At 49.1% G+C, this 468,670-nt stretch overlaps 5 protein-coding genes and 1 pseudogene across 15 annotated transcripts; 4 read left to right on the top strand and 2 right to left on the bottom strand.

Moving 5' to 3' along the window:
* Positions 1 to 3,802: 3,802 nt before the first annotated feature.
* On the bottom strand, positions 3,803 to 16,682 carry NSMCE4A (NSE4 homolog A, SMC5-SMC6 complex component). Its single transcript, XM_032882170.1, has 11 exons — positions 16,363 to 16,682; positions 15,559 to 15,636; positions 13,537 to 13,667; positions 11,570 to 11,721; positions 9,683 to 9,782; positions 8,507 to 8,597; positions 7,553 to 7,647; positions 6,001 to 6,049; positions 5,189 to 5,283; positions 5,012 to 5,097; positions 3,803 to 3,971 (listed from the first exon to the last, which is right to left on the bottom strand). The coding sequence occupies exons 1-10, from the start codon at positions 16,646 to 16,648 to the stop codon at positions 5,023 to 5,025; spliced, it is 1,152 nt and encodes a 383-aa protein (XP_032738061.1). The 5' UTR covers positions 16,649 to 16,682; the 3' UTR covers positions 3,803 to 3,971; positions 5,012 to 5,022.
* Positions 16,683 to 26,203: 9,521 nt separating this feature from the next.
* Positions 26,204 to 230,393, top strand: TACC2 (transforming acidic coiled-coil containing protein 2). Of its 6 annotated transcripts, XM_032882157.1 has the most exons (21): positions 26,204 to 26,310; positions 42,945 to 43,022; positions 54,263 to 54,322; positions 68,989 to 69,098; positions 89,904 to 95,105; positions 95,670 to 95,783; positions 131,853 to 131,978; positions 185,302 to 185,438; positions 191,835 to 193,146; positions 196,769 to 196,829; positions 197,924 to 198,122; positions 204,186 to 204,247; positions 205,341 to 205,456; positions 206,655 to 206,826; positions 215,506 to 215,649; positions 216,125 to 216,201; positions 219,766 to 219,809; positions 225,552 to 225,712; positions 225,898 to 226,004; positions 226,383 to 226,503; positions 229,849 to 230,393. In XM_032882157.1, the coding sequence occupies exons 2-21, from the start codon at positions 42,990 to 42,992 to the stop codon at positions 229,912 to 229,914; spliced, it is 8,424 nt and encodes a 2,807-aa protein (XP_032738048.1). In that variant the 5' UTR covers positions 26,204 to 26,310; positions 42,945 to 42,989; the 3' UTR covers positions 229,915 to 230,393. The 6 variants fall into 6 exon arrangements, with proteins under 6 accessions (XP_032738048.1, XP_032738049.1, XP_032738050.1 ...); XM_032882158.1 differs by lacking the exon at positions 54,263 to 54,322; XM_032882159.1 differs by lacking the exons at positions 42,945 to 43,022; positions 54,263 to 54,322 and having other exon boundaries at positions 26,221 to 26,310.
* On the bottom strand, positions 68,065 to 68,148 carry LOC116882014 (annotated as a pseudogene).
* An 8,730-nt stretch (positions 230,394 to 239,123) lies between the features above and the next one.
* On the top strand, positions 239,124 to 280,545 carry BTBD16 (BTB domain containing 16). Of its 2 annotated transcripts, none has more exons than XM_032882207.1 (15): positions 239,124 to 239,150; positions 240,677 to 240,825; positions 244,458 to 244,531; positions 246,654 to 246,797; positions 250,266 to 250,355; positions 251,338 to 251,452; positions 254,557 to 254,626; positions 255,896 to 256,026; positions 263,575 to 263,694; positions 273,794 to 273,885; positions 274,697 to 274,779; positions 276,478 to 276,555; positions 277,662 to 277,760; positions 279,163 to 279,351; positions 280,398 to 280,545. In XM_032882207.1, exons 1-15 carry the CDS (start codon positions 239,133 to 239,135, stop codon positions 280,464 to 280,466), a joined length of 1,521 nt encoding a protein of 506 aa, XP_032738098.1. In that variant the 5' UTR covers positions 239,124 to 239,132; the 3' UTR covers positions 280,467 to 280,545. The 2 variants fall into 2 exon arrangements, with proteins under 2 accessions (XP_032738098.1, XP_032738097.1); XM_032882206.1 differs by having other exon boundaries at positions 239,133 to 239,150; positions 240,674 to 240,825.
* A 29,294-nt stretch (positions 280,546 to 309,839) lies between these two features.
* Positions 309,840 to 363,906, top strand: PLEKHA1 (pleckstrin homology domain containing A1). Of its 4 annotated transcripts, none has more exons than XM_032882155.1 (13): positions 309,840 to 309,949; positions 324,108 to 324,268; positions 328,892 to 328,948; positions 331,158 to 331,203; positions 337,603 to 337,700; positions 343,425 to 343,550; positions 347,841 to 347,984; positions 349,525 to 349,593; positions 356,250 to 356,314; positions 356,954 to 357,017; positions 358,596 to 358,685; positions 360,125 to 360,165; positions 361,500 to 361,829. In XM_032882155.1, exons 2-13 carry the CDS (start codon positions 324,128 to 324,130, stop codon positions 361,705 to 361,707), a joined length of 1,149 nt encoding a protein of 382 aa, XP_032738046.1. In that variant the 5' UTR covers positions 309,840 to 309,949; positions 324,108 to 324,127; the 3' UTR covers positions 361,708 to 361,829. The 4 variants fall into 4 exon arrangements, with proteins under 4 accessions (XP_032738046.1, XP_032738045.1, XP_032738044.1 ...); XM_032882154.1 differs by having other exon boundaries at positions 360,125 to 360,195; XM_032882153.1 differs by lacking the exon at positions 360,125 to 360,165 and having other exon boundaries at positions 361,500 to 363,906.
* A 21,746-nt stretch (positions 363,907 to 385,652) lies between these two features.
* HTRA1 (HtrA serine peptidase 1) lies at positions 385,653 to 435,958 on the top strand. Of its 2 annotated transcripts, none has more exons than XM_032882150.1 (9): positions 385,653 to 386,212; positions 411,811 to 411,910; positions 412,322 to 412,526; positions 428,676 to 428,870; positions 429,854 to 429,886; positions 431,250 to 431,364; positions 432,436 to 432,493; positions 433,810 to 433,908; positions 435,249 to 435,958. In XM_032882150.1, the coding sequence occupies exons 1-9, from the start codon at positions 385,735 to 385,737 to the stop codon at positions 435,415 to 435,417; spliced, it is 1,452 nt and encodes a 483-aa protein (XP_032738041.1). In that variant the 5' UTR covers positions 385,653 to 385,734; the 3' UTR covers positions 435,418 to 435,958. The 2 variants fall into 2 exon arrangements, with proteins under 2 accessions (XP_032738041.1, XP_032738042.1); XM_032882151.1 differs by having other exon boundaries at positions 385,658 to 386,212; positions 433,813 to 433,908.
* The last annotated feature ends 32,712 nt before the right edge of the window (positions 435,959 to 468,670 follow it).

Raw genomic sequence — 468,670 nt, 5'->3', positions numbered from 1 at the left:
GTCCCAGTCCCTGTCTCCTCTCTCCATGTGGTTTCTGACCTTATTTCACTGTGACCAGGCTCCAGTGACCTGTCAGACACCACAAGATTTCTTGTGACCAAGCATCTGCAGTCCCAGAACGTCACTTCTGCCATATTCCGCTGCTCAAACAAGTCACCAAGATCAGTCCAGACTGGGGGCCAGTGGGCGGGTGGAGGGGGGGAAATAGACCCTTCCTCTCAAAGAAACTTGCAGCAGGCTTTTAATCCACTACTGCAGGGCTCTGAGAAGTCCATCACACACGTCTATCCTTCTTTATCCTTGCCACTGTCTTTTATGTTAATACTACTCATAAACATGAAACAAGTATTTTTATACAAAGAAACCAACAAGTCCATAGCTTCTGGAGTGATCTCGACTGAAGAGATCTGGCTCCCTCCCTGGAAAAGTAAATACAGATCGAGGGTTTAAAAGCCTGTTGCAGGCGTGGATGGGTGGCTCAGTTGGTTAAGCCACTGCCTTTGGCTCAAGTCATGATGCTGGAGTCCCAGGATGGAGTCCCGCATCAGGCTCCCTGCTCAGCGGGGAGTCTGCTTCTCCCTCTGACCTCTCCCCTCTCAAGCTCCCCCTCTCTCTCTCAAATAAATACATAAAATCTTTCAAAATAAATAAAAGCCTGTTGCAATTATGCTGACAACACATTGTCTTGCATTCTCCAGTGCACCTAGAATTTTATAGGATGTCAGAAGCCTAAACCCTAGCCCAGAGGGAGACCCAAGGCTCTAGGACTTAGCCCCTCAAGGAGCTTACAATCTACTTGGAGAGAACAGAAGTCAAAGCAGCACACGCCCAGTTCTGTGCTATGAAACACTGGATGGAGAATACGGACTACAGAGTAGGACAGGTTATGGGCAATGCCAGCCTGAGAATACCCACCCTGAGTAAGAAGCACTTGGGCACGGCAGTTAGGACAGGAAGGCCTGGACCCAAACTGGCCACCGTCAGCACAGAAGTAAGGCACACCTGGGCCCTGGGGGAACTCCACTGGGAAACAGGTGCAAACGTGACAAGTACAAAGAGGGTAACTGAGGTAAGAATGAGGTGCTGTTAGAACAGAGTTCAGCAGGAAATAAAAGACTTTGGGGACATTACGTGTGTTTGATATTTAAATGATAACATGTATTCTTTGGTTTTTTTCCTATTCAGAAGTTTATAATTTTTTTTTTAAGTAGGCTTATGCCCAACATAGGGCTTGAACTCACCATCCCAAGATCAACCCTGAGATCAAGAGTTTGATCCAAGTGTCCTGTGCTCTCCCTACTGAGCCAGCCAGGTGCATCTCCTATTCAGAAGTTTGAAGAAAGTGGTCCCTAATCTCCCTGCCCAGAGAACTTCAGTTGACACTTTTTTTTTTTTTTTTTTGAGATTTATTTACTTGAGAGAGAGAGAGTGAGAGAACGTGAGCAGGGGGAGGGGCAGAGGGAGAAGCAGATTCTACTGAGGAGGGAGTGCAACTCCAGGCTCCAGCCCAGATCCCCTGGGATCATGACCTAAGCCAAAGGTAGATGCTTAACTGACTAGCCACCCAGGCGCCCCAATCCTTTTTTTTAAATAATGAAAAAGGACATGGTTAGAAAACTCAAATAATTATAGAAAGGTACAAAATGCCAAGTGACACCTAGGCCACTTTGGTTTGTCAAAGGTCATCACTCATATTTTTATTTTTATTTTTTTTAAGATTTATTATTTGAGAGAGAGAAAAAAGCACAAGTGGGAGGGGCAGAGAGAGAAGGAGAAGAGAATCTCAAGCAGACGCCACACACAGCATGGAGCCTGACATGGGTCTCGATCTCATGACCTGCACTGAAACCAAGAGTCAGACGCTCAACTGAGCCACTCAGGCGCCTGCTACATTTCTGACACGAGCAGAGTTTGAAGCAAGCAGAAGGCAGGCCAATGAAAGGGAAAGAGGAAGCAACCAAACATGCATGCTTGAAAAACTGTAATGTCTAGGCCAGTGTGTGATTCCATTACTGTGAAATGTCCAGAATAGGCAACTTCTATCAGAAGGTAGGTTATCGGTTGGGGCTAAGGGGTGAGGAGGCGGATGTGGAAGGGTGACAATGTTCTGGGGTATGAAAGAATGTTCTCCATCAGGCTGTGGTGGTTACAGAGCCCTGTGAGCAGACTGAGCCAACGATGAATTATTCGCTTTAATGGGTGAATGGCACGGAATGTGAAGTTCATCGAGATGGAAGAGAAAGCCCGAGTCTTTGCGGGGGAGTTGAGCCTGGGTGGAGGCAAGGAGCCCAATCATGGAAGGCCTCCATGGGTCTGCAAGCTGAGGTCTTTCAAGCCTTGGAGGCAGTGGGGAGTCACTGAGAACTGACAAGTGGCTCTGAAGATGTGGAGGGGACGTGAAGAGCAGATAGGAAGCGGGGGACACCAGACAGGAGTCTGTGGCAGAAATCTGGGCGGGATGGAGAGAATCAAGACACCAGGTGGGATATCATGACCAATTAAGTAGGGGCTATAAGGGAAAAGGGAAAGAAATCCTAGTTTCTTTGGAGTTAATAAAGTAGTCGAAGTACCCCCGTAGGGATTAAGGGAGGACAGATTTGGGAGCTGTTTATACATAACCCAGACCCTGTGCTGCCAATAAGCCAGGGGACACAAATGCTTTTTGTGAGCATTTCAGAGTGGAGTCTTTTCAGAGTGGAGTCCAACCAATTTTGGAGAATGTTGAGGACATAGATATAGTAGGACTCGCAAAGGTAAGATGGGGAAAGGGAGCCAAGGGAAAGCACCAGGCGTGAGGATGTACAGCTTTCCAGGAGTACAATTTTTTAAGATTTTATTTATTTGGGAATGAGCGAGCAAGCAGGGGGACGGAGAGGGACAAGCAGACGACACTGAGCACAGAGCCTGATGCGGGGCTCGATCCCAGGACCCTGAGGTCGTGACCTGAACCGCAATCAAGAGTCAGACACTTAACAGACTGGGCCACCCGGGCACCCCTCCAGGAGTGGATTTTTAAGTGTCAAATGCATAGCATTTAACCCTGGGATCAAACTATTTGGGAAGGAATCCCCAATTTGGCCGAAAACAGCCTCTGGGGAATGCTGGGGAAGGAGGTGCTCCTCCGCCCAGGTTCTAGGATGGCCAGAAGGGGAGCATGCAAGTAATTCTTATTCCAGGAAGAGACAGGACAGTAACCAAAGGTCACAACAGTTGTTTTAGGATGAGAGAGAACCATGGTCGAAGGGAAGAAAGCGCTAGGTATGGAGGGTGGGGGACACACCCGCGCACCAGGAAGGACTGGGACCCAGAGAAGGAGGATGTAGAAAGCTGGAGAGTGGGAAAGGGGATGAGGGAGGGGCGAGAAAACATCAAAGCCAGGCCTGAGGGGCCAGCAAAGATGGGAAGCACGGGGCGGGGGTGGGGGGGGGGGGGGGGGGTTGTCCACCCTGCAGGATGGTTTTCCTCTGTGTTGTGTGTGCAGACAGGACTGCCGCTGGGGACAAGTGTCCAGCCTGGCCTGGGAGAAGACTGAAAGAGTTTCCTATGTCTAAATCACAGGCTGAGCCTATAAAACTGCTGATATGTGTGCTGATATAAAACTGTGTTTTCCTTACAAAACAATTTCATATAGTTCAACCTAAGATTCGTGGACTTGACCAGCTAATTTTACAGCTAAAGAGGTGTGAAAAGAACCATAATGCTGTACAGGCCGTAACAACCTAGCCAACAGAGTTTCAGTGGGACAGGACTGGAGAAAGGGCAGACTCTGGCATGATGGGAAAATAAAGAGTAACTACAATTATTTGTGAATACGGCAGTGAATTTCCTTTAATCAAAGACAACCATGACAAATTCATTAACTATCAAAAGCTACATTTTACTAAAAACAATCTGTCTTTTAAAAATGTTTAATCATACAATATATACAATACATGCTGCTTTCCTTTTTGGATCTCACTATCCATTTGAGTCCTAAAAAAGAGGGAAAAATAGTTGGTTAACAGTTTATAAGTGATAAAATGAATCAGAAGTTCCCGTAATACATGAACTTGATATACGTTGATAGGATCTAACAACTAGTCCTTTCTCTCTGAGTAGGGGCCCATTCTACCCACATTATATACCTTCTGTCTGCTCACTTTCCCTCCGTTATCTTGGAACAAAAGCAGCTCAGTTAATTGAGGCAAGTATTAAGAGTTTACATTAAGTATTAAACCTCAAAATTATAGAAAATTTGTGATACCAAAAAACCCTTAGTGATCTAACTAAAAAACGTCCCATTTTACAGAGAGATTTTTTTTTTTAAAGATTTTATTTATTTATTTTACAGATAGAGATCACAAGTAGGCAGAGAGGCAGGCAGAGAGAAAGAGGAGGAAGCAGGCTCCCTGCTGAGCAGAGAACCTGATGTGGGGCTCGATCCCAGGACCCTGGGACCATGACCTGAGCTGAAGGCAGAGGCTTTAACCCACTGAGCCACCCAGGCACCCCTACAGAGAGGTTTATAGACAAAATGAAGCTGAGTGAGATTAAGTCGAGCATTCAGTAATTTTAAACCAAGGGGATGGAGAAAAGAGCATCCAGGTCTCCTGACTTCCACCCACAAGTAAATGCCCGATCATCACAAAGATTTCCTTCTAGCACCTTCTTCTTCATAAAAATGAACAAGTGTTCCATAGCCTAAATCAGATTTCAGAAATGCCCATTTACTGACATTCTTCCAGGTAATTCTGTCCTAATCCTCTTTTTCTACTTCCTAGCTATAAAACAAGCACATTGAATCGGACAGTGAACACAGCTGATGGGAGGGTTCAATATTCCACTTAACCGAAGTAATCCGTAGAAGCCACTGGGCCCAGCGCTGCCTTCCTCACTGGCACACAGTTCTAAGAATAGAGCACTAGAGGGAGGTAAATCCCAGTTTCACCCAAATGCCAAAAAAAAAAAAAAAAAAAAAAAGGAGGGTGTCTGGAGCACTAATTAACATTCAATACCACGGAGGAAATCTTACCTTTGCTGGTGTCAGGTGCTTAGCCTTGGCTGGCTCTGGCCTGAAGCGATCACCGGCTCTGAGATCTCAAAGGTCTTCACGATCTCCTGGCAGAGAACAAAGAACATTTGGGGACTGGTTTATAGCAAATGACGTGGGAGGCAGAACTATCCCGGGGGCAACTGTGCAGAGCTTTACCTCCCAGTCCCGGTAACTCAGAGCTATGATTCCTTGATTCCTAATTTGGGTGTTTTGGTCAATTCCCTCACTTTCTTCATTAATATTAACAGGCTCTGTTTGAAAGACAAAGTTTTCAAAGGTTATCAAATCGCAAGAGGGACTCTGAACAGAAACCAATGAGAAGGAATGAACCCGTATGGAAAAGACACTTAAAGTATTACATACTTTTCAGGATTCCATGCATCACTGATGTGTTAAAGAGTTACTACGGTAGCAACTAATCCATTTGTTCCCATGAAAAAAATAACTCCCTGCAGCAGAGTTATGCATGGCAATCATCTGAAGACCTCTGCCTATCTATCTACCAACCTCAGGGCTGAGCCCTAATGAGTCCAAGAGAAGCTGAGAACTTGTGAACTAGCAAGCAGGGCTACGAAAGTACTCGACTCTCTACAGGGGAACCTTAGAAAAGGTTCACTGAGTCAGTCAAATTATTCAACTACGAAAGACTCTCTCAAGGAGAAGGAGGAGGTGGCATCAGGGGAAAACAGAAGGAAAGAAAGTACAACAGTAACTACGATTACAGAAATTCTCAATTAGAATTGGAGGGACCTTCTCGTTCATCTTTATGGCCGCAGATATTGAGCCAAGGATACAGATGAACCCCCTGGTTTGAACCAATGACCATCTCTGCAGTACTGGTTAGCTGAGCAAGACACAGCCTTGTGAAAGTTACCTAGAATGTAAACTCGGTTCTGTTCAGAACACTGCATTTCATGAACTTGAATAACATAGTTTCTCTAAAACTAATTTAACGTACTATCACTTACCTATTATCGGCAGTCGGTCTTGGTCAAGCTTTATTCTTGCAAAACCATCCTAAAACACAAACATAATTTTAGATTTAGAGTCAAAAGCCGATTTAAAAAATTAGATCCAAAATCTATAACCATTGGATTAAAAAACATCAATTAGAAAACTCCATACCCCAGAGGGCACCGGGATAGGGCAGTCGGTTAAGCCTCCGACTTGCTTTCAGCTCAGGTCATGATCTCAGGGTCATGAGACTGAGCCCCACATTGGGCTCCAGACTCAGCGGGGAGACTGCTAGAGATTCTCTGCACCCCCCACTGCTCCCCACTTTTCTCTCAACAAAAAACTAAACTAAAAAGAAAAAAAGGATACTCTGTATCCCAGACAATCAGAATGTACCATAAGAGATTACGTGGATGAGACTTTACATGGGGTCCCCTCTCAGGTTCCTAAAATCTCCTAAATAAGACCGAAACAGCCTTGGCTCTTAACAATTGGCTCTTAAACAGGATTCATGCCTATTTTTGGACACTCGTCATCTTATTATGCATAGCTCATTTACCACTGACAAAATACGCCTTTGTTATCATTTCTGGGAAAAAACTTTGGTCGATAAAAGATTTTTGACTGAGGTTAAAATCAAATTCATCTTCCATGAGTGGGAGTACAACCTGCTCTAAGACTAAAGAGAGTCGAAAGCAAATTTCCATAGTATATTTCTGAGTAGGGGTATTCTTTTCTTTTCTTTTCTTTTTGGAACCTTTACTTTGAAATAATTTCAAACTGAAAGAGCTACAAGGCTACTGTAAAGACCTCCCATATATTTTCCCCAGCCTCACCCCCCGTTCAAGTTCTGCCATACTATTTCCCCTTCTCTACATAGGTATCAGGAATTTTCATGAGAGAATAAGTGATAGACAACCTGCTCTCTTTCCTTAATACTTTGTGTATATTCCTCGAAAAGAACAAGATCTTTTCTTACAAGACAACTATCAAATTTGGGAAATTCCACATTTATACCATACTGTGATCTAATCTCCATATTCAAATTCTGTCAATTCATTCTGTAAATGATTCCTAAAATATAAAAGCAAGCATACATTTTTTTCTAAGTTTATTATGTTTAGTAATCTCTATACCCAACGTGGGGCTCAAACTCAACCCTGAGATTAAGAGTCGCACATTCCACCAACTGAGCCAGCCGGGCGCCCACAGGCATTTCAGCTGGTTTCTTCTGCCTGTGTGCCAATGCTTCACTGCAACGGGTCTACCATACATACCGGCCAGTACGAATACCTTTGCCAGCTCCCATCCACAGCTTTTATTATTTACCCCTCTTTTTTGAGAGAGTGAAACAGAGCAAACAAGAGAGGAGCAGAGTAGAGAGAGAATGTTACGCAGGCTCCACGCCCAGCACACAACCGGACACAGGGCTCGATCTCACGACCCTGAGATCATGACCTGAGCCGAAATCAAGGGATGCTTAACTGACCTAGCCACCGAGGCATCCCTATCATTTACCATTTTAAAAGCTATAAAAGAAAAAAGAGAAACAATCTTAAATCTTACCCTTATAATGAAGGAAACATGAAAGATGTTTTCCACTGTCCGGGGGAAAGAATGTGGATCAACCACAAAGTCAAAGAAGGACATAGGTGTATCAGCTACAGACAAAAGAGGGAAAAAAGATTCTTCAAAACAGGAAAGATAATTTTTGCCAATCAGTAAGACCAATATTCTCTTGTGTTAGCAGAGGAAGGAAATGGGCGCTCGACCTGCTGTGGGAGTGAAACCGATGCAGCCCTTCTGGGGAGGCAATGTGATTTATCTATTAAAAATATGTACGCCCACTGATCTGACAACCCTCCTCCCAAACCCTGTCCTACAGAAGTATCAGCACGTGTGCATGAAGTCATGTACCACGATTTCCCACTGCAGCGGGTTTCCCAAGAATAAAATGCTAAAAAGAACCTAGTCGTCTACCCACTGATGGAGGATAGAGCCATACGGCGGGAATCACTGAAAAGAGTAAGTGTGATCCACACGTGCGGGTAGGACGAACGTCCCTGCGGAAAACTCATGTTGCGGGAGAATGTGTATGTTATGATTAGCTTTGCGAAAAGCTAAAAAAACAACAAAATTCCCCAATTTATTTATGTGCATGGTTACGTGACTGGAGGTCTGAAAGTAGACAAGCACATCGTACAGGAGGCCGCCTCTGGGGATGAGGGAACGGGTACTCAATTCTACTTTTTCCCCTTCTATGGCACCTTTTATTTTCTAACAGAAAAAAATACATTTTTTAAAAGCAAAAATGGAAGTTACTTTGCCAACACTCTCACACGGGATTGCTAAAGGAAAGAAGCGTCATTAAAAATACATGTCAAAAAGAGAATCACAATGACTCAAACATTCCATATAACTGAAAATGCTTTAAAAAAAAAACAACTTCTCAATGCAAGTGATACGTGTCTAACTGATAAATACAAATTGTTCTACTTTGAACTTGGTTATCACACTTACGATCTTCTCGAAAATACGTCTGCAGCAATCCCAAAATTCTTTCCACTTCTTTTTCCGTTGCTTCTTGATGAGACTCTTCCATTTCATTTAACTGAAAATACAAAGTTGTTACCAAGCAGAATGACCTACTTGCCTGCCCATTCACGTTTTCGGCTCCTGACATATCCAAACTCCTCTGTCTTATTTTGGGGGATTGCTAGCAGTTTTTATCCTTGTCTTAAAATTTACACTTAAGGGGCACCTGGGTGCCTCAGTGGGTTAAGCCTCTGCCTTTGGCTCAGGTCATGATCTCGGGGTGCTGGGATCGAGCCCCACATTGGGATCTCCACTCAGCGGGGAGCTTAATCCCCCCCACCCTCTACCTGCTTCTCTGCCTACTTGTGATCTGTCAAGTAAATAAATAAAATCTTAAAAACAAATTTACAGTTAAAAAAAAAGATTTTCTAGTTTCAGTAACATTTTCATATTAACTTTTTTTTTTAAGATTTTATTTATTTATTCGACAGAGATCACAAGTAGACAGAGAGGCAGGCAGAGAGAGAGGAAGGGAAGCAGGCTCCCCGCTGAGCAGAGAGCCCGATGCGGAACTCGATCCCAGGACAATGAGATCATGACCTGAGCCGAAGGCAACGGCTTAACCCACTGAGCCACCCAGGTGCCCTCATATTAACTTTTTAATAGAGCAATAACATTACCAAATCAACCATTTTCAGGTTGGACACAAATAGCAAAACACATGAAGTGCAGTTAAGAACAGTGGTTCTCAACTGAGTGATTTTGCCTCCTGGGGACATGTGCCAGTATCTGGAGATGTTTTTGGTTGTCACAACTGTGGGGTTGGGGGTACAGAGGCTACTGGCACCTAATGGAGAGAAGCCAAGGTTGCTACAGGGGGTCCTACAGCACACAGGACAGCCTCTCACAACAGAGAAGGACCCAGCCCCCGGTGTCGATGGTGCCGAGGTTAAGAAGCCCTGGTTTGGGAGAATTGATCCAAACTACAGACGTGGATTAAAACTAAGACAAGGGGTTAATCCAATAAAATGTTTAAACGCTAAAATTATTTAAGTAATTATTTAAGAACGAAACCTGATTCTAGATCCTACACCTTGGGAAGACGGCCAGATTGCCTGAACATTGTATTAATGTAACCTGAGGTGTTTTTAAAAAACAAACCTGGTCAGGCATTGTCTTCTTCTCTTCTGTCGTGGGACCTTTTCTTGGACGATCACTTCGTGGCTTTGGCACAGGGAACTCTCCTTGTATTGAACCCAACCTAATGAAAAATACGCTTTCATGTCTTTTTTTGTTTGTTTTTAAATGAACTGATTGCACTAACCGGAAGCTGTTCCCACGGAATGGTTGAATTCAGACCTGGCTCCAGTGATACTAGAACTGACATGGACCAAAACTCTTGTGACTTTTTGTGACATCCTCTCTATTCCCTTTGTGTGTCTCAAAGGACTCCTAGGAGCTTTACTGAACCACAGATGCCCCCTGAACGCCTTCCTATTTTGCTCTCAACAGTAAACCAAGAAATATGCCTGTGGTCTTCCCAGCTAGCCCACTGCCTCTTTGGCAAAGCCAACTTCAGATCCGTGGGAAGGCTGAACACATGGGGAAAGGGAACAAGCTATGGGGTTCTTTCTTCCTTTGGACTCTCTAAAAAAAAAAAAACAAAACAAAACCCTACTGCAGACTTCAGCTATAATAATATATGTACCACGCAGAGACCAAGGCCCTGCGAGCATAGACCCACATGGTCCCTGCCTTGAGCAGCTCAAAGCGTGCAGTGTAGACGGACAGACCCAAATCCACACAGACACACACGTCCATCTCAACATAATACACTAGATCCTATAGTGCTGTGCTAGGGTGATATGTAAGTGCTCTGAGAGCATGGGGGCAGAGATCTTTCCAGATATGGGATGGATCAGGCTGGCTCTCTGATGTTACAACAATGCCTCTGTCTGGAGAAGTTATTGGAAGCTTTCAAGTTAGGGCTTGGGAGATAGGAAAAACCCTTCCAGATGGAAAAGACGGGGAAAGACTCTGTAGGCCAAAGTAAGAGCAAGTGCTAGGGCACAAAGCTGTGAGTGATTCGCTGTGCGAGATGAGGAAAGTTTAAGGCACAGCACCCAAGGCTGCATTTAGAGCCTGGGATTTACGACAGAGCCTTGAACGCCACAGCAGAGAACAGACTTGGACCTCATCCTGTAATGTATAAGTCTGAGCTTTACGCTGTCAGGTACGCAGTGGTTCTGGGCCCCAGGATTAGCCAACGGATGCCTGGTCCCACACCTGTGCATCTCCAAAGCCTTCTCACTGAGCACTCCCACCCTCTGGAGCTTTGGGAGGGTCAACTGGAACAGACAGATGCCAGGAGCTAGAGCACTTAAGGAAGAAACAACTGGGTGATTGCCCCAGAGAAAGTACCTGCTGGGGGACACAACCAGTGCCTTTGAAGGTGGCTTTACAAGAGAGAACCAGTAAGGGCTAGTCCTCGTTTCTCCAGAAGGGCTGAACTAGGAAATTAAGACAGAAGCCAAGTTGATCATGAAGATCAACTTTTCAGAAGTATAGAGCTGTATCCAAAAAAATGAGCGGGGCAGCTGGTGTGAGTGACTGAAGCGGGCTTCAAGTACAAGTAAGTCAGCGACCATCCAACGGGCAATTACAATGAATGGCACTTTACAGACATCAGTAAAATCTTGAGAGACCCTCCATAAGAGGTATCATCCGCCTATGGGATAAGATTAAAGATGACAAAACAGAGTCACACATTATGCCCCAGACCCAAAGCCTCACACACTAGAAAACAAAGGAGCCAGCAGAGCCCTATGGTAAGAGGTTCTGGCCCACAGCCTTTCCTGCCCAAATTCAGAAGGATGAGGTTCCATCCACATCAAAATTTTATGGGCTTTTCAATCAAAGTTTAGAAAAATCTCCAAAAAATGGCATCCTGATTGTCACCTTCACCCTACCAGATAGTTCTCATTCCTACAATAAAAAAGCTTAAGGTTTACAAATGGCTGGTCTGTCAGATTTTTAAAATAATCTTACAGAAAGTGGAATGTATGGGTTTTATTAAAGGTGTTTTCTGCTGTTTTGCCTGATATTTTCCAGGAGTCATAGACTATGAATTCAAAATCAGAACTATCTTCATCACGGATGAGTTCTTCAGCTTCTAGCGGATTTACACCCATATGTGTCAGCTACAAAAATGAAGGGAAACAAAAAACCCCAGTTAAGCCACAGGCAATCATTCACCACATCCAATAATTTCTATCGCAAAACTTTAAGAGGCCTGATGCAAAGAGCCTACTCAGCGTTCTAACATGTTGGCTACATTTCTTATTATACAAATAATTTTATATAAATTCCAACTTTCAAAGGTAGAAATATTAGAATGAATGAATCCTTAGCCCATCAAAGTATTAGGAAAGCTGTACCAACATACAAATCTGAAATCACATCCCTAGTCAAAGGCTCCAAGACAGAACAGGCAAGTTTAGCCGGCTTTCGGAATTTTTCGTTTTTAGCCAACCTCCTAGAGACCTCTACTCAGCTTGTGTCTCGGTATATCCAGACAGCAGTGTCCTAGAGTCAGAGAATCGCTCATCTTACAACTGCCTTCCTGGGAAGAGTTGCTAGAAGTCTAATAATTCTCTTATCCCATACTATCTCACAGAAAATCAAAGTATTACATTATGAAATCATAAAATACCTACAGGTTATCAAATTAAAACAGTAATATCAAACATAAACAATAATTAAAAAGCCCTCAGGAAGCTTGCCCCTATTAAAAGCAATCAAACTCTGAAGAGAGGCTTCGAGAGCCTGATCAGAGACGTAAGGTCAGCAAGCCTCCGTCCCCAACCACCAGTCGCCCACACTATCATCCCTGTCCATTTCTGCCTGGTCAAATCTACACATCTTTTCTTTATAGTACCTATACGTGTACTGGGAAGGGCCCTCCTGACCCAGAGATTACAGAGCTGTAATTTAGGGTTTTACACTGAATGCCTTAAGACTTCCAGAATTTACTTTGATTTGTTACAGTACACAGCTCACCTAGGTAAATACCAGTAAGTTTAAAAAAGATAACCCAGCACATGGTCACTTTATTCATTCAGCTACACGTGAGTGTGCATTTTCCAAACACATTATATCTCACAATAAAAAAGTTAAAAGAGAAAATTTTTAAGTTTTAAATTTCGGTAATCTTAAACCATTTAAGGTTTTAAAAACAACAGAAAATTCATCTGCCTCCTGCCTTTACAAAAGAATTAATTTACCTGGGCCAGTCTCCTGGTACCAAATCATTTTAATAACCATTTAATAAACATGCAGTCAGAAATGCTAGGACAGAGGTTAGCTCAGAGTGGACCCAAAAAACAGAAAACAAAAACAAAAAAAAACCAACCACAACATAGTAAAATGCAAGGTCAGCCTCATTGTCCTTTTTTGGTAAATCCACCAAGGAAAAGTGTAAACATTTTAGCTAACAACCATTCAAATAAAGGTGAATAAAACAACAAAAGATCCACAAAAAAGCAAAATCCCAAGTATATTCATAGGGTTCCAAGATATTGTCAAGGACCAATGAAATCATGCCCAACCAGACCTAACTCCTCTCCAGCTGAGCTCTGCCCCCCTGCAGTGTAGGTTTTGCCCAGCCTAGGACAAAGGTCCAGGGTCACTGAGAATGAAAAAATGGCCATTTCTAAATAAAGGGAGCACCCAGAGTCTTAGAATGCTAACAGATTTTTAAACCTCTAAGCTGCCACCCTAAATTCCTCCACAGGGCTCTCCCATCAACCTCATTGTCATCCTCATCATTTAACTTGGTGAGATCTGTTCAGAGGAATCTGAGACATACCCCCCTTCCCCCACCCTGGCCCCAGTCCCCCCAAAAAAGGAAAAAGGAAGTGAAATGCATTTGCATACAGATCTAAATAGAGCAGATAATTATACAATATGTGACATGGGAAGTATTTTTTATTAAGATTCTGTAGCTTTGAACTTACTAGAGTTTCAACATATCTTAACATATCAAATGAGTTCAGATCAGAACGCAGCTGCTTTGCTTTCTCTTTGCCCAAATCTGAAGCCAAAACAAGAAACTGGGCATCCAGCACGGCTTCTCTTGCTCGGGACACTATTCAGAAAAGAAGGAAAATACACATTACTACATACCCATTACTCAGAGATTTTCCCAAAATTTCCACCTACTTACTTGACATTTCCTACTGGACAAAAGAAAAAAAAAAAATTCTCGAACATACCCATCTCCTTTGAAAACCTGCCTCCTCGACCCAACCCACCAAAATCCGGAGTCACAGCTGCCCAGTCCTCCTAAAAGCTACTCTCCCTCCGGGGTCCTGCTCCTGTGAACTTGACAGCTCCGGTTCCACTAAGCCCCTCTCCTCTCCCACACCGGCTCTTTCCTCTGACCCCAGCAGCCCATCTCTGCCAAGACTCCCACCTGTGCGGAGGTAAGTCAAAAGGGAGGCCTGCTCCGCGTAAGGCAGGGTGACTTGTTGAGGGGCAAGAGTAAATTGTTGAGGAGCCTTACTGAAGGAGCAGAGCGGGCTTGGGCAGGAAGCCGCGAGGCAGCACAGGCCACCAGGTCAACGGTCTACAGCAGGACAGCGACTGTGAGGATGGGTGACCCAAAAACGTTTGACAGAGGACCCAGGACTCAAGATAAGCTATATAGAGAAAAAGATTTAAACAGAAGGAGACAAGGAGGGAGGGAGGCAAGGAAACTGAGGAGGAAGAGGGCGAGGGGACGGACGGGGCCTGTGGAGTTGAGAGCAGGCCTCATGGGCCCCGAGAGGGAGAAAAGTGCTGTGGGAACACCTGGAAAGGCAATCTGGAAAGGGAGCCAAGAAGAGGGGAACGGGGCAACACTCAATCCCAGAAACACCTGTGCCTGGCTCACTCCTAAGGGCCTCCTCACTTGGATCGCCCACTTCCTGAACCTGCTTCAGGCCGCTGAACTGGCCGACTCTGGGTTTGGTTTGTATACATCATTTTTCTCCCATTCTGTTTCGGGAGCGAGGCAGCGGAAGTGACCTCGCTTGAGAGAGGGCAGCAGAGGCCACCGCTGGAGGCTCATTCCTGGGCTGCCCCTGGGGGCCTCGGCCAGCCGCCTCCCAGCACGGATGGAGAAAAGAGCACTGACTTCTCTGTCACAGAGGGCTTTGGGGCCTCCACTGAGTTAAAACCATGAATGCCAAGGATCTCGAATTCTGTTTGCTGAGCGACTCCCAAAGCCCAGCTGAGTGAATAACTTTGCCTTACAGAGTGACCCAGTCCACAGGGCAGAATCAGCCGAGGGCAAGGCGATGTGTGGCTCAAGATCAAGACCCACAGTAAAACAGCAAGGCCATGAACGAGTCCAGAGGAACCTTGAGGACGCGGACTGGGAGTCCAGGAGTGAAGAGAAGACAGAGCTAAGGACAGTGGAGGAGGGACTTAACCAGGTGGAGGGGAAATGCCCTGTTCTGGAAGGATTCAAATGAGATTGAGCAAATGTAGGAGACCCACCTGGGGAATGGTGAGCACGCTGTGAGCAGAGCTAGAAAGAGACTCATTTGAGGACAGACAGGCAGAAGAACGTTAAGGGCTGTCAACAGGTGGGCCATTCGTCATACTAGGACATGACCAGACATAAAGCTTCTGGTCCTCAAAGAACATGAAGAATCATGTTCTAATCACCAAGTGCATCCCCGGGGACACAGCAGTCAAGACCACAGACAGATAAAACAACAGTACAAGCGAAGTTCTCAACCCTGATCAAGCAACAGGACCACCGGGGGCGGAGGGGGACTTTCTGAAACAGGCGGCTGGCTGCACCCCCAGAATTTCTCATAAAGCCTTCAGGGGGCCTGAGGGGGTGCCTGAGTGCAATAAAAGCAGTATTACCTCTACAACGAAAAAGCTTCTAGCACCAATAAAGCACTATTACGTGGGGACTGTTTGAATAATCAAAATTATTCTAAAACTTATAATAAAAAGCTCCCATACATAAAATAACGAATTACCTCCATTAAACAGAGTGTTGGCCTCTTCAAGGACCTCTGTTAATTTGTCGCTGGCATTCAGTATATCCTCCCGGTTTTCTATGTAAAAAAATACAAGGTTTGGGAAATGTGCTCCTGAGGCACGAACGAGTCCTTGACAAAGCGATCACGGATCACCGACCCGGAGTACGGCCAAGCCCGGCCCCCTGCTCCCCGGGGAGAGGGGGGCTTACTTCACACAGCTCCATCTTTTTAAACCAAGTGGCTCGGAAAGAGAAAGGTGACCGTCCCTTTAAGCAGCATGAACTTCAAAAAAGGGCCGGGCTGCCTTGAACCTTCACCCAAGGGGCTCCACAGCGTCTGCAGCCTCCGAGGAGCGCTCCTAAGGGTGGTTCCCAAACTTCACAAGCCACAGAGGCCCCTTAGAGGGTCACCCGTCCGGTGGGTGGGCCACCCTGAGTTTCGGAGTGGGGAGGTCCGGGGTGCGGCCCGAGGACTGGCATTTCTGACAACTCCCCCGGGGACGGGCGGCCGCGCGCCGGGCGCGCCGGACCCGCCGACAGCCCGAAAAGACGCCCAGGGACCCCCGCGTCCCGCCGCCGCCGCCCCTTCCAGGCCGTCCCGGCTCCCGCAGCGCCGTCCTGCCCCCTCGGGGCCCGCGCGCCCCCGCCAAGGTCGCGCACTCGCTCCACGCGACGGCGCGGGGCGGCCTCGCGAGCCAATGGAGGCGAGGCCGAGTGGCGCGGGGTCGGCCCGGGCTCCGTTGCCCAGCCGGGAGGCGCGGGCCTGCGTCCGCCACCTGCCCCCGCGCGCGCCCCGCCTTACGTTGGACCGAGTTGATGAGCGCCCGGTACTGATGGCGGATCTGGCGGCACAGGCCGTGGTCGGTCTCCGCCTCCAGGCTGGCGGGGTCCACCATCTCGTCCCCGGAATCCGACGGCTCCGTCTCCTCCAGGCTCGGGCGCTCCGGCGCCTCCCTGCGCTCCGGCGCGGCGCCGCGGCGGGACACGGGCGACAGCGGGGACCGCGAGCGGGAGCGGGCGCGATCCCGGTGCGGGTCGCGGCCCCGGCCCCGGCCCTCGGACCGGCGGCCGCTGCTGTCCCCCGACATCGCGCCAATTCGCCGAGCAACTTCGGGACGGCGGAAGTTCGCGCCAGAAACTGAAACCCCTGCTCGGCGCGAGCGCCGCTCCCCGCGGAACGCGGTTCCCGGGCCCGCGCCAGCGCACAGCGACGCCTCTGGCGGGAGGCCGGCGGCGGGCGCGGCGCGGGGCGCTCCCGAGGCGCGGCGGGGCCGGGCGCGGACCCTCCGCGCCCCGCACAGCGGCCGCACCGGGGACCCGCTGCCCGCGCGGTGCGGGAATTAGAGCCTGGCCGGGCTGGGCCTCCGAGGCCCACCGCACCGGGCCTGCGTCTTCCCGGGACCCAGCCACGGCCGGGCGACGTCAGGGCGCGCGGAGCATGTGTGTTGGCGGAGGCCGCTGCGTTGGAGCGGGGCGCGCGCTGGGCTTGGAGACAAGAGATGTGGCTCTGGGACCTCAGTTTCCCCGAGCGCTCTCGGGGCGCCTCAGATGAGGTTCATGGGCCCCGGGCAATCCCACTCTGGAAGACAGAAGAACCACAAGCAAAGATTAACCACAAAGATGGTCTTTCTCCTAGTAAACTCTGTTTACGATCCCTTCTGAATGTCTACATCGTGGCAGTTGATGTTCACAACAGGTTCTCAAACTAAAATATTCTAAAAGATCCTTAACAGGGTCCAAGACAGATGGAATTATATTCAGAAAATGCCTAAATTTCATTCTTCATATTTTGAGTTCTACTGCAGATGTTGTTTCCCAAAAGCACAAGCAAGCAAAGCCAAAAAGTGGAGACCAGGATTGTGGTAATTCGCAACAGTAGGAAACTAACAGTGGTACCTGGGATGAGCAGCCGTGGGAAGACCTTACTCTTTCTGGGCCTGAAGTGTCAGAGCAAAGAAGCAGTGTTACCGGAACCCGATGAAGGTTGAGGCCATGGAAAAGGGGCCACCAGACAGGAGCTGTGGTCCTAGAGACATGCAATCATGCCCAAAGAAGAGGAAGTGCTGAGAAAAGAGGACGTGAAGAGGAAGTGGGGGTAAAACACCTTGGTCTTTCTCTCTCCCGAACATGTCTTCAAACGATTTTACCTCCCACTGGCTAAGGGCAGCATGAAGTTAGAGGGCAAGAGAACCTGTGTGATACACTCCATAAATTAGTCTCTGAGCAAAGCAAGGCTAAGAAAGGTGGAGATTAATTTGATGTAAGGCTGAGGACAAATGGAAAATAACCCAAATGATGGGTGAAAGGTGTATCAGGGTCTATTTAGCTAGGTATAACAGAAACTCTACTACAAGGCCTTAGCCAAAATAGTTAGAATTTTCCTTATGACACTGGAAGTCCAGAAGTAGACAGTCCAGGATTAGTGAGTTGGCTTAATAGCGTCAACCCAGAATGTGCGCATGTCACTGCTGCTCATAGTCCATTGGCCAGATCTGGTCACACTGCCTCAACCCCACCACAGGGGAATATGGGAGACATATCTTCTATTTCTCTGTTTCCCTATCCTTTGTTCTCTACTGTCAAAGCCCCCTTTCCACCACAGAGGCCAAAAAGCAAACAAATGAACAAAACCAGATATTCACCTTCCCTCCCAGCTTCCCTTGTACCTGTGGCATGGAATATGGCGCAATCCTGACTGAAAGGACTAAGGAGAAGTCTACTGAAGGTCTTCTCAGAAACGTTTTCTCCACATTAAAAACAGACACTGAAAGGAAACGCTCCCGTGTAGTCCAAGGTTGTCCACCCGTGTTCTTCAAAATGAGGCAGCCATCTTGTGGCCACATGAGGAAAAATTAACAAATGAACATTACAAGGCAGAAAGACCCCAGGTCCTTGATGACTTAGCAAAATTGCTGAACCCAAGCTGCAACAGTCCTCCCCCTGGATATCTTGTCACAAGAGGTAATAAGCGTCCTCGTTGCTTAAATCACTTTTCACCGGGGGTTCTGTGATTGGCTCACAAAACAACCCAAATGATGCATTTCTTTCTTCCTTAAGCCAGTTTGGTTTAGATTTTCTATTACCAAGATATAAAGACTCCGAACGTGCAACCAGATGGATCCAGAAAGTAGGAACTGTGCCTGAAACAGGAAAGACTGATTAGCACAGTAGTCACGCACAGTAATCAGGAACAGAGCGTTACAAGATGAAGGAGCAGAGACCAGTGAGGGGAGAAGAGCTGAGTAGAATCCCTCCTCCCTTCCTGGGAGATGAGCTTCTGGGTCACCCTCCTAACTAACATGATAGGACAGTGAACTAAATTCCAGAGGGGGACATCTGGAAAACAGGCCTTCATGACCACCCAGCAGAGGGGAGGGATGCAGGAGAGCTCCAGCTGGGGCTGAGGTAGAGGCAAGGAATGGGCTGGTGCACGGAGTCTCCACCACCATGTAGCTGGGCACCAGCATTCTTGCAACTCAAATGGGAAGACATGTACATTCTCGGGTGGGAAACAGTGTGTGATTGTTCTGGCACTGAGGAAGCCAGCCAGCCTCAGGGGGATCCTTCGGGTCTGATCTGATTTGATGCTAGGAATTCCGGATATGTCCAGCCAGGACCCAGTTAGGTCATCTACAATGCGTTTATAGTGGCTAGTGTTGTAAAGATGTCACTTGGTGTGATTTGATGTTTAGTATATCTCTCAGGGAGATAGATCTTGGCTCTCCTCATCGGCTAGGCTCCAGGAGAAGGTAGAAGGTAGTAAAAACTTGACCCGTTAGTCCTCCAATAGTACCTGCTGTGCTAACGATTACATGAGTCCATGATGAAAATCTGCCCCTTTTCTGGGTGCTTCATTTGTTAATGCATGTTTATCGAGGGGTCCACTAGGTGCTAAGCCACGGGCTGGAGGCTGGACATACAGTATTGAAGACTGCAAACAAGGGCCTACACTCAGGGAGCTGACGGCTTTTGGAGGTAGTCAGATGTCAAGCAAGTGAGACAGAGACGAATATAGAACACCTGTTGTGTTCAACGCTCGGAAGGAAAGGATTTGGAGCTAGGCAGGAATCTAACCTGGGTAGAAGAGTCAGGGCCATTGAGGGAAGTCCCGGTCATGAGATGGGAAGGAGCCCACGAGGGAAGTTGGGGGTGCAGGCGGGGAGGAGAGCAAGGGTTTGACAGCTGGGGCATCACGTGGTGTCTGGGGACTGCTTCCTTCAAGGTGGAAAATAATCACATGTGTCCGAAGAGTCTCGTGCTATGAAACAACTCAATCCTGTATACACTATACTTTGTATGGCGCTACCGGGCTCCCTGAGAATAAAGGGAATTTCTACAGGAACACAAAAGAGCCCAGGAGCTCGAGGTGGGAGTTCTAGACATGTGAACACTGTCCACCCAGGCCGTGGGTGCGCTCTGAGGCAGCGGGGGGCAGAGGGCCTGAGCATCAAAAGGCCCGTGACACACACTGTTCAAGCTCAAGGGCATCACATGCCCATGAGATGCCAGACTCTGCGAGCAAGACAGACAAGATCCCTGCTGTCGCGGGCAGGCGCCAGCTGGCAATCTTATCAGGGAGAGAGACAACAAACAAGGAATAGATAAATAATTTCAGATGGTGGCAATCTGAGGCAATTAAAAAGCATATTGTGGCAAGGAATTACCTAGCAGGCAGTGAGGAGTGTGCGTGGGTTACTTGAGCTGAGGTATAGTCCGGGAAGTCCCCTCTGAAAAGCTGACATTTCAGTTAAGAAGAGGAGTCAGCCACGGGGCACCGGGTGTCTCAGTCGTTAAGAGTCTGCCTTTGGCTCAGGTCATGATCCCAGGATCCTGGGATCGAGCCCTGCATGGGGCTCCCTTCTCAGCAGGAAGCCTGCCTCCTGCCTCTCGTTCTCCCTGCATGCATTCCGTCTCTCACGGTCTCTCTCTCTCTCTCTCTCTCTCTGTCAAAAACAAAACAAAACAGGAGTCAACCACATAAATTTCATGGGATAGAACTTTCCAGATCTAGAGACTTTTCTTTTTCCCAAGCCCCTCCCTTAAGTCTAGAGGCTGATCCAAAAGCTTCTGAGAGGAAACAAAGTCCAGGACTGGGACATACATTCCTATTGTCAAGACCTCGGGGCCAGGTGAGCGAAGACCCCTGAGTGTGGGAAGGAAGAGGACACATGGCTCCTAGCGCTTCCCAGTTGAAGGCAGACAAGAGAGAAAGCACCTGTTCTGTGATTTGGCAGGAGAGCAGAGGGGCTGCTTGTGGTCAGAGGTATAACACAAACCCAGAGAAAGGCGTCTATGCTGCGAATACCACTTACCCGGGACAGGAATGAGGAGAAGAGACCACGAGAGATTATGAAATCTGTACTGTTTCAGTGATGCGTTATTTTTATCATTTCAGATGAGATGTTTAACAAAAAATATTAATTTTTCATCTCTATTGTCAAACAATATGTGCAAATTATTAGTCAAACAGTGCAAATGAGTATTTTCCAGGCTCTCAAGACTTACGGGTCCAAAGGTCTAAAAGGATTGTTAGTCTCCCCACCCCATGGTCTCCTCCCTCTTTTTATGGAAAAGAGCCACAGTATATTAGTAAACAGCAATGGGCCCTTGAAACTTCTGCACCTGGAGTGGTTTACAGTTGGCAAAACAAACAAACCAGTGTTAGCTTGGGGACATTTGGGAACATGTGTAAGCCTTGAGCCTCATACGGTCTTCCAAATCTCTCCCTCCCCTTTTCTTTCATTTCGTTAACATTAAAGAGGATTTATGCATAAATAAAAAAGGCCTGTGAATTAAATTTTTTTCCTAATCCCATGTTAATAAGTGTCTTGATGGGATCACACCTGTTATGTATTTGTCACCCCAAAACTCGACTACATGCCCTCAATAACACTTTACACCAGTGCTTTCCGAATGTTAGTGTGCATTTGATTCACCTGGGGATGGCTGTTAAAACTGTAGATTCTGATTCAGTAGGTCTGGGAGGGAGCCTCTAATTGGCCATTTCTAATTCCCAGGTGATACCCAGGCTGCTGATCGGGGACCATACTCACACTTGCCGGAGGAACAGAGATGCAAAACAATTTAAATATGTTGACTCACTTCTGAAGGCTAGAGTGAGATTTATTATTATTATTATTATTGATCTATAATTCACCTGCCGTAAATTCACACTTCTTAAGTATACAATTCAGTGGTTTTTATTATGTTCACAAGAGTGGTGCAGCTATGACCACAATCAACTTTAGAGCATTTTCATCCCCTCAGGAAAAAAAACAACCCATACCTATCAGCAGTTACTCCTCACTTTCCCCAAGTTCTATGAAGGATTTAGAAGAATTTAGGCTAAGGGTAGAAATGCTGAATGCAACTTATTTTAGACATGATGGGCAGGGACATCTTCTCTGAGAAGGGGATATTTGAGATCCGACTTGATGAGTCACGCAAAGATACAGGGAAATCGTATTCTGGTCACAGGGGGTGGCAAAGAAAAGTCTTTGAGGATAAAATGAGTCTGGCACATTCGAAACTTTAGGAAGACATGCATAGGTGGAGAGCGGTACCCAGGGGAGAGAGTGCTGGAAGGTGAGTTTGGTTTTCACTCTCATTATCAGTCATTGACCTATATTGTTTTGTTTCTAGAAACATGTAGTGTTGGTGGTGAATTGAAGACAGCCGTGAACTCTTTGACACTCCTCCCACTGAGATAGCAGATTTCTGTCTCCTCCCCCTTAACGTGTGCCCCACGACTGTCAGACCAACAGAATACAGAAGTGACCCTGTGCCAAGTTCTGGACCGAGGCATTAAGAGATCTGCCGCTTCTATGTTCTGCTGAGTGGAACATTTACTCTTAGAACCTATTCTCCATACTATAAAGAAGCCGAGGACAAGGGGAGAGGTGATGTGCGGGTCAGAGGTGAGCTGCTAGCCTGGGTCACCCGCCAGCCATGTCCATGAGGCTTTGAGACATCCAAGCCCACTGAGCCCTCAGATGGCTCTGGTTCTAGCTTTCGTCTGACTGCAGTTCCATGAGAGCCCTCCCTGCACACGAGAACCACCCAGCGGAGCCCAGCCAACCCCACAGAACCATGAGAGAGATTGTGAAGTTACTGTGCTGGGCCCTTTCAAACTGGAGCTTCACCTCCTTCAACTTTGGAAAATATTCTTCTATTACTTCCTTGATAATTTCTTCCTTCCACATTTTGGTTCCATGTCTGCCTCTCTGTGAATGTGATATGGGACCTCATGGATTGATTCTCTAAGCCTGTAATATTTTTTCATATTTTAAGTCATTAATTCTTTTTTTTTTTTTTACATATTTTTTGTTTGCCTTCAGCCTTCTATTGAATTTTTTATTTCAGACTATGTGGGAGGTTTGGTTTTTGTTTGATTTCAGCTTCTGTCTGCTCAGCGGGCGTCAGGGGAGGATGGGACAAGGGGAAGGCACATACTCTGCTTATGCCTGTTTTTAATTTTCAAATATTCAGCCCCAGTTCTGTTCCCTCCATTGTTCCTGGGATTTCTGTCCTGGGTCTGCAGTGCAGACTGGGTCTTGTTGGGGCTGAAATCCCGCCACCTCCTTTGACCCCAGCTCTAGGCTGAGCCTCCTGTGTCCTCCATGACCAAATCTCAGTCTCCTTCCCAGCGTCCACAGACATGGACCAATCGCTTGACCAAGGTGCCGTCCCAGTTTGCTTTCTTAGAGTTCCGACAAACTTAAAAAAAAATCCCTGCTGTCACTTCAGTGAACTCTCAAAGGAAAGGAGCTCTGCCTGCTTCATTAGCGAGAGTTTCTTTTTCACTGCGTAGGGAGAAAATAGGCTGTAAACATTATCCTTTTATTTTTATAAATCCACCTGTTTGCTGTCATAACATCACTTTGAATTATTTTCCTCTCAGAATTTTAAAAGAATCACCAGCTCGAAGCACTGCCTGAGAAATGTTTTTTCTCGTGTTCTCTGCCATATGCCAGTCATTTTCAGCAAGGCCGCATTTATGTGAATTTACATGGGGCAAGTAAGTAATGCGCAATAAAAATATTAATGGAACAGCACTTTATGAGCAAATTTGAAAATTTCAAACCTCACCAGATTAAAACAATCTTTTGCTTTGGGTAATTAATTAGAGTTTGAGTGGAGAAGCATTTCAAGGCTGGCGGGTCACATGAAGGGTTAAAGCAGCCCTGAGAGTGTTGCCACACGGTGGCGCCATTTCAGCCGCTGAGCCACTCCTGCGGTTTCTTTCTTTTATTTTTTTTAAGATTTTGTTTATTTATTTGACACACAGAGATCACAAGTAGGCAGAGAGAGAGAGAGAGGAGGAAGCAGACTCCCCGCTGAGCAGAGAGCCGGATGCGGGGCTCGATCCCAGGATCCTGGTTTCATGACCTGAGCTGAAGGCAGAGGCTTTAACCCACTGAGCCACCCAGGCGCCCCAACTGCTGCAGTTTCTTATGGGAAAGGTGGGAACCACCCTGTTCCTGGGCACTGGGACTTTGACTTGTGATCTCAGCGTAATTAAACAACAAAACAACAAAACCAAACAAAACAAAAACAAAAAAGCTTTCTTACATCTCAAGGCATCTTCAACCAAGCATTATGTGTTAGTGCAAATGCAAGCGCTGAAAACTGCTCCTGGTTGCGTTAAGTGGGAACCGAAGGTAGAGGCAGAAGAAAGACCTGACCATGGGACATGCCAGGAGGCCACTCACAAAGGCGCCCTGCACAGCGGAGGGGTGATGCTGGGGACATCAAAACTGGTGCTAAGGAGAAAACCCACCCCGGCGACTGTAGACCCAGGCCCTCTGGAAGTATCTGCTTTACCTCTATGCTTGTGCTCGTAGGAACATTTGCGTTCTGAGTGTTGAATTACCCAAGAACTTCAGAAAAAAGTCCTGCCAAATGTGATCACTGCGAACAATTCTATTCCTGAATAAAGGCTTTCTGTTTGCAGAGAGCTTTTATGTACAACGTCTTGTTTAGGCCTTGCTGGGCCCATGGAGAAGGTGGGCGGTGGGGCAGTTCCACATCCGATGAGGCTCGGGGACACCTGCTCCAAGTCATGGCTGTAGAGGAGATGAACGAGGGCCCAGGCATCCAGCCCTCAGACTCCTCCTTCGGAACCCACAGACGGGGCCTCTGTATGACAGGCTCCTTACAACCCAATAAAAGATGTTGAATATGTAAAAGATAAATAAATAAATAAATAAATAAATAAATAAATAAGTGTTATGGTCAATTGAATTCAGTGCCTGAAAAGCAATTTTGAAAATTAAACATTTCTATTGGAAATTAGATTACTTTTAAAATTTTCTTTGAAAAATTATTATTCACATGAGGTACAATTCCTAGAATAGAAAAACATGTGGGGAGACAATCTTCCTCTTTCCCTGTCCTCAGTTCCCACCCCTTCCTGGTGGCAACCACTCACTGCCACCAGTTGCTTGTGTGAATTTCCAGAAAGTCATTATTTTATATATTTTTACACATATTATAAAATAGTGTAGGGCACCCAGGTGGCTTAGTCAGTTAAGTGTCTGACTCGATTTCGGCTCAGATCATGAACTCAGGGTCATGAGATCGAATCCTGTCTCAGACTATGTGCTGGGCATGGAGCCTGCCTAAGATTCTCTGTCTCCTTCTCCCTATGCCTCTGCCCCCCCAAAAAATAAAAAATAAAAAAGATATATATAGAGCAGTATGATTTTTTTCAGAGCATAGAATTAACATACTACATATAATGTAGCATGCACATAGATTTATACCTTTTTTACACAGATGGTAGCATTATACATACTGTTATGTACCTCAATTTTTTTTTCCCACTCACCAATGTATCTTGGAAAGTTTTCACTGTTGGCACCTAAAGGGCTCCATTCTTTCTAATGGTTGCTTTGTTTTCCATCATATGGCTGCACATTTAATTCATTCAGTACTGATGGAATTTTAGGTAGCTTTGTCATTTAGAAATGCTCTAAGAGTAACTGCTCATCCTCCCTTTCTGAAGGGAGCACACTGATGTTTTCAAAAAGGACAGCCTGTTTTTTTTTAATTAATTAATTTATTTATTTGACAGAGATCACAAGCAGGCAGAGAGGCAGGCAGAGAGAGAGAGGAGGAAGCAGGCTCCCTGCTAAGCAGAGAGCCCGACGCGGGGCTCGATCCCAGGACCCTAAGATCATGACCGGAGCTGAAGGCAGAGGCTTAACCCACTGAGCCACCCAGGTGCCCCGGACAGCCTGATTTTATGAGGTCAGGAGAAGCTGACAAAGACCTATTCCCGTTTACCAGAAGCACCTCTAATTTTATAGTTTTTCATTTTGTTCGGTTTTTAAGGCTGCTTTGTTTTGAAAAGTGGCTGGTCCAAGCCAAAATACAGAACTGCCCCAACCAAATGCAATTTGCAGCCCCAGGCGGTTGAGACGGGATCCGGGTCCCCAACAAAATGTAGAGTGAGAAAAACAGGGAGCTGCAGACTCTGGGCACCTGCAAGCTCGCTGGCCTCTGTTATTCCCCCTCAGGGTTGCAGAGCCTTCTGGAAAGCCGCTGCCTAGCCTGGGTCAGATTGCTTACACGCCGCTGCTTTCCGGGCCAGCTTTCCCAACCTTAAGCCAATGCACATTTATAGAACACTTCCATGTGATCCTGGGGGAAGACAGACCACGGGCGGAGGGCAGTGCTGAGAAGTCCTCACATCAGGAAGAGAAGGCCTGTTCTCAGCTCTCCTCTCCTCATGCTCAGAGCACCCTGGGTAAGTACGTCTCAGACCGCCAGCTTTCTTCCTTTGAACAAGGTGTGGCTTTAAACTGGTTTGGCTACTGAGATTAGAGGGAATAAATGCATTTCTTTCTTTTCTTTCCTTATAAAGGGAGATGAAAGGCACATTTGTGCTTCTCATTGCCACGTTTCCCCACTCCATGGTCTCCTAGGCTGCATGAAATGTATTTTTTTCTTTCCAATAAGTGTCTCCTTTTGGTAGGATGAGTCCCTGTGGATCTAGACCTTGGTCCCCTCATTCTTGAAAAAGGGTTTTTTGGTTGGAGGAGATTTCATTCTTCTGGCCTCTGTTATGATTCTGCCCCTTGCAAACTGGATTTTCAAGTATTTATGGTTCTGCGGACTGATGGTTTCATAGACCCCCTGAGGCCTCAATACACCGAGACCTTAGGGACACTAGTTATTTTAAAACTCCTGACGGTGTTGACTTTGACATGTTTGCAGTGTTTCTCTAGACTCACACAAGTACCTTTTCTGACCAGTTTTGGTGCTGTGGCTGCCAACTTGAGCCGCCATGGGATTTCAGCAAACACTGTGTTTCTGAGTCTGACTTGGTGTCGGTTAGAACTGACTCATCAGGCCACACCGAAGGAGGGCAGAGTGCTGAGCCTCATTTGAAAATCTTACAGCTTAGTGAAAGCCAGGGTAGTGCATATGTGTTGTGTGTGCATGTGTGGGTCTATTTCATAGGACATTCCATGAAACAGAAATGACCAGACTCAGACTACATGCCCTCTCATGTGTGATTTCTGCATATGCATGTGTGCAGGAGGCAAACCTCCTCCGGTTTTAGCTGCTGCTCCCCAACTGGCACGCTGTCCTTCCTAGTGAGTACCTGTTGGCTACTTTGGGATTGTCCTGCCCTCAGGTCCAGCTGGCAGGGCCCCTGGCCTCTGTCCGTGTCCTCCTGCATGGACACCAATCCGAGGTGGGTCTTGTGGTTGTTGGTGGTCGATGTTCAGGACAAGGCTAACTGTCAAGTTTTGCTTTAAAAGTCCACAGGGTTTGGTTTTCCTATCTTGTTGCTCTGTTTATACGGGAAGATTTGGGAAGATCCAAAAACTCGGCACCCACAATGTTCCCAGAGTGCCCCTTGTCGGGTTTGTCATTGCAGTCAGGAGACGGGCTTGCTTCTGCAGCAGCTCTAATGGGTAGTGATAAGGGTCTGGCCCAGAAGTAAAGGGAATGGGAGGAAAGGGACAGTGAAAGACACTCCGGGAAGGAAGAATCCAGAGGTGTCCGTGAATGTGTATTAGAGAGACGAGGAATGAGACAGAGGCGACATTAAAACACAATCATTCATCCCTTCCGTCCTCTCAGCAAACACTCAAGTGACCCCATGTACCAGGTCCTGGGAATGAGGGTATCGTTGTAAGCCACTCTCACGTGACCCTGGAGCCCGCGGAGCACCTGGGCTGGAAGGGAGGCAGATACCGAGCTGAGATCACTGTGAGATGCAGAATTACCATGAGGGCCCCAGGGGATGTGACTGAAAGACCACCGTCCTGTAAGTGGAAATCAGGGAGACAAGAGAGGGTTTGGGTTGAAGAAGAAAGATACACATTTATATTTCACGAGGTTAAGTGACTGGGCATCATCTAAGTAGAAATCTCCGCCAGAGTTGAAAACACAGTGGGTGCAGGAGGAAGTGAGGAATGGAGGCCTAGATCTGGAACCTTCTGCCTGGACGCTGTGGAGGAAGTTATGGGAACAAAGGGAAGCTTCTAAGGAGACCAGGCTGGAAGACAGAGCCTGGGTCTTATTAGACAGTTTCCCTGAGAGGGTGGGAGGAGCCACTGGAGAAGGCCAGGGAAAGCGGGTTTTGTAGCGCCTGCATAAGAGGACAGAAGTTCAGGGGAAGTGGGGGCGACAGTGTCACAGAGGCTGTGGAGATGTTGAGGGAGGGTGAGGACGGAGCGAAGGCCATAGTCTGCAGATCCTGGCTGCTTCTGATCATGGTGTCCATCAGGAAGCATCAGGTGAAAGAAGAAGAAACTCACTGTGAGTTGAGAAGACACCGCTCTGGGCTGTAGCAGCTCCTTGCATCCGGGCTTCTCCGCTACCACCTGCTTCCTTCCCATCTGAGGGTGGGCTGGGGTCTGCTTCCTTCCAGTCTGAGGGTGGGGGGTGTCTGCTGGGCTCCTCACCTTGCTCCTCCCTCAGGTCACCACGTGTCGTCTCTAGGTCTTTCTGGCACTGATCCTGGCCTCCATTCCTCATTGCCTGGCGATTTATGCCCCACCCATCTTGATTAACTTCCAGGACCCCTATTACATATCAAGAGAGAAGATCTGACTGGCCCAGCTTAAGCCCGTCAGCAGTGTCTTAGGAAGGAGGTGGTTTGGTGGGGTAGGCAGCATGCTGTGTCCGTGGGAGGTGGCGAATGAAAAACGAGCCATTTTCAGAGTAAAGGTCAATGGCAGGCCCTCAAAAGTTGCCTGCGCAAGCGTCTGATCTTATGGGACTGCAGCAGAGACGCTGGTTGCAATGATGGGTGCCGCTACGCAGACGCAATGATGTGCACCGAATGGGCACACCGAATGGGCAACACCGGGGTGCCAGGACAAATGCATCGCACCAGACTTTGGGGTGCTGACCTGTAGAAACCCAAACTCACTAGAATGCAGACCGTGCTCTCCATCTCTGATTCCCGAGGAGATCAGAAGCCCCGGTGAGACGGTCCACCCCAGCACAGGAGGTCCTATCCCAGCACAGAGGGCAGGGCAGGGGACCGAGATCCAGGTGACAACACCAGGGAGCAGCTGACCCTGTCCAAGAAGACCACACTTCATGGGCTTGTCTGAACCCTTTGAGAGTCACTGGACAGTCCATGACCTTTGTCCTGGGGTCCTTAATTCTGCTCTGTTTAGAAGCGGTCGATATCTGTGTTTTTATAGTCCTACCTGCTGCGGCAAGTCTGGGCCTGTGTTTCAGCCTCATGAAACGGCTGCATATGGCAGGAACAACTCAAGAGAGTGGCCACCTCGCCAACCTTTCATAAATGTTGTTAATGAGGGTGATTAAAATTGACAGAGCGGAGGGAGCCGCTGGGATGAGTGAGCGCTCTGAGTTTGTGACCTAAAAAGGGGAAATTCTGCTCCGCTCTCAAGTCAGGGAATGGCCTCAGCAGAGCCCCGTGCCAGAACTGATGCCAAAGAATTATAAAGAGATTAAACCCAGTGAGACAGGCTGTGTTCTAGCAAAGAGAGCTAACCTTGTGTAGTTGAGCTGCTCACATGGGTTCGGGAATGACTAAAATTGGTTGTGTCTCAGTATTCTGGGGCTCCAAAGAAATTCCCAGCCTCTACCAAAGAACTGCCTTTCCTCAGAGTTGTTGCCTTTCATGCTTATTGAATCCTGAGTTGCAAGGCTTAGATCGTGAATGACTTTTCTTTCTGGCTGTGCTTGTTTTGGGTTAAGGGACAATAAAGGGTATGGTGTGGGTACGGCTGGAGTGGTCATTTGTGAGCGGGGGCAAGTTTTTCATTTTGAGGGGACGTGGTTTTATTGGTCAGTCTGGGGGCTTCAAAAGCAAGGCCTTGTATTCACTTCTGGCCATTCAAAAGCCCACTCCTGCGAATATGTTTCTGCCGAAGCAGATAACGAGGCTCAAGTTAGGATCTGACAGAGTTATCTCGCCTCTCGTGTTTCAAAGCAAACAGATGAGACAACCAAACCTTGAGTCCTGGTCAGTCACAAGATCTTCCTCTCATGTGTTCCAGTTCTTTGAAGAACATGTGGTGATGTTATTGTTTGCATCGCCTGGTGGAAGTTTCGCTGTTTGGCATGTCTAGGATACGCTTCCCTCTCTCCCAACTCCAGCCTGCTCTACTGCTCCGGGACTGCCCATGCTTTTGCAAATACCTCTCCCTCCTTGAGCCTAAACAAGAAGATTCAGGTTGACTTGTCTTGGTGAACAGGTGTGAGGGGAAATGACGCAACCACAGATGCCCACCTTGGAGAGCAGCTAGATAGAGGAGGAACGAATCCCGTGGGCAGTCAGTTGTTAGTACCAAACCTTATCAGCTGGGCAGATCCTACCCCTAGGGAATTCAGGAAGTTATCCTTTGGGAGCTGTGTTTGTACATGGCAAGATGAGTCCTCGACCCCACATTCTGGAAGCCAGGTAGTGGGCAGACACATGGTCCTAAGAACCAAACCAGGGTGGGTGGGTGGTGAGAGAGGGGCTGGGGCATGGGAAGCAGTGCTTGGGCTGAGCTACCCTGGAGGCACCGGGTCCCACATCTAAAGTCCAACCAGGAAACTTAATCATGAGTTTTAGCTTCCTTCTGTCTTCTCTGCTGTTTTCCTATAGAACTAGGTCTTCCTGTGATTTCCACAGATTCATGGAGGGCCGAGGTGGGCACATGTGAAACTGCGCTCTGGGATTGTCTGACTTTCCTCTCGTTCACAGTTATTTTGAAGAATGCTTAACTGTCTCTATTCTGATCTTCAAGTTATCCTGAGGGTCTGGTGGTTGCACACACTGACTTTCTCTTTCTCATTGTTTTATATCTTTTTTTTTAAAGATTTTATTTTATTTATTTATTTGACAGACAGAGATCACAAATAGGCAGAGAGGCAGGCAGAGAGAAAGGAGGAAGCAGGCTCCCTGCCAAGCAGATAGCCCGATTCGGGGCTCGATCCCAGGACTCTGGGATCGTGACTTGAGCCAAAGGCAGAGGCTTTAACCCACTGAGCCACCCAGGCGTCCCTCATTGTTTTATATCTTTTGGGGAGGAAGCATTGGGATGTAGGTCACTACTCCAAAAGCTAATTAGAAAAAAAAAAAAAAACAGGAAAATATGATTAAGATGTTCTTTTTGTTCTTGTTGGAAAACATTATAGTCTGAGCAAATGGGACTTAACAAAGTCTTATTGATAAGGTAATTATTACTAACCTTACAGTTTAAAAGATAAGTTTACATTAAAATTGTCTGAAGAACAAAAGTCTTAAAAAGCTATTTTCTATTTTACATAATAAAATTGCCTGATGTTATCTGAAACTCTCTCTAAGGGCTAATAATTGCATTTGTCATGTTATGTCATATAGAAGGCAAATACCTTTAATTTCTTAATGCAGCTCTAACATGTGGCTCATCAGTATAATATCTTGGCTCCAATATAATTGGCACTGATATCCCATCCACACTCAGGATTTCTTCCGGGTCTTCCTTCCCACCCCCTCGTCCCATCTCCTCCCACCCTCCCCTTGGCCTGCTGTCCCCAGTTATGTTCATACTGTATTCAATTTCCAAAAACGACAGCACAGTTTAGCATTTAGATTCAAATGATGTCTGAAAGTTTGTGGGTTTCAACAGCTTGTTTTCATAAGAAATATGGTTTTGATAATATCCAGTGTGCTTAGGACCATATGAAAATCGTGAGCAAAGAGAATCTTGTATTTGAATGTGTCATCAAATATCTGTTTTAGCAGGAGGAGAAGAGACCCTTTACTTACCAATATGTGCCTTCACGTTTCCGTTTTGGACTAAGGGACTGTGCACTGTTTCAAATGTGGGGTGCTCAGAACATAATCCTCAGAGAGATAGAAAGCAGTGATACCTAGTCTGGCAGGGTGTAGGCTGGTATAAAGGAAAGTGAATGGGCCCCCTGGGGGAAATCTTATCAGTTAGCTTTTGCCATGTGACAAACGACCCTCATAAAACAAAAAACCATTAATTTAGTCTCTGATCCTGTTTTTGGCATTGGGGCTGGGCTCAGATGCTCTTCTGGGTTGTTCTCTTGGTCTCGGCTGGGATCCTTCAGGTGTCTGTGGTCAATTGGTGGGCTGGCTAGCTTTTAACAACTACTCATCAGCCGTGAGGCTGAGAGAGTGCGGATTCAGAGGGGTCCCAGAAGAAGGCAAATTTAGGTTGACCCTTGAGTAAAAGGGCCAGCCCAAGATGATTGTTCATAAGGTCAGCCAGATTGTCCCTCTTGTCCTCAAGCCTCACCACTGACCATGGAGCAGCCCAGGCCTCGTGGTGTCATTATTGTCCAGAGCCTGGGGACATGATCTCATGGAATCATGGGTGGGACCTCAATTATGGAGCAAAAGAAAGAACTTCCCAGAAATCCAGTTATCACTCTCTCCAGAGGGAAGCCTCAGGACAGAGAACTGCCCATTGCTGGAGGTATTCAAGCAGATCTGAAGAGTCCATGATTATTCCCATGTTCTGGCTTAGACGTGCAAAACTTAGAAAACATCATCACCAAAAGTACCTGGCCTCTGTCCCCTCCAAAGGAGCCAGATTCCAGCTGATGAACTAGGCTCTTCAAGACCTGTATCAAACATCCCAGGATATGATTGCCAGTGGAGAACCCAGGTCTCTCCATCAAAAAGCTGCACATGGCTACAATGCTCTCCTGAGACAAGAAGAAGCCTCTGTGCTTCTGGAGATGTTCTCCATCCCCACGTTGGCAGCAGCCCTCCCACGGCCTCCAGCCGCACTGTGTCCTTGCACATCCAGCCCTCCACCTGTTCTCCATCCTGACGGTCCCTACCTCTGTGTTCGAAGCTGCCAACCTGATTGGGCCCCCAAGTCGGTCCCCCATTACAGTTCTCTGGACTCAGTACTTTCCTGCTTGGTCTGACCTGTAGCTAGCTGGTCTAGGCTTACCAGGCTCCTCATCTGGCAACGTCTTCAACCATCTAGGCCAAGACAAGCATACAAAATGAGATCTCCAAGTAAACACTCGGAGACAACTTGATGTCCACTTCAGCTATTAAATCAGATGTTACAGGCATGAGGAATTGTTTTTGATATGCCACTGAAATGGAAAACAAAAAGCAGTTTCAAAAAGAGTACAAACAGGGGGGCCTGGCTGGCTCATCCGGAAGAGCGTAGGACTCTGTCTTGGGGCTGTAGGTTCGAGCTCCGTGTTGGGTATAGAGATTACTGAAAGAAAGAAAGAAAAATCTTTAAAAAACAAAACAAAATTTAAAAAAACTCAAATGAGTACAAAGAACATGCATGATCCCCAATTTTGACTCTGTGGGTTTTATTTAAGTTTTCAAATGTCTGCTCACCCAGATGTCGGCTGGTGTTTCTCTGCGCTTGTAGACTCCAGCTCAAGCCCATGCCTAGTGGATTGCCAAGGTGCACCCCACGATTTCTGTGAATCCTCCAGGGCCTGTATACTCCGGTCTTCTCTGTTCTCAGGTGCTACTTGGCTACTGTATTGACCCAAATATGAATAAAATGAAGCTTCTTCAAGGTTCAGCCCCCCAACCCTTGCCAAAAGTAAAACACAGCAGAAAAAAGGGCTCAGGAGGGATTTGTGACTGTAGTCGTGTGACGATCTGGGGCCCGGAAGGAGGGCTGTGCGCTACAACGGAAGGAAAGTGACGTTGGGCGTGATTATTCAACTGTCCTCTGCCCGCTTCCAGGGGACGTTTCCCTGACTCTCCTCCATTGTTCTCTATCTCACACCAATGCCCAGGTTCTTCCTCTGCCCTCTGTCCTCTTCTCTGACCTTCACCTCAGGAACCAAACCTCCTTACTCTCATTAACACGGGGCGCCCCTTAGCCATCTGAGCTGCAGCTCCTGCCAACCCTCACCACCTACACAGACGAAATTCGGTTCTTTGCCCAAAGAGTGTTCCTTCCCAAGAGGAATTCTGGTGCCGGGCTGTGAATCAGCCTGACTAGGCAGCTGAGGGGGAAGGGGAGCTGAGATTTATTTTATTTTATTTATTTATTTATTTTAAAGATTTTATTTATTTGACAGACAGAGATCACAAGTAGGCAGAGAGGCAGGCAGAGAGAGAGGAAGAAGCAGGCTCCCCACTGAGCGGAGAGCCTGATGTGGGGCTGGATCCCAGGACCCTGGGATCACGACCTGAGCCGAAGGCAGAGGCTTTAACCCACTGAGCCACCCAGGTGCCCCGGGAGCTGAGATTTAAATTCGGGCAAGCTACCAAAGGTCTCTGGCCTAGGCTGGTCATCTGTAAAATGGGGGCGTTAGATTAGGTCTGTGCTCCTCCACGTAGAGCAGGGCTCATTCGTGTGCAGACAGGCCACGGGTTCGCCAGGATTCCAAACCCCTCAGCTCTCGGTGTGGTCAGGTGGAGCCTGGGTCCCCGGGCTAGGCATGAGACTTCACACAGCCTTGTCCATGTCCCCAAGTCAGGGGCAGGGCACATGACTTCACAGCAGAGTATGCAGGCCAAGACGTGAAAGGTCGGGAAGCCCCACAATGAATTAGAGCTATCGTGCACCCCGATTCTAACAGCGGCTGGTCGAGACTGGCATTGGCGTGACAGCAAGTGTATGCTGTGGTTGGGTGACAGTGGGTTGCCGGGGGTGGCGGGGAATCCTAACCACATCTTACTAAAGTCAGAACTGATGAATGGAGGGAGCTCGCCTTGTCATTGGTTGAATGGAACACACGATTACCGGCTTCCAAAGCAGGGAGTACGGAACCAGGAGAAAGAAGATCTTGGGTTGGAATCCCAGCCCTGCCAGCCTATCAGCCAGTCGAGTTAGAAGATGGAAACGTTCTGGTTATTAACAGAGAGAATTGGTTGTAAAGAGTTGTTATCTAGGTAAATAGCAAGGCAGAAAAGCCAGCTCAGAGTTGTAAGGGAAGGCGGCCCCTGCAGGAGGTGGTTATCAACTCAGGGCTTAGGGAGCAGAGAGAAGCTGGAATTATTAAAATTTAGAGGCTTGGGGGGGGGGGGTCCCATAGAGGGGAACCTCAGAGGGAGCCCTAGCCATGAGGCAAGCTCTGTAGGCCTTGAGACAACTGCACATGGGACCCCAGCTCTGGGCAGGAGGGGACTATCCTCCCCCTGCCCCCCAGGGGAAGCCGAGAGGCTGCTCCCGGAACTAGAAAAACAGGCAGGAAGGAGTGTACTCTCCTTCCTCCTTCCAGCCAGGCCTCTGCCTCTACCTGCAGGGCCTCACAGAAGTGGGCTGGTGGAGCCCCCCACCCCCCACCCCACCGCTGGAACGCAGTAGGTTTGAGGCTGGGAAGCAGAAACTCAGCATCTGGCCCAGCCTCTCCCCAGCAGCGGTGCTGGGTGATGTGGTTTCTGGCTCGGGGGCAGGACAGATCATTTCTGAGTTCCCCCCAAGTCCCCAGGTTCCACGAGGCTGGGCTTCTCCCATCAGAGTTTCCTGGTGGCCTCTGAGATGGGGGAGGGGAAAATATGGCAGGCGGGGGTGGGGTGGGGTGGTGATGGCAAGTGGTGAGGAGGCGCTGTCGTGTCACTCGAACCCCGCATTGCTGCCAGGTCCCCAGCAGACCAGAAGGCCGGCGAGGTCTCTCAGTAATTCCCCTTCCCAGGCTACGGCTGTTTGTTTGTATTAAAAGGGAACATGATAACGGAGCTATAAGTAGCTCCACGCTCAGCTGTGTGAGGCCGGGAGCTGGAACAACTGAATTCGGCCACTGGAGGGAGAAGATGAGGTCTCTTGCCTGCTGGGGCTGTCTGTGGGAACAAGCCGCTGGTTTGTCCGGCCGCCAAAGTTACCGCTGGTCCCGTGAACCTGAGCTCACCTTCGGGGAGCAGACACAACGGGACGCCTCCAGTCATCGCCTCCCACACTCTCAGCCTTCACAGGACCGGACTGGCTGGACGCCACTTGGCCCAAGGGCCATGCCACAGCAGGGAAGGCAGGTGTCGGCTGACCTTGCTGGTCTCCTCCGGAGGCGACAGCAGAGCCGGCAGAGGCCCGCTCAGGGGTCAGATGTTCGCAGGAAGCACACCTCTCCGGGTCTAGATCGGGCTCCGGGACCTGCTCCATGGGAGACCAGCATAGTTCATCTCCACCCTCTGGGCCTCGGTTTCTCCGTGTGTGAAGGAGGTGTCAGTGCAGATGATCTCCAAGCTTCACCCAGCACTAACAACCTAACGTGCTCAATGCGGAAGAAAAATCAAAACTTCTTAAGCCCTTAAACCAGATACATTCCCATCACATACACAAAAGAGGTTTTTTAACCTACAGAATAAAAATCCCTAAGTAGAAAACTCGGTACAATTGTCTGATGTATCACAAATCCCAGCACGCTGTTCTCACAAGACAGGGGAGGTAAGTTGCAAAACCTCTCTGAGCCTCCGTGTTATCGTCAACGCCATGAGGCCGGCGTGATCTTGTCTCTGATTTCCCAGCTCCCGGCGCCTCCCCACCCTACACCTAGCACGTAAAATGGGGCATTGGCCCGACCTGGACATGGCGATCTGGGTCTGAGCGGCGTCCTCCACCCACCGGCCTCTCTGCGGCGCCCAGCTGCCGTGCCGGTTCTCACGTTTCCACTTGCCCTCCTCCTCCACACTTGGCCCCAGGCCCCATTTCCCCGGTTCTGCGCTCTCGGCTCCTTTCAGCAGTGCTCCAGCTACGCAGCCCTGCTAGGCTGTCTCAGCCGTTGCGCCAAGTGAGCGGCCCCAGCCCCGCACTGTTTGCAGATCAAGAGCGGGGTTGCATCAGTTAGGACCCTCCCAACCAACTGCCCGTTGCCAACAGCTAAAAACCATGCTCTGCTCTAGAAGTCAATGAGCAGAAAAAGAAATGGGAGAAAAAAGTTTTCAATTACCTTTGAACTATATAGAAAAATCTTCTAAGTTGGTAGCCTCCCACCCTTCGTGAATGCAGGGCCTGAGGCCAACCAGACTCCCCATTCTTCCTCCTGCTTTCTGCTGGCCTTTGACCATGTGACCCGATTCCTCTGGGCTTCAGTTGTTCATCCATAAAAAGAGAAAATACCTACCCATCGCTTCGCCGTAAGTCGTAAAGAGCACGTGAGCCCCTCAGTGCTTGGTACATAAAAAAAGCTCAATATTTATAGAACGCGTGAAGGCGTGAATTAATGGGTCGAAGACTGTCTTGTCTTACATTCGGGGTCTTTGGCGGTTCTGATGATGTGACACCAGTAAACCAGCTGAGAAACAAAAATCCTCCCAAACAATCATCCTTTAAAATGAATTTTATATATTTAATTATATTATTATATCATTATTATATATTATTATATATAATTATATATATAAATTGTATACATAATTAAAATTATATAATTAATTATATATATTTATGTATTTTATATACTCAATCTATGGGAAGGTTGAGGTCAGCTGGTTGTTTAGGATCTGCACAGAGACAAGTGGGTAGAAGAAAACTTTGTGGACTCGCTCTCATTTGTAGTAACCCACGGAGATGAATTAGAAGCCTAAACTGTGGATCCTTTTTAAAGACGTGCAGTTTCATTCGCCTGAAGACACAGAGGTCCTCTAGCTAAGGTAATACCTGGTGCCCAGCGATGGCCAGGGAGAGGGATGGGATTGGAATGGTGTGTCACCAGCCCAGTAAACATTTCAGTATAAATGGCTTGAAACCATGTACTTTCTTCTTAACTGAGCCCGTGTTTTTAAATGTCATAGTCCCCGTGTGTTTCTTCTAGTGCACAAGTCAGTTTAGCTGAGCTCTTATTGTAGATGTACCAATCTCTAAGTAGTTGCATCCAAATTCACGATTTTACTGAAGGGATAAAAAGATGGTAGTATAAGCCTTGTTTCACTGAGGGATTTGCCTGTCGGGATTCCAAACAGACCCGCGGCCCCAGTCAGAGAATACGCAGCAGTTTATGGAGGGCTTACCCTGTTCCGAGAGCTTTACTGAAATTAAATCACCACAGCCACAAGAGGCGGGTATTGCTATGATTCCCATTTTAGAGATGGCAAAACTGAGGACACAAAATGAAATAATTTGCCAGAATTTACACGCCAGGTGAGTGGCGAAGCTGGTATTCACACAGCAGCAGTCTGGTTCCTGATCCCAACCCCGGCCTCCAAAGGGAGGGTGTCCCAGAGATGGACAAGGGAACCCACACATGTGTGGGTGGGAAATGGGAATCTGGTTGCTTGCTTAAAGTCCAGCCCGGAAGAAGACAAGAGGGAAGCTGATCAGCACGGACATGTGTAGACAGTGGTAAGTCACGGAGACTGACACTGAGGCGCCATCAGAGCACTGCTTTGGGGAGAGGCAGTCACGACTAAGGAATGTGGACACTCTGGATTCCATAGTGCCTGGCATCTGAACATGTCCCCAGTGCCCAGACCATCTATTATAAGAGATAGAGCACCTGCTTCTGGGATGGAAGCTGAAAAGTTGGTCTATTTATTTGTTCCCTTCCCCACTGGCTGTGGCCACCTCTGGGCACCAGAGGCAGCGGTGGTGGGATGGGTGTCAGTGGTGATGCTCAGTATCCAGCAGTCATGACAATGGCAGTCCAGGGACCAATGGTGGCAGAGGGGATGGTTCGTGGAAGGAATTCACACTGCCAAAAGTACACAGCTGAAACTGAATACGGAACATTCCCCACATTCAACGTCCTCATGCAACTCCACCATCTTGGTTGACCATCCTCTCTCCCTCCTCCTCTCCCCTCAGGAGTCTACCTCCAATCCTCCCCTTCTAGTTCTCTATGTTTGCCCCCTGTTGCCCCCTGAATGACCTCTCTTCATTTCCAATTAGCTCATCCAACATATTTCACTTAGAAGAATTCTTCCTTAGAAGAATTCTCCTGTGATTTGGGTGGGGTGGGGGAAAGGGGAAAACTAGCATTCTTGTTTCTCATCCCACCAGTCCTTAATTGTACAGAAACCTGGTGTTAATAAACATAAAAGTAACAGTTTTCAGATGTTCCTCCTGTTCCCCACTCCATGGAACTCCTTTTTCAAACAAGAGTGGATTCAGAACCCCAAGATGTGAAACACACACACCTTTAAAACACGAGGCAAAATTCATGTCACACAAAATTAACCATTTTAGAGCGAACAGTGCGGTTGTATTTACTACATCCGCAATGCTGGGCAACCACTACTATTTAAAGATTTACTTATTTTAGAGAGAGAGCACTACTTCTATCCAGTTCCAGAAATATTTTCATCACACTGAAATAAAACCCTGAACCCATCAAGAAGTTACTCACCCCGCCGCCAGCCCTTGTAAACCATCAGCCTGGTTTCTGTCCCTCTGGATTTGCCTCTTCTGGACATTTCCTATCTGTGAAATCGCACAACATGTGACCTTTTGTGTCTGACTTTTTTCACTCAGTAAGTCTTTGAGGCTCATCTGGGTTGGTTACAGGAATCAGAACTTCACTCCTTTTTATGGCTGATTAATATTCCCAGGTATGAATGTGCCACAGTTGGGTTACCCATCCATTTGTTGAATCCTACACACTTCTGCTCTGTCGGAATCACAAGTGGGGGCCGCGAGATCCCCCCACCCCCACATCCAACACTCTCCTCCAAGAAGCTCCCGCACTCCTCTGAGCTTGGTCTCCAGGAGCCTTGGGGGCAAAGCCGACTTGTTTCCCTGGAGAGGTCACACCCTGTGGCAGGGATCGGGGCTTCTGCAGAGAGAGGGACTCTGCCTCCAAAAAACAAAACCGAAACCGGCTGCATCCATGCAGAAGAGTGGCTGACCCGTGGAAATGGGAGGAATCCTGGGAGGTGGGAGGCTGCCGGGCTCCAGGGGCTCCCAGCGGCTGCCCATGGGTCCCACCCAAGGGCCCCGAGGCCTCCTCCACCCCCTTGGGCAGGTATGCCTCTGTGGGCCCCGCCAAGCCTGTGGCTTTTTATGACTTCACTTGTTGAAACCGAAGCCACGCCTCGGTGAGTACATTCTCCGCACAGCACACCATCCAGAGGGGCCGGACTGCCGGCGTCCTCCTAATTGCACAAGTTTTCTCTGTCTTGCCCCTTTATTTAGGGGGGATTTCCCAAGTGCCACCAGGAGGCCCTTGGTGCATTTTGCTCCTTTTCCGGACGGAAGGTCTGTCCCTGCTCTGCTGCGGAAAGGGGTGAGCAGACGACCCAGGGAGGGAACACCCGGCTTGCAGCGCAGGACCAGGCTGAGCGCTTTGGTAGAGCCAGGTCACGAGGCCAGGTTTAGTCGGGATAAGCCCTCTCTGAAAGGAGCCCTGCTCCTGTAATAACGGGGAAAATCCTCTGCGTGAAGGGCCCGCGCCACCCTGGGCTCAGACATGCTGATTCCACGACTGGGCGATCCCAGCAGCTGCGCACGGCCCCACAGCCCAGGTAGGAGGCGCAGCTGGCTCGTGTCAGTGTCAAGGGCGGAGACAGTTTGTTTGCCCAACTGGATGACGTGGGTCAGCGCCTCCAAGGAGGCCTCACCTGCCTCTGAATGGGAGAGAAAGTTCAGTGGCTGGAAAGCAGACCTCCCGAGGGCCCGCAGCCTCCAAAGCCCCAGACGTTCCCGAATGTAAGTAGACGGCAGAGCTGCACCCGCCTGCCTTCCTGGTCTTGGGGGAGCCCGAGGGGCTGGCGGTGCTGTCGCTTGGGAGGAGGGTTCCCCAAACGGCCACGTCTTCTCACCGTGGTTTTGAAATTTACACGGAGCCAGAAGTAGGTTTATTTATTTATTTTTTAAAGATGTATTTATTTTAGAGAGAGAGCGCGAGCCCAAGCAGGAGCGGCAGAGGGAGACGGAAAGAGAAAATCTCAAGCAGACTCCCTGCTGACCGCAGAGCCCAACACGGGGGCTCCATCTCCCCACCCCAGAGGTCATGACCTCAGCCGAAATCAAGAGTCCGAGGCTCAACTGACTGGGTCACGCAGGCTCCCTGAGCCAGAAACAGTTTTGTCATCGTGGTTAGTCTATTTTCCTATATCAAAAGCTAGTTCAAATGCTCTGATTTTTTTTATAAAGATTTTTATTTATTTAATTGACAGAGAGCGAGAGAGGGAACACAGCAGGGGGAGTGGGAGAGGGAGAAGCAGGCCTCCTGCCCAGCAGGGAACACGATACCGGGCTAGATCCCAGGACCCTGGGATCACGACCTGAGCCAAAGGCAGTTGCTTCACGACGAAGCCACCTAGCCACCCCAAGTACTCTGATTTTTAATATAATTATTTAATTTAATCTGGTGAATGAGTGGCAAAAATTAATATTACATTGAACTGAGTGGTTTAGTGGGTTAAGCGGCTGCCTTCAGCTCAGGTCATCATCCCAGGTGGAGCCCTGCAAGGCGGCATGGGGGGTGTGTCCTTGCTCAGCCGGGAGTCTGCTTCTCCCTCTGCCGGCCGCTCTCCCTGCTTGTGCTCTCTCTCTCTGATAAATACATACATACATACATACATACATACATACAATATTACATTGAACTGTATGAAATCCCAACTGTGTGTAGGTTAAACTGGTGGGCAAGGGGAAGTGACAGTCCTTGATACGGGAGTAATGATTAACACTCATCATTGTTTGCTAATGAGGCATCATTTTCCAAATGAACCTCAGAAAAAACCCTGAAGTGATTAATTTTAACTACATGAAGATTTTTATGTTCTGTTAGCGAGCATATGACTTTTTTTGTCCATCTTATGAACAGTAATGGCAAGAAAAGTTTAAGGAGTTGTATCCTTTTGACCCAAAGGTTTGGAACGAGAGAATCAGTCATTCACTACAGTGATGTCACTTCGATTTTCTCAGTTTGAGGGCATTTTGGTGCTCCTGAAAATGCTCACATTTTCTTTTCCAGTGTCCGTTCAGTACGCGTAGCACACAGTAGCTACTCAGTCCGTGCTGGCTGAATGCATAAGCAATCAATGGACACATTTTATTAGAAGTGCGTCAATCACTGCAGTTTTCTGGGCAAATATTGTGGTAGAGGAAACCTTGACTTAGAAGGCAGGAGATGGAGTCCGTTTTCCTGCTTTGCCTTCCCCACACTGGGTCTTTGGCAAGCCCTCTTTCCTTCTCTGGTTTCAGTTCCCCCCCTGGATCAGACTGGTAATCTCTAAGGCTCCAGCTCTAAAAGTCGATAATTTTACAAGTTTTCTGTAACTTAGTTTCTCCGGTGCCGCAAAAGCACGGGTAAGAGTCCCCGTCCTGCTGGTGTTAGGGGGTCTTGTGGAACTCTGTGAGCTGTGTGGACGCCTCCTCACGACACGGTGATCAGACATCAGTGTCGCTAAGTAAGCCCGTTGGAATGGGGTCTAGTGGTCTGGGCCGCCTGCCGCTCTACCTGATGATTGATTCCTTGTCTGGCCCCGGCTATCCATTTTCCTCCCCAAGAAAACCATTCTGCCTTCGTAGAAATATGTGCAGAAGCGAAACTGATTTGATGAAACAAGTGCTTAGAGTAAAAAAATACAAAAACCATATGTTACTGAAGGGAAGTGGGTTTCGTGCCTCCTGTTGCGGGACACCAGGCTCTGTGGTCACTTGTCGGGGGAGGTGCCACACCCGGCATTTCCAGCATGAGCACCACTGGGAACAGAGAGCACCCCGAGAACGCCACCCCTGGAGCTCTCTTTGGCACCTGCGTCCCTTCTGTCACTCCATTACTGGATACACCTCTGTGTGTGCATTGGTGTTCACACACACTCAGGAACAAACTCGTTTTTCAGAAGCGGCTGCCAACCCCGGGCTGGGGAGTAAACACAGCAGCCCGTCCTGGGAAAGAAGTCTGGGAGGCATATAGCAGAAGAAAACAGTTCAAGGGTGATTTTTCCATGATGTGACCGCAGAGATCCATTTTTCCCATCATCTGGCTTTTGAGTTTGGGGAGACATGCCGCAGAAAAAGCCTCAGATCTCCTTCAATTTTACAGATGTGTATACCTTTTTATTTCTTCTAGTGGCTTCTGGTAAAATCCTGAGGGACGCTGGCACCCTGAATCGCCATGGGCAACGAGACTAGCACCTCGGGAAGCCAGGTGGGTGTCAGGGTCTCCCCCCCACCCCAACCTACGAGGGTCCCTTGACTGACCTTGACTAGATTTTTTTTTTTTCAGCATCTCCTCTCCACCCAGGAAGGAGCAAGCTATAACACAGATTATGCATAGATACATATGGACACATATGTATTTCCAGAAGCATTTACCAGTTGCATTTTCAGAATTCTTGTATCAAGGCTAGCCCTGATTTTATAAACCATATTTTAAAAAAAAACTAGTTTATTTTTTTTAAGATTTTATTTATTTATTTGATAGACAGAGATCACAAGTAGGCAGAGAGGTAGGCAGAGAGAGAGAGGGGGAATCAGGCTCCCCGCTGAGTGGAGAGCCGGATGCGGAACTCCATCCCAGGACCCTGAGACCATGACCTGAGCCGAAGGTAGAGGCTTTAACCCACTGAGAGACCCAGCCCCCCCCCCCAAAAAAACCTAGTTTAACTGTTTATTCCGTGCTTTTAAAACTGACATAGTAAGAATTTGGCATATTTTCCCCAGATTGTGTCCCCCCAATCCATTTACTTCTGTGGATACAATGGAGGAGGCTGAAATAAAAACTTATCCACACTTCGCCCCAAAATAAAGTAATGGCCCTTAAGGAGTGATCTTCAAATCTGTCAATGTTGAGCAGATTAAATGTGAATTATCATTTCCATGTTAGGGAAGGTTTTCACAACTGAGGGATGAGCCTTAACTGCTTGATGGCAGATACAGCTGGGATTCTTAACATATATTCAAATTTTATAGCAATTCTGCATTTTCAGTTTGAGAGACTTAATTCAATGCCCTGGTGAACAAAATCAGGGGGACGCTTTCCTGTTTATCTCACACACCGTGGAAATTTCGGATTAATGGTATTGAGTTTTCTGAAGGAGATAATTGGATCTGAAAGCCAGCATAAAGCAATCTGCTTTCCCTCTGCTGCTTCTTCCCTATGATATTCTTTTCTCAAGGAGGAACAGGAATCATCAAGACAAAATGTGGCAAATTCCCGTACCAGAAAAGTAATTGTGGTCAATGGCAGGATGTGAGACAATAGGGAGAAGGAAGGACTGTGGCAAACAGGAGGGATCCTGTCCTATCGTCTGATAGAGGCCCCACCATCAGCTCCAACTGATGGCTGCCAGGTGGGAGTGCAGGCCCAGTGTTATAAGACCTTCCTATCTCTTCAAGAGAAGTCAAAAGGCCACATTTTTCTATGAAATCCTATAGTTAAATGTGTTTATGTTGAGACAATGGTAGATGAGCAGACTGTTGCAAGACCCAATACAGAGAGGTCCCTGATCCCTTTACCTAGTTTCCCCCCGGGGGTAGCATCTTTCGAACCACAGTGCACACTCATATCCATGTTGAGACAGTCAAGATATAGAACGATATCCAGCACCTGAAGGATCCCTGTCCATTTCCTTAGGGCCACGCCCACCACCTCCTGTTGCCCACTCCCAACCCCTGGCGCCTCCTTGTTTGTCCTCTATGTCTGTAATTTTGGCTTCCTGAGAATGTTCTGTAGATGGAGTCACATGGAGTGGGACCTTTTGGAATTGGCTTTTTTCACTCGGCTTAATTTCCTGGAAATTCATTGAGGTCGTTACACGTTTCAGTAGTTCACTCCTTCTACTTGCTGAGTCGTGCTCCACGATCTAGAAACACCTGCGTTGTTCCCAGCTCGGGGAGAATACCAACAAAGCCCTTGTGAACATTTCTATACGGGTTTTTGTGTGCGTGTGAACATGTTTCGTTCCTTTGACGCAAATGCCCAAAAGCACAATTGCTGGGTCGTGGTTAGTCGTGTGTTGTATAAGGAACCGCTGAACTGTCAGGTAGAACCTCTGTACCGTTTTTCATTCCCACCAACAATGAGCCATGAATGAGTGATTCCCGTTTTGCCACATGCTGGCCATCGTTGGTGTTGTCCCTGTTTGCGGAGGCCATGCTGATACGTGTGTTGTGATGTGTCGCTCTGGGTTTCATTTGCATTTCCCTGACACCTGGTGTGGCTGATCTTTCTTTTTTTTTTTTAATTTTTTTATAAATATACAATGTATTTTTATCCCCAGGGGTACAGATCTGTGAATTGCCAGGTTTACACACTTCACAGCACTCACCCCAGCACATACCCTCCCCAATGTCCATAACCCCACCCCCCTCTCCCAAACCCCCTCCCCGCAGCAACCCTCAGTTTGTTTTGTGAGATTAAGAGTCACTTATGGTTTGTCTCCCTCCCAATCCCATCTTGTTTCATTCATTCTTCTCCTACCCCCTTAACCCCCCATGTTGCATCTCTACTTCCTCATATCAGGGAGATCATATGATAGTTGTCTTTCTCCGATTGACTTATTTCGCTAAGCATGATACCCTCTAGTTCCATTCACGTCGTCGCAAATGGCAAGATTTCATTTCTTTTGATGGCTGCATAGTATTCCATTGTGTGTATATACCACATCTTCTTTATCCATTCATCTGTTGATGGACATCTAGGTTCTTTCCACAGTTTGGCTATTGTAGACATTGCTCCTATAAACATTTGGGTGCATGTGCCCCTTCGGATCACTACGTTTGTATCTTTAGGGTAAATACCCAGTAGTGCAATTGCTGCGTCATAGGGTAGTTCTATTTTCAACATTTTGAGGAACCTCCAAGCTGTTTTCCAGAGTGGTTGCACCAGCTTGCGTTCCCACCAACAGTGTAGGAAGCTTCCCCTTTCTCCGCATCCTCACCAGCATCTGTCATTTCCTGACTTGTTCATTTTAGCCATTCTGACTGGCGTGAGGTGGTATCTCATTGTGGTTTTGATTTGTATTTCCCTGGTGCCGAGTGATATGGAGCACTTTTTCATGTGTCTGTTGGCCATCTGGATGTCTTCTTTGCAGAAATGTCTGTTCATGTCTTCTGCCCATTTCTTGATTGGATTATTTGTTCTTTGGGTGTTGGGTTTGCTAAGTTCTTTATAGATTTTGGACACTAGCCCTTTATCTGATATGTCGTTTGCAAATATCTTCTCCCATTCTGTCAGTTGTCTTTTGGTTTTGTTAACTGTTTCCTTTGCTGTGCAAAAGTTTTTGATCTTGATGAAATCCCAATAGTTCATTTTTGTCCTTGCTTCCCTTGCCTTTGGCGATGTTCCTAGGAAGATGTTGCTGCGGCTGAGGTCGAAGAGGTTGCTGCCTGTGTTCTCCTCAAGGATTTTGATGGATTCCTTTCTCACATTGAGGTCCTTTATCCATTTTGAATCTATTTTCATGTGTGGTATAAGGAAATGGTCCAATTTCATTTTTCTGCATGTGGCTGTCCAATTTTCCCAACACCATTTATTGAAGAGGCTGTCTTTTTTCCATTGGACATTCTTTCCTGCTTTGTCAAAGATTAGTTGACCATAGAGTTGAGGGTCTATTTCTGGGCTCTCTATTCTGTTCCATTGATCTATTTGTCTGTTTTTGTGTCAGTACCATGCTGTCTTGATTATGACAGCTTTGTAATAGAGCTTGAAGTCCGGAATTGTGATGCCACCAACTTTGGCTTTCTTTTTCAATATTCCTTTGGCTATTCGAGGTCTTTTCTGGTTCCATTTAAATTTTAGGGTTATTTGTTCCATTTCTTTGAAAAAAATGGATGGTATTTTGATAGGAATTGCATTAAATATGTAGATTGCTTTAGGTAGCATAGACATTTTCACAATATTTGTTCTTCCAATCCAGGAACATGGAACATTTTTCTATTTCTTTGTGTCTTCCTCAATTTCTTTCATGAGTACTTTATAGTTTTCTGAGTATAGATTCTTAGCCTCTTTCAGTAGGTTTATTCCTAGGTATCTTATAGTTTTGGGTGCAATCGTAAATGGGATTGACTCCTTAATTTCTTTTTCTTCTGTCTTGTTGTTGGTGTAGAGAAATGCAACTGATTTCTGTGCATTGATTTTATATCCTGACACTTTACTGAATTCCTGTATAAGTTCTAGCAGTATTGGAGTGGAGTCTTTTGGGTTTTCCACATATAGTATCATATCATCTATGAAGAGTGATAGTTTGACTTCTTCTTTGCCGATTTGGATGCCTTTAATTTCCTTTTGTTGTCTGATTGCTGAGGCTAGGACTTCTAGCCTAGTACTATGTTGAATAGCAGTGGTGATAATGGACATCCCTGCAGTGTTCCTGACCTTAGTGGAAAAGCTTTCAGTTTTTCTCCATTGAGAATGATATTTGTGGTGGGTTTTTCATAGATGGCTTTGATGATATTGAGGTATGTGCTCTCTATCTCTACACTTTGTAGAGTTTTGATCAGGAAGGGATGCTGTACTTTGTCAAATGCTTTTTCAGCATCTATTGAGAGTATCATGTGGTTCTTGTTCTTTCTTTTATTAAAGTGTTGTATCACATTAATTGATTTGCGGATGTTGAACCAACCTTGCAGCCCTGGAATAAATCCCACTTGGTCATGGTGAATAATCCTTTTAATGTACTGTTGAATCCTATTGGCTAGTATTTTGGTGAGAATTTTCGCATCTGTGTTCATCAAGGATATTGGTCTGTAGTTCTCTTTTTTGATGGGATCCTTGTCTGGTTTTGGGATCAAGGTGATGCTGGCCTCATAAAATGAGTTTGGAAGTTTTCCTTCCATTTCTAGTTTTTGGAACAGTTTCAAGAGAATAGGAATTAGTTCTTCTTTAAATGTTTGGTCGAATTTCCCTGGGAAGCCGTCTGGCCCTGGGCTTTTGTTTGTTTGGAGATTTTTGATGACTGTTTCAATCTCCTTACTGGTTATGGGTCTGTTCAGGTTTTCTATTTCTTCCTGGTTCAGTTGTGGTAGTTTATATGTCTCTAGGAATGCATCCATTTCTTCCAGATTGTCAAATTTGTTGGCGTAGAGTTGCTCATAGTATGTTCTTATAATTGTCTATATTTCTTTGGTGTTAGTTGTGATCTCTCCTCTTTCATTCATGATTTTATTTATTTGGGTCCTTTCTCTTTTCTTTTTGATAAGTCTGGCCAGGGGTTTATCAGTCTTATTAATTCTTTCAAAGAACCAGCTCCTAGTTTCATTGATTTGTTCTATTGTTTTTTTGGTTTCTATTTCATTGATTTGATTTCTGCTCTGATCTTTATGATTTCTCTTCTCCTGCTGGGTTTAGGGTTTCTTTCTTGTTCTTTCTCCAGCTCCTTTAGGTGTAGGGTTAGGTTGTGTACTTGAGACCTTCCTTGTTTCTTGAGAAAGACTTGTACCGCTATATATTTTCCTCTCAGGACTGCCTTTGCTGTGTCCCACAGATTTTGAACCATTGTGTTTTCATCATCATTTGTTTCCATGAATTTTTTCAATTCTTCTTTAATTTCCTGGTTGACCCATTCATTCTTTAGAAGGATGCTCTTTAGTCTCCATGTATTTGGGTTCTTTCCAACTTTCCTCTTGTGATTGAGTTCTAGCTTCAGAGCACTGTGGTCTGAAAATATGCAGGGAATGATCCCAATCTTTTGATACTGGTTGAGACCTGATTTAGGACCGAGGATGTGATCTATTCTGGAGAATGTTCCATGTGCACAAGAGAAGAAGGTATATTCTGTTGCTTTGGGATGGAATGTTCTGAATATATCTGTGATGTCCATCTGGTCCAGTGTGTCATTTAAGGCCTTTATTTCCTTGTTGATCTTTTGCTTGGATGATCTGTCCATTTCAGTGAGGGGAGTGTTAAAATCCCCTACTATTATTGTATTATTGTTGATGTGTTTCTTTGATTTTGTTATTAATTGGTTTATATAGTTGGCTGCTCCCACGTTAGGGGCATAGATATTTAAAATTGTTAGATCTTCTTGTTGGACAGATCCTTTGAGTATGATATAGTGTCCTTCCTCATCACTTATTATAGTCTTTGGCTTAAAATCTAATTGATTTGATATAAGGATTGCCACCCCTGCTTTCTTCTGATGTCCATTAGCATGGCAAATTGTTTTCCACCCCCTCACTTTAAATCTGGAGGTGTCTTCGGGTCTAAAATGAGTTTCTTGTAGGCAACATATAGATGGGTTTTGTTTTTTTATCCATTCTGAGACCCTGTGTCTTTTGATTGGGGCATTTAGCGTACCAACATTCAGGGCAACTATTGAGAGATATGAATTTAGTGCCATTGTATTGCCTATAAGGTGACTGTTACTGTATATTGTCTCTGTTCCTTTCTGATCTACTACTTTTAGGCTCTCTCTTTGCTTAGAGGACCCCTTTCAATATTTCCTGTAGAGCTGGTTTGGTGTTTGCAAATTCTTTCAGTTTTTGTTTGTCCTGGAAGCTTTTTATCTCTCCTTCTATTTTCAGTGATAGCCTAGCTGGATATAGTATTCTTGGCTGCATGTTTTTCTCGTTTAGTACTCTGAATATATCATGCCAGCTCTTTCTGGCCTGCCAGGTCTCTGTGGATAAGTCTGCTGCCAATCTAATATTTTTACCATTGTATGTTACAGACTTCTTTTCCCGGGCTGCTTTCAGGATTTTCTCTTTGTCACTAAGACTTGTAAATTTTACTATTAGATGACGGGGTGTGGACCTATTCTTGTTGATTTTGAGGGGGGTTCTCTGCACCTCCTGGATTTTGATGCTTGTTCCCTTTGTGGCTGATCTTTCATGAGCTTGTTGCTGTCTGTGTGTTCTCTTCAGTGAAAAATATGTTCATGTCTTTTATGCATTTTCTAATTTTTTTTAAAATAAACTGTTAAGAGTCTTTATACAGTCTAGATACTAATCCTTTGTCAGATTGTGGTTTGCAAATATTTTATTCCACTTGTAGCTTGCCTTCTCATCACCTGAACAGGGTCTTTTGCAAAACAAAAGTTTTTTGAGGTGCAATTGATCAGTCTTTCCTTTTCCTTTTTTTTCCGAGTCTGATGCTTTTGGTGTCAAATCTAAGAATTCTTTTTCTACCCCTACGTCCTGAAGATTTTCTCCTATGTTATGTTTTTCAAAAATGGTATAGTTTGACATTTTATACTTAAGCCCATGGTCCATTTTGCAATCATGTTTGTGTGAATTTAGGTTGAAGTTCATTTTCTATGTTTTTTTCTGTTTTCCTTTGCCTGTGAGTGGTCATCTCTCCACTGCCATGTGCTGAAAACACTATTCTTTCTCTAGTAAGCTGCTTTTGCATCTTTGCCAAAAATCAGTTGGTTGTATTTGTGTGGGTCTGTTTCTGGATTCTCTTTTCTATTCCATTGATCAATGTTTACTCGTCTGCTAATACACATAGTTATGATTACTGCTGCTACATACTAAGTGCTCTTCCTTTCAACTACTTTTCAAAATTGTTTTAGCTCTTCTAGGACTTAAAACCTTCCATATAAATTTTAGAATAAGTTTGTCTGTGTCTAAAAAATTCCAAGATGGGATTTTGACAGGGATTACATGAAACCTATAGATACACTGGAGAAATTGACTTCTCGACTATGATGAGTCTTCTAGTCTGCGAACACACAGTGCTTTTTTTTTTTAAATTTCTTTCATCATCGTTTTTATAAATTTTAGCATATAGATACTGCCTATGTTTTAAGTGTATGCCTAAGTATTTCATTTTCTTTGCAGTAATTATAAATAGTACTGTGTTTTTAATTTTGGTTTCCACATGTTCATTGTTAGTGTATTGATTTTTTTGTGTTGATCTTATATCCTGTGACCTTGAATTTGCTGAACTCACTTATTTGTTCCAAAAGGCTTTTTTGTAGATCAATTGGGATTTTCTATATAGGCAATCATGGTATTTGCAACTAGAGAGAGTTGCATTTCTTTTTTTTTAATTCTTTTTCCTGCCTTACTATTGTGGTTTAGGAATTCCAATATTATGTTAATTAGAAAAGGTCAGAGTGGACATTCTTACCTGGTTCCCAGTTGTGGGGGAAAAGCATTCCGTCTTTTACTGTTAAGTAAGATATTATCTGCAGGTTTTTGTAAATTCTCTCTTTCTTTATACTAACTTTCTTTCTTTCCTTCTTTCTTCTTCCTTCTGCCCGCCTGCCTGCCTGCCTGCCTGTCTGCCTTCCTTCTTTCCTTCCCTCCCTTCCTTTAGCTCTAGGCCCAATGTGGGGCTTGAACTCATGACACTGAGGTCAAGAGATGTGTGCTGTACTGACTAAGACAACGAGGCCCCCCCCATAAATTTCTTTGTCAAGTTAGGGAAGATCCCCCCCATTCCTAGTTTGCTAAGGATTTTTATCATGAATGGGCATTGCATTTTTTCAAAATTTTTTTTATTATTCTGTGTCAATTGATGTAGCTATATGATCTTTCTTTCTTCTTTGGGCTATTGAAAGGTTAGAGTACACTGATTGATTTCCTAATGTTGAACAAGTCTTGCATACCTAGAATTAGTCCTACTTGGTCATGGTGTATAATTATTATAAAGACTGTTAGGCTTGATTTGCTAACATTTTATTGAGGATTTTTGTGTCCAAATTCACGATAAACATTGCTTGGTGGTTTTCCTTTCTTTCTCTGGTTTTGGTATCATGTTAAAACTAATCTCATGGGGCACCTCGGTGGCTCAGTGGCTTAAAGCCTCTGCCTTTGGCTCAGGTCATGATCCCAGGGTCCTGGGATCGAGCCCCGCATTGGGCTCTCTGCTCAGCAGGGAGCCTGCTTCCCCCTCTCTCTCTGCCTGCCTCTCTGCCTACTTGTGATCTCTGTCTCTGTCAAAAAAATAAATAAAATCTTTAAAAAAAAACCCTAATCTCATAAAACGAGTTGGGGAGTGCTTTCTTCTATTTTATTAGAAGAGATTTTGTAAGAAATTTTACAATTTTCAAAATGTTGACAACTAATTTAAATTATGTTTAAACATCCCGTGAGCCAAAATGATGCTCCTGCTGGCTGGGGTTGGCTCAGGCCCTACCTCTTCGTAACCTCTAACTTAAAGGAATGTTCTATCTTGTGTTTTAGAGTGAAGAAGACCATGGCCATTGGTTCAGTGCCTTCCATGTGCAGACTCAGTACAGGCACTAGACTCTGGGCCTTTAGTTCTGCTGATTAACAAACCAAGCGGCTCAGAATTGGTACCTTCTCTGAACACTTGCAGGTCTGTGGGCCCCAAACCACCAGCAAGCTCCACTCCTGGCTGCAAATACAACAGAGCACTGGTTCTCAGTGCGGGTGTTTGCCACCCCAGGACATTTGTCCATGTCTGCAGGCAGGTTTGGTACCACAGCTACAGAATGGAGGTACTGCTGGTAACTAGTAGGGGTCACAGGGACAGCCCCACAACAGAATTATTCTTCTCAAAATGTCAAAGGTGCCAAGGCTGAGAAAATGTAGAACAGAGGAACATTTGTCTTACCTACTTGAAGAGACCTCCTTGGGGTGGTGGCTAAACTTCTTGAATCCAAGATGAATTTCTACGTGAATACAGGCAAATTAAAGGGGCTTACATGTTTTCTTCACATTTACTAAATGGCACTGTCCAGAATTGGAGGCTGGTTTACTCAGGAGAGACTCAGAGAGATGGAATTGCAAGGTCAAATAAAGGGCGTTTTCAAAACTCTTGTTATGGAACTAGATCTAGCTCTCTCTATATCTACGTACAAAGTACTTTCCAGAAAGGTGATGCAAATTTATACTTTCCTCATCAGGGTACAAGGGGGTTCAAATCTTACTATATCCTTGCAAGTAATGAATATAGTTCAGTATTTCAGATCTTTACTTCTCAAATCCTGCTAGACCCCAACCCTGTCCTCCCTCTCCAGTTCCCTCCCAGAGCAGACAGGAGCTGTCTTCCTGCCATTGCGAATTCTCACAACTGCAGCCTCATTCATACATGGCCCGGTGGGGCAGGACAGCATTACCTCCAGGGTCAGGTCAAGGTTTGCCTTCCACAGAGAAACAAGGGGGATGAAGCACAAGTACATGCAGCTACAGGATTGGGGCTCCCCCATGGGGCTGGTGTTCCAGACTCATCTTTCCACTGTCTCCCAAACATCCACTGTCACCCCACATTCCTCAAACCTGAACCAAGCTCCTCTTCCCCATCCTTTTCTCCTCCTGTGTCCCCCACTCCCAAAAACCATGATCATCTAACCTACCATCCAATACAGGAATCTGGGGGTCACCTCTGACTCCACTCACTCCCATTCTCCCCATTTAATAAGTCGCTCTATGATTTGTAACTAATAAATGAATGGCCTGGCCATTTAGCCTTTCAAGTTTCTATATAATTAGGATAATTAGGACTTTTTTTTTTTTCAGTTGTGAGACCCAGAAAGCTATCTCCAATGACCATAAGCAGAGAAGGCTTATTTGGCTTATAGAATTAGGAAGTCCCAAGAGAGGGTCTCTCCTCAGCAGTCCCTGAGTGCAGATGTTCAGAAGAGGACGCTGGAGCTCTGTCTTCTCTGGCTCTTGCTCTGCTCTCCTTCTGGGTGATGCCTGGGTGCTCAGGGAGGGGCCCTCAGCCTGGGAGAAACAAGATAGAACAAAACAAAATTTAAAAACCGCACTGGCTGTTCCAGGCATCTAGACTTCCTCCTGTTAATGGTCCATCCTGGTGATCAGCACGGTCTGAGGTCTGGCCCTGATGGTGTCACATGCCCTGTCTGGGACCGGTCACTGCGCCACCGGATGTGGACACTCTGATTGGCCAGCCTGAGTTATGCAAGGGAAAGGTGGGCCCCAGGGGGGGTGACGGCCCAATCCCTGTCAGAGCACTTTCTCGAAAGATGGACATGTAACACATACCCAAGATGTAGTTTTTTTCCTAACAGTTTTTTTTTCCCCTCCCCACCCCCACCGCACACCCTATTACCCCACACCTGGATCAGGGCAGACTGCCCCAAACCAGTTTCTCGGCCTCCATGCTTCCTTCCCCCCAACCGCATCCATGCCCCCAGGCCTCCCCCAGAGCTCTTCCTCTGTGTAGATGCCCTTGGAGGTCCCAGCATTCTGCTTACAAGTGAACTCACACAAGGAAAGACAGGGGTCTGGAGGACTCGTCTGTCCAGAGATGGAAGACTGGGCACCAAGGACCAGCCACGTCATCAGGGCAAAGGATGAGGACAGGCCTGCCCAGGGCCCACCCTTGCCATCTTCCTACACCCTCAGGCTGCATGTGCCTTTCCCTCTGGTGACTAAAGACCCCTGGTAGCCGTGGGCAGGGTGGGAGTGCAGCCAGCAGGAATAGAAACCAGCCAAGGCTGTCCCTCTGGTGCCTCAGGGGTTTTCTGTTCGCTGTGGCCCCTCCTAATGGTGAGACTCCTTTGCTTTCAGCAAGAGAACTCCAGCTTGCCTGATGTCGTCCTGTGGCCTCCGAAGCCTGAGCCTGTGCAGGTACCGGGGTGTGTGCTGTGCGTGTCTGCTTCTCGGCTCCTTCCTAACACCTCGGTGTTTGCACACCGTGTGTGTGGTGTGTTCCTTTAAATTCTTAGGTTTTCTCCACCCTCTCCCATTGCCTCCTTTCACCTACCTCCACCGACTTGTAAAATGCAGCAGAATCTGCAGTCGATGTTTAGATTTTGTAAGATAACATTTTGGTGGGCCTGCGTGAGAAGTGGCCCAGCTACTAGGCTGCGAGAAGCTCAACAAAGCTCCCGTTCTTGATGTCATGCAGACGCTGGGAGCCCGCACTAACCTTCCACGCTCCTGGGCTTTGCTCTCCCTTGCCCCGGCGTGAGGCTTTGTATGGGACAGTGACTCGTGGCCCCGTCTTCCCCTTGGTGGGTAGAACTGATGTGTCGCAAGAAAAGATCACATTGGCAATCAGCCGTCTGAGTCGTCAGGTCCCCTGGCTGAGTCCCAGAGTTTTTGGTTTGGCTGAAGTGTTTGCCATCTCCTGGGGAGAAGGGTAAATTAGGAGCTTCGCAACCATTTCAAGGAGATTTTTCCTGGAGAGAATGTCAGGCCCAGTTGGTGTGCACTTGTGGGTGTGGTCAAGGTGCGACAATAAAATGCCACTCGCTCTGAAATCCTGCCCCACCAGGGAGGGGTGTGAGGCCCGGGGTGGTATGTTCCTGGCTTGAAGAAAAGAGCCTGGGGGCTCAGTTGGTGAAGCTTCCGACTCTTGGATTTGGCTCAGGTCATGATCTCAGGGTCGTGAGATCGAGCCCTGCGGAGTCTGCTTGAGATTCTCTCTCTCCCTTCCCCACCAGTGCTTGCTCAAGTGCTCTCTCCCTCTCTCTCTCTCAAATAAATAAATAAATAAATAAAATCTTTAAAAAAATAAAAGAGCTGCTCCATCCCCAAGGGTGGCTGCCTGGTAGGTCTGATCAGTGCCCCTGTTTCTCTCTATATCCCACCAGTGACGTTGCAAACTGACCTCTGTGCTCCAGCAGCCAAAGACAGAGATTGGGGACAAAGAGGAACAGTCATTTTTGTTACTTTGCCAGGCAAAGGCGGCTGCTGCGGGCTAATGCTTTCAGCACTGCAGACCTGGGCCTGAGTAGCAGGTCGATGGGTTTTACAGGAAAATACAGGATCTGGGCCGTTCCAGTAGGAAGGGGGTGCGTGCTGTCCGCCGCAGGGGCATGTCCTCCAGGTGGTCTCCTGATGCGCGCTGGCGCCTGCTGATGGAGGGAAGATGTTAGGGTTTGAAGCTGACGGCCAAGAAAGAATTCTTGAGATGTCTTTGGTGCAAAAAGGTGATTTTATTAAAGCACAGGGAGAGGACCCATGAGCCAGAAGAGCTACGCTGGGGTCATGAGGAGTGGCCTATTATATACTTTCAAGTTGGGAGGATAGCCTAAGTCCCTTGGGAATTTTGGAAGCAATCAGGTGTATATCTGTGGGTCATATGCTTGGGGGATGATTGTTAACACGTATCTTGGGGGTTTCGAGATAAAGGAAGTTTCCAAAAGAATTTTTATGTGTTAAAGTTGGCTTACAGGATCCTGGGTTTGGCGGGGGGCTAGGAATGCCTTTTGCCCTGAGCGAAGTGTCAACATGGAGGCAGTTGGGTCCCTAGAGGAAGGTCCCTCTTGCCTGTTTCAAGGACTTGTCAATTCTGCCTTTGTTTCCCATATCAGCACCACCCGAGTCTCACTACAGACCATACACTGAGTTTGCCAGATGTCAGTATAGATACTGAGTTCCTGGAACAAAAGATTCTGTAGAAACTGTTCTGCTGGGGTAAAATATACCTACTATGAAATGTACCATGGCAACCATTTTTCCGTGTCCCGTGGGGGTTCAGCGGTGTGAAGTTCCTTCATGTTGTACAGCCAACCCCGCCGTCTGTCTCCAGAAAGTTTTCGTGAAACTTTTGAAATTCCGTACGTATCAGCTGATATCGCCACATTCCCCTCTTTACTCCCAGCCCTCAGCGGCCACCAGACTACTTTCTATCCCTATAAATCTGATGCCACTTGGTACCTCACCCAAGTGGAGTCGCTTTTGTGACTGGTCTGTTTCACTTAACACGATGCCTTCAAGGTTCATCCTCGTTGCGCCGTGTGTGGGGATTTCCTTCCTCTTTAGGTCTGAATAGTACTCCATGATCTAGAGCCCACATTTCCTTCATCTGTTCCTCTGCTGATGGACACGTGGGGTGCTGCCACCATTCAGCTAGTGTGAATAATGCTGCTAGGAACGTGGCTGTGCAAATATGTGTGACTCTACTTCTTTGCAGTCGATATCCAAAAGTGGAATTTGCTGGGTCATAAGTGAATCCTATGTTTCATTTTCAGAAAACCACCAGACTTTTCCACAACGGCAGCACCATTTTACATTCCTGTCAACAATGCACAAGGGTTCTGATTTTTCCACATCCTTGCCAACTCTTGCTTTTGTTTTGTTTTGTTGGTTTTATAATAGCCATCCCAGTGGGTGTGAAGCGGTGTCTCCTTGGGGTTAGAGCCTATTTTTAATCAGAGGAGCCCTCTCTGCAGACCTGATGTGCCCAGAAGGAGACAGCCACATAAAGTTCTGGGAAAAGGAACATTCTGGAAAAGGGAATAGCCTGTGTGACATGTCTGGGAGGGATGAGCTTGTTGTGTTTTGAGATCAGCAAAGAAAGCCAGCGCGGCTGGAGGGGAGTGGGTGAGAGATTATGTCAAGAGTGAGATGAGGGGCGTGGGTGGGGGTGAATCTTGTAGGTCATTATCAGCTTTCCAACTGGGATGCGAAGCCACCAGTGGGTTTTCAGCAGAGGAGTGACATGAGCTGACTTGAGATTTGATTTTTTTACTTTCTATTTTATTTTATTAGTAGTATTTTTTAGAGAGGAACATGCGTGCAAGTGGGGGGGGGGGAGGGGATTGCCAGAAAGAGAGGGAGAGAGAGAATCCTAAGCAGACTCTAGAGCCTGACAAGGGGCCCGATCTCACAAACCCCAGATTATGACCCAAACTGAAACCAAGAGTCAGATGCTTAACCACCTGAGTCACCCAGGTGCCCTGGTTTGAGATTTTAAGAAGAGCTTTGCGGTTGCTATGTAGAGAATGGTCTCTATGGGGCAGAGGGCAGAAATGGAGGAGGGGCCCTAGTTAGGAGGTCATTTAGAAGTCAGAGATGTGGATGGTGATGGCTTGGAATGAGGTGGCAGGGAAGGGAGTCCCTGGATTGGGGATATATTTTGAAGGCAGAGAGGGGTGGGCTCGATGGTGATGGAATTTGGGAGTGGGAAAAAGAGCAGAATCAAGGTTGAGTCCTAGATGTTTGGTCTGAGCTGCTGAGCAGATAGAAACATCCTTTCCTGAGATCAGGAGAATTGGAGGAGGGGCAGGTGTAGGGAGAAGGGGGCGGAATCCAGTGTTCTGGTCTGGCCATCACAGCTGAATGCCTTTAGGTCACTCCAGTGAAATAGGCATTTGGCTGCACAAGAGGTGGAACGCGGGGCGCATGTGGAGTCGAGAGCATGGGTGTTTGCAGCGGTTGAGAACACCTGGGGAGCAAGTGAGGACGGGAGAAGGGACTCGGAACTAATCCCCTGAGATGTCCTTTAATATTTAGGTGTGAGCCTCAGGGTGGGGGGCAGTTTGTGAAGGAGTGGTAGCAGAAGACATAGGAAAATGAGGGACCTGGGAGATCTGTGGAGGAGAGGGTCAAGAGAAGGCAGAGGCATCAGAGGTTCCGGAGAAATCAAGGAGCAGACACCTCCCCAATGACTTGGCAACGTGACGGCCATCAGTGCGAGGGAAAGCTCATATTGCTCTCCAACCCTTGATAAGCATTTCCAGTGGAATGACAGGGATGCAGTTTGGCTGGGGGAGGCCTGAAGAGGGAATTGGAGATAAGAAAGTAGAGAGAGGGGTGCAGATGATGCAGTAAGTTTTTCTAGGATAGGAAAGGGAGCGAATACTGGGACAGTAGCTAGTAGAGGGAGTTGCCCGAGGGTTTAAAGATCGAAGATCCTAGATGTCTGCCTGCTGGTGGGAATGAGGGAGAGAGGCAGAGGTCGATGGAGGACCGGTGATTGAAGGGTGAACGAAGGAAGGCTGACCTTGACTGTTGAGAGGTATTGGAGCAGACCTGGGCTTACAGGAGTGGTCCCTTGCCATTGTGGATGGTGGAGAGAAGATGGAAGGAGATCCACCTGGGAATTGTGAGGATGGAGGAGGGGAGGGGAGGCAGCTCTCTTCTGATGGCTGATTGGGGTGCACATGCGGCAGATGGTTGGGGGTCCGCTGAGGCAGGGGTATACTGAGCTGCATGGGAGTTGGGGGATGGCAGGTGCCTAAGGAGAACGGACCTTCATGCAGTCACCGAGAGAAGCAGGGATAGGAGGCCTGATAAGAGGACTTCTCTTCCTAGTCTCTTGGCAGGGGGCCTGCAAACTATCTTAATGATTTTTGCTTTTGAAACTTTTTGGCAAGAGCTGATTGTTGAATTGGTGATTGACCTTTTAACCTTAACTCAAGAAGTCAAGTTTAATAACATCACAATTGTCCAGGATCTGGATTCTGCTGACCGGTCAGTTATTTCTTCTTTGATCCACACGAACCCTATTTAAACTCTGAAATTTAGGAATATGGCCTGGAACTTTCTTTTCTTCTTCTTCTTTTTTTTTTTTTTTTCTTTTCTTCCTGTGCTCTGAAGAGAACAGAAGCCATTGGCGGGGAAAGTTTACACAAGTAGGCTGGACTGAGTCTATCCACTTACTGAAGTTTCCTCCTCATGAGCAAGGGCTGTCAGCCCCAGACCAGCCCCTGGGGGACGCCTGCTGTTGCACGCTGGGTCCTGGGTCCTCGTTGTCACTCCTGCTCCGTCCCTCCGGCAACTGAGTCACGGAGGCCTCAAAGCTGCTCTTGGGGAGCACAGGGCAGCACCGTTACTAACATGCACGGCCGTGACTCACACCCAGACCCCAGGCGGCTCCTTCCTGGCAGCTCTCGTTCCTGCGGACGTGTTGGTGGGGAACGAAGAGACAGTCGCGGTTCCAACCGGGGCGGGGACGGTGGCTTGTGTGGGGGCGGCAGGCACAGGCCAGCCAGGGGTCAGCAGAGCATCTCACGTTGAGCCCAGGGGAGCCTGCTCTGTCGCTGGGAGGGTCAGGGTCCTCGTGTGTGTGTCCCTCTTCGGGGTGGAGACAGCACCGTGGCAAGAGTAGCTTCATCCAGTGGCACTGTTTGGGGTTTCCTGCGTCATGACCCACGTGGAAGGACTCAAGGTGAAATAAGAACCTTGCCTGCCTTGTCCCGGGCTGTGACAGTGAACATGACGGTGACCGTTGTTCCTGTTCTTTACTGAGTGTTCAGTTTGGGGGACCCCCCCGCCAGAAGGCCTCAGAGCTCTGAGCACGTGAATTCCAGAGCGGAAGGGCAGCCTTCCACCCACTGGCATCACCACCTCCTGGATTCCCCTTGGGATTGTCATGATTCCCGTTCATGGCTCTGACAGCATGAGGAGGAGAAAAAACAACCCACCCTATTATTGTAATGGCCTGACTTAAAAATCTATGATCACTTAAAACACACACACACACACACACACCTCTTTTTTTTAAAAAAGATATTTCATTATCTGGGTGTTTCTGTATTTTAAGTCCCAGAAAAAAGTGATTCTCAGCTATAGAAACTGAGAGCAATGTTCTAAAGCAAGATGACAGGTGCAGAGCCACCTGACCTGCCCCTGGGTGTCAGCCCCAGGGAGCTGCTGTCTGGGCTCAGAGCTGAAGGATGAGCAGAGAAGAAACGGGACCCAGAGTGTGGAGAGCACGTCCCTGTGCGCCCTGACTGCAGCCCTGGCCACACTGAGGCAGGTCGCCCTGGTACCTGGGTCCAAGTCCAAGAGGCAGCCGGGGCTGGAGGTTTGTTCCTGAAGGTGACCTCAGCCCTGTGGCCCCAGGTTGTGGAACTTCCCGGTATCCCAGAAATGGAAGACCAGGAGGACGGGAGATCCTGTGAGGGGAGCTGACCCTGGGTCTGGACCACCCAGAAACGTCACTGCGCATGTCTCTGCAGGCTGAGGTTAGCTGGGGCTCAGGCACTGGGTGATGGTTACTGGGTCTCATTAATAGAGAAACAGCCCCTCAGTGTGGGCATGTGTGGTTTCGAGCTACAGATGCTTGGGGCCCCAAGTTTAAATGGGGGGGCAGTTTCTCTCTTTCCTATGGGACCCGAGGAACCCAACATTCTGAGCATTAAACTAGCCCTGGAAGAGATGTCTTCTAATATTCCACTGGTCGTGGGTGGCCATCGGGGATGATTTAACTGCATTGAATGAGAGAAAAATGGAAGGAAGAGACAATGAACCAGTGTGAACCCCAGTTCATGACAATGGAGAGCCCCTCCACTGTGAATCTCCCACAGTTTCTCCTAGGGATGCCCTTGCCTGAAGGCTTGTTGCTAACTCTCACTGGAGCGGTTATTAAAATTAGCAAACTGGGGCGCCTGGGTGGCTCAGTGGGTTAAGCCTCTGCCTTCAGCTCAGGGCATGAGCCCAGGGTTCTGGGATTGAGCCCCGCATCGGGCTCTCTGCTCAGTGGGGAGTCTGCTTCCCCTCCCTCTCTCTGCCTGCCTCTCTGCCTACTTGTGATCTCTGTCAAATAAATAAATAAAATCTTAAAAATATATAAAAATAAAATTAGCAAACTGCTAGGTTTGGGCGGGTTGTATCTTCTGAAGAGTCGGTTAGGATTAACCGCTTTAGCTCTAAGCACGGACCTAGCCCCCGGGGCTCTTAGTTAATGAGTTTTGAATCAGTTTCTTCTTTGTAATGATAATAACTAGCATCTACGAGTGTCTTCTATAGTGGAGCCTTGTGTGAAGTGCTCTTCATATATTATGTTATTTAACCTTGAAAAGCCTGTAATTATGATCCCATTTTCCAGATACAGTAACAGAGGCAAAGACCCTGAAGCCTTACAGCTAAATAAGCCGTGAAGCTCGGGTTTTGTTGTTTTTTTTTTTCCTAAGATTTTATTTATTTATTTGACAGCCAAAGATCACAAGTAGGCAGAGAGGCAGGCAGAGAGAGGGAGGGGAAGCAGGCTCCCCACTGAGCAGAGAGCCGGATGCGCATGCGGGGCTCCATCCCAGGACCCTGAGTTCATGCCCTGAGTGGAAGGCAGAGGCTTTAACCACTGAGTCACCCAGGCGCCCCTGAAGCTCGGTTTTTAACCACTGCACCTGAGACCTTATTCTTGGGTCCAGCCTCATGCTGCTCCGGCATGACAGTGTTGGAGGAATTCGAGAGGGGCAAAACACAAGGTTTATGCCTGCATTTCAGGTCCAGTTGGATAAATGTTATAGGACATGACAGGCTATCCTGACAAAACCAGCTCTTTGAATGAAGAGACTCTCCACCATGTGGGTAGCTCTTTGCCATCTTGACGAGGTGCTCCCGTCAGCCACTGGGGCAGGCGGGCCAGGGACTGTGCTATCATTTTGCAGAACTCTGTCTAGAAACAGGCTCAAAGAGGTGCACCGATGTGGGTTTTCTGAATGGCCCAGCCTTCTTTAAATTATACTGCTTCTAAAATATTAAACCCACACAAGACATTAATATTGGTCGGTGTTTTTGAAGTCTCAAAGGTTTTCCTTTTTCCCCACTGACAGAAGATGTCAGAACATGTCAACTCGGGCATCTTGGAAGCTCCCGGGTTCTTTTAGGGTAACTCTTACCATTTTGACCCAGATGCTGTCCGGGGTGGGAAGATAGATAATGTTCACTGAATGTGGGTTTCTTATTCACTCACTGGGAGGATGAGGACCATGTCTTTTTTTTTCCCCTCTAAACTTTTTATTTGGGGTTTTTCGGGTTTACAAAAATGTTGTAAAGATAATACAGAACTCCTGCTTTCTCTTCCTGCAGCTTCCTCTAAAATTAACCTCTTATACCATGTCTTTTAAAATCTTCCGTGTCCGCTTAGAACCTGGATTCAACCCTTCCCGGACATGAGGCAGAAACATCAAAATCCCACTGAAACATAATTCTTGTTTTCTCTGTATTTTGAGGGACGACCCAGCTCTCTCTGACTCCAAACCTTGTTTGTTTTTATGCCATATTTGTGTCAGAAAACATTCCATCTGGGGTAGCTGAAAATTCCAGCCTTGGGGCCTGTCCCCCCATCAGCCCAACCAAGTGACTGCTAGGTGAGGCTCCTGACTGGGGTGTCCTCAGCTGCCAGCGTGGGTAAGCTGCTCCAATCTTTTGTTTTCTCCTCAGAGGGGAAGAAATGTTTGGGATGACCCAGCAGAACTGGTCTGAGCCTTTGCCTTCCCTGGACAGGGCAGATGGGCGGCCCAAGCTGGCCCCAGCACAGAACATATGTTCCCCCATATTTGGCAACCTCCGGGTTGTTTCTGAAATCCGACTCCTAGTGCCATGGGGATGACCTTTGGTCTACTTCCCAGCATTCACCTGCAGTCACACGGCTCCCAAGAAGCTTGCTCAAAGAGTGGGCGAGTTGGCAAGACACTCCGGTCGTGATCTAACCATGTTTATGGGCATGACCAGTAAGCTGGAGGGAGCCCATTGAACAGGTAAGGTCAGGGGAATTTTTTTTTTTTTTAAATGGTAAGACACTTTAGCTCTTGATAAAGTGTATTTTTTTTTAGAGCTGGAAAGTGCCTGTTGGAGGATTGCTTTAAAATAGACCCTGGGCTCTGGAGGATTCTAGAACCAAAGAAAGGCTATTTGTTTACTCAAGCAGCGGCAGCAGAGGAAAACTCTGAAGAAGCAACTTGACAGGGCCATTCGTCATGGGGAGGATTGCCAATTTTTTTGTCCTGCCTGCTGCTGGAAAGTGTGAGGGAAATTTTAGACAAGCCTGCTGCTTTCCGGTGACGCCTGTGGACACAGCAGACCCCTGAGGGTCCTGGGGGCAGCAGGACGTAGCGCTGTTGCTAGGATGGAGAGACTGGAAGGGGGACTCGGAGACACTGAGGGGAAATGTGGTGGAAGAGTGAGGTCTGAGGCCTGCACGTGCTTCTCCCGGCTGGCAGAAGTAGCTTCTGGACCAGATGGAAATACACTATTTTTTATTTATGTATTTATTTTAAAAGATTTTATTTAGGGCACCTGGGTGGCTCAGTGGGTTAAAGCCTCTGCCTTCAGCTCAGGTCATGATCCTGGGGTCCTGGGATCGAGTCCCACTTTGGGCTCTCTGCTCAGCGGGGAGCCTGCTTCCCTTCCTCTCTCTGCCTGCTTCTCTGCCTACTTGTCATCTCTTTCTCTGTCAAATAAATAAATAAAATCTTTTTTAAAAAAGACTTTATTTATTAGAGAGGGAGTGTGAGAGAGAGAAAGCATAAGCGGGGTGGCGATTGGGTAGGGGCAGAGGCAGATGGAGAAGCAGACTCCCCACTGAGCAGGGAGCCTAGTGCGGACTCAATCCCAGGACCCTGAGCTCATGACCTGTGCTGAAGGCAGACGCTTAACCGACTGAGCCACCCAGGAGCCCTGAAATGGAAATACTCCATTTTCTAAAACATCCAGCACATTTTTATGAAATGCCTCTCCATGCCAGGTGCTATTTTGGGCAATGAACCTAGGCCCCTGGACCACATTATTCATAAATGTCCCATTGTTTTAGTTACTTGGAGTGTGGCAGGAAGATGGCAGGGATCATAGGCAACTGTTTCCACGTCTGGTGAGGCCACATAAGGTAGGGTTCAAGAGCACAGGCTGGGACTGAATCCCAGGTCTGTCGCTTTCAAGCCCTGTGCCCTAGTGCAAGGGGCTTAACCTCTCTCTGCTGGTGTTCTCGTCTGTGAGATAGGGTTGCAGTAAGCACTGAATGAATTTCAACAGGTAAAACTCTTAGAAGAACAGCACTTGGCACATGGAAATTGTGGATAGTAATATGTTCGCTGTTACTGTTACAGCAGAGGAAGTGCTAGGTTGGTGTTGGGTGGTACTCTTGCTGTGCACAAAGTATCGGCTTTAAGGAGGAAGACCTGGCCAAGTCATGGAATGTTCTGGTTTTCACCTGAGAAACGGGAAACATTATTTTGCCTTCCTGTTTAGCTCACAGGGATTTTGTAAGAATCTGATCGATTTCAAAGCACTGAAAAGTGCATGTGCCATTCCTATTGATAGTACTGGTGCTTTTGTTTTTTTAAAAAGTTTTTTAAAGATTTATTTATTTATTTGACAGAGAGAGAAAGGGAGAGAGCACAAGAAGGGGAAATGGCAGGTGGAGGGAGAGAGAGAAGCAGGCTTCAGGACGAGCATGGAGCCGAATGCGGGGCTCAGTCCCAGGACCCCGGGATCATGACCTGAGCCAAAGGCAGACGCTTAACAGACTGAGCCTCCCTGGTGCCCCATTTTTTTTTTAATTTTAAAAAATATTTATTTATTTATTTTTAGAGAGAGAGTGAGCAGGGAGAGGGGCAGAGGGAGAGGGAGAAAGAGAGAGAGAAGCAGACTCCTTGTGAAGCGTGGAGCCCGATGTAGGGCTTGATCTTACAATGCTGAGATCATGACCTGAGCTGCAATCAAGAGTCGGACTGGGCCCCCCAGACACCCCAGTACCGGTGCGTGCAAGAAACTATCCGGCTCTGTTTTGTCGGAGAGAGATGGCATTCTTCTCGCAGATTAGCTTTCTATTAGGAGGAGGTGGTGGGACTGAAAAGGCAGAAAGGCAGATCCTTTTGTCTGCTTCCAAGATGAATCTGAGCCCTTCTTATATTTCCTTGCCTGAGGAATGTTAACACATGGTCCCTTATCCCCTTTAGTGAGAGCAGGGATCTGCCTCCTTATACCATCTGTTGTTTGCATCTGTCTGAGCTCTTAGACATGTCAGTGTCTTTCCAGAATTACTTAGTGTAACCTTGGTCATGGTATAAAGAGCAGGAGAGTTATCTGTTAAATTATTTGCGGAATCATTTGCCGCCGAAGATGTGACTGAACTGGAAGCCCGGCTGCAGAAGGTGTTTGGAGCCAAGGCCAATGTGACGTTCAGACAAGTAGGAATTGGGTTACAGTTTTAAAAATTCAGGACCCTGGTATGAAAATGTCACTCACTCTGTATTGTTTTTCTTGAGCTACCGTAGTGAAAAATTTTAACTCATGTGTCCAAAGGTAGTAGTGTTATGTAGATAAAGAACATTCTAGAAGAACACTTTGGAGGTTGAACTGACAGTGATTTAAAGTTTGAATTGTCTTGATACTATCCAACAGGGATGATTGTCATTCTGGTTCACAGATCGGGGGACTGAGGTCTATAGGGCAGGGTGGAGTTCTCATGTCAGGGAATGGTCCAGCTAGCATGGAAGTCATGCCAGCAGGAAGGGGGTCAGCAGCCCCTCTGTTAGGTGAGGGATCAGCCCCAGCTCTCTCTGCCGCCTTCAACATTTCCCCACTAAAGGGTTGGAAGAAAAATGCCTTTTTCCGGCACTGAGGTCCGAGAGAAATGGGTCCCTCTAGACTCCATTACTGTGTGATCTTAGCCAAAGACTTCCCCTCTGCAAGCCTCAGCTCTAAAACAAGGACATGAGTAGCACTTTACTCTTAAGGTTGTTGTGAAGTTTTAACCACATGGTCCATGGAGACCAGTAGCCCAGTGTCTGGTATTTAGTAAGTGCTCAATAAACAGGAGTTAGTCTTACTGTCCTTTCCTCCCACACTCTGTCTCAACAAAAGTGAATGGAGGTTCTCTAATTATAGTACCATGTTAGCACACTAGGATGTGTGGCCCCTGAGAGCTGAGGCATCTTTGATATTTTACCTTTGGACACAACTGGGGGATCAAAGCAGCCAGCCGTTCAGATACGTGCCCTAGTCGGGGGAAACAGAACCAACACCGACTTGCTCTTTAGGCTGTGTGTGAAGGTCAAGGACACCACCCATCCAACAGCAGATTCAAGGTGTTAGGAAGACCCCCTAAGTCCAGACTGAGCTGATGATTTGCACCCGCATGTCCCATGGAAGCTCCAGAATTGGTTTCCAACAACCCCAGCCTGGAGGTTGACAGAGCCGGTGGGTGGCGTTCTCCCTCCCTGGGAGGACTGGGTCTCCCCTTGGGGGGACCCTGTGTTTATACATCTGTGGTCATGACATGGGGTACTGTCTCCCTAGACTGAGCAACTCTAGGGAAGGGATGGAACCTCATTCATTTTTGTAGCCCCCACTTCTAGCATTGGTTCTTGTGCATGGTATGGTTTAGATGAACGTAGAGAGCATGAGTGGGGGCAGGGGAGAAGGGCGGAGGGAGAGGGAGAAGCAGGCTCCCTGCTGAGCATGGGCTCCCTCCCAGGTCTCCATGATCATGATCTGAGCTGAAGGCAGACGCTTAACCGCCTGAGCCACCCGGATGAGTGTATTTTAGATAACTGAATAGATCAACAAATCAATAAATACTTTCTGGAAAACTGGGTGAAATGAGATATTTATCAAATGATTTGGCTGCATCAGGATCCGTAGTCACAACTGGTAAATTGTTGGGCTTAGGAGAGGCCTTTTGTATTTCCAGCTGCTGGTTTTGTTGGGCAGGGCCGGCGGGGTCTGTCTCTGGAGCAGCGGCCCCTGAGGGGTGAGAGAAGATTTCTGGCAACAAGGAGCAGGCAGACACAGGGAGCCCCGCAAAGTCCAGACGAGCTCTTCTTGCCTGTCTCCTGGTACCTCACCTCCACCGCCTCCCTCAAGGACGGGACCAGGGGCTCACGGAGCTCGGTTTCTCCCAAGCACCCAACAGGCCATGTGCCTAGGTCTGAGCTGTAACAGCTGGAGGACAGGGAAGCTGTTTCTAATTCACATGAAGGTGCTGTCTGCTCACAGGCCATGCACCTGCCCAGAGCAACGCCGCCTTCCAGTGTTCACACAGGCGCCCCCCCAGGCTAGGGGCTGCTCTGCCCTGTGGATTTGGATCATCTGCCAGGTTTAAGCAAGGCGAAAAGAAATGAGGCCTTGTGTTAACTGTCCCCAAAACTGTGTTCCATGGAACACTAGCTCTAGGAGATGTGACAGGTGACACGCGAACAGAAGGATCCTGATGCCAAGAAACTTTGGGAAAAGGAGTTAGAATTCAATGTCATTTGACCACAGAACTTCTCAGACCCTTTCTGGCACTCCATGAATTTCACTCCGTGAAAAGAGGGCTAGATAACCAGCACTTCTTAAACTTAGCTGACATAGAACACTTCGTCTCCTTCAAAGTTGGTCTGATCATTAATGGAACGTACTTTTTTGGGTTGCAAGTGACAGAAATCCACCTTGTACCAGAGAAGGCAAATGGGGACTTGAGATCTCAGGTAATCGTTGGTTGGAGGTGGCAGAACAGGCTGGGCCCCAGACCAAGTGGTACCAAAGCCTCCACATCACCGGGACCACTGCCCCTCTGTCCCTCACCCGGCTTCTCTCTGACTGCTGGCACTAGTCTCTCTCGGCACAGGCTGCCTTTGTCCACAATGTCTACAAACAGGCTGTTGGTAATGCCGCATTCTTATTCTGCAGAACCCTCACCAGATTCCTGCCCCTCTGGGTCTTTGGGGAGTCTTGTGTGCGCCCCAGTGGGCAGGGCTGTGGGGCCCTGTGAAGGAGCACTGCCGGGAAGATGGGCTGAAAGACAGCCACTGCTTTGGGTTTAAAGAAGCCCTTTTCCTCTTCCTGACATTTATTCTACACTTAATGAGCCTTATTTATTTATTATTTATGTATGAGCCTTACTTATTTATAATGAGCCCTATTTATTTATTTATTTATTTATGATTTTATTTAATTAGCAATAATCACACCTCGGATAAACCTCATTGGCTACGATACTGCCACAGTGCAAAGCTATGATTTTACTTATTTAACACAGAGAGCAAGCACAAACGGGGAGTGGCAGGCAGAGGGAGAAGCAGACTCCCCAGTAAGCAAGGAGCCCGAAGCAGGACTCGATCCCAGGACCCTGGGAACATGACCTGAACCAAAGGCAGAGGCTTAGCCAACTGAGCCACCCAGGAGCCCCATTAAATGAGAACTATTTAAATTGATTTTTAAAAACCTCTTATTTCTTTCTGTCCCATGATCTGAAGTTTGGACCGTCCTTTCTTGGTTTTAAAAAATGCTTACCTGGCAGACAAGCTTATTGTGGGAGTAAAGGAAAAGCGACAGCCTCTCAGAATGGCTCGGGCCTTGGACCGGTGGGCCCAAGTTTCCAAGAGCTCATCACTTTCTTTGTTCAGTGTCCTGCCTGGGTTTCCGGTGGAATTCTGGTTCGTGGGACCGCGGGGGAGGGAGGAGGAGATGGCTTCCATCTAGGTGACGCCACAAGCCAGTTAGACACTTGAAGATCTTAGAGCAGACATCCTCCCTTTCTCCAGGGAGCAGATGACCTCCCCACCCCGAAGTCTGTAGGTGTCCCCAGTCTTGGCCTTGGACTGTCACAGGCATCCTGCTGAGCTGGAGTCTCATGCGTAACCGTGTGTCTCCTCCATCAGAGCAGTGCAGGTGCCACGCTTGCTGGGCTCCCCACGTGCCTCCCCGTGCGGCTCATGCCTGCGCGCAGTGCTGCTCAGGCGGATGAGAAAGCAAACGCACAACCTGATGCGGCCGGTGGCCAACTGAGAAATGCTTCTGTGTCTTCAGACACTCCTCTTTGATTTCTGTTCCAATTTCTCTTCCTTCCGGCTCAGAAAACTTCACCAGCTCAGAGTCCGGGGTCTGTGCAACCACCTGGTAGCGGTCAGATCGTGAAAGGGGACCTGGAGAAGTCTGGAAGTGCCGGGCATGGAGACTTGCACAGGTAAGAGCCCGGATCAGAGGACTGGCCCAGCCCAACGTGTGGCTTGCTCGCTACTAGCTCAGCATTTGCTTTGGAAAATTTACTCTAAAACCCGTGACATGGTCCTCCATGGTGACATGATCAAAGCAGTGGCTTGTAGATGGCTTTGGGATTGCCTCGACCTGCATGATCGGAGAACTAATGTTTTTCTGCCCAATGAAACTAGCAATTATGGGCTTCTGTCCATTCCAGCAATACTCCGGGTTGTTTATCTTCATTATCAGAACTTATTTAAGCCTATAAAGGCTTGAATAAAAAGATCAAGGCTACCAAAGGACGTATCAGGGTTGTCTCATGTGTGGCGAGTTGGGGGAGTCTGTATTCAGGCCTGGTAGCCAATGAGGGCACCAGAGGTCAAGACAGGATTCAAACTCTATTACTAACGTGACAGGTACCCTGAGTCCCAGGGAGGCTAGTGGGTGAATTCCAGAAATTAAGAAGGCCACACTGGTACAGTGGAACCATCGGTCAAAGCCTTCCTCATTATGACCCCTGGGAGGTCCCGATTTCCCTGCTGTGGCTATTGGGAAAAAGTCCAACAGACTCCTCCCATGTGGTGTTTGGTGCCCATAGTTTTAGGGGCGTTCCCAAGCAGAGGGCCAGCAGACGTGAACATTCAGTCCCCAGGACAGACTCGGGGCACGAACACGGGAGGCAGTCAGTGATTGTGGGTTCAGTGCGTGATCCGGTTGGAAGAACCCTCCTGGGGTTCCAGGAGGCTCTAATTACAGCTTAAATCAACAGGAGCTCCAAAAACAAAAATGAAAAATTGAAAGGGAGACCTCGCCCCCCCTACACACACATACACATCATAGACAATAGATAGTGAGATTTTTAGGTCATGAATGCTTTGCAGTATCCTGTTACCCAAGAGTTGAAGCAACATTTGTGTGTTTGGGCTATAAATGATGGGGATCGAGGGTGGGTCAGAGCGCCCCCTGGTGGCAGGAATTCCCAGGCCAGGCTGGTAAGACTCTTCTGGGTCGTTCCCACTAGTGCCCTCCAGAAGAGGCACTTTGAACCCCTTGGCCTGAACATTAGAATTTTTCAGGGAAATGGTGGGGCAGAGTGTTCTTTTTTGCTGAGGGCATCGCAGAATATGCCTTGAACAACACCTTTGATCCTTGTTTTCTGCAAAAGGGAGGCCTCCTTGGCCTCGTAGACCCCCTGCGGCTGTTCCTCGTTCATGAACATTTTATCAGGATAACTGGACAGAGGTTTTAATATTCGGCTCCAATGAGACCAGATGACCCATCTGAACTGGCTCGGGGTGATCACGAAACTAACAGATTCATCTTTTCTGGAATTCTCTGCAAAGGCCCTCCATGCTGGCTGAGACCCGAGGTCCAGCCCCCTCCCCATGGAGGTTCTGGGATCCCTCAAGAGGCTTGGGAAGTATTTGGGGCCTGGGTCACAGCTCGACTGAGGGATAACAGCAGCTGGAAGGGCTTTTGCTCCTTGTTCCCTCAGCTTTAGTCAATTATTCTTTTTCCCTTGAGGAAGAGTTGCTTCTCGTTGCCAAATGAACTGAGCATAAAAGAGGCGCCTTCCACAAGCCCAAAGAAGCAACTTCCTGTTCTCAATGTGAAACATGAATTCTGCTCTATAGACGCGTGGCTGTCTGTGGTGCAGGGCTCTGGACTGACTTGCTCGCAAACTCTCAAGAGGTGAGCGGGCTCCTGGAGTTGGGCCGTGTGCAAGACGCACGCTGCCCTTGGCATCTGCCATAAAGATAACCACAGTTACCAGTTTGCACATGGGGACCAGACACCATGCCAAAGGCTCTAGGCACACAGAATACATTTTGATTTTCTTTAAGTCAATTCATTTCCAATTCCAAGTCCTTACTCCATCAGGCTGGTGGGAATGCCCTTGCCAGCCGTCCCGGGAAGTCGCCATAATCTGTCCCCTTACCACCGTGGTGTGCACCGGTTCACACTACATGGTCCCTCAGGCCCTAAGACCATGCTGCCTTCAGGACATTCTTGGCGCCAGGGGAATCTTTGGTGAGGCTGGGAGCCCCGGGGCCATTCCCTTGAGGGTTCTGTGCCCGTCCCCCGTGAGCCCGGGGACGCAGTCAGGAAGCAGGGAGGGACTCTCAGACGTTGGCCACTTTCTATCACCTGGCTCTCTTGTCATCCTCAAATACAGTTGCCTCTTTCTTTGCCACATCAGACGATCAGCATTTTCTCTTCATAGGATATATTATAGGTTTTTACAGAAGATTGAAGAAGCCGTTGACCTCGTACTGTGTTTTCTCCTTGGAAAAACTCCAGAGAGAAAGCACAGAATGGCTTTTGCAGTGGCTCCTGCTGGGCCTGGAGACAGGGCAGAACGTGGGGAGAAAGGCCTATGTTAATCTGGTCTAACGGCCTCCACACAGCGTTCTCTCCGCTGTACAGATGGGGACGCTGAGGCTTGGAGCCCTGTGTCATTTATGCTTTAGTGGTAGTGGCAGAAAGTCTGCTGTTTCTGCCTTGAGGCTTCTTCCCTTTGAATTACACAAGGAAGGCGTTCCTACATCCCCAAGGGGTTCAGCTTTCTGTCCGAAAGAGTCCCATCAATCTAACTGCCTTGCTTTCCCTTCGCCACATGGTGTCGCTGTTGGGACTTTAGCTCTCTGTTGGTCAAACCTGGGCAGCGTCTCGGAGGCACGACCCCGATGCCCATCCATGCACAAGTCCAGGGCTCCTGAGGGAGGATGATCCCACACTCCCAGGACAAAGCCGGGTTCCCCTCTTACTGCTCAGCAATGTCCATCCCAAGCACGGCTGCCCTGGGTACACACGTCCAGTTCCGGGTCCATCGCCCACCATCTCGTGAGCCTTCTCCTCCCTGCTTGGGTACCAACAGCCAGGGATGGCAGCAACAACCCCCCCCTTTTTTTTTTAAATCCTCAAAACACAATGAATCTCATTCTACAACCTTCCCCAGATCATAGAGCTATTGGGTTGCACCAGAGGAAATGACTGTTCTGTAGGGAAAAGTTGTGTTGTAACCATTTCCTGACCTTTGGCATCCTACCTGCTCATTCTTCCAAGGAAGGCGGCGGTGATAGTTCAAAAATAATGGAATTTTCTCAGGGAGAACCTACGTGAATTTCTGGTGCCTCCATCACTGATGAAGGACTGGAAACACGACAGCCTATAGTCTTAACCACGACCCATAGATTCTTAAATGTGAGCAGACAGCAGGATCGCCCGCCAGGCTGCTTAAAACACAGATCGCTGGGTCTCTTTCCCAGACATTCTGATGCAGTAAGTGTGGGCAAGGCCCAAGAATGAGCTCCTAACCAGTTCCCATGTGACGCTGATGCCGCTGGTCCAGACCTGCTGTGTTATCCCCCGGGGCTGTGGGATGCCAAGGCTGGGTGCTGTGGGGGTTCTCTGAGGGCAGCGGTGGGGCATCCTGAGCTAAAGGGGACAGCTCAAGAGACCACTCCAGGTAGGGGCAGGGATCTCAACCATAGATTCAGTATCTCCCTCCCTCCTGCTGCAAGAATCTTCCTGGACATTTTATTCCTAATTGCCCGCCCTTCCCCCGAAGATTTCCATACGATAGATCTATCGTATATGTTCTGTGGCCTTTGGATCACCTTTCAGACCGATAATACTTTGTAATTACACTGTGATAGCTGAGATATCTTTCCCCCTCCCAAGAGCCCACTTTCGCTCCTCTGGGGAGGGTCCAGCCCCCTGAGCCCATGGCTCTGAGGTGGTGACAATGATGGAGGAACAAACACAGCTTTGATATTCTGGATATCTTGGAGTTGAGAGAAGCCAGGACTTGCTGATGGATCGGATTTGGAAGGAGGGAGAGAACAGTCAAGGAAGATTCCAGAAGCTTTGGCTTGAGCAATTGGGTGGCGAGGATCATTTGCTGGGAAGTGAAAAAGTGAACCAGGTGTATTTACTGAGGGCCATAGACACAGGGCCAGTGTTCAGGAGGTAGTCCTGTTGTTACCTGGTGAAGCTGGCAAGACAGTGTGCCGCTCACAACCCTGGGCTCACCGGGGACACACACGACAGTCCTCCATCTTTGGGAAGAAAGCCGGGCGCTCCTGTGTTTCAGGGACAGCTCACCTCCTGCTCTACACGCAGCGCTGTCAACACCCGAACCTAGGTCATCCCTTTGGGGGAGGCGGGGGGGGTTTATTCTATTTAGCAAACACGGATCCGCAGCTCACCACAGGCCAAGCTCTGAGCCTGAGACCAGAGGTAAAAAAGACAAACAGGACATGTGGGTCCGGTTGTAGAGAGATGCGTGTAAACACATCATTCTAGAAAGCTCAGTGCCGCAGGCCGGCTCTGTGGCAGCACGGTGGTGGGAGACAGGGCCCAGCTCTGCTGAGTGAAGGGAGAGAGTGCTCCAGAGGGAGTAGCCTTGCCGCTGGGTCTTCAAAACCAGCTAGAAATAGGGCTTCGTGGGGGAAGGAGACAGTTCCAGGCAGCGGGAACAGCTGTCATCATTACAGAGCTAGAAGAGACAGAGTTTAGGAAGGACTAGACTTACTTGGTTCTTCCGTAGAGATTCCAGAACTTCTTTAAGTCTGGAAAGGGAAGATGGGGCATATGTAGTGAGCTCAACCGCTTGGTTTTTTCAAACATACAAACTCTTACTAGCACAGAAATCCTCGACGTTTGGGTAGCAGGAGCTCAGGGAAGGGTAGAAAGATGGTTTGAAACATGAAACTTGAGACGCTGGCCGAGGGTGTTCCTTGAGCCTTGCCTGCCACGAGTCACCTGCCAGCAGGGCGTGGGACCCGGGGCTGAAACGCCGCACCCACTGCTCAGCGCTGACGCCTGCAGATGACCTCCAGAAGGCCATGGGGGGGGGGTCGAGGAGGTGAAGAAATCCCCCCCCCCCAAAGTGTGGCTTGGTGGGGCCTGGAATCCAGCTGGGTTTGGTGGTGCCCGGAAGCCTGGGCTCGGAGCCGCGGTTCTGAGCTCTCACGGGTGTCTGAAAACATTTGTGCTGTGGGCTCCGGAATTAGAAAGCAAACCCCCGTCTGTTCTTAAAATTTAATTTCCCTATAAACAAGGTCCATTCTCAGACCCAGACAAAAGAAAAATCAAAAAGATCTGTTTTATGAGCAGCAGCTGGGGCCAGCTCTTTACTGAACGAGCCCCATGTCTCTGATGCTGTAGGAAATGGTTCCCACCGAACAAAGTTGTGCACAGTTCCAGATCCGCTCCGGAGCTCCCGCCAAGGCAGGGTGTGCCGGGCTGGGCGGGGCCGCCTCCGCCCCACCGGTCCTGCTTCTGACTCACTATTTATCTCTGGCAGGAAGTAAACACAGAGAGGAGGGGTAGTGAGCTCCCCGACTTGTGACATGGGCTGAAAAAGAAGGTCACGCGCTGAATTAGGTGTGTGTCTGCTTTCTGCTCATCTGGTTTCCGCAGAGCATTTGAAAAGAGGACAGGAGTGTGTTTCCATCCTGAGATAATATCCCATTTAAATTGTCACAATTTGGAAAATACAGAAAAGTGAAAGTGGGGGGGAGAAATCACCAATGCACTCAACCACCTACAGACAACTACTCTTAAAATACTAGTGTTTCCCTCAGGCTTTTCTCATTTTCCGAGTTCTTTATTGATTGTGATAGCTGTGTGTGTATAAACATATGTATTTATAAATATTTAAATAACCAAATACCTTCAAACAACGTATGAACATACATGTTTATATATAATCATATTTAAATATGTAAACAATATATTAGTATAAATATTGATCTATGGTCCATTTAAATAATTAATAGACTGTATTTTAGAGCAGTTTCAGGTTTACAGAAAAATTGAGCAGCACAGAGAATTCTCACATACCCCTACTTCCTCCTAACAGTTTGCCCTATTTTTATTTTTTTTAAGTAGACTCCATGCTAAGCATAGAGCCCAGTGAAAGACTTGAACTCACAACCCTGAGATCAAGCCCTAAGCTGATACCATGAGTCAGATGCTTAATAGGGCACTCCCAGTTTGCCTTATTATTAACATTTTGCATTCGTTTGTACCTTTGTTACAGTTAATGAGCCAATATTGAGACATTGTTATTAATTAAAATCAACAGTTTACAGTAAGTGTCACCCTTGTGTTGGACATACAGCCTCTGGGCTTGGCAAATCCATAATGTCATGTCCCCACCACTGCAATCTCTTACAGAAGGGTTTCAGTGACTCAAGAAATCTCCTGTTTCTACCTGTTCGTTCCTCCTCTCTCCCTCCCCTACCGGCTCCTGGTGACTACTGATCTTTTCACTGTCTTCATAGTTGTTGTTGTTTTTTTTTCCAATTACCTTTTTGTATTGGTGTAAGATACATTCTGTAAGAGTATGAAGCAGAGAGTTGTTTTTTTTTTTTTAAAGATTTTATTTATTTATTTGACACACAGAGAGAGAAAGAGCACAAGTAGGCAGAGAGGCAGGCAGAGAGAGAAGCAGGCTCCCCACTGAGCAAGGAGCCAGAGTCGATTCTGGGACCCTGGTTTCATGACCTGAGCCGAAGGCAGATGCTTAACTGACTGAGCCACCCAGGCACCCCTGAAGCTGAAAGCTTGATGAATGTTTACATCCCTGTGCACCTGTGTGATCAAGCCCGGCTCTAGAGCTAGATCATTCCTGTTGCCCCAGAACATTCTATCCTGTCACTTCCCAATCAATACCCAGCCCCAGAATAACAACTATTCTGACTTCTACCACCGTGAATTAGTTTTGCCTGGTCTTGAACTTCACATAAAGGGGGATTAAACAGCAACATACAGTTTGGTGTCGGGGTTCTTTTATACACAACTACTTGTTGGATTTTCAAATGATTTTTTACTGTGGTGAAAAATTTACCATCTTAACCAATTCTGAGTACAGGTCAGTGTTGTGCAAATATTTCTGTGGTTTCTTTTTTCTTTTCTTTTTTTTTTTTTTATAGAGAAAGAGATGGAGGTGGGCAGAGGGAGAGGGAGGGAGGGAGAGAATCTTAATCAGGCTCCACGTGAGTTTGATGTAACGACCCTTAAGATCATGACCTGAGCTGAAAACAAGAGTCAGACACCTAACTGGCTGTCACTCAGGCACCCCTGTTTCTATAGTTTCTTAAGGTAGAAGCTGAGGTAATTGATTTGAGACTTTTTTTTCCTTAAAAAGGTGTTTTAGTGCATTGAAAGTCCATAGGTGTTTTAGTGCATTGAAAGTCCAAGTCCTGCTTTAACTGCATGTGACATTTTGATATTTGTTTTTTCATTTTCATTTAGTTCAAATGCTTTCTAATTTCCTTTTTAATTTCTTCTTTAACTCATGGGCTATTAGAAGTGTATTGTTTAATATTCAAATACTTGGGGGATTTTCCAGATTTTTTTTTTTAAAGATCTATTTATTTATTTTAATGAGAGAGAGAGAGAGCACATGTGAGTCAGGGGAGGGACAGAGAGAGAGAATCTCAAGCAGATTTTCCACGGGGCATTTGGGGACATTAAGCTCCATCCCATGACCCATGAGATCATGACCTGAGCCAAAACGAAGAGACACTGAACCAACTGAGACACCTAGGCACCCCAGTTATCCTTTGTTATTAATTTTTAATTTAATTCCATTGCAGTCGGATGATATACTTTGAATAATTTGAATCTTTTAGAATTTATTGAGACTTTAAAAAAATGGGTAGAATATGGTCTACCTTGTAAATGTGTCATTTGCACTGGAAAAGAATGTAATTCTGCCACTAATGGATAGTGTTTAGTAAATAGCAACTGGGTTAAGTTGCTTGATGGTGTTCTTTTGGTCTTTCGTATCTGTACTGATTTTCCATCCACTTGCTCAGTCAATTATTAAGAAAAGGGTGTGGAACTATCAGTTTATAATTGTGGACTTGGCCATTTCTTTTTTTTTTCCCCCATCAGTTTTTGCTTTATATATTTTAAAGCTCTGTTATTAAATAAACTTTAGAATGCTTATGTCCTATTGATGAATTGAACCTTTTATCATTATAATGATCTCCTTTATGGCTGGTAATATTCCTTGCTGCAAAATCGGTTTTGTTCCATATAATACAGACATAACTACTTTCTTTTCACTAGTACTTTCACAGTATGGCTTCCCCCCACCCATTCTCTTACTTTTTTTTTTTAAAGATTTTATTTATTTGACAGAGAGAGATCTCAAGTAGGCAGAGAGGCAGGCAGAGAGAGGAGGAAGCAGGCTCCCTGCCAAGCAGAGAGCCCAAGGCGGGACTTGATCCCAGGACCCTGAGATCATGACCCGATCTGAAGGCAGAGGCCCAACCCACTGAGCCACCCAGGTGCCCCATTCTCTTACTTTTAATCTATCTGTGTTTTTAAGCAAAATTTGAAATGCTTTCTTGTAGACAGCTTACAGTTGGGTCTTCCTTTTTTTCATCCATTCTGAATATTGCTGCCTTTTAACTGAAATGTTTATAACATTTACATTTAATGTAATTATTAATATGGTTGACTTCAATCTACAGTCTTATTATTTGTTTTCTCCATCTCTTTTACTCTCCTTTTTTGCCTTCTTTTGGAAAAAGTCATTATTTTTATGATTCTATTTTATTTCCCTTTTAACTTATTAGCCACAACTATTTATGTTAGGTGGTTGCTTTCCGATCTATACTATACATCTTTTTTTTTTTAATTTAAATTAAAAATTTTTTTTAGAGAATGTGTCTGTGATTTTTTTTTTTTTTTTGGTTAAGATTATTTATTTATTTATTTATTTGACAGACAAAGATCACAAGTAGGCAGAGAGGCTGGCGGGTGGTGGGGGAGGAAGGCTCCCCCCGAGCAGAGAGCCCCATGCAGGGTTCGATCCCAGGACCCTGAGATCATGACCTGAGCGGAAGGCAGAGGCTTTGACCCACTGAGCCACCCAGGTGCCCCCATACTATACGTCTTTAATGTGATACAATCTGCTTTCAAGTGATGTTGCACCATTTCACGTACATTTGAGAGTCTTGCCCTGTACAACAGTAGACTTCTATTTCTCCCCTTTTGGCCTTTGTGCTTTGTTGTCATACATTTTATTTCTACATATATTTAAAATCCCACAGTATATGTTATTTTGGCTTGACATAGCCAATTATCTCTTAAAGGAGATTTACATAATGAGGAAAAAAGAATTTCTGTTTACCTCCACAGTCACCGTTTCTGCTGTTCTTTATTCTTTTGGGTGGATACTGCCAGCCATCTGGTATCATTTCCTTTTGGTTTGAGGAGCTTCCTTCAACATTCCTAGATAGGTCTAGATTCCTAGATAGGTCTGCTGGTGATTAATTTTCTTAGTGTTCAAATGTCTGAAAAAAAAAAATCCTAATTTCACCTGTATTTTAGAAAGAGATTTTGCAGGGCAAGAAGTTCTAGGTAGACAGTTCTTTTTCTTTTTCTACTTGAAAGATATTGCCCTACTGCACTCTAACTTGTGCGGTTTCTAACAAAAATTTCTGCCACCCTTTCTTTTGTTCTTCTGTCCTTTCTTCTCCAAGTGCTTTTAATATTTTTCATGTTTTTACTGGTTTTAAGCAGTTTGGTTATGATGTGCCTTGTGTAGATTTCTTCTCGTTTCTTGTGTTGAGAGTTAGATTCTTGTATCTGCAGTTTTATGGTTTATGTCATTTTTGGAAAAAAATTTCAGGCATTATTTCTTCAAATAGTTTTTTAAAATCTCCCTCCCTCCTTTGGGGATTCTAATTACACATATATTTGGGTGCTTGAAGTTATCTCACACTCACTGATACTCTTGTTTAAAAGATTTTTTTTGTCTTTGTCTCTCTGGTTTTCATTTTAGACTGTTTCTATTGCTATGTCTTCAAGTTCACTAATCTTTTTCTCTGTAATGACTAATACCACGCAGTATGGTTTTCATTTTAGACATTAGAGTTTTCATCTTGACATGTTTGATTGGGATCTTTTTTATTTTTAAGTAATCTATACCCAATTATGGGGCTCAAAATCACGACCCCAAGATCAAGAGTTGCATGCTCCCCTCACTGAGCCAGCCAGGCACGTGTGGATTGGGATCGTTTTTTGTATCTTCCATGTCTGTACTTAACATGCTTAATCTTTCCTTTAGCCTCCTGAACACATGGAACACAGTTATAACACATTTTAAAGAGTCCTTGTATACTAATTCTATCATCCGCATAATTTCTGGGCTGGTTTTTATTGAGTTTTCTTTTCATTGTGGGTCATATTTTCCTGTTTCTTTGCATTCCAGACACTGTGGGTCTTATGCTTTTGGATTCTGGATATTTTTGTATTTTTTTAAATACTCTTGAACTTTGCTCTGGGGTACAGTTCAGTTATTTGGAACAGCTTAATCCTTTTGGGGCTTCATTAGGTGGGACCAGAGCAGTGTTTAGCCCAGGGCTCATATTCTCTGGAACAGTGTTTAGTCCAGGTTCATGTTTTCCACTACGGAGGCAAGGCTCTTCCTAGCACTCTTACAGATGTTCCATGCATTGTGAGGTTTTCCACGGTGAATGGTGGGAACAGGAGATTTTCCCAGCCCTGTGTTAGCTTTAAGGATTCTTCCCTGTAAACCTCACAGGTGGTCTGAACTTAGATGCAGGTGGTATTTGTGCATATACATGCTGATCAGTACTTGGATATCCCCAGAGTTCTGTCTTTGTCCAGCTTTCTCTTCTCTGATGCCCAGAGATGCAGATGCCTCCTCCAGCCCCTCAAGTCCGGCAGACTCTCCACTCTCCCTGTGCTGCTTCCTCCAGGCCTTAGCTGGGGTAAGAGCAGCACTTACTCTGCTGCCTTCCATCTCCAGGGATCACAGGCTTCTGTTTCTCGTGTCTCCTATAGCAGTCGATCCTCTGTTAGTCCGACACCCTGTTGTGTTAATAATTCTTTATATGACATTTCCCAACCCAAGCTCTCTGAAAAGACCAAAAAGCCACCTGTATCAAGTTTCTTTCTCTGGTTTTAAATGGAAGTGCAGCAAAACACCTGGCATTTATTTTGAGAGACGTGTGGAGACACTCCTAGAAAAAAAATATTAATAAGAGAGGATGCCATGGGCAAGAGTTGTTTTTCTTTCCTTTTCAAGAGCAGCTTGTATTCCAGACACTTCTAGTCTCTTTTCTTTTTGTGGCCTCAAATGCCAACTTGGACAGGAGTAAATCTTCCCAAATCATCACGGCAGCTATGTTCATGTTGGGAAGGAGCCTGGGATGGTTTTATGTCTTTAACATGGAACCAAGTTGGCCCCTCGGTGATGTTGACTCATCAACTCCCTCCGCCCCATACACATTTAGGCCAGTGGGATTATAGAGAGACAAATCCCAACCAAACAGGCTGGTGACTAGCACATTTTTGAGCTCAGTACACATGAGCTCAGCCTCACATAGGTATCATTGGTGATATCTTTTAATTCAGGGAATGCCCCAAATTCTCTGAAAGGTTTTTCAGTCATCAAGGGAAGATTCCAATATATTTCCTGCTTTTACTGTGTTGACGAAGGCAGGAAAATGATTTTAATACACATTAGAAGTCTTATCAAGAAGGAATATTAACAAAAATGCTTACTGCTATTTGTTCTTTCTTGATATCAAAACAAAGAAAAAATACCACCATAACCCAGGCACACAAGAAACCACTGCTTGCATTTTTCTGTGGCTAAGTAGTAGGATTTAACTTTAAATGAAGAAAATATTGCTGATGTATTATTCCGGTGGCAGAGTGGTGGATAATCCTGTACCTGGCAAAATGGAGCTCAAGGCCATGAGCTGGTACTCCAGCCCTGTGAACCCGGCTCTCCTCCCCCATCTCACCATGGTGCTATTGGCCACCGGCATGTTCTTTATTGCCTGGTTCTTCATTTACAAGGTTCCCTCCACAAGTACAATAGGGATGTCTACAAAGAGCTCCTCGTCTCCTTAGTGGCCTCGCTCTTCATGGTCTTTGGTGTCCTCTTCCTGCCTGCTCTGAGTTGGTGTCTACATATGAGCTCCCAAGGGTTCCAACCCACTGGTGTCACTGAATTTCTGCTTCTGTAAATTAATTTTTTTTTTTTTACTATTGCTGGAAGTATCCTACCTGCTGCTTACAATAAAGGCAGATGTGTGACCAAAGGAAGGATTAAGAAAGGGGCACCTGGGTGGCACAGTCAGTTGAGTGACCAACTCTTGGTTTTGGCTAAGGTCGTGTTCTCAGTGTCCTGAGATGGAGCTTCGTGTCAGGCTCCCATACTCAGGGGGAGTCTGCTTAAGGTTTCTCTCTCTCTCTCTCCGTCTCTCTGGTTCTTTCTCTCTCCCTCACTAAAAAAGAAAGAAAGAAAGAAACAGAGAGAGAGAGAGAAAGAAAGGGAAAAGAAAGGAAAGGTAAGGAAAGGAAAGAAGAGGAAAAGGAAAGGAAAAGAAAGAAAAAAGAGAAAAGAAAACAAAAAACTAAATGCGTTTAAATGAATTAGTGTCTGGTCATGGCAGTACCTAGATACACTGGGAGGACAATGACAGAAGTGAGTGACACCCAGGAAGAGATGTGGATTTGTGCCAACTATGGGGAGCTCTGTGTGCAACAATCTGGCAACCCCTTCCAGCAATCAGTCTTGGAACCGCAAAATTGGGTCATTCCACTGTCTTTTAGACCCCACGAGACAGATGCTGAAAAAATTGATTAGAAGACAGTTTTTTAAATTTTCCTTGGAATTCGGTTGCCTGGCCCCTCCCTCCCCTGCATACACACACTATGCTGGATCATGGATTCTCACAAATGGACCGACACTTTGACCTTGAAGTCATGTAAATCCTTGTGGCAGAACTCGCCTTGAATAATAAGGATACTTTGGGGTTTTATCACTCCTCCCGTAACTCTTTAGAACCTACCACTGTTTTCCTCTTGTCTATCACATGGGTGACACAGGCTTTGTGGTCTTTGTTTTTTCTGGCCCAAAATGAGCACAGGAAAGAGTTAAAACTGGATTAAAAATACAAAGCTGAGTCTGACAGGACTTTCAAGGTCATGGGCTCCTTGGCATCTGTGCAGGAAGCGTCATTTGGACAAATTAGGATCACGTTTGTAGATTGGATTTAATCTGCTGGGATGGCCAAGAATTTCTGAGGCGGTGCCTTTCTCCATGAAATACCAGGTTTAGTTGTTGAGACTTGGCAATCTCCCTCTCTTGATTAACCTGAGACTTCTTTCCTCGGCTCGAATCACTTAGAACATAAATCCTTTTCCGAAGTCCCTGGAAAAGGCAGTATATCTCACAGTACGGGAGTTAACCGAAGTAAGGGTTTTCTTTAATGTCAGTTAAAAAAATTACTCCTCATTTCTGTATTCATTCCATTATCCAATCATTCATTCGGCAGAGTAGGGACCAGTGCTAGACCGAGATAGCAAAATAAATGAGATGCATTCCCTCTAACCTCCAGGAGGTCATACCCAGTGGGAAAGAGAGTGAGTGAACAAATACCACCACCGAGAGAGCGTCTGCATGCAGGCTTCAGGAGGATAGAAAAGGGAGCATCTATGGCTCAGGGAGGGGGTCACTCCGTGGAGGGAGGTACCTGGGGGATCCTACCACAGAGGAAGGTGACGGGGTCTGGGCTTTTCAGGGAAGGAAGGGGGTCTTACCATGGAGGAGGGAAAGGGGGTATTCCCACAATGGAGGGGAGTAGGAAGTTCTCATTTCAGAGAAGAGTTAGGGGATATTACTGTGGAGGGGGAAAGAACTCCCTATGTGTGCAAAGCCCGCAGCTGGCCTTGCTCTGAGGCTCAAAAGAGCTATTCACATGTTCCTGATTTATAAGCATGTTCCAGAGCAGGTGAGAGGTGAGTACAGGGGGTGTGTGGTAGTGTGTTTTGAGAACTATCCTTCTAGTTCTATAAAGGACAGCTGAAATTTCCTTACCAAAGCTTCCTTTCACATATGGCTGTGCATCCCATCCTATGTTCTGTGTGTGGCACATCCGTCTCACTAAATCCTCTGTCAGAAAAGGGGGCAGAGGAAGATTTTTGAGAAACACCAAGTTTGGGATACAGTGTGCATATATCTTCTTGTTGATTCACAATATATGGTGGTATCTCAAAGGCACTGAAAAGTCCTGCGGTAAAGAAACTTGTTTAACCATGTTTCATCTAGTGCTTCCTGTATCATCTAAAGACCAGGGAAAGCTTTCTTGCACATCTAACAATTGTGTTATGAGAAATACAGGATTTAGTATATAAAAGCTCCTGATAGAAATGTAAAAATGGAGGACATATCCTACACAACTCTTGTTAGTCATTAATAAGTGATCTAGAATGATCTGCTATAATTGGCCCAATCATATATCAAGTTCTCTTTTTTTAAAGACTTTATTTTTTTATTGACAGAGAGAGAGAGCGAGCGAGCGAGCATATGCATGAATGGGGGTGAGGGGGCAGAAGGAGAGGGAGAGAGAGAATCCCAAGCAGACTCTGCTGAGCCCAGAATCCAATGTGGGGCTTGATCTCATGCCCCTGGGATCATGACCTGAGCAGAAATCAAGAATCAGATGCTCAATTCAGTGAGCCACCCAGGTGCCCCTCATATATCAAATTCTTGAGGAGACTATCTTCTTAGGCAGTCTACCTTGTTTGGGATGGAAAAGAGAAAGAAAGAAAAACTCGGAACTGGGCATTTCATAGTGAGGAGACTAACTCTAGGAATCGTAGTTATTGATAACCCTAGGGCACTTGGTTACCAGATTTATGATTCACAGAGAGAAAAATACAAAGCAAAGGGCAAGAATAAAGGACACTGAATTGATTAGGTGACTAGCAGTTTAACTGTGTCATTGTGAAGATCAATGCGGTTCCCAAATTAACCAGGCTCATTCTGATTCAATGTTGGGAAGACCTGAAAACATTTTGGAGTTTAGTTTTCTTTCTCTGGTTGGGGTCTCAGTCATCCTTCTACTGAAGAAAAGTCACATGGTCAACATAGCCCCAGGGTTAATTCAGATTGTGGCAGGTCCTAGAAATGTATGGGAAAAAGAAAACACCACAGTCCTCTGAAATTGCTCTTGGGGTTTGGGTAGCTAATTCATCACATCCTTTCCCACCAGATTCTGAGTCAATCATGAACTTGGCATCAGAGTCTGCAAGGAGAAAAAAGCCAGCTTTATCAGTGGCAAGTTTGGACTGGAAGACAAGTCAAAATGGGGGTTCCTGATACTGCTCCCTGAACTAAACTTCCCCACCCAGTGCCAGGCTGCAGACATGTGCAGGGTGCCTCGAAGGCAGGGGAGGGCCAGCCCCAGGGAGTTTGTCACCTGGCAGGCAGCTGGAGGAGGAGATTGGACTGCTCTCCTTATCTCAGTGACCTTGAGCACCTTAACCCCCACCTGTATGGAAGCTCTACCTATGGGGGCTGCTTGTAAGAAGTGAGAAGTCTCACTTCTTGCTGGGGGGTAACCCTAATGGAGAATAAGGCCAAGTGTCATACTTCTGAGAGCTCAGCTGTGTCATTAAATACCCTGAGTGCGTGGGCCAAGGCAAGATTCCATGCAGCTGAGCAGCCCCCAGCCCAGAGCCGCCTCATCGCTACCCCAGCTGCCACAGCTGGTAACAGTGAATCAGGACTGGTGGTTTTCAGGGGCTGCAATGAAACTCACAGGATCTCTCTATACCCCTTACTTTCCTTTTCCAGAAAGAACACTGGAATGCAATGAGTAGCAGTGATGTTATGTGGGGAAATCTTCTAATCTTTTCAATTATACTAATTTATGAAAATAACCGATCATTCACAGACTTCTGTACTTTATAATTAGTAACAAATTTCTTGCAGCACACCCCCTAACTCATCAGACCCACCAGTGTGCACAGGGAATTGTGGTTGAAAAGTGCTGCCTTGACCTCATTTCTTTTGAAGAAACATTTAAACAAAAGTACTTTGCCTTTTCTGAGCCTCATTTTCCTGTATCTTCATCAGTCAAATGAAAAATTTGGACTAAATAGGTACTAGAATGCTGAAACTGTCTGGAAGAAAGGAACTTTCCTAACCATCACATCAAACAACCATGATTTGGGAACATTTCTGCATATTTGGAATCTTTGATTTGTGTTCACTTGTATCTGCCCATCCACTCATTCAAATATCCCATCACCCATCCACCAACCAATCACCCACCCACCCAACCGTCCATCTACCCACCATTCATTCATCCATCCATCCACCAATCACCCATCGACCCAACATCCATCCACCCTGTCATCCATCCACCATCCATCCATCCGTCCATCCATCCATTTATCCAATAATCCATCCATCCAACCATCCCTCTAACCATCCATCCTTCCACCAACCATTCTTCCATCTATGCAACCATTCAGCCATCCAGGCATCCATCCACCAATCACCCATCCACATAGCCATCCATCCATCCACCCACCCATCCATCCATCCGTCCATGCATGCATGCATTCACATATTCAATGTTTATTATATGCTAGACACTGGGGAAACAATATTGAAAAGAGACAAGACTCAGTCTTCATTTACTCCAGTGTAGGGAACGATCATCAATCCATGTTGATGGCAACTGTGACTACAGCCATCACTAAGTGAGCCAGCCTGTGAAGCAGATCTGGAAGACCAGGAAGGCTTTGGTGACAAGGATGACCAGGGCTGAGACCTGCTGGGGAAGAGCCCAGGAGGGCTCTGGGCTCCAGGCAGATGCATGGATGGTGAGGTCCAAGTCGGATGAGACAGGAAAGGCAGCCGGGGCTACAGCTGATGGCAAAGCGGAGCCACCGGCTTATTTCTAAGCCATTTTGCTCTGGCTGCAGACTGGAAACCGGAATGAGGCAGCCAGAGTGAGTGGGAGGAGAGGCTGTAGCTCCCATGCAGAAGACGTGAGGCCAGCAAGTCCAGGGAAGCGGGAGGTGCGGGGGCCCCAGAGCCTGGCAGCACAGGGCTTGCGCTTGCCTTGCCTTGGGCGCTCTGAGACCCTGGGTCCAGGCTTACACGTCTCTGGGGCTATTTCTACGTGTGCGCAAGAAGGGCCATCTACTCGGCAGAGCTACGGAGTGGATTAAACCCAATCGTAACTGAAAAGCGCTCAGCATGGATCTGGCCTTAGTAAATGCTCCGTCTGTGCAACTTTCCTTCGGACGATTCTGCTTTATGGTTTTGCTGGCTTCCTCGAAGCCTGGTCGTTCAGGGGCCATGCTTGTGTTTCCTCTCCCGACCTCCTTCCCCTAACATTCTGGTTGGTTCGAGCGTACGTCTTCAGAACTGCGCACTTAGGAGCCCCTCTGGGGGTGACTGCCTCCCACCAGGGTAGCGGGGAGGGCATCTCCATTGCCTGCTCAGAACTTTGCTGCAGCAAATCACCTCTCCTCCCAGGTTGCTTTACCCTGTGCTTCCCCCTTTCTCCTGCTCGGGGTGTCTGGTGTGCGCCAAGGAGCCTGGGTGGCTCAGTGGGTTAAAGCCTCTGCCTTCGGCTCGGGTCATGATTCCAGGGTTCTGGGATCGAGTCCCGCATCGGGCTCTCTGCTCAGCAGGGAGCCTGCTCCCCCATCTCTCTGCCTGCCTCCTCTGCCTACTTGTGATCTCTGTCTGTCGAATAAAAAAATAAAATCTTAAAAAAAAAAAAAAAAAAAAGAGAGACAGCATCCGGCCTCATCCCACAACCTCAACTCAGAGGCAGCGCCCCCTACAGGCTGAAGACCTTCCGTCTAGGGCTCTGCGCTGCCTGGCCGGCAAGAGGGGGCCTTTGTTCTGAGCTGCATCTCCATCCCACACATTTTGATAGAATCTTGAAGCACAAAGGGACATTATGTAAGCTTCAATTAATGCAGAGCCCTCGCTGACCAGTTCTTGGGATTTTTCCTGCCCTTAGGCAAATTTGCTTCTGACAAGTGGCTTTAATCTGGTTTTAAAAACTGCTCCGGATGGGCAATCAAAGAAATTGCTGGTGCTCAGCTGGTGCTGAATAAACCAAGGAGGGTTTTATGTGGGGGGGCAGGGGTGCGGGAAGTGAGTCGTATGCCTCACACTCGGTGGGAATTTGCTCCTGGTTCTTGTCTAAGACCCACAGGTTTTCAAGCTGCCCAAACTGACTGAATCGGCCGTCTTGTCCCCAATGACACAGACTTCATTCCGCCTGAGGGGAACGCGCTAGCAGCTCCTGTCAGAGGCAGGGACAGGAAGTGGTTTTATTTATCTTCTTACCCGCGTGGAAGGGGGCTGTGTTCTGCGTGTCTGCAGCAGGCAGACGTGTGTGGGAGCACTTCGTTTCTGAATTACGCACCATCAATCTCATTAACTGCTAAGTGGTGTGACCCCACGTTAACGGGTGGGATGCAAAATGTGAAGTGGCGTAAAAAGGAAACCGGCCAGATGCCGAGTGCAGAGTGGTAGGTTCCAGAACAATCCAACAGCCCTGCAGCTTGGGAGCCTTCCCAAGCCTGGTGCTTCCGGGGGTGGTTCTGCGCACGGCCATCAGCGCCGGCCCAGAGCTTTCTGGGTGCAGCTGTCCTTGTGGCCAGCTGAGGATTAAAGGGATTTGGATAACTTACCCTCCGAGTTTTCTCTCCTTTGCCCTTGTCAGCTCTGCTTGTGGGTCTGAAAACATGAATCTGCTTGAGACAATAGCCAACTCTTTCTTGGGTCCCTCCTAAATATCTTCAGGCACATAGTTCATGTGTCACATGGGTGGGAACAGGCATTCCGTGAGGATGTTTGGTCTCGTGGTGATGCGTACACACCCCCCTCAAAGATGTCCAGTACATTTCAGAGGTGAGGGGCTTGGAGAGCGGCTGGAATGGAGTCAGGGAAAGCGCCTCGGGCATAAACCATAGGTACTGGTTTATCACAGTTCTGGAGGCTGGGATCCAAACTCAAGGAGGCACCTGCAAATTCGGTCTGGAGAGAAGCTGCTTCCTGGTCCGTAGATGGGTGATTTTTCGCTGTTTCCTCGAAAGGCGGAAGGGACAAGGGAGCTCTCTGGGGACTCGTTTGTAAGGCCACTAATCCCATGCATGCGGGCTTCCATCTTCAGGACCAACTCACCTCCCAAGGGCCCCACCTCCTAATACCACCCCTTGGGGATTGGGTTTCAACACGTGTTTATGAACTGGGGGGCCCCAAACGTTCAGTTTCCATCCTTGGAAGTTTGCATTCTTGGAGGCGGTACAGACTATTTTCCCAACCTTTCATTTTGGGAAATATGAAACCTCAAAATGTTGCAAGAAAGTACAATAAATACCCGTATACCTATACTGGGCCAGCAGGGGCGGTTTCTGACGAGACATTTCTTCTTGGCTTGCAGATGGTAGCTTCTCGCTATGTCCCCTTATGGCTTGTTCCATAAGGGAAGAGGAGTCTTTTCCTCTTCCTATTAGGACACTACTTAGATGGCATTAGGACTTAAGTCCTACGGCTTTATTTAACCCATTTACCTCCCGAAAGGCCCTATCTCCAAATATAGTCGCATGGGGGTGTTTAGGACGGCTGCATATGGATCTCAGGGGGACACAATTCAATTTTATAAATTTTAACAGGAATGTATTTCATCTTGCCACTGTGTGCATCCTTGATAAATGAATGTATGGGCATTGCCTTGCATTGGAAAGCTAGAATTTTGGTAGTGAATGTGTAGAGTAGAATCTTTTCTCTGGTCACGTTCAAAACACTGTGGGTCTGTGAATAGGTCAATGTATACATATGTAACAGTTGCAAGAACAGTCCATAGATTTTCCTACCTATAATAATTTTATTTTTTTCCCTAAAATAATTTCAAAGAACATGGTAAAAAGCCCCAGGAAAACCATACTTCTATTAACTTTGTTTTGCATAATTTCTCTTGGTGCTAAAAGAGAAATGATCATCTCAAGGACATAGAATCATCGCTATGCAAAAATAATAAAATTGCATCCTTTAACAATTGTGTATTTAAAAAAAAAAAAAAAAGGAAAATCACCAGAACCCTTCAGGTGGTAAGCATGTGGGAGATATTTTTCCCTACATTTTCAAAATTTTGTATTGGCCATATATTATTTTAAAATTTTAAAAATACACTTAATGAAAACCACGCAGAATTGAAAACCCCAGTCCAAATATGGCCCATGATGAACTATCCTACAGTACCTAGATAGCTGCTTATCTACAGCAGATCCATAATTCTGAGCCACATTCCCCTAAATTCCCATAGTTTTGCTTTACATGCTCTCTAGCTGTATAAGTTCAAGTGAAGACATGTATGGGTTTGAAGGTAATTCGGCTCCCAAGAATTTTATATACAGCTAAACAGAATTGATTTTTGGATGACGCCCCTCACAGTACCCCATGTTGAATTAAAGAATCAAGTCAACTGCTCTCAACAGTAGCTCTTTATTTCAAAGCATGGCTTTGCCCACTTGTGCCTTTTCCCCAGACATCTAAAGATCCCCATTATGGACTTAGGACCTCCTTGTAAGTTACACAGAAAGGGTTCAAACCCTCTATTATGGCTTATACCTATTGGAAACGTTCTGAATTTCCTGCATTTTTGGAACACCGTGAATGTGTGTTCATATTTCCCTGTTCACACCTGACCAGCACGGAAGGCTCCAGGCTGAATGTTTGAGGTTCCCTGCACTGACTTTGGGAGAAAGTAAAGGCACGTGGTTGGTTATGCCAGGGGGCGGATGGGGGGCGTGGTCTCTTCACAGAGAGGAAAGGCTGCATGGGGATGCTGTGTTTTGTGGTCTTCCGTGGGGAAGAGGTGGGGGGTGATTCTGCCTGTGATGTGGGTCTGGATGCACATCCACGAGAACGAATGAAAAAATCAAATGTTTTCATTGTTGGCAGCGCTGGGCACCGAGACTCCTGCTCCGCTTCTGAGGGTACCGCCAGCCTGGACCCGTGCATCGTGTCCCGGGAGGTGACCGAGCCAAGCAAAAGCCCCCAGGAGGCCAGGGGCCTGGAAGGTTCTCTGCCAGCCTGCCCACAAGTGCCCTGGGAGCAGGAGTGCCCTTCCACCTCCATGCCCTTTGCTAAGGGCCCTCCGGACTCTTGCTTGGCGAGCCCAGTAGCAGAACCTGAAGACTGGCCCCTCTTTCAACACCCCAGGCGGGAACTTTCCCCAGATGCCTGCGGGGAGGCCCCAACAGCATCTGTCCCCGAGGGGGGCAGTTCTACTCAGTGCAGCGTGGGTGCTGTTGTCCCCAGTGCCGGGCACACGTTGTCTTCCTCTAGCCACACTGACCGGTCCCTGGGGGTTTCACCAGCACCTCGTCAAGAGCTGATGAAGGGACAGCCTGGAGAAGATAGCCACCCTGGTGATTTCAAGTCCCAAGGGAATGAGGCTGCAGGTGGCCAGCCCCTGGCAGAGGCCAGGCAGGGGGCAGCCTCTGTGCCACAGGCCCTGGAAGCCTCTGCTGCCACTCAGCCGGGCAAGGCAAGCTCACCTGGTCCAGAGGAGTCCCCCACAAAGCCCGAGACCCTGACTCTACCAGAGCCAGCCCCCAGAGCCTTGGACAGGGACAAATGCCAAGGGGAGGTGCCACCTCGGGCTTTTGCTGATGGCTCAGGATTGCCTGGGGCCTGCCATCCCATGAGGAGCCCTGCAGGGGCTGCCCAGGAAGATGACACAAATTCCCGGGAAAGCTGCCAGCAGCAAATGGGAGCACTTCTGGCACACGTCAAGCCACCCTGTAATTCACCGAGCTGCACTCCGATGCCTGGGGCCAGGGGCTCTGGGAAGGAGACCGGGGAGGCCTGCGATGCTCGGGGTCACTGGCAGGCAGGGGGGCCAGGAGGTGAGCCCGGTGCAGCCAACCCTGCAGCGGCAGACAGCCAGCCCCGAGGGGCTTTGCTCACGAGCACGGAGCTTTCCCCACCTGCACCGATGGAGGACAAACGTCCCGCTTCGGGCTCCGCTCCATCACCAGCTGCTCAGGCCTCTGCTGCTGCAGAAGAATCCAGCTGGTTGACCGGGGAGATGGTTTCCGGGGCAGAGATGCCAGTTCTTACAGATCTGGCCAAAGAGTTAGCAGATGCAGGGTTGGCAGGACGGGAAAAGCTCGAATCTGATCTCGGAAGTGAGGGAGAGGGTCTAGGAGGGAACTGTGGAGAGGGCGCTGCCCCTTTGCTCCAGGAGGACAGTGGAGAGGTCTCAGTGAGGGACCAAAAGGTCCAACAAGGGGTACTGCCCCCTGGCCCAACCAGTGTATCAGATGAAAAGGCCAGAAGCACACTAGGGTCAAAGGATGAAGCCATGGCCCCTGAAAGCCCAGCTGTGGCTGAGGAGGAGAGCAGACTACCCGGGGCCAACTCCAGGGGACAGGAAGAAGTCCCAGAGCCACTTGATGGTAGAGATCCTGAGAAGCCATGGGAGGAGCAACCCGGGGCCTTAGGCTGCAAGCCCAGCCCAGAGGTGGAAAAAGATGAGGTTTCAAAGCTAAGCCATGATGTGGACAGCAACGTGCATCCCAGCACAGATTCAGCACAGCCACCCAGGAGGGAGGGTCCCGGGCCCGCCAACAGGCCTGGCTCTCCACCCGAAGATGCAGTGTGGAGCTCGGTGACCTGTGGGATGGTGGGAGAAGCCCATGTTGTCCAGGCCTCTGGCTCACTGCCCAAGCGCCCGGAGAAGGAGCTCGCCCTGCCCCCCGGGCCGGATGGAACTGGTGAACACATTCTTCCCAAAGAAGCTGTCTGGGAGGTGCTGGGATTGCAGACCCAGTGTCCCGACCCCCTTCGGGATGTGGGGGGATTGGAAAGAATGGACGCTCTTCCTGCTTTAGAATCGGAGAAATCAGACTTCCTGTCAACTTCTGCGACAGAGGTTATCCCCAAAGCCCAGGAGGCGGAGAGCCCATCTGACACAAAGATGAGGAGCTGCCCATCGGCGCGGAGGCCCAGCAGCTGTGCCGGGGAGGGCTTGCTGACACCCTCGGGCCAACCTTGTGGGCTGGGGCATGAGGCAGCTGGTCAGGAAGTCCATGCTGATGGGCCACATCCCCTCGAGGGGGAGAATTTGGCAGTGGATGGTGGGCTTACAATGCTCAGCCAGGAGCGAGATCAGCAGGGAAACCCGTCCTGCGACAGCTGGCCACAAGTAGCTGCTTCTGAGGGGCCCCCAGTATCTTCTGAGAACCGTCTCCAGCCATTGCAATCAGAACCAGACGCATCCGTATCTGACATGCTCAGGGAGAAGCCCCAGCAGTGTGAAAATGAGAAAGAGACTTATCCAGGCAGTCGAGGCTTTAAGAACCTGCACACAGATGCTTCTCCAACCCTCCTCCCTATGGGACCTCTGGAGGACGTGTGCTTGCCCACCCATGGCAGAGAGGAACAAGTTTCCAGATTGGAACTTCAAGAAGAGCTCCCCAAAGGCAGTCTAGCTGATGCTCCTGGTTTGGCTCCCGGGGGCGTGGTTCCGGGGAGTCCGGCGGCGACAGAAGCACCAGAGCTGTCAGCAACAGTAGGACGGGCATCATCGGAGCCAGGGCAGGATGAGCGGGAGGGAGCGTGCCGTGGCGGCCTGCCTTCCGGAGTCTTGCCCCCTGCAGCAGATGCCTCCAAGGACTCTCTCGCAGGTCACCTGAGCAGAGAGGAGAGTCGCTGTGCGCAGCAGGGGCCCAGCAAGCCCCAGCAGGAACAGGCAGGTGTGTTGCAAGCCGGCGGCCGGCATGAAGAAGCATGTCTCAGGGATGCAGAACTTTCTCAAGCCGATGACGCTCAGCCCCCGCTCCAGGGGTTGGGTAAGACAGAGAAGGCAAGTGGGAACACAGAGGTGACCCCACCTTGTGGGCTTGACTCAGTCGCCCTCCTGGATGCAGCTCAGGGCCCGCCAGCCCCGGTGCCCGCCAGCTTTAGAGTCACACCCAGCCAGGATGCCCCAGACACAGAGGCGTGTGGGGAAACGCAGGGAGGCGGGCAGCAACCTGTGCCGGCCCCGCAGAAGGAAATGGAGCTCCCCACCGCCTCAGATGCAGAGGCCCCAACGCTCCTTGGAAGTTTCCCAGCGGCCAAGGATCAAGGTGCGGACCGTGGGGCTGCCGAGACTGGTGGGAATGTTGAGGGAGGGGACCTGGGGGTGCGGCAGGCTCTGGAGGGGCCTACGGAAGCTGCTCTGAGTGGAGGCTCCCTTTACACTGAGCAGCGTGCCTCCCCTGGGAAGGAAGATTCTACCTTTGCCCCGCGTGAGCCAAGCCGAGCAGAGCCGCTCTCGGCCAGCTGCCAGGATGCCTCACTGCCAGCCGGAGAACTGGGGGGGATTCCCGGGAGCAAGGTGGATATTTCTGCAGCCCAGGCTGTCCCCAACCCAAAGAGACCCCTGCCCCCTGGGCCACCAGAAGAGGCCGCTCCAGACACTCCTTACCTGCACATCGATGGTGCTGCTGGGAAAGGGGCAGGCCCCCGTCCCATAGAAGAGCCCCTGCCGGCCTTGGGACAAGCCACCCCCATGAAGCTTTCTGCCGGCTTGCTTGCCCCTCCCTCACAACCAGGAGCGGCCAGTGCAGAGGTCTCTGTGGTGCAAGTGAGCAGTGGAAGCCCCAAAGCTGGAAACGTTGAAGGACCCGCGGCCTCCATCCCCTACCTGGACAGGGTGCCCCTTCCAATGGAGAGTAAGCAGATGACAGGGGAGGAGGAGGAGGCAAGAGCCCCGGGGGCAGACACCCAGCCTGGCAGGATGCCAGCACACCCCACCAGCAAGGAGAGCTTGGCAGGTGAGGCAGCAAGGGAGCCGGAGGGCAGTGGGGAGAGGATGGTAGACCCTCCCGAGGATCCACGGAGAGGTGCGTCAGGCGGTGTGGACGCAAGCTCCAAGCAGATTGGCAAGATCACGGGGTTCCCTGACTTCAGGGAGCACATCACCAAGATCTTTGAGAAGTCTGTGCTCAGAGCCCTGACCACCGATCGGCCCCAGAGCGCAGCGGGAGAAAAGGCAGGAGCCGAGGGGAGCCTGAAGGGTGAGGACCTCACCGGGCCACGCCCAGAGAAGACTCCAGATGGGGCTCAAGGAGTGGCCATCGCCCCTCTCCTCGCTGTTCCTTCAGGACTCGGGGTGGACTCAAAGGAAAAGAAGCAAGAGTTGCCTACAGAGGCTAAGCTCCCCTGTCTGGTTCCCCAGGATCCTGCTCTGGAAAGGCCGCTGGGCTCCGCAGAGACAGCCTCGGAGCCGAGCCTGCCAGGTGCCGGTGTGGGAAAGGAAATGACCAGTGTCCCACCGATGGTGCAGGACGGTGAGAAGCCAGATGGGGCTGGGGAGGCCGGGCCGGGGCGAGCAGGCCAGGCCCCTTCCCAGCAGGCTGGGGGCCAGAGAGAACGAGCCTCAGGTCCTTCCCTGCCCACTGCCATTCTGGAGACTCCCATGGGAAAAGCTGCGGACTTCCAGGGGGAGCCCCCGAGCCACCGAGAAGGGGCCTCAGTTTCAGAAGACAGAATTCCTCCTGGAATATACCCCCAGGACCATCAACCCAGGGAGGATGGTGCCTGGGGCTTTGCTCACACAGGGGGTCCGAGTGACGTGTCCACCTCTGTCCTGGGAGCATCTTCTCCCCATAGGGGGGTTTCAACTGTGGCCGAGGCTGCCTGTGCACCCGGGACCCCCGCCACCCCTGGGGGCGAGCAGAGGTGTGGAGGTGGTGCCCTGGGTGAGCCGGGTGCTCCCGAGCCAGAGGCTGTGGAAGTAGCAGCCACGCCCCTGGAGCCCGGCTTGGGGGCAGGAGCTGCTGGGGAAGCAGAGGGTGACGTCACTTCGAGCACAGCTGAGACCAGGGCACGTGTGGCTGGGGACCCGCCCGAGACAGGTACAACAAGGATGTTCTCTGGTGCTGCTCACGGGGACGCAGGCTGCTCTGCTGGGGCCCCAGGCTTGGAGGATGACGCCACTCTGCTGGGGGCCAGCCCGGCTGGGCTCCTGCAGGCTAAGGAGCAGCCCGGGCCCCAGCCCCCCACTCCTGTTGGGGGCGGGAAGGTGCACGTCTCTCCACCGCTGGAACCTGACAAGGCTCGGGACATGAGACCCCAAACCCTGGCTCCGGGAGTGCTCCAGGCCGAAAGGTACAGAAAATAACAAACTCCCAGGGGGACGTGGGGCCAGTGTCAAAAGTGAATCCCACCCCAATTTTTAAGAGTCAATCAAATAGATGGGTGATGTTTTAAAAAGATAGGTTTTCTATGCTTAACGGTTTAAATTTACCTGCTTGCAACTTCTGGATGTGCTAAGATTCTGAAAAAGGTGAGAGAAATGGTCGGAAGTGGGAAGCTGCATGTTGGTCCCAAACAGAGCCCTGTTTGCTCTGCGTTCTTGAGTTCATCTCACTCAAACTGTCAGAAAAGAGTGAAATGTGTACTAGCTGGCCACGCTCTAGGGGTGTAGGTCAGAGTCAATCATAGGTTTTTCTGGACCCCAAATACCTTTGCTTTTGAATCTGGATTTATTTACACAGAGAAGCCCCAATGATCCAAGAGCATCCCAAAGCCATTGATTGCTGGAAGGTGATTTTTTTTTTCTATGCATTTTGGGGTAGTGGCGCCTTAAAGCTTGAATTGGGAGATGGACTTTTTTAGTCACATGTGGAGAGAAATCCCCTTCTTACCATCTATTTCTATGTATCGTCCCAGAAGCAGCCCCGGGCCTGGCCTATCCACCTTACCTTCCATTCCCGAGAAGGAAGCTCCAGATGCCCCAGACGAGGTCATCTCGGATGCGGCCAGAAGCATGGGAGGAGCAGAAAGGTCAGTGAAAAGGGGTCAGTCTTTGCAGAACCATGAGGCCTTCATCGGAAGACACAAGGAGAGGCAGAGGAGAGTTCTGTTTACACACGAGTCTTTACATAAGCAAGGAGCAAAGAGCCTTTCCCATTCTTTATACAGGGAAAGCAGTGCCCAAGGTGATGGAAAGCTCTACTGTTATCCTCGGGATGGAGTGAATTTCACGTCTGAGCTTATTACCTTAAAACAAAACCAAACAGCCTTACTGAGATGTAATTCACATACCATATAGTTCATTCATTTAAACTGTACAATTCAATAGCTTCTCAGAGTTGTGCAAACATCCCTACAATCAACTTTAGAACCTTGTCATTCCCCTCCCCCCAAAGAAACCCTATACCCCTTGGACATCACATGCCAACCCCCAGTGCTAGACAAGCACTAATTTGAGGCCAATGGGTTCAACCCTGATTGAGTCTCCGGAGCAGGAACGTCGTCTCACCAACCCCAGTCACACTCCAGAGAGATCTCGAGAGTAGGGGACAAACGACAGACGTAACCGTGAATGCAGGACCCTCACACGTGTGTGAAGTGTGCCTCCCACGTCTCTCCTAAGTGAAATGCCACCGAGGACTGTAGAAAAGCAGCTGCTGAGACGGGAAAGGGAGATATTGTGAACATCCTTAGACCTCTGGCTGTTCTGGTGCTCTGTGTGTGTGAGTGAGTGTGTGTGCATGTGCGTGTGTGTGAGTGCGCGTGCGTGTGTGTGTGTGTGTGCATGCCTGTGTGTGAGTAGAGCAGGGTTGGACTTTAAATTAGTACCTGGGGCAGCCCAGTGTATCCTACCGAACAGCTGCAGGCACGTTAGAAACGATTTGATTCATAATGTGCACACGCGGAAAGAATGTGCGATCACCTGTTTTTCGAGTCTGAGCGCTTCCCCCCACCCCCGGCTGCCTCTCTGCCCTGACCAGGGCACCTCCTGTAACTCTGGGCCAGTGAGATGCAGGTGTGTGCTGGCCAGGCAGGGGCAGGAGTAAGGACAGGTCCACTTGTCTCTGCTGCTGATGTAGCACCAGAGTCCTCCCATGGCCCTTGCTGGTCCATCTGTGTGATGCTCCCAGTTCACCCAGGACGAATATCTCATAGGAAAATCCTCTCCCTCCCCTGGATAAGATATTAACCCCCCTCCCAACGTCCCTGGAGGTGTTACCCCTTCTTGGAGAACTTGGGGCCAGACGTATGTACAGTCGTTCAAGAAACGGTTCAGGGCTGATCGTTCTAATTGCTTAAACGTTTTATTTATTTATTTGTTTGGTTGGTTTTTTATGAAATTTTTTAAAAGATTTTATTTATTTATTTGGCAGAGAAAGAGATCACAAGTAGGCAGAGAGGCAGGCAGAGAGGGGGAAGCAGGCTCCCCGCTGAGCAGAGAGCCGGATGCGGGGCTCGATCCCAGGACCCCGAGACCATGACCTGAGCCGAAGGTAGAGGCTTAACCCACTGAGCCACCCAGGCGCCCCCTGCTTAAACGTTTTAAATCATAATTTCTAAATTAGTATTAGAACTCTGTAAGGAATAAAAAAGTATAAGGCACGAGAGAAAAGGCCACAACCTCACCACCTAATGACTGCTGGTGTTTATGGTGTGTGTTTTCAGCCACTGTTTTCTCTGTCTGAGCATCTGCACAGTGCTCTCTCCCTTTGCCATCAGAACTCTGCAAGCCTGTCTTCGTGGCCAAAGGTGTCTGACTTAGCACTTCACTGAGCAGCGGACATTTTGGTGGGTTCCCTTCGCCCTGATGGAGGGTCAGCTAAGGGGTAGACTCTCAGACTCTCTTGATTTGGCAGCCGCTCGTCCCCTGCGAGCAGAGGTGTGCTGTGAGTGCAAAATACATCCCAGGGGGGTGAAGACTTCGTACGGAAAAAAAAAAAACAAAAAAAAACATAAAACCAATCATTCATAGTTTTTATGCTGGTGTATGTTAAAATAATATTTCGGGTGTATTGGGTGAGAATATATTATTAAATTCCATTTCACGTGTTTCTTTCCCCTATTTCTAATGTGGCTACCAAAACTTTTAAAATTACATATGTGACTTTGGCATTCGTGGTTTGCATGTGTGACTCACAGTCGACTTCTGGTTAGATCATTTGGCTCCAGAACATGCACTGCCCTGGTCCTTGATGGAGGAGGGCTGGCCTTTCCTGTCCTTTGGGTTCTTGGGAAAAATGCCTGCCCCCGTCTCACTGGCTGAGGATTTCCAGAAAAAATTCCGAATGGACCCTCCGCCCCAGCCTGCTAAGTGGGGTGACCTTCAACTCCCCTCCCTCTAGGGGAATTATGGGGGCAGCGACATCCGGGCAAATAAGCCGTCACAGATTCCAACTTAGGCTCGGTAGACCATCAGAGGTCTCCCGGACGATAGAGCCCAGCTCCGTCCAACAGAAATAGGACGCGAGCCATGTATGTGATCTGAAGTTTTCTAAAAGCCACATTCAAAACTAAACAGAAACAGGTAATATTAATTTCAATAACATATTTTATTCCACCCAGTATATCACAATATAAAAAATTTTAACAAGTAATTGATATAAAGATGATTAATTTGAAATTCTACCTTCTTGTTTTCATACGAAGTCTTTGAAAGCTGGTGTGTATTTCATGCCGTGGTGCATGATTTGGACCAGTCACATTCCAAGTAGTCAATAGCCACAACTGGTGAGGGGCTGTTCTACCTGACACCACAGCCCCTCCCAGAGCTCTGACACCTGTCAACAATGAGTTCCAAGCCTTCCCATAGGGAGCCCAAATGCCCACATCTCTCTGCCTAGCACCCTTGTTCCTACAAGTTAAACAAACGTTGGAAACACTTCTGGCCTTGGGGGGAGGAGGCTTAGGACCTCTGGCGAATCCTTTGGCCACAAGGGATCTGTGCAGTGGACCTGGGCGGGCCTCAGAGAGAGTTCAGCCCAGGCCAGGGGGCACACATCCTGGGGAAGAGTGGGTGTTGTGAAGGTGAAATTCAGCAGTGGCCTGGGGTCGGTTAGGAGGCCACACAACGGGTAGACGCTGCCAAGATCTGGGTGGGGATAGATTTCAAAGCAGGGGCCCCAGATTCACACCACAGCTCTGCCCATTAGTTACATCTGTAACCTCAGTTTTCCCATCTGTAGAATGGGGAGGACATCTGTCCCTGCTTCATGGAGTTGCTGTGAGGGCTGAGGTCATCGTTTCCAGCACAATTCTGGCACGTTCTAGTGCTTGCTGGCTGTTCCTGAGTGCCTTTCCGTGGTGTGGCCTGTTCTCGTGCTGTGACCTGAATGGCCATGTCTCCTCCTGTGGAGACTGTTCTCCTCAGGGTGAGGTTCCAACCCGGCTGCTTCCTTTCCTCGTGCTGAATTCTTCGTCTGGGAAAATATCTTAATGACTCAGGAGAGTAAATTCTTTCTTACCCCCTCCTGGGTAGCCCACAGTGATTTGCTTCAACTTGGAAGTTTGTGAGATGGTGTTTTATTATACCCAACCTTATGAATATCTTTCGTTGCGTACCATACTATATTATATGGAGTTGCCCCGGGAAAAGCAAAGCAAACCGAAACCAATGTTTCTAGTCTCTTCTTGGTTATCAGGTGACGTGCATCTGTTGAATTTACTGAATTTTTTTTTTTTTTTAAATAAAAAAAAAATTTTTTTTTTTTTTTAATTTTTATTTGTCAGAGAGAGAGAGAGACCACAAGTAGGCTGAGAGGCAGGCAGAGGCAGAGGGAGAAGCAGGTTCCCTGCCGAGCAAGGAGCCGGATGTGGGACTCGATCCCAGGGTGCTGGGATCATGACTTGAGCTGAAGGCAGCCGCTTAACCAACTGAGCCACCCAGGCGTCCCGAATTTACTGAATTTTGAAGATTCTGTTGACCTGAAAAGAGCTGATACCATGGATCAGGTTCATTGTCTTGGAAATGTCTCTTTTCTACCTCGGTGACAGGATAGTATGGGAACCCGATCTCATATACCTGTAGGATGTTAGGAGCACACGTATGTTTACTGCTTTATTTCCCCGATTTTGAAGCCCACTTGGCACTTCTGGTGGATACGCTCTGGGTATCCTGTGGCTTTGTTGTCCCCCACACTGGATGGGTACATGCGCACCCCGTTCTGGGAAACAGGTGTTGATTTCTGCCACTGTGTGGTCTCTGCCTCTGGAAGATCCAGGGGCCTTCAGGCAGCCTCAATTTATTTTTAGATTGTTCTACAGAAAGTACTTGAATAGATTTCAACTTTGTATATATACGACTCTCTTCCTTGTGGATGGAAAATCTAGACTTGGGTATTCTGATGACGTACCATGGATGGTGAGGGCTGTAGTGCTGGACCTGTCTTGGACATCCGCAAGCTTGCTTTGCTGAACATTTATTGACAGTGGTCTTTTTCTTTTCCATTTGGGGAAATGGTGGGAAAGCTATCCTTTCCAATGCGTAGTGCATTTTGAGAGGATTAAATTATTTCCAGATATTCGGGGTCCTAGTGCAGACCTAGGCTAAACCATGAAGGACCGTTGGGTTGAAAGTTGAAGGAGGTCAGGAGAGGGAGAGCACAGCGGGAGGTGGTGGGTGTTGTGCCGAGGAAGTCCCCGCCGGGCCTGAGAGCCGTGCTAGAGTCAGCCTTAACCTTCCTCCCACGCTCGCTCCCCACTCGCTCTCCACTTCTTCCTTCTCTCCCCTCCTTCTAAAATTACCAGCTGTGACATCGTGTTTTCGAGTTTAAGAATAAGGTTTCGAGGATGGCCACCGCTGTGTAAATTAAGGAAAAGAGGGTGAGGGGAAGGAGTCAAGCATAGGTCTCTTAGATAAAACCAGGACAACAGATGCCCCTCTTCACCGAGATCCTTCTGGGTTTGCATTTGTATTACTTTGTTTAGATTATTTCAAACTTCTTTTTGAGAAGTGTTGCGTTGTGGCAGAGCCCAGCAGAGCTCAGGCACCCCCATGACTTGGAGCAAAGTTCTCTCCAAACGGGAGACACTAGAGTAAGACAGACCCGTTCGTATCCCACCAGTATCTTACTGGCTCAGCAACCTTGGATGAATGGTTTCACTCTTCAGTCCTCTCGTACCTGTAAAATGGGAACCCCCCCCCCAAAACCAAAAACACTTCTGTATTAGGGTTGGAATTCGGGTAGGCTTGGAACGTTTCCAAAGCACCTGCTATCGTGCCTGGCATACGGTCGGTGTATAATAAAAATGGAACCTTTCTAATTCCAAATGTGTGTGTTTATAAGCATTCTGGCACTTACGCAAAGGGAAGACACGGCCGCGGTCCCTAAATGAAATAATGCGAGCCCCCGCGGGAAGAGGGGGGCTGCCACCGGGGAAGGGTTGTTTCTGGTGGTTCAGCCTGTCTGCAGCTACATGTCTGTCTTGTGTAACCTTGCCGGGCTCAAAAGGAGCTTGTTACAGGATTCAGAGGTCCATAGGAGCTAAAGGCTCTACCGATGACGTGGATTTATAGAGTTATCGACAGCTCTAGTCACTGTGAGCCGTCACATATAAAAGTCAAAGGGCCTTTTAAATTGTAGCCTTGATGTTCAGAAGCTTTTGTGTTCCATAATTGAAATGCATTTTCCTGGAGGTGAAGCTGTCCTTTGCAAGCTCACCAGGTCACTGTGGAAAGCCAGAAACCGTGCGTATGGGACACCGCACAAAGGGTGGCGGGGGCTGGATTTCCTGCCGTGGCTTCGGGATCTTCTGGGTTTCTGAGCTGCTCTGCCCTGTGGCACCTGGACCAAGGTGGGGAGGAGCCGCTCGCCACCACTTGAGAAACTTGTTTCCGAGCTGGGTGGTGATTTTCCAAATGAATGTGTCCGCACTGAGCAGGCTGCTCTTCTGGAACCTCTCATTATGGCCACTGGCGGAAGCCCTACGGCGCGGCCCTGGGTGCAGCGGGGTTTGAGAAATGGGTATTTTGGACTCTGGCTGTTGATTGCAGGAAGGAAGCTCGGGGGGATTCTCCCTGAGGCTCAGAATAGGGAAGGGACAGGAAGCCAACTGGCAGGGAGCTAGGACCAGATTCTGGGCCCCGCTGGCCTCTGATGGCAGATTTCCCCTTTGATGCCCGAACTGAGCCAAGGGCCCTTCCACAGGGAGGGGCTGCTCTTTCTAGCCAGACCAGCCACCCCGCAACTGCTTCTAGGCTTTGAGAGAAGAATTCTTAGTTCTAGGGTGGAGTAAGCACGGCCCTCGAATTTGACAGACCTCAAGCTCCAGCTCGAGTTCTAGCTCTGCGACCGGGGGCGTCACCCTCTGCACCTGTTTGCTCACCGGCAGAACAGGGGCTCGTCACTCTCCTAGCATCGTAAGGATTCCATGAGCCACTCTGTTCGGAATGCCTGACACAAAACGAGGGCTCGATGTGAGTCTCCTTCCACTCAGGCCTCCTTCTGGCCCAAAGTACCTCCACACCCAGCACCTTCCTTCTCTGTCAGAGAAATCCAGCCCCTCAGTAGGGGCTGTTTGTGGACCCCATAGCAGAGGAGGAAGGGGAGGCTCGGGCATGCGGTATGGCTTCCTCAAGGGCAGAGCGCTCATAAGAGCTGGAGCTGGAGGGCTAGAACCTCTCTTCTGGAAGGTGTTTCACAGCTCAGCTTAGACCCCTGATCATGAACTTATCAGCCAGGTGGAATCTTGGCGAGGTTACTCTCGACAGCGCCGTCCACTAGAACTTTCTACGGTGATAGAAATGTTCTCTAACTCTTCTCTCCAGTATGGCTGACCCTCACTACATGGGGCTCCTGAGCCCCTGAAATGAGGACCCTTGAAAATCAAGCATCAGTTTCTGGGCAAGGTGGATTCAGGGCCACGGAGGAAATGAACTGTGAATTGTACTGAACTTTGATTATTTAAAATTGAAGTTGGACAAGCCACACGGGGCTAATGGCTTCTGCAGGGGAGAGCCCAACTTGGAGACGTTGTTTCTTCACATATCCAAGTGAGATGAATCATCACCATCAGAGCCGGTGTGGATTCCAGAAGGTTCTACATGTGCAGCCCGGCCGGGGCTAGGGCGCCCGCGGGCGGGGAGTGAGAGCTCGTTTCCCCCCCTCGGCTCTGCAAGTGGCAAAGCCAGGGAGCTCTGTGTCTGGGGTAGAGCCTGACGTACAGTCACAGCAGCACAGATCAGCAAGAGGCATCTCGAGCCCCTGAGCCAAGCCGGTTAACCCCGGGCCAGCCAGAGGTCCTGGCTTAGCCAGCATAACCTCGTGCCCAGGCCTGGTGCAGAGGCCTCAGGGAATCCAGTCAACTAGCTCTAAACAGTGGCACTTAACCTCCCTGCCCACGCCTCCCCGCCGGCCCCACCTGTGTGGAGCAGAAATGGGTTCAGGACAGATACTGGCCTTCCACTTGCCCTGTCTGCACCGTTCTTGTGCTGAGAAGCTGGCAGGGCCAGAGAGGCTGCCCAGAAGCATGGGGGGTCGGAAGGCCCCAGCTAACTGCCACGCAGCCTCCCTCCCCTTTCTTCTCAGGGCTTGTTAAGTCGTTCAGCGTTAAATATTTTAGCAGCCTGATGGCTCAGACCTTGACTGTGAAAGTGTTTCTGTTTCCAGGGAAGGCCCTGGCACAGGTCTGAGTACTGATACTCTTAATGCCCTTTCCTTTTGCAAAATGGGCAGTGTGTGTTTGGGAACAGAAACCTCAGGGGAGGGGTGCATCTATGCCCTGGGAGAGGGGAGGGTAAGCCACGAGAGGACCACAGTGCGTGGTGGACTTGTGTCTCAGCCCAGGAACCCCCACCCCGGGGAAGCAGGGAGACTGGGCCCCCGATGCCACCCCACGTCAACCAGGAGGGCCAGAGGGGGAGGGACCAGAGTGAGGCTGAGGAGGAAAGCAGACTGGAGGGGGATGGGGCATGTTAGGCCACCCGAGTTCAAATACACATCTTCACTCTCAAGGCCCTGTTGGTTGGTCAAGTGACTACTCTGAGCCTCGGCTTCCTCATAGGTACATGGGAGCCGCTGATGTCTCTGGGGAGTTAAAGAGGTGTTTGTTTTTTATTATTTTTTAAAAATTTATTTATTTGAGAGAGAGAACGAGAGAGCACGAACAGGGGAGGGGTAGAGGGAGAAGCAGACTCCACCCTGAGCAGGGAGCCCGATGTGGGAGTTGATCTCAGGACCCCAGGATCATGACCTGAGCCGGAGGCAGACACCCAACCAACTGCGCCACCCAGCACCCCGAATGGAGGTTATAGGAGGCAAGACACAGAATACTCTGCAGAGAGCCAGCTTTCTTTTTTCTTCTTTTTTTTTTCAAAGATTTATTTGTTTATTTTGAGAGAGAGAGAGAGAGCAAGTGAGAACATGCAGAAGGGAGGGGCAGAAAGGGAGGGAGACAGAGAGTCCCAAACAGACTCCACACTGAGTGTGGAACCTGACGCAGGGCTCGATCTCCTGACCCCGAGATCATGACCTGAGCTGACACCAAGAGTCCATGGCTTAGCCCACCGAGCCCCCCAGGAACCCCAAGACAGCTTTCAGTAGCCAGTAGCTGTGACTGTTACAGAGCTGGGCACCTGTCAGCTCTCAGAGAGCCCAGGAACAAGGTCCCTGAGGGGCACGGAAGCTAGCAGGCAGCTCCATCCCCACCAGTGGCTCAGCACTTACCCAGCAAATACACCCAGCCTGGGTGCTTAGAAGGGAAGTCAAGGTCTCTTTCCTTAGAGGAGAGCTGAACCTGCACGCAGGCTCCTCTGCTGGGAAGATGGTTGGGGTAAACGGATGGGTGGGTTGACCGGCTGCTGGTAATACCAGCATGCGAGTTGGTGACTCCTAGCTCAGTGCTCACATGCTCCGAAGGGATCAGGTTGTTCACTAGGTCCTGTCTACTCACTGTGCCTTCTCCAGGGGACTGTACTTCCTTCCTCTCCCTGGGACTCTGTATTCTCCCGCATGGATGAGGAGTTGGGGTCACGATTCTGAATCTTCCTTGGATGCTTCCAAGGGGTGCTTCCTTGGATACAAGTTTGATCATCTCCAGAGGAGGGTGGGGTCCTGGCTGGTGGCCAAGAGAAAAAGCCACGATCTTGTTTCTTTGGGAATGTTAGACTTGCAGACAAGGCTCTCGGTTCCCCAGCATCTGATACTCTGCGTGGCGGGCAGTGAGCACTCCATAAGCACTTGCTGAATAATTCAACCCGAGTGACTATCCCGTGAGTTGGTGGCTTCCTGTCCTGGAAAATCGGGTCAGAAGGGACTGAGAGGCGGGTGCTGGGTCTCACTTCCAGCTCTGCCATTAGCCGCTAAGCCAGTTCCTTAGCCACCCTGAGCCTCAGTGTCCTTGCCTGTAAAATGTGTATAACACGAGGGTCTACCACATGGACATATTATGGAGATTGCACAAAACTAATGTGTGTAAAGAGTTTAGCAGAGTGCCTGCCTGGCATGCAATAAGTACTTAAAGATTAGGGATAATTGTTTCTATTGTTAGTATCATTGTTACCGTCATAATTTGAATGAAGCTAATACTATCATCAAGGCAGGTTACTGGTAAACTTGTGTTTTGACACATGGGCTAGCTGAAATTTGCTGAAGTTCATTTGCATCTGCTTTGGATTCTTGGGAACGGGTCACTACCATCTAAAGATACCTCCCATCCCGGAGCCACCAGCCTCTCTACCCGGGTGGCTTCTATGTTGCAACATTATATCTGATGCAAGGTCAAGCCATCCAGCATACACGGGGAATGCATTCTTTTCCTTGGGGAACTCAGGCTTTGGGGTTAACCTCTTGCCAAGAGTGGCTGCAAAGAAGCTGAAACCTAACATTTGTGGGAGGGAGGGAGCGTCTGTGTGGGTGAGCCCAGCTGGGGCTACACCACCAGGACGCAAGCCCCGAACGCATCTTATGGGACAGATTGCCCTGACTTTTGGCACAACGTTTTGAGCTGCTGGCCCATCCCAAACCACCTAGAGGAAGGGGCAGGGCTGCAAACTGTCTGTCCTTGCCTAACAGCCAGACAGCATAGCATAGCATGATGGCTACAGGAGGAGACCCTTCCTGGCAGGTGACCAAACCTCTGGAATTCAAACATGCATGGCCGGCGTTGGCAGAAAGTGAGAGTCTGGGGGAGCAGGGAGTACAAGGCACGGCGTGAGGTCTCAGCTCCAGGCCAGAATGCCTTTCTGGGCCACCTAGGAAGGATGTCTGACTCTGCCTCCCGAGTCATGAGAGCAGGGGTGCTCACCTTTGGAGACGGGTATGACCTCATGCCTGGCTTCAGGGATTCGCAGTCATGAAACAGCACAACCGGAAGGACTTTGGGACCTTCAGCCTCCTCATTTTACAGATGAGAAACCCGATACCCAGAGAAGGTGTGTGACTTCCTTAAGGACATACAGCATATCCTCAGATCACTAGTCCAACTCCTCTTGAGTGCAGTTCTTCTGGCCTCAAGACCAGGGTTCTTTTCCACAAACCCACTGGACGGTGGTGAGTAAGCATCACCCTTGCCAAGCCCGGAAAGCTGCCCAGGTGAGCCAGGTTTGCACTGATGTCACAGACTGTTTCCTTCAGGGGCTGGTCACGGCTGAAAGGAATCCTGTGCTCTGGTTGGCTCTGAGAAAGCAACACAGGCAGGCTCGCTCCGGCTTTTTTGCAAAGTAAGCTGCCGCCTGGCGCTGGCTTTCCCTTCGCTTGTGGCTGGTGGCATTTGCAGGATGAGTGCAGCCAACCCGCTGTGAAACGTGAGTTGGACAAGAGCTCACGGATTCTCTAATTTGCCACGATCTGGGGAGGGTGCAGATGTGGGTGGGGAGGGCAGTCTCGGACGAGAGTTCAAGAGAAAGTTCTGTGAAAACGTGAGCGTGGTCTCCTAGCTGAGTGTGTCTGTGTGAACAGTTTTCTAGGAAACGCTCAGGGTGGTTTCTCTCTAAATTTCTTTACAAACAGTTGAGTCATGAGGGCTTGGGAGGTAAAATACTGTTTTTGTAAAGATTTCTTTTTTTTTGAATTTTTAAAGATTTTATTTATTTGTGAGAGAGTGAGAGAGAGAGAGAGTGCACTCAAGTTGGTGAGGAGGGGCAGAGGGAGAGGGGGAAGCAGACTGCCTGCTGGGCAGGGAGCCCAATGTGGGGCTTGATCCCAAGACCTCAGGATCATGACCTGAGCCGAAGGCAGACGCTCAACCAACTGAGCCATCCAAGTGCCCCTTTAAAGATTTTATTTGTAAGTGATCGCCTCACCCAACGTGGTGCCCGAACTCATAACCCAGAAATCAAGAGTCCCATGTTCCTCTGACTGAGCCAGCCAGGCCCCTGGAGAGAAAACCCTCTTTCCCAACATGGCAGGGTTTAGCTTTGCTTTTGCACAAGGATAGGAAGTTTATCCACTAGAAACCACCAGGCTCTGTGTTGAACTGAGGTTTATACCTCCTATCTGGTTCCTGTCTTATCTTCAGTGGAGGGTGATTCTTCTGCAGAGATGTCCCCTGTGGGGGCCGTTTTGGTTCTTCAGGACCTTCCTTTGCATTCTGCTTTCGGGAACTCTGACCCGATGCAATGTGGGAGGTGGTCACACCTTCCTGTTCCTTCCCCCTGTCCTGAAAAACCATCAGCTCTACAAATCCAAGGAAGGGCATTCGTGCCTTCTCTTCTCTTCCCTTTTCCTTTGACATAAAATGTGGAGAAACGTGTAAACACAGAGGCAGGCCCGGATTCCACAGGCGTTGCAGGTGGGAGCTCCAACATGGCTGGGAGGTGCCGAGCAGACGCACCAGCTCTGGTCTCAGGGGGACCCTCCACCTGCCCTGCACCTCCCACCCCTCGTCAGCCCTCTAGGGACCACCTTCTTGTTCAAGAGACCAGAGAGGCAAAAGGAGTGTCTGTGAAACTCTCTTCCTGCTCCAGCTTTGCAGGACACCTCTCCCCTTCCCCTGCCTCAGTAGCAAGAGTCTTTTCTGTAACCTGACCACGATTTGAGACAGACAAATGCGCTACAGTTTATCTTCTAGGATTTCATCCCTTACAGAAGAGCTTTGGGCTCTTGAGCTGGGCAGATCTAGGTTCAGATCTGTCACTTACTCATTCCAGGACCTCAGTCAGATTGCGTAGTCACTTCAGACCTTAGTTTCCTCATCTGTAAAATGGGCATAACTTGAGTACCTACCTCTGGAGGATTCAGTGTGGTAGTGTAGCTCGGGGCTGGCACAGGCGGGTCCTTGATGGATGTCCGTCGCCTTTGGAGAGTGAGGCCTCTGAGGACAGGTTGTAGGCTTGGTCCTGTTCCTTAGCACAACGGGCTGCGCACAGTGGGGACTCCACTGATGTTTGTAGAGGGACTGTATCGTGTCCGGCGGTTAGAGGGCACGTGTATTTGACACATCCCTCACGCCAGGTTAGTTTGACAACACAACAGAGTCTCTGTGGTGATAAGCCAGTCACTCGTCCATTTATTCATTTGTTCCAGCCGAATCTTCAGCTGGGTGCTTGAGGCAGGGTTGCTCAGGCTTAGCACCGTTGACACTGGGGCCTGGGTCATCGCTGGGGAGGACTGTCCTGTACGTGGTAGGATGTTCAGTCGTCCTAAATGACCGTGGCATACTCCAAGTTGGGATGATCGAAAATGTCTCCCGACTCTGCCAAAGGCCCCTTAGAGGGCCGAGCTGTCCCTGGAGTGCCACTGCTCTAGGGCTGTGCCCCTCACGATGTGGATCCTGATCCCAGCAGCCTCAACAGCCCCTGTGAGCCTTTTTCAGATAGGCAGACCCTCAGGCCCTACCCCAGACCCGCTGAGTCAGAATCAGTGCTCTAGAAGGTGCTCAGTGACTCGTTCACACCTCGGACGGCAGACGCTGCTGAGTTCCTGCGCCACCCTGTGAGTAACAAGGATCTGGGGTGCTGTGTCCAACCTTGGCTGCACGCAGAAATCTCCTAGCGAGATTTAAAAAAAAAGAAATACTGATGCCTGGGTGCCACCACCAGAGTTTCTGATTTAGCTGATAGAGGGGTGGGCCCCGGGCACAGGGAAATGTCACAGCTCCCCAGGGGATTCTATTGGGCAACAAAGTTCGAGAACTGCTGGTCTAAAGGACATAGAAGCAAGTCAAAGACTGGGGCTTCAGATGCTTGTCTGGTGGGGAGATGAGATGTCTACGTCACCATTCTAATCGTAGAATGAAGCCACGTAGACTCACCACGCCTTGTGACCACCCCTCACTCCCAGCCCTCCAGACCCCCCAAATATATCGTGGCTAACCTTCAAATGTTTTATTTTTTCACTCGTACCCTGATATCACACCGATATTGGACTCTGACCCCTGGAGATCATTTTTCTGCCCAAGAAGACAGTCCAGTGGGCAGAGCTTTGCTTCCCATTTAATCAATCATATACAGTTAGGACAAGGCCAAGTTCAAATGCGGGCTGAGCTGACCACACGTTCAGGCAATGCGGGCCTGTGTGTGAAGTAGGCTTTGTGTGCACTCCAGGAAAATTCCAAGGCCCCATCTAGAAATTCTAGATGAGGCTAAGAAGTCATGTGGAGAGCTGCCCCCAGACATTTCCTGCATGTATTTTGGGTTCCGGCTGACATTTCATCTTAGCATGGGTGGAGATAATGGCCGAATTTTTCGAAGGCCTGAATCCCGCCTACAAATATTTCTCTCCACCCATACAACTAAGTTTTGATGCATTGCAGCCCAGGAATGTACCTCGCTGCTTGAACAGCCCTTCATGGAATGTGAGGACTTTTCTGAGAAGCCCAAAGCAGTGATTCCTTCTAGAAAAAACTAACAAAGAAGAACAACAAACTTTCTCAGAGTTTACTAGTGAAGCAGAACTTACTTTATGAGTATGAGGGCTGAACTCACATGACAGGCCGGCCGCTGGTCCTGGCTACCTGGTGGCGTATTTTCTGCCCACAGGCTCGGAGTATGTAAAAATAACGTGAAGCTTCGCTCTTCGTCACTGCGGGCTGGTTAGGAGCTTGGGTTCGTAGACGCGCAGCCTGTCTGTGAACGTGGTTCTGCCAGGTGCGAGCTGGGGCCAGAGACCTCCAAGGCTGTTTCCTCCTTTGTCAGCTGAGGACAATAGCCACAAAGTCCCATGGGAGGGTGAAACGAGAGAAGAGAAGAATGCCATTTAGCAGAGCGCCAGCTGGGTGTCAGATGCTGACAAAAGGTAGTGAACATTATGGTAGTCATTTTAAAAAGTGTTTCAATCACCCTTTTGGTTTCCTTTATCTGACTGTTAAGTGGGGAAGGCAGAGAGGAAGTCGTCATGGGGATGGTATGTTGCCACCCTTCCAAGCTGACGGTCGAAGGGACAGCCCTCTAGGTGAACATGCTTTGGGGATTTGGGTTTCTGGGGGCTGGGTGAAGGCCTGAGGTTTGCCTTGCTGCAGAAAGATGGGCCTGAAGGTGCAGTGAGGTCCTGGGCAGATGGGCTGAGGGAGGCTGGTCCCTGAGGAGGGGACTCCTCTGCCAGGACAGGACCAATGTGGCAGTGATGAGCCCTGGGCTGAGAGCACAGTGGGACAGGACGAAGCCCACTGTCAGGGTGGGGAGTGGGGGACACTCGGTTTTTTGCCCTCAAGCAGACCACACTCTGGTTCAAGAGACAACGCACAGGCATTAGAAGATGACAACAGTGCAGGGCCCTAACCGTCTTTGTCTTTCATCTGCTAATCGCTGTAGGTGGCCCCCAGCACTTATCTGGAAGGCGAGGAGTTGGTTACTTCTGTCCTGGCCTCTCTGTCTCCCGGGACTGAGGAGGACCTAACACTGCCGGTGCTCGAGGAGTATTTGTTGAATGAGTTGATCATAGACTTTGTTATCACAAAACGTTCCTAGGTATAGTCAAGAACGGATTTAATTCTCACAATCCAGAGCAGTCTATTTCTCTTCTGTCCACTTTCCTTTTTTTCTTAGCTCAGTGTTTCAGCAGTGTCCTTCGGGCATGTACCACCCTCAAGACTTTGACCTTATCTGTGGACCACTTGTGTCATTACCTACTTACCGTTTTCCCTTATAGTGCTTCATTTGTATTTCACTGTATTACTTTGCTTTGTCCTAGGCAATGTCTGTGACGTTATGGGCTTGGGGTGCTAATTACGTTTCATTCCTAATATGCTTTAAATGCATGATTATTAGGGGTACCTGGGTGGCTCAGTCAGTTAATTCTGTGGCTTTGATTCAGGTCATGATCTCGGGGTCCTGGAATCGAGCCCCGCATTGGGCTCTCTGCTCAGCAGAGAGCCTGCCTCTCCCTTTTCCTCTGCCTCCAGCTCTGCCTACTTGTGATCTCTCTCTGTCAAATAAATGAATAAAATCTTTAAAAAGTATATTTATAAAAAATATTTATAAAAATATATTTTAAAATCTTTTAAAATATATTTATAAAAATATATATTCGTAAAAATATATTTATTAAAATATATTTATAAAATACAAATATATATTTATAAAAATACATAATTATCAAAATATCCTCATATGAGAAATCTGAACATGGTAAAATCTCCTTGTCCTCTAAAACTCTGCTCAAGTATTCCCTCTTCTGGAAAAGTCTCCCCATACCTCTAGCAGGGCTGATTGAATATTCCCTTTCTGCCCCTGTCATGTAGTAGCCGATCCCTCATCTGGCTCTGAGAGTAAGCACAGGGACCACGAGGCATCTGACTTTGCACAGGGCCCCCACATAGCAGCTACTCAATAAGCCATTTTGATCGACTGAATGAAACTCCTTGAGTTTACAAAAATGTACATTTCCTGGCTACATGTGGTGCCCTGTTATTCTGCGAGGACAACGTGCTATCATTCAGGTGCCCGGTGTTTCTGAGTTTGTCCTCAGGACCCCATTAACAAGTCAGATACATGAACTTCCATTTCGATGCACAACCCCAGCAAAGATCTAGCGTGTTCTTTGTCTAGGGAGACATTACAAACTCCCCATCCGTGAACCAGCCAGCCCTGCCATAGTTCTAGTCTCTGGCCTTATTTCCCAGATTTCTCCATGTATCAGACCATGACATGGGCGATCCAGTGAGGGGACATTTGGTCTGGTGCAGCAGAAGCAAGTCCTTGGATAGAATGAGGTTCCTTTCAGTCTACTGACATAAATTCTAACACACACACTGCACCCTCTCGTTTTTCCTGCTTTAAACACCAGTGCACCTGGTATCTGCTTGTGTTCCTGGTTCTGCATGCCTGCTTCTTACCTCTCTAGCATGAGACCATCTTTCCTGTCTTTTTTTAAAATTAATTAATTAATTAGTCAGATAGAGCACGTACACACAAGCGCGCACAAAGAGGCAGAGAGGCAGGCAGAGGAGGAGAGAGAAGCAGGCTCCCCGCCGAGCAAGGAGCCCGAAGCAGGACTCTGGTCTCTGGACCCTGGGATCATGACCTGAGCCCAAGGCAGCGGCTTAACCCACTGAGCCACCCAGGCATCCCCATCTTTCCTGTCTTATACATTTTGATACCACCACGAGGACCTGGAACAATGAGTGCCGATGCTCATGAATATTTTATTACTTTGCAGGTGTTTATGGTCAGGCAAATTTGGGCACAGGTTTCTAGCCCGGCTTCCCGTTTTCATCTGGCTTGTCACTTCTTAGCCAAAGCAAAATATTTTTGCCACAACAGAATATTAAACTGCAGACATATACCAACGCTTTCTTTAGTGCACAAGGCTGGGGGCATTTCCTAGGCACCAACTTCCCTTTGGGATTCCAGAAGACTCCCTTGGCAAATGATTTCCTATATGCTCTGTGGTTTTTCATCGCTTTCTGCAGCCTTAGGTCTAGTCTCTACCAGAGGAGCCCTTCTCAACATCACAGTGGACAGTTCCTACTTTGGGTGGAAGTAACAGACAGCCCCATGCACGGAAACATCAGCAATACTAGGTCCATCATCTCACTGGGCAGGGAGTCCAGAGACAGGGCACTTTTAAGGGTGAATGGTTCATTAGCACATGTCATCTTCCCTTACACCCACACAGAGCATGTTGGCAGACATCCCCTTCATTGTTTCAAGCTGGCTGTGGCAGCCCCAGGTGATGTGCCCTCAAGACAATGCCAGGAGGCAGGAGGACATCTGGACAGGAGATAGGCCATCTTGTGTTTTCTCTAAAGAGTGAGGGAAATGTCATCATAAGCCCAGCTGACTTGCCTTCCTGTCTCACTGGCTAAGGGTGTGTCACGTCACCACACCTACGTGAGTTGTTTGAGTATAAGCAAGTAAGTCAATACAGAGAGGGAAGAGCAGTTTTGGAGACAACCAATGACTCCTGCCACGAAACCTTAGTTTCAGAGTTTCTCCAAGTGTGGTTTGGAAGGCATCTCCATCCAGAATCTGCTTGCAAAAATGTACATTCTTGGGGTGCCTGGGGGGCTCAAGTGGGTTAAAGCCTCTGCCTTCGGCTCAGGTCATGATCCCAGGGTCCTGGGATCGAGCCCCGCGTTGAGCTCTCTGCTCAGTGGGAAGCCTGCTTCCCTCTCTCTCTCTCTCTGCCTGCTTCTCAGCCTATTTGTGATCTCTGTCAAATAAATAAATAAATCTTTAAAAAAAAAGTAAAATGTATGTTCTTGAGACCCCCTCTTTCCAGATCTCCTGAACCAGAATCTCTGGGAGCATTTTAACAATAACCCAGTGAGTCTTATGTGCACTGAGTTTCAGGCCAGAGGTCTGGTGTTTGTGGTTGTCTCTCATTAATATTTACAGATTATAGTCGGTCCTTTTTCAGAGAGGATGAGAGAGCAAAATTAAATAAATAAATAAATAAATAAATTAATTAATTAAATTTTTAGCCTTCAAAGATTCTCTTCCCAGATTCTCTTCCCAATCTGTTTGGAGATTCAAACAGAACTATTAACTGATATAATGATGGTATCTAGGATTTGTTTCAGAATGATCTGGGTAGCAGAATAAGCTGGGTAGCTACCAACTACATTTCCCAGCTACACTGCTGGGAAACCAGCAATGTCAATGACACAGAACTGGCCACGATTTGATAATATTGAAAGTAGGTAATATACATAGGGTTCATTATACTGTTCTCTCTACTTACATGAAAAAAAAAAATCTCCTTTCAGACACCTTCTCAGTCACTCCACAGCCTTTAACATTGGATGTGTCACTCTCCTTGAGATTCAGGTTGGATTCTGGGAGCCCACCTGCATGAATTCTTTCCCAGAAAGTAGCGTTTGCACATTTTCATTTTCTCTCCAAATGAACCTTTGCTCCAAACAAAATCTTATGTGGAACCCAAAGGCGTGGCCCATAAAAGTGGAATAGTTGTGGTTACAGGTGCTGCGGGTGCCTCCTGTACAGGCTTTAGGGTAACCCCAGAAACCCCAGGACTCCAGAAGACAGGTCAACAGTGACTGCACTATAGCACTGCTGACAACACTTAGACTACATTTCTGCAGAGGCCTTGGTCTTGTCCTCAGACCCAAAAAATTCCTATGGCGTGAAGACTCACTCATGGAGGCAACTACTGAGGCACACGCTTTCTGCCTGTGATTCAGTCTTTCTGTCTAGATTCCAGGGATCCCAAGCCAGAGGGCACAAACACACGTCTTTCCTCATCTGTATCAGCAGTGTGGTGGTACCCGGAGCTGGAGCAGCACGAGGCAGGCCATGCACATTTACCGTAGCTTCAGGTTTGCCATCTGGCCAGCGTGTCTGGCTGTAGTTGGGACCAGGGCTCGGTGGGTTGGCGGAGAGTTTCCAGTGTGGCTATATCTCTATCAGGTGGCAGGATTTGACTCTCAATCCCCTATGATGTTGGGAGCTCTTGACTTCATCTTCCAATAGAGTATGTCCTACACTGGACCATGGCTCTGTCTGCCTGCTGGCTGCCCAACCCCACGGCACTGTTAGAATAGGGAGATGCCCCAGAGAAGGGCTGGGGACAAGCCTTGCTCAGCCAGAGCATTCTCCTGCGAAGAGTGATCTTAGACTCTCTGTCTCTATTCCTTGAATCCAAGATACTTCTATAAAACCCTTCAAAGAGGAGTAAATCATAGTAATGACCAGATACCTACTGTGTCAGTTTCCTATCATATTGTGATAAATTACCACCAAATGAATGGCTTAAGACAATACAGATTTATTTTCTTACAGTTCTGTAGGTGAAACATCTGACCTGGGTCTTGCTGGACTAGAATCACATTGTTGGGGGTACGTTCCTTTCTGGAAGTCCAAGGGAAAAGTCCATGTCCTGGCTTTTTCTGCTGCCACATTTCTTGGCTTGTGGTGCCCTTCCTCTACCTTCAAAGCCAGCCCAGCATCTTCACATCTCTCTTTGTCTCTGCTTCTGTTGTTACCTCCCTCCCTGACCTCTCCTCTTCCTCCCTCTTTCACTTCCAAGGACCCTTGTGATTACATGGGGCCCCACCTGGATAATCTAGGATAATCTTCCTATGTTAAGGTCAGATGATTAGCAACCTTAATTCCATCAATAATCTTAATTCCCCTTTGCCTTGTAAATTAATATATTCACAGCCCATGGGGATTAAGATGTGGACATCCTCAGTGGGGGGACATCATCTGGCTGACCACACCAGTGGGTTTCAAAGCAGAGTGGTATCTTCCTTTGTCATGAAAGAGGTGCACCCAGCAAGTGGGGAGGGGCTGTTTCATGTGAAAGGGATGGCACCTCAAATGCATCTTTGTTCTTGGCCTAATTGGAGTGCTTGAGCTTAATACCTCAACCGTAAATGGGTGTGACCTGGAATTAGGGCACAAGGACACAGGAAAAAACCAAAAATGAAAAAGCAAAAAAACCTGGGCATCCCAATTCTTACTTTACCAATAGTGGATGGTATACATTTAACCAAATTAGCCTATTATGGTCTCAGTTATCACATTTGTGAAATGGGTACATTAATACCCATTGTGAACAAGGAATCTACTGAAATTTCTATCAAAAACGTGGCTCTTAGACGCATGGTGTTAAAAAAACCTTTTTTTTTTTTTTTTTTAGAGGAAAGTAATAAAAAGTCAATTTCTTTATTCTACATAGAATTCTCATTTAGGGCCGGCAAGCCTTGGGCATCTGTTTCTTTAAGAGGAAGAAAGGAAGCGTTGAGTCATTGGTGAGTCTCTTGCCCTTTGGTCCCTGCATCTAAAATATAGCAATGCTTCTTGAAACCAAACTTAAAATAGGAAGCCTGGCATCCACATATAGCCACAGGCTCTTCTTAGTTCTTTTTCTTCTTCCTGCCTAGCCGCAGAAATAGCCCTAGGAAAGGTGATACCTTGCCGAGGTACCAGGGGCAGGTAAGCGCCACTTCTGGGTATGAGGTCGATGTTAGCAGAGGAGTTGATGTGGGACTCCAGAAGGGAAAAAATAAAACCAGCAACTCCCAGATAGAAACGGGCTCCCTGGAAACATGGCAGCGGGAAACGGTTTGTGTTTATAGTCTCTGCCTCCTTCGGACGGTGCAACAGCCGGGGAGGAGGCATACGGAGTTTTGCAAACCGTAGAGCACAGCGCTCTCTAAGGGTCTGTGGTCAAGCGGCGTTAGCTCGACGCAGAGGAAGAAAGAAGAGCCAGAATCTGGCTCCAGGAACTAGGGAGGCACCGCTTCGTCCCCACCTTCTTTCCGGAGCCTGCTCCCCCCTCCCAAGCGTGTGTGGATCCCCGTGTTGGGACACGTGGCCCGCGCCTGGCCTCGGGCATTTCGCACGGTGCCTTCCCCGCGGTTGCCCCGAGTAGTGGGAAGCGCCGTGGAAAAACTCAGACCTGTGGCAAGTGGTCACGCCGCAGAGGGTGCTGGAAGCAGCCCGCGGTGCGTTCGGGAGCCGCGGCCGGGCCGCGCTGCGTCGTGGGTCCGGCTGCGCCCGTGCGCGGTTGGCCGCGCGGCCGCCGGGCCCCGGGACTCCTGGGCGCGCCGCCGCCGACCCCGCGCATTCCTGGCCCGGGAGGAGAGCGCGGCGGGCGCCCTGCGCGAGCAGCTGGCTGCGCGCGGGCCGCTCCGAGCGCCGAGAGCTGGGGGAGGAGCCTGGCCCGGCCGCCGCCGCGCTCCCAGTCATTGGCCTTTTGTGCTGCAACTTTGCCTGACCCTCGGGGGCCGCGCCGCCCCCGCGCCCGCCCCGCGCCGTTGCCCCGGGAAAGTTTGCGTCGCCCGGCCGGGCCAGGGGGGGCACTCCGTGCGCCGCCGCTCGGCTCGGGAAACTCAGCCGCTCGGGGAGTTTTGGCAGTCGCGTCCCCGAAGGAAGGCGACACCGCGCGAGTCATCGGCGAACGTCCCGGGCGGGTAAGTGCGCCGCGGCCGCAGGCGGGAGGGGCGCCGGGGTCAGGGAGGAGACGGCCGTCCCCGGGACCTTGGCCGCCAGACAAAGGCGTGCTGGAAGTGGTGGCCGGAGCTCACTCTAGCTTTCCCCCAAGAGGCACTGGCTCAGGGCAGGAAAGAGGCGAAGCACGCATCTGTGTCCCCTGCTGGCAGAGGAGTGTGTCTGCGGGGCAGCGGCGGGTCCCGGGCGTGTGCCAGGGAGGCTCGCTCCGTCGGTGAGACCCGTCGGGGTGCGCGCCCGCGGCTGGGGTCCCCGCCCAGGGTGGATGTCTCCCCCCGCGGTTGGAGTCGCGCGCGTGGCCGGGTTCTCACCCTACCTGGGGTTCCCCAGGGGTGAGCTGTTGGGGTCCGTACCCGGGGCCGCGGTCCCCACCCCTCGTTGGAGTCCCCACTTGCAGTTGGGGTCCGGGACCCGGGTCAGCGCCCACAAGGAGGCTGGGGGGTCCCCCGCCCGTGGCCCGACTCCGCACCACCCCCGCTGGGGCTCCTTCGGAGTTCGAGCGGGGTCACCCCCGGCGGTCCAAGGCGGCTCGAATGAGCCACAAAACTGCTCTGCATTTCCTCCGAGTTGGGGACTTTTAAATTCTCCAATAGTTACGTCAGCTGGGCCAAGCGCACTTCAGGGCTCCGGCGAGCACGTGACCTGCCGAGTTTCCCCTGGGCGTCCTTGACTCCCGGGCCGTGGCGTGACTCTTCCTTGGCCTCTGGGAGTCCCGCTTGCCTGCACAGGCTGCGGCTCCGGCTGTGTTTCTTGTCCTCAGAGCTTGTCTTTGCTTAAAATGGCATCACCATCATCATCATCATCATCAGGATCACAGTGTTGTCCTAGTTGTTATCTTCTGGCTGTGTCAGATGCTGGGACAGGACCTTGTGGCCGGGTGGGGGGGGCATTAAATACACATAGACATTGTGAGAAGCTCTGTCTTCAGGAGTGGGTGGGCTGGGGAGGTGGGAATAGAAGGGCAGCCCCGGGGCCAGGTTAGCGCGCAGAGGGTGTGTGCAGGGCTGCAGGCTGCCGTCCCAAGCCCCCCACCCCCCCACCCCCCTTGTACTGGACAATCAAGGGTCCTGGTGCTGGTTTCTGTTTTATGCCAGAAGAGGGCGGAGCTTTGTTAGAAGGCAGAGAACTCTCTGTTCTTACTTGTCTGGGATTCACTCTGAAGCCGCATATCAAAAGCTGTTTTCATTGTAGTATTTGGAAGTGACTTTGGAAACGTCTGGGGCCATGTCCCGAGGCTGGTTTCTTCTGTGGCTTCATCCACTCTGAATCACGTACATGTTTAAAAGTTGTCTTCACCATTGTTCTCTGGCCGGTTTTGAAGTTGGTGGAGCTGGAGGAAGGGTACCCTGGGGGTTCGGGAGTGGGCACCGCCCAGCCTCCAGCCGTGGGATTTCTCATCCCCAGCTCAGGCTGGGAGCTCTTGGAGAGAATGGGCCCTCTTGTGCTGGGCAGGTGAGTCCCGTGGGGCTCCTTCTCACAGACTCTGCCCTGGCCTCAGGCATTCTCCTCGGAGGACACCGGAGCAGGAAATAGGTCAGGAAGTACCCATGTGCAGATGCCACAGCCGGCTCTCAGCTTCCCCCAAGCCTCCCAGCTCCTGCTCTGTCTCTAGTCCCTCATCTAAAGGTCGGCCAGGCACATGGAGCAGGACCCCCACACATGGGTGTCATTGCTCAGGGGGACCCCGGAGCAAATGCATCCCCCTGGGAAACCTGCCAGGAACTGGCCTCTGGTCCCTCTCTTTACTTCCATCCTTTTTGTCTCTGAGTTTGAGCACTTAAAAAACTCAGCTAAAAATACCTTAGCAGGAAGGAAACTTAAAGATCCAAGTTGCATGTTACATATGTCCAAGGGGAGACTCACAGAAGTCCAGAGTCACATGTAAAGGTGGGCCTCTAACCCAGGACCCTGGGCACTGGGCGCCGTGTTCCCTCAGCTAAGTCCTGAGGCCTCTGGGGTCTTGTCCTGCTTTGTACTGTGGTTATTTATGTTTGCCATCTCTATGGAGACAGACACTGCTCGAGGGAGGACCTGCGAGTTTGCAGCACACGCCACAGGAGTGACATGGGCGGAGCCGTACGTGAGAGAGAGAGAGAGAGAGAGAGAGTCAGCAGAACACACACACACTGGGCAGGCTTTACGACGAGGCTAGCACCCAGCAGGGGATGGCTGAAAGTCTATGAGGGTGCTTGTTGTCACCCTGCCTGGAGAGGCCACCACTGGTGAGGGTCTGGGAGGCTATGCATGTGACATTCCTGTACGACCAAGAACTACTTCACCCCAAATGCCAGTAGCACCCCCTGGAGCCCCTGGAGAGGACCCTGCAAGGGTTTGGGGAACTTAGACCAGTTCTACTGGGAAGAGCAGTGATGGGGAGCGGGGGCTTGCTGGGCCGCAGGTGGCAGGTGTCGATGAAGCTGGGAGAGAGACCCGGGGCTGGGTTAAGAGCACGTGTGTGTGTGTGCACGCGTGCACGTGTGTGTGTTTTCTCCTGGGACTCAGGTCCACCGCCAGCTGACTATGGCTTGGGTTTACAGCCCATGATACTTTTTGCACAATGAGAAGGTCCAGAAGGCTGGTGATACGGTCTCTGACTCTCCCTGGCCAGAAGAACAAGTCTAAGAAGAAGGCCACAAGGCTGGGTGCTCTGGTCTCTCCCAGTGTGGCCTGTGACCGAGACATGTGACATCTGGCTCGGTGGCTGGGTTTTGTCTCTCCCCCACCAAGAACACGGTCCCTTGTTTATAACCTCAGGAATCATTTCCACAGCAACTGACTGAGATGACAAAACAGCCCGAGGATGATGGAACCATTCGGGAGAAAGGAAAGGCATGAAGAAAACGACCTGGCACAACAGAAGTTTATAGGGAATTGGCTCTAAAAGTAGGGCAACAAAATGTGCCAGGGCCTCGAGAGCAGCCATCTGCAGTGGGGGTTTCATTACGGGTATGCTGGGGGTCGGCTCTGTCCCCCTTCCCTTCCTCTGTGGTCCCGTCCAGTCTATGCCTGGCACTTGGCAAGGGTTTTCGGTGCGGCCAATTCAGAGAAAGCAAAGTTCCCAGGATGGGTTTTCCCTGGGATGGGAGAGGCAGCACAGACAAAGCGCCGGGTTTAGAGACGGAGCTCCTATATTTGAGTCCCTGCCCCACCCCTGCCAGCTGTGTGTCCTTGGACAGCTCAGTAACAGTCTCTGTGTCCCCACTTCCATCTCCTAATGGTGGGGACACCAGCCTATGTATCCCTGCCTGCCTGCTCACGGGACTGTGGGGGCAAGTGCCGTTATGGGTCAGCGTGGAGTGCTGTGTGCATGGAAGGTTCTGGTTCTATTTTCACCTGGTTATGATGAAAGAGGTTTGATTAGGGGAGGTGGAGTTCCTACGGCCTCCGCGAGCTTATTTTTACGGGTGTTATTTTCAAGCAGAAATGAGGAAGTGTGCTCGTGAACGTGTTTCTCTTGTATTTGGGAGGGGGCTCTCCAGCCCCTTGTTTCACCCTTCCTCCTGTTTCATTGCTCGTTTATATTTTCCCCAGAAAACAAGCAAAAGTAAAAGAATAGGAAACTCCCTTTAGTTCTGTTGACAGAGAACACACCTGGGGGGAAAGTGGAAAGAAGAAGCAGTTGCTGCCCGAGCTCACATGAAGATTTGACCATTTCTGGTCCCCCTCCGCCCTCTCTCCTGGTGTGCTTGTGTCCACGTGGGGCCTGGAGGCCTGGGAGCCCCCCGCGGCGTTCAGAGCATGGGGTTACGCTCCTGAGGGCACGGGGCTGGCTCCCATCATGCCAGTTCTCCTAACAGGGCCCCCTTCCAAACTGAGAAAAGGCTGTAAGGGGTTGGCCCGTGCCGGGGGTGGGAGCATCTTTTCCCTCCTTTTATCCCTCTGATCCGTGGCTGCCTCCCGTCCCCCTGCCGCCTTCCCACTCAACAGGCAAAGACCCCATGTCCCCTTGTATGTCTTCCCTGAAGCTCACCTGTGAGTTACCTGGCCCGGGAAGCTGAATCTGACGGCTCCCCGAGTTGAGCTTTAGGTTGTCCCGTGCTCAGCCACTTGCCCTGGGCCCGATACCGTGCTCGGCAGAGCCATCTCCTGGGTTCTAGGGGCAGTGACTATCTGCCTCGGCACCCCCTCTGGAACTGCGGGGTGAACACCTTTGCTCCTTGTACATTGCATTCTGGGTGTAGGGAGAGCCATCTGGGGTTAATTGTGCCACTCGTGTGGTTCTAGAACCAGGGAAAAATCCGTGACCATCGAAGGAAACCAAGGACTGAGCAAGGTTCTAAAAAAACAACAACTAACCTTTTGCCTTGTCTGTGTAAAAACACACCAGGCATTCATTCAGACTGGTTTGTTAGAGAGCTGAGATGCGGGCCCTGGGCTAGAGAAAATGAGAGCACGAGCTGGCTCTGGCCTAAAGTAGGCGACAGCCGGGCAGCTCCGGCTGTGGCTGGTAACACCTTCGCGTTGTTGTGACTTTCCAAGCATCTGTACAGCCAACACGTGTTTACTAAACGCCGACTGTCGGGTGAGGACCAATCACCGGGTGGATGCCGGGCTGTCCAGATGCTTTCTTTTAACAATCCTTCCAATCTATACAATTTGTCCCCCTTTACCAGGGTCAGAAACAGGCTCAATGAGGTTAACGAACTCGCCCAGGACTATGAGATGGCAGAGCTGGATTCAGGCTCAGCTCTGTTGTGTCTACAGCCTGCGCTGTCTACACCACACTCGCTGCCACCCACCCCACGGATGACTCCGTGTGATTTCTGTGTCAGTGTTCTGGTGGAGTTGACACACCTGTGGGTTCCCTGCGCTTTCGGGAGAAGTAGGTCCCCGTGGCCCGCTGGGGAGGTATCTTCTCTTGGTTTTGTCCCTTTGATCGGGGGACAACTGCATCCTCACTCACCTGACCGCGTGGCTTTTCCCACTACCTGGGTAGGGTAACTTCTTCATCTTTTAAAAAGAACAGTGGGTTATTGCCTCCCTATCTTGTCCTTCCTGGAATGACTTCCTCCCCTTTGAGCTTGTCATCAACCGCTGCCCTTGGGCTCCCTAGCTGGAGGGATTGAAAGCCATGTTGAAGGCGTGATTAAGTCGTATGTGAGAAGAAGGTTCTCCCACCGCACCTCCGCTCCACCACCAGATCTCCTGGGGGCTGGAGCCTTGGGTCAGCAGGTCACCCCCTGCTTCCCATCCTTGGGTCCTAACTGGGAACCTGGCCTCTGGCCAAGGGGGCACTACCCAGGGCTTCCTTCAAGCCATCCCTTTCAGCCAGGCCAGGGGCCACACCTCTAGAGCCTCAAAGTTTGCAGATCGGTAGAATCTCTGGGCCGGAAGCGAACACACAAGACGAACAGTCCCAAACTCCTTTGACAGAGGAGGCGCCTGCAGCCTGGGGCAGGGGGAAGGTCCTCCCAGCGGCCCCGTGCTTGGCTGTTCACCTGCTTTCCTTGGGAAGGCAGACCCCGCCCACCCCCCCGGCTTCTTGGCCTGTCACTACTCCTTGCACATCCTTGAGAGAACGGCTGCTTGAGGCTGTGCATCCTGCCTGCCGTGAGGCCTGGAGTGCGAGCAGAGGACGGTGCTCAGCTCAGCGTGGTCCCGTGTAGAGTGACTGCCCTGCCCAGAGGCTCCATTTGCCCTTCGTGCAATGGACTTCATGCTGCTCAGTGACAAAGGGCCTGTCCGGTGCCTGACACATAGTGGGTGCTCATAGACGTCGGTTCCCTTTGTGGCCACCTGTGTTCAGTCCGATCTCACCACCTGTGCTGATGTTCGCACAGAGCCTGGGGGCGGGGGTGAAGGAGCCGTGGGTACCCCTCGGGGCACACGCGTGGGCAGGGGAGGCAGGCATGCAGACTGTGAAAAAGCGCCTGTGGGGTGTTATGTCGGGAAGATGGTGTACCCCGCTGGGTTTGTATTAACGAGGCCATCCTTTGTCCCTTTGCGGAGCGCTTCTCATGGCTGGGTCCTTCGCTGGGGGAAAGTTCCGGGACTGACCTCAACCCTCACTGCTCCCTGTCCCGGCAGGGACTACCATAGTCTTCTCTGACAGATGGAGAAACAGAGGCGCAGAGGAGCCTTTGCACAAGGTCACCCAGCTCTTTAGTTCTGGATTGGGGGGCCAGCCTCCAGCCCCTAGCCCCATCCATCCTGCCTCTCAGGGAGGCGAGGGGGAGCCTTATTTCTTTATCGGCAAAGGCCCAGTACCAGGCCCAGAACTTACCAGGAGTGTGCAAAAAATATTTGGTCCCAAAATACGAAGAGCACAGCTCACAAGTGAAATGGACAGATGTTCAGTGTTAAGTGTCTGTAAAATGTCACGTCGTGTCACTCTTTTTGGAACTATGTTACCTCTTTGATGCCACTGGCTTGCCTCCCTGTGGCTCTCTTGGGGCTCATTCATCCCCGTCAGTGTCAGTGTTTTCCTTGCTGAGTCGGGGCTGGGAAGATCCCAGGGAACAAGGTGGAGGGTCCCTTCCTGTTGATGGAGGCACAGTCCCGCTGCTGGCCTGTCCCCTCTTCCTGCCCCACAGTGCTCCTCCCCTGCCACCGCGGGCCCTGCTCACCCAGGAGCCTCCACGGCCTCCGCCTCCCTGTGCGGCTGAACTGGGACAGAACGGTGGCCGTGCCTGCTGGAGGAACGACTGGCGGCCACCCCATGGGTTCCTATAATGAGGACAGGCTCAGTGCAGAAGGCCCGGGTTCTTCCCACTGTGTCTCTTTGCCAAGTGACTTAATTCTGTGAGCCTTGGTCTCCTATTCTAGAAATTAAGTTGTCTGCCAACTGCATAGGGGTGATGGAGAATGATAAAACACACCATTTGGCGAAGATCTAACATACTATGCAAACGCAAGTAGCTGTGTATTTTTTTTTTAGTTATTTTTAAAAATTAGTGGGTTTTTTTAATTGTTATTTTTAACTGAAGGGAAATCTTTAAATTGCTGGACTTCCTTATATGGGAGTGGAAAATCTGTGTTCTCCCTGACATGGGCTCTAGGATCTCTCAGACGTTGCTTTTTCTGGAGGCACATGGGAGACTCTTCGTGTTCTTGGCTCAAGCCAGGACCCCCATCCTGTGGGGTTGCCTGGATCCTGTGCTTTGGGACCTGGGTTCAAATTCTGACCACTTTTCACCCCTTCGGAGGGCTGGAGAGTAAAATGCGCACAGCTCTTTGCCGCACCGTCCGCACTCAACAATGTTAGCTGCTCTTACGATTCTCTACCGTTACCGTCAGTCTTTCATTGAACTTATTTACATCTGTTACAGAGTTTGGTATTTGCCAAAATATCATCATCAGCAGCAAAAACAGTGTGTTTGAGACCTTCATCACCCCCATAGCTGTCAGGGTGTCACGCTCCCCTGCTCCCAGGAGCGGGGGAACTCTAGGTTTTAGGAATCCTCTTATCTGTTGAGCCAAACTCTTGTACGTGGCCTTCAGGATTGCCGGGTCAGACTTGTCCCACCTCACCGTTTGCCGGATCACGAAAGAGAACGCTGTTCTCCACGGAGACCAAGTACAGCAAAACATGGCTTGTCCTGAGTGCGGGTAGGTGCCTGGTAAACCCAGCTTCTTGAGAAGCAGCAGAAGCAGAGCTCAGGTGTATCCGCTCGTCAGGCCAGACGACGAAGCTCTTGTCTCCAAATGCCAACAGGGAGCCCCGAAGAGGGTGCCCAGATGTGCTCCATATGTTATGGGCCGTTACTGGGGCTCCTACCCTTTGCCAGCTGGGTCATGCCAAGCTCGCAACAGACCAACAGTTCATAAAGATGTGTGATTTCAGAAGATTCCAGTTTGCTGCTTTATTGACAGGCCTTGCTTCTCTTTTTGAAACCGGAGTGAGCAGATGTGAGCAGCGCGGGGCTCTATTTCCGCCGTGTCGTTGAGAGCTGCCCCAGTGTTTTCCAGCGTGTGCTGCGTAGCTCCCAAGGGGCTTTGCCCTGAGCCTGGGTGCTGCCCGGTCATTTTAAGACCTGTATATTAGAAAAAAGGAAAAGTAGTGCATGAAAATCACAGCCTTACTGATGTTATTACTTAGAATGATGAATATTCTTTTTTTTTAAGATTTTATTTATTTGACAGACAGAGATCACAAGTAGGCAGAGGGAGAGAGGGGGAAGCAGGCTCCCTGCTGAGCAGAGAGCCCGATGTGCAGCTTGATCCCATGACACTGGCAGAGGCTTTAACCCACGGAGCCACATGGGCACCACCCAGCGCCCCATGAATATTCTTTTAAACTGAACAACTGACTTCATTGAACGATAAATATGAAGATATCATGTACGAGGGAGGCAGGCAGTTGGTTAATAACGTGGTTTTCCGGCCAGGTGAATACTCAGAACTGGAATCAGCTCTGCTCTCTCCCCTCTCCTCCCCCGACCCCCAGCACCTGGTGTCGGGTGGGCAGCACGAAGCCTCCCGCACAGCAGATCCGAGCTCTAATGCACGTGCCAGGATCCAGGATCCCAGCAGCATTCCCTGGAGCCTGAACCACTCCTTGGCTTGGCTTGCATTTCTTCTCCCTCTCAGTGGTTCTCTGCTCTGAAACCGAGTGCTACCTCCCAGATATTCTGCTGCCCCGCTGCTCAAATCTCGGATGCTCCCCATTGCCGCCCAAACAACAGATTCTTGGCCTGACTTTTGAGACCTCCGCCACGCTGGGCGCCCCAGCTGCCCAGGTGTGGGTCCGCAGCTCCCCTTCCCGACGGCCCCATCGCACGCCCTGCTGTGTCCTCTAGAACCCACCCTGAGTTCTGGGGTCCTGGGGTGTGTCTGTGTCCCCGCATGCCTTTGTCCGGAAAGTTGTCGTTTCATTTCCAAGTAGAGAAAAGCCACGAGGAGAGGCAAGTGCTCCTGTTCCCCCTTTGCCCGGGTGCCTCAGTTGTACACTCTTCATCAGGAGGTGGCTGGTCCTTCCCCTGTGTGATCCTCTCTCTCTTTGTCTGGATCATCTGAGAGCCAGTTGCAAACATGAAACTGTCCCCCTCCAAAATACAAACCAAAGTAAACACTCCAGTGTTCATTTCCCCAAAACAAGGACGCTCCAGAATGAGACCAGTGCAGCCATGAGACGCCATGCCGCTGTATCCCTAGCCTTCAGGATCCACCCAGACTCGCCAGCTTGTGCCCTTTTCCGCCCCGTCCAGGATCCAGTCCAAAACCCTGTGTCATACTCGACTGTATGCTTGTGGACCCTCTTCAGTCTGGGAGAATTCCTCAGTCTCTCCTTGTCTTTCGTGACCTTTGAGAGTACAGCTCTTTCATTCTGGAAAAACCCCTCGACCTGTGTCTACCCAGAGTTTGCTCCTGACCAGGTTCTGGCTGGCCGTTTTGCTCAGGCATCCCACAGAGGTGATGCTATGCCCTTTCCAGAGGGTCCTGTCCCCGAGCACAGTGTGATGACCGTCCCACCACCAGGGCTGGCATTCCTGGTCAACACCGGGTCAGGTTGACGCCCCCCTGGTTTCTCCACCCTTAAGTGGATCCAAGACTACATGATGTCCTTTACTTCTTTAAACCACCCACCTGCCCTAGTGTTGTTCAATGGCTACCTAAAATGACCACCACTCTCTCAGCCCTTGAATGGTGATTTGGCTTCCGTCATTCCTCCTGCGTTTCCAACTTGGCCTTGTAGTGGAAAGAGGAACTTTTCCTTTCCCCCCCGCGCTGTGCATTTGTTCGCCTTCATATCTGTTTGAACCCATGGATTCCTACTTTACTTGATGGGTTATAACCCATTAGTGTCTGTATTTTTTTTTTTTTAATGCCCCAGTGGTCCCAGATTTGGCCAGCAGCAACCCCTTTGAGGTAATTTTTTTTTAAGATTTTATTTATTTATTTGACAAAGAGAGAGAGAGAGAGACCGTGAGAGAGGGAACACAAGCAGTGGGAGAGGGAGAAGCAGGCTTCCCTCGGAGCAGGGAGCCCGATGCTGGGCTCCATCCCAGGACCCTGAGGTTGTGACCCGAGCTGAACGCAGACCCTTGGTTACTGAGCCACCCAGGTGCCCCTGAGGTAATTTTTAATGTCCTTTTGACTGACCTCTCTCTGCAGAGGGAGCTGGGAAGTGGACGTTTATGTGCGCACACACTCACCCCTACACCTAGCTCTGGTTTTCACACACCTCAGACTGCAACACAGCTCTGGGAGTGCTTTGGAGCCTAATCACCTTTTATATAAGCAAATCCTCTGACTGGGGGGGGGCACCTGTCTCCCATCACCCTTGACAGGGCTGTTTCTCTGTTGCCCTCCCTGTGGGTAACACAGGGGCAGCCTCTGTCCCTTCTGTGACCTTCCTTGCCCTGTTCACGGGAAGGGAAGGGAAGCCTAGTGGCTTTCCATCTGAACCATCAGAGAAAGAGGGGGGTGAAGGTTTTGTTTTAATCTGGAAAGCTCCTTGCATTCATGGGTCTGTCAAACTCTTGGCTTGCCCTAGCCCTCAGGGGCCTTTCCAGACAGCCCTGCCTAGAGAACCCTGTTTTTCTATGGCAGGTTGTTCTCCTTACTTTAGACTTTGAACCCGCTGTGCTGTTGACCGGCCTGTCAGCCCTGGACTGTGCGGTCCCCTTCCTTTTTCAGACCACTGTACTGAGGTGTGATTGAATAAAAGCTGTACCTAGTGCCTGTCTGCAGCTCCACGAGTTTGGAGCTGGGTGCACACCTGTGACACCCTCTTCGCCAACAAGGTGTAAACACGTCCCTCACCTCCCAGACTGTCCTCCCATTCTCATTATTGGTGTCAGTCACGATTACTATCAGTGACTCTCCTGACTTTCCCCCTGGGGCCCTTCTGGGACACAGAGCCTGTGTGTAGAGCCGAGGTGCTGGCTTTTTAGACCAGAGTGCGACTGCTTTCCTTTCTGAAGCCAGACCCTCCCTCCTCCTTCTCTGAGGGGAGGGTGACTCATGGCCCTTTGGAGAAGCACTTGTTGATGCAAAGGTCCCTCCCTGACATTCCAGTGGAAAATCAACCCTTTGCTGGCCTGGCGAAATTTACAGCGGGCTGGTCCTGGCAGCTGGCGGCAGCAGCTGGTGGTTAAAATCTTGGACAGGTTTTTTTTTGTCCCCTCTGAAAAATATTTCAGTCACTCTAGTCTGAGCACCAGCACTGGTAGAATTTAGAAGCCATTTATAGCCTCTTACAGTTGGCCCGAGAAGAGCTGCTTTGTAGGAATCCCTCCACTGACCCAGAAGTCAGCTTTGCCCCATTCTTAGCCATCGGGAACATAGCTGGGTCACTAGGAAGTGAGACAAAAAGGCCTTAGAGCTGCTGGTACAGTGTGAATTTGATAATTTTTTTTAAGCAGTTTCAAGTGGTTCAAGCTAATATGTGTATATATACACATACACTTATATTTTAAAATTATTATAATGATGTATGGTTTATAAACCTTTATCTGTGCTTAGTAACTCTTGGTTTACGCACTATTCTAAACACCCTCAGCCCCGTGTCTTAGTCTGTGCAAGAGAAGCAGAGAACTGAAGGCCCAAAGTAGAGAAGAGGCAGGTGAGTGAGCAGAGGTGGTGGCCGACAGCCTCCGAGTGCGGGGCGAGACTCAGTTGGGGGGATCCTTGGGGACCGTGCAGTCTAGTGCCTTTGCTTTCACAGACGGAAAAGTCACCTGACTGAAATGTCAAGGTGGGGCCTGTCCAGAGCCCCGCCCTCTCGACTTCATGGACAATTGTGGTTTTAGTGCCATAGCATACTTGGTCACTTACGTCATAGTTACTCAAGATGCTGATTGTGTTTCGTTGAGAAAACATTTCATTGTGTTCAAGATTCTCTGTTCAGAAAATCCAGAGAAGGGGCGCCTGGGTGGCTCAGTGGGTTAAAGCCTCTGCCTTCAGCTCAGGTCATGATTTCAGGGTCCTGGGATTGAGCCCCGCATCAGGCTCTCTGCTCAGCAGGGAGCCTGCTCCCCCCCTCTCTCTGCCTGCCTCTCTGCCTACTTGTGATCTGTCAAATAAATAAATAAATAATCCTAAAAAAAAAAGAAAGAAAGAAAATTCAGAGAAGTGTCCGATGTGCTTTCAGACATAATTCCTCCCAAAGAGTTAAAATAAAAAAGCCACCCTGTAGACTACGCAGGCCGTATCTGTTCCTCCCCAGATCCTCCCCTGGGACTGTCCTTGTCCGGGTAGTGCCTGATGAGTCAGGTGTGGCTGCACTTCTGCCTCAGGACGGGACGAGCGGGACAAGTCTGGGTCCTCCCCATGGAAAATGTGAATACAAAAGTGGGCTTTCCTGCGATTATCCCATCTCTGAAAACTTTCCCTGAGTTTTGTACAAACTGAAGTTGTTCCCTGTCACTTAAAATTGTCCTTATGTATGCTTTCTTATTTATTTTGCTTATAACACCAGGGCATGGTCAGCACCCAACTAGAAAACAGAGATAAATCCAACAGGAGAAAACACTCATGGGATGCCTGGCTGGCTTGGTGGGTGGAGCAGACGACTCGATCTCTGGGTTGTGAGTTCGAGCCCCACGTTGGGCGTAGAGATTGTGTAAAAATAAAATCTTTTAGGAAAACACTCATAAGTTCACTACTGAAGGAGAATTACTGTTCACACCTTGGCACACATCCTCCCTCACTGCTGGGTACTCGTTGATTCGGTTGCACACTTCCTGCACGTGTGTTTATACGTACGTGTACGTATATATGTACATGCTCACAGACCTCAGTACACACACGCACATGAATGTGGGTCATGCCCCTGATAGTTTTAAAACCTCTTTTTAGTTAACAATGGATACATTTACCTGTAGGTATACGGAGATCTACCTTCATCTTTTTAAATACCTGCTAACAAGCCCATTCTGTAGCTGTGCCTTCATGTGATCAGCTGTCCCCTACTGGAGGACATTTTGGTTGTTTCTAGTTTTTTTGTTTTGTTTTGTTTTTTTGCTATGATGGTCACAGTTATGATCAGCATCTTTGTTCATACCCTGAATCATCTCCTTAAAATAAATTCTTGGAAGTACGACGACTGTGTTGAAGGAAACAAAGTCTTTTATGGCTCTCAGTGTGTGCTGCCAAAGCTCCTGGGTAATGTTTTTCCACTCGGGTTTTTTTATGACTTTGGAAAGTTGCTAGTGTCTGTAGCTGAGGATTCCTCCCCGGGCAGGCTCCTTCCTTCTTTTCCCTTGTACCCATTTCTCTCGGATTCCGTGGGCATGGTCCCAGGGCTCTGGGATCCTGTTCTGGGGGATTTGGAATGGTGGATAGGAACAATGGAGGAGGAAGGGAGCATCACAGGGTCCATGGGGATGAATAATAAGGGGTGGGTGCGGGCATGGGCTGGTCTACTCATACTTAAAACGTAGTTTCAGGAAACTCAGCCTAGGCCTCCCTGCCTCTCATTCATCTCAAGGCCAAGGACAGCACTTTGTGGCGGATTTTGGGCTAATTCCTTGGCTTAGGATCCAGTCCCTTGACCTGGCCGTGGGGTCTGGCTCTTGTCCACCTCTCCCCTTCCTAGTCTCCATCATCCACACTCCTGCAACAGTGACCTTTTGCATTCATTGCTCCCAGATGCTGAACTCCTTCCTGGTTCAGGAATTTCAGATAGGTGGCTTCCCTTACCTCAGACACTCTCCGTTTCTCTCACTCTTCAACCTCTGGGACACATCCTAGAGTGGTGGTTAAAAACATGGCCCCTAGCATCAGGCTTGGGTTTGTAACCTGGTTCTGCCCCCTACTAGCTGTGTAACCAAGGACAAGTTACTCAACCTCTCTGTGTCTTGGTTTCCATATCCATCAAAAGAGATAGTGAGAGTACCCACCTCACAGGGCTGCTGTGAGGACCATAAGTGGTGACATCTATGAGCACTTAGACTAACAGTTCCTGGCGTGTAGTCCTTATCACCAAGCTGGCTGTCTGGCCTCATTTTACCACTCCACAAGGAAATATTCCCTACTCCCACTACTGGCCCAGACCTCCTGGTTTATGCTCTTAGCCATTGGTATGGTTCTTCTTAGTGTCTACTACAATTGTTACTAAATAAGTAAGCGTTTTAAAAAAATGACTCTTGCCTGAGACTCTCAACTCCAATGGCTTGGCCCATCTCTTTCTTGTTCACAGCCTAAGAGCCTGTGTGCATTCGCTATCCGCTCAGGGAATGAAAGAGATCGTCCTGCCACTTACTGCCCAGAGCCAAGTTCATCAGAAAGACAAACTCATGGTCCTCCCCGATGAACTAGTAAGACGCACCTGATTATGAGAGGCAGAGAGGCAGGCAGAGAGAAGGGGGGTTGGGGTGGGAAGCAGGCTCCCTGCAGAGCAGAGAGCCCGATATGGGGCTCGGTCCCAGGACCCTGAGATCATGACCTGAGCTGAAGGCAGAGGCTTAACCCACTGAGTCACCCAGGCACCCTTTAAATTTTTTTTTTTAAGTTTTTAGTGCATATAGATCAAAACTTTAAAAAATACAATTCCTAGAAAATGAAACAAGACTCGTGGCCAGGGTTTCTCAGCCTGAGCACCACTGACGTTCTGGGCCAGGTAGTTCTTGGTGGTGGGGCTGGCCTGTGCCTTGTAGGATGTTTTGCAGTATCCTGACCTTTATTATTAGATTCAGCAGACGAAATTACTCTCTCAGGTCGCTCTGCAGGCTTCCAAACTTGCCCTGGGTTTCTTTGCTTTTAACAAAGCCCTCCTGGGCCAGCGCCACCTGTGGGCCGCACTTGGAGTAGCAGCAGACCCCTCACTTTCGGCCCTGCTCATGGTCCACATAAAATGTGCTATTCAAACACACTGAAAACTTTTGGGAACATTTCTGAGCCTTGGTTTTTCCCTCTCCTCTCCCCAGGTCACATGCAGCAGATGATGTCATCCATCCAGCTGCCCTTGAGGACCTGGAAAACCCACTGTTAGCTGCCTCTTCCCACCACGGTGATGTCCTCAGCCAGGTCTCCAGGGATCTGACGGCCCAGAGGTACGTGGGGGCTGGGTCTGCATCTGGTGGTCGGACCCCCGGGCCCAGGCCCTGCGGCTGCCTCCCACCTCTCCCTCCCCTCCCCTGCACGCCCACCTCTACCTAGGTCTGCATGCCCCCCTACATAGGGCTAGGGCCCCTTCCTTAGCAGCTCAGGGGACAGACACCAGGAGGACCCTGCCCCAACCAGCATTTTAGAAATTTGTTCCCTTGTGATCTTCGAGGGCCCCTGTTTAAAATAGAAGTCCTCTGGGAGAAAGGACATGCTATTTATACCTTGCCAAGGAATGACTTGGTTAGCTGCCTCTGACCTCCCAGGACACAAGCTGCGTTAGCTGCTTGTTTTGTCTTCTGGGGGTGCTGGGAGGAGAGAGGAGCAGGCGGCACAAGGGGGAATGGGAGCAGGTCCTGGGCCTTTGCTTGGCAAACGGGTTTGGCCAGCGGGGTCTTCCCTCACCTGCCCGTCATGCCCAGGCAGCCCCACAGCGGGCACGGACGTCCACGTCCGCTGCTCTTAACCCCACTGGCACTTACTGCATTTGAACTGGGCTTGCTCAGAGTCAGCCCCAGGACATGGCTCAGATGCTAATACACATGCGCACACACGGCCATCTCTCCGTGCACACCCGCTCCTCCCCACCCCACTCCCCAAGTGTTTGCATAAAGGATTATGTCGTGTATACAGACACATTTTTTCCAGTTTTACTGAGATTTAATTCACAGAGGACATTGTATAAGTTTAAGGTGTTACACACATTTTATTTATTTTTATTTAAATTTAATTAATTAACATGTAGTGTATCATTAGTTTCAGAGGTAGAGGTCAGCGATTCATCAGTCTTATATAACACCCAGGGCTCCTTAAATCACGTGCCCTCCTTAATGTCCATCACCTGGTTACCCCACCCCACCACCCCCTCCCCTCCAGCAACCCTCCGTTTGTTTCCTATGACTAAGAGTCTCTTATGGTTTGTCTCCCTTTCTGATTTTGTTTCCTTTTATTTTTCCCTTCCTTCCCCCATGATCCTCTGTTTTGTTTCTTAGATTCCACGTATCAGTGAGATCATATGATAATCGTCTTTCTCTAACTTATTTCGCTTAGTGTATTAGCCTTTAGTTCTGTCCACGTCTTTGTAAATGGCAAGATTTTATTTTTTGATGGCTGAGTAGTATTCCATTGTGTGTGTGTGTGTGTGTGTGTGTGTGTGTGTGTCTATCACACCTTCTTTATCCATTCCTCTGTTGATGGACATCTGTGCTCTTTCTGTAATTTGGCTATTGTGGACATTGCTGCTATAAACATTCGGGTGCATGTGCCCCTTTGGATCACTACATTTTTATCATTAGGGTAAATACCCAGTAGTGCCATTGCTGGGTCATAGGGTAGCTCTATTTTCAACTTTTTAAGGAACCTCCATACTGTTTTCCAGAGTGGCTGTACCAGCTTGCATTCCCAAAGGAGGGTTCCCCTTTCTCCACATCCTTGTGAACATCTGTCGTTTCCGACTTGTTAATTTTAGCCATTCTGGCTGGTGTGAGGTGGTATCTCACTGGGTTTTGATTTGTATTTCCCCGATGCCAAGTGATGTGGAGCACTTCTTCATGTGTCTCTTGGCCATTTGGATGTCTTCTTTGCAGGCATGTCTGTTCATATCTTCTACCCATTTCTTTTCTTTTTTTTTTTAAGATTTTATTTATTTATTTGAGAGAGAATGAGTGAGAGAGAGCATGAGAGAGGAGAAGGTCAGAGGGAGAAGCAGACTCCCCAAGGAGCTGGGAGCTTGATGAGGGACTCGATCCTGGAAGTCTGGGATCATGACCTGAGCCGAAGGCAGTTACTCAACCAACTGAGCTACCCAGGTGCCCTTCTACCCATTTCTTGATTGGATTATTTGTTCTTTGGGCGTTGAGTTTGGTAAGTTCTTCATAGATTTTAGATACTAGCCCTTTATTGGATAATACATTTGCAAATATCCTCTCCCATTCTGTTGGTTGTCTTTTGGTTTTGTCGACTGTTTCCTTTGCTGTGCAAAAGCTTTTAATCCTGATGAAGTCCCAATAGTTCATTTTTCCCTTGCTTCCCTTGCCTTTGGAGACATATCTGGCAAGAAGTTGCTGCAGCCAAGGTCACAGGTTGCTGCCTGTGTTCTCCTCTAGAATTTGATGGACTCCTTTCTCACATTGAGGTGTTTCATCCATTTGAGTCTATTTTTGTGTGTGGTGTAAGGAAATGGTCCAATTTCATTCTTCTGCATGTGGCTGTCCAATTTTCCCAACACCATTTGTTGAAGAGACTGTCTTTTCTCTACTGGACATTCTTTCCTGCTTTGTTGAAAATTAGTTGATTGTAGAGTTGAGGGTCCATATCTGGGCTCTCTATTCTCTTCCATTGATCTATGGTTCTGTTTGTGTGCCAGGACCACACTATCTTGATGACAGCTTTGTAATAGAGCTTGAAGTTGGGGAGTGTGATGCCACTAGCTTTGGTTTTCTTTTTCAACATTCCTTTGGCTATTCGGGGTCTTTTCTGTTTTCATACAAATGTGACATTGTATAAGTTTAAGGTGTTATACACAGACATTTTGATTTATGTTTGTATCACTAAAACAGCTCCCCGTTTGCAGTGTTCCATGGCACTAGGGAAACCATGGTGAACAGGTTGCTCCCATTTGACCCCGACCTGGGAAGCTGGTGGGTCACGCCCTCCCTTAGTGAAGCCTGGAAGGGGGCTGAGATCATCCTCATCCTCCCATTTTACGGAGGGACCCAGAGAGGCGAGGGGGAAGCTTTCTGAGCATTGGATGCAGGAAGACTTGGCTGGGCAGCTCTGTGGCTCCAAGAAGAACTAAAGTGTCCTTGGGTCTTGGTCAGTGTTTCCAAAGTCCCCTCCCAGCCCTTAGGCTGTACTTTACGTGATGTGTCCCAGACCCTCCAGTGAGGGCTGCTCTTAAAGCTTGCGTGCAAGGCAGCCTCCTTTGCTCCAGGCGCCTTATGGAGCACTTCACATGGAGTGTCCCTGTAAGTCCTCCAACAAACATCCCTAGGACGTGAGGGGTTCTGTCCTGGACCTCTTTGCCCTTTGACATCGGGGCCGACCGAGGCTCAGTCACACTGGTGTGTTCAAGGGCACGGCGCTGGTGAGCGGCCCCGCTGGGATCTGAGGCGGATTCAGCGTGTCTGCCAAGCCTGTGTTCTGAACGTCCCTGGCTGCCGGTAGAGCCCGTTTCCTCCTTCCATGACGCCTGGGGTTCCACTGGCCTCATTCAAGTCCAAGGAAGGTGATGCATTGTAGAGAAGCTGTGTCACCTTGGACCATGACCGAGAGGGATTACAGGATGCAGGAAGGAACCGGGGTTAAGTACAGATTTTCTCAATGCTGAGAACGTGCCTGGCTTTCTAGCTTCATCTCCCAGTGGACAGATTCAGGTAGAGTCCAGTGAGCGACTTTGGTGCCTGGCCAGCATTACTGAACATTTGTCCAGAGGTGCATTGTCTGGATTTTACTGGAAATTAATAGAAAAAGGGCCGTGCTGACGGGAGTAGGGATTGGGCTGGCTTTGGTCACTGGCTGCTTCCACAAAATACTTCTTATTCGTTGTTTCTGTCTTCGTGAATTTGCCTCTCACTGAGGTTTGTTTGTGACCCCGCGATCAGTGCTCATGGCTCTCTTGTGGCCTTCTGGGAGCGTGCACAGAGCAGTGAGGGTCTCGGGGGTGCCTGGGGGGTCGTGTGCCCAGCTGAGGTAGAGCAGGAGGCTCTGTCTTATTCCAGCTCTCGTGCCAGAAACAAGGGTCCTCTCCTGGTATATTTACTGCCACGGTTTTTATCACGTTGTGCTTTTCGTTCATGGTTTTGCTGCTTACAGTGGCCCCCAAGTGGAGTTGCTGAAATGCTATGGAGTGCATTTTGATTTCAGGAAGGCTGTGGTGTGCCTTCTGTAGGGGCGACTCCTGCTAGATAAGCAGCACCTGGGCATAAGGGGTGCCGATGCTGTTGGCTGTGAACTCAATGATGTCCAGTAAATTAGGCGTTTCCACACAGAAATGCACGTAACACCGGGTTACGTGGTGACCCGTTGACAAAAAAGCTGTGACCAGAAACTTGCAGGAACCCAAGCCAGCATAACTCCTGGGGACAGTGGTTCAGAACTAGCTAATTCGGTGTCCGTAACACCTTTCTAGAATGTAACCGCGTGGATAATAAGAATCAGCTGCACTGGACCTTGCTGATCAGTGGGAGTAACTACAAAGGCGGGCAGGGACTGTTATCAATGTCCAATCAGCCGAGGCCCTTCGGGGCCAGGCCACCCGTCTGGGCCTGTTGGGGCTGCTGTGACAAAGCATCCCAGACCAGGGGCTTTGGAAACAGCGGAAATGTACTGCTCCCAGGTCTGGAGGCTGGACGGCCCAGTGGTAAGGACTCTCTTCCACATTGCGGACTTCTCGCTGTGTCCTCATGTAGGGGAAGCGGTGGCGGAGCTCGGTGAGGTCTCTTTGAGAAGGGCACTAATCCTGTCTGTGGGGGTGCTCTGGACCTGGGCACCTCCCAAAGGCCCCACCTCCTAATTCCAGCACACTGGGGATTAGAGTTCCAAACTGTGATTTGAGGGGGACACTAGCACCCCCCTCTGATCCCCCTCCTCATTCTGCTGAGAGTAGTGGCAGGAGAGGTGGAGCGTGAGGCATGGGGGTGGGAGGAAACAGGCAGAGCAGACACGTGACCATCCCCTTAGAGGGCTGCTCCCCACCCAGGAGCAGGGTTGGTACTTTAAATTTAGAAATTAAAAAAAATTTTTTAAGTGGGGCTGGAGGGTTTGCTTTAAGCCACGTGTGTCCCTCCCTCCCATTTCCCTGTCCATTCTTTGGTGCCATATCCTTCCTTCATAAGTTGTCTTCTGTCTTTTCTTTTTTAAGATTTTATTTATTTATTTGTGAGAGAGAGAGAAAGAATGAGTGAGAGGGTGGGCATGAGAGGGGAGAAGTCAGAGGGAGAAGCAGAGTCCCTGCTGAGCAGGGAGCCTGAGGTGGGACTTGATCCGGGGACTCCAGGGTCATGACCTGAGCCGAAGGCAGCTGCTTAACCAACTGAGCCACCCAGGCACCCCAAGATGTCTTCTTTCTGAATAGGGAAAAAGAGAGATGGCATCCCCATCTCTGAGGCAGTTCTCCAATAAGGCGGAAGGAATTTGGATGTACCCCATCTCCTCTAGGAAAACCACTGGAGGACATCCAAGAGTGCTCCTTGCTCAGGGAGGAGCCTGGGAACCTGCTTTAACTGGCTGAGCTTCCCTTTGTGCTGTGGGCTGCCCTGGGCCCAGACCTTTGAGAACATTCTGCAGATGACTGCGTTGTCAGTAGCTGCTTATACTCCCATCTGTTAAGTACGTTCAAAAATGTTTTTAAAGCCACAGAATCGTTTAGATGAAACCTTGCAGCTGTACCACACTTAATAAACAGAGTAGCAGGGCAGTCTGCTTATGTCCCAGAACCTCCTGAGCTTTTCCTTTAGTCAGGAATCCCAGCCGAGGGTCCCTTTAGACCCTGGAGCGCTCCCTTGGACACCGCCAGGCAGCCTGTCAACTAACTCAAGTCCGTGGAGGCCAGACTCCAGTGTGCACCAGAAGAAGCCAGTTACAGCACATGTCGCTGCCCCGGCCTTAAGGTGTCTGACTGGGGATGTCTGGGGAGCAGCCCAGGACTCGGCATTCCTACAGGTTCCCCAGTGACGGTGCTGCTGGTCTGGGCTCCACACCTGGAGAACCATGGGGGAAAGTGGTCCTGTCCAGATGCTGGTCTCCTCCCGTCTGGCTACTAGCAGCTCCCCAGGGCTGGAGACCTCGGCCCCAGCTGGTGGCTGGGGTTTCTGATTTCTGTCATCAGCAGAAAGTGCCGGGAGCACGGGTGGTCCCTCCCGCCCAGGGTCAGAGCCTCCAGTTCCGAAAGTTCTGAGGTTGGAAGTAGAGGGAATTCGTCCTGACTTAAAACAGCTTCTGTTTTCCTTCTTGCTCCCAAGTCATTTCGTTTCTTTTGGCGGCATCCGATGCGCAAAAAGATTTTCAGCTGTGGGTTAGCCCGAGTGGGTTCTGCTGCCTCACAGAGTTCAGCTGAATCTTTATGTAAGCAAGCATCTTAGGAAGAACTGAATGACAAAGTGAAAGTATTATTGTTTTTGTTTTAATTTAGAAATGGAATCACCCAGGGGCACCAGGGTGGCTCACTTGGTTAAGCGTCTGACTCTTGACTTCGGCTCTGGTCACGATCTCAGGGTCATAAGATCGAGTCCTGCATCTGGCTCTGTGCTTAGTGTGGAGTCTGCAGAGATTTTCTCCCTCTCCTTCTGTCTCTCCCTCTCTCTTTCCCTCAAATAAATACATAAACCTTTTTCTTTTTTTTTTTTTAAAGAAAAGGGATTACCCAAAATTCTTCTCTAAATAACAGACTATCAAAAAATTAAAAGTAAATAACAGAATTCCTTTGTGCCATTTAAAAGAGATCTGTGAAAGGTACATGCCGACAAGTCCAAACGACGTGGCCAGTTCCCAGCAGGCGTAGGAAATCGGGGTGCATCTCTGCACCTGCTCAGGGCCTTTGAGGCTCCAGACCAGCCGGCTCCTATGAGATGGAGGCCCCCATCGGCCATGTTCAAATATTGACAATTTCATACTTCAGACGATCACGTGATGTTCTTGTTGTGGTTTTTCACGGGCCTTGAGCAGCTTCACTGTGTTGGGCTGAAGAAATCCCTGAATCTTGGATATCTGGGATGCATTTCCCTGTGTCCTCTGCCTCCCCCTGTCTGCCGTCTCTGTCACCAGGGCCTGGGAGGGCCTGGAAGGAATCCTGCTCCGGGAAGCAGGACCCAGCTGACTGGTGGCAATTCCCGACCCACCACAGAGGCCCTCACGTAGGTCTGGGATGGTGCTTATGACCTTTCCTCTCTTAAGTAGACCCAGTTTTGCTTGGGTCAAGCTTAAAAGTAATTTTCCTTCTGTGAGCACAGGTTTGCTCTGGAGGAAGAGAGGGTGAGAATGTACTGGAAAGGAATGGCTACCCCCGTTCAGGGTTAACTGTGCACAGCCAGCCCCCAGCTGGACGTGTGAAGGTCAGCAATGTTTAAGGGGCTGTTCGCACTCTCTCGTGGGCTGGGTTTCACATGCTGGTTTATCTGAAGGGAGACCAGAAATAGCTCGACGGGCCTGCCTTGGAGCGTCCAGCCAATTTGTAAGCTGGTCTGGGCACCTTGGATTTGGGCTTTGCTGCTCGGTGGCCGCTGACTGTCAGAGGAGTGTGCTGTGTCTCCCATCGCCCGGGCTCACCTTATCGAAGCACATCCCTCTGCTGGCCTGCTGTCCAGTGCCCTGACCCACTGAGCTGAGCTCACCAGGGCAACAGCGTCCAAGTGCTTTCTTCCCTCTAGCTTGCATGTGACTTTCCATCTGAGCTGAGCCCTTGGCCTTAGCTCTCACCCGATGACGTGATCGTGTGCACTTGGGGATTCGAAGAGGAAAAACTAAGTGCCTGTGAGGAAGGACGGTTGTGCTAATACCTTCCAGATGGTGATGTGAAACGGGAGATAAGATGCTGTCGCCCATCTGGCCTGACAGGACGTGGCGTGTTGGGCCTGGATCGTAGGGGTGTTGTCACCCTCTGCGACAGCCAGGTCACTCTCTTGCCTGTCCTTGGACAGGGGCTTCATTTGGGAACTCTGGCCGATCTCTGAAATGCAGTTTGCTATCAGGTCTGTGGGAGATCTGCCGAGAAGGGCTCAAAATCCCAGAATAGGGAATCAACAGGTGACAGTAAGTGACAGCACCTCCCCAGGGCCGGCGTTGCGGGGCTGGCAGGCCGAGTGCAAGCCCAGCTTTGGCACTGTCCATGTTTCTCAGGTTCTGTCTGGGGGGAACCTGCATCTGAGTGAGACCCGTTGTTTGCGAGCAAGGTGCTGAGTCAGGGATGGTGAGTTCTGACCATTAGTAATGACTTCCTAAGGATCTGTGTCCCGAGGGATTGTAAGGTCCCATACAGCTAGACCTAGCAGGACAGGATGCCATGACAGTAAGTTCAGTCTGCCTCCTGGAAGCGAGGTGGCTTATGTGCCCTCTGGGAGTTAATGCTTCTCTTTGACACAAAAGGCTTAAATTAAATCAACATTTCTGTCATCTTCCAAAAATATCAACACGCTGTGAATTTTTTTTTTAAAGATTTTATTTATTTATTTGACAGAGAGATCACAAGTAGGCAGAGAGGCAGGCAGAGAGAGAGGGGGAAGCAGGCTCCCTGCCAAGCAGAGAGCCCGATGCGGGGCTCGATCCCAGGACCCTGAGATCATGACCTGAGCCGAAGGCAGAGGCTTAACCCACTGAGCCACCAAGGCGCCCCAACACGCTGTGAATTTTGAGTTCAGCTTCTTTGTTATTCCACTAAGACTTGGAAAACATTGGTTAACTCTTCAACCCGGGAAAGGGGCCTGAGAGTTTTACTAGAAAGACCTTCACCTGCCCTACCCCCAGCCCGTTTTACAGGAGAAGAAATCAAAGCACGTGAACAGACGTGACACGAGAATAGACGTGTGAGGCCCTCATCTCCGGGCCCTGGCTGCCCTGCTGTTTCAGGGTCTGTCCAGGGGTCCTGCTAAGGGCTGGCAGGGGCACTGGGCATGGCCGAGGGCCCAGCTCCCTGAGAATGATGTCCCAGGACGAGCCCCAGCGGGTCAGGGATGCACTGGTGGAGACAGGCTGGCACGGAGGGGCTGAACCGTCCCCACCTGCTTCTCCTCTCTGCTCTAGCAGCGCTGCCCTCCAGCAGCCCAGGCACTACTGTGCCTGGTACAGGCACCCGGGTAAACTCCTCCTTGGGGTCTAGAACAAGGACTGGCTTCATGGACATGCCACCCAGACAGTCACCCAGGGCCTGGTGCTTGGAAGGACCCTGTGCTTATTTCAGTGCTGTGCTCTCACTGTCCTGAAATTTCTGGTCCTAAAATTCTCCATCCTTCTGGAACATGGGGCTCTGCATTTTCACTTTGCATTCATTAACATTCCACTTTGCTTGCGAATTAGGTTGCAGGTCCTGCCTCAGACTCAGATTCCAAGAAGATGGCCCAGTTGTCCCTGCTGTCTGTCAGCTGTCAGTGGCCTGCCCTACCCTTGGGGGAGGTCAGGGCCGCAGGGAAGGAGCTGCCATGTGTTGAGCATTTAACATAGGCCGGGCTGTGTGCGGGGGCTGGAGAAGCGACAGTGGGCAAGACTTTAGTAGGGGAGCAGGACACCCTAGCTGAAAACAGGGTGCTCAGAGGTCGGGGCCCAGCCCAGCCTGGCCTTGCAGGGTGGGCATGGTTACCCCCACCTGGTGGGCCTCCGTGTTTGGGTGACACCCCAGGATGACTATATGACTATAGAGGCCTGAGAGGGTAGACATGCAGGGGCAACATCTGCCGGAGCCCAGGCACAGAAAAAGCTGCCAGGAGCATCAGGGCATTGGCTTGGTGAGGTTAGAGTAGGGAGAGGGAGAGGACAAGCCTGGGAGGGGACAGGGACAGGGATGGGGCACAGGAGCCCATGTGGGAGGCCAGGGAGTTTTCTTGCCTGGATTCCTAAGGCTACAGAAAGTTTCAGGCAAAGCAAGGCCCTTATCAGAACTTGAACGGGTTTATTCTGGTGTCTGTGGGGGTCGATGTGAGGGGACAGAGGAGGCAGGCAGAACAGGTCATGTGGGAGTCCACTCAGAGGGGCGGTGGCCCTCACCAGCAGAGACGGGGGTTGGGGGGCAGGACAGAGAGGTTTCGGAAGGAGGAGGAGGTGACTCAGCAGGAAGGGGTGACAGAGAGGCAAGGACAGCCCCAACTTCTGGTGCTGATCTGAGTCACCGGGCGCTTCCCTGTCGGGGCCCGACCTCCCTGGTCCCTGGGGCTGGGCCAGCAGCAGGCTGGAGACCGGGAGGGGGCAGGTGGGAGGGGTCCGTTCATATCAGCACTTGAGTCCCTTGTTTGGTCTTTGGGGTCCTGAGAGGGCAGCGCAGGAAGGACGTGGCCCCGTGGTGGGACCAGCAGGAGGGAGAGTGGAAGGGGCAGGCGCCACAGCCTCCGGGCTGACGGGCTACAGAGCTGAGGGGACACCCTTGACAACACACACCCCCGTGTGCTCAGGGGGTGGCAAATCTGTCACCTATGGGCACCCTCGTCAGTGGGGTGTGACTGTTGCTGGGCTTCCCCCTGTGGCTTCGGCTTTGCTCTGAGGCCACAGGTCCGAGCGTCTCCCCTCCCCTCTGCCAGGGTTTTCAGACAGAACTCTCTCCTTGCACTTGACGTCGCAGAACCACACCGGATGTCCCCTCTCTTCAGTTTGCGTCCCGTCAAATACAGTCTTCACGAGGCGTGCACAGAGGGCGCCCGGCCAGCGCGCCTTCTTTCGGAAACTGAGTTTGAGATGAGGAGTTTGAGTCGGTCAGTGGCCTGTTCACTGCTTGGGAATATGAGCGAATGGAAGCTTTGAAGTGTGGAAATGGCTAAGGAGCTTAAAAGCCCTCAATAGTTCACATTCTTCTTTTTGAGTCATTTCTTTATAAAATAGAATCTTCCAGCCCCTGTCCCAGTTGTTACAGATCAGCGTGAACAGGCGAGGCATCCCTCCACCTGGAAACCCCCTCGTGCCCTTGCCGAGTTCTGTCGACCCACGCTGGTCACCTGTGGCTCGGCCTCGCTCCGGGCTTACCCCTGGTCCTGACTCTCTGGTCTGTTTTTCTCCTCATGTCTGCGGGGTTCAGGGAAGAAGGCAGGGTGAGTTCCAGCTCTGCCTCTGCTCCTGACCCCCAGCTTGGTCACAGACAGCTGGGACACCCCAGCTCTCCCCTGCGTGTTTATTAGGTGCTCGCTGTTGGGCAGGGGGAGCGGGGGGTTGGTCCTGGACAGATGCTGGGACGCTGATTCCATGACCTTGCCAAAGTGACCTCAGCTCCCTGAGCCTCAGTGTCCTCTGTAAAGCAGGCAGGTGACAGTTGCCTTAAAGCGTTGTGAGGGTTATTTGAGGTCATATACAGATAAAGGGCTCAGTGCTGGGCATGCGGGACTGGGCACCCAACACGAGGCACCCAGGACCATGCACAGAGCCCGAGCTCCCCGGTGGGGCTGAGCTCCTGCCGTGTTCGCGCTGTTGATCAGCAGGGCCCAAGCCGAGGCGCAGAGGCTGAGGGGTTGCTGGCCTGGCCAGGCGAAGGGGCCCCAAGCCCAGGAGGCAGCGGGCAGCTTGTGTTGTGGGCACTGAGGGAGGCCCGCCTGGTGGGAGCAGAGCTGGTGAGGGCCAGGACAGCGGAGCTGGGCGGGGCGTGAGGCTAAGCAGCAGCAGGGCTTTGGGGCGAGAGTTGTGAGTTCTTTGAGCGTGGTGAGTGTGGGGGGCCCAGGACCGCCGTCCTCCAGGCCAGGGAGCCGGTCACACTGTGGAGTCGGAGGAGCTGGAAATTAGCAGGACATTGACACTGACATGGAGACTGACACCCAAGTGTCCTGCATTTCTGGAGCCGCGAGTTCCTACAGGTGCTTCCCCCCCAGAGGGAAGAACTGAGCCCTCTCCCAGAGGCTGGGAAGCCTCAGAGCCTGGCTTCAACCTTGAGCCTGCTTTCAGCTCTCGCTGCTGAGTCACCTAACACCAGCTGGGCCACCTTTGGCCCTGCCAGGTCCCCTGTGGGCAGCAGAGGACTGTTCCCAGGCGTTAGCCCGTGGACAGCATTGATAGCCTTGCTTTTTGCCAAAGGAGAAAAACAAACTTGTTTTGAGCTCTTTGCTTGAGAGCGTGATTGCGGTTGGCTCTCCTTCCTACCCAAGTACCCTCATCCCACCCCACCCCGCCACCTGCCCCAGAAGGCCGGTCTGTACTCCAGGCATTTCCTGGGATGTCCAGCAGGGGGCACTCACCCACTGAATGCGGGACCTCTCTCTTCTAAAGCTCTCCGTGCAACCCCTGCCTCCCCTCTGGCCAAGGGGTCCCCCACCTGTCCCTGGCGTAGGCTCCTTGGTTACCCGTCAGCTTCTTGGCCTTGGCTTTTCTCAGCCTTGGATTTTGGGGTGTATCCCGGGGAGTTTGCAAAGCTGTGCTGTAGTTCTCAATTCACAGAGTTCACTGCTTATAAAAAAAAAGTATTAGGAATGATCATGCAAAAGTCTGCTCCCCAAAATGAAACAACAATTCAGAGTGTCCTGAGCACCCACACGGCCTCCATCAGAGACACTCCAGGTTCTGCTGGAACCTAACACAGGAGGCGTTCATGCCTGGCCAGGGTGGGCCAGGGCAGGGTGGGGGCTGCTGCTGCATTGGAGGGTGCCTCCCCTGTGTGTAGCCAAGGCCCCAGGGAACAGGGCAGGGATGGAGGGAAGCAGCATGCTGCGTCTTTAAATAGCCCCTTCCACGTGTCTTGGGTGGGTTTGGTGGGGTGGGGGGGCCTGAAGAATGTGCCATTAATGAGCCGCGTTCCTCTGGGAACAATTCTCCCGTTGTGTCCGCAGCACGTCCCCAGCTGCCACCGGTGCGGATCTCGCTCCCCGAGCCTCCCAACTTGTGTCTTTGCCTCCTGCTTCAGCTGTGATGGAGTAGAAGCTTCTGCTCTCTCCCACCAGGGTCTGGCCAAGGACTTAAGCAGCTGTCGTAGAAAGCTTTCCTTCCATGCTTGCTGCCCTGGGAGAGGAGGGGCCTGGTGCTCTCTGCTCCCGAGGCGCTGGCGGGGGCTGCGTCGGAAATGGGGCCTGCAAGGTGTTGACGATTCGGATCTGTGATGCCACGAGTGGTCCTTTGGGCTGGAGCTGGCCTGAAGTTTACCCCTGCAGGCAAGTGTCCACGGAATGGTGAGGATGCCCTGCAGGAGCCAACGGGTTACCAGGGCTCTCCAGAGACAGAGCCGGTGGGATGTTTATAGACAGAGAAATTCATGGTGAGGACTTGGCTCAAGTGACCATGGGGACTGGCGGGTCTAAAGCCCGCAGGGGCGGCCGGTGGGGAGTGAAGCCGGCGCTCCGGTCTGAAGGCCGCCTGCCGGCAGACTCCCTCTTCCCTGGGGGGACGGTCCCCACTTTTTCCCTCATTTATTCCTATCAAGATGGACTCGTGGTTATCTGTTTTATACTTTAGGCCATAATATAATACTACTTAATTTTTTTTACTTTTTGATTTTTGCCACCTCGTTTTAGCTTTGGCAATTGGGCTGCCGGGCTTTACTCTGAGAGGGTCCAGAAGGTCCAAGGCCCGACAGACATAGAGTCAGATTTGCATTTTTTTAAAGGCGCTTTCTCCAGCTGCCTGGCAGGGCAGGACTGGTGTCTGGACTGACCAGGGCCCCCCTCCCCACCCTGCCCCACCCCATGTCCTGAGGCTCCATGTCCTGCCCGTGGGCCAGGACAGGACTGGGTGTGGCTGTGGTTCCACTGCCTGAAGTCCTCCCTCCGCTGCACCTGTGGGCCGGTGCCAAGTTCGCTCCCTCTCCGGCTGCTTTTAGCCACAGGGCGGTGGCCTAGATCTAAGGATCCAAATAAAACATGTCTTTTCCCCTCTGGTGGGTCCCTGGAGGTTTTCAAATTAATTTAAAAAATGCACCAGTGAAAATTTCATTTTGCCGAAATGGAAGTTGTTGCTGCTCGAGCGTGGGCCAGAATCTGAGGTCCTTACTGGCCTCCCGGGTTGGAGGCACATCCTGCATCCGTCCCCGTTTCCGGCTGGGCTTCTCCTGTGGGTGCTGGCATGCCTTCCGTGTGTTTTCAGCACGCACAGGTGTGGCCCATGCCCCCCCCCCAGCCCCGCCCGGCACTCCCCCCTCCCCCACCAGTGGTTGTTTTGTCTTCACTTCTTTGGGCTTGGAGGGGAGTGGTGGGCCAGCGAGACCCGGGGCACATCTTATTACGGAATCGACAGATGTTCTGTTCTTGCAAGTGTGCTGGGTGACTTCCTGCCGCCTCCTCCTGCCTCTAATGGCAGCTGTGGAAATGATGACACAACCTCACATTTCCAGTGCAAATGGCTTTTCTCCAGGAGTTTTCACACACCTCCCCCACCCATACCCGCTGGTAATCATTAGGACACAAGCCTTTGGGAGAACAGATGTGACTCTGGGAGAAGCCATGGGGAGGAGAGCGAGCTTTGTGTCCAACCCTGCCTAAAGCACAGAACTTGTCCTGGGAGGGACACTGTCGACTGAGGGGGCCAGGCTTCCGGCCTTCCCTTTGCCTCCAGCCCTGCCCTTCTGCAGCATCCACGCTCAGCGGACCCCCCGGCCTACGAAGGTGGTCTTGAGAGCATCAGGTATCAATGCATTGAGCTGCAGGAAGCTGACTCCATACAGGCAGTCATGATAAAGAACTTTCTAGTGATGCAGGTCCAAAGCCCTCACTCATGCCAAGGCTGCCACAGCTGACCATGCGTTTTTGGACCCTCTGGAGGCTCGTGGCAAAGAGCCTGGTGTGTTGGCCTATGGGCCGGGTGGTTGGGAACTTGAGCCAGTGTCCCTGTCCAGAGCTGATCTGCCAGTCGGCCTGCTGGGGACTGCTGTTCTGAAGGAATGGGTTAACTTGGAGGTCTGGCCAAGGGCTGCCTGGATAGACCTGGAAGAAATGAGACGGGAGAAGCGGCTTCCAGCAAGGAGGAAGTAGCTCCATGCTGGGGCAGAAGGCCCAGGGTGCAACACCCCTGAGCAAGGCTGCCCCGAACCGCAGCCTGGGGTGGGGGCAGGTGGGTGGCCATGGGTCACCACGGCTTCTGGTGAGATGTCCCCTGGCCCCTGCCCACGTCGGGCAGCCCAGCACTGCTCCCATCTCTCTCCCCAGGCTCATCCAAGACTCGAGAGGCTTTCCTGGCTGGAGAGGCAGTCAGTGCCTGTGTCCCTGGCCCCACCCAGGCTGGTCCCCATTCCTCCCAGGTTAGACACGTGACCTCCTTGAAAACTGCTGCACGTTCTTGCACTCAGAGCCCATGCGTCTGCCAGCTGCCGGCCCAGTGGTTAATTCTGTAGGTGGGATCAGGACCCTCCTCTCTGAAGGATGCTGACGCCGTCAGCAAGGCACTGTGCTGAGCAGACTCGCACCGGAGCCGGCTTGTTCCTTATTCACCTAAGCCACATGTCATTACATGCGTTCTTGTGCCTGGAAGACCACTTCTTGCAGGGCATACTGGGCCCAGATGTGCTGTAGAGTGTCCCCCTCCTGGCGGGCCAAGCACAGGCCACCCAACCTGGGGCTTCCGGCTGCTGGTAGGCCTCATGAGTGGGAGCCGGCGTTTGGGCAGCTGGGTGGTCACATCTGGAACCCTGCCTCCTTCAGCAGAGAGGCACAGGGGAGAGGGGCTGTTACTTCACCAGTGGAGTCAGTAGAAGGTGGCTTTGTCCTTCTGGGCAGAGCCAGTGTGGAGAGGAGCGACCCAGGCCCCTGGCCATGTCCTTCCTTGTCCCTCTTGTGGGAAGGAGAGTGGGCAGCCAGGTGGAGCTTCTCTGGAGCACAGCAGACCTTCATCTTTGTGACCCCAGCTGGATTGCAGTCTCCAGACCCCCGGAGTGGCCGGGAAGGGAGTCGGACCTGATGTGGGGAGCAGAGGGTCCAGGGGAGCTGGGAGGGGCCAGTGAGGGTGTGGCTGGGGGTGCCCCTCTCAGCTGCTGGAGGATGGAAGCTTTCAGGGCAGCAGGAGTTTCTGGGAGCTCCCCCTCCATTCCTGGTAATGCCCTTGGCCCCATATTATCGTTGGCTGCCACGTGATAATTTTAGATTTTTGCCCTTGAGGAGGCTGCTTTGCTTCCAAGCCAAGTGCGTGCCTTGGAGGTGCCAGACAGGCTGGAGGTAGGAGGAGAGAGGCCTTGCCAACAGCCGGCCTGGTCACAGACTACCCAAGGGGAGGTGAAGAAACAGACCCACAGACCAAGACAGGGTGCCAGGCAGGGAGGGTGGGAGAAGGGCTTCTCACCAGAACATGCCTGCCTCAGGGTTCCTCCCTTCCTAGGGCCTTTTTGGCAAGTTAGTTTCTCTTATACAGGCTCGTGAGATGAAGTCCCAGGCCTGATGTGGCAGCTGCAGGAAGGTGACAGGTGCTCCGAGTCTAAGCAGATCATGTAGTGCGGTCTTCTGCTTTGGTTCTGTCTGTCTGTCAGTTTGTCCATCCATCCATCCACCCAACCACCCACCTGCTCAGCATACAAGTCCTGGGTTGATTCTGTGCCCTATCCCATGGGTGAGGTGGTCCAGGGGGAGGAATGTCAAGTTGGAAAGACTTGCCTCTGCCCCACTGAGGATCTGTGTGACTTTAGACAGGTTACTTGACCTCTCTGAGCCTTCGTTCACTAAAATCTTGAAAACGAGGCTGGTCGTAACTGCATCCTGGCATTAACTGTGAGGAGTAAACGAGGTGTATGGAGAATGTGGCTCAGTGCTTGACACACAGGAGGCATTTCAGCAATGTCGGCTCTCCGTTGACATCCCGTAGCGCTGGGAGTGCTGTGGCAGAGGAAACAGAGACAGACACAGCGCTAATACAGCATGGCAAGTGTCCCACAGAGTTGAGAATAGAAGAACCAGAAGAAAGCACCTGGTCGGCCTGGAGGGGCTGGGGATGCTCCGAGGGGTGAAGAAGGCAGGGGTGCTTCAGAGGGGAAGCACAGGTGCCACGGCTGGATGGGCGGTGGAGAGGCCCAGCAGATTTAGGCAGCAGGTCAGGGCAGGCCTAGACCCGCTGGGGCCGGGGGAGCACAGGTGGTCAGGGGTAGAGCGGTGCGATTAGCGGCAGAGTGGCAGACGGGGTGGGCGGTGGGCGGATTTGGAGGGCCTGCAGCCAGGGTCCCGGAAGTTTGCTGGGACCCATGATGTGCAAGGGGGATCGTTTCCCCTTTAAAGCAGGGGAGAGTCAGGACCCAGGTGAGTTGCGGGGTGGAAGGGGGATCTCCAATGGCCAAGGGGAGAATGGGTGGTGATTAGAGGCTGGAGGTCACGGGACCACTGGAGGTTGTCACCATGGTTCAGCTGGGATGTGACGGTGGCGGGAACGTGGGTGGTGGCTGTGGGGGTGCAGAGGATGTGAATCTGTCCTCGTGGCTTGCATGCTTTCCTTCCTTCATTCACTTATGAATGTCTGTTGAGCTTTTGCTCTGTGCAGGCCTCTGGGGGGTATAGTAGTGATTCCCACACACCAGGGCCACACTCTCCTGAGGGGACTCTGCAGGGGCAGGGACTCCTGGGCTAGGCTGTGATTCTGGGGTGGGAGGAGCTCCCAGGCCAAGTCACCAGGGACCGTGGGCTCGGCACCAGGCTTTCCTCCCTATGCTGCCCAAAGCTGGGGCTCAGGAGAGGAGGGGTGTAATCTGCCACGGGGTTCCATCCAGCATGCAGTCCTAGCTCTTTCTGTCCTGGCTAAAAGGCGAAATGGCTGTCTCTTCAGGGATGACTTGCCTACTTTGTGCCCCCAGTAAGTACCCCTGCTCCTGACTTTAGAAATCCATCTCACTGAGCATCATTGCCTGGTGACTCTGCAAACCATATGGCCCTGCGGCCTTTCTGGAGTTTAGATAATGGGGCTCCCCTCCCCCGCCATTTTTATTGGCCCCATGTTAAAGATGGGCAGACTGAGGCCCAGTGAGGTCAGGACCTTGCCCGAGGTCACAAGTTCCTGGAGCAAAGTTGTGGTAGGAGCTGTTTCAGCTGGGTGTCTCAGCAGACTCCTTTTCCAGGAAGCCTGCCAGCTGGATGAGGAGCTCCGGACTTGGTGTCCCGGGGCTGCTGTGAGAGTCAGTGGGGACAGAGTGCCTTCTTGCTTTTCCATGAAACAGCCGCAGCAGCAGTCGCAGCTGACGCGTATTGAGCACTTGCTGTATGCTTGGCACGGCTGTATGAAGAACCTCTTCTCTGTTGTTTCATTTTTGCAATATCCATGTTGGTGGGAAGTTCCAACTTATTTTTATTACACAAATGAGGACACCGAGGACCAGAGGGGCTTGGTTACTTCTTTGGGTCAGCTTAAGGATTCAGGTGAATGAGCAATTTCTCCTATTATCCTTGAATCTTTCTGAGTTAGGTGAATGAGGAAGAAAGTTTAATTCGAACCTCGTTCCTGGGCACCCAGCCTTCCCCATCTCCCCTAGGGGGATGATACCCTAGGATGAAGGGTTCGGGGCAGGCCCTTCTGGAGAGACATGTTGACTTCCCAGAAACAAAGGACCCGCTCCCCCCGCCCCCATGTTGGGGATCAGTGGCATGTTCCCAGCCTGGGCCATCACAAAGCGGGAGCCCTTCATCTCTTTCTGGATTCTTCACTTGAGCTGCAAAGCCATGTAAATGTACCATGCGCTTATTCTGTGTCAAAACTGAAAAAGTAATCAGCCTCTGAAAGCTGCTAGGAGACCTGGTGGGGGCTCTCCCACATTTCCTTAAAGTCAGCGGGATGGAACTGGGTCAGTCTTTTGTCACGGTAAGACTGTCTTCACGTGGACAAATCAATTCCTAAAAATCTGAGTGTTTAGGAGAAGTAATCCCTTATCTTCAGACACCGTTGCGGGCTAATTGCATCCAGCGACGACTAGACAGGGCACGGGGGGAATTACACAGACCCACTGGGAGGGTTACGAAAAAGGAAATATTTTTAGGGCTCGGTAATGCACACACACACACACACGCACATCTGTGCACATGCACGTGGGTGTACACACATGCGCACACACGCACACACACTCGTTCAGTCTCTCCTCAGTCGTTATGCTAATTATGTATCAGTAGGTGCTCGCGGATGCTATTTCTGGTCCAGCCGTTCTGGATTTCTGTTCTCTCCCGGAGCCTTGAGTCAGCAGTTCTGGTCCTCAGCTCCTGGCTTTCCGTGCGCGGCTCACAGTTAGGGCAGCCCCACGCCAGGCTCTGTGTCCCTGAGGCTGGAAAGGGATGCCCCTAGACCAGCTGACCGCCTTGCCCTGAGAGGGGGCTGCTGCTCAGGCCAGGACTTCAGGAGGACCTGCCCTCTGTTTACAGTGAGGGGAGGATCGAGACACCCAGAGCTTCTGAATGTGCTTGTCTGTGTTTTCATCTGGGAAGCCTTGCCCCCCTGGATGGCGTCTTTGGAGCCACTCCACGGGGAGGACCCCTTTCCCCTTGCAGACGGTGGGACCTGGAGTTCTCAACCCAGTCTGGCTCTCCAGTCTGGCTGCAGAAACTACTCTGCTGCTGATTTTGGCAGCTGGGATGGCCCTTCTCTGTTTCCACCTGAATGTTCTTCTTTTTCCCCGGTACCAAGTAGCCTCTAAAACCAGTCAGCTTAAGCTCTAGAGGAACTCTGTGGATTAACACATCGGCATTCAAACTAAGTACAGTATTTGAGCTCTTAACAGGCACTGGAAAGTGCTTATGGAACTTTCTGTTCTTGGAACTATTTCCTGGAGAAGAAAGGGAGAGAGCGCTGGTTATGTTCTCCGTCCAAGAGAGAGGCGTCTGGTGCGGCACGTCGCTTCTTTCTCTCTTCCCAGGTTTGAGGGGGAACTTGACTTTATTTCCAAGTACGAGCTTGGACATTGGAGGTCAGAGTTTTGTTTGGCCCGTGACCACCTCGGGCCACCCAGTTTTTGCCTGGGACCTTAAACCTCATTCGTAAAAGTTGTTAGAGGAACAGGTCTGGAAAAAGACAATTGGTACCTGAGAAAGGCCACTTAAAAATGAATCCGCTTAATAAGTCAAAGTTTTATGGTAATAGCACGGAAGGGGTTTAACTGCAACTTTACCTTGAAAAAAGAAATGAAGAATTATGAAAACGGTGAGTTTTACATTGAACCAGATGTAGGCTTCCTTGATAACCGTAGGCTACTCGTTAGAACGAACAAGGAAGTCGGCCCCGATTTTTCTGCCTGGTTTTCAGGGTCGTGTGTTCCTTACATCACGTTTGAGTCTCTTCTCCATAAATCCACGGGGCCTCAGCAGTTCTCTGACGGGCTTCTCTCTGCTCCTTGATCCAGACGTTCCCTCTTCAAAGCCGCCTCCTTCTTCATGCTCCCCAGCTTCTCTTGCGTGGCTCACAGATGGCCACCTGTCACGGCTTCCCGTGGAAGGGCGTCCCACCTTCCTCAGAATCCAATTCACTGACCTCACGGGGTCCTGTGTGTTCTGCCAGGCGTAGGCTTCCTCTGCCGTCGGTGGCATCGTGTATTTGCCCCGACAGTCGTGGAGAGACAACTGGCAGCGACTTTGGAAGCCGGGGGTGGGGGGTGCTTCCTTCCTTACTTGAGGGGAGGACCGGGTCTGTAAGCGGTTGCTTCATTGCTAAACGCCCCCAACAGGCTGACCCTTGCTTCCTCTTCTATAACCAAGTTGCCTTGGTACCATGGATGCTTAGAGATGCTTTCTGCGAAATGGGACAACTCAAGATATATCCTCTGGGGACTTCTTTGCTTTCTGATCTTACTGATTGCTGGAGGGAGCTGAGTAGCGGCGACTCTGCTCACAGGGGCAGCCCGATGGCACGGAATATTATATGGGTGGAAGGCTGTTGTCAAAGGCATGGTCCGCCATAGTCAAGGTCTCTTGGCAGAGGGCCCACAGGAGAGAGTATATTGAGAACGGTAGTCACGAGACACCTGCTCATCCGTGGAGTGGCCTTTTTTTTCCCCCCAAACCTGCTGGGCTTAATGAATTATGTAACTGCTTGTGATTGTTTCCCTTTTTGCCTTGGCTGTTGGGAAACTTAGGTCCAGACTTGCAGCTTATTCCAACAAAGGCTTCAATAAGTATTTCTAGAATAACCTTACCCCCTCTGGCTTTTATACACCTTTTCTAGCCCAATTTCTTTTGTGCTCTTTTGAACTGCAAGCTTAAATCTTTTCTAAATTTAGGTAGGTATTATCTCCTAAAAAATGATCTCAGGAGTTCTCCTACCATATCCATCTCAAACGAGCTGATGAATTTGATAAAGACAGAAAGATTTCGAGGCTCTTATTTCGTCTTCTCGGATGTGGTGTTTGTGTTACTGACTCCTCCATGATGACACTTCTTGGCACTAATTAAAGTTTTGCGTATACCTGGTGTTTTCTGCACCAGCCTGGCTGCCTCTCTTCTCGTGGGCATCAAAGATTAACATTGTAACCTGCGTTGGTAATTTTGAAACAAAAGTAAGTCTCATCTCTCTTGACCCATTTCTCTTCTAGCACATTTTGGGGTGCCTTTCTGGGTGTGACAGTGAACCCCTCAATCTCCATTCTTGATCATGACAGAATTGAAAGGATTTACCCCCTGAAGGGTAGTCTTTAGAGCTGTCTTTGCTTGGAAGGAACTCTGGAAGGTCTCCTGTGTAGATCTGGTATGAAATTGACAAGGAAAACATATAGTAGATAGCCCTTTCCAAGAAGAAAGAGAAAGAACTTTCTGGAAGAGACGGGGTTTTACCTGAGCTTGTGCTTCAGCCCAAGAAAACCACTCAGGCTCCTAAGCGCAAGCATATGAAGTTGAATGTTGGAGTCTGGAAGATGAATAGATACCCGTGGCCCCGGAAATGGAAGAGCCCATCGATCTTCTCCCCTTTCTCTGTTCATCAGATGATTGAAGACTTTTGCCAGGACCTCTTCCCACGCCCTCTGAGGTGTCCCCTGCACGTGTTTATGGAGCCCTGGCTGTGCGTAGGGTGTGCTGCAGGGCTGGAGAGCAGAGTGCAGGTGCAGACACATGGATAAAGTGGGATGAATGGTGTAAGCAAAGGCCAAGGCTCTGACTTGTGAGTGGTTGAGAGAAGTCTGAGGGTCAGCCGGGACTCTCCCTCCCGGGAGCTGGCTCAGAGCTGGGGCTGATACCCAGGAGGCATCGAGAGAGTTGGGAAGGTGGGGAGGGGCTCCTCCTCCGCAGTGAGGTCACAGGGAGGACCCTGCTTGCTCAAGTCCAGGGTGGAGTGAGTCACGAGATCAAGGCCAGGATACGGAATTGGGATGCCTTCCCGAAGGCTGTGGTCAGCTTTTGGAGCAAATTTGTGTGACATAAAAGCTGTATCTCCAAAGCCCAGAGAACGGAATCCCAGATCCGTAAATCCTGGTGGGAAAGTGCCAGCAGTGTGCCATTCCTTGCCCCCAACCCCACCACAGTCCTGTTCCCTGGCCAGTCCTGCCGGTCTCAGGCTCCTGTTCACACTGGGATGTGGAAATTGGCCACACGGGAGGCCTGAGATGGAAGAGCTCCCACCAGCTGGAACCTCGGGGGAGGGGAGTGAGTGCAGAGTCGTGGGACAGGGCGTGGATTTTGGGGGTCCCCAATGGAGGAGCGAGTTGCCAGCAGGCAGTGGTGGTCCTGGCGGAGTGGGAGCCTGGCTGGAGTTGAGCTCCCTAAAGAGAAGGTGTTCGTGCTTTTCCTGCAAGCCCCGCCACGGGACGGTGGACGGTGGGGAAGGCCAGCGACTGGAAGAAAGAGGACCCGGGCCATTCTCCATCTGTGTTTACATTCTTTGTGCTCTCCAGATGGATTTTTTCTGTGATCTGACCTACTTTTCTTTAGTGTGTGTGCTTGGGCTAATTAGCAGTGCAGGGGTCCATCGGTCCTGTTTGGAGAGCGTGGCTGCTATGGCAACTGGAGACTTCTCCGAGGCCGCAGGCCAGGACAGAGCTGCTCCAGTGTGTGTTTCCTGGGGTATCAAAGATGCTTCAAAGGGCTCGCCCTTCTGGACTGTGGCTCAGTCCCTCGGCCCTCACTGGCATTTAAGAGTCTCTACCAGAGTTTCTCTCTCAGTTACAGAGGTTTGCTCATCTTTCCGGTATATGTCAGTAACCTGAGGATAGACTCATCTTATTCAGCATTTATAGGCCAGGTACATGGCAGGTGTGTTGACATGTGTTGAATTGCTAATAGTTTTAGAAATGATGGCTGCCTCCCTTGATGAATCTAGTTTTCTCGGGTCTGGGAGACATCCCTGGGAGGGCTGGTAGGGGATCCCATTGCCTAAGTGGGCTTAGCCTGCATCAGGGTCCCAGAGTATGTGTCCCAAGGTCCAAAGGCCCCAAGAGCGGCTGAGTTTGGGATCTCATTGCAGCCATGGTTAGGAGCACTGGTTTGCTCTGGAGGGGAAATGCTCTGCTCAGGGCAGCCCAGGTGAAGTCTGGAGAACGGGCTGGGAATGAAGAGGCGGTAAGGAAGGAAGGACCAGCTGGGCCGCGTGAAGGCCGTCCCTCCCGGAAGGTTCGGAGTCCACAGAAGGGAGCCACGGGCATGACATCTCTAGCCTCAACCCCAGGTCCCCGCCTGAGTGGGTGCTCAGTGCGGGCGCGCGTACCTGAGGGAGCGAGCGGTTGGAGCACTAACTGCTTGCACTTCAGTAATTCCAGATGGAATCTGTGCTTTGTCACTGTACAGACCCATGATTTAACCTTTGTGGAATGATCTGGGTGGGACGGGGTGAGGTGGGGAGGAGGGGGAGGCAGTGGACAGGCAGGAGTGGGAGGGGCGGGGTTGGTGTCTGTGTCATGAGCCGTCCTTGAGCATGACCATAACCCAGGGCTGGGTCCACAGAGCATCCGCGTGGGGTCCAAGCTAAGCAGCCTGTCTTGGGCCGCCTGGGCTGCTGTGGCAAAAACAGCACGGTCTGGGTGGCACAAACAGAAACACATACGGCTCCCAGTTCTGGGGGCTGCAAGGGTGATGGCGTGGCCGGGTTCCCAGCCAGAGCTGTCTCACTGGTTTGCAGAATGCAGCCCTCTTGCTCGCCCTCACCTGGCAGAGAGGGAGAAAGGGGCGGGGCGGGGGAGTGGGCGGAGACCAGAGTGAGTGCACAAACTTGGGATGCACCTGTAGCCCACAGCAAGACCTTGTCCTTCCAGAACAGCCCTCCCTCCCCTCAACCCCTTTTCTCATTTTACATTTTCTGTCGGCTCAATTACTAGATGACCAAATCTGTTTCAGTTGTGTGTAAACTAAGCAGCAAGAAGTAGTCAGTGAGGGCGTGAGCCCGCCGTGTAAGCTCACCTCGTGTGGATTTGTGTGGCATCGCCGGTCCCCACGTTGCATTTGTCTCTGCCCTGGTTCTTGGGGGGTGTTTTTGGCCTCACTGAGTTGGTGGCAGCCTGTGAAGTGTCAGTGGGTCCTGACGTTAGAGTCGTTGGGACTTGAAATAAAAGCAACTCGTTTTATTGCTTCTCTGTTTCCTTTATGGCACTGACTTAGGGGAAAATGCTTCTCATAAAAAAGGAAAGAAAATTAGCACTGCTCAGCACCAGTTAGAGTCCTGCTCCTGGGACCCTATGTATACACATATATTATTTGATTTAATTTCCCAATATCCTGCAAAATAGATGCTTTCTCTCTTTTGCCAGCTGGGGAAGCAGAAGATCGGGATGGTTAAGTGGTTGGCTCCAGGCCACCCCACAATGAAGGAGAAGCCAGGATTTGAATTCCGGTCTCATTTTGAAGCTCTCTCCAATTTTTGCAGCGAACCCCTACCTGCGGAGGGCAAGGAGGATACTTGGATGGTTCTGTGCTCTCGTGTGTCACGAACGGAAAAGCAGATGGGTTCTGATTTTGCTTCTTCACTGCTATAGTGCCAAGTTTGGCTCAGGGCCATACTCTCCGTGCCCAGGGAAGGGGTTCCTTTCCTTAAAAAACTAAGTCTAGGTTAGGGTTTTTGGAATCTTTTGGAATCGTGATAGGGTTGCTGGGACTCCCAACTGCCCACGGGGCCCAAGAGATGGGCTATCTAGTGGGAAGCAAATCCTCAGGGCACTGGAGGGGAACACAGGGCAGGATCCTCACCCCCAGATGACACCCTGCCCTGGCAGTGAGTGATGAGCACTCAGAAGGTGCTCTCCAGAGCAAGCCTCCTCCACCCTGACAGTGACCTTCCCTGCAAGAGGGACACAGTCATTAGCCATCTTCATGGAAATGCAAAAGTAAACCTTCTCAGCGTTTCCTGGAAATTTCATGTTGTTGCGTCCTGGGAAACAGTTTTGATTTTTCTGGCTTTTTGTTTGACACTAATCTTAAACAGGCACAGAGGAAAGGCAGCCCACCATGAAGTCTAGAACCCTTCTGACATTATGAGCTGCAGCCTCCAAAGGTCCTGTCCACATATCCTTGCCACAGTTTCAGAAAACACTCAGGGCATTGGAGGACATTTTCAGATGCTTTGAGCAGTTCAGTTTTCATTTTGTTTTTCTTTTAGCCCCAGTTTAGATGCATGTTAAGCTCACTACACCCCGTGGGGTGAAGACACACTGGGAAAGTGTAGAAGGGTTTTCAACTTACCCTCAGGGGCTCACTTTAATTCCCTTGTCTGTCTGTGTTTGGAGCTCTGAATGCTATTGCATAGAAAGCAGAGCAGGGGGAAATGGTCAGGCTCCCAGGTGTGCCCCGAACCTCTGAACCTGAGACATGAAACCCTGCCCTAACAGCTTTTGGCGAGAAGGCGCAGGGGCCCCAGCCTTGAACCTTTCTGAGGTAGCTGGAGCCAGGTGGGGGATTGTTGTCCTAGCCAGGCTGTGGGGGTGGGTGCTGGGGATACCACCATGGGGTGTGTTTAGAATCACAGAGATGGGCCATTGGTTGCAGGTCACAGCAAGCTGCCTTTTCCCTGGACACCTGGTGGCCTGGCCTGGGCTCATCAGCTTGCCAGGCCTACAGTTAGGATGTGCACTTGCTCAGGGCCTCTCCATGGAGAATTCACCTGGTGGCCAAAGGTGGGGTTGCCCACCCCGTGGCAGGCCCTGTGCTGCTTTCTCTCCGCCTTGCCCACCGTCCGCATTGTGTCTGCATTGTGTGAGCAAACTGGAGGCCGGACCTGGGCTCTCTGTGAGCAGGGAGCCAGGCCCTGGAATCGCTGTGGTACACAAGCTTCCTCGGGGCTCACGGCTGGCGACGCTGCCCCCCCCACAACCAAGAAGGCAGAAGCCGGCAGTGGGAAACCGCACACATCTCATCCATTTCCCACTGCAGCCTGTTTACCTGCCCTCTCCCCCTGCACACACACACACCCCAGGGCCGGGAGGTTTCTTTTCCTTCCTCCTGGAAGGATGAGCCAGCCAGGGTGAGATTACCCCCACTTCTCTCTGCGGTCAGCCAGGCGGAGACCACCACACCCCTCCCCCCTGCCCCCTGCCCCCACCCCTCCCCCTTGCCCCCCCACTCCAGCCCACAGTGCATTTGCATTTCAAAGCCACACAATGCGGGCGGTCCCGGCGAGGCTGGGGGAGGCTGGGGGAGGCGGCGTGGGTGCCGAGGGAGGGTCTTCGCCCTCCCTCCTCCGGCCCGTTTCCGGAGGCTGTGACGGAGCTTTGTGGAGATGCAGGCGTCGGAGCGCTCGGCGGTGATGACATCACCGTGTCACACACAGAAGCCGGTCTGCCGAGGGGTTTAGGAGCAGCTCCGCTTGGACCACACCGGCGCTCACGCTCACACTCGCGCGCCCCGGGCAGAGCCGCGCGCGCCGGCCACACTCGCGCACATCTTAGGCGCGCGCCGGCCACACTCGCGCGCACACTTCCGCGGCGCTCGCTCCCCGGGCTCCGACTCGGGCCCTCAGCCGCCGCTCCCCGCCGCCGCCGCCACGGATGCCCGCAGCTGCTCCCATCTGCAGTGCAGCAGCCCCGGCCGCCGGCCGGTCCGCCCCGGCTCCCGGCTGCAGGAACCGCGCCAGGACGCTGGCCCCGCTCGCGGCTAGTGTGCTCGCCAGGGCGCAGCGAGGATGGGAGGGTCGCAGTCCCTGCAGCCAGTCCCAGCCAGCGACCCGAACCTGGAGGCTTCCGAGGCAATGTAAGTGCTCCGCCGGGCCAGCCCGGAACCTCCCCCCGCCCCAACCTCCTCCCCGGGTGGAGGAGAGGCTGCCTGGGCTTTGTTAGTGTCGAGTCTCCTGATGCGGGGGCAGCCTGGAACCGCGGCCGGCCCAGGATTCCGGGCAGCCTTGCGCGGCTTTGCCTGGTGGCTGCTCCTTGTAGCATTTGGTGCTCCCTCTGGAATGGGCATCTGGCAGCCCCAGGATACTGCCCCACCCCCACCAAAGGGGGCGGGGGAGGAAATGACCCTCTGGCGTTTGATTTCAGTTCAGCAGCCCAGTGCATGTTCCGGGGCTCCTACCGTGGGCATCTTAACTCTGCACCCCCGGCACAGTGGTATTTCCTGCAGCGGAACGGCCGGGCCTTTTGGGAAGAGCCCCTGAGTGTGGCAGCTTGGTGGCCATGGAGACAGACCAGTTTAGGGGCAGCTGGTCGCGTGGCCGGCAGATGGTGTGGATCATGGCTAGTGGACATTCAGTCCTCTTAGCCTAGGCATCCACACTCACTCTGATGGACACTGTTGGGGCCGAGACTGCTTGCTATTATTCGTGTAGCCAGACCGAGTCTTGTCATTGGTCCGCTGGTGGAAGCCGGGTTTGACTGTGCATTGATTCAGGAACCGATCTTTTCTCTAAACCACAGAGCTGATTTGCCCAGAAGTGGCCTTTATCCTGGCTGGGTGTTAGTTAGAATTGCCATTTCTGTAAGGTTTGCTCCATTTCCTTCCCAGGCATGTCTGGAGGATGGGGCTTACCGAGCCAATCTGGCTGCCAGGGGCACCTTTCGGCAGCTCAGGCTCGTGTCCAGAGTGGGCCTTCCCATCCCAGCCTTACCTACTCTGCTTTCCCAAAGAGAAGAATGTGTTTCAGAAAAGAGTATTTTGGGGGAGTTTGGGGGTGGGGCAGTAGGTAAAGTGGTTGGTTGGTGAGAACCATTAATGTGTTGATTAAAAAGATAAGCGGGGCTTGGTCTTCGTGTGTAGTAGGGACCGGGTGCCATGTGGGGCTTCTCCTGGTCCCTGAGCCTGGGCTTCAATGAGGAGCTGTCTCAGTGCGGTGATGTAATGCTAGGCTGAGCCTCATGGTTTTCCAGGCTCTCTTTAGCCATAGTTAGGAGCAGGTGTGCACTGATCATTTGTCTTCATCCTTGTAGCTTGGGAAAGCGTCATCTTACAGCAGGAGGCCCATCAAGCTGGAGACTTTTTTTTTCTTTTAATGCCATGAGCCCTGGACTACGCCTACCAGGTTTTTCGTCCGTGTGTAGTATTGTTAGATGCGTGGAAATACAAACCACCGTGAAAGGTTCCAGCCTGGGCAGAAGAGAACAATTTCAACCTATTTTTTTTTTTTTAAGTCTCTAAACTGGAAATCAGTGAATCGGGGAGGGGTGGGGGGAGTCACCAGCTAGCTGGTATCAGGTCTCACGCCTGTCAAAGAGCAGACGGGACTTGGAAAAGACAATGTGACCACATGTTTGGGAAAATATGCTCCTCAGCCATTGGAAATTCAGCTCACCAGCCCCCAGTAGCCCCGCCCTCTTTCCTCATCGAGTTAGCAAATGACCAGTACTCTGTTGGCTGAGGGCTGAGTTGGGGGAGATTCTGTTTTAGGCAGAAGCTGCCTTTCGGTAAGGCCCCTGAGGTTCTGCCTTGTGGGGATAGTGGTGTTGCAGTGAATCTCCTGTCAGACGGGCCACATCGTGCTGGGAGCCGCTTAGCAATATTGTCTGTTGATTTCCTCCCAGTGCACCAGCCCGAGGTGTCTCTCCCGGAAGGGCTGCTTGTGCGACATCTCTAAATATCCGTCTATAGGATAGTCACTCACAGATCCCGCTCTCCATTCCCCTAACCTTTTTTTTTTTTTTTTGGCAATGAAGAGAGAGGGAATGTTCGGGGCCGGTGCCATGTCTAGCAACTGTTCTTCTCTAAAATCCCATCTCTGCTGTCTCAGTAATCAGAGCTTGTTTTTCCAGTACAGGGTCACTCATTTCCAGTTCAGAGGTTTAAAAAAATGGGTTAAGAGAGCACCCCTTTTCTGTACAGGCACAAGCCTTTCACGATGGTCTGTATTTCCATGCGCCTAAAAACGTGCATATGTGAGTAATGCAGAACTCAGGGCAGCACCTGGTTCGAGGAGGAAAAAGGAGGTTCTGCTCTTGTGGGGGTTGCGGGGATGGAGACGGACTCGGGGTGCACACCTGCGGAGACACCATCCATGAAACATGGAATCCAGGGGGACCATTTCTCCTTTTTCTCTGTGGAAAGGTGGGCCTGAGCTGGGCCTGTGCAGAAGAGTAAAACCCAAGGACCGAGAGAGGCAAGATGATCTGGAAGTACCTACAGGAATTTTGTTAGTTCCAGGATGTCTTTCCTTCTGATTTCAGGTTTGGGGGGCCTTTGGGCAGCTTTTGTAGCCCCAGCTGGTGGTGTCACTCTGTACAGAGTGCGGTCTGGTAAGCGGGTAGGGGTGGAGTAGGTGAGTCCTGGGTCTCCTGCTTGGCCTGGAGGAGCAGGAAGGCCCATGGTGCTGGGAGGCGGGGCAGGGGCTTGGAAGCTCTAGCACTTACCCTGCCTTTGCTCCTCCCAGGGTGGTCCCCAGACTGCTGCATCAGCTTCTCTTAGGGGCTTGTTACAGATGACCTCAGCGCCCCCCCCCCCTGCCCCCACCAGACTAGCTGAATCCAAATCTCCACTTAGCTGGAGTTGTGTGGGGTTTTTTTTTTTTTTAAGATTTTTTATTTATTTATTTGACAGACAACGATCACAAGTAGTCAGAGAGGCAGGCAGAGAGAGAGAGAGAGAGAGAGAGAGAGGAGGAAGCAGGCTCCCTGCTGAGCAGAGAGCCCAATGTGGGGCTCGATTCCAGGACCCTGAGATCATGACCTGAGCCGAAGGCAGAGGCTTTAACACTGAGCCACCCAGGTGCCCCAGTTTTTTTTTTTTTTAAGATTTTTAAAAAAATTTATTTGACAGAGAGACAGAGATCACAAGCAGGCAGAGAGGCAGGCAGAGAGAGGGTGGGGAAGTAGGCTCCCCGCTGAGCAGAGAGCCCAATGCGGGTCTTGATCCCAGGGCCCTGAGATCATGACCTGAGCCACTGAGCCACCAGGTGCCCCTAACCAGAGATTTGTAAAGATGCCAGGTGAGCTATATGTAGAAAAGGGAGTTTGAGAAGCGCTGAGCTAGGTAGGCATCTCCGTCCTGGTCCCTGAGGAACTCTGACCACTTCTGGGCTGCTTCTTTGCTGTCCGGGAAAGGTCTGGGAGCAACAGTAGCCCCTGTTTCCAAACTGAACAGGAGTATCTGGGAGAGAAGAAATCCTCTGCAGAAAACACTCCTTCCCCAGCGTGGATGGCTGGACAGTGCGGGGGGGGGGGGGGGGGGGGGCAGGGGGAGGACAGGAAGTGCTCCAGGGAGTGTGGCAGCGGCTGTGGGTCAGACTGTGTGGGTCAGACTGGCCGCTCCTGCCTGTGCCTTCCCTCCCCGGCAGCCCCTTGTGGCTCAGCTTCTGCTAAGTGCAGCAGCAGGAAGTACTTTATCCTTTGTGTAGTTGGAGCCCCCCCCCCCCATTCCCAGGGCTCCCGATCAGCTAGGGGAACCCATGCCGCCCTTGCTCCTGTAGATCAGAGTAGGAGGGCCAGGCCAGGTGGAGAAAGGCGAGGAAGCCAGAAGCAGCCGCTTTGGTGGGGGTGGGGGGTGGGGAAGGTTGCACCTGGTGGCAGGGACGCAGTGAAGGTTTCATGCTCCTCTCGGACTAAGAGAACGATGTGGCCTTTGCCAGGACAGGAGAAGTGGATTGGGAGCCTGGGGGAAAGTTGATGAGTTTGGGCTGGGGTTTGACAAGCAGGTGGGATGAGAACAGTGGCCAAGGCCAGGGAGAACTTGTGGGTGGACCTCATGAGGCCAGGGGTGGGGGCGGGGGACAGACCTGTGCACCCATCTGGGTCGCAGATGAGAAAGCAGAGGAAGCAGAGACTTGGGCCCTTCCTTTTCCTGTGGCTCCCAATCCTCCGTCCTCTCTTTCCGGGTGGGAGGCTATTGAGAAGCCCGTGACTGGTTCAGCACCCCCTGCCTCCCAGGGTTTCTCAGAGGGGAGGACCCTTATCTGTGAAGACTCAGAAGACAAGAGCACCGGGCTGTGACAAAAGTGGGGACATTATGTGCCTGGAAATTGCTGTCATTTCAGTAGCTCGGAAGGGGCCGGAGAGGGCTGTTGGAGCTCCTGATAAGGATCAGTCTTTAGGCCTCCCTGGATCTTTCTTGAGGTGACTCTTGGCAAAGTCATTTCGCTTAAATGACAGCATCCCTGCTGTGGGCTGCAGGCGGCTGTCCAGCTCCAGGAAGCGCCTTTCACTTTGTATATTAGCGCTGGATGAAATTTAGTAGTTTTGTTTCCTGGACCCTGAATAAGCTGCAGAGTTCTCCGAAGGCTGGGCATTGCCCGAGTCCTGAGGGAACCTGCTGGGGGCTCTTAGTTCAGGTTGCTGGGACAAAAATACCACAGCTGGGGGCGCTTCAACAGCAGATCCTGATGGCTCTGGGTTCTGGGGGCTTCAGGTCCCGGGAGGTCATGGTGCTGATAGATGTGGTGTCTGGTGAGGACCTTTTTCCGGATTTACATATGGTTGTGCCCTCCATGCTTCCCTGGCCACAGCAAAGGGAGCAGAGATTTGTGGTGGGGGAGAGAGGGGAGGAGGATGGTGGAGGAGGGAGAGGAAGTACAGGGGACAATGGGGGCGGGGAGAGGGAGAGATCTGTGTCTTCTTTGAAGGACGAGGACACCATTCATGAGGACTCCACCCTTGTGACCTAATTACTTCCCACAGGTGCCACGTCCAGATGCCAACACACTGGGGATTAGAGTTTCAACAAATGGATTATTGCGGGGGGTGGGGTTGCAAAAACATTGAGTCCAATAGCAGGTGCTTTTCCTCGGCTGTCTTTCCTAGATGCGTCCAGTATGGCCCCTTACAGCTCTCTGTGGGGCTTACCTGTAGGCCTTCTCTAAGGTGAGCTGACGGCCAAGAACATTCCAAAAACATTCCCATGGCTTTCCAAGGCCCTCCAGGTAGCTGCCGGTTGTCCCTTTCAGCTGGGGCACTGGGCTGGGGCGCTCACGGATGGTGGGGTGAGCAGCCAGGACGGGTGAGCGTTACCTCTGGGTTGGTGGAGTCTGGGCCACTCTCCCCGCCTTGACCCTCAGCCCCCGTCCCCATGTTTCTTCCCACTGTCTGCTGCTTCTTTCTGTGGCTCTGTCTTTGGTTGCCTAGGAACCACTTCAGCCAGAAATGTGATTGGCTGTCCTTGCCAGATGGATTGCCTGAGCCGGGTGAGTTCCTGGGTAAGCAAAGGATGTTGAATAATTCCCTCCTCTCCCCTTAAGATTGATGGTGAGGACTTGGGCACTGCAAACAGTGGCTCCATGAAAACCAATTGTTTGTGGACTAATGCTTGGGTTTCAGCCTGGGTGGGAGTCCTGGGGGGTGGGGCTGGCTGGCCTCGAAGAGCCAACTCAGCCCCAGTCGCTCGCACACACCCACCCTACGTGGGAAGTCGCTCAGAGGACACTGTTTGCACTTACAGACTCAGGTTAGCCGTTGTTTCTGGAGAGCAGGTGTGTGCTGTTTGCATCACAACACGGAAACAGAGCTGGATGCTGCAGTGTGAAAGCCGAGAGTGAGGGGTTCTGCAGCCCCCAGCTGAGCAGACTCGATTTAGCAGAAACTTTCGTGTGCTGGGTGTTTCCCATTATAGAACTTTTATATCCGTGAATCCTATGAGACACGCACTTCCGCCCCCATTTTATAGGTGAGGAAACTGAGGGCTCTCTGAGGTCGGGAGAGCCGTCAGGGGCTCAGCAAACATTTTCTGTAAAGGGCTGAAGAGTAAGTAGTGTGGACTTTGCAGGCCATATGGTCTTCGTTGCAGGAACTCAGCTCTGCTGTTCAAGTGTGAAAGCACTCACAGGCCATTAGTAAACCAGTGTTCTAGGCAACCCTATTTACACAAGCAGGCGGTGGGTCGTAGTTTACTGACCCCCTGCCCCCAGTCATACAGCTGGTTGGGGTGGCGCAGGGCTCCATGTCCCCTACCCTCATGACTGTATATGAGCTCAGGGATCCTCAAGTCTTTGGCCTGGGCCAAGCTGATGTCTCTCTCTGCTCTCCCCAAGATGTCTCATGGACTTGAGTACTATTACTTGAGTACTATTACGTACCAAGAACGCCTGGTCTATACCCTTCCCTCTCCTCTGAGGTCCGCATTTACCCAGGGGCTCATTTCATGTCTCCTCTCGGGTTTCTGACGGAGAGCTCGGGCTTTGAGTATCTAAAGCTGAACTGATGACTTTCCTTCTCTCAAACAAAATAACCTATATACGCACCAACCCAGTCCCAGCACCCCTCCCTGTCTCAGCCACACGGCTCCACAGCCAGCCAGCTGCTGCACCCAGAAACCTGTTAGTAAAATCTGGTCTTCTCTTCCCTCTCCTTCCTTCCTCCTTAAACAGCCTGGATCATGGCCCTTCCCTGTGTCTGCTTCCCATAGCTTTCCATCTGAAGTCCTAGCTTCCCTGTGGCGGGGAGGGTGCTTCAGGACTGGCCTCCCATCTCCCCTTGCCAGCTACTCTCCACCCACACTGAGCACCTGTCAACTCTTTGAACATGCAGTGCTCAGCCACCTCAAGGCCTTTGCACGTGCTGTAGCTGGTCCAGAAAGCATTCTGCGTTGTGCTGGCCGGACTGGTCCTTCTCCAGTTTCAGTCCTCCATAGCTTTTTCTGCCGTTACTCTCCAGTGCTGTCCAATAGAACCTTCTGGGATGATGGAAAAGTTCTATAATCTGCACGGCCCAGTATGACCCGCCACCTAGCCACATGTGGCTATCGAGCCCTCAGAATGTGGGCAGCACCTCCAAGACACTGGATTTTAAATTTTAATTGAAATTGCTACGTCTGGCAGGAGACAGTTGTGTTGGACACCACGGCTCTGTAGCCTTCTGCTGTGTGAGTTCTTTGTAATTCTCTGCCCGTTGGTAGTTATTTGCTTTGTCTCTTTCCATGGGTCTCGTCAGAATGGAAGGATCCTGAGAGCATTCTGTTTATCATGCTTGTCCCCAGTCTCTCGCACAGCGCTGAGCACAGTACATGCTCGCTAAGTGTCTCGTTGAGCGCATATAGCACAGTCATAGGCACATCTGCTCCACGCTGAGCCTGCGGAGGGGGACCCGCAGCGGGGACTTGGGGGGCAGCGGGAGCTTGACTGGACCTCAGGTGTTAAGGTTCTGCGGGCCGCATGTGTGGACCCACGGCCACAGGGACAGCCAGTTTGGTGATCGGCCTGCCTGTCACCACCATGTGGTGTCACAAGAGCCTGCCAGTGCCACTGGCTGAAGGACATGTGACCCTGCCTAAATGCTGTTCCCACAGTGTCCCAGGAAAGTGCACCATGGCTCAGCTGCTGGCAGGTCAGTTCCGTGACAGCTGGGGCCTCTGGCCTCTCTCCGTCTCCCTTTCTCCCCTCTCACATGGTTTGCTCTTCTTAGAGAGCTGTGTGCTCAGCTCTGCGCTCTCTCTGGCCGTCTCTCGGCGGGTATCTCTTGCCGCCTTCATCTCTTCCACCTGAGGAAGCCTCTTGGGTGGACGAGGCAGCTCCTGCCTGAGCTCCAGAGGCTTCAGAGGAGGCTGGGGCAGTGGCGGGGGGGCGGGGGGGGAAGCATGGGGGGCCCCAGAGGGGGAGCGTGGAGGGCAAACTGCAGTGGATTCCTTTTGTTTCTGCGTTCTTAGCCCTTGCAAAGGAGAGCAGCTCCCGGGGTCAGGAAGTTGGGTCTTCTGCACAGGGCCTGCCCCGGCTGTGCAGGAAAGTCCCTGTGGGGCTGGTGGGCTTCCCAGAGCATGTTTTGCACCTGCCAGCCCTCCTGATTGCGAAAGGTCGTTTCTGGGTTGGCCCCTTCCACGGTTTCCTCTGCTTGGTCCTTAAACGGAGGCAGGAGCGGCCTCTGGCTCCGGGCAGGGACGGGGGCAGCCCCCGCCCTCAGTTTGCTCTGTGTCCTTGTGCGGCTGACAACGCAGGCCAGCTGTCGGGCCCAGGGTACTCTCAGCATCCGGGCTTCACTTACTCCAAGGTGTTTGCGGAGACCCAGAGTCGGGGAATTTTAGAGCTGAAACGTCAGGATCTTAGAAGTCATGGGGAGCCTATTTTTGCCAGAACGTTGTTTCAGATCCCACAAGCCCATCATTTGTGAAACACCACTCAGGCCTTTCCTGCTGATCTTCATTCAGAGAGTCTGGCAGTCATTTGAGTCTCTTCCCATTAACTTCTGATTTGCTAAAAAATATATTTTTAGATGGACTGTATCATTTGATGAACATGGGCTGGGGCTTCCTCCCAGGGCAGTGAAGTAGCTGAGACTGCAAATTCTCTCTCCCCAGAGGAAGGCAGTGGATAGTTAATTTGGGGATAAAAATGATGGACCGTGGGCCCATGACCATGGCCTACCTTTGTGTCTTAGCTTGTGTCTTTGCCCTAAAGTGTAATTTTTTTTCTGATTCTATCCATCTCCTCAGGGATGCTCAAACAATCAGTTTCCAAAAAAGGTGGCTGATTACCAGGCTGATTACTGAGTGGGACTTGGCTAAAGATAGACAATTTGTTGAACTTGAAGCTTAACATCTGTTAGAGCTCGGGCTGCTTTCTGTCTGGGCTGGGGGAGAAAACTCAGGGGAGCAGAATGTCAGAGTGAAAGTTGCCAACCCATGTGTGGCTGGCCTGCTGCGGGAGGAGCGACGTTTCCCGAGGCTCTCCCTGGTAAGCACCATCTCTAACGGGGATCAGGTCTGGGTCTCTGGAACTCCAGGAACAGTCTGGATCAAAGGGGCTCAACTTCTGAGAGTTGCTCCTCTTAACCATTCATCAGGGCCCTGGTGGAAGTTCATAATGGCTAATTGTTCTGCTGAGGGAGGCATGCCTGGAAGTGGGAGTATTTTCCAGGAAGAAGGCTGGAGAGGCTGGCTTTACTTTAGGGAAAACATCTGTACACATGTAGGTCATGCGTGGAATTTCCTGGCTCAGCCTTGTTCTGAGGAGGATCCTGGGACTGTGTTCCTTTCCTTTAATGCTCAGGGGAGAGAGAATGGCCCACTCTGCAGGGCAGGGCTGTGGGGAAGAGGAGGTCCCCCACGGCATCAGTGTCCGAGGGACCCTGCTCTTGGGGAAGAAGGTAGAGGGGACTGGGCGTAGAGTGTGTGTGAGGCTGTGGGGCCGGGGCATAGGGCCAGTCCGGCCACTGAGGCATGACAGCCCAAGTCTGCTGGGCATTTTGACTCCTGAACCAGTGACTGGCAAAGTTTGTAAGTGCTGGATGGGAAGTTTTGTGACCAGGAGCCTGGGATCTGGTAGGGTGTCCCTGGGCAGAGGTGTACCTAGAATGTTCCTTCCTCAGAAGGGCTTTGCCTGTGGACTTAGCCAGGCACCTTTGGTGGAAGGTGCGGAAGCAAACCATTCAGAGTAACTTAAAGACAAGAAGGTGTGTGTCTCCTGTGACCAACATGTAGGGTTCTTCCAGGGATAGTTACCAGGACGACTTTGGAAAAAAGGACCCTGCTCCCTCCTTCCCCTCTGGAAGAAAGCTCCAAATCGCCTAAAGTGATAGGATAGGGTTGGTGGCCTTTAGGATCATTCTCTGATGTCCAACAGGGGACCTGCCCCTGAGACTACCTGGGGCAACCCCTCTGACCTGGAGCCCTAGCTGCTGGGGGAGCTGGGTGCCACAGCCCCTGGTACCGTCTGCACGGACCTGGGCACACCGGGGCAGAGGGGTGAGGAAACTGGGGAGCACTGGAGTGCGTGGCTGGTCTGTGACGGATCTTGAGCCGCTCATCTTACATCTCCTGCCCTAACTGGGATGTCGCGGGAGGCAAGCCTGCTTGGGGACAACTCAGGTGTTTTGACACCTGTAGTGAATATCTTTAGTGACCAGGCTTGAGAGATGTGACCTAAAGCCCAGGGAAGGGGAAGGGGCAAGAGGAGGAGGACAGTTATGTCCGGCTGGAAGCTTCCCGCAGTGTTTTCCTGCTGATTGTGTCTGATGCTAGAGAGAGGTGGGGACAGAGGGACGGGGCTCCAGGTAAAAAAGGACAAGGTATACTGGAAAGTGGGGCCTGACAGTGCTGTCTGTGCGGATGAGGGAAAGTGGGACTTCAGAAATGAAGAGGTGTTCGTGCCCCAAGTCTGTCACGTCCGATTGTTCTAGTAACAGATGGGGGAAGAGCATGTCGGAGCCAGGCCCTCTCTGGGATGTAGCTCTTAGCATCCAGCCTGACTGCACAATCCAGGGGCTGCCTCCAGACTCTGGGGCCACCTCAAGGTTGAGCTGGGGCCCTGTGGTCACCAGCCACCTGCTCCCATGCACAGGACCGTGGGCAGGGGCCTAAGCGGAGGCTGCAGCCAGCAGAGCTCTCCTGGCCTCTCTCTCCCTCCCTCAGGAGGCCCTGAGCCCTGTCCCTTCACATGGCCTCCGTGGGCCAGGGCAGTGTTCTGTCTCCTCACTGGATGACTGTGTGACTGTGGGTCCACGTCTGTGGCCAGTGTATTGTAGTTGGACCAGAGAGCCGGGCGGCATTAAGATGGACGGGACGCCTGACGAACAGACCCACTGCTCCCAAGAAAAAATGGGGAGAACATGCTTGCCACAGACAAGCCCAGCTCCGCTGTTGGGAACAGCACAAGGTTCGACAGAGGCCACCTTGAAAAGCTAGCGGAGCCCGGCGCTGGCCCAGTGCACAGCCGTCCTGGCTTCGTGGAGGTGCGCACTGCCGGCCGACTCTGTGCCCGTGGCGCCTCCGCCGTGACCTCCGCACGGTGGGGTTAGCACCCCCGCCCCCTCCCTGTGGCTGGGAGAGTCTGCGGCTAGAGAGAGGAGGCATGGTCATGCTGGGGACGCTGGGGAGGACATGTAAATGTTTGTGACGTATTCTGCTCGGGGGTGTTTGTTTTAATATAGCGTAATTCCTGGTGAAGTCTGCGGAAGAAAACCCTGAAATGCTGGCGCATGGTGCTAAAGGATGCATTAGTGTCACTCCCCGAGAAAACCCCGTAGTGCCTGTGAAGTGGAAAAGAAGGTGCTGAACGTCGGAAACCAGCCCGCTCGGATGGGCTTTCTCCAGTAATGCCCGTCCGTCCCTTGTGTTCGCTTTCCTGGCTTTACGCGGTGCCTTTCCCAATTTATGCTCAAAATAGGTTATGTTATGTTATATTATATTGTTATGCTACATTATTATATGTTGTGTTATATTTGTAATTTCCTGAATACTGCCTTTCCCCCATCTCCATATGTGACTACCTCTTCTAAAACTCAGAGCTTAAATTCCTGGCATGGTGTGTGGGAAGGGAACCAGAGGTATGGGGCTGATGGGTAAAGGCTTGCCTGGAGAAACTATAAATTACCCAAATCTCAGGGGCCTTGGGAAGTATTGCCCTCATACCCAGGCATAATATTTGATTGGTTTAAAAATATATATATATATTAAAAATATATGTATATATAATACATATATATGTATATGTATATATAATACCATATATACACACACACACACACACACACACATATATATATATATATATAAGATGGAATCGGACCAGTAAGGTTATAAGATAGAAAAATAGAAGAAGCCAAAGAGGCAGAATGATGGCTAGGCCCTTTGTACCTTGGAGGCCACTGGCATGCACAGACAAAGGAACTGGCGTGCAAGGAGCTCACAGTCTCCTGGGGGAGGCCGATGCTGTGCTCCCCAAACATGCACTTGGGTGTTTTAGGCACTGGGATGGACACGTTAGCATTCAGTGGAGATCAAGTAATGGAGGGCTGCATGGAGGAGGGGCCATCCTGCTGAACCTTCCTGAGCAGGTGTCTGCTGGGCAGGAGGGCAGCCAGGTGGAAGGAACAGCAAGAGCCAGTGCAGAGGGGCCGGGAGGGTCTTGGAGGGCTGGGTGTGGGGGACTAGAGGGAAATTGCAGGGGCCAAATCTTGGAAGGCTTCGTGAGTCGCACTAAGGAGTTTGGGTAGCAGAGACTTGTGACCAGATTTGGGTGTGTGTTCAAGGGGCAAGGGAGATAACAGCCCACCTTTATTTCTTTATTGTGTTCCTTGTCACATAAACTGTAATTCTGAGTTTCCAGATTTGCCACTGAAAATACTGGTTGGCCTTTCTTGTTTAATATAGGGCTCCTTATTCATAGACGAAAGAGCCTATTTTCCTCTTTAGAGCTGTTTGGAAATCGGCTTTCCTGAAATTCTCCCCCGAGGTTCCTCCTAGTTAATAAAGAACCTTCTAGTTTTATGCCCCCATGTAGATAATGGTTTAGTGCCTGCGAGGCTGCCCATCACGGGGCTGTTTGGAGTAGGCGGGGCTGTTCTTCAGGGGACAAGAGGACATCTGTGCAGGGCCCACAATTCATCCCAACTGAGTGGAATATACAGCATCATTTTACTTGGATTTCTTTATACGTGTAGACAGAAATAATTTTGGGGTTTTTTTTTTTTTTTTTGTCTTTTTCCTGAGAAAATGTATGGCTTTGTAGCTAGCCTCGCAGATGAGAGCTGCTAAAAGGGCTGGTCTGACCCTAGGAAGCCAGGATGTGTGTGCGATTGGCTGGAGCAGGTCAGCCCACAAGGGAGGCTGCGGGGGGAACTTGAGGAATTTGGAAGGAGCCATGGTGGCTGGAAGCGAGGGAGAGAAAGGCAGCTGCGTGGAGGAGAAGCAGCTCTAGCAGGGTGAGGGGGCTGTGCACGGGGCCTTTTGGAAGCGATAAAAGGAGGGGAGGCTCCCAGGTGAGGTTTTTGAAGCAGGAAGGACAATGCAACGGGGAGGGGATAAGGCCCAGGCCTGGCAGCTGCGAGGAAGCCAATGGCATTACCCTGCATCAGGAAAAAGGGATTTGGGGGATAGAGTGGAGGTGGGGCTGTCCAGGCACCAGGGTCCTGCTGGAGCGCCAGACCCTGGCTGGGCGCTTGGAATTCTCCCAGGAGATGAAGGAGCAGCATCTCAAGCTTTGAGAGGCGCCCAAGCCTGGAGTTCACCCCAGGCGTAAGTGTCAGTAAGCAGTGGGCGTTTTCTCTTGTGTGGGACCTAGAAAGAGCTGGAAAGCATTTGATTGATGCACAGGGAGGGGAAGGTCCAGCTCACCTCTGGTTGCCCCGCAGACGAGCCCCCGTTACCTACTCGAGCACCAAGTGTCTGTCCCTTGCTCTGCGTGATGCTGGCTCTCTCCTCCTCTTTCTCTTTCTCTTTCTCGGAGGCATTGCTCCCACATCCTGGGGTGAAAGTGGTGTCCAGGGGGGAAAGCGAGGATTTGAGGGGCCTCCGTCTTGAAATAGCACCTAGGGGAGTGTCTGGTTCTTCTCCTGTATCAAAGTATTTCTGCGTGTTCTCTGGTGGAAATGCTAGTTTTCCATCACTGATGTCTTCGTTGTAGGTTTTGTATTTACTTGTTTAGTGGCTCTGGGATGATTTATTTATTTTCTTTAAAGATCCTATTTATTTGAGAGAGAGAGCGTGAGCACGAACGGGGGGATGGGCAGAGGGAGAAGCAGACTCCCCGCTAAACAGGGAGTCTGATGCTCGATCCCTGGAGTCTGAGATCGTGACCTGGGCTCAAGGCAGACGCCTAACTGACTGAGCCACCCAGGCGCCCCAGGAATGATGATTTGGTTGATGGATTTCCATCATCATGTCTGATGTTGAACGGGCCAATCCATTCAGTCCTTTGTTGACCTTGACCTCCTGAGCCAAGCAGATGAACCCCTCTGGTGTTGGCTTTTGAAGGAAGTGCAATATGGAATTGTTAAGAGTCAGAGCTTTCCCGTCTTAAGTTTGGACAACATTTGTCAGATTCTCCATTCATACCAGAGCACGTGTGCTATCACCTCCTTCCGCTTGCGCGAGCCAAAGTCCTTGATTCTTTCTTTTTCTTCTAATGCTTGGCCTGTCGGCATGTCCTGTGACAAATAAAGAAGAGATAAGCCCCTAATTATTTGCTTCAACTTTCATTAAGATTCCAGATGAAACCAGAAGCATGACTTTTAAAATAGTAGGACCCTTGAGATAATGGAAAACTTGGAGCCTTTGATGCAAGAGATTTGAGAAGACAAAGCACAAAGGTCTGCCCTTGTCCTAAAAATAAGGGGGAGGGCTGGGGCTTGTTGGTAAGTCAGAGGGCTTGAAGGCATGAGGACTGGAAATAATTGTCAGGTGGCCGTTGTCAGATTTATACCTTACTCTGCTCCTTTTATCGTCCAACTGAGTAGTATGGTGGCAGGGAGGTCAGCTCTGAGAGTCTATTTTAACTCAATTGGGTTATTGTCACAAAACCCTTAACCTTGGGACAGTTTGCCCCTTTGCTGTGGGAAATCGTATCTTTCACTGGAGCTTTGTTCTATGTAATTGGAATCTGAGGTTGCTTCTCAGCCCTGTCATAGTCAAACCACTGATTACGGCTTTGATACTTTTGTTATTAAATCGACCGCTGTTAAGAGATGATTCACGGTCCCCTGAAGTCAAGAAAAACTATCTTCTTTCTTTTTTTTCATTTTTTTTCAAGATTTTATTTATTTATTTGAGAAAGAGAGAGCTGAAGCAAGCGAGTGCACAAGCAAGGGTGGGGAGGACAGAGGGAGAAGCAGACTCCCCGCTGAGCAGGGAGGCCCATGTGGGGGCCCCATCCCTGGACTCTGAGATCATGACCTGAGCCGATGGCGGACACTTAACTCACTGAGCCACCCAGGCACCCTAAGAAAAGCTATCTTCTTTCTAGTATCAGTTACAGTGACAGAAGAAGGAAATGCTTATTTTAGCCAAAACTTTTTGAAAGCACACTTGGGATCTCAGCTTTTTCCTTAACCTTCCATGGGAGTCTCGAGTCTGACTACTCATCTTTGCAGCTGTTTCTCCCTCTGTCCTTCCCCCTTGCTTGTCTAGTGCAGGGCCCCACCTTCTGTCTCTGGACTCCTGTCTCCCCGCAGCCGATGTGATGTGCTGTCCCCCTCCCCCACTGCTGCCTTGCTGCCTTGCTGCCCTTGTCAGAGCAGTCATGGTGGCCTTGAAGGCCATATGTAGGGGGAGTTCTTCCCCATGTGAAGCCCTCCCCAGGCTCTCCAGCTCCTCAGGGCAGACTTTCTCCTCCTGGCCGTCTTCTCTTCCCCAGTGGTTGGGGGGGCCATAACTCAGCCTGCCCTTTGCAACTGGCAAGCTCCTTCCCACCTCAGGACTTTTCATCTTGTGGTTCTCTCTGCCTGGAACCTTCTTTCCCCAGCCCTGGGATGACTGGCTCCTCCTTCCCTCATCATGTCTGTCTTCATGTCTGTCTTCCTTTCAAGGAATGCAAGACAGAGAAAAACTCCCCAGTGCACCCCAGAACCCAGAACACTCCTTCTCCTTTGCTGATTACAATTTCTGTCAGACTGGCTGTGAATTAATTCAGTAAATATTCGAGTGGATTTATTGCTTGATTTTACAATTCCTCGCCCACAGCCATTTCACCAGGCTGTGTGTGTGTGTGTGTGTGAGAGAGAGAGAGAGAGAGAGAGCGAGCTGGGGAGGGGAGCAGAGGGTGTGTGGGAAGAGCAAGAAAATCACATTCTTTTCTCATTGCTCTGGAAATTCACCAATCATTGGTATAGCTGTCCCCTGACTACAGGCGGCTTAAAAGACAATAGGACTTGGCTCTGGGTTTCTCTGATTATGTTCAGGCGAAGGATATGGTACTCCTGGCTGTAGAATTCTGACATGGTAAGGAGTAGAGAGAGTAAACGCCTTCTGTGTGCCCGGCATGGTCTGAGTGCAGACTCCCTTCTCAGAACGACCTCATGCCATCGGTGGCAGGTGCCACCTCACGGATGAGGAAAAGGGCCCAGGTAAGGTGTGTTAGGAACCTGTCCAAAATCGCTCCCCTCCCCGGTGGAGGAGCACGAATTTTGGAGCCAGGTCTGTAAGCGCTCCTGTTTATATTTTGTGAATATTGTGCTGGTTTCCTTCTACGAAATTATCCGAATCAGGTCATTCTGATAGTATACATGAAGAACATGATTTCATTCAGACATTATCTATTCCGAATTTTTAAAAAAGATTTTATTTATTTATTTCGAGGGGGTGGGGAGGAGCAGAGGAAGAAGGAAAGAGAGAGAATCCCAAGCAGGCTCCGCACTGAGCACCGAGGGAGCCCGACGGAAGGAGCCCGACGGGGGTCTCGATCCCAGGACCCTGAGGTCCTGACCTGAGCTAAAATCAAGAGTCTGATGATTAACCAGCGGCGCCACCCAGGCGCCCCTCTGTTCAGAATGTTTTTAATAAGTGGGTCAAAGACTGCATGATGCTGCTGCATTATGTATGAGAGAACGGCGTGGAAATATTCTGAAGCAGTCAGTGCCTTCAGGAAATGGGCGTTTTCAAGGTGTTGAACAATACTTATTCTCTGCAACAGGCAGGCTGTTTACAAGTCCTTCTTTTCTTTTTGGGCCTGTAAAGAGATTGGAAAGAAAGGGACAGATTTAAGCGCTGCTCCTTTATCACACAAAAGCCTGTTTGCAGACACTGGTAGAAAAATGAGCTTTTAAAATTTTCTAAATGCCAGACTTTTTACCAAAGTATTCTAGCTCACATCCAGGTTTGTTCCATTTTTGTTTCTGGGTGCAACGTCATGGTCGTGGTTGAGACACCCAGTGCATCCCACATCGCCATTTACTTAGCACCGCTGGGAAGGAACTTTTCCGAAGTTTGTCTTGGGGCTTCCCGAGGGGCTGCTGGGGGAGGTATTGGCCGAGTGTCACCTCTGGGCAATGGCAGGAGAATTACTGATGTGCAGATAAATGAAATAAAACAACTAAACCCACTCTGGGTTCACTTCTTTCAGTCAGCAAAGCTTCAGGGTCTCGATCAAGGTCAGCCTTCTCGGTGGGAGGGTGTGATGCTCTCATCTGTAGTCACAGCTCCTTGGATCGCGCAGGGAGCTCACGATGCTTTCTGGGCCGCTGCGGTTTTAGCAAACTGGGTGAAATCTACCTGTAAGGTATGTACCCTTGACCCTCAAACCCCACAGGTTTGTGCGACACAACCCCACTTTTGTATGGGTTTTTTGGTGGCTGTTCAGTAGTATCAATATACTTTCTCTTCCTTACGATTTTCTCAATACTTTCTTGTCTCTCTCTGGCTTACCTTCTTGTGCAAATACAGTATAAAATACATGTAACATAGAAAATATGTGATGATCAGCTCTTTATGTTACCAGTAAGGCTCCCGATCAACAGTAGGCTACTACTAGTCAAGTTTTTGGAGAGTCAAAAGTTATACTTGGATTCTGACGGCTCGTGGGGCGTTGGTGCCCCAACCCCTGTGTGGTTCATAGGTCAGATCTGTATGTTAAAAGCGATGGCCTCAGCATGACTCAGTAATGAGTGTACACTGAACATTAGGAAGGGGTGAGTATGGGGCAGATAACGTCTAATGCAGTAAAAGCCCTCAAATCCTTTCTCCGTTGCTATTATTAATAATAATTTACAAGGCTTTGAAGGACCACTCTACAGGCAGAATTATAAGTGATGAATTATAAAGTCAAAACACATGAGCTTTAATTATCAGTAGAAAGGGCAGAATTCAGGTTAGCGGGACAGCCTCCAAATGTGCTTTTCCCCTTTTGACCAAAGATCAGTGTGGGGTGGTGGTGGTAGGGGATGCAGATGCCCGGCGGGGGTGGGAGGGCACGTGCACGCACGCACACACACACACACACACACACACACACTCACACTCACACAGGGGCAAGGGAGGGCAGAGGAGAGGGAGACAAGTACTGAGACACGCTCTAGGACAGATAGAAACCGAACCCAATTCAGAGCCTCAGACAGAGTTGCACAGAGATAGACATGGAGACGGATAGACAGACACTTATGTGAGGGTGCTTTGGACATAAAGAACTTGGGGGCCCAGAAGGCTAAGGCCGGACCTCCCTTGCTCTGCTGAGCAGACGGCATCTGCTCTGAGCTTAGCACTTGAGTCTCCTTTGACCCCGTGATGATATCTCTCTTTGTCCAAGATGCGAATCAGTGAGGGTAACAGGATCAGCAGCTGACCTGACCCTCCTGCAGAAGGCACTTGGCTAACTCCAGGCGTGTGGTTAGCCTACAGCCTCCCCTGTCACCCGAGGTAGGTTCCAGGAACCTCCAGAGGTTATATTCGGGAGGGCAGAGCGGGGGCCCCTTGGGCACCCAAGTGGTGGTTGAATGAGGGGACGGGTTAAGGTGAGGCTGAGGGGCAGAGGGCAGGGGAGACCGGCTGGCCTGGCCAGCTGTCCACATGGGGCGGTCGCAGATCCAGATGCGGACACCTCGTTGTTTGGTCCATCGCCCTGGAGCTGAGGATGCCCTGGAAACCGATGGCGCCCAAACGTGCTGGAGACTGATTCACACTCTCCAGCCTGCCAATGTGGACCTGGGAAGGCCACTGGCGTCCCCAGCATTGTGGCTGGGCTCTGCCCCCTTCAGGCCAGCATCCCATCCCATGCCAGCATGCGCTTGTGCTCAGATACTCCTTTCAGATTACAGAAACCACACATGTGTTGCCTGTGTGTACGTCTATTTCTGTCTCCACACAGGTATGTGTGTGTTATGTAAATATGCGTGGGTGTTCATGTATATTTGCATATATATTTAATTGTTGTGTCCCAAATAAACTCGCACTATATGTAATTCCTTAATTTGCTGTCTTTTCCTGCTTATTACTCAACTTGGAGCTATCCTGACTATACACGTGAACCCACCACGCCCACGTCAGCCATGTGGGTGCTGGGGGGGGCTCTGGTACCTGCGGGGTGCTGGGGACACCCTAGGGGTTCACCAGACGTTACTGTTCTTTCCGAGTTCCTGCATCGTCTTTGACGGCCCTTCTGTCTCCCACATCACTCAGGCTTCATGGATGCTATCTACGCGTCTGTCTTCCCTGCCCCTTCTGATTTGTTTTGGTTTCAGAAATGAGGTATGAGACTGTCTTGGTCTGCGGAGGATGGGATGACAAAAGTGCCATAGACGGGGCGGCTTCAACAACAGACGTTTATTCCATGCAGTTCTGGAGGCTGGGGAACCCACGGTCAAGGCACTAACGGATTGGGTGTCTGGTGCGGGCCCGACTCCTTGGTCATAGATGGTCGTGTTCTCTCTGTGTCCTCACGTGGCAGAGGGGCAAGGCTCTTCCCTGGGGTTTGTTTTATAAGGGGCGCTCATACCCTTCATGGGGCCCGAGCAGCTTCGAATCACATCCATCACATTGGGAGTGAGATTTCAGTGTGAATGTGGGGAAAACACACACACACACACACACACAGTCCGTAACACAAACCCATTAGAACAGCATATAAAAGGAGGATAAGTGTGTTTTCAGACAAGACCAGAAGAGCTTTTCATTGAGGAAGGTGTAGGGTCTTCAGCACACGCGGTTGAACAGAGACATTTCTGTGTCTCCCCGACTGCTGGTGGTGTCGTAACTGCGTGGGAGACTGCTTGTTAGCCGTCTGACCGGGCAGGGTGCTCTGGGGTTCTCTCTAGAGAAAAGAGAAGGACCCTTAACGACAGTCTGTCGGAAGCTCCTTCTTAGGTCTTTCTCAGTTCCGTGTGTCCCATTCTTTTCTTGCTAGTGTCCATAAATCTCTTTTTTTCCAGTTGGGTTTTTAAGAATCTGAGTTTAAAGATTCCAGCTTAAGTTACCCAAGCAAGGAGTTTGGCTACAAAGATGAGATTTTGGCGATATCGTTGCAGAAGGCAAGGGCATTAAAGGGCAGTCGAGGCCTTTCTTTCTTTCTTTCTTGCTTTCTTTCTTTCTTGCTTCCTTTCTTGCTTCCTTTCTTGCTTTCTTTCTTGCTTTCTTTCTTGCTTTCTTTCTTTCTCTTGCTTTCTTTCTCCTGAGACTTGATTGGCATTCTGGCATTTCTCCAGGATCCAGTTACAAACAGGTAGAGTCAGGAGCCCAGGGCTGCTGGCTTGGCCTCCATCTGATGTGGCCTGCACTAAGGCACTCAGCCCTTGGAGCGTCTGCTCTGCTAAGTGCCTGGTGTTGTTGCAGAGAAGTCAATTTCAAAACAAAGCATGTGTAGGGATGTTTCGCTGGGCACATGTGTACACACCGGTGCAACCCACACCAAAGCCTCCTCCGTTCTAGAAACCCTCCCCTGAACCTGGGGTGTATGGGTGGTATGCACTTGGAGGGAAAGATGAAGTCAAGGTCAGTGTGACCCTGAGAGTCCCTTTGCCCAGCAGGACAGCCATCCCACACAGTGTGTAGGCTCCAGATTCTCTTTCATGCCCAGATCGGTAGCTGTGACTAAATAAAAAGGAAGACTTAGCTTGCTAGGAAGTTCCCCCAATTTCTAGGGGCTGGAGGCCAAAGGCAGAATCAGAGCTGCAGTAATACGGGGAAAGGATAATCCTTACAGTTATTTTTCCCACTTAGGTTGGACAAACCGTCCAAGGGCCCAGGTGGTCAAGTGACTGGCCCGTGTTCATCCAGGTATAGGGAGCGATGTAGCTGGCAGGAATTTCAGCCTGGAAAACTCTAGCAACCTGGCTCGCCAGAACTAGCTCTGTATTTGTGGAAGACGGCACCTGACCGTGGCCTCCTCGGTCACCTCACAGCCCAAGAAGGGTCTTAGCGCTTGGTTGTGTTGAGATAATGTTCCCCCTTGACCTGAATGTTGAGGAGGATCCTGCAGAGCGGATTCCTTTTCTGTTCGCACGACGGGCACAGGACAGTGATGGACTCTCTTCGGTCAGCCCGAAAACATTGCCTGTCTGGTCAGGATGTTTTCGGCAGGAGGGGAGCGTGTGTGGGTGCGCGCGCGGGAGTACGCGCACATGTGGTGACAGAGACAGCATTTCTTGTCAGGGCTGCCTGCAGGGGAAAATTTTGATGAATTGAATTTAGTGCAAAGCAGTTTCAAAAATACCCTCTCACATACAAACCCATCAGATCCTTACATGCGGAGAGGAAGGAGCTGGTCTGATCTGCCGAGAGCTCCGTTTTGTTTCTGGAAGGTCTCCCTCTCTTCAGCGATGGCAGGCGTTCTCTTGGCCTGGAGGATCTGAGCCTCCTCTCGACAGCGGGCTCTGGGCCAGCACTATGACATCTCTCTGGGTTTCGTCTCAAAGGGAGGGAGGCCAGAGGGATGCCTGTACTTTTGCTCGGGAGTAGGGCATATGTCACGGAAAGTGGGTCTCCTGAGGGCCTGCCTGTGGCCTTTCACTGTTGGTGGGCAGGTGGTTGCAAAACCTCAGTCCCCAGGCTCCCTTTCACTAGAATCCTGAGAAATTGCTATAGAAATAGACAACTTTCTACATAGTAACTTACCTTCGGCCATGCTCTAGAAGGATCTATTTCTTATATCTGGGTGCCTCAGGCAGTTGAACGTCCAACTCTTGGTTTCAGCTCAGGTCATGATCTGGGGGTCATGGGATCAGGCCCCACATGGGGCTCCACGCCCAGAACGGAGTCATCCCTTTCCCTTCTCCTCTACCCCTTTCCCAGCTCCTACTCTCTCTCTCTCTCTTTCTCCCTTGCTCTAAAATAAATAAATAAAATCCTTAAAGAAAAAAGAAGAATGAACTCTTTCTTGGTAATCAGATAGCACGTAGGTACAGGTAACTTTAGATTTTCAGGGGGTGGGGCACTGCGGCTAGGAGGTGGGGGTTGCCTTCTTATGTGCAGGCAGCGTTTAATGAAAGCAGACTGGTTCTGTGGAAGGCCCAGCTAAAGCTCGGCCCAAACGGGCTGATTTCCTTGGGAAGTCACCGCAGCTCTCCTGGCCTCAGTTTCCTTTCCTGTTTAAAAGGACGTGGTAAGCATGTCGGAATAGGACATTTTCTTCCATCTTCAGAGTTGGAAGATTCATTCTACAGTGTCTGAGATTTCTTTTCCCGAGCCCTTGAATTACTTCCTATAAAACTTGAGCAAAACGTAACTGTTTAATGATAAGCTGAAAAACTACGTTTACAGCGTCTCTTTAGTAAGAGATGCCCAGGTTTGGGGGCACGTGGCTGACTCAGTAGAGCGTGTGACTCTTGTTGGGGAGGTTGTGAGTTTGAACCCCATGTTGAAACCCTCGTTGGGTGTAGGGACTGTAAATAAACTTAAAAAGAAAAAGAGGGCCTCCCAGGTGGCTCAGTTGTTAAGCGTCTGCCTTCAGCTCAGGTAAGATCCCAGTTGGGATCGAGCCCCGCATTGGGCTCCCTGCTCAGCAGGGAGCCTGCTGTCCCTCTCCCACTCCCCCTGCTTGTGTTCCCTCTCTCGCTGTGTTTCTCTCTGTCAAATAAATAAATAAAATCTTGAAAAAAAAGAGATAATCCTATTTTATTTATACATGTATACATCACACATACTTTAGTGTATATGTGATTTTATTATACTAACTTTATCATTTATTATGCTAACTTATATTACATTAATATATTCTTTGGTGGGTGCTGATCTTGTTTTGTTGTTATAGTTCATAGAAGGAAAACCTGAAAATATTGAAAGTTAAGCAAAAAGATAGGGCAACAGGCCCTAGGGAGTTCTACATTTTGCCAGCTGGCTCACTTTGGGGACAGTTTCCACATAGTGCTCTATTTTAATACAGTGCGTCATCTGTGGAGGGACTGATTTCTTCATTGTGTGCTCAGTGGGAGCTCAGAACTATCTAGAGATTCTCTGAAATCTGAAAAAATATTTGAAAAAATACTCTTAAAACTTTGCTAACATACAGCTGGGAGGTTGGCATGTTTGGTTTTGGTGGCTAGCACAGTCTCTCTGTCCTTGGGGTTACACGTTTCTGTCTTTCCTTCCCGTCCGTGCACACCACACTGCGTGGGGTTGGATATCCTCAGCATATTGCCTTATGGGGATGGATGAACTTGGTTTTGTACCGCTAGGTAGCTACTCGGCCCTGTCTGCCTTATTCAAGAAGATCCTGCGTTCTTAGGACAAGCCGTGAAAAAACAGGTGCTGTTTGCAGTCAGTCATCAGTCTGTGTCAGGACTGCCTGGTCACGTGCAGCCCGGAAGCCATTAGCAGGTCTGATGCTGCGATTGGCATCCCCGACCCCTGGTGTCAGGTTTTCAAGTTTGCCAAGACAGCTTTATTATTCCCAGTGATAGACTTTGTCATAAGAATATATTATCAATTGAGCTTATAAAATAAATGAAATACTGCTTTGCTCCGCACAGGGGATCCATTTGGAAGAAGAGTTCTGCTGTTGAGAATGTTTGGAAACCACCAAGACAGTGAAAAGAACACAGATCCTATAGGCATACAGTTCTAGATTTGAGCCCATCTGCCATTGCATGCTAACTAGATGGCCAAGGGCAAAGTAATTTGCTTCCCTAAGCCTTAGTGATGCCATCTGTAAAGTGGGCCTGCTCTCTAGCAGGCGGGCTGGTTTTGAAGATGAGATGCAAATGGGCTTCGCCCAGTGCCTGACATGTAACAGAAAGTTGAGCATATGATAACCATTATAAAGCTGTTCATGCTGGGACCATATTTCATACGTGGTCATTATGAGCTAGCTTTTGACATGAGGGAAAGACATATGTCTCATTTTATTTGCATGCATTTGCATATTTGCTTATCTCATAACATAGCACCCGTCTATCCTGATGAATGCATTTTCCTCTAATTTAGAGATGTTTCAGCAGACTGGAGTGGCACGTTCTTTCTGATGCATCTTTGCAGCAAATTAATTTCCTTTGGAAAGTGTGTGAAGCCATAACAGAATCATTTATTGTACTTTGGTTTTTTCCTAGTAGGAAAAAAAAAATCAAACAGGCTATGGGGAGCTGCTTTTCCGCCTTGGGCCTCCAAAGTGCTGCTTTATTTTTATGTACAAGCTCTTTGTGGGTGGACTGCAGAAATCCCTGCTCTCGGAAATGTTTCTGAGCCCTCTGGGAAACCGAACAGGGGGAAAAGAGCTAATTAAAAAAGCTGCCATCCGCCTCCTCTAATTAACTTGCTCTCTGCTCCTGGGAGAGGGAGCGGAAATGTGAACACAACGCAGGCATCACCGGAAGTGAGTCCCATTCTCGTGGTTCACGGTCCCCCGTGCTGTTTTGATGCAGAAACGGTTCATGGTCAACAGGCAAGGAGCCACAAAGGGGCTTGATGGGCCGTCTCCCTCCCAACAGGGCGGTGGTGAATGGCGGTCCTTCCGAGCAGGTGCACGGGCCGGGCAGCTGCAGCCTGGGAGACCTCATTGGAATTCAGCAGCTCGGACCCAAGAGCATCCGGCTCTCCCTGTTGCTTGCTCGTGCTGAGGGAAAGAGCAGGGGTCCTTTGTGCTCTAAGGCTGTGCATCGCCAGGGCCCAGGGTTACAGAAGCCACGGGAGGAGCACGCAGCCTCTCACTCCGTGTCCCGGCTGCACGCCGGGGAAGCTCGCGGCGTCCGTGGCCGGCAGTGCGGCGAACTCCTTGCTGACATCTTGGACAGATTTAGATCCCAGAGATACGGCCAGAGAATCAGGGTGGGACTTTAGGGGACAGAGGCTATCCTTTGGCAGAGATGGCTTTTGCCTCCTGGCGGATGTGGCCCCTGGTGGAGTGGGCCCAGTGGATGTGGACAGCAGTGACCAGCAGTGGAGAAGCCAGTCTGATGGCCCTTCAAGGAAGCTCTGGAAAGAGGCAAGTTGGCTCCGTACGTCTTGTCAGTGTTGCCCCTGACGCAAGCTGTGCTGGGGGCAGGGTGACAGCTGGGGCCCACCGGGGTGATCCAAACTCTTGGTTCTCTTTGCTACTCCGTTGTGTAACTTCCTCGTGTTTTTCATGCTAGTGAACGGACCTTGCAAAACTCAGGTACCTTGATCTATTGTTGTCCAAGTGTGTATCTTCACTTTCCCTGGACAAAAGCTAAGGCCTTTGATATTAACGTATGTTTGTAAAAAGTCAGCACCGGCTGTCCTGTGTGTGGTGGTTGAGTCTTTCCTCATGAAATTTGATAGTGTGCAAGTTTCAGCTCCCCGGAGCCCATCAAAAGCTTCTTGGGTGTTTCTGTTCATCTCTTTGGGCCCCGGGAGGGCTTTGTGGTGGGTTGCAGGAGCCAGGATCCTTAGGGATGGGGTCTTTGGCGCTGGTAAAATGAGTCACTAACAAGTCGTAAAAACATCAGTGTGTCCATTTATCTGAAGGAGAACTCCCCAAATGGCTGTTTTTTCCTGTGCTGGCTGACGGTGGAGGGATTGGCTTGCTTCCTGCTTCTCTCTCCCGGCTGGCAGACGATCTATAGAAGAGGCTGCCCTGTGCAGAGGTCACGAGTGCTTTGACCTTGTTGGGAGCTCAGCAGCGAGAGTGTTCCATGCTCCGTGCTCTCCTGGCTCGTCCACCTCTGGTTACACGTCTTCACCCAGATTTGCCAGCTGGGTCACACGTGCCAGCAGCAGCCCTGAGTATCCACTCTCTTGATAATGACTTTGCTTGTTGCAAATGAGCGAGTGGCATTTTAGTCTCTGTACGATGGCTTGAGTAGGGACTCAGCCCAGGGGATGCCACTCTGGCAACCTTGAGTGGGGTTGGTCCAGGACCGTGCCCCGCTGGGCATTTGAGCAAGGGAGGAGCTGCCCCGCGGCCTGAGGACGCAGGCCTGGCTCCATGATTTGGGGAAGTCTCATTCTTTCTGGCTTAAAATTGAACCCCCTGTAGAAGCCGGGTGCTGGAGAAGGGCTGTTCACTCTGGGTTTTCCAGAGCCCAGGACACAGCTTTAGTTGGTTGAGGAGCCTCCCCCTTATTTCTGGGTGGGGTGGGTGTCCTGTGGGTGAAATTTTGGTCCAGTTCTCTGGATGAAGAATTTTCCTTGAGATCAGACCTTCGGGTAGAGTGGCAGTGGTTGTTATTGTATCATGGAGATCAGCAGGTTGTGTTTGTGTCTTGGTCCAGCACATCCTCCAGAGAGCTGGCTTGCCAGCTTGCTTTCATTCATTCATTCATTCACTCACTCATTCATTCAACAGATGTGTATTCACTGCTTCCTGGCTTAGGCTCAGAGAAGCTGTAATAAGTAAGGCTTGACGCCCTCATGGCCTTGAAGCTCAGGAGATGAGAAAGATAATTAACACAATTAGGAGGTGACTAAATCTACAATAAGTTACGAGAAGCTCTGGGAAGGAAGGGTGGCAGGAGAGAATGATGGATGTGGAAAGGCTGTACGCGATTTGGTTTCACAGAGTGGGGACCCTATGATGTGTTGGAACCATGGCAAAGAAATGTGTTTCTGGGACTATCTGTTTGACCGACTGGGTGCCAGAGTTAATCCAAAGATTCCCGTTTGTTTTTGTCACTGAGGCCAGAAATACGTATTTCTCATAGGGCTAAGCTCAAAGCATATGTCATTTGGGAACAAAGCTGGTGATAATGAGATTCAATCTTGGGAATCATGCTGGGAAATGACTTTCCTCACATCTGTCCTCGAATAGCTTAATTGGGCAACCAGCCCGGTTCTAGGGGTCCCAGGCAGGGATCCGAGGGCCACATGGCCTCAGCAGCAGGGGCCCCTGGCCCCTCAGAGCCAACTTGGCCCAGACGCCTGCCTAACCCCGTTTCTCTCCTCCTCTCTCCATCAGGAGTTCTGACTCTGAAGAAGCATTTGAGACCCCCGAGTCAACGACTCCTGTCAAAGCTCCACCAGCCCCTCCCCCGCCGCCCCCCGAAGTCACTCCAGAACCTGAGGTCAGCGTGCAGCCCCCTCTGGAAGAACCAGGTAACCAAGGTCAGGTGCTCCCCTCGGGGAAGCCTGGGAGCAGCCCTGGGCTAGGGGAGCTGGAGGGGGGCTCCCTCTCTGCTCAGAGCTTGTTTTGTGAGTGAAAACTAAGAGTGAGCAGATCCCGCGATTATTCTGTCTGCTTTGAAGGTGTTTAGGGGAGACCTGTGGGAAACGCCTTCTTTAGCTCTGGGTACCGTTTACTTGGCATTCAGAATGGGGCTTAAGGGGACAGGTGGGTCTGGGAGGTTTTTATTTGGGATTCTATCTTGGATTCTAATATGTGGCCCTTGGCTCCCATAAGAGCACTGGTACTTGACAGCCCACATGAATCTGCATTTTTATGAAAGACCATAGCCCCCCTGGGCTTGGGAATGGAGATACGTAGTAAATGGGAAAGAAGAGAAAGCCATAGATAGCCAAACCCATGCATGAATGGTTCATTTATTCCTCGTTAATCTCAAGTTACCTGATTTCATATCACTTTCCTGCCTCCTTTCTCCCCTAGTGAGACTTAAAACGTGGATCTTTCCATACCTTTCAGTTGTGATTGCTGGAGGTGCGAGGGGATGGGACAGATCTCGTTCCCCAGCCCCCGACCTGGCCAGGTTTTTTTGCCTGTATCCTCCAGCTACACCTCCAGTGTGAAAGTTTAACACGAGACCTGGGAGGAGATGGGGACGGCCAGAATTGGCCCAGCAGACTGGTCAGGGAGCCAGGCGGTACCATTCTTAGACCTGGACCACCTTCCTGCATTGGGTTGTGTGTTCTAGTGGACCCCACTCTGGCTTTCCTCCAGCCACAGTCCTCTCTCTGTGGTGAGGCTGTAGGGCCCATCTCCTCCTAAGCCACCCTCTGGACACTCTGGACACCCTTTCTCATGGCCCATCTTCCCAAGGCTGACTGTACCCATATTTATACCTCTCAGCCAAGGAGGAACCAAGGTGGGGTGTCCACACACCTGTGCTCAAGGCCACCCCAGGTAAGGGATAGAGCTGGGGTGGGAAGAGGAGGAAAAAGTTTATGGCTGGGCCTCCATTCATACTCTTGCCCTGGCCAGAAGCCTGGTGAACTGTAAAGTCAAATATTTTGACCTCGATGTTGGTTTTACAAAGAAATGGGCAGAATTCTTTCTACCTGTCCTACGTTCAGATAGGCTGTTACTTTAGAAAGGGTGGACACTTGGAGGCTGATTCTTTTTTTTTTTTTTAGATGCTCTTCATTTATTGTCAGAGAGACAGAGCGAGAGAGGGAACACAAGTGGGGGGAGTGGGAGAGGGAGAAGCAGGCTTCCTGCCGAGCAGGGAGCCTGATGCGGGATTTTATCCCAGGACCCTGGGATCATGACCTGAGCTGAAGGGTGATGCTTAACAACTGAGCCACCCAGGCGCCCCTCCTAACCAGATAGGCTCCCCAATCCTGGGGGAAAGGATTAGGACCATTTTGGGGGGAGGGCAGGTGTCTTTGCTGGTGTCTGACAAATGCCGCTTTTATATTCTCCCATCTCTGATAGCTCAGCTAGTAGTATCTGATTCTGCATGGCTAGTCTAGGGGCTGGGCCCTGAGAGAGGAATCGTTGCAATTTATTTGATTTTAAGGTAGAGGAGGAACCAGAAGGACTGCTGAGAGGGTTTTAACATTCCCATTTTTTCTTTCATATTATGAAGCATATAAAAAGTCATTTCTTATAATACTATAAAAAAATCACCCTTAGGTTTAATGGAAAGGGAATGACAAATAGATCGTCATCCCTAGATCAAACATGTGATTGGAAATCAACCATCCTTTTTTTTGTGGGTACAAGTTCATGCCCACAGATACGTGGGCTACTTTGTGAAAGAACTGAGAAGAAAATGATGGTGCGTTACAGCGTACGGTCCATTCTCCTGCACCAAGGAGTGAACAGGGAAGGCCCATTTTGTGAGCCCATGTGCGACTTCTGGGATTTCCAGCCACGTATCCTGACAGCGTCTGGGGATGGTTTGCTGCTTCTGTTCTTGTCTGTGGTCTGTCCTTTTTCCTTCTGCCTGACTTGCATTTCAACAAAGCAAAGAGCAGTCTCCACTCTTAAAAACAAACAGACGTGCAGCTCCCGCCTCTCTCTTAGAGGGCAACTTCAGAACGAAATGAGCATTGCAGGGGATTAGGAGGAAACCCCCACCTGGAAGGGGTTGGGGCTGGTAATCGCCACGAGTCACAGCCCCACAGAACCTCGATTGCATCAGTGGGAGTCTTTGAACAGGGACTTTGTGCTTCTCCTTCTTGGAAAACTGCACTGAAGCTAAATATCCATGGCTTCCACAATCAGGACTCTTACGGTTGGGACCGTGACCGCTCAAAGTACCCCCCACCCCGCCCTGGGCTTGGGCTGTGCAAAGAGCCATCTGATTTGCAGCCCTTGTTAGAAAAGTCTGCTCGTCCATCCTGCAGACAGTATGGGGCACAGCAGAGGCGTGAGCACGCAGGTGTGCCCGCTTCCAGAGGTGGTTAGAGGGGAAGAAAGGTTCTTTCCAAGAACCTCTGGGAGGAAAGGGCTTGGAGCATATCTGGTGTTTGGTTCTCTTCTGCAAAGCCTCCGGGGTATTGCTAAAGGTGCTGGAAGAGCCACATGAACTAACAGACTAGACCCTTGGCTATGAATAAAGACATGATTTGCTCCCCTGGAAACTCACGTTGTTGGGAACAACCAGCCTCGCCTTGGGTCCAGCCAGCATGGTTTTGCCCCATGGGACAGGAGGATGGTGGGGGGGGATGCTGTCTGCCCTTTGTCTGGGCTGGGCTGGGTCAGGATGCAGCTTGTCTGAGCCTGATTTTGTCTTACCCGTAATATGAGGAGGGCAGCCTGCCAGCCCTCTGAGGTCCTCCTTCCCTTTCCGACCTTCCTTGGTCCTGGGATGGCAACGTGCGGCTGCCGTCCGGTGGCCGTGTTCCTAGAGTGCAGAACTGGACGATGAGGGACAGAAGGAAATGTCGCATCACTAAATGGTAGCTCCCTTGGAAGTGTCCCCTGAGGCCAGGCCTGCGCTGAGTTCTTTGGGGTGTCATCTCCGACTCAGCTGAGCGTCCCGCCCCGTGCTTACAGCATCCCTGCATGTCAGATGGCATCTCCTGCTTCCCCAGTCAGACGTGCGGATTCCAGACCTCGCCCTCCGTCTCGCGGTAGGAACCCGGGCCTCTTGACTCCCTTCCGTTGGGAAAGCAGGCTGCTGTGTGCAGGTGGAGTGCGCTGGTACTTGTAAGGACCCCGAGGCAGAGGACGGACACAGTGGTTGTCAGGGCAAGCAGGTGGTCAGTGACCCCGTGAACCAGGTTTCGTGGTGCAGAGGTGGGCTCTTTCAATGGTGGCCTCCCTCCAGGGCCATTGCTTCCCCCTGGGGTGAAGACAGTTTTCTTAGGCTCGCTGGGAGACCACCCGGGAAGGCCCATGTGGGGGCCTTAGAGGTGACTGGAGACACTGTGCCCATTCTAGACCTTTCCTTACTGTCCCATGGGAAGTGTGGGCTTTGCAGAGGCCCTGGTTGGGTTCCACGTGGTAGTTCGTGGCCCCCGTCTTCAGATTAATTCAGGCTCTTTTGGCCCTGTAATGGGCCTTGTGGAACGACCTGCTTAACGACCACACAATGAGACTGGTTCTCAGCCAGGGATCGCGGTGCCCCTCAAGGGGACATTTGGCAATTTTTGGAAACTTTTTTTTTAAAGATTTTATTTATTTATTTGAAAGAGAGAGAGCAAGCACACAAGAAGGGAGAAGGGCAGAGGGCAAGGGAGAAGCAGAGTGCCTGCTGGGCAGGGAGCCCAATGTGGGGCGTGGTCCCGGAACCCCGAGATCATGACCTGAGCCGAAGGCGGATGCTTAACCAACTGAGCCACGCAGGCGCCCCTAAAACATGGTCACAACTAGGGTTGGGGTGCCAGTGGCTTTTTGTGGGTAAGAGGCTGAAGATGCTGCCTGACAGCTTACAGTGAATGGCACAGCACCCCCCCCCCCAAACACGTAGCCGTCCCGATGTGGCCCCAGTGCCAAGGCCGAGACACCCTGCAGCAAGACTAGGTTTCCTGGTCCGTGATGAGTTAATTCGGGAATATCAGTGCTGAAGAGGAAAGGACGGTAAGCAGGTAGGAGCTTTCCTTCTGGGTCAGTTGAGCAGATGGTGGCCTGTTGCCTGATTCTGGGGAACCACTGACAGTCTGAGGGGTCTCGGGAGGCCCGGGGTGGCTTGAGAGAGAGGAGACTGGTGGTTGTGGGCCTCGCTTTAGAAACAGTGGGATGGACTGAGGCTCCTTCTCCCTCCTGCAAGGCCCCCTTGAAAGCCCCTGTTCCCCTGGGTCCTTTGGTCCTTCTCTGTCCCCTGTGTCATGTGTCGGGGCAGGAGGATGGGGTGTTTGAGGAGACCAGGCTCTGGAGGAAGCAGAGAGGGAGTTGGTTTTGGAAAGAAGCAGGGAGGGGACTTCTTTTGAGATGGGGAGGAAGCGGGAGTGTTTCAGAGGTGAGGGAGGAATCGTTTGGTGGAAGAGATGTGAGGCTTTAAGGAAGTGACCCCCATCTTCCAGGGCATCTGCTGCAAGTAGGGCCTGGGGGGCGCCGGGGGTAGGAGAGACCAGAACGTTTAGAACCATGAATGCACCTGCTTCCAGAAGGTGTCTTCGATTCTGGAGGTGTTTACTGAGCCCGCAACAGAAAGTGTGACCAATCCAGGAAGACCAGAGATGAGTCAGACGCAGTCCTGAACTTAGGAAGCTTGGACTTTCTTGCGTGGTCATGTCCTGGGCCGGGTTCTCCGTCAGGTGCTCCAAGAGAAATGCCTGCTCGCGAGCAAGTCTGGGGCAGCGCAGGAGCACGCCCCGCCCTCGCATTCGCAGTCGCGAGCACGGATTGCTCTGAGATGTCCAGCGAGAGGCCTGTTCAGGGTTAGCTGAGCACGTCCCAAGCCATGTCCGTGTGTGGGGATGAGGGCTGGGGCCGCCAGACTCCGCAAACGGAAATATAGGGTATCCAGTTACATCTGAATCCCAGATGAACAAGGAATTACCAAGACAAATTTATACGAAAACCCTTTTTCAAGGATCTGAAATTCCAAGTTAACGCCTGTGTTTTATCTGGTCTCTGTTGCAGCCGGGCACAGGGTGGGTGTTGGGGGCATAACTCGCATCAGTGAGACACAACTTTGGGAGCACTGTCCCAGGCCATACCTGTGCCAACTCTCCAGTCCCTTCTTCTGCAGACCTCTTCTCAGCATTTGTCCTCCTTTGTCCAGTGACGTATTGTTAGTTTCCTGGCCCATCGTTTTCTGGCGTGCTGACTGCCCAGGACAGCTGTGAACCCAGAAATGCATGAAAGGCACCAGCTGGTGCAGGCAGAGCCCAGTGTGGCCGAGCCAAGGCCAGGATCGCCAGAACTCCATGGAGCAGTGGGGTCATGAGGTGACGGAGCAGCCTCTGTGGCCGGCAGTGGCCGTGGGGGTGGACAGGCTGGGAGGAAGAGCAGCAGAGAGGAGAGGTACTGGACTGGAGGAGAGGCCAGGAAGGGGAGCATGGCAGGCAGAGCTGGAGGGAGAGATTACAAGGGATGCCTGGTGTAGGGACAGGTGGCAGGCAAGGCGTGCTTCAGTGGCCTGGGGGCCTCCACAGAAAGTCTCCCTGTTGTTCCTCACAAGCTCCAAGTAGTCAAAAACAGGCTTGATGGTAGTAATGACTGTCTTCCTCTCCCTTGCTTTAGTCACACTAGCCTCTGTTATTTCTTTAACATGCCAGGTGTGCTTCTACCCCAGGGCCTTTGCACTTTCTGTTCCTGATGCCTATGATGCTTCCCCCTTCCCAGGGCAGGGTGGGGAGGGGGCAGATATCCTCCTGGTTCATGTCTTTACCTTGTTTCTAATCTTTGCTTATGTTTTTCCTCCTTGGAGGGCTTTGCCAACCACTTTATTTTAAAATTGCGATGCCCCTACTCTGTCTTTATTTTTCTCTGTAGTGCCTATCACCATCTGGCAGTCTATACATCTTACTTATTTGTTTCTAAACTGTCCTCTCCCTGAAGAATGTAATTTCCGGGAGGGTGAGGATTTGGTTTGTTTTGTTCATTGTTGAGTCCCCAACTCCCACAATGGTGCCTGGTCCTGACTGGGAATTTGGTAAAGGTTTTTTCTGAATGACTGAATGATTTGAGCTCTTCCCTACACAGCCCTCATCACTCCCATTTTACAGATGAGGGACCGGAGGGTAAGGCTACCCTCCTGGAGGGTAGTGATGGGTGAGAGCAGGCTTTGTACCCCAGCACTGTGCCCGCCCAGTGGGGGCCTGGGGGAGGGGGCTGGGGCCTCTGCTCAGAGGGCAGCAGTCTGGCAGAAACACTCCGGTGTCCTGTGTCCTTCAGTGACTGCTCTGCCTCCTCTTCCTCAGGCTGCGGTTCCGAGCCGGCCTCTGTCCCTGATGGCCCACGCAGCAGCTCGGTGGAAGGGAGCCCCTTCCGCCCCCCGTCACACTCCTTCTCTGCCGTCTTTGATGAAGACAAGCCTATAGCCAGCAGCGGGACTTACAACTTAGACTTTGACAGCATCGAGCTGGTGGATGACTTCCAGACCTTGGAGCCCCGCTGCACAGACTCTAAGAGTCAGGAATGCAAAGTGAACACACGGAGGAAATCCACCGATTCTGTGCCCGTCTCCAAGTCCACGCTGTCCCGCTCTCTCAGCCTGCAAGCCAGTGACTTTGATGGTGCTTCTTGCTCAGGCAACCCTGAGGCCGTGGCCCTGGCCCCAGATGCATATAGCACGGGTTCAAGCAGTGCCTCCAGCACCCTTAAGCGAACTAAAAAGCCAAGGCCGCCTTCCTTAAAAAAGAAGCAGACCACGAAGAAACCCACCGAAACCCCCCCAGTGAAAGAGACACAACAGGAGCCAGTGGAGGAGAATCCTGTCCCCAGTGAGGAGAATCGAGCACTAGAGACGAAACCGGAATTGGCCAAGACGGAGGGTTCTGTCCCAGCCCTCTTGGAGGAGACGCCCCTGGAACCCACTGCTGTGCCCAAGGCCGCCTGCCCTCTGGACCCCGAAGGTGCCGAAGGGGCCGTCCCCCCATCTTCTGGAAGTGGCAGAGTGCAGAACTCACCTCCGGTTGGAAGGAAAACGTTGCCCCTTACCACGGCTCTGGAAGCAGTGGAGGTGACCCCATCAGATAGCGGGGGGCAGGAGGACTCCCCAGTCAAAGGGCTCTCGGTGAGGCTGGAGTTTGACTATTCTGAGGACAAGGGTAATTGGGATACCCAACAGGAAAACCCTCCTCCTACCAAAAAGCTAGGCAAAAAGCCTGTTGCCAAAATGCCCCTAAGGAGGCCAAAGATGAAAAAAACACCCGAGAAACTCGACAACACTCCTGCCTCGCCTACCAGATCCCCCGATGAACCCAACGACATCCCTATCGCCAAAGGTACCTACACCTTTGATATTGACAAGTGGGATGATCCCAATTTTAACCCTTTTTCTTCCACCTCAAAAATGCAAGAATCTCCCACACTGCCCCAGCAGTCCTACAACTTTGACCCAGATGCCTGTGACGAATCCATTGACCCTTTTAAGACGTCCTCTAAAACCCCCAGCTCGCCTTCTAAATCCCCAGCCTCCTTTGAGATCCCAGCCAGTGCCATCGAAGCCAATGGAGCGGACGGGGATGGGCTGAACAAGCCCGCCAAGAAGAAGAAGACCCCCTTAAAGACGTAAGTTCAAGGGTGCGAGGTGGTAAGACCAGAGGCGGGTCTGTGCGTTGGCTGTGATCCTGGGTTGTGTGTCTGGATGAACGTGGCTGCCCTGACCCTTCCCTCCGTCTGCCGTAAGGCTGCCAGGTTTGCAACACTGTACCTGTTTCCCTGTTTCCCACAGTGGTGGCATTTCCCCGCCACATACCCCTTTGGGTCTAGAGTCCTTGATCCTTTGTCTTATTCTGACAGTGGTTTAAAGCATTATTTTTAGCTGCAGACCCGACATTTGACTCCAGGGGAGTGTGGATGGGCCCATAAAGAAGGGACTGTCCCGTAAAGACTTGGTCAACCTTCCGTTGGTGACTTAGCTTTTCCCTGGTTAGCATGGGAATTGCTTTTGGGGGTGGCCTACAAGCTAGGAGAGCTACCTTGAAAATATTGTTAGAATTTGTAGGATTTGTGTCTGCCCTTTAATGGTCCTGGAGCGAGAGATCTGGCCTGGACCCCTCCCTGCCCTGCAGCCAGCCCATGTGAAGTACCTCGTTTGTCCTCATTCTTGTTTCTGGCCATCTTTTGCACACAAGACTCCAAGCCTCTGGGAGGTCCAGAGGAGATCAATGAGAAAACAGTCACTGGGTGGCCATTCCTAATCAATCCTGCTGTCCAGACACCTGCCGAGTAGAATACCCTTTAGGACTCCATGTCAGTGCCTCTGGCGTCCATCCCCAGACCCAACTGTCACCTGGACGGCTGCGGGTCCCTGCTCAGGATATGGGTCCCAGCATGGTGGGATCAGTGCTTAGAGCCTTTCTCCTGCCCTCCCGGGAAGTATGGTCAGTAGTTGAACAAGGCCCAGAGACCAGGCTTCTGGCCCCAACTCGGCAGACGAGAGCACAGCCTCTGGCCTCTCTGACTGTGCCTGGTACGGACTGAGACAAGGTGACCTTTTTACCTCCCATTCGGGGCTTCCTGAGAGGAGGTTCTCTAAGCAGGCATTAGCCGTGGATCCCAAGACTTTTCTGAGATCAGCTTCCCAGCCAGGCCCTTCCTAGACACTCTGTCAAAGCAGTGTTGGAAGCTTTTTTCAATGCCTCGAACAGAAGTCTGAAATGCCCAGACTACAAAACTATGATGTCTCATTGTTGGACCGAGAGCCAACCTGTAGCCATCACGCATCACTTCCTTCCCCCTGGGTAGCCTTGGTACCGTCTGCTCTGCCATCAGAGCTAACTGACAGGTCAGGGAAGCCAGCCCGTCTCTGGGTCTCACCTCTAGTGCCGAAGGCTTGGAATCCCACATGGGTGAGACAAAGCCCTCTGGGCACTGGCACCTATGGGGTGATCGGGAGCAGGAGAGGAAGGTGCTCTCCCACAGCCCCTCTCCAGAAAGCAGGGACGGTGGCCATGCTTGCCACAGGGATAGCTCCTGTATCCCAACCCACTGACAACCGGCCGCCTGCAGATTTATCTTTTTTGTCAGTTCCTTCTGTCTGTCTCTCTTTTCTTGTCTTCTTGTCTTAGGATGGTTGAAGATGTGATGTCTGTGTGTTCTCTGTTGTAAGTAAATTGGATGGAATTTGCCTCTCACCCTACCTGTGCTTTTCTGCTTTCTGTTTTTGCTTTCAAGCTCTCTCCATTTCCTCTCCATGGCTGCTGCTTACATGGTTTCCGTGTCAGGCCTGGGGACGGTGGGGGGCATGGGGCTCCCCAGGAGCAGACTTACGTTCCTGTTCCAGAGCGATTAGCATAAGTGAAACTGCTTGGCTGTGAAAATGTGATTATCCACATCTGTCTGCTTGTCAGGAATGGAACTTTTTTTTCTCCCTTGCATATTGGATGTCTTCATCTGAAACCCATACATTTTTTTCTTTTAAGCTTTCATTCCATTCTCTCATTTCCAACTGGACTAGGGAGCGATTGCTTTCAAAGCTCTGTGGCTTCACGATGACATAACCACCTGGCCGACCACAGCAGCGGCCCGAGGTCACTTGTTCAAGCTACCATATGAAGTGGAGGTCGTGGGGCTGGTTCGAATTGAGATCCCCTAAAATGCCAGGTGGGCTCGGAGTGGAGTGCACGGCTGTGAGAGCCCTCGCCAGCCTGCTCTGGGCCCGCATCCTTGGCCTCCCAGGACCAGGCCGGGTTTCCATTGGCTTGCCAACTGCGGGCCACCCTGCTGGGCGTCAGTGGAGCCCGAGCCAACCCCTCTGTGCCCATACTGCTTTGCCACCATGGGAGGGACGCTGTGGGCAGCTCCCAGGGGCCCCAAGACAGGTACCCCCCTCCGCCCCCTGTCTTACAAGGGAAGCTGGCCTGGTCCCAGGCCTCCAGCGGCCCCCAGAATAGGGTCGAGTCTGTCAGGCTTGCTTCTGACCAAGGGATTTCTTGAGTTTTTTAGAGCCATTTAGCAACTCTCCAGTACACGGTTACATGTTTATATGCATGGGTAAATATGTGCTCCGGGCTAGGGCTGCACGGCTAGCAAGGCAGATGCTGTCAATGCTATAAGTCACCATTTCTGTAGTTTTTCATGACTGGATGCCATTGCTGGAGCGTGCCGTTGAAGGGGACACAGGGAGGGAACTTGAGTGCTGAATTGCCCTGTCCATCCAGTTAATGTTAGAGCAGGGAGAAGGAGTGGGGTCTAAGATCGGGGGACAACCCGCACCCCAAAAACCTGTTGCTTTGCTGGAGGCAAGACCATACCACACAGGGGCCTGAGACCGGGGGCCAGGCTGCAGGTGGGGAGGCCTCCGTTCTGCCTGGGAAATGACCCCACTGCCCGCTCAGTGATTCTGTGGAACCATCTATGCTAAAAATGCTCTCCATCGTTGACCCCTTTGCGAGTCTGATCTGATGTTCCCGTTGCCCTGAGTGACCTGCCCCTGCCCCTAATTATTTACACGAAGGAAAAAGGAAGGGAGGGAAGAGTCCTTAACTGTGGTTAGGAATAGACTGTAGAGAAATCCTCTCATGCCGGAAGAGCGCTGGAGATGGCTGGCACGATGTGAAAGTAGTCGACGGCACTCGGAGATGGTAAATTGTATGTTGTGTGAACTGCGCTACAATTTAAAAAAGAATCCTTTCACCCTGGCCCCGCCTCTGGTTAGACTCTCACCCAGAAGTGCCAAGATGCTGGAATCCTTTACTCTCTGAGTTCCAGTGAGCGGGATGGGACTTTCCCTGAAGACCCAGAACGTTCTTCCTGTTTCTGGCTCTGTCCGTGGTTTGTGATGCGCTGTGTCGGCCTGCCAGTCCGTCAGTGGGGTCCCGCTCATCCGTGTCAGCAGTCAAGGTCCCTGCCCCGCACCTCACTTGGTTCAGACCTTCTTGGATGAATCTGGATACATTAACCTCACCAAAATCTGCTTTTTAAAATAAGAACATCTGGCTAATTTTAGCTGCGTGTTCTGGGCCAGCTCTCCAAAATGGCATCTCTTTAAAAGATTTCCAGCTCGAGAACTCTTTCCCTGGGGGGCAGCGATGATCTCTGGTGTCGGGTTGGGATGGATTGTCAGCGTGGACGTCTCTTAGCCGGTGTGCGGCGGCAGAGGCCGGAGGGCACGGCTTCGGTCGCTCTGTAGCTCTGGACTGTTCTATAACCCTCTTTGCTGTGTTCACATTCTCCGTTTTATTTCCAGTGACACATTTAGGGTGAAAAGGTCGCCAAAACGGTCTCCTCTCTCTGATCCACCTTCTCAGGTACGATATCCTTTTGGTACGCTTGATTTTACCCCTCACCCAGGCAGCGAAAGCCCATGCGTTTTGATTCCCTGTTGGTCAACAGAGCTTTCTTTTCTGCTCATCATGGGCATGTTTCCAGCATCCTCTTTGTCTCCTACCTGGGGGCTCCCTTGCCGTTTGCAAGACATCATTTTGATCCCTGCCCTTTGGGGCAGATGAGAGCGTGTCTCAAGAGTAGAAAGACAGGTGTTCGGCGGGAGTGTTAGGTGGGTTCTGGAGGAATCACGCTGACCCATTCTGGTCGGTTCATCTGCTGAGAACTCCTGTGAATACCAAATTGAGAAAGTCCTTGGAGGCAAATGAAGATCTAGTGAGAAAGTGTCAGGAGCACTGGATTGTGTAACCAAAATCCAAGCAGGGAGATAGAGGAAATCACGCCCTGAAGAAGTGGGGTTTGGGCCCTTTCCCCTCTAACTAGTTCCTTCATGAGATAGATCTGCACCATGACACACCGAGAAGGTTGGTCTCGGGCATGTGTGTCGGGCCCCCATCGGAGCCAGGGACGTCCCAGCCAGCAGACCGGAGCAGGTGGGGCTGCCGAGAAAGGCCCCAGCCCCGGGAGAGGAGTCTGGGGTCCCAGTCCCAGCTCGGCTCTAACAATTCTGGGCTCCCTGCCAGTGCTCATCTGCCCCGCCCCATGCAGATCCTCTGGGGACAGGCATGAAGATTGCCAGGCGATGTTGATGTAATCAGTTCACAGGCCCCAAAGCACTGTGTGGACGTAACACAGTAGTTGCAGTAAATAAAAGTGCCCATAAGTAAATTTCCTCATTCACTCTGATAACCCAGACACAAACTCCTGATTTTCTTTTTTTTTAAACCCATGGTCACCCCCCTCACCCCATTCCACCCCAGTAACAACCCATCAGGAAAGGGAATTCACAGAGGAAAGAATTTGCATCCTTGGGGCCATTTTGAACAAAGTCCAAGGACGTGCTTAGGACGTTGATGGGGACCTGTCCTGGCTGGAGGGACCGCAGACCCGGGTGGGAGGGCGCCGTTGGGGACCAGAGACCGTGTGAGAGGAGAGACTGCTTCTCTTTTGCTCCCAGGACCCCACGCCAGCGGCGACACCAGAAACGCCGGTCATCTCCGCGGTGGTCCACGCCACCGATGAGGAGAAGCTGGCGGTCACCAACCAGAAGTGGACGTGTGTGACTGTGGATCTGGAGGCTGACAAGCAGGACTACCCACACCCCTCGGACCTGTCTACCTTCGTCAATGACACCAAATTCAGCTCGCCCACAGAGGGTAAGCCCCTTGGTGGTGGCCGGACCCCCACCCTGCCTTGGAGACCACCTTCCCTGGGGAGCACAGGGTCAGGAAAAAAACCTCCAAGCCAGGTCTCCTTGCCATCCAGGCACTCCAAGCTAAGGCTGCATTTCAAGACAGCCTAAGGCTTGAACCCAGCTGTACCCCAACCCCAAGATGCCAGCCGAGAGCCAGTCAGCTCAGGGTCCCCCAGTTCCCGTCCTGAGCTCACTTGAGCTTTGCTCACTCTCTGGCTTATGCGCCTGCGTGATTTTGAAACACGATCCCAGCTGTAGGCAGCACCGTCAAGCCAAATGCTCCATGTGGGTCAAGCCCTGCCCAGGTCTGGGGTCTCCCTGGACCACCACTGTGCATCAGCCCCATAGCATGTTCCACAGTGGGAGCCACACCTTCCACTCAAGCCCCCAAATCAGACGGTTCACTCCAGGCTTGCCAACCAGAGGCCCATTTTCCTGAACGGGACCCCAGGCGTGTTGCTTTGCTCATCAATATCTTTCTTCCTCCTCTGTGTATTTTTGCCTTCAGCTTTCTGCCTGATCCTTTGGCTTGAAAAATTCATGTGTTAAGTCAGCACAGCATGATTGGGTGAATCAAGACTTTTTTCTTTTCTTTTCTTTCCTTTTTTTTTTTGGTAAATTGCTTACTCCGCTAACAGTGATTTTTCTGAATCTCTATATTGGCTCCCACACTTTCTCTTCTTTGTCAGGAACACTACTGGGGCCTGAAACCATCTCGTGGTCTGATGGTGATGGTGGTCTTTCCTGCTTCAGCCCCTCTAGGGGCTTCCCTCCAGCACTCGGGACTGTTGGGATGGTTCTCGGTCTCCCTTTCCAAGCTCTTGATATACAACCATTCCAAAAAATGAGTAGAAATCAATATGACGGCCACCGTACCTGAAAATCTACCCGCCCTTCTTGGCTGTTGCTAAGGAGCCCCCACCTCCCTGCCCCTCCCCCCACCCCCACCTGCTCCCTCCCCGAGGGCGGTGGTGTAACCGAGAGTGGGTAGCTTGTATTGCTTCCTTGGCATGCCCCCGTGTCCTGGCCACTCGCCAGCTTGCTTTGTGCCCATAGAGTCTCTGAATGACACGAGTGAGGTCCATTTCATTTTGGGCGGGGTGTGTAGTTGGGTGTTTTGGCGTTGTGTGTTCTGTAGAACAGAGCCTTTTGGTTGGCTCTCCGGGCTGCCCTCAGGATGGGGTTTGGGAGGCTTGATAGTGACCATCTCACTGCAGCCTGACCCCAGGGGCCCTGGGTCCTGGCCTCTGCCTCTCCACAGGCCTTTCCTCTGCACACACACCTGGGCCACGAGCCCCGCTGGATGGAACCACTTGGCCCCATGTGTGCACCTCCTTCCCGGCTTGGCTGTCTCCGCAGTGCCCTGTGTCCTGTCTCCCATGCTTGGCTTGGGCTTCTCTGGGGTTACTTGATGCTGTAATGATGATGACATGGTTTTTTTTTTTTTTTTTAAGATTTTATTTATCGGAGAGAGAGCACAAGCAGGGGGAGTGGCAGGCTCCCCACTGAGCGGGGAGCCCAATGTGGGACACCATCTCAGGACCCTGGGATCATGACCTGAACCGAAGGCAGACACCTAACTGACTGAGCCACCCAGGCACCCCAGTACTTGCATTTTTAATAGAAAATATGAAGATCTTAATAGTACCTGTTAAGCTGATCGGTGTCCCAATCCATACTAACATGTTTGTCTGTCTTTGGCATGGAACCAAAACAGACAACTCACTAGCTCGGTGACATATTTGATCATTGCTTATTTTCTGCAAAAATTCAAACGATAGGTAAACCTCTACATTTGAAACAAAGCTCTATTAAACCTGCCTTCTTAGAAAATGATTGGGAAGATTCGGGAAGTCCCAACTGTCATTACAACTGGTGGGCAATCAGAAACTGTCATCTGTACGTACAAGGGACAGTTAGAGTTTCAGGAGGTGTTGACCCTGCATTCACCTTTTGACCACAGCCTGCTTCCCTCCAGCGGTCAGGTGTAGAAACTGGATGCCCAGCCCCGCTATCAGATGGTCCTTCCTGTTAACTTACTGAGGTCAAGTACAGACATGCCCCAGGGGTGCTGATGTCATCACCAGAAAGAATCTGGCCAGAGCTGTAGCCTTGATTGAGGCTTTGTTCCACGGAAGTCACAAATCACAGGAAAACGAGATCTGGGGTTAGAAATAACGATCCCCCGAACAGGTGTTTGCTAGAAGGCCAGTTCTCAAAGTGACATATAGGGAGGGCTTGACACTGGTGCAGTGCTCTGAGCCCCGCTGAGGCTCCTGGATACGTGATTTCATTTCGTTCTCAGTTCTAGAGAGTGGATTTCTGCTCCTCCCCACCTAGCAGCAAGGAAGCCCAGACTTTGAGCCGGGCCAACTTGCTGAGCGATGTGGGGCGAGTCCCTATAGATCTGGGCTGCCGGACTCCTCAGCGTCCTGCCCTTCCCTGCCACGCTTCTGCATGTGAGCACCGTGCTGCCTTCCTCTCGTCGTCGTCTCTAGAAAGAGGGTGTGGAACCCAGCGGTGCTTCCCGAACTGGGCCCACAAGAGCTTCACGCTGTTGGAGTAGTTGGAGAAACCTGGATGGAACTAGTTTAGAAAGATGCCTGGCTCATTAAAAGGATGTGTCTGGGCGGTAATTTCATCAGCTCATGGCAACACTGATCATCTCCCACTGATTAAAAACTCAGATTGGCAATTTCAAATGTTTTTCTTTGGACGCTTGCTTAGGAAATGGCCTCTTGCACAATCTTGGAAACATGGTGGGGAAAATCCTAGTTCTTGCCGTCTGTAGGGATTCCAAGATTAGGAGCCTCCGAAGCCTCTGCCAGTTCTGGTCCAAGAGACCCAAGGAGAGCAGTGCCTTAGAATCACAAGTCTGGTGGGCTTTTGAGGATTACCCAGCAACCCTGTCTCCCTAACACGCAGGGACATCTGCCCTCTGCCCCCACCTTCCCACTCCAACAGAGGGGAAGGTGCCCCCCTCGAGAGCCTAACTCTTCTTCTCTGGCGGGTGCCATCGCTCTCACACTACAGACATTCAGAGGAGTCACGGTGAGGATGTTGGGAGCAACATCCTTGTCCCCTAACAAAGGGTCCCTTCTCTCATCACTTACGTTAAAAGTTCCAGAAATACTAGCCATGAGCCGTGTAACATATGGGGTCACAATCCCTTACGTTTGTGTAACCTGCAGTAGGGCTTTTACCTGACATCATTAACTTTTTTGCAACATGGAGGCCCTTTGAGCTCCATTTGTAGGGAAGTCAGTAGGCAGGGGAAGCCAGGGGGTTGGCTGCCCCGATTCTGGGAATGACGATCTGGGCTCAGCGCATCCTCCAGCTTCTGCCCACTCCCCAGCCAAGCTCTGGCAGCCAGAGTCGGAGGAGAACAGCCACCGGGCCCCCTCACAGTGCATTGACGAGCATGAAATGATTACTGGAAGCAACCTCAGAGATGACAGGACCCATTAAAAATACCTTTGGGCCTCTGCGTCGGGTGGCGGCACATGCCTCTCTTGGACGTGAAGGTGTTGGGCCACTTGGTGTAAGTGGCGTCATCCTTCCTGGCCTTTCAGCTGTGTGTGGCCACAGCTGAAGCCAGACATGGCTCCCCCTCCAAGCCCACCCGTAGAGGCTCTAGCCCTGAAAGACTGAGAGCAGATGAGTGAGATTTTGAAAACAACATTCTGGAAGATATTCCTTCAAAGCACAGGAGATGGTATCAATGACAAGAAGAGAATTTGTTTTTCTTCACACCTTTTCCAGGCCTTTTTTTAAAGATTTTATTCATTTATTAGACAGAGAGCATGAGCAGGTAGGGGAGGAGGAGCAGGGGGAGAAGCAGGCTCCCCATTGAGCAGGGAGCCCGACATGGGGCCTGATCCCAGGACCCTGGCATCATGACCTGAGCCGAAGGCAGACGCTTAACTGACTGATGCACCCAGGCGCCAGTTTGTAAATAATAAGTGAGAACCCCACATGGCTCTTACTGGAAGTTTCAGGCCCTGTGCTGAAGGAACATCTCCGGGCATCACCAGGAACAGAAGCTCCCGTGGATGAGGCAGACATTTCTTGGGATGGAGTGGGGGGTGGTCAGACAATCCCCCACTATTTTACTGCTACCTGCTACCTCTGAGGGGCGGGATGGGGGGCAATGGGCAATGGGAAGGGAGACCCCATCGGCAGGTGGCAAAGAAGGCAGATAAGTGAGCTTGGTGACTTGAAACTCCCCCTGATCAGCTGCCAGGGGACGAGCTAAGGTTCCAAGCGGGACGCATGACCTAGTCAAGCTGGTCACCAGAGCTGGGCACGCACCCAGGGCCTCAGTCCCTGGAAAAATCCCTGTGGTGGCTCCAAGCCTGTCTGGTGCATCCTGGGTGCTCTGTGCCACTGCGGGTGTGCTGAAGGGTTCTGCTACACAATTTAGGGTTGAATAATGCCTTGGCGCTGATAATGATACCTTGGCGAAGGAGGCCGCAGATGCACTGTTATCTTCTCAACTTAAAACAGTCTTTAATAGGACAATAAAATGATAGCCCTGAGGTCCTACATCTGGAAAGTGAGCGATCTGGAGGGGGCTCTAGAAATCACCGGGTCTCTCACCGTCCCTCACTTACCTCGCCTTTACAAGACAAGGAAGACAGTGAGTCTTCATAAATCCTTGTGCGCCCTAAGAACGGATACCGACTCCAGTCCCGGACGCTGAACTGCAGCCCAGACACTCTCTGTTCTTCCCGAGCAACGCCCGAATGAGGACAGAGGCCCACGGGACGCATGGGATCTTTCTGGCCCACTAATCCGCAAAACCATCTTTGTTCCCCTGGGCAGGCCAAGCCAACGGGCAGGAGGCGTTTGCTTCCCCAGGGAGTTTTCAGTGACTCAAGAGCCCTGCACGTGTTCTCACTGCCTGAGTTCCTATGGCCACATCCCCACATGCTCCCGGGTTTGGGGACGGTCTTCCAGGAAATGTGTCCTCTTAGAGCTCAGATTCAGGAATCATTGTTTAAGCAATACCTTCAACCATAGGGAGAAACAGATGCTGTAACGCAGAACTGCTCTTCCCATGCTCTGATAGAAACAAGCTTCAGGGATTGCCACGGACGCTCTTGCAGACCTGCTTTCTGAGCGGGTCGCGTGGCACCTCTTGGTTTTCTTCTCAAGTAGGAGAGGCCATCTGTTAGCGGCGAATGTGGCTTCTGAGACAATCGAGCCCTTTCTGGGTTGGTTCACCTCTATAGCCACTGTGCCCAGAACGGTTTGGGGCACGTCATGCGGGCTCGGAATCCATTCCCTGGACAGGGAGTTCCGCTGAGAGGCAGACCTGGGTGTCCTCGTGGAATCCTCCCCTCCCCCCCCGATCCCCCGCTTGGGGACCCAAGGGACCGAGGGCTTCTAGTCTCCAGTGAGAGTTTTTCAAGCTTCCCTTCCAGCCTCTGGTCTCCAGTCTGTTTGAAATAGGTCATTTCTCCACCTAACTGGACTTGCATAGTCTTTGCATCTGGAAATCTGGTTGGGACCAGCCCTGTGGGCGCTGGCAGGGTTCTGGGAAATGTTCCAGGGGACTTGCGAAGCTTCTCTTAACAAGCAACATTGTAGGAACAATGTATGCTCTTCCCTTGCCTTGGAGCATGGCGGGGGCTGCATTCTCAGAGAGGGACCGCGGAGGGGCCCGTTCTAAATGCTGTAGCGATGTGGGAACATTCTCCATGTCGTACGTGGACTCAGAATAGACTGTTTGAAAACTCAGTGCATGGCGCCCAGATCTGCCCCAGCTCAGACTTCCGCTGCTCACACCTAACTCCCTTGGACTGTCTCGGGCGCCCAAATGTCAGGAGTCCCTTCGCTGCAAGAGGCTGACGAGTGGTCTGAAAAGGGCTGAGCGGAGCCTCCCCTTCCAGGCAACTCAGAAACCTCGAGAGTTAGTGGATAAGCTCAGAGTTGAGAGTCTGGTTCCAGATCCCACCCTGCCTGGCCCAGACCTTTCCTCCCCGCCCCCCAGTCTCTAACTCTCCTTTTGTTTCTTTTGCAGAGTTGGATTACAGAAACTCCTATGAAATTGAATATATGGAGAAGATTGGCTCCTCCTTACCTGTAAGTCCTGCCTCAGGCCAGCAGCGGACTGGCTTTTCTTCCCTGTCTTATGAAAACGCAGACGCTGGCCTCCTCCTGAGCTCGGGTCCCAAATCCAGGGGGGGTCCTCTGTGCCCGCAGTGTCCTGGGTGCACAGTAAGGGTGAACTGGGACCACGGGGGGTTGGAGGTTTATATTTGTTTCGCTCCACGTGGCATTTTCAGGGAGCAAATGAGAATGCAGTTAGGCTTCCTTCATCATTATTTCCCTAGGTTAAGGAAGAACTAGTCGGAGATTTTCTTAAAAAGGTGCAGCCCTGGGTTGGTGGTTTTTAAGGTGTACGATTATCTGTTTTCTTCAAATTAATTGCTTTATGTAACTGAAGAGTGGCTTTTCTGGCAAGACGTCCCCCCATCCCCGACCTCCACTTGCCATCCCTTTCTCATTTAAGTGGCTGTGATGGGTGGCAGACCCCGGGTTTACTCTCTGCTGCCTCTAGGGTGCTTGGCTCCTAGCAGGACCTCCTGCGTCGTGCTGTTGTCCAGTGATGCCGTCAGAGGCCCGGAGGCACCAGAAGGGCTTGCTGTGACATTAGTGGCCTGGACATATGACTTGTATCTTTGTCTTTCTTTGCATCATTTGTAGATGCTGGGCTTGCGGCTCCTGACCCTTGGTCGGCAGAACATGGTGGAGCTGCTCTCCACACTGGGCCACCGTGCTCGTCCCCTCACCCCTCCGTCTGCCCGTCCCAGGCTGGGGTCTTGCCTATCCCTGTATTTATCCCCAGTGGCCCCATGGTTGGCCATCCAGAAGGGGTAGCCAGGAAATGCTGGCGGACAGTGTGCAGCACCCCAACACCATTGCGATCCCTCTCCCCTCGACACTGTTCCCGGCAGCACACACTTCCTCTTCCCTCCACCTTCCTCTTCCCTCCCCTTTCCCTCTCCTCTCCCCTGGCCGCACTGGCTTGCTGCTCCCTTCTGGGTGGCTTGAGAAGAACAAAGGCTTTTCCCCGAAGAGTTATTTGTTCTGTAGAAGAGAACTCCGGTTTTTATCTCTCTGGTGTGTTCAGGCCACCTGCGGCCGAGCTGACCTGTGCCTTTGATCCCTGCAGCAGGACGATGATGCCCCGAAGAAGCAGGCCCTGTACCTTATGTTTGACACGTCTCAGGAGAGCCCGGTCAAGTCTCCCTCCGTCCGGACATCGGAGTCCCCAACGCCATGTTCAGGGTATGACTTCCAGGAGGAGAGTGTTTCGAGTCAGGCCATCCGTCCCCAAGCCTCTGAGCCCCATGGTACTGCTTATCCTGGCATGGTTTCATTTGCGTGGATGAATTCACGCAGCCCACTTCCGGGACTCTGAGTGTCCCCACGGACACACAACGTGGGTGAGGGTGTTATCGGCTGCCCTTTGTCCTGTAAACAGCTGAATGCATGAGCCCCTCCCATCACCGCCCCCCAGCGCACCTACACTATGGTCTTGTGACTTGAGCCATGGGAAGGCAGCGTGCCACAGCATTCAGACCCGCAGTCCTACTCCCACCCCTTACTAGCTGTGTGACCTGATGCAGGTTCCCTGACCCCCTGTGCTGCCATCTCCTCGTGGGTAAAAGGGGGTAGTCATAAAACCGATCCTGTAGAAATTTTATGAGGATTAAATGAGGCTCTCCATGTTCTAGGCAGCCCCCACAACTGTGCCGTTCGGCTGGGGGTGCCTGCTTTCCGAAGCCACCGAGAAGATGAAACAGATGCTATAAGGAAAGCGCAATGCCAGGGAGACGTTCGCTGTTAACGTGGCTGTGAATCAGCACTGGTTAGGGCCCTGTTCTGAGCCGGTGGTGCTGGGTGGGTGCGGGTGAGGTACCGCTCTGGGGCTGGGACCCTCCCATCCCTTTACCTGCACCATTCTCTAGCAGAAGTGAAGGCACTTGCTTTGACTTCCCAGACACACTTCTGAATCCACTGAGGGTATTGAGAAAGATGGTGGTGATGTTGTCGCAGCAATAGTCATGGTGACGGGGACCGTGTCAGGTGCTTCATATGTGGGCAGTGTCTCCCTTGACCTTCACCCAGCGAGGTCTCCTGTGCTACAGAAAAGGAAACTGAGATGCAGTACACAGTCACTTCCCCCAGTGTGTGCCGCCAAGGGACGGACAGTCTGCCTAACTCTGGCTTGTGCCTTTAGCTAGGAGTAATTGTGCTCCTGACCGGCCCTTGTCTGCAGGCCCTGAGATGGGGCTGGGTCACGCTCTCCCTCAGGTTGTCCAATCGACAGGCTCCCTGACTACCCAGCACCCTCCCCAGTTTCCCTCTGGGAACGCAGCTGTGGAAGCGTGGGATGCCTTGGGAGGGTGGTTGAGTCCGGACTCAATCCTGGTCAGTTTCAGTGGGATTTCCAATGAGACAAAGATGCTCTTTGCTTCCTCAGGTCAAGTTTTGAGGAAACCGAAGCCCTTGTAAACGCAGGGGCAAAGATCCAGCATCCTGTCCCACGAGGAATGGCACCCAACCAAGAGCCACACTTGCAGGTGCCAGAGAAATCCTCCCAGAAGGAGCTGGAGGCCATGACCTTGGGCACTGCTTCAGACGCAATTGAAATTGTAAGTGGGGTCGGAGGGACCGGAGATCACTGCGGGTGAGGCCTGGGCCAGCTGGGTCCCATCACCAAGGGGATGGCACCTGGCACCTGGTGTGGGGCCCCACCCAACCCCCAGACCACAGAAGCCAGCCTCAGAGACCCCACGCCCTAGCCGTGAGAGAAAAGCTCTTCATTCTCTGTGGTTTTGTAGTTCTTACCTCACTGCTTTATTTGCCGTCAGGGTTCTTGATTTGCCACTTTAGTCCCTTGGGGCTGGACTCTTGCTTTGGAACGAACATCAGTTTGTACCTGCTTCTCCATACTCTAGGTCAAGGGCAGAGAATGATAGAGCAGGGGACATTCATTTAGGGACCACTTGGTTCTCCTGGGCCTTGGTGATGGAAATCCCTCCTGTTTGTAGACCTCTTTGTATATCCCTCCCCTCCCAACCCTTCTGGAGTCTTGCAGAGCCAACAGACTCCCTGAATATCTAAAACGGGCCATCCTTCTAGGTGAATTTTTATTTTTCTCCCTTTTACCTCCTCCCCAAGAGGCTTTGAAGCTGTTGACTTAGTTACTTTTAGTGTTACTTTTGTTGTTCTGTATTAGTTGACCATTTGTCTCATGCTTCAGATATTTATTGAGCACCTACTGTGTGGCAGTTAGATGCTGGAAAAATATTAGTAAGCAAGAAGAAAGTAGATAGGACTCAGTCTCTCAAAAAGACACTATGGAAGGACTCAAGCATGATTCAACTTCTACAAAGTTGGCTTCTGACTTTGGAGTCTTCCCAATAGACCCAGAGACAATTTTTCATTGGAAATTGTCTTTCTATTATTTAGAAAATGACCTTTACCAAAACCTTTGACACATACTTGTAGGTGTTTTCTTGATGAGTTATGTTATGTTTGGAAAACCCATCAACTTCCTTGTCTCCCCCACCAAGACTTTCAAATAATTAAGTAAATGTTAACTTCCATCCCACTGGTTCGTTAGGGAGTGAGGGTGACGTGGGGGGTGAGTGTGCAGCTAAGGCTTGGGGGATGGGAGGGCGGGAGCCCGTCAATCTCAAGATGCCATCACCAGCAGGTGGGAATTAGTCCAGATGAGAAGGAAAGTAGTGTCACCTAACTAATGCTCTCTTTAACGTTAAGTCAGAAATGTACAGCAAATGGGTGCATGGTCCTTGCTTGGAATCGATGTCACTCTGTGTCTCCTCTATTTTTCCTCTGTGTCCTCTTCTGGCCTTCAGACAGCTCCTGAGGGCTCCTTTGCCTCTGCTGACGCCCTCCTCAGCAGGCTAGCTCATCCAGCCTCTCTCTGTGGTGCGCTTGACTATCTGGAACCCGACTTAGCAGAAAAGAACCCCCCAGTATTTGCCCAGAAACTTCAGGTTTGTAGCCCACGTGTGACCTTTTGGGGAGTTTGTGAAAACCTCAGTAGAGAATGAACTCCAAGCCCCAAATGCAGTGAGACAGGATCTAACGAGGGATTGCTGGAAATGCTCCAGATGAAATCTCTTCTACCTCAAAGACTGATGTGTGATGGCTGTTCTTGATCCAAGACGCCAAAATGATATAAATTGTGTGATTACAGATGGGACAAACGATTTGTATTCCAAATGGGAAATTGGACCCAAAGAGTCGTTTCTCAGTTTTGATAGCCCCCAAAGCAGTGTCTGTGATTTATTCACAGAACCAAGGGTATTAGATCACCAGTGAGCCAAGCTGTTTGTATAAAAGGGAGGGGAGGCTATCTCAGACTCCCATTGAGATAACATCTGGACTCAGTCTCACATCTGGAACCAAAACAATTAGCTACTCTGTGCCTTAAACCTGACAACTTAATTTGATACCCTCTAGACTAAGAACTTCAGAGCAAACATGGAGGGATGGTTAACAGTCGTTTGAGAATGTGAAACCATTTGTGGAAACTGTTGACCATCTTGACGTAAAACAAACAAAAAGGAAAGAAATCCAGTGAAACAGTGCAGTCAAAATTTTGATCCCATTTTAAAAATCATCTCATATTTGAACACACGATCCTTCCCAACAGACATTCTGAAGGGCAATTAAAAAAAAAATTAAACACTTGTTTCATGATCTGCTGAGGTGTTAATTGTGCAAGAAAGCCAGAGCGTGTGTTTTTCCTGAGTACCTGTCATGACACATTCACGTGGCACATTCATTTCTTGGATGTGGGACACATTGACGTCTTGTCTTGATGCATTTCCCCTGCGATTTGCTCACCCCCCGCCCCTCGGACAGGAGGAGTTAGAGTTTGCTGTCATGCGGATAGAAGCTCTGAAGCTAGCCAGGCAGATTGCCCTGGCTTCCCGTAGCCGCCAGGACACCAAGGTACGGGTTTGCTGCTGCTGTGCACGGCCTCTTGAGGATGTGGTGTGGTCCAGAGGTTTCTTTGCTAACCGTTGGCCAAGCAGGCAATGCCGGTGTTCTACAAAGCCGTCTAATTTTTCTAAAAAGCTAAAAGCGTAACTCTTGCTTAAGTAGACGCTGAGCCCATGTCTAAGATATGCTTAACTCGGTAATGAAGGAACCAGCAGGGCGGCGAAGCAGGTCGAGTGGAGGAAAATGGGGGAACCCAGTGTAGAGTCAGGGGAACAAAGAAGGCCAGAATCTTAACTGTGACCTTACTGCAAGGTTTGCTATAAAACCGGTTAATACTGGCTAAACAAGACAGTGCAATATACCCTTGGAGGTTTTTTTGTTTGTTTGTGTTCTGCGAAAATCATTTGCTTCTCCACTGAACAGAAATCATTTGCAGCCTTCCTGTTTTCTACAAGTTAGTATCTAACCGTACGGAGACGGAGCGCTAATCAATACTAAAGAGAGAAACCGAGACCTTCCTGAGACCTCAGACGGCCCCTTAGGCCAGAGTCAGTAGAATTAGAGCAAGGCAACCCTTTCCTCTAAACGGCAGATGGTGCATATTTTAGGCTTCGTGGGCCATCTGGTCTCTGCCATGGCTGCTCCGTTCTACAGTCACAGCTCAAAAGGCACCACAGACAATGTGTAGATGAACGGGGTGGCGACGTTCCAGTCAAACCCTCTTTACCAAAGAGGGCGTTGGGCCATTTGGCCCGCACACCATCGTTGGCCAAGCCCTGCTCTAGAGTGAGATACTGACAGAGCATGCAGAAATTTCTTTGCCTGGCTTCCAAGTTTGGAGTAATTTTTCTTAACAATTTGAACGAGTTGCTGAAGGCGTGCAAAACTGTGGTCCTCTGAGGTTCAGGCCACTTCCTTCCCACCTGATGCCGTACCTTGCTGGGTAGCCTGGCGTGCTCTGTGGCCTTAACCGTGTTGGTGAACCTCTCTGGGCCTCCGTTTTTCCAGCTGTGAGATGAGGCTACTAACCGTGCATTTGCAGATTGCTGTAAGGGCTGCAAATGATGTGTGGAAAACAGGCACCGTGCCGGGCACACAGTAGGTGTGCAGTAAATGACAGCTGCTCTTGGTAACTGACCTTCACTTTTGCCTCTGTTGTCTGATTGGACACTCATAGCATCTCTGCCGTAGGAGGGGTCCAGGACCCATTTTATGGGGAAGTGGAGTCATGGAATGGGGTCCAAGGCCCAGCAGTGATTCACTGACCCAGTGGGAACAGTTTTCAGATAGGAGCCCCTTGCCTGTCTCATCTCAAGGAACAGCTCACTTGGTCCAAGATCAGGAGCTTATGGGCTGCTCCTGCCCTCAAGGCCTCCCACATGTGGTTCCCCTGGGAACTGTCCACAAGGTGGGGCGCTCCCTCTCAGAGACATCTCTCAGTGAAAGAAGGTAGTCCCGCTGTGGGTGTCCAGACTGGGAATACTGGGACCCAGCACAGGGACAAGAACGTTCATACACATTGCTGGCATTCCCGTTCTCGTTGTAAGCCCTTGAGGTTGGGTTTAGTTTCCATGAGTAAGATTTTTAGAAAGCATCAAACAGTGAGGAATCGTTCCCCCATTAGATTTATTTCTTGATATCTTAGGGGGAGTGGCTTAAGGACAGAACGTATGGCTTGAGGTCTGACCTCTGTAACTACAGTATATTTCTGTCCAGAGGGTTGAGACAGGATTGAGCATGTTCTAGTAAGAGTTCAGATGGAGCGAGGAATGTTCTGGAGTGCCTGGTGCCCCCCTGCCTCCTTCCTTTGGGGACGCATCAGAGATGACGGTCGGCAAATACTGGCCGGCCATTGACTTCTGTCAACGACAGCCTGTTCTCCGACCCTCTTTCCTGCTTTTGATGTAGAAAATAGTGTCACGTGAATCCACTTCGTGTAGGTTGGAGGGACGGGCCCTAGCTACCTCCTTATGTATCTCAGAAGGATCTGCTAAAAGAAATGCTGGTGGGGGTGAGCTGTCTGGGAGTGTGGGGAGCCTTTGTCTCGGCCACGGTAGCTGGTATCACGTTTCAGGTTCCTGTGGTTTCTTGCTCACGTAGACGCTTGATTGCCCCTCGCTGCCTCAGAAATCGCTGATGGAGAGAAACAGCAGCTGTGTATCCAATTTGCTCTTTTTTCTGCCCATAAATTTCGGCTGCAGGTGACATAGCCCAGTCTTTTTGGCAGCGTGGTCTCAGACTGTTGCTAACACAAAAATGAAATCACTTGGAATGAAAAGGAATCACTCAGAGGGCTCAAAGCGGCATGAAATGTGGCGGTGGCGACTCCTTGTCGCTCTCATGGGCCGCTTCCCTGTAGACCGGAAGCCGGCGGAGCTGACCTTGAGCTGACCTTCCGAGGACCCAGGGGGGTTTCCTGTCGCGTTAGTCAGAAAATGTCAGAGAAGAGGAAAGCTCCGTGGGGCTGGAGTGTTGGGCTGGAGCGCGTCTGGCTCAAGTGAATTCGGATTCACTTGCATTCCCGGGGTTCATCGGACCGGGGTGGCCGGCTGTGGTACAGCAGCCCCGAGTGTGACCAGGATGGATAGAAGGGCAGTGTCCCGACTGTGTGGCTTTGTGAGGGGCACAAGGCGTGTGGGGGATGGATTTCGTTCAGATATATGACAGATACTGGTGGCGATCCCTAAAGCCACTGACCTTTCCGGAGGAGGGGACCCAAATATAAAGAACGAGGGATGTGTGTGGGTCCTGTAGGAACCACGGTCATACAGACGGCAAACTGCCGGACCGGAGGAAGTCCCAGAAGCGGGCCCCTCCGGGAGGGGAAGGGTGCTAATCTTTCTCCTCCAGGAGTCCTGGCCCATAAAGGCAGACCTGGATTTTCCAGGAACAGGGAAGGAGTTAGGTCTGGGACAACCTGAACTGGTGACTGGCCTGATAGCAGGGCTCCTTCTCTAGTGCTGTGTCCAGAAACCACCCAGCACCCCCGGTGTTTCACGACGGGATGCCTAAAAGCTGCAGGACGTCTGGAGAGCAGGGACAGAGGCGCGCCCCCTGGGTTTCAGAAACTGTTTGCCAGTTTGGGGAATTGGTGGTCAGGCCGAGCCTGTGTTGAGGATCGAGGCCAGGTCTTGACTCAGTGGGAAGAAGTGGCCAGTCTGTGGCTGGTGGTGCCTCCTGTGGGTGTGACTGGGGCACATACCGAGTGTCCTCTTGTTCGTCATCCTGAGCTGCTGTCCAATTTGGATGCGGCAGCTCCCCAGGGAGAGGGCCCTCACCTGCCCCAGCTTCTGTCATGTAGCCTGGACGCCCCCTGCTCCACCCAAGGGCCCAGCCTGGCCCACTCTCCATGACTCGGCCCAGCTTGCCGTGGTCTCCTGGCCTGATCTAGAATCCTGGTCCACACTGCGTACACACCTGTCATGGTCACCGTGGGCCAGCCCACTCCCAGAGACTGGAACCCCGCCTTGGTTCCAGGGTCAGCTTCCCCTGAGGCCTAGCGACAGGGAACCGGCCACGAGGAGGGCGTTAGCCTGTGTGAGTGGCAGGACTGCAAGGCCAGAAGGGCCCCAGGCAGGCGGTCTGCAGGTCTGAGGGTGACGGCACCCTGGGGTCCCCGCAGGGGCCCAGATGCGAGTGAATGGATTGCAGGGCTGGAAGTGGGTTCCAGAAGCTCATGCTCTTTCTGAGTGGTGGCTATTTCACGTTTTAATTTGTGATTCTCTTGGCTTTTGGGCTCCCCTAGGGCAGCCAGTGGAGTATTATGCTAGAGAAACAGAGCTTAATCTAAGCCTGATGTTAACATATCAGCGAGAAACAAGCCTATCTCCCTTAGAAATGATTCTTGGTTGTCAGAGAAAACCAGGGTGTGTGCCTTGATTTTCATTAACACGCAGATATTCCAGGCAGTAATTCAAATGGATTCTGAAGTCATCTGTTCCTTTATTGAAAACACCAGGTGGCGCGGGTGAAAGGTGGTCCTGAGTCACTGTATGTGGTGGTTAATCATTGTGTTTACTTAGAAAGCTCACTAATGCATTTAGTTTTCATTCCCTTCCTTGTTGTACAAAGGACTTAGGCAGCTTGAAGATCATCAGTTCCTGCCCTGGTCGGATTTCATTTCTGCCCAGCGTGATGAAGTCAGGTTTACTCCATTTCCCCTCGCCCTTCAGAGCCGGCTTGTTTGGAGTCAGAATTGAATCTCATTCTGGGATACCTTTTGGCCATATCCCTTAAATCCTCCATTTTTTTTCATTTTCCAAAGGCCCACGATGTGCTAGGTGGTGGTTGGTGTTCTTTCCATTTTGATATTTTATTCTAATTTTTTTCAAAGGACACATCATTTTACTTAAAAAGTGACATGAACAGTTTTTTTTCCAGAATCTTGTGTTTATGAATTTCCTCCATAAATACAAGTAGAGTCTTATTGTCTGGGTGTAACTTCTTTTTTCCTTCTTTTTTTTCTTTTTTAACATTTAGTTAGTTATTTGAGAGAGACAGTGGGAGCGGGGGTGGGAGCAGAGGGGGAGGGAAAGAGCCTCCCAAGCCGACCCCCTGCTGAGCACAGAACCTGAGGAGGGTAGGGCTTGATCTCATAATCCTGAGGTCCTGACCTGAGTGGAAAATAAGACCTCTGGGTATAATTTTCTGTTTACTTCCTGAAAAGTTTCCCATATGACAAGTAGAGGCCTGAAAACATTTCAAACAGCAGAGATGAACCCAGGCACAAGGGAGCCTCTGCAGCTATGGTCTGAGGGCGTGCTTTCTTCTGAGGTCAGCCTGCCTGCCCTTGGGCCTTGGTCAAATGTCCTATAATGGAGGCTTCTTTAGGACCTGGGGATGGAAAGATCATGGCATCTCGTTGGACAGGAGAGCGTATCTCCAGGGTCTGGGAGAACGGGGGTGCTGTACGCTCCCTCCCCTCCCTGACTGGAGTAATCATTAGGGTCCTCCTGCGCAGGGAGCCCAAATACGGAAGCCCCCCGCCCCCCGAGCCAGGGAAATCCAGGCCCCTTTTTAGGACAGCCCAAAACCACGTCATTCACTGTGCATGTGTACAACTAACTGGGCCTAACCTGTCATCTCCAGTCCTATCCATTAAATTTCTGCTTGAGTTTTCTAAGTTGTTTCAAGTTCATTTTCTCTGTAATTAGGGGGAGCCTGCCTGTTCTTGCAATGATAGAGTACCTTCAGGGGCGCCCCCTCCCCCCTCATTGTTGGGTCTTTAATCGCCTCTGCTTCCACTTCCGGTCCTCACGGTTCTTGCTCCAGACCTCTCTCCTCCACCTGTTGCTGTGTTCGCCGCTCACGTCTCTTCCACTGTCGCTGGGAGCTGCAGTCACACTCTGACTGGCAGACCGCCAGGCCTCCACACCGAACTGGACTCTAGTAGTTTACCCTGGCATCCATGCTGGCCACCAGGAGGTTACTGCATAGGACTGAGAGTGTGCTAGGCTGGGAGTGTCTTGCGGTCTTCGATCACCGGCCCCCCTCTGTGCTGGTCGATGATGCTCCTAACATGGCCTTCCAGGTGTGCTGGAGATGGCTTGAGCTTGCTGTGCAATGGGAGGGAGAGTAACCGCGGTCCTCTCCTCCCTCCCAAGAGGCTCGTGGCTGCCCTGGACAGTCACACCAGTGTCGGGTGGGTGGGGAATCCCACCGGTTGTTGAGGGTCTCACCGGCAAATGTGGATACTGTCATTGACCCAGATTTCAGTGTTGCCGTTGTCACAGCAGACTTAAGGCAACATAGCTGCAAAGTAACTCTTCCCTTGAGGCATCCAGAAACTAGCTTTTGAAGGTGATGCTGGTTGATCAGTATGGTGGGCCTTAAGCTCTGTGCCAGGATATCCTTTCAGAGGGAGCTCAACCCATGTCCCCCACATACCCCCCACACTGAAATGCGGACAGTCTTACAAAAATGATCAGATCTGCAGTTCTTCAAAACTAGGCAAATGTAGATGAGAGTTCAGCATTGCTCACCATCAGGCTTTTATTTTGCAAGTGGGGCCTGCTGGAAAATGGCCTTGGTTCTTAAGCTTTGTGCCTGAATGCCTCTGCGGGTGATAAATGGCAGCGATAAGCAGGCAGCAGACATGCTTGACTCCCAGTGTGGGGAGCTGGGGAGGCCCCTGCCATCAGCTCCTTTGTCTGCCCGTGCAGGTGCCAAATGATCGATTTCCATAGATTGGATCTGGCCTTTCCCCACTCATCAGTCCAAGCATTTTCTCATACTTTGGATGTTCTTTGTTTCAAAACCATACAACTGACCCATTCACGAGGGGATGAATGCAAATCCTCTTTGTCATAGGAGGGATATTAATTTTTTTTTTTTAATTAAAAACCATTCCACAGAGAGAAGCTGCTCACCCAACAGATGTCTCCATCTCCAAAACAGCCTTGTACTCCCGCATCGGGACCAGTGAGGTGGAGAAGCCCGCAGGCCTTCTGTTCCAGCAGCCCGACCTGGACTCCGCACTCCGGATTGCTCGAGCGGAGGTACTGTGCCACGGGTATGGCTCGGGGGAGGCTGGCTTTGGTTGCCCTGGGAAAGCTCTGGTTTCTGCCACATGTAAATAAATATATATATATATATGTCTGTATGCATGTATGTATGTACCCACAGTCCACAAGGCCAGCATCTGTGGACACAGTCTTTCTCCTGCAACCACTGTGGGCAGAGGCGTCTTTAGCAAACCGTCTTTGATCTTCCTAGACACCATTGTTTAACGAGCCTCTGTGGTCTTGTTTGATCTATAACAGAAAGCACATGCCTGTAGCTGCTCCCCGGTGGGGCATTGTGTGAGTCTGATATCTGGTTGATTTCTGTCTCATGCTCCGGGAAATTCTCTCAATACAATTATTGTTTGGTGTAGGAAGTTTTAGTTCAATGTCTCTTTATCTTGGGTCTGTGAATTGCTCAGATCTGAATTCACACCTCTGGGGCTCACCTCTCTCTTCTCCCTGATGCCAGATCATAACCAAGGAGAGAGAAGTCTCAGAGTGGAAGGACAAATACGAAGAAAGCAGGCGGGAAGTGATGGAAATGAGGTCAGTCGCGATGCTTCCTGGTACCTGGGGATTGCTTACCTGTGGTCTCCTAAGAGCTGGTGCGGTCTACGAACAGTGTCTTCCCAAGACTTACCTGTTCTTCTTCGAAAGACAAGGTTTACATTGATTGTGGAAGTCTTTTTAGTAATGTTATTGTTATTAAAATATTATGCACCTGAGCTAAATACTGCAAAACAAATACAACGAAAACCAGATCTCTTTCCCACTCAGCCTCCAATTCCATCCCCCTCAGGTAGCTGTTGTCCACTCGTGCTGGGGTATCCTTCCAAGACTTTTCCATTTCTGATTGCAGATGTGTGAATGTTTCCCTATACAGACTCCTTTGTTTTCTTCCAAGGGGGAAATGTAATTATTCTACGCTCTTTTTAACTCAGCAAATTTTTTTTTTTTAAAGATTTATTTATTTATGTGAGAGAGAGGGAGCACAGTTGGGAGGGGCCAAGGAAGAGGGAGAGAGACTCTCCAGCAGACTTCTTGCTGAGCTTGGAGCCCCATGTGGGGCTCGATCTCATGACTCTGAGATCACCACCTGAGCAGAAACCAAGAGTCAGAAGTTCACCCGAGCTTCTACTTAGAAGACTGTGAATTTGGGGCGCCTGGGTGGCTCAGTGGGTTAAAGCCTCTGCCTTAGGCTCAGGTCATGATCCCAGGGTCCTGGATCGAGCCCTGCATTGGGCTCTCTGCTTAGCAGGGAGCCTGCTTCCTCCTCTTTCCTCTCTGCCTGCCTCTCTGCCTACTTGTGATCTTTGTCTATCAAATAAATAAATAAAATCTTTAAAAAAGAAGAAGAAGAAGAAGAAGAAGAAGAAGAAGACTGTGAATTTGAATCTACTTTTCTGATTCTCAAACCAAAACTCTTTACACAGTGCCCAGAGGCCTTGCTCCCTCCTTGTCCCATCTGATGCACTTTTTGGCCCTTTATTTTCCTTCATGATTCATCATTATCTTAGAGGCTAAAAAACCATCTCTGGAGCTAGAACTTACTCTTGGGGTGTAATCTTAAAAACTGTATTGCAAGGGTTTTTAAAGAAACCCGGCGCAAACCTTTGCTCTCGCCATCCCGGGTTCTGGCTGTTGCTGCCACCAAGTCTGAGATTGGCTGCTGGGGGCGCAGCTCATTTTTTGCCCCCGCTGCCTTTCTTCAGCACAGGCTGAAGGGGCACATGGGTTTTCCAGTTGCACGGGAAGATAGGAGTTAGAGCACGATCATTTTCCCAAGACAGAAGATCTGGTGCGATGCTGAAAATCTCTGATAGGGTTATTTCCTTTTTAAGTCTCACAGTTTGAAAGTAGGGAATAGATGAATTTTTAAAAATTGGTTGAGGAATGAGTACATTTCTAGTCACTTAACAGCAAGGCGGCTGCTGGTCAATTATCAGAAGGGGCTGTCTTCCTGGCTACTGCTTTAAGGAGCAAACAAATGATTTAGGTAATCCCATCCCATTTTCTAGGTCAAATAGTATCTTCCTGAAAATTCTCCTGTGAGTTCCTTCTTCCTCCTGACGTGTTTTGTGACCACTTCTGGAGGTGACTCTCAGTGGGTCCACACTCACACTCGGGCCCTGCGGTGGCATCATTTGAAAATGATGTGGCTGTCATTTTTTGCGTGCTCTGGGCATGACAGCGGGGTGTGCTGGGAAGGCTCCAAGTTCCATTTCTGGAGGCTTCGGGGGGGCGCTGTTTACCAACCAGGATGGTGGGATTCGGGTCTCGCCAGCTGGCACAGCGGCCCTCGTGTTTAAAGGCCCCCATGTCCACCTCTGGAGCCAGACCCGGCCACTTGGGCTCGGCCTCCTTGCTGCTGTGGGGCGTGTTCGTGTAGCTCTACCTGACCGGCCTCATCTGGGAAGAAGGGTGGATCTCAACACCTCGGGGCTGTGAGGTACCTCGGGGCTGTGAGGCATCTGGGGTGGAAAGGGCTCCAGAGGTGGATGTCTGGATTCGAATCCTAGCTCTGCTCCTTTGTTGATCCTAGAAAGGTTCATGGGTGACCCCGTGCCTCAGTATCCCCATCAGCAATTCTGGGGATCCTCAGGACACCACCCCTTGGGTTCGCTGTGAGAACACAGTGCAAATACAGTGCCACCAGTGCACCTCTGGAGCATAGGTCTCTCCCACCACCCCCTCCGTGCACTGGAAGGACACACCCCTTACCTGCTGTGGTCCCACCTCTGTCCTTGACAGTGGGGGCTTTAGACCGTGCAGCCTCAAAGGTCCATCACTGCTTTGTGATTCAGGGATACAGGGAGGTGTGCTTCTGTATAGGATTCAGAAAGAACCCAGGTGGGCCCGTGGTGTGGTCCCCTTTTTTGTTGTGGGTCAGCCCTTGAGTGAGACACTGTCCTTTTAATTTAAATTCAGTTAGGCAGCATATAGTACATCATTAGTGTCAGATGTAGTGCTCAGTAATTTATCAGTTGTGTGTAACACCCAGCGTTCCTGCTGGCTTAGTCAGTAGAACATGTGACCCTTGATCTTGGAGTTGTAAGTTCAAGCCTTAAGGGGCACCAGCCTAGCTCACTGCCCCTTTTAACCTCATTTAATTCTCCCTCCAGCCCTGAAAGTCAGGGTCTGGGGTAATCCTCACCACACCGGGGAGTAAGCTGAGCCCCCAGTGTCTGGGACCAGCTGTAATCCAGGTCCTGACTCTGTTGGTGGTTAGCAGTTCTTGGTTCTCTTATGGAGAATAACTAACTCTTGGATAATGTAGGTGAAACCCTCGAGTTTTTTTGAGAGTTTTCTTCCAGAAGGTTGACTTCGGATAGAGGGCTTCTTCACGCCTGGGTCTTTCTGCCTGGGGGCAGCAGTGAGGCGGTCTTACAAGCAAGGGATCTTCATGCTTTTGTGTAGCTACAGTTTGTTGAAGCTATCCAAGAAGGGCCATCTCCCCATCACCCCGCCCCTGACACAGGTGACTAAGTAGTGGCCCTGGGCCTTGAGGACCTTCTTCTTCTTGTGTACTATGACACCAGATGTGTGAGGTGTTTTAGAAGAGTCCTAAAATGTCATGCATTTCAGAGGAGAAATCGGGGAAGGCTTCCTGGAGGAGATAGCATTTGAATGGGGCTTTGAGGAGTAGCTAAGACAATGAAAGTTGGAAATAGAGCAGGGAAGGTCATGGCAGCGAGAAACCCCAGAGCCAACAAAAACTCATTTGTTCTCATGGAACCACTCTGTTCGTGATGGCAGGGAAGGAGGTAAGCTTGATGAGAATGATCAGGCTCAGGTTGTGGAGGGCTTGGTTATCAGGCTGAAGGGGTTGGTCTTATTTTTTTTCTCAGTGGGCAGTGGAAACACATTGAGGGTTTTGCACCAGGTGTGGTATGTTCAGAGTCCTGCACTAGGAAAATGAACCTACTTGGGTGTGCAAGAAGAGAGTTGAGGTTGGAGGTGAACCTAGAGGGGTAAGCCAACTACGACAAATAAATAAGACTTGACCTCTAGTGTCTTGGTCAGGCTGCTGCTGTCCAGCACATGGGCTCTAGTATCAATGAGAAACCGTCCTGTTGTCATGGTTCCAATATGTTTTTGTTTCTTTTACAGGAAAATAGTGGCAGAGTATGAGAAGACCATCGCTCAGATGATAGGTGGGTGTTGTGATGGGTGGGCTCAGCCCTCCCCGAAGCTTCTAACCTATGGGCTGGGCTTTGAAGTTAGACTTCCTACATGTGTTCATCTTAGGCCCCTCTTAGAGCATGAAGTCCTTCAGGGAGAGACCAAAGCATCCCAGAATGTGAGCCTGGGGGCCTCTTGGAAACGCATGCGAGCATGTCCCTTAGCATTAGTCATGCCTGTGGGAAGCCATGGCGGTCACCTCCAAGGCCACCATTGAGCCTCATGGGGAAACAGATTTGGGTCAGTTCCTCGTACATTTGAGGGGAGTTTTTGTTCATGGGAGAGACTAAGAATCAAATCCCTCAACTCTGATTTAGACTCAAGTGACAAAATCCTCAGCCTTACGCAGGGTTCTCGGGCAAGGATGGGGGACCCATGTCAGCGCTGCAGCCCGCCCCACCTCTCCCCTCCCTCCTGCGATTTACCTGATCTCGGGGAGATGGACACAGACTCAGAATCCATCTTAACCCAGAGTCCCTGGAAGCCAGTTTCCACGCTGCCTTGGCCTGCGCTAAAAGATGGCCTCAAGTCACGAGTTACACCCACCTGACTCTTTTTTAAAAAATAATGATCATGAGATGAGATCCTGCAGAAGTTCTAAGCCTGTTTTTACACTGAAGATCACTGTTCAAAAAGGGTGTTATGACCTGGCAGGGGGGGGGTGGCAGCGTGGAGATACTTGTTTCTCTATTTAATTTGCTGCTTAGGTCCGTGATACCAGTTTTTAAAAAAAAAAATTCACTCCTACGGACTTCGGAGTAAAAAAATCCCAGCTCTCCGCAAACCAGTTTCTGTGTTGAAGCTGGATGCTGGGTTAACGGAGGACTCCTCTCTCTCAGACGTTTGGATACAAGTCACACCACACCTCCGGCTTGTCCCAGAATAAATATGAGAGCAGGCTTGGGAATGGAGAAGAGGCCTACAGCTGAGAGCTTTCTATTCAAAAGGGCTTGAATTTTGATGTATCATAATAAAGGCCATTTCTCCCAGATCTCAGAGAAGGCCCACTGGGGTATTCCTAAGGATCAGCTCGTGGTGTATGCTTTCTATCAAACGAAGCCTCTTTATTAAATCGGTATAAGGCTTTGTGAATACATATGGATGAGATAAAAAATGAAACTCTTGGAACCGAAACTGCCTGTAAACGTAGTCAGGGAGAAGGATTTATGCCTTCCAACCTACCGCGTTTGGCGCGCTGAGCACAGCCTTTGGCCTCCTGGAGTCTCGGGTTGTGCAAATGCCCCCAGACCTACAGTGGCTCATCTGGAAATAGCTTTCCGCGTTTGAATTCGATGCTGCTGTTTTTGCTCTCGGTGAGGACATCTGGACCAGCACTGGGATGGGGGTACAAGGGCACGAGCCTCTGCCCCTGCGAGAAGGCTGCCCAGAGCCATCGGTTATGCCTCCACCGACAGTTTGGAGCTAAGCAGACGTTCCCTCTTGAAAACCAAAGAGCAGGCTGTGTCTGCCTGGCGCAAGTGGGTCTGTCCCTGTTGGACAGAAAACACGATTCGGCTCCGATTCCTTCGCAGCGTATTTGCAGGTGAGAGTAGTTGGAAGAACGCTGAGTGCGCGGAACCCTGACTCCCAAGGTTGGGGCTGCGCACGCCCACCCTCAGCGCCCCAGCCCCCTCCCCTCCGAGACCTGGTATGTTTGGCCCGAGGGCCCCTCGTAAGAGCTGTGATCTCACCCCTCCGAGCATTTTCCTGTTTAGGGAGGCCCCAGCCTCCGGGAGGCCCCTCCAGCCTCCCCAGCGGCAAGTGGCACTGTCACTCTGCGGGTGGGACAGCGCCTGTCCGCCCCCGGTTCCCCATGCTCGTGCTCCTCCAGTGTCGGCATCAACCACTGCTCAGGCCTTGTCCATCAGGTGGCACATCCATGGCTATCATCCCACCAGTCACCACTGCAGGGCATTGATGAGGGCTGCCGCGGGTTTTGAGGTCCTCGTCACCTTGTAAAAGGACAGCATGGGGCTAAGGCACTTCAGGGACTCGCTGTCGCTGTGGGCAGCACCTGCCTCCTTTCTGGGCGGGCCGTGAGTCTCCATATGTGGAGGTACATCCACGTGGCTCTTGGGTCCCTTGTCTCTTCTGGTTTTCGCCCTGGTTGGGAGGGAAAACTCAGACTCCAGGAGCTTGACAGTTGAGGACGGGATAAATGTCAGTAGCTTTTTGAAGTTAAAACCAGGTTCCACCCCACCTCCACGAGCTCCTCCTGGTCCTGCCCGGCTCTCTGGCCTTCATGTAACCCTCGCAGACGTTCCACGCCAGCGTGACATCTGTCCTGCCATCATCGTCTGCTCTCGTGCCATGTTACTAAACCGAATTCAAATATTTATTTAGGATTCAGAACGAAAAGAGACCTCTGTGCTTTTTGCATTCCAGGTTGTTGCAGTTGATTTTTTTTTTTCTGCTTTCCTAACAACTGCTCTGATTCTCTGTTTTGCTTCCATTTTCTGTTGCTTCTTGCCCTTTGCTTGCAAAACAAACAGGCAAGCCTGGTAAGTAAATGCTTTTCACCTCATTTGACACCTGCCCATTGCATCCCATCTTGGTTGGTTGGTTTCTGTTTTTGTTACTTTTGCTCTTGTGTATTTGCTGCATTTCTCCCCCATTCCCCCACGTGGTTTAATCATACTTTGCCTGAAAAAGCCAGAAACCTCTCCAGGGGCATTGTTTTGTGGTTGAGGCTAGAGCCTTTGGAGTTTGGGGCTGATTTCCTGATTTGAAGAACCTGACTGCATTTGTAATTTACAAAAATTGGCGATGCAGCCGCACCTCCTTGGTATCCTGGGAACCGGGAAATTCTATTTTTACAAACGTTTATGGGGAGGACAGGAAACCTGAGGCAGGCTGAGTCTCAGATCCAGGAAATCAGATGGACTCCGTGTGATAAATGGCTCTTTTCGAGCCAAGTGAAATGTATACATCGCCTCAGATCAGCCCAGAATGTGCCGAGGACTAAGGAAGCAGCTGAAACCCAAAGAATAAATATAAGCATTGGGTTGCTAGTGAACCTTTGAAGCGTCTTTTCTGCGGGGAGCCTAGGAATGGCAAGCCGGCCGCTGGCAGTTCGGTTCTCGCTGTGTGTTAAAAGCTCCCCCTTTGGAAGTCACTGTAGTGGGACATCACGCCAGTTTGGGGGAGACAGTGATGCTGTCAATAATGGGTCACTGATCCTGGGTTCTTACTATATATTGAAGGCTTTATATACATTTTCATGTCATCTTTGCCCAAATGCCGTGAGATAAATACCATGAACCCCTCTTTCAGCTCTGGAGGCTGAAACTCAGGGAGGTTTCAAACCCTGCCCAGGGTGGCCAGGCCGGGAAGTGTCAGAGCCAGGATGGAACCGGGGCCGTCAGGGTCTGGCTCCTGGGTCCTCCACCTCCGTCTTGGTATCAGGAGCTCCGAGAGGCAGGGGTGGAGGTTACATCAGGCATCTTCTGGGCCCTTGACTCTCCAGGCGTTTCCCCAAGACCCGCCGCCTCAGTGTCATCGGGGAAGTTGTCCCCCATGCAGAATCTCGGCCCCACCGCACACCTGTCGGACTGGAACCCAGGATGTGCCCCCCACCCCACCCCCATTCTGGGCGCTTCCCTCCACAGCACGCGGCCAGAATAGGTCTAACTTCAGGACACAGGACAATGTCTATCAGGAATCTAAGGGAAAGAACCCAAAGCAGCAGCATCATCCTGCTTTTTTTTTTTTTCTTTTTTAAAGTTTTTATTTAAATTCCAGTCTGTGAACACACAGTGTGAAATAGTTTCAGGTACAAGATGGTGATTCAGCACTCGGTGCAGTGGCCGGTGCTCATCACAGGTGCCCTCCGGAATCCCCCAGCCACCTCCTGCTTCTAAGGGAGCTTGGGGGAGAAATGTGGTCATGAGCGCAGCTTGGGGTTTGGATCAGGCTCCGTGGCTGGGCTCCATTCCATCATTCCCAGCATGGATGTGTTGGGGTATCCTGTGACTCAGGCACTGTCCTAGACTGTAGGATAGAGAAGTGGACAAAACAGACTCCTGCAACGTGCATTCTGGGCAGACAGTACGCTTGCATGTCTGGCCGTTGCTGGCGAGAGAGAATGGACTGGAAAGTAAGGAGGAGGTGTTCCCCGTGGGTGCTCTGGAAGGCTCCTCTGGGGAGGTGGCCCAGTGTCAGGGACTGGAATGAGTGAGCTCTGGGACTGCTGAGCCCTGGGGCAGGACTGCCTGGGGTGTGCCAGCCAGCATAGCTGGAGCAGGTGGAGCTAGAGTTTAGATTTTATTTTATTTTTTATTTGTTTTAAAGATTTTATTTATTTGAGAGAGAGAGAGAGAGCACAGAGAGAGAGGGAGAGGGAAAAGCAGACTTCCTGCTGAGCAGAGAGCCCAATGTGGGGCTCATCCCAGGACCCTGAGATCATGACCTGAGCTGAAGGCAGAGGCTTAACCTTAAGACTGAGCCACCCAGGCGTCCCTGGAGTTTAGACTTCATTCCCAGTGTGCAGGGAGGACCCTGGGGTGGGGGTGGGGGCTCTGAGCTGGAGCCTGGGAGGTGACTGGGTTTGGACTTAAGTTCAGTTTGGTGCCTAGTGCTGGTCTAGGAGCATGACATGAGTAGAACAGGGAGCAGGGCCCCAGACACGTGCAAGAGCTGGGTGGGCCCTGGTCGCTGCAGTTAAGTCTGTCATTTCCAGAGCCATCTGCCCTTTGGCAGCCATCCCCTGGAGGCAGTCCTGGGCGGCAGGATCCCCGCCCAGGTGACCTGGGGCTGATGGAGGGACAGCTCTGCAGAGTTCCTTCCCCCAGGAGCTCTGAGCGGGGGCTTCTCCTCCTCACACTGTCCAGTGCAGGGTCCCCAGGGGTCCAGACAGATGGGAGAAAAAGTTTCCTTTCCCACCCAGACGGGAGACGAACGGGTCAGCACACAAAATTCGTGCCGTGTGGGTGAGGGTCCCTCATGTGGCGTGGGCAGAGAAGGCCTCTCCCGCAAATGTAAGCTGGTAGGTAGTAAGCCGTTTGGGGGAGATTGTCAGCGGGTGGCGGCCCAGAGAGTTGGGGTCGGGGACAGAGTGGTCCTTTTACTAGGATCAACCTCTCTGAACTGGGCCAGAATTAATTCTCTTGTATGTAACTGAGAAACTCCCTTTGGCAGAAAGAGCTCCATTTTTTCTCAGAGCTGACATTTGCTGTATCAAAGGAAATGTCCATTTTCTGGGCAAAGCAGAGTTTCAGGGCTGTGATGTGGGCTTCGGTTCATGGGATGTTTTCAGTATGAAGAAACCTTTTTTGTTTCCCAACAACCATCTCTTTACCTTGATCACACACAGAAAGGCCTGCTCCCTGGAGCTCAGACTACCGCACCTTGTAATCTTGGTCATCTCAGAATTCAGTCTGATTTGCCCCCTTATGGATCTATTTGCTGCCATCAACCAAACAGACTCCCTGGGGCCTCGAATGTGGATTCTTAAGGGTCTGCAGCGATCAGGTTCAGGATCCGTGGCTAGTTTCCATCCCGTCTCTCACTGCAAGGGCCCAGCCCCGGGATGCTGGGGCCGCAGGTGTCGTTCCCTAGAAGCAGAGTCTGGGTGGGCTCGGGAGGTGGGTCTGTCCCTAGTCCGGGATGCCCTGCTGCTTGGACATCTTTTGAGTTGGGTATGAAGCCCCGGCTGCCCCCAAGACCGGGTTGGGAGCCCCCGGCCCCATTGTGTGGATCCTTGTGTCTCTTGACAGAGGATGAGCAGAGGGAGAAGTCCGTCTCCCACCAGACTGTCCAGCAGCTGGTCCTGGAGAAGGAGCAAGCTCTGTCCGACCTGAACTCCGTGGAGAAGTCTCTGGCCGATCTCTTCAGGAGATACGAGAAGATGAAGGAGGTCCTTGAGGGTTTCCGCAAGGTGTGTTTATGTCAGGGCAGAGCGGGACGCTGGACTGGGTTCAGAGAAGTGGGAGCAGGCTGGGAGATGGTACAGGTACCAGGACTTGGCGGTCCAGGGTTCAGCAGGTATCAGGGAGTTCTCGGGGCTCCCAGCACCTGGGGTGTTTCTTCTGTGGGCGCAACCTCTGTCCTCTGTCCTGTCAGAATGAGGAGGTGCTGAAGAAGTGTGCCCAGGAGTACCTGTCCCGCGTGAAGAAGGAGGAACAGAGGTACCAGGCCCTGAAGGTGCACGCGGAGGAGAAGCTGGACAGGTAACATGGCCCCCGGGCAGCCCCCAGAGGCCTCTCAGCAGCCCCGCAGGCCAGGCGCTCCCATGGCACCGCTCCCACTGGCTAGGGAAGGGCGGATAACCCATTTGTATTTTTCAGGGTGACTTGTGATAAGAGTGTCCTCTCAGCATTTTGATAAGTAGAGGACACATGTAATTTCCAGGACACGCACCCAGAGCACCTTGGCATCACGGGAATGGGGTTGGGGTAGGGGGTGCTCGTGGGCTCCTGAACCAGACCCCCAGTGGTAGGAGCTGCAGCCAGACGGTGCCTGCTGCCCAGAGCTGGGAGGAGGAAGGTGGGAAGGGTCTACAGGGGAGGTGGGTCATTTCTGAGCAACCCCCCACCCTGTTTCCGCAGGGCCAACGCCGAGATCGCGCAGGTCCGAGGCAAGGCCCAGCAGGAGCAGGCTGCCTACCAGGCCAGTCTGCGGAAGGAGCAGCTTCGTGTGGACGCGTTGGAGAGGACGCTGGAGCAGAAGGTAACAGCCGAGGGCAGGGTGGGGGAGCGGAGGCCTGAAGGCGGTGGGGGTCTGGCCAGAGCCTCAGATAAGCAGAGGCCGGCTCTCCTGTGCACTCTGCAGCTCCCGGGACAGCTTTAGACCTCGGGAGCCTATGCTTGTCCTCCCTCTAGAAGGTCCTGTGTAATGCTAGCCCCAAGGCTGTCCTCCTTCCTGCCTGTCCTGGAACTGCTGTCTGCTCCCAGGTATAGGGCCGGTGTTCATTCCTTGTCCAGCATTCACCCGTCACACATTCACCGAGTATCTGCAGCGTGCCAGAGTACTTTACCCCGTACCCAGCATGCTTACTGCTGAGGGAATGGGGTAACCCCCAGGCCACACTGGGGTCAAAAGGGCCCTCAGACGTCCTCCTGCGTCCCTGGATGGGGGAACCCTCCTGAGGTCCTCCAGCTTGTCCTGATTTCCGGTCTAGCGCCCAGTGTACCACACACACCCTCTCCCTGGGTGTCCGAACAAGAAGCCGCTTCCGCCCAGCAGTGCCGCGGGAGCCTGAATCCAGATTATAGCGGGCCCGGCAGCCCCCTTCCCTAAGTGTGTTTCCTAAAAAGGGAGTTTCCAGAGAAGCGACCGCATCCTGGTTGGTTTACTGAGTCTTAGGAGTCCCTTGGATGGTAATTGGAGTCTGGTGGCCTGGGGTAGTGTACTTCTCGTGCATTTGGACCTTAAAGGGCAGTCATGGTTGGGGGGGATGATGTCCTTTGTAGACAGATGGCATCTGAAGTCCAACATATCTCCCCGATGGCCTCTGCTCACCCAGAAGTGCCCAGCAGCCTCTGGCCCTTTTCCTGTGCCCCTACCCAGCCGGGTTCCATGGGGACTGACCATGGTCCCAAGGTGGGTTTGGGCCAAGCATTGATCACATAGTATCTCTCAATCCACCTAAATGATGTCAGGGACTGAGCCCTGGGACTCAGGAGCCCCAGGCCCTCCCCGCCTGCTGTCCGTTATAACCCTGAGGAAGCCTCACACTTGACCTCAGGTTTTATGGGTTTGTCATGTTGGAGGCTGAAACCTGAAGACTGGGAAGAGTCTCTCGAAAGGGAAAGAAGGGAGGAGGCGGGACTGTGTCAAATATGCCGGATCTCTTCGACTGCCTGGGTCTTCCCGGCTCTGAGCCTTGTTCAAGCAGCGAGCCCAGAGCCAGGGCCGTCAAACACGAGCGTTTGCTCATCCCATCGGTATTTAAAGTAAGGACCACCTTCCCCCATCATTTTGGGCAGTAAGGCAGTGAGCTTGCAACACATGTTTCCAGGTGAGAAAGGCAGCGGTACGTTTGTTCCCTCCCAGTTCCATCAGGATTTGATGGTGTTTGAACTGCATCCTGGTGTTCACTGAAATAGTGGAGCTAAACCCGGAGTCAGGGTAGATGTGTTCTGGGCAACCTGGCCTGGTCAGACCCTTCCAGTTGCCGGACGAAGGCGACACTGAGTGTTCTGGGCAACGGAAAGACAAAGAAGCAGGCAAGGTGGCTTGCGTGGTCTTGGAGAACAGAAAAGATATAAACAGGTCTGCAAATGTAACTCTGTCTTAAAGCGAAACCAAGGAGCAATGGGTTCGTCACACACGTTCTCCCTAAAGGACTCTGAGTGGTACAGAGGGGTCGGTCTCTGTTTTAAAGAGATTCAGAAGCATGACTGCCCCCACCCCAGGCTGTCCTTAAGTGGGGGCGCTGGGCATTTTGCCCAGTTGGGGTGCTGGAAACCCAGGGAGCTGAGCTGCACGATAGCCGTGTGCGGGGCGGTGGGCTGGCATGCCGAGATGGAGCTCGGAGAACCTCCAGGAGTCCCTAGCTGGTGGGTCTGACAGTAACTCTCGGCCGTCAGTCGCTGGATGTTATGTTTAACGAGTAAAACAGCAAAGCCATCCAGGGGCCGGGCCAGCCTGACTTCACGCTCCGGGCTTGCCGCTTCTGACTGGCTGTGTGATCTTAAATTAAGCACAATTCTCAACCTCTCTGAGCCTTGGTTTCTCACTGGAAAGTGGAAATACCATGAAGGGTCTGTTGTGAGAGCTTAGCAGGGCCAGTGCCTGGGGCATGGTTAGCTTGGTGACCGGCACACGGGAGGTTGGAAAGTCCCCATCAGCCGCTCCAGCAGATGCCATCGTGGCAAGAGTCCTTCCAGGATTCACAGAGCCGCGTTCCCGCAGAACGTCTTCCAGCAGACGTTTCAGTTCCTCTCAGAATCGAGCCTCTTGGAGCTGGAGACTCTAGAAGGGCGTAAGCCAAGCTGCTGTTCCAGGTGTTTCTCTTCCGGCGGGACTGGTGGCTGCACTGCAGTGAGGACTGCGTTCCTCTTCTCCTGGGGACCTCTACCGGCCCTTCCCGATACGGACACAGTCACGGGTGGTGCCCGGAGCCCAGCCTGGAAACACAGGACACGTGGCTCCAGGCGGGACCGTGTCTCAAGAAGTTTCCACGGTTTCCAAGGAAGGGCATCAGTACAGTCTCAGGGGAGAGGGCTGTGGTTAGGACTCACCTTCTGCAGGGCCCTCAAAAAACTGGCTGCAGTAGGTTCCTGGGATACCAGAAAGATCTAGCCTCTTTGAAGAGCACTGTTCGACACCGGTGGTTGAAGCGGATCTGCATCGGAGCAAAGCCCGGCCTGCCTCGGAATGGACTCGGGCCTTCGGATCCCAGTACTTAGAGCGTGGACGGTGTTTCCAGATCGTTGGTGCGAGATGAGCATGTGGTTGGCTTCCCTTGCTTCCGGGCACAGGCAGGACCTGGTGCAAGGAGCACCTGACGTCATCTTTCATCTACCCCCATCTCCCTGCTCGACTCCCCCGTATCCACAGCACCCCCTCATTGGGGGACCTCTAAATAATGCCAGCAACCCTATTCAAGTAGAATCGCTTACCCCTCCTGGTGGCGTTTCTCAAGTAAACCACCCAAGAGCTCACCCTGGAGCACACTTTTGTGTCCACGTCCTTCAGAGGCAAATACAAGCGAACCCAAACCAGTGAAGCCTTTGCCCGGCACTGGTCACTGTGCTTGGGAGCTTTATTTACCTTCCGACCTCACTCCCTTCTCAGAGAGAGAGATGCCATCCTCCACATGGTAGAGATAAGGACACCAGGGCTCAGAAAGGTTATATTACTTGCTCAAGGTCAGAGCTAGAGTTGGGATGTGTGCTTAGATGATGTGTCTCCATGTCGCTTCTCTCCCTGCGTTAGATAATTTCAGGGGGGACCCAGAAGCCTGGAGGGCCCCACACCCCTGAAAAGCCCAAAGCTCATTCCGATGGGCTTGATTTCCAACAGCCAGGAGATTTCAGCAACCTCTTTCTTTTTTGTCTTCACTTTCAGAATAAAGAGATAGAGGAACTCACCAAGATTTGTGATGAACTGATTGCCAAAATGGGGAAAAGCTAACTTTGAACCAAATGTTTGGACTTGACCCTTGCGTGCAATATGACCGTCGGCTCCCTGCTGTCCCTCCTGTTACGTCGGACAGGCTCTGTCTTCACTTTTTCGTATGCACTACTGTACTTCCTTTCTAAATAACGTTGATTTGATTGTATGCAGTACTAAGGAGACTATCAGAATTTCTTGCTATTGGTTTGCATTTTCTTAGTATAAATTCATAGCAAGTTGACCTCAGAGTTCCTGTATCAGGGAGATTGTCTGATTCTCTAATAAAAGACAAGTCGCTGACCTTGGCCTTGCCCTTTGTACATGAGTTCCCAGGGTGAGCGTCTTTTGGATTTAATATGAACATGTACAGCTTGCACAGGGACTCTTGCCTTAAGGAGTGTAAACTTGATCTGCATTTGCTGATTTGTTTTAAAAAAAATGCATGTTTCGAATAAAATTCTCTATTGTAAATAAATTTTTTTTTCCTTTGGATCTTGGCAATACGTGTGGTTATGATTTCTTTTCTGGGAAGGGTTGAGTCTTTTCTGGCCTTTGTTAAAATCGTATCAGATCTGGCCCTTCCCTCTTCTCTGTCTGGCTCCCTTCTTTGTCCGGGGGCTTCAGGAACATTTCCTTCGTTATCGTGGCTGCTCGTAAGATGGAAGCTAACGGGAAGGTTCGACTTGCTGCTTAAATGGTTAAATGCTTAAATTGAATTGGCGCAGGTTTTGTTTTTACAAAGCCTCTCTGAGTTGCTGCGGGAATGTCTATTTCCCTTTACTGGGTCGAGGAGGGGGCAGGCTGTCCCTCTTCCTGTGTGTTCCTTAGCGTGTAACCATCAACACGGAAATGTTGCCCAGTTCCCTCTAACAGACCAGGCCTGGGCGAGCGGTTTCCCGTGGGAGACAAGTAGCGAGGCCGAGTCGGAGAGGAAATCGGGACGCGCCCGCCCTTAGATTCCTTAACTGCTCCTCACCTTGGGGCCCCCAAGCTGACAGGCGGGCATCACTGGAGGGCAGTGAGAGGGTGGGAAGATGTCTTCGTTTCCTAGGACTGCCACAACATCACATACTCAGCAGGAGAAATGTTTTCTCTCACAGTTCCAGAGGCCAGAAGTCCCAGATCAGAGTGTCTTTGGGGTTTGCACCCACCGCTCTACCCTCCCCCACTCTCCCCCCACTCTCGTCTCCTACTTTCCCCCCCTTCTCTCCCCCCTTCCCGCCCCCACTCGCCGAGGCTCTGAGGTAGAGCCTGTTCCTTGTCCCTCTCGCAGCTTCTGGATAGTGGCCAGCAGTCCCTGGCATCCTGTGGCTGGTGGCTGCGTCACTCGTGTCACCTCTGCTCAGTTTCCTCTCCCTTCCCTTGTAAGGACACCGCTCTCTGGATTTCAGGCCCACCTCAAATCCAGGATGATCTCCTCCCCGCATTCTCAATTACATCTATGAAGACTCAGTTTCCACATAAGGGCACACTCGCAGCTAGTGGTGCTCGGTGCTGGAGGCGTTTTTGTGCCCCCCCCCCAACCCTGAGTGTTCCAGTGGGGGGTGTGGTGTGCAGCATAAGCTTGGAAAGCAGCCCTGAGCCCCTGGTGGCCCTCAGCTCTGGGTGCCCCTCCTCGGGCCCAGCCACCGTGGCTGTAGGACCCCGTGATGCCTGGTGGGGCAGGTACCCCAGGCAGCACAAGGAAAGAAAGCCCGTTTCTTGTTCCCCCTTGAACCCCACCCGGCAGGGACCCTGAAATGGCCAGGGGTTGGCCTCCTCCCACTGCCCAGCCACCTCTACTGGGTCCCGTCTCCCCTCCTTGGGGCACAACTGTGTCCCCTCACCCCAGTGCACCCTTGTCCAGACCAAACCCCTCCTCCATGCTCACCCCAAATTCCGATCTCGGCTGTGTTCTCAGAACAGCCTGGCCCCTAGCTCTTGAAAGTTCCTCTTTTTCTTATTACCTAAGTAAAACATTCCCAGGGGCGCCCAGCTGGCTCCGTCCGTTGAGCAGCCCACTCTCGATTTTGGCTCAGGTCATGATCTCAAGGTCATGGGTTCGAGCCCCACGTCAGGCTCTGCACTCGGTGCTGGGTCTGCTTGAGATTCTCTTTCTCTCTCTCTCTCTCACCCTCCCTCAGTCTCTCTCCCCGCCACCCCACTCGTGTGTACATATTCTCTCTCTTTCAAATAAATCTTCAAAAAAATTTTTTTTTCCACGGCTAGAAAGTCTAGAGATGCAGGTAAGAAAAAAAAACCATAATCCCCAAACCAAGAAATAATAACTGTGAATGCTTTTATATTGATTTTTCTATACTTTTTTCTCAGTGTATGAAATATGTATCTTTATAAAGGCAGATTAGTTGGAGTTCTGCAATGACCCTGTGCACCGTTTTATAAACCCTTTTTTCATGTGATACTAAAATGTAACCATCATGTGATGCAGACTTTTCTGTCAATAAATACACCTTATTGTCATCATGTTGAATGACTGCGTGTGTTTCGTGGTCACAAAATGCGTGTAAGCAGCCGCCCGCTGATGGACATTTACACAGAGACCAATGGTTTGCGGTCATTATATGCTCGCGCATTCCGTTGAGTTTCCTTACGTGCATGCATTTATGAACACGAGTTTTCCTTGGGCTGAATTTTTAAAGCGGATAACCTGGGTGAACCGGGAACACGTGTGCTGAGCAAACTGGCCGTGCGGCTCGTTGCAGTGAGGGAGGACAGCCGCCAGGGGGAGCCGTGGGGCCGCGCGGTGAGGGAGGCAGGAGGGACCGGGCTTGACTGAGTCCCGGCTTCTGGGGAAGACGGAAGGAAGCAGGGCTTTGGTCCATGCTGGATGCCCTCGGGGCAGGCCGTTCTCAGGTGGGGCATCTCAGCACTTCTCATCTAGACCAAGGTCAAACCTGCTGGTAAAGAAGCAGTAGTTGCTGGTATATGTTAGCCAGGGTGGAAGGCTGTTGTGCTTTCTGTGGTTTGTGATGTACAGGTTCTGTGTGTGTCCAGACTGACTCTGGGATGGGCCTGTTTTCTCCTGTTCCATCACAGTGTGGCCACTGTGACACCGATTTTCGGCAAGACCGGTCGTGATCTGCAGGAGAACAGCAAGGCCTCGCAGGCGTGCCAGGCCAGCTCCCGGGTATCACACGCGGTTTTTCTCCTTCTGGAATATTATACACATTTTTAAAGTTTGGGAAACCAAAGGCCAAATAGGCCTTCCCTACGGTTGTACTAAAATACACAGCCTCCCCCATCCACACTCAATGCACACACATACTCAGTAGATAACCTTCCAGGCGTCGGTCCGTCTCTGGGCTTCCTGGCTGTCTGAAAGGACGCTCGGCCCCCACCTTAGCTTCAGGCCCGCCGGGGTGCCAGTCTCCCTCGCGAGACCTACCCGCAGAGTGCCGGCCTTGGGAACCCCTGTGGGTTGAGATCAGCTGCTTTTGGTCCTGCGTTCACTTTCTAGAATGCCACACGTGTTTGCAGACGGTCACGCACGTGACGGCTGCTGAGGACTATTTCAGGTGCTGAATGAGTGGGAAGAGCACGAAAAGGGAGCACCCGACCCCCATCCCAGCTCCCCGGCTGCCGGCGTGACAACCTCCGAGATTCTCAGCGGCTCCTAGAAACTCAGTTTGCCAAGTCAGTTAAAATCCTGAAGTTTGAACATCATTTTCTTTTTTTTTTTCTTTTTTCTTTTTTTTCTGGCTCAGCATTTCCTTAGGGCTCTCAAGTTGCAGAGGACGTGACTGAGATACTAAGTTTACTCATGAAGACAGAGTGGGTGGGGAAGGAGATGGAGAGGAGGGAGGTGGTCACTGCGACTGGGATGGGGGCACTCAGCGGGGGAAGACTGTTTTTCTTTCAAGTTTGGGGGCCAGCCCCATAGGTGTGAGCTGTGAGGTCTGACCCAAGTCCACACCAGGAGCACCCCACCCCCCACCCACTCCAGGCATGGAGAGAAGTGATCTGTGCTGTGCATGGGACAGGTGACAAGGTGACAGGCCCGAGTGGGGGCTCAGGGTCCCTGACGGTACTTCTCTCACTTAATGTCGGCCCTGGTAGGATGCTCAGGTTTTCTAGCCAAGCCTCTCCGCTTTCCAGGACATTCCACTTGAAAAATGGAACAGGGCGGGGTGGGTGTTCCGACAAGGGCAGGGTGCAGGTGTGCGCACGGGCAGGGCAGGGAAGGGTTGGCAGGAGGAAAAGGCTCTTACATTCGAGGCGCTGGGGCTTCCCTGGGGTTTGCGCTCTCTGGCCTTGAAACAATCTGGTGACTAAGGGCTGTTCTTACCTCTATTTTACAAGGAGGAAGCGGAGGCTCCGGGAGGTTAAAAACCTGGGGATTTGACGGAGCCACATGGCTGGGAGATGGGGCAGCCGGGACGGGACCTCGACTCTTCTGTGCCTGTGAGGTCCTTAGCATCCCTCCGGCCGACAGCTTCCTGTGTAAGGAGGCCCATCAGACAGCGGTGGGCAGAGAAGGCACAGGGAAGGAAGTGAGGCCCCCGTGCCCGCAGGGGTCCTCACAGCCATTCTGTCCTTAGACTGGTTGGCAGCCCTGCCCTGAGTCCGGGCTGGCTCTGCTCCTGTGTTTATGGGTGACGAAACCTTGCTGTTGGTCCAGTAGCTGGGAATGGCCGTGGGGCTCCCCAGGGGGCACAGTGTTAGGCGGGTGTGAGTGAGGGGCTCCGCTCTGCCTGGTCTTCATGTGTTTCCCTCAGCGGACCTGTGGCCCCTCCCCAGGCTGCTGCACATGGCCGGGCTCCTGTGTCCCCTTGGCTGGAGCATCAAGGGCAGAATACAGAGAATTCACATCTTTTGGGTTTATTAGGAGTGGGGAACACAACATGGAGATCAACGAGGTGGGGCTAGACAAAGCTCCTTCCCCCATCCCCATTCCGTACGGTGCAATGAGGCACACGGTCATTTCTTTAGTAGGTCCTGACCCCTCTACCGGGGACACCCGCCCCCGCCCCATCATCTGGTCTCCTCAGCCCATTCCCTGAAGGCTCATTGTTGATGCCACTTCCTCCAAGGAACCCTCCTTGAACCCCCAGGCCTGGGTCAGTGTTTTTAAATGTGGGTTTTATTATTACTCAGGCATGATGAGGCCCACAGACCAGGAGACAAGTGTCATTGAGGACAGCTGGTGACTCACAGTTCCCCGGAGAAGAGGGTATGCCGTGCCAGGCAGGATCACGTAGGGAAGCACCAGTGTTGGTCCTGAGACAGAGGAGAAGGGGAAGATGTAGATAAGAGACTCCATTGTGGTTCCCGAGGGAAGGAAGAGGTGAGAGGAGTCGATCACTTTAGGGTTGGCTAGTTGACATCATCTCAGTAGGCTCTGGGCCGGAGGGGTTTTCTGGCCCTGGGGTGATCAGGGTCGGGGGACAGCAGCCCTGAATGTGAAAGCCAATAAAAGAGGTGATGGGGATGTGGGCTCTGGGTTGGCTGGCTTGCAAGTGGGAACTCGCTAATAGGCAGCTGCTTTACTGGCTCTAGGAACTGGCTAACCCCGAGCAGGTCAGAGAGTCCCCCCAGGTCAGCAAGACGTCAAGACGTCAAGCAGAATACACCGACATGCTTACGGCAGACGGCTGCCCTCCTGTGAGTTCCTGGAGCCGACTGAGCTTGACCTTTGACTTGTCCATCCCCCTGACCCTGCGAGCCTCCTAAGGGCAGAGACCAATGTCCACAAGTGAAGTGCATATCCAGAAAGATGATTTTCCAGGGCAGCTCACAAAGGACTTTTAAAAATAGTTATGTAGTGAATGGAATGCGTGTTAGAAATAAACCAGCATGCCCAAATGTTACTTCATCAGTAAGATAAATTTAAAGCAATTGCAAGCGAATAACGTCCCAGGGGCTGGAACGGTGCACAGGTGGTTCTCATCCTCCGCTGAGCTCTCATTTCATCCCCCAACCCCCACCACAAACTTGACCCTCAAGCTCTGTTTAAAGGTGTGGATGGGACCAGCCCTAGGCCAGTACGCTTTGTCATCACCCCACCCCTCCCCCAGTCCTGGTTGTACCAACCTGGGAGCCTGGGGATAATGGGATGAGCAGGGACAGAGCTGAGGAATTGTTCCGTGTGAGCTCTGTTGTACAGATGAGCAAGTGAAGCCCAGAGCCAGAGAGAAGGTTGCCCCTAGCTCACGTGGCAAGTCAGTGGCCAGGGTCATAGCCAATCCAGGGCTCCTCACTTGGCGCTGAGACTACCCCACTCCTGGCCATATAGGACGCAGTTCAAGGGCAGGACCCACCCTCTGCTTCTTGGTGGAAGCCCCTGCCGGTCTTCAGGCTCGTGCACTGCCTCAGCCAGAGGCTTCAACTACAGGCTCCCCATCTCACCCCCTCCCCCGCAGCCTAGACCCTGGTGCAGGTGCCCCCTCTCCCCTGGGGAGCCAGGCTGTCCAGATTTGGGGACTCATAGGAACCTCCCGCTGCATACACACAGTGTCCTGGGCTCTGAGTCTTTTAAAATGAGGGTCCTTAGAGCCAGCACTCAGGTTCTGAGGGTAACACCTTCCAACCCACCAGGATCCCAAGCCTCTGGGTCAACTTTCCACTCAGGGAGGTGAAGGTCATGTCCAAGGTCACACATAGCTAGTCAGTGCCAGAACCAGGGTCGGAATTAGGGGCTCTTGACTCTGTACTCCACTCTCTCCCCATATGGGTGACTGGATGAAATGGGCTGAAATGGGCTCTCGTAAGCTAGGAAGCAGCTCGTCCCTGGAATGCCGAGAAGGTGGATATCCCACCAGAATCCCCCTGTAACGGGCATGGGAGATTTTGGTACAAGGTGGTTCTAGCTGAGAGCTGTGCTCAGTGGAGTTTGGTGTCTGAAATTCTTTGGTCTTGGGATGTCTGGCTTGACTGGGCCCATGTATTCTGGGGCATATATTCTGGAACACTGGGTACCACTTGGAAAAGGCCTTTGGGGAAACCTGCTGGGAGTCATTTCCATTTATTTGTTTTAGTTGGCTTTGCCTTTGCCTAATAGCTCAGCTCCCTGGAGCTCTATGGAGGATGTATGTGCAGAGGGCTTTGGGGAGAGGTCAGACCCTCTAGGGAGAGAGAGACACAGCCAAGGCCAAGGTCCTGCTTAGGAATGGGGAGCATGGCATCCTTGGATGCTTCTCTCGAGTGGCCACTAGAGGGCGCGCAAGGCCCAGCTCTCAGCGGAGCCCCAGCGGTGGTGCCCAGAGGGTGTTCCTGGGCTTGCCTGCGATGGACGATATGGTCCATGACAAGGTACTTCAAACTCTTTCCCTGAAACCTTCCATGGGGGCCTACATTCCAGGGACAGGTAGCTGAGAAAAGTTCGGAGTGGAGGGAAGGGAGCAGCAAAGCAGGAATCTGTCCACCTGTTGAGATGGGATTGTGACCCACAAGAAACAGACACATGCATACATGAACACGTGTGTATGCACACACACGCACACACACACACACACACACAGTGGTCATCTATGTGCAAAGGCAGCGAGGTGGGTAGGGACGGGTACATCCAACGATCCAAGTCAAGAGACGTCTGTTGAGCGGTTCCTAAGAGCTGAGGTTGGTTGTTGGGTCCCGTGGGGAAGCCGGGATGGGCAGGCCACCATAGAGCACCCCACAGAAACTCCTCCCAGCAGAGTGTGGGTGTCAGGAAAGGTAGAAGCACAGATCGGAGGGTGAGGAGGGAGGGACATTTAGAGAAGCCTCCTGTCTGTGGAGGGTGTTATGGTTTCTGGGACTCAGTTGCAAGTAGGCAAAGCACTTACCTTCCTGTTTCCCTTCATAGTTTATACGACTCAGGAAAGGCTGCACATGAGGAGCCTGGGGGAAGCCAGTCCCAGGTCGCACGAGCTGCACAGACTCCTGGTGGTTCTTGCTGTGGCTGGGATTTCGGAGAGCCCGGGGCCGGAGGTCTGAGACGTTGATGGACCAAGATTTCCAGGCATGGTGGATGTGCCTCCACCTCTCCATCTCCGAGTCAGTCTGGGGCCTGGGCTTTGCAGACCAGGTCACTGAGCCCCTGGAAATTTCCACCCTGGCCCCCGGCATGAAAACTCTTGACTTTTAGGCAGATCTTCGTTCCTGGAGAGAGCGGACTACAAATCATCTCTCCACAAAATAAATCATCAGGCATAGTTTTAATAACGTAAAACTCTCTAATTCTTATTTAAATATTTTTGTCCAAACATTTCTGAATGCCCGAGCCAGAAATAGAGCACCCCAGAATGCCCAACCTGGCACGGATCTGAGAACCTTCCGGAACCATCCTCTCACGTGACAGAGGAGGCCTGCGGACTTGGGGCTGGACACTCCCTGAGGCCCTTCGAGCGGACCTCCAGGTTACCTCAGGTGCTGGGAGGAAACACGGCACCGTTGGGGCAAGAGGGCAGGCGCAGCCTGCGAGACGCCACCCTGCCCGCAGCCCGCAGCCCCCAGCCCTGCTGAGACGGGCCTGGAACAGGAAGTGCTCAGAACCTTTCCTGCGGTTGCCGTGGTGCCCACAATCAGGAAACCAAGGGCAAACTCTCCTGCCAAAGCACCTTGGCCTCTAAGAAAGAACAGGGCGAGCCCCGCATGTCATGAGCGCTCGCAGGATTCAGAGTGAGAAGGCGAGCGGCCCACATCGATCCTGTCACTCCGAGACCAAGGCCACGGGACTGCCTCTGTTCAACCCACTTCTCTTGTGAACACCCCCCCTCCCACACCCCCAGCGGCTGCGAGGGGGCTTCGGAGCCGTGAGTACGGCCGGGGCTGTTCATCCCTGTTAGAGACGGAGGCCATCCTGGGGCACCCCCCGGGTCCTGTGCTGCCTGGACTAGGCAGGGAGGGGCTGCGGGGGCTCCAGGCTGGGGGTAGGGGGCCTGGAAGCCGAGGGACCCTGGCGAGTAGCAGATGATCTGAGCAGCCCACTTAGAGACCTCGGTTCCCACCCCCCGGCAAAGGGGCGAAGCGTGGTGGCTCATCTCCCATTTGGCTTTTCCCGAGCCACATTTCCGGCGCAAGAGCAAAGAATGGTCAGTCTCCTGGTGGGCTTTAAAAAGTCAGAGAGTCTCTCAGTTTGACAAATAACCCACCCTGGAAGTTTGCTCCTATTGCTTGTTTTGTGGCAAAATACAGGCTCTTCAGGCCAATCCCCTGTTTGAAGAGCCCCTCTGGAGAGTTTTTGAAAATGTCAGCCTTACCTCTCTTGTCTTCCAGGTGTTTCTTCTGCCCTCCCCTGGGTGTCGTCACCACGACCGTTCATGAAAATGCTGCATCCAGTGAGTAGCGTGGGCTCATGGCGAGCCGCGGAAGCACCTGCTTACAGCTCTGTCACCGCGTTTACACGAGGGGACGGGTTGTGTATAAGTCCTGACTCCCAGCTCTATTGGCTGACCCTCCTGTCAGAGCCCAACACCCACAGGACTGCATCAGATTCACACTCCACACTGTTCGATCGCCCACCATATTCCAGACACTGAAACCTAGTTCCCAGACTTCCTCTTATCATTTTAACATCATCACCATTGCCATGGCCATCATCAGATGAGGACCAAAAGCCTCAAAAGGTTAAATGACTTGCCCAAGGCCATACAACCTTTTAGTGGCGATAACAAGATTTGACCTTAAATTCTCCATTCCCTGGCCCCTGGTCTCCCTATCACCCTTCCAGGGACTGGCCTGGCTTAGGGACAACCACATCTACATCTCTGGGTCCCTCATGGTACACCTTCCCCGGCTAGCTTTCCTCCAGCCACCAAGTCTGAGGCTCCCAGCCACGCTGAACCTTGTACTGTTCCCTTAAGGAGGCTGCTGAGCCCGAGGACCTCAAGGAAACCTCTAAGTCAAAGTCCCTGCCCAGTGGCCCAGCTGTCCACTCCTGGGTATAGACCTCAAAGAACTGAAAACGAGTGTTCAAACAAGAACTTGTACACAAACGTTCACAGCAGGATTTCTCACAATCACCAAGAGATGGAAAGGACACACTTGTCCATCAGATGATGGATGGACAGACAAAATGTGGTCTCTCCACACCCTGGAATATTATTCAGCCTTAACAGGGAATGAGGTTCTGATACCTGCTCCCACAGGGACGAACATGGAAAACATGATGCCAAGGGAAAGGAGCCAAGGCTAAAAGCCCCCATGTCTGATTCCATTTATATAAATGTCCAGCAGAGCAAATGCATAGAAGCGGGAAGCAGACGTCTGGTTGCCAGGAGCTGGGGGAAGGGGTTAGGAGTGAGGGCCTGATGGGTATAAGGTTTCCTTTTGGGGGAACGCAAATGCCCCCAACTGGATGGTGGTGATCACTGTGCAACTTGTAAATGTACCAGATGCCACTCAGTGGTATGCGATGAAATGGATAAAACAGTGAATGTTACGTTTTGTGTCTTTTACAAGAAGAGAGAAAAACAGTCCCCACCTAGGATCTCTCAGTTTGGTGTCTCTCCGAATCCCCAGTGAGGATAAACACGTAAGGAAGAGTCTCTTGAAATGTCATCCTGTCCCCCCCAACCCCGTGGGCTCCTGAGCACCGCCCGCAAAGACACAATCTTGCCTCCTGACCTGTTGTCTCTGGAACCTTCTGTTCTAGATCCTAATTACTATGTTCCTTGAACCCCTCTGTCTACTGAGTACAATATTGGCCTTGAGAGGATGGCTCCTGAGAAACCCTGGCCATGTTTGAAAATCAGCCAGTGTTTTCAAATGTGTCTTGATTTTCTTTCTGATGTACACGTTGGAAAACCTGGCCTTTGGGAGAGGTTCAAAAAGGACTTTCTGCCTTCCTTTGCCTCCCAAGCAGCGCAAAGCTCGGCTGGAACGCCGGATGGTTGGCTCGACCAACCGGTGGCGTTTTCCCAGAGAGGCTTTCTCCGGGGACCTGCTAGGACTTTCCCAGATGTGCAAGGCTTTGAACGTGGACTTTGAAGAAGTTTTGAAGAACCCAGACAGGTAGGGTGATCAAAGGCCATGGCGGCCGGGACTGCCCCGGCGGGGGGCAGGGGACGGACAAGCATTTCTGGGAAGGACCCTGTAGTTGGGCCGCTCTACCTGGGCAGATGGGCTCATCTGGGCTGCTGTTGGTACCAGCCTTCAGGGTCACCACTTCCCCTAAGGATGTCTGAGATGTCTGTGACACCCCATGTGTGACAAGCTGGCTCCTCCCTCCTTCCCAAGGCATTCTAACCGCTGGCTTAGCATTCCTCCTCCCTGTGACAAGTGCTTTCTGGTCTCTCCTGGGACATGGAGCCAGACCCCACTGCAGAAGGAAGAAGTCACTTCCCTGGTGCTTTGAACTTTACTTGGTGCCGTTTCCCCCCTGGGCTGGTGGTACCTGGCTCGTGAGCAAACGGCCTGTGCCCCAGAAAGCACCGGGCACAGAGGAGCCGCTCGCTCCCTGTTGGCTGAGCTGGTAGCCCCAGACCAGCCCTGCTCCAATCCCCACCCCCCTCCCCGGCGGCTCTCCTCCACACACTTGGGTAAATTAAATCCATCTGTGGTTGGCGCCTTAATTCTCGGATGACCCCAGATTAGAAAAGGTGAGTGCTGTGAGTTGCCATTTGGGGCATTAGCCTTAAACTATCTTGAATTTATTTTCTATTGTATATTTATTTTATTTTTTGTCTGGTTAGGGCCTTGAAGAAGTCTTAGGGTTAAAATGCATGGTGTTCCTCAGTGACAGGAGTGTAAGCAAACTGATCTGGAAAGCTGATGAGTGTGGCTGGGCAGGAGGAGCAGACGTCTCCGGGACTCCGTCTGTGCAATCGCTGAGCTAAACTGGGGGGTTGGGGGTGGACTGAGAGGCAAGGCACAGAAACCAGAGGGTGGTGGCAGTTGTGCTGGGTATCAGGACTATTAAAAGTAACGTGTCAGACGGGTTAGAGTTCCTTCTCCTCCATTTACTAACTCTGTAACCTTTAGCCAGTGGAGTAACCTCTCTGAGCCTCAGTTTCCTCACCTGTGAAATGGCGATAAGAGCATCTTTCTGGAAGCGTTATCTTGAGGATTAAATCACCCGGTACCTTGCAAATGCTTAGCGCTGTGTCTAGAGAAAATTAGATGATGTGTAAATGGAGATTTTATTCGTCTGAGCAAGTTTTAGTTAATGGTCCTGGTGATTTCATTTTGGGGTGTGCCGGCCCTGTGCTCTTGCCAGCCAACAGCCCCATTTTTCACTCTGCCTTTTACCACCTTCCCCCAAAGCAAGGCACCTGGCCTACACACACAGGTGGCACAGTGCGCCTCTCTCCTTGGTGACACTAGGAAGCCGTGGGTCCAGAGGCCAGCTGGGGCAAGGACATACTCTGGGAAGGCTGATCGCTCATGGGTCTGGTGGTCAGCTGACCCAGGCTCTTCTCGTCCTCCTCCTGAGATGGTCGACTCGCTGGGCGTGTTCTCATGCTGATAATGGCAGAGGACAAAGGCAAGCCCAGGGGTGCAAGTGCTTTCCAAACTTCCAGCCACATCACATCCGCTAAGATCAAGGCAAGCCACATGGTCAAACTCAAAGTCAAGGACAGGACATCACATTGGACTTGTCAGTATTAAGCCAAAAGCCCTTTGGACAGTTTGCTGCAGGAAGTCCTTCCATCCATGAGACACATAGAGAATTTCTTCCTCCTCCTCTTGTTTCTCCATCATGGGTCATGACTGGGGAGACCGAGTCCCCAACCTAATAGCATGCTCCCAGTTTTCCCATGTGCTACTTTATCCCAGGCTGTCTAGTCCCAAAGAATGAAGAGGACAGCTCACAGATGCCATTTAGTCCATTAACTTTTCCAATGGTCCTAAAATAAACCTAGCCCTTGGAATCTGCAGAGCCCGCATGATAGATGGTATATCTTGGCGAGGACCCATACACCAGGAGAAGGCAATGAGGTTACTTCTGTTGTCTGGTTCAGCCGATGACACTGATGTTTGTGAGGGTAGTTGAGCTCATGGGCATTGCCCATAGTTTCCAAAGTCCATTGCTCCATTTTGAGATCACAGTCTGAACCCCTGACCTTGACCAACTCTTACTAGACGTGTGACCCAAGCCACCAGAAGGATTGAGGCTAGCTTGGGTCAGGTCCACTACTCCTGTTGGATAAATACCTCAAGCTCTCACTGCCTTTCTGGGGCTGAGTCACTAGTAGCTACCCTCTCCACTTGGAAAGGGCAGATTGTGGTCAATGTTATTCTGGACATGGTTTCCCCCACCCAGGCCCTCCTCTATGTACCCTGGCCACGAGGGTTCTTGGAACCCTTGGAAAACAGCATGGTAAAAGTGACACAGACCAGATGTGGTCATCCAATGTCCTTTGGCCAGCTGGCTTTCTTGGGATGGACTGTCTTCAAGCTGGGACTATGTGACTCAAACTGTGTTTCATGTCCTTGCTCAACGGGACGAAGGCAGTGTTCATGAGAAGGTATCTTACCTTAGTCATCATTCAATCATTGAATAGATACTTACTGAGCACTTGCATAGTGCCCATGCTGGGGTTCCAGCAATGAATAAATGCCAGATCTGTCTTTGTGGAATGCAGAGCCTTGAGTGGAGGACACATGAGCAAATAGGTGACCACAAGACACAATAGATGGAGCTCCGATGGGGGGATTTCCAGGGCGGTCAGTGGAAGGACCATTTGCTCGGTCTCCCCAGAGAAAGCCACAGCTGAGCTCATCTAGGAGGGTGAGTAGGAGCTCATCAAGTGACGAGGTCAGGAGGACAGCACTCAGGGCAGCGGGTACTGTGGGTCCAAGAGAATGACAGTGAGAGATGGTGGCTTCAGTCTGTTGAGAAGGGCTGGAGCAGGGATCGTAGAGGGTCGAGCCATGCTGAGGAGTGTGGGCTTCCCCCAAGAGCCCCGGGAAGACACGGAAGGATTCTCAGCAGGAGAGAGGCGAGAGCAGATGTGCGTTGCACATGGTTCTCAAGATGCGGCATCAACTGTATATCTGAGGGGAGATTCCTGGAGACCAGAGACTGGCCACGATTTCAGGGAGATAATAATGGCTTGGATGTGGCTTACAGCAGGAAGGGGGCAGGGACATCTGCTATTTGTCAGATCTAGGCGAGTGATCCGATGTCACAACCGTCAGCCTGCTGGCCTGGGCAACTGGAGACTGGTGAAAGAGCATTTGCTGGAGAAAGAGCAGAGTGGTTTGGCATAAAATCTGAGTTTAGTTTCTGGACACTTCGAGACTGCGGCGTGCATGTCCCCTAAACAGAAGTGTCGGTGAGTCACTTCCCAGAAGTGCCCAGAACCCTCTCTTGCTTTCTCTAGCAGGTGTTTATGGAATACATACTCTATGCTAGACATTGTTTTAGACACTCAACGAGAGGGGAGTCATTCAGGCAACTGGATATAATTCCGACTACCTTCTCAGGAAAGCCTATCTGCAAACTGAAAATGGGAATGGGTGTTCGAGCCAGCCACAAAGCTTACAGATAATCAAACCAGCAGACAAATGGTGACCTAAGACTAGACCTAAGCTAGATGAATGGATGCCATAGGGACACTTCCACTGGAATGATGTGTGTGGCAGTTGGCGAAGAAGGTCAGTGTTAACTCCTGAATTTTCTGTTTGTATTTTCCCTCGAGGTTATGCATTTCACAAATTCAGAAAATTTTCTTGGGGAACTTGAAGAACAAGACCATCCCAAGTGGGGAGGCAGGTGAGTGCTTGTCACCGGTGGATTCGATCAAATGTCACTGCACCCAGGGCCAGCTGTGGTTTCGAGAGAAGGAAACCAGACTCTAGGCCAGGTCACTGGTCTGTAAGTCCCAGTTTCTGTCCACTGCACACCGTGTAACTATAAACAGGCGCTGTAAATATTTGTCAGACACACCATGGGATGATGAATGGAACCAGGCTTGGCAAACACATTTTCATATGCTAATGGCCCCAGGGAAGGCAAACATGCTGATGTAAATAAACAGCGTTTGGAATGAAGACTAAACAGAAACCCCATCAAGTATGGGCAGCTCTTCTCCGTCCCTTTTCGCTCTAACCAATCATGAGCTGGACATCACCTCCGCACTTGCCCAAGAGGACTTTCCTGATTGAGAATGAGGAACCAGGCTAGGTCTGTTTTGCTAGGCAAAGGCTCACTGAACCTCACCAGGCCGGGACAGTTCTGCTCCGTAGAGAGGTTTTGTTGTTGTTTTTTAAGATTTGTTTATTTATTCTAGAGAGGGAGAGTAAAGGGGTAGGAGGAGAGAATCCTCAAACTCACTGCTGAGGGCAGAGGATGTGGGACTTGATCTTTTGACCCTGAGATTATGACCTGAGCCAAAATCAAGAGTCAGCCTCTCAACTGACTGAGCCACCCAGGCACCCCTTAAAGGAGTTTTTTTAAAGATAAGCTGCCTGAGGTCAGAGCCAGCCTTCTTCCCCAGAGGAGGCTAATTGATTTCCTTGCCTGTGGGTTTTGGTTGACTGGAGGCCCTGAGAAGTAGTCTGAGAACATCTCCTGGCTTAGGGAAAAGACTTCTGGGATTGGGAGTGACGTCTCCCATGCATGTGCCCTTGTAAAGGCAGCTGTGGGTGTCCGGGGAGGAGACACGCTTTCTCCATGCTGCTCCTGCCTAAAATCACCCGAACGGGTGGGATACTTTCTAGCCCAGCATGACCAGAGGTGGCCCGAGATTGAGATGCAAGCCCGCATTCTGAACCCAGCCTGGAACAGTGTCATAGGGTAGGGTTAGTGAATCACAGTGTTAATGATAGGAGATGCCTGAGCTCACTCAGGCAAAGTAATGGCAAGGCCATTAACAAGTCGATGGGGCTCTCAAAGTCTTATCCAACACTGAGGTTAAGGGTTTGGGGGGGATAGGCGAGCACCACCCTCTTCCCCCAGCTCTGCGCTGACAGGAGTTCAGCCTGCAGAGGTGGTCTGCCCACGGCCCCTCCCGCCTCACCTGACCATCTATCCTTGGATCCTCCATCTGGCCTCTTGTCAAAGGCTCTCTCTTTAATCACCTATGCTATCCAAGGACGAGATAAAGCCCTGTGCATAAAGCCCCTTCCAGTTTGCAAAAAGCTTCCTTTACTCTGTAATCCTGTTTCACACCTGTGAGCTGGGTTTTCTGGGGCTCCCCATTCCCTCGAGGAAAGTGAGGCTCACAAGGTCTCTGCCTCCTGGGGATGGGCCTTGGAGCTGCACTTGACTGTCACTTTTCAGGTGGCCAATAACTAAGCACCAGTGGCCAGTAGCTTTAACAGGGGACTGGGTAGCGAGATCCCTTCCCAGGGGAGATTTGGCGATGCCTAGAGACATTCGGGATCGTCTCGACTTAGTGGGGAGGGTGTTCCTGGCATCCTGTGGGTAGAGGCCAGGGGTGTGGCTAAGTAACCTACAAGGCACAGAACAGCCCCGTGACAGAGAAGTACGCAGACCCAAATACAAAGAATGCCAAGGGTGAGAAACACTGTAACGGGAGGGCATGGTGAGGTCCCCAAACGTGTCCCAGCCAGTGTCCCTTCCCCGTGAAGCCGTTCCAGTTCCCTAGCCAGAGAGCAGCCCATGTGCCTCCGAAGCCCTACAGCTATGCGTCAGCTGCTCTTGGATTCTTTTCTCCATCTATGTTACCTTGTGAGGCCACTCACTGGATCCACTGGGGGCCAGTGAGTGACCTGAAGCCCACGCGGTCTTCATTGCTTTGTTCCTGGAGCAGCCCAGCAAAGCCACCTGCCCATCTGCTCTGTGACTGCGACGAGATGGTGGGTGGGAGTTGACAGGTCTCTTGGAAGGGGCGCCATGAAACCGCTTACTCATCACCGCGTTCTCTCCGTAGACGTGATTCTCACATGTCTGGGCTCCAAATGGGAACTCCACCAGCCCCAGCTTTTCCAGTCTGAGACCTTGGCCAAGCTCTTCCTGATGGCACTGGCCCAGGGCACCACAAGCCCCACAAAAGAACTGGAGAGGCTTCTGCGAGGTATTTTCTTACAGGTGCCCTCCATAGAGCTCCAAATGCCGTCTGGTTTGAGGGTCCCCAGCTTGGCGTTTGGTCATCTCTCTGGGGACCAAGGTCACTCTGGCCGATACGAGCAAAGCCCATGGTGTGACCTCATCACAGATTTAACCTTGGTCTACAGCTATAACATGGGAATGATTGTTCTCACTATGCTGCATTGAAGCCTGGAGATGGTAGAGCTGAGAGGTTCTAGAACAATGCCTGGCTCGTATTAGGTGCTCAGGAGATGTCATTCATTTTAAGCATAACAACCCAATCCTGCCCAGCCGGCGGAAATGGAGACTCTACCTACTTCTCCGAGAGGAGCAAACAGTTGTGTTGAGTCTTCTGAATGGCTCTCTGGAAGGAGGGCATAGTTCTGACATCTGGCTCAGGATGCTGGTTAGAGGTTTCATGTGAATGTCGAGGTTATGTTTCCTTTGGTTTCTCTTTTCTTAACTTCGCGTCATTACGTAAAGTATTTGGGCCACTTCTTTCTTTCGTTTCCTCCATTTTCAACTCTAGTAACCCCCAGGCTCCCCTCTTTGTCCCCTAAGTTCTTCTCTGGACACACAGCCTTCTTTGGGTAACAGATGGGCATCATTTCAGGATGGCTCTAAACAGGTACTATGGAAAGTTCAAGGTTTCCAAAGCCAACCAGCGGGCCAGTCAGGATAAGGCTACATTTCCAGGATGTGGCAGCAAAGCTCTGTTATTCCAGAGCCAGACAGGCTGGCCAGCCCCCCAGCTGCTGCCCCACCCTGAGCCTGGAGAGAGGGCCCTGCTGCCAGCCGGAATCAGCCTGGCCACAAGGCCTCTGACTCAGCCCTTCCCTGCTGAGCTGGGAGCTGAGAGCAGGCTGCGGCTTTCCCCCAGCACTGGGACAACCTTCACACTCACTGGACAATCTCCTTTGCTCTTTCCAAGCGTTTGTCCCAGTGTCTTTGAGAGTGGGACCAGGCTCATCCCTGTACCCAGGTCAGAACACTCCCCAGGCCCCCAAGGAAAGGCCATGGAGATCCAGACATGAATGCATTGAAAAGCAAGAGAATTTGGAAAGAGAAGATGGAGTTACTGTTAATGATTTGGTCTTTGTCATTCTAGAAGGGTCTCACTGAAAAGACTGGGCCCTGCTAACACAGCCAGTCGGCTCCAAGCCCCTGCTGGAGGCTGGGCCTGCCTGGGGGGCAACCGCGTAGGTGCAGAGATGAGGACCCCCGCTGCCCACACTGTCAGAACCCTCAGGGTCTGCGCCTTGTCCTGGGAACTGTGTGCCCATGTTGTTCAGTGGACATAGCCACCAGGCTTTGTGCTCCTGCGAAAGCAGAACATGCCTCACAATGACAGCTTAGATGGTCTCACAGCTACTGTCTTGTGCACTGCCATCTTGGAGCGGTGGGCAACGTGCAGAGGCAGCCCTGTGCCCGCATTCCTGCCCTGGCCACACACGGCTGTCCCAGCTGGTCGTGTTCCTGCCACCGAGAGCCCGGGGTGAGCTGCACTTTGGCGGGACCCCTTTATTCTTTTTCTTTTTTTTTTAATTTTATTTATTTGACCGACAGAGATCACAAGTAGGCAGAGAGGCAGGCAGAGAGAAAGGGGGAAGCAGGCTCCCTGCCGAGCAGAGAGACCGATGTGGGGCTCGATCCCAGGACCCTGGGATCATGACCTGAGCTGAAGGCAGAGGCTTAACTCACTGAGCCACCCAGGCGCCCCCCAGGGCCCCTTTATTCTCTAGGAGGAACCCCCAAAAGGAAATGGTACTCTTTTACTAAAAAGGAACCATTTGGTTTCAGAGTACTTCCGAAGCACATGACTGAATTATTACTTTCATGTTCGATTTTGAGGTTTTTGGTAAAACAGGCTGTGCTGAAATTCTGACTTCCACTGACTCTGACCTAGCAGATATTTTTCCTTTCTTCCTTCAACAAATGTTGAGCGCTTAACTTAGCCTAGGCCTTGTGCTAGGAACTCGGTGTCGGGGCCTGGGGGATGGACAAGGCAACACAAAACAATGACAAAGTGTGAGGAGCAGCTCAGAAACCAGCTGCCACCTCCAGACGGCCTCGTCTGTGCCCCAGGGCGGGTGAGCGACAGAGTGCCGCGTGCGGGCGGGAGGTGGTCCTGAAATCCTGGAGGACAAGGAGTCAGAGCGGAGTAAAGGGCCTGACATTTAGCAGATGCTCAGTAAATATTTGCTGAATGGGAGCGTGGACAGAGCCAGGTGCCGTGAGCACGGTGAGGGGAGACGGTGAGGGGAGACTCAACAGCCCTGCTTTCCCGCCGGAATGGATGTTTGTTCTCCCCCTTTGCTCTGTGGTCTTTGTGGTTCGCCGTGTGACATCCTTTCTTGGATCTTGCTTCGTGTCATTTTTCATTACCCAGAATCTTGAGCTCAGGAGGCTTGGGGTTCTGATAGAGTCCCCTCATTCCGGTAATTTGGGTGACGTTTACTGAGAACCAGTGTGTGTAAGACTGTGTCGGGGCCTGGGGAGGGAGTGGCGAGGAAGCCATCCAGTGTGCCCGCCTAACAAAGACATGGTGTGGCAGAAGGTGGTGGTAACGGTGGGTCTGGGAGGAAAAGTATAGCCACTCAGGGGGGAGGAAGGGGTGGGGTGCTACCTTCCATATGGAGTCAGGTGGGTCTCTGATGGGGGAGGGATGGAGCCCTGTGGCTCTTCTATGGAACAACAAGAAGGCAGTTTTGGGGTCCAGTGAGCCAGAGACTAATGGTCTTGGGTCCATTAGAGGCCTTTGGCTTTGTGCCAAAGGCTTGGGATGTCCCTGAAAGCAGGAGAGCCGTGGGTGTTGTAACTCACATTTTAGAATAAGTGTGAGTGGTTGGGGGGGTGGTAAGTAAACCAGGCAGCCCCTTCCCTTCCTCCTGGGAGCCCTTAATTACGGGGGTCCTTGGATGTCTGTGGGGCAAAGTTCTGACAGCTACTAGGCGGTTAGGTCTGTCCCATGCTCACCCTTTAGCAGGTGGTCTCTGTCGTCCCATCTCCTGCCAGGTCTGGGCTGAGGGCTGGGGGCACAGAGGTAACAAGGCCCAGCTCTTGCCCTCCAACTGCTCATGGCCTGAAGAGAGAGGGAAGAGAGGGGAGAGAGAGAGGGAGAGGGGCAGGGGCCAGTAAAAAATATCTCATGCACTGACAGCATCCGTTTCCCAGCCCTGGTCGCCGTGGTGGCTCAGTAAGATGAGTGGGGAAGGTGGCCGAGGGGGCACGAGAGCTCCGAACTGGCTTTGCCACTCCTTGGGAGTCTTCAGCTGTTTCTAAATAAAGAATCATTTCAAAAAAGCATCCCCTAAACAAGCAAGCAGAAACAACACATGGTGTGGGGAACGCCAAGGTCAAGGTTGTGCAAAGGGCCAGGGGACCTCACGCCGTATCCTACACAATTCACCGCAACTGTCGGGTCCTGACGTCCCCATTCTGTTTCCTTTACCAGCCCACTTGCGTGGGAATGTCCAGGAAAGACCCCCCATAAAGAAGATGATCATTTCCTTGAAGATCAATGACCCCCTGGTCACTAACGTCGGTAAGTTACACCTGTCTTCTTGTGCTGAAATGCCAGGGAGGCTGCAGCCCTGCTAGATTTAGAAACGATAGAACAAACAAGTGGCATAGGGTGTTCAGTCCTTCCTTGTTGAAGATAGCTGAGCGGAGCAGAGAAGGTGCTAGAGAGCGGTGCTCATCCCTGGAAGAGAGGCGTGGGGGATGCCGAGGAGGAAGAACGCAACAGGCGTTGGGTCAGACCGACCCGATGACAGGGAAGCCCTCGGCCTGGGCTTCCCGGGCAGCTGTGGACACGCCCCTCCCTCGCTGGGCTCACCCTCTCCCACCCCAGCCTGCCACCTGGAAACAGAGACAGGTGGCTGTCTTAAAGCAGCTGCGTGCTGTCACGGTCTTCGGACCCACAGGTCAGGACACCAGCCCCGGAAAGCCCTGGCCGGGCCGGTTGTCCTCGGAGAGCACGGGGCTGGGCTGCCGTGCTGATTGGGACCAGGTAGACGGACTTAGAATAAGCCCCATCCCTCTGCTCCCGGGTCACAGGAGCTCAGTTCTCCGACATGACATCAGCCTAGCTCTTAGCAGGAGTCCTTAGCCTTTTTGAAGACTCTGAGGAAAGTCTGCTGTAAGCTAAGCATCCTCTCCAGAGAACAAAGTGCACGCACATGCACACAGTGTTTGTACATTTTGGGGCAGTCCCCTCCCTGCACAGCACACAGGGCCCAGGGGCGCGGAGGACCCCTGAGGCACAGACGCCAGGATGGGATTAGGGCAGCGTTCTTTCAGCAGGAGCCGGCTTTTCTTGGCTTCATCCTCAACTCCTTTGGGGAGGGTGGGAGCCCGGGCTGGATCTGCACTCAGGGCCGAGCAGGTACATTTCCTCTAAGGGCATCGCTGCCCGGCCAGCCCCAGGACACTTGAATGTCCAGTGGGGAGGGCACCCCCAGGTAAGGGACGCAGGATGCAGAGCCCCAAGATGACGGCTTTCTCTCTCGCTGCTGCTCCCCCAGCCTTCGCCACGGCCCTGAAGAACCTCTACCTGAGCAAAGTGGAGATAAACATGAACGACGTGCTGGGTGTGCTGGCTTCCGCACACATTCTCCAGTTCAGCAGCCTGTTTCAAAGGTAAGAAGCCTGGCAAGGCGTAGGGCCGGGACCAGCCAGCCCTGGGCGAGGTAGAGGGGTGGCCTCCTGGCCCATTCATAGACCGTTTCTCTTCCGTGGACGAGGACAACTGGGTTTCTCTGCACCGAGCACAGCTGTGAGTCTGCAGAGGAACCGAGGCCCTAACTCACACGTGCTGAGCTCACGGCTGAGCCTCTGCCCCAGCAGCAAGCTCCTTCCAGCCTCCCCCAGGCCGCCCACCCTGCTTGCTTGTCAGTTCACCGAGCTCACTGGTCGCTGACAAGCCTCTCACTGAGCGCACACACCTCCGCGGGCAGACTGAGACCATGACCAGAGCCAAAATCAAGAGACGCTCAACTGACCGAGCCACTCAGGCTCCCGGTTTTCATTAGACTTTTTTCTGCAAAGCCAACAGCAAACCTAGGGTGTGAGCAGCCGGGGCTGTGCTCAGCCCTGTGGTAAGCTGTTTCTTGCTCTTCGTGTGCCTCAGTGATCTCAGCTGTGAAATGGGGCTCATTATATTTGCCCTATTTCCAGGACTTTGTAGGGGGTGAGGGGCTATGCTCTGAGCAGGAGCATCGGGCATAGTCAGTCACTGCCCTCAGCTCCTGGCCAGGGTGACCTCGTTCATCCTCCCTGCAGTCCTGGGAGGTGGTACGTGACTATGTCCACTTCACAGACAAGAAAACTGAACCCTCGTGAGGTGAGTGACTTGCTCAAGGCCACAGGAGAGCAGCCAGAACTTGCAGGAGGTCGAGGGGCCGCAGAACCTGGACCCCAACACTGTCCATTTCTGCTTTGCTCAGGCGAGTGGTGACGTCACCACTTGCCACGGAATGAAGCCTTCCTGCTCCCTCCCTTCAGGTGCACTTGGTGAGGCCGGGTTTGCTGCGGGCCAGTGACCGGTCATTTTGTTTCAACACACCTTCAGTCACTCATCTGCTCCTTTATGAACGACGCCTCGGGTGTCTTCAGGACACCGGGAACAGTGAGGACCAGAGGGACAGAGTCCCCGCTCTCTAGAGCTTCCTGCCCGACAGGTCTCCAGGGCACAGGAAATGAGCAAAGTGGAATGTAGGATGGGGATCCCAAATGGAACATTTTGTGTTATGTATGATTAATGGCAAGTAAACAGGTCCCTGTGATTAACCAGAACACTTCTTAGAGCTCCCCTTTCCTGTATCCTGTAATACTGCTCTATTCCAGCAACATTTATGAAAGGGTAAGTGAACCAAATGGAAAATCGTTGATGGGATTCACTTTTTCTAGAATATGTTGTCCCTTCGCTCCGGCTTTTCCTGGGATGTGTGCCTACTGCACTCACGTCCTGGGCATCGAGCTGGTATCGTCTAACTCTCTGATTTCATAGCACCTGAGGCGATTCCACGCAGAGAGGGATTCAGGGCAGCGATGGTCCGTCTGGCTTGTTCCACTCTCTGCCTCAGGATCTTTATCTGAGGAAATGAAAGAATGCAAGAACTTCCTGTCCTGGTCAAGAGAGGACATCAGCTGCCCTGGAGAGGGCAGGGCAGGATCTCTCCGGACTTGTGCCGGTTTCAAGTCAATTTCTGTAGACTCCAAACAGCCAGATTCTACCCCGAAGACGGTTTTGAGCCAGTGTCTCATTCTTGGGGCATCCGAAATGACTCTAGCCAGACACATGATCCGGAGTCTCAAGAAGACTTATTGGGGAGGCAGACGCCATGTGAGCTTGGGGATGCAGGCTCTCAGAGGCCTGGACGTGACAGCCAAGGGGACCAGAGTCTGGAAGAGACACTCCAGCATGTCAGCTTGGCCCGATCTGCAGGGTGGGTGGCTGTGGGAGGTGGGAGACCAGAGGTGTAGGCAGAGCTGGGTCGTGTGGGCTCTGGGGCTAACTCCACTGGGGCAAGGTCTGGCTTCTGCTGGGATTTCCCATGCCCCGTTCATGGCCTGCACCACCCGTTTGCAGCCCCACATCGCCATAATGAGAACAGTATCACAGCTTCCTGATTCCTGGTGCTCTGATATCTCTGACCTGAAAGCTGGAAGATCCACCTCCCTCTTGGAGCAGGGTCTGCAGCCTCTGTCTGTCAGCCCCAGCTGCCCTACCTTGGGCCCAAATTCTTAGCCTCAGCTCACTCTCGGAGCCCTGGCGTTGGCAATCTGGGGCTGAGCTAAGAATGACAGGTCCTTCATTTTCCTTCCTCCACTCCACGACTTGCTTTAAAGGTCAGAGTAGCAAGGGCTTTGGAGAGAACAAGCCCTCATTACCCAGATGAACAAACCTCGGCCTGCCTGGGGCAGATAGGTCTTGCTCAAGATTCCCCAGGTAATTGTGGTGGGTGTCACAGGTCGGATCCAGGTGGGCCTGGCACGCCACTGGGCTGGCTCTCACCTGCCTTTGAGAGGCTGATGGTACAGTTGGTCAGGATGTGGCAGCACACACCTCAGTGTGTGTGTGTGTGTGTGTGTGTGTGTGTGTGTGTAGTGTATAGTGAAACAGAAATGCCCTGGGTTACTCTGATAGCATCACAAATCCAGGTGCTGGATGAGACCTCAAAGACCATCTTAGTTGAGCTCCTGGCCAAGTGCAAAATCACCCTGGTGGCCGCTTAGGTCTGGATCCCACTCCGCCGAGGCCGCGTGTGTTCGGGGGGTGCGGTCTGTGCCTGGAAGTCCCAGCTGGTACTGTTCCTTGGTTTTGCGCATCGCACACCTGCAATGGCACAGCTGCGATCCTGCTTGCTGCGTGTGTAGACGTATGTGCATGCTTTAGGCTTGCTTTGTGTCCCCCAATCTGGGGAAGCCTGACCATTCTAATGCAGCCTGGCCAATGAGTATGACAGTGAGAAGGGGGGCACACGTGAACGTGTCAGCCTCCTGGAGCACCAATTTCTGTACCCCAACTCCAAACCCCGCTAATTCTGCTCACATGTCTCACTGCCAAAAGCCAGCACCTGAAGAACACAGGGCCTGGGCAGGAGGCAGGACCAGCACCTTCTGCACACCCCCTTTCACACCTCGGTTCCACCCCTGCTACCATCCTGGAGTTGATGCAAACCTCGGGGGTTGCCAAGTTCTCTGCCTGGGGGTCTCCAAGAACCACATTTCTCTCTCTGCAGGTGTGTGGCCATGATGATGAACGGACTCATGCCAAGCACCATCAAGGACTTCTACCTGGCCGGCTGCAAGGTGAGGATAACCTGGACTGAGCTCATCACACCTGGCGAACTTCGAGAACACGTCAGGCTCTGGGATTTTACCCACCAGGCCCAGCTCCAAAAACAAAACAAAACAAAACAAAACCTATCTGAAAGCACCCACTTAACTGGTACCCATATTTTATTTTGCCAAGGAAACAATTTTAAAAATCACTTTAGTTTAAAAGGACATTTTAAAACCAAAAATTTTTTTTAAATGAGAAATTAAAAAGCCTTAAAAATTAGGAGGGCAAATAAAAGCACAGCCTTTCTCACCCAAAATAGCAGGCAATCTTCCAGGACGTTCTTGTTGGAGTCAGGTGAAATTATGTGTGTCTCCCTGCCTGGGGCCAGTCACTGTGTCAGTACTGGGAATAAATTATGTCATCTTAAGGGTCACATTATCAGAGGAGAACACTGAGACCCAAGGAGGGGAGCAAACAGAGCAGGGTCAGTTCTGAGTTGCGGTGCTGGGCTCGAACCCCAGGCCGTCCGATCCCAGCCTTCCTCTGTGAGGTCGCCATTGACCTGGAAACAGGTCCATCTGACTGCCAAGTTCAGTCCGCACACAATCGGCATGTCAGAGTGCCCTTGTGATGGCCTCTAAGAAGGCACTCACTGCCTCTTTTGTCAAAGATAATGCAGTGCCCTCACCTTCACTCCATCAGGCACTAAAACGTCACTCTGTGGGCAGCGTCTCTGCGCTCTGGTCAGCATTTCTCAGCCACTCTTTGGCTTGGGAAGGACTGTCACTCCGAGGACATGCAAGGGGTACTAAGACCTTGTTCAGGTCCGTCCCTGGGAGACCGTTGTCGTTTTCTTTGGACTTTTTTCTTTGGACCAGCCTCCCTTTGGGGTACACCCTGCGGGCCCTTCCACGATCCGTGGTTTCAGCGTGCCACCCTGTGGTCACACCACCAGGGTTTGCTCCCAGCTCTGCCACTTGCTAGTTTTTGGATCGTTGGCAAGAGCAGCCATCTTGGAGCCTCAGTTTCTCCATCAGTAAAAACAGGGATAATAAGGAACCGACCACACAGGATTATGGTGAGGATTAACTTAAATCAATCTGGTGCATGGCCAGGAGCATAGAAAACATTCCAAAAATGTTATCTGCTGCATTTTGTGTGTTTGGAAGAAAAGGTTTGAGTGTGTCTACAGCAGGACACGTCCGGGAGCCTACTTGTAGTGTCGTTACAGGCCAGCAGAGGGCGCTGGGAGTTCAGGGATCTCTTAACCCATTGGCTTTTCTGGTCCTTCTCAGTATAAGGAAGCGCAGCTCACCACTGCCTGTGAGAAGTGGCTGGAAATGAACTTGGTCCCTCTGGTGGGGACGCAGATCCACCTCCGGAAAATCCCGCAGGAGCTGCTCCACAAAGTGCTTCGGTCCCCCAGGTCAGAGCTGGTCCCCAGGGGTGCTGTGTGTGGGACCAGGAGTTGTCCCCGAGGGGATCCTGGGTTGGTCCCGGAAGGGAGGTGCTCAAGAGGGGCACCCCCGTACCCCTGATGGCCAGGCCCAGTGTTCAGCACCCGCTCCTTCCCAAACTCCCCTCCCTCCTGGACAGCCAGCCCCAGGTGGGGGCTAAAACGTGGAGTGCTGGGGGGTGGGGTGGGGATGGACCCCCTTCACACTCCTTCACTGGGGTAGGGATGCTCTGGGTGCCTGCTGTCTCGTTACCCACATGGTAATTAATTCAATAATTGCCCATGTAATTTTAAAAGATCCTGGCAACATTAATACACATTCATGGTGGTAAAGGGAAAATAGAGAAAATCAGAAAACAGAAAATAAAACCTCTTATCCTAAGTCAGTTTCTATCTTTAGCTCTGACTCCTCTCCCGAACAGCTCTGACCCAGACATGCATTTGACCTGACAGCTCAAGCTAACAGCCAACCCTTGGGGCCCCGCCCTGTGTTCCTTCACCAGCTGCTCAAGCTAGAACCTTGGGAACGCTTCCACACCCACTTCGCCTTCACCCTGAGTGCGTCAGTAACACTCCCGCACCCAGCCCATCTCTACGGGCTTCTCTTCTTGGGCACCAGCCAGAGCCTAGACCTCCATCAGCTGTTCTCTGGACCACTGCAGGGACCTCTAAGTCAGGGTCTTGTGTCTGCTCTTGACCCCCACTGAGAACGTCTCTAGCCCAAGGGCCTCTGGTGCACACATCTGTCCCTCTGTCTCAGCAGCCACGAGACATCCATGGGGCCACCTGAGACTCCAGCCCCGCTGAGCACCTGCCACACACAGGTGTGCTCTCCCTCCTGCCCGAAATGCCTGGTTTCTGGCTGGCTCCTTCTGGTCCTTCGAGTCATTCATGGAAACATCCCCAGTGCTTGACCTTTTAGGTTATTTCTAGTGTATTACCAAAATAAATACAGTACCGTGGTGATCTCTCCTTCAAAGTACGTGTGTTTATCTCAGACTATTTTCCCACATTAGATTTCTAGACGTGCCATTAACGAAGTCAAAAGGGCTTTCTGGTTTTGTCACAAGTGAAAAGTATTTTTAAACATAGTCTATTTGAAAATAATTTCAAACTTAAAATAGTAAGAATGGCACAAAGAATATTTATATACCCTTTACCCTGTTTTGTTCAATCTCTGCTATTTGCTCAATTATCTGCATCTGTGCGGAGTTTCGTACCCACGTCTTGCTCCTGAAGCCTCTGGGGGCAGGTTGCCTACACCAGCTACAGTTTCTCCTAAATGCTTCCGTGTTTATTTGCTGATAAAAAGAACTTTTTAATGTGACCACAGTGCAATTACCAACCATACGCGAGGCGGCATTGATGTTAATAGCTGACGTCACTGGCCCGGCACTCTCCTTTAGAACATTCTGGTTTAGGGTGACAGGCTGTATTTACCTGTCAGGATCTTTGGACCTCCTTACAAGGTCATTGCCAAGTTACCAGGATTGTATCCCCTTGGGGTGAACTTCAAAAGCGAGAAGTAAATCCTACTAAACTTTGTAGCCGTTATGTCAGAGATGAAATGTCTACTCCTGCTCATGGCATAGAAAGCAATCGGATTTCAGAAATCAGATCTGGACAGATTCATTCCACTGTTGGTTTGAATTTACCGAGTGGCTTGCGATGTTCTCACACTTAAAGAGTAATGAGGTTGTTAGAACAGAGTTCTAATGTTGAGGGAGACCGTATTATCAGGAGCGCCCCGGGGAATCTGGGCAGCCTCCTGGTGTCATTCTGCCCCACTCCCTGCTGCTTCCTCACCCCCCCACATGTGCCCTCCCCCACCCTCCAGCAGAGCAAAGGTTACACAAGCATTGAAGAAAAGATAAACATGGCATCCCTTAGACTTTTCCTAACACTGTCCCTCCCTTGGAAAGACTGAGCTGTCGCACCCTGGTAGCATTTAACCAAGAACAGGGAAAAATTGTCTGACCACAGCCAGAGCCTCGGTGATGGAATGGGCCTTACAAAATGTACATGAGGCAGGAAAAGAGGTCAAGTACATACCACGTCAAGCGTCTAGACGCACAAGCTTGGGGAGACATGACTGATGTGGGAACAGGGTCCTGCTCCTCCCGCCGCTCCCCAGGAGCTGTCTACACACACGGTCCAGAGCCATCCCAGCGACAGGGGAAAGGGCCCTGCGTGGCCTCAAGCAAGTCATCAGCCTTTGTGCCTTGGAGGCTTTCAGCTGGCAGCGCCCTGACCTCCTGTTCACGTTCCCCCATGCAGATTCTCCTCGGTCGCGGGTCGCTGTGGTGTTGTTAGCCCCCACCTGCTTTGAAGCTGGAGGGAGGTGGGGAACAGAAGGTGCTGGAAATCGGGGCCTGGCCATACCTGGTGCCTGGTGGGGTCTGAGACATTTACCCAGGCTCGGGCGCCTCACCTGGGCACGCTGGTTGGCTGGTGGGTCTGCCATCTTGGACCACAGCTGATTAAGAACAAACCTTTCCAGAGCGGCTGCACCAGCTTGCATTCCCACCAACAGTGTAGGAGGGAGGAGCGTTCCCCTTTCTCCGTATCCTCGCCAGCATCTGTCATCCCCTGACTTGTTAATTTTAGCCACTCTGACTGGTGTGAGGTGGTATCTCACTGTGGTTTTGATTTGTATTTCCCTGATGCCGAGTGATATGGAGCACTTTTTCATGTGTCTGTTGGCCATTTGGATGTCGTCTTCACAGAAATGTCTGTTCATCTCCTCTGCCCATTTCTTGATTGGATTATTTGTTCTTTGAGTGTTGAGTTTGATAAGTTCTTTATAGATTTTGGATAATAGCCCTTTATCTGATATGTCATTTGCAAATATCTCCAATTCTGTCAGTTGTCTTTTGCTTTTGTTGACTGTTTCTTTTGCTGTGCAAAAGCTTTTGATCTTGATGAAGTCCCAATAGTTCATTTTTGCCCTTGCTTCCCTTGCCTTTGGCGATTCACAGACCTGTACCCCTGGGGCTAATAATATAATATATGTTAATTAAAAAAAAAAAAGAACCTTTAGATGAGTTCACGTTTATTGAGCCCGTTGGGGTAGGTGCCCTGCTCTGTGCACCGTCCCTTTCAAGCCCCACAGCCCTGTGTGACAGGTGCAGTTAGTGTCCCAAGGATAAGAGAGACAATAAAACGTAGGGCTGGCTCAAGCCCAGAGCTCAGGCTCCAAAGTCCAGGCTCCCTCCCTCCACACTACACTGTCTCGTCATTTGTTCCAGAGGCCACGCTGCCCAGCAGCCAGAGCTCAGCTGGGTTGTCCTGGCAAGTCACATGGCCCCAGAGGGACTGTGTGGAAATGCCAGCACGTGAGGGGTCAGGGATGGCCCATCCCCCTCGGCCCACTTAGGGTAGACAGCGGCCCGTCCCCCAGCTTCTGGTCATGGTGTGTGGGTCTCTAAGCCTCGTGGGAACAACGTCCATCTCAGCAGATGCTTCAGCTTCTGGGCCATTCACCTTCTCGATCTGAAGCCCCTTTGACCTGGTCTTCCTCTGGGTTTCGTAAACAGCCTTGCGTAAACTACACACCGCTTCCCTGACCTCTGGGGACTCTGGTGTTTCATTTCTTCGCCTGGGCCTTCAGCTGCCAGTTCACTTTCTCTTCAGAGGTCAGCACTAGGTTACCCTGTTCCATGAACTCCAATACTATGAAAGCTTCGTTCCAGCTTCTGCTTTTCTGGAAGCCAAGCTCCTGGTAGACTTAGAAGTGGAAAACTCCGCCAGCTGTCCAGTTCCTATCTACATGGAAAGCCGCCCTACAGCCCAGGCTCTGTCCACTTCTCCTGGGCTTCCTACCCATGACACCATCAGTCCTGAGGGCTCAGGAATTCCCAGGAGAAGTCACCCTTGTCCTCCATGGTGAGCCAGTTCCACAACATCTGGAGCACCATAGGGCATGGCTCTCAAACAGTTTCTTCCTGAAGCTGATGCTTCTCTGGCTAATGGCAACTATTGAGCACTTGTTGTATACAGGACACTTTGAGTGGGTTATTGGCCTAACTCCTAAAGCCACACAGTGAGGTGGATGCTGTTACCTGCGTTTTCACGTGTAGGAAATGAAAGGACTGCCCCAGTTTCCCTGCACGCAGCATGAGAGTTGGGATTTGAACACAGGTCTGAGTGGCCTCAAAGCCCCGGTGATCACCACCCCGGCCCACCGCTGTGCTCTGCATGAGGACTAATTTTTCCCTATTGATAATCAAGATCAATAAGGATATTGATGGTTAGTTTTTATTGTAAAACAATTTTAAAGTTAGGAGGCGACTAGAACACACAATTGGACCTCCCTCCCAAAATGAACAGTGACATTTTGTCATAAGAAAGAAAACATCACCAACAAAGCAGAATCGACCATGCTCCCTTCCCAGCATCCTCTTGGCCTCTACCCCTCCCCAAGACAATCAGACCATTGTCCCGGGCCTGCATGAACCCAGTCCTGTGATTGTATTCTTACTCCATATGTGCGTGTCTATAAATAATGTGTAATATCGTTTCGTAAAAACTTAAACTTCAGGGGCGCCTGGGTGGCTCAGTGGGTTAAAGCCTCTGCCTTCGGCTCAGGTCATGATCTCAGGGTCCTGGGATCGAGCCCTGCATCGGGCTTTCTGCTCAGCGGGGACCCTGCTTCTTCCTCTCTCTCTGCCTGCTTCTCTGCTTACTTGTGGTCTCTGTCAAATAAATAAATAAAATCTTAAAAAAAAAAAACCTTAAACTTCGAATCAATGTTCTCATCGTGACCGTAGTGCTCTCCAGCCTCCTTCGTTTTCTGACACAAGGAGCTGTGTTCTCTCCATGTCGATGCTTACTTATCTAATTAGCATTTTCAATTTGAAGTTGTGCAGGCTTCCAGTGAATGGATAGAGAGCAATTTTTCATTCCCTTTCTAAGAGCCATTTGTTTTATTTTGCTTTTTTATTTATTCGGGATCCTTGTTCATGCTTTCTTATTTGCCCTGATACAGCTTTCTTCATAGTCTGTACTCAAAGGGGGGCCCTTATTATTTATGTATAATTTTCTTTAAAAAAAAAAAAAGGCAAGCAGTGTCTTGTTAACATTTTTCTCTTGAACAAATACCACTTACCTCCCAATGGCTACTACTGAGCACCCGTAAACACAGGTAGAACAGCCCAGATGTTCACCTGTGCTGGAGGGAAGTTTAGGATCTCTGGGTTCTGTGAGGCCATCAGAGCTCTTGAGTAAATGAAAATATGTTAGAATGTCCTCAGCAGGAACCAGTACTTCAGGGGACTGGAACTTGGCCTAAAGATGGAGGGGCTGGGGCACCTGGGTGGTGCAGTCAGTTAAACGTCCAACTCTTGGTTTCAGCTCAGGTCGTGATCTCAAGGTCCTGAGTTAGTCCTGTGTCAGGCTCCACGCTCAGTGCGGAGCCTGCCCTGACACCCCTCCCCCGCCTGTACGCACGCACACACTCTTTTTCTCTCAAATAAATAAATCTTTAAAGACAGAGGACTTTATTTGAACAATTACCCTTCATAATAAAAGTAAAACCAGGCGTATCTCATCCTCATCGCAAAAAAAAAAAAAAAAAAAGTAAAACCAGGACCCTGATTCATGGAGCCCCAGGGACTCCTCCCCTGCTGCTGCCGGCTCCTCTTTGGTGAAGTCCCAAAGAACCTCCAGGTTTAGGGACCTGGGGCTTGGATTCTGCACCAGGCGTCACGCAGCTCCCCAACCAGAGCTGGTTGGTGGACTGGCGGAGTTCTGTGTGGGCACATCATGTACTAACAGGCTCTGTGACATCCCCCATCCCTTCTCACCCTCATTGCCCAGACAGTGACAAATTTGATCCTGTCTAACCAGCATCAAAGCCCATGCATCTGTAGGTGGCCTGAAAACAAAAGCAAAGAGACATTCTCCTGTGGCCAGAAATAGTGTGAAAGGTGGGTGGGTGACCTTTCCACTTCCTTTAGAGTCACATTTAGCTTGGGACCCACCCACCAAGACCACTCAAAGTGGTGGACGCAGAGGCTCTGATAGGTTAGGGAGCCAAACATGCCATCCCTGTGCTCATGGTGGGAAATATCAAGGGTATTAAGACCGGCTGGAATGACTTCTTAGATAATCAAGCTGGTGGGAGGCTTTGGAGAAGCTCTCCGGGAGACCTCCTTAATTTACAGAGTTGACGTTGTAGGGAGTGACACTCCTCCTCACCACTTGTTTCTAGATAAGAAGTCTCATGTCACTGCGGGCAAAGCGTGGGCTCCACAGCCAGGACCCAGCCCTGTCACTTGGGAGTCAGCGGTGCGGTTCGTTAGCTCACTCCTCCATGCCAGGCCCTGCGCTAATGATCTCTGTGTATGTCATTGGCTCAATAATGTCCACATTCCAACCCGAGCCTGTGAATATATTCGGTTGCATGGCAAAGGGGAAGGAAGGTTGCAGACGGATGACCTTGAGCTGGGGAGGGTGTGCTGGATCGCCTGGGTGGACCCAGTGTAATCACAAGGATCCTTGCACGTGGAAGACCACAGGCAGGAAAGTGAGAGCTGGAAAGAGATTGGAAGGTGCTGTGCTGCTGGCCTGAGGACGGAGGAAGGGGCCGTAAGCCACGAATGTGGGTAGCCTCTGGAAGCTGGAAAAAGCAAGGAAATGGTTCTCTGTAGAGTCTCCAGAAAGAATGTGGTCCACACCTTGATCCTAGCCCAGTGAGCTCCGTTTTGTTTTTCTGACCTCCAGAACCATAAGACCATAAATGTGTGTTGTTTTAAGCCACTTGGTTCATGGTGGTTTGTTAGAGCAGTGACAGGAAACAGCATGCCACTTAAGGAAACCTTAGCACCTGCTGTCACCACTGTCTATGGATACAAGCATCTGCGGGAGGCTCCATGGCCATCCTGGGGCTGGACTGACCCCTGCCCAGCTCTGCCCCCACAGTCCTGCGAACTCAACTCAGTTACGTTGCCCTCAGTCCCAGCTGGAACTAGGAAGTGATGATGGAGGCATTTATCTCAGTGCAAAACTTAAGAGGGGCTCCAAAAGACCTCAGCTGCTGTGATAAGTATATTGTGGTGCAGTATTTTAAAATCAAAATTAATGCAAAAACCACAATGAATGAAATATTAAAATTTTAAATAAATATAGGGTCAGTCTGAATTTATCTATATAAGTAAGGAACATACCCCAACTTTGCAGGATTGTTGTACAGAATTAAATGAAAGAACAGATGAAAACATCTCGGGCACTCCTGTCTCTTTGAAGCCGGCCATTGGCTTGGCACCACAGCCGGTGGGGGGCAGGTTGCTTAGGGTCACATCCCAGCTCCCACTAAGGATCACCGATGGGTCACTGGGTCCCGTGACCCTGAGAACATGACCTTGAGAACGTCATTTAACATCTCTTTGTCTGAAGTGACCTGCAGACTCAGGGGTGGTGTTGCCTCTTTCCTAAACTCACTCTTAACTTTCTGTTTTTTCTTACAAATGGCCTGAGTTGTTGCTACTCCTCAAATTTCTTCTCTTTCATTTTGGCCAGGTTGTTCACTTTTAATGAGTTTCATCTTCTGAAAACACTACTTTTGTGGGTCTTCTTGCAACTGAACCACAAAATCCAGACGGTTCCGGTGCATGAAACTGTGCTGGCGTTTTTTAAAAGGTAACGTAACCGTGCAGATTGATGAAATGCATATACGCTGGTTTTTACACTCATAATATCCTGGAGCAAAAGCCTCAGGGATACGATTTTTCATAGCATCACCCAGAGTGCACTGAATGCAATTTTCTTTATGGGACTTAAGGTTATCAGGATCCTTGGAGCCCTTGGAGTACTTGAAAATGCGAATATATAGGTGTTATAACCTGAGATAACCATGTGCTTCTGAACTCTTGTTCTGTCCAGTAAAAGACATGATGTACAAAGTACTCCCTTCATTCAGAAAAATTTATTACCAAACCTTCAAAACATCATGTTTAAAATGTGTCTAAATGAGACCAGGTCATCCTCCCTTATGTTTCATGAGAGCAGATGACATCGTGAATTTCCTAGACAAATGGAAAAGCATTTGAATGCACAAAGCTTTCATAGAATTAGCTCAGTTTCTTATACTCTCTAAACTTATGAATTCTAGAAATTCTAGATCTCAAAAGAGCAGTCAAAAACAGTCATTTCAGCTTAATGGACACCATTTAATTACGTGTTAAGTGCCGTAATTCTGATAATGGCACTTTGTATTTGTAATCTCAGTTGGACTCTGGGGCTGGTTTTATTCCCATTTTACAGATGGAGAAACTCAAGGTGGAGATGAACTATCTTGTCAGAGATGACGCAAGTGACGGGGTCGGACTTGAGCTCAGGTCTGCTGAATCCCAAGGCATTTTGCTGCCCATTCCTAGGGTGGCTGATAGGGTTCCCCTCTTGCGTCCGCTCCAGCTGGTTCAGTAAAGCTCCCTGCATGCCGGGTTAAGAAAGATTCTGAGGCTGCCTCTAGGTTCAGTGTTTTTGTTAGCTGAGGACCTACAGTGTGTCCTCCCCTCCCTGCTCTGCTGTCTGTTGTGAGTTTTCTCTCTGTTCAATCAAGAGTCCCCCGTTAAGCTGTGGTAGCTTGGGGGCAGCGGGGCAGGGTCGGGAGAGGCTGAAATTGGTGGTTTACTGGCTCCGTTTTGCACGTCTCTAGCCTCAATTGATACGTTGTGAATACACTCACGTCTATCACACAGGCTGGCTGTGGGGTGTGGGGGTCCTGTCGCCAAAGATAGTCCCAGGTGGTCCTCAGGCTCTGCCTGGAGGAAGTCACTGATGGCATCACCGTCACTGTCCGGTTGAGGAGCCTGCCCCCCACCTTGGCAGGAAGGGGGTCTCCAGGCACCATCCAGTGTGTCCCAGGAAGCCCAGAGGCTCCGTTTCTTGTACACGTATGAGTTTCACAGATAAACACATCTGCCCCATACTCATCAGCGGATTGACCTGTTTAAGCCAAGTTTTCATTTGCATTGTTCTGACGCATTTAATCCTTTTCTGGAACATCTGTGCACGATGTTAACTACAGAGCTCACTTTTCCTGCCTCATTATTTGGGGAAAGCGGTAGTCAGTGCCAGAATGACATGCACTTTGCTTAGTTTCTATATAATTTGCTTTGAACACAAATGCTTAAACCAACCCCCCCACTCTTTTAATAGCCCAAAAGACACTTTTTCCTATGAGTCACACGCACCAGGAAAACTTGCTATTTGGCTCCAAGTTAGCACTCATACTGGAAACGGCTTAGAACCAGGAGGTAGGAAATGAGCTGGGATGTGGAAACTGTGTTTTTAATGTGGGAGAAACACTGGGAATGAGGCTCTCAGGTGTGTAGCCCCCTCCGCGGAGTTTGGGGAGTGTCCTTGGGTTTCCTGAGCTGGGGTCCCCAGGCTCCTCCCCTCTGTCATTAGCTTTTCCATTTCTCTCGCATCTACACTGGGTTCCATTTTGAGCCCAAACCTCCCTTCATGGCACTTCCCGAGCCCCCGATGCCACCTCGTACCTGGTAAGAAACCACTTGTGAGTTTCCTTTTGGTGTCCATACCTCCTCCTGGCCCCATGTTCTCAGACACAGCGCAGGAGGGAATCCCAGGGGCCTGTCTTCCCTCCAGCTCCCCTCCAGCAAGCTCTGTGACCCCAGAGGAGACGCACCATCTGGGCCTCGGTGCCCTTTCACTGTAGTCATCCGGGCCCACCCCCGACCTTGAGGACCATGTGCCCATTTTTAGGATTATAGGTGGTTCTCCTCCCATCCCAGGTCTCCTGCCCCAGAACAGGGGCACCTTTAAGGTGCTCCCTCATCGATGGCTTCCACCTCCCAAATGCATGTGCCCGGGGACCCCAGTCTCCTGAACCTCGGTTATCTCCTGAACTTGCTGCTCCTGCTTCCTGACCCCAGGCTGCTCTACCCACTCTGCCACTCTGTGCATGGCGAGGCCTCTCTGGAGAGCCTCTGTGACCATTTCCCTTATGACCACATGGTGGTACCTGCGTCCTGACCCCCAGGAGCATCATGAGCAGCTTGAAGGAAGGGGGTGTGGGCCTTCATCTCAGCCCTCGCTTCCCGGCACCGTGCTGTGCACGGAAGGGCTTACTGAGTGATGAGTTCCCATCCATCGTTCTCACGTAGCTTGGTTCCCCTCACAGAAGTGGGTCTTCATAGGCTGAAGTAAAATTCAGAGAATGCCTTGTCTGTAGCAACTAAGAGTAATGGGGCTCAGAGGCAGGTGACTCGTGGCAGGTGCCCATTTGGTGTTCTGGACAAGGAAGGGTTCTAAGGCTTTCTCTAGACTCAGGGAGAAATTACGTCTTGGTGGGTTAGCGATGTCTACCCCAGACATGGCAGTGAGCGGTGGTGGTTCCCTTGCTCTGTATTGGCCAACCCCGTCCTGGCCAGCCCCATCCCTGGGGTTGACCCGTAGCAGGGCAGGGCCTCAGGGCTGCTGGCCCAATGGGGCTGGTGGCCTGAAGGCCCGGGCAGTGAGAAGGCATCTCTGCTCATAGACCTGGGCCAGAGCCGGGTCACCAGGGGAACTAAACTACACAGTTCAGTGAGGCCAAGGGGGATAGCTAGCCATGCTTCTGTGGCCGCCAACAGGGATGTGCCATGGGGCATTAAAAGATGAGACAGCTGCCTCTGGGAGACAATGTGTAGGCTTAGGAATGAGAATCAAGGAAGCTGACCCTTTGGCCCAGTTTTTAAAGTTACTACTATTGGTGACGTAATGTAAATGGCAGAGTGATTTATTAAGGAGTCTCCCAGTGCTCAGAGTGGACATTTTGAGGCCATCACCAGATGCGGACTTCCCCAAAGGGACTGTACTTTGATAACGTGTGGCAGTGGGCCAAGGCACCTGAATCTGAGCTGGGGAAGGGGGGTCCTGTGAGCCCTGGGGACAAGCCACACTGCCGCGCTGGATGTGGTCTTGGCTAGCCCAGCATCCACATCGGGAGGGCTTGGGGCAGTGATGGTGTAAAAATAGACCAGATGCCTCTTTTCTGATCTCTCTTAGCAATGTCCAGAAAACAAGCCACAAGGGAAGGTATTTGAATAATGCCTGCAAATAAAGACACAGGTCCAAGCCTTTCTTATTCTCCTATTTTCTTTTATCCATTGATTTTTTTCAATGTTTTATGCATTCAACACATAGTTACTGAACACTCACTCTATGCCAGGGACACTGATGGAAAGAAAGGGGAAAGGGAAGTTTCTCTGCCTAGCTAGATGTGTATGAACATCTTCCAACTTATTTTCATTGCTAAGTATAATATTATAGGAAGGAAACACTCACACACACTCACACACACACACACACGCACACACGCTCCCCTCAGCACCCACAGTCTGTTTTCTGGCAATGGTTAATTTAGAAAAACAAATAGACTGGCCAGAATTAAATTTAACATTTCCTTGTAGGAAAACAAAAAATGTAAGCAAAGCTGTTGCCTCTGTCCACAGAGGAAAAGTCATCATTTCTTTCCAGTTAGCAGTCTGAGGACATCCAGGAGAGCTGGAAAGTCTCCTCAGTTGGAGTAAAGCCAGAGGCAGGCAAACTTTGCACTTTTTTAAAAAGCACATTTTTCATCAAAGTATAAAATACATACTGAAAAGTGTGTGAACCCAAAGTGGATTTCCAGAAAGTGTGAGCAGCACCCAGCCCCACAGACAGACATGGCCAGCCACCTGGAGTGTCTTATCTTTGTCCCCACCTTTCCCAGAAAAAGGCAAACAACATCCTGGCTTCCTTTCCTTTCAAGATGTCTTGGCTGCTTTTGAACTTTGTATAAATAGAACCTGACAGTACACACTTTTAATGTCTGCCCTCCCTTTCACTTCCCGGAGCATCTGTAAACTCCATCCAGGGACAGATGGCCGGGGAAGGCAAGGGGCGGGCTCAGGATCCATCAGCAACATGGTGGTGGGGTAGGAGCTGACCTGGGTTCCCCCGAACTTCTTTTATTTTGAGATTCTCTGCTTTGAGGGAAAGTCATGGATTGACCTGTAATTCTAATCCTTAACGGACTGATTGATCACTAATTGGGTCCCTCTCTGACACAAGGATGGGTTCCAGCAGTGGGCTTACAAACTCTCCAGGAGGAGGTCATTGACAGCCACCAGCAAAGCCAATTTCCATGTGATCCCAACTCCTAGATTTCTATGAGCTCTGCAGCTGAGTCTCCCCTCCTTCCTTGGTGCTATCCCAGTCTGACCCAAGGACTCCTCCAGGAAGCCCTCCCAGATTTCACCTGCTCACTGGACAGATTCCTCCCTTGAGCTTCTCTTTGCAGAGAGAACAAGAGCACGTGCCGACCGTGTGAGTGGGCACTGTCCTGATAAAGCCAACGCTATGCTCCCCTCATGTCCTGTGAGGGGAGCCTTGGCATAGAGCCACTCCGTGGCCCCCCACATCTCTGACACCTGAGCCCACTGATGTTTCCAAGGACACGCTTTGTGAGGCTATGTGACAGGGAAGCCATCAGCCACGTGTCTACTGTGATTAAAGAGTGGCGTTTGCAGATGTGGCCCCAGAGTCATCATGAAACTGGGCACCCCTGGTGTGACAACTCTGATCTCTTAACCAGAACATTCATTTTGAAACATCCCATGAGTCACGGCCATGAGAGCTATCGGATGGTTCTGTCTCAGATAACCAAGCCCTGTGCAGGGAGGTGGATATATCTGGGGGCAACAGGGTTTCTCATCGTTGGACTTTGGTGTTTCTTGCCCTTTTTTATTTCTTCTCTTGCTCTGACCACGCTGCCCCTGCTCCCCTAGAGTTTGGCTCTCTGGATGCTGAAGCTCCTTTGTTTTCAAAGTCTCTAAATATCATTGATCCCTATGCCTTGCTAAGTTTTCACTTCCCTCCTGTGGCTTCTTGGCTTTCCACCCAAACCGGGTAGCCCCAGTGCATCATCTTTGGCAAGATTAGAGATGTGGCAGGGGTCTCGGCGTGAGAAGTGTCTGACTCAAGAGTCCTTACAAAGGGCAGAGCAAATGACTATTATTTCTGGACCCACTTCTGCCTTGGGGCAAAGGTCAGTGTTAGGATCCGTGATCAAAGGAGCGAGACTGATACAAAGCGAAGATCAAGCAAAGCTTTATTTTGCGCCAAGCATCGAGAATCAAACTGACCGGTCAGGGCCGTCTCTTGGAAAGAGGCGACCCCTCCCAACCTCACAGACGTACTTTTATAGAGGCCCTTTAGCCGGGCTATCCACAGGTAGCCAATGAGATTGCAATACACAGAGAAAACTGCACAGTCATGCTAAGTCTGCCACACACAGAAAAAACTGCTAGGTAACACACGGGTGGCCAATTGAATTTCAATTTACCCTAGTAGATATATGCGCGCCCCACTGATTGGCTGTCTTCACCTGGCCTGACCCGCCCTTGTATCTGGGCTTTGCAAGGAAGTTCCTCTGGGAGGGGCGGGGTCAATCTAAGTTTAGTGCCTAGGGTCAATCTAAGTTCACTACATAAACACAAAATGACTCCCTCTGGCCAACCAGGCCCTTACAGTCAGGACCGACTTCGTTGTCAAGATGACGTGGAACAGGGTCTCGATGAATGTCTGCCAGGACTCGGCCTGGCAGATAAGCCGGCAACGGCAGCAGTGGGACTCCCACGAGCACAGGAAAATCAGCACGTAATAGCCTCGTCTGCGTGCACCCGTGTGCGCGTGTGCGCGCTGGGGACGGGGACAGCTGGCCCTCCTCGAGGAGACTCTGTGGGCGAGTGGAGGGAAGGGATGGGAGGATGGAAGCTGCCAGGTCGGTGGGACCAGCTCCTCATCCAATTCATTCACTCAACATACTGCAAGCCCACGGAGCGCCCGGCCCTGCAGGAACCACGGAGAGGAGGAGAGCAAAAACAGACACCAAGCCCCGTCCTCGTGGCATTTCCCACCTCAGAAGCAGACCCAGACCATACATTCGGTAAATAAGATGTACATTAGCAGATGGCAGCTCGGGGTCTGGCTCCCGCCCCTGCTATGAACTGGCTGGGAGACTTCGGGCGAGGACCTGACCTTCCTGCATGGACATTAGCATATCGGGACAGAGGCAAGGTCACTGGGCAGGGGCGTCTACTAGGCGATGGCGGTGGTGGCAGCAGTCAGAATCATTTTCATGTACTGGGCTGTGGGGTTGGGAGCCAAGAGGACCGGGTCCTGGCTCCCGGCTGGCTGAAGGTGGCCAGTTCTATACCGAGTTCCATTTTGAAAAAAGCCGTGTTCCTTTCTCATTGTTTTTTTTTTTTTTTCTCATTTGTTTTTTTTCTCATTGTTTTTTCTCATTGATTTATTGCCCCAAAGTGTGTAACTTTTTTCTTCAAACTTCACCTTAAAATGTAAACTATTACTTCATGGATTGCTCATAGGAATGGAGTGATATTTTAACCCTCATTCTTTTTTATTATGGTAAAACATGCAGAACATAAAATTGACCATTCTAACCATTTTGGGGTGTTCAGTTCAGTGGCAATAAATAAACACATTCACACTATTGTGTGACCATCACCTCCTTCCATCTCCAGAATGTTTTTATCTTTCCAAACGGAAGCCCTACGTCCATTCAACAGTAGCAGCTAGCCAGCCCCCTGCCCCAGCGAACCCACCACTCCGCTTCTATCTCTGTGAATCCCACTATCCTGGGGACCTCGCCTACGTGGAATGGCAGAGTGTTCATTCTTTTGTGTTGGGCTTATTTCTCCTAGCATAAAGTCCCCGAGGCTTGTCCGTGGAGTACCATGGGTCAGAATTCTGAAGGGTATATTTTAAGGCTACAATCAAGCCCTGGGGTACTGGGGCTCTGAGTCAGATGCTCACAGGAAGGGCAAATGACCAACATATGACAGGATGGGGGAAGTGAGAAGGCTGTGGCGAAGGGCAGCTCTAAAATGACAACCTGTGACAGTCAGAGGGGCACTTGTCCCGGGCACTGCCTTTCAGGAAGTCTGTGGGGGATTTGTCCCCGGGCCCTTGAAAGCAGGACCCAGAGCCAACCCGGGTGTGTCTTTCAGTCTCAAGGCCTAGGAACTGTCCTCCCCGAAGGGGTCATGACCCAAGGGTTTCTTGAAGAACTTGAGGAGGCAGACACCATCGCCTGAAGTTTGCCCCAGAAAAGTCGGTGCTAAACCCAGAGAGATCTTGGCACAGACATGGCACCGAGTGCCAGGGGGCCCACGCCAGCACTCGATCGCACCAGCAGAGCCACGCAAAGAGGCCCCCGACTTAGCGTCAGCATTTTCTCTCTTTGTTTGAAGTGGGGTGAATGCACTCATGGTTGAGCCCGAGACAGTCGAAGCCTCTGTCTCCGGACAGCTGAAAGGAGCCAGGAGAGGGGGGAAATGCCCCAGGCTGTCCTCAGGAGGCCTCAGAGAGTCCTGGCTCTGTGACAGTGGACCTCCCCGGGTTCCAGGGGCGGGGCTCTACTGACTCGTTCAAGGTGTTGGACCACAGCCCCCTGATGCTCGTGCTTTCAGATTTTAGAAGATCAGCAGAGGCCACTACTTTCTTCCTTGGAGGTGGCCCCGGGCTTGGGCCATTTACAGGGTGGCAGTGATCACAAAGTCCACGCACTTAGCCAGCTTGACTCTAAGTCCCTTTCCCAGGGACAAGAGGACAGTGGTGGTGGTCACGAGATGGGGAGTCCTTGCTGGTGTACTGTGCCCAGCACCATCACCCATGGCTGTTTGTCTCCACAGGACAGAGAAGGGGATTCGAGCTCAGGGAGGCTCAGTCCCGTGACTGATGGCCAGCTGGCCTGGGACTGACACCTTGCCAAAGAATGGCTGGACAATGGATGAGCGGACTCATGACCTCGCAAGTTGGCCACCACCAATGCCCCGTCCCTGTGACCCAAAGGGATCTTAAAGTCCAATCACGTATCTCAACAGAACTCTTCCCTGAATCCTCGGAGAGAGGTGGTCTGTCCAGAGAGCTCCTGGCTGATGGGCTCTGAGGTCTGAGCACCTGCCCCAGGGAGACTCAGGGGTGTCGGCTTCCTTCTCACAAAGCTGCAGAGTTGGTGTCCGGGGCTTCCGAGTCACTGAAGTGCTGTCCTCTTACTGTCCTTTCCCTTTTGGGCTGAAACTGTCTTTAACCCACAGCTCCAGCAGGTTCTCATTCTAGGGGCAGTGCCGGGCTGTGGGAACCCTTGCCAAGGGCGCAGGCTCATTCCCCAGAGCACTCAGCTTGACAGGGAACGAGAGGGACTGTGCCAGCCTGGCCCCTTCTTCCCTCCTTGGCACCTGCACCCCACGTGATAGCATGGAGTTCGTTCCTTGGTTAAATGGTGAGAGAGAGGCAAGCGAGTGTTATTTGTCTGGCTAAGATACTGTGTTCTTGGGCCCTGGTATGGCCCACACTAGCCCAGCTCCACCTGCCCTGGGGAATGGAGGGCTGGTTCCGGGATCACTAGCACTGCGTTCCTGAAAGTATCAGCCGTCCTTTACGCATGCCTGACCTGTCCGCTCCTGGAGACTGGCACCCAGCAGATTCTAATTAATAATCATTGGATTGAATCAACTCATTTGTTGCTGTGCCCCTCTCTCCTTCCACAATGCCTCAGCATCCTTACACTCTCTCCTGGGACCACTCACACGGAGAGTCCCAAGAATTCCCATTTGAAAGCAAATGGTCCTCGGCAGCCTGGCGGGCACCCCCAGCAGAGGCAGGACACGGGCCAATGGTGCGTTCAGTCTGGCTGAGACAGGGTGCGATTTGGACATCCCTCTTGATTCATGGAAAAATAATCTACAAGAGCCCTTGGCTGGTGTCATACGGATTTGCCTTGAAGGAATGACTTTGCATTTCCAAAGGGACTTGGAAAAATTACCCCCGTGGTCTCCATTGGTGAAAAGTGACCCTTTCATGAAACGAGTTGTTTCAAAACAAGAGTGGTGGGTGTGTGTCGACGTGTACGTGTGTTCTCAAAGGGAATCTGATCTCAACCCAGCCCTGACCTCAGCCACGTGTGGAAATTAACTGGAGTTTAATATGGGCAGTAACCGCTGAAGGCCTGATTGGGAAACAGCTACTAGATCTCGTTACCCACATTCTTTCTTTTTAATCCTTCCAGAAAATACTTTTTAAAAATTTTATTTATTTACTTATTTGAGAGAGAGAGAGAGGGAACACAAATAGGGGGAGTGGGAAAGGGAGAAGCAGGTTTCCCATTGAGCAAGAGATCCAATGTGGGGCTGGATCCCAGGACCCTGGGATCATGATCTGAGCCAAAGGCAGACGCTTAATGACTGAGCCACCCAGGTGCCAGAGCAAGCACTTTTAAAGGGTCTACATTGGCCACTATTGAAATGGCAGCCTGTGTAGAGGAGGAACCTGAAGTCATCTGTGAAATGGAGCCGAAGACACGTGCCCTCTCTGGCCCACAAAAGGTTTGTGAGACCCAAGTGAGAAAATGTATCTCAAAATCCTCTATACAGTACCTTGTTACTGTCAGTCACTTCCTGGGTATGCTCTGCACCTGCCAGGCACGTGGCTCAGTGGGGGATGGCAAGGGGACTAGAACCAGTGCCTCATTACAACCTCTGGGGTCAGCCCTCGCCCAGGCTGCCTCAGCTGCCCTCTGCTTCCACACCCCTCACCCATCCAGAGAGAACCAAGCCCCGTCTACTCCTGGCTGGTGAAACCACCAGTCTCTTTGACGTGACTTCCACTCCCCCTCACCAGTTCCAGAAAGCAGTCTGATGACAGTCTCTTGTTCCCCTCTGCTAAGCTTCCCCAAGAAGCATTCCTTTCTGGATCAGGACGCAGGACAGAGCTTGGTGCCCCTCTTCCTTTGCCTGCGCCTGCACGGCATCATCAAAGGTAAGCCTCCTGGGAAGCTACTGGGGACTCACCCCATCCCTCAGCCACTCCTGGGAAAGACCCAGTAGGCATTGTTGAAGGAACAGGCTGAGCGATGGCGTTGTCACTTTTAAGCTGTGTGACTTTGGGAAAGTAACGTACCTTTCTGGTCTCAGTGTCCTTGTCTAAAGTGGGGGATAGTCAGAGCTTCCATGAAATATGATAGTGGGTGAAGGGCCCTATGGATTGCAAAAGCGTGTGCAGCTGCCAAAGGCTGCGTGAGTGTCCTCTAGCCACGGGTCCCACCTCTTAGAGTAGCATCCCCTCCAGGTCAAGCGGCTGGGGGGAAGCCTGTGAGTCTGTGCTCCATGCCTGGCTTTCTCAGCCTCTTGTGCTGGGCCTGGCAGAGGCCTCTCTGTCTTGGAAAGAGGCAGAAGCTCGTGGGGAATGTGTTTGGGGCTGCCCAGGTGGCCCCCGGGAGAACTTTGCGAATGAAAGGACATTATCTAGATATGATGGATAGCTCTAAAGCCCAGGGATAGTTGGTGGACCCCAGCTAGTTCTGTCCAAGTTGCTTCTAGACACCCCAAAGACACCAACGATCAGACCCCAACCTGCCCTACTAGGGCAGGAGTTTGGCCAGGGGGCTGTGAACACTGGGGGAAAATGCTCGGTGCCATCCCATTTGGGCTCCACGCACCTTATGATCTCCGGGACCCTGGTTAGACCCTCCAGTCTTCAACCCTCAACTTCCTCCTTTCTCCATAAATTAGACTTCTGCCAGTCTGTGATGAATATACTATAAAAATGCTCTCTTTGTGTTTCTTCCAAGGCAAAAATCTGGAGGAGTTAAGGCACATTAATTTCTTCCCGGAGTCCTGGTTGATCCGAGTTACAGCCAACCATTACCACGCAGTGAGTTTCCAGCTCAGCAAGGAAATAATTATTGAAATTTATTGCTTTTCTGACTTGGCTTTTTCTGGAGATGTGTTTTGCATCTGAAACCCCTGGGCTATTGAGGTCGAGATGGTTTTGGCTCCTCCTCTGGGGCAGTGGGGAAAGCCAAGCCTGGAGGGCTAGAGGGGGAGGGGACCCCAGGCTCGGAACCCAGGCACCCATGGCCATTGACCCAGAGCGTGAGATGGGGTCCGGGAACACTGGGTCTATGGCCCACTGGACCAAACTCCCGAGACACGCATGTAACATGTGCTTGCTATTGGGAATTTTTTAAATGCAGAGAAATTGAAAGAAAAGACATATCCTCAGACCCATCGCCCAGAGACAGCGCCTGCTAAGATCTCATTGTGTTTATTGGCTGTAAACTCTTCCACCAAGAACATTGGCTCTAAACATTGCTACTTTGCCTTTCCTTTAGAGTGGAAAATTTGTGGTGTTCCTAATTGTTAACTACTATAAATGACTGTATGAGAAACGTATTTGCACATGATAGTTTATTTTACCATACTTAGAATTGTTTCTTTTTTATTATTATTATAAAAGATTATATTTATTAGAGAGAGTGACAGCAAGAGAGGGGAATACAAGCAGGGGGAGGGGGAGAGGGAAAGCAGGTTTCCTGCTTGAGCAGGGAGCCCAATGCAGGCTTGATCCTAGGACCCTGGGATCGTGACCCAGGCACCCCAGAATTATTTTCTTACAGACGATCTTAAGAATAGAAAATACTGGCCCAAAAAGGAACATTCATTTTTGTTCTTGATACATATTAAAAATTTAGGACCAAATTACTCTTTCTCCAGGAATGAATGAGCTTACTTCCCTTTGTACATGTTCAGCAATGTGGGGCATTTTTATTTTGGATCACTTTTGTTAATTGAGAAGTGAACAGTGAAATCTCGTTTTTCTCTATGCATTTCTTTTATTACTAGTAAATATGAATATTTTTTCCATGTGGCATATCCCCCTTTGTGAATTGTCCACGCAAACTGTTGTACTTCTTGTGTTTCTAATCATGCATTTTTAGGGATGAAGTAGGGCAGTGTTTGAGTTCTGAGGATTTATGAGTCACTGGTTAAAACTCAATTCAGCCCAACAAACACCTATTGTCATGTGCAAACCACAGTGCCCAGTGCCCCAGCACAGCAGATAATGACTCCATGGAACCGAGCGTCTCTGGACATAACTCAGATCTAGGCTCTAACAGCAGAGTTAAGGCGGGAGACTGTCCCTGGGGCTGGACACCTCAGGAAGTCCCCCCTGCACCCCACCCTTTCTGTTCTTCTGACCCAGCCCACCTCCTTCCTTTTGCCCCCTGCTGCCAGTGTCATGCATGCTGCCACGCGGGATCATGCTTGTGACTTTATGGCCACCATCATCCTCTACAAGTGATCAGGCTATTTATGTACACATTTTATTTCCCCGGGGAGACTGCTCAGGCATGTTTCCCATTCTCATCTTGGCATCTTCTCAAAGCATTGAGACAGGACCTGGCGCATGGTACGCTTCAACAAATCCTGCAGCCTGGCTGGGTGGCCGAGTGTGGGATCCAGAGACAGAACTCTTTCTCAAGCATGGTCGGGGTTGTGGGGTCAGCGAACCAACGTGCAGATGGTGAGAGGCGCTGGTGTCCAGGTAGCTCGTGGGCTTCTCTTTCAGCTGGAGAATGGAGGTGACATGGTCCACGTGAAAGATCTCGCCACCCAGGCTATGAGATTTGGGCTGCTCTTTAACCAGGTACAGACCACTGGGCCCAAGCGAGGGGAAGGACCGTCCCCTTCCACACTTGGTTAAGAACTTCTGTATTATCGCTTCTTCCCTCCCTTAGCAAGACCAGGACAGAAAAGGAAATTGTCGTGTCTCCTCCTGCATGTTCACCACACCCTAGGAAATGAAGTTCACAAGTCAGGGGCCTGGGACAGGTGTGCACATCCAGAATTTCTCCTTGAGGGGGACCAACTGTCCTAGTTTTCCAGGGATGGAGGAGATTCCCTGGGATGCAGAACTTTCTGTTCTAAAACCAGGGAAGGCTTGGACAAACTGGGATGAATTGGTCATTCTCTTCTCCACAAACATCAAGACTTGCCAATGGCTCAATGAGAGATTCCACTCCAAGGCTGTGTTTACACTTGCAAGGGGGAACCTACTCTGGGTGGATATTTTGATGGGTCCCTCCCCCACATCCAAGCAGCAGGAGTTAGGGAGCTTGGCTGCAAGGCATCTGGGCACTCAGTCCCTAAGGGAGTATGCAAGGCCAGGGACTGCATTCTATCTTGGGCTACCTGGGATAGGCAGGTTCTCCAAGAAATTGCTGCTCTCTGATTTTCTAAAGCCTCCCCAGTAGTGATCTCAAAATATTTTGTGTTCCAGGGACTTGAGGCTCTGAATCTATCATCAGAAACTCCCCTCTGGGTCAGCATTGGAAGGGCTGGGTCTCCCCCCTTGCTTGCAGAGACCTGCCTAAGTAGACAGACTGCCGACCTCAGGGTTCAGGACACCTCACGATACCATGAGTATGGAGTGTCTTTTAGGCCCATTAAATTGGAGCAGATGCTTTATTCCAAAGGTCTGCAAGCCCCTGAACATCTAAGAACATGCCTAATTCATTCTTCACCCCACCAGAGGACACACAGAGCAATTAATATGTCACTGAGTGCTAACCCGAGGGATTTGTGAAATCACTACAATTTGGCTCTTCTAGGCTAAAATTGCTGTTGTGTTTTAAACCAGCAGTCAAATTAGTCACTTCTGTTTTAGCTAGAATTTTTTTACTGTGTCCTCATGCCATTGAACACTGAAGATTTCTTCCCTGCTCCTCTTGTTGTTTATCCTTCCCAATTTAGGAGTATACAACTCATTCAGAAATGATTGCCGTATATGGATTCTTCTTTGAGATAAAGGGAATCAAACATGATACTACCTCTTACAGTTTTTACATGCAGGTAAGAAGGACAGAGCCCAGGAAAGGTGTGTCTCTGAAACGGTCTTTCAGATTCATATTAAATCATTATTCAATTCATACTAAATCAATAATAATTGATTAATCACTCGTTAATAATGACCATGGAATGTCTTGTAAGCCTGATATTAATCATGTTTCTACAACATGATTTGATTTGTACAACCTTGGGAACTTGCTATCATTGGCCTGTTTAATCGATGGAGATTTCCAAACTGAAAGTCTTCATATTCTAATGGCCTCTATTGACAAAGCTGGGGTTAAATTCTAGATTCTGACTCCACTTTCGGGGCTCAGTGCATCATCAGTTTGTACATGGTTGGTGATCCTTTATTGATGGCCCCTCTTTGGTGGAGGTAACACATATTGCCCACAAGGGAAGAGGGAATTGTCTTGTTGAGAGAGTCAGAGCAGGGCGGTGGACAGGACACTGGTGAAGTCAGGAAGGCAGATGGCTTCGCCTCAGTGCTCCTGGTAGACTTCTGGAAGAGCACTGTGTTGAAGATCAGAGAATCAAAGTCAAGCTGCTTGGCGAGCTGTGTGACCTTGGCAAGCCGATGAACCTCCTATGTCCAGCATCCTGAGCTTTAAGATGGAGAAGGTAAGAGGACCTACCGCACTTGACTATGGGCAGTATCACTGTGTTAATTTGTACAAAGGCCACTGGAACAGGGCCTGACCCATAAAGTGCTCTATGATGACTATGATGACATTGATCATGACAGATATGACCAGGGACTGCTGTGTTCCACTTAGGATTTGCTTTATAAGTCTCTAAGACATCAAGCTCCTGGAGAAACCATATCTCATTCATCTTTTTCTTATCACTACTAAACATAGTACCTGGAATGCAGGGGAGATATGTTTGTATCATGAATGGATAAATGGACAAATGCATGAGTGAAGAAAAGGGAGTTTTTAGCCCCAGCTTTGCCACCCCCCATCGCATACCTTTGAGTGAGTCACATCTCTTTCTTGCGTCAGTTCTTGGTCTTCAGTGACTCAGGCACTTCCCTACATAATGGATTTTACTGGATGGGAGAGATGAATTCTGTAACAACGCCCGTTGAAATGCTCATGTGAATACTATGTTGGTTTTTAAATTCAGGCCAAGCAATCGTGAAGACCTTCCAATTCAGTACAGCTTGACTTAAAGGCATTTTTCTGGGTTCACCAAAGCCCAGTCTGTGAGTCAGTGGTTTTGCAGAGTGAGGGCTCTGCTACTAGCTGACTCAGCAGCAGCAGCTCTCAGGAAATGGAGCCCTGGGGGGGAATACCCCTTTGCTCTGGGCACACATTATGCGGGAGAGCCAATGAACCAGGTGTCGCTAACTCTGGGTCACCCCACTTTCAGTTCCGCCTAAGGTGGATCACCCTCTTTGCAGAGACTAAAGCACACTGACTTGGGGTTCCCGACCTTGCTCTATGAGCACGGCCCTGTTAGCCTAAGAACGGAGCGCTTGGTGAAGTACGAGATCAGAGCCCAGACCCTGGTGGACGGCAAGTGGCAAGAGTTCAGGACCAATCAGATCACCCAGAAGTTTGGGTTCGTCAAGCCATCCTGCAAAAGCCATGTGAGTGTCTGTCTTTGACTTTTCTCCTTAATATCCTTTGTGCTCTTTCTCTCCTCCACCCCTTGTTGGGGATCCCTGGCTTTACGTCTCCAGAGATCTCCAGGGGATGCTTGCTCACTTTCTAAAAGATAATCACAGCTCTACATCACGCTAGAGAGAGAACTTGAATGAAAAGCTGAGGAACATTGAAAACTCTCACTATAATGCCAGATCCATTTTATAAATGTCAAAGGGTACTGTGCTGGAGGAGCAGAGACCTGATGGAGTGTTATCTGTCCCCTCCACCTCCACTGTCACCTACACATGGCTTGGGATGTGCACCAAGATCCGTGGCCTGACCTACCTGCCTCAGTGGCCACGCCAGCATCCAGGTGATTCCCTAACTGGCCCAGGTCCTGACAGGTGAAATCCAAAGATGGCCAGGGAGCCTGGCTGTAGTCCTAGAAGGAACCTGGGAATTCCAGAATGTCCGGGGGCCTCCCTTGCTGTCCTGTAGGGAATGGGACTCGGCTTTAAGCCAGGGAATTGTTCCCAGTCCTGACTGCACATCAGAATACTGGGCCCTTTGCATGCTCTACAGCCCTGAGCCCCACCCAGCTCCTTAGACCAGATAGGCCACCGTATGGCCCAAGCATTGGTATTGTTTAAAGCTTCCCAAGCTATTCTCTGTGATGTCAGAAGCCAAAATAACAATTTCCCTCATGGAGGTGGGAGCAGGGTGGCTAGGATATTGGCTGGGAGAGAATATAAAGAGGATTTCTGAGGTGTCTGAAATGTTCTTTACTGTGGTCACCCAGGAAGACTCATTCATGAAAATTCACCAAGCCAGACCCTTAAGAAGTGCGTATTCTATTGTATTTATGTTATACTTAAATTTTTTAGAGTTTGTTTTAAAGACTTTCCCCAGGTGGTTCTCATGTGCAGCCAGAGTTGGGAATGACTGCCATACACAACTGTGAAGTCCTCTCTCTCCCTCGTCCCTCCTCAAGAGGGCAATTGTGTTTATCCTAAAAGCCCTATTTGCTTTGTTTTGTTTTATCTTTTAGACCCTGAAAGTCCAAACTGTGGGCATCCCAATCTATGCAAGTTTTTCATTCATCTTCCCAACATCTTGACAATTTCCAGAAGGATCTATGGGATTTTTCCTTCTTCCACCAGTCTGCATAAAAGAAAATAAAATGACATTGAAGGGACCACTCAAGCCTTCAGCTGACTTTCCTAGCTGGCCATGGTCTTAGTAGAACTTTTGCCCACTGTCTCAGTCGGGCTGCTGTCACAGTGTACCACAGGTGGGGGAACTTATAAACAACAGATGTTTATCACTCACAGTTCTGGAGGCTGGGTGTCCAAGATCAAGATGCTGGCATATTCAGGGTAGGTTCTGGAGAAGACTCGCTTCCTAGTTCAGAGACAACCATCTTCTTGCTGGGTCCTTGGAGGGTGGAAGGGACTAGGGGACTCTCTGAGGCTACTTTGTAAGGGTTAGAGTGGTGTCCTTGTGACCTAATCACCTCACAAAAGCCCCACATCCTAAAACCATCAGCTTTGGGGGTTAAGATTCAACACAGGAGTTCTAGGGAGACTTTCAGACCGGAGCACCATGTTTTTATCATATGTGGATGGAAAATACCAGACCTGAGTCTGTTCACCATCCTTCACCTCAGAGCACCTGGAGGCCAGCCCTAACTTATTGCCTTCGCAGGAGCACTGTGATGGGAGTGTCAGCAGTTGACAACATTCTCCAACTGGGAGTACCAAGCGCTCCCCTTTTCGTGATGCTTCTTTACCTGCTGACCAGGACACACCTGACCTCTGTCCCTGCAGTTTTGGGGAGGACAGGGAGGGAAGGGAACAATTACAAGGTAGAGAGTGACTTGCAGACCATCTGCCTTTTTAAATGGAGCTCAGTAGTTTAGAGTAAGTGAGTTAGAGAGCCTTTCTTCCCACTTTGTAGATTAGTTTTCTATTGCAGTGTAGCAAAGTCCCATGAATTCAGGCTTGAAATAACATACATTTATTATTTCACATTTGTTGCAGGTTGGGAGTTCAGGTAGCTTTGCTGGGTCTCCTGTTCAGGGTCTCCCAAGTCTAGGGGCAGCAGAGCTGTGTTCTCATCTGAAGACATGACTGGGGAGAACCCATGTCCAAGTTCATGGAGTTGGCAGATTTATTTTCTTGCAGCTGCATAACTGAGGGCCTGGCTGCTTACTGGCTGTTGGGAGAAGAGCATCTAGGCCCCAGTAACCCCCAAATTCCCTGCCGGCCATCTCTCTCTATAGACATTTCAAAGCATGGCTCTTTATCCTTCAATGCCCATAGGACAGTCTCTTTGATGCTAGTCTGCTAAGACAGAGTCTTGTAGCTTGTAAGGTAACTTAGGAGTGACATCCCATCACCTTAGCCATATTCTCTGGACTAGAATTGAGTCACATGTTCCACCCACACTCAAGGGAAGAGGATTATACAAGGGGGTATCCTGAAGTGCGTCCACCACAATGGGTTATCCAATGTCTTTGGAAGAGTGATAGAGCATCCTTGATACTGCGCAGACAAAAAGGTAGGTAAATTTAGTCTAACAATCACCTTAGAATCAGACATGGGCCTAGGGAAATCCTTCCAGCAGAGGACTGATGCTCTGTACAGGGTAAAATGGGAGGGAGAGAGGCTGGTGGGAAGATGGGAAGGCAGCCCAGCGGAGGCTTTGGAGGAGAGGAACAGATGCATTCATTCCCATGTGCATCCCCCCTTCTCTTCTGCAAGTCTCATCTCATCTCCCTCAACAGTTTGCTTCTGGCCAGGTCCAGATCATGAGAAGGAGTGGCAGGGGTTTGAAGGACAAGAGACTGGGAGAAGCCAGATATTTTCAGCAATGGCTGTGTCTCCTTCATGGTTTCTGCCTGGCAGCCTCCTGCCATGGTCCCACTGCCACCAAATGGCCCTGCTTCTGGGTCTGTGTCCCTTCCGCCCGAGGGGCAGTGCAGCCTTCCTTCTGCTGCTGGTCTCTGGGCTTCCCCCTTCTCCTGTTTGACTTCTTAGTTCTTCCTTCATCCCCACAATCAATTCTCTGCATCATATTTATACTCTTTGTAATCCCTGGAGTCCCATGTGCTTTCCAGACAAATCCTTGACATAAAGGGTTTTGAGAAGTTGGTCCCCGTGGCGCAGTGGGATAGATTGTTGAAAAGCACTGCCTCGATTACTCTTCCCATCCCCGCAGGGCTGAGGCAAGGGTCTGACAAGTCAGGCACTCACCTTGCACCAAAATACTCAGGAATTTAGATAAATAATACTTTTTAAAGGTTTTATTCATCAGAGAGTAAGAGCACAAACAGTGGGAGCAGCAGAGAGAGAGAGAGAGAGAGAGAAGCAGGCTCCCCGCTGAGCAGGGAGCCCAATGCAGGTCTCTATCCCAGGACCCTGGGATCATGATTTGAGCTAAAGGCAGACGCTTAACTGATTGAGACACCGAGGCTCCCTGTGAGATAAGTGATATTTTAATAAATAAAATAAAGCCACTAAAAATCTATGATGCAGGCTGGTGGGTTACCATGAGGTGAACATGTCTCTAGGAGAAGCTCCCGGATCAAAAACAGAATGAGCCTGGTCCACACCCCAGACAACCCCCTCCTGGTCACTACCCCTGGAAAGTAAACACTATCCCAACTGTCGCCATTTATTAGTTTGGCCATTGAGTTTCAATATTGAGTAGACAGTGTCATCCAGCCCATCCTCTTCTGTGCCTGCTTGCTTATGTTCAACATCTCGTTGAAGAGGTTCATTTATGTTTCCACAGGGAGCTATGGTTTCTCTCCCAATAAGCACGAGAGTTTCATTTTTCATTTTTTAAAACATGAAATGTTATTTCTAAAAATACAGGCTTGTCAAAGAAAAGAATAAGAAAACACAAAGAAGAAAATAAAAGCCACTGGGACTCCCATTACTCAGAAGACTGGCAGGCAACCTCTTGGAAATCTTTTTAGGGACACTTATAGGTTTTTTGCCACTCAAAAAGCACATCTTCCTTAGAACCTGACTTTTTTTTCCCCTCAAGAATGAAACAGAATGTTTTCTTTAACAGAGGAGCACGGTATTTGGGGAAGAAGACAATGTTGTTTTTGCCTCGCCTCCAGACTAATTGTGCTAAGTCAGAAACATCGCTCGTCGCTTACCCTCAGTGAACATTCCTTGTCTATAAAAAGGGCCTAAACCAGCGCTTCTGCCTCCCCCTGGGGACCATGAGCTGCTGGGTGGGACAGTCCCTCTCTGGGCCACCAGCTGCTGCGCAGCCATGGGGACAGGGCACCGTGCTGCTGGCTCTAGAGAAAGAGCAGCCACATGGCATTTTTCCACACTCCTGTGGGGTGACAGAGAAGATAAGAACTAGAAACTTCTGAAAAGCAAGTCTGCAGTTGCCCAGGAGAGAAGAAGCTGTTTGGAGGCTCTGTGACAGGCATGACTGCCCACCTTCTAAGCAAAGCAAGTTCTAGCTCAGTCCTGTGGAATATGCAAACTCGTGATCCTGGGGTTGGCAGGAGTGGGAGAAACTTGCAACACGGCAGTGCCCAAAATGCCTCCCTGGGGTGAATAGTAAAGCTGCGAGGGGTCCAAAAGCCAGGGAGGTAGGAGGAAGGCAACCCGCGAAAGGATGGGGTAAGGGGCTAAAGGGCACGTAGGGTGCCATCCCATGGGAAATGCCATGTGGTTCTGACCTGGGCATTGGGACAGGATGAGGGCGGTGTCATTGGGAAGGTAGCCCATCATTGGGCTTTGGAGGGTGGGCTGTGTCCTTGCAGGGGAGAACGGGTAGGGCACAGCACCCTGGGGGAGCTCAAACAGCGGGGAGTGGCAGGTCTGCGACTCTTGAACTGAAGCCCCACTGGGATCCCCTGGGAGCTGGCGCAAGAGCAGGAGCCGGGCTCCAACTGCGAGAGGCTGACCTTGTGGTCTAGGGGCCCCCCAGGGGACGTGCGCTTTAACAGGTTCCTGGAAGACCCTGAGGCAGGACGTCTGCTGCTGCGCCCAGAGACTCCGAACCTGAAGGTGTCGAGTCCCCCAGCAGGGTCCCCCTCCTTACCACACACACCCGACTGCCTCCCTTACCCGGCCGAGAACGATCTGACACCACCACCAAGCCTGTGAAGGGAGCAGAACCTCAGGGGGGTGCCCTAGCATGGGGGAGAACCGCCCAGGGTAATCCAGAGCCCACCCGTTTCCACTAGGGGGCGAGGTCTGCCTCAGAAACGGGAGCCAGACTTTTCGAGGCAGAAATTTGCAACCAAATACTTGATCTTGCCAGTCTTCTTGCTTTGTAGTTGAAAGTGAACTTTGTACATCCTGGGTGAGGTGCGGGTCCTTTGAACGTCTACAATGCTCGCATCATAACATCTCTGAGCTCAGGAAGCATGAGTCTTGAGACAAAAAAATTCTTAAAATGATGTTAAAAGCTCCTCTTTGTGAGAACGTCCCAGACTAGAATTTTAAAACCTACAGTCACGACGCCCAAAGCAGTGACGAGGTGTGCTGGTCAGCATAACCTGCTGTGTGCCACATCCACAAACACCTCTGTCTTTGCTCTTACTTTTTTTTTTTTTTTTAAAAGATTTTATTTATTTATTTGACAGAGATCACAAGTAGTCAGAGAGGCATGCCAGGGGTGGGGGGGGGTGTTGGGTGGAGAAGCAGGCTCCCTGCTGAGAAGAGAGCCCGATGTAGGGCTCGATCCTAGGACCCTGGGATACGGGGCTCGATCCTAGGACCCTGGGATCATGACCTGAGCTGAAGGCAGAGGCTTAACCCACTGAGCCACCCAGGCACCGCTGTCTTTGCTCTTCTTAACACCACATCTGGCTCACCTCCCCGGATCCCCTCCAGGAGGGATGGAGAGAAGACCCTCTGCACACAGCAACTCCTTGAGGTCTTGAAGTCAAACAGAAGAGGGTTTGGGTACTGGCTCTGCCCTCTACTTGCTATGTAGCCTTAGGCAAGTCACCTAACCTCTCTGAGCCTCAGAATCTGATCTGAAGTTGGCAAGAAATCCTGTCGTTTTGTTTGTTTGTTTAGATTTTATTTATGTATTTGTCAGAGGGAAAAAGCGCAAGCAGGGGGAGCAGCAGGCAAAGGGAGAAGCAGGCTCCCCACTGAGCAAGGAGCCCAATGCGGGGCTCCAGCCCAGGATCCTGGGATCACGACCTGAGCCAAAGAGGACGCTTAACCAACTGAGCCACCAGGCACCCCAAGAAACCCTGTGGTTAAGTGTTAAATATGTTGATGTATGATTTATAAAGCACCTGACGCATAGCAGGAGCGTCATACAATTTATTCCTGCTTTTCCCTCACGGCTTGGTGACCTTTAGTCCTTGGTGAAGGTTAAGATGGACACTGTGTGATCTTGGGCAAGTTTCTTTCCTTCTCTGGGCCCACTTTCCCTTAAACAAAATGAAAAGTTAAACTAGATGCTCTTGGTGGACCTTTCCAGCTGCAATCTTCGAGTCCTCTGATTCTGTGAGTGGAGGAGAACGGAAATGGATGGCTGAGCCTGTGAAGAGAAGGAGGAGGGTCTGGGGAAGAAATGAGCTGTCTCGCTTTCCCAAGAGCTCACTGGAATGAGAAGGGATTAGAAAGAGTAAGAGGTATTTTTTTCCTCTCTCCTTTTTAGAGGGCTTTACATCCTGGAGGCTGGTGTGTCTGTGGGACCAGAGAGGAGGGAGGGATTTTGCTCCCACAAGCCTAGGCTGAGAAGGGGAAGTGCTGGGGGGGGGTGCTGAGTGCTCGGGAGGGGGTGGGCTCCCCAGGGACCAGGTGGGGGAAGTCCCAGGCTCCATCTGCCCACGGGGTGTTGGTGTAGGATGTGGTGAGTCCTGAGGCCTGGAGAGCTGGGACAGGGAGAAGGCGGCAGAGGGGGAGAGGCCTCTATGAGGGAATGCTTGGGGCAGTGCTATCTGTTGACCTCTTCAGTGATGGAAATGTCCTATAGCCTCCCTGTCCAATATGGCAGCCACTCGCCACGTCTGGCCACTGAGTACTTGAAGTGTGGCCAGTGGGACTGAGAAATTGAATTTTTAATTTTATTTCCTTTTGATGTATTTAAATTTAAATGGCCATAAGTGCAGGTAGGAGCAGAGTGACAGCAGGACCCGGCACAGAGCAAGGGGAATGATATGCTTATTTTACCTGTATTTTGAGACAAAATTGACGGGTCCAAAGGCACGTGCAACTTCAGTCTGCTGCTGTTAGAGCGCTCTCTCGAGATGGACGTCACAACGTGTCTTCCTAGCAGCCGTGATGGGCCTCCTGCTTCTCGATGTCCCAGTCATGTCCCCAGCCTCCTGCTGACACATCTGAGAGGCGGGCCAGTCCACTCTCAGAGCTCATGTGAGTTAGAGCAAAGGGAGCTTTAACCTTTATTTCCCGGAACAGGATTTCCTGGTTTCTTGACCACTCAGAGACCCCTTCCCCTGACCCACTTGTCACCCCACCGAAGACACCTGATCTACTCCTGGACTCCCTCACAGAGAAGGAACATTCAGGTGCATCACAAAAAGCCAGCAGGGAGCCAGGAGTCATGCCAGCGGGATGGACTGTGGCTGGCAGCTGGGGAGTGGTCCTGCGTCGAGCCAGCGCACCGGAAAAGGCTCCGTGAGTCTTGAACACAATGATTAACTTCTCTTTAATCTCCTCATCACTGAGCAGCACGGCCAACTGCTTGGCTTCCCCAGCAAGCTCTGCATGAGTCACTGATGTCTTACTGTGCATGTCCCACTGTGGCCTGTGCACACTTCATTTCAGGGGGTGTGACTGTTCCTTTCTGTGCCCTTGAGATGTCCAGGGAGGGAATATTGCCTGCTGTTCTCCTCTAACCCCAACTCAATATTGAATCGGCAATGCCTTATTTAAAACAATATAATATTGCTCTTAGAGCCTTTTTTCCTACTCTGTTTCCTTTCTTTTTTTCCTGGCTGCTGAATCAAGGCTGCCGGTCCCTGGGATGTGGGGCAGCTCCTTAAGTAATAGGAAGTGTATTGACTTGTAGGTTAATTGAGAAAATCATTTACCAGACCATAGGTGGGCATGCTGTGCCAGCAACCCTTGAACTGCTGTCAAGACTGGGCCCCAGCTGTGGCCGCTTCACTCTTTCTTCTAATGTGGGTCACTCCTTGAACTAGGACAGTCTGCAGGTGTCCCTTTTGTGCTCAGACACTCAACTCAGCCCTTGAAAGAAAGAAGTCAGAACAAAGGCCTGCTTGGGCATGTTAGGGCACAAGAATCGGGGAGAGGAAATCAGAACCTTTTTCACACTGCAGATTCCTTGTACTGCTCTGACTTTATTATATAATCTGTTACATTCAATTAGAATCACAGAGACCTGGATTCCCCCTCCCCTTCCCTACAGCTTTCTGGCTGTGTGGCTTCAGGCAAATCACATAACGTCTCTGAGCCTGTTTCTCGTCCTTACAGATCCTCTGTGACCACAAAACAAGGTGAAGCTGGTGATGGGTGGGAGGCAGAATAATGATTCCCCAGACATGCCCACATCCCACGCCCCAGAACCTACGAATGTTCCCTTATGTGGCAAAAGGGTGCGATTGCAGGTGTGATTAAGTTAGGGGCTTTGAGTTGGGGGGATTATCCTGGATTCTCTGGGTGGACCTGGGTAATCCCAGGGGGCCTTATAAGAGGTCGGAAAGACAGAGGGGATGAGACTATATAAGCAGAGACTGCAGTCATGGGACCACGAGCCACGGAATGCTGGTGGTCTCTGAACGTCCCAGAAGGCAAGGGACAGATTGTCCTCCAGGGCCCCCAGAAGGAACGGGCCCCTCTAACACCTTGACTCGAGCCCAGCGAGACCAATTGCAGACTCCTGGCTCCCAGAACTGTAAGAGAATAAATGTGTGCTTCCGGCCACTCAGCTCGTGGTCCTGTGTTACAGCAGCCACAGGAAACTGATACGGGGTGGCCCATAACTAAAATCCTGCACACGTGGACGAGAATGGCTGTCACGTAGCCAGACCCAGGTGAGGCCAAACTTGGGGCGTGTGTCTGCTAAGGCGGCAAGGTGCCAGCCTGCAGATGTCTATTCACAGGGAAGGAAAGTGCCACAAGGGCTGTGAGGGGCTATGTGGCTGGAGTGATGTCTGCCGCCCACCTGCCCTGTCACCCAGACGTAAGCCCCCGTCCAGTGGGGAGACACTCTGGACAGAGCCTAAGGAACTGCTTTCCAAGGGACTCTGACAGACAGTGTCATGGAAGGACACTGAGCTGCTTTGGGGTCCAGTGACAAGGCTGGACATGGAGGGAGTAGGGAGCCTTCAGCCCATTTTGACACACAGCATGGCATGATTACAATCCAAGATGGCACCTGGCACGTTCTGGCACTCAAGGAGGCATCTCAGGACTATGGGCGCTCCTCAGCCTTGACCTGGACGGTGGAGAAACGCCACTCTTGGGACTTTGCAGGCTGCTGGTGTCACTGAGAGATTCAAGCCAAAAACCTTGTTTCCCCTGAAACTCCCTCAAAGAAATAATGCAGTGCACCACTGCAGGGGATTGGGCATTGGGACCACTGGTGTTGGGACTTGTGTGTGAGGTGCCCATCCACTGTGAGGCCTTGGGACCCTCAGGCTCCTGCCAGGCCTGCCTGTGGGCACCCACTGAAGTTTCTCCCCAGGACAGCTCTTCCCTGGATAACCCGCTGACCTGTCTCACAGCAGCCCCTCCATTCCTTGCCCAGTGTTCCCCACACCTCACAGTGGGGAACGTGGCAGTCACTGGAGCTCAAGCATGACTTTCCGGGAACTCCTCCTCCTCTGTCACATGTATTCTGAGTCCACCTGGAAAGCCATCAAGGTGACAAGCAGACAGGATGCTGGGTGTCACAGGGCTTTCCAGGCTTGGGCATCTCAGAGAGTTGTGTTAGCCCAGCAGCACCACCGCTGATGGGACAGGTGCTGTGACCTGGGTGCTGGACCCACCAGTGGGATTCCTTCCGCCTGAGGATTCAGTGCATGGGCCAGTGCATGGGCCTCACGCCTCATCTATTGTGAGAAAACATTCCCCTGCTTGGCTGTGCTTCTCGGTGGACGGGCCTGGGCACGCAGCTCTTCTGTCTCCTGATCTGTAATTGTACGTCTCCTCCCCGCCCCACCGTAGCCCACAGTCTACACGGCAGGCCCAACATCGCCAGTAGGGTTCAAAAAAGACCGGATCATCGCGCCATTGCTTTAAAGGCCTCAACTGCATCCCAAAGAGGACATGGAAATAGATTTCATAACAAAAAATACAAGGGGCCTGGTTGAATCTGAATTCTGGATAAACCACGCATAGATTTTTTTAGTATAAGCCTGTCCCGAAAAGAATCTGAAATTCACATTAAGCTGGGCTTGCTGTATTTATGTGGCAACCCAAACTGAATACAATGAAGTCAATCGCGACTCTTCACCTTGATGGACAGGATCCCGGGAGCCCCACTTTTGCCCACTCGGGGACCTCATATTCTGCCCTCACTCTCTCCACATGCCCCATCGCATTAGGCTTCTGGCCACTGCTTTAAACATTTCTAAGACTTCCCCCACCCTGAGCCTTTGAACATTCTGTTCCTCTGCCTGGAACCGTGCTCCGCAGGTCCTCGAGTAGATGGTCTCTGCTTATCACTCGGGTCTCAAAACTCCGTCACCCCCTTGATGGGGGGGTCTCCCCTGAACCCGTCCAGGTGCTCTCTGCCGCCTGTTTCCTTCCTGCTGTCCACCAAAGTTCACTGCTCACTGGTCTGGAAAATCTCAGGAGCCCGCCAAGTGAAAAGGCACCGGAAGCCCACGAAGTGATTTTCCATCAGGACGGCCCGAGTAAGGGCCAGTGGAAAGCTCTGAACGTGGACCCGGTTCTCCCGTCACAGTTCTGTTTACTCTCCTCTGACGATGCTGCAGAGACGGGGGTGCGAGAGCTCCTGCTGCTCTGGTCTTGCTCCTCCTGCCTTCTCCCTCCTGGCCATGTCCTAGCATCATTAACAGATGGCATCCTTCTGCCCTCACCTCTGTGCTGCCTGTGCGCCCTTCTTAAGCCTGGGCTGCTCCAGCCAAGCATCAGGGAGACTTTGGAAAGTTCCTCCTGGTCCCCCAGTGTTTAGGAAAATCTCCCACCCCCGCCCCACCCCAGGACATCTTTCTCAGAGCATGATGTCCTGAGTCATTCTAGAATGTCAAAATTTATAGCACCATGCGTATGAGGGGGCGGGGTAGAGGGGAGCCAGAGAAACTCTTTGTTTAGGCAGGGTCGTCTCCTTTGAGAAGTCAACAGCCAGACCTCAAAATCCTGAATGTTCTTTATCCCTGCCTCTCTCCAAGGCCTTCAGAGGTGTTGCTTGTCTGTGGTGGAACTCATTGTATTTTCGACCCCCCAGTCCACCTCAGACTGACACTTCTATAAAATGTGATAAAAAGATGAATGACTAGAAAAACAAAAACTTACAAAATACAACCTCCACAACAATGAGTTTGTGTGTTGTGACATCAAAATGCTGTACACACTTCTAAATGCTGACTCTCACTTTCTGCACATGTCCCACCGAAGGTGGATAAGAAGTGTGAGGGCTGTGCCAGCCCATGGAGCCCACTTAGAGTTCATGCTGAAGGTTAATGATCAGCTTGGTTAAAGTAAGAATCCTCAAAGTGTTCTTTATTCTTTATTATTATATTTTTTAAGATTTATTTATTTATTTGTCAGAGAGAAAGAGAAAGAGAGGGAACACAAGCTGGGGGGAAGGGGAAAGGGAGAGGGGGAAGCAGACTCCCCACTGAGCGGGGAGCCCAATGCAGGGCTTGAGCCCAGGACCCTGAGATCAGGACCTGAGCCAAAGGCAGACGCTTCACCGACTGAACCACCCAGGTGCCCTTTCTTTATTCTTTGGTATATGAATCTACAGCCAGAGACTTTCTCAGTAGACAAAGGAAATGGGAATACAGCCCTAATGGGTGTTTATTATTCACTCAGGCCTGGTTATAGGGGACTTCCTCTGACAACCCGAGGATCCCCAAAGCCACCAGCTCTCTGACAGGAGACAGAGGTGGCTTTGTTTGGTTTGCTTGCCAGGACTGCCAAGAAGGGTCCGGGGGAGAAGCCACACAGACTTTGAGGGGAACTGGAGGTGGGTTTGGTTCAGAGACTGTGAGGCTTGGCCCTATTTGCTCCCCTGTCCTGCAGGGACACTGGCTCAAATCAAGGAGTCTTCAAGCCACATTTGCTCTAAGATTCTGTTGGGATGATGCTTCAATGTCATGACCACTCTTGTAAGAAGACCCAGTGGGTGTAAACCTTAATTTACAAAAGGGTTATTGGTCGTTAGGACGGCTCAAGTGTTTACTATGTGCAGGCACAGTGCTAAGAGCTCTCAAGGGTGTATCCCCATTATCCTATGAGGTTCTTTCCATCGTCTTGATGGTCATTCTACAGATCAAGGGTCTGGCTGCAGAGAGCCAGAGTGCCCTGCCCAGGAGGTACAGCTCGTGATTGGCCGAGCCAGGATTTGGACCCCACTGTCTGGTTTCAAAGTACCTTTACCTGCTGCATTGCATCACCTTCCAGATCCATCACTGAAGGGGTTAATTATGACTTTTTTGGGGAAAGATTCCCTGGAGTAGGGCTCTGCAGAGTCCGAGGTCATTTCTGTGCATGACACCATGATGCTGGAGCAAGGATGGAATTACCCAGATGACCTCATCTGGAGAAGTGGTTCTCAAACTCCGGTGTCCCCGTGCCAGATTCACCCAGAGGGCCACTTGTAACACAGACTGCTGGGCTCCCACCCCAGCAGTGGGACTCAACCAGTGCCAGTGAGTGCACCGTGAGAAGAGAGAATTTGCATTTCTAATGAGTAAGCAGCAGGTGATGCTGAGGATCCCAGGAGACTGGTAGGACTGAGCTGCTGAAATGTTCTCTGGATAGGGGACTTTCTTCCTGGGGGAGGTGGCCGGGAGAGGTGGGAGGACAGTGATATTTCTGCTGTCCACTCCAGGATCTTCCCACAACCCCTTTCTTCTTGAGGACTTGCAGTTCATTCTAAAGCACCAGATATTCTAATCAAGCCCAGTCCTACCGGTGAACTTGGGAGCATCGTGGCTCAAGAGCAGGTGGTCGTCTATCTCCTTGGACTGTGATGCCTCGCTCAGTGGTAGGCACATTATAGGTGTTTGCTAAATACCCAGGAGAATTCACCCCAGTTAACAAATCCTGTGAATTCCAGTATATTGCCTGGGTGGGAGGAAGAGCTGGTGATACGTTCTTCCTCCCCCATCATCTTGCTTAAGTATCTTGAGGATTGGAGATGTACTGACCCAGCCCAGAAATGACAAGGGAAGGCGATCAGAAAATGAGATTCCAAATGGAAAGGAAAATTTTATGCCAGGAAATTGGGAGAGCCATTCAACACCCCTTCAGCTCAGACAGGCTGTGGCTACACGGGAACCAGTCAGTTCAGCATGGAGTGGGTGAACCCTGCGTTTTGTCCCGCAACTACCTTGGGCCTGAAACGTGGCCTGCTTTTGTGCGTTGGTGCTAACATGCGAGATGGACGGGCAGGACACTTATAAGATCATCTTGGGCTCAGTCTCGCTTTCAGGGGTTCCACTCCCTGTCCCATCAAACATGAAAAGCCAGCCCATTCCATGTGAAAGAGAGTTTTCCAATACATTTCAAAAGGGCTGTTATAATTTTACGTTTGAAATTATTTGCCTATACGAAGTAGTTAATGTCTAATACTTGCCTACAATTTCTTAGCCTTCACATATATCTGGAAACTTTTCAGGAAGTGAAAGAAATCAAGTGTATTCTGTTTCAAGGTCATGAAATTCCAACTCTCAATTTCACAACTAAGTAAGCTGACAACGTGTTACATTGCATGTGGACATTTAATTGAACATTTTATTAATAATCATATTGTCATTTTCTTATCTAGAGCTAACAGGTTTTTTCCTGGTTTTAATCGTTTCTAAAGGTTCATAGGTCCAGATGCTGTTTTTTCAGTGCCTAAAGTTTCAAATATGCCGTCTCACAGGCCCTTGGGGGACTCTTCCCATAGCAGCTGGGCCTGGGGGCCTCTCCCGCAAGTATCCGCTCAGCTCACTCATTCATTCACCTTCTCCAGGTGTTTGCACACACGTCACCTGCTCCAGGAGGCCAACCCCGACCACACCCACCCCTCCTTGGCATCCGTAATTCCTTTTACTTGGAGCGACATTGTCATTTTCCACGTACCATATAATTTACTCATTTATTATGCCCATTGTGCATTATCTGGCCCTCCCACCCCACCTAGGTGGGACATAAACTCTGAAAGAATCAGAATTGCATCTTTGGTTTTTCACAGATAGATCCCCAGGATCTAGCAGAGTGACCTGCACTCAGTAAACACCTGTGAATAAAATTATGCACAGGTGTTGATGGAGGTCAAGATCGCAAGTAGGGGCTTTTGTTTTAGGGCCCCAAGCCAAGCAGGGGCAAGACCTCCTTTTGCATAAGAATTTCTAGGAGATCTGTTTGTTGCAGCTTCACCTCCAGGGCCAGAAAGGTCTGAACGTTAGGTTTGCCCTCCCAACGGTAGGTCTTTCTGAGGGCCCCTCCCCCCATGCCCTGCACCTCAGAATGCAATGAGTGGAGAGTGACCCAAGCCAACTCTGGAGGCAGGACCGGGGAGAGGGAGGGTCTAAGGGACTCCAGAAAGGGTTCATGAAGAGAACACAGGTGAGAGGAGGGAGCCTCTGCTAGTCAGGGGTGGCGACCTGGACCCAAACCCAGGTGCTGTGCCCCGGACAGGTCCAGGGCAGTTGCATATGCTGGAGAATCCCTCACAAACCTGGCACCTGCCGATCCGATGGAACATGTCTTAGAGCCTGAGGTCAAGGGCAGATTGGACACCTTCCAGGACTCCTTCTATGAGTTCGTTTGCCACAGTGACAGATCACATGGCTGTGGACTGACCCACCTGCCTCCTCCTCCATGACTTCAGACTGTAGCAGGAGCTCTGCCGGCCCCAGAGGCTGTCCGGGGTTGCCGGTGGAGGCTGGTTCGGCCTGCAGGGAGCGAGGGATGGATGGACCTTCCCCCGAAGAACGAGGCAGGGACCTGCACCCTCTTCCTTTCTATGCATGCTCCTGCTCGACAATTTCTATTACCAAAATCTATAAAAATGTCCAAGAGTGGGCGCTGGGTGGCTCAGTTGAAGTGTCTGCCTTCAGCCTGGGTCATGATCTCAGGGTCCTGGAATCGAGCCCCACATTGGGCTCCCTGCTCAGCAAGGAGCTCACTTCTCCCTCTGCCTCTCCCTCTTCCCCTGCATGTGCGCCATCTCTCTCTCTGTGTCTCTCTCAAATAAATACTGTCCAAGAGTATGTACAGCATCTCATTTGATCAAGGAGGGACCTTGATGCTCCAACATGCACCTGTCAGACAGGATGCCAGCATCATTTCCCCAAGTCCCTCGAGGGTTACAGAACAGAGCTCTGTGGTCTGCCCTGGGCTTCCGACACTCAAGTGTTCTGAGGAGCCGTGTCAAGGGGAGCGGGGCCTCAAACCTGTGAGTCAAAGTTAAAGGAGTAAGAGATTTTCAATCTGGGGATGGGGGCCAACCTGGGCGAGTGGTTTTCAATGCCAAACTGTTTTAGCAGGTGAAAGGTGTTAGTTTGGAGAATCAGCTGTCTTGCATTTCTACTCACAACCCAGCAGGCTTCATGGAGTCCCAATGAGAGGACTCTGAGTTAGAGGCAGGAATACTCTTCCTTCTGTCGCTGATAAGCAGAGAATTCTGACAAACGGGAAGTCATGGCAAAAAGAGAATTTATTTTTTCTAAAGATTTTATTTATTTATTTGACAGAGAGAGAGAGAGCGCAAGAGCACAAGCAGGGGAGGGGCAGGCAGAGGGAGCAGCAGGCAGAGGGAGAAGCAGACTCCCCGCTAAGCAAGGAAACCGATGTGAGACTGGGACCCTGGGACCACGATCCAAGCCAAGGCTCTTCCCTGACTGAGCCAACCAGGTGCCCTTATTTATTTTTTTAAAGATTTTATTTTATTTTATTTTAATGTAATGTATTTTATTTTTATTTTATTTTTATTTTATTTTAATGTAATGTCTACACCCACCACGGGGCTCAGACTTACAATGCCGAGGTTGAGAGCTGTGTGCTCCATCAACAGAGGCAGCCAAGCCCTCCTGTTTTATTTTTGTTGTTGTTTTTATTTTTTGCCTCACACAGTCTAACCTGTGTTCCAGAGACGCTGGTGACCGAGAAACCCCAATGGGTGCAGACCAAAAAAGGTCCAAGAGCTGTCTAGCCAAAGAGCCAGGCGAGGGGGCCAGCCTAGCAAAACAGAAACCTCTTGAACAATGACCGCACACTTTAACCAAGCATCACAGAGAAAACTGCAGCCCCACCTCTGCTTGGCAGGCAAAGGCTCAGTGAAGAGCTCTACTTTCTCCACTACCTGACTATAATGAGATGCTCTAACCCCTCACTCCTAAAAGGTTGTCAGAACAGGCCAGGTGGAAAGATGGGACCTGTAACAACAAGCCTGTCTTCCCAGTGTTGGTGCAGAACACCCAGGGAGCCTCGACTTGTCTGCCAGCCAGAGATTACAAAGCACTTCTAGCCCTGTCCTCACTGGGGTGGTGTCAGAGGAGACAGAGAGGGAAGGTCAGACTTCCCACTGCTCAGGAGTAACCCGGCCACCTCCTACCTTGGTGTCTTTAGAGGCAACATGGGGACAAAACGAGCATCCCTGCCCCTCACAGCCAGGGTGGTATCAGCTGAGACCTACTGGAGAGCTAGAACTTCCAGGCCTGCCCAGCAATAACAGGAACGCCTCCCACTCTGGTGTCCGGGAGACTCAGTAGAGAGCCTGGAATGTCGTCCCTACCCGGAAGTAACAAGGTGGCCTCTTGCCACCTGCCGGGGTTGGGGTGGGGCTTGCCCCAGGTGATCTGCTAAAGCGTGAGATGGAAATGGGCTCCAGAAGAGCATAGTACACCCAAATGTCCAGGTTTTAAAAATTGCTTATCATACTGAGAGCCAGGAAATCTCACTTTGTGTGAAAAAGGACAACCAACAGACACCAAGGCCGAGATGACACAGACCTAGAATGAGCTGATGGAGAGGTCAGAGCAGCAGTCATACGAGTGCTTCCATGGGCAATTACGAACATGCTTGAGACCAAGGAAAAATGGAAATGGTCAGTGAGAACATAGAAGGCTTAACAAATACATAGAAGATTATAGAAGAATCTAAGGGGAGGTCTAGACCTGAAAAATACAACAACCAAAGTTAAGGGTCAGTGGCTGCTGGGACAGGACACATAGATTGTGTCGATGTCAGTTGGTTTTGATGTTGTACTTGACCGTATGAGATGTATCCATTGCGGTAAACTGGGTGAAGGGTATTGGGGGCCTCCTTGAACTACCCTGGCAGCTCCCTAAGAACCTATAAGTATGTCCAAATAAAAAGCATTTTAAGAAAAAGGTATGTAGAGCATTGTGTCATTCTATAGAATCGTTTAGCTTTATTGATAGGGGAAGTATCCGTGCAGGAAGGTGTCTGGAAGGATGTTCACCAGATTTTTGAGGGACTACTACTTGAAAGGTAGCATTTGGGAGTGATTTTCCCTTTCTTCTTTGTGTTCTATTTACAGTGGGAGTCATTTTTAATTTAAAGTCTAAAAGAAATAAAAGGGCTCTGAAAAGACATATCCACCTGGCCTTGGCAATGGGTGGAATCGTGTGTGGTAGCTCATTGGACAGATGTGTGGTTCAGGGCTTTAACCACAGGAAAAATACTTGCCTGCTTCCTTATGGTGACAGCCCCTCTGAAGAGCTCAATACATAGCAATTGCCTCTCTGATCCCAAATCAGAGGCTGGGTAAACCACCCCCCTCACCTTCTCACCCCTCTCCACCAGACCCTTGAGAATACTCTTAACTCGGTTCATTTCAAATTCCCACTTAAGCCAGAAATTTCTAAATTTCATTTTTAACCCCAAGTAGAAGACAAATCCTAGAGATCGTGCATTTCTACAGACTGGTGCCTATTAAATATTTCAACCAGCAACAAAAATGGTCATATAATAATAATTTTTTGAGGTCCTGGGTGTTAAAGAATGATATCACCAATTCTTAACATACCCTAGAAGGTCCTCTTTCATGTAAGTAATCTAGATAGCTAGAAGCTAGAGTCCATGACATTTTTTCCCTAGCTTTGATGAGCAAGGATTTGTTTGGGTTTTCCCATTGGGGAATTTGTGCATGCAGAATATGATATGAAAAAGACCTGGTGTGTGTGTTTCCATGAAGTGTAGTGCTCTCGTATGTCTATTAAAACAGACACGGTCGGTTTGGCTGGAAATGCAAGGACTGGCTCTTCTACTTCCTAGGCGCATGAGCTCCCGTGTCCTCAGCTGTAAAGCAGGAGAAATACCGGACCAGGCTGTTGTCAGCTCTAAATGAGACAATATGCACAAAACAGGGTCTAAAACTGGATTCAAAACGGGGTCCGGCCCACATGGGTTGTTCACTTTGGCCTGCTTACCTGTGTGTCCATTAGCAAAAGAGGGGATTAAAAATCTATGGCTTTTTAATTGCCTTAAAGAAGTGGTAAGAGGCTAGATGCCAAAAGGTCTCGAGTGGGGAATTAAGCTGTAGTAGGTAACTGGCCAGCTGGCAGGCCAGACTGATTTTTGCAAGATGTTAATGAGACTTTTAATTTAACTGCAAGTGGGTCTTGGCTTTATACTGAGAGCCCTATAGAAAAGGGTGGGAAGTATTGAGAGACTCTGGGCTTTTTCATGCTCTGCTGCTTCACTCTCATACCCTGGGCAAGACTCTTTGCCTATCTGGGGCTCTTTCTCTGTAAATGGCTTGACAGAGGCAAGCACTGCCTGGCTGCCTTGAAGTCTGACTGTAAGAAGCGGGCATGACTGTGAATGGTTCCTCAGTCAGTGGGCCTTTGCAGAGGTATCTTTGTTCCTTGCCCCATGGGCGATGCCGTGACTGACAGAGCCATCTCCTGACCCCCAGGCTCACAATCTGCAGGGTAGGGGCCATGCCCCCACCTCTCTCCAGATCCCCTCTTTCTGGGCTTCTAACCCACTCCCCTCGCTTGCCTCTTCTCTAGGAAGGCCGACAATGCTGCCTTTCCGAGACAGGAGGCGGGGACTGCTGAGGATACAGCCCCACACCAGGCTGGGAGAGCGCCTGGCCTGAGCTTGCCCACTGGTGGCTCAGAGTGGGACCGTCCCGCGTCCATGGAGTCCCAGATGCATTCATCCTTGTCACCAAGATAGGCCCAGATGCTCTTTCCCAGAAGCCGGATTCTGCTTCTCTCCAGGAACCTGGTTACCCTGATTACGGGGCAGGGGCACCCGGCTGCTGCTAAGGGAGGGCCTTCAAAGTAACTAGCACTTTACTCCTACCCCAGAGGCCAGGAGGACAAGGTGGGCCTCTGGGCCAAAGGATAACAGTCATTTACCACCATGTCCCTCATGATTCATTCGTGATTTGTTTACTCGAGTCATTGTTCATTCACTCAGACTTTCATTTGATTTTATTCTTTTATCAGATTGGTGGTCCGCTCATTGATTCGCTCATTTACTCAAACATTCATCTGTCCATCAACCCACTCATCCACCCCTCTACTGACCCGCCCGTCTATACTTCCATTCCTCCGTCCCTCCGTCCCTCCGTCCCTCCACCCATCCACCCACCCACCCACCCACTGTGTCACTTGGTGGGTCAGGAATGAAATTAACCAGGCAATCAACAGACACGTATGTATTCCCTGATCCGAACTACTGTCCTACTTCGGCAGGGCGTTAGAACCTGGTGCCAGGCTACTATGTGTTAGCACGGAGCCAATCTCTTAATATACTTGATCTTCACATTAATCCCAGAGGCAGGTACTAAGCTCGGCACATACGGAAAGGCGGAGTAAGCCCGGAGGGACTGGGTGACCTGTCTAGAGAGAGTCAACAAGTACGAGATGGAGCTCAGGTCTCACCCCAGGTCTTCTAGTCTCTGCAGCCCCTACCTTTCCCAGCTTATCTTTGCTGGCACTGTTTACAGAATATCTTTACATTCCTTTCACACCCGCCATGGGCCTAGAAGATGCATCACATTGCTCCATGGTGCAAATGAGAAAGTGTGTCTCGGCGAGGTTGGGTGAGACGCTAAAGACCACAAGTTGGTAAGGACAGAATCTGAACTTGAACTCAGGTTCTTTCACTGCAGAAGTTCTGTTCTTTCTATAGCCTATGTGCTCTGAGAGTTAACCACACAGGGCAGCAAGTTCTGAGTGGCAGTGGCCACTGTCTATTTAGGAGAGAACCCTGGGTTCTGGGAAGGGAGCAATGAACAAGTATTGGGGGACAGAGAAGGATTTCTGGAGGATGAATAATCAAGCCAGGCCTTGAACATAGGGAAAATGTCACCAGGTGGAGAGCACTTCAATGGGACAAAGGTACAGAAAGTCTGTCTAGGAGTTTGGCCAGAGCAGAAAATTTGTGATAGGCAAAGGAAGGAAAAGAGGCTGGAATATGGCGGGGACGGCTGGGGGAATGAGTTCCCTTCCTGAAAGTCCAGAAAGACTTTCCTAACCCACAAATCTGATCTGCTCTCTCTTATTTGAAAGCCTTCAATACCCCTTTTTCCATTTCTCCCCTGATCAAGCGTACACTTTGTGCCTGACTTACCAGCCCTCTCCCCTATCACTCTGCCTGTGCACCCACTCTACCCAACAAGTCCTGCTCACAGGGCATCCTACCTCTGACATGCCCGTGTGGGTGCTTGCTTGGGTAGGATAGCTTCTCGCAGCAGTGACTCAGGGAGCAACTTTTGTTTCAAGGAACTGCATGGGCAGGCCCGCCACTCCCTGGCTGGCCTCCTGCATCCAAAACAAACAGTCTGGCGGGCAGCGTGTGGGCACCAGAATGAAGTGGGGGAGGGCATTTCAGGATAACCAGGAGAGCTTCCAGAGAAAAGCCTGTTTGTTGTTAGAAAATAAAGATGACGAATCCTGGAGTAGGGCCGGGGAAAGGGGGGCACCTACCTTCTCCAGTGTCCCGGTAAGTCGCTATCATGACAGCTCCTGGGCACTAAGCCCCAGCCTCACGATCTCTGTGCAGCAGAGGAATCACTTGGCGGATGAGGAAACCAAAGTTCAGAACACTAGAGTGAGTGGCTTGAAGTTTCCCAGCCAACAAGCCACAGATTTGAACTCAGATCTTTCTGGCACCAACAGAATCCCCTTACTACAGCATCATGGGTCAAAAAGCTTAAATCGCAGAGATGTGATCATTTAGGTACTTGTGAAAGCAGATTTTCTAACTAATGTTAATCACCTCTACAACAAAGAGCCCAAATAGTTACAAATCTGTTGCTGTGGAGACCAAGATTTCTGAGTAATGCCGCTGGTTTGCCCTCCTGGATGCAGAGCTCTGTTGGTTGACATTTGGTCGACTTACGTGAAAGACAAGAAAGAAATCAGAGAAAAGGAATCCTGTGGCAGGAAATACAATGAAAATTGCTGGCCTCCTCTGACCAGCTTCCTGGCCAGATCCAAGTGCCCCACTGGAAAGGGGGCAGCAGCCGTGAGGGACAGGGCTTTATGGCTGTGTTCAAGATGGTGCTCCAGGCCAGGCCAGGACATGGCAGTCCCTAGTCTGTCATAGCTGGGCCCACTGTTGCCCTGGCCAAGGGCTCCATTCTCCCAGATGCTTGAGTCCATCTCCATGGGTGCTATGTGGGTTCAGCATCTGGAGGTAAGCCTGGGGGCTTGGGATTAAATCACCAGGAATGAGTCCCGGGTAGCTGCACACCTTGCTCATGCCCAGTCTGTCCCACTGACTTCCTGTCAGGCTGTCCTTCAGTCTCAGTGCCCTTTCTAGGGCTGGAACTTGCCTGTTTTATGCTGCCTTCCCTTCCAAAATCCCGAAGGCATACCTGCCTTTTCTAGAAGGGTACCGGCCTCCTAGGAACAAGCCACTGTTTCTTAACCTTCCTTTCTCTAGGACCAGAGATCATTAAGACATGGTCTCTGCCGTGAGGCAACCCTGGTCTCCTGCCAGAGGCACCCCTATAATTTAAAAATGGCAGTAGTGGGGTCACAGAGAGAAAGAGTCATTTCTCCCTGGAAGTCCAGAAAGATTCCAAGAGATGATGAGTTTTGACTGGGGTATTAAAGCTTGCCTCTCAGAGCAGGTGAGTTTTATCTGTGGGAGATTAGGGGGTGGGATGAGGCTAGAGGGAAAAGCCATTCTGGGCAGAGAAAGCAACATGAAAAAAGAAACAAAAGGGAAAATAATCAAAATGTCCATCAACAGGGGAATAGATAAATTGTGCTTTACTCATAAAATGAAATACTACATAGTGACTAAAAAAAAAAAAAAAAGAAAGGACCTGTTACAACACTCAAGGACATAGATAAATCTCACAGACACAATCTTCAGCAAAAGAAGTTAGACGCCAAAGAGTACATGACATAGTGTGTAATTACAATTACATGAAGTTCAAGAACAGGTCAAACTAATCTATGGTGATAGAAATCAGACTAGTGGTGATCTGTGGCTGGCATAAGAAGCCTTTTGGGGTGTTAGAAATGTATCTTCGGGCACCCAGCTGGCTCAGTTGATAAGGCATACCACTCCTGATCTTGGGGTTGTGGGTTCAAGCCCAGCATTGGATGTAGAGATTAGTTAATTTAAAAAAATGTTTTTTTAAATGAAGTGTATCTTGATCTGAGTGGTGGTTAGAGTTTATGGGGCTTTAAACTGAGGAATTTTGGAGTTTGCTATATGTATTAGTCAGCTTGGGCTGCTATAACAAAATACCATAGATGGGGTGGCTTAAATTTGTTTTTTCTAATATTTTAAATTTTTAAATATTTTAATATTTCATATTTAAAATATTTTAAATATTAATTAATTTATTTTAAATATTTTAAATATTTTAAAAATTCTAAATATTTTAAATATTTTAAATATTGTAAATATTTTTAAATATTTTAAATATTTTAATATTTTAACTGTATTTCTCACAGTTTTGGAGGTTGGGAAGGCCGATTTTACTAACAAGGAAATGTGATTCAGTCTCTGGTGAGGGTTTTGTTGGCTTGCAGAGGGCTGTCTGCTCCCAGAATATTCACATCCCTGGAAGGAGTGGGGACAGTGAGCTCTGGTGTCTCTTCTTATGGGGACACTAATCCTATTGGGTCAGCCCCTCCCCCTCCTTATGACCTCCTTTAATTCTCATTACCTCCATAAAGGCCCTATCTCTGAATACAGTCCCATTGAGGGTCCGGGCTTCAACATATTGCGGGGGGGTGGGGGGGTGGGGAGGACGGGGAACACAGTTCAGTCCATAACACCAGATTTAAGTTATACGTCAAAACAAAAACAGAGAAAAAATAATACCCATGTCAATTGCTCATTGCCAGGGATTCTAATGCCATTGGTCTGGGGGTGGGGTCTTGTCCCAAGTATTTTCTTAAAGCCCGCCCAATGATCCTGCTATGCCCCAGGCCTTGAGACTGTAGTCCCTCTTATGAAGACCTCCTCTCTCCACCGTTCTAGGACTTGAACCTGGCAGGGGAAGCCAGCCGCTGGGCTTATCCTGGAATGCACAGACCGCAGCGACGGCTAAGGAAATCAGTGCAAAGCTCCCTTTTATCTGAAGGAAGTCGCGCATGAAGGGCTGCTGCCGCGGTGGCTGCTGAGGTCTCCAGCCCCGGGGCAGTCTGGCTGGTCCCCGGGGCCACCGCGCAGGCTTCTCCACGCCAGCCCCTGCGCGCACACCTGCACCGGCTGCTCCTGGCGGGGGCCCAGGCTTAGCATCTCTTTGCAGCCTCTCGGCAGCCCCGCTGAGGAGGCAGGAAAGCCCTGATTGGAATAAGCCGCCCTGGGACTAGGTGAATAATTGTGAATGGAATTCGTGCTGGAGACTTGTGGTTCTCACAGCTGCGGGTGGGGGGACCACCATGGGAATTCTGAGTATTGTTCAGCCCTGACTGCACCTTCCATTGTTGGGCTCTAATTACAGCTTTTGTTTCACCATAAAGTACAGTTATTAAATGCTGGCCGGAACAAAGATGTATTTACACGCCAGGGGGGGCGGCGGAGCTGCACTATTTTTAGAGCTACCCCTGCTGATAGGCTGTGGTGGGGGAGAGATGGGGGGGCTGCCAGCTTTTAGGTGAAAGCGAAATGTTTCTGAGGGCGGCGGACAGCACTGAAAATGATGAAGAAGCCATCGTTGTCCTGATCTAGTCTAAGTCAATTGATTTATGTTTATTTACTCTTGTAGCCAGGAGGGGGTGTGGGGTACACATGGGAAGGCAAACTGAGGGCCCCCTGTATTATCATTATTAGGCTAGGTTTTCCAGAGAAACAGACTAATTAGGAAAAATAAAAATAGATATAGAAAGATATAGATAGACGGATAGCCACAAAGATATAGATACACGAGAAAGGAGACTTACTATAGGAATTGTCTCACGTGGCTATGGAGGGCGAGAAGTCCCACGATCTGTTCCTTGCAAGCTGGAGAGCCGGAAAAGCTGGTGGTGTCCAAGAGCACCGATGTCTCAGGGCAGGAGAAGATGGATGTCTCTCTCCTCAGTTCAGGCAGCCATGAAGTCACCTACCTCCATTTTTTGTTTTATTTGGGCCCAAAATGGATTGGATGATGCCCACCCACGTTGGGGAGGGAGGTCTTTACTCAGTTTACAGATTCAGATGTTAATCCCTTCCAGAGGCACTGTCACAGATACAGGCAGAAATAATGTCTTACCAGTTATCTGAGCATCAGTCAAGCTGCCACGTATAATTAGCCATCACATCCCCCTTACACTGGCATCCTTGGTTCTTCTGAAGGAGCCCTTCCTCCTTCCCCACTACCATATCCACACGATACTGCTCCCCAGCTGCACCAAACTCCCCAGGATCCTAGACCATGGTGAGTACGTCCATCCCAGTCGCCCTAGATATGTGTGAGATCCACAGCCGTCAAAGTAGTTCTAGAACTTACCAGCTGCCCAAGTGAGAGATTTTAAACGTATCATCCATCTTGGTCAGGCAAGTTTGGGGATTGGACTAAAGTGAATAATACAGTTGTGGATATTTGTGGAGCCATGAATGTGTGCCAGACACCTTGCTAATTGAGTGCATATTTGCTAATATGTGTTATTTCATTAAGACTCATGATGAGCTGTAAGGTAGGAATTATTATCAATTGCATTTTATAGATGAGGAAATGTTGAGGCTCAGAGAAATAAAGTAAGGAGCCCAAGGTTACAGCTGGTCCGTGCAAACGGACTTCAGAGCCCTACCTCCTTTCTGTCCTTTCCTGGGTGGGACCCACGATGTCCACAGGGTTTGTGGTAGAAGCTGTGACTTCCATTTCTCTTCCTCTGGGGGTCAGACCATGGCAGCCCTCCCAAATGCTTGAGACATTGGTTCTTGTTGTTGAAGGCAAATACAATCTTCAGATGAACGACGAGGTGGAGTGGAGAGAAACCAGTGGCCTTTGACACAAGGAGGACCTTAGCTAGAGTGGGACATGCGAGTTGCCGAGGTCTGAGGAGGAATTCCCATAGGCTGAGGAGTGTGTGAAGCCCAAGATGGACTCATTCCCAGATACTATCCCAGCTCTGTCTGGAAGAAAGAGCCCTTTACCTTCTAGAATGTTCCTCAACTTAGCTACCCAGCTGTGACGCGGGACAAGCACCTTGGCTTCAGAAAATCTTCCCTTTCATGGTTTCATGCCACACCGGAGCAAGAGATCACATGTATGGATGATAGCAGGCCTTCTGTTCTCCATAACTTGAGGGTCTACGAGCATCCCAGACCTGCCACGTGTGGTCAGGATAATTAAAATATGACCTTACTGGGGTGTGTGACAGGGCCAGAACCTCACCAGACCCCAGAGACCACAGGGGTTGCAGAGGATTTTTAAGGGACCTATGGAATAGGGGTCCTAAGGCAGGACATACCTGGCTCCTCTCCCTAAAAATCTTGGAGGCAATTATTTCCGATGATTCTCTCTCTCCCTCTCTCTCTCTTTTTTTTTTTCTTGTTGGGCCTGGAGTTTGGGTTGATTGCTGACCTGTTCTGAAATTCTGTTCTCACACCTCTGCGAGCATGACTTGGGGACAGTCCCTCATAGGTCCTCCCTGGAGGACTTAGCTCCAGCCCTGGGACGCAAGAAGGCGCTCCAGAAGGAGCATCCAGTCGCCTGACCTGTATTCTGGGCACGTCACTCAGTCCCACCCCACCCTGGGTAATTACTGAGACTCATAGTTCCTATCACTTGGCTGAAGCCCAGGGCGTGGGAAGGCCGGGAGAGCCAGCCTTCTGATGACTGCCGGAACAGCAACCCTATCGACTGCGGCGGGTTTCATTTTTACACTGAAAAACAGGGAAGAGCTGTTTTTCACTCTCGGCCACCCAGTCTCTGGAAGGCACGACAGAACCAAAGCTGGGTTTGCAGAGTGTCTGGTTCATGTTTAATTCTTGTTCTATCTTGGTTCTGATTTCTAGAGAGAACAGGGGTTTACTTCTGGAGTTGCTGCTTCTGTTGACTTCTGATTCTGCCTATCCGTGAAGCAAGCTGGTGGCCTTCGTCACTGAACAAGTATTTCTGTCCTAGGCGGTGAGGATATAGTGATGAACGAAACAGATAAAAAACAAGAACAAAAGCAAAAACAAAAAAACTACAGGTTTCACACTAGTGTGACATGCCAAAAATAAACAGGATAGATAAGTAAGAGATATAATGTGCAGGAAAGCGATCATTGCTGAAGAGAAAAATATAAAGCAGGGAAGGAAGACGTGAAGTGTCCGTGAGGGGAGGTCATAGATTTTAGAGGTGATGCATGCTCACTAACTTTCTGTGTGATTTTGGATCATAATGTGACTTGTCTACACTGCTCTTCTTCATGTTGTCAAAAGGGTTAATTCTATGTGGAGGATCCAGGGTCCTGCATGTAAGCATACAGAAGGCACTCGATAAGTATTTTCAAATGCAACATCAAAGTGCTTTCTTTACACGCTCGAGGTGTGATGATGAGGAGGAGAGTGATGTTTTCAAGGTAAATTGCAGATTCTTGAATTCAGACTCCTCCTCTCCCTTTTCTTCAGATGACAAGTAGCCATGGAATATTCCAGCATTCCTCAGTGCTGTCTGTGGGTCCTGAATGTTCTGGGTTTGTACTCAGACTGTAATTTCAACAAGGGAATATTCCACATACTTCTTCTTCTTAAAAAAAAAAAAAAACAACAAAAACAAACACACTAAGAGCACTGTTATGTAATAATCTCTCCATCCAAAAAAAGGCTGGGTAAAGGAGAGAGAAGAGTATTATTATGGTTATTATTATTATTGTCATCATCATTACTGTTATTTTGGTCACCACTGATCATTTATTTATTGGCTGATCCTGAGAATTCCATTCTTTCTCCCTTCCCTAGGGTGTTAACAGGTTCCGTTTATACTGCAACCTCAAAGGAGCCCTGGGATTACGTGGCTATGTGTCTTTGGGCAATCTGAATCACTTTTCTGGCTCTCCCCCTTGTCTGTACATGTGGCTCTCAATATCAAACAACCTTTGGGGCTTGTTAGGCCAAAAACACAAAGGAATAATTTAAAACCACTCAGTCAATAACGTTCTGTCCAGAGTGAGGGAGAGGCTCTCCACTTCAGAGGTCTGATCTCTGGGCTATGGTTTCCAGATCAAATACATGCTAAATTTGAATTTCAGATAAACAGGAGTTTTTGTTTGTTTGTTTTGGTTTAAGTATGTTCCAAATATCCCACTTAGAATCTTCTAGGATTCTGGAGCTAGAGACTCCCTTTAGACCCTCTAGGTCAGGAAAGACAAGCTCAAATGTCTATAGAAATCGGAAAGGTGGCATCTGGAATTTTATGTGAAATCTTACTATTTTTATTTATTTTAAAGATTTTATTTATTTGAGAGAGAGAGAGTGCGAGAGAGCTGAGCACATAAGTGCACGAGCAGGGAGGAGGGGCAGAGGGAGAAACAGATTACTGCCACTGCCCTTCCCCCACCCCCCAGGTGAGCAGGGAGCCCTACTTGGGGCATGATCCAGATCATGACCAGAGCTAAAGGCAGACACTTAACTGACTGAGCCACCTAGTTGCCCCGAAATCTTCCTATTTTTGAATATTAGCTGCATAGTTTTATTTTTTAATTTAGTTAATTAATTTTTTAAAGATCTTATTTATTTATTTATTTGACAGAGAGATCACAAGTAGGCAGAGAGGCAGGCAGAGAGACAAGGGGAAGCAGGCTCCCTGCTGAGCAGAAAGCCCGATTCAGGGCTCGATCCCAGGACCCTGAGATCATGATCTGAGTCAAAGGCAGAGACTTCACCCACTGAGCCACCCAGGCGCCCCAGCCACATAGTTTAAAAAAAAAAAAAAACCAAACTGACTGTGAACCAAAGGAAACAGTGCTGTGGCCACTGTAGAAACTATGATCAGGCCAAACACTTTCAACCATTATATGGATGAAGGCATGAAGCTTTGAGAAGACAGCTGTCAGCAAGGCTACACAGCCAAGGTTTCTCAAAAGGTAACAGAACCATCGTCTTAGAAATGTTGACGATGAGGAGTCTGAAAGAGCCAGGACAGAGCACGATGTGTGTATTTCCCCTCCAACAGCTTATGGGACTCTGAGAACATTCTTCAAGTTCAGCAGCTGAAATCACTGAGTCAAGAAAGACAAAGCATCACCCTCTGCCTAAGGTCACACAGGTACATCTCCACAGGTAAGTGCAGGGTTGTTTTCCACTTCTCTTTTGATTCAGATGAGACAGTATCTTTAGGATCTTAATAAAGACAAATTCCAAATCCAATTTTCTGCCTCATAACCAGAATGGAGTCAGGAGGCCAGGCTGAGTGCCCAGACTTTTAACCCAGTTCACAAAGATAAGGAATCAGGATTCTGCCATGTAACCAGGTCGTCAGCATTTATCTGGCGTTTTCTGTCTCAGCAGCCCTACAGCCTGTCCTACCACTGCACGTCGACCTGTCTCCTCTACATCGTCACATAGCAAGCATGTTCTGAAAAGCCTTGATAAAGATTTCGAGGGGTGAAGGCTGTGATCTAAAGTTGTGCATGCTGAAGGAAGGAAAAGGACACAGAGAGAACAAGTATTTATTGAGAGCCTAGTGTGTGCCATGCACGTGGAGGGCGTGGCATATAGTTCTTTCCCAGCTCTTTGCATGTCTAAGTAATTCTCATTTTGCAGGTTTCAGCTCAAATATTACTTCCCCAGAGAGCCTTCCCCGACCGCCTTCTCTAGAGTACCTCCCCATCTCTTTAACTTGTGCCATTTCTTCATTGCCTTGAAATCTAAAATCATCTTGTTTAAGGACTCGTTCCCCTCACGGATCGCAGGCTCCAAGAGGGCAGGATGGTGTCTGTCTTGTTCTCAGATGTACACCTAGTGCCTGTCAAGGGATTTGGCATGTAGTAAATGCTCAACAAATGTTAAATTTTTATGAATAGTTCATGAGACTACATATTTATGGGGCATCTTTCCGGAAAGAATCTGAATTCATCCTTCCTTAAGTTTCTCCAAGCTCCCTGTCCTATAAAGTAGGAGGTGGTGCTAATAGTTCTAGGCAGAAACGATTATGAGCGAAGAGTTGGCGCGCAGAGCTGTAAAGTGTTTCCCTTCAGGTCACACAGGAGCCTGCGAATTTATACTTCCCGGACCGATTACAGAACAGCTCGCAAACGAATTACCCGCAAGCAAACGAAGCCTATATATATATATATATATTTTTTTTTTTAAAGATTTTATTTATTACTTATTTGACAGAGATTACAAGTAGAGAGGCAGGCAGAGAGAGGAAGGGAAGCAGGCTCCCTGCTGAGCAGAGAGCCCAATGTGGGGCTGGATCCCAGGACCCTGGGATCATGACCTGAACCGAAGGCAGAGGCTTTAACCCACCGAGCCACCCAGGTGCCCCGAAGGAAGCCTATTTTTAAAGATTCCTGGGCTGCGAAGCTCTAGAAGATGACATCAGAGAACCCCCAGTTCCTCCCCCTCCTCCCGCCCCGCTCCGAACCAAGCCCCTCCATCCTCAAAGACTACCAATCCCAGGAGGCGCCGCAGCGCAGGGGCCCAGAGCTCCACGCGCAGCCCGCCCCGACGCGCCGAGGCCACCTCCTCTGGAACCAGGAAGACGCCCGATGCCCGGCCAGCCACGCCGCGGGGATCCGCGCGAGGCGTGCCGGGACTTGTAGTCTCCGCGGGCTGGGAGTGCCGGCTCCGGAATCTCGGCGGCCGTCTGGGGGCTGAGGCGGCGCGGGCACGCGTGCGCAGTGTGTGGACGGGCCGTCGTGGGCGCCACTCCAGCAGTTCGGTGCCTGTGGGAGCCGGGGCCGCGGCTGCGCGGGTGCTGCGGGCCGAGGGCCGACGTGAAGTTGGGCGTGAGGAGCGCGGCCGCACCGGGGCGGGGTGGGCGGGGCCGGGCTCCGGGAGCGCCGCGCCGACTGAGGCGAGCGGGGAGGCGGCCGTGCGTCCGCCGAGGGGCCGGCGGGCGCTGGTGAGTGCGGGGCGGCGGCCGACGCAGGGTACCGGGCTGCCCCGCGGCCCCTCTCCCCGTGTGTCCGCTGCGCGCGGCTGCACCTGGGCGAGGCCGCGGCGCCGGCTCACCTGCTCGCGGGCTCCGGGGCGGCGGGAGGGGGCGGCGTCCTCTTCCCGCGACTCCTTTTTATTGTTTTCCTGACCTCAGCCCTCGGCGGCGTCCGGCGGGGGAGGGCGGGGAGGCGGGCGGCGATCGGGGTCGCCGACGAGCTGGTGGGGGGCTCTGCTGGAAAGGACGGTCGCGCGCTGCTCCCGGGCGCCCTGCGAGGGACAGCTGTCCGGGGATTCCCGGCGGGCGACGCCTGTCGGAGTGGCTCGACTCCAGGGCTGTGCCCCGGGGGGCTCCACTGCCTTGGGCATCGTTCTCTACTGTCTTCCTGCGCTTTCACTTTAGGGCTCGCGAAGTCAGCAGTCGACTCCGCCCTGTGCCTCAGAATCATGCTTTACTTTCGCACCTTAATGGTGCAGATGACCAGTGCGAGCGTTGAAAGTGACTTGCCCAAGGTCACGCAGGTAGGACCAGGGAGGCGAGCAGGAAGAACCCTGGTCTTTCAGCCTCGTGGCCAGCTGCCCGCCGGAGCGCCTTGGGGTGGTTCTGAGTGGTTTGTGGTTTATTTCAGATGCTTTCTGTTGACCCTCCTGGATAGATCATCAGAAGGGAAAGTGGTGTCCGAGTGAAAACGGTCTTGTTATTTATAGCATTTATTGCCTTTGTCGAATTCTGGTTATGCTGAGTCCCAAAACAGAGCATCTGCCCTTCGCGCGGCACTGGATTGTTTTGTTGGGGGCGCAGATGTGAGAGGAGGTTCGGGGAAGAAATATGCAATTTGTGCCATTTTTCTCTCCCTTTTCACCTACCAGCCCTGTAATACTTGCTTTTTGATTTTACGATTGATTGCTGTCTGTTTCAGCAGGACTTTCTTTGCTTTAATGAAGTCATCGCCTTTGTGAATTAGTTTTCTAACTAGAAAATCTTATTTCCTGTGTGTTTAATGACTGGAACAAGTAGTGCTCTCTGAGGTTTATAACCATTGTCTTTTATCTTAGAACTACTGATCAGTCTGCTTTATTACCCCGCCAAGGACTGAGCTTGCATACTTTCTATGTGAGTTTAATGCCACTGAAACACTTTACAGCGAAATTTGGCTAAGCTTTATATGAATCGGAGAAAAACTTGAAGAAAATCATTCTGTAAAGCTACGTTTTTCTTCACAATGTGAAGGACTTGAAGAACTATTATTTCAAAAATAGATTAATTCTGACTAAAATGCCTGTAACGTTTCATATTCCTCGTTTTCATATTAATACACTTGTGGCAAAAACTATTTCCCCAAATAGAGTTTCTTTAAATAATCCTCATCTTGACCAAATCTTCCCAAGGAAGATTACATCTTGGAATATTTATATATTTAAACAAGAATATCTGAGCTTAGCAGAATTTGAGTTAATGGTTAATTTATTTTATAGTGCTGTAAACCCCACAGAATATCCATTGATGGGCTTCTCTTGAAGAGAGAGCCATATCAAGGAGTATCAAGGGATATAGCTTTGGATTTGCTTTTTGTGGTTAAGTAGTGGGTAACTTCTGTGACTTAAGAAGATGTGATTTATATGTGCTGAAACGGCTTCATATGGCACTTTATCTTGCTAGTTACTGGTTTTATGGTTGCTTTGGGGAGAAGGGAAGTAACAGGTTTGTATCTTTTTATTCTCCTGTTTTAGCAATGTAGCAAAATAGGAAAGAGAGGTGGTGTGTCAATTTGAGTTTGTCAGTAGACCCACAGAGACAGTAAAACAGGATAAGTATACAATTGTTAGGAAACTGCTATGAGTTCATAAGCCGGAAGGACCTTTTTAGAAACGTTTAAGGATCTTGAGAATAGCATTGGGATATTTTCTTTAAAAAGCCACTATGGGCAGTCCTCCCGTGTTTGTTGTTAACATATAGGATGTGGCAATATTGAATTCTCCTCGGAAAATATTTAGGAAAGATGGAAGCATTTTATATTTTTGTAGAGGCTTTTCCTCTAGAAATGTCTAATGCAGCTTAAAAACAAAACAAAACAAAAGACTCACTTAAGCCTCAAAGTTCTTATAGTCCTACCATAAAACTTCCTGTTATTTTGACTGTATGATAATTTGTAACCCAGAGTGAAATCTATGAAATAATTTATTAGTGTAATTTAAGTTTGACTTTGATATTGAAATATTGCTAGATGTTAAGTTGTTGTTCTTGTTTAAATAATTCTGTCATTTAAGAATGGAAGAGAGATCATTTTCTGAATACAATATAGTAATTATTCAGATGTGATAACAGTTAACACTCTGCTTTTATGAGATTGAGAACTTCAAATGCCATAGTAGTGGTAACTGCCTCAGCTTTGAGCTGAAGTGATATAGAAGTACTACTTCTTCACATGCTTGAGCATTTTACTTTTGTTAATATTAAATTTTGATTTTAAATTTCTAGATTCTCATATTTCTGATCTGCAATAATATAATAAAATGGTTTCAGTAGGAAATAGATATTAAAACTGAGTTAATTATTTTCACCATTGTAGGTACACAACATTTAGAAAGGTATTAACATGGTATCAAAGAATTCTTAGGGCAGAAACTTCTGGTGGTTTTAGATGCTTGTCTGTAATGCTTAATTATTTTTAGAAACCTAAAAATATGGGATGTTTTTATTTAAAAATAAAAATTCATGTTGATACTTGTTATAGCAGTAGGACTCAGTCAGTTATGCTTAATGAGTAACATTAAACCATTGAACTCTGAGTAATATTTTCTCCTAGTAGCTGCTTTGTAATAAAGAATATTTCAGCTTATAATTAATTCCTAGAAGATATTTAAGCAAACATATTTGCTATTTATTTTTATAAGCTTTTTGATTAGTTGAATTGCTTTGAATGCAGGGAAAGAGTGTTTTTGAGGATTTTGTATCAGAATTTAAATTGAAATGTCTTTTGACTATAAAAGAAAATCAGTGTCAGTTGCGATAGTTTTTAGCATTAAATTAACCTTTGAGTCTTAAATATTTTTTCCTACGGAAATCTTATTATTGTCAGTCTGACAGTTTTATTTTTTAAAAAGTTGGGTTTTACCCTTTTATATAGTCTAGCTTCTTACAGTTTAACCATTGAACTCTGGATTCTGTGAAGAAAGGACAATCCCTTGAAGAAAGGACAATCTCAGGCACTTAGAACTAGAAGCAATCTCAGAGGACTTCTAATGTAGCATCTTACCCAGTACAGTAAATCCCCCATGGGAATTTTCATGTCTGGTGTTTCTTCTCATTACTAAGGGCAGTGATGATGTTCCGTGTATCATCAGGTTATTGAGTAGTCTGAGCTTGGTGAAAACAAACAGAAGACAATTTTATTTTTCACCATTCACTGCTTTGAACTGTGATATGTAGGGTCTTCCTCTTTCCCCTCTCTTCCCACGCATCATATCACAGACAAATGATAGCTTTTCCATCATTTACAGCTATTAAAACTCCAGTCTTTCTCTTTCAGTTTAAACTTTCAGTCTCCTAGTCAATTTCAAGTTCCTCCCCTACCCCAGTGTCAGGCACTTATTACTTAAAATACTTGGACTGGGGAGGAATTGTGGTATGCTCCCAGAATTCCTCTTTCTCTTTCCTCTTCTGGGATCTACTTGGTCAGGGACTTGTAAGAAGAAAAATGGAAAAGGGCACGTCTCTCTTACTGGGTGCTGTTAAAGCCCTCTTTTGATTAGCAATGGGAAGCCATTGATGTCCACTGATATGCGTCTGCCCTGGAATTTTTGGTGAGCTCTCACAGAGAGACTCCCCAGTGCCCCTAATTCCTGGATTTGAAATTTGCTCTGGGCCTATACGGCCACCTTGTCCTCCTTGTCCATGACCTGTCAGTCCTACCCCCTGGTTCCTAGGAGTTTGTGTGGGGGTGAGGTACTTTGGGGATCTTTTCTCTCCACAGCCAGATTTTTTGATAATGGCAAGACAGCTCAAGTCTAGCTACCTCCTGCAGGTTCCACTTAACCCACTGGAAACTCACTTCCTTGTGATGCCAAGCGGTGGTATGCTAGCTGCATAAATCTGCCCCCCTTTTTGTGCCCTTACATTTCTTGTTAATTTTTTTGGCCCCCCTGCTCAAATAGGTACAGATCAGACTCAGTCTGCTTCTTAAGTAGACATTGAACTGAAGAATGGGATGCCAGTCTCTCCTTCTTGTAAACTCTTCTTCGTGATTCTCTGAAAGGGCTCCTGCCATTGTTTTGGGGTGAATACCTCCTTCCTTTCCTTGTCTTCTCCCTGCAGACTTGGAAGACTTCAAATTTTTTCCTTCTCTTCTGTCAAATGTTTCTATCAAGTGACGGTAAAGTGTTGATTATGGTACCAGAGCCCTTAGGGGTATGTGTGTGAGGGAAGGGGTGTCAGTGCTGGGTTTCCCAGATGTTTGATCCTTTATGTCTGTATATCCTCAGCTTTGAGCTTGATAGCAAATTTGGGACAACAAGGCTAGTCCCACTCAACACTGGTTAAAAATAATAGTGAAGCCCTGTGGGCCTAGTGCAGTCTCACTGTGCAGAATTTAATTTTTCCTTTTTTTTGTCTGTGTCTCCGTGATTTTTGTTTTCTTTTGATTTTTTGGCTTACTTCCTGGGTCCTGACTGATGCAGTATTAACTGTGAAAATGTTAATTGATGACTGATTGTATGATCTAACTATACCTTAGAGTGAGGATACATTTGGGGAAAGGTTTTAATAATATACTTTTATCTATTCTTGCCTCATACCAAGTTTACTAAAAATATAAATACAAATAGAAATATAGTGTTTGAAACTTTTACCTTCCATCGGCTAAGCAAACCAGTTAGTTAAATCTGCCAAAGGATATCTTGTCTAATGAGGAAAAAGCAGCTTTCTATCTAGAAACTGTAATATTAATATTCATTGCAAAAACACGGATGGATCTAGAGGGTATAATGCTAAGAGAAATAAGTCAGTCTGGTAAAGACAAATACCGTATGATTTCACTCATGTGGAATTTAAGATGCATAACAAATGAACGAAGAAAAAAGACACAAACAGAAAAAAACCCAGGTTCTTAAATACAGGGAACAAACTGGTGGTTGCTAGAGGGGAGGTGGGCGTGGGCTGGGTAAAGTAGGTGAAGGGCGTCAAGAGTACACTTACTGTGATGAGCACTGAGTAATGTATAGAATTGTTGAATCACCATATTGTATACTTGAAACTAACATAACACTCTGTGCTGATTATACTTGAATAAAACCATTGTGGAGGAAGAAAGTATTTGTTGGAATCATTATGGGCTCCTTAATACTTCATTCAACAAATAGTTATTGAGTGCCTTCCATGTATCAGGCACTGTTTTAAGCATTGAAGAAACAATAGTTAAAAAAAAAAAAAATCACTGCTCTTGTGGAGCCTACATTCGAGTGTGGGGAAACAGACAAGAAACAGGTAAGTAAGTAAATGATATTGTTTGTTAGCCCCAAATGCCAAGGAGAATAAAGTTGGAAAGGGAGACAGGACAGTACAGCAGTACAGTTCACATTTGCAATTTTAGATAGTGTCAAGATAGGGTGTCACTCTTTCTCTGAGAAAGTGATATTTGAGTTCAAAGGCCCTGACTGGGAAGCTTGTCTGACATAGGGAGTACAGTAGCCAGATGAGTGACCAAGGGGGGACTGGGATAAGGTATGGGACATGTAGGTGAAGCCTGTATGTCTTTGTAAGGGCTTTGGTTTTTTACTTGAATGAGATGAGATCACATTGAAACAATGGTTCTTAAGAACACTGGAATTAATCTGGGGAGATTGAAAAAGGTACTAATGGCTAGATCTCATCTCTAGAGTGTCTTTCTTTTTTTTTTAATTTTTATTTATTTAAATGATTTAAACACTCAACGTGGGGCTCAAACTTAGAACCCTTGAGCTTAGCAGTCACATCTCTTTCTGACTGAGTCAGCCAGGCACCCCCCATCTCCTAGAGTTTCTGATTGAATTGGGATGGGGGATGTCCAACCTTGGCATCAGGATTTTTAACAATCCCTTGGTAATTCTAATAAGCAAAGTTGAAGAGTTTTGAACAGGGTGACATTACCTAGTATTGAAGAATCTGGGCTCCAGAGCTAGACTCCTCTGGTTTGAATCTGAGCTGTGCCATTTCCTAAACCTGTGACCTTGGGCAAGTAATTTTTAAAATTCCCTGTTCTTTGTTTTTTCATTTGTAAAGTTGTTCTAAATATTAAGCTAATATTTAAATATTTGGAACAGTGCTTGGCCAGTAGTAATACGGGTTTACTGAATAAACACTTAAATTTATGTCTTAATGGAATCACTGTGCTGTGTTGAGAATAAAGTGAAGTGGGCAAGGGCAGAAGCAAGGAACAGTCATCTAGCTAAGAGATGACGGTGGCTTGGACCAGAGTGGCAGCAAGGCAAGTGATGAGAAGTAGTGGGATTCTGGATATTTACAAGATGGAACCAATAGGATTTGCTGATCCATTGGATGTGTAATGAGAGAGAAAGAAGATTCATTCCAGTCTGACTCTAAGATATTTTACCTGAACAGCTGGGAGAAGGGAGTGGTTGTTTATTGAGATGGGAAAGACGGAGACAACAGGTTTCTAAGGGGAATGGTTGAGGCTGTTTGTTTAAGTTTGAGATGCCTGTTAGATAAGTAAGTAGATACGTAGACAGTTGTATACATGAGTCTGCGGTTCAGCTGGATGTCCAGGGCTGGAGACCGCTATTGGAAGCCATCTGTATGTAGACTTACGTAAACAAGTGAGCTCACCTAGGGCATGGGCAAAATGCATGAACAGATACGAACATTACTTCGTTTAGTTTACGAACACTAAAACTGAAAATGGTTTCAGAATTAATAATACCAAGTGGGATTACTGGGTTATGGGGTAAATGCATGTGTGACTTTATTAAATAGTGCTGTATTCATCTCAGTAGGGTTGCACCATTTTGCCTTTTCATGAGCAATGTAAGAGTCCCTGTGTTCTAATAACTTCACCAATATAGTGTATTGGCAAGCTTTTGACTTTGGCCAGTTTGATAGGTGAGAAATGGTATCTCTCTGTAACACAGATTTTTTTCTATTACGAAGGGTTGTGAACATCCACAAAAGTCTAGAATTGTATAACTATAGTACTCATCAAGTAGTTCCAACAACTATCAGGCCAGGCCATGCCTCCTTCATTCCCTACCCCTAGATTTTGCAGGTACTACTTTATGTATCAGTAGATACCTCTGGTAAGGATTCATTTTCTTGGTGACATAACCATAATTAACATTATCACACTGAAAATAAAGACCCATTTTCTTAATACAGTTAGGCAGTATCCTAATATCAGTTGTCTTTTCTTTTTAAAGATTTCATTCATTTATCTGACACACACAGAGAGAGAGAGACAGCTGGAGAGGGAACACAAGCAGGGGCAGAGGGGGAGGGAGAAGGGGACTCCCTGCCAAGCAGCGAGCCAGATGCAGGGCTCGATCCCAGGACCCCGGGATCATGACCTGAGTTGAAGGCAGATGCCTAACGACTGAGCCATCCAGGGGCCCCCTAATATCAATTTTCTTAAATATGTCAGTGTTTTTAAAATTTATTTAATTTTTTTTAAGATTTTATTTTATTTACTTGAGAAAGAGTGAGAGATTGGATTTTGCTATTTGAATACCCGTGGTATGGTTTAACATGTTCTCTCCCTGTTTTTTGTGTTCCCTGTCAGTTGGTAGTTAGATCTAGAGGTTTGGGTCACATTCAAGCATTTTATTTTCAGAGGTGTTTCGTAAGTGCTATCATGTTCTTAGGCACATGAAGTCTGCTTGCCTTTTTTTTATGGTGTCAGTGGCAATGCCTACTGTATCTCTGTTATTTTGAGATTTTTCTTATTATGAATGAAGTCAAGCATCTTTTTATTTTTAAGGGCCATTTTTATATCTTTTTCGCAGAATATCTGTTCATGCATTTTGCCCATTTTTCTCTTGAATTTCTGATATATTTCCCTTGACTTTTTTTGCAGGCTCTTTACATGTTAAGGAGATTAGCACTTTATGATGATGTAAGTTGTAAATATTTTCTACTGGTTTTGACTTTGCTTATCGGGTTTTTGCCATGCAAAAGCTTTTTTAAAAAAGTTATGCGCGGTCAGTTTTATCAATGAATTTTTTATTGCTACTGGATTTTTTAAATTAACTTTTTGGAACTGTAAGTTACATACAATAAACTGTATCCGTTTAAAGTTTACAGTTTGATGAGTTTTGACTATATTGTGGCATGTGGTTATAGTTCCTTTACACAGTAGAATGTATTTCATTGTATAGACAAATTACGTTTTATTTATCTCCATGTGTTGGTGGACATTTGGGTTGTTTCTAGTTTGAGGCTATTAGAAATAAAACTGCTCTAAATATTAGTGAATTAGTCATTGCATAAATATAGGTTTTCATTTCTCTTGCATTAATACCTAGGAATGGAATGGCTGGGTCAGAGGTTAGGTGTATTATTTTGGTTTTATTGCCAAAACTTTCCCCAGAGTGGTTGTATCATTTTACATTCCCATCAACAGTACAGAAATTCTGGATGCGCCACATCTTTGACAACATTTCATGTTGTCATTTAGCTTAATTTTAGCCATCTGGTGAGTGTATATGGTATCTTTTTAAAATTCAGGATTATTGATGTATAATTTACATATAGTAAATTTTACTCCTTTTAGGGCACAGTTCTGTAAGTTTTGACATGTGCATATAATTGTGTAAGCTCCATCACAGTCAGGATACACAGCAGTTACATCATCAAAAAAATTTGATTTGTGTTCCTTTGTGGTCCTTTTCCTTATCCCAAGCCCTAGCAATTCTTTTTTTTCCCGAGATTTATTATTTATTATCTTAGAGAGAGAGAGGAGGGGAGGCGCACAGGGGGAGAATCTGTAGCACACACTGCCGAGTGCGGAGGGAGCCCCGTGCAGAGCTCTGTCTCATGACCAGAGCCGAAACCAAGAGTTAGACACTTAACCACCCGAGCCACCCAGGTGCCCCGCAAGCCCTAGCAATTCTGATCTATTTTTTAGCACTGTAGTTTGTTTTGTTTTTTAACTCGTAGGCAGTAGAGTTTACTCTGCGGTGTATGGGCCTGAGTTTTGATGAATGCGTTGCGTAGTGAGTGATACATCCCAGCACAATTAAGATGCAGAACGGTTCCATCACTACAAAATTTACCAGCCCCTCCCTTCATTTACTGATTTGTTCCCTGTCCCAACAGCCTTTTTGGTCCGGCTTCTTTCACTTAGCGACGGTAGATTCGCGATTTACCCATGTTGTACGTATCTATGGTTTGTTCCTTTCTGTTGCTAAGCAGTGTTCCATCATTGGTTGTACCACAGTTTATTCGTTTATGGGTCAAGGGACATTTGGGTTGTTTCTGCTTTTTACCAGTTATAAGTAATGTTGCTGTAGACATTTGTACAGATTTTTGTGCGAACACAGCTTTCAGTTCACAGTCGGATTGCCGGGTCATATTGTAGTGGTATGTTTAACTACACGAGAAACTGTGAAAGCTGTCCAAGTTGCTGCACCATTCTGCTTTCCCACCAGCAGCGTATGAGAGGGAGTTCACTGGTTCCACTTTCTTGTCCGCATTTGATATTGTCAGGTTTGGTGGTGTTTTTTGGCTTGTTTTTGGTTTAGCCATTCTGTTAGGTTTGTTGTGGTATCTCATGGTTTGTATTGGCAGTGCTTTCCTGACTAATGATCGTGAACATCTTTTCATGTGCTCGTTTACTCTTTGTGTCTTCATTGACTGTTACTGTCTTTTTAGATTTTCTTGGCCATTTTCCTGTTTGGTCACTTCTCTTACTATTGAATTATAATAATTATTGCCTGTTCTTTGATATCAGTTATTTGATACACATATATGTACTGAATATTTTTCTCATCCTGTGACTTGTCTTTTGGTTTAACAGTGTCTTTCAAAGAGCAGTTTTTAATTTTTTTAAGTCCAATATAACAACTTGTATACTGCTCATCCTCTTTGTGTCTTAATTAAGAGAAATCTTTGTGTACTCCCAAGGACATGAACACTTTCTCCTATATATTTTTTAGAAGCTTTATTGTTGTAGCTTTTGTGTTAGGTCTGTGATTAATTTTGTTACATTTTTTTCCCAACATAAATACCTAATTGTTCTAGCACCATTTGTTGAAAAGACTATTCTTTCCCTGTGGAATTGCCTTGGCATCTTTGTTGAAAATCAACTGACAATATATATTTAAGAGTCTGTTTCTGGATTCTAAGCTGTTCCACTGATTTATCTTCTTCTTCTTCTTTTTTTTTTTTTCCCCCAATCTGTCCTACATTGTCTTTATTGCTATAGCGTTTTTGTAAGTCTTAAAATCAAATAGTGTAAGTAATCCTACTCCATTCTTTGGGGAAAAGATTTGGCTTTTTATTTATTTATTTATTTATTTGAAACATAGAGGGAACATAAATAGGGGGAGCAACAGGCAGAGGGAGAGGGAGAAGCAGGCTCCCTGCTTAGCCGGGAGCCTGACACGGGGTTAGATCCCAGGACGTCTCAGAACCTGAGCCAAAGGCAGCCACTTAATGACTGAGCCACCCAGGTGCCCCATAGATTGGGCTTTTCTAGGTCATTTGCATTTCAGTATATATCATAAAATACATATCATGTTCTCTATTTTTATAAAATATTCTGGACTTTTTATTGGATTATTATATCAGTACTTCATTCTTTTCTGTATCTGCGTAATATTCCATTGTGTTGGATGGATCACATGTTTAACTGTTCACCTGTTGACGAGCATGTGTGTTGTTTCCACTTTTTGGCTCTTGTGAACAGTGCTGCTATTAATAGTTATGAGTAGCTGTTATCACTTCTTTTGGGGGTATATCTAGGAGTGGAAATGCTGAGTTGTATGGTATTTCTGTGTTCAACTTTAGAAGAACTACTAAACTGTTTTATACAGCTCTTGTACCATTTTACAGTGTGAAGGGTTCCAGTTTTTCCACGTCTTTGCTAACACTGGTTACTTTCCATTCTTTTAATTATCATCATCCTGGTGGGTATAAAGTGGTATCTCACTGTGGTTTTGATTTACATTTCCTTATTTACCAATGATACTGAGCATCTTTTTGTGTTCTGTTTGGCCATTTGTATATCTTCTTTGGGCAAAGAAGGACTTTTCAAGTCCTTGCCTATTTTTTATTTGGATTGTTTATTATTGAGTTATAAGAGCTATTTATATATTCTGGATACTAGACTTTTGTCAGATATGTAATTTGTGAACATTTACTCCCATTCTGTAGATTCTTCTTTCATTTTCTTGATGTTCTTTGATGCAAAACAGCTTTTAGTTTTGGGGCTCCTCGGTGGCACAGTGGGCTAAGCGTCTGACTCTTGGTTTCAGCTCATGTTGTGGTCTTGGGGTCCTGAGATCGAGCGCAGTGTCGGGCTCTAGCTCAGTGCAGCGTCTGCTTAAGTTTCTCTCTTCCCTTCACTACCCTGCTTGCACACTCTCTCTCTCAAAGGAAAAAAAAGCTTTTAGTTTTTATGAAGTCCAGTTTAGCTTATTTTTTTCTTTTGTTGTTCATATTTTTGGTGTCATATCTAATAATTCATTGCCAAATCCAAGGTCATGAATATCAGCCTCCATGTTTTCTTTCTTTTTTTTTTTTTTTTAAAGATTTTATTTATTTATTTGACAGAGAGAGAGATCACAAGTAGGCAGAGAGGCAGGCAGAGAGAGAGGAAGGGAAGCGGTTCCCCACTGAGCAGAGAGCTCCATGCGGGGCTTAATCCCAGGACCCTGAGATATGACCTGAGCCGAAAGCAGAGACTTAACCCACTGAGCCACCCAGGCACCCCTCCATGTTTTAGCTATCTTACATTCAGACTGTTAATCTATTTTGAGTTAATTTTCATGTAGTGTGACGAGGGGTCAAATCTTCCCCGTTGCATGACACTGGCACCTTTGTTGAAAATCAGTTGGCCATATAGGTATGGGTTTGTCTGGGGTCCCAGGACTATTCCTTTGGTGTGTGTCTGTCCTCATGGCACCACTCAGGTGGATAGTTTTTACTGTTGGATACAGGTACACCTGGACGGTATTGTGGGTTAGGCTCCAGACTAGTACAATAAAGCAAATACCAAAATAAGCAAGTCAAATTAATTTTTTGGTTTTCCTGTGCATATAAAAGTTACTTTCACACTATATTGTAGTCTGTTAAGTGTACAATAGGATTACGTCTAAAGAAAACAATGTACATATCTTAATTTAAATACCCTTTCTTCCTAAGAAAATGCTAACCATCATTTGCACTTTCATTGAGTCATAATCGCTGATCACAGATTACCAGGACAAATATTGTAATAATGAAAAGATTTGAAATATTGTGCGAATTACCCGGTGTGCCACACAGAGACACCAAGTGAACAGATGCTGTTGGAAAAATGGTGCCAGTAGACTGGGCTCCATGTTTGCCACAAACTTCCAGTTTGTAAAAAACACAGTGTCTGGAAGTGCAGTAAAGTGAAGCACAAAAAAATGAGGTGTGTCTGTATGTTAGTATAGTGTATTAATTTTCCAAGTTTTGATCACATTTTAGAAATTTTAAAAATGTTGGTAAGTTCATTAAAGGAATTATCTTCTCGAAGTGCCAGATATTTATAACAATACACATACATGACCTTAGTGGATAATTTTGTTTAAAAATTTTTAGTGTGTCTTACTACTGCTCTGGATGCGTACAGAGTAGTGTTTAGATACGCGGTGTATCAGGATGTGTTCTAATTGAATTTTCATTGTGGATGAAACAACCTTGAGCCGTTATGTAAAGAACTAGTTACGTGTATACGTTCAGCCTGCCGAAAGCTGTTGGTGCCAGCTCTAGAAGAGCCGGAATAGGGACAGTCTGCAGCTTGCATCCACGAGGAAGGAGTCACATACGTGCCATTTCTAGAGAAGAAACTTGGCTGGGAACTCTGCTTTTTAGTCAGGTCATGGTTTTTAACTCTAATCAGTACAACAGAAATTTTAGTACTGTAAGAATCAGAATATGACGTTTCTGGACGTCTGTTTCTGAAGTCTCTTAATCTGTAACTTCTCTCTTCTCCTCTTTTCCTCCCCATAATTATTTACTGAAGAAATTGGGCTCTTTGTCCTGCTGTTTCCCACAGTCTGGCTTTGGCTGAGTGAAACCCTGTGGTGCAGTTTACTATGTTTCTCTGTGTTCTTTATTTCCTGTAAGTTGGTGGTTTGACATAGGGAGATCTAGAGACTGGATCCAATTCAGATAAAAACTTTTTTTTTCTTATTACATATTCACTTTATAGGTGATGTTTGTGTCTTCCCTCAGGAGGCACATAATACCTGTTTATCTCTCTTTTTCATGGTGTTAATTAATTTTACTCTGATTCATTTTAGTTTTAGCAGTTCAAAGAGCTTTAGAGAAAGTGTGGTGTATATGTTAAGATATAAGCTTTAGAGCCCAAGAATATGGGTTCATGTTTTCATTTATTAGCTACTGGTTCTCTAATCTTTGAGAGTCACTTTCCCTTGTGAGTGTTGAGTCTTATCTGTGAAATGGGGACGATGATTACTATTGATGGGGCTGTTCTGAGGATTCAGTGAGAAAACGCACGGAGAAGAACCTTGCACAGAGCCTAGCATCTAGTTAGTGGCCAATAAGTGTTAGCTGTTGTTTTTCTGTGAACTTAAAAATACTCTGTAATAATATGAAAGGTAGATTATCTGGATTTATAAGTGAGGAAATTGAAGTTTGGATAGCTAATTTTTTGGCTCATCTGGATGTGTTTAGGGAAGAAAGTAGGTCAGTTAATTCAGTGGAGGTGAACCGCTCTTCTTTGTTCCAGTCAGTATGTATAGCTGTATTTAGTAACCACTCACAATAAGCTTAATTTCAAAAATGGTTTTGCCCATGCTTTGTACATATTCACATGTACATATCCACCTCATGTTGGGAAGGAGGCTCTTTGTTAAACAAATTGTAAATAGCACATTGTAGGTTTGAAGTCCACTGAGAAGTACTTACCGTCAAATGTTTTATTTTACAGTGTAATGTTCAGGCTCAGAAATGCCTTATGTGGATCGTCAGAATCGCATTTGTGGTTTTCTAGACATCGAGGAAAATGAAAACAGTGGGAAATTCCTTCGAAGGTACTTCATACTGGATACCAGAGAAGATAGTTTTGTATGGTACATGGATAACCCACAGGTTTGTGAAATCCAGATGGTCACCTTTTTTCAAATCACACAAGAATCTTAATTGTTAATATATCTAACATACTGTATGGCTGTTAGGATTTGTTTTCCCAAACAATCTATGTTTAGATTTATTTCTCCTGGCTGCGTTCTTCCTGTCCTGCATGTTCAACCCCTGCTGTCTTACTTGAATTTCAGATGAAACTAAGTTTATTTGTGCATATGTATATGTGTCCCACCCCCCTCGAGAAATGCTGTCCCTGGTAGAAAATTCTGAAATCGTTTAAATTTAAGATACTGTCTCTGGGATAGAGACAGCTGTCTTTTGGTAAAGACACTACCTGAGCTAGTTGCCACTCTTGTACACATGTGTAGCCCTTTCATGTTGTGGTGACAGATTTGAGAGTCAGCCGTGTAATGCCATTCATGGATTGAAATGCACTTGGATTTTATTGTTGCCTTTCAAATCATTGGGGAAATGTCATAAATTAAAAATTAGAATCTCCGTTTTAAGATCTGTGAAAGACCTTGGATTAGAGATCATCTAATGAGTAGTTTTAAGTTTTCTCCCTCTGTGAATCTCTTCATTCAAATTGGGATGGATGTTGCAAGGTTGAGTCCCTAGCAAACGTTTAAGCTGATTCTGTCTAGTGGGTGAGGAACTTAGAGTCAAGGGAGGAGTGGGGACTGGTGGGAGGTTCCATTCTGTTTCACGGAGAAGGAACTAGACCCCCTGAGAAGAAATCTAATGTTCTTTACCACCCTGTACTTCTGGTTAGACAAAATACTTATGTACTAATGCGTTTATATTTGTTTATATAGCGTTCAAGTTGTAAGGGACTGTAGTACAAATTCCACCTCCTCTTCAATGCAGGAAGCCTGTCTATCCCTGATCTTCACTTTAGCTGTTGGTTGAATTACACATTATGAAAAAGTACTTATGCTATTTGAGACACTTTCATTATTATTTCTTCTGTGAGCCAAAATCTCTTTGCTTATATCTGCTCCCCATTAATCCTACCCTGTCCCTGATTCTCCATAAAGTAAGTTTAGTCCTTTATCCAGACACGACCTTTCAAATCTTAGAGGATAATTTGTATTTTAATTCAGTGTAGATTATTTGAGTGCTGACTTTGAGACTTTTTCCTAGGAACTGTCTACTCTCTATCCTTATTCTTATAGAGCTTACTGACACTGTTTTTACTCCCTTATCTCTGGGTGTAACCACCTTTCTTGGGTGGTAGTAACCTGGCTATGCAACTACAATGATTAATACCTTTACTTACTGGGCCAGAGTCCGTGGAAGAAGGAGCAGGTCAGCAGAAATCAAAAGTCCATGTTTATTTACTTTTATATTTTTTATAGAAATCAGATTTCTCCCCTTTATTATTCCACCTTTTTATCTGTGGCACAATCCCCTCCCAAACTCTCTTTCACAAAGTGGAAAGTAACTTAATTCCCCTTGACTCCCTCTCACTGCTGGGTACTAGATCCTGGTTTCTGGTTCTCCTCACCTGCACGAGACATTGCAGAGTTCTGGCCTGTGCTCTTCCTGGTTTGTCTCTCTTCACAAGATCTGGGCAACTGACACATACGGATTCTTCCAAATTGCATTTAAAGCTCCTTGGTTGTTTCTCTTTCTTCATAATAATAGGTTCTCCCCTCAGAATTCATCCTTTTATCAGCACTTCCCACTTAGAGCTAGAAGAAGTGAGCACAAAATGGACTATTTTTATTACACCGAAGGAAACATGAATTTTGAATCAGTTAATGGTCTTCATGGAGGTCGTAGCATTCAAAATTGACCCAGAGGGTGGATATGATTTTGGCCGGTAGTTGGAGAAGTGGGTGTTCCAGTGCTCATAGAATAGCACAGGCAAGAAGTCCAAGCAAGGAGGCCTGTGCCTATATGGAGAATAGTTCCCTGTGGCTGTAGCAGGGAGGGTGTGTGTTAAAAGTTTGCACTCAGCTAGATCTTTCTCACATGAACTGATATATTTTTTAAGAGTTGCAGTGTTTTTTTTTTTTTAAGTTTGTTTATTGGGACACCTGGGTAGCTCAGTTGGTTAAGCGTCTCTTTGGCTGTGTCTCTTTGGCTCAGGTCATGATCCCAGGGTCCTTCCTGACAAACCAGGAAGATCGAGTGCTGCATTGGGCTCCCTGCTCAGTGGGGAGTCTGCTTCTCCCACTAACTGCTGCTCACTTGCTTGCTCTCTCTGTCTCTCTCAAATAAATTAAAATCTTTAAAAAAAAAAACGTTTATTTATTTAAGGAAACTCTACACCCAGCATGGAACTTGAGCTCATGACCCCGAGATCAAGAGTCATGTGCTCTTCTGACTCAACCAGCCAGGTGCCCCAACATGAACTCTTTAAAAAGCCGGATTTGGGGCACCTGGGTGGCTCAGTAGGTTAAAGCCTCTGCCTTTGGCTTGGGTCATGATCCCAGGGTCCTGGGATGGAGCCCCTGCATCAGGCTCTCTGCTCAGCAGGGAGCCTACTTCCTCCTCTCTCTGCCTGACTCTGCCTGCTTGTGATCTCTGTCAAATAAATAAATAAAATCTAAAAAAAAAAAAAAAAAGCCAGATTTCCATGGTTTTTATGAATGTAGTACAGAATTTTAAATCTGTCTTTCTATTTGGTTCTTAAGAATTTTAACTCTTCATTCTAACTGATAAGAATCTTTTACAGTCTTGACTCTGCAACTGGTGGATTAGCCATCAGTATACTAGCTTTGTGTCATTTTTAAATGTATTAAGACTTACAGCTCTTAATGAAAACATTAGTAAAATGTCTTACTAGGATGATTACCTTAGGTTGAACCACATGAAATTGCCAGTATACCACCATTTTGATCTACTGAAAAATGACAAGTTCTATCTGCTTCAATCTAGTTGTTTATGTTACGGTAGTGTAACACACTTATGCTAGTCATAATAACCCTGATATGAAAAAAAAAAATCAGTTTAGCTCACCTGTCTATAGGAGCCATTCTTCCTCTATTTTCCTTTCTTTACCACTAACCATTGGTTTGAAAATCCATTCTAGTGTATTACTAGAGATCCATTTGGAGCTTTCTGTATTTTGTTGAGGGTGTGGGTAATGGTGGAGAATTAAATAATTGAGTATCTGTTCAGGAAGTGACTTTGAAGAAACTTGAAAGAAGTATTTTGGCAAAAGGAGTGCAGGAACTCATAAGAAAAATGGCTCATTTCCCTTTTTATTTTAAAAGCCACTAGTTGATTATTTCTTGTTCACTGTCAGGGAACAGATTTTGAAACCTACTTTTTTGTAGTCGAACTTGGCAGTAATCTCACTGATCCATAGAAACTAGGTATTTTGAATATTCTTTATCTCTTAGCTACTTACATTTCCCTATACTGTGCCACTGTTTAATCTATGACCCTTCATGTCATGCGGCCATGACATACTTCTCATTTTTCTTCCCCATACAGGACATAGAACTGTATTAAGCTAGTTAAAAGATTAAATTTTGGGAGGATTTAAAAGAAAAATAACACTTCTGAATGGAAGGTTAGTAGTATTTAAAAAAAATCACTTAGTAGTTAGGAGGTCTTGAAGGCATTTTAACATTTCATTGACTAATCCAAAATTAAAAAACAACAACAAAGCAACCTCTTAATGTAAAACATTTTATATAAGAACAATTTAACAGTATACCTTAAAAATTAGAATGTTATTTTATATACATATTTATGGTTTATATTTAGAAGCTTGAATGTAGTATATAGTTTAAAGCAAAACATAATGCAGTTTACATAGGAGTGAAAATTTTGAAAAGATCTGTCCCTGTCAACAATAACCAGTAATTATGTTTGGGAATCTTAATTAAGTCTTTGAAATGTCTCGGCTTTCATATAATTAATTGTTTCCAGTAAGCTTATAGAGAGGTCTGAGAAAGGTACCTCCTAATCATTCATAAAGCAAAGTCAAAGGTTTTCTTTTTAATGTACATGATCATAAAGTTAGTTAAAAAGTTGATCTTGGTTAATCTGCAGTGGAGGAAGCTTTCAATGTTAACACTGTTTTAATTTTACTTTTAAAATATTCTGTCGAGTTTTCCTTTATATTCTTTTATTTTTTTTTTCCAGACTCTCTTATCTGGTGTTCCTGCTTCCATCTTCCCCCTCTATAATCCATCCAGTTTATTATATTACAGGATATATTAAAGTACAATTTTGATTTGATTACAGAATGCTCACAAACCTTTGTTAATGGTGCAAATTCTTAACAGTATAAATTATTTGCTACTTTTTAAATTTAGGTCCTATATAGGTAGGTTCTCAGTTCAAGTTCCCAAACCACTGTTTTTTACTACAACCCTATATGATACCATGTTACAACCCTGCATTTATGGCTTTTAACGAAAAGTTTGGCCACAATGATAAAAATAGCCTTTTAGTTATAGAATGCATTATGGTGGAACAAAATAGAGTTTGGTTTTGTTATCCAGTTGTCAACTTGATTTGTAAATACTTGAACTAAAAAAGTTGATTTGTAAAATGTGATATTAAAAAACCTAATTTCTTAACTTTTTCTAGTACGTTTAGAACATTATAATATAAAATAAATTAATAATGTTGGATTTTAATTATATATTAATAATTTGTTTCCAGAACTTACCTTCTGGATCATCACGTGTGGGAGCCATTAAACTTACCTACATTTCAAAGGTAGTTTTTCTGTATTGTTTCATATTCATGCCTGAATTGAGAGTATGAATAATCAAAAGAACAGCTTCCTTTCTATGTCATTTAGTGATGAGGTTTGGGGTCATATCATGCTGAAAATAGTACTTGCTCACTATGGGTAGGAACTTCTTTTATAAAATTCGGAAGAGTATTTGGCAAATTGCAAAAGTTAACATTAACTTCTGTGATTGGGCCATCAGGACATTGGAAGGGCATCAGAAGGACAAAAATAAGTTAACAGGTTCTATCTTTGGGAAACCTGAAGAAGATGTTTTCTGAGTTTGCATTTATTTAAACTGTTTCCAACTTTTAATCCCATTACCTTTGACTTTTTATTTATGTTTTACTTTGAAGAAAATAAGAACCATCTTCATGAGGAAACAATGGTTTTTCCTTCATTTCACTTTGTTTCTTCTAATTTCTCTTTTCTTGCTGTTGATATTTCTGGAATTTTTGTAATACTGTTTTTCTTTTAAAAAATTTAGGTTTGGTATTTTCAGGTATTTCCTCCCCTTGATTTTATCGGTGTTTTGGGAAGCGAGATAGAAGTTGAGGACCTAAACCTCTGGGGTTTTTATACAAAATAATGTTTGTAGATGACTTAAGTTATGAGATGTGAAGAGTAGCATGGAGTCATATGTGTGTGCGTACTATTAAGCATGTATTGGAATTTCTTCGCAAAGGTCTTCAACAGAAGACAGGTTTACAAGTGTGCTTCTGTTTAAAGGACAGACAGTTTTATAGACAAAGTACTTTGTTCTCAATATTGTTCTAGTTGACAACAACAAAAAGAATCAGCCCGTGCACAAAAAGGTTACATATTTAAAGGGCAACATTTTATTATTATTTATTTAATTAAAACCGTATTATTTAATTTGCAAAAGATGAATATTGTTTAAATATACTTCAGTTGTCTCTGTAAATTAATACATTTTATAAATGCCTTAGGGTACTTTGAGTTTAAATTCTATAGTGATTATTATTAGGAAGCATAAAATTCCACTGCGAAATAAACTGTAGGCGCCCCCCCGCCCCGGTCTTCTTGCTTGTCTGCAGCATAAGTGTGCGGTGATGTAAGGATGCCGCCAGGAGTTGTTGACTCTCAGCGCAGTGATGAGGAATAGGCAGTGGAGGGAGAGATTGCCGATATGCTTGTATCTTTTCAGTCATTTGTTGCCTGGTCTTTTTAAAAATGGGAGCTCTTTTTAAAAATAAAGTATTAACTAAGCAAGTAAGCCTGACTGGCCACCTGCCTCCCAACTCGTCTGTTTCCCTTTTAAAATATAACTTTCTCTGTGCACTTCTGTTGACTTTAATCTCTGTCCCACAGCTTTCCCAAAGGTTGAATTGTACAGTTTGTACTCTGCGTTAAATATGCCTCCTTTTTCCAGAATTTATTCCTGGAACAAATTCCAGTGTGACTCAGAGCTGTGAATTTGTAGTTGGGATCAGTCAGGAACCCCAGACTTAGAATTCCTTCTGAAGGTACAAAACAGATGCTGCAATGAGATGTCACCGGACAGCAGGTGGTGATAGTCACGAATGGGCTTCTAAGAGGCTACTTCATTAAAGGGGGGGGGGGGTCACAGCGACCAGGTGCAACTAGTTGTTTCACCTTCTGAAAGCCGTGTGTTGCATTTAGCAGCGTGACCCCATTATCCCAAGATGTTCTCATTTACAAGAGGATCCAGTGCCATTTTGGTTTCATTTCCTCATTGCAGATTAATACCTTCTGGATTTGGGGGCTTGGTTAATTACAGCCTCCCCCTTACCCACAGTCATTATCTCTAAAGGTTCACAGCTAATTTAGAAATATGCAATTTGGAAAGAATTCAGAGTTTCTCTATAGAGTATTCTGAGGGTATTTTGTGAAAATTATGTTAAACTAAGAATTTTTCTGTGTGTTACATAAAACTTTTAATGGTTTACTTTCAACTTCTTCACATTTCCTTTGAGTAAATATTCAGAAGGAACATGGAAGTGTCATTTGTTTTAAACATTTCACAGTTGGGAGCCGTATTCTGTGTTTAATTTGCAGTTCTTTCTCAGTAGCCGTAAAAGTTTAATTTTAGATCTGTTTGCTAAATACATGTTATTATTGGGAAATCATAAATGTGCACGTTCATGCAGCATTTAAAGTTGGTTATCTCGCATATGAAGAAGGGAGTGACACATTTCTCTTTTTTGTTAGGTTAGCGATGCAACTAAGCTAAGGCCAAAGGCTGAGTTCTGTTTTGGTAAGTAGCCATTTTCTGTATGTTTGTTAACTAAAGTTTGGCTAATATAATTACATTATGCTGTAAAAGAAAACAGTCCCTGAAAACCACACACACAAACCTATGGGTTAATGGATTATTCTAAGGGAAATTCCCTTGAAACCACCATCCAGGTGAAGAAATAAAACTCCCCTGCCCTTGAAGCCTCTTTCCTGTGTCCAGCCCAGTCCCAGCGCCTCCCTTGTTTGGATGTAGTCATTAGCTACTGTATATAGTGATCACCGCCAGCAAGACTTCCAGTAATTCTTAACTTTCTACCTTGTATTATTCTATCATAAATGTGTAAATAATGGAAAGGATTTGGTTTTCAGCTTGTGGGTGCTGAGGAGTTTATAGCTTGGGGGTGGAGGTAGTCGAGGGTGTCTGATCCAAATAGTGAATGTCTAGTGAATGTCTAGTGTGTGCACACTCTGCTTGGCCCTGGGGCTGGGAGAGCAACAAGAAGCAGTCGTCGCCCTTAAGAGCCTCACAGGCTCCTTGTCTCACAGACACCGTAGCTGGCAAGATCATCGCATTTATTGCCGTCAGCAGAGAAAGGACCACAGACGAGCTTCACATCCTCACTGGGGAGTCAGGGGAAGCCACACTGGGTGAGGAGACCCTAGAGTCAGTGGCCACCTACCCTTGATCATCCTCTGCCATGGGGGAGACAGGGGGGTGGGGTGGGGGCACAGGGACAGAGACATGCACGGGAGAAGAGCATGGTGTGCGCGGGCACCGGAACACTCCGTGAAGCTGCCGGGAACGAATGGCGACAGACCAAAAAGTAAAAGGGCAGGTGGGAGTCCGGGTATAACATGTTGACACATGATGTGTGTGTGCGTGTGCATGTGTGTGTGTGTGTAAACAAGAGGTGAAAAATTAGCATCTAGAAAGCTGACATAAGGTGAAGGAAGTTTTTTGCATGGATAGAGTTTTGATGCAGGTAGATTAGTTCAGTGGCTCCCAAACTGCAGTCCTTAAGGGACTGAATCTGGGTGGTGGCAGTGGAAGGAAGGACAGACATCGCTAGCAGGAGACGTGAAGGGACTTGGTGACTGGATGTGCAAGAAGAGAGAGGTTTCTGGTAGGTTCACTTCTAGTAAAGAAATGAGGAGTCAGGGAGAGCTGGATTGGGTAAAATGTTCGGTGAGGAGTGTGATGTGGCGGGGAAACACCAAATGGAAATGTTGTGGTGGTAATAATCGAGGACTGGATGGAGCCTGAAGATCAGGAATGGAGGAATTTGGAACCTGCGATGATAGCGGGTCGTAGTTGAAGCTGGGGGAACTGGTGTGCCCTCAGCATGTTCGTGGAACCTAGTGATGGGAAGACATTTCAGAGTGGCCAACTGGCATGCTTTACGTGAGAGTAGATGCTTCTTGTGGTAGAGTTGATGTTAATGTTCCTTGTTCTTTTTTGCTTGTAAAGGGCAGGTTTCTTCTTTAGGCATCGTGTTAGGGATAACAGCTCGTGGCAGTCATGTACATCCAGCAAGAGAACAGGATATGAGCAGGATGTAAGGTAGCTGTTCAGAGAATCCTCTGTAAAGCTTTTTAATTTTTTTTTTTTTAAGATTTTATTTATTTACTTGACAGTTCACAAGTAGGCAGAGAGGCAGGCAGAGAGAGAGAAAGGGAAGCAGGCTCCCTCCCGAGCAGAGAGCCTGATGCAGGGCTCGATTCTAGGACTCTGGGATCATGACCTGAGCCGAAGGCAGAGGCCCCAGCCCACTGAGCCATCCAGGCGCCCCTCTCTGTAAGGCTTCTATCACCATTAAGAAACTAAAAAAAATTTATGTTTTTATTACAAATTTATAATTTTGGTTACTAAATAGGAAAATACCTCAGACTTTGTGAGTGAAAAGCTAGTGGGGGCAAGTCGAGTAACAGAGTACTTTGTGTTTTAGAATGTGTAAAGCATATACTCCTGAAAGTCTTTAATGTAAATCTCAAACCCGAGGTTTGAAGGAATAGGATTATATAGTAATAGATGTGAGGTTCAGTTACTGGAGTATTTAGAATGGGTGATTTTACTTGGAGTCAAAGATTAAGAGTTTTGTTTTGCCAGTAGTTTATTAGTCTTTACTACTAGAGGGGATAGAAAAGAGATTCTTAAAATGCTAGCCTTCAGAGAAGTAGGCAGAGGCCGTAACTTACATTCAGAATGGCAACACAAAGACTCTCCTGCCTTTATTCCATCTCAGATTGCTCAAAAACAAGTGACAAGAAACACTCCAATCATCTTTGATGAACCTGGCAGACATCTGTAATCTGCAGTGTAGACAGATGGGAAGTGCGTGGAGGAACGTAAAATAACTTAGCAGGTTGCAGCAAAGGCCAGTGGAGAGCTCGCCAGTCAGGGTCCTGCTCCCCATGCCAACTCCAGCTGGAGCTAGGTTCTGGGTGTTCTCTGGGGAGTCAACAAGAGGAGGGACTGAAACAGGGACTACGTTTGGATGTCTGTGTCAGGGATAGCCTCTGGTCCCTGCTTCCATCTGGCTTAGGCAGCCTCCCTTCCACCATCCCAGCAAGAAATGGCATGTGTACTATGTTTAGAAATAGAATCAGTGAAGGGTGCCTGGCTGGCTCTGTCGGAGGAGCACATGACTCTTGATCTTGGGGTCATGAGTTCGAGTCCCATGATGGTGTAGACATTACTTAAATAAGTAAAAACTTAAAAGGAAAAAAAAAAGAAATAGGCTCTGTGCTTGGGGAGTAGGAGAGGGTTGAGGCATGAAACTGAAGATAGGAGGACTAAGTGAAGATCCGCCCATTGAATGCACCCTTTTCCTGTGTCCAGTCCTGGAGCACTGGGCAGCCAGGCATAGTGGGATGGGAGTCTGCCTACCCTAGACAGGAGAGCTGTAGGTACCGACATCTGGGCATTTCTACTAGAGGAGTTTGTTGTGTAGTAAAGTCCAGCAGTTAGCAACCCTACAGATCTTCAGGAGAGCTTCCAATCAGTTTTTTAGTACCTTGTTTTTGAAAGTATGAATAGACAGCCCAAGATTACATGACATTTGAGGAGAGAGAACTGTCAAATAGGAAAAGGGACACAAGACAATGGCAAAACTCAAAAGAAAAAGTCAAAATCTAAAAGTAGAGCAGAGACAAAGATGAGAGGAGAGAAATGAGAAAATTAGAGATTCCTTTAAGGAAATCTGCCATCTGACTAAGGGAAGAGGACAGAGAAAGAACAGAGGGAAGAGAGACACTGACAAGGAAGGCATGTGGAAAGCGTCGCATCACCATGTGGTCCATAACTGCATTCGAACCATAACCCAGGTTGCTCCTGGGTTGTGAGATGGCATTTGTTTGCAGTCAGGCTCATGTTTGCATGAGCATCCAGTATGTTCACTTCGATGGTGAAGATTTGAAATGAAGGGGCTCCTGGGTGGCTCAGTGGTTAAGCGGCTGCTTTTGGGTCAGGTCATGATCTCAGGGTCCTGGAATCGAGTCCCACATCAGGCTCCCTGCTCGGTGGGGAGCCTGCTTCTCCCTCTCCCTCTGCCTGCTGCTCTGCCTACTTGTGCTCTGTCAAATAAATAAATAAATAATCTTAAAAAAAAAAAGATTTGAAATAAAATAAAGAAGTACTCAAGTGAAGAGGTAGTGGGAACACCAGCGTCTGGTTTGGAGCCATCATACACTGTGAAGCCCCTGATTTAAAAGCGTGGCAACTTACAGCTTTTATGTAGTTTTGTTTTATTCTGGTGTTTGTTCTTTCTCTGTCCCCACCTCCCTCCCAGCGTTGTTAATATGCCCCTTCCCAGTAATTTGCTTTACATTTTCCACAGTGCGTTCTTACTTGGAAATCTCCAGATGATAATGATGAGGAGGATGATCTCTGTTTTGTCCCAAGTACTGTCCTAGTTTCTTCACATCTCTTGCCTCCACCCCTCCACGAATGGGTGGGTTGCATCCATTTCATTGATGAAGAAAACGGGGCTCAGAGAGATTGCATAGGTTTTGCAAGACGACATTGCTAGTCGAGTGCATGAGCTGGCCAGGTCTGAGTGACTCCAGGCTCCGATTTTTTCCTTCCCATCATATCATTATGCCCCTTCCTGCCATGCACTATATACAATAATAAAGCACCTGAATTTTTATTGGGAGTGCAGGGTTTGCTAAGAATCTTTTTGAGAGTTGTATTTGCTCCTTTTCCCTTAAAAGAAGTCCTTATGTAGATGTTACTCATTCAAAAATAGATGTATTAAGCACTTGCTTTATAGCAGGTCCAGCGTAGTACCAAGTGCTCAGATTTTCAGACCCTTTGGATGATCTGGGCAGATGCCCGGAACAGTGTTGAGGGAAGAAACCATTGGGGGAGGAAGGGGGAACTCAGCCTCAGCCCGAGTTGGAACAAGGTTGTAAAAGAGTGCTTTGCCAGTTGTTAGAAATTAAAAATAAAAGCGGCGTGTTAACATATCCTACTCTGCTACTCATTTATCTTAGTTTATGCTAATGGCATTTAGAATTTCTCCAGTCTCTAGTAAGATATAAAAGAACTGACTTACAGTGTTCTAAATTTCTTTAGTTTCCAGACCAGTTGTCGTATAGCACTTCCCAAGGGACTATCTGACTTCTTTGCTCAGATTCTTGTCTCAGTTCAAGGAAGCTCTGGTTTAGTGTCTTGGTCTCAGTTCTAATTTCAAAGTCCTGTGCATTTGAGAAATAACTTTGGAAGTTATTTTCATAGTTCAGAATTGCAGCAGTGTAGCTGTTGAAGTGCATTAGCTCCTAGAATGATATTTATGTTTTTAAAAATGAATGCACATGAAATATAATTAATAAGCTTTAATTCAAGGGTTGACAGGGATAGTTGGTAGACAACTGTGTATGCTGGTATGCTTTGCTTCATACAAATAGTCACTAAACAGGTATATGTAAGTTAAATTGTACAAAAAGTTCCAAATGTATTAAGATTTTAGATCTAAAGACATAGATATAAAAGAGTGCTGAAAATATCAAGGTGTTTATTTTTATAACCTTGAGTTGGGGAGATTTTCTAATATGTGAAAGCTCAAGTCATTACAGGAAAAAGAAAAGATTGGTAGAATATTCCTGTTTGATAAAAGATACCATGGGCAAAGTGAAAAGGCAAATGACAGACTGGGAAAAAGAACTTGAAATAAAATAGAAATGATTAATACAAAAGCTCTCCAAGTCAACACAAAGTAAGTGAACACTCAGGAGAAATACGGGTAAAGAAAAGAAAGCTCAGAAAACAAATTCTAATGGCCAAGAAACATGAAAAACTTTGTCTCAATAATCAAAGAAATTCACATTTAAACAAGATGTGATTATTCACCAATTAGGTAGCCAAAGATTGCTGTGTTTGTGAGAGTCCAGTCAGGAAAACAGTCTGCATTAGGTATTTCAAACACTGGGGTATTTGTTTTGGGGAGTTGGTTACCCATTTGTTGGAAGGCTGGAAGAGCACAAAGGGGAATGCTGAATAAACCTAGGCATTAGGAACTATAGAAGGCCACTATCCCCCTCACGGCTGGAGAAATGAAAGGGGAAGAGGTAGTAGTATCACCTGAACCTAGGACTTAGGAAGGGGGCCAGGATGGAGCTAATGCGGGGTGTCTGGGGAGTCTGCAGGGCTGGCAGAGAGAGTGGTGGAAGCGTCTGAGCAGTAGCTAGTGTGTGTTGCTGCTGGTGGAAGGACAGCGGTAGCAGGAACTTAGGAGAAAGTGCCCTCTCCCCACCTCCCTCACACCTTCTAGTCTCCCTTCAGTACCTCCCATTAGCAGAGCATGGCCCGAGCTGGCAGGGGGTCGTAGGAAATATTGTCTACAGACTGCAGCTCCAATATCATAGAGTCCTGGGTCTGAATACAAGGTCCCTCACTAGCATAGGTGCTAATAGTCAAGACAGGTGTGGGGCACTTGACAAAACAGGCCTTCACATACACTGTTGTTAGGAATGTAAATGGGTTCAACCTTTTGGGAAGACAAGTTGCCCAATAGCTATAAAAATTTTAAAGGTGAATTCCTTTTGACCCAACACATCTGTGTTAAGAAATTTATCCTATAGAACTGGTAACCCAAGTATGGAAAGATACATGTACATGATGTTTCATTGGGATAATTTATATGATTTTAAAAAATTAGAAATAGCCTAAATGTCCATCGTTAGGGGATTGGCTAAATATATAGTGGTATTTCAATTTCATGAAAAACATGGCCGTTAAAGATAAGAGGTTTACCTATGTTATTGAGTGATAAAAGCATTATTACATATGATCTTGTCAAATCCAAGAGAATCACAGTATTGAACCTAGCATGGTTTTTCAGAAAGTAGCTGCAAATATAAATTTAGATGTAACAAGTGCAAAATTTCGTGTGTTGTAGTTAATTTTTTCTCTCAACAGTTATGAATGCAGGGATGAGGAAATACTTCCTACAAGCTAATGATCAGCAAGACCTAGTAGAATGGGTAAATGTGTTGAACAAAGCTATAAAAATTACAGTAAGTATTTGTTGTTTTTTTTTTAATTTTTAATGTCTGGAAATAATCTTTACATTTTGAAAATATATCTGCTTAGTGTCTCTAGTTTACCAACAGATTGTGTATTCCAAGTTTGTTTAAAACACAGGTGTTTATAATGTGAATACATTGCTTTGTACAAGGTGACTATCAGCTCTTAAAAATAGCCCATACATAAATGCCTTTTGAAACCATTATGTACCTAATAAGATATGTATTAGTGTAGATTTTAACCACTGCATGCGGTAATGTTTCTAGGGTAAAATGCATATTTTTTCTTCCTGAGTAGGATAAGGGGCTTCCTGCCACTGACCCAGCTACTGGGCGTTGGCCTTCCTGTCTTCCAGGCCATGGGCAGGATTGCTGTCACATAGGGTAGAGTCCGAAGAGAGGAGCAGGAAGCGGAGGTGAGGGAGTGGGAGTGAGGCACAGGGATAGGGAGTGCATTTGGAGAGCTGTGGCGGCCAGAGGGTGCTGTCCACATGGCCCTGGAAGTCTGTCTCAGGCTCTAAAACCTGCCTGGCCCCCTCTTCCTCCTTGATTTCGGGACTTGCCGTCCTTGCACACCTTTTCTGTGCTCCAGCATCCCGCTTGCCACCTGCATTTCTCCTTTTGGTTTTCTGATGAACAGGAATGTGTATTGATTATCTGCAGTGTGTCAGGCCCTGCCCTGCAAGTTTTACCCAAATTATCTGGAAAAGTGAGCTTTGAAGGATTGAGAAACTTACCAGTTTCAGAGCTGGTAAGTGGTGGAGCCGTGAGCCAAACCCAGCCCATTTGACTCTGGAGCCAGACCCTGAAGAGCAGTGCCTTACTGCTTCCTGAAAAAAGAGCCCTTTCCTACTCTTTTGTTCCTAATGCAAAAACCCAACTTTTCTGAGAGCGTTTACTACTCACAACAATAGGCAAGTAGAGAGGTTCTGTGCCCTGATCCTACCTCTCCTTGCTTTTTTCCTCCTTACACACTTGTAGAGAAACACATAGAGGCCTGCATGGAAAGGATCTGGAAGGAGTTCCTGTGTGAGGTTTGTTAAATTGAAGTGTGTTTCTGTTAAAGTGTAGTTATTTACTGACCTTAAATAACTTCAACCCTCGAAAGACATGTGCTCTGAAAGTTGCCATATGTTATTACTTGATAGTTTCCGTCTGAAATGAATGATTCCATATTTATATCACAACACAATGAAGAGTTAATACAACTAAAGCTGTTCTCAGTGAAGTCAGAGTTTTTGTCTTGCACCAGCACAGCCTGTTACCACATGACAGAAACACCCACGCCGTGCATCTGATCTGTACATGGAGAAGTTATTTTAGGCTTGTGCAGTTTCAGGAAAGCACTTTTTTGAGCTGATGCACAAGTACATATTCTTCAAAGGTGTTAACTAATTGTTTTTAATTCAATATATATATATATATATATATATATATATATATATATTTTAACGTGAAATTTTCTTTAGAAAGTACCTAGTAGCTTTACTGAGTTTGTTCATTGCAATAGCAATTTAAAATAATAAGCAGCACTGGTTTCTTAGTGCTTTAAGAAAAACGTAGTGGATAGTCTCAGGATTTTGCCATTTTGGGGGTTCTTGAATTGCTGTGTCTAATTTATTAATGGTGGGAAACCATCTGGTACAGATGACACTGTTAAGCTTGTTCAAGTGCAAGAGAAACTGAGGTTGGGTAATGTTCCAAAGTATAAAGACTGCTGATACCAGCTTTTGTGGTTTTACAGCTTTTACACGTTGACATTTTTATAGTTTTTAAGCTAAATCAGTTGATATTCTTTTATAATTCATGTTTTTGTAATTCACATTTAGAAGATAGGAGTACATGAAAGATACAGAAATCCTTAGCCAGTCAACAAAATGAATATAGTGATATTACAGTGAATTAAAGTGATATAGAAGTGATAGTATTTACTAAAGATCAATCTTAAATAAACATTTAACTTGCATGATAGCAACGAGAGAATTTCCCATGCTTCCATTATTTAAAGAGTCTTGCCCATTTTAATGTCATATGCATAAATACACATGTAAATAAATGTATTAGGGTGTGGAATCTCTAATTTGTCACACTTTCCTATGGAAATTGCCAGTGATTTACATACATATTTCTTTGGAAAATTAAATACATTTTAGTTATGTGTGGTTTACATTTCTGTGGAATCTCTCCAAATGACATTTTGGTCAACTGTATATGTGACATATAAACTTAAAACTTTAAAAAATTCATAATTAGAAAAAAATTCATAATTAGGTTTTGGAAGTATGTGGTTTCAGAATACGGATGGTGAAGGGGTCGTGGTAAGGGAATGGTGATTATTAAACTACTTCCTAATTATAGTACCTGTCATCTTAATGGACTGTCCTCTGACATCCTGGTCTGTGGCTTACTTTGCTAACATCTGTGTGAAAATTTATCGGTGGCTGCCATTTAAAAAAAATTTCCCCCTTATTTGAAAAGAAAAGAGAGTCAGTATTAGAGGAACCAACCCTGAGGGGAGTATCAGTGACTGGAGTTGGGAAAATCAAATTTTAAAGTATACTTTCAAATAACTATTCATTTATAGCAGTAAGAGTATGAACATGGTGGTCTCTAGTCCCTTATTGAGTATCCTCAGGGGTACTCAGTAATTTGTGTTTGAACATTCGAGGTTTTAGTGTGTAAGCCCTGTCGTTTTTCTCCGATTTGTTCATCCCTCGTTCTCTGACTCCCTTTTCTTTTTCTGCTGTTAGGATCACAAGCAAACACCTAAAAATACATGCAGACTTCTCGCAGAAAGCAGCCACAGGACAGACAGAAAGCAGGAGACGGGGAGCCAGGGGCAATGAGAGCAAGCACGTCCAGTGTCTTTGACACTTGCTGTCTGCCTGGGGGGTCATTTTTCTGATTCTTCTTTATTAGTTGGCTGGTTTGTTAGTCCTGAACGTGTTTATTTTAATGGCTGAATTTAGACTAATACTCGGAATTTTTAGGAGTAGGTATTGTGCTTATATTTTTCTTGTTTTAGGAGAATGTTTACAGTTTATTTTTTATTACTGTCTTTTTAAGGATTTTATTTACTTGTCAGAGAGACAGCGAGAGCAAGAGAGAGAGAAAGAGAGAGAGAGCACGATCAAGGGAAGGGGCAGAGGGAGAAGCAGGCTCCCTGCTGAGCAAGGAGCCCAATGTAGGACTTGATCCCCAGACCCTGGGATTCTGAGACCTGAGCCAAAGGCAAACCCTTAACGACTGAGCCACCCAGGTCCCTACAGTTTATTTTTTTAAATTGTAATGAAATGTTACATTAGTTTCAGGTGTACAACATACTGATTTGAAAGTTCTGCACGTTACTCAGTGCTCACCACGCAGTTTAGATAATTTTTATTGTAAAGTACAGATCGAAGTTAATTACTGAGCTCTAGCTTTGGAATTATGCCATACTTAGCATTTATTTTATTATCAGGACAAATTAGAAGCAGTGGGGCTTAGCAACATAGAGAAGGGTTTTTAATACACCATCATTTCTGAAAGAAAAATAGAAAAGTATAAGTGTATAAGTGTCAGTGTATTTTTAGGCCGGTATTAAAGGTTTTTCTTAGGAAATGCCCACATATGACTAAAACTCTCAAGTTCTTAAAAGAAGGACTGACTTCACCTGGGTCACCTCTTAGCACATTTCAACTAACACAGTTGAGAAGAATGTTGAGTTCTTGGTTTTAAATTCTTCTGATGCTGTTTTCTGTTCTTAATGGGATAACTTGGTCCCATCTTATCTGTCATAATTGAAATACATGATACTACTCATTCAAACATTATAGGCTTCCTTGGATTGTTTCCGGGTGTGTAGTGTCCTTTGTCGCCCCTTCACTATCATGTCATTATGTGAATCTTGTCAAGTAGAGTTCTAGCAATTATCTGTTGCCCTTAAAAAGTCCAATGTATAGCCTCTTAGAAGAATGCTGGAGGCATTCCGTGGCAGGGTTCATTTCTCTTCCTGTTTCCCTCACTTTTGTTTCTGCCAGTGACCTGCCTCATAGTGTAAGTATAGCTGGAGGCCTGGGGAGAGAGCCTTGTGGGGAAGCATTTCTAAGGGAGAGAGGCAGGGCAAAGAGTGGAGTTGCGGAAGTCAACCAAGAGACAAGTTGGTATATCCATAAATTATATCCGTAAGGTATATCCATAAATCATATTTATGTGGATTGGCATACACTTAGACACATGTAGAGCATGTTTACCCAATATTTCGTGTAGCTTTGTCTGCAGACACCGCTGTCCGCCTGCTCTTCCCCAGACGTGGTGGGAGAGCACAGGTCTGGCAGCAGTGTTTCTCAGGCTGGTTTCTGAAGCACCTATCTCAGAAACCTCTGGAATTCCTGCTGAAAGTGCAGTGCAGCCTTGTCACACCACCGAGGCTTCACAAGTCAGAATTTCTGGGTATGCAGCCTGGGAATCTGAAGGTTTTAATAATGTTCCTGGCTCATACTTCATGAATGTTAAAGCTTAAGAAACCACACTGGAATCATATTAATAAATGGCTTGGGTCTTTGACTGCAATGTGATTATTGTCCCCTGGAGCTGTGCCAGTGTCCTGTTAACAGGGATTAACTGTATGGCAGGCAGGTTATTTAATTTTAAATGTTTTTACATCACAATTACGGTGCTTATTGGAAGTAGTTGTCATGATGTTTCTGAAACACTGCAGAATCCTCAAATGCCCTTTAAATCAGTGGCAAGGTTAATTGTCATGCTTAACATCACATCAGTGCCAAGCATATTTTATTATGTTTTGTTCAGAGCCAAGAAAAATCTATAATTCAAAGATAGACAACATGCAGCAGTCTATTGATAGAACTAGTGCTTCGCCAAGTACTTTGTTTCTGGATTAGGCCACATAAGAAAAGCTGAAGCATAGGTTAAACATTTGTGATGCCTTTGATTGTTTGAGTCTACTTTAGTGAGATACTTGTGAGTGATTTATCATTGATACAAGTATTGGAATTTCTTTTAAAAATTTCCAATAAGCTTTAAGTTATATTGAACATTTTGACTTCCAGTTTTAAGTATCTTACTCTTTTTTTCCTGCTGATTTTGGATTCATCCCCTGAGTCAGTCTTTCACCGTTTACTGAATACCTACTCCACTCTCAGTAGTAGACTGTTCTAACAGTAATGATTGACTTGCCACAATCCCTGTGCTCAGGGGTGCTGCAGAATCTGGGGCAGGAATGGCGGACAGGGAGAGATAACATAGAACTATAACCCAATGTCAAGTTCTGTAATAAACAGGAGGTATAGTATAGTGGTTGACTGTACAAGAGAGTTACATGAACTTAAATAGAACATTGTACAGCCAGGATCTAAACCTGTGTTTCTTCGTGCCTCTGAGCGTCTGTTCTCACTGAGAGAGTGAAGATACACGCCCTGCGCATAGGGTTGATCAAAGGATTAAGTGGGAGAAGTTATGAAGTAGTAGCTGCTGAAGTAAACACTCAGTACATGGTGGCTGTGTTTGAAAGTATTACTGAAACAGACACGTTAGTGGAGAACTTAAAGGGGTACACACACACACACACACACACACACACACACACACACATTATATGTAGTTTTCATGTATGTCAGTTATATGTAAGTGGATGATTAGTTGGATATTCTGTGATAGAAGAGGGTCTCCTAAATAATGCTAGTTGTAAAATGATTCATTTACATATTATTTTAGGTACCAAAGCAGTCAGACTCACAGCCTCATTCTGATAACCTAAGTCGCCAGAGTGAATGTGGGAAGAAGCAAGTGTCTTACAGAACGGACATTGTTGGCGGTGTGCCCATCATTACCCCAACTCAGGTAACGCATTGGTTAGTCTACCGCGTGACAGTTTACCCACTGTGTAGTCATTTTTATGTTATAAAATAGAACATCTTTACTGAATTAACACAGTAGTTAATTAATTTTAAAAACTTAGTGTTGGTTTCTTATTTCAAAAGTATGTGTTTATTATGACACATTTGGAAATCACAGATACACAACTCTTAGCACTTTTCATGTTTTCTCTGAGCCTTTCTCCTTTTACGCTTTTGTCGCCAGAAGTGGAGATACTTTGTAAACAGCTTTTTCCCCTTATATCTCAAACATTTTCCGAGTCATTACGTATTATTCTACGTCACTTTTAATGACTGTAGTCATTTTGCCATGAATTTACCATAGTTTACAAATCCTCTGTTGTTGAATAGAGTTCCTTTTCCTTTTGTAAACAGTATGAGTAGGAAAAGCCCATTCTTTCTCCCCCACACTACCACACTCAGCATGCTGCTGGCATCGGAAGTGTGGGGTTCTGTGACACTGGTTGGGTGTCCTACGGTGGAAGTCAGTTTTGACATTCAGCCTGGAATCCTCAGGTTAAGGGCTCAGTCCTCCAGGACTCCCCCTGCATCCCTTCAGATGCCAGTTAAAAGTCCAGATTATTACCTGTGCTTCTGATCGATGGCTTTAAATTGGATGTTCCCGTGACTTCGTGTCCAGATTTGAGTCATTTGCTAGAGTGGCTCCCAGAACAGAAGAAAGCAGTGTATTTGCTGTTTGCTGGTTTGTTACAAAGGATATGATAAAGGACGCACATGAACATCCAGATGGAAGAGATGAGAGGGGCGTGAAGCCTCAGTGCCCGCTTTGGGACTCTCCTAGCACCTCCCAAGTGTTCACCAATCCAGAAGCTCTCTGAACCATGTACTTTTGGGATTTTTATACAGGCTTCATCATGTAGGCACGATCACCTCTGTTTCTAGCCCCTCTTCTCTCTCTGGAGAATGGCAGGCGGGTCTGAAAGTCCCAAGGTTCTAGTCATGACTTGGTCTTTCTGGTGAGCAGCCCCCATCCGGGAGCCCATCCCCCATCTAGGAGCCCACCCAGAGCCGCTGCATTAGAACAAGAGATGCTCCTAGTGCTTATCATTTAGGAATTTACAAGGATCTTCGGAGCTGTGTGCTTGGAACCAGGGGCAGAGACCAATAGGTATTTTCCATTATCCATAAATGCTATGATGAACATTCCTAAGCGACTGAGCCACGCAGGTGCCCCCTATGATGCACATTCTTGTAGCATAAACGTTGGAGACATGGAGGATAGTTTTTTAAAGGATGAAGTCCTAGAATAAAGATGCCACATCAAAGAGTTTGCGAATATTTTTTAAACCTGTTTTTCTGCAACCTGACCTAGATGAACCACACAGAGAAACTAGAATTTTGACTCTGTTCTATCACACAAGTGCCAATCTGCTAAGTCATATCTTATTTGGGTATTATGAAGAATAGAAACTTATAAAAAAAAATTTTTGGATGAAATTAAAACTTTTGAATGACCTTAAATTTCTTGTGTTGCTGTTGAGTGAATGAGTTTGTAATATAGATTGAATTACCAGCTATTGAGAAACTCCAGGTCCAGAGGTAATGGATTGCTGTCACCAACTTTGGGCACTTTCCTTGTCTCTGTGCCTGTTTGGACTGAGAGGACTTTGGCACTTCATAAACCTTGTAAATTGTTTTATGCGCCATATTTTTCAGGTCTTGTGTCAAGGAAGGGTGATAGTGGAGAGTCTTAACTCATTAATTAACTAATTAGTGCTTTCTTTATTCTAAATTAAGGGTATATTAATGAACAAAAAAATTCATGCTCTGGTGGGAGCTTACATTTTTCACCAGAGTTGGATAAAAGTGTAAGCTAGTATTGTGTTTGTGTGTGTACTTTTAAAAAAAAGTAATGATTTTTAACTTCTAAGACTTCTGGTTAAGATAAAACTATACTAAGTTGCTTTCACCTGTCTTACGTCTTATGCTGATGTAAGTGGTAAGACAATTTGTCTGTAGCAGTATTAAGATAGTAGTTTGTATCTCTGGCTATTTTGATATTATACAGAATTAAGATTTTGTTGTGTTTTAATTTTGGTGTATTCAGTACGTTCTAAGATTCCATTGCAGCTGCCATATTAAAATTTTTTTTTACTTTGCTTTTTGTAATACAGCTTTTTAAATTTATAAAGTATTTACTCATTATAAAAGCACTTAATTGTTAAATTATCAAGAGAATGATAAATCTCATTTGCTTGATTAATTTATTCAGTGATTATTGGATTAGTAGCAGTTACGTGCTGGGATTACAGAATTTACGTACATAATTCTTGCTGTCGACCTGTCTAAATGGATAAAGGTTGCCAATTCCTCAAGATGAGACTTGAGCATTGGTTTTTCTCTTGAAATTTAAGAGTTCTTCAAAATACATGTTTGGTTGATTTGTGGGATTCTAGATTATAATATGTTGCATACTATAAATAAACAGAAGCCAGTGCTTTGGGGACCATGAAAACATAAGTGTAGTTAGATCTTTTTTTTAAAAGCACTGGACTTGGCATGTAAAACAAAACAAAACAAAAACCCTACAGAACTTTTAGATTCTTTTTTTTTCCTTATTTTCTTTTCTTTTATTTCTTTTCAGTGTTCCAGAATTCATTGTTTCTGCACCACACACAGTGCTCCATGCAATACGTGCCCTCCATAATCCCTACCACCAGGCTCACCCAACCCCCCCACCCCACTCCCCTCCAAAACCCTCAGTTTGTTTCTCAGAGTTCACAGTCTCTTGTGGTTTGTCTCCAGCAAGGAGAAAATCTTCTGACAAGGAGTTTTTAGATTTGACAGCAAAACTGTCGTCCCATCAAAGGAAAAATTGATAAATTCGACCTCATCAAAATTGAAAATGTTTGCTTTGTGAAACAGGATGCAAGGAAAGCTACACACTAAGAGGAGGTATTTGCAAGCCACATATTCAACAAGGCACTTGTATCGAGAACATACAAGGAACTATCAAAACTTAGCAGTGAAAAATTAATCCAACTAGGAAGTGGGCAGAATTCACGAACAGAGATTTCACCAAAAGACAAAAGATAGACATGTGGCAAAGGAGCTCTAGAAAGGCTTCTCAGTGTCATTAGTCAGTAGGGAAATGCAAATTAAGACCGCAGTGAGCTATTAACTGCACACCTCGCAGAATGTCTCAGATATGAGTAACAGAAATGCTGAGCGCCGGCAGGGACTGAGCGCCGGCAGGGACGAGGAGAAGCTGCGCCCCCTACATTGCTGGTGGGAATGCATGACCGCTCTGAAAAGCAACATGGCAGTTTTCTATTAAAGTAAGCTTGTGATTACTATACAACCCAGCATATGTACTCCTAGGCATTGCTCCCAGAGAAATGGAGACTTATGTTTACATAAATCTGTACACGAATGTTCGTAGCACTTTTATTCCTATAGTCCAAAACTGGGAACAACTCAAATGCCCTTTAACAGGCAAAGACTTAAACAGCCCATGGTATGTCCAGACCATGAGCGCTACTCAGCAGGCGGAAGGGACAGGCTAGTGATACAGGGAGCAGCCTGGACGAGCTTCCTGGGAAGGGTTCCGATCTCATAAGGTCACACACTGTAGGATCCATTAAATCCCATTGCCTGACTGTCAGAATATGGAGATGGAGAACAAATTAGGGGTTACCAAGCGATTGGGCATAAGGACTCTATAGGGGTAGCCCAAGGGAGCCTTGTAATGGGAAGCACCTCTGTATATTGTTGTGGTGGTTTTACACAAAGCTGCATGTGACAGAATGGCATAGAAGGATCCAGACACAGAGACGGATGAGTGCTTTAAAACTGGTGAAATCTGAACAAAGTTTGTGGGATGTTCCAGTGTCAGTTTTGGTAATGTAGTGTAGTTGTACAGTTTCCCTCTTGGGGGAACTGAAGGGTATATATAACCTCCTGTACATTATTTTTTTTTTTACAACTTCCTATATTAGTGAATGTGTATAATTATTTCAAAATCAAAGGTTCACCCCCTTCACCCTCTGCCTCCTCCCACCCCCCAAAAAAGCTCTGGGAGCACACAAGAGAAATAGAAATCTGTGGTTTTTATTACTGATGTGAGTGTTATGATTAAGGACCTCGAATTATTTAGGAAACTCTTCAAAATTTGTGTTCCTAACTGAACTAAGATTAGATTTTAAGATTTTTTATTAGAATAACAACATAAAATACAGCTGTGCCTTGAAGCTAAACAAGCAAGAAAAGAATTTCTTTACTTGCCTCCTTTTAGAAAGAAGAAGTAAATGAATGTGGCGAAAGTATTGACAGGAATAATTTGAAACGGTCCCAAAGCCATCTTCCCTACTTTGCTCCTAAGCCACCCCCAGACAGTGCGGTCATCAAAGCTGGATATTGTGTAAAGCAAGGAGCAGTGGTGAGTACCTTAACGGGGTATGTATGGGAATAATGAAAAATGAGTCCTCTGATAGCAAACTCGCAACGTACCAGCCACGTGCTGTTTTTTGAAAGACCCAAAGTCAGAGACCAGTGGGCTGAGGAGTCAGGAGATAGAATAGGGATGGCTGTATGTTTATAACTTGGTGTTATTTTCTTGGTCTGTGAGTGGCTGGACAAATTAATGCTTATTACCACTGACCTTTAATTTTAAATCCGCTTTCCTAACACCTTATCCCAGAAGGCTTTCCTATTGATTTTTCCTCCCTTGTGAGTGGGTCAGAGAAAGAGATCTCTAGCAGGGAGGTGCAGGAAGAGAGGAGGCAGGGCTGTGGGGTGTGGGAAGGCTCACTCACTCGGTGTTGGGCTGACCTCAGTCGAATTTTCTGTGACCTTGATCTTCTTACTTAACCTTTCAGTCTCTCAGTTTCTTTTTAAGGAAAATTAGGTTATAAAACCTACCATCTGGAGATTTTTTTTTTTTTTGAAAGATGTAAATTAAGATAGTATTAACACAGCACCTGGTCCTTAGTAAGAGCTGGTAAGGGTTAGCCAGATCCTCTCATCCAACCAGACCCGTGGGTGGGACATTGTAGGAAGAGCAAGTAAATTTACCAGTATTTCTAAGGTTCCATAGTACTTTTCCAAAGTTTGTCACTCTGTATGTGAACCAGATCCTTAGAATTTCATGAGAAAATAAACTTTAAAGTTTGAAAATTAAAAAAAAAATTCTGTGAGTAAAGAAATACTTCAGATTCTACTGGCAGTTTATTTGACTTCACATCACTTTCTGGCAACTCTCATTAGCTTAGGTCAGCCATGGAAAAGTTCTTGTCTACTGACCTTTAAGCCGAGGGAAATGAAGGGGAAGCTTGAGAATCTGTCATCATAGGTCTACAGGTAAAGTCAGAAATCTCATCAGGCAGTGACTCACTTGTGTTAATTAGGGCTTTTAGGGAGACATTTCTTTCTTTTTGTTTTACTCCCAAGTCCAAAATAACAACCCTTAGTGATGTTGAAGTGCTTTCATGAAAACTGTATTTCGGTGACAAAAAAATATTTGTACAAATGGGTTCACTTTGTTAAGTATTTGATGCTTTACTACTAAGTATAAAGTACCTAGAGAAAGATTCTTGCGTTTTACAGATCTTACAGAACTTAATGCGGTTTAATAACATTTCCTGTGCTGGCTTTTGAGCTCTTGATGGCATTTACTTTGTGGGGTTGGGGGGTGGGGAAGTGCCTTTTTTTCTTTTTAACTTTTAGAGTATTGAAAATAGGAAACCATTGTATAAAATTACATCGTACAAGCTGAAAGCTAGACACCAACGTTGATTTAGGAGCTCAAGGCCCGAGTAGTGAAAGAGATGAAGTTTCATGTATGTCCTCCTCAAGGGAGGGTAGTGAGGTTTTTCAGGGCTAGACATCTCTGATTTTGGGCTCATCAGAATATTTAAGTGGCTGCTAACATTTGACATTCTTAGAAACAGAAGTCTTATGTCTGTGTTCATCCCTGGTAGATGAAAAACTGGAAGAGAAGATATTTTCAATTGGATGAAAACACAATAGGCTACTTCAAATCTGAACTGGTATGTTGCTTCGTCATACATGTTGCCTTGAAATGTTTGAGCAGAGTGTTAATGAGGTGGTGATTTTAAGTGTGTGTGTGTGTGCGCATGCGTGTGTGTGTAGTTTCTTGTCCTGTTTTCTATTTTTAAAAATAATTCTGGTTTTGAGAGGTACATATATTTCAGTTTATTTGGTTGTGATGTTTAAATGGTAACGATGTAAATACATCTTAAATAAAAAGATTATATCTTCAAAGGCATTTCACCTTGAAAGAATTAAAAATATCAGAACTCCTTAGTCTATAGATTTCCTCTAAAGGGGAGCTGGAGGAGATTGTAGGAAGAATTCAGTCTCTAAAAGTCAGCATTTTAACGCTGTATTTCTACAGAGTTGTAAATACAAAGTTTCTGTATTTTCTTCTCTGCCCTCTCTTGATATTTTTTTCCTGTTTCAGATTGACTTTTAAGTTTCCTCATATAAGGCCTTTTTATCCTATCTGAAGGTGGAATCAAAGATTGAAATTCTCTCTTTTACTTGTTTGAGTAACATCCTTATTTAAAATATTCTTCTCACATAGCCCAAGTTCTGCAACAGATTGTTGGATAATTTGAATGCTTTTTTATACCTTACATGTCTGTCCTGGCTCTTCCTGTTTTATGGGACCTTTGAGTAGGGATCATATACTTTATTCACATGAAGGCACCAGAACAGCCCTATCCAGTAGAACTTTCTACACTGATGGAAATGGTCTATATCTGCGTTGGCCAAGTTTACTGGCTACATGTGGCTGATGAATGCTGAAAACATGGCTGGTATGACTGAGGAGCTTGGCTTTATTCAATTCTAAAATTAAAACCATTTTAATTTAAATAATTACACATGGCTTGTGGTACTGTATTGGACAGGAGGGTACTTCGAGAATAGGAAAGGAATATTTTGAGGTTCATCTCAGGTGTCTGTTCTTCTGCGAGTCTTTCAGACTCTAGATTAAGTGCCTTCTCCCTACACATCATGGTGCCCATTGCCCACTTGTATCCTAATACCTCCCGCTGTGTTTTGTAATTGTATGCATACTTGTCCTTACCAGTTACTTATGTGAACTTCTTGAGAGCAAAGATCTCTTTTATACCCTTTTTATGAACACAGCACCTGGTACTTGGTAGATAATGAATAAGTGTTTTTGAATATTCAAATGGAAATTGGCATCGCGTAGCAAGAATAGCCATTTTAACATGGGTATTTAGCCTTGCTCAGAAGTCAAATTGTAAGAGCCTCAACTGGAAATAGTAGTTACTTGGCTCAAAAAGTATCAGACTTGGTGTCTCAGGAGGCTACACGTTGCCTGATTAGTAGGTTGATGCATTGCTTTTAATAAATGACACTACTCTTAGAAAGAGTCATTAATGCAACAGACATTCGTTGAGCCCTCCATGGCTCTGGTGCCCTCTCCTGGGAACTGGGAACGAAGAGAACAGTTAGTGATGTTAGAAGATGGCCTTCTTTAGGAGTTCAACTGTGCCAGAGAAACTGACGTGTACCCGTATCACCCCCAGTGATTATAATGAGACAAGAACTGTTATGCAAACATTTATTAAATTTTGAAAACCTGCATATAGACATGATGCTATTAAACTTGAGATAAAAGAATACCGAACTAAGAGAGGAAGGAGGGAAGTGACAGCCGTGTGTATGTAGGACTGTGTTAAGCATTTAGAAAACACAGGAAAAGCTAGAATCTGTAAATATACCAATAGATAAGGGGTACATTTCCCCCACATTTAACATTTCTGAAATCGTGGGGTGTCTCAGAGTTGCTGCAGGCGAGGGCAGTCGGGCAGCAGTTCTGCGGTAGTTGACATCGCTTGTGTGCACACAGCCTCTTGAGTAAGATCTGAAAACCCTAGCACCAGATCCTGCAGTGAGGAAAATCTCGGGGATACAGTGGGCATTCTTAAGAGATGCTGCATCCCCAATACTCTTTTTGACACAGAGAATGGTATGGAGTGAGAAACGTTGACACTGATGGCTCTGAGTCAGAAAGTGATTCGGAAGAGCTGGAATCTGAATGTGAAGTTTTAAAAAACCTTAGCCAATTTGCTTATGTACCTCCATAGGCTCAAGAATGACAGATGATAGGGGCGCCTGGGTGGCTCAGTGGGTTAAGCCTCTGCTTTCGGCTCAGGTCATGATCCCAGGGTCCTGGGATCGAGCCCCGAATCGGGCTCTCTGCTCAGCAGGGAGCCTGCTTCCCCCTCCCCCTCTGCCTGCCTCTCTGCCTACTTGTGATCTCTGTCTGTCAAATAAATAAAATCTTTAAGAAAAAGAACGACAGATGATAAAAATTGATGTTTAGCGTGGAAAAGGGCTTTTTAATAAAACCTTTTGATCATTTAAAAGTTTAGACAGAAAGTAGAATAGTATTCGGAACCCCTGTATATTCCTTACCTGGATTTTGTAATTATCAACACATGGCTAGTTTTGTTTCTTAGGTACCAGCACCCACTCCCCCTTTATGTTTTGTTGTTTTTTTTTTGTTTGGTTTTAAAGATTTTATTTATTTATTTGATAGAGATCACAAGTAGACAGAGAGGCAGGCAGAGAGAGAGAGAGAGAGACGAGAAGCAGGCTCCCTGCAGAGCAGAGAGCCCGATGTGGGGCTCGATCCCAGAACCCTGGGATCATGACCTGAGCCAAAGGCAGAGGCTTTAACCAGCCACTCAGGTGCCCCTCCCCCTTCATATTTTGAAATAATTCCTATACATAGTATTTTCTCTATAATTATTTTATGTATGTACTTATTTACATGTGTAAATAAATATGTAATTTATTTTATGTATGTATTTCTAAAATTAGAGGAGTTAAAAGCTTTTTTTAGTAGGTGTGAAGGATTTAAGTGCACAACTGAAAAACTGGTGAAAATATTTGTAATATATATCAGGGAGAAAACATTAATATCCCTAAAGAATCTTAAAAATTGAGGGGGTCCTTCCTTACCCTCTGCTCTCTTTTCCTCCCATGAGTCCCAAACAATTCAGGCCTACAATTTTTAGCTGAGGCAGATCAATGTAGGTGTTCGTCTGGTGGGCCAGGAGCAGAAGAACCAGAGTAGCCTGGTGTCAGCAGTCACAGGCCAAGAAGGATAAGGCCATCTTCTTGGGGGTTTTAGCTCAACATGGTGTAGGGAGAAGAGCACATCCACACTGGGAGAGAGGGTGGTGGCAGAGATAAGAGAATGTGGACGTGTGTACTTATTGATAAAATAAGGAAATATATTAAAAGCCAAGTTTCTGTCAAAAAAGGGAATAATAAATATGGAAAAGGAGAAAACTTTTATATTAGATTGGAGTTAATGTGAACATTTAACATATGCAGGTAGATGTAGAATTAAATATAGATGTAAATGTATTCATGTGCTTATGTATATATGCATCTAATATACTCTGTAGCTCTGTGCAGCTGGAAAAAACCCACCCTTTTCCACTGAAAGGAACCTAGACTCCTGGAGAAATGGTGAGATAACAAAGCTTGAGACAGGAGAAATGAACAGAAACTAAGACTGCGATGTCTTGTATCAGAAAAGAAGTATTCATAGAATGCTAGGGACATGTCAGAAGGACCCAGAATCCAACTTGAAAACATTGTACTTTATCATTGTTGGGGGCATTTTGAGCATCAAAATAAGTAATGTTGGTAACAGATTATTGCCTTTTGAATAAAGTAGGAATCCATGAACCCACATAGATATATAAATGAGTGTATGCATGAGTCTGTGTATGTAAGATGAGGAACCAGAGATCACAAAGCTTCAAAGTCCCTGTCTACAAAATACACATTAAGTACAAAAAGGGAAATAGTAACTTTACAGTGATAGAATTACCACTGCAATCTAAAGTCAGATACCTGTCTAATCCAGTTATCAAATGAGTAGAGTGGAGCTCATCAGTGGTGAGAGGAATAAAGTTATTTACCACCTGACAGGATAGCTTGAGAAGGTTGTGGCCTCATTTCTGTGATGTTCCTGCCAAAGACGCCTAACCTGAATTTAGACTTCGGGAAGGATCAGACACACCGAAATCAGGAACCTTCTCCAGAATAACTGCCCTGCCCTGGAGACTTCAGTAGAGTCAAGACTGTGGGAGTCAAGAACGGCTGAAGAAAAGAAAGATGAAATGAGTAAATGTAACCAGCGATCCTGAACTGAATTCTTTTGTTTTAATAAAGGACATTCGGGGGACACTTTCCTGATTTCCATCGTTGTATTGTGATAAGAGGATGTCTTTGTGGGAAATACACTGTAAAGTGAAGGGTCGTTGGGCCAGGTCAGCAGCTCACTATGAAATGGTTCAGGAAGGTCAGGTCTTTGTGTTGTGTTTTCAGCCTTTGTCTAAGTTTGTGGTTGGTTCAAAGTTTACGGAGAGAAAACCAAGAGAGAAAATATCTGGTAGAAAAAGAAGTAAAAGATACGAATAGACAGTTCATCTACAGAGAAACTTAAATGGCCTTTAAACGTATATGAGCTATTCCGCATCACTCATACTTAAAGAAGCGTAAGTTAAAACCTCAGAGAAATATTACTTCTCATCTCTCATGAGAAAGCCATGGTTGAGTGAAGAGATGGGCAGTCCTCTCCCCCCAAAACAAGTGTAAGGGCTATTCTCTAACAAAAGGAATGTGAACTCTTGGAGAGATGGCAGATTTCAGAGGTGGGCCAGCAGGAATAGGACAAGCTGAGCCCAGAAAGTGAATTGTGACAGAAGATAAGGAAGTGGCTCAGAGGATGATGGGGATATGCCAAAAGGACGCAAACCCAGCTTGCAGGGACTTCCAGTGCCCCAAACTCCCACAATTTGTTCACCTACATAAATAGTGATAGAAATGGATTACAACCCAGAGAATAAAAATGAATGAATTTTTATTCATTCATTAATTAAATGACTTAAATGGGAGGAAAACCATTTCCTTAGAGCAAAATTCTAGCTACCATATGTAGATGAATTGATGGGTTTAGGGGGAAAATCACTGTTGGCAGCTACTGTCGTCATGGTTTCAGGCAAGAGTTCTTTGAATTCGATAAAACTAGTAGGCAAAGCAATGAGGGGAAACTAGGTCTTCCATAGGCTCCAAGTATCTTCCCACAAGATGATAACGACAAAGGAGACGAGGATGACTTTCTAGTTACTGGCAAACACGACCGTAAGAGATGAGGATTAACATCCTCGTTATGGGACACACCACTCTCATGCACTCCCTGAGAATGATGGGATGAGAAGAACATATTCCATCGGTGGTTTCCCTCCAAAACTGTACAGCTTGAATCCAAGCATGGTTAACACCAGGCAAGTCCAAATCAAGGGACATTGTACAAAATAACTGGCCTGGACTCTTGAAAACTATAAAGGTCATGAAAGAGAAAAAAAGCAGAACTCTTCGACAGTCAAGGACATGAAGAGACATGACTGTCAAATACAAGGTCTGATTCCATATTGAACCCTGAAGCAGAAAAGCCATGGTTTTCCTGTTTTTGTCGAGGACACTGCTGGGCAGTTAATGAGCTCTGAAGATGGTCTGTAGATTAGATAACAGTATTGCAGCGGTGTGGAATTTCCGGTTCTCCTAATTGTACCGGGTTATGTGAGAGAACATCCTTGTTTTAGGAAGTCTGCACTCAAGTATTCAGTAGTAAAGTACATCCTAGCTGTGACTTGCCTTCAGACATTTCAGGAAAGGTATATGTATACACACCATAGTCACATGAACACAAACAGAACGATTTAGCAGGTGTAAAATTTTAACATCTTGGAGAACAGGGTACTACATATACAGAAATTCTTTGTACTATTTTTGTAAGCCTTTTATAGTCTGAAATTCTTTTAAAATGAACTATTTTGTAAAACTTAAAGATTCGTGATTTCTTTCTAAAAGTGTTCTGGCATGGTTTAGTTTTTTCTTAGTGCTGCATCAAATAATGGTATGTCTTGATCTTATGGTGTGATATTCAGTGAAATACGGCATATAATATTTCATGGAATGTATAGTATAAATATGCTATTAGGAACTAGTTGTGTCTTGTATCTAGTTTTGTAACCTTAGATGAGGTGCTTAATGTCTGGGGCTCTGTTTCCTCAGGTGAATAGTGGTGCATGCATTGTGGGGTTGTGGAAAGTTTAAGTGAGGTAACGTGTTTAAAAACTAGCAGATGTCCTGGCACTTAGTAAATGTTCAATAAGTTATGCTTGTTAAAATGATGTATTCATATAAAAGTGATAGTCTTTAAATGAGAAATGTAATTCAAAGAATCTGGGTATTTGCTACTCTGGTGCCTTCTGTATTTAAAAAACATTCCAGAAGAGGAAGCATTACACCTACAGGGCATATAGGAGTCCATCGGGGGAAAGTCTGATGCTTTAATGGCTTTAGTAAGCTCCACTGTCATTAAGACCAGAAATAATGTGAATAAGGGTTATATGCCAGTTTCCCTGTTTCAAACTACAGTGTGTATAAGGTTCTAGTGTTTGGGCTCTTCTGATGCTAGATGGTTCAGGAGGGTCTTAGGTCTTAGGTCTTAGATGTGTTTCAAGAAAGAAGCACAGTTTTCATATGGATCTCCAAGTAAGACAGCTAATTCTTAAAAGGATTTTAAGAACATACCTCATGTATCTGTTTGCTTTTTTGCCAGGAAAAAGAACCCCTCCGTGTAATACCACTTAAAGAGGTTCATAAAGTCCAGGAATGTAAGCAGAGGTAAGCACCAGCTCTCACTTAGTTCCTGGCACAACTTATTAATACTCAGTGTTGCCTTAGTTTGATTGATGTGTACAGATGATATTTTTCTGTGTTATTTCTAGGGTTATTTTTAACTCTTCTTTGTAGTTGGGATATACTTGAACTTACAAAATCTTCAGATTAAAGTATTGAGATATTTTTTGTTTTATTTGAAAACTGAAAGTTAAGAAACAATCCCTAGGCTTATTAATGGGAAGGAAAATATTTAATATGAACAACTTCTATCATATTTGACAGATTGATGTATTACTTATTTTAGTATTTGGAAGTTGCTACATAATAGGGCTTTGTAAGAAAAATGTGTTAACTGTGCCAGTGTGTCTTTGAGCAGACTGATTAATTCGCCATTGAAAACTTTGAATTTTATACGTCTTTAGGAATCTTTTAAAAAATATATATATAGCTATATAAAATATGTGAAATGTAATGCAAGAATAAATTGAAAAAGTTGCTAATTTGGTTTTGCTAAATTATACCAGTATTTTATCTCTATTTATTCTCTTACTGACATATATTTGGTACTAGATAAACAAGTGAAACACACACTATCCAACAACTGCTATTTACGTGCAATTGGACATTTGTTTTTGTTGACAGTGACATAATGATGAGGGACAATCTCTTTGAAATTGTAACATCGTCGCGAACTTTCTATGTGCAGGTGAGTTTGGAGATTATAGATCCTCTTACCAAGAGATTAATAATTTTGGAGGTGAAGTAAATAAAAATAAACTTGTTGCTTATGTGAATAAGAAAAGAAAAACATGACAGCTGTAATTTACAACTTAAAAAAAAGTTACATGTAAAATTATTGGTAGGTCATTTTAGCAAATAGGGGCACTCTTTGTTCTGAGTGGCAGAATAGAATTAAATAGTATTTGTGGGAAGGGAAGTGCTGTTTCAATTTAGATGCTAAATTTCAGTCTGGATTATTTTTGCACATATTTTGGAATTTTGATTGTATCATTTTTGGTAATTTTAGAAACCGGGTCTAAAATACCCACAATAAAAACAGACAGTGGAGCACACAGGTGGGAGACAGGCATCCTGTATTTAAGTTTAAAATACACCTTTTACTTATACAGCAAATTAGTTAGATTGAAAGTTTTTTTTTTTAAAAGAACATTTGTTTTTGTTTTATAAAAGTTACATATGATTGCATAAAATTTGGAAAATATAAAAAAATACGAAGAAAAGGATATAAAGCACACAAAATCCCACATGCAGGAAATCATTCTTATTTTAGTGCCTTCTTAAAGGCATATATTTTTATAACAAGTGGGGTCTTATGAAGTACACAGTGTTATATTCTGTTGAATGTATTAATAATCTTTTTTTCCACATCATTACAAATTCTGTAAAAACTTTTTACAGCTGCACCATGTTCTGTTATGTGAATGTTCCGCAGTTCAACTGTTTCTCTGCTCCTCTAACTGGTTATTTCCATAGTTTTGTACATTTACTATGATAAATAATGTGGTGGTGAACATTTTTGTGCTTAAGTCTGCCTTGATTTCTTCTTTAGGTTAAGTTTCTAGATCAGGAGTGGCCATGAGTATCAACGTTTTTAAACCCCTTTTTTTTGCCACATTGATTTCTAGATTTGTGTTTTATCTTTCCTGATTTGAGTTTTTCCTTTTAAAAGTCCTTGTTATAATCATTGGTTCAAAAGAACATGTTGTGACTTAAAATCTTTGGACATAAGTAAAAGGCAGGATCTCTGTTTAATTGGATTTAAAGTCATGGTAAAGTTTTAAATTCACATTGGGAAGCAAGGTCCTATCAAGGAATATGCTACTTTGGAATAGGACTACCAGAGTTTCAGTATTTAGAGTAGTACTAGAAAAGATTTCTAGGAGAGTAATATACAAAATGATGTCCAAATGTTTTTTAACCACAATTACATAAACACTCTTGTAACAGACAGTATAGCAGTAGATAGAGCGAGATGAGGTTTGTCTTTGACTTCTTCCTCTCATCGTCTCTCCAGAAGTACTCATGTTGATGCTTTTTGATGTGTCCGATCTTAAAATATCAGATGTCCAACTTTGGTCTCTATAATAACTTACCCTGCAAAACCTGGCTTTAAAAAGTGATTTCTAAAATTTTTTGGAAAGCATTGCCTTGGAATGATTTTGTTGTTGACTCTGTAATTTGCCAGAACGGGCACCCTGGATCTGTAGACATAGGAACTGATTTTGAGGACAAACTGACTGAATGAGTCCTTTCTCTCCCTTAGGCTGACAGTCCTGAGGAGATGCACAGTTGGATTAAAGCAGTCTCTGGTGCCATTGTAGCCCAGCGGGGGCCTGGCCGGTCAGCGTCTTCTGTACGTTCCCTGTTCTCTGGGGTGATACTCCCTAGGGCCCCCCCGCCATCCTGTCGAGTTATTTTCCTTCCTCTCCCCCTAATCCTTCTGGTTTCGTTCCGTATTGAGATTTATTTGCATGTTGACTCTCATACCAATTGGACTTGCAAAAAATAATGCATTTCTAATTTAATGCTTCCTTGTAGTGTTATGTATACAACTTTCTGTGCATTGTACTGTCTTAAATGCACAAGCAGGGCAACTAAAGAATGAACATTTCCTTGCTTTGTTTTAGGAGTTCTTACTTGTACAAGGTCTAGATTTGTTACAACTTGACAAATTCTTAGTATGGGATGTGGCCTAATCCTGTAAAGCACCTGAGGTTGTAGCATTACAGTTTGCTGAAAGCCTCAATTTCCTCTTCACTCCCTCTAATTTTAGTTAAGGATTTTTTTTAACTTACTAGTGCCCTAAGACCTTTGAACAGCTGAACCCAGAATTAATACAATTTCCTGTTCTCAGCCACTATTTTCCATTGCATAGTCTCATTTTCATTTTCTGGTAGGGTCATTTAAAAGCCTGCCGCTTTTCACTATCAGAATTGTCTTTGTGGTAACATGATGATAAAATTGAAATGTTAAACATTTTCAGAAATAAGAAAAATGTTTTTAACTTATCATGTTTAAGAACATCATAGGAATAAGATTTGGCTTTAGAATACTTTGGTCAGTGGTCTCTCATCTCTACTGAGGAATAGAAAAAAAAAATTTTAAGATTTTTTTTATTTATTGGGATGGGGACGGGGAACACAAGCAGGAGGCACAGCAGGCAGAGGGAGAAGCAGTCTCCCCGCTGATCAAGGAGCCCAAGGTGGGACTGGATCCCAGGACCCTGGGATCATCACTTGAGCCGAAGGCAGACGCTTAACCTGCTGAGCCACCCAGGTGTCCCGAGAAAAAAGAACGTTAAGTGTCTTGAAATGTAGCACTTCTGTCTGCAGAATGTAGTCTCACATGTAGCATGAAAGCCTTTATTACCTTCTACAGATTTGTTGTTAATGCCAGATGTTCTGCACTTTTGGTATTTTTCTAGTAGTAATTCTGCCTTTAAATAGTTTCCTGGTAGTAATAACTACAGATCAGTAAATACAAGTCCAAGTTTCTCACTTCTTAAATTACTCTCCTTATATCCTTTTTTGGAATATCTTAGAAGTTACTTTCATAGTATTAATTTTGTAACTGCCTGTGTTTTATGTGACCTTTCCGGCCGCCAGGTATGGGACTCTCTGCAAAAAACAGTGTCTTTGGGAAGAGGAAACATTGGAGAAGGGCACCTGTGTTTTGTGCTTTGTGGTGGGGGCAAAGTGGACTCTCTGTCTGTAACTGTCAGCAGAACTTTCTCTTTTCCTCCCTCTCCCCAGTATAGGTTAACTCTAATCTTAGCTTTGCACTGTGTTCCAGATGCGGCAGGCCAGAAGGCTGTCGAATCCTTGTATACAGAGGTATACATCAAGAACTGGTGAATGCAGCACGTATGTGGGCTCTCACGCAAACGTGCCTTCTTACTAGAGGGCCCGGACTCACTCACTACTTACAACTGATCATAGAAAGTTGAGTTAACCAAACTGCCCTTTGCAGTTACCGTAACTGACTTTGTCGACACTAACGCAAACTATTTCACTGCAATCATCCGGTTGGATATGCATATTTAAACAATGATGAAAAAGATAAATCATGAAAAAAATGGAACCTTACTAATTGAAAAAGTCACATTAAGCTGTTTTCTAAAAATTAGTTTCCTGAATTGCCACAAGTTTCAACTTCTGTATTTTATGTATTTTGAAATTTTTTATACTACACCATTTAACTGCACCCTTGTTCTAATAATATATGCAGACTCGTGCATGCATATACATTGGATAAACTCTACGTTACTATACTTTGCATGACATTTTAAATCTCAGGTGAAATTTAGCCAGCTCCTGGGAATCTATAGTGTTTTGTCAATTTGTAGCACTTTGTTTTCAAACCACTAGTGTCATACGTGAACGCAGTATGCTAGGAACTGTATGGCAGTGCATTTGGAATGGTCATATTAAGGATATCCTTAATTAGAAGCAAATTAGAATTAAGATTCACAACTGATAGTTATTTCTCCAGTTTTAATAAATGATTAAATATGTACCCTTTGCAGCCTTTAAGACCTTTAACCGTATGAATGTATGACATACTCAAAACTAAGTAAGTGCCGTGAAAGGAACAGTGAAAAGATTGCGCCACTACTGGTTGCAGCAAAATTCAGGGATGAAAAATGAAATTTGTCAGACTGTCAGAGAAAACCGTAGGTTTGGAAAACAGTGAGTTCCACTTACTAAAGAAATATGGCCTTTCCTTTTTACATTCTGCATTTTAATTTTTTTTAATCTTCCTAAAATATGTGGGAGGATTCCTAGTGTTGATAGAAGATGCTGTTAAATAGGATGGCAGAGCTGCTAGGCCCCCTTCTTAAACACAGTTCGGTTGCAGTTGGAGCCCTGCACCCCAGGGTAGGCTGCCCGAGTCTTCAAGTGGCAAAGCTTTGGTGACAGAACTGGTTTCTTAGTGGAAATGGTTGTCGACTGTCATGGCTTTAACCTCACTTCTAAAAATGCATTGCTTTGGGAAAGAACTTGCACATGTATGCTGCATGGCTCATGCTTCTGCTCTGTGTGTGTGTGTGTGTGTGTGTGTGTGTGTGTGTGTGTTTCGTTTGTTTTTCAGAGAAGAAAGTCTCACACTGAGTTACTAACTCTGTCGTTACTGTTTGCCTGCGTCTGACCACCACCCGTCTTTGCAGGAGCATCCCAGCTGTGCTTCCGAATCCAAACCCGCTTGCCGCTCTGCCAGCGCAGCCGCCAGCCCACATTCCGCAGCCTCTCGCAGCAACTCTTTGGTCTCAAGCTTTACCGTGGAGAGGCGAGGATTTTACGAATCTCTTGCCAAGGTCAAGCCAGGGAACTTCAAGGTCCAGACTGTCTCTCCAAGAGAACCAGCTTCCAAAGTGACTGAACAAGCGCTGCTAAAACCTCAAAGTAGAAATGGCCCTCAGGAGAAGGACTGTGACCCCGTGGACTTGGATGACGCGAGCCTTCCGGTCAGTGACGTGTGAGAGGGAAGCGCGTGGAGCCTCACCTGCCTCCTTGGCCCTTCTAGCCAAAGATGATAGAGGACGAAACGGTTTTTAATACACGTATTATACTGCCTCTTTGATGTACTCTTTACAAGCTGGTAAACCAAGAATCTAGGGAGTGGCCAAATTAAATGTAATTTCTTTTAAAAAAAAAACACAACACAAAAAAAACCTGTTTCAGTATCAACTGTCTGAAGCTTCGTGTACTCTCTTTTGGGTGATGAAAATGTGTGTGTGGTATTTTTTCCTAGTGAATTTGACAGTTTAAATGTTTAACAACTTAAAACATTAAAAATGCATATTAATTATTTTGGTTGTTTTTAAAATGCTACTTAGATTTCCTATTAGATGCTTGATATTTACATATTCTTACTGGTGAATATTATTGAATGAAATATTGTCAGACTAAGATATCTAAAATCATGACGTCTGTGGTGCTGTAAAATTTATACTACAGTGTGGACAGCTTGGAAACGATAACCATCTCTGTTGCTCTGGGCGTTAAGGTGAGTGGCCAGTGTTGTGTAGAGGAGATCATTGGACCTGTTAGTGAGGGTTGTAGGTTGCATGGGGTGGAAATTAGAACTCACACAGCTGTGTCTTTGACATGAGTTGGAAAAAAACTTGGGACTTACAGCAGTCTTTGCTTTTATGAAACAGTGAAAATGATTTGGTGTGAAATTTCTGGATGATCTGATTTTCATATCAAGGTTTTATAAATAGTTCTTATTTCTATATTTGGATCAGTGAAAGACCTCAAGTTTATATGTAAAGACATTCTGCCCTTAGCTGTGTGATTGCAGCCTCCCCTTTTTGTCCCTGATTAACCTCTATTCAAGCGCCTGTGTATTCTCCTCTTGTTGGAGGATGTTGTTGGAATAATGTGCTCAGAAGTCCTACGTGATCAGTTTTTAACATTGGGATAAAATTAATTTTCAGTAGCATAGTTGAGTGTGCTCAATAAGATATCTTCTCATGGTCAAGATGCCAGGATGCTTTTATTCTCCTACGTGTGCAATAGAGATGTTGTAAAAAACAAATTTGAGTATACGTTTAATCACGGGGATATCGTAAATGTCAGCACCACTCTAAAAACCCTTAGTTTAAAGCGTTGAGTAATAGACCAGTTTGAAGTACCATTTTTACAGTTGAGTCTTAAACATTTGCTTTAAGAAACTAGTCTTGAATTTCACATGCTGCTATTTTTATGATATTTTACCATCTTACTGTGCTGTTTTGTTTTGAATTCATATGTGTCCCTTTTTCTCCTTTGCATTTTCTAAGATGATGTCTGGTTTGAGAAAAGGAGAGAGATTTCCTACTACAGTGGTGGGGTCCAGAGGTTACCATCTGTTATAGGGGAATTATGGAATCAGTTTAAAAATCTAAATGCATTAAGTGCACCACTCAACTTTTTTATTCATAAGCTAATATTTTAAAAAGTTATATTTCTATTTTTTCCTTTTTTGCAGCTACATTGGAAAATGGTAGATGGAAAGTTTTAAGTAGCTATCACTTTTTCTGCCAACGTATCCATTATAATGGCTCTTTTGAAAGTTACTTTTTCATGAACACACCTAAGAAATCCTGTGTAGACAGTTTGCAATATTAGGAGCCTCATGCTTTTTTCTTTGGTACAGCTTCTACATTGCATGTTCATTTCAGCATATTTTGGTATTGGTAATTTGATATATTTCATAGTGGCAAAATACTGGCTCTATTTTGGGACTTTTTATAGAACTGCCCTTGTATTAAGTAGCATAGGAAAATGTTCTTGTGATTGTCAGGGTCTCCTCTAATATTTATCTCAATACTTTTATAATTCTATGAAAATTATTTAATTATTTTAAAACTTATACTTTTCTTGTAAATATGTCACATCTGAATTGTCAAAAAAATCACTTTGAATACCTTAATATTTGCTGCATTTTTTTTCTGTATATATAACATGTCTTCTTTCAGAATGGGAATGTACGTGTGCTTCCCAGTGTTTACTTTTATGTCTGTTATCTTTATAATGTCAAACTGGTTGAACACTGTAATGACTTGAGAATAAACTCAAAATTCTAACTTACTTCTCATTTGGTTTGGTTCTGCTCTGGTGTGAACAGGTAATAGAATTAGTAGAAAATATGGGTGATTGACTGGAAGTTACTTATTTAAGGACAGACTAATTATTTGGTAACCTTTGAAAGGCATAGTTTGATATATCTGTACAAGGAAAGATGATTGGTTTTGGGAAAAAGGGCTTGCTTATTTTGCTTCACTAAAGCAAAAGAAAAACATGTCCTCAAAAGTACTGTGACACATGTTGGCTTCAAAGCATCTCTGAATTGTCCAGGCTGCTTTTGCTCTGCTTGGTTACTGGTTAGACTGGACATGGCACAACCAAGGCGGGGGGCAGAGGGCATTTTGATTCTCAGAGGGGCTGTTGTCATGTTAGAGGTTATTTTTTTCAGACCCACTATTGGTAACAGAGAGTCCGTGTCTGCTGTATAGGCGGCATCGAATAATGATGGAATTGGATGAAGGCCATCTCTTAGTAATCTTTATTAACTGGTGCAACTTAATTTTCTTTCCCTGAAAAGTATTTTAAATGCTTTTATTTTTTAAAAGGACCCAAAACAAGAAAGTTTTAAACTTTGTTGCTTTCACAAAAAAAGAAATCCCTTTCTCAGCCTTTTTTTTTCCCCTTCTAGCTGCATTTCTGGAATTTTCTTTAAGTGGTTCTCATACCTTTATCAAAACAACAGTAGGTGAGGCAGGAAATACTTTGTATTAAAAAGTGTAGAGACATAACGAATTAATACCAGATTTGGTAAGAATTTTCCTTGTCTTTCTACGGATATGACAGTCTACATCAGACATGATGAAAATACACTTGATGGGTTTGTATTTTCCATTTGCAATCTTATCCATGTTATACAGACCCCAAATTAATTATTTGTATATTTTTATTTTTTAATGATTTATGAAATTACATTTTTGCAAACCTCATCTAAGACTTACTGAAAATATTACTGAATTGGGGTTAGCATTTACAATTTTGATTGATAAAATTAGTATTCCATTTTCCGGACATTTAAAGTGAGTAGTGCCTTACTATGTGACTACAGTCACATAGTAACCACAGGACTACAGTCATGTGGTAACAGTGCCACCTTCTGGTTATGTCATTGCTAAATTTAAAGTAATTTGTAGTCTAGTTTGCTTTATTTCACTCATCATGGAAATTAGGGAAGATATGTAATTGTATAGGATAACTTCAAAATTAATATAAAATTTAAGTCAACATTTGCAAATAATAGTTTTTAGTTAAACTATTCGGAGAGAATTACAGATTCATGTGTAGTTGTAGGAGTTCTTGTGTATCTTTTATTCAGCCTTTCCCAGTGATGATATGCTGAAAATCTGTAGTAAAATGTTACAATGAGGATATTAACACAAATACAGTCAAGATACAAAATAATTGCATCATCACAAGGACCTCTTAATGATCCCTTTATAGCCACACCTGCATCCCATTTTACAGGTTTGGTAACGAACTTGGTAATATTAGACTTAAGATCCAATTCTTTTGGGGGCAGCTGGGTAGCTCAGTCAGTTGAGCATCTGCCTTTGGCTCAGGTCATGATCCCGGGGTCCTGGGATCGAGTCCCGAGTTGGGCTTCCTGCTCTGTGAGGGAAGCCTGCCTCTCCCTTTCTCTCTGCCTGCTGCTCCCCCTGCTTGTGCGCGCTCTCTCTCTCTCTTTCTGTTAAATAAATAAGTAAAATCTTATAAAAAAAAGTCCACAATTCTTTTGATACCACAGTTTGGGTTCTCAACTGTTACGGTGTTAACTGCCTTGGTAGAAGTCTCAAAAACTATTCTTTGTTTATTTTGTCCTATCTCCAGGCTATTAAATGAGTTTAATTTTCATTCAACTCTTTTTAGTAGTTCCCAGAACCATACTATTTCAAGTGATAGAAATTTGAGAATAATTTCTTTATATATACATTTAAATTTAGCACTTGAGAATAGTCTGTTAAGTATCCTGGTCATAACCTCCCTGAGAGATTTTAAGCCCTGACATTTGACATCGTATAAATTTAATAAGATTACCAGAATAAGGACTATAAAATCAAATCGTTTTAGGATGCCAAATTCTTGCATTGGAAATAGTTGTAGGGACTGGTTCTAATCACCTGTAGGATGGGAAGCTTTTGACCTTCTAATACAAGATCTTGGGCAAATTGTGGTCTCTGGTGTATGATAGGCGATGCCCAGGACACCTATGAAGATCATGTCCGCAAGGAATCCGTGGAGAGAGAGAAAGTGCCATAATAATAAGTGTGGAAGCCTGCGGCAGCATGGAAATCCACACGGGCAGAGGCCGGCTTGGCCAGGGAGCGAGGCACTGGGTGACCAGCGTTGTGCTGTAAGGGCCTCCGCAAGGTCCCGGGAGAGAAGAAGGAGCTCACTGAGTGAAAACTACGTGACATGACAAGTACATTCGCAGATGCTGATTTGGGATTTGAAGGGCCCAAACTGGTACCAAAATGTAAACATTCTCTTCAACGTTGTTGCCTCCTCTCCCTCCCTCCCAAACTCTGCCCCTTGGACCAGCCGCACTAGTTTTCTTCAGCATGTGTGTGTGGGGGGGGGGGGCGCAGGGAGAGGAGTGGATGGGAAATGTGGGGAACTTCCCATGATTCAGAAAGTTGCCGCATCAAAGCCCATTTTCTCCTGCCTCTGGTACCTTCATGAGGTGAAAATCTGCTCCCTCTGGAATCTTTCTTACTGTTTCCAAATAGGGGCCCCTGGTCCCAGTGGTATGTGTTCCTTTGTGACTTTGGCATACACGGTGTTCATTGTCTTGGTTGATGTCACTCGCGTTGTCCGTCCATCCTTCTCTGCTTTGGCCCATCTGATTACTACTCTGCAGAGTTGGTGCTTCCCTTAGGGTTGCCCTCTGTACCTCTTTCGGGAGGGCGTATCCGACGATCTCCCATTTCCTCTATGAAAATGGATATGCTTGGGTTTTCTGTCTTACCTAGACTCAGTTCTGAGAAGCTACATTCCTAGACAATGATACATTCTACGTTTGCATGGAGCTGAGCAAAGCACAGGGTGCAAGAACTCACGTTGTCTTCAGCTCAGATATACGAACAAACGTGAACAAACCACGCAAATGGTTTGTATGGCACATGGCGCTTTCATCAGTGTCTTACCTCATGCCATGGTGCTCACAAACACACGCTGACATGGAAATAGAGTGGTAGTATTCAGGCATAAGGAGACCATCTAGATCCATCTTAGGAGTCTTTTTTTTTTTTTTTTTAAAGATTATTTGAGACGGGGGAGTACATGAGCATGCAGGCAGAGGCAGAGGGAGACAGAGAATCATTAGCAAAGTCCCCATGCCCAGCGCGGAGCTGGATGTGGGGCTCGATCTCATGCCCCTGAGATCCTGATCTGAGCCAAAATCGAGTCCCCACACTTAACCGACTGAGCCACCCAAGTGTCCCCTTATGAGTTAATTAAAAATTAAATTAAAATTCAAGTGCGAGATGTAAAATTTCTCATAAAGCACCTGTGATCTCTGGAAAGCAAGTCTGAGTTCTCCGTTTGCAAAACACTCATATGAACGGTATTTAAACTGTTAATTTCTTAACAGCTTAATCTCACAGCCCTTCCACCTTCTCACACAGTGCTTCTTGTATACCCCACGTCCCAGTGCAACTGAATCATTCTCTGTTTGCTGGTTTCCCCACCTCCCTGCCATAATTCTCGCCGCTCTTTACAGAAGGCCAGTGTCCTGGTCGTCTTGGCTTTGTACTTCCACTCGTCCTTTAGTTCGCGCTAACGTGCAACTTTCTGCTTGAGGCGTTGGAATTGCTTTCTCAGTTTTCCCACAACATAAGCCATGATGACCCCAGAGCACCCGATTCCCTCGCCCTCCCAGGCCAACATCCGCTCAGTTACTTGCAGCTGGAAATCAGCTGAAGCTCCTGCCCTTTAACTCTGGGCTGACTAACGAGCTTTTCTCTCTCTCCTGGAGTCCCTTTTAAAAACCAATGACTTCAAAATTGGAAGAGGTTGGGAAGTGGAAACAGCCCAAATCTAGCTCTCTGTTGATTAGATAGGCCCAAAAGGGCCGTCCAGGAGATGGGAAGCGGGTTTCAAACCCGCTGCTAGGAACGACCTCTCCGGGCAAGGCCTTCACGCACGCAGAGGTTTGGACAGCTGCTCACAGCTGTTGGAGGGCCGCAGGCCCCTTGCACACACATGCACGTTCCATTTGACATTTAATTTGACGCCCCAGACAAAATAATGTAAAAGGTACCTGACATTCCCACACTTCGCTTTGTTCTGGACGAGCCTTTGTGTTTATTTACGTGCGGGCATAAGCATGTTTATGTATTTGGGACAATGTGATACAAGCTTTTTTGTAGCCTTCCTTCCACGCCACAAAATATCACAGACACCTTCACGTATCAGTGACTATGGAGCAACCCCACTATGTCTTGAGGTTTAAATCTTTAGTTGTGTATCTCTATAGAAAATTCTCAACCCATTCCTTCACTGGACCTTTTGGTTGTTTCCAACTTTTTGCCATTCTGCAAGCTGGGTCTTTGCCTCCAGGGCTGGTGCATCCCGGCCGGGTGTGCATGTTTCACACCTGGTCCTGCCAATCTCCTAGGACGGATGTGTGTCATTTCTGCTCCCGCCGATAGTGCGTGAGACCGGCCCATTTCCTCATGTCCTGGGCAGTGCTGGAGTCCGTCATTTCTGGCAGTCAGATTTGAAAGGATATCTTCTTATGATTTCAATTTTATGCTTCTTTGAAAATTATGGGAAGTCTAGGGTTTTTTAAATGTTAATTGGCCTTTGTCTCTTTGTCCTTTTTGTGGATTGCCTGTGTTTGTCCTTATCTATGTTTCTTATTGTTGCTTGAATTTGTTTGTTTCCAAGAACTGTATGTGTATGAACTATTAATCTTTGTTCTTTGTTCATCTTCTGTATTTAAATATTATCCTTGTTTATCACTTGTCTCTCATTTAGATGCTTCTGTTTATTGGTATCATTTTTTTTTCTTTATGGATTTTGCCTTTAGTGTCATGCTTAGAATGTAATTTTCCACAAAACTACTAACATGCCTCCTTGTATCTCTTGATATATTTATTATAACTTTTTACTCCTATAGGTTAGTTACAACTGGAATTAATTTTGACAAATAGTAACAAGTAAAAATCCAATATACTCCACCACCTGACGCCTACGAGCAAGTTCAGCAGTTCCTCTGTGCTGTTAGTTTTAAGCTATTTTTAAAATTTATTTGACATAGAGACAGTGAAAGAGGGACACAAGCAGGGGGAGTGCCAGAGTGAGAAGCAGGCTTCCTACTGAGCCCCATGCGGAGCTCAATCCCAGGACCCCTGGGATCATGACCTAAACTGAAGGTAGATGCTTAATGACTGAGCCACCCAGGCACCCCTGTGCTGTTAGTTTTAAAAATCTATTTCTTCCCACAGATTTGAAATACCATTTATATCAGTGTCTTAGCCAGTGTGGGCTGCTATCACACAATCCCATAGATTTGGTGCCTTAAAAAACAGCAGAAATTTATTTCTCGCAGTCCTGGAGTCTGAAAGTCTCAGATCGAGGCACCAAGAGCTCTGGTGTCTGATGAGGGCTCATGTTGCTGGTTCACAGAGGACTATCTGCCCACTGGGTCCTCACATGGTGGAGGGGGCAAGGCAGCTCTCCGCAGTCTCTTCTAAGTGGGGGAAGTGCCCTCATGATCTATCACCTCCCAAAGGGCCTCTTCCTGGTACATCCCCTGGGAGGCTCGGCTCAACACATCAATTGGAGGGGGACGCAGAGCTTCAGGCTTTAGCACGCAGGCCGTCATGGTTTACACTGGAGTCCATTTCTGAGCTTTCTAGACTCTGAATAATTCTCTGCCAGTATCATACCATATTAGTAATTGTTTGTAATACATTTTAATATCAAAGGCATGTTTTTCCATGGTATTTTTGAATCTTCAAATCCTTACTTTTGAGTTCCAAAAAAATCCTACTTTTTAGAAACAGTAATTACACCAAATTTATAATGTTGTCAGCGTGCTTGTTCCTATAAAACCTGTGATGAGGCTCCCTGAGTCTGGCTGCATTTGGTGGCTCTGTGGACAGGTGATTGTCCCAACTAGGGATTCTCCTTGTAGGGTTTGCCTTTGGGGGAGTAAGATTTGCAGAGAGGACGCTGTGTGCATGAAGGCAGGGGACATGTGAGTCCCTGAATACGGCAAAGGCTGTGGACGAAACCTGCACTTTGGCACTGGGAGGGGCACCAAGGACCAGGAGGAAGGGTGGGCACAGACAAGGGCATCCTTCCCATTTCTGTGCAACCTGCTGTGGGCACAGGCCAGAGGGCTGACATCTCTGTCATACCATTGGTCACTCCATATAGGTGGTGGTGCTGGGACTGGCTGGTAAGACAATGGCTGAATTTGGGGGAATTTTGCAAGCTTGCACAGCCATTTTTTATTTTTACTTACAGAGGTAGAATTCAGTGACTCATCAGTTGCATACAATACCCAGTGCTCATTCCATCACGTGTTCTCCTTCATGCCCATCCCCCAATTACCCCACCTCCCCTCCAGCCACCCTCAGTTTGTTTCCTACAGTTCGGTGTCTCTTACGGTTTGCCTCCCTCTCTGTTTTTTATCTTATTTTTTCTTCCCTTCCCCTATGATCCTCTGTTTTGCTTCTTAAATTCCACATATGAGTGAGATCATATGATAATTGTCTTTCTCTGACTTATTTCACTTAGCATAATACCCTCTAGTTCCATCCACGTCATTGCAAATGGCAAGATTTCATTCTCTTGGATGCCCGAGTGTTATTCTGTTGTATGTAGACTTCATCTTCTTTATCCGTGCATCTGTCAGGGGACATCTGGGCTCTTTCCATAGTTTGGCTCTTGTGGACTTTGTTGCTATAAACTTTGGGGTGCAGGTGCCCCTTCTGGTCACTTCGTTTATAGCCTTCAGATAAATGCCTAGTAGTGCAATTCTTGGGCCGTAGGGTAGCTCTACTTTCAACTTTTTGAGGAACTCCCATGCTGTTTTCCAGAGTGGCTGCACAAGCTTGCATTCCCACCAATGGTGTAGAAGGGTTCCCCTTTCCCCACATCCTCGCCAACACCCGTCATTTGCACACACAGCCATTAGTAAGATTAGACTGTAAATTTACAGTGAAGTAAGCTACATTAGGAAGAAAGTTATAAATGCAACTCATCACGTCCTGATTATTCTACTGCGCCTTCTCGTTATCTATGGTCTTGGGGTTATTTCTAGGTGCTGTACCTGGAAGGCCGAGGCACGACTCAATGCTGTGTTCTGGAGCTTTCCTCCCAGCTCTGAATTCAGCGATGCCACAGTGGTAGTTGGCCACAGTCGGAGCACTTAGCCTGGAAATTGGCAAATGCTACAAATTCGGGCTTGATTTATTCTTCTGTTGATCGTCTAGACGAGGGGTTGGCACCTCTTCCCGTAAAGGGCAAGATGGTAGATGTTTTCGGCCTTGCAGGCAATATACCCCTGTCGCAACTACTAATTCTGCTGTTGCAGGGGGAAAGCAGCCGTGGACAGCACACAAACGAGTAGGCCTGATTCTGGTATAACTTTGTTTGTGGATACTGCAAGTTGAATTTCATATAATTTTCTTGTGCCACGAAATATAATTCTTTTGATTTTTTTTCAGCCACTCAAAAATGTAAAAAACATGCTTAGTTTGCAGGGTGTACAAAAACAGGACATGGACTGATTTGGCCTGCAAGGCGAGTTTGCTAACCTCTGGTCCATGATTAAGAAAGCGTTCTGTGAAAGTCAGTTGTCTATATGGAATTCACAATAAAGAGTATTGCATATTTTATTAGGATTGGTAAATCATATATAATTATAAATCATATCAATAAAATGTATAATAAACTGTTCTCCCCCCCCCAGGAAACCGGTTGTTAATATTGAATTGGCCTGAGGGTGCCTGGGTGGCTCAGTGGGTTAAGCCTCTGTCTTCAGCTCAGGTCATGATCTCAGCGTCCTAGGATCGAGCCCCAGGTCAGGCTCTCTGCTCAGCAGGGAGCCTGCTTCCTCCTCTCTCTGTCTGCTCCTCTGCCTAGTCGTGATCTCTGTCTGTCAAATAAATAAATATATATATTGAATTGTCCTGAACTTCTAGTGCTTGGCACACTTGCTTTAGTCTAGATAGTAATAGGATTGTTTCTGGTGTTTTATTTTTATATATGATGCTGACTGTTGACTTCAGATATTCTATTCTAGTTTGTTTTACTCTATTCATTTTTTTAGAGAGAGACAGAGAGAGAGTAGGGAGGGGCGGAGGGTAAAGGAGAGAGAATCACAAGCAGGCTCCCTGATGCTCCTATGATCCTGAGATGGTGACCAGAGCCGAAATCCAGAGTTGGATGCTTAACCGACTGAGCCACCCAGGCGCCCCAAGATATTCTTTATCATGTTAGGGAAGTTCCTTATTTTTTTTGTTCACCAAAAAAAAAAAAAACACCAAACCAAACCAAACCAAACAAACAAAAACCCCCAAAACAACAAAAAACCAAAACCCCAAAAAACAAAAACAAAAACAAAAACCCACAGTCAGGAATGGATATGGAATTTCACTAGACACTTTTTGGCATTTGGAATGATATGAAAAATTACATTAATACCTTCTGAATGACAGCATTCTTTCATTCTTACTCCATTCTTTCATACAGTGCAGATCGATTTGCTTATGTTTAGTGGCTTCATAGCTCTGCCCATATATAATATTCACTTTTATATTTTTTGGCAGCAGCGGAGAGAAGGAACGTTCTCTGTTATGCTTAATACTGGCATGTGCCTGCTTTGTAAAGTGAATTGGGAAGTTTTTTGTCCTTTTTCTCATGTTCTCTCTCAGTTAAAGAACATAAAACTGTTCACTTAAAGTTTCAAGGAATTCAACCATGAAACCCGTTCGCCTCAAGAATTTTTTCAGAGGTAGTTTTTATTTGTTTGTTTTGACAAATATTTCTTTTTCTCCGTTGATACTGGTTTAAGTATTTAAAATTTTGTTGATATTATTAATTTATGACATGTATTTTTCTTTTTTTAGTGTTTATTACATTTAAAAAAAAAGATTTTATTTATTTATTTGACAGAGAAAGAGAGAGACAGCGAGAGAGGGAACACAAGCAGGGGGAGTGGGAGAGGGAGAGGCAGGCTTCCCACGGAGCAGGGAACCCGATGTGGGGCTCAATCCCAGGACCCTGGGATCATGACCTAAGCCGAAGGCAGATGCTTCACGACTGAGCCACCCAGGTGCCCCTGTTTATTGCATTTTTAAGAAAGATTTTAAGTAACCTCTACACCCAGCGTGGGGGCTCGAGCTCACGACCCAGAGATCAAGAGCCACATGCTCCCCGGACCGAGCCAGCCAGGTGCCCCTAATTTATGATTTCTGAGAAAATTTCTATTCCATCCCTGTTTCCACTGTTTCTCTACAGTCTAGTGTCACAATGTGTCAGACATCAGATTGTCTACTCATCAGGTAAAAACCTTTGATACTTTTCCGTTGTTCGTAAAACAACAGCTATAACCGGGGTCCAGTCCTGGCTCCCGCCTTCCCGCTGCCGTGGGTTCGGTGTCAGCGTCGTAGGAGGCATCCCAGCCTCCTGCCTAGAGTCACGGGGTGGTGGGGGCGGGGGTGTCCCCAGGAAGAAGATCTAGCGGAGGCATGCCAACAACTGGATCTCATTCCGATTCTGGAAACAGTTTCATTTTAGCCTTAAAGGAGCCTTAATTGTCCTGGGATTTTTGCTGACATCATAGAGCTTGGCTCATGACTGATTCTTGTCCTTAGGCTTCAAGGTAGAACAGGCATTAGTGAGTGTTACAAAACGTCTTTGGTTGCGCTCAGCCAGCTTTTTTCCCAGCAGAAGAAATGCTGTGCCTGATTAAATTCAGTCATTTTCCAAGGGCTTCCTAGGGACAAGAAATTTTGCTGAACTCTGGAGGGGAAGACATAGGTGAGGGAGACACACAGGAGTTGCCTCTATCAAATGGCAGACTCCAGACGGTCGGACAGAGTGCACCGGGTTTTGCGGCAGTCACGAAACCTCAGAGGCTTATAACCATCCGGGCTGATGGGTCAGTTATGCTGTCTGTCCGTCATGGCTGGCCTGTAGCTCCCCTCTTCAGCGAAGTGCGAGGGAATCGAGCAACATCTCTGTGGAAAATGGTGGTCTCGGGAGAGGGAAAGGCTCTGCTCGCCGGTCATGTAACCTCACCTAAAACTGAAGTCGACACACGCCATTAGAACTCACGTTTCACTGGCCAGAAAAAATGACATGGTCAAGCCTGACATCAAAAGGGCAGGGGAGTATGAGGTGGAACCGTATACGATCGCCATTTTATTAGGTCAAAAATGATGAAACATGGCAATTTTATATGGTTCAACATCCTATAATCCTCCCATGGGGGGGGCAATGAATATTTGAATCTACCCCATAGAGGTACCAGCAAAATTGCAAAATACCTATAGAAGAAAGAATTGTCTTTTAAATTCAGAGGAAGATATGCAAAAAATTAAAAACAAAAAATCCTGTATTTCACTTGCATTAGACACATTGAACCCATTCTTCCATGTCTCAGTGAATTAATTTAAAATTAAAATTTAAATTATGCTGAGCTCTTGCAATGTGCCAGACTGTGCAAGAGATGCTGGGGTAGAGAGGCACCTGTCCCCAGAGAGCTGACATTCTAGTTCCTGCCCCACTGTCTGGCGCCTGGTGCAGACAATTTGTAGATAGGAGGTGGGGGGAGGGGATGAGGAGGTGGCAGCTTGCGGTCCTCCTCTAAATGCAGGTGTTGACCCAATTCATTTCCATGCAGCTGTAGAACTCACGGTTGCTTAAATTACTGATTAGAGACCTTACTTACAACTGTAATAGTCCTCTGTCTTCAGCATTTAATACAACCTAATCACAGCATCCCACCCACGGTCCAACCCACATTCAAGGCGAGGGGATTTTACAGGGCATATATATCAGGCAGAGGAAAGCTTGGAGGTGGTCCTAAAATTCCGCTTGCCTTGGGGTTGTTAGACTTTGATTTTAGTCATCTTTGTGGGCATGTGTCGTTGTTTTGATCAGTGTTTTCCTGACATCACTGGCCGTTTGGAGATCTTCTTTTGTGAATTCTTTGGCTCAGATTTTTTTTTTCTATTTGTCTTTCTGTTGTTGAGTTGTATATTCTGAAAATGAGTCCTTGTTTAGAAACAGGTGTTGTAAGTATCTTTTCCCAGTGGATGATTTTCCAGTTAGATGAGCAGAAGTTCTTTATTTTAATTAACTCATCGTTATCAATTTTTTAAATAGTGATTTATGTGTCCTCTTTGTGAAATCTCCCTGCCCACCCCAGGATCATAAAGATATTTTCCCATCTGAAGCCTTTCGCTGAACTCTGCATTGTTTTTACTTTCAAAGTTAGGTCTATGATCCACTTTGAATTAATTTTTATGTTTGATATGGGACCTACGTTAGTTTTCACCCCATCTGAATAGCTAATTGATTTAATGCCATTGATTGAAAAGACCCTACTTAATTGCAATCATGTGTTTGTGAAATCAGGTTACTGCCTGACGTCTGAGTCTGATGCAGGCTCCCAACAATGCCAGGGGGCCGTATGTTTATCTTCATGCCAGTACCCAACAGTCCTGATTAAAAATTATGTTGTGATATCTGAACACCACCTTTAAAGGTATCCAGGGAGTCCTCACCTCCGTGGCACTCATACAGCTCTTTCCTTGTGCCGGGAGCAGGGCACAGGTCACTAATGTTGGGGACGCAGAAACTGGGAAATGGGAAGGGAAAGAATAAGCCCGTGTCCAGAGACAGACAGAGCTTTGTGGAAGACGTCAAAAAGGCGTATGACTGTCTTGGCAGATTAAAAAGCAGGGAAAGGCATCCTTGCTTTAAAATGTCAGACGATACAGATTTGGAACAATCTATAAATTCTTTGCATTTGTTCGGTGCTAAGCACTTGGTGCACGTTCAGCTGTGCCCCGGGCATGTGGGAGGCAGTAACGAGCAAAGTCTAGAGAAGATCAGAGCAAATGCTGAGCTCAGCAGTGGGACAGGGCGGGCCTGAGGGACAAGGTGTGACCACAGGTAGGAGCACCTTCCAGTGTGGGGGGGGCTCCTCAGACGGGAGCCCCTGCTGCAGGGAGAGCCTGCCTAGGAGCTTGGCTCCCACTGATGGAAAAGGCTTTGGCTTTCTCTTCCTTCTTTTAATTGTCTGCCTCTCCCAGGGTTACTGGTTAGTACAGAAAATACCATCCATCACCCTTCACCCCTCCACCCAGAATCAACCTCGGGCTTTGTTCTGCTCATGTTTGAGTGTGGCCATCAGTTTCTGGACAATCAGGAGCGAACGCAGGCACAGTTTTATATCCTGCATTTCTTACTTAGTGTATCGGCATCCCCCTGGGTCGTCACTGGGCTTCCTCTGGAATCTCAGACTAGGAAAGTGGAGCCTTAATGAGGATTTCCTGATTCCCCTTTGACTGATCGCAGTGGCTGGGCTTGGTCTTCCTGCCACTGGGAGCTGGGTTATTTCTCCCTCCCTTCTCTCAAACGGCATGTCTTTGTGACAGGAAGGCCGGTGTGATTTTCAGGATCTATTTCTAAAGTGGTGATACTTTTCTTTTTTAAGGAGTCACCTTAAGGCGTAGTGAAGTCATTGAATGACTGGGTGCCAGGCACTGGGCTAGGCTTGAGTGCCCAGAAACTGCCTACAAGAAGTGGAGTCCATCGGGAAAGAGGGACGCAAGTCTCCACCACGTGAAGTGACACAGCTTTAAGAAAGGATGGAGAGGGGCCAGTGGAAAAGTACCTTGGCCGTGATTCATCGGGGATAATCCTCTGTGGGTGCCACGCCGTCCAGGAGTGCTGACAGCTGACGGCTGGAGGACGCATCAAAAATAGAACCAAGTTTGGGCGAGATGGGTAAAGGGGATTCAGAGGTCCCAAAGGGGGGGGGGGGACGGAATCAATTTCAGGGAAGAAAGTACATGAACATCAAGATAAAATGTCTGCCTTCAGTGCTGTACAGGCGTCTGCTGTCCGTACAACAACCTGAGCCCCACAGGGCTGGTACTGGCGGGTAGTATGGGCAGGTCAGATGCCCCGTTCCAGATGGCTCCCAGCCCTCGGGGGGAGGGCGATGGTGTCCCATCTGAAGACATCCTGGCTGATTCCAATACAGGCTGTGGAGTTAGACAAATAGAATTCCCAGAGCCATGGAATTTTGGATGCACACTGGCTGTGGAAGAACGGGAGGGTTTAAACGGGCGTTCCCATGGTGTCAACACAGAGAAATGGCTGGTCTGTGGTTCTCAGCCTGACTGCTCACTAGCGTCCCTGGGGTGGGGGTAGGGGCCTCAGAAAAGTCGTCATCAGGGATGTTCCATCACACCGCATAGAGCATTTTTAAGACAATTCTTTGAGATACAGTTCAAATCCCATGCAATGCACCACTTAAAAGGATACAACTCAGTGGGTTTTAGTATGTTCCCAAGTGTGCAAACATTATCGCAATTTTGAAACATTTCAATCACCTCGAAAGGACCCTCCTCCCCTTTAGGATTACCTGCCTATCCCACCACCCTCTCTGCAGCCCTAGGCAACCACTGACCTGTTTTCTATCTCCGTGGATTTCCCTGAGGTGGGCATTTCATGTGAACAGGGCCATACAACATGTGGCCTTTTGTGACTGGCTTCTTCACATTAAAGTCCTGTCTTCATGGTTCTTTGGTTTTGTCCTGGGCGTCAGTATTTCATTCTTTTCTATGGCTGAGAAATATTGCATCGCGTGGATACGGAGCAGCGACTAGACATTGGGGTGATTTCCACCTTTTAGCTATTACAAATAATGTCGCTGTCAACATTCGTGAGCAAGTTTCTGTGTGGACACGTGCTTCTGTTTCTCTTGGGTGTGCACGGGGAGTGCACAGGGTCACACAGGGGGACGCTGTGATGATCTGAGGAACAGCTAGACCGGTTTTCAAAGTGGCTGCACCATTTTCTGTTCCCGTCAGTGGGGTGGGAGGGTTCCCATATCTGCCATCTCCCATTATCACCTGACTTTTAATTAATTAATTAATTAATTAATTTCACAGAGATCACAAGTAGGCAGAGAGGCAGGCAGAGAGAGAGAGAGGAGGAAGCAGGCTCCCTGCTGAGCAGAGAGGCCCGATGCGGGGCTCGATCCCAGGACCCTGGGGTCATGAGCAGAGCCGAAGGCAGAGGCTTCAACCCACTGAGCGACCCAGGCGCCCCTGACTTTTAAATTTTTTAATTTTGATTTAAAATCAATGAATTAACATACAGGGTAATAGCGGTAGAGTTTAGTGACTCATCAGTTGCATAAAACACCCAGTGCTCATTCCCTCACGTGCCCTCCTTCATGCCCATCCCCCAGTCACCCCATCCCCCGCTAGACTCTTTATACAAGTGACCTAGGAGGTGTGAATCAAAAGCTCATTGTGGTCTTGATTTGATGGTGACCGATGATGTTCAGCATCTTTTCATATGCTTACTGGTGCCTCTAGAGTTTTTGACTCAACTGATCTGGGGTATTTAGTTTTAAAAAAGTTTTTTTATTTTGAAATAATTTTAAGATTAGACCAAAGTCATAAAAATAGTATAACTCTCTCACTTACCCTGACCCCAGCTTCCCCACAGGTCAACCACACTTGCTGTTTCTCCACCTCTGAACCATCTAAAAGTGAAGGCCCTTGACCTCTAAATGCTTTCATGTATATTTTCTTTTAAAAGACAAAAATGAAAACAAACTCTCTTATGTAACTTCAGTAAAGTCATCAAAATCAGAAAATCAACACTGACCCACTACTATTATTTACTGGATTTAATCAAAGTTGGCCAAATTCCAGGATGTCATCTTTTGGAAAGAGCTGCGTGAGGGATTCTAATGGACACCAGGGGTCTCCGTCACCCCTCCTGTAGAGGAGGACGGTAGAAAGGAGAATGCCCTCCCCGAGGTCACCAGCCCTTTAGGTCAGAGTTTTCAGGGTACCCAGCCCTTGAGGTATCTTTATATGCTTAGGAAAAGATGCCTCTCCCGGAGCTGAACCAGATAGGCAGTTGGCTTGGCGAGGGGACAATACCTTTGTCATTGTATCATGCCCCTGCACCCAAGAGTGGGACACATTCTCTATCCAGGACTGACTACAGCTGAGGAGGGCGGGGGGTGGGGGGGAGGCACGGCTCCTGAGGGCCTGGGGCCATCAGTCCGTTCTGCTCAGTGGGACATGTGCCCTTCATGTCTGACCTTGGAGAGTCTCTGCTGGATGCTGGGTGGGAAGGAGAGGAGCTGGTCCTACGCAAAGGGCCGACCTGTTTCTGTGTGCTCCTCCATGATGCCAGCTGCAAACTTTCGGACCCTTCTGAACCTGCCTCCAGACTCCCCCTCCTTCCACACCCCCATCCCTCAGACCCGTTTTCGCCCTGGTCCTGGTGGTCTTCCCAACCCACAAACCTGACCACATCCCTTTCCTGATTAACACCGCTAGATGAAGCCAGAGCTCCTCCATATTCAATAACTGGAAACAGAGGCTGTCTCTGTTCTGCCCTTCCTTGCCCACTGGCCTCTAACTCCTGCTCACTCCTAAGGCTTGCTCGGGGATCTCTCGGCAGAAGCCCCTCTGAGGCTGGTTATCTGTTCCCCTAAATGAAGCCATGCTTCTCCCCCGGTGATAGCACCCGGCGTGTACGTGGAGACGGGCCAGCAGAGCAGGACTGGGAGGCGGACAAGGGACGGGAGGCGGACATAGATTATTTGTTACCTAATGTGCTGTCTCCAGGCCAACAGCAACATCACCTCAAAGTTACTAGAAATGCAAATCCTCAGGCCACCCCACCCCCGACCTAATGACTCAGAAACTCGGGGTGCCTCTCAGCCATCTGTTCTTCAGCCAGCCCTCTAGGTGCTTCTGAAGCACGCTCAGGTTTGAGAACCCCCGGCCTCACAGCTAGAACCACGGTTGATTCAGCCCTTCTCTGGGTCAAGCAATTCAAGGGAGCTATTCCCTATAGCTGGTAAGTCAAGAATATCGACAAATATTTCCAGTGCAGCAGACAGAGGAGATAGGAAAAGGCACCGGGTGGGAGAATGTGGTTGGGTAGAGGAAACCCACAGCCCGTAGAAGGCCACCTGGGCGGCCCCCTCCAGCTTCTGGGTTGGGTTTATGGAAGCAGAGACCTCCACCCTCAGTGACTTGGGGCCAATGCTTTTAGAGCACCCATTAGGAAAGGGGCACCATTTTTATATTCTCACAGTTCACTTTTCTCCCGATCCTATTAGTATAGGGATTAAACAAAAATAAACATTTGCCCGTATAGGTAACAGTGTATATGTAAAATAACAATGAAAGTTTGTAGAGAAAGAATCTGGGCCGTATCTAGGTCAAGTTGGTTTAAAATGTTGGCATCCAAGCATCTCCCAGATCCTCCTGATAAACTCGGTAAACGCTTTCTCATAGTTACAGAACTTGGATGTTTGTGTGTATTTTAGTGCCTATGTAACTAGATGATGAAATAACTCAAGGCTTGAACACCCTTCCCCGTTTTTAAAAATTTCTTTTTACAAGCACATTTACAATTCTGGCTCATGATTTCTTTGATTTGACCTCACATGTTCCCGCCCAAAGGCAGCATGTTCTATACGTGACCTTGGCCAGCTTTTTACGCTGCTCCCGAGTCACAGAAAATTGACAAGCTGTCATTCATGACACTTTGCTTGCTGCCCGTGGTTCTATTTGAACTTGGGTCTGTCTGATCGAGTTGGTCAAGGAGACTGGAAACATTTGGTCATATGACATGCACTTTTAATTTTCTAGAGCAAATATGTTGGAAAGAGCTGATTAATGCAAACACAGATGGCAGGTCTTCTGCAATTGATTTAGGGGACAGGTTAGTCTAAATTAATGAAAGATCTGAATTATAGATCTTGGAGGCTTGACAGAAAGCATGGAACAGCAGCCAGGCCAGGACTTGTTCCCACGGGTCCTCCTTTAATTACAGGACAGGAACGTTTTGTGATTTGATATTAGAAATGCTAATATTCCCAAAGTGCCTCAAAAGTTCCCCAAAATATTTTAAGCATCCTCACCGTTTGCAATATTTCTGGAGGAGGGGATTGCATTGAAGAGGTCATACCTAAATGAGTTAATAACTTGTTACCAAGCTATTGGAATCTCTTCACTTCTTGTCTGATTAAGTTACATTAGCTGCATCTTCAGCTTAACTCAAAGTGCTTCTTAACCTAAACTCTAAGAATGTAGCTCTGTTTAAAAATGTCTGTTGCTGAATCCACACTGCAAGGTGATTCGCCCAAAATGCAGCTCCTTCTAAGCCCCGGGGAGCTCTGCATCAGCGCCAGGATAAAGCCCAAATTCCTCAGGAGGGCAGCGGGAGCCCTTCACAACCTGGCGTTCCCCTCCAGCTGCCTCTCCTGCCCATGGAGACCCCTTTCCTGCCTCCAACCACACTTGACAGCTGGCAATTTCCCCAACTGAGTGGACGCACAGTGTCTACCCCCCACCTGTGCGCCGCCCGCTCCTGTCCGCCTGGTGACTTGTTCCCCAGCCCTCAAGATGCAGCTCAGTTGACATCCTTACACTCCCAGTTCCTCCCTCTCCTGGAGTTCCTTCCGGTCACCCTGCACTCGTTTCCTTATCCCTCTCTCCAGTGTGATAGGCGCTCGTTTCATACAGCTAACGGGGAGCACTCCTGTGGTTACACTTAAATGAATTAAAATGAAATACAAATAGAAATTCCGTTTCTTAGCTGCATGGGCCACATTTCTAAGGCTCAGTAGTTAGTTACACATAGTGGCTACCGTCTGGGACAGGTGGAGACCATTTCCAACGTTGCAGAAAACTCCTAGACTTTGAGCTCCTTGGGGGCAGCGGCTCTGGTATTTAATGCCACATCTCAGTGTCTAGCAGAGTGTCCGGCACATGGCAGATGCTCGAGACGTTTCTCTTGAACTAAACCAAAATGAACCGACATGGGACTGTCTTCAGAGACGCAGGAGCACGGTGTGCCCTTTGTCAAAGGAGATGATACTTTCCGATGGAAATAATGGGAATGTGCCTGGTTCTCTGAGGGAAGGGAATCAACACTGGCTCAGAAGTCATCTTTTACTTGGGCAGCCAGTCCCCAGCCGAGGTCTGTAGAGAAGGGGGAAATGGACGCGAGGGGTGGCTGGGGGATGGATGTCGGCCACTCTGGACGCGGAAGACAATCGTGTTTGAAAGGCCGTTTAGATGACATAGAGAATTCTGGATGTCAGGTTGAGAAGTCTGGACTTCTTTTTACAGGGATTGTCAGTTCCTGAAGTTCACTGAGTAGGACAACTCTAAGATTGTAGGAAGAGTTACAATTATTACTCCAGCTCCTCAGGTTTTAGGTTCTTTGGATTAGGAAGGGCAATGTGAGTCCCCAAGCATTCTGGGTCCTTCTTGCTTTGGGGAGGATAGTGGCCCCGAGTGGAAGATCTTTCTCTTTGGGGGCAGCACAGACACGGTCGCTCTGTTCCAGCTCAGAAACCTCGCTTCCTAACAGGCTTTGTCAGCCGTGATGTTTTATTGTTTATTATTCACGAATAGGCTTGACTTTGTCCAAACTTAACTGCAAATTTGGGATGCAGAGAAAATGGCAGGGAACTCACCCTTGTAGTTTGGAACTACCCCCTTTCCTCTGGAAAAAAAATCTTCTCTAGGAATCTGTGCCAAGACCTAGTGAGAAATGAGTTTTCATGATGTATCAAAAATATGCATCTCGTAAGAAACTGTCTTTATAAACAGCAACGGAAGGGTCAGAAGGAAAAGAAAGACTTGCCTTTTCAGACCCAAAGCATTACTTCCAGAAAAGGAGATGCTAGGATTAAAGGATGAGTAATCAATGGCGGGCTCTTGATGCCAGATTTCAATTGAATTATTCTGTGACCTTCCATGGATGCCCTCACATGGACATAGGCAGGCAGACACACACACACACACACACACACACACACACACACACACACACACACCTCCTGAATGGACTGTTCAGGATCTCCCTAACCCTTCAGGTGGGACTTTAATTTCTCCACCTCGGAGTCGAAGGGCTTGGGGGTGGGGCCCTCCGGTGGGCTGGCTTCGCAGTGATCCCTGTTAAGTAAGGCGGGGACGGGGGCGGGGGAGCAGGGAGCTGCGGTCATGCCTGGGACATGATGTGATGTGATCACGGTCTTTCTAAAACCTTGGGCATTGTGAGTTCTGCTTGTTGGGAATGGCTCCGTCTTCCATGCGTCCCTCCGCTGACTCCTTGATGCCACCGCCAGCATGGGTCCCAGGGGCGGGGTGATGCCTTCTTCCTTCCATGTGGCAGAAGAGCCATGTGGCCTCTGTGACTTGCATTTCCTGGTCATCGCCATTGCGAACACCCCTTTCAGGTTGTGAACCATCACAGGAGTGGTTTTGTGGCCACAAAACAACCTTTTCAGTCACTAGATGCGCAGTGACCACCACATTCCTGGTGAAGGTGCCTGAGGTTCTTAAACTTACCAAAAGTCACAGAATGAAGGGCCAAAAGCCGGATTTTGACTCCCGAGCCCATCATATGACGTGTCTCCTGGCAGCTTCACTAGGTCACACTAAATCACCCTGGAGAGGAGGAAGGGCATTTCAGGAGGAAGGGAGAGCATGAGCAAAAGAATAAAGGCTTTTGACAGGAGACGGTATGTTCTAGAAAATGCAAGTTATTCAGCACTGGGGGGAGTAAAGCGTGTGTCTTGGGAAAATGAGATGGAGCAGAGAGGGAGGGGAAGGCGGGGAGGGGGACTCTGTGGAACCATCAGCGACTGACTTGTCCTCTGTTAGGGAAAAAGCCAGGAGACCCACCCAGCATATAGTTTTGTTTTTAATCTGCTATTTCACACCAGTAGCTTGGCTGAAAGGTGGAGGATGGGGTCCTCGCTGCACCCCTCCTAACTGGTATTGGGACCCTGGGGGAGTCACTTATCCTTCCTGACCCTTAGCTTCCTCCTCGGTAAGATGAGTACTAGACAAAAGTTTTCACCACAGGCCCTGCTTAATTGATCTGTCCCCTGGACTGCAGTGGGGACACTCATTACTGGCTGATGAGCTTTGTTAATTACTTCCCTCACCCCTAGGCACCCTGCTTTTGGGGTAATCACAGATAGCCAGGCACTCAGCGCCCCCAGTCAGCGGAGCTGACTCCTCGCCCGTATCCAGGGCTGAGTGAATTCTGGGTCAAGGTCTCGCTTTCCACAAGGATGAGGTTCTGGCTTTGAAATACTTCCCTAACATCTTTGTCTTTCTCCAGCTCACCCCTGCTGAACCTCCTGTTTCCCAGCTCTTGGTCCCAGGCACCCTTCTCCACCCTCTAGCATGGCTCACATTTGGAACCTGCTTTGGGCAAGGGTGGTTATAAATATTTGGATTTTACTTTTTAAAACTATTTTTATTGGAAAAATATCTTGTGCACGAGGGAACCATCCAAACTGGAAAAAAAAAAAAAGTGCAAAATCACTAAGCCTCCTGTGCACCCTTCCCACACCTACTCCACCCAAGGTTCACGGTCCCAGCCCACCCGCCCTTGGGCGTCTCTGGCTGGGCAGGGCGTGTGTGAACCTGTCTCCTCCTGGGTCCTCAGGCGTCAGCTTTGTCCATCTGCTCAGCATTGGCCTGGAGGCCTCCGCCGGGGGCCTGGCGCCACCAGGGCACCTAGATCCACCTCCGGAGTCCCCCGTGCCCCTCCAGGTGACGTCCTGACTTGCATCTGTCCCCAAGGAAGCGCTGAAGACTCAAGTGGAAGATCAGAGATGAACTCGTTTATTTAACAACGTGTTCGGACACTTATGCACGTGGTGAAAAACGCAGCGGTACAAAGCCCGCGTCTCACCCAGACTCCCCCTGCCCCCGCCTCGGCGCATTACCAGCCGCTGGAGTCTCGCTCCGGAGCTACTCTGTGCGGATACAAACACACATCCCACCCGAAACAACTTTTTAAAGGAATCTGACGCGAATGATTATATTCTGATTACTTCTGCTCTTTGACTTTTTCATGTAACCGTGGGTCTGGGCGTTGGCTTTCCGCCAGCCCCGCGGGCGCCACCTTCTTTGTATGCTGCACAGGGACTATGGTCACGGTCGCGCTTGCGGGACACGGGGGTCAATGCCAGAAAGGCGCCCGTCCCCCTCCTCTGGAGCTCGTGACCAGAGCCCGCGGTGGCACCGCCGCCCGCGGTCCGGGCAGCGGCCCCTCCCGCTCCTGGGGCGGGTCCCCAGTGGGTAATTTGGGGAAGTTTCTGGGGCCCGCACGCGCGGGGCCGCCGCAGGTTCCCCCTCGCAGAGTCTTTGGCTCGCGAGGGGCGCGAAAGAAACCGCGAACCGCGGAGAGGAGCGACGCGCGGACCGGGAGCCCGGGCCCTGCGAGAGGGCGGACACGCGCGCCTCCCCGCCCGCGCCGCCCCCCCCGGCCGCGCCGTGCCCGGGCGCGCCCGCCCTGCCCCCGCCCTGCCCCTGCCGCGGGCGGTCCCCGCTCCAGGCGTCCCCCCCCCCGCCCCGCGCCGCCATCCGGCCGGCCCCCCCGTGCCCCCCCCGCCCCAGCCCGGCCGCCGTGCCCGTCCCCAAGGCGGCTCGTCACCGCCGCGAGGCCAATGGGCTGGGCCGCACGGTCGCGCGCACTCGCACCCGCTCCCCCTAGTCCCTCCCGCGCTCTCCCCGGCGCCGCTCTCCGGTCCTGGCTCAGCCCGCTGCCGCCGCCGTCGGAGCCGCCATGCAGCCCCCGCGCTCCTCGTGCCTCCCGCTGCTGCCGCTGCTGCTGCTCCTCGCGGCGCCCGCCCAGGCGCTGCCGTCCCGGCCCGGACGCTCGGCGCCTCCCGCCGCCGGGTGCCCGGAGCGCTGCGAGCCCGCGCGCTGCCCGCCGCCGCCGGGACACTGCGAAGGCGGCCGCGTCCGCGACGCGTGCGGCTGCTGCGAGGTGTGCGGCGCGCCCGAGGGGGCGGCGTGCGGCCTGCAGGAGGGCCCGTGCGGCGAGGGGCTGCAGTGCGTGGTGCCCTTCGGGGTGCCGGCCTCGGCCACGGTGCGGCGGCGCTCGCAGGCCGGCCTCTGCGTGTGCGCCAGCAGCGAGCCGGTGTGCGGCAGCGACGCCAACACCTACGCCAACCTGTGCCAGCTGCGCGCCGCCAGCCGCCGCTCCGAGAGGCTGCACCAGCCGCCGGTCATCGTCCTGCAGCGCGGCGCCTGCGGCCAAGGTACCCGCGCGCCCGAGCTCCCGGGTCTAGCCATCCCGCCCCGACGGGTCCTGACGGGCGTGCCGGGCGAGCCGAGGGGCGGCGAAGCGTCGCGGGGCGCTCAGGGCTCCCGCTCGCCGGGAAAGGGCGGACACCGGCCCTCGGGGAGCAGCGTTCCGCGGGGGGGGGTCCCCCTCGGAACCCAGCTTTGCGCCCAGCCCGGGGCCGGTTCCGCGCCCGGCGGGGCGCCCCGCGCACTCTGCCCTGCGGCCCCCGGCCGGGATGACGGGGCGTCCCGCCCGGTGCTTACCTGTGGGTGCCCCGCGGGCGCCCCAGCACGCCAGGGAGCGGGGACAAACGAGACGGCGTGGGCGCGGGAGTTGAGAGGGACTGGAAAGGTGCTTTGTGCCGGAGGCGTTGGGACCACAAGGACTCATTTATTTCGGTCGCTTTGCTTCCCTTTACTTCCCCACGCCGCGCCCCCGCCCCCCGCCATCCCTCCCCGCGCCTCTGGAGTTAACCGGGCGTTCGTTTTCTTCCGGACCTTGTGCGCGGAAACTTTAGGTAACTCGGTATTTGAAAGGAACGGCGTTGCCCGCGGCTCGGCGGTTCCCGCGATGGTCCCCGCGGGACAGGCGCGGGGGGAGCCGCGCAGACTCCGCAGCGCCGTCGCTGCCTGCCCCTTCCCGTGTTTGCAGCCAACCCTACAAAAACGAAAGTGGTTTTTTTGGAATAAGCTGAACGGGACTCCGGAGGGCGGAATCTGAAGCAGAGGGTGGGAGGGGGGTTAGGGATGAAGACGTGAACCCCTTCTCTTTCGCATCTTTTCGGTATCGACAGGACCCGGCTTGGTAGGGGGCGGCGGGGATGGGGCGAAGGGTGGAAATACTGTCTCTCTCGCGGGACCTTCCAGGGGATGCTTCTGGTCTCCAGTCGGAGAGACCGTGTGGAAAAACAGTACGGAGTTCGGCTGCGGCCAATCCAGCGGTGGAGTCCCGGGCCAGCCTCGCTTGGCAGTGAGTGCTCTTGGCCGCCGCCTCCTGCCGCGGGGCCGTGCACGGAGAGGGAGAGAGGGGGAAGGAACCCAGCGCCAGGAGCTGGTCTAGATTTTCGTAGTCAGAACAGGGTCCAGCATGACCATGGAGGGCCTGGCACAGGTTGGCTCACACGGAGAGCAAGGTGCCAGCGCTGTGTAGGAGAAATTCCAGCAACACAGGAGCAGGGAGCCGGACTGCTGTCCTCAGGAAAGAGCCTAGATAGGCGGTGCAGGAGACTATCTTGGAGAGAAATGATCCAAGGGGGACGGAGGTATGAGTTGACGATGCACAGGTATGTGGGTGCTCTCTGTGCCCCAACCCTGGGGGCCACACGTTTTACCCATGTGACTTCACTCAGCTTCACAGCCTCATGAGGAGGGGGGCTTCTGCTATTATCCCCCCTTCACAGATAGGGGAACTGAGGTTCAGTGACTTGTCCAAGGCCACTCAGCTGGAACTTGAACCCAGAAAGCCTTCTTCCCAGCCAGCCTCGTGCTCAACCCAAGACTGAGGAGAAGAGGTCAGGCAGGGTGAAGGAAGTTTCTGGAGGGCCGGGAACAGTCTGGGCAAAGCCTGAGCATTGCTTGGGAGCTGGCGGATAGATTGGTGTGGCTGGGGACATTTGGGGAGGGCAGCGAGAGTGACCCAGGCTGGTGGCATAGAGTCGCCGGCCCGAGGAGGCCAGCTGTGCTCTGATCTCAGAGGTTCTCAGACTGGGCAGCTCTGAGAAATCCCAGGGCAGGACTAACGCAGTGGCGGAGCGCAGAGCGCACCAGGTGCAGCGTTTCGGCGCCCGTGGTCATCTGGGTGTGAGGTGACTGCACGGGGAGAACATATTGCATATTGTTGTCAAAAATGAGCCAGCTGTTACGTGTGTCGTCTTGCTGCACCGGGTCCTGAGTAACTGGCACCGTCTGGCTCCTAGTTTATTGCCCACGAGGTGGAGTCACTCAGTGAGCTTCGGACTTGGCAGAGGCATTCCTCGTCGCCGTGGGAAGAGACCCAGGTCCTTGCCCATTAGCCATCAGTCCCACAGCAGGCCCCCAGAGAGCCAGGGAGGGGACAGCTGCGGGAGGGTGAGCGTGGCAGCTGAGAGGAGAGTCAGAGACAGAGGGGTAAGGCTGTTCTCACCCTTTCCTCTCTCTGCAAATATTTACTGAGCGCCGCAGGGTGTCAGACACCGTGTGTTTCTCTGTCTGCCTGGCCCCCAGGAGCCACCTGATCGCTCCGCGGGTAGCTGATGAATGACCAGAAACCAGAGACACGGGGCCAGCCTGACTTTCCTCCACGAAAGGCTTTGCTTTTGCCCCCCTGCCCCGCCCCCCTTTCATCTAGCACTCCACCCTTGACTTCCCAGAGGTACCTCTGAGGGCCAGAGCCTGAGAGCCAAGACTTCATTCGGTCGCAGCCCTGCCCGTGAGCAGGTCACTTGACGTCATTGTTAAATGAGGTGAATTGGCTGCCGGCTCTGGCGAGAGGGTTGGCAGGGATGCTGTTTGTGCTGGGGCGGACGCGGGAGGCCTGGAGCTGGAACGAGCCGTGCAAGGATGTGCGGAAGGAGCTCCCGGGACAGGAGTGGGCTCCATCATGTCCAAGTTCCTAGGGAGGGTTTGCCCGGGGCAGAGAGCGAGGGGAAGGGAGCAGAAAATTGGAAATGGCCGAGGACCAGAGGCCCTGGGCAGGTGAGCGGGTCTTTGTGGTCATGGTAGATCTTCGGATGGTGGAACATGTCACCATTTAAAAGAAAGCACTTTGGGGGCGTCTGGGTGGCTTGGTCACCGTGGAGCATCTGACTTTGGCTCAAGTCACAATCTCAGGGTCCTGGGATCAAGTCCTGCATTGGGCTCTGCACTCAGCAGGATGTCTGCTTCTCTCTCCCTCCCTCTGTCCCTCCCCACCACTTGTGTGCTCTTTCTCAAATAAATAAATAAATAAATACAATCTTTAAAAAAAAAAAGGATAAAAGAAAAGAAAGCACTTTCATCTGTACACCGTTTAATGAAAACTTCAGACAACCTCTCTTAAAAATTGTTCTGGAAATGAAGGCAGATCCTCTACTTCAGAAATCAGTGCTGTTGTCAGAGTTTCGACAGGCAAGGGTCCAATTACACTAGAGAACAAAGATCTCTTCCACCATTAGCGGTTTGGATTAGTTTAAAGCAAAAATCTCTCTACTCTCAGGAAATAATAACAAAGAAAGGAATTGCAATGAATATAACAGTATAAGAATAAAGGCCAACATGGGTTTAGTGCTTACTCCGTGCCAGGCATATGTTAACTCATTGGACCCTCCTAGAATCATATGAGGGGTGTTCTGGAATCTTCCCTGTGTCACAGCTGGGAGACAGAGTCACCGAGAAGTTCCTTGTCCAGGACTTGAACCCGTGTGTCTGGTCCAGGGCCCATTCATAATCACCACGCTGTGCTGTTGACAGAGAAGCTAAGGTTACACGCCAGTGTCTGCTAAGCTGCAGCTCATAGCTGGAATAAACAGTGCTCCAGATGGCCGTGGCCTTGAGATGAAATGTAGGACACCTCCCAGCTCTCATTCCACAGGCACGGGAGTTGGAGGACACGGTTGCCCCCGGTTGCCATCGGGCCAGCTCTTGCTGCAGAAAAGCAAAGGGAGCAGAAGGGACTGGAGTAAAGATGTTTTCAAAGCAGAGTCCCAGGCCCCAAACGGTTTCTGGGGAGAGAAAGGCCCCTCTGGATTCCCAGATATTACAAAAAACGGGCCAGGATGTCTAGCGCTGCAGACCTTTACCAGAAAATGGACAAGAAGCCAGGAAAGAGGCTGAAAAAGACTTCCCAAAGCAGAAGGCTCCTCCATTTCTGCTCCCAGTACCCCCGACAGAATGGCCCTCCCCACCCGAAACAGCGTAGACAAGCCCGGAGCTCTCCCCAATCCTGGTCCTGGTCCTCCTGTCTCCTTACCCACCCCCCCCCCACCTGAGGAGCGAGGGCCTTTGAAGGGGGATCCTGGTGTGCATTCCCAGAGAAGGACCACTGGCTTAGTGGAGAAACTGTCCTTACAACAGTTTACGAGGATTTGCGCTCTCTCGTTGACTGTTTGCTTTTATTCTCTGTTGGTTTTGATAAAGAGTTAAAATATTAAGATTTCATAAAATTAGTAAGAGTATCAAAAGCCAAGCATTGGAGTAGCATCATTCTGTCCAGAAGAACTGTAAATAGGTTGCATTAGAGCCGAAAAGAACTGCCTTCAGCAGGCAGCTGTGGCAGGGACCATGTGGCCAGACGTCCGACAGCCTCCAGACCGAAAGGCTGGATTCTCAGTCCATTTGGAGTTGTGTGATCCTGGACACCGTTTCGTGCCTTGGACTGAGAAATCAGACTTTCCATGAGCTTATATTTCAAGTGAATAAATAGCTCTGGTGAGGCTTAGTTTGAAGAAGAAATCAAGTTTGGCTCGTGGTTGAGGGCTCCTCGGAAAGCCAGCTGGAGTGGAGGGAGCGGCAGCTGGTCAATTCCCAGGCGGTTACCTGACCAGGTGACCTGCCCCTGACGTCTCAGGGCCTTGGAAATGAGGGGATGGGGCCAGATGATCTCTGAGGTCCCTTCTAGCTGGAGTGGTCTGTGAGTTTTGTAAGAAAACTAGCCTGAAAATTGCGGTCACTTCATCCCCATTTTAAAGGCTGGGCTGAGTTCTTTTCTTAAACTATTGATGAGTAAAGCCTGGGTTGGCATGGGCCCATCTGGCATGTAGCCCATCTTGGGCCTGGATCCCTAGTACTTTAGCTTTTTCTGGCTGTGGAAAACCCCTTGGTGACCGCTGTGGTGACAGGCCCACCCCCCAAGACAGGAGCGCCAGCCAACCTGGTGCTTCTTGCTGCTTCCTGGGGAGTCTGAGGCTGAGGGGCACGGGTCCCTGGAGTGAGATCCCTCCTCAGTCATTTCATCTTTCCTTCCCACCTTCTCTGCCATAGGAGGGAAGGAAGGAAGGAAGGAAGGAAGAAAAAAAAGAGAAAGAAAGGAAGGAGGGAAGGAAGGGTAGGAGGAAAGGAAGGAAGGTAGGAAGAAAGGAAGGAAAGAAAGGAGGGAGGGAAGAAGGAAAGAAAAAGAAAATTGGTATTAGCAGAGAACCTGAGGAGTGGAGCTATTCTAAATGCTTTTGGCAAGACTCCCAGAGGCGGTAGGGAAGATGGTGTGACCCAGTGCTGCTGAGTGACGTGTGTCTAGAGCCGCTGACAAACACCAGCTAGTACCATATGGCACAGGGCAGAGATGAGTGGCAGAGACGGGGCGTGTCGCTCACTGTAGTCAGGGCCCAGAGTTTAGCTCCTGGAATCAGTGACCTGAGTTCTGTTTCTAAGTGTACTCAGAGCATTTATGGAACCCCTACTCTGTACTCAGAAGGCCCAGATGTAGGGAGTCAGAGGGAGTAAGGGCAGGCAGCCCATGGTTTTCAGGAGCTCGTCGTAGGTCACGTGATACCGGGCTGAAGGCGTCAGATCACCACTTTCTAAGTGTGGGACTTCTTGAGTGTAACTTAATCTCCATAAGCCTCTGTTTCCCCATCAGTGAAATCATAATAAAAACACGAGGACTTAACGTGCATATCTCCTGGGGTTGTGGGAGGGTGGAAACTCTTAGACGAAGGGTTTGGGAGTGTATGTGATATATTGCTAGAACCCAGTCGGTATTAGCTGTTGTCATAGTAACTGCCACCATCACTAAGGCATCCAACCAGGCTTCGGCTCAGTGGGGGAAGTGCCCCCCCCCTCCCCGGGAGTAGGGCTGGGGGTGGGTTAGAGAAGGCCTGGCGGAGAAGGAAGGTTAGGTAAGGGACGTGTGTCCTGCGGGCTGACTTGGAAATTGCCAGTAAATATGTTTAGAGAGTTTCTCCAGGCCCAGGGACTCAGACACCACTTTGCCCGTCACCCCCTGAAACCCCTGGTCCTTGCTGAGATATCATTGACGAGTGTGTGACTTCTCTAGAAAGAAGAGCTGGAACACCTGGGATTTAACAGATGTGAACCTGTTAACCCTCGCAAGGTCTGTGATGTTCAGGAGATAGCAGTAGACAGCCCGGAGGCCTCGAGACCTTCTTGAATAATCCTCGGTTTGCTTTCCATGTTTTAGGAACTCCTCCCATGGAAAGAATGGTCACATCTTAAGGGGGGGAAAAAGCCTGGGAGCCTGTGGGTACCCTGTGATTTGAGATTCCTGGGACAAAATTGTCAACTAAGCACATTTCAGAAACAGCCCTCCATGGCCTCATATGACAGCAGCTGGTCCCTCACCAGGGGCCAAGCCTGTCCCCTTGGGCGCAGGATGGTTTCGGGGCGCATGTTGTTGTGGCTGGAAGTTTTGATAATTTTCAAACTTGAATAAGGCCTGTCTAAATGAGTCAGAGCCTTGTGCAAGATTTTCAAGCCTCAGGAAACTTCTTTTTCATGAGTTGTGCAACCAGATCTTGCGAAGAAGACGGTAGATCTGTGTGCATGTGTGTGATGAACTGGTTTTTTTTTTGTTGTTTTTTTTTCTTTCCTCGGGGTCTGGCGAGATGTGCAGTAGAGTTCCCTTTCACACAGTTTCGGGTGAGATTTCCCTGGCTCCTCTAGCACTTGAGTCATCCCGCTCCCCGTGGCTAGGAGAGCCCCGTCTTTGGTGTCAGTATTCCGAGTGGCGGCCGCCGCTTGGTGGGGATGGATGGACACAGAGAGCTCTGCCTGGCGGGGATACCCAGGCAGGTGGCCGCCAAATGGATGGAGAGAAGAGAAGCCTCAGTGTAGAGCGGACACATCTGCTTTTCTCTGGCAGAGCGAGCTAGCCGGGGTGGGGGGGACCCGGGGGAGGGCAGTATGACAGGCAGGGGGTGGGGAACAGCTCCGGCAAAACAGTGACCCGAACAGCTACGGCCACTAGGTGCTCTCCGGGAGGGGGCGCTGTGCTGCCCAAGTTAGGGCCTGCCCGGGTGACCACCCAGGCTCGGGGCACATGCTGGACACACCCGGGGAGGGAGGGGCACTGTCTTTGCGGCCTGGCTGAGTGGCAGTCCACTCCCCAGCAGGGGACTGTAACCATCCAAGGCCAGCCAGGAGGGATGAGGCAGGGCCGGGATTGGGACCATGGCTTGAGACTTCTCTGTGTCAAGTGTTATTTGGAAGCATGTGACTTAATCTCCAAGTATTTGGGGGGTTTCCAGCTAGCTTTCTGTTATTGATTTCTAGTTCAGTTCCACTGTGGCCTGAGAACACACTTCGTATGATTTGTGTTCTTTTAAGTTTGTTAGGGTGTGTGTTCTGGTCTGGAATGTGGTCTGCCTTGGTGAGTGTTCCCTGTGAGCAGCAGAATCTTCTGCTGTTGTTGGGTGGGGTGTTCTGCGAATGCCAGTTAGGTCTGGCAGACTGATAACGCTGCTCAGGTCAACCCCGGCCTTACTCATTCTCCGCTTGCTTGGCCTGTCAGTTCCCGAAAGACGGGCGTTGACGTCTCCTGAGTCTATTCTGAAACCCTGATCTGCTATCTCCTCTATGACCTGCCAGTGTCCTAGGAAACACACGGTCTAGCCCCACTCGGACCTTTTGAGGGAGTTACTAACTCCCTTCAGCCTCAGTTTCCTTATCTATGACGTGGGGATAAGGATGCCACCTCGGAGACCTCAGAGGGACACTGTGAGGGTCAGGCTGGGAAGGTGTTTTGTCACCTGGGAGTCCTGGAGCATCAGAGCTGAAAGGAGTTAGGACCTCTGACTGGCAATTCCAGACTCTTTGGAACTCCTGGTAGAACCAGCACCAAGCAGTGGAGCCAGAAGGATGGAAAAAGTCATATGCTTCCTGAGTGTCAAGACCCAGGACTTGGGGGCACCTAGGTAGCTCAGTCGGTCAAGCAACTGCCTTCGGTTCAGGTTGTGATCTCAGGGTCCTGGGATGGAGCCCCGTGTCGAGATCCCTGCTCAACGGGGAGTCTCCTTCTCCCTCTCCCTCTGCCCCTGGCTCATGTATGTGTGCTTTCTCTCCCCACCAATCTTAGTCTCTCAGATAAATAAATAAAATCGTAAAAAAGAAAAGACACAGGTCTCCTCAGGGCACGTTATCACACTGAGACACCATAGCTCCTGGCCAAGGTCACTGAATTGTTTGCAAGCACTGATCCTCTATTTCAGAAGGCCAAAGGCAGAGTCCACTACCATCAGCTCCAAAGGAAGGGCACTTTGGTTCAAAATGCCAGGACCCCAACTATTATGTAGGGCACACCACCGTCTCTTGTGTCTTTAGGGACCCCGTGGTCTGCGTTCTGATTTCCTCAGCCTGAGTTTCCTTTGAACAACTGCTGGTCAAGGAATGGCCCGAGTTGAGGTTCCTTAGTCCCAGCTTGAAACTTCTTTACCCTCTTGACATTTTGGCTCCGAAAAATATCGCCCCACATGGCTCTGCCCTTATTGGAAAAACCCAGTAGGAGAAATCTGATAACAGAAGGTATAGGAGGAAGGTCAAGCATGTGAGATCATCTAGAAAAGACCCACATGCTCTGATTCCTTTCTGCACATGGGGTCACACAGTACGCTCATACACAGCCTGTTCCCTTGGGGTCCCCATCACTGGCCAGCCCGATAATTCTTCATCTTCTGAAAAATATCAGTGTTCCTCAGCAACGGTCTCTGACTATAGCACCCCCCCATTGGCTTGTTTTCGGGGGTCGTTTGGACAAGGATGACGCCTTTGCTGCAGTGACACTGGTGGCTGGCCATACTCACTAATGGATTGGTGGAGAGGGCCAAATCCCAGAACAGGAAACCTGGGTGTGGAAGGTCCTGGCAGGTCCTGTAGCCCAGCCCTTCACTTTACAGTTGGGGAAACTGAGTCACCCAAAGGGAGCATGCCTCTCACAACATGCCCCACCCATCAGCAGGGGCGCCGACGGAGACTGTGCTGAGGCCCAAGGAAGAGCCCCTGAGGCCTTCCCGCCTCCGCCACACCTTCCTGCTGGAGCAGACGGGAGAGATGGGAGGGCACAGACGAGAAAAATCCAGACGATTTTTCTATGAGCCTGAGAAACGATGGGTACTTTTGCTTAGTCTCCCAAAATGATGCTAAAGAAAACGTTCCCCTCCCCCGCCCGCCGACAAGCAGTCTCCTTTGGTTGGAAGATGACCCAAAATCTATCCACGTAATGACTGATTTCTCCTTTCAAGAGTTCCGAGCACATATTATTAATGTCCTTGAACCGTAATTACAGTGCTCTTGCTGAAGGGGAAAAAACAGTACAAATATCGTGGTGAACATGCCAGATAGGTCAGGGCTGAGGTGCTTCCGTGCCTTTTAAGCTGTGGTTAGATTTTCTTTGAGATGAATATACCAAGCTTCCCTTCTCTTGACATAAACGCTCTTTTTAGTTTCTTTTACCATACTGTGTAGATATCTTGAGAAACGCATTCATACTTTTGATGACATATTTTACTGTATCAGTTTCTTAAAGTTGCAAATACAGTTTAATTACATCAGAAATAACGAAAAACAGAAAAAGAGCCACAATTCCGGCAGCTTCAACGTCTCCGTCCCAAGCATCACCAGCGTCTGGTTGACCAGTCCCAGCCTTGTGTCCATTGATCTGTGGCTGCCGCTGCCAGTGATACTGAAATGAACCTTTCCATGCTCATCGTTACTTCTGTATCTGGGGTTATTCCCTTGGGTAGATATTAAGAAGTATGACGACTGGAGGCACGTGGGTGGCTCAGTGCGTTAGAGCCTCTGTCTTCAGCTCAGGTCATGATCCCAGGGTCCTGGGATCGATCTCTGCGTTGGGCTCTCTGCTCAGCAGGGAGCCTGCTTCCCCCACTCTCTCTGCCTGCCTCTCTGCCTACTTGTCATCTCTGTCAAATAAATAAATAAAATCTTCAAAAAAAAAAGAAGTATGATGACTGCCTGGATGGATACGGATTTTTGATGCCCCTTGGTGTATGTTGCCAGGTTGTTTTCCGAGAGGATTTTACCCATATTTGTTGCCATCAGCTATACAATTATCTCTTAAGTCACTGATGGTTGAGGCAGGCAAAAATAAATTTCCCTGAGAGAAATCCTTCAAGACAAATAGGAAAGTATGAAAGGAGTCATCCTGCTTAGTGAGTTAATTACCTGGTTGATCTTTATTCTCAGATGCTTTTTTTCTTTTTTAAGATTTTTATCTATTTATTTGAGAGAGAGAGGGATGGGGAACGAACAATGGACAGGGTCAGAGGAAGAAGGAGAGAGAAGCGGACTTCCTAGTGTGTTCAGTGAGGAGCCAGGACCAGCCAGGGGATGGGAAGGTCTGAGGTCACAAGCCAGACTATGACTGAGAACATGAGTGTTTGGACACGCAGCCCAGGCCTTTCCACACTGAGCCTCCCGGATACCAAGGCTCCCCAGGATGTAGGAGGAGACCAGAATGTTTTTGTTTGTTTTGAAAAGCAAAGAATATGTTTATTCGACTGTTTTGTACTCATGGACAGAACTATAACATCAACCACATAGATAAAATCCAACTTTCTAGTAGTCATATTAAAAGAGTAAAAAAGGAACAAGTGACATTTTTTTCTTTTTTTATTGCAAGTTCTATTGAGACATAATTCACATACCATAAAATTCACCCTCTTAAAGTGTACGGTTCACAGTTTCCCTATATTCACAGAGGGGTGCGGCTATCACCATGATCTAATTCTAGAACATTTTCATCCCTCCCCAAAGAAACCCAGTACCCATTAGCACGCAACCCATACAACCCCCCCTGCCCAGCCCTGGGCACCCACTAATCTGCTTTCCCTCCCTGTGGATTTGCCTGTTCTGGACATCTCATGTTAACGGAGTCACACAATGTGTGGTTTTTGGTGGCTGGTTTGTTTCACTTAGCGTCTTGTTTTCAAGGTCCATTCATGTAGCATTCCTGAGCATTCCGTTTTATGACCGCCTCATGTTCTGTTGTGCGGACAGGGGAAGGCCAGACTTTTTATTGTATCTGCTCTTCCTGACGGCGGATTCTAATCCCGGCCGGGAAGGTCACGTTGAAAAAAGTCTGAACTCAGGCAGCGGCCCTGGCTTGTTCTGTCTGAAGAAACCCGAGCATGGGACATGGGAAGCGAGTGTTGAAAGCAGGAATATTCTATATGGATGGAATTAATATGCTAAAAGGAAAAGATCAGGGAATGCGTTTTTCAGGTTTATTAGATCATATACCTTTTTTTGGGAGCTGGAAAGGATGTCGGAAATGGTGTGGCCTAGCCCCTCATCATCTCAGCGCTGAGGGAACTGGGGCCCAGAGAGAGGAAGCGGCTTGTCTGGGGTCTCAGGGCCCAGTTTTCGCATCTTTCTCGAGCCAAAGATTCCTTCTGGCTTCTGTCAGTTTTACAAGTTACCCTCATTCTCCTCCTCGGATCTGGAGGATCGCACTCATCACGAATGGGTGTGGGGCACGTCTCAGGAGAACCTGTCCCCTTCCTGGACGGAGGGCCTTGGTTCTCTGGTCACATCCCTCCCTGTCCCTTCCTGTTCCTCCAACCAATCCCAGCCACCACTCCCCCGCCCCCCGCCACCAGGGGGCTGTGGGAGGGGACCCAGGACAGCCGAGGAGGGTGTCTCCCAGGCTCCTTGAGCAACTCAACCATCTCCTCCCAGCCTGCTGCTTACGGAGCCTGAACCTTCCCGGCCCCTCCAGACATAACAACCAGGAGAAGTGGGAGCAGGAAGAGAACCCAAATGAGAAATCTGGGAAGGTCGAGACCGGAGCCAGATGCTTATCAAGGGGAACGCTAATAGTGTTTCTGTGAACGGAGCAGTTAGCCGTTTCCCTGATGGTAATAAAAGACACACATGCTGGGCATTCAGGAGACTTCGGGGGGAAAAGAAAAATTGTGCGAGGGAATGGATTGGAGACTTTGTTTCCTAATACATACAATAGGTCAGGAAAGAGTGTCCAAGGCAAAAATACTGACCAAACCCAGGCCCTCACCGTGGTGTGCAAGGAAGGACTTTTTCTGGAGGGCGAGGGGGGTGGGCCATGAAACTGCAAAGTGATTAGCAATGACAGGCACCATTAAACATAGACACATTGTTCTGCAAAAGGCACATTTTACCATTGAAGCTGAGCCGTGCTTGTGGCTGAATTTGTAGGGCTTTGCAGCCAACTGGCCGGGTGCCCCCAAAAGCCAGCAGGGGGTTGGGAGAGACCGTCTCAGCCTTGTTTGGGTCAGAGTCAGGGTTTGTGCTCCTTCGTTTCACCTGCCCTGGTCTTTCCAGCACCATCTGCTGCGGCCTCGGCCCAGCCTCGGCAGACGGCTCCGCGCTCAGGGCACCGTGGACACGGCGGCCGGATTCGTAGGCTGAGGTCTGGCGTCAGGAGAGCTTTTCCCACTCTCCGCCGTCTGGGAGCCTGCTCCGGAAAGAGAGGGGCTGCCAGCGCTCCGAAGTGCCAGTGTGGGCTGGAAATCAAGGCCAGGCTCCCGGGCTCCGCCTCCTCTTCCTCCTTTATTCACGATGAGGCGAGAAATAGGTCACACAGAGCCCTCCTGAATTTTCTTTCTTTATTTCTGTGCAGAAGACAGAGAGTCTGGGAGCCCCTCCTTCAATTTCGAATCTTAAAAAAAAAAAAAAAAAAAAAAAAGGAACAGTTGCTACTTGTGAATTCGGTTTATTTTAACAAGAAGAGGTCCAAGAGCCTTTGGCCTTGGGAAGTCCGACTCCCCAACGGTGTCTTCCGTTTTCTCCACCTGCCTTCGATTTGCTGCCTGGTGCTCCCGTTGGTGCACTTGATGCCCGGGATTTTCAGGTTTATTCTAGAGCTCAGCCTGTTGCCTTTGCCACAGCCAAGTGATGCCTCTCTGTCCCTCCTGTGCCTTTTCTCTGCAAGGTTCAGAGAAACCTCATTGCACGGGGGGCCCCCCAGGGCCCTGGAATTTGCAGCCACAGCACTGATTAGAATGGGGGTCTGGTTTCCCGGAATGTGCAAAGTCTCGCTTCTGTTTCTGCTGCCTCCACAGCCCAGACCAGCGCTGGGCCAGCCCCTGGGTTGGAGCCGTGACTGACAAGTGTCCTTGGAATGGGATTGAGTGGGACAGACAGAATGCAGTTCCTCAAACTGAAAACATGGAGAAAGTGGGGCCCTTTGCTGCTTTCACGGGGTTCTGCTTCTCCCCGCCGCCTCCGCAGGCAACCACTCTCGCAGACTCGAGGCCTCAGCCCCTTTGCACTTCGTGACCCCTTCCCCATTAGGAACCTGTTTAGAATGGTTTTTTTTTGTTTTTTTTTTTCAATTATTTGACAGAGGGAGAGAGAGAGAGAGATCACAAGTAGGCAGAGAGGCAGACAGAGAGAGAGGGGGAAGCAGGCTCCCTGCTGAGCAGAGAGCCCCATGTGGGGCTTGATCCCAGGACCCTGAGATCATGACCTGAGCCGAAAGCAGAGGCTTAACCCACTGAGCCACCCAGGTGCCCCTAGGAACCTGTTTAAATGGATTTCTCTGCTGACTATCAGGGAGAAAGTCGTGAAAGTTCTCTGTTAGAGGAGGAAGCATTCTGTTTTCCTGCCGTCTGGCTCATGCCTGCCTCTCTTTTTACCCGCCTTGGCTGCTCTGGCCTCCCCCCCGCCCCCGCCCTGCCCCCGTCCCTCTCACGGTCATTCTCGAATTCATCATGCAACCTCACAAAGAGAGCTTTTCTTAGTGAAAAATCATCCCCCTCGCCCTCCCTGAATGTGGACCAGCTCCCTTCCCAGCTGCACGGTGTCAGGTTAGTTAACTGCCTGCTTCTTGTTCCCTTCCCCGAGCACCTGCACAGGTGGGACCAGTGTCCTGCTCCGGCTTCGGGTGCCCGTGCCTGCAGAGTTATGGAGCCCAGTTCCAGTTCTGACATCAAAAGGCCTGAGGTGGCAAGCAGGGCGGCGGGGGCCTGTCACTGAGCGAAAGTGTGCTATTCTTGCCATCATAGCTATGGGCCAGGGCGGGCGCTCCCTATCGGCTGGCCTCGGCCTGCCGCCCTCCCATACTCTGATTTGTTTTGTCTCTCTGCTGTTGCACCCCCAGAAGCGTGGGGACCTTGGGCTCAGGACAGGGCCATGCTGGGGAAGTAGGAGGAGCATCGGAGCACCAAGCATTGGATCCAGCCCCCTCCCCCTGCGGGGCTCCCTTGGTTTCTCTGGGAAGGTGCCAGACTGAGCAGAACAGGGCAGGTGGGAGAGGAGGTGATGTGCTGGATGTAATTTTCTCTTGGAGATCCCCTCTGGATTTGGGCCCAGATCTATTTACCCAGCAAGTAGCCTGTTGGTAGTTATTTTTAATCTGGCCATGCTAGGGACAAGGAAATGTTAGATGTGCCCCTCGGACCATCTAAAGATGAGAAAGAGGATGGCCTCCAGCACGCACCCCCGTGGCCATACGTTCCGGGGTCTCAGTGGCTTGTGCCCTGAACTGAGGCTGGTACTTGGAGCTCCAGAGGCAGGACCTCACATGGGGGCTCATGCTCCAGGTGTGGGGGCTGTGCGCAGGTGGCTGATGACAGCTGAGGAGTGTGTCCCAGACCCCTTAAGCAAGTGAGCCCTTCCGAAAGACTAAATATTTCAGGACACTCCGCTCGGGACATGCTGTGGATGTTTCTTTGGTTACAGTTTCTGAGCCGGTGGGAGCCCGGCTGGCTGTGCTTCTGCCGGCAGGCTGGGGAAAGCTTTTGGGCTGGACCTTGAGTCTAGAGCAGTGGTCCAAGCTGGCATCTCAGGGGTGGTTATCTCTCCCCGTCACCACGGGGTAGGGGGTGGTGGGCTCCTGGCCCTTCAGGTGAAAAGGGGGACATTTTGTCCATTGGCCTTCATGTCCAAATTCTGTGCACTGCATTTTGTGCCTTTTCCTTTGAAGGGATCTTATTTCTTTTGTCACTTGTGCCCATGCGACAGAAGGAAGAGAGGGCTGGAATGGAAGCATGAGGAGGCCGGGGCGAGAGGAGGAGGGCGAGTTGTCCCCAGCCGCCCTCCTGTGGTCCCATGGCCAGCAGGCCCTGGCTGACTCTGGCCTTTTTGGCTTAGTTTCTTCCTTCATGTTTCTTGTCCTTCTCCCCACATCCTGCCAACTGTGGGAACTGGGCTGTGCTATGATTTGTAGGCTCGAAAAGGGCCCATAGCTTCAGTGGCACTTAAAGTTGTAGCAATTAGGTGAAACATTACAAGTGATGTCTTTCTTTCTCTTTGAGAGTTGTTGCGGGGGCAGGGGGGTGGTCTTGGAAGCCACCCAATGGAGCCTCCTTATTTTAAAGTTGAGGAACCTTCAGCCCGAGGGGCTTGCGAGGTCACGTGCCTCCCGCATGTGCGAGCAGTGCCCAAGCTTTGGACCATGGAGGGCGGGGGGCGGGGGTGCTCCTGGCACGTGGAGTGTCCGTCAGCTCCTGAAGACTGCCCGAGGGCTGCTGGGCTTGGCCGGATTCAGCATCCTGGTCAGCCCTGAGCAGCACGTGCTGCCTTCCGGTACTTCATCTGCCCCTCGGGTTTTAAATCAAACGAAATTGAAATGCAGGTGTGCAGTCCATGCGGTCCGTGCTCAGAAGGACCCCGTACCTGGGTTAACGCTCTGCTGTCACCCTCTTGGATTTCTCAGCACTCTGGAACAAGGAGCCCCTGTGGTTTTGTTTTGCACGGGGCCCTGCAAATCATTTCTCCTGTCCTGAATGTAGGACAGTGCATTAAAATGCCAGTGATTTGATCAATCTGCTCTTGCAACTGATTTAAATTTTGGGAACAGGCCGTACCCTGTGAATAAAGGGGGATTCATTTCTTTTCCCTCGAAGACACTGTGTTCTGTTTTCCAAATTAGCTCTACTTCTCGATTCCGTTGAGAAACTGGAAGGCACGATTGTTCTTGTTGGAAGCCAAGGTTGGATTGTGAATCTTGAGTTCCGGCCCTGAGCTCTCAGGCATGGAAGTGGGAGGCATTTTCCTACAACTGCGGGGGCTGCAGGGGGCTGGAGGCTGAGTGAAGGACCTGGAGGGGAGGCTCCGGCTGCAGAGCAGAGGGGTAGCCTCCCACCTGTGCCACTTGCCAGCTCAGAGGACATGAGTCACATGTTCCACTCCTCTGCCTTACTTCTCTGATTGTTTCATTTTTACATCTTTCTGTGGACTGGGCATAAGATCCTCCTTATAGTTGCAGGAATAACTAGAGGTAATGTTTACGGAGTGCCTGGCTTTGGGCTTGACACATAGTAGATGCTCAATAAATGAGTAAGATTATGGTTTTATTATTTGATTGCCAACATCTCAGGTTGGGTAGGAATTGGCAAGCTGTCTGGGAGGAGAACAAGGATCCAGGCAGGAAGACAAACAGGGTGAGTGCAAGCAGGTAGGGTGGCGCGTGGTGTTTTGGAGGCCAGTGAGAAGTTTGCGGCAATGGAGAGCGGACATCAAGAAGTCATGGGATAGAGAGTTGGGGAATCAGAGCCCCCTCTGGAGGAGGGAGCTGTGCCCAAGTGATGGAGACCAGCATGGGGGTCCTGAGTAAGTTCATGCACCCCAGGTCGTAACTATCATTTTGGGGGAGACACCTGAAAATGGGCCAGGTGTGCCTGAATTACAATGCTGAAACGGGATTCTGAGAAGCCTTAGAAGTGTGGGAAGAGGCACTCGGAGGCCTTGAAATGCACCTGGACAGTGGCACACCTAGTGAGAGCTGGGAGGTGATCATGGCCTTGAGCACAGGCTTTGTGTGCGTTCTCTCCCTTAGGACTCGCCATGGCCTGGAAGAGGTAGTATTATCTCCATCTTGCAGAACGGGAGACTGAGGCTCAGATAGGGTCACTGTATGAAGTAACACGGCTGTGAAGGGGCAGAATCAGGATCCGAGGCCCTGTCTGGCTCGGGCGTCATCCTGGCACCAGTGGGAGCCTTGGGACCTTTCCCAGCCTGGCTGACCCTGCTAGGAATCTACTGGGGTTGGAGCTCTGCCTGGCATTCATTCCATCCATCCCTGACACTCCAAGTGTCAGATGCGGGGGGGAGGTATGTCTGGAGAAGGCAGGATGGAGCCCAGAACAGGGGCAAGGTGTCCAGGATCCATTGCTAGGATTCCTGAGCCAGGTCTGAGGCAGCTGCCGCCACCCGGGGCGGCCCTGGGGTTCTCCTGGGACTGCCAGGGAGGGCCTGGAGGGCTCCCTCGGTCCTTCTAAAGCAGATGCTTCCCATGCTGGCCATGCTCTCTGGTCGGTGACTAAGAGTCCTGGCGGCTGAGGCAGTGCACCCTGTAAGTGTAGCTCAGGGGTCCCCCTCCCCTTGTATTGCCAGCTGGTCATGAGCTCCAGAGGGCCTGAGACTCGGGAACCTGTGGGACTCAGGCCTGCTACTTGGGTAGGGTTGGCACTCCTGCCTCCCTGATGGCAGGTCCGTGTTTTATGGGGTCTGAAAAGCATACAACTTGGGGGACCCTCTTTAAGAAAAAATTCAAAACTATAAATATAACATTAGGCGTGGACATGATCTTTATTTAGATTGAAAAAGCAAACTGCCACAAATTACAAGTTTTTCAAAATAAGAAAATCCTACAGACTCCAAAAACCCAGAAAAATGTCATGATGTTGTCATTAAATGCCAAACACACCTTCACCTTTAAAACATCTTCCCTCCCGGGGCACCTGGGGGGCTCAGAAGATTAAGAGTCTGCCTTTGGCTCAGGTCAGCCCCATATTAGTCTCCTTGTTCAGCGGGGAGCCTGCTTCTCCCTCTGTCTCTGCTGCTGCTCCCCCTGCTTATACTCTCTCTCTCCTTGTCAAATAAATAAATAAAATCTTTTTTAAAATTTTAAAAAATAAAATACCTTCCCTTCCCTATATATTTTTGGGGTGATAGACTCAACCACCTTTTCATAGGACAGTGAGTTTGTAATGTTTCCTATGGAGAGAATAGAATGATTTATTATTATTGTTGTTGTTGTTGTTGTTGTTAATTTAGTCTTTCCTCTGGCATATTTCCCCACTACTATGTACTGCCAGGCCAGGTCACCATACCGTGTACAATCTCTGGCTTGCACTAGGAGCCAGGATAGAAATGCAGAAGTGACTTCAAAGCACATAAGTGTATCTAATGAAACCCAAGCAAAATGATTCTACAGTTTGACTTTTTAGGCCCATTCCCCAATGCTACAGCTACTCTGATAGGACAGGAGATGTGTGGCAGAGGGAAGGAGACAGTCACCTCAACCAACTACAATTTAAATATTTTTATAAATTTTTTTTGTTATTTATAAATTATTTTTCAAAAAGTATCTGACAACTGAATGCTTTGCTAGGGCCCCTCACAGGGCCAGTGTTTACCTTTACCCTTCACTGTAAATCCACTTTTGCTCTGAATTATTGCAACTGTGTTGGGATTCTGGACCCTCTGCTGGAGAGAGCCCAGAGGCGTCAGGCAGAGGTCCCTGGATTTTCATGGTTCGTGACACCCTTAGTGTTTCAGTAATCTTTTCGTGGTACCCCCTCGGCCAAAAGAAATGCCTAATGGTTTTATTCATCAAGTAATTAGGTCCCAACAAATAAATATGTGTTAGTGTCTTTGCAGCATAATTGTCACTTGCAAAGAAAATAAAGGAAAAATGGAATTTTAATTTTGTTACTCAATAACCACACCTGTTTATGGATGGGCTAGGTGTACTGCTGGGTTCCATAGAGCCTCTTAAGCCTTAAAATTAGCTTGGACACTGCCATCCTCATTTCCAAATTCAACATTGATTTTTGTACAGTATTTGCTTTTAATCACAGTGACCACCAGCATCCAAAGTGAAAAAGATACAAAAATCATCCAAAGGATTATAGTGCAGTCTGATCTTGAAACTGAGAACTAGCTCATCCCGCAGACATCAAGTATCACAGTGTTTCTGCAGAAAACTTAAACTATCCTGTGAGTTTGCTATGGCACTCCAGGGTGCCTTGGGGCAGAGTTTGAGAACTATGACATTAGAAACATAAACACTTCTCTCTTCTTTCTGCACCACATCTAATCTTTATCTGACATTTTTACCTTAACTATTTAAAAAAAGCACACCTTTTGGGGCACCTGGGTGGCTCAGTGGGTTGAGGTCTCTGCCTTCGGCTCGGGTCATGGTCTCAGGGTCCTGGGATCGAGCCCCGCATTGGGCTCTCTGCTCGGCGGGGAGACTGCTTCCTCCCTCTCTCTGCCTGCCTCTCTGCCTCCTTGTGATCTCTCTGTCAAATGAATAAATAAACAATCTTTAAAAAAAAAACCCACAAACACCTGCTGGGATTTTCATTGGGAGTATGCTGACTCTGTAGGTCAATTTTGGGAAAATCGATAACTTCGTAATAGTGAGACTTCGGACTCATGAGTATGGGGTATCTCTTGATTTACTTAGATCTTTTAAAATTTATTTCAGCAAGTAGGAGACAGGGAAACAAACCATAAGAGACACTTAACGATGGAGAACAAACTGAGGGTTGATGGAGAGAGGTGGGCGGGGGATGGGCTAGATAGGTGATGGGTATTAAAGAGGGCGCCTGTTGTGGTGAGCATAGGTATTGTATGTAAGTGACAAATCACTGAATTCTGCTCCAGAAACCAATACTGTAATGTTTGTTAACTACCTAACATTTAAATGAAAAAAAAAATTATTTCAGCAGTGTTTTACGCATACTTTATTAAATATTTACCTACCTATTTAATGTTTTGATGCTATTAGAATTGATATTTTAAAAATGTCAATTTTTCTAAGGGTTAATTATTAATATATAGAACTATGGTTTTGTGTATAGTGACCTGTTAGCCTGTGACAATGAAAAACTCACTTATTCTAGCAGCATATTTACAGATTCCTAAGCAACTTCCATAGCACTATCACGTCATCTTCAAATACTAACAGTTTTACGTTCTCCTTCCTAACCTTTATGCTTTTGATTTCCTCTTCTAGCTTAATTATTCCAGCTAGGACGTCAGTAAAATACTGAATGGAAGTCGTAAGAGCAGATGTCCTTGTCTTATTCTCAGTTTTAGAGAGAAAGTATTCGATCTTTTGCTATGAAGTATATTAGTTTTAGGTTTCTTATCGATCCCTTTTAACAGGTTGAGGAAGTTCTTTTTCTAGTTTGTTGAGTGTTTTTATTGTGAATGAGTGTTCAATTTTTGTCACATCTTTTTGCATCTGTTGGATAATTGTTTGGGTTTTCTTAGTATTATATTCCAACGTTAAACCTTATTTATGTATTTATTTTAAAATATATTTATTTATTTGAGTGAGAGAGAGAGAGCGCGCGAGAGCAGGGGAAGGGGCAGAGGGAGAGAATATCCAAGCAGAGTCCTGCTGAGCGCAAAGCCCAATGCAGGGGTCGATCCCATAACCCATGAGATCAGGACCTGAGCCAAAGCCAAGAGTGGACACTCAACTGACTGAGCCACCCAGGTACCCCATGTTAAACCTTATTTATCCTTTCCTGGAATAAATCCTGACTGGTCATGATATATTATTCTTCTTGCTAAATTGCTGAATTCTTTTTTTTTTTTCTAAATTGCTGAATTCTGTTTACTAAACATTTAAGGACATTTGGTCTGTGTTCATGTTGGATATTAGTCTGTAGTTTTCTTATAATGTCTTTTGTCTGGCTTTGTGTTAGAGTAGTGTCGGGTTTATAAAATAAGCTGGGTAGTGTTTTCCCTATTCCATCTTTGGGAAGCATCTGTGAAGTGTTTGTATTGTTTCTTTCCTAAATGTTTGGTAGAACTCACCCATGGAATCATGAGCATGAAACTTTCTTTGTGGGAAGGTTTTTAACTGCAAAGACAATTTCTTGTTTGGGTTAACTTTATTTTCTTGAATGAGCTTTGGTAAATAAAGTCTTTTAAAGAAATCTGTCCATTTCCCCAAGTTGTAGAATTTATGTGCACAATTTCATCCAGAGTATTTCCATATCATACTTTTAATGTCTGTAGGATCTATAGTGATGCTTCCTCTTTGATGCATGATGTTGGTCATTTTGTCTTTCCTGTTGTTTTCATTAATCAGGAATGTAAAAAAACACCTTACCCCCACGTTTCTGAATTCTGAATCACCAGCTTTCTGTAAACGGTGGGTTGTCAATGACTCTAAGCAATTCCAACTTCTGTACCATAATGGAGCAATGAGAACAGAAGTGTCAGACCTTGACTCTGCATGAGGCTTCCCATTTTCATTACCTTCTGCCACATTGGTTTGGCCTAACTGAGCAGGACCCTCACTTTGTAGAGGGAGTTACATTTGTCCTCTGGTGCAAGCTGGTTGCTGCTTGTGAGTTTGAGAGTACAGATACGCTGCATTTCAGGTCAGATTATTCTGCTGGCCCAGTGCCCTGTTTCCCTTCTGCAGTGGCTGTGGGTTAGACTTGTACACAGGGGAACACATGTAAACCTCAAACCTAGAAAAATGGGCCTGCCTCACAGCTTCCCCTTGATCTCTGCCTCTGTGGGGGTGGCCACGATGGCCCTGTTAGGAAGAGTTTCCAGGACCTACACGAATTTGCCAAGGTCAGGAGAGTAGTTCTCTCCCTAATGTATCACTGAGCTGTGTGGCGCTCACACCTGTCCAGAGCGGCCTACTGGATGGCACCTTTATCTATTCTCTTTTTATTTTTAATTTTCACCTGTATGCCATGACTTGGCCAAGCACTTCATATACAGAACCTTATAAAATCAGCGTCAAAACCACTCTGAGGTAGGTGCTATTATCATTACATTTTATGAACAAGAGGAGAACTCTTGGGGGAGTAAGGTGACATACCTAGGGTCGGTCCCACAGCAGATAAGTGTTGTGTCATACCCTGATCTGTCTGATACCACGTCTGTGCTCTCAGCCATTTTCTCCATACTGAGCAGCCTGGACGCCCCAACCCGCTGTCTGTCTGCATCACTTAGACACTGGGTCCACCTTATCCATAAATCAAGAGCCAGAGCCAGTCTGGGTCCACCTCTGGGGATTCTCCACCTTGGCTGACCCCTCTGGAAGGAAGACAGTTGGCCGGCAGTTGAGATCAGAGCAAATGGAGCCAGCCGGGGCTTGTAAAGACTAGGGGGCAGTGGCAGTGTCCTCTAGCTTGACAGACAACCTTCTACATGGAGTAGGACTCTGACAGGGAGCCACGCTGCTCTTGAAAGGTGTTCTTCCCTTGTTCTGAAGTAGGATTTTGAGAAGCCAAACACTTCTTTGGTTTGACATCTTGCCCATGTTTGAACAATTAGTTGGTGTTTCTTATGTTCATCGTTTCTGCTCTATTTCATGTTCCTGTTGGTGCTGGTCCACTCAGTGGTGGTAATGGAAGTCACTGGTTGCTTTTCATCTAAGCTGCACAATTCAGGCTTGTCAGTTGGGCTTTTTATTATGGTCTGTCCTCCTGCTTCTCCTTTCTGTTTCCTCATCTGCAGTCTGCAGAGTCCTGTGCCCAGTCTCCGATTCCACAAACTCTTCATGTTGCTTCAGCTTACTGAGAGGGAGAGAAGGGGATTCGATCATAGCATGTTGGAGCTAGACTGGATGGACTTTGCAGCTCATTCTAGAGGCACCTGGCCCCATTTTACAGATGGGGAAATGGAGACCACTCGGCAGACAGGATGGGACCTGGGCCTTCTGGTGCCCAGGCCAGTGTCTTCCCTGCTCTCCATCTTGCTTTCCCAGGGTGCACAGGTCCTGGAGGCTCTCTCGCTAGTTTGTGTGAGAGAGCAAGAGGTTCTCTTACTAGCTGGAAAAACCCATGTTCATTTTTACTCCTGCTGCGGGCAAATTCTCCTATGCCTGCTTTGGGAAGTCAGAGAGAGGAAGTGAGTTAATGATGGTAAGACTCTGGTGATGGCCCTGCTTGAGAGAGTCTCTGAAACTCCATGCGGCCTTGTGGGGTACTGGCCTTTGGGCATTAAACTTCCTTTTGGCCTTTCCCAGGAAGCTGGTCTGAGGAAGCCCAGATGCGTGTGTTTACAGCTGTCTCTGGGTGATGTTCGCCAGGTTTTGTGGCCAGAGGGAATATTTCTATCACCTTCTTTATAGCTCCCTTTGGTGCACTTAGGGAAACAGACTAATTAATAGAAATCTGGGAGGGTGGTAGATATGTGTGGGGCCAGGATTAAGAAGAAAAGTTGTAGATCTGCCCAGATATTCCTATTACTTATACTCTCTATTAAGGAAATTTAGTATCTATGTAGAAGTCATTTAGGGTCTATGAGCCTCAGTTTCCCTAAATATAATACAAGCACAATATCTGATTTTCCAAATTCTTAGGAAGGAAGAAAATAAAATAGGATCCTGTATGAAAGGGCTTTGAAAGCAAAAATAATAAAATGATGCTACCGTGAACTTGTTGAATTAGTTTTCTTGGTCTAGTAGGTGCTGATCTTTTTCTGACCTTAGAAAACCATGCTCTGCAAAAAGAGAGGGATTCCACCCTGGAAGGAAAGCAGCTGAGAGCCCGGTAGCCAAGACGGAGAGGGGCCCTTTGCTTGTCAATGGCCTCTCACTTCCCAGAGGAAAAGCTTGGGAGAGGCAGGCTTGTCCCCGAGATGTCCTGGGGTCCAGTGGTATGAGTCGCGTTGCTGATGTCTCTGGTGGGGTCACACAGCTGTGGCAGGGACCGAGGAAAAAATCTGGACAGCTGCTGTGGGGTTGCCATGGAAGTCTGTGGATATGCAGCTTTGAGGGCCACAGAGGACTTGAAAGGGTCACAGCTTTGACAGTCTGCCCCAAGCCCGGGCAGAGGCCCACAGGGAGGGAGGTATGGGGGGGGTGTGAGTCTCTCTAAGTGTCTGTGAATATAGATATGTGTGTGTATGAATGTAAGTGTGTGTTAGTGCATGTATACATATGTGTGTGTGAGTGTGTGTGCAGCTCTGTGTGGATGAGTGCACACGTGTAAGAGTGCACACATGTCAGCCTACACATACATGTGAGTGTGTGTGCACATGCATGTGTGCAAGTGTGTATGTGAGTGGGAGAATATATATGTACATGTATGTGTGTGAGAGACAGAGTCTGTATGTGCACGTGTGCACGTGTGTGTACATGTACGGGTATGTACATGTATGTGTGCATGCTCACAACTGAGCGTGTAGGTGTGGGTGTGTGTTTGTGTGCACCTCTGTGCATGCGTGTTGGGGGTGGGGAACAAAGCCCCTTAGGGGAGTCAGGGGCAGTTTTATAGGCCTGTGGTTTCTTTTTAAACTGCAAAGTTGTGTTGTGAATCCCTCCGAGTGAGCTGTGACAGGGAGCGACAGGGGCGGGAGACAGATCAGTGCTCCTTAGAGCATCTGTGGCAAAGGAACAGATTTCCTCTATTTCCTATCCATTATGGCTCAATTAAAATATGCTAAAAATGAATTCCTACCAAAATGTCATAAGAAAGACACAAAATATAAACCTCAGCTTAAAATTTTTCGATGCAACAGACAGAAGATGACTCTGTGAAATTGCTCTAACGGTTTCTGGAAGCTGCCTGCCAGTGTCTGCAGGGGACCAATGGGTAGTGAGGCGGGCAGAGCCTGCCTCCCTGGAGCCTGCTTTGTGTAGCTGTAAGTGAGGCGACTGAGCCAAGGGAGACAAGGAGAGAGAAAGGAAAGGGTGTGTGCGTTCTCTGCTGCAGACTAGCCTAGAACCCCTCTGGCCTGTGAAGGCAGAGAGAGATGTGTTGAGGGATGTGTGCAGGTGGCACGGATTTGGGACCAGGACTGCAGGCTCAGGTTGCACTTGCGGGGGCCACAGTGGCCCCTGCTGCCACCTATGCCCGCAGAATGGGTGTCCTGGGACCTGAGTTCCCAGAAGCTCATTTCTGAACCAGATGCCGTGCTGTGTGCGGCTGGTGGGTGGAAGCCATTTTTTGGCCTTGCTGGGTAAGAGTCCTACACTGGGATGTGGGATTTCTGTGTCCAAAAGTAGCTTTGAAATGGGGGTTCGCTAATTACTGTGTGTATGTTTATATAGAAATTATGGTCATTTGATTTCCCTCTCTTTCTTTTCTCCCCCCAGTGGTATCAAGGCACCTCTTGTGCCTTCTGGCCTGGGATGTCCCAGAGGGTTGGAATAAACAAGGCATAGTGGACAGCTCTGGGGACAGACGGTGGCCTCTGTTCACCTTGTGGGATCAGTGGAAAGACAGGATCTGTGCCTTTGCCCTAATGCCTTTTCAGTCTGTAATGTCTAGCGGGCATCTCCTCAAAGCCGCCTCAGCTCTCCTCTCGGTGGTGGTGGTAGCAGTGGCATGCTGGGAGTGGCTGCTTCTCTGTGGCACTGTGGGAGCTGGCAGGGGCATGGCGGAGGGTGGTGCCGTGACTGTGACCATGACCCCTTGCCTCACCACCTTTGCCAAGGAGCCGCTAGGAGGTCCAGGTATCAGCTGGTGCCTCTGGGTCAGCATTTTTGCAGTGAAACCATTGGGAGGAGAGAAGCAGAGCAAAGAGGTCATCTTTGATGGGTGTTACCTCTTATGTGAGTGGAAGTTCCCTTGGGAGCCCTGAGAACCTTTGCAGGTCTGGGGTCTTGTCCTCACTTGTCTGGGGTTCCAAAGGTCCGGGTGTGTATTTTGGCCTCTTCTCACCCATGTCTTTCTCAGGAGCCACAGCACAGAGCACTGCATCTTGACATGTCCTGTCTTTGCTTTGTTCTCAGGCCAGGAGGACCCCAACAGTCTGCGCCATAAATACAACTTCATTGCCGACGTGGTGGAGAAGATCGCTCCTGCCGTGGTTCACATCGAGCTGTTTCGCAAGTAAAGAGGCCTTCTTGTTTCCCCACGGCCTGTGAGGCTCCCGCTGGAACGCGCTGCCATTAGCAAAGCGTTAGGGATGTTTCTGGGTTCCTTTGAAATGTCCAAGAGCCACGGAATATGTTCCTATGGGAAGATAACATCTCCCCCTTAGTATGCTTTCCCTTTAGACAGTTTGAATGTACATTCGGACACTTCTAGATCACTTAAGAACCTCTAGCTCTGAATAGAGTCCCTAAGAATATTTCGTTTAAGTGGAATTTTTGCGTGCTTGCAAAAATCAGTAGGCTTCCGTTGTCTTGAAGGTTGAATAGATCCGACATGTAAATTCTTAGATGTGCGTTGCTGAATCAGCACGTTGAACAGTTGATCTGAAGGTGTTTGGGGCTTACCGGGCTGTCCTCTGGGTTCTAGGCTTCCTTTTTCTAAGAGGGAGGTGCCGGTGGCCAGTGGGTCTGGCTTTATCGTGTCTGAAGATGGACTGATTGTGACCAACGCCCACGTGGTGACCAACAAGCATCGGGTCAAGGTCGAGCTGAAGAACGGTGCAACCTACGAAGCCAAAATCAAGGATGTGGATGAGAAAGCAGACATTGCACTTATCAAAATTGACCACGAGGTAAGTGCGCTCCCTGCCTGCAGACCCGAGTTCCCAGGTGGCAAAGCCTGGGAGAAGTTAGAGGTCCAGAGCACCCTGGTTCCTGAGAACCAGTCAAGACTGGACCCCAAGAGGAGAGCATTTAGGAGATACTGAGTGTGGCTTGTGGTGAGGGAAAGCGGAGGGACTCGTGAAATCATCTTTAAGAAGCAGACTGTAAGATCAGAGTTTTAAAAATAGAAGCTTACATTTTTATAAAAGAAAGCAATAGTTTTATAAAGAAATTAGTAGGTAAGCAGTGAACATTGAGTCTCCCTTCCATTCCTGAGGCAACTCTTGTTCTTTTGTGTTCATTTTTTTATAATCATTTTTTAAATTTATTTTCAGCATAACAGTATTCATTGTTTTTGTACCACACCCAGTGCCCCATGCAATCCGTGCCCTCTCTAATACCCACCACCTGGTTCCCCCCAACCTCCCACCCCCCCCACCTCTTCAAACCCTTCAGATTGTTTTTCAGAGCCCATAGTCTCTCATGGTTCACCTCCCCTTCCAATTTCCCCCAACTCCCTTCTCCTAACTCCCCATGTCCTCCATGCTATTTGTTATGTTCCACAAATAAGTGAAACCATATGATAATTGACTCTCTCTGCTTGACTTATTTCACTCAGCATAATCTCTTCCAGTCCCATCCATGTTGCTACAGAAGTTGGGTCTTCATCCTTTCTGATGGAGGCATCATACTCCATAGTGTATATGGACCACATCTTCCTTATCCATTCATCCATTGAAGAGCATCTTGGTTCTTTCCACAGTTTGGCGACTGTGGCCATTGCTGCTATAAACATTGGGGTACAGATGGCCCTTCTTTTCACTACATCTCTATCTTTGGGGTAAATACCCAGTAGTGCAATGGCAGGGTCATAGGGAAGTTCTATTTTTAATTTCTTGAGGAATCTCCACACTGTTCTCCAAAGAGGCTACACCAACTTGCATTCCCACCAACAGTGTACGAGGGTTCCCCTTTCTCCACATCCCCTCCAACACACGTTGTTTCCTGTCTTGCTAATTTTGGCCATTCTAACTGGTGTAAGGTGATTTCTCAATGTGGTTTTAATTTGAATCTCCCTGATGGCTAGTGATGATGAACATTTTTTCATGTTTTGTGTTCATTTTTATTCATTCATGCGTTTCACTGGGTTTGAAAACAAGCCATGTCTCCCAAATTGGGGTTTTTCAGGGTTACTGGATGGGTGTGTGTAGGCTTTATCTGTGATTTGAGAGAGGGAGAAGGGAGGGATTGGGGGGAGGGAGAGAGAGAAGCCCAAGCAGACCCTCCACTGAGCAGAGAGCCAGTCGCAAGGCTCGATCCCACGACCCTGAGATCATGGCCCGAACTGAAACCAAGCGTCGGACCCTTAACCTACTGAGCCACCTAGGCACCCCTCTAGATGTGTTAACAATGCTCCCTTCTTCAAAAAGTTTTGGAAACCTTGAATTAAAGCAGAGCTAATGGATTTCTTTCTTGGAGACTTTCTCAGAACTTTTGATATGCTAATGTGCACAGCTCTCTCCCAGGAAAGGGTGTACACCCCAGGTGATAAGCATCTGTGCTTGGAACTTTTTTTTTTTGCAAAACGGAGACACAGTGAATTCAATCTGAGAAACACTGTATTTGAAGGTGGTTTGCTTTCTATTTAAACATTCTCCTTGTAGTCATTTTTGTTCTGATTTGTGTAGTGGAGACTTCATACCTGAAATTAAATCCAGTTCCTACCAGACCGTCAACAATTCCCCCTTGTCGGTAGATGTCGGTAGGCAAGGTTTGGTTTGCAGTGAGATCGCATATTTTGGTTCCTTCATGTCCTTGTAATTTTCGGGACTTCCTGTGGAAGGAAGGAAGACTCCAGGTAGGCTGGAATCTTCTTGTGGGCCCCGAGAAAGATCCTAGACTGAGAGCCACGAGGGGTCTTTTGACCCAGATCTTTACACACCTTCGCCTGGATGTGGGCCGTGAAGGCAGACCACCGTAGGAGCCCACGGGCTGTTTTTTCTCCATCTGCTCTTTATCAGGACAGCAACGGGCTCCGCGGTTGGTGTAGGAAACTGGCCTTCAGCGAGGTCTCAGTCAGATATTACTTCTATTAGGTAACTGTGGAATTTCTAGCAATAACTATCTTTGAAAATGTGCCTGTTGGTCATGACATCATCATAATAACTTCTGCTTGATGAGCTCCAACCGCTGACCCAGCCTCTGCCTTCACTTGTAACTTCCACCTAATCAGCAAGACGGCTCTATCATCCGCATTTTATAGAGGACGAAACAGGGGGCTCAGAGAGCTTAAGTAACCTGCCCGAAGTCACACAGCTGTGCTGTGGGGAAACGAACCTGCCTCTGACCCTCAAGTCCCCAAGGCCATGGCCCTTACTGGATGGATGCAACCTGGCCTTTTGGTGGGATGGGATGGCTGGACTTTAAATAGCTCCCGGGGAAGGCTGGTGCTTCCCTGTTTAGGAACGTGCCGCTAGGAAGTGTCCAGGATGTGGTAGTCTCACCGGAAGGAGGCCAGCCAGAATAGCACATCCTGTGGCCACACGCAGGACTTTTCAGCTCCCCCGCCATGCCGAGCCCCTGGAAGGCAGCCAGCAGTGGGGCTCTCTGCAGGCACAGTGTTAGCCCAGATGCTGCGTGAGCTGCTACCACTGAGTAATTCTGCGTTTGGAATGCGTGGGCAGTAATGCGCCTCTGGCCAGGGGGGGAGATTCTTTTCAGATTGTGAGCCAAGGTGGAGACTGTCTTGGTGTCATCCCCGACATGTCCAGGCGGGGCCAGAAAGATCTCAGCCGACCATCTTTGCCGTGTTTCTGACCTGGCCCTTCCTGCCCGCGGGAGTCATTTTTGTTCTGATTTGTGTAGTGGAGACTTCATACCTGAAATTAAATCCAGTTCCTACCAGACCGTCAACAATTCCCCCTTGTCGGCATGGCATTTGAGGGCTGTTTCTAGCTCGAGAAAAAGATGCTTAACATTGAAAAGTTGAATTAAATGTGGCTTTTCAAAAAGGAATCGGAAATGAATGGATATTAAATTGCAGACACCCACACCAGAGACTGCTTTCCACTGACTAAACTGCTTTTTTTTGCTGATAGTAGTGGGAAAGGGGTGGGGGGTAGAGTAAAACCATCTCTTCCAGCTCTTTCCCTTTTGTTTGATGATTGATTATGAGGAGGGGCCGGAGACTGGCTTGGAACGAGGCTCTGTTTGGAAGGAGCCTCTCCTCCCAGCAGATCTGAGTCCGAGTCCGCCTGAGCACGGGGACGGATAAACTGTAGGCTGGGGATGGGCTGTGCGCGCGCCTTGCACTGGGTCACTCTGGGGAACAGCAAAGGACCAGAAACTGGGGGTGGGGGGGTGACGACTCAGAGCAGCCCAAACAGAACCAACAGAAAATTGGGCCTGAGGATCGAAAATCATTCCAAATGCTGCCTTGCCACGTGAGGCTGTGACCCAGCCTCCCGGGGCTGTTTTCTCATAACCCAAGGAAATTGATGGGACTGTCCACCGCGTCCATGAGCTCAGTGGCTAACTTGGTGGCTCCTAGCCTGGGCCCGTTTCCTCCCCCCACCGTCATGATTTCATTCGGAGGCTGTCCCTTACTTTAACAGCTATTGTCCTTCTTGAGTGTGTTATTCTCAATACTTTTTTTTTTTTAAGATTCTTTCTAAAATTTATTTTAGAGAGAGAGCACGCGCATGCACTCACCTGCTCCTACGAGTGGGGGGAGGGGCAGAGGGAGAGGGACAGAGAAAGAGAAGCACACTCCCCGCTGGGTACAGGGTCTGACTCGGGGCTTGATCCCAGGGCCCTGAGACGGTGACCTAAGCCGAAGTCAGGAGTTAGATGCTTAACTGACTAAGCCACCCAGGGGTCCCTCGACACTGTTAAGGAATAGAAATTACCCTGGACATCTGTTGTCATGCTTCCTTGTCCAGCACCCCCGTCTCCTGAGAACAGCAGCTAGCATTTACACTGGGGTCTATGACTCCCCTACTGGACAGTCTTGGTGGGACCAGTAGTCATGGTGCCCCACCCTCCTGGGGCCAGGGGGTGGACACAGGACAAGGACCCGTGGATCCAGCCGGCCCTCCCCTCGGAGGCCTCGCAAACCCTGCCTGGGCCCACGGGCAATGCTGGTAGAGCCCCTGCGGCTGAGCAGCCTCCCCTCCCCCCGCCGGGGCGCTGGGTTCCCGCCCTTTCTGACCTGATCTGTCTAGATCTTTCTTTCCATTCTTGGAACTCCCCTCGTGTCTCCAGTGAACCCCCGCCCCCCTTGGCCTGAGATTGCCAGCGACATGTCTGGGCTGGGGACCAAAGAACTCTGTTTTTGCTTCTCACTGCTGAGAAGACACATGTGCACTTACTTTCCCTGCTGAGTTTGGAGACGGAAGAGCTTTCAGAAGGAGGCTCGCGCGCGCCAGCGGAGCGGCCTAGTCTGTCCCCCTGTCCCCCACATCCCAAGCTGGGGGAAGAGGGTGCCCCCTGTAGGCCCATCCCCTCTAACCACAGCCCGTTCTGTGCTTCTGGCCTAGGATTTGCACCTCCTCTTTCCTGGGGCTAGCGTTGTGGGAAGACGGGGAGGGAATGCCAGCAGCAGGAAGGGGGGACAGTGTGCATGCAAACATTTTAATAGAAAGCAGCTTCGAGGGCAGACGAGTTCAGCTTCAGATACAAACTGTTTCCAAATGTGTTCAACATGACACGGGCCGTGTTTGCAGAACATTTAAAAATGTTATCCAAAGGCAGCATTTTGTCCGTGCGGTTTTTCCCCCCTGAGTAGTTCAGGAAGAGAGAGAGGGTAAGAGGGAGAGAGATGGAGAAGGAGAGTGGGAGGTAAAAGGAGAGTGATTTGGTCTCTCTAGGCTGGCCTCCAGGACAGAAATACGGGCATGTGTTGAAGAAGGTGAGAGGGGGAAAGCCACATTTGTTAGTGAGGTGCCCCTGCTGTCGGTGAGGAAGCACCAGCAGAAAAGCCTCTGCTTCCCTTGCTGAGTCCAGCGTTTGGACCCTGTGCTGTCTGCCCTTCACATGTGTCCTCGGGGGCCTGGCCTGATGGGTCGCCCCTCCTCCTGGCCTCATCTCCTCCCTCCTCCCCTCACCCACTCTGCCTGGCCTCCCCTCTGGCCTACCAGCGCCGGAGCTGCTCTCCTGGGGTCCAGCTGTTCCAGAGCTGCCCTTCCCATCCTTCGGGTCCCGCCCGAAATTCTGCCCTGGACGGCCCTTCCCCAGCCCACTACCCGGGGCGGCTCCCCACATCCCCACGCTGGGCTGGACGGCCACTCTGAGGACAGTCACTCTTCACTCCTCACCACCCCCACCCCCCATCTCCTTAGCCCAGTCACGGTTGTCTCATTTGCCGATTTAGGGCTCTGGGCGCTGCTGGAGTGTGAGGGACACGCCGGCCTGACGCACTTGTCAGGTAGTCGCTGCGGGACAGAGGGGTCCCAGGACCGGCCCCAGTGCTGTCTGCTCAGGAGGAAGCGAGGCCCACGGCTCTGAGGCACGGCTGAAGGGGGAGGCCCGGGGCCCCTTGTCTGACGAGGGCCCGATGGCGCAGGGGGCCGGCCGCCACCCCACCTCCCCAGCCCGTACTCCGCAGCCAGGCCTCATCCGATCCCGGGGGCCGCCCGCTTTGGACGGACACCTGGCCTCCCCCGGGCTCCAGCAGCCCTGTGGTCTCGGGCAATCGGAGTGCGGCCGAGGCAGGGAGGTTTCCTGTGGCGGGGAGATGTGTGCAGGCCACCAGGGTTAGGCCTGTGAGGTATTTTTCTTCCCTCCCCACCCCAGGCCTGCATCCGCCCCCCGGCCACCTTCGGGCCCCTGGCCACCTACAGGCCAGAGCCGTTTGAAGTGTCTGAAGAGGAAGACTGCGGGGCGGGGGCTGCTCTGTTTACACAGGGTCCTTTTACTGCTGAGCCCGCTTCTAATCCCTGAAGCTCAGGACAGGGGTCACTCGGGGCCGGGGCTGGGGGGCTGGTGGCCCCGGGCCTTCAAAGCACAGGTGCCAGCAGCTGCTCTGCGGGCTCCGTCTCCTCCAGGCCTGTGTCTCGAGATCTGGCCCGGTGCGCCGTGACTCTGTCCTGAGTCCTCAGCGAGGAGGGTCCGGGGGGCCCCCGGACGGTGGCGAGGGCGGGGGTGGTGCGGCGCTCGGCGTGACTCATGCCCGCCCGCCGGCCAGTTCTCCTTAGACAACCTGATTGTCGGAAGCCGCTGACTCAGCGGCCGGAGCCGTCCAGGAGTGAATCAGATAACACAGAGGCTGGGCTGGGACGGCTTCGCATCTCCTGGAGTCCGTCCCGCAGCCTCGTAAAGCGACCGGGAGCCTGGGCTGCGGATGGCACTGCCATAGTTACCCTCTTATTTTGTTTCTGTGTTTTTCCATTTCGGATTCTTTCCCCCACTGCCTCTGTGCTGGTCGTTTGTGGTCTCGTGCTCTGGGTGCCGGAGCTTAGAGGGCTGCCCTTGAATTTGCTGTGGGCGCCCGGGCCCCTGTTGATGTTACAAGGCTTCTGTTACCATATTGATTTTTACCATTTTCAGGGGGTGGAAATCAATATTTCATCAGGGAATGTAAACCAGGCAGTGGAGCAGCGGCGGCCCTCATTCCTCTGCACTGCCTTTGTCCAAAAGCTGATGGGGACGTGGCCCCTTCTGCTGGGACTGCAGCTCCTTCTGGAATGTGGAAATGTTTCAGTTCCCCAAACTATCAAAACCGGAGCCCTTGTGTGTTCTCTGGCCTGGGTTCAAGAACTTAGCTGATTGTTAAGGAAATTCTTTGGCTATGTTTTTCTCTTAATATGGTAATGCCTTTTTTCACACTGGCACTCTCTCGTCAGGGAATTAGGTTAAGACTCTTATTTATGGTTCTGACAAAGCGGTTCCCGGGTTGTTGGGACTGAACGTGTAGGTGCTGCATCCAGAATGTCTCCCGTCTCCATCACTGAGTGGGGAGCGGGGACATACAGACATACACTGCTTCCGTTGGACAGTTTAGCGAGTAGGTAACAATGCGGGAGAGTCCAGGGCTGGTCACCTGTGGCTTGCAGGCCACATCTGGCCCTCCATCTGTTTTTGTAAATAAAGTTTTATTGCGGCGCAGCCATGCCCGTAATTTAGAGTCTGTGGCTGCTTTTGCACTGTATCAGCAGAGTGGAGTTGTTAGGATGGAGACCACATGGCCCATGAAGCCGAGAGTATTTACTTTTGGGCCTTTCATAGATGAAGTTTGCCAGCCCCAGTGTGAGACAATTAACACCTTGTCCTAGAGGAGCTGAGTGTGCTAGAGGCCAAGTACGCTCGTAAGACCCAAGCTCTAGGTGACCAAAGGGGGGAGCACAGAGAGGCTGAATTCACTTGCTCTGTCTCTTGGAGCTGGCGTGTGTGTGTGTGTGTGTGTGTGCATGCGTGCGTGTGCACGCGTGTGTGCGTGTGTGTGTGTACGTGTGCATGTGCTCGAACTGTGTTTCTTTGCTACTGCTGCTGCATCGCTTTTGGTGGGTTAAGCAGAGAAGCTTTATGTTTACTCATTTCTCTGCATTTTCAGTAGAATTCCAAGATGTTTTGAAAATGATTATCCAATTCCAAATCTGAAAGATCTTTTAAGGTCTTGGTGGTTCATTTTCTTCAGTTACTCTTTATTCATTCATGGATTCTGTAAGGCTTTACTGAGCCTGTGTCTTGGGCAAACACTGTATTAGGTCCTGAGCATGTATCAGCCAAGCACAAGAGCCGCGTGACCCCAGGACGACACGCTAGGGGGGGAAACAGAAAAAATGGGATATTAGGGTAACAAGTACAGAAAAGGAACAAACAGAAGAGGCAGGAGGCATGGAGGGCTGGGGAGGCCTCTGTAGGTAGTGTAGGGTGACAGGAAGGACAAGGAAGGACAGAGCCAACCTAGGGGAAGATTGGGGGAAAGGCTGGCCCCCGAATCAAGTGCAAACTTACTTCTCAGTGAGTTTATTAGAGCCCTTCAGAGCCCAAGCTACTGTTTCCGGTTATTAGCTGGTTTCTGTGCATAATGTCTACATTTCTTATTGGCCTTGTTCTTGGGGATTCCTGGTCATATTCTGGAAAGCTCCAGTTTTTTATGTCAATCTCTTGAGAATCTGTAAGTGCAAAGGCTTTGTAATGAACTGGTTACCTCTTTTCATAGCAGTATAGATGCAATTTCGCAAAACTGGTTTCCTACAATCACCATGACCATCTTCTGTGGCATGGGAGAAATAAGACATTCTGGTGAATTGAGGACTGATTATTTAATACATTAATACATTAGCATTTAGTAATGCTTATCAAGTCAGTCTTGTTGTTTAAGGCACCAGAATCTGATAACGAGAGTGTGTGACTCATGGTATTTCTCTCTTTGCTTTGGCCACTGGGCAGCTCATAGAAACCATTGGTTTTGTGGTGAGAATATTCTCTATGACCCCATTTTATGCCACAAATATATGTTAATTAATGTAGCATAGTAGGCCCTGTGTCACCAACCATCTCAGATTATTTTTATGTTGAGGAGGTGATGCATTATACATCGTAAAAAAATTTAAAGCTTAAATTTGAAAGGAAAGATATCTCTTGGGCTCCTCTGCATACAGGATAGCAGGGGCTCTAAGTGGTCATGGGGAGTGAGGAGACAATTCAGTTCAACAGACACTGGGTGGTTGCTATGCATTGTGCCCTGAATCGACCAGAGAGAGACCACGGCCCGTCCCTTCTGGAAGGCGCTTTTAAAATCTGGTTTGTTCATTCTTTCCTTTTCCATTTTCATATTCAGCAGTTTTTTAAAAATCAATATTTATTGGCCAAAATCTCTTGGAGCAGCATCCGTGAAGCTGAAGTCAGTGGATAAAAGTGGAGGGATTAAAAAAAAAAAAAAGTGGAGGGATCAGAGGGGCCGGTGTATACGAAAACCAGAGTGTCTCTTGATGGAGACCATGGTTTGCCTCCTCTGGGTGCCACAGAATTTGTACAGTCACCAGCCGCTGGGCTTCTGCATAGAACTGTTGACATTTTGTGGTTTAAACAACAAGCGTAAGGGAATTTTCAAGATGCTCAAGTTTCTGGATACAGCTGGCAGGAGAAATATTATGGTGGGGTTTGTAAACAGGGAGGACGAAGGTGGTTGTGTTTGCCTTTTCTCTTTCTGCTTGTACACGATCAGACTCTGTTCCTCTTTCTCTCTCCCCCTGACTCCCCCACGTCTCCTGTCTCCCCACCCGAGCCCTCCCCCACAGCCATTGGTGGAACAGCCTTAGATGCTGTTGCCTTGGCAGGCCTAGTCTGCTTTTCCGAGGGAAGCATGCAGGTCCGAGAGCTCTGCTTCTTGCTGGCTATGGGGGATGTGCTATTTTCTCCACATATTTTTAAAAGAAAATGAAAGGTTAGCATAACTGTTTCCAGAAAGCACGTTGAATCACTCGGTTGAGTCTCTGCCAACTGCTGCAACATTAGCCTTTGAAGCAAGTTTCAAGCGACACCCAGGACCAGCCTGGAAGCCCGACGGGCCTGCTGGGTGGCTGGCGGAGGCCGTGGCTCCTGCAGATTCTGCAACAGAAAATATTTTTGTAACAGGAGTACTTTATACTTTCCAAGGAAGAAAAAGAAGTTGTTCACTTGCCTCATTAGGCTAAAAAAATTTTTTTTTTCCTTTAGCTTTATTAGTTTGTTTCATTGCCCTTCTCTGCAAGCTTCAGGGAAGGAGGGAGCACTGGAGTGGGGACTCAAGGCCTATTAGGCCAAACCAGTGTGGCCAGAAGCAGCAAGACTGATGGGCCTTCACTGTTAGAGCCTCTCTAGCCGACTCCTGGCTGAGCCAGCATCTGGAGAATTCCAAGAGTCCCCTCTCCACTTGTGGCCCAAGCTTGCAGGCTCATCTGACCCCACTGGGGGGTTGTATGAAAAGCAATCTATTAAAGACTGTGGTGCTTCTTCTGATCTCACCAGTTTAACCATCGTCTGCTAATAGGTTTTTTGGAAATCATCCAGGTCTTTTGGAAAGGACCTTAATTGTCAGAGCTGAGATGACCTTGGACATCACCATCCTCAACAATCTTATTTTAGAAATGGTAAAACCAAGACTCAAAGAAGCCAATCAAATGGCCCAAGGTCATGGCATGAGCTACTACAGGAAAAGGTCCAAGCCCAGCTGTCCTGCTGCCTGGGACGTGGTGCTCCTCCACCACCTAACTGCAGGAACCCTGCAGACATATATGCTGAAGTGGCATATATGTGTGTGCCTGGGTGCATGTGAGTGCGTGTGCACATGCGTGTGTATGCGTATGCATATGCGTGTGCAAATGGCATGTGTGTGACTTTGTCTGAGTCTTCTCTTCTGCACCAGCCTTGGCTGCTGCTGGAGAAGAAGCCTGAAGCAGGCCATCACCCGGGGACCTTACCCAGCACACACCCAGATTTTCTTCCTGGGGGGCTCCGGGGCTTGTGATTCACCTTCAGCGTGAGTCCGGGTCCCATGCAGAGTCCTCGAAGCAAGTGGTGCTGCACAGGCCTGCCTCCATGTCCCAGTTTGGGCTTGTCTGAGGATAATTCAGGCTCCCAGCATCGGAGGAGCGACAGGGCCCAGGCCCTCACCCTGGGGACTTGTGAACTTGGCCTCCTCTGGCTGGTTTCTGTGCTGGTTGTCCTTCAACTCCCCAACTGCCCTGTTGTGTGTCATCTCTGCTGCCCTCACCTGCCGCTGTGCAAAGGTCCTGTGCTCTGAACATCTGGACAGTGAGCAGGGTAGGCTGGAGAGGACACGTGGGTGGGGGCATGGGGAAGACTCTAGTCCTGGTACTGCCACCACCTAACTGGGGGAACGTGGGCAGCAGAACAGGCAAGATGACTGGTCCCACCGCGAAGCCGGCTCTAACAGCAGAGGGAGTGACAGAGCAGGAGGCCCATAGGGCACGCGGACAAGCGGTGGGTTTGGCCAGGCTCTGCTTGGATCACTTGTGTCGTGCACTGATGAACACAGAGACTTCTTGACCATTACTTTTTTTTTTTTTTCTAAAGATTCATTTATTTATTTTAGTGAGAATACTGGGTCATTGGAATAATAACGCCCAGGCCATTACCAGTTTTTTTTAGAGCCTGACATGGGGCTTGATCCCACGACCTGAGATCATAACCTGAGCTGAAACCAAGCATGGGACAGCCAACTGACTGTGCTACCCAGGCACCCCTCGTGACCGTTACTGTTTTCCGATGAGGATTTTTCCTCTTGCTTCCATCTCTACCCCATAAAAACCTACATGAAGGAGCATCTACTTATCAGAGCCCTTCCCAAACACAGTTAGGTATTAGGATTGCTGCTCTAAAATGAACCATTTTGCCCTAAGCTTTGGTGGACGCTGGTGGCCACTGCTCTGCAACCTTCCCCCACAGCAGACTCAGCCTTCCTCCTGTTGGTACAGCCCTGGTCCATCACTCATTCCTAACACAGCCGAATCCTGGGGAGGGTAAGGCCATCATGGGGGCCATGTTCCCCTTGCCAAAGACTGGTTGGGGGTAGCCTTATGACTACTTGCTGGCCGATGACCCAGGAGGAAGAAGGTGCTAGGCCCCACATTCTTTGCTCTTCGAAAGAGACTCATAGGGGAGAAGATATCCTTTGCCCGCCAGTGGGCATAGTCCTGTCTATATAATGCCCGGAATGGAGGTGGCTTAAGTTGATCCGACCTAAGGAAAGATGTCCACGAGTCTTTGATGTGACTGGCCCTCGTGCAGCCCTGCCCTTGAACAGCTGGACATTTATTCCATTTGAGTTGGGTTTTCAGTTACTTGCAGCTAAAAATGCCCTCATTGATACACCCAAATCATTTTTAGTGCTGATCTATATTTAGTCCTTATGGAACATTCTGGACTGAGCTGACTGTGGCAGTGGAGATTGGGACTTTGTCTCTTTTTACTACCATGTGACTCCAACCCATCAGACAGTAGGCCTGGAGGCACAGATGGATTGATTGATCTTCTGTGTTCACTGGGCCCGGCTCATCGGAGACGCTCAGTGGATGCTTGTCGAGAAAGTTCTTTCATGTTGGTGGTGTTTCACAGGAGCGGTGCTGCCAGGCCTTCTGGTTGTTTGTTGTAATTAAATGAATGGGAGAGCCTTCTTTAATCACACTGTGCACCATCCTCTTCCAAGTTTTCGCATTAAATCTACCACACAATTAGTATCCTGCTTATAGATAGTATGTGGTCATTTAACACAGACGTGGTAAGTCTGGAGTCCGCACGCAGGACTTCTGACACCCTCCCCTGGGCTCTTCCTCCACTGGCCCGGGTGGTAGTGGGCCGGAAACCCAGGTGGTAGGGGGAGTCATGTTTTCTTAAAGCCGCTCTCTGCGGTGGTGGCGTGAGGACGTCCTTTAGCGTTAGTGAGTCCCCTCGCAGAGAGCCACCCCTGCTCTCATCGGCATGAGTGTGGCCTTGAAAACTAGCAGCACAATGGAAACCTCTCGAAGGACTTGGGCCAGTCTTGAGCCCCATGCTCTCCATTGTGGAGCCTTGGGGATCTCCTGTGGGCATTTACGAGCTCTCCCAGCCCACTGCCGTGGTGTACACACCCGGTTCACGTTGTCAGCCCCCTGGTGGTTCGAGGGTCTGACGTGGGAGTGGGATCCGCTCACCCCCTTGCTTCCTGCCAAGTGGAGGAGAGATGTCTGGGTTTGCCTCACGGGCGTGCTGCGAGCCAGGCTCCACCGAGATGCTGAGGTGTGGGAAGTGGCTGTCGGGAGAGGGGCGCTTCAGAAGGAGACTAGGGCAGAGTGTCTGCTCCGCGAGCCTTGGGGCGCCTCTGATGTGGGTGGCTTGGGGACCAGCCTTCGGACGGCGCTGCGGAGGGGAGCCGGGAGTGCGCGGACCGGTGTTCCCCATCCGGAGGTCAAGCGCGAGACGTGTCTGCGTCTCCCCCAGGCCCCCCGTGGAGCTCGTGTCTAGACAGCTGTGGAGTCAGATGCTCAGTTACCGAGTAGGCGTCTGGCCAGCAGAGGTGTAGCGGCGTTGAGCAGACAGAGCCGCGGTGAGGACTGAAACCCAGAGGAGCCCCGCTCCGACCTGGGGCAGCCGGAGGGCCTGATGCTCGTGGGGCCGGCAGCCCCTGTGCGGAGCAGGGGGCCAAATGGCCCCGAGGAGACGTGGCGGCTTCCTGGAGAGCTCTAAGTCTGGCCTGACCCACACGTCCATCCCATGTCACCCCCTTGCAAGGGTTTCTGCTGACAGCTGGGTTCCAGGTTAACACGTACCTGGAGTGCAGGTCGGCCCGTGAGGAGGCCTGTTCTCTTCTCTAGCCAGGCTGCTCCTTAGCTGGGAGGGGCCGCCCTGTCTCTGAGTCTTGGTTTCCACTTCTGTAAAATGGGGAACGCCTGCCCTAATGCCCACCCCCTCACCCCCCCGCCCCCAGTTGGCCATGAAAGGCTTTGCCAGCTGGGAGGTGAAAGGTGCCTTCCTTTCACATCCATCAAGTTTTGCTATTAAAAGCCCCACCCCCTTGGGATATGTCCACTTGCTTATTTCTGTCTCCGATCGTCCTTCATGATGTAGGGGATGCTTGAGGGAATAAAAGCTTATACGAGGCAGATCTGATGTTGCCTATGGGGTCCATCGGTGCACATCTGACTGGCCACTTGGGACCCAGATGTCCCCTATTTTGTTCAAGTGAGGACTGGTTCTTGGGGAGACTCCCTGGTGTCCACCTGTCCAGGCCCATGTAGTCCCTTGAGTGTGACACCTTCACAGTGGTCTGGGGATCCCAACCCCTCCCCAGTGAGCGCAGCAGAGCTGCTCACAGGCCCCGGGCACTCTCCCCTCAGCGGGGTGTCGCTCCTCCGTCCTCACAGCTTCTGTGTCCCAGAAGTGTTTGCCTCCCTGCCTCATCTGCTGGGCCTGAGCTCAGACTTGGGAAAGAAGAGCTCTGGGGGTGCTGTCTTGAGGCCCCTTTGCTTCTGAACTCTGAAAACCAGGAACCTGCTCTGTGCCTTCCCAGGGTAGGCGAGGACTAATTAGGATCTTTCACAGCCCTGCCCCACGGGACTTTCTGATGTGGTTCCCAGATTGTGGCTGAGCTGATGTGGGCTGGGCCCACCTCTCTGAACTTGATCTCTTGCCTTGAAGTTGGTGAAAAGCCAGACGTACCCAGCCCCAGGAATGTTCCTTGCCATGTCCCCTTGCCCAGCCCTGAAGGAGCAGCTGTGTCCCCAGCAGGCCTCCCCCAGACTGGCTTGGTGCACATCACGGGCCCCCCTCGCCCACCCGCTGTGAATGTTGGATGAAATCATTGCTGGCAGGGGTGGCTGGCACGGGCCCAGGGTAAACAGGCCAAGCTGAACTCGCCAGCTTGCCGCTGGACACCGAGGAGCTCGGGGAGTGTGGAGTGGCAGGCCTGCCCCTTCCAGAGCAGCACGGGCACTGTGGCCTCAGGTGACCCCACGGGTCACTGTTAGGGTAGCCCGGTGCTACCAGCCTTTTCCTGGGTGAAAGGCTGGGTGACACGGGCTAGCTTGTGGGAGTTTAGTTGGTGGGGTTCCCTCACTAGGTCTGCACAGATCCCCAAGGCAGCAACAATCACCATCACTTCCGGGACGCTAACCTGTCCCACTAACAGGATGCGTCACACGAGCCAGGCCATATTCAAGGGCTGTTGGGGTCTTGTCACTTCATTCTCACAACAACTCACAAGAGCGGTGTGCCGTGCGTGGTAGTCCCATTTTCCAGATGCGAATACTGAGACCCGAGTTGTTATAAACTCAGGCCAGGATCTAATCAGGCAGCCTGGCCGGGGGTCTGTGCTCTTGACAGCTCTCCTGGGCCCCTCACTGGCTGTGCTCGGAGAGGCGTTCCTTCTCAAAGCCAGGTTTAGATCCCTTCTTCAATGTTCCTTCCTCCACGTACTTTTTGGCCCAGTACCTTTCTTATTTGGGGTGGGGAGGGGTCTTTGTGGCACAGTGCTGTGGAGCCGATGAGTCTGGGTTCAGGGTCACAGTCCCAGGCACGAGTCTCTGCTCTGTCTCAAGTCACCCAGTCTCTTGGAGCCTTAATTTCTTCATCTGTGAAATGGGCCCAGTGATCACCCCACGTCACCTCATCTGCTTTCAGGGTGTCTGCTCTATCCTTCTCAGGGCAGATGCGAAAGTAACCGCTCATTTTGACTCACCCCACCTTCCTGCCGCGCCCCCCACCTCTTCCTTTCTTTTTTGAGGTGGACAAACAGGAGAATTGGAAGTGCTATTTGCAGGAGGTCAGGGCGGGGTCTTGGCTTCCTGGGCCTGGGCCTGGTTGTTTGGGGCAGCTGCTCCTCTTGTTGGGGAACAAAGGCTAGAGGAACTCGGGAGGTTTGCTTGGCTCTGGAAGGAAAGGAAGGGGAGGGCCTCAGGCCTTCCTCATGGACGCCCCAGCCCTGGCCACTCCAGCTGGCTAGATCTGGTCTGAAGACTTGTGTGGAGCCTCTGACTGTGCCTGGCCTCCGAGGGCATCGGGGAAGGGGCTCGTTGGATTAGTCAGTTCAACAGGGCCAGGGAGCAGAGGTGGTTGGTGGAGGGTCTTTTCAGGCGAGGGGAGAGCCTACTTCTTGGGTCTTGGTGCTAGTGGAGAGGTGGGGTGGGGGGCTTGCCACCCCAATTCCCCCTCTGCCTGTCCCCAGAATTGCCCTATACTCAGCGTGGAGACTCACCCAGTGGGGACCGTGCAGTTCCCGCCCTCAGGGCCCCCGGCTCCACAGGACTCTGGACAGATGTGCCTCTGATAAGTGGGAACTGATCCTTTGCACCCTGGGGGGTGTGAGCTCAGGATCCAGCACGCATCTTCACTCTCTAAGACGGCCTTAGGCAGTCGGGCCCCAAATTCAGACTTTGTCTCCCAGTCTCAAGGTTTCATTAAGTCTGTGCTGATAGCTTCAAGATGTGTGACCCCGAGACGGCCTCCCGTGACCTTCTGTGTTTTCCTTGGCCCCGAGACAGCTTGCAACATGCTGGTGGTAGTGGGTGGGAGGGGCCGTGTGGCCTCGGCCTGGGAAGGGATGACGGGCCTGACCTCGCCTTCCCACAACGCCTGTCACCGCGTGGCGCATGGGTCCGTGCTGTTCACTGAGCCCAGCGACGCCCACCTTGTGGTTCCAGGGAAGGCTGCCTGTCCTGCTGCTTGGCCGCTCCTCAGAGCTGAGGCCGGGAGAGTTCGTGGTCGCCATCGGAAGCCCGTTTTCCCTTCAAAACACAGTCACCACCGGGATCGTCAGCACCACCCAGCGAGGTGGCAAAGAGCTGGGGCTCCGGAACTCAGACATGGACTACATCCAGACGGACGCCATCATCAACGTGAGCCCTGTGGGGTCAGGCTGGGCGCTCGGGAAGCCGGGCTTGGGAACCAGGGGTGGAGTCAGGGCCCTCAAGGTGCTGGGCAGGGAGTTCCCGTTGAACCCCTAGAGCAGATGAGGCCGAGGGGCCGTCCTCAGCCTTTGCCATCTCCAGGGGCTCCTGTGAAGGGGCCTTCAGATACGCCAAGGTCCGTAGCCCAGAGGAGCTCCCATCCCACCCGAGGGGCCATGGCTCCTCTGCTTCCAGGCCCCTTGGCGGAGCTGCTTTCAAGGCTTTGTGCAGAAGGGATGCTCACGCAGGTACGGACACTGTTGCCCCTCCCCCCGGCACTCCCAGGTGTTTGCTCTGCCTTGGGGCACAGTCTGAGCCTTAGGCCCTTACTGACCAATGTCTAAGGAGGCCGGGCTTTGCTCCACACCTTCTCATCAATGGGATCTTCTTTAAAGTCACATTTTTTTCCCTTCAGCAGTCATCTTGCAGGGTTGGTGTTTCTAAAGAGTAATGCCCCACCCCCTACATCTGTTTAATAGATAAGACGAAACGTGTTTTACGCACTTGCTGCCTCGAGTAGGTTTTATTCCCAGACTTTCCTGCGATATGCATGAAGTCATGGAAAAAGAACAAACCATGCGGGTTTCTAGCCCCAGCAGCGAAGCAGGGACCGCAGAGCTGAGAGGTGGTGAAGTCTTGAATACTTGAGCCAGCGGGCAGCCCGGCTGCCATCAAGAGAAGGAAGTAGTGTCGGGTGCTGTAGGGAGGTCAGAGTTGGCCTCTGGGCTTCCGAGCCGCCCCCACCCCAAAATCTCATTTATGGCACATCTAAAACTTCCTGTAAAATTTTAAGATCCCTTTTTTCAGCAAAATATTAGGTTGACAGCAACAAATCTGAGAAAACCTGAACCCAGGGACATGCCAGGCAGGGAAATACTTTGGAATATATAAAGATAGGAACTCATAACCTTTTAATTTTTGCTTAATTTCAGTATGGAAACTCGGGAGGCCCATTAGTAAACCTGGTAAGGCCTTTTTTTTTTCTTTTAAAATACATGCATATGCTTTTTTTTTTTTTTTTGCTTTCTTTTCAGACTTGAACTTGCCAAAGCACATTATCTAATTCTTTTAAAGTGAAATCTGTGAATGTACTCTATCTTTGCAAATTACCCTTCTTATATTTTCTGAAAAGAGCAAGGCCCCTGGAGTCTGCCTGAGGACACGCTCGCGTTTCAGGGTTATAAATCAGGGCGGGGTAATTCAGGGCCTATCCAGGAGTAGCGGCAGGAGGAGGCCTTTATTTTGAAGGTGTCAGTACTTCCGGCCTGTTATAGAAAGTCGTGGCCTCAGAGGAGGTCTCCATGCCGCTGCAGGAGCTGGCTTGGCTCCTCCACAGTCTGTCTTGGCCAGAGGCCCTCCCTCAAGACCTGGCTGGAATGAGGAGTTACACCCCCCCAATTCCCCCCGCCCTACGCGCCCCCCCCCCCCCCCCCCCCAGATGTCCCTTCTGTCTGTATTTAAATACGTATGCATGAGAAGGGAGGCCTGAGAATCTGTCCGAGTGCGGTGAGTGAGGTCCGCACAGCTCAGGGGGCACCCAGCTCTATTCTCAGGTCCCTCAACGAAATTGAGGCCGTCTTTAGCAAAGCCCAAGGCGGCAGTGCCTCCTGGAAGGTTCTGGATGTCGGGGACCGAGTTCCCAGGCCTCGCAGGAGGTACAGGAAGGGACTGATGCTCCCTAGGCAGTTTGCCCTTCTCAGCCTGAGCCGAACAAACCATGTAACAGGAGGGTTAAGATGATAGTTGAACGGCGTGAGGGAGTCTGTGCCTTGGTGAGTAGCTTTCACTGAACTGGGAGTCTGTCTTGGACCGAAGCCCATCCCCGCACACGGGCTTGCTTGGGGATTTCAGGCTGGTCTGTGACACGCAGAGGACGGGAGGGGGGTGTACTCCGCAGCCCTGGAAGCACCCATGGCTGCTCTTGCCATTTTCCTGGGAACTCTAAGCGCTAAGGTTGTCCTCCCTGCTGTGGGCAGAGGCACGTTAAGATCACTGGAAACGGAAGAAGGAGGAGGGTGTAGACAGCCACCTAGAGGACTCTGAGACCTGTTCCTGTGGAAGGAGCAGAGGGGCACCTTGAAACTACCTGCTTCAGGCTGCTTTTACGGCATGGCGGACCCTGGGGACTGAGCCTGCTGTGTGTCAGGTCTCCCCTTGCTAAGGGTGGGTCCTGCTGCCCGAGTGATGCCTTCCCGCTCCGGCCCTGGGACCCCCCACTAGCTCCCTGAACTCATTCAAGAGCTCAGAGACTTCCTTCACACCGACGACCTCTTCATCTTCTGCTAAACCTTCGTGCATTCAGAAGGCTGTTTCCATCTCGCTCTTTAGGACGGTGAAGTGATTGGGATTAACACTCTGAAGGTCACCGCCGGCATCTCCTTTGCAATCCCATCTGATAAGATTAAGAAGTTCCTCACTGAATCCCATGACCGGCAGGCCAAAGGTAAAACACAGCTCTTCCTGCCGTGGAAGGTTCTGGAGGGGAAGGCCACACACCTGAACATGAGCCAAGGCTTTCAGATCGGAAAGGCAGATGGGATGCACGTTGTTAGGCCCCTGGTATTAGGTCACAGGTGTTGGACCCTTGACCGTGAACGTTTTATACGGTTTAGTCTAATACGTACCAGGTGGGATTGGAGGTGATTTCTAGACATTGTTTTACTTAAGTTCCTTTGCGCTGTCAGGTGGAAAGTATTGATCCCATTTCTCTGATGAGGAAACTGAGATTCAGGGAGATCATTCATGCCACAAACGGCTATCGATCCACCTGCTTGGGGTGAGGCTGGGGGTTCCGTGGCTCCGCGGGGGCCTGTGTGATATTTACCTTCTGCCGGCAGGAGGAGGAAGGATGGCAGCAGACAAACAGGCAAGATTTCAGATACCAGTGATGTTTTCCTGCAAATGAAGCAGGTGGCGAGCTGGGGACTGACGGGGTTGTGGGGCTGGCATTCCAGACCCAGGAGTAACAGACTCAAGGCCCCCCTGGGGGGGTCTTGTGTCTGGAGTGCAGGAACGTGCCGAGCTGCATAGACGGATGTGGAAAGAGGTCAGCCAGGGTCACAGTGGCCACGGTGAAGGCCTTAGGGCACACGTCCACATGTTTGACAGGAAACAGGGAGGTTCGTGGTCTGGTGGATGTCTTTGAGAAGTGTTTCTCATGGTGGGTGGAGACTGCCGGAGGGGCTGGGTGGGAGCTGTGGGGCCGGGGAAGAGGCTCTCCCAGCCACCCACACCAGGGTGGGGTCATATTCTGGATTTTTAGGAGGGATAGAACCCTCATCAGATGTCAGGACAAGGACAGAGGAATCAGGTTCTCGGCCCTTCACTGAAAGGACAGGATTTTCCCAGGTCCCGTGGCAGGTGGGGTTCTGAACAAGATACGAACCACAGCCTCAGCGTACCCCGATGGGCCTGACTTTACACTGCCAACCGAGGGATTGACCCTCGTAGTTCCTGGTGTCCCCAGGACAATGGCCACCTGAGTTGACCTCTTGTTCTTTTGCTGCCACACCAGGCAAAGCCATTACCAAGAAGAAGTATATCGGCATCCGAATGACGTCACTCACATCCAGGTGGGTAAGCAGGACTTCCGTGTCTGTGTCTTAGATTTAAATAAACCTGAACTTTAGAAGGCTCCCACTGGCCCCTTGACAGAGAAACCTTATGCTGCTTTAAGCATCTCAGTTTCTGGTTAAAATTAAGAAATATCGGGCACCTGGGTGGCTCAGCCAGTTCAGCATCTGCCTGAGGCACAGGTCATGATCCCAGAGTCCTGGGATCAAGCCCTGCATCGGGTTCCTTGCTTGGGGGTAGTCTGCTTCTCCCTCTCCTGCTTCCCATTCCCCCTGCTCTCATGCTCTCAAATAAATAAAGTCTTCAAAAACTAAGATAAATAAAATTGAGAAACATCAGGAAAGAGAGGAAGGGCCATGAACCTAGGCCTCTGGTTCTATCCTTGTGTGTGTGTGTGTGTGTGTGTGTTTGGAGCGGCTCCTTCCTTCTAGAAGATTCTGCCCTCCTTTTTGAAGGCAGCCCTGAACAGTGGGGCGTGTTGGTCACTCTCCTTCATGCCTTACTTCCACCACTTGTTCTGTTGAAACCCACATTCCAGGAGTGCCCCAAGCACCTCCTCCAGCCCAGAGCACCCTGCCATTCCTAAGCCTTGCCGCCTGTGGGCTGCGGCTACCGGAATGCTGGGTCAGACCTCGATGACGGATGGGCTTGTTTTCCCCGAGCTAGTGGAAGGTGCGGCGTGTGGCTGCCAGCCTCGTAGCTTACCGGTGTTTTAACCTTGATGAAAAAGTCTGGTATCATCACATGAGTCCTGGTGACTAAGGGCATGGTTGAAATGCTTATAGGTCATGTCAGCCAAGAGCAGAACATATTAACATATAACATAGGTGTCACTATATTTGTTATCACAATTACTTTATTATTAATCAGTTGTGACTATATTACTGTGATTTAGATGCATATTAAATTTTTGGCCCTCCTGAATATAGACTGCACTGCCAAGACTAAAATGTGAAGCAGTTACTTGTCTTGGAACCGTGGGAGATGGAGGTATGGAGAAGGAATCTAGGCCCTGGCATCTGGCTTCCTGAGTTCTTCTCCCAGCTCTGCTACTTCCTGGCTTATGACCTTGGGAATGACTTGACCTCTGTGCCTCAGTTTCCCCCTCTCTAAGACAAGGATAACAGTGCAGGCATTTGGGTGTGTGGCAAGGGCCAGGTGATTGATTGTGTGTCAAGGCAATTTCAAGCAGAATCAAAGCTCCTGGAGACATTTTCTGTTGGAATCCGGGACAGGAGGAGAAGCTGGGTGAGCGTCTCAGCTGAGCGAGACCCCTTGTTCAGTTAATGTTAAAGTCAGTGTGTTTCCTCCCAAGCAGCAAAGCCAAAGAGCTGAAGGACCGCCACCGAGACTTCCCAGATGTGCTTTCAGGAGCGTATATCATTGAAGTCATTCCTGATACCCCAGCAGAAGCGTGAGTTAGAATTATCTTCCCTTTCCCTGATGTCTTTGTGGTTATAGATAGTGGGGAGGAGGCTGTGTTCTTTTCACATTGGCTCAGGTGGTTGTGGGGATCCCTGATGACGTGGTTGGACACCCTTGGCAGTCTCATCAGCCAGGCCTTCTGACCTCCTTCAGCTCAGGACTCATCAGCAAAAGGGTGCTTCCTATCTTCAAAAGTCCTCGCTTCATGAGGAGTCATTCAGGGGGAAAGAGCGATTATCGAACTCTTCATGGATCTCTGGGGCAGGCCTGGCTGGGGATAGAGGGTTTAAGGAGATGTGTCCCTGATAACTCGGACAGTGGTCCCATTCTAGGCCCCCAGATGGACATATCTCCTCCCAAAGAAGCCTTCTGTAATTCTGTCTGTTGTCAGTCAGGCCATACCTATCCACACCTCCAGAAAATAACCCAGGTAACATCCAAGGAACATGGAAGGAAGGAGCTCAACCAGCAGTCCGCGTTTGTTACCTCGACCGATTACTGTGCAGAGAGGAGAGCTAGACCAGGGACCTGCAGACCCTTCCCTGGAGTCTGGGTCTGGCCCACTGCCTGCTCTAATTTTATATGACCATGGGCTAAGAAACAGCCTTTCATTTTTGAACAGTTGAAAAAATTTTAAATAAGAGTAGTTTTTTACGATACATAAAAATGATATGGAATTGACATTTCAGTGTCCATAACTGAAGTTGACTGGAGTCCAGCCATGGGTAAACGGGGCCATGCTCAGTAGTCCTACACAGCCCACAGTAGGCTGAGTTGTGAAGGATGCCCTATGGCCTGCAAAGCCCCAAATATTTCCTATCTGGCCCTTAAAATTTGCTGGTACTGTGCTAGACCATCAAGGACCATAATAGCTTATTGGACACTGTCCTATATGAGAGCGGAAGTTACGGCAATAATAACAAAGGAATGCCTCATAATAGAACCATTCTACCTGCTCCTTTGGGACCTGCCCTCTGAGTTGTGACACCTGTTACAGGCAGGTTGGCCACGGTCATGGTCCACAGTAGGTGATATATGGCACATCCTTGCCTCCTTTGGGGTCAGTGTATCATCTGACCATACCAGTTCTGGGGAGCATTTCTGCACTGGACATGATGGATGACTTGGCCTAAAACTCTCAAAGGAAATAGTGCAATCCATTGGCATTTTGAGCCTTCTTGCATAAGTTAACCACCCTATCCCACTGATTGGCCCTGGGGATTCTAGGTTCTAAGCTGTGTCTCTGTCTACATCCAGTCGAGAACCTTCCAGGGAGGTTAGACCAGGAGGAGTGGAAGCATTAAATGTGTGTTTCCCTTTGTGTTGCAGAGGTGGGCTCAAGGAAAATGATATCATCATCAGCATCAACGGACAGTCTGTGGTCTCTGCCAATGATGTCAGCGATGTCATTAAAAAGGAAAACACCCTGAACATGGTTGTCCGCAGGGGCAATGAAGACATCATGATCACTGTGATCCCTGAAGAAATCGACCCATAGGTAGAGGCATGAGCTGGCTTTCATGTTTCCCTCAAAGACTCTCCAGTGGACGACACATGATGACTCTGGGCTGGTGGCACGGGACAGCCAGGACTTTGGATCACCATGTTGCTTGTCCAGCAGAAACACCTGGCCAACAGAATCCTTCTTGATAGTTTGCAGGCAAAACAAATGTAATGTAGATCCGCAGGCAGAAGCTCGCCCTTCTGTATCCTATGTATGCTTTTCCTCGCCAGCTTGGACTGTCCCTGCTTAGACAGTCAACAATTGTCTCTTCCTTTTACCGAGTCATCATCTTAGTCCAACTAAGGCAGTTGATAGAACGCATAGATGGAGGAAGGTCCCATGGGAGCCAGGATGGGTCTGGACGCGTTTATGCTTTTCCTCCCAGTCGGCACCCAGAGGAGGCGGATGCCAGAGACCATGAGTGGGTGAACGTTGGCTTTCAAAGTGGCCAGAGTTGCCACTTTTAGGAAGCTCTTCAGAACGGGGAGCACAATGACTTTGAGTTTGAGCTATTAAAATACTTCTTCATACTCTGCTTCCTGGCATGCTTCTTTCCCCGTTCCCTGCGAATAGCTTGTCGCCATCTTTTGAAATGATTACAAGGTCAGCAGCAGTTCCTCCTTAAGCCTCAGTGTCCATGCGGGGTTGAGCCTAAAGACTTACCAGTTATTTCAAAATCATCACGTGGGGTTTTACCAGTGTTCGTAACAGCCATACTCGCCCATTCTGGCTTCATACAATAGGGTTTGAGGACAGTTGCCCTTGCATCTGGAACTTTCCAAATTGAAGAGAGTTTGTTGACCCCATACATCATGCCGTCAGTCAACAAAGATTTCCTGAGCCTCTGTTCTGTGCCAGACCTGGTGCTGAGTCTAGAAGGGTCAGTGCAGGACAGGATGGAGCCAGACCCTCTGTGACCCAAGAACTCTCCTGTCCTGAGTTCCCAGAAAGCACAGGCTGAAGATGAGTCCTGTTGTCCTGGGTTCTGACATCAGAACCAGACCTTAAGTCTTGAGGGGGAGGTTAGGGCAGGGCTCCCCTCGACATGCCCTCAATCAGGTGCGGCTTTAAGCAGCTGGAGATACCTTGGTCTCTGTAAGAGCTTCCAGGAGTCTGGGAGGCTGGACCCAGCTAGATTGTTGCAGAAACTTAGCCTGAGGTTCAGCGCAGGCCTTTGTCCCTGTGGGGAGCACACACCAGAGAGGAGGCTCTACACCAGGAGCAGAGGGGAAGGCTTTTCACATGTTCCAGGAAAAGGTGGGGCCTTGGGCCGGGGGCCGTTTCAGTTTTCTAGACTGAGAGCCTAATCCTTCTTCGACCAGTAGATTGCCAAGGTCCAGTTCCTAACTGAAGAGGCTGTGGACAAAGGCCCAAGTTCAGGGTAGGGAACATCCAGTTAAGCAAGGCCCTCACAGCAGCCGGGGGCCTGGCACGCCTGGCACACCTGGTGCGTCCCTTTGCTCTCGCTTAGATGATCTCGGAAAGGTGGGAGAAGCCGGTTCCTTCACTCCGGGCACGGGTTTTGCACGGCATTCCTCTCCACCAAAGGTGATGACTCAGAGAATGGCTCCATCCTGAGACATTTTCCCCGTGGGCCTGCTGCTCCGGTGGTCCTCGGGGCCGAGGTGCTGGCCCAGGTGGGAAGGGAGCACCGGGTGGCATTGAGGTCAGAGGCAGCCCCGGCCAGAGCCCACCTGCCTCCAGCTGTCATCCGCTTGGGAGATCACGGAAGCCTCTGCTGGAAGCCGTCAGCCTAGAGACCACAGGCTCAGCCCTCTGTAAACACTCAGCATCCTCTCCTCCTGTGGGGCGCGGGGGTTTGGTGGGGCTGGAGTTTTGCCTGCATATGGGGTCGCATGCAAGGCCACAAAGATGGCAGCTTGGCACATGTTGACACACTGTGTTTGGTGCCATGGCCACCCTGACCTGTGGCACCCAGGGTCCTGAGCTGGCTGCACCCCACGCTCCCATGGCAGGTTGTCACAGGCCCTCTTAGGACCATTGTTTCCTCTTCTTGCTTTGGGTTCTGATGGAGACTTTTGCAATATAAAGGAGCCTCACAGCCTGGGAGGCAGACTTGAGTTGAAAGCGTAACTTTTGGAGTTAGACACACATGGGTTCAAGTCCATGGTCTGTGGGCACCTGGACGGCTCCGTGAGTTAAGCATCTGACTCTTCGATTTTGGCTCACGAGCCCTGAGTCAGGTTCTGCAGTGGGTGTGGAACCATTTGGGATTCTCTCTCTCCCTCTCTCTGTCTCCCTCCACCCTAAAAAATACAAAAAACAAAAACAAAACCCAAAACATGGCCTGCATCTTACTGGCTGTGCAACCTTTGAACAAGTTAATTAACTTCTCTGTGCCTGTTTTCCATCTGTACTACTTCTTATGGCTGTTGCAGAGAGTGAATGAGTTAATACACGGCGCGTGGTGAGCATTTGATAAATATTAGTGACATGGATGTTCACTGATGTCTTTGAGCCTCAGTTTCCCCCTCAGTAAAGGAGGGACTGATAAGTGTCCCCCCTTGCCCTGGAGCTGTGAAGGCTGACCCCGAGGGCGCAGGCTGGAGAGACGTGCAGCTGCATTGTTTCTGCTGCTATCAGCCTGCCCTCATTCCTCTGCTGGCAGGCTCAATAGGAACGTCTGTGCGGCCTTGCCGCACGTCAGACGTCACGCCGATCGTTTTACATTTATTCGCCGTTCCATTCTCTGATCAGCCCTGAGCTGGATGCTATATTTATCCCCTTTGACAGGTGAAGAAATTGATGCTCAGAAATTAAGCATCTTGCTCAAGTCACGGAGCTGATAAGCAGGGGCTGGGACATCAGCCCACGAGGTCTGAGCGCCTGGCCTGTGTGCAGGGCTGGCAGCCCCTCTTTCAGGATGATAACTCCCAGCCTGTCCACCTCTGAGCCAGTCTCGGTCCATCCCCACTTCGAGAAGCTGGTTATGGGGGCCTGCAGCCTGCCCGGTGTGTGGTTCCTCCAGACCCTTTCAGATGTATCCATAGCTGGTGCGGGGCTGGAGGGGGGCAGCGGCCCCTTCTCTGTCTCCCGCAGAACTCCTGCTCACCCACTCTCGGCTCCCAGTCTCGGCTCCACGGCTCCAGTCCCTGCTTCCAGCTTTTGTGAAACCTTGAGTGACACCTCTCGGCACATGTACATGGCTTGGCTGGTGCCCCATCCAGCCCTACCAGATGCTTCTCTAGATGAGTGGGCCAGGAGAGAGGCCACAGCACGAGGGGGCTCCTTGCCATATCTTCTGGGGTCCAGCTGAGGAGGTGCTGTGCCCTGAAACCATACAGGGTCCTAGTCTTTTCTGGCTCCATTTCTGCACCTGCAAATTTTGAGGAAGGCTCACGTCTGGTGGGTGTGGTGAGGAGCAGTCACGTTTTTGGTAGAACGTGCGCCGTGCTTGTCTTCACCCGGTCAGCACCTCCGACAGGCCCGAGACTTGGACAGTGGTATGTTGACTGGCTAGCGAAGTCACTGGCCCATTTCGGCAAATGTCCCTAAAGGGAGCCGGCCTGAGTCTGTGCAAAAAGGCGTGTATATATGGGCAAATGGCCCAGTGCAGGTTCAAGGTCACTACTAGAAAGCTGGCCTCTCCTCGAAGGTGGTTCCAGGCGAGGTGAGAGGTAGGACAGCACCGGGATGGCACACAAATTTCTACTGTGTTCTGCCAGCGTGGGGCAATGGGGAGGAACTTCCCGCAGCCCTGGGCTGAGCAGGTGGTAAGACCTGTGTCTGGGTGTCACCCTAGGCCAGCCTGGGGAATGGCTGGAGGGCGAGCTTGCTCTCCCAGCTGCTCTCTGCCCCATGCCCCTCACCTCCAGGCAGCTCCTCCTCACCCCGAGACCACCTGGCCTCCATACTCACCTCTGCAGCTGGCTCCCAAGGCCAGCGTTGGCCGCACGCCCTTCCTCAGTCCTCTTGCTGGGACCAGATCCCACCCAGTTCTAAAGAACTCTCGCTCCAACTGACTCATGAGACGTGACTGCCACCTGGGATCTGAGAGGACCATCAGGATGCTAGCTTGCAGAGCCAGGCCCCTGTTTTAAAACACGTGTTGTGTGTTGTGGGCTGCATTTCAGAGGCCCCCCCTGGCACCCCCCACATACCCCTGTCCACCCCCCACCCCCATGCGCTCAGGTACAGCTCATGGAGGGGAGTCTGGCTGCTAAGCAGGAGGCCAGTTCTTGGAATCAAGCAATGCCTGCATGTTAGAAGCTCTGACCAGAGGGCCCAGGACTTTGCAGGGCGCGAGGGCCAGTCCCGCAGGAGCCGCAGGAGCCACAGGAGCCACACAAGCCACCAACCCTGTCCGTGTCCTGCATCCGGGGCTCGGTTGGGCGGACTCATGGCTGTCCACATGGGCTCCCCCAGGGGGCTGGCCGTGGCCCTCGGCCCTTCCATCACCCCGTGCGTGGAGCGCACAGCGTGGCCTTCCTGCCATCGGGCAGGAGTTTTACTTAGCACTTTTCGAAGTGGTGGCCTCGGTGTGGTGCCTGCCAAGAAGCAGCTAAGGCCAGATGAAGTAAACACTAACGACAGCATTTTTAGTTAAAAACAAATAAAAGGTAACTCGGACTCTTGATGGAAACGAGTTTCTGTCAAATGGGTCTCACTGAGCCCCATAAGCTCTTGTGCACACGCTGTCTGCTCCCCCCTCAGGCCATCCCCTCCCCCTCCTCCTGCTCCTGCCCCCTCTCCTCATGCACCCCCACGTTCTTCACTGCCACCCCGACCCCACCTGCCACAGGACTCTGCCGTATGCGTCTTGCTTCCCAGCACCCTGAGGAGGCCGTTGTTGTTCCAATCCCCATTTTACAAACTAGGACACTGAGGCCCAGAGCATCAAGTAGCCAGTCGGGGGTCACACAGAGAAGGGAAGTGAAGCCAGCGAGTCGGAGCTCGGGCTTCTAGCTCCGGAATCCTCTCTTCTCACCATGAGGCCTTTACCCACTTCTGCTGAGGATGCCCAATAACCTGCGACAGGTTTCCATGGGGCCGTCTCTGAAGCGGTGAAGAAAACTTGGCCCCGCGCGGGCTCCGTGGCTGGTTGGTAAGCAGCACTTTGCAAACCAAGAAAGCTCGGCCCCTGGTTCATGGGCAGCGCCCCCACAACAACGCTGTGAGGAGGGAGCGAGACCGCGGGGGCCCCATCTCCTTACGCCTGCGGATTGCCCAGACCCCGCAGGCACCCCCGGGCCTGCCTGTCTCGGTGCTTTTCGCTCCGAGTGAGCCGTGAGAGCTGGACACAAGGGCTGAGGCAGTTCCCAGGGTAAAAGGGTGCTTCGTTGTGGAAGGCTCTGCCCTGATACGGAGCATCAAGAGTACATCCTAGAAACCTCAGGGCAGGGAAGGCTAGTGCATCATGTACGTAGGACTCAAACCTCTTCAGAAATCCCAACAATCAAGAATCCTCAATTTAAAAAAAAAAAAAAAGATTTATTTATTTATTTGACAGACAGAGATCACAAGCAGTCAGAGAGGGAGGGGGGAAGCAGGCTCCCCGCTGAGCAGAGAGCCCGATGTGGGGCTCGATCCCAGGACCCCAGGATCACGACCCGAGCTGAAGGCAGAGGCTTTAACCCACTGAGCCACCCAGGCGCCCCAAGAATCCTCAATTTTTAAAGCTATTTTCCGGCTTGTTATATCCTGTTTCCTTCTTAAATTAATTGCACTGACATTTAATGAATGCGATCAAGAGAGGCGGCGTCGGCATGGAAGGTTCTGAGCTGCTCTCTTGCGGCAGTGAAAGTAGACTGAAGCACACGGAAGCTTCCAAAGAATGTTCTGTTGGATTATGACAACTGAGCGAGGGGCTTATCAACTCAGTTTATTTTAATCTTGGCTGAGACTTTTCTCCTGCACTGGTTTCGTGCCTGGCACTGTATGAAAGCTTTGCAGCCATTGTCCCAAGGAATTCTGAACGGCTGACCATTGCTGCCCCTCTTTTCAGAGGAGGAAACCAAAGCTCAGAGAGGCAGCTTTCCCTGTTCCACGACACACAGTAACAAAAGTCAGAGCAGAGGGCTCCTGGGTGACTCAGTGGGTTAAGCCTCTGCCTTCGGCTCAGGTCATGATCTCAGGGTTCTGGGATCAAGCCCCACATAGGGCTCTCTGCTCAGCGGGGAGCCTGCTTCCCCCTCTCTCTCTGCCTGCCTCTCTGCCTACTTGTGATCTCTCTTTCTCTGCCAAATAAATAAATAAATAAAATCTTTAAAAAAAATTTAAAAAGATTTAAAAAAAAAGTCAAAGCAGAGAGTGAAAACCAGGCCTCCAGAGCCCCCGAGCTGGTTTCCACAGCAGCGGCCACAGCACATCCTCTTTGTGGCACCCGAAAGGTCTTGTCGTGGCTGCTTCGGTGGTCTGAGCCCTGAGCCCGGTCCCCGCGCTGGATTTAGGTGGGGAAGGGGGCAAACATTTGTCAGCCACGGTTTCCTCAACACAAATGACTTAAAACGTGTGAAACGGAAACCCACAAAGTGTAAAAGCATTGAAAAGCATCTGGAAAGAAAACTCATCCACACAAAATCTTGCACACAGATGTTTATAGCAGCTTTATTCATGATTGCCAAAACTTGGAAGCAACCAAGATGTCTGTTGGAGGTCAGACGGATAAATAAACTGTGGTCCACCCAGACAACAAAATTTTATTCCGTGCCCAAAGAGATGAGCAATCGAACAATGAGAAGACATGGAAGAACTTCAAATGAGTATTTTTGAGGGAAAGAAGCCAATTTGTGAAGGCTGCATACTGTAGGGTTCCAGCTGTATGATATTCTGGAAGGGCAAAATTCTTTGGAAATAGGAAAAATTAACCAGTGGCTGCCAGGAGTTAGTGGGTAGAGAGAGATGAGTGATTTTTAGGGCAATGAATAAGAGACCCGCACATCTTTCCAAACCCATCGAATCTACAACAGGGAGTGTGAACTCTAATATAAACTATGAATTCTGGGTGATAACAATGTGTCCGCATCGGTTGTAACAATGTACCAGTCTAGTGGGAGATACTGATAATGGGGGAACTGAGGGTTGGGGGGATGAGGTACTTAGGAACTCTGTACTTCCTGTTTAATTTTGCTGTGGGCCTAAAACTGCTCTAAAAAAAATAAGGTCTATTAATTAAAATTAAAAAGCAAACTTAGGAACCATATGAGGTTCTAGATCAAGCCCTAGAGCCAAAGGAAGCACCTGTCTGATCCAGGAAAATGCTTCAGATTCAGCGCACTCCCACCAGCCTCCAGAGAGGCCCCCCTCTGCTTCCCTTGGCCCAGACTGCAGACCCAGGACAGGTGTCCTGGGCAAAGGTGAGAGGGGAGTGTCCTTCAGAGAAGAACTTCTGGAAGCAGCAGTCTTTCCCATCAGGTTCAAGCCTGCAGAGTTGACCTTCAAACAAAAATGAAAAACCCAGTCTAACTGCTGCAGGTGTGGCCCCAGGCTCCTCCATATGGTTCTAAGCCCTGCTCCTTACAACCTGACCAGCCCCAGCTTCTCACGACCTGACTAGCCCCAGCTTCCCGATCCAACCTTTTCCCATGACGGAAACATGTGTTCCGAGGGGAAAATAATCTGTTCCTGACCCCTGAGACCTGGGAACGCTATGCCTTGGGCTGGAGTGGCGCTGTGAGGTGCTTGGGGGCTGGGGGGGGGGAACCATTGCGGGAGTTTCTCCGCCATGGTGCAGACCCCTCTCCTGGGGGAGTGCCCTGTCCTCATGACAGATTCCTTACAACCCAGAAAGGACGAGGAGGCTCTTGATGACCAGAGCTGGCTCTACTCCACAAAGCCACTCTCATGTCCCTCTTGGGCTCTTGGATCATGCCCTTCGCCCCCGCGTTGTGCACCTGCCGGGCCCACATGCTCTCTTCCCTTCAGGCATCGCCCCCTCTGCACTGTGTGGGGCTCCTCGGTTTGGGACCAGGCACTCGTGCCTGGCACTGACTCGTGCCTGGCACTCTGCTCAGACAGGGCCCCTCTCCTCCCAAGTGTTGTTCTCATAACGTCCTCTTGATCTGTGAGGTGGGCACACTGCATCTGAGCCCCAGAACCCTTGAGTAATTCCTTACTAGGCTAGCAGAGGCGCAGTTTCCCTTGAACACCTTGGCTGGGGTGACGGCAGAGGTGTGTCCACTAGGGGGCGAGCTGGCTTCAGGAAACTCCGGGGAGGTGTCCCGAGACCTGGAGGTGAAGCGGAATGATGCCAGGAGGAAGCAGCCAAGAGAGCAGGAAGCTGCGGACAGGAGCCAGCAGCTTCCTCCCGCCCCGCCCCGCCTGTGCATTGCGCGGTCCTGGGCAGAGGCTCTGAGCCCCCCCCCCCCCCCCCCCCCCCCCCACTGCCTCTCTGTTCCCTTCTGCCCTCTGGTCACCGTGGCCCTTTCTCATGCTCGGTGCTCCTGGACCCCATTGACTTGTTTATTGCTTGTTTCTCTGGCTGAAATGTCAACCCTGTAAGGGCAGGGACCTTGAGCCACAGCCCCATAGGAGGAGGAGAGCGTGGTAGGAGAGGAATGGGGGAGGAGAGGCTGAAGTCGGGCAGTCGTAGAGACAACGTCTGCGACATCCTGCCTGTTCTCTGGGAGGCATCCTGCAGCCTCTGGCAGCCTGCGCTTTGGAAGCTGGGACTATTTTAGGGGCAGGGGAGCACCGCTTGGCCCTGGGAGCACCTCTCTGATCTTCCATTTGGGTGGCTTCTTCTCCCTCCTGCTGTATTTACCTTGCCTTGATGGCTAAGCATTTCTCCCAATTTTGAAAATTAGCGGGATTTAGGTGCCCCCCTGGCACTGGGCTGCGATCTGGTTTAAGCCACTGTGCATTTGCTCGTGGGGACACTCCTGGCCTGAGGACCCCCTCCACCATGGGTGCCTGACCCCACACACCCACCCAGAGCAGAGCCTGGGAACGTGCCTGCTAACGGGCACTCCAGCTGAGAACCCCTGCCTGCAGAGACCAGACAAGGTGTCTCCTTGTCACGCTGGGCCAGAAACACCGGGAACCAAGGTGACAAGTGGGTCTTCTCCAGGATGGCAAGTTGTCAGACTGGGAACGTTTATTCACAGCCATGTCTGCCTTCCTCTGTGCCCACTCCCTGCCCCTGAGGGCCCCGGGTCCCTGCCATCACCGGATACTTTCTCGGGTTCTGATGTCCGTCACTTGCCCCTTTCTGGGGTGCTCAGCAAGCAGTTCCTCCTCCCTGGACCTCTGGAGCCCTCACTGGTATTACCGGTTGAGGCTGCTGGGGTTCCAGGCAGAGGATGGGGAGAGGGGGGGACAAGTAAGAAGGAGGAGCCGGCAGGCATGATGGGTCCAGCTTGGGGCGAGGCAAAGGCAGGAGCTGAGAAGAACTGGGTCAGAACGCACTTGCTGCTGGTCCACAGCCGGGAGTATGTTTTCACCTGCATCTTAGGGACGCTGGAAACATTCTTCAGCTGCCTCTGGCCTTGGGCTTCGGTTTCTTCCTGTGTCTGACTCTGAGCAAGCAAACACCCCTTCTCCGTCCAACCAGGCTTAACAATTGTTTACACTTTGCTCTACTTCCTGTTGATAAATAAAAAAAGAAACACCCTGCAAACCTATCTGAGCTCTCCTTCGACTGCTTTTGTGCAATCCCACTCTCCCTACCCCTCACCCCCTTGTTATTAGTTCTGTGTGTCATTTTTTTCCTACATGTGTATGTTACATACGTACCTCTGGGCAGTGTGTATCGGTTTATGTGGCTTTAGGAATTTTGTTAATGATATCTAGTGTGTACTATTCTACAACTTGTTTTTTTGTAATTCAACTTTGTCTTTTGAGATCTACCTGTGTGTGTGTGTGTGTGTGTGTGTGTGTATCCACACACATCTACATTTACATATATGTGTAAAATTTGTGTATATATATGTAAAATGTATATATGATATGTATATATAAAAGAAGCATATATATTATATATAATATAGAATACAATAATGTATATTATAAAATAAGTATACACACACACATATTTCTATTTCTCTCCATGTTAGTATTCCATCATATGAACGTGTCCCAATCGATTTTTCCATTTCCTGAATGATTGAACCCTTATGGCGATGGGGTTCAGCCTCTTGATCTGCAGAGCGGGAATTGCTACACCTCTGTCACGCACTGTGGATCTTATGGGGCGCAGGGGACAGTACCTCGCATGGCAATTGGCCACAGAAACTTCTCAAGACCTTCCAGGGGGAGTGGTTTTCAGCTCCCAGGATAAGTGCTGGTGAAGGACACTATGTCCAGTGTCTTCTCCAATGTCCAGTGATGGCGGCCTCTCAGGCTGACCCCATGAAAGGGGGGCTTGTGACCCAGCGAGTAAGGTCAACACTAGGCTCCATCTGACACTGGAAGAAACGTTAGGAGTCACGTAACCCAATTTCCTCCACAAGGGACCACCACGGGCTGCCCACCCCTTGCGTGCAACCCCGCTCCCCCCCAGGAATGGGGAACCTCTAGCCCCAAAGGCAGCTCAGGCTTGTATTGGGTCAGAAATCTGTGTGTCCTGGTGAGTTCCACTTTTCTGTCTGGAGCTCCACGGTACGTGGCATATTTAGCAGCGGCTAGTGTACCGGCCCCGACCCTGGTCTTTCATTCTCCGGGCTAACGTCACACTTCAGAAAGGAGATGGGACTCTCCGAGGACGCCTTCTCTCACGCCCCTGCCTCCTGCTCATCCTCTGAATGTGCTCCTGTTCCCAGTCGTCGGTGGCAAATTCCTGGCTGAGCTGAGAGCAGGCTGGAATGTTGGGGCCTGCAGGACACACCAGCGAGGGCAGGAGGCGCCCCCTGTGGCTGCTTTCTGCCTTTGTACAAACAACCTCGTCCTGAACGGACGCCTGGGGCTTTTCTGCCCTCGCGTCTTCTTCCCATGCATCACTTTGCTTGGAACTGACCCTTCACCCAATTCGCAAGGAAATCCAGACGGGTGTCTAGGTAGCCTCTTAATCAGTGCGGCCTCTCTCCTGGCACCGTGAGGGGACCAGGGGGCTGGCGGCTCTGCGACCCTAGACCCTTCCTTCCCGGGCCTCTGAAGCCCACTCCCACGGGCCCCCATTCTTTGATGAAGACAAGTGATGCTCAACCTTGGATAACTTGCACTGAAAGAAGCGTCGAGCACTGCCTTTTCACTTGTCTTTTCAGTGAGAACCAAGAGCTTCTGGGCTCCAGGTTGTGCGTCTCTTGGAAGGAGCACATGCAGTTGCGAGAGCTGTTGGCCGCCCGAGGTTTCCTTGAGAAGCAGAGAAAATGCAACGAGAGAGATGAAGGGCAGCGAGAGCAACAGAGAGAAGGATGTGGACAGGCAGAGCGAAGGAGGGCGTCCCAGTGCGTCCAATCCCTGGTTCCCAACCACTCATGGGGCCCACCAGATGCCCCGGGTGCTCATAATGAGTCTTCCTTCGGCACGAGCCAGTTTCAAAACTGTGCAGTGTCTGTTCCTTGTAACTGTGTGAGCCTTGATTGATGCAAACACGAAGCCGAGACAACTTTCTTGCCCAAACCAGCCACTTGACCCACTCCAGAGCCACTCCTGCCCCCTCTCTGCCCCTGTGTCCATGGCCTCTCGGCTGCTGTCCTCCCATGTGCACTTTTGCAATGTGTTTTTATCGTGAGCCGTGCCTATTGCCTTGGATGGTGGGAGGACACAACACTGGAATTAATAAAACGTGAGAACACAAGAGGAAACAACGTGTTAAAAGGGCCAATCTGGACTTTGTTAGGGACCCCATTCCCTCAGTTCATCTGGCTTGGAGAGAGGAAAACAGCTGCCAGATGGAAAACACCTGGGCTTAGAACCAATCTTTCAGTTTACGCAAGCAGAACCGTCCGGCCCGAGGCCGCCGGAAGTGCTCGGCTGTCTGGGCCTGGTTCAACGTCAGTCACACCAAGTTGCTAGAAAAATCACGATACCTAAGGAGAAAGTCCGCCCCCATCCCTGGCCCACTTCGGGCCACCAAGTGTGGCATCTCAGAGCCTTGAGTTCCGCAGCAGCTCTGCTGGGACGCAGGGGCCGCCTTGGTTCTGGCCTGAGCTCAGCCACTCAGCTGGGCCACCTTGGCCAAGGGAACCTTCATTTCTGTGGGTTGTTGTTGTTGTTGTTGTTGTTGTTTTTTGATGGTTGTAATGAATCCTGGGCCCGCCTATTTCACAGAGTTTTAGGAGAATGAAATGGTAAGAATAAGGAGTGAAGGAGTTTTTGCCGAGTAGCCATACGCATGACAAGAATGGCTGCCATGTCTACTGAACGTGGAAGTGTGTGGACTCTCGTATTTCGTCCTCCAACACCTGCAGAAGATGAGATGAATTTGGATTTTTCCTGGGCAGCCCGGAGAGAAAGGTCAGCAGGCTCAGAAAAACCAAGGGCAGAGGGGGCAAGGGGCACAGCATGTGACAGGAAAACAATGGGAAATTCTTGAAGGTGTGAAGAACCGAAGGAAGGATTTCTCCTCGGTGTTCTGGCTCTTCTGTAAACTCCCTTTCTTGCCCCTAGACTTCAGTGCAGGTTTGCTCATGGGTCAACGCTTGGCAGAGAAGAGCAATGGGGGAGGTGGTAGTATCATGGCAAGACCAGCTGTGGAGCTCAGTGGGCACAGGAAGCTTGAGCTACAGTGACCTTGAATATGAGCTACAGAAATCATGGGGATTGTGTCAATGCCCTCAGCAGGTGGCAGAGGAGCGGGAGCCCTTTCTACGTAAATCTTATAGACCTGGGCGACTGTCATGGAGAAGGGCTTAAAGAGTCATGGGCACCCAACACCTCCATGAGGTGTCACCTCTGCTTTCTACTTCCCCTCCCGTGTTCTGATGTCACCTCTCCATAGCACATCCGGAGGATACTGGGTGTCTATCTGTGACTTTCTTGTTCCTGTGAATTTATTCCCTCTCTGAGCTAGGATTCTGGCACACAGAGAAGAAGAGCGTGAGCTTCCCATGCTCCAAACTCACTGGCTTTGCGCTTTTAAGAATCTTCAAGCCATACGGCCGAGTCAGCAGCCAGGATCATCACCCACAGTCCCCATCAGACTGGTTTGTTTGCTCACAAACACAACCCAATGCTTTAAAAGAAAACCTTCTTGGAGGAAAGCTGAGGATAGAGCATTTCCCTTTGTGGGTGCAGACAATACCCAGGATGCAGGCACAGCCCAAGATGGCGCTGCCCAGGGGCAGTGTGGTGCTGGGTTGTTATGGAAATGGTTTCCTAACTGGAGCCAAGGGCATTTCCTTTGGCTTGACCACACCCTCAGCTTCTTTTTATTTTGGATGAAAATAGCCAAGCAATTTGGCAGGAGACCTTGACCACTGGATGTGGAACTCGTAACTTCTGGGAAAGAGAGTAGCACCGTAAGTTGTTTATATGGTGACTCTTAGGATGTTACATTTTTCACGGACAATTTCTCTTCTGTTGTGTTCTTTCAGCCTCGAGGGGGCCCAGTCCATAATGAGTTAAGGTAGGTGTCATCTCTGATGTTTGCAAATGTTCTGTAGATTAGTTCCATAGCTTAGCTAGGCCCTTTACATATATCATCTTATTTAATCTTACCATAAATGAAATAAGTATTATTTTAGTCTGCGTAGAAGAAAACTGAAGCTTCAGGTTTGCCTGACTCCAAAACTCTTCTCCTCTCCCCCAACCTGATGTGTCCTTCCAAGCTCAGCTGGAAAGCCAATTGTTCTAGAAAGCCAATCCCTACAACTGCCACCTGGGGACTCCCCCAGCCCCAGCCCTCTTTCCTGGATTCCTAGATCTGTGCTTGTGTGATGTTGGCTGAGCACTCCTACCTCACACCACCCCCATGTCTTCATCCCAGTTCCTGAAATCTGTCAATATGCTACCCTAGATGGCAAAACAGATTTTTGCAGGTGTGATTAAATGAAGTATCTTGAGATTTGAGAATTATTCTGGACTATCTGGGTGGGTCTAGTGTGACCACAAGGGTCCTCAAAAGAAGGAGGCAGGAGGGACAGAAGGAAAGAAAGGAGATGTCACTAGAGAAGCCAAGGTTTGAGGGATGCACTTTGAAGGCAGAGGAGGGGGCACGAGCCAAGGAATCTGAGTATCTCCAGAAACTGGGAAAGGCAAGGAAACGGCCCCTCCCCTAGCACCTCCTGAAGGAATATACAGCCCAGCTGACACCTGGATCTTACACTGTGAAGCCCATTTTGCTCTTCTGCCCTCCCAAACTCTAAGATGATAACTTTGTGTTGTTTTGAACTACCCAGTTGGTGGCACTTTGTTATGAGAACAATCAGAAATGAATACAGTCTGTGTTGGGATTTCTTTTCCCTGCACTTACATCCACCTCCCTGTCAGGATGTACGTTTCTGAAGGCTGGAACCACTTAAGTCAGTAGCTATATTTTGAGCAATCACTCTATTTTTGAGCATCCTGGAAAGCAAGGCAGACGTGAGTGACACATGTCTCTGTCCTCAAGAGAGAGAGGTTCGTAAAAATACAAACTTTGTATTTTTAGAGGTCCCACTCAAAACCTTGCACAAAAGAGATGGGCGGTAATTAGTGACTGAGGGTCCCCATGATACAAAGAAAAAATTTTGATAATATGGAAGAAAACACAAATATATTTAGTAAGCTTTTATAAATGAAACTAGAAATAGGGGTCCTCTGATTTTTAAATTAACAGCCGTGGAAGTAAAAATGTCCTTAAGCTTAATTTAATTCCAAATGAAAGAGAACAAGAAGGGCAGGCAGCTGGAACCTTGGCCATGTGAAGGAGTGGGGAAATTTGTGAGAGGCTGGTGGAAATTAGCTGAAGGCTGTGAAGGTGGAAGGGCTGGGACATTCTGGAAGGAGGAGGGGCTTGGTAAACTCCTCTAATTAAGTCTGCCTTTATGAACTGTAACTGCTTATTCTTGACTTTGAATTACTAACTAAACAAATTAGACCATTTGCCCAAGGTTAGAGTGGCCTTTATCTTTATACCTTAGCTCTAACCTCTGAAAAGAATTGCGGCAAGCAGGAACTGGAATTGTTAGCTTCTGCTCCCTGCACCAGGTGTGCCTTGACCCCTATGTCAAGGACAGGCATCTGCCCTGGGAGGGAGGGAGACCGCCTTGTACACAGATAGATCAACTGCTTCAATGTGCAATTCTCAAAGATCACCTGTATCAGAATTACATGACTCATATTAGGGTTTCTGAACCCTTCCTTTCCCAGACCACTTGATTCTTTTTTTTTTTTTTTTATTGAGGGGGGTGGGGTGGAGAAAGAGAGGGAGTGGGGAGGGGCAGAGGGACAGAATCCTCAAGCAAACTCCCTGCTGAGCACAGGGCCCAACTTGGGGCTGAATCTCAGGATCCTTGGGATCGTGTCCTGAGCCCAAACCAAGAGTTGAACCCTTAACCAACCGAATCACCCAACGGAACCCTTAACCAGTTGAGGCACCACCCAGACTTCTTGATTCTGATGTTACCTAAGATTTGAGAACAGTGCAATTTTACAAAATAACAATCTTGGTAACTTTATGAGCTCCATTAGCATGAAGTTTGGGGCCTTATTACACTCGGACTGGACCAACTGATTTTTGTGATTGATTTTCCTTTTAATCTCTAGAGAATTGGACAGTTGGATAAACCATACCTCATAATTGCCCTCTATTAAACCATTATTAGGTATAACAACAGTAGACATTTTATGGCCATTTCCAGCATATGCCAGTTGCACGAAATAAAAATTTATTACTCTACCCGTTTGACATGTCCCGTCAGATCAGTACACTACTCAATAGCATGATATATGGCTCTTAGAAGCCCGATGCTTGAAAAAATAGAGGATGGTGGACTTTGCCTAGAATACTTTTGGCGGGGGGGTACCTGGGTGGCTCAGTGGGTTAAAGCCTCTGCCTTCGGCTCAGGTCATGATCCCAGGGTCCTGGGATGGAGCCCCGCATCGGACTCTCTGCTCGGCAGGAAGCCTGCTTCCCTTCCTCTCTCTGCCTGCCTCTCTGCCTACTTGTGATCTCTGTCTGTCAAATAAATAAATAAATTTTTAGAATACTTTTGGGAATCAGTGCTATCCCTAATAGTAAAGCCACTGTTGGGAAAAAGTATATTCCCACACTCCAAGTGTTTGATGGCCTGGATGTAGGTAATCTGGTTGTTTTACAACATGATGAAGCAATGAATATTAATCTTTCTGGCAGATTATTTCATCACTCTTCATTACTGGCATTATCTAAGCTATAAATGATTAACAGCCACATAGAGATGGACACACTGGGTAATGTCCCTGCATGCAATGCGAGGAGGCTGGTAGGATTCCTTGTTCTCATTTTCATGCACAAGGAACCAGTTTGATCAGCTAAGGTCGGGCAGCTCCCCAGCAGATGGGCTTCTACACACTAGCCCTGGGCTTGTAGTTGGAGATACGAGTTACTCATGATAAAATGATTGGAGAATGGTGAATGGTAGATTTCTTAAAAAATGGTATTGAAAAGGAAGGTCAACACAAGGGCTTTAATTTTTCCTAGATCATGGGTGCATGTTGCGTGGTGTTCACGTTTAGAATTACACTGCCTTTTTTTTTTTTTTTTTTTTTTTTAGAGGGAAGGTAGGGGGAGGAGCAGAAGGAGAGGGAGAGAGAGAATCTAGGCAGGCTCCACGCCCAGCATGGAGCCCAATGCAGGGCTTGAACTCATGACCCTGAGATCATGACCTGAGCTGAAATCAGGAGTCAAACGCTTAACCGACTGAGCCACCCAGACACCCTACGCCATATTTTTTAAATTGCTATTTTGAATATGCTTCCTGGAAAATCAATTATGTAAAAAAGATGAGCCAGAGGGAGTGTTCACATTACAGCAAAAGTTCTGCAGCAGGAGCCAGTGGGAAGCAAGCAGGGCTCTGGAGATGGATAGAATTGGGGTTCAGCTGTTGCTCAGCTAACTTAGTTACTAGCTGTGTGTCACTGGGCATTTTTCTCAAATTTATTTCATCTCTAAAATGGGCCAACAAAGTCTACCTTATAGAACTCTGGTGGGGTTTTGAGACACTTCATATAACATGGTAGCCCTGAGGTCGATCTTTGCTAAATGGGGGTGACAGTGGTGATCTTCAACCCCATTACCACTCTTCAATCTGACCCCTTAAAATATGTGAAACAATAATTCGTGCCTAACTTTTAGAACAGTATTGATTACAGAAAATGTATTCTGCCTGTTTCCCCCCCTCCTCAGAGGGATATATGAAATGTTTTATTCATCTTTGTGATCACCTTCCCTCCCACAGTTACCTGGGGCCTATGGCCTTGTTAAGAGATGCACGCTACTTAGACTGTGGTTGAATTGGGTTGGCAAAGCAGTCTTGACAGGGGGTGGGGAACTTGGGTTTATCACTCTGTAAGCAGACCATAATTAAAGAGCTAGACCTGAGAAGAGTCAACAGAGACTATTATGTCCATATATTTACTTGTAATTAGGATGCACAATGGTTCTTTGAAATAGGTGTGCACTGGGCGTCACAGCTCCTAACACTGCGAGATCTTGGGAACCTGCCTGGATTTCCTTTTTTTCTAAATTCGATTTTGCCGGAGACGTCTTTGGGGCCTTCTGGCCCCTGGCTCTGGATCCACTTTTAACAGCAAAGGGAATAAGCTAGAGTCTCTTTGTAATCATAGGCTCCTTGGCTGCCATGGGCCCCCACGGGAGGTGGCAAGCATTTCTGACCATAGGAAGAGCAAATGCAAGGTCAGGGTTAAGCATAAGTCCCGGCACCACTTCATTGTTCTGTGAAGAGGGTGTGATCATCGTCATACTTGTCTTGGAAACTCTGTGAGGACACATGAGATGCTTGCTGCCACCGTTCTCAGCACGAGGCACTGAGCCAGACAGAGCTTACTGCTGTCATGTCGTCTGGTCTTCCAGGCCGGCTGGGTGCCCTCCTCTGGGTGACCATGACCGCAGAGCATGGATTTCTGCATGCCAGGCAACAGCCGGTACAGCTCAGACTCTCCTGAGAATTAGAGGAAAGCCATGAATTCCACCCGTGTCTAGCAAACGCATACCCCCCCACCTCACTAAGTGTCCATGGGGCCCTCGATTCCATAAGTCTGTGGGACTGGGTTTTGGAACATGCGGCTCAAAGGAAATTACCAGTAAAAGTATGGAGCACTTACCGTGAACTGTCCTTGAAGTCCATCAGGATGCAAAATGGCAATGGCATTTACTACTTTTCACCAGCACTTTCTTCTTCTTCTTCTTTTTAAAATATATATATTATTTATTTGACACAGAGAGAAAGAGAGAGATCACAAGTAGGCAGAGAGAGAGGGGGAAGCAGGCTCCCTGCTGAGAAGAGAGCCCGATGCAGGGCTCAATCCCAGGACCCTGAGATCATGACCTGAGCCGAAGGCAGAGGCTTAACCCACTGAGCCACCCAGGCACCCCCCCTTTCTTCTTTTTGAAGCTGAGTGTCCAGTGGGCTGACCCCAGTCTTCCTTGAATCTCAAATTTGACCAAGGTCAGAATCTGGATCTCCATGGAGGAAATGTCTTTCCCAGGGAAAGGTCTAAATGCTCAGATGAGAACATCCTTACTAATGAGAATTGCCTTTATGGCTCTTCACTCACGTTAGAAGTATTTTTATGGTCAAGTTCAAGCAAGCTGTCCCAGTAAACTTCTTATGGGGAGGGATGAGGTAAATCTTGAACAGATCACATGGTTCTTTTCTGGTGGTTAGTAGGTAAGTTACCGAATAAGGTACTTGGGGGAATAAGATAAATTAGGAGTTGGTAAAGGAGAGAAATGCTGGTTCAGTCCATCTTTACCCACATGCTTGCTTGTTCCTCCTGCAGTCTAGAAGCCCCAAGTAGGCAGGACCCCTGAGTTCTTGGCTCGCTGCACAATGACTGCCTGACCCATAGGAGACCCAAAAAAACAGTCGTGCTGTAATTGATGAGCTCTGATTCTCAGACCACTGTTCTGTGGCAGAAACTCCACCAACCGTCACAAGCGCTTCCAGGGGTATTTTAAGGACCCATGGAATGGTTTTGGCATCTCTATTTGTGGTAGAAAAATATATTAAGAGAAAAATCATCGGCTCATATAGAGCACTGAGCCATCCAATATATCTTTCCCGAAGTTCTTAAAAGTTCAAACAAGGGGGTGTCTGGGTGGCTCTGTGGGTGAATAAGCGTCTGCCTTCGGCCAGGTCATGATCCCAGGGCCCTGGGATTGAGCCCAGCATCGGCCTCTCTGCTCTGCAGGGAGCCTGCTTCCTCCTCTCTCTCTCTGCCTGCCTCACTGCCTACTTGTGATCTCTGTCTGTCAAATAAATAAATAAAATCTTAAAAAAAAATTCAAACAAGGCTGGCACAGCTTATGCGAATTAAAATGTTTCCTTCATGGTTGTTACGGTCATCTTCGCTTTAGTAACATTTGCGAATCTGTGACTAATTTGTTGTTGAGTTTTTGACAAGGAACACAATATCCAAATACGATATTGTTTTCGTAAGCTTTTCAGTAATTTTGCATTAAAGCTTCAGTAGTTGGTTTTATTATGAATGTATTTTATGTATGTGCAATAGATTTAAACGATGTCAAAGTTTACACGGTAGGAGTCACATTGCCACTTTCAGAGGCAAATATTTTTCATATCTTGCTGTTTGGTGATCCCAACTTTTATGGAAGTTGGCATTTACCAATATGACTGGCGGGCCAGGAGATGGCTTTGGCAATGCAGGTACCAGTAGGAAATAGTCTGAAATCTCCTAGTGAAAATATGGGTCTTTGTCTGGTCTTCCACGCTCTTTAAGTGAAGATCTTAGACTGGTACTAGGCTTTAGCATTCCCTTCACAACTACGGGTCTCTTTTCACAACAATAGAACAAAACTCAGGTTCTGATCCATGTTAACCCAATCTGTATTTTGAAAAGCTGAGTGTGTCCTTATAAGCACATTGCTTACCTCTAGGAGCTCAGAGTTAAGCTCAGGAGATGAGAAGTAGACATAGAAGAAATTTGACAGTGCTAGATGCATATACGAAATGCCCCATCAGTGGTGGACATTTTCTCATTCTCCATTGCAGCTCAAGGTGGGTCTTGGGGGGTAAAAAAGTTGCAGAAGGAGCTGAGCTGTTGTTAGGAAATGAGATGAGTTGGGGCAGGGTAGGTCTATTGCTGGGACATGGGTCGGCCAGGAGGAAAGGCTGTGCAGACGTCAGTGGATTGAATGGAGATAGTGGAACGCCTTGAATGTCAAACTTGGAAGTCTGTCTTGTAGACGATGGGCACTGAAGGCTTCTAGAAGATTGTCTGATAGCAGCAGGACACAGGGCAAAAGGCTAAAGAATGGATTCAAAGCCCAGAGAAAAAGCCCAAAGCATAGGGGTGGCTGTTATGGGCCTCTAGGTCCCTTCACAATTTCTGCAGAGAGAAAGCTGAGCCTCATTCTGCAGCCACAGATGGACCTTCTCTCCTGGATCCGGTGCACGCACGCGGCCCACCACAATCCGCCCGCCACGATCGGGCTCCTCCGTGCTTCTGAAAACCCAGCTCTCGCCACTTGCCTTCCTGGATGTTATGCTTCCCTTGCAATTCTCCCAGCGTGTCTGTGTTTTGTTTTTAATTCATGCCCTTGTACATACTAATCCCTGTGCCCTGAAAGCCCTCCCCTCCCGCCCTCCCTCCCGGTGCCTCCCCACTGCCGCCTCTTTTCTTTTGTGACTTGGCCCAAGCATCCCCTTTATGATTAATGTTCTTGCCCTGTGCCCTTCCCTCCAGCTGGGAGCCTTTCCTAGGTATCCACAGAGCCTCTTTGTCACCTTATCATGCTCTATTGTTGTCCCCAGCTTGCACAGGTCTTCCCGTCGCATCATACACTCTTCAAGGGAGGAGACCTTCTTTTCCTCATTTCAAATCCCAGTACCTGGCCGAGGACTTGACAGGGAGCGATCGCTCTGTGTACTCTTACTGAGTTGATGATGGAGATGAACTCTTCACTTTCTCCTCCCAGGAACTGACTTGAGCTAAAGCAAAACATTCTGAAGGGAGAGCTTCCAGGATGTAAGGACAGAGAAACCCTAGGAGTGCAGTTCTCAAGCGTTGGGCTGTGGCCCCTTGATGTGTTACGAACTCTTCTCAAGAAGGGTCTGTAGAGGTGGATAAACACTTACAATTCATTGTTGTTTTATCTTATTATCATGGTGCTGATTGTAGGCTCACCGGGCTAAGCAGGGCCTTTGAAGTGAGGGAGCTCTTTCCCTGATCTTGCTTCTAGGAGGCTTAGTGTGAAATTGGGTCAGAGACAGACATGGAGGTGAGGATGTGAGTATGGAAGAGAATATAGTCGACAATAAATATTCCTGATCAAACGGAAATATGGTCGCAAAGGGCAATTGAGTGACTATCCCACTAACAGTGGATGCTTTTATAGAAGGCATGGGAATTCTGTTGTAATCTTTAATGTTGTTTGTGTCCTATATTCTTCAGGTTCCTTCCTGCCAATATTCTGGGTGGGAAATGCTGCCCTAGAAAGTGTTGCTGAAGGTTTACTAGGCCTCCAGTCAATAGGTCACAGGTCTTAGGGTGCAGACCATGGGAGATGTTAGTGGCCTCCTTGTTCCCTAAACCTGCCACCATTTTTTTTTTTCCAAACTGATGAAATGATAAAAAGTCAAGGACTGCTTTGCTCTTGTTTTTACAAAATTGTCTCCCTTTGGCAAGTTCTACAAATGTGTCTTGTATTCCAGGTTATGTAACCACTTCCCAGTAGCAATTATTTTTCAGATGGGCTATTCAGGGGCAGATGATTTTCAAGCTAAGAGAAAGGACATTCACAATCACAGTGTGGAAACTTACTACCCCTTTTACAATTTTCCTGAAATTGTGTTAGTGGTTGGCTCTTCATCATAGATGGTGACTAATGTCTCCCTTCCATATGTATCTCTTCTGCCTGCTTGATCAATAAGTGTCTGAGAAAAACATGTTGAGAAAAACCCCCACCAGGCTTGTGGTTTTATGAATTTTTCTTTGCAATTGTGTCAGTTTTTGCTTGATGTGTTTCAAGATGATTTTGACAGATGCAACCGAAGTTTGGTGAGATGTTTCTTTTATTACTCTGTGGCATTCCTCTTTCTATTAGTGATTTTTACCATAAGTTGTATCATATTTTGCTATCAATTAACGTCCCCATGCCAATTTTGATTTAGCACTTACATGGGATGTACAGCCTTTCCCAATATTTTCTATGCCATCTTGTTTTAGGCATAACTTTATAGACAGGATATAGCTTGACGTTTAAAAAAAATACAAATGGTTCCATTCCTTCCCGCCTTTACTTAGACTGATGACCTTTTATTATGTCCTCCGTTTCCTCTTTTTTCCTGCATAAATTTTGCATTTCTTTTTTTTTTTTAAGATTATATTTCTTTATTTGAGGGAGAGAGAGGGAACACAAGCAGGGGGAGAAGCAGGCAGAGGGAGAGGGAGAAGCAGGCTCCCTGCTGAGCAAGGGGCCTGATGCAGGGCTTGATCCCAGGACCCATGGATCATGACCTGAGCCAAAGGCAGACACCTAACTGACCAAGCCACCCAGGCGCCCTGAATTTTGCACTTCTTATTTTAACTCTTGCCATTAAATTTCAAAATATAAAGTTATTCATATCTATGGTTTTCCATATTGTAATAGCTATTGGCATTTTGATAACATCTGTCCAATGCATTTATTGTGTGTAAACATGTCTCCAGGAGTGAGGTCATCATAACTCATTACACCCACATGCAGACTTACAGATACTTTGTCACAGGTTTCTACTGTTTGGGGTATTTGTCTTCAACTCTTTTGGAAATAGCCTTCCTCTTGCTTTTGGAAAATGCTTCATCCCGGTGGGAGTTGCCACGTTCTTGAGAACTCAGCAGCTGCCCTTTGACGATTGGATGACAGGTGAGCATGTGACCTCACATTAGGCCAATCAGAGTCCTTTCCTGATTTTTTGAATGGGAGCAGGAAAAAAAGAGGGCTTGTCCTCTCTAGCCATAGATGCTGGGATGGCTCGTGGGTGGCGCAAGTACCGTGGCCTCGGGTGGCCGCTTCTTCCAATCCTCAGTGGAAGAGAATGAAGAAACCGCACAACCCCTCCAAGAGGCACCTGACTGAGGGGTACTTGACTCCTCAGGAGAAAGTACGTGAACTGTCTGGAGGCTGTCAGCCTGCCGAAGGACCTAGATAGTCAAATGAGCACCTACATCTAGGGAGGAAAAGCCCCTTTATGCCTAAAGTACAAATGGTTTTGACTTTTCTGTGGAGATCTAAAAGGGGGGGGGGACGTTTGAATTGTAATCATTGTGCTTCAAGGAATAGTGGAAAGAGACTAAGAGGTTCATGCACACAGATACGCCACCACCTGAAGAAGAGGAAGGAAGCAGCTTTGGAAAAGAAGAGGAAGCTGGAGTGGAATTGGAGAAAATTTTCTGGAATCAGGGAGGATGAAAGGATCAAAGGGAGTTACTCTTTGAAGTCCATGGAAGTGGTCCCTTCAGAACAAGGGACGGGACCATGAACTATGGTATGTGCTAGAAGGTGAACTCATATACCGTGTGAACGTGAGAGATGACACTGTCTAAAAGAGAACATTCAGGATGAATTTTGAAGAAATTTTGAATGACAGGCTTGGTTTAATACCCGACCTCTGCCTGGATCTTCTCTTGTTCTCTGTGCTGGTTTGGAGGTGCCCATGTGTGCACCTGCTTACAGCGGGCAGAGGTTATGTGCCTGGCAGGCGGGAGCTCGAGAGGCATGACCATGGGCCGCTCCAGCTCATTCCTGTTTGTGCGGGTATCCCAGGAGGACGGGACAGGGTGGGGGTAGGACAGTATTGGCCCAGCAATGCTGGGACAAAGGGAAATGGGTGTTTTCTCTTCCTTATTTTGGGCTGTGTCTAACAACTTTTATTCTCATGGCTTTTGTGCTTTATTTTCCATGAGAAAGGGTGAGTGAAGAGAATGGGGCCTTGGCTTTTGAAAACCTTGCACAATGTGCAGGCTTCACCATCAGGGCCTGGTTCAAAGAGATATCCTAGCTTGAAGATGGGGGGATATGTTGGCTTCTTAGCGGGTCCCTTCTTGTCCGGAGATCTCCAGATATTACATCTGCGTGTGCTGGGATGAACATGGCGATGCCAGCAAGCCCTGGCCAGATGCCCTTACGGAGGACACCTGAATGCACATGCTGACGCTTGGAGTGTTAGCTCACAAGCTCACGATGACAGATGGCTGCAACACTCTGAACACATCCCGAGGCAAAGAAAAACAGAGAGCGATGGGGAGAGGAATCCTGTGAAAGGGATAGCTGGGAGGGAGACCTGCTCCAGGCACATGCCAACAGGAAAGCAATCGGGGTGGCGGGGGGCAGGGAGATGGGCAGCCAGGCCAGGGACAAGAAGCCCCAGGCTCTCTGGCAGGACCAAGTGTGACTTCTGAGATGGGGCTGCCCACACACGGGGTGGGCTGGGAGAAGGTGTAGAAAAAGGTCCTGAAAGCCAGCAAGGCAAAGGGGAAGCTAGGACACAAGCTGCTGTGGTTGCGGAAGAGCATGAAAAGAAAGAGGGAGATGGACCAGGAAAAGGCTGGAAAAGGTTAAGGCTTCACGGCATGGAACAGCAGACACAAGGTCACCGAGCTGAGGTGAGAGAGGGGAGTTGGGCAATCGTGTTGGCAGCATGAACAGGAAGCTGCCCCCGATCCCTCAGCAGCCTCTGCCATGGGCATTTGCCACACAAAGGGCACTAAGATAATCTGACCCTTGTGCCAGGGCTTCTGGGCACTGTGGGGGCTGTGATGGATACTCATTAATAGACCATTTCCTCAGTCCTTCTTCCGGAACACGCTACCTGCCAAGGGCACCTGTGTGGAGAAGAAGCTGCGTGAGAGGCCCTCCCCCGACAATGGCTGTCCCATCACACACGTCCCCGGCCTGAACTGTCTGGAGGACCAGCAGCTCTGTGTCCCTGCCTGCAGCTGCCCTTCCTCAGGAGGCCTTTTCAGAGGTAGAGTGACCAGTGGGAGGTAGAGAGGTCGCGTCTACTCTACCAACTTCCCTAAAGCTCTGTGGTCTCATCTGTGAAATGGAGGGAAGGAGAGAGAGGACTGGGCATGGCTGTTCTCCGGGTGCCTTGCTAGTTCTGGGATCCGGTGACTTAGGGGCACCTTTAGTTGCAGGTGTGAGAGTTTCCAAGTGGAGAAGGGAAGGGGTCCTGGAAACTGGCGTGTTCCTTGCTCTCCAGACACAAGGCCAATTAATTTCCCTTTCTCAGCCAACAGGAAAGAAAAATTTAAGCTAAAAGTGGAGGGAACTAAACTAACCCTTGGAGTGACATGATAAGTAAGAAGCCCAGCTCCAGTTAGGGGACAAAGAAGCAGCAGGGCTGGGAGGCACAGCATGACCACGACAATCACCACGGTGGTTCAGAGAGTAGATCCTAAGAGTTCTCATCACAAGGAAAAAACACATTCCTTCTTCCTGTTTGCTGCATCTATATAAGAGGCTGGATAGTAACTAAACTTACTATAGTTGTCATAAGTAACACACATCATTATGTTATATACCTTACACTTAAAAATGATGTATGTCTGATATCTCAATCAAACTGGGAAAAAAAAAGTCTGACTCCCCCCCACCCCCAAATCACTAGGAAATGTTATTTTAAGGTATGGGAGGGGTCCTGACGGATTCCTTTAAATAACCAACTTCCCCAATTGCCGTACAAATAGGGTCCCATTCATGCAATGTTTCTCATGAAGTTTGAAGAGCAGGTCTGTTGGATAAAGAAAAATGTAATTAAGATTCTTTCCAGGGCTGGTTTGTGACTCATAAATTCCTTAAGAATAGATGGGAGCCTGTGTGTGATGGGAAGCCATTTATTTTATTATTTTATAATCTACTTAAAAATTGTGCTCATCCTTTAGAAATTTGCTAGTATAAGTGATCCACTAAATAAGTGTAATCAACGATATCATCAAAACACAAGTTTACTTTTTGTTTTTTTCCCTTAAAAATGTATTCAATGGGAATCTCTTCCCCTATTCCAGTAAGAAAACTTGGGCTGGAACTTCTTCAGAAATAGAGTGCTATGGCCCTTTGAATCACAAGGCAGTTTTTGGGCTAGTGGCCTGGGGTCACTAAGGCCTGGGCACTAAGCTTAGGGCTCAGACACAAGAGTCATCCACACCTTTGTGATCCAGCTAGCCGGGGCAGAAAGCAGGTGCAGCAAGACCTGCCTCCAGCCCCTTCAGTGGTGGGTGGATGGGAAGACCAGGAGTAGAACAGTGTCAGTTAACCACTCAGGGAGGGTCATTGCAGGAGGCAGGAGGAGCGCTGAAGGAGGGTGGGTGTGGGCCTTCTCGTCAGCACTGGTGAATGAGAGGCTTATGGCCAGAGTTGATTAAGAAAAATTACCGTGGAATTTCTTCCATCTCAATATTAGGGGGCAAAGACAAAAATGTATTCTCATTTCTCCTCCTCCTCCTCCTCCTCCTCCTCCTCCTCCTCCTCCTCCTCCTTCTTCTTCTTCTTCTTCTTTTTAAGATTTATTTATTTATTTTAGAGCAAGCATGTGCACAGGTGCATGCGTGAGCAGGGGGAAGGGCAGAGAGAGAGAGACGCAGACTCCGCGCTGAGTGTGGAGCCCAACGTGAGGCCCAACCTCATGGCCCCAAGATCATGAACTGAGCCGAAACCAAGAGTTGGAGGCTTCACTGACTGAACCACCCAGGGGCCCCTACAACTGTATTATCCTTCTTAAGGATATTTATTTGGGAAGTGTATTTAATACAAATATAAAGTGAAAGACGGGGATATAGTTTGCTCTCTTAAATAAAATAAAGCATTTTCTCTTTTAAAAAAATTGGATTTTTTCTTCCATTATGAAATTACAAAATGATCTGGAAATTAAATTTTGATCACTGATTGCAATGATTGGTCAACGGGACTGTTTTTGGTTTTATTTTTGTTTCTCGGTTTATCATTTTTGCTTCTGTTTTTGAGGATACTGTTTTAAACCTGGGCAAAAGTGATAACTCGGGACTCAAACTTTACCTCATTTTAACTCCCTCTGGCTGCTGTCCTGTCAGTACATTAGAATTATCTAAAATGGTTTGTGACACTTACGAGATCTGGGGCTATCTCTCCTAGAAATGTCAAGGATCTTCCCGTCCCTATCTGCGGGGCCCACTGGAAGCCCTCACCTGCTCTGTGGAGCCTGGGTAGATCCCCTGAGTCCACAGAACTGGCTTCACAGAGCCCCCCTGGCCCAAACCACCCATCAGCCCCAGCATGGGCAATCTTTGTACTGTTCGTGAGTTCATTTTTACTTTTTAAATAAAAAAAAATCATTTGTATAGATAATAGTTCAAACCAACCAGTGATTTTCTATTTGTAAAAAGTTAATAGGTAATTTAGATGAAGATACACATTTTTTAATGTCTAGGCACTGCTAGTTACCGCCTCATAAATCTTTTACTATTATGGATCTAGCTCTTATCTGTGCCCCAGAGACAAGCTTAGAAAGGTCTTTGAATTCACTGAAGTCTGTTTTCTTAAAGCCATTTGCCTCCTGAAGTCTCCAGCACGTGTCTCTAACGTCAGTCCTGATTCAGAGGTCTCTAAGGGGCCAAGTGGTTTTCCTGCGTTATTTTCTGCTGTGCCAGTGACATTTCTCTCCAGCTGGATTGTGCGTGCCTTTAGGCAGGGATCGTTTTCTTCTTCCTAGTACATTTCCAGACCCCTGGCACAGGGCACTGGGTATGACTGTGTTCTTGAAATATGTGTGCCTCCGTGTACCCCAATACGCACATGCTGTCATGTCTTGTTCTGCCATCTGTCTTTATAAAACTCACCTCTTACCACTCTCCTCCTCAAAACCCTGCCAGGGCTCTCCATTGTCCCACTGAATTATATACAGAGTCCTCGAGGAGCTATTTAAGACCAGCAACCCAAACCACTTTTCTGCTCATCTCGAATGAATCCCCTGCGGCCCCATTCTGAATTTCCTCCCAGCCCTGCTCAGAGCATTTCTCTGGGGGTGCCCCAAAACCATCTAGGAAGTTTGAACAGAAACATCTCCAGGCCCAACACCAAAGGCGATGTATCAGAATCTCAGGGTGGGGGGCCCAGGCATCTGTGTTTTAAACCGGTTTCCCTGATGATTCTCCTACAGGACCCACCACAGCTCTGTGACCCCCATCTTAGAATGAGTCCTGAGGAACCCCAGCAGCCCACCATTGCATGTGGTTCTATTGAGAAACAAAATGGAAATTCAGCCAGCTTCGACCCCGTGTGAGTTTCTGTGTTTAATGAAGATGGCTTCTAGTAGGACCTGGAAAAAGCAGCTTGTGATTTCTCCATCCCCAGGGAGGGCCCTTCTCCCCTTTGGGCCACGGGGCAATGGGAGGCAAGGTGGTTTCTGGTTCAACCAGGAAGCCAACTTGGAGAAATCTGGCTCTCTTATCTCTACTTTTATCTAGCAGATTTCTTTACAGCTTGCTACGGACCAGCAGAGCATGATTGAAGAGTAGCAAGGAAACCAACCATGAGAGCTCTGTAGGGAGGCCACAGATGGACCAGGAAGACCCTTGACTAGGGGATCAGGAGACCGGGTTCCAGACTTGGGAAGACATATCCCCTTCTGGGGCTCCACTTCCTCCTTGGAAAATAAGGGGCATTGATTAGGTGAGCTCTAAATTCTCTTTTTCTATTGGGAAGATACCTAAGAAAATAGTCATTTCTAACCAATCTATTTTTGTTGATTCTAACATATATGTGTTTTGTTCTGTTTTTAACATTTCTCAGATGGGGAATCATTTCCACTCAAGAGACACTTTTTTAAAAAATGTAAATTCAGCTAATCAACACGTAGCGTATTATTAGTTTCAGAGATAGAGGTCAGGGGTTCATCAGTTGCGTGTAACACCCAGTGCTCAACCCATCACGTGCCCTCCTTCATGCCCATCCCCCAGCCACCCCGTCCCTGGGCCCCACATCCCCCCAGCAACCCTCAGTTTGTTTCCTAGAGTTGAGTTAGAGTTCCTAGAGTTGAGTCTTTTACGGTTTGTCTCCCTGTCTGATTTCGTCAAGACACCATTTTAACATGTCTCGTCCTTCTTCCTCCCTCAACATGGTTACTTGATCCAATGGCAAGACTTACATGTAACCCACAACATGCTGTGGTCGAGGACATTCTGCGTCTTTTGTGTGGCGGAGGCAGTTTTCTCTCCTTGTGGAGTGTGTGACTTTTTCCCCTTCTCCTTGGTTTCTGAGGAAAGAAGAGACAATTCTATAGAACTCTTGAGGGAAATAACAAATGTTAGAAGAGAAACTACCTTTCCTGGCGGCTTGTTAGCCCAAGTAGGGCTCGAACACATCACCCGGGCTGCTGGCAGTGAGGAGGAAGTGGAGGAGGGGCAGGAGGAAGGGCGTAGGGCATCCACATGTGGGACCTCGTGTATGGGATTGAGATTTTGCACATCTGTCTGCGTAGAAGAGTGAAAGTTTTCCGGGAGTTTGGGGTGTTAGAAAATAGGATAGGATGGAAGATTTTCATCAAGTCAAAGTCAAAATTCCAGGCAAGAACTGAAAGGCAGCAGATACCTCTCTCTGGGCTGTACAGGCCACACGCTGGGTGGTCCTCAGCGTTCCAACGCCATCAAGAGAGAGAGCAGCTTCTCTGCTGGAGCTGAGGCTGGTGGGAAGGAGGGTAGCACAGGAGCACAACCAGCCCCTCATCCTCTTCGCTCACCCAATGGTACCTCTGGATGTGGTACTACGCTTGACAGTCACTGTTCTTCACCTAGGTCATCTGTCCATGAACCCTTTGGGAAATGCTTTTTTCAGGTCTGGGGAACAAGAAGAGTTAACATCTCTAGGAACAACAGATGGGTTAAATCTTATGCTGATCTTGTTTCCTTCTTTGCTTGGGTGCTAGGAAGCAGACAGCCACAACTCCAATTGATCTCTAGCAACTACAGTCCTCTAGGGGAGGGCCTTACGGCATTTCCTGTTTGGTTTGTAATTGCACCCTGGCCTCATGTTCCTAGCCCACCATTAGTTTTCCCTTTACAAGGTCTTCAATATTTCTTTCTTTGCTGTCACTTCGTACGTGGTTTTGAAAATTGCATGAAATGGTTTTAGAGCAAGGGCCCATCCCCACATGGCGTGTGAGAGAGAGGAGGCCCGCGGTGATCGTGGGCCCTGGTGGCCAGCAGAGAGAAAAGTCTTCCCGGAGGGAAGCAAGACAGACTAATCCAGGTTTCTGAAACATGGTTGGGCAATGACAGAGAAGGAAAGAGACCTTGAGTAAGTCTCTCGTGGTTGAATGAGAAAGCGTTACAGCCCTTCCCATGCCCTGGCACTTTTGGCATGAGGAAAGCCCTTCCCATGCCCTGGCATGCCTCCCAGTCTGTACCCTGTCCGCAGAGCCCAAGCCACTCTGGGAGCGACCCCAGAGGTGCTGGAGGGCTCAGCTGCTCCAGCCCAGCCTTGGGTAAGCATGGCTCTTCCCACAGGGTTAGTGCTCTCTGGCCTGGCGCCAGCTCCCCGCAGGGTGCTAATCTCTCAGCCTGATCAAAATCACACTTTAAGGTCATGGAAAAAATGTGTTCGCCCAATTACATCCAGTGAAATGGTGGGTCTGACCTCTCCTGGGGGAATCCTGTCCGGGCACACATGTGCGCACACACTCGCACACACACACACACACACACACACTTGCGCTGGCTCTCGGGGCTTTGTGTTGTAATAAGGAAGAAGGAAATAGGAATGAGACCTTTCTCACTCCAGGAACCAGCTTGAGAGTCAGAGACAGCTTTGTGGCGGTCATCAGTCGTGGCTTCCTTCTTCACTGGACGCACATAAGACGTCCATTATGGCTGGGCTGTTGTCAAGCTCTGGGGACACAGCGGGCACATTTGTTTCTTTGGTTTGGCTGAGTGTTGCATGCTTGTCATTACCCCTTAGGTATTTAAAATTCTTCCTTTGTTCGAATTTCCTTGGAGTCATAGCATTTGTTGTGGTTTTCAACACCACCTGTCAAGGCCATGACAAAGACTGATGTGGTGGTTGTTGATGAATAAAGCAGTGGATTTGAACCATTGCCTTGAACCCAAGGTGAACCAGTTCTCCAGAGTGGAAGAGCCATGGCAATGGCTTCCTCGTCTCCAGGGCCATACCTGCCACCTGAGCTCCCTTAGGACTACAGCCAATGTGGGCGACAGATGATCTTCTTTTTGAAGAAAAAGCTTTCCTTCTGGGTGATGGCTGTCTTTTGGGCTGCTCCCCTTGGCCTACTTTGCTTGGAGTTTAGAGCCACTGCCTCCCTCCTCAGAGTCAGAAGGAGAGCAGGACAGAGGCAGCCTCTCTGAGCCTGGAGAGCAGGTGGTGTGAGCCTGATGGATGTCCCAGTGGACTCCCTTCGTGTTGCTCTCCAACCCCGGCGCACAGAGAAGTGTGAAGATCGGCAGCGCGGGGAATGGTCAGGCTGGGTTTGAATCCGGGTCCCTTCCCACCAGCATCTCCCATCCTGTGAGCCAGCTCTGCTCTCTTCCTTGTTCCCTTTCCCTCCTCTGCCCCCGGCTGGTGCTTCACTGGCTTGAAAGGCTTATACTCCTTGTTAAAGGCGAGAGAGTGAGATGGACAGAGAGTTCCGGATTCCAAGGGGAGATGCTCCATCAAATCATCCCACCAGGACACTGATGGAAGTGGAACTGAGTTCCAGCAGTCAACGCCCGGATACAGAGTAAGAAGCAGGATGGTCTTAGGACAACTAGACAGACATGTGGTCCTGACTCAGGCTCAGCTGTGGAGTTTGGTCTTTATGTGAATGTACTAGGATTGCCCCCGAAGGCTTCAGCAGAACAATGGAATCCATCCTGTTTTTTCAAGTTCCCTGTAGCTGCTGGATGGAGTTGAGATTGGAAGGGGGCCTAGGGGCTATGGGGTGAGGCCAGGCTTGGGGTGGAGGTCTGGCCCTGGGGCTGAGCAGTAGGGGGAGTAGCCCTTACCAGCAGGTGACTCTGAACTAACAACCCTCCTCTCTCTTGGTGATTTAGTGTCCATTAATTTATGAAATGGTGATGAAAATAGGGATTTAAAAACATTTCTGGGGCACCTGGGTGGCTCAGTTGGTTGAGTAGCTGAGTTGGTTTTGGCTCAGGTCCTGATCATGGGTTCTGGGATGGAGCCCCACGTCAGGCTCTATGCTCAGCCGGGAGTCTTCTGGAGAGTCTCTCTCTCTCCCTCTGCCCCTTCCCCCATTCTCTCTCTTTCTCTCAAATAAATAAATATATCTTAAAAAATTTTTTTTTCATTTACCAAATACAGGATGGTAGCGTTGTGTTAATCCCAAAATAAAATCTGTTTGAAAATCAACAGGTTCATAACAATAAATGTTTGGAAACAGTAGGCCTGTCTGGAATGTGACAGCCCAGAGCCTTTCATTTCTTGGACCCTCTTCCCAGTGACCTTCCTTTATCCCCCACGGCCACTCCCCGGGTCTTTGGAACTTCTGGAAACTCAGCCTGATGCTGCCAGACCCCAGTCCTGGCACAAAGCCCATGCCCTTTCCTGTCTTTGGTGCCCACACACAGATGGTGACCTATCCAGACCTCACCTCACCAATGCCTCTGCTTCTCCCCAGTTCATCAACCACCCCACGCCCAGTCTTTCAGCACACCCATGACCTTCATGTTCCAGTTTTCTCCACCTTACCCCGGGCCTGGGCCCCTCTGATTCGTGCGCCAATCTCAGCCACCCTGGCTGCTTATTAGACCTTCAGTTCACCTTTCCCAGGGCCCCTTTCCCATCCCTCCAGGCTGTAGTCAACTGAATATGTAGATGAGGGTTTTGTGGAAATAGCCAACAGGTAGCCAAAGACAGGGGAAGCCGGTTGGGTAGAGAATCAGGGTCAGAGGTGGAAAGTTGTGGGGGTAGATGAAGTCCTTCGGGGGAGGAAGAGCAGGGACCTGGGGCAGAGCTCAGGAAAGTGCCCATTATTCCCAGTGTCATCCCTCCTTCTTCCTCCCAAGTTCCCTGTCTCAGGTGGTGGCTCCTTTAGTTGGTATCCCAAAGACTCAAAGCAGAACCAGACATTCTAGGCTCCCCCATCTCTGTGCCCACTCCTCTGGCATCTAGCTGGACCCCAGCTTATGGCTCTGACTTCAGTTATCTCCCCCTGCCAAAATCTTCCCCACGGCCACCGGCCCTGTCACATTCCGCAGTGCAGGGCTCTGCCTT

This window comes from Lontra canadensis, unplaced genomic scaffold (assembly GCF_010015895.1).
Source record: "Lontra canadensis isolate GAN:19392208 unplaced genomic scaffold, GSC_riverotter_1.0 scaffold79, whole genome shotgun sequence".
Lineage (NCBI taxonomy): Eukaryota > Metazoa > Chordata > Mammalia > Carnivora > Mustelidae > Lontra > Lontra canadensis.
This window is presented reverse-complemented; position numbering and strand designations above follow the sequence as displayed.

Bases quoted from the DNA above. Each gene is read 5' to 3' on its own strand.
- NSMCE4A (XM_032882170.1), bottom strand. From the start codon at position 16,648: ATGTCGGGGGACAGCAGCGGCCGCCGGTCCGAGGGCCGGGGCCGGGGC. The intron at 9,783-11,569 runs GTAAGATTATTT...ATTTTTCATTAG, and splicing joins ACCCATACATTCCACTTTCT to GTTGGGTTCAATACAAGGAG. The intron at 5,284-6,000 runs GTAAGTGATAGT...TCTTTCAAACAG, and splicing joins AGACCGACTGCCGATAATAG to AGCCTGTTAATATTAATGAA.
- PLEKHA1 (XM_032882153.1), top strand. From the start codon at position 324,128: ATGCCTTATGTGGATCGTCAGAATCGCATTTGTGGTTTTCTAGACATC. The intron at 356,315-356,953 runs GTAAGCACCAGC...TTTTGTTGACAG, and splicing joins GTCCAGGAATGTAAGCAGAG to TGACATAATGATGAGGGACA. The intron at 357,018-358,595 runs GTGAGTTTGGAG...TCTCTCCCTTAG, and splicing joins CGCGAACTTTCTATGTGCAG to GCTGACAGTCCTGAGGAGAT.
- HTRA1 (XM_032882150.1), top strand. From the start codon at position 385,735: ATGCAGCCCCCGCGCTCCTCGTGCCTCCCGCTGCTGCCGCTGCTGCTG. The intron at 411,911-412,321 runs GTAAAGAGGCCT...TCTGGGTTCTAG, and splicing joins CACATCGAGCTGTTTCGCAA to GCTTCCTTTTTCTAAGAGGG. The intron at 429,887-431,249 runs GTAAGGCCTTTT...CTCGCTCTTTAG, and splicing joins GAGGCCCATTAGTAAACCTG to GACGGTGAAGTGATTGGGAT.
- TACC2 (XM_032882157.1), top strand. From the start codon at position 42,990: ATGGGCAACGAGACTAGCACCTCGGGAAGCCAG. The intron at 95,106-95,669 runs GTACAGAAAATA...GTATCGTCCCAG, and splicing joins GGAGTGCTCCAGGCCGAAAG to AAGCAGCCCCGGGCCTGGCC. The intron at 206,827-215,505 runs GTAAGTGGGGTC...ACCATTCCACAG, and splicing joins CTTCAGACGCAATTGAAATT to AGAGAAGCTGCTCACCCAAC.
- BTBD16 (XM_032882206.1), top strand. The intron at 263,695-273,793 runs GTAACGTAACCG...CCCTCTGCTAAG, and splicing joins GTGCTGGCGTTTTTTAAAAG to CTTCCCCAAGAAGCATTCCT. The intron at 279,352-280,397 runs GTGAGTGTCTGT...TTTATCTTTTAG, and splicing joins AGCCATCCTGCAAAAGCCAT to ACCCTGAAAGTCCAAACTGT.